Source organism: Pelodiscus sinensis, chromosome 1 (genome assembly GCF_052426305.1).
Source record: "Pelodiscus sinensis isolate ZL-2025 chromosome 1, ASM5242630v1, whole genome shotgun sequence".
Taxonomy (NCBI): Eukaryota; Metazoa; Chordata; order Testudines; family Trionychidae; genus Pelodiscus; species Pelodiscus sinensis.
Genome location: NC_143052.1, coordinates 307654465 through 308182328, shown reverse-complemented (window position 1 = coordinate 308182328; position 527864 = coordinate 307654465). Strand labels below are relative to the sequence as shown.

Sequence of the window (527864 nt, the reverse complement as noted above, 5' to 3'; positions counted from 1 at the left end):
CTGTCTCTTCAGAAAGATGCATGCTGGAACTTTTTTCTCAGACAGGAAAGTCAGAATCAGAGAGGTGGAAATGCCTATTGTGGTTCATGTTGACCCAGCCTACCCCTTGCTCCCATGGCTCATGAAGCCATACACTTGCTCAGCCTGTTGTTGAACTCTTACTTGCTGGGGTCCAGGCTGCAAGTGTGGAATGATGGTTGAATGTACTTTTGGACTTTTAAAGGATAGATTTAGGAGTCTCCCAACTCAGTTGGACCTCAATGAACGTAACATTCCCTTTTTTGTGTCATCTTGTTGTGTGCTTCATAATCTTTATGAGAGCAAGGAAGAAACTTATCTGGCGGGGGGGGGGAGGGAGGCTGAGGCAGAGCTCCTAGCCAGAGAGTTTGAGCAGCCGGACACCAGGGCTATAAAAAGAGCACGGTATGAGGTAGCACAAATCAGAGACACCTTGAAGGACGGTTTTATGAATGGCCAGTTTTGAGACTCTTGCATGTTGCTGTTAACAAGTTGCCTCTGTATTCCCTGAGTTTGTCTTTAATTCCCTATCCCGCCCCTGCAGTATAAAGAATAAAGAGACCATTGTTCAAAGAACATAAGTTTTTATTTGGGGAAAACAGCAGGTGGGTCCTGAGGAGGCTTGGGGGTGGGGGAGTCGGGACTGGTGTTGTCATTGGGGTGGACAGAGTTCTGTGAGGAGGCCCTCTCCAGACAAGCAGCCAGATACTCCATCAGAGCTAACAGGGAGGCAAAGATGTTCTTCTGCTCCCTGCTGGCTCTCCTCTCCTGGTGTTCAGTGAGCTGGTTCTGCCACTCTGCCTCCATCTTCTCCAGGAGGGAGTTCATGCATTCCACCTTTCCCTGAACATGTGCTCCCTTGTGCGTTTTCACCTGCGGATCTGAATCAGGTGAACAGATGCTGGAAGAGAGGAGGTATGCTGCGAGCTGGCAGCAGTTCCAGCACCAATTAAAAGTTACAAGGGTACACATTACTGGAGATACATTGTGTAAAGCTTAACCCTAATCTGTTAGCCTACACCAGAGATGTATTCTGTGCAAGGCCAATTTTTGCTGTTAAGTGGACACTTTACAGCAACACGGGAAATGAAATTCAAATGTTCCTGGGGCTTTCCCTCTTCAACTTGAGACCAGTAGAGATGCAAGTTATGACCGGAGCCGTCAGAGTGAGGCCCTGTGGGATGCCTCCTAAAGGTCAATAACCTTGACCCTCTCTAGCACTGGTCTACACTATGTAAATTTGACCATGCAAGGTCAAATGTGAAAAGCAGGAGTACTGACATTGACCTCAGCAGCCCTTAAGGTCTGCGCATCATTTAGACAATCGGCCGTATGCAGCTAAATATGATCTAAACTCAATATAGACCAGGCCTCAGTGTTGCTCACAGGGCTCATCCCGTTCTGGGCATGTTAGCAGCAGGACATGGGAGGTAACAGGCTTGCTTCACCTAATGGTGAGACTCAGCAGGAGCAGGGGTCCAAGTCTGGCCAGTAGCAGGAAGCAGGGGCTGTGACCCTCCCACTTTTTACTGTCTGTAAGGCCAAGTGAAGGAGCATATAGAGGGGAAGGGCTTGGGGAACAAGTGGTAATGTGGTATTGGGGACAAGAGGAAGGGGGTAGCAGGGCCATGGTTTGGACACTGGAGGACCTTCCAGACACACGCTCACTCTCTCTCTCCTATAAAGGATTTTACAGATCTTCTCCAGAGGAGAGTAACAAAAATGATAAAAGATTTAGAAAACCTGACCTATGAGAAAATGTTTAAGGAAAACTGGGCATATTTAGTCCTGAGACCAGAAGACTGGGGTGGAGGAATCTGATAACAGTCTTTGAATATCTGAAGGGCTATTATAAAGTGGTTGGATATCAGTTGTTGTCCACGGCCACTGAAAGTTGGACAAGAAGTAATGGGAGCAATCTGCAGCAAAGAAAGTTTATGTTACATACAGGCAGTCACCGGGTTATGTACAAGATAGGGACTGTAGGTTTGTTCTTAAATTGAATTTGTATGTAAGTCGGAACTGGTACATATTGTAGGGGAAACTCTAGCCAAACATTTCTCCAGAGCTCAGTTTTATTCTCCCACACCTGACTTCCCTCAGTCCTTTATTCTCAAGCTGAGGTGTCTGCTGAGAAAAGCCGCTCCGCGTCTCCCTGGTCTGCTGGGGGTGGAGGAGGTGCTAGTTTCGCATCTCCCTGGTCTGCTGGGGGGAAGCAGCTAGTGCGGGGTTACCTCACCACGTTTGTAAGTAGGGATCCGATGCAAGTCGGATCCATGTAACCCAGGGACTGCCTGTATTAGTAAAAGTTTCTGACTATAAGGTAGTTAAACTCTAGAATAGGCTTCCAAGGGGGGTAGCAAAATCCCTGCCATTAGAGGTTTTTTGAGAATAGGTTGGAGAAACCTAGACTATCCCAGTGAGGTGTTTAAATGGTCTCAATTTAGTGTATGGGTCTGGATTTGATGACTAAAAGTCCATTGTAGGTCCCTATTTCTATTAGGGAATTGTTGAGAAATGCAAACCACACAAGAGGCCTTAGGGTGCTTCTTAGTTCAACCAAAGATTTATAATCTCAGCAGCAATCTTCTTTAAAATGATCTATGGACACCTGTGTCAAATATGATTTTTACCTGCTGTAGAAGACATAAATAACTTATGAAAACTTCCTGAAATCCATTAGTTCTATGGAAAGTTAATGAAGTGTGTATTCATTTCTTCCTCCACAACTCAAGACATAAATATCCAATACCTATGTTATTGATTTTTCTCCTAAGCACTGAAGTTCAGAAATGTGTCCATTTCACCTCATGTTTTGCAAAAAATGGCTCTTTTCCCCACAAACTTGTAAAATGTGATGTGCACAGAGTGTACCTTGGAGGAGGTCAGCTGTATGTGCAAAATCAATTTTACATTGAGAATATTTTTATTTGTATACAAAATAAAAGGGTGAGAGTAGAAGAATATCTTTTTTTTCTTATGGAAAGCAAGCGCTACCTGGTAAGTTTAAGTAGTGCTCAAATACGTTGGTATCGGGGCATTATTGTAGACTAGATGTGAATACAAAAACAAGTCAAGTTCCTGTTTAATTACAGCTTACAGAGAGACCAGGTTTTTTCACTGCATGTATTTATTTATTGACTCTTTGAGTTTGTTGATCAGGATGTGACTGTCAAGATGAAACATCTAACTTTCAAAGTCATCCTTGCAGGACGCAGACAGGATACCATCACTCCATGTACATTATTGACATCATTGCAATGCATAGTTTAGGCTGCATAACATAAAAGAATGTACATTGCAAGAAGGATCTGGTTTTCCTTTAAAGACAGACTTTCACGCTAAGGGAAAACTTCCAGACATAAACATAAATCAGTTATTTTTCACAGCAAATTACCACAGGTGTTTGAATTTGAACCAGGATTGCTTTTATCACAACCTATTTTACTTTCTTGATTGATTCTATAGAGAAAATTATAATTCGAGGTGATTTTGATATCTCTTCCAGTTCTATAGTCAGAGTCCAATTATCCCTATAGCTCCATAAATGCAGCTCCATTTCAAGTCACAGGGAGTTGTGTGTGTGCAACTGACAGGATGATCAGCCATGAAAAGCCAGGTTGAATGGTGAAAGCTCTTATTGCTTGGACACTGTATAATAAATACAAAGCTTGTGTGACTTCAGATTTTCATTTCTTTGTCTATAAAGAAGGCCTGAGATGTTGGTTACATGGTTTTGCTTCTGCCCCATTCCTTTTTTAAAAAAGAAACATCATGAATGCCAAGTTTTTTCTTCCTAACTGTGCTGAAAAATTTCTTTGGGATTCCAGAGATGGATATTAGAACTTCAGAGTTATGGATGCCTTGGGAATGGAGGTTGTATATAACTAGGAAATGTTTGTAACTCAACAAAACATAGTTCAGACTCCAGCTCAAGCAGTTGACACTCCAAGCCAGGTTTCAACCTCAGCTGAGCTCCTTGCTCTATGCTGGTATGAGTTTGCAAGCTTGTCCCCCTGAGGGGTGTAAATATGACTGTGGGAGAGAAAATGGCTTGTGCCCCTCCTGGGGAATTGGAGAGGGAGGACTAGGAGAAAACTGTATTCCTCTCCTGACCCAGCAGCAGTAAAAAACAGCCCATACCCATCCTGGCAGAAGTGGGGAAGAGTGAAAGCAAGGCAGACCCTAGCATTGCTTCCACTGTTCCCTGTAAACAGTGCTCTTGTAAAGCCCTCAGGGGAGATTCAAAAGCCACCAAGCTGGTTAGCAAAATGCCCATAGCTAGTTTTTTTTTGTTTCCACTGGTGGTACACATTCACACATGCTTTGGTGCACATAACATTATTCTGCACATGGATGGAAAAGATAATATGTTTCTTGCTTTGCTGTCTCCTGCTGCCTTAGGCTCATAGCTATAAATGGCTTCCCTCTGTGAGAATGGGAACAGGCAGCCCTGCTGTGCCTATCTTTAAGATGCAATACAGATGCAGTATTGTTTTTTTTTTCTTTTGTCTCTTCTGCTGCCTGATTACTTCTGGTTGCACAAGGTGTCAGTTTGCTTGACTGGTCAGTCCATAACCCTGTGTTTGATTTTTAAGGTCATGAGCTCTCGCACCTTATTTTAAGGATAAGGGTGTTGAATCTTTTAAAAAGACATATTTTATCTCAAATATCCATTAGGCATTAGTGTTAAATAGGTGTTGAATTACTTGACTAAAAATTCATTATTAATTGTGCAGCTTTCATTCTCTTGGTGTTTATGTTATTTCAATAGTAGTCTGTGCATTTCCCATTGAAGTCCACGGGAGTCTTTACACAGATTTCCTGGGAGACGGACTGCGCCCTAGTCACAATAGACTTTTCTAAGGTAGACAAGACCTGAGTTTCTGATATTAAAAAAAATGGTTTAGACCCTTGATCTGGGCCTGTAATTAACTTAAATGGCACTACAGCATTGCAATTTGTATATCTTTTCAGGCCCTTTGTATGCATCATAGAGAAGGTGAAAGGCACACCATTTTAATACTTTTCAGGTCACATTTAACAATAACTATAGGAACACAGACAAACACTGGCCAAAAAACTTCCTTTTGTATCAACAGTCTCAGATTTTGATAATGAACATCCCTCTTAAAAAATATAATACCTTTATAATGCCAGTGAACAGACTGTTCTGAGTACGTGAACCTCTATAGGAAAAACCCTTTATTCTATTGGGGGAAACAACTCTCTTCCACTAGTCTCTGTCAACAGTCAGTTAGAACCTGCTAAAGTGAGAGTACTTTTTTATTTGTCTTAGTCAAATAAAATAAACACTTTTCCTTTTGATCTTTAAGAGGTCCTTTCTTGTTAACATGCTTTAGACTTTTATGTTTCAGTATTCATTGTAAATTTAATTATTTAAAATGTTATTTTGTTTTAAATTATTAAACCTTTTCTGAATTTAAGATAAACATGGGCATGTTTTGATAAAGATTAAAAATAAATTTCACACAAAACTGAAAAATGTAACAAAGATAATGTGTAGGCGTCAGTATGTTCCAAAACAAAACTCTCTAGGGGCTCTTCTAAACACACTGCTACGTTAAAACCGTGTTCTGAAAAGGCTCAGGAAACCCCTGACTCTAACCCACCCTTTCCTGAAACTGGTGAAAGTATTTTTTTTAAGTTACTGCTTCAGTGAAAAAATAATTGAATCTCAGCATATTACCAAAGCAGATGATTTCCCTGTTTGTTTATTAGCAAAGATACAGCTTTCAGTATTTTCTCCATGCTAAATTTACTAATCCTAATAGTTCAAATGCAAGGAGGAATTTGAATTACAAAAATACCACCATTTCAGTGAGATGTAAAATGTTACTAATAAGCATGAAAAATGGGGGAAACAAACACCAAACATTTCCTAGTTTGATAGTTTATAGCCACTATCTGGTTTCAGATGAAAAGATAATATCTCTTCAGTTAACATATTCTTGTTTTTTGTTTTGGTGGTATTGGTCAAACAAGGCCTGTTTCATTGTCTAATATTCCAGGTAAGGTGCATAAGACTCATTTTATAGCCTGTCTGTGTCTGCAGTTCTAGGATGATTTGCAGCTAGCTGTTCCCTGTATAGTTGCCCTTAACCTATGCAATCCCCCATTCCTTCCCTTCTTTCCAGCAAGTGTGGCTGCTGTTTCCTCTTCTGCTGTGAAAGCAAAAACCTGCAGTCAGTAACATTTGCAGCCAGTCACTAGGGGTTGCTCAGTAGTCATACTGAACATTCTCACCATTTAGCAAGCCTGACAGCGTTAGCTGTTTATTCCATGTAGAAGTGCAGGTTATATGGAAGTGAGATGTTTAAAGTAACTTGATCAGTACTAGTATTATTTGAATGTATAAAAACATGTAGGTCAGAGACCGATGAAACCAGCAGAATGTGTGTAAAGGATAAAAATACAGAAAAAAATAAGGGAAATGTAGGTGCAGGCTGTCCCTTTAATGGGTTGTAGGTTGTATTGCACTATTGAAACAACATAAATCCTGTTACTGGAACAAAGTCCCATGCATCCCACATCCATTTTTTACCTATAAAGGACAAAAATACTTCACTAGCTTAGTATTTACAAGCAATTTCACTAGCTCATAATGGCAATTAAATCAAAACTCCTCTGTGAGCTCATAAAAAACATGTGTATTCTCTAATTCAGGGCTGGTTTATGGGACTCCCAGAGATGGAACCACGCCCACTATAGGTGAGCCTGAAAAGGGAGTTTCCTGTCAGAGCATCTTCCTAAAGGAAGCCTGAAAGTAATTTATAGTAATTCCAGCTCCAGTTTCTGAATGCAACTGTTATTTCCCATTCCTCCTACTGTGCAGGAAAAAAAATCCCCAAAGAGTCTGCCAAAATACCTAGCAATGATAGGGGAGTTTGAGGCTGCTCTGAGTCACAGCTGTATCCATGTAAACAGATTGGTAATTAGCGGCTATTTCTAATTTTATTTATAGCAGGTTGGAAATTTTTTTTCTCCCTCCCCCATGGAAAACTGATTTTTATGAAAAATGAAAATATGGAAATGGAAAATGTTTTCATGGCTAGAAAAGTCTTACTAGTTTGAGGATTTTTATCCAAAAAGGATAAGTTATCCAGGGGAAAGCAGATACTTTGACAAATAATTTCTTCAGTGAAAAATCCATTTTTTCTGCCAGAAAAAACTGTCAACAGAAAAATTTCCAGAAGCTCATATTTTGTAATTTTTTAAAAGAAGATCTAGAAACTTAGCTGGCTATCCAGCCAGAATCCATGTCTTAATGTTTTAGAATTGGCTCTAGGAGGCATGGTGAAAGACAGTGTACAAGTAAACAAGTGCCTACTTGTATTTACTGGAAGTAGAGGCGGGCTTGAATTTTCAAAATGATAGTTATAAATGCCCCTGACCGTTGGGCAAGTTTGGATCTGGACCTGAACTGTGTAAAGTAGCCCATATCAGATTAGGAAACTGCAGTTCATACTTGCTGGATAAAACCAGACAGATCCACAAATGTAATTAAATTGGATAGATCTCCAATCTACAATATCTGCCCCTAGGCAGAGAGCCTAGTAACCTGCATTGAGCCTTGTTGAAGTTAATGATGCTTTTCACATGAGCAGCAGTCCTTCTTTCTGGATCACTGTGCTGAATCAAGACTGAAGTATAAAAGCTGCAGAGTTTTTGTAGAGCACATTTATTTCAATATTTTTATGAAGGATTTGTCCCAAATTTGATCTTACAGAGTGGTGGTAACTAACAAAATGTTTCTATTTATAAACTGATTTACTGAGTAATTGTGTTATATTTCCTGGGAACTATGACTATGCATTTTCCAAGGCTGGTTTTATATTTGCTTCCTTATTATTAGTCATCCACACTTTTATTGTAGCTTTATTACCTTTCCTTCTATGCCTCCTAATTTTTAGTATCTAGGTCTACCTGTATTGTGAAATGAAGTAATCTTCTTATATTTTAGAAATGTTCATCTGTCAGTCTGTGAATTGATTTGTTCAAGAGCTCCTTCAAACCTGTAAGAGCTAAGGCCATCAACTTTTATATGGAGCTTCCTTTTATCATAACTTTAAGCAAAGACAGTGTATGGTTGTACGAGGACAATGGGATGTGCATGGAATGTGGTTGTTTCAGAGCAAATGGAAAGGGAAGGCTGTGAGATGAAGGCAGCTATATTCACACATGACTACAGGGGGGCAACAAGCACCTCAGTGAGCAGTCACTGGAGAGCATCATGGTCCCTGCTGTCCCAGCCTGTCCTGGGGAGCAACTGCTGGCTGGCCAGTGTGGCCTCACACCAGCCCTGGATTGGCCCAGGGAGAACCCAGCAGGCACATGTGAGGCCCCCCACCATCCCAGGCCAGCACCCTGGGAGACGCTGACGGGTGAAGTGCACGACCCCTCCCCCTGGGCCAGCCCTGGGCAATGCCAAGTAAATCTTCTAGTTACAGTTATATTAACATCTTAAATCAGGCTTCCATATTCAAGTGATTGGTTGATAGTCATTGAATATGTGCAGTTAGAGCTTCATTTTTACAACACACATTTCCTGTTCAGTTTATGTTGTATAACTGGGGAGATCTTGAGACAAAGATTTTGAGATAACAGCATTTCTAGGACAGGGTTGCTCCAGCTCCATTTTTTAAAAAACTATTACTACCTAATGTAGTAAGTAAATCATCAATAAAAGCTGACTTGCACACAGCTATCTGAGCACATATTAATATGACATTGCAATGCTGCTGATGTTTGACAGGATCAAAATTGTTTAAAAAGAACGGGTATAAAATCAATAGTTTACCATTAGGCAGATCTTCTAAGTGATGTGTAGTATTTTTTTTAAAAACCTACTATTCAAATACTCAGAGGCAGGACTGAAAAGTTCAGGGGGATGTATTACCTTTTAATAGATTACCCTTAATTTGTCAATTCATATTTGGTGTAGAATAGAAAAAAAACCCTCTTTGTTTCATAAGAAAATATGAACTCTGTTTCTCTAATGGAAAATAGTGAACAGGATTCAGACTGACAGATCCAGACATAAAAATTAACACTCTTCAGCAATATGGTTAGGTTAGAACAAAGACGATGCAAATGTCAGCTGCCAGATATACTGTGTACACCCAGCTTCAAAACAACTTTTTCAAGTTGTAAAAGGGTACCGGAAAAAGATAACTCAAACTGTTTATCCAAAGCAGCAAATGTAGTACTGAAAGGGTTGGGAAATGTACAGGGACATTTCATGAGAGATTGTCATATCCTCCTCTGAGAGTACATTTGTGAGAATACCTTTGTGGTGGAGGGTCACATTGGGAAGATCAAAGTGACCTAGAAACTAAAAGGAGACAAGAAGAGAGGGAGGTTTACATAAGAGTCCTGATATGAGATGGGAATTACACCTATAAAGGGCTACATCCAGGGGCATAGGCATGGGTGGGCCTGTGTGCACTCTGCATCACCTGCTTTGTAGCCAGGCCCATCTCCAGCCAGCACTCCTGGTGCTCCAGCCGAGAAGTGGGGGCTGGGGTGCCAAGGCTTACCCTGCTCCGCACCAGCGCTTCAAGCAGGGCCGGAGCTTACCCGGCTTCACTCCAGCACTCTGGCTGGGAGCGGGGTCAGGACTTATCTCCCCATCTCTCCTGTCCTGCTCCACCCTGCCTTATTCTTGACCAGCCACCCAAAGTCGGGTAGACATCTGGGCTGTGTCTACACTGGCATGAATTTCCGGAAATGCTTAAAACGGAATACTATTCCATTTTCAGTTTTTCCGGAAAAGGAGCGTCTACATTGGCAGGCTGCTTTTCCGGAAAAGCCCTTTTTCCGGAAAAGCGTCTGTGGCCAATATAGACACGCTTTTCCGGAAAAGACTACTGGGCTGTCTACACTGGCCCTTTTCCGGAACAGTGTTCCGGAATAAGGACTTATGCCCGAGCGGGAACAGAATAGTTTTTCCGGAATAGCGGCTGATTTTGTACAGTAGAGCATCATTGCTTTTCTGGAAATTCAAGGGCCAGTGTAGACAGCTCGCAGCTTATTCCAGAAAAGCGGCTGATTTTCCGGAATAAGTGGCCCAGTGTAGACACAGCCCTGGAGTTCAGAGTCTGAATCTCAGACATGCTGCTTGGTGGAAGAATTGGAGAGAAAGAGACAACTTGAGCAGAGTGGATGGAGATGTAAGATTTTTGCTTTTGCTCTGTAACTACCCCTAGCTGGTATCTGTCTAAAGCAATGCTACAGATACGTTATTTATAGGCCACTTTTATTTTTTCAACGATGATTTTCTCTGAACTCTTAATAAACCTCATTTTACCATAACCCACGTGGTTTTAGAATGTTTGGGAATTTCATGCAGATCATCTTGAAGAGATGAAAAGACTTCTGAAGGAGTAGGGAAGGAAGGGTGTTTGGCGTTTACTCCACTGAGTACTCTCTGTCTAAAGATCACAAAGTAAGGAATTCTCTCCAGTGTCCTGTCTTCTGGCTTCAAAGCACAGGAAGTGGCTAATGAGATGAGAACCAAATTTAAACTCCACCCCATGAACCTTTCTCTCCAATTGTGACTGCTGGTTCTCTCTCTCTCAATCTCCCACACATCCTTGGTGAATTCAGCCTGCATATTTATGACCTGTTTCATTCCAGAGCTTCGTATTTCCTCACTTAACCTCTTCATTCAACCTACAGTACTAGTTCAACTCTTCCACTTACTAAAAGGGTTGTTCCCTTTACTTGGTCTTCACAAAGCTCTGCTGTCCCTTAGATCTCTCTATTGCTGAGTTCCTACTCTCTGACCACCACTTCCTCTTTTTCAATACCCCTCTCCTCTGCTCATCCCTGCCTTCACATCTAATCACTCGCCTTCCTATGATTTCTAGCCCATGAATGCTGAAGACTTCTAGTCTGTTCTCAGCTCTCTTCTTGCTACCCAGTCTTCTCCGTCTTCCATAATATGGTAGTTTATTCTGTCCATTGTTCACTCTTCTCCACTTTGACTCTTTTGCACTCTCTCCTGTTACAAGGTCTTCCCTGCCACCAACCCCCAGTCTCAGCTCCCTTCCAACATCTGCTCCCTATGCTCCTGTACTTGCACTGCTTAGTGTTTGTGGTGGAAATCCCTCAACCAGGCTGATTTCCTCCATTACAAATTTGTTCTTTCAGTCTGCCACCTTCCTAGCTAAAAAACTCTTATTTCTCCAACTTCTTTGAATCTCATGCCTGCTAGACACCTTTTTGCGCAAGAACCCTTATTCCTCAAAAAATGAAATTTACAGGCTCTTGCGCAAAAGGTTGGGTTTTTTTGCAACAAATGGCCCCGTCCACACAGGGCTTTTTATCACAAAAACCTCTTCCACAAAAAGGATTGGAAGAAGATATGCAAATTAGAGTTTGAGATATGCAAATGAGCATCCATTTGCATTTCTTCTTCCGCAAAACACCTGCCGTGTAGACGTAGTCAAAGAGTAAGGGATGGAATGAGAATGAGTGCAAGGGAAATTAGAAGATGGGATAGGGTCCTTGGAGCGAGTAGAAGAGTTAAAGGAGACAAACTTTTGCATCTTTGACTGGGGAAACGAGGAGAGTGTCATAGGGGAAGGGGAGCAATCTGAGGAGAGGGAACACCACATATTTTGTAATTTTTCTCTTTGAAGAAATCAGCAAGATCCTGGGTAGAGAAAGAAATGGAGGCAAGAGAATGAAGGGCTTGAAGAGTGAGTCATACATGTCAAAAAGGATGTGTGGGAGATTATGATTAGAGGAAGAGACAGAGAACCAGCAGTTGCACTTGTAGGCATTCAGACACCAGTTTCTCACATAAGCCCCACAGTGAGTCACACATTGGGAAAAGGTAGAATTTTGTCTGCCTAAATTGTCTGCAGCAATTTACTAGGCCTAGGTAAGCCTCAGCATCGCAATACCCAACTTCCTATTTGCATCCAGCCCAAAATTCATAAACTGAAATGGTGATAGTCAGATCTCAGTGGTTCAGGAGCCAAATGAGTGATCAACATTACCCAAAAGAGCAACAGTAGTAGGGTGACTGAATTTCCCTAAACTGAATCCAGGACACACAGTAAAATTACTTTTACTCAAGTGAGTTCAACAGTAATCAATCATATGAATGTTCAAATTAATATCATGGTGACTGAGCCCCTGTTAAAAAGAAAGGCTGTGTAGTTGGATTATTTTTATTTGCCTTATCTTTAAAGTTTTAGGGTTGACATAGGGAGGGGTGACCCCCACCCCTTCACAAAAAGAACGTGGGATTTAAAATAAAACAAGAGAAAACAGAGAATCCTGGAAAAATAGTGAAAACATAAAAATGAAAAAATGGAAGGAAAATACCCCTGACAGGGTATACAGTCTGGGGGCAGTAAGGAGGGAAGGGATAAAATCAAAGGAAGCAATGGAGGAGCTAAGGGGGATGATCTGTGACAGGGAAGACTGTGGGAGAGATACCGGAAGACAAACAGGGATAGGAAGTGAGTGCTAGACAAATAATTAGTCACCAATGGGGAGAGAGCATGCAAACACCTCTAATCTCTATCATACAGGGAGTGACTGACTGAGCTGACCCTGTCCAGCACTCTCCAATCTTTGTGACCTAGGGTTGCCAGGTATCTGGTTTTGAGCCAGACAGTCCAGTATTTGAGCTTTCTGTTCAGGAAACAAATTGAGAAAATATAAATGAAAAAATATAAATGTCTGGTATTTTCTAAATAAGATGTAATGTAGATTGTGATGTAATGTCAAGTGTGTCTGGTATTTTTGTTGATACCATCTGGCAACCTTATATCGTGGCTGGCTAGCCCCCAGGATGGAACAGCTTCTCCTGGTCCCACATCTTCCTGAGCAACATATATGGAAGCACACAGTATCACATGCCATCTCCTCTCTCCTCTCCCCCTCCCCCCATGCCCAGATTCCTGCCAGGATTCACACCAGAATGTGGCCAGCAGCAGCCTTTTGTCACTGTGCAGCAGGGAAGGGATGGAAGCTGCTTCTAACTGCAGAGGAGCAGGAAGGGGGAAAGGATGACCTGGCCTGTGTCTTTGCAAAGCTCCTCTCTTTCCCCCTTTTCTGGTCTCCCATGTGACTGAAAGCAGCTTGCCCATTCCTACCCGCACAGTGTCAAAAGGCAGCTAACACCTCCAGTTTGCTGCTGGCCACAGACATAACCCAGCTGTCCCCCAGGTTATGTCTAAACTACGGAGTTTTTCCGGAATTCTGGAAGTATCTTGGAAAAACTCTGCTGTGTCCAGGGAACATGTCTGCTCTTCCGAAATTTTTTATGAGGAATAAGAGCTCTTCAGAAAGAGGTGTTTTTTCTGACATTTGGCCCCATGTAGACACCAAATGTCGGAAAAGCCTCTTCCAAAAAAATAATTGGAAAAAGGTACGGAAATGGTGGTTTGCAATTTGCGAACCTTTTTCCAAAAAAACCCAACAGTGTAGACATAGCCCCAGCTACAGCACAGGCAGGCAGAAGTTAAGCCCCACTGCTCCTCCATATTCCCCTCTCCACTGGGGTGTCCCAGCGCTGTGTGGAATACCAGCTCCTGGTTGGAATGTTCAGCTCACCAGCAACCTTGGCAGCAGGCTCCTTCCTTCCCTCACTGACTCTGGCTGGGCAGGCACCATGGGAAGGCCCAACCCTCTGATACCTGCAAGGGGACTTAAAAATGGCACTGTCCTTTTAAAAGTGTGATGTCTAGTCACCCTAGACCAGTATTTCTCAACCAGTGGTATGAGAACCCTTAGGGGTACTTGAGAGAAGTCTGGGGGCGTGCATCAACACAACTGAAATCTGGAGAAAACTGAATTTTTGTTTTAAGTTTTACAGTGCTTTATTATTTTTGTACTTGTTACACCCAAAAATTGGATCGCCCGCCCAGCTACGATTAAGTTGCTTAAACAATAGTGTTGCAGTGGTAGAAAAAACATTTGTATCTGAAAACTGTAGGTGCTGGGAGTACTTATAATTTTTTTTAAAAGGGGGTACTTATAATTTTTTTAAAGGGGTACTTTATAAAAAAAGGTAGAGAAATACTCTCCTAAACTATCACAGTAGTGTGAATTCAATTTTCATAGCAAAATGACTGGGAAAAGTATTCCACAACTGGTTAATAACATAATGAAAACATCCTCATTGGTTAATAAATTATTAATTAACAATTTAACCACACAGTGTTTTAATGCCATGCAAATAGCTGCAGGAGACATATTAAAGAACCACTTGCAGCTCCCAATTCTCAGTCTGATCTGGATGTATTATCAATAAACCACATGCTATTCTAAACTTTTAGAGAACTACAATTTCCAAACCTTAAAAATAATATAAACTTGATTATATCTCCATCTGTGAAATGGGGATGCAATTCTGATCTCATTTGCAAAGCACTATAGATCTATAGATTAAAAACACTGTGTAAGTGTTAGGTATTTAATTATTATTATTTTATTATTATGTATTTATTTATTTATTATACTGTATGTACTTTAACAGCAAACTGTTTATTTGCATCACATTTATTTCAGCAAATACTCCCAATTCTAACCTGGAGCATATACTCCTGAAATTTTAGTCCTGGATTTCCCACAAAGAAAAACTAACAATTTTAATGCCTTTGAGACACACATTAACTATGTATTATGTGACCAAAACCTCATTTTGTTAGTAATCTGAGATAGAATCATACTAATCCAAAAGTGAAGGTCTGATGCATTAATCTAGTGCTCTGTTTAGATTACAAATTTCCACATATTTTGTTTGGCAATTTTCCTTAAAACTCTGTAAAATTATCCATATTTAATTAAGTACCTATTATACTGTGATCTCATGCTTTCTTTATTTTAATGACACATTTTGATGGGAAAACTTTTTTTTTATTATTTCATTTGTTCTGCTTCCAGTCCATGCTGTGGAGACTGCTAATTTATTGACTTTTCCACAATTTGTTTTTCATTTGTGATTTCAAAAATGTTATTTCAGATTCCAGAAGAGATTCTCTGTGAACAAGGATCACATATTTCAGAACTATAAAATTGAGTATTGTCTTTCATATCAGATAGATTTGTGTATTATTAACCATTGTCTAACCTATATGAAAATAAAAAAGCGTGGAATGCTACATGCTTGGAATGAAGTTGATAGATTTGGAGGATTATCTTTCTGTTCAAATTATTTGTGTCTACTATTCCCCCTTCCTTTTCATTGCTATAGAAATTCAACATTTGCAATGAAGTTTGTTTCTGCAAAGTGGTGTCAAAACAGTAATTACACCATCGTCACAAATTGTCTAAAGTGTCATCATGATTTGTAAGGTGGGGAAAAATACCCCATAAATTAAGTAAGAGGTAAAAAATGAACCATTGGCAAAACTATGAATCAAGCTCAGGAGCTTCTGTCTGGTAGATTTGTGTCGATTTCACTTGATCAAACTACCTGTTCTGTGGGATGCAGTGCTTATCTATAATGGAATCTGGAATGAGAAACAAACATCAAACCATGCCCTCTTGTTTTTGTTTCAAATCTTTTCTGAAACTGTTCATATGGGAAGATGTATCTTGCTGCCACCAGAAAATGTTTTATTATTTTATTATTATTTGATATGTTATACATCTATTATATACTTCTAACACCTGGCAATCCTTTCCCGGCAATCTGAAGATGCAAGCATTCACTATTCCAGCCTCTCCATTTGTGGCATCACTTTGGGACAAGATGGGACTCCTCTCCTCTGCTCTATACTCTCATGCCTTTGGATATCTTGAAGACCAATGTACTCTTCTACCTCCCTTGAGTGCAAAAACTCTCTCTTTTCCTGGGATGATCATTTAACACTTGCTTTCCTCCTTACAAATGTCAAATCCAGATTAGAGACTGTTTCTTTAAGCAACAGAGAAGAATCATGAAACAGGAAAGAAAAGAAAATAATGTATTTGTTCGCATACAGATGAGGATTGTGCAAAGGCTTATTTATATCAGCCTTAATCACACATTTAGTCCTCAAATATCAGTGCCAGCCTCTCCCTTCCTCACTCCATCACTATTCCTTGGAGTTCACAATATCTCCGTATGTTCCTAAAAATTCAGTGTATCTTCCCCTCCCAGAAGCAACTGGTTCTTTTATAATGAAGCCAATCTTTGTACTGTCTACATCCCTATATTCTTTTGTATCTAGGGACAACACCCCCACTCCACCACTGCCGTAGCATTATAAAGCTAATCCATTCTTCCCTCTTCCTACAAGGAAAACCTGATGTTTTGGTTACTGAAAACTTCATACGGCTAAGTATGGCTCTCTAGAATTGCACGGTTTCCTCATAAATATGCTTGTGCATTAACCTTGGGGTTTTTTTTGTTTTTGTTTTTTGTACATCAGCCTGCACGGGTCATTTCTCTCTCATTCTTTCCCATGCTACAAAACAAAAACAAAACAAAATGCGTCACAGTATTTTTTTTTATTAAGCTAGGCCCTAACATTTCAGAAATAAAGGACTGGCTATTAGTTCCCTGTGGATTCTTTGTGGTCTACTGATAGGGAGCACGGGGTGTCTTATAAATGTTATTTGACAAAAGCTGAGGCTAGGCACCCTGTTGCTTTTAAAGAGCATGCTGAGACAAACTGCTGTTAGGATATGCAAGACAGCAGATTTGTTTGTCCTTATTTCTTCGCTCACATCCCGAACACATATGGTTGCTGTTTTTGTTTTGACTAATATTGACCTTTTTTTAGAATGCCATAATGTGAGAAAAGTGGTTAAAATGACCTAATCTTTGTCGGAAGTTAGTACATATGTGGAAGAATGGAAATACCAATAGACCTCTGTCAAAAACAGTGTGAATAAGATTCTTATAGGCCTGACCGCTGTACTGACCATGCAAGCCCATTCACTTCATTGTTCACTGAGACATTTAGGAGGAAACCATGTCCTTACATAAGGAAGCACAAGCCATTCAGAGATGTAAGTTTAGACTAGGTTTGGCTTCAATGAGATTACACAGGATGATAGATCAGACCAGAAACTGACACCGTGTATGTGCTATACTCGCTGTACCTATTTACAGTATTTTTGGATATTCTATGGTGCCTGGCTAGGCAATTGAGATTATTATTAATTTTATTTTATGGTAGTGTCCAATGACCAACCAAGAATGGGCCTCACAGAGCTGTAACCACAGAGCAGAACATAATCCTTACCCCAGAGAGCTTACAACTGAAAACCATGGACAGGCACGGGGTGAGGGAAGGGATGAAAACACACAAGCTGAGAGAACAATGTGATAGTAGCAATCGGGTTATTATTTTTATTATTATTAACTATTGCTCTAGGGTTCCATTATGTGTTTGGCCAAGGTTTAGGCAGGAAGGGTGAGAGGATAAGCTTAACAGAAAGTAAAGTAATGTGTTAGGGGACACTGAAGGGAAAGAGATGAGGAGGACAGGGCAAGGGAGATGGTGATAAGAGAAGCAGGTGTGGGGTGAAGCTGAAGTGAAGAGCTGGGGAGAAAGGGGAATGATGTTGCAGAAAACACCCAATCAGCACAGAGTAGAGGAAGTCCAGTAAAAACTGTACAAAGTTCACTGACTGGCCAAATATTTCTATGTTGGCTGCTTCTGAAGCTGCTTTTGGTTGGCTGAAGTCTCTGGCTGGCTCCTCTCTGCAGGTTTTCCTCCAAGGCCACATGGTGTCTTTCTGGTGTTGGAAGGGGTCCTCTCCTGTACAGTGGGGGAGGAGTGGGCTTGGTTGGGCCCTGTTTTGTCCTATTTCCCTCCAACTGCAAGTGCAGCAACCCCTCCTTTGGCTACTGCTGTGATCAATGATCAAGACAGTGTATCTCCTGGATTCACCTCTTCTTCTAGGGTATGTCTACACATCAACGTTAATTCAGAATAACAGCCGTTATTTCGAATTAACTTTCCTAGCTTCTACACAGCCAAACCACTATTTTGAAATTAATTCAAAATAGCGGGGTGCTTATTTTGAATTTGGTAAACCTCATTCTATGAGGAATAATGCCAAATTCAAAATAGCTAATTTGAAATAAGCACTGTGTAGATGCTTATTTTGAAATAGGATGCCTACAGCCCTTCCCACTGTGCCCTGGTGGCTACTCTGGGACAAACCAGGAAAACTCATCTTCTCTCCTCCAGCCCTTAAAGGGGTAGAATCTGGCCACAGTGCACGTGCCAGCTCCTGGCCTGCCAGCAGTCGCTGCCCCTGACCCAGTGGCCCCACAATGAGCCAGGCAGCCAGTGCCAGCCAGCTGTCCACTGCCCAGTTCCCCAGCTCCCAGGAGCCAGCCAGGGGCTGGAGAAGGCGGGCGCCTTCCTGGACTAGTACAGAGATCATGGACCTCCAATGTCCATGATCTCTGCACTAGACAGAGGAACGCGGCTGTCTATGGCTGGATAGCTGCCAGCATGGCCACAAAAGGCCACATATGCACCCAGGAGCAGGTGCACATGAAAATAAAAGAACTACGGCAGGCATATGCCAGGGCCACACGGGACAGCTCCCCTACAGGGGCAGACACCTGCCCCTATTTTGATGCCCTGGACCACATCCTGGGAGGCGGGATGGTCCATGCCACCCCGGGGGCAGCGATCTGGGAGTAGAGGGCCCTGACCAGGGCATGGAGGAGGAGTGCAGGAGCTGAGACGGAGCATGCCATGCCGCCAGGATCCCCGAGCTGTCTCAGCAGCTGAGTCACCAGGGTCATCCGGGGAGGCCACAACATGTGAATGCCATCACTGTCCCCTTACTGGCGGGAGGGAACGGGGACGGGGAGGGAGACCAGGGACTGCGTGCGTGGGCCTTACTTACCACGGATCACGCAGCAACCTGTGCATGTGCGAGCACGTGCCATGCCACCCCTGGGCAGATGGCTCCAGATGGCTGCCACACAGGGGCATTGACCTGTTAGCCGCATGCATGTGTGAAGAGACATGACATACTCCTGATCCTGGGGTGGGACACAGCAGGACGCCTTCCCTATACAAGGCCATTCTACACAGAGGCAGGGGACATCTCCCCCCACCTCAGCCGCACTATACACAGCACAGGCATGGGTGAGGTCTCGGGACAGCTCCCACTCCCGGGGATAGTCGGACATTCTGACCAAGGCCTCTGTGCAAGCACATTGGCTCTGATGGTGCAGGGCACGGTCATCCTCGCCTTGCAGAGGGGGCTGGGCTTCACCCACTGTGTCCCCAGGGATAACTGACCACCTCTTTTGTTTCTCCACAGCTGTACCAGCTGCACGTGCAGAGCGCACCACACCTCCCAGGACATGCTCCTGCACCCGAGGGCTCTGCAGGACCACCCGAACAGTGCAGGGTAGCAATAGCAGCCCCTGGGGGCACTGCAAGCCCTGCTCTGCATGCTCCAGAGCTGGGTGCAAGAAGACCTGGAGCTCCAGCAGAAGCAGCTTGCCCAGGGCCGTGCCATCTGCCAGCACCTGCAGGCCCTGGTGCAGAGCGTGCTGCCTCCTGCCGCTCTAGCACCTGCTGCCTCCCCCGCTACCGCTCCTCCTCCTACTCCTTCTCCCCCTCTCGCTTCTCTCTCCACACCCTCCTCAACCTCCACACCCTCTTCCCCATCTCCCCGGGGACACAAGGCCCCACATCTGCTGTGCTGGAAGACAGTTGGCCCAGCGAGACCCCCATGACTGAGCTTCCCTTCCCCTTTCTTCCCCTTACTTTCCCCTTCCAGCTCCCTCCTCCCAGGTTTCCCCCTCCCCTCTCCCACCTCCTTTTCCCAGTCTCCCCAGAGTTTCATCCCCCCCCCCAGTTTTGATAAATAGAGTTTGTATTTATGAAAAAACATGTTTTTTATTTTACATTAGGAAGGGGGGTTGGTGAAGGGGTGGTAAGTGGAAGGTCATGAGGAAGGAATGAAGCACAAGCCCCCAGTGGGGCACACGAGGGAGGCTCTTAGTGCTCGTCAGGGTGGAAGCTCTCCTGCAGGGCCTCCTGAATACTGACAGCCCCTCCATGGACCTCCCAGATGGCAGCCTACAGAAAGTGCAGCCTGGCTCACAGCAACACATCCACGAGAAGCACCAGAGTGCCCAGGGGCAGCTCTGGCTCCATGTTGCAGAGTGCTGTGGTGTCCCGAGTGAGGGAAACTAGAGCATACAGAGACCAAATGCTTTGCTGTTCCTCAGTGAGGTAGGCAGGGAAATCTGAGAACCAGCTGACCGGGGGGAGGAGTCGTGGTGTCCCTTTAAGCGCAAGCCTCAGATAGCCTCAGGCAGCAGCCACACAAAGACACTCCTGACCTGATGCCCTGCCTGAGCTGGTTCCAGCCGGCCTTAAATGTGATTCAGTGTCCACTCAGTGTGGACGCGCTATTTCAAAATGCATTTTGTATGTAGACACGTTATTTTGAAATAACTTATTTCGAATTACCTATTTCGAAATAAGATATTTCAAAATAACGCTGTAGTGTAGTCATACCCCTAGTTTCTAGCCACCAGCTCCCACCCCCATCCCACTCCGTATGTGGAGTGTTTTTATTATTATTATTATAATTTATTATTATAAATTATAACTCATTCTCTGCCCATGTTTGTGTTTTGCTGCCTTCTGTTTTGATGAGAAGATTTTGGTAAATAAGTGGGAAATGTATGCTGTTCTGAAGATGGCAAGGGTGTGCTTAGTCTTATCTCCTCTGGTAACTCAGAGGAATTAAGCTCCTTTTGCAAAGTTCACTCTATCTCCAGCTCAGAGACTTGTTGTCCTTGGCCTTATTAGCTGCTTTTTTTTTCTCTTGGTCTTGTCTTCTGATGAGTTGTCCACAGAAGTTCAAGGTTGGGGAGATAATCTCTGAAACAGCTAGGTCCCAAGCCATTGATAGTAGTGCAGAGTGAAACCAAAAGCTTGATTTGGCAATGAAGCCTCTGGGGAGCCAGAGCACGGTGCAGAGCACAAGTGTGATGAGTTCCAAGTGACTAATCCTCTAAGACAGTGGTCACCAACCAGTAGATCGGGGTTTACTGACAGATCCTGAAGCCTCTGACAGGTGATCCTGACTGGAGGCTATCAACTGCTGGTATTTCAGCTGCCCCTTCTTCCACTGCCATGCTGCTTCTGCCCCCTGCCTTGGAGTTGCCCTCCAGGAGCCTCCTGCTTGCTGTGTAGGGTGAGGGACGCAGAGGAAGGGTGTGCTAATGTCAGAGTGTCCACCTCCCTGCCCACCCCATCTCCCCTCTCCACAGAGAGGGGGGACTGGACAGGGCTTGAGATGGAGGGAGCTTGCTGGCATCTACGTCTGAATGTGGTCAGATGCGAATCTCTGTCACTCTCACATACTGGCTTTGTCTAGATAGGTTAAAATTTAAAGTGCTGCTGTGGCAGTGCTTTAAAGTGACAGTGTGGTCATGGCCAGAGCACTTGGGGAGAGCTCTCCCAGCCAGGGGCAGATGACCATTTCGTGGGGCCCAGGGCAGCACAATTTGGCGGGGCCCCCCTTTGCCACAGCGCATGTGCGGAGGTGCCACAGCGCATGCGCGGGGCTTCTTGAAGTGCTGGGCCCGGGGCGGCCACCCCGCTTACCCTGCCCTATATCCGCCCCTGCTCCCAGCACTCTAGATAAACCAGCTCCATGAGGGGAGTAGCTTAACAGCACTGGGAGCATAGCTCCCCACGCAGTAGCACTGTCCACACTGGCGCTTTACAGTGTTGTAACTTGCTGTGCGTAAGGGCATGTTTTTTCACTCCCCTGAGCCAGAAAGTCACAGTGAATAACTTGCCAGTGTCTACAAGTCCACTGTGTGTTGCTCATACAAACGCAGTTTCTCACACACCCCCTGACCCAACGCATACTTGTGATGTTGTTGTTACTACTTTTACTTCTTCTAAGGTATATTGTTTTAGATTGTTGACTAGTCTGTGCATTTCATGTTTTTATTGCTTTTATGATTAAATTTAATTCTTTGAATACTGAGTCCTAAAATGCCTCAACTGTTGTGTCCCCTGGTAATTTTTAAAAAGTGTATATTATATGTAGGTTTTTGCTTTCTACTGGTGATGCACATCTGTACATTACTTTTATTGGTGTACATAACAAAATTCATTCCCACTAATTTTTCCTGTCCATGTGCAGAACACTGCTCAGAGTCTCCTGGAATCAGGCTTGATCTCCTGGCTCCTACAGCCAAATTGGGAGATTGGCCACTTACAGTCCAGCAGCGCAGCAGGGCAAAAATAGACTCCCTCCCTGCCCTGTCCCTGTGCTACTTCTGACACATCTGAGGCCCCTGGGGGAGACAGGACAAGGGTTCTCCACATGGTGCCATTGCCTGCAGGCACCACTCCCACAGTTCCCATTGGCCAGGAATGGAGAACCACAGCTGAGAGAGGTCTTGGGGTGGTGCCTGCAGAGATGGGGCAGCACGCAATGCCACCTGCTCCTCCCCCCTAGCTGCTGGACATGCTGGCTGTTTTCATGAGTGGCACTGGGCCAGGGTGGGAATGAGCCTATCTTATGAGCCACTGCACCACTGCTCAGGAGTTGCCTGAGGTAAGCAGAGGACAAAAGACTTTTATTGCTTCCCTATGACCATGCATACAGAGGAATCATTCAACTGAATTTCCCCCAACTGATGAATTTGCAAGTAGGGGGGAAGGAGTAAAACGCCCTAACAAGGAGGAACTATCTTTTATTCCTCTTGAAGTCTGAGGGGAGTTAGCCCTAACCCAGTGGTCACCAACCAGTAGATTGGGATCTATTGGTAGATCTTGGAACCTCTGACAGGTGATCCTGACAGGTTTGGCCAAGAGCTTATCAAGTCCAGCAATTCAGTTGGCCCCACAGACTGCTGAGCATTTCCTGCCTTTTACCTTGGAGCTGTCCCCTTAAGAGCCTCTTGTTTACTATGCAGGTCAGTAGAGGGAGGGAGGGCACTGATGTCAAGGTGTCCCCTCTCCACAGAGCAGAGACGGGGCCCAACAGGACTTGGGATGGAGTTTGCTGTCTGCTTTTGGGAGTGGTGCAGGGCCAGGGCAGGGGTGAGCCTGCCTTAGCTCCACTGCACCACCACCCAAGAGCCACCTGAGGTAAGCAGTGCCCAGCTGGTGCCCACATCCTGAAACTCTACCCCAGTCATTAATCTCCCTCTTACACTCCAAGCCCCTGCCCTAGTCCTGGGCACCCCTGCATCCAAACCCCTGCAGTTCTCTGCCTGCTTGCCCCAGGCTCAGCTCAGAGCCCCTCCAAATCCCTTAATCTAAGACCAGAGCCTGCACCCCAACCCTCTGCCCCAGACTGGTGAAAGTGAGCGAGGATGGGGGAAGGAGGGAGGATGGAGTAAGCAGGGGCAGGGCCGCGGAGAAGGGGCAGTAAGGAGGTGGGGCCAGGATATTTGGGTTACAGATAGATCTTGGATTGCACTTAAATGTGAAAAGTGATCTTATGCTTAAAGAGGCTGGAGACCACTGCCCTAACCTAAAGGGTACGTAGTAGGGATGTTAATGTTTAATCGGACCTGTAAGCCTCACCCTAAATAGGAGAGGCTTATCAGTTACGGTTAATTTGTGGGTGCTGGAGCAGTGCCCCACCCACCATAGGCAGGGGACTGCTCTAGCCCCACAGGGCCTGCTGCGGGTAAGGGGGGCACTCCAGCACACAGATGGAGCCGCCTCTGACATGTGTGTAATCCACATACATTGGGTATGTCTAGACTGCATCCCTCTCTCGGCAGAGGGATGTGGATTGGGCAGGTTGACATTGCAAATAAAGTGGGGATTTAAATATCCTGCACTTAATTTGCATTAAAATGGCCGCCATTTTTGCCAACTCAGCACTTTGTTGGTAAAAAGCGGTAGTTTAGATGGGGAACTGTCAAGAAAGAAAGCCTTTTTCGAAAAATCCCTTATGCCTCCTGCAAGGAAATTTACAGGATCTGTCAAAAAAGGCTTTCTTTCTCGACAGATCTCCCTCTAGACTGCCGCTTTTTGCCAACAAAGTGCTGAGTTGGCAAAAACGGTGGCCATTTTAATGCAAATTAAGCACGGGATATTTAAATCACCGCTTCATTTGCAATGTTGACCTGCCTAATCTTCATCGCTCTGCCAACAGATGAAAAGGACAAATCAAATTTCAGAACAGAAGAGGGATGGGTAGGGGGGGGAGGTAAATGTCTGTGAGCTAATGATATTAGAGGTGATAATTGGGGGAGCTATCTTTGTAATGTGTAAGATAATTAATGTCTTTGTTTAAACTTAGGTGTAAAGTGTTGAATTTAAGCATGAATGTCAGTTCAGAGGATTTTTTTTTAAATTAAATTAATGGAGATTGCCTATCTCCCAGAACTGGATGGAACCTTGAAAGGTCATCAAGTCCAGTCCAGTCCCCTGCCTTCACAGCAGGGCCAAGTACCATCCCTGACAAATTTTTGCCCCAAATTCCTAAATGGCCTCCATAAGGATTGAGCTCACAACCCTGGGTTTAGCAGGCCAATGCTCAAACCATGGAGCTATCCCTCCCCCCTGCTAACAGTTGATTCTCTTTCAAGTGTGGTCTTAAAAGGTCTTTGAAGCAGGATGCAGGTAGTTAAGTCGTTGAGACAATGCCCTTTCTGGTTGAAATGGCAAGAAACTGTTTTTTCTTTGTGATCCTGTCTAATATCTGTTTTGTGGGCATTGATCCTTTGGTGAAGTGTCTGAGACGTCTGTCCAATGTACATAGCAGATGGACACTTTTGGCACATGATAACATAAATTATATTTCTGGATGCGCAGGAATATGTGTTCTTGATCTTATAACTCACTTGGTTAGGTCCAATAATGGTATCAGCAGAGTGAATATGTGGACAAAGCTGGCAACTGGGTTTGTTGCAAGGGAAGGTACCAGGTTTGGTATTAGTGTGGTATGTCCTGTGGTTGTTGATAAGAATCATCTTGAGGTTAGGTGGTTGTCTATATTCACTATGGGTCTCCTATAGACAACTCAGGATATTTTCAAGGTGACATCACAAGCAATATGTCTTTCTATATTTATACTATTACTGCAAAACCCTACTATGCTACTATAGTGAAAGTCCTGTAGGTATTTTCAATAACTCAAGGGGTTATACACAGCCACTTATAAACTATACCAGGCTGAAACTCGGGCTAAACGTTTTCAGGCCCATTGAAGTTCTAAATTTAAAAAACAAAGTCACCCTCCCCACAGCACTTCACAAAGGTGATGGGTTGGCATTCCTCCCCCCAGGAACTGCTGAATTTAAGTGGCTTAATTTTCTGGCTCTCCCAGTTCTGAGGATAGTTTGTGTGTCACATTTCATCCAATGGGAGTTATATACTTGTACTCAAGGGCAAATTTCATCTCTTTATGTACCTTTCTAAAAAAATTGGTTCTTTGGAGGTAGAGTAGGTTGTAGGGAGAGGCTTGCTTGATTTTTCAGTGTTTTCCATTGACAGTATCCTTGTGCCATGTCCATGGAAATGCCTCATAATATGATTCAGTAACAATGCTGATTGAAATGTCACTTGAGATACAATGTGTGTGAAGTAATAGGCAGAGGTGAAAGTAAGGGGGTGCGCCCCAGTGCGCAGCTTTGGCAAGAACTAGCTGAGCTGTGGCAAAAGCCAGCAGGGAGCTATTTAAAGAGCTGACAAGGACCCAGGTTGTGATAGCAGAAATCTGTTACTTTCATCCCTGGTAAAAGGGTAATATCTCTGGGTATGTCTATGTTACAGCGTTAATTGGAGTTAATTTAATTTGAAATAGTTCATTCAAATTAAGCTAATTTGAATTAACTCATCTAGACACAAAATCTATTTCGAAATAGCATTTTGCTATTTCGAAATAGCGCGTCCACACTGAGTGGACCCTGAACTGAAGTTAAGGCTGGCTGAAACCAGTGCCGGCAGGGCAGCAGGTTAGGACTTAGAGCATGGGGCTGCTGCCTGAGGCTAACTGAGTTCCGTGCTTAAAGGGACTCTACCCCCACCCCAGACAGACAGTTCTCGGGGTTCCCTGCTTGCTTGTCTACCTCGATGAGGGGCAGCAAAGCAGTCCTGTCTTGGAGTGCCCTGAGTGCCCGCGCTCGGGACACCACAACCCTCGGCCACATGGAGCCAGAGCTGCCCCTGGGCATGCCGGTGCATCTTGTGGGGTCGTTGCCATCAGCCCGGCTGCACTTGCTTCAGGTTGCCATCCGGAGGGTCCATTGGGGGTTGTCAAGATCCAGGAGGCCCTGTGGGAGAGCGTCCACCCTGAGAAGCCCTCACAGCCACTCTGGTCCTCCCCATCAGGGACTCATGCCCCATTCCTTCCTCACATCCTTCCACTTCCCCTCCCTAGCACCTCTTCCTGATGTCAAACAAAAGACACATATGTTCAAAACTAGAAACTAGAAACTGGGTTTATTGAACAAAACTGGGGGGGGGGGGGAATGAACCTCTGGGGACACTGGGAAAAGGAGGTGGGAGACGGGAAGAGAGAGGGTGGCAGAGGGGAGGGGGAAACCTGGGAGGAGGGAGCTAGAAGGGGGAAGCAAGCGGAAAAACGGGGAGGGGAAGCTCAGGGTCCAGGGTTGGGGGTCTCGCCAGACCAACTTGATTTTCATGCAAGTTGGGTGCTCCTGGGTTCGCATGTGGCCTTTGGTGGCCAGGCTGGCAGCTAGCCTGCCATAGATGGCCACATTCCTCTGTCTAGTGTGGAGATAATGGTCGTTGGGGGCATCCCCCCCCAAACCTGAATAAGTTCCATGATCTCCACCCTGGACCAGGAAGGCGCCTGCCTTCTCCAGCCCCTGTCAGGCTCCTGGGAGCTGGCAGACTGCTCCTGGGGAGTGGTGGAGGGCTGGCTGCCAGTCACTTGCTGGCTCATGTTTTGGGGCCACTGGATCGGGGCCCCAGTGGCCACTGCTGGCTCTGGGCTGGCAAGCTTGGAACTGGCACAGGCACTGTGGCCAGGGTCTACCCCTTTAATGGCTCCAGGGCTGAGGGAGAGGAGAGTAAGTTTTCCTGGTTATGCCCAGAGTGGCCACCAGGGCTCCCTGGGAAGGGCTGGAGGCCCCCTATTTCAAATTAAGTGTCTACACAGCACTTAATTCGAAATAGCTATTTCGAATTTGGCGTTACTCCTCGTAGAATGAGGTTTACCAAATTCGAATTAAGTACTCCGCTATTTCGAATTAATTTCAAAATAGCGGTTTGCATGTATAGATGCTATTAAAGTTAATTTGAAATAACAGCTGTTATTTCGAAATAACTTTGCAGTGTAGACATATCCTCTGATTGGACCAGCTTCTATTGGTAAGAGACAAGCTTTCAAATATAGACAGAGCTGAAGAAGAGCTCTATGTATGCTCAAAAGCTTGTCTCTCTCACCAACAAAAGATGGTCTCATAAGAGATTGCCTCACCCGTCTTGTCTTTCTAATCTCCTGGGACCGGCATTGCCACAACAATGTTGCATACAACAATGAATTTTCACTTCACTTTTCAAAGAATTTGGTGGCTCATGAACGCCTAATTGAGCTTTTAACTTCTTCATCCACCCCCAGCTTCCTGGACTAATCTCATTGTTTCTTAGGGGAAAATGATACAAGATTGTTATTCATTGTTTCTAAATGTGATGCTCAGATCATACAGAGATGCATTAAATAACTTAGTCTATTTCACTTCTGCTTTGACTGTTGCATCATTGATCGAAGAAGGTCATGATACTATCTACATTTTTTGCTAGTCTCTAAGGGTATGTCTACACTACCCCGCTAGTTCGAACTAGCGGGGTAATGTAGGCATACCGCACTTGCAAATGAAGCCTGGGATTTGAATTTCCAGGGCTTCATTTGCATAAGCGGGGAGCCACCATTTTTAAAACCCTACTGGTTCGAACCCCGTGCAGCGCGGCTACACGGGGCATGAACTAGGTAGTTCGAACTAGGCTTCCTAGTTCGAACTACCGTTACTCCTCATTTCACGAGGAGTAACGGTAGTTCGAACTAGGAAGCCTAGTTCGAACTACCTAGTTCGTGCCCCGTGTAGCCGCGCTGCACGGGGTTCGAACCAGCGGGGTTTTAAAAATGGCGGTTCCCCGCTTATGCAAATGAAGCCCGGGAAATTCAAATCCCGGGCTTCATTTGCAAGTGCGGTATGCCTACATTACCCCGCTAGTTCGAACTAGCGGGGTAGTGTAGACATACCCTAAGGTGCTGCAGGGCCATTTGTTGTTTTTAAGTTGTTGGATAATCTAACATTTATCCTTGTAATAAACCTTTCTATTAAAGAAACTTAAGAAGGATCGATAAGATAATTGTGTGCTTTGAAACTTGTATACTTTGGTCTGGGACTTTGTAACTCTACAGAATCAAATTAATAGATTGCTTATACATTTTAGAATCCACACATGATTCTTTTAGAACTCCTAAGGAAAAATGACTGTATGTCTTCAAGCAGTTGAATACAACAGATAGTGTGTGGGGAATGAATTAAATAGTACTGTTTTGTTTGGGCCCCATTCTCAGGGATCTAAAAATAAGCAATGTTCACCTATTTATTCTAAGGCTGAATCCTACTCCTGAATCCATCTGCCACCATTTCCCTCTTCCTCATCTTCTTTCTTGAGGTTGATCCTGCAAATAGTTCTGATTAAAATGTTCAAACTTTTTACATGTCTAAAGCTAGGCACTTAAATCCATGTTGAAGTCCAAAAGTATGTGTCTTGTTTTTCCAATATAGTTCCCACTGATTCCAGTGAAAGATGGAAACACTCATCCCCTTTGAAAATCAGGACACTTATTTAGGTGCAAAACTTCACAGACCAATATACAAAAAATTTGGCCTAAATGTTCCTGAGACAGGGGCGGCCCATAAGCCTAGGCGAACTAGGCAGTTGCTTAGAGCACCGCTGGCTCGGGTGCCCAATGATGATGTCACGGGTGCCGGGGCTCCCCGTGATGACATCACGGATAGTGTTGTGATGCCATTGACGGCTGTGCAGGCGGGGGTGCCAATTGTGCCACCTGCCTTGGGTGCCAGCTGCCGCAGCCGGCCTTGGGCCGCTCCTGTCATGAGAGGTACTGGACATTCACAATTCATATCCATACTCATCACCAAATAAGTCCCAATGGATGTAGTAAAGCATGCAAATGACAAAAATATATAAAAATGCTGAGTCTTTTCTGACAGCTTTATACGTTGTATCAGGGGAGCGGATATGCTATGTCATTGCTCTCTGTATAACTTTAAGGAAAGCTACACAGGCACAGACGAACTCCAAGTAACTGTTGTTTGTTAGCTATGTACAAATATACCTACTTATGTATGTTCTCAGCTACTATGGCAGGGTTCTGATGGCTATCACAATAGAAGACAGGGAGACTCACTTGAGGGCTTCCGAACTATTTAAAGGGTTGCTATCCAATTTCTCCTCTATTACATTATAGAGGGAAATGTAAAAGTACACACAGAGGGGCTGTGGCACATCTCATAGTGATAACCCTAAGTGTGAAGGGACATGCCCTCACTCTCATATGGAGGAACTAGTGAGGGTCCTCTGGGCTGGTTCCACACTAATGATATGCACTTGCAAGGCTTAGTCAGCCTGGAGAGAGAGGAACTAAAAAGGAGGGTAACTTACAACAGGTTGGGGCAGTGAACAGGAAGGTTTCTCTGCCCAGGAACTGCTGGCAACAGAAAGAGTCCAGCTGTGGAGGAGAGAGTTTGTGAGATGGCTCCCAAAGCCACCCTGTCTGACAGTAAACAGTACACCCCAGGAAGAGGGGCAGAAGGTAAACCTTGTGAAGGGACAATAGACTCTGAGGGTATGTCTACACTACAGCGCTAGTTCGAACTAACTTAGTTCGAATTAGTTAATTCGAACTAAGCTAGTTCGAACTAACGCATCTAGAACTAAAAACTAGTTCGAACTAGCGTTTTGCTAGTTCGAACTAGTAAGTCCACATTGAGTGGACTCTGAACAGGGCTGGCCGGAAGCAGTGCCGGCAGGGCATAAAAGGAGGACTTAGAGCATGGAGATACTGTCTCAGGCTAGCCGAGGGCTGCGCTTAAAGGGTCCCGACCCCCACCCCGGACACACAGTTCTAAGGGGTGCCCCGCTTGCAAAGAAGTTCTGGCTTGGAGTGCCCTGAGTGCCCACACTGGGCACATCACACCACTCGGCCATCAGCCCGGCTGCACTTGCCGCAGGCTGCCATCTGGGGAGAGGGAGTAATTGGGGGGCTGCAGGAGAGCTTCCACCCCCAGAAGCCCGCAGAGCCAGCCCAGTCCTCCCCATCGGGGGCTCGTACCCCATTCCTCCCTCACCTCCTTCCTCTTACCCTTCCCTAGCCCCCCTTCTTATTGATGTACAAAATAAAGATAACGTTTCTTCCAACATTGACTCTGTCTTTATTGAACAAAACTGGGGGAGACTGGGAAAAGGAGGTGGGAGAGGGGAAGAGAAAGGCTGGGAGAGGGGAGGGCAACTAACATGATCAGGGGTTGGGAACAGGTCCCAGATGAAGAAAGGCTACAGAGACTGGGACTGTTCAGCTTAGAAAAGAGGAGACGGAGGGGGGACAGGATAGAGGTCTCTAAAAGCAGGGGTTGGGTGGAGAGGGTGCATTCAGAAAAGTTCTTCCTGAGTTCCCATAAAGAAGGACTAGAGGACACCAAAGGAAAGGACTGGGTAGCAGGCTTGAAACTAGTAAGAGAAAGTTGTTGTTGTTGTTGACAAAGCAAATAGTTAACCTGTGGAACTCCTTGCTGCAGGAGGCTGTGAAGGCTACAACTAGAACAGAGTTTAAAGGGAAGTGAGATAAAGTGATGGAGGTTGGGTCCATGGAGTGCTATTAGCCAGAGGGTAGGAGTGGTGTCCCTGCCCAAAGTTTGTGGAAGGCTGGAGAGGGATGGCACGAGACAAATGGCTTGGTCATTGTCTTCGGTCCATCCCCTCCAGGGTCCCTAGGGTTGGCCGCTGTGGGCAGACAGGCTACTGGGCTAGATGGACCTTTGGTCTGACCCAGTACGGCCATTGTAAGCTCAGGGCTCAGTGTCGGGGGTCTCAGTGGACCCCCTTGATTTTCATGCACACCTGGTCCTGGGTGGCCAGGCTGGCAGCTCTCCTGCCCTAGACGGCCACTTTCCTGTGCCTAGTGCGGAGATCGTGGACGAGGTCCACGATGTCCGCACTAGCCCAGGAAGGTGCCCGCCTCTTGCGGTCCAGGGCAAGCTCCCGGGAGCCGCCAGCCTGGTCCCGGCAAGAGGGGGTGGGCTGGGGGGCATCGGGTGGGTGGCTCTGTGCCGTGCCAGGTGCAGGGTCTGCTAGCTGGGTGCTGGCAGGCTTGCACCTGGCACGGGCACCGTAGCCAGCCCGTGCCCCTTTAAGGGGTCCGGGGCTGGGAGGGGGGCATAGAGTTTCCCTGGTGTTGGCCAGAGTGGCCACCAGGGAAACCTGGGGAGGGCTAGCCTCCCACTAGTTCGAACTAAAGGGCTACACAACCCTTAGTTCGAACTAGCTAGTTCGAACTAGGCGTTAGTCCTCGTAAAATGAGGTTTACCTAGTTCGAACTAAGCGCTCCGCTAGTTCGATTCAAATTCGAACTAGCGGAGCGCTAGTGTAGCACCTATTAAAGTTAGTTCGAACTAACGTCCGTTAGTTCGAACTAACTTTGTAGTGTAGACATACCCTGAGAGACTGAGCCCTAAGAACTGACTCTCTGGGAACCCCCTGAGAAGCTAGTCCTTGTTCCAGCCAGACCTTCCCTTCTTGCAAAGAGAAGGGAAGGACAGGAGTCAACCCCCAACTTGTGGGCAGTAGCCTTCAGAGTTTTCCCAAAGGCTGCCAACTCTGGTCAACAGTGGACAATGAGACACTGAGGGCGGGGGTTCAGGGAGTCCATTCCCCCTCCCCCACTGTGGGTATCACAGCGACAGGTGCACACTGTGTCTGGAAGAGACAGACAATACCAATGGGTACCTGAATCTTACAGATGTCCAGCAGAAGCCACTCACAATATTCACAGCAAGTCAGTCACAGACACAACATGATTTAGCTGTTTACTGATGTGCAAAGCCCTTTTGGCAAGCTGAGTTCTCAATGCTGACTTCTGTATTCAGTGGCAAGATGAATGGGCAGATGCAGACCAAGTTTGGGACAATCCATGAAGACATCCTGTTTGTTATAACACAATGTTGCTCTTAGTCCACGGGTAGCATTATGACTGCAGATATGAGTCAAACTTAATCACAAGCAACCCGATGGGAAGTTCTAAGACAACAGGGGAAATTTTGTGTTTTAATGTAGGCTGTGTTATGTGTCATGCTAGAGGAAACAATCTATATTAAACACAAGATGGTACAGTCAAGGTATAGAGAATTAGGTATCTCAGGCTTTCACAATCTGGGATGGGACGGACACCTCCCAGACCCTGATCACTGCGGGTATGTCTACACTACAGAGTTAATTTGAAATAACAGACGTTATTTTGAATTAACTGTAATAGCTGTCTACTCATACAAACCACTATTTCGAAATACATTTGAAATAGCGGAGCCCTTATTTCGAATTAGGTAAAACTCATTCTACGAGGAATAACACCTAATTCAAAATAGCTAATTCGAAATAAGTGCTGTGTGGACACTTATTTCGAATTAAGGGGCCTCCAGCCCTTCCCAGTTCCCCCTGGTGGCCACTCTGGGCCAAACCAAGAAAACTCCTCTCCTCTCCCCCAGCACCGGAACCCTTAGAGAGGTAGACTCTGGCCAGACAGCACGTGCCAGAGCCAGGCCTACCAGCAGTCTCTCCCCCTGACCCAGTGGCCCATAATGAGCCAGGCAGCCAGTGCCAGCCAGCCATCCCCTGCCCAACCCCCCAGCACCCAGGGGCCAGCTGGGGCTGTAGACAGCGCGCGCCCGCCTGGACTGGTGCGGAGATCATGGACCTCATAGAGGTTTGGGGGGAGGCCCCCAATGTCCATGATCTCTGCACCAGGTGGAGGAACGTGGCTGTCTATGGCCGCATAGCAGCCACCATGTCCCAGAAAGGCCACAGGTGCGCCTGAAAATTAAAGAGCTTCGGCAGGGGTTCGCCAGGGCCACCAGAGGTGGCGCCACAGCAGGGGCTGACACCTTCCCCTACTTCCCCGCCCTCGACCGCATCCTGGGAGGGTGGGATGGTCCGCGCCACCCTGGGGGGCAGTGAGCTGGGACCAGAGGGACCTGACCCAGGCATGGCAGAGGGGCCAGCATGGCAGGTGCCACGCAAGCGGGACCCCCAAGCTGTCCCAGCACCAGAGTCAGCAGAGTCATCAGGGGAGGCCACACCAGGTAAGTGCCATCATTGTCCCCTTCCCGGATGGGAAGGGAGACCAGGGACTGCGCGCGTGGGCCATGCCTCACACAGATCGTGCAGCAACCTGTGCACGTGTGGACACGTGCCGTGCCACCCTTGGGCAGGTGGCTCCAGCTGCGTGCTACACAGGGGCCGTGGCCCAATAGCCACAAGCATGTGTGAGGAGACCTGATACGCTCCTGACCCCGGGGCGGGACCCAGCAGGACGCCCTCCCTTCACACACCCCCTCTACACAGAGGCCGGGGACATCTCCCCCCCTACCTCAGCTGCACTATACACGGCATAGGGGCATGGGAGTGGTCTTGGGAGAGCCAGACATCCTGACCATGGCCTTGGTGCAAGCATGTCGGCTCTGATGGTGCAGGGCACGGTTGTCCTCACCTCGCAGGGGGCACAGGACATCATCCACTGTGTTCCCAGGGAGAACTGACCACTCCCCTTCTTTCTCCACAGCCGCAGCAGCTGCACGTGCAGGGCGCACCACCCCGCCTGGGACATGCTCTTGCACCTGAGGGCTCCACAGGACCAACGCAACATGGCAGGGGTACCGAGAGCAGCACTTGGGGGCCCTGCGAGCCCTGCACCGGACCATCCAGGACTGGGTGCAGGAGGATCTGCAGCTCCGCTGGAAGCAGCTTGCCCAGGACCATGCCATGTGCTCACACCTGTAGGCCCTGCTGCAGAGCGTGCTGCCCTGTGCCGCCCCAGCGCCTGCTGCCCCCCCAGCTACTGTTCCTCTTCCCACTCCTGACCCCTCCCACCCCAACTTCCTCCTCAATCTCCACACCCCCCCCACCTCAACCTCCACCCCATCCCCAGGAGACACCAAAGCCCCCACACCTGCCATGCTGGGAGGCATGTGCCTGACGAGACCCCCACCACTGAGCGCTGAGCTTCCCCTCCCCTTCCTCCTCTTGCTTCCTCCTTCCAGCTCCCTCCTCCCAGTTTTCCCCACCCTCTCTCCTCCTGTCTCCCGCCTCCTTTTACCAATCTTCCCAGTTTCATTCCCCCTCCCCAGTTTTGTTAAATAAAGACAGTTTGTGGTTATGAAAAAACGTATCTTTTATTTGACATCCGGAAGGGGGGTAAGTGGAAGGACATGGAGGAACGGGGCACGAGCCCCCAGTGGGGAGGACCGGGGTGGCTGTGAGGGCTCCTCGGGGTGGACACTCTCCTGCAGGGCCTCCTGGATCCTGACAGCCCCCCGATGGACTCCCCGGATGGCAGCCTGCAGCAAGTGCAGCCGGGCTGATGGCAACGACTCCACGAGACGCACCGGCGTGCCCAGGGGCAGCTCTGGCTCCATGTAGCTGAGTGCTGTGGTGTCCCGAGTGCAGGTACTCAGGGCACTCCAAGACAGGACTGCTTTGCTGTCCCTCATCGAGGTAGACAAGCAAGCGGGGAACCCTGAGAAATGTCTGTCCGGGGTGGGGGTTGGGTCCCTTTAAGCACAGAGCTCAGTTAGCCTCAGGCAGCAGCCCCACACTCTAAGTCCTAACCTGATGCCCTGCTGGCACTGGTTCCAGCCAGCCTTAACTTCAGTTCAGGGTCCACTCAGTGTGGACGCGCTTTTTCAAAATAGGAAAACGCTATTTCGAAATAGTTTTTGTGTGAGGATGCATTATTTCAAATTAGCTTAATTCGAATTAACTATTTTGAATTAAGTTAACTCGAATTAACGATATAATGTAGACATACCCTAGGACATTAATTTCTTTCACTTGTCCTGATCAGAGCAACAATTTCCTCATCACTTGGCATTGGCATCTATTTGGCTTCCCCTGTGTTTCCTGTCTCAAGCAACCCTCTCCCACCACTCACGTCCTACTTTTTCCTATCATCATCTGCAACTTCTGGGTTTCAGTCCCATGCGCTTGTTTCTGATGATGTAATAAAACACTTGTTCATGATAGTGACTCACTAAGGCTATGTCTACGCAAGGGGGGTTTTCAGAGATACCAGAGGTACCCCGGAAAAACTCCTCCATGTCCAGGGAAGGCGTCTGCTCTTCTGCTTTTTTTTTGTGGAAGAGCATATACACTCTTTCGGAAGCCCTGTCTTCCTTCTCCCACGAGGAAGAAGGGCTCTTCTGAAAGAGGAGGCTTTTCCAAAATTTGGCCCAGTGTAGACGGGCCAAATTTCGGAAAAGCCTCTTCCAAAAAAACGATCGTAAAAAGGTACACAAATTGTGGGGAGCAATTTGCGTATCTTTTTCCAATACATCAGTGTAGTGTAGACATAGCCTAAGGCAGTTAGGTCCAGACTTGAAAACACATTCTTTTTTGGGGGGTATCTCATTTTTTCAGATGCTCAACTAGACACACCTTACAAGGGCCTGGTCTGCAGAGGCTGGGGCCTTAGCACTTTCTGAAAATCAGACCTTTTTATATCAGAGGGGTAGCCGTGTTAGTCTGAATCTGCAAAAGCGATGAGGAGTCCTGTGGCACCTTATAGACTAACTGAAGTGTAGGAGCATAAGCTTTCGTGGGCAAAGACCCACTTTGTCAGATGCATGTCTTTGCTGACGAAGTGGGTCTTTGCCCACAAAAGCTTATGCTCCTACACTTCAGTTAGTCTATAAGGTGCCACAGGACTCCTCATCGCTTTTGCAGACCTTTTTATAGTGTCTCAAGTTGGGCACTCAAAAATTGAGGCATCTAATACCATTAGTTGCTCTTGAAAATCTTGGTCCTAATGTATATGAAATATATGCTGGGCTCCTAAGTTCACTGACTATGTTTACATTTTACAGCAATGCATCAGCTTTGTGTATTCTCAGAGCATCATCCTGAAGGATGTCAGCTGTCACATGATTTCCTGAAAGCCCCAGGGTCTGGCCGTTCGTTTGTTATTAGCTTGAAACATGTATCAGGTTATGTTAAATCTTTAACTGCAACTGGGAAGTTTGAGGGATGGGATAGAGACATCATTTATTTCCCTCTTGTGTCAGGACATGGTGCTAAAACAGGGCTCTGTTCAGCATCCTCTTGCAAGAGGCAGTAGATGAGATCAGTATGAATTCAGCTTTCTTTCTGTGCTCATTCACTTGTGAGGCCTTCAAGGACTCTGTTGCCTGCAAGTTCTATCACAATAATGCACTTGTTTCAATATATACATTAATCTTCTTTCCTGAAGCACCAGTTGGCACCGGGATTGTTGGAACATGCCATTCTCATTACATTAGACCAACCTATAAGAGCACTACAGGAGTAGGTAACATAATCACTTCCTTCACTAAAAGCCCCCGTAGGGATTCCCGCAGCTACTGTATTACAGCTCATGGACACACTGGACATTTTGCTGATCTGGTGGTGTTTTAATATATGCTACACTTGGCAGGAAGCTGACGTGGAGCACATGTCTGGCATTGCTAGGTGTGTTCTATTCTCTGAGCAGATATTTGACCTAAGTTAATGCTGACAGCAATAGTTTAAGTAATGCATTGCTCATGGGTTCTGTATTCATCACACTGACTGCATCTCTCCTTCTCTAGAGTGCTGACATCTCTTTCCTGGTACACACCGCTCATTTGTGGATACATGTATCCATGGTTTGCTGCTGTACAATCACCTCACATGACTTCCATAGCTTTTTTTGAATTTGGCCAGAAGCACAAAACTTGGAATTACACAGCAGTTTGGTTCTGTATGAATTATGGATAACTGGAATAGTTTTAAAATGCTGAAAAAATACTTCTAGGTGACTACTGCTTGTTTTAGATGGAGTTATTTGTACATAAAAATGACTGAACTAGAATTATATGGAAAGCTATTGCTGGTAGTTCCTTATTTCTAATATTATAATTTAGAAAAAAAAGTATAGTGCCAGGAAAGCCAAGCCTTGTGACTATTTGGCACTGCTGAAATTAAAACCAAACAGTTCCATTTTTGCACCAGCGTTTTAAGAGATGCTCACAATCATTTACATGGTGCACATGAAGCCATTCAAAAAGAACAGTGTGTGATGGGTGCAGTCACAGAAGACCCCTTAGGAAAATTCTCCAATGTGCTGATCATGCCACTGACACCTGCCTTCTTACTCTCTGGGGCTTCCCACCATCCTGTCCTGCTGGGTCAAATCCTCTGGTCTCCCCCAGACAAGGCAGAGTTAGGGTTATCATCCTCCTGCGGAGCAATGCAGATACTGAACTGCTTCAGCTCTGGATGGACACAATTCTAGGGCTCAGCACCTGAGAAACCAATCTCCAAGTGGGACCAACCTCCACCCCCCCCCAAATAAATCCATCTTTCTCTGTGTAAAAGTTTTACACAGGAAAATGTATCAGGTAAGCTCCTTTTATCAATGAAAGAGAGATAAGCATGGTGGTTGCTCACCTAGGGTAAGTCTAGACTACATGCCTCTGGTGACAGAGGCATGTAGATTAGGCTACCCGGCATAGAAAAATGAAGCGGCAATTTAAATAATCACCGCTTCATTTAAATTAAAATGGCTGCCGCGCTGAGCCGATCAGTTGTTTGTCGGCTCAGCGCGGTAGTCTGGACGCTCCGCGGTCGACATCAAAGGCATTTGTCAACCTCCCCGGTAAACCTCATCCCAGGAGGCACACCTGGGTAGTCGACAAATGCTTTTGATGTCGACCGCGGAGCGTCCAGACTAACGCACTGAGCCGACAAACAGCTGATTGGCTCAGCGCGGCAGCCATTTTAATTTAAATGAAGTGGCAATTATTTAAATTGCTGCTTCATTTTCCTATGCCGGGTAGCCTAATCTACAGGCCTCTGTCGCCAGAGGCATGTAGTGTAGACGTACCCCTAGGTACCAATTATTTACACTGGCCCTGATAGTAAACAAAAGTAGGATTTAAGTTCTTTTTATACTTTTTAGGGTGTGCCAGGCAGTTTCCCAGGCCAACCGAAGACAAAAGGGATTGCTTCCCCTTACTTAAAATATCTTTTCTCCAGGGCAGAAATCTTTTGTTTGACATCCACCCCACCCCATTGAAAAGAAGAGGTTCAAAATGGATTTCCAGTACCAGGTGGCATGGTCACATGTCTTTCTAGTCCAACCACCTTTGAACTTACAGGACAAGTAAAGCTGTTTACAAGTTGTTGAGTTGATCAGCAGTCATTAGGTTCCTGGGGTACCAGTAATGGCTCTTATTAGCACATTTAAAAGTATAAACAGATTCACTCTTCACATTTCTAAATTCACATACAGGAATGATACATGCACCAAAATAGGATATATAGATCCAGCAGATTGTAACATTAACATTGTCAGGTTATATAACATGCCTGTCCAAAGCATTTCTGAGTTATGCATCGTTGTATTCATAAGTCAATTTTCACAAAGCATGGAGGTGGGAACTGCCACACTGTGCAGCTGGCCAAATTGAAAAAAGATAGCATTGAATGGGAAAGCCACGCAAGGGTAGGCGAGTGACTCAACATTATCAGTTGTGATGAGCTGTTTCTGACAAACATGTTTCCTGATTGGTTTAATATTGAAAATAGAAGCTTTACCTAGGTATTAGATTTGTTTAAATGGCTGCACAGAAGATAGACATTTTGATAAATAAATTCTGATATGCATTTTATTGATTTTTCTTGATTACTCATGAGTAGAAAATAAAGTCTATTTAGCAAATTATTGGCTGGAATGTCCACGTGAGGCTCTGAACTGCTCAACAGTGCACCATACATACCTCACTGCTAGCAACCAAAGGAGATGCTATGTTCTTGAAGCAGCAGGACAAGTTATAATTCTGCTATGGCCATGATGTTCCAGTTACCACAGTATGTTGCATAGTGTCCTTGGATTTTACAATGTATTCCCCATACTTTTAACAGAAAAAAAAGGAAGAATTTATATCTTTGACTTTAAAAATTAGTCACATAATTAAGAGTATTTATATTTTTATGGAGTAATGGGCAGGATCATCACTATTTCAGAAGCATAAAAAGTTTCCCTACTGTCATTTGTTATAGGTAATCTTTGATATTTTCTGTTTTCCTCCCTATTTGTTAATGATTGCTTCAATGTAGACAGCATTTTTGCCATTATTACTTTTTTGTACACCAGCATCAATACTTAATGTCAACACATTTTATGGAAATGGTGGGTTTTTTAAGTTACCTGCTGATCAGGGAAGCACAAAATACTTAGGGATTTTTAGATCAGTGACTATTGCTTATCTTTTTGGAATTACTCTGTAATGATGTGGTAGATTTTAAAAAGTAAACATTATTTACAATCAGGGAAATTGTCTTCTTTGGATCATAACAGCTGTATGGCTGATGAAAGAAAGCCATGGCCTTGTAGTTAAATACCAGACTAGAGACATGGGATATGGGTTCAATTTCCAGTTCTTCTAAAGAATTCTTGTGTGACTTGGGTGAGTCACTTAACTTCTCTCTGTCAATAAAAAGGGGAAAAAAGCAACATTAACGTGTCATGGCCCTTTCTGTGGGGATCCACAGAAACCACGTAACAATGAAAGTTAGTTTCCAGACAAGTACACATGAAGTTTGGATACACGAGGGAATGTAGAACTGTGTGAAAGAAAGGAAACAAGCCAAACCAAACTTCAATGTCTCAAAAATACCACTAGAATAAGCAGCAAAAACAAAAATCACATGTATTAAAAAAAAGATGAAGTGGTAAAAAGCATACAACCATAAGAATGGGCATTTTGCATCATATCAAGCGGTGTGAGAGGAGTCAAGAAGAAATATATGGATAACATTGGCAAAGAAGTTGAACCAGTTGCTGAAACATAACTTTTATCAGTTCCTCTGGGTTCAGATTAGGGATGTTAACTAGCGATTAATTTACTAGTCAAGTAGTTGATGGAATTTCCATTGGCTACTCGACTAGTCAATAGGCACTTCTGTGTTATGTCTTTGAAATGTACAAGAGCCCCAGTGGGGGCTATTGTGCATTTCAAAGTTGAAACGTTGCATGGAGCCTGGGATCAGAAGAAAGTCCTGCTGACTCTGGGCTGCATGCGAGCGCTTCTGCTTTGAAATGCACAAGATCCCCGCTGAGGCTCTTGTACATTTCAAGTACGTAATATGGAAGAGCCTATCGATTAGTCAAGTAGTCAATGGAAATTCCATCAGCTGACCCCAGGCTCTGTGCAGTATTTCAAAGAGGCAGCTCTGCGTAGAGCTCAAGATCAGCTGGGGACTCCCCATCTGACCCCAGGCTCCATGCAGCGTGTCAGCTTTGAAATGTACAAGAGTCCTCAGTGGGGGCTCTTGTGTTTTTCAAAAGGAAATGCAGCATGGAGCCTGGGGCCAGCGCGGGACTCTGAGTCCCCCGCTGACCCCAGGCTCTACTTGGCGCTGCCGCTTTGAAACGCTGTCGTGGCATTTCAAAGGCGCAGCACCCCACGGAACCCAGGATCAGCTGTGCGGTGCTGCCCCTTTGAAAAGCCTCCGCAGAGTTTCAAAGCAGCAGTGCCACACAGACACTGGGCTCTGTGCAGCGCTGCCACTTTGAAGTATTACCTTCTTGCCTCCTTCTTGCTGCCTCTGTCTGATAGAAGCAGCAAGGGGTGGGGAGGAAATGACTAGTCTACTATCCTGTCGACTATCTGATAAGCACTTGCTTATCGGATAGTTGACTAGTCCTTTACATTCCTAGTTCAGACTTGCAAGTTTACACCAACTGGAGAATCTGTTCAGGATAAACAAAGAGAGATTCTTGTACAGGGTCCACTCACTCAGCTTAACTTCTGTGCCAGGAAAGATAATGGAGCAAACAATTAAGGAATTCATCTGCAAACATCTGGAAGATAATAAGGTGTTAGATAATAGCCAGCATGGATTTGTAAAGGGCTGTTCCCCACTTTGGCACTCCAAATATAGAAGATGGGGGTCCACAAGGGAACCTTAAATCCCTTGCCTTTATAGGCTCTGCTTACTGACTTTGGGGGAGGGGGTAGTTGCCACTATCAAGTGATTTAACTCTGAGAAAACAGGAAGGAACACTTGAATTCCTTCCCATGGGTACCCCAGGTTCCTTTGTCCCAAGAGAACTTGAAAAAAGAAGCACAGAAAAACAAACTATATCTCTGATAGCTGACCTCCAAGGCTAGGCAGACACATACAGACCTCCTATTACCTTCTAGGACACAAGAATCAAGTCGTTGCCTTAAAAAAGATGATTTTATTAACAAAACAAAAAGATATACTTGTTAAAGCATACTTAGTTACTAGATGTTACAGAGCAACTAAGGGTATGTCTAGACATCAGAGTTATTTCAGGATACAGGAAATATTTCCTGTATACCCAAATAGCTATTCCGCATCTATTGAAGCAGCCTATTATTTCAAAATAGATTTTGAAATAATGGGCAGCTTATTCCGATGCCCCGGTAACCCTCGTAATGTCAGAACAAGGGGCATTTCAGAATAGCACGTTATTTTGAAATTTGGTGCTGTGTAGACAGTACCAGATTACGAAACAAGTTACTTTTAAATTAACTCAAAATAAGCTACACAATTTGTGTAGTGCAAATTGTGTAACTTATTTCAAGATAAGGGTGCTATGTAGAGTGCCCCAAGATAAGTATAGATCAGAACTACAAAGAATCATAGTTCTTCGGGCTGTAACTTAAATGCTGCATGGAGGAGGGAAGGCATAGATTCACACAGCGAAGTTTAACAAAACAACCACAATAAAGAGAAATACTCTGATCATTATTAAACACACGTTTTTCCTCTACTCACAATCTGTGCTGATCCGTACTTCAAAGCCCAGTTCACTCCCATGTCCAATCTTATAGGCATGGTAATTCTGACTACTGCATCGTCTTCCTCCAGCTCTTAACTTAGAATTTTTTTTATAAAGAGAACAGGCAAGGTATCTCAATACAATTCAAATTTCAGCACTGTATCCCCATTGGTTCTTCTGGCCCCCTGACTAAACCCTTACTAGCTACCCAAGTTTAACTCCTTAGTCACTGGCTGCTGGCCAACACTCCTCCTATCCATCACAAAGTCAAACCAATCTGATAGCTTACTTTGATAGGATAAATCTTGTGGATAAGGGGGAAGTAGTGGACGTTGTATACCTAGAATGCAGTAAAGCATATGGTACGGTCTCACATGATCTTCTTATCAATAAACTAGAGAAATACAACCTAAATGGGGCTATTATAAGGTGGGTGCATACCTGGCTGGATAACTATTCTCAGAGAGTAGTTATTAATGGTTCACAGTCATGCTAAAAGAACGTAACAAGTGGGGATCTACATGGGGTCAATTTTGGGACTGGTTCTGTTCAATATCTTCATCAATGATTTAGATTTTGGCATAGAGAGTAGATGATACCAAGCTCAGAGGGGTTGCTAGTGCTTTGAAGCATAGGGTCATAATTCAAAATGATCTGGACAAACTGGAGAAATGGTCTGAGGTAAATAGGATGAAGTTTATTAAGGACAAATGCAAAGTACCCACTTAGGAAAAAACAATTGGTTTCACACATACAAAATGGGAAGCGACTGTTTAGGAAAGAGTACTTCAGAAAGGGATCTAGGGGTCATAGTGGACCACAAGCTAAATATGAGTCAACAGTGTGACACTTGCAAAAAAGTAAATATGATTTTGGAATACATTAACTGCAGTGTTGTGAGCAAGACAAGAGAAGTGATTCTTTTGCTCTACTCTGCACTAGTTAGGCCTCAGTTGGAGTATTTTGTCCAGTTCTGGGCACCACATTTCAAGAAAGATGTGAAGAAATTGGAGAAGGACTAGAGAAAAGCAACAAAAGTGATTAAAGGTATAGAGAACATGAGCTACGAGGGACGACTGAAAGAATTGGGCTTGTTTAGTTTGGAAAGGAGAAAACTGAGAGTAGTTTTCATGTACAGGCAGTCCCCGACTTACGCGGATCCGACTTATGTCGGATCCGCACTTACGAATGGGGCTTTTCTCGCCCCAGAGCTCACGGGCAGCAGGTCGTCACCCATGTCCTCCGGGGCGAGAAAAGCTTCTCCCGGTCTCCCTGGTCTGCTGGGGGGGTCCAGCAAAGCCGCTGGACCACCCCCCAGCAGACCAGGGACACCCGAGCAAAGCCGGCTTTGCTCTCCGTCTCCCTGGTCTGCAGGGAGACGGGGAGCAAAGCCTTGGAGCACGCCCGCAGCGGGACAGCCCAGGCGCGCTTGGGTTGTCCCGCTGTGGGCGTGCTCCGCGGCTTTGCTCCCCGTCTCCCTGGTCTGACCAACAGACCAGGGAGATGGGGAGCAAAGCCTCGGAGCACGCCAGCAGTGGGACAGCCGCGGCGCACCTGGACTGTCCCGCTGCCCGCGTGCTCTGCAGCTTTGCTCTGCGTCTCCCAGGTCAGCAGACCAGGGAGACGGAGCAAAGCCGTGGAGGACTTGGGCGGTCCCGCCACCCCCGTCTCCCTCATCTGCTGGGGGGGGGTGTGTGTGCAGCTAGTGCCCCCCCCCCAGCAGACTAGGCTTTTCTTGCCTACCCCTGGGGTAGAGCAGCTGGGGGCTGCCGGGTTGGTCCCGCAGCGCCGCTCCAGACCAACCTGGCAGCACCCCAGCTACTCTGCCCCAGGCGTCCTGATTCAGCCGCTGCTGGTCCTGCCTAGAGCAGGGGGCTGGACTTGATGACCTTCTGAGGTCTCTTCCAGTTCTATGAACCTATGACTGGACTCGATGACCGCTTGAGGTCCCTTCCACTTCTAGTGTTCCATGATTCTTGTGTATCCTGCTGGCCATCCTGGGGATTAGTTCTGCCAGTTTCTGCACCCTTTTTAGATGGTGTCTCTCCCATCATCCTCTTGTCATGTGGACCTACCTCACTTCAGGCACCACTGTGTCCTCTTCCTGACTCATCCTTCTGGCTTGGTCACCATTTGTGTTTTCCCCTTCCAAAGTCCTTCTATGCACACAGTCCCAGGCAGTCTTATCTTGCGTTGCCATGATGGTGCCACTTCTGCAGTGGCCAGAAGACGAACCCAGGCCTACCCTCTACTCTAGGTTTCAGCCCATCTAAGCAGTTCTGAGCTCTACTCTTAGCCCTCACTGCTCCTTATCTGGACTGTTTCCTACTTTTCCTGATTTCGCCCTTTGCTGGGGGTATCACCTCAAATCAACTTCCTCCTCTCTCTACCCAAGGACTGCCTGCACAGTACCTCCCTGCATCCCTCAAACACTCCTGCTTCTCAGGGAGTAACTTCCCTTTTGCTGCAGTGACCTCTGCTCTCAGCTCCTGGGCTTTATAGGCTGAGTCTCATTTAATCAATGCCCTCTGCTTCAAAGTGTAGCCGGAGCAGTTAATTGGCCTACCTGATCACCTTATTCCCTTCTAATCCTGTGTGGGCTGAACACCTCATCAGAGACCCTAATAAGAAAAAAAGAATAAAGAGAGTAACGGGCAGAGCACTTTGAAAGTGTGCTAAATTACAAACACAACAAGGAAGTATGGATTTTGACAAAGAAATTAAATATCCAGAACTAGACATTATAATATCTCACATTACAAACAAAGAAGAGAAAAAAGCTAAAAAACTGGGAACACTGCAAGGTGAAAATTAAATCACTGAAGAAGTGAAAGCTTGTGATAACAGAGATAAAAGCATAAAAGTGTAGGACTGGAAGGAACTTCAAGAGGTCCTCTAGTCCAAGCCCCTGCACTCAAGGCAGGACTATGTCATAACTAGATCATCCCTGACAGGTGTTTCTCTAATCAGTTATTAAAAATCTCCAATGATAGCGACTCTAGAACCTCTCTAAGGCTATATCTAAACTACACCCCTCTGTTGACAGCGGTATGTAAATGAAGCACTTTGAAAGTGCAAATGAAGCGGGGATTTAAATATCCCATGCTTCATTTGCATAATCACATCATAGAATCATAGAACCATAGAGCTGGAAGAGACCTCAGAAGGTCATCAAGTCCAGCCCTCTGCCATAGGCAGGACCAATCCGAATTAAATCAACCCAGCCAGGGCTTTGTCAAGCCTAGACTTAAAAATCTCTAGGGATGGAGGCTCCACTACTTCCCTAGGTAACCCATTCCAGTGCTTCACCACTCTCCTAGGGTATGTCTACACTACAGAGTTAGTTCGAACTGACGTCCGTTAGTTCGAACTAACTTTCATAGGCGCTACACTAGCGCTCCGCTAGTTCGAACTTAATTCGAACTAGCGGAGCGCTTAGTTCGAACTAGGAAAACCTCATTTTACGAGGATTAAGCCTAGTTCGAACTAGCTAGTTCGAATTAAGGGGTGTGTAGCCCCTTAATTCGAACTAGTGGGAGGCTAGCCCTCCCCAGGTTTCCCTGGTGGCCACTCTGGCCAACACCAGGGAAACTCTATTGCCCCCCTCCTGGCCCCGGACCCCTTAAAGGGGCACGGGCTGGCTACGGTGCCCGTGCCAGGTGCAAGCCTGCCAGCACCCAGCCAGCAGACCCTGCACCTGGCACGGCTCGAGCCAGCCACCCGATGCCCCCCAGCCCTCCCACTCTTCCTGGGACCAGGCTGGCGGCTCCCGGGAGCTTGCCCGGGACCGCAAGAGGCGGGCACCCGCCTGGGCTAGTGCGGACATCGTGGACCTCGTCCACGATCTCCGCACTAGGCACAGGAAAGTGGCCGTCTAGGGCAGGAGAGCTGCCAGCCTGGCCACCCAGGAGCAGGTGTGCATGAAAATCAAGGGGGTCCACTGAGACCCCTGACCCTGAGCCCTGAGCTTACAATGGCAGTACTGGGTCAGACCAAAGGTCCATCTAGCCCAGTAGCCTGTCTGCCGACAGTGGCCACCCCTAGGGACCTTGGAGGGGATAGACCGAAGACAGTGACCAAGCCATTTGTCTCGTGCCATCCCTCTCCAGCCTTCCACAAACTTTGGGCAGGGACAGCACTCCTACCCCCTGGCTAATAGCACTCCATGGACCCAACCTCCATGACTTGATCTCACGTCCCTTTCAACTCTGTTCTAGTTGTAGCCTTCACAGCCTCCTGCAGCAAGGAGTTCCACAGGTTAACTATTTGCTTTGGGAAGAAGAACAACTTTCTCTTACTAGTTTCAAGCCTGCTACCCATTCCTTTCCTTTGGTGTCCTCTAGTCCTTCTTTATGGGAACTCAGGAAGAACTTTTCTGAATGCACCCTCTCCACCCAACCCCTGCTTTTAGAGACCTCTATCCTGTCCCCGCTCCATCTCCTCTTTTCTAAGCTGAACAGTCCCAGTCTCTGTAGCCTCTCTTCATCTGGGACCTGTTCCCAACCCCTGATCATGTTAGTTGCCCTCCCCTCTCCCAGCCTTTCTCTTCCCCTCTCCCACCTCCTTTTCCCAGTCTCCCCCAGTTTTGTTCAATAAAGACAGAGTCAATGTTGGAAGAAACGTTATCTTTATTTTGTACATCAATAAGAAGGGGGGCTAGGGAAGGGTAAGTGGAAGGAGGTGAGGGAGGAATGGGGTACGAGCCCCCGATGGGGAGGACTGGGCTGGCTCTGCGGGCTTCTGGGGGTGGAAGCTCTCCTGCAGCCCCCCGATTACCCCCTCTCCCCAGATGGCAGCCTGCGGCAAGTGCAGCCGGGCTGATGGCCGGGTGGTGTGATGTGCCCAGTGTGGGTACTCCGGGCACTCCAAGCCAGGACTGGTTTTCAAGCGGGGCACCCCTTAGAACTGTCTGTCCGGGGTAGGGGTCAGGACCCTTTAAGCGCAGCCCTCGGCTAGCCTGAGACTGCATCTCCACGCTCTAAGTCCTCCTCTGATGCCCTGCTGGCACTGCTTCCGGCCATCCTTAAGCCCTGTTCAGAGTCCACTCAATGTGGACTTGCTAGTTCGAATTAGCAAAACGCTAATTCGAACTAGTTTTTAGTTCTAGACGCGTTAGTTCGAATTAGCTTAGTTCGAATTAACTAATTCGAACTAAGTTAGTTCGAACTAGCGCTGTAGTGTAGACATACCCTCTGACAGGCAGTTTTTTCCTAATGTCCAACTAAACCTCCCTTGATTAATTTAAGCCCATTGCTTCTTGTCCTATCATCAGAGGTTAAGGAGAACAATTTTTCTCTCTCCTCCTTATAACAACCATTTACATCCTTAAAAATTCTTATCATGTCTTAACCCATACTCAGCTGTCGCTTTTCCAGACTATATAAACCCAGGTTTTAAAAAAATTCTCCTTATATGATTTTTTACAATCTTTCCTCTGCTGCTCTGGAAGCACTGCTCCAGGAGCCCGAGGGCTGGCTGCTGCTCTAGCACTGCCCCAGAAGTCCTGGAGGTCCCAGAAAGTCCCAGAATCCATGACCTCGGTGACATAATCATATCCTTATTCATAGGCAGGGCCACTGACTGGTGCGAGGAACAATGGGGGCAGTTGCCCCAGGGCTCAGTGATTTAAAAGGGCCTGGGATTCCTGGCTGCTGCCATTGCTACTGTGGGCACAGCAGCGGATGGAGCTCCAGGCCCTTTTAAATTGCTGCTAGAGGCCCTAGATGTAGGATCCAGGCAGTACAGAAGGCTGGCAGGAGGAGGCTAGCCCAAGGTGCGCCCCTCACCTTTCCCATGGGCCCAGCATTTCTGTCAGCCCTGCTCATAGGTCATGTTTTCTAGACCTTTCATTATTTTTGTTGTTCTCTTTTGGATTTCCTCCAATCTGTCCATATCTTTCCTGAAATGTGGTATTCAGCACTGGACATAATAATGCAGTTGAGGCCTTATCAGTGCAGAGTGGAGCATGTCTTGCTTACAACACTCCTGTTACTGCAACCCAGAATGTTTGCTGCTTTTCTTTGGGATTTTTGTTGTTGTTTTTTTTTGCAACAGAGTTATACTGTTGACTCATATTTAGCTTGTGATCTACTGCAACCCACAGGACCCTTTCCACAGTGTTCTTTTCTAGACAGTAATTTCCCATTTTGCATATGTATAACTCATTAGTCCTTTAGAAATGGACTGCTTTGCATTTGTCTGTATTGAATTTCATCCTATTTACTTCAGAACATGTCTAGTTTGTCCAGATCATTTTGAATTATAATCCTGGCCTCCAAAAGGCATGCAACCACTCCCAAATTGGTATTGTCTCTATGCAATTATCTAAATCAGTGATGAAGACATGGAACCAAGGCGAGGGATTCTTTCTAAAAGGGGAGGTGTGGGGGGGGGGGGGGGAAGGGGAAGGGCAATAGCACAAGGCCTTGCCCCCCTCCATGGCTCAGCCCCTGCTCTTTCTCTTCCACCTGAGGCCCTGCCCCTATCCAGCCAAGCCGGAAGCTGAAGCTAGGCCAGGGAGCCCATACCCCTCTACTTACCCATCCTGAGGGGGCCTGAGAACAGCCCCCAGCCCATAGGTCCCTGACCCCCAGACTTCCTTTCCAGGGCAGATGGAGGGTCTGTGGCTCCTCAGAGATGCCCACATGTATCTTACCCCCAAACCAATTCTAGCTTCCAACCTGGCCTGGGGGTGCGGCCGCAGGGGCTACAGAGCCACAATCATGTCATAGTAACAGCTGTGAAGGCAGCTGTGGGTAGCCACAGACCTGCCATTTGTCTGGAGGTGGGGAGCTCTGGGGCTGCTGTTGGGCCTTTCTACCCTGGTGGAAGGCCCACAGCTCCCAACAGCTGCCAGGATTCCCAGGATTGGCTGGGCTCCAGCTTCTGGCCTAGCCAGGGAGCGGTGTCTCAAGAAGTAAAGAAAGGGTAGGGTGCTGGTTCAGGACAAAAAGTGGATGAGTCAGACCTCTCCACTTTCAAAAATCAGAAGGCCATTGCCCCTTGGCTTCCTGTTTTGTTGCCCCGGTACTGAACAGAACCAAATCCTGACCCCTGCAGGACCCTCCTCGATATATCCTTCCATCTTGACTGTAAACTACTGAAAACTAGCTCTGGGAACAGCTTTCTAATTAGTTATGCACCCATCTTACAGTAGTTCCCGCTAGCCTGTATTTCCCTAGTTTTCCTTATGAAAAGTTAATGCGAGACAGTATCAAAGGGTATGTCTACACTACGGGATAAGGTAGAATTAAGATATGCAACTTCAGCTACATTAACTGCATAGCTAAAGTCGAAGTACCTTAACTCGACTTTTGGCACTCTCCACATTGCAGGAAGTTAAAGGGAGAACACTTCTCCCTCGACTTCACTTACTCCCGTGGAAGCAGGACTACTGGCGTTGACCAGTGTGACCCTCTCAGTTTGAAGTAGTGTGTCTTCACAAGACCCACTAATTCGAATCCTGGAAGATCGATAGCAACAGCTTCAATCTTCTCTGCAGTGCAGACATACTCAAAAGCACAACTACGACTTTCCTCCTATCCACAAGGCTTGTTACCCTGTCAAAGAAAGCTGTAAGGTTGGTTTGACACAATTTGTTCTTGACAAATCCATACTGACTGTTACTTATCACCTTACAATCTTCTATCTTGTTTGCAAATTGATTGTGTCTTTATTTGCTCCATTATCTCTCCAGATACTGAAGTTAAACTGATTGGTCTGAAATTCCCTGTTTTGGCCTTATTCCCTTTTTTACAGATGGGCACTGTATTTGCCCTCTTCCAGTCCTCTGAAATCTCTCCTTGTCTTCCATGACTTATCAAAAGTAATTGCTAGTGGCTCAGATACCTTCTCAGTTAGCTCCTTGACTATTCTAGGATGTATTTCATTAGCCCTGCCAACTTGAAGATATTTAACTTTTCTAAGTAATTTTTAATTTGTTCTTTCCCTATTTTAGCTTCATTATCCTACCTCATTTTCACTGTTGGTCAGTATGTTAGACATCCTATTGCTACTCACCTTTTTGATGAAAACTGAAACAAAAAGTCATTTAGCACTTATGTCATTTTCACATTTCCTGTGATTCTTTCCCCCGTTATTGAATAACAGGCCTACCACCTCCTTGGTCTTTCTCTTGCTTCTAGTGTTTTTCTAGAATGTTTTCTTCTTGCTCTTTATGGGTTTAGCTATCAATGAACCCTTCAATGTGTGGGACCAGGGGCAGCATTAAGAACAATGGAAAAAATTGCACTGTATTTAAGATACATAAAGAAAGGTGAGTTAGGTCATTGCAGCGACTGGCAAGGTGTTACATTGCTTTCTGTGATGGACAAGATCTTTTGCAGCATCATATCAAGCAGAACAAAGGAAGAATTTGAAGCAAAGCTAAGTGAAGAACAAGCTGGATTTTGACCTGGAAGATCATGGCAGCCAAATTTTTCCCGGAATAATTTCCAAAGAGAGCACTAAATATCAAAAAACACTCATTATAGACTTCATAGATTTGAAGAAAGCAGTTGGCAATCTCCATTGTAATTCCCTCTGAAACATTTTGAAGTGTCATCATATACCAAAAAATAATTCACATCATGGAGCCTTGCACAGCTAAAGTAAACACAGACTTGAGCGACTAGTTCAGCATAGACACCTGATGTCAACAAGAATGCATTCTGTCACCTCTCTTGTTTTGACATTGCTATTAACTTCTTTATGAGAAGTGTAGGCAGATACAACACAGACATTGCACAGTTCAACAATAATATACTGGAATTTCTGGATTTTGCTGATGAACATAGCTCTAAGTGACAGCTTAGCCAGTATGCAAGTTTCAAAAGACTATGCAATATTGCAAAAAAGACAGGGTCAACAATCCACTATGAAAATAAAAATCTAATGATTAACAGCCAACCTATAATTATTTTAGTAGGCAAAAGAATACTAGAAATGAGTCAATTATACTCTTTAGCAGTCATGTTCAAGAAAGAAGTAATGTCACAAATTGGGAAGAGGAAAGCTGCATTTATCAGTTTAACCAAGATTTGGTTATTGAAATTCTACAATTTACAGATCAAGCTACAGATCTTCAACTCAAACTTTAATTCCAGCTGACCAGATGGATGAGAAAAGCAGAAATCCACCATAGGTACAAACTGTCTAAATGCCTTTGAAAGCAAATGCCTCAGGAAAATACTAGATATTAAATACAATGAATTCATAGTCCATACTGAGATTAAGCAGAATTCAGTAACTCCTCATGTTTAGAATTTTCCAGACAAGAAGATGGGCATAACAGGGATACATGTTAAGAATGATAATATATCTGAGACACAGGGCAGGCATGCTGTTGTGTACCTAGAAGACCATAAAAAAGGAGCTGACTGAAAGAATCCTTTCATCAAACAGCATGCAGAGAAGGAACATTTATGGGAGTCAGCAATATTGAGGTCAGGGAAAGAGAAGCCCAGGACAGACATGGATGGCAGAGCCTTGTTTATGACTTAAGCAGCATCTGACAGTGCAGAAAGGATTCAGATTCAGAAAATGGAAATAAGGACACCTCCCACAAAAGGCCATTGCAAATCTTCCATTAATTGGTTTTCTCAAGTATTATGAGAGTGTCAAATGGAGGATGTGATAGATATTCAAAGTGGATACATTATTAATTACACTTTTAACTTCCTTTCCATTCATAGGTTAATAGACAATTTCTCTTTTTCCTCTCAGTTACACATCTATGGCAGTTTTTTCTCCAAAAATAGTAACATATTTTTCACAATAAATCAAGGCAATATTTTCTTCTCCTTTTTCTGGGGAAATGGTGGTTTTTCTCTTTGACAGGCTGAGCAACAATTAGTGGTGAAAGGGAGGGGGCAAGATAGGAAAGAACATTTTTTCTGTTCTCTGCTAATTTTTGCTTTCACATCCCAAGTTTATGTAATATGGAGCTGTGTGCAGAGAAATAAAAGTAAAACTCGAATCATCTTTCAAGCTGTATTTTCCTTATATTTCCTGTTTTTAAAAATGGCAAATCTTAAATAACCATAAGCTGGTTTAAGTACCCTGAATAGGGAGGCAGCATGGCCCAGTGGGATTAGGGTTTTATTCCTGGCTCAGCCACTGACCTGTTATGTGAACTTGGGGAAGTCACTCCACAACTCTGTGCCTCAATTCCCTCATTGATTCACTTGACAGGATTCTCCCTAACTGGATTTGTATCATCATAGAGTTGTCTAATGCAGGGATTCTCAGGCTTTTCCATAACACAGGTTACATTGTGTGAAAGACAAATTAATGCTTGGACACCTTCCATCTGTTTCATAATCTCACTGCATTCCTGTGGCAACGTCAGCAAGAGTTTACTTGGAAAACTGATAGGAAACAATTTAGCTATTTTAACTCTCTTAGTGGTGGGCTCCTGTTTTCTCTCCTTGTTTAAATGGCCTTATCAATCTCCTATTGAAGTCAATGGAAAGACTCCCACTGGCTTCAGTGGCAACTGGATGGAGTCCATTAAGGGGTGAGTCATCCTTCTTGTTTTCAGATACTTTTTACATCTGACATTTTTTAACCAGGAAGAACCTGGATAGTTGTAGAAGCCACTGGAAGCATGGAGAGGCTGGTTATCCATCAGCAGGTGGGCTGCACCATGAATGGCACACAGGGTACGTCTAGACTACATGGCTTCGTCGACGGAGCCATATAGATTTGTTTGTTCAGCAAAGGGAAATGAAGCCACGATTTAAATAATCGCGGCTTCATTTAAATTTAAATGGCTGACCCGCTCTGCTGATCAGCTGTTTGTTGACAGATCGGGGCAGTCTGGATGCTCCCCTGTCGACATGAAAGCCCTTTATCGAAAACCTCATCCTACGAGGCATAACGGGGAGGTCGATAAAGGGCTTTCAGGTTGGCGCGGGAGCGTCCAGACTAGCATGCTGAGCCGACAAACAGCTGATCAGCTGTTTGTCGGCTCAACGTGGCAGCCATTTAAATTTAAATGAAGCCACGATTATTTAAATCGCGGCTTCATTTCCCTTTGCTGATCAGCCTAATCTACATGGCTCCATCGATGGAGCCATGTATTTTAGACACACCCACACAGACCACTGCTGGCTTTTTTACTTCGTGTTTAGTTATAGTGCTTGTGTTCCAGATCCATGTCTAACATTTGGCGATCAGTCTTTACCAAAGGGTAGGGGGAAATCCTCATATTTAAGAGCATAACATTGAAATGTATTTCTGCAGCAGGCCTCCAACACCTTTGACAACAATCAGGCTGCCTGTATGCAATGACTGCTGATTATTACACTTTTCACAACAGTTTCACTGTTACCTGTGCTTCTCCTCCCCATCGCTGTGTTGTATCCAGCTTTGTTTCCCATTGTATACTTAAGCAGTAAACATGAGACTAGGAGTCTCTCTTCATTTACTTTGCAAGAAGTGCCTCATTACAATGGGGACCTGATCTTTGACTGGGGCCTCTAAGCACTAATTTAATGCAAATATAGATAGTAAAAACTAAACTCCCTCGCACAGTACCATGTGTGTATTTGAAACCACAGGTATGGCCACCATTTCCATAGTATCTGAGAACATCAGTCCTTAATGTATTTTCATAACATTGCTGTGAGGTAAAGAAGGACCATATGATTTTACTTATCCTCTAACAGGTGGGGGCTGGAGGCTCAAAAAAATGCTTCTAAAGGTCACAGAAGACTGGAGAGAGCTGTGGAGAGTGGTTTTCCCCAAAGGTCTGTCCTCGGACCAATCCTATTTAACTTTTTTATGAATGATCTGGAGAAAGGGGTAAACAGTGAGGAAACAAAATTTGCAGATGATACTAAACTGCTCAAGATACTAAGACCAAAACAGACTGTTTAGGGTTTTGGAACGGGTCCCATATGAAGAGAGATTAAAAAGACTGGACCTTTTCACCTTAGAAAAGAGAAAACTAAGGGGGGTATGATAGAGGTCTATAAAATCATGAATGGTGTGGAAAAAGTGAATAAGGAAAAGTTATTTACTTGTTCCCTTTAGGGATGTAAGCAACTAGTTGACTATATGATAAGCAAAAGCTTATTGGATAGTCAATTAGTCCCTCGACTAGTCACTAATCTCCCCCTTGCTGCCTCTATTAGAGGAGCGGGTGCTGGGTGGAGCCATCTTAAAAGTGTATTCCCCACAGCACCCACAGTGGACACGGGAGGCAGGGGGGTAATGGGGCCTGGGCACAAGTTGGGAATTAGCTGATTCCCAGCTCACACCCAGTCCCAGACACTATGCTTCTGCTTTTTAAATGTATTAAGAGCCTGATGGCTCTTAATACATTTAAAAGGCTAAAGCACAGCAGGGATGCCCAGCATGAGCTGGGACAGCTGATTCCAACTCGTGCTGGGTCCTCCCTGATGTATACCAGCCTTTTAAATGTATAAAGAGCTTGTTGGCTCTGCGCAGCAGGAGGGACCCATTGCAAGCTGACAATCAGCTGTCCCAGCTCGTGCTGGGTCCCTCCTGCTGTGCTTTAGCCTTTTAAATGTATTAAGAACTGACAGGCTCTTAATACATTTTAAAGGCAGAGCTGCAGTGGAATTAGCTCCCAGGCTGGGAGCTAACACCGCTGTGGCTCCCCTGCTTATCAACTAGTCGATGGAAAATCCATTGACTAGCCGATTAAACTAAATCTAACATTCCTAGTTCCCATAATACAAGAACTAGGGGTCACCACATGAATTAATAGGTAGCAGGTTTAAAACAAACAAAAGAAAGTTTTTCTTCACACAGCACACAGTCAACCTGTGGAACTCCTTGCCAAAGGATTTTGTGAAGACTAGGACTTTAACAGGGTTAAAAAAAGAGCTAGATAAATTCATGGAGGTTAAGTCCATCAATAGCTATTAGCCAAGCTGGTGCATAGCAGGGAGGACTTGGTGTGAGCTGGAATTAGCTGTCCTAGCTCGTGCTGGGTCCCCCAGCTGCTCTTCAGCTTTTAAATGTATCCTCTTTTTGTCTAGAAATGGATGACAGGATCATGTGATGATTACCTGTTGTGTTCATTGCCTCTGGGACACCTGGAATTGGCCACTGTTGGCAAACGGGATACTGTGCTAGATGGACCTTTGGTATGACCCAGTATAGCCGTTCTTATTTTCTTATGTCTGTGGCAATGGATTAAAAAGTACCAAGATCACCACAATCTGGGCCAGGGAATAGTATATAAAACTATCATGTAAAGGGTGAATGTGCATCTCTCCCTCAAACGCTGAGGACCAGAGGAACTGGTTATTTCCTAGCTGAGGATTCAGAAAATGATCAAGGCTAACTATTGTGCACAAGAAAAAGAACATATTTTTCTTCCCACTTAGGGAATCCAATTGTTTTTACACTAAAACTGAATTAGATGTCCTTTTTAAGCATTCTCAATGTTCTCCAAAGATTTCCTGCAAATCAACCATTGTCAGTTCTAAGAGTGTAGAAGAGGAACACTGTGTTTCCTTTCTGACTGCAGACGTGCACAGTCTCAAACTATCTACATTTTCTTCTAAGTACCAAGGCTCTGTCTAGACTGCAAAGAAAAGTTGGAAAAAGATATGCAAATTGCAAACCACAATATGCGTATCTTTTTCCGCTTTTCTTTCGGAACAGGCTTTTCCAAAATTTGGCCCATCTACACAGGGCCAAATTTCAGAAAAACCTCCTATTTCGACACATCCCTTCTTCCTTAGACAATGAGGATTACAGGGACGGTGAAAGAACGCTACCACTTTTTCAGAAATTATTCCAAAAAAATGGACGCATTCCTTGGATACAACATAGCTTTTCTGAGATACCGCAGGTATCCTGGAAAAGCTCTCAGTCTAGACATAGCCCGATTGTCTACCAGTGATCATGGGAGTCAGTAAAAAACTATTTAAATTCTATGTGTAGTGTAATTGTAGCCCTGTTCCCAGAATATCCGAGACAAGGTGAGTGAGGTAATATCTTTCATTAGACCAACTTTTCATGGTTTCATTCACACAGAGCTCTTCTTCAGGTCTGGCTGTGTGTCTGGAAAGTAAGGATGTAAAATCCCATTCTTTCAGTTAACCAGTTAAACTTTATTTTAACTGCTTAAACTAAGAATGTTGAAAATCATGCAATAGGGTAACTGTGGAACCATTAAAAATCTTAACCTGTAGCAAAACCTCCCTGGAAGCGGAGCTGGCAGCCCTTGCCTGCTCAGCTCCTGGGGAGAAGAATTCACGGCTCTCTCCCGGGAGTGGAGTCAGCTGAGTATAACCAATACCATTAACCGATTAAACAGTTATATTCTAAAATCCTTAGCTTAAATGGAGGAAGGGAGAGCCATTTCAGTCCAGCTGTGCTGGAGTGCCCCTGCCTGCAGTGCACTGCTCCAACCAGGTGTGCACTGTTCCAACCAGTGCCCCCACCTATGACACCACTCTAGCCAGTCTGGGTTTCCTGCTGGTGGAGGCTGCTTTGGGCCTGGCTGGAGCATGCCCTGCCCATGGCAGGCCATTCTGGTAGGAGCAGCTCCCGGCTTCAGCTCCCCTCTGGTTAGCTGTAACTGGTAAGCATCACCAGATAACAGTTTACTGGTTAACCATTCACATCCCTATTGAAATCTTGTCTCTCTCACCAGAAGATGCTGGTGCATCTCATGCACCTTGTCTCGCTAATATCTTGTGGTCACCAGATAAATCTGAGGGCAAAAGGCCAAAATAAAATAAAAAACAAAACAAACCACCACCACAGTTGAAACCAAATAGTCTAAACTATTCAAGGGTCTGATCCTGTAATGGGAGTTTTGTGCCAATAAGCAGGGAGGACCTTGCTCTATCATGAATCTTGGAGGTTAATAACAGAAAACTGTTGCAATACATGAAAAGGGGAAAATCGGGCAAAAATGTTCAGCCATGCCCTCTTTTCCATTCATTAGAATTATGTGGTCTAACCCGATCTTTCTATCCTGGCAGTAAAATCACAACGTGGAGGTTCTGCTTTTGTGAAGTGTGGTGCTGGGAGCTTGTGGGTGTTTGTTTTTAAGCTCCTGACCGGAAGCAATGTCTGTCTCCCAAGCTGCCTGTGGCAACACCGCGGCTCTTCTTCAGATGTTACTTATCTCTTCCTGCTCAGAAGCCTCTGCGGCTCGCGTGTGCCCGTCGTGCTGTGTATCCTGCGGCACTAGCTCCAACCCAAGCGCTGATTCCGCGTCCGCAGCCAGCCGCGCGGGCGGGAGGTGTGTGCAGGCTGGTGCTTTTTCCGAGGTGGGGCGAAGGCTCCAGTTCTGGTCAGTTGCGCTTGTGAGACAGTGGCTGACAGCCTTTGCCTAGTAAAGGAGTCAGCCACATCCCACGTGGCTGCAGCAGTGCAGTATCGGGCCTCATGACTAACTAGCCGTCCAGTTCGTGTTCCACGTAGCCAGAGGTCAGGTGGCCAACAGCCGTCGCGTTAGTGGGACTCCTGTGGTGCGGACAGTTGCTGTGCAAGGCAGATAAGGAAGCTCTAGGTAGGAGCCAGGCGTGGGAGTGACTCTCAGTGGATCAGCCACCAACGACCCATCACGAGCCCCGAGAGGGACGTGTCCCACCCTGGCTTCTCGCCAGCGATCCGGGGCTGGCAGGAAGAGGCGCTTGGACACGGTTGCGCTGCTGGGTCGCACCCAGCGGAAGCGTTCCCGGGACTGGCTTTGGACGGAAAAGGCGAGCGAGCGGTGTGCGCAGCCGCTTCCGAGCACGCCCACAGCCTGCGTGCAGAAGGGAGAGTCTGGCTGCCCTATTTGTGTGTGGAGAATGTCTCTTCTCCCAGGGAAGGTGTGTTCCCACCTCCCTAGGACGCACCACCTCCACTTCCCCCCTCTCAGGATCAAACGAGCCTTGCTAGTGCAAAAGTCTGTTTTCTCAGGCGCCTTTCTCCGCCATGGCTTTGTTAGAAGGACAATAGGCTCCTGAGTCCGTCTTGTTGGCACCAGTTTTGTATAATACGGGAAGCAGCATTTCCTTTCGGGCTGGAAAATGAAGGTGGATCGTGCTTTTCCCTGCTTGTGACTCATGCGCACGCACCCCGGGAAACTCGGCTTTGCAGGTTGCAGGGCAGGGAAAGGAAGCCGCAGGGCTTCGGCGACGTGAGCGGAGGGAAAGGGACTGAAAGCGAAGCCGCTTGGCGGAGCCCATTGCTGACCTCGCCGGCAGGAAGAGAGGTGCGCGCACACCCGTGGCACATGGCCCGGGGACACACGCTGGCTGTACCTTCCCAGCGCTACTCGCACGTCGGTCAGTGCGCCGCCCATGCCCCGCTCGCACGCACACACGCGCTCCTGTAAGGGGCTCCTGAGGCGACTACGTGTTCGAGTGTGGTGTCACTCACACGCGATGTTCAGCCTGGTTCTAGCCTGGCCGGGCCACAACCTCTGCGTGACTATCCGGCACCGGCCTGTGCCCCTCCCACTCCTGTGGGCGGGCCATCTCCTCACTGGCCTTCTGCCCACTGAGGCACATTTCCCCTGTCCCTGCAGGACAAGGACAATCACTGATTGAGCGGCCACTTGATTAACCGGCAGCTGCTTTGGGGAGCCTGCTGTTCTCTCTGTCCTGAGAAGACGTTGGTGGGAAGTTCCCAGAGCTTTCCTGGCCTTTACTGCGGGGCCAGAAGCCAGCGGAAATAATCACACCTTAAGCTGTACCTCATAGTTTCAGCCCTTCTGCTGAAGAGAGGTTGCATTTTATTACTCCCAAGAGTAACTCCTAGCAAGGTCAGTGGGCTTACATCAGCTCACTTGGTCTTGCTGCAGATCACAAAAAGTGTCTCTTGGTCTTGGTTCTTTCTCATAAACTACCTTTCCTGGGTTCCTTTCAATAACTCTGACCTTGGAATCATCACACTGGCTAGTTTACACGTCCACTCCTTCAGGGAAGGCACTTCATGCTTCTTTGGTTAAAAATACAACTTTGTTTTTAATCTTTGTTCAGAAAAAAACCAACAACAGGCACAGGGACTGTTCCTTTTTGAAATAATCTAAAACCCTGAGAAGTAATCTTATTTCTTGTACCATATGGAACCTGCAAAGTGGCTGTACACTGCATACATTTAGATTTACTTTTCCCCTTGGGTCTGGATACATGACCAATTCCTACCACAGAGATACAACACTCCAATAACAACATTAAAATATCTTGCCAACCTAATTTACACACCTACATACTGTACTCAGTATCACACAGTTAATGTAAATAGCCACATGGATTTTATGTGCCCACACTATCTTTACTTCAAGGAGAGTTTTGTCTCAATAAACGTGGGAGGGGGCGGGGTATAATACACATTCCTTTAAGGCTTAATTGTGTTCCCTAAATTGTATTCAATATTTCCTTGTAGCAGATAGACAAGTGAATGTTTGGAAACAGAGATTCCACCAGATTGCTTCTTGTAGGAGAAAGGGTGCACACTATCCCCTACATTCAGACTGACAGGAAGTGAGGGGCAAAGCCCATGGATCTTAGGGACCCACAAGAATTCTGCCTCCTATAAGCTCCTATTCCTCCCTTCTGGTTGCTTCCACACAAACCTCCAGGAGTAGGGCTGGTATTTATGTCAGGTGGTAAAGCCCATAAATTAATGCTAACAGCCAGGAATTCTCCTGGGGTTAACCCAGGCTGCAAAGCAGTTTGCCTGGATCCGTCCCAGGCCTCAGTTACAGAATGCAGAAACCACAGACCAACCCAAAGGGATGTTACTGAGGTTGGGGAAGAGGGTGGGTACTCATGCTTCAACTTCAGCAGCTTTTCTCTGCCCCAACCCCCACTGTCTCAGGCTGTGGCTTTTGGTCCTTTCACATAAGAGGAAGCATGGGGGATTGTTGCACTCACTGTGTGGAAATAACATTATATCATTAAAGTAAGATCTCTTACAAAACTGGAATGGAAACAAATCTCCCACATAACTTTTTCTGTCACAATTTGTTTCTGGTCTGTGATTTTAACGGAAATTACATGTTGGAAAAGTGACAGCAAATTTAAAAGTTACCTCAGGTTGAAGTATAAAGTAAAAATAATTGTAATACATTGTGTGAACATTTAAGTCACAGCAACCATTTAAGTGTAATAGAAGCCACAAAAGATACTTTAAAACACACATATACTCACACACAAACAGTGTAATAACTAAACTAGTCCAAATGTCAGGATTTTCCCATGCTAATTGTACTGCTTTATTTAAGTTTTGAAGGTTAACCTTTTAAAAACTTAAATAAAGGTTGACCAGCATCGATTACAATGAAGGAAACTCTCTCTTCAGGGTGGTGCTTAAGAAGGTCAGAAGCAGCTTTTTACTTTTACTTTTAACACTTTGCTTCTTTTGATGGTCTGTTTTCTTGTGGCATTTTTTTCTTGAATCTTTTAGTGTTTTGGTTTGGTTTTGTGGTTATTTTGCTGATCTTCTGTCTCTTCTTCCCCCCCTGCCACTAAAATGCTGTGATGAGAGTGGTCCTGGATTCTTTTCATAGGAGTCAGATCTTCTAGTTGAATCCTTCTCTGAGGTTTCCCCTACAACTTTACCCTGATCCACTTCATGGATCAGTGCCTACAGGGAAGACACATAGCAGCAGCGAGTATTAGGGTAATGGGTCTGTCTTATGTCTACACTGCACTCCTCTTTTGAGAGAGGAATGCAAATGCAGCTGAGCGAAATTGCAAAAGAAGCACGGATTTGCATTTCCCATACTTCATTTGCATAATTGCGCCCGGGCACTATTTCGAAATACCCTTATAAATCTCATTTTATATGGAGTAAGGGTAATTTCAAAAGAAGGGTTTTCTTTCTAAATAACCACATCTAGGCAGCATTTCTTTTTTCAAAATAGGGTATTTTGAAATAGCGCCTGGACACAATTATGCAAATGAAGTGCAGGAAATTCAGATCCCTGCTTCATCTGCAATTTCATTCAGCTGCATTTGCATTCCTCTCTCAAAAGAGGAATACAGTATAGACAGGGGCAGCCCGTGAACCTAGACGAGCTAGGCAGCTGCCTAGAGCGCTGCTGGCCTGGGCGCCTGATGATGACGTCACAGGGTGCCGGAGCACCCCGTGATGACATCACGGCTATTGACGGCCGGGCAGGCAGGGGCGCCGATTGCACCACCCCGCCTAGGGTGCCAGCTGCTGCAGCCGGCTTCGGGCCGCTCCTGAGTGTAGCCATGACTACGTTTTTTATTTTGAAAAAGCCTCTTTCGAAAGCGAGTGTCTAGACTGCAACCACTTCTTTTGAAAAAGTGAGCCGCTTTTTCAAAAGAGAGCACCCAGGCAGTCTGGATGCTCTCTTTTGAAAAAGCCGTTTGCATTCAAGAACGCCTTTTTTTGAAAGAGCACTTTCGAAAAAAAAGGTGTTCTTTGTAAAATGAGGTTTACTGCAGTCGAAAAAACCACCGTGTTCTTTCGATTTCATTTCAAAAGAACTCAGTGGCAGTCTAGATGCAGGGGAAATTTTTTCAAAAAAAGGCCACTTTTTTCAAAAAAACCTTGTAGTCTAGACATACCCTTAGTGAGTCTGGGAGGTGCAGGTGAGGCAGTTGCTTTGCTGTAATACCACCTCAGCCACTGTTAAAGTATGAGCATGCCTGTGATGCTGTATGTGTGTCTGTGTGCACACTATTTCTCTTTTGTGCAAATAGATGCAATGGGCATGCTTCCCAGCCTTTCTTTACTGTATTTGTGCTTTGCAGGAGATAAACAACCTGATGGATCAAAAAACTCATAAAGTTTCTGATGTTTTTGTAGCTGTTCAGTAACATTTCTCAACTTTTTTCTTGTAGAACAAATTGTATAATCTTTTACATAAGATATGTATTATAATAGCACTTTGCTGTCAACATGGCGAGGGGGACTGGGTAGAGGCAGAACACTTCCATTCAGACTAGTAGCCATGCCTGGAAGAGGGAGCAAATAGATAATATGTGGGGAAGTTATTCATGGTGGGGCAAGGGATGAAGTTCCCCCCACAGACTTTCTATAGGCTTATATGCTCCATTATGTCTTCCATATTTGTCCCCCTCTCTGACTTTGCAGGATACAATATAATCACTTATAATATTCAATATGATGACACAACTTTGCCCCTTTCTCTCTCTGAATTTGCCTGAAATGACCCCGATAACCTTGGATGTGTTTTGGCCCTTCATGCAGCTGGGAAGTGGTTGTTTTGATGAGTGACATACCCAGACTATCACTGAATGAGGGGCAGGAACAGAGTGGGACTGGTCTAAAAAGATAGCTTTCAATGTAGTGAGAGATAGAGTGGTGTTCAGCCTTGCTAAGAGAGGCTATGTCTAGACTATGGGGGTTTTCCAGGATATCTCTGGTATCCAGGAAAAACTCCGCCATGCCCAGGGAACACGTCTGCTCTTCTACTTTTTTTTTGCAGAAGAGCAGATGTGCTCTTTCGGAAGCCTTGTCTTCCTCCTCCCACAAGGAAGAAGGGCTTTTCCGAAAAAAGGTTTTTCCCCGGCATTTGGTCCAGTGTGGACAGGCCAAATTTCAGAAAAGCGTCTTCCAAAAAAACTATTGGAAAAACGTACGCAAATTGCGGAATGCAATTTGTGTACCTTTTTCTGATAAAGCCCCGTAGTGTAGTCATACCCAAAAAGTGCAGCCAAACTTGTGAGAGTTCATCTTTGTAGACTCTTTTTCTGTGTGGCTGCATGGCGTGGTACACATGTACCAAGGACTCACCATGGTGGTGGCAACAGCTAAATGCTGTAGTGCAGACAAAGCTTTCTTGGCCCTCTCCTCACTGTGTTTGCAAACAACGCTGAAGTCTACTAGTCTTGAGAGCAACTTTTGAAATGGGCTTTCAGTTTGGGGCACAACAGCTATACATACACCTGGCAGCCCAGCCTGGGCAGATTGCACCTCCCAATGGTCCTGCCCACTCAGCTCTGGCTGCAGCCTTTCAGATGGCCTGTCCCCTGGTCTGGGGGCTGATTCGACAGGTGTGAGGCCTGGGGCGCAGCCCACTCATGGCAGGAATGGAGGCAGTTTCCCTTGTCCTGGGGCACCACAACTTGCTCCAGGGCCACCTGCTTGCACAGCTGTTGTCCTTGGCATTCACGGGCTTCTGGTCCAGCAGGCTCAGGGGAAGCGCCATGCTCAGGGTGAGGCAACCCGTGTCCCCAGCCGCCTGCTGTCCCATCATCTGTCATGTCCCAAGTTGCCACGTCCTGAGCCTAGTGCCGAGCTGCCCTGGTGAGACCCAAGCCCAGCCCATCTCCCAAACCCAGTATGGCTCCCTCCAGCACAGCCACGTGCAGGGCTGCAGCAATGAGTGGTGCTTCCACGAGGTGGGTGAGGTGACACCCAGCAGCACTGACCTCAGCAGCTCAGGTCCCCTTTGCCTGGTGCTGCAGCCTTGCCCTCCCTCTTCCCCCCACACAGTTGGAGCAGCAGCGCCAGCTTCCCGCTGTACCCCCAGCCTGTTCCTCCACCCTAGCTTGCTCCTGGCCCCTGCCCCCTGGCCAGATCCCTGTCTCCATCCTGCTCCTGCACCCTCTCTTGCATCTGCCCCCTCTCTCCTGGCCAGACACCTTACCCCCTGCCTGCTCCTGCATCCTACCTCCCAGACAGATCTCGTACCCTCAACCCCTACTGCACCCCACATCCTGTCCAGATCCTGCACCCCCATCCCTATCCCACTCACTGGCAGCTCTGTCACACACTGACCCCCTCATTTTTAGCCCTACCTCAGAGCCTAGGGGGCCCACAAAATCCACTGACCCTAAAACCCAGAATAGTTAATCTGGCCTGAGGCTTTGAACCTCAGTCCTCCTCCCTGCCATGGGGCTGGAGTACCAGGGAAGTAAGGTGTTTTAGTTGGGGGTCACATCAGTGAGGATTGGGGTTTTTTGGAGGGGCTTTTTTCCCTTGTCACTTATGTGGACCCCAACTGATTTGTCTGTGGGACTATGTCCCCAAGCCCAAAAAAGGTTCCCTGCCCCTGCCATAAATAAAGTCATTGTTGAAACCCTTTTGTGTTGGGACATAATATTTTACTCTATTTAAAATGAAACCTGGCCAACAAGGCCCCAGTCCTGTGCCCAGCCACGATCCTGGGGGCAAGCCCCATGGTCCAGCCCCAATCTGGCTGCAGAAAGGGCTGGTGGCAGCCCCACTTCTGCTGCAGCATGGGTACGAGGAGAGGCCATAATCTGACTGCAGCAGAGGGGGGTTGGTGAGTGTAGCAAGCAGAGAGTGCAGTTCCCAGTGTGTGTGTGTGTGTGTGTGTGATGAAGTCACTTTGCATCCTGCATCCCTTCCCTCCTCCCCTTTCCCTCTCTGGTGCTTTGTGACGGGGGGTTTTGGGGGGGAGGAGAGAGCAGGGCCTAAGAAGCCCCAGAGAGGCTCCTCTCCCTCCTGGCGGCTGGGAGGAAGCGTGGGGCCTTTCCCTCTGGAGAGGGAGGCTGAGGCTGGAGCCACGCAGTCTTTACCCCTCACGCGGAGGTGGGGAAGAGTGGAGCCACCAGCAGTTCAGCCTTCCCTCCTTGTGTGGGGGGCCTGACCAGCTCCGGGCTTGGCCTGGCCGAGACGAACCCTCTGATGGCTGGAGGGAGAGAGCTGGGCCCACATTGGCTCAGCCCAACAACCCGGAGGCCGGAGGCAGAGAGCCTGTCCAGCCTTGGTCCAGCCCAACCCCCTGGCAGCTGTAGGGAAAGAACTTGGCTAACAGCAGCCTCCGCCCGGCGCCCCAGAGGCCAGAGGGAAAGAGCCAGATCAGTCACTGTGTCGGACCGGCCAAACCCTATGGCAGCCAGAGGGAGAGAGCCTGGCCAGCCTCCGCCCAGCCTAACCTCCCTGCAGCTGGAGGGAGAGAGCCAGCCCAGCTGTGGCATCAGCCCAGCACAACCCCCCAGCAGCCAGAGAGAGCCCGCTCAGCCGCAGTCTTGGCCCAGCCCACCAGTTGCCAGAGGGAGAGAGCTATGCTAGATGAGTACTTGGCCCGGCCCAACCTCCCGGAGGCCAGAGGGAGAGAGCTGGGCCTGCGCTCTGGCTGCTGGGGGGTTGGACTGGGCCGCGGCTGGCTTGGCTCTCTCCCTCCAGCCACCGGAGGGAGAGAGCCCAGCCAGGCCCAGCCTTTGTCCAGCCCAGCCCAGTCTAGCCCCTCAGCGGCTGGGGGTGGAGAAAGCCAGGACTGCCTCAACTGGGGGTCGGGGGAGATATGGGGCTGGCCCTGCTTTAGGGGTCCCAGCAGCTGGAGGGAGAGAGGTGGGGCAGGCCAGAGCTGCCACACCTCAGCCTGGCCCTCTCCATCTGCGGGAGCAAGTTTGTGTCTTTTTATCTGTTAGTCCATCCATCTGGCTGTGAGTTCCTTTGTTCAAGAACTCCTCCTAAATGATAAGAGCTAACACCACCAAATTTGGCAGGCAGCTTCCTCTTAGCTTAACTTAAACCAAGGTAATGGTTTGGTTGTGCCTGAAGAATGGGAAGTGCCAGGAATAAGACTGTTTTGCCTAAAATGGAAAGAGAGGGGGGCAGAGAGGGGAGGGACACGGTACTGAGAGTAGCCACTCGGGGCAGCTGTAGCACTAAGAGAGTGGCCAGCAGGGCTGGGGCTCTGCCATCTTGCCTACCACCAGAATGGGCAAGGAGTCCCCCTGCCCCAAACCCGAAGCCTGCCCTCCTGCCATGGAGAGCCTGCAGGCTGCGGAGGAGGCTGCTGGAGGGGGTATCCCCAGAACTTCAGCCTCCCCCTCCAACAGCCTGCAGACCACAGGGGCGGAGGAGCTGTTGAAGAGAGCCAGCTTGAGGGTGGAAGCCCCTGGAGCCTGGCCCCCCACCAGACAGCCTGCAGGTTAGGGGGAGCAACTAGAAGTGGGGAGCAGATAGGGGCTGCTGGAGGGAGGCAGTTGCGGGGGACAGTCCCCACAGCCTTGTTTCCATCTCAATTGCCTGCAGGCTGCAGAGGGCCACGAAAGCGGATGGCAGCCCCCAGAGATAGAGACAGAATCACTAGACAGATAAAAGGGGCTGACGGGTGCATTTCTCTCTCCTTGTCTGGGCCTGCCCCAGCCCTGAGCCTTCCACCCCTAGGCACCCTTTACAGAGATTAGGGAATGAAGTTCCTCCTAGCCATTCATATAGGAACATTGCTAGCTGCAGCCCTTTGTCAGGGAGTGAGAGAAAAGTGTACAGTTTTCTGCATTTCTTAGTCGGGCTGGAGTGCGTAGGGGGCAGATGAACTTGGACCTACCCAGCTGGGGGACATGCGCCCCTCCCCTGGCAGCCATGGAGAAGCGCTTTTCACCTGGCCCCAAGCTACTGTTGTGAGAGAGGACTGGAGCTGTCCTCTCTCCTGGAGCAGCCTGAATACTGAACCCCCATTGCCCGCCCCACTCCAGAACCATGATTTAAATGAAGAAAAACAAAAATTAATTGAGTTAAGGACCTGAGCAATGCTGGGTAAATCTTCTAGTAATTGATAAAATGATTGGCTGATTGTGTTTGGACCATGTTTTAATGGCATGGTTTTCAAACACTGCTCCTCTACAAGAGAGGATAAGACAAGGGGGTGTGAAAAATCATAGAATTATAGAACACTAGAATGGGAAGGGACCTCAAAAAGTCATCGAGTCCAGTATCCTGCCCTCACGGCAGGACCAACCACCATCTAGACCATCCCTGATAGATGTCTATCTAACTTTCTCTTAAATATCTCTAGAGATGGAGATTTCACAACCTCCCTAGGCAATTTCTTCCAGTGTTTAACCATCCTGACAGTTAGGAAGTTTTTCCTAATGTCCAACCTAAATCTCCTTTGCTGCAGTTTAAGCCCATTGCTTCTTGTCCTATCCTCAGAGGACAATGAGAACAATTTTTCTCACTCTTCCTTGTAACACTCTTTTAGGTACTTGAAAACCGCTATCATGTCCCCTCTCAGTCTTCTCTTTTCTAAACTAAACCTACCCTATTCTTTCAGTCTTTCCTTACAGGTCATGTCTTCTGAACCTTTAATCATTTCTGTTGTTCTCCTCTGGTCCTTCTCCATTTTCTCCAAGTGTTTCTATAAATGTGGTACTTAGAACTAGACAAAATACTCCAACTGAGGGCTTTTCAGTGCAGAGTAGGGCAAAATAATTACTTCTCCTGTCTTGCTCACAACACTTCTGTTAATGCATCCCAGAATCATGTTTGCTTTTTTTGCACCAGCGTCACACTCTTGACTCATATTTGGCTTGTGGTCCACTATGACCCCTAGATCTCTTTCTGCAGTACTGCTTCCTAGACAGTCGCTTCCTATTCTGAATGTGTGAAACTGATTGTTCCTTCTAAGTGGAGTACTTTGCATTTGTCCTTATTAAACTTCATCCTATTTACCTCAGACCATTTCTCTAGTTTGTCCAGATCATTTTGAATAATGAGCTTATCCTCCAAAGCAGTTGCAACCCCTCCCAAATTGGTTTCATCTGTAAAATTTAAAAGTGTACTCTCTATGCCAATATCTAAATTGTTGATGAAGGTATTGAACAGAACTGTTCCCAAAATAGACCTGTGTGGAACTCCACTTGTTATGCCCTTCCAGCATGATTGTGAACTATTAGTAACTACTCTCTGAGAATGGTTATCCAGCCAGTTATGCACCCACCTTATAGTAGCCCCATCTAAGTTGTATTTGCCTAGTTTATTGATAAGAAGACCATATCAAATGCCTTACTAAAGTCTAGGTATACCACGACCACCACTTCTCCCTTGCCCATAAGACTTGTTATCTTCTCAAAGAAAGCTATCAGATTGGTTTGGCATGCTTTGTTCTTTACAAATCCATGCAGTTACCTATCACCTTATTTTTTTCCAGATATTTGCAGATGAATTCCTTAATTACTTGCTCCATTATCTTTCCTGGCACAGAAGTTAAACTGACTGGTCTGTAGTTTCCTGGGTTGTTCTTATTTCCCTTTTTATAGATGGGCACTATATTTGCCCTTTTCCTGTCTTCTGGAATCTCTCCTATCTTCCATGATTTTTCAAAGATGATAGCTAAAGGCTCAGATACCTCCTCTATCAGCTCCTTGAATATTCTAGGATGCATTTCATCAGGCCTTGGTGACTTGCAGACACCTAACTTTTCTGGTAATTTTTAAATTTTTCTGTTTTTATTTTATCTTCTAAACCTATCCCCTTCCCACTAGAATTCACTACGTTAGGCATCCCTTCAACATCAGACTTCTTGGTGAAGACCGAAACAAAGAAGTCATTAAACACTTTTGCCATTTCCAAGTTTCCTGTTTTTGTTTCTCCCTCTTCACTGAGCCATGGGCCTACCCTGTCCTTGGTCTTCCTCTTGCTTCTCATATATTTATAGAATGTATTCTTGTTACCCTTTATGTCTGTACCTAGTTTGAACTCGTTTTGTGCCTTTGCCTTTCTAATCTTGCCCCTGCATACCTGTATTGCTTGCTTATATTCATCCTTTGTAATTTGTCCTAATTTCCACTTTTTATATGACTCCTTTTTCATTTTTAGATCATGCAAGATCTCCTGGTTAAACCAAGGCGGTCTTTTGCCATACTTTCTATCTTTCCTACACAATGGAATAGCTTGCTTCTGGGCCCTTAATAATGTCTCTTTGAAAAACTGCCAGCTCTCTTCAGTTGTTTTTCCTCTTAGTCTTGCTTCCCATGGGACCTTACCTACCAGCTCTCTGAGTTTACCAAAATCTGCCTTCCTGAAATCCATTGTCTCCCTTCCACCATTCTACCATTGATAATGACTGGCACAAGAACAAATAAGCTCACCATCAAACGAGTTTAGCCTTGAAATTAGACAAAAGTTTCTAACCATCAGAGGAGTGAAGTTGTGAAACAGCCTCTGAAGGGAAGTAGTGGAAGCAAATAGCCTATCTTGATTTAAAACTGAGCTGGATAAATGGATGACGGGAACAACATGATGATATTACGTAGAATGGCATGTGGCCCATCCACAACTGCTCTTAGCAAATCCCTCCAACAGCCAGAGATGAGACACCAGAAGGGAGGACTCAGAGCAATGTTCCCTCTAATTATTTCCATCTATGTGCAGAATAAATTTTCACCAAGGCATGTTTGGATGTGCACCAACAATAGAAATACATGCTGATTGCTGTGGGCACTGTGGGAACTCTGCTAATCAGCTGGACAACACCTGACTTTCTCCTGGGAAACCACCCAAGCACTCAGCTTACAAGGAACACTGTATCTGAGTTACTACAGTGAATTGTTTCCCAGGTATCTGGCTGATGGGTGTTGTCCACATGTTCAAGGGCCAACTGGTCACCATATTTGGAGTTAGGAGGGAAGTTTACTGTAAGTCAGATTGTCAGAGACCTTGGGACTTTTTTTTTTCTTGCCTTCCTCTGCAGAATGAGGCATGGATCACCTGCTGGTTTGAAACAAAGTAAATGGTGGATTCTCTGTAACTTGAATTCCTTAAATCAAGATATGGAGATGTTAGTAACTCAGCCAGAGGCTATGGCCTCTTACAGAAGTGAGTGGGCAGAGTTTTGTGATCTGTGGTGCACAGGAGGTCAGATTAGATGATAGTGACCATTTCTTTGGGCTTTAAAGTCTCTGAAATTCCAGCTGCCTTATGGGGGAAGGGGGCGCAAGAGCAGCATGTGGACCATGTTGCTATGGATACAATGAATACACATTCAACTTAAATGTATACCCCCAAATTAACAAACACAGGAAGAGAACCACAGTAAGAGAACTAAAAAGTACCACTATGGCTTACCAATCGAGCGAACAAAGCAGTGACAGATAAAAAGGCATCATTTAAAAACTGCAATTTAAATCCTAGTGAGGAAATAGAAAGAAGCATAAATTCTGTCAAATTAAGTGTAAAAATATTATTAGGAAGGCCAGAAATAAATTTGAAAAACAACTAGCCAAAAACTCAAAAAGTAATAACAAATTAATTTTAAGTATATCAGAAGCAGGAAGTCTGCTAAACAACCAGTGGGAAAACTGGATGATCGAGATGCTAAAGAGCACTAATGGACAATAAGGTCATTGTGGAGAAACTAAATGGATTCTATGCATCGGTCTTTAAGGCTGAGGATATGAGAGAGATTCCCAAACCTGAGCCATTCTTTTTAGCTGATAAATTTGAGGGACTGTCCCAGATTGAGATGTCATTAGAAGAGGTTTCGTAACAAATTGATAAACTAAACAGTAACAAATTACCAGGACCAGATGGTATTTACCCAAGAGTTCTGAAAGAACTCAAATGTGAAAATGTGTAACTATTAGCTGTGGCTTGTAACCTAACCTTTAAATCATCTTCTGTATCAAATGACTGGTAACACCAATTTTTAAAAAGAGCTTTAGAAGTGATCCTGGCAATTACAGGCTGGTAAATCTAACTTCAGTACTGGACAAATTGGTTGAAACTATAGTAAAGAACAGAATTATTAAACACATATATGAACATAATTTGTTGGGGAAAAGGCAACATGGTTTCTGTCAAGGGAAATCCTGCCTCACAAATCTACTAAGTTCTTTCAGGTGGTCTATAAGCACATGGACAAGGAGGATCCAGTGGATATAGTGCACTTAGATTTCTAGAAAGCCCTTGATGAGGTCCCTCCCAAAGGCTCTTAAGCAAAGTAAGCTGACATGGGATAAGAAGGAAGGTCCTTTCCTGGATTGATAACTGGTTAAAAGACAGGACACAAAGGGTAGGAATAAGTAGTCATCTTTCAGAATGGAGAGAGGTAACTAGTGGTGTCCAACAGGGGTCCATACTGGGACCAATCCTATTCAACCTGTTTATAAATGATCTGGAGAGAGGGATAAACAGTGAGGTAGCAATACAGATGATACAAAACTGCTCAAGATAGTTAAGTCCAAAGCAAAACTTCTAAAGGGTCTCATAAAACTAGGTGACGGGACAACAAAATGGCAGATTAATTTTAATGTTGATAAATGCAAAGTAATGCATATTGGAAAACATAATCCTTATGACACCAATAAAATGCTGGGGACTAAATTAGTTGTTACCACTCAAGGGAAAGATTTTGGAGTTATTGTGGATACTTCTCTGAAAACATCCTCTCAATGTGCAGCAGCAGTCAAAAAAACAATACAGAATGATAGGGTATGTCTACACTACAAAGTTAATTTGAACTAACGGACATTAGTTCGAATTAACTTTCATAGGCGCTACACTAGCGCTCTGCTAGTTCGAACTTAATTCGAACTAGCGGAGCGCTTAGTTCGAACTAGGTAAACCTCATTGCATGAGGACTAAGTCTAGTTCGAACTTACTAGTTCGAATTAAGGGCTGTGTAGCCCCTTAATTCGAACTAGTGGGAGGCTAGCCCTCTCCAGCTTTCCCTGGTGGCCACTCTGGGCACCACCAGGGAAACTCGTAGGCCCCCCTCCTGGCCCCGGAGCCCTTAAAGGGGCACGGGCTGGCTACGGTGCCCGTGCCAGGTGCAAGCCTGCCAGCACCCAGCCAGCAGACCCTGCACCTGGCACGCCATGAGCCAGCCACCCGATGCCCCCCAGCCCTCCGCCTCTTCCCGGGACCAGGCTGGCGGCTCTCGGGAGCCTGGCCAGGACCGCAAGAGGAGGGCACCCGCCTGGTCTAGTGCAGACATCGTGGACCTCATCCACGAACTCCGCACTAGGCACAGGAAAGTGGCCGTCTAGGGAAGGATAGCTGCCAGCCTGGCCACCCAGGAGCAGGTTTGCATGGAAATCAGGGTGGTCCACTGAGACCCCCAATCCTGAGTCCTGAGCTTAGAATGGCCGTACTGGGTCAGACCAAAGGTCCATCTAGTCCAGTAGCCTGTCCACCGACAGCAGCCAACCCTAGGTACCCTGGAGGGGATGGACCAAAGACAGTGACCAAGCCATTTGTCTCGTGCCATCCCTCTCCAGCCGTCCACAAACTTTGGGCAGGGACACCATTTCTACCCCCTGGCTAATACCACTCCATGGACCCAACCTCCATGACTTGATCTAACTTCTCTTTAAACTCTGTTCTAGTTCTAGCCTTCACAGCCTCCTGCAGCAAGGAGTTCCACAGGATGACTCTTTGCTTTGTGAAGAACAACTTTCTGTTACTAGTTTGAAGCCTGCTACCCATTCCTTTCTTTTGGTGTCCTTTAGTCCTTCTATTATGGGAACTAATGGAGAACTTTTCTTTATGCACCCTCTCCACACCACTCTTGCTTTTATAGACCTCTATCATATCCCCCCTCTGTCTCCTCTTCTCTAAGCTGAAAAGTTCCAGTCTCTTTAGCCTCTCTTCATATGGGACCTGTTCCAAACCCCTGATCATTTTAGTTGCCCTCCCCTCTCCCAGCCTCTCTCTTCCCCTCTCCCACCTCTTTTTCCCAGTCTCCCCCAGTTGTGTTCAATAAAGAAAGATTCTATTTTTGACCACACGTTTTCTTTATTTTGTACATCAGGAAGGGGGGCTAGGGAAGGGTAAGTGGAAGGAGGTGAGGGAGGAATGGGGTACGAGCCCCCAATGGGGATGACTGGGCTGGCTCTGCGGGCTTCTCGGGGTGGAAGCTCTCCTGCAGCCCCCCGATTGCCCCCTCCCACCAGATGGCAGCCTTTGGCAAGTGCAGCCGGGGTGATGGCCAAGTTCTGTGATGTTACGCGTGTGGGCACTCAGGGCACTCCAAGCCAGGACTGCTTTGCAAGCGGGGAACCCTGAGAACTGTCTGTCCGGGGTGGGGGTCGGGTCCCTTTAAGCACAGCCCTCGGCTAGCCTGAGACAGCAGCTCCACGCTCGAAGTCCTCATCTGATGCCCTGCCGGCACTGCTTTTGGCCATCCTTAGCCTCTGTTCAGGGTCCACTCTGTGTGGACATGCTAGTTCGAATTAGCAAAACGCTAATTCGAACTAGTTTTTAAGTCTAGCTGTGCTAATTCGAATTAGCTTAGTTTGAATTAACTAATTCGAACTAAGTTAGTTCTAATTAGTGCTGTAGTGTAGACATACCCATAGTTATCATTAACAAGGGATAGAGAATAAGACAGAGAATATTTTATTGCCTCTATATAAATACATGGTATGCCCACATCTTCAATACCATGTGCAGATGTGGTGGCCTCATCTTAAAAAGGTATCTTGGGTATTAGAAAAAGTTTAGAAAAGTGAACAAAAATGATTAGAGGTATGAAACAGCTATCAGATGCAGAGAAATTAATAAGATTGTAACTTTTCAGCTGAGAAAAGAGAAGACTTAAGGGGGATATGATAAAGATCTATAAAATCATGATTGGTGTGGAAAAAGTAAATAAGGAAGTTATTTACTTACTCCTATAACACAAAAGCTAGGGGTCATCAAATTAAATTAATAGGTAGCAGGTTTAAAACAAACAAAAGGAAGTATTTCTTCACACAATGCACAGTCAACCTGTGGAACTCCTTGCCAGAGTATATTGTGAAGGCCAAGTCTTTAACTGGATTCAAAAAAGAACTATATACATTCATGGAGGATAAGTCCATAAATGGCTATTAGTCAGGATGGGCACGAATAGTGTCCCTAGCCTCTGTTTGTCAGAAGCTGGGAATGAGCAATGAAGGATGGATCATTTGATGATTATCTGTTCTGTTTATTCCCTCTGGGGCACTTGACATTGGTCACTGTCAGAAGACAGCATACTGGTCTAGATGGACCTTTGGTCTGATCCAGTATGGCCGTTTTTATGTTCTTATGATCCAACTGGTTACAAGCAAGATATAAATGCCTAAGTGGACAGAATAGAGAGGGGGAGGTGCGACAGGAGCTCATTGTGTTTGGTGGCTGTACATACATGTCATTTTTTGGTAGTAATGGAGTTTTGACCTTAGTGGGAACCACTGCTAACCCTCTGAGCCCTCAGTCTGGTGGCTTGCCTGTCATATTGGCAAGCAATTAGTATGGGGGCATATAATGTCAGTGGCCAGGAATTTTAGTTGCAGAGCAGGTACGGAATTTCCTCTCATAGAACTGACCTTCATACACTCTCTCCATCTGAGTGAACGTATTATTTCCCTCTCCACCCTTCCCATATATAATTGCATAGTTTCCTTGTTTTAGCATGCCCACTAGTGGGGATTGTCATCTCTGGGGAAGGTGCTCTGCCCTGTGTTACTGCTCACAGTGAAGTGATTGATTTCAACCACCAGTGGAACCAGAAAGGAATTTCCTGCTAAAATGTTCCCATGTATTTTGGTTTTACAGTGGGCTGAGTGTTGCCTCAAGTGGTTTTCTCCTCTCTTAAAGGTCCAAGGGAGTTTCAAACACATATATCCATATCCCAGGATATTTACTGAGGCTGGGATATGCTGCAGTCTTTGCTAACAAAGTATCGTCCAACAGGGAAGCTATACTGAGTGATCTACTCCATCCAGTGTGCATGTGTTGACAACTTTAAACTATTCATATCTCCTGGGTGAGATCCCTCTGTTTACAGTGAATGGTGTAGCCCTTTTACCATTTTCATGAAAACCCAATATATCATGTATGAGCATCACTAGAGCATGAATAGCACATCCCTAGGTTGAGCACCCTAATGGTGCTAGCTTGGATGGAATGGTGTAATGGACTGTAGGGCAGTCCAAGTCACCCCAGAGCACTTTAATCCAGGACAAGTTGGCAAAGACTTTGTGCTATGGGTAGGTTCATTTATCTGTCTACACTTCAGGCAATTGGACCCCCACATCACACATCTGCCTCTGGCTGTACTCTGCCCCAACACCAATGCCTACACAAGACTCACCCTTTCACAAGCGCCATCCATTTATGGTCCGAGTGCTGAAAGTGCAGGCACTGTTCAGCATGGTAATGTTTTGAGGGATACCTGGGAATAATTTTAACAAAGAACTGACATGGAAAAAGTTGGAATTAATTCAGAATTAATTAATCTATTAATTAATTAATATATTATTTCTTCTTCTCTTCTGTTAGATCAACATCAACACTGAACATCCTGCAGCACAATCTGCTCTGAAAGGCCCCAATTCTATACAGGAATATTTAGGTTACTCACTGGAGCAGTGGCTATCATACTGTGCTTATCTTCTACATAGCATGCTCTGTAGGATAGTGTAGGCTTAGTGTTCTTGGGTCTTGGCACAACAACTCTACATGCTGTTTACAGCTTACAGAAGAAGCCAGCTCACTCCATAGCAAGAACAAGGGCATTCATAGCACTTGGTACTGGTCGTCAGTGGAAGAGCAATAAACAGAGTAGTGAGTGAAAACTGCAGGGGGACCGAGAGCATTAACACCCACTTTTGGGGAACTACAATGTCACTGAGTTGGTGAACCTTTGCAATTACAAAACAAGTTGATTTGCCTACGGGCATTTCCAATTCCTCACCAGAAATCTGTAAAGCTACAGACTTAGCAACTGGTCCCCATCAGCCCTTCAGCAGACATGTTTGTCACATTTTGTAGAGGTTTTAGTCTTAGCTATTATGTTTGGCAGGTTTTCTTTTTAGCATTTGGTAATATTTTTTATCCAAAGTTTGAAAATAAATGTCCCACAATTCATTGCCAAAGGGAATGTGACAGGCCTTAAAACATGTGAGGACAAAAAATGTCTGTCTATATACCATATCTGGGGCTAACATTCTGGTGCAAAATAGTCAGGGAAGTACACCTCTCCGCAGGCTTGCCAATCCTTCCAGTAGCAGGTGTGTATATATATATTTGGTACTGACTCTTCCCTAGGTCTGTGGCTTGATTATGTAATATCTATATTCCAGTAACACCCAACCACTCCCATCAAATCTGGGCCTAAACAAACAGACAAGGGCAGTGTGCAGAACTGATAATCTAAATAGACAATATAGGGAAAGAATAGTACATAATATTAAACAAAATTTAGTAGGGACAAACAGACCACCCTGCTGCTCTATAGTGCACAGTATTCAAGTGCCTTTCAACGGTGCTCTGATTTGCCTCCTTCTGCCCAACCCATGCCATACAAGTGTGTGGTTAGTATTTAATCCTTCCTCTTGTGTTTTGCGACCAGAGTTTTGCTTTATGGCTAGACTACTCCAAGAGGTTTTCCGGGATACCCAAGATATCCCTGGAAAACTCTTCTGCATCTAGGGATGCATTTGCTCTTCTGTTTTTTTTTTCCGGAAAAGCAAATGCGCTCTTTAGCAAGTCCCTGTATTCCTTGTTCTACGAGGAATAAGGGGGCTTCCGAAAGAGGGTTTTTTCCTAACATTTGGCCCAGTCTAGACAAGCCAAATGTCAGAAAAGCCTCTTCTGACAAAAGGATTGAAAAAAAAAAAGCTGCAGTTTAGCCCTAAAAGTGTCTATTGTCTAGTTCTTTTCATCTCCCTGTCAGGATAATTTCAATCCTTCATCATCAGCATCCAACCCCCTTTTCCTCCTCCCCTTTTCTGGCTCCTTCTGACCACTTTTGAAGATATAATGAGCTCCGAAGGTGCATTCTTCTGATCCTGCTTCTGTTTCTCCTCTCTGTCTCTTCCTGGAGGTCCCCTACCAGGAGGAACCTATCCTGCCCTGCTTCTGTGGTCTGTGTTGAGAGGCCTCAGGGTACTTAGTGTACGAATTTCCTTCTGGGTCTCCTGCTGCTGCTCTTCCCTCTCTATTCCTGGGAGCAGTAGTATCAGGAGTCATTTCTGACTGGAAAAGCAGCCAGCCTTTCCAGTGGTTAGTGGGTGGAAGCTTCTATAGAGACATATTTTTATTTCTGGTCACAGTATTGAAAGTACAGGATCAAATCACAGTCCTGTTTCGGGAGTTCACACAGATACTCTGCTCTACTACTTTCAAAGTTGAAAGATAAAACTACCCATTTGAAACCAGGGGCTTACTTCTTGGGCCAAGGGGATGCAGGCATTGTCACGAGCTGCCCGTGACTTTGGACGAGGTGCCTCAGGTCTGGTGCCTCCGATTGCTCGTGCTGTGACCTGGGGGTCCTTAGCACCCACCCGCCCCGCGGAGGCCGAGAGGGAACTTAATACGGTGGCGTTCCTGCCAGTGACAAGAGCACTGCGCTCCTCGCCGGGCAGGCAGACCCTGCGGCTTTCCCGGAGCCAGCAAAGAGCAACCCAAGGAGAGCGGGCCGGTCGCCCGGAGCATCTCCAGTGTGAGCAGCCGTGCGGAGGCCGCCCCAGCTCGGCGAGCCCCGCGGGGAGAAGCGCTCGGCACCGAGCGCCCCGCTTGCTGAGCGGCAGGGCGTGAAGCCACTGCCCAGAGGTGGACGTCGCGCTGCGCTCAGCCCGCGGTACTTTACCGGGGCCGCCCGGGAGCCGCTAGCGGGAAGGTCCCGAGGCAATGCAGGGCCCGCGATCTGCCTGCAGCCAGCGGCTCCCGTCCCCCGGTGCCCAGGGGAGGCGCTGGCAGGGGGAGCCGGGCCCCGCGCTGTGGGGCTGGCGGCGATGGAGAGGCGCTGCCCAGCCGGACTCAGGCTGATGGGGGGGGGGGGGTAACAGAGCCAGGGCAGGGCAGATGCACTAGCACTAGGACACACGTGTATCCCAGCCTCGCTGGGGCCGGGAGCGCAGGCGGAGGACGCGGTGCGATGGGACTGCAGCGCTGTGGGAGTGACAGGGGGCGGCGGGCTGGGGGACAGCGCAGCGTGGGCACGGAGGGGCCGGGAAGTGGGCGCTGGCTCCAGCCGCAGCCGGAGGCACTCCTGCGCAGGCAGCAGGGCACGGCAGGGGGCCGGAGGGGCCGGGGGCTCCGGAGGGGAGGGGGACCCGGTGACGCAGAGAGGAGGGCGTGATCCGCCGGGAGGATGTGGAGGTTATAAATCAGCCGGGCGGCGGGCAGCTCCCTGCGAAGGGATGTCCACGGGAGTTTAAGCGCGCAGCTGGAAGCGCCCTTACGGAGCGGAGCGCAGCGCTGCCCGGGGCTAGGGGCTGCTGGATGGTGATCTCTCCCCGGGACCTGCTGCCCAACTAGCTTATCCCCCGTGGGGAAAGCGAGTCCGGGCCGGCTGCCGGAGCAGCAGCCCCTCTGCTGGGTGTCCTCGAGCCGCGTCCTCTCTCCGAGCAGGCTCGGGCAAAGCTCTCCACCCTGCGCGCACCTCCCGGGCAGGACCATGGGCAGCCGGGCGCTCGCAGGGGCCATGCTGTGCGGGCTGCTGGCACCCGCTCTCCTTTTCGCAGGTGAGTGGCCCGTTCCCCTGCGGGGGGAAGGATGAAGGGAGGAGGACGGTCGAAGTTAAATGATCCATGGGACAGCCGGCTGCGCGAGGCTCTGCGCCCCAGAGAGACACCTCCAAATCCCGGGCAGTGCCTGGGGGAGTCTGACCCGCAGGGGGACGGGAGCTGGGGTCCCACCCGGACGGCATTTCTCCTCTCCCCACAGGGCCCCCGCTGCCTCCCCCTGTTCCCAGCTGGAGGCTGCTTTGCTCCCAAACGGGGCGCTGCCCCTATTATCCTGTAAGCAGGTTCCCGTGGTCCCCCTCGGAGCTGCCCCGTCTAACTCTCCTGGGCAGACATTGTGAAACGCTGGGGAGAGGCTGGATCCTGCCGCGCTGTGGCTCCAAACCCACAACTTGTAGCATCGAAATGTAAAGAGCAAGGCTAGCGGTTCCCTCCTTGCTACAGGCAGCATCCCGGGCCCGGTTTCAGCCCGGGGCTCCCGCAAGATGTTGGAAAAACTGGATGTAAATTGTACGATCGAAACAGACACTCGCGGTAGTCGCACTTCCCTGGAGCAATCTGGACTCTGATACATCCTGGTCCAACATCAATCTGACCAGTGTGGGAGGCACACTGAGTACTTCAGTCGTGACCATTTTAATCCTATTTCCGCAAAATCCTATTTTTAAAGGGGGAAAAAATGTAGCAACTATTAGCGACCCCGAAAATCCAGCCCTGTGCGCACCTAGATGCGTCTGGGTTTTAAATCTCAAAGCCTTAAATTCTACCAGAAAGAAGAGCGCCAGCCCCGATCCCACTGCTAAGATCCAGATCCTGAAGTATGCGTGGTAAATAGCACCGCCAGGACAGAGATCTATCAAAGCAGAGCTCGGGACACAGATTTATCTCATTCAAGCTATACTTTGTCTCTAGAGAGAGTAAAATATTGCGGATCTAGGTGAAAAAAAAATTGGCCATAGCATGGTGGCTCCCGGTCCATGTGTGGATATTACCAGGGCTTGTGTGCCGGGATGTATCAGGGACCAGGTATTTTAGCAAGGACGTCGCTTGGTTTCCATTTCCTCAACAGAATGTAGAGACCTGTGGCCCATATTCCCTGGATCCGGTAAAAGTATTGGAGCCTGGGTTTGTCTGGTTAAGCAATGTGCATGGTCTGTTTTGATGGTACAGTTCGGAGCATTCAAACCAGTCGGGCCAGCAGGGCGAAGTTCTAATTTGCTGGGGCGCACAAGGTTATGGATTTTTGCAGTGGCATGCTTGCTTTTCTTGGTGCTGGAACAGAGCTTTCCAGATGAGAGGTAAAGCTGTTTGAAGATTCACGGGCGTTGAACCAGGCAGAAGGAGAGCTCTTGTTCAAGTGTGAGAAAATACTAAAATGCATGTGGAAACAGGGTCAAATATAGACCTGGTGTAACCATACTGAAGCCAGGTATGGATTTGCCACATAATGGAAAGCAAATGTAAAGTCTGCAACAGAGGAAAATTGCTAATTGAGATTAGCCTCAGAGAGACAACTACATTTTGTTCAATGTGATGACTATGCTAAGGGGCAGGTTGAATCAGAGTTTCTAAGTAAGTAGCAAATATTTTTACATGAGCGTAATCAAATTATTCTGTTGCATGATGTGCTATAAATTATTTGTAAGGAAGATTACAGAGCCAGTTAAGTGTTACATTTTCCGGCAAACTATTCTACCTTCTGGTTTCTATTAAATCCTGCCTGAATAGCTGATGCCCAGTACAGTTATAAAGGCTGTGCTGATTTCATAAAGTCCTGGCAGTAATAGAAATAATTTGTGCATGTGAGTAAAACAGTCCCAAAATATTGTATTGTTTCATTGACAGATTTTGACTTGAAAAGCATTGAGAATACAGCTCTGTCTGCATATATACAATTAGAGGCAGTGGGGTCAAATCCTGCTAGTGATTTTCAGTTGGGATGGGAAACTGGTGATGGGGCATGTATGCCAACACACTAACTACAGCATATGGTCATTATCTATCCTACAAAGTCTCCTATTCTGTCACTTGCTGTGTAGTAGATCTCCCAGAAGGGAAGACCATGCTCCTTTGAAGTCCATAGCAAAACTCTCCATGACTTCAATTTTGAGCAGGATCAGGCCCTGAATACTAAAAGAGCAGGAAGGGGTGTGGAATGGAGGATTGGGTGGTGAGGAATTACTTGTTAAAGTTAATGCATTGATTCTCCATAGACTCTTACTCCCATCACCAGAAGCAGATCTGGGAAGGAAATGGTTTTCCCATTGCATGAACATTTTTCAACTATCAAAACATTTCCCCATTCTGCAATGGGAGGAAATGGAGACCTTTCTCATGGAAAAGTGCATGAGAGAGGGTACGCCCCTGGCATAGCCAATAGCCTAATGGTCAGGGCACTCACGTGGCAGGTAGGGGACATAAATTAAAGCCCTGCTCTGCCATACCTGCAGTGAGAGCCCTAATTACCAGGCTATTGAGTGTTTGAAGGTGGGGACTGTCAATGGCTCCCATGGAAGCTGTTCCACTTTGCATAGATAAGGCAAGAGGATCTGACTCTAGATCTGTGGCTAGGGCACTGATGTAAGAAACACAGCTTCAAATCAGATCAAGGCTTGCAGGAACACTAAAAAAATAGCTGTAGAGAGGTTGCGTTGGTGTGCAACTCAGGGTGGTGCTTGGGCGGTCAACACAGGCCACTCTGCAGACTTCAGAACCCAAGCGCTAGTCAGAGACTTCAGAGTGCCCATTATATAGTTATTTTTAGATTGTCGGCATCAGCCCCCAGCACAGTCTGCCAGCCTGGCCTCTGCCATCCAAAATGCTGGGTAGACATACCCTGTATGGTTAACCTACTTACATCCTCTCACTCATTGAAGCATCGGAGGGGAGAAGCTCTGCTCTCGTTTAGAAGACAGTAAGTTGGACCAGACTGTTAGGAGGAGTTGGTTTAGCAATTATTTGTGATAGGGAGTCATTAGGAAAGAGAAGAGGAAATGGCATTTGAATTAGTACATGTGTTTTCAGTCATTTAAAGTTCCCTATGCTAACACATTAGCTATGTGTCTCTTTGGAAATTAGATTGAAGAAATAATATTTATTTTCTTGTAATTGTCAGTCCGAGCTTTAGGAGATCTTTGCATTCAGAGATATTCACCTGCCACTACAATGTTGGCTTCTCTCCCATGTCACAGCAGAGCATGTTAGTTTGTTTTTTATGTTTGCATATATGCGTGATCATTTGTTTATATCCATCCAGTAGCATTTGCTAAGCACGTTTACCAAATGGTAGAAATTAAACCTTTCATGCCATATTATGGTCTAATCCTGCACAATTTAAATAAATTAGGGCATGGTTGTGCAAGGGCTAAAGGATTCTTTACACATTTTTACAGGAGTGAAGAGCTAGATTCTTCAGTCCTTGTCTCTTGAGGACTGCAAGAGGATTTTGCCTGAGTCACGGCAGCAGTACTGGGCCTAAACCCCTTACTAATAGGTGTGTGTGTGTGTGTGTGTGTGGTCACACTACGTTGTACATATACACTCAGAGAGCCTTCCAACAAACAGATCGGATAATGAATAAATTTCTTCATTTTTAAATGATAGTTCAGAGTGAAAGCCACAGTCAGCAAAAACAATAGCCTTCCTAAATTTGCACCTTTGTCCTGTTGAGGCCTGTTGGGGCCAAGACTGAGCACTAAGTGAAAAGAGAAATAATAGATGAGATAGCTTCAAAGGCTAGTCACCTTTACACGTTAATTTTTGTCATCCCTTGTACTGCTGTGACAGCTATGGTCAGGCCCCATTGTATTAGATGTTATACAATCATGCTCCCTGGCTCAAAGAGCTTACAGTATAGTTCAAAACAAGATGTAACAAGTATGTGGACCAAGATGTAACAATAGGAGGGAAGGAAGAGATAATGGTAAGCATGATCATGTGGATATGTAAGATAACGATGTTTCCAAATCATTTGATTTTTAAAAAATGTAATAAACAATATCAATAAACCTTGAGTCTTCTTGGCTGATCTCTTGTAGGCATCACAACAGTGTTAAATCTTGAGAAGGAATTTTAAGGATGAGAGATTAATGGCTTTATGGGTTAGTTTCCAAGAACGTCTTGTGTGGATTGGCAGTGTGGAAGAACTAGTGGGAGCATATACTGGAGAGGAGGACAAAGTGTCATATAAGACAGGCATAGCTGATGGGACAGAAGGCCATTTGATAAGGACTGTCTTGTGGTTCTGCCATTCACAAAATGTGTAAGATCTGATTTACCATCCAGATATATCAGTGGAATGATGTGAGCGTTCTGGCAGCAGAAAGTTTGCCTCGCATAGAAACAAGGGTTGCAGAATCACAAGTCACTCTTGTGGGGTTAATTGAATTCCCTTGAGCCTTCCCGGACACCCAGACTGTAATTTGCATTTATATGTGCCTGCAGGGGTTAATTAGTCCTCTTGACTTATTAGGGCTAGGAGTGCTAAAAGAAACCGAGAGCAGGATACCTCTCATCCCTTGAATTTCAATGAATGTTTGACACCTGATTGTCTCCTTTAAAACATTCCAGCCTGGAGGATTAGAATCTGGTGAAGAACAGAAATGTCTGTTCTTCCATTTATACATATGATTTTAGACTCTAACTTTTTAATAGTGCTAATGGGAATCACCCATATTATTGCTGTGTGGTATTTTGGCAAGATGCTCAGTACAATATAGTGCTTAGAGTCAAATTCTGCTCCCTGGCATAAATCTAGAGTAAGTTCATTGAACTCGGTTGAGCTACTCCATATTTGTACTAATGTTGATGAAAAGCAGCATTTGGTCTGTAAAGATGACTTTCATAACCACAAATGTGTAATCCAAGTACTATTTTTAACTGGGGATGTGAAATAAGATTTTGCTTTTGAAGATTAAAATGCTCATGAACAAGCGTGACCTTTGCTTAGTCAAGACTCTTCCAAGACCAGAACTAGGGTATTTGCAGTGGCTCAACATGCTGGATGTGCATGGAGATCAGAAGGCAATTCATGCTGCTTTCCAGAACAAATGCTGACTCCTCACATTTGTGGTTTAGAAATTGCAGGCGCTCTGACGTGGTTTTCATGTCCGGCTGAGATAGTGATTGTGAAAAGAAATGAAAGGGAGAGGGGTAATTGAGGAAGGACTTGAAAGACAGGGGTAAGACCCAGGATTGCAGACTCTGTCTCCTGGGGCTGTGGTGGGATTCTACCGAGGAAATTGTTCTTTTGAGTCTGCTAGAGATAGGGATTGAGACTTCCTGATGCAACCCAGAAGGGAGCAGGAAGCAGGGACTGCTGCAAGAGTGGAGGATGCCTGACATTCCAGTTAATCTTAATTCTTCAAACTAATCTGCCACTGACCACAATTTTAACGCCTGCCCTTATGCAGCTTTTTTTAAAATAGCATACCCTGACAACAGGTGTTATCATATGTATTGACAGTGATAATGATTTACATTTGGATCATGCTTTTCCTCCAGAAGGATCCCCAGCATGCTTTTGGAATATAGGACCAAGCTAGCAAACAGTTATTCAAATGTAATATAATTTTGAAATTCTGTTACATCTGCCCATGGCCACCAAACACCATCAGTAAACTCACCTGAGTGTTATTGCAATCGGCCTTCCTAGGACAGAACTACCTGCTCCACTCCCTGGGGATGAGTGTGGGGAAACTCCACCAGCAGAATTTCACATCATTCTCCTCCTAACCACTTCCGGTGTGATTTTTCCAGGGAGTGGAAAGATCCAATCCTTTTATTTTCCCTCTGAATTCTCCCTGGGAAAGCTCCCATGGAAATAGGTCAGACATGAATCTGAATTTTTATGCAGTGTTTTTTAACCTAGGAATCACCAGAGTGGATCAAATCAGAGATCCATCTATCCCGGTATCCAGTCACCACCAATGCCCAGTGTAAGAGCCTTCAAAGAAGGTGCAAATCCCCCTGCAACAGATAGTTATGGAATAACTTTCCCAGGGAAAATTTCCTTGAGGGAACTTGTTTATGGGAGGATCCCAAACAATGCTTTTAATTAGAGCATTAAAAAGCTGTAGACTCAAGGGTCAAAGGAACCAACATAAACTTGATGCCTGTTAAGTTAGGTGCCATCAACCTTTATAGAGAGTGTATATAAAATAATGACTGTCTTGTACCGTATTGTGTTATATAACTTTTCCTGCTCTTGTCCTGATATTTAAAGTTTGGGGTAAAAAGTCCAGCTGTCCTTGTCTTATGTGGTGCTGTAGCATAATAAATTATAATTGGTGTATATTTTTCCAGCATAGATTGGGGCATCATATATATATAGTAGCCCAATGTCTGAGAATCTGTAACGCTGAAATGCTGGCTGTTCCCTCTGGGTGGCGGTGCTGCATGGGAGTGCAGGGCCCAAACAGCCGCTTGCGCTCCTTGCTCCCCCGCGGCAGCCTAGCTGAGCAGTGCAGAAGTCAGCTGAGCGCCACAGCGGGAGGGGAAGGGGGCGGGGCAGTGACGTACATGGCCAGGGGGCGGGGCCTGGCCGTGTACATCACCGCCCCATCCCCCTTCGCCTCCTGCTGTGGCGCTCAGCTGACTTCTGTGCTGCTCAGCCAGGCCACCGTGGGGGAGCCCAAACGGCCGCCTGCTCCCCCACGGTGGCCCGGCCGAGTGGCGCTGAGGTCAGCTGAGCGCCACAGCGGGAGGTGAAGGATGGCGGGGCAGTGATGTGCGGTGTGACAGTGGCTCCAGGCCCCGTCCCCTGGCCGTGAATGTCACCACCCCGCTGCCCTCCGCCTCCTGCTTTGGCACTTGGCTGACTTCTGTGCTGTTCAGCCAGGCCGCCATGTGGGAGCTAGTGGTGCAAGCGACTGTTTGGGCTCTGCGTTCCTCATGCAGCATGGGGAGTGCGAAGCTCAAACAGCCGTTTGGGCTCCGCGGTCCCCCGAGTGAGAGGCAGGAGAGGGAGGAGAAGAGAAAGAGAGAGACAGAGAGAGAGGCAGGAGGTGGAGGAGAGCTGAAGAGAGAGAGGGGGAGGCAGTAGGAGGAGCAGAGAGAGAGAGAGGGGATCAGGAGAGAAGACCAACGTGGAGGAGAGACCTGAAAATTCCATCTTATGACGGGCTAGTTGGCTAGTCATATATATAGTAGACCAGTGGTCTCCAACCTTTTTACACCCAAGATCACTTTTTAAATGACAGACCAAGCCAAGATCTATAGCCCCGCCCCTTCCTTGAAGCCCTGCCCTCTCTATTCTCCTCTTTTTCATCACTTGCTATCCCCAATCCTTATACTGTTACTTTAAAAAAAAAATTCCCACCATTCCTCACAGCTACTCACCTGTGCTGTTGCTCGGTGAGTAGCTGCTCCTCAAATGAGGAAATCTAATGTAAATGTACTGCACAGGCGCGCAGTTCAGAGAGGGCTCAAGAGCTACTTTTAGAGCCTCCGAGATCTACTGGTAGATCGCGATCTACTGGTTGGTGACCACGGTAGTAGACCAATGTCTGTGACTCTGGGCAGTGCTGTGGCCTCCTTGGCTGTTCCCTCTGGGTGGCGCTGTTGCCTGAGTCACATCCTTCGCCTCTCGCCATGGCGCTTGGCTGACTTCTGCGCCGCTCAGCCAGGCCGTCGCGGGGGAGCAAGCGGAGCAAGCAGCTGTTTGGGCTTCCACGTGGCGGCCTAGCTGAGTGGCACAGGAGTCAGCCGAGCACCACAGCAGGAGGCAAAGGGGTGCGGGGCAGTGACGTGCAGTGTGACAGCGGCTCCAGACCCCGCCCCCGGCCGTGAACATCACTGCCCTTTCCCCCTTCACCTCCCGCAGTGGCGCTTGGCTGACTTCTGTGCCACTCAGCTGGGCCGCTGCGTGGGAGCAAGTGGCGCAAGCGATCATTTGGGCTCCATGCTCCCCTTGCAGCATGGGGAGCGCGGAGCCCAAACAGCCATTTGGGCTCTGCGGTCCCCCGAGTGAGAGGCAGGAAGAGGAGGAGAAGAGAAAGAGAGAGACAGAGAGAGAGGCAGGAGGCGGAGGGGAGCTGAGAGAGAGAGAGAGAGAGAGAGGGAGCGAGAGACCGGAGGCTCAGGAGAGAAGACCGATGTGGAGGAGAGACCTGAAAATCCCATCTTATGACGGGCTAATTGGCTAGTACTTATAGAAAAGGGAAAGCTCATAGGGTATGTCTCCACTACCACCCTAGTTCGAACTAGGGTAGCAATGTAGGCAACCGGAGTTGCAAATGAAGCCCGGGATTTGAATTTCCCGGGCTTCATTTGCATATTGCCGGACACCGCCATTTTTAAATGTCCGCTAGTGCGGACTCCGTGCCGTGCGGCTACACATGGCACGGACTAGGTAGTTCGGACTAGGCTTCCACGAGGAGTAACGGTAGTTCGGAATAGGAAGCCTAGTCCGAACTACCTAGTCCGTGCCGCGTGTAGCCGCACGGCACGGAGTCCGCACTAGCGGACATTTAAAAATGGCGGCGCCCGGCAATATGCAAATGAAGCCCGAGAAATTCAAATCCCGGGCTTCATTTGCAACTCCGGTTGCCTACATTACCACCCTAGTTTGAACTAGGGTGGTAGTGTAGACATACCCATACTTCCTAGTTATCCTTTCTGTGCCAAATGACTTATATGAGGGGAATGGAGTTAGCCACCTTCATGGCATGGTTACTTTACCTTCCATGCAAGTTTTCTTGCTTTTTCTAATAGCGAAACATTGTCCAATTTGCTGAGATGAAGTTAAATGTCTGCAATTAATTTAGCACTATTATCATAGAACCATAGAATCATAGAATACTAGAGCTGAAAGGGACCTTGAGAGGTTAAGTCCAGTCCCCTGCACTCACAGCAGGACTAAGCACCGAGTAGATCATCAGAGATAGATGTTTATCTACCCTGCTCTTGAATATCTTCAATGATGGGGCTCATTTAGACTATGCTAGAGTGTCAAAAGAGGATATGCAAATTCCACGGGAATTTGCATATCTTCTTCCGAATTCACTTTTGAAAACAAAGCTTTTGAAAGTGAAAGTGCCGGTAGTTTAGACAGGGCTTTTTCGGCGAACCCCTCCCCCCCCCCTTGTTGAAAAGCTGCTCTTCCTCACAGCTTTTCGACAAAGGGGGGAGGGGGCGGTTCGCCGAAAAAGCCATGTTTAAACTACTTTTACTTTCAAAAGCTCTGCTTTCAAAAGTGAAATCGGAAGAAGATATGCAAATTCCTATGGAATTTGCATATCCTCTTTCAACACTCTAGCGTAGTCTAGATGAGCCCATGAAGATTCCACAGCCTCCCTAAGTAATTTATTACAGTGCTTAACCACCCTGACAGGAAGCTTTTTCCTAATGTCCAACCTAAACTTCCCTTGCTGAAATTTAAGCCCATTGCTTCTTGTCCTATCCTCAGAGGTTACGGAGAATTATTTTTCTCTCTTCTCCTTGTAGCATCTTTTATCTGGTTAATAGTTTGATGTCCTAATCTATTAATAAATCACACACTGGATTATAAAGCAAGAAGAGGTTAGTGGTCTGTTTCAGACAACTGCCTAAGGCTGGTCTTCTGTTACCACATTTTCCAAAAGGGAAGATGTCCCTAATAAAAAAGGAAGAAAGCAGCCTTCAGCACTAGGCTTTGCTGATAGAAGAAGGGTTTGAGGTAGAGAGGACTTAGGAGGTGGGCTATGTTGTCCCAAGCTAAGTACTCAAAGAACAGCCACATTCCAGGAGGAGTTTTGGACCAACTTTTGTTGCCTGATTTCAGATTTATTTATTAACAAAATGTGAGACAATATGGGGGTGAGTTTGATCCTACACAAGGTATCTGGAATGTGTCTAAAGTCCTTTGCTCTGAATCTTCTATTCCTGTTTGGCTCTGTAGTTTTAGAAGTCAATTCTTGCATTAGGTTTTTCCTGTGCATATATCCGGGGCCTTTGATATGGGCTAGTTTTACAGATGAAAAATGAGGATGACAGTAACCAGTAACTTTCCTGTGTTGCATTTTTTCATTTAAAGTTACAACATTTTGGGGGTGCTTTGATATATGGAATATTAAAAATAATAACTAAAAAATCCCATGCTAAAGAGGAAGTGATGCAAATTTTCTACGTAGTCACTGAATTTTATTCTGTATCTAGATTAGTGATAAAATGTCAAATGGATGAAATTTGGTAGGCTGCAATGTCAAATGGAGCTAGTGGATATTAAAAGAGCATGGCTTGTTTAGCCTACAAAACAAAATCTGCGAGAGGCTATGGCTATTCTATATAAATACAGCAAGGAGGTGAACCCCAGGAAGGGAGAAAAGCTATTTATGCTGAAGAACAATGCTGTTATGATAACAACAGGGCATGGTTAAATGTTGCCTAGAAATAATTAAAAGAAGATTTTAAACCATCGGAGCAGTGAGGTTCTGGAACAGCCTCTCAATAGAAATAGTGTGTGTGTGTGGGAGGGGAAACAAATTAATTAGTTTTAAGATGGAGATAAATTAATGAACTGGATTATACGATGGAGTTGCTGCTGACAGGAAGACTGGATTCCATATAATCAAGGAGGTCCCTTCTGGTCCAATGTTCCTAGAGACTTGTAGGAAGAGTTCTGAGTTTATAGATGTCCACGTGAAATAGTCCCCAAATCCAGTCTGTTGTTATTTGTTTTCTTTCTAATGCAAGAGAAGCTCTAATGAATGTTAGGAAGTTTGCAAGGAAAGGAATGGTGTAGTTGGTATTTTTGTGGAGTAGGGGAAACTCATCTGTTTGCTCTATGTCGGAATTTTACACAACTCATGTAGAAGTTTTGATCTCATTGGATTTATCCTGTGGTAGTGCTTCCCAAATATTTACCTAATAAAAGAGAGAGTTCTCAAAGAAAAATAAAAATACAAATATGGTGATGGCAAACATTTAGACCCAGCCATACAATTCAAAGAAAATCATAACAAGTGATGGTAGATATGAGGAGCTATGATTGTATTTCACCCACAGAGAAATACGCAACACTTAAACCATACGTCTACGTCTACACTGGCCCCTTTTCCGGAAGGGGCATGTTAATTTCAGCGATCGTAATAGGGAAATGCGCGGGGGATTTAAATATCCCCCGCGGCATTTAAATAAAAATGTCCGCCGCTTTTTTTCGGCTTTTAGAAAAGCCGGAAAAGAGCGTCTACACTGGCCCCGATCCTCCGGAAAAAGCGCCCTTTTCCGGAGGATCTTATTCCTACTTCAAAGTAAGAATAAGATCCTCCGGAAAAGGGCTTTTTTTCCAGAGGATCGGGGCCAGTGTAGACGCTCTTTTCCGGCTTTTCTAAAAGCCGGAAAAAAGCGGCAGACATTTTTATTTAAATGCCGCGGGGGATATTTAAATCCCCCGCGCATTTCCCTATTACGATCGCTGAAATTAACATGCCCCTTCCGGAAAAGGGGCCAGTGTAGACGTAGCCTACAGGTTTAGAAATGTGAGGAGCTTCTCCTTCCATGCATCTGCTGCAGGTTATTAACACACAACTACCCAGTGGTACAGTGACTACTCCACATACAGCAGTGGGCTGAGCAGGAAATGCTCACACCTTATCCACTCCTTGGAACCTGTTGAAGGTGTAAAGTAAAAATGTGTGTGCAGAGGATCTGAGTGAGAACTCCACCATGCTGACTTCTAAGGCTGAGCATGCACAGGCTGAGCATGAGGGCATATTGGATCTATCATTCTTGTTGGGTTCTCAGGCTTTGGAGAGATTCCTTTTAATGCTAAATCCTCACTGAAATAAACAATCAGCAGCCACCATGGCCACCGCTAACCAAGAGGGTGCAACTATTCTCTAACGTAGCTATTGACATAATCATGAATACCTATACCATTTCTAGGCTAGACTGTTGTAATCTGCCAAACTGGCTGGAGGAATAAGGAAACTTTTAATGAAGAATTACACTCCCTTCCCCCCATTTTTTGGAAACTAAAATGTTTGAATTTTACAATTTAATAGAAATGTCAAAATGTGAAGAATTTTGACCAGCTTGTTCAATGAGTCAATCAACCTGTGGAACTCCTTGCCAGAGAATGTTGTGAAGGCCAGGTCTTTAACCGGTATCAAAAGAAGAACTTGATAAATACATGGAGGATAGGTCCATCAGTGGCTATTAGCCAGGATGGGTTGGAATGATGTCCCTGGTCTCTATGAGTATGTCTAGACTACAGGGTTTTGTCGACAGAAGTTTTGTCAACAGATACTGTCAACAAAGCTTCTGTCGACAAAGAGCGTCTAGACTACAGCCAGTTCTGTCAACAAAGCAAGCCGCTTTGTCGACATAACAGTGTGGACGCAAAGGACAGTGTAGATGCAATAATGTCTTCTATCGACATAACTCTGTCAACAAAAGGCGTTATTCCTCGTAGAATGAGGTTTACATACGTTGACAAAATTGCTGAGTTTTGTCGACGTTATGTCGACATAACTCAAAGGCAGTGTGGACGCAGGTATAGTTTTGTTGACAAAAGTCCACTTTTGTCGACAAAACCCTGTAGTCTAGACACACCCTCTGGGTCAGAATCAGGGAATGGGCAACAGGGGTGGAATCACTTGATGGTTACCTATTCTGTTCATTTCCTCTGGGGGCGCCTAGCATTGGCCACTGTCAGCAGAAAGGCTATTGGGCTAGACGGACCTTTGGTCTGACCCAGTATGGCCGTTCTTGTGTTCTTACGTGAGAATTCTAAAGGACTGTCCTTGAAAGCTACTTGGTGGGTTCAACTTGTAGAGAACATAGGGGTTTGGCATTAGGTGCCACAAGTTTCTATGAGCACCTAACAGCTGGGCTCAGAGCTTTGCTCTGCTGGCATCTTTTTCATGATCTTGATTCTTGACTCTTTTGTGATGATCTTAGCTGTCAGTGTGTGATGGGAAATGACCAACCTTTGGATGGGGCTAATTGGAGAGCATGTTTATTTCATGCACTCACCTGTAACTGTGACTTGATATCATATTTCTAAATACCATCAACAAAGACATTTGAACCTTGAAGTAAAATGGCTGCATGACAGATTATTTTATCTGACAAAGTGGCTTTTACACACGTAAGATTGTGCCCAAATAAATCTGTTAGTCTTTAAGGTGCCACAGAACTCCTTGTTGTTTTTGCAGATATAAACTAATACAGCTACTCCTCTGAGACTTGGCAGATTCTTGTGAACTGAGTTTTACTTCTCCACTAGGCCAGGGATAACTGCACTCGTGTATATCCTCCTGAGGAAGGGGCCAGCATTGGGTTTGGACATGTTTGTGTATGTATGAGAACATATGTGTATATAAGCAGATTGTTTCTGTAGGGTTGGTCGGTCATACCACTCAAATATGTAGCTGAAAAGATGTCAGAATTGTATTACTTTCGGTTTTAATTATTAGGTGTTAGAAGTTACTTGCCTAGCATCAGGTTAATATAGATTTTTTCAAAATGCTAAATGCAAACATTTTAAATAGAAGTGTGACTGTCTCCCTCTCAGATTTAGATCTGGGCATGATGTTTGGTGAAAAAGGCCTATTTGATAGGCTCTGTGCATCTTCCTGTGTGTGTCAAGACCTCACATAGGCAGCTAGTTACTCATTTGGATATCTGGATGCCTTTTAATTCCGGGACATGGAGCCAGAGTGAGAGCTAATTACCATACATAGGACTTTTCTGACATATGAGAGTAAACCCTGAGATTTTTCAAAATGTGCTGGATCAGGTCTCATTGGGAGATGGGCTCATCCACTCTCTTGGTGCCATTATTATACCCTAAAATAGTTTGATAGTTTAAACTAGCTCAAACAGCTTGGTACTAGATGCAAAAATTAGCGAATGAGATCCTTTGATCTGTGTGACCCAAGTGGGTCAGACTAGATTATCCCAAGAATAAGGCAAGAATCTATGAGTTATTATTCTTATATGGCATGTTGTGTATGTGTAACCCACACACCTAGGCTATGTCTATACTGCCAGGTTTTTTTTCACGCTTTCATTTACATATCTTCCTCTGATCCTTTTTGCAGAAGAGGTTTTGCTGCTAAAAAGCCCTGTGTAGACAGGGCCATTTGTCGGAAAACCCCCTTTTTTCGCAAGTTCCCTTATTCCTCAAAAAATGAGGTTTACAGGATCTTGAGAAAAAGGGTTTTTTTCCAACAAATGGCCATGTCTACATGGGGCTTTTTAGCAGCAAAACCTCTTCTGCAAAAACGATCTGCAGAAGATATGCAAATGAGAGTTCCATTTGCATATCTTCTGCTGAAAAAAAATGGCAGTGTAGACATAGTCCTAGTGTGGTTCATAGTCCCATGCAGTGGCACCTAGACCACAGCAACAGATAAGACCAAGAGACCTCTGCAGCAGGGGCTAAGAGTCAGTTGGCTTTTAGCTCAAAGGGTAGAGGCTCCTATACTAAGCTTCAGAGATCCCAGGTTCCAATTCGCCTGGTGGTAGTTACATATGCAAATAGCTTGTAATGATTTTCTTGAACTTGCAAGTAAAATAGAACACATGGCAGATTCAAGGGAGGCATGTGCGAGTGACAGAGCGAAGTCAGTGAGAAACAAGGCAGTTTGGCATGAGTACATGATGTGTACATGGTGTGTGTATATTCACCTATGTACACAGCAAACAGAAGACTCAGCACAAGTAGTTTTCAATCTAATGGCTGAGTCCCATAAACTCTTACTACTTATATAGGACTACTGCCATGTATAGTTCCATTTAAATTTAAGCTACTGTTCCATTATGCTAATTTAATGAGGTGGCCTACTTAAGAGGAAGGATGGCCCAGCAGTTAGGGAAACACCTTAGGATGCGGGAGAAAGCGTGCTATGCCACAAACTTCCTGTGTGATGCTGGGTAAGTATTTGTGCCTCAGTTCCCCAACTCCAAGAAGGGATAATATAATACATCCCATCTTTACAGGCATGCTGTGAGCAGATATGGATTACAGCCGTGGTCTCCAAACTTTTCACAGTTGTACTTTGCCTTATTTCATCCACAACCTTATACCTGGGATTAGGCCAGGAGCAGGGATGGGGGTTGTGGGCAGGGGGCTGCAGCTGGGGTGAATTTGGGGCTGGGAATGGAGTCACAGCTGGGAGCGAAGCTGGGGGCTGGAGCCAAGAACAAAAGCTGTGACCTGGCCGCATTTGGTGACCCAGGCTGGGGACAAGACTGGGGCTGGGAGCACAGCTGCAGCTGAGAGTCAGGGCCACAACCAAAGGCTGGAGCAGAACTGGGGCCTGGGCAGGCCTGGGTGATGCTCCATCCCTGCCCCTTGGGGCTGGCAAGGGTCCCACTGCATCCCTCCTAACTTTTCTCTGCAACCCCTAGAAGTGTGACCCAGGTTTGGGGACCTCTGCATTAAAAGCTGTGAGGCATTTGTTACAATAGGTCAGTGTTTCCCAATTTTATTTGGCCATGGAACCCTTTTAAATTTGAAAGAATTTTGCGGAACCCCTAATAACAGTCTTATATATGGAGCTGAGCACAAATAAGTAAGGATAATAATAAACAAATGCTAAATAAGGTCATGAGATCAACAGTTAGTTTAATTACACATATTTATGGTGGTAAATAACAGGCAATCACACCACTGACTGACTGTGTGCACAGCGCAAACACAAATGAAAATAGTTTTTAATAAAATTCATAAATGCTTAAATATTAATCATTATTTTTAAATAATAAAATGTTACTGTAATAGAATTTTCTTGCGGAACCCTTATTTTCACTTCACAGAACCCCAGGGTTCCATGGAACCCCATTTGGGAAACACTGCAATAAGTAATGGGAGAAGGCACATAAGTAGCTGAGATAGAAGGTGGTGTCATGAACCTTTCAGAAAGTCAAAATGACTGACATTTTTGCATTGTAAGTGTCCTGAGAAGGTTTCTGTTTTGGAAGTGCAGCCTGGATGCAGTAACTGAAAAAAATATACTCAGAGTTAAACCCAAAATAAGACTAGTGGTTAATAGCTCTCCTTGCAAATGGAGGGAAATCAGAGTTCTAAATGACTGTAAAGTGCCCCTCAAAATTGATTTTAGGCAAAGGTATCATGTAGCTCAGTAATGGAACCGAAACCAGGTACAGCTACAAATATTCCAACCAAAAATAAATTGACTTTACCCATTGAACAGTCCACAGTTTCTTCAGAAAAGATTGTAATGTAACAACATGCCAACAGGAATTCTGTAATAAAAACTGACCAGCACAAAGGTGTCTCTTTAAAATACATTTTAGAACAGAACAATCACATATACAGAAGAATAGATTGGCCATTGGCCATATAATGAGCCAGTTAGTATAAATCAGTGTATGACCATTGTTTTCATTAGAGGCCCACTAAATGTCCTTCACTGAATAGCTTCACACTTTTGGTTGTTTTGGCTACATTCGTCAGTTGTTACACTGGTAAACACACATGAGTGTTTCCATTCCCTTCAATGGGCTAGATCATATGAGGCAGTACTCATACACATAGAATCATAGAACACTAGAACTGGAAGGAACCTCGGGAGGTCATCAAGTCCAGTCCCCTGCCCTCATGGCAGGACCAAGCACCATCTAGATTATCCCTGATAGATGTCTGTCCAACCTGCTCTTAAATATCTCCAATGATGGAGACTCCACAACCTCCCTAGGAAATTGATCCCAGGGTTTAACCATCCTGGCTATGTCTACACTGCGGAGCTATTTTGGGATACCAGAAGTAATCTAAAATAGCTATTCTGAGTCTTTAAAGCAGCCTTTTAAATAGATTTCGAAATAATGGGTGCGCTATTCTGGCGTCCCTGTAAACCTTATGGAATAAGGGTTAAGGGACGTTTCAGAATAGTGCTTTATTTTGAGGTAAGGGTGCAGCATAGATGCACCCCCGACAGTTAGGAAGTTTTCCTAATGTTCAACCTAAACCTCCCTTGCAGCAGTTTAAACATTGCTTCTTGTCCATCACCAGAGGCCAAGGAGAACAATTTTTCTCCCTCCTCTGTGCAACATCATTTTAGATACTTGAAAACTGCTATCATGTCCCCTCTCAGTCTTCTCTTTTCTAAACTAAACAAGCCCAATTATTTCAATCTTTCCTCATAGGTCATGTTGCTTAGACCTTTAATCATTTTTGTTGCTCTTCTCTGGACCTACTCCCAGTTTCTTCACATCTTTATTGAAATCTGATGCCCAGAACTGACACAATACTTCATCTGAGGGCTAATCAGTGCAGAACAGAGCAGAAGACTTACTTCTTGGCTACGTCTAGACTGGCATGATTTTCCGGAAATGCTTTTAACGGAAAAGTTTTCCGTTAAAAGAATTTTGGAACAGAGCATCTAGATTGGCATGGACGCTTTTCCACAAAAGCACTTTTTGCGGAAAAGCATCCGGGGCCAATCTAGACATGCTTTTGCGCAAAAAAGCCCCGATCGCAAAAATGGCGATCGGGGCTTTTTTGCAGAAAACAAATCTCAGCTGTCTACACTGACCCTTTTGCGCAAAAGTTTTGCACAAAAGGGACTTTTGCCCAACGGGAGCAGCATAGTATTTCCGCAAAAAGCACTGATTTCTTACAGTAGGAAGTCAGTGCTTTTGCGGAAATTCAAGCGGCCAGTGTAGACAGTTGGCAAATTTTTCCAGAAAAGCAGCTGATTTTCCGGAAAAACTTGCCAGTCTAGACATAGCCCTTATGTCTTGCTCACAAAACTCCTGTTAATGCATCCCACAATCACTTTAACTTTTTTTGCAACAGTGGTACACTGTTGACTCATATTTATCTTGTGGTTCACTATAACTCTAGATCCCTTTCTGCAGTACTCCTTCCCAGACAGTCACTTCTCATTCTGTACGTGTGAAACTGATTGTTCCTTCCGAGGTGGAGTACTTTGCTTTTGTCCTTATTCAGCTTCATCCTATTTACCTCAGATCATTTCTCCAGTTTATTCAGATCATTCTGAATTATAACCCTATCTTCAAAAACACTTGCAACCCCTCCCAGCTTGGTATCACATGCAAACTTAATAAGCATACTTTGTATGCCAATATCTAAATCATTGTTGAAGATATTGAACAGAACCGGTCCCAAAACTGACCCCTGCGCAACTCCACATGCTATGCCCGTCCAGCATGACTGTGAAACATTAATAACTACTCCCTGAGAACTGTTATCCAGCCAGTTATACATCCACCTAATAGTAGCCCATCTAGGTTGTATTTCTGTAGTTTATTGATAAGAAGGCCAGGTGAGACTGTATCAAATGCTTATGAGTAAGAAGTGCACAATCTGGCCCAGTGGTTTTCAAACTTTTTTTCCTCATGACCCAGTTGAAGAAAATTGTTGATGCCTGTGACCTAACATAATTTGATTCAAGTGTGGGCTCTTGGGTGTGGCTGAGGATGAGAGTTTTGGGTTGTAGGAGGAAGCTCCAGCTTTGGTCGGGAGTCAGGGCTAGGGCAGGAGTGGCTTACCTTGAGTGTCTCCCAGTCCGCAGTGTAGTGGGGGTGTTAAGGCAGGCTCCCTGCCTCTCCTGGCACTGCAGACCATGCTGCACCCCAGCAGTAGCTAGAAGCAGGTTACCAGCCAATGGGAGTGCAGAACTAGTGCTCAGGGCAGGGGCAGTACACAAAGCCCTGTGCACTCTTCCCTCTCCCCACCCCCACATCTAGGAGCCAGGTCTGCTGCCTGCTGCTTCTGAGGCCCAGCGCAGTCTTCAGAGCCAGGACAGGCAGGAAGCCTGTCTTAGTACCCCTGCTGGTCATCTGATCCCCCTGCAGCAACCAGACCCACCGCCTGACCTGTAGTTTGAAAACCACTGACCTAGCCCATATTTTACAAGAATAAACTTTAAATTATTTAAGCTAAGAAGAATTGTGAATAGAGGGAACTAAAAAGATTGAAGATTGTAGGGGGCCTTATCCATTCTCCTACCAATGCAGGATTTTCCTGTACAGTGTAAAACAGTGGTCTCCAACCCTTTTAAGCACAAGATCACTTTTTGAATTTAAGTCAGTCCAGGATCTACCTCAAACCCAAATACCCCTGCTCCTTCTCCAAGGCCCTGCCCCTCCCCACCCCTTTGCTAACTCCCCATCCTCCTCACTCTGTGAAGACGGGGTACTGAGAGGGGGACAGAGTAACATCAGCATCCCCTTGCCTCTGTCTCCCCCACCGCCCCTGCACAACAAGCAGGAGGCTCCCAGGGGGCAGCTCTGATGCTCTGGGTGGGAGCAGCAGGGCAGTCTGGGGAGAGGCAGCTGAAGTTCCCGCACTTCATAGCCTCCCAACCAAACCTGTCAAGATAACCTGTCAGAGGCACCAAAATCTACTGGTAGATCCTGATTTACTGCTTGGTGACCACTGATATAAAATTATGTCTGGTGATTGAATATACATTTGATTAAATTGGGAGGAAATGATATTTGACAATAGAAAACATTAAGGGACATGTTTAATGAGCTGTAAAACATATGCAAATACTTCACCCAGTAAAGCAATTAGGCTATGATGGATACCTTTATTGCACACTGATGGCACTTTAAATCTAGAAGGTCGGAAGCTCTGTGTACATTGCAGTTGGCAAAGATAAACTGATCATTCTCATTAACCTCTTCATTGTGTAGATAAGAGATTAGCTAATACTTTCAAGGATAACTGGTGTGGTGAAGGGATGTCAGTACCAATAGTTCTTAATTATGAAAAGTAAAAAAATGATGGTATCTTTTAAGAAGACAGAAGGTTTGTTCGTTTCATCCCATGTGTTCAGTTACCCATGTGTGTAAATATTTCCAGAATTGGGGCAGAAATGTACTCTGTAGATCACATATAATATAAATAAGATTTACATTTAAATATTTATTTTATCTGGGATGTACAATAATGTAAAATAAGCCTATATAGAAGTCAACAATATAGACAGAGTACAAGTTTCTGTTTATTGAGTGCAAAAAGAGTTCTCTGGTCCCATCATATGTTAAAACATTCTTCAAGCTCTTTTATTCTTTAGCTCCTTTGCATCATCAACTGAAAGCTCTACCTAGTATCCAAAATATTGCCCAAGCTGAGTCTTATGCCTTTTCAAACAGTTCTTTGGCCCTGTCTTTAGACAACTTGGATAAACTTTGGTGACCTAAACTAGTGTTGGCAACAATTGGTTCAGTAATCCATTGGCTGACTTAAATGTGTCCAAAAAAGTTTTTAAAAAATGAGTAATATGGGGGAGGAGAAAGTCATTCTGCTGTCACATGAAAAGAAGTTACACCCCCGTATAGGTCACTGTAAGGGTAGGCTGCTGATGGTCGCTTAGTGACAGGCATAATGATTAATGAACAGGTCCTGTTAAGCCATGACCTTTCCAAAAAGCCAGTGTCAAGTAAAATGCCTGAAGAAGGTACACAGAAGGCGTGATCCCCTTGTAAATATTGACAGTAGGAATTTCTGTGCTATTCTCCTTTCCTTTGTCTTTTTTGGTAAGCTTGTCAAACCCTATTGCATTTGTTCTTTGAATAATTTTTGTATCATTTAAAAAATGTAGGAAAGCTAATGACCCATGCAGGGATGGAATGTAAAGAAAAGCTATTTCTCTTCAGACCTGTACCACTTAGGTGGTAACACATTATTATTGCGTGTGTGAACTATTTAATACAAATAGGATTCAGTATTTCAGGACTTTGTGCCTGGAAATCTGAAATATTAAACATATGTCAAGTCTTAGACATTAAATTTTTGGGGGGAAATATTAAGTTAGGTGCCTAAGTGTTAATGTGGTGAATTATGAGAGTTAATATTTAAATTGCACTTGAAGTCAATGGTAAACATCCATTTTACTTCAGTGGGAGCAGAGGTAGGCCAATGTTAGAGCAGTTTTTAAATTCTTCCTGCAGTGATTACGAAAAACAGCTGTATCTTTTAGATATAGTTAATATCTGTAATAGGACAAAAACCTGGTAACATAACATATCTGGGATTTCTTTTGATCATAGGTTGGGGATGATTAGAGAATTTCTTGCGCTGAACTCAGTACTTATGAGGCAAGTCTCCTGCGCTATTGTGAAGCATATCCAGGGCCCTACCCTATTTTTAGGGCCCTACCAAAGTCACGGTCATGAAAAATGCATTGTGGACTGTGAAATAAGGTCTCCCCCATGGAATCTCATCACCTTTTGCTTTTACTCTACGCAATAAAGATTTATTGAGGGAGGCCAGCATTTTTCAAATTGGGCATCCTGACCCAAAAGGGAGGAGGGGGAACACAAGGTTATATGAGGGGGGCTGCAGTATTGCCACTCTTACTTCTATGCTATCTTCTGAGTTAGGCATCCAGAGAACAGCATCTGTTAGTTTTACGTCCAGCTCTGAAGGCAGCACCCTTTCCAGTTGCAGTGCGGAAGTAAGGGTGGCAAAACCCTACCATGCCATTCTTACTTCTGCACTGCTGCTGTGGCAGCTCTGCCTTCAGAGCTGGACTCCTAGTCAGCAGCTGCTGCTCTGTAGCAACCCAGCTGCAAAGGCAACACCACCTCTACAAACTGTGCAGAAGTAAGAGTACCATATTTTCCGGCGTATAAGGCGACTTTTTATACTAAAAAACATCCCCCCAAAATCGGGGGTCGTCTTATACGCTGGGTATAAACATACAGGCAGTCCCCGACTTGCAGGTATGAACGGGGCTTTTCTCGCCCCGGAGGACACGGACTGCGGGACCTCGCGGTCCCGCCGCCCGTGTACTCTGGGGCGAGAAAAGCTGCTCCGCGTCTCCCTGGTCTGCATACCAGGAAGCCGCGGAGCAAAGCCGCGGAGGGGCTCGGGCAGCGGGGCAGCCCAGGCGCGCCTGGGCTGCCCCGCTGCCCGAGCCCCTCTGCAGCTTTGCAAAGCCTCGGGGGAAGCCGGCAGCGGGACAGCCCAGACGCACCGCGGCTGTCCCGCTGCCAGCGTCCTCAGAGGCTTTGCTCCCGGTGTCCCTGGTCTGCTGGAGACGGTCCCCAGCAGACCAGGGGCACCAGGGGCACCAGGAGCAAGGCCGCAGCAGCGGCGGGGTCCCGCGCCTCTGAGGCTTTGCTAGAGCTGCGGCTTTGCTCCCCGTATTCCTGGTCTGCAGGGGAGGGGGGGTGCAGCTAGTGCGCCCCCCCCAGCAGACCAGGCTTTTGTTGTGGACCCTGGGGCAGAGCAGCTGGGGCGCTGCCGGTTGGCCTTTTAAGGGGGGGTATTCTTATACAGCGAGTATAGGCGAAAACCTATGTTTTAACTAGAAAATTAGGGGGTTGTCTTATACGCCCAGTCGCCTTATACGCCGGAAAATACAGTAGTAATTCTACAACTCCCTCCAACAATAACCTTGTGAGCCCTCCCCCCCCCCCAAGTTCTTTTGAGGTCAGGAACCCTACACTTACAAAATTGTGAAATTTCAGATTTGAATACCTGAAACCATGACATTTATGATTTTTTAAAATCCTGTTTCTGAAATTGACCAAAATGGACCCTAAATTTCATAGGGCCCTGTCTATTTTATAGGTGTTATGGATGGTGTTGCTTGAGATTCTGTCCAGGGATATTTTTTGCTTTGGATACTATAGATTAAAAGAAAAGTGTGCAAGATTCATAACATTTTTGATCCTACATCATTAGTAGAATAAAAACAGCAACAAACCAACCAGACAAAAAAACCCAAACAAACCCAAACCGAGAACACTCCAATGAATGACTAACTGGTTGACCCTGTGATTAATGTTCCGGACCACCCTGTAGATGAGCTGAGTTCTGTTGTGGCAGCTAAGCCATACCCACACCAAGAGACAGACTCTCCAGGGGATCTCATAGGTTATGTCTGCACTGCACTTTTGCCATTAAAACTTTTGTTGCTCAGGGTGTGAAAAAACACCTCCCTGAACAATACCAGCAGAACACATCAGTGTGGACAGTGCTTTGTCAGCAGGAGAGACATGCTCCTGCCCATGAAACTACTGCTCCTTATGGGGAGTGGTTTGATTTTATTAACAGGAGAGCTCTCTTCTGGTGATAAAGAGTGGCTGCGCTGCGGTCCTTATAGCAGCAAAGCTTTATCGGCATGACTGTGCTGCTGTAAGCTGTGCAGTGTAGACATTTGCTGCCTGAATCTTAGAATCCCGATTATTAGAATAATTAGCATAATCATCAAATACATGTTCACTGGAATATTGAAATTATTTAGCTTGACAGTACTGACAAAAGTTATAAGCCAAAGTTTCTAAATGTTTCATCTTAACAGCTGACAGACTGTTACTGGTTAGTTGCAGTCCTTCTCTTCCTCTGGAAGAGAGGAAAGTGATTAGGAATAGTCAGCATGGATTCACAAAGGGCAAGTCGTGCCTGACCAATCTGATTAGAGTCTATGATGAGGTAACTGGCTCTGTGGATATGGGAAAGTCAGTGGATGTGATATGCCTTGACTTTAGCAAGGCTTTTGATACGGTCTTCCACAATATTCTTGCTAGCAAGTTAAGGGAATGTGGATTAGATAAATGGACAGTAAGATGGATAGAAAGGTGGCTAGAAGGCCAGGCCCAGCGGGTAGTGATCAGTGGCTCGATGTCAGGATGGTGGTCGGTTTCTAGCGGAGTGCCCCAAGGTTTGGTTCTAGGATCGGTTTTGTTCAATATCTTTATTAATGACCTGGATGAGGGGATGGATTGCACCCTCAGCAAGTTTGTGGATGACACTAAGCTAGGGGGAGAGGTAGATACGCGTGAGGGCAGAGATAGGGTCCAGAGTGACTTAGAAAAATTGGAGGATTGGGCCACAAGAAATCTGATGAGGTTCAACAAGGACTAGTGTAGAGTCCTGCACTTGGGATGGAAGAATCCCAAGCATAGTTACAAGCTGGGGACCAACCAGTTAAGTAGTAGTTCTGCAGAAAAGGACCTGGGGGTTACAGTGGATGAGAAGCTGGATATGAGTCAACAGTGTGCCTTTGTAGCCAAGAAGGCTAATGGCATATTAGGTTGCATTAAGAGGAGTATTGCCAGCAGATCCAGAGATGTCATTATTCCCCTTTATTCGACTTTGGTGAGGCCACATCTGGAGTATTGTGTCCAGTTCTGGGCCCCCCACTACAAAAAGGATGAGGACGCATTGGAGAGGGTCCAGCGGAGGGCAACCAAATTGATTAGGGGACTGGAGCATATGACTTATGTGGAGAGGCTGAGGGTGTTGGGTCTCTATAGTCTGTAGAAGAGAAGAGTGAGGGAGGATTTGATAGCAGCCTTCAACTTCCTGAAGGGAGGTTCCAAAGAGGATGGAGAAAGGCTGTTCTCAGTAGTGACAGATGGCAGAACAAGGAGCAATGGTCTCCAGTTGGGGTGGGAGAGGTCCAGGTTGGATATTAGGAAAAACTATTTCACTAGGAGAGTGGTGAAGCACTGGAATGGGTTACCTAGGGAATTAGTGGAGTCTCCATCCCTAGGGGTATGTCTACACTACCACCCTAGTTCGAACTAGGGTGGTAATGTAGTCAACCGGAGTTGCAAATGAAGCCCGGGATTTGAATTTCTCGGGCTTCATTTGCATGTTGCCGGGCGCCGCCATTTTTAAATGTCCGCTAGTTCGGACTCTGTGCCCCGCGGCTACACGCTTCCTATTATTCCTATTGTTAACGTGGAACGAGGACTAACGGTATTTCGGAATAGGAAGCCTAGTCCGAACTACCTAGTTTGTGCTGCGTGTAGCCGCGGGACACGGAGTCTGAACTAGCAGACATTTAAAAATGGCGGCGCCCGGTAACATGCAAATGAAGCCCGGGAAATTCAAATCCCGGGCTTCATTTGCAACTCCGGTTGACTACATTACCACCCTAGTTCGAACTAGGGTGGTAATGTAGACATACCCTCGAGGTGTTTAAGTCTCATCTTGACAAAGCCCTGGCTGGGTTGATTTAGTTGGGATTGGTCCTGCCTAGAGCAGGGGGCTGGACTTGATGACATTCTGAGGTCTCTTCCAGCTCTATGGTTCTATGATTCTTGGATTTTTATTATAGAGCAAATTTCATCTGAGATTTTCAGTATTTGGAACTAGCATTAGTGATTCATAATTGAAAAGCTGTCAGACCTTAAGTGTTTACAAGAGTTTCTCCAGTGCACTTGCTAGCTGAATAAAAAAAAATCAGTTTTTAGATTTTTAGAAAGATGAAGAAAATCTAAATTTACTAGTCAGAGTTGCCAGATTATAAATCGCTTCTTTATAGATGTGTGGCCATTTCTTCTTTTAACAGCTCATTTAAAAACAGATTGAATTTTATTTCCAGTCAACAATGTGATTATTTTGATGAGCCACAGAAGATTTTGTAATTCAAGTTCTACTAAATGTTCAAGTTTCTAATAATGCTTATGGTCTTAGTTCAGGAAAGCACCCTCGCTCAGAGATCCATTTAAACATTGGCTTAAGTTCAATTGAAGTGTCTTGGATTTATGCACATACTGAACTTTAAGCATGTGCTTAGGTGCTTTCCTCAACAGGAACTTGAATGAAAAAATGTAATGTTGCCACATTCACTTTCATCACATGTAGTCTTTTGTGTGAATACCCCAGCAGATACATTTTAAGCTCACTTTTAATATATAAAAGTGCAGGCTGAATTTTTCTAGTCTGGCACCAAGCCAGAGAATTTGCTGCACAAAAGGAGGTAAATATTGTATAGCAGCATCACCAACACCTCCATTCTTTACAAGGCTCTTAGAAGATATTGTGGGGTAAATTAGAGCTAAATAACAGCACAGAACACAGAGCCAGGACTGGTGGCTGTACACAAACTTTATGGGACCGCAGGAAACTTGGCCACACCCATGATAAGTGGACATCTAGCTAACTAAAATCATACTGGATTATGGATGTTGCTGGACCTGAGAGTGCTTAACTAGAGATGTTCAACCTGTATTAATTTAAACAGTTTATGAAACAATGGCAGGATCTTTTCTTACCTCATCTCTAGTGAATAAACACCTGCTTTTGGTATGTAAAGGTGCTTGAAAATACCCCAGAAATGTAGAGAGCAAATTAAAACAAAGACCTGTCATGAGAGCTCACTCATGTGCAGGGGGTCAGATTCAATGTAGCAATGCTGATTTTTCACCAGCTGCAGTTCTGGCCTATGATTATATTCTGACAAGTTCAGGTTAATTTTAATATACAAAATAAATGTAACAAATAAGACAGTGATCTGAAGACAACTTGAATGTAGGAACAACAGCCCTTTCCCCAAAGAATCAATTACATTTAAACAAGGTAACAGAATAATTCAGAATTTATGTTCAAGACACTAATATATAGGAAAACATTTGTCTTGCGGGAGCTGAGTCTGCAATCCTTAAGATGGAAAATGTCCCGTTGAATTAAGAACATAAGAATGGCCATACTGAGTCAGACCAAAGGTCCATCAAGCCCAGTATCCTGTCTTCCACTCTTGCCAATGCCAGATGCCACAGAGGGAGTGAACAGAACAGGTAATCATCAAGTGATACCTCTCCTGTCATCAATTTCCAGCCCCTGACAAACAGAGACTATGAACATCAATAAATATTGATGGACCTAACCTCCATGAATTTTTCTAGTTCTTTCTTGATCCCTGTTAAAGTCCTGGTCTTCACAACCTCCTCTGGCAAGGAGTTCCACAGGTTGACTGTGCGCCATGTAAATAAAAACTTCCTTTTGTTTGTTTTAAATCTGCCACCTATTGATTTCATTTCGTGACTCCTAGTTCTTATGTTATGCGAATTGAAGAGGGATTTTGAATTTGTTGGGACTGCTAATGCATTAGTCCTATTGGCCGAATCCTCCATGTCAACACTCAGTGAGCTTCAGGTCATATTTTTAGGGAGTCTGTTCTAAAATCTATTGTAACCAATGGAAAGACTCTCCTTGGTTTTAATGGACTTTGACTAAGTGTTTTGCCTCAGCTAAGTAAGGACATCAGGACTGACCCTATGTGCTTTTCAAAATGACAAATTTTACAGCGTGCTGAGGAAGTGCTCCAGGAATACACATACAAAATACATGGGGGTATTTTAAAGAGAGATTTCTTCTAAAGAAGCTACTTGCATTTTTCCAGTGCCTCAGTAAATACAAACAGTTAAAGATAGGTTGTGTTTTTAAGGCACTGCCCCAGTGATTCAGTGTAGACAAGAACATCAATGTAATAATGCTTAGTTGCAGTAGGAGAAGAGGCAATATAAGTTGGTTGTAAACAGACTTTTTAAAGATGCTTGGAAAATAAAAAGTAGGAAATGCTATGAACTCTGAACCTCTCACGTTAGAATGTGCTGAATGGAGGCTAAACCACCTTTTTGCTAAGACCTTACATGTTGCAAGTGCAGAATGCCTTTCAATGGAGTAGAGAGATGAGACTCAGTTGTAAATGAATATAAAGGGAATTCTTTTTTGAGGTTATTGAGCACAGAAAAATCTTATGGTTCTCTGTCTTTCTAGTTCTCAGACTGACTAATCGCTCTCTTGTTTCCCACTTATGGTCTCTCTAAAGTTCTAGCATGTGCATTTAATATGTCATGTCAAATACAAGTTGACTCCAGTCTTCAGCCTATAAGGATTGTTTGGACTTTTGTAAATAATGGGTTTTATATTTCTCAGAATGGGTTGCCAGGCATTGGATGTTTGACACATGCCAGTGTTATCATGGGCTAGCATTTATCTTTTGTAATTGTTCTGCTCATGAGGAGAACACAAAAAAAAATCCCCTGATGTATCATTTGTTACTGGACCATTGCCGTGCTGATTTGTCAAAACTATCTATTTAAAACAATAGTCTTCAGGCAAATGCTTTGATTTGGAGGGAAAGAAGTGACATTAGATTTTAAAAAGACAGCTTTCTTATGAAAGACTGATTTCCATATTTCAACTCACTATTGTTCAAACAAATTGCAGCGATTCTGAGTACACTCTTTTAAAAATGTACCTTTGCAGGAAACTGCCATTTAATTTCTCTGTATTCAGCCTGCCAATCTCATGGTGTGCTGTATTTTATTAATATAACTGTATGCAATTTTGCACTCTGTGATACCTCATGAAACTCATATAGAAGTGATTCCATGGATGCATATGGCTTATTTGCCAGTGTTTTTAATTTACAGCTTTGTCACAAGCAACTTTATGGTCTACAGCAGGGCTTAAACTCTGGACCTTCTGTGTGTACAAAGAGTTGAAGGGATCTTTCTATTAACTGTAATAGGGCTTGTATGTCCTGTTAGCCAACCACCAGATATACAACTGACAGCAAATGAACAGGTCTAACGTTCCATTTAGTAGAGAGGGCAGTAGTGCATACAGACATATCAATCATTGCATTACATTGATCCAAGGGACACAGTACTCATACAAAACTATTGTAATTCACTGCATCTGAGGTTATGAAGGAAAGCAACAAGGAAACATAGCTTGTACAGAACACAGTGGCTCATGTCTCCAGCAAAAAAAGACTGCTGAGAACTCATCACTTTGGTGCTCTGTGCCCTCAGCTGGCTCTAGTTCACAGCCATTGCCAGTTAAAAACTTTATCTTGCCTACTGAGACTCTCAGTGACTTACAGCCCATCAACATTATGCTCCATTCACAGTCTTCCAAGTAATCTGCCTTCCTTGGAACAATGCAGGTAACAGTGCCCAGGGTGAAGTCCTCTAGAGCAGGAGATCAGTCATCTTTGGTGCTGCATTCTCAGCTATGCAAAGACTATTGAAGAAGGCGAGGCTAAACTTGAGCCTTTCCATATTCAGGGCCTGGTACAAGATGTGTGTCTTCATGCACCAGCCTTCCAGAAATATCAGACAAGAAATTCACATGCACATATCACTTAAAAAGCAAAAGCTGCTGAACCTGGGATAGGCACAGAGACAGAGTCCACCATGGAAATAGATCTGTACCCTATTTGGTGCCTGGGTACACCTGTGATAAGCCCTCTCAAATGACCTACAATAGACAGATTAAACTCTTACTGCCCCAGAGTTCAGTGCATAATAGACAATATGGCTGCGTCTAGATTGGAATGATTTTCCGGAAATGCTTTTAATGGAAAAGTTTTCCGTTAAAAGCATTTGCGGAAAAGAGCATCTAGATTGGCACGGACGCTTTTCTGCAAAAGCACTTTTTGCGGAAAAGCGTCTGTGCCAATCTAGATGCGCTTTTCCGCAAAAAAGCCCCGATCGCCATTTTCGCGATCAGGGCTCTTTTGTGCAAAACAAATCTGAGCTGTCTACACTGGCCCTTTTGTGCAAAAGCTTTGCGCAAAAGGACTTTTGCTTGAATGGGAGCAGCATAGTATTTTCGCAAGAAGCACTGATTTCAGAGAGTAGGAAGTCAGTGTTCTTGTGGAAATTCAAGCGGTCAGTGTAGACAGCTGGCAAGTTTTTCTGCAAAAGCAGCTGATTTTGCGGAAAAACTTGCCAGTCTAGACACAGCCTATATGTATATGTAATGCTAGTCCCTTCCTATGTTGACTATAAAATACTTTCCCTTTCTCTTCAGATAGAATTGCTCTTGAATCCTTTCAGGTTTACAGATACTCTTTTAATACAATAAAACATTCTCATCACTTTCATTTTCCAAACTTGTGGTACTGCCTAGATTTAGGTTAAGATAGTTAACATATGCATATTGTGCTGCTAGCTTTTGGAATGCTTTGCTATCAATGTGAGTGGGGATCAGGATCCGTACGTTCAAGATTCTCGCCCAACCCTCCCAGGAATTCTCTGACTTGTTTTTAAAGGTTTCATGACATAAAAGATTCTGCGTAAACATTACAATGATGGGCACAGACAGACCAAACTGTAGAGGAGCTTGCAGCACAGCGGATGTTAAATAGAGGGGCGATGGTTTTAAATCTAAAGGGGTAAATTTTGAGAAACTTAGTCTTTACAAAGTTCTCATTAATTTTGCAGAGAGTTTTATATAAGAGCTGAGCCAAACTGAGGGTCAGCTTGTGTCTCCTTAAAGATCTATGCATGCCTCTCAGCCTACTATGTGGAAAAGGGAGCCAGCCATGGCTTCATCCTCTTCTTCTGGACTCCACAGAGAGATCTCCATGAACCGAGGCATCCATTTGGGGGAGGAACTGGGGCTCGCATTGTCCTCCTGCTGGTTCTGTGGAATTCCTCATGGAAAGATGAGACAATCAGATGTCCATGGAGCAGTGACTAGCTGTGGGAGCCCTGCTAGTGTTGTTTCATTGGGGATATAAAGCCAGGGAGTGATCAGTGTGAGATTTATGAGGGCAGAGAGCTTCTGCATGAATGGCACCAGTCCCACAGGGCCCAAGGCTAATTCCTTGTGGAAAAGTCATGTCCCTCAAAGGAAACAATTTTGGAGCACATGCAGTGTTGGAAAGCTTGCAGAAGTTTCCTCTGTCTTCCTTTCCCATGTTGTGTATTAATTCCATTGGAGAGGTTCTTGGGCCCTGAGTAAGGGCTTTAGGATTTGATCCAAAGGAAAGTATGTGGAAAAAACCCCCAACAGCTGTGCTGTAGCATTGCAGAGATAGCACTATGAATGTGAGCAGATTGAATACGGGAAGGCTATTTACTATTGTTAATGTTTCTCTTATTGTTTTTCTAGGATCTAGTTCAGGGTCAAAATTAAAAGGTCCTGAACTGAGTATAAAAGGCACACAGCACGTCATTCGAGCAGGCCAGACTTTAAATCTCACATGCAGGTAACCAGATGATTTGGCTTGCATAAATTGCCCGGGTATTAATCCACCTGACTTTTTTTTTCATTACTGAAACTGGAAAAATAACCAGTGTTGTGGGAGTGAGGGAATGGAGTTGGGATGCGGGGGGCAGGTGGGGGGGGGGGGGGGAGGACGGGACGGACAACTTCAATAGCAATTGTTTAATAGCTGTATGTTGTTTCCGTTGTTGTTTTTGGAGAACAAGATTAAAGAGAACCCCAGAAATAGCCTGATATAATAAAACAGAAAGCTTGGGAACAAGAGCTATATAATTGTAGTCCAACATCATTGTTTTTACTTCCTTATCATTGTTTGCAGGGGGGAAATGGTTCATTCATGGTCTCTGCCTGAAGCTCCAAGTAAGGAGAGCAAAAGGCTGAAAGTAATTAAATATGCCTGTGGAAGGAATGGCAAACAGTTCTGTAGTAGCCTGACCTTGATCAGAGCTCAAGCAAATGACACTGGATACTATAGCTGCAAATATGCATCGTCAAGTGCTGTAAAAAAGAAGATAGAATCAACAGTCTATGTATTTATTAACGGTAAGATTCCATTTTTTAAAATTGTTCCTTTGTATTTTAAATTCAACATTGCTAAAGTGGCCAAAAGTTCTACAAGCTGACTGTGCTTAAATGTCTAAATGATCCATTGGAATGACATTTTCAGCTTTGTAAAATGGTTGTGCAAAATTTACCTACCCTTGTGCAAAATCTGCTTGCCCACCGTTTATTGTGAGGCAGGATGGTAATGCAAAAAAAAAAAAAAAGTGCCAAATGTTTTATGTGCTAGTGAAAAAGAATAGAAGAACTACCCCCTGCCCTCCGCCACCCCAAATCCAAGCACACATCAAACTGGGCAAGCAGAATTTTGCAATGTTGATTTATCTGAAATGAAATCAGATCAGGTGTGCATCTGAGAACAGATTATGCCAATGCAAAACCATCTCTCACTGTATCATATGCTAATTCAAAATATCTCTGCTATGGTATTCCTTATAGATGTTAATTGCCATTAAAAGAGCAGAGGAGGTATGTGGCCAAAGGCTGCCAAATACTGTTTTGTTGAAGTTGGAAAGATCCACTTTCCAGCTTACCAGGGAATGTTCTCATCCTATAGAAAATTAATGCTTGAGTGTTTGCCACTTTCCAAACATTCAGTACTCTGGAATACTATCTGATATTAAACACATTGATTCTATTTTGTATCATTCTGAATATCAGCTCTTTTGTGTTCAGCAACCAAAATTATGTAATATATGGAAAATGCCTGCATTAGGCAGTTAATTATAGTAATAGGCTGGCCCTGTTCTCTATAGGAATATTAATCAAGCACAAAGTTTACTAAAAATAAAATAAAGTTATAATAAGCCCTAGAGTTCTGCTTTTGTTTTTGAATTTTAATCTTCCTTGAGCTTTAATTCATTGGATTTACAGCAAAAAGGCAACTAGATTAATGTTTGGTAGTAGAGTAATAGATTTTAAAAACACGTGATAGAGAGAATCCAAAGTGGAAACTCTTCCTAATTATGTGTCTGCCTCTTCTATTGAAATAATTATGGATTGGATAATTCTTGGTTTTGGTCTTACAAAATGAAGAACATGATTGAGCCTGTGGAAAATGGAACCAATCTGATGTGTTATTTATCTCTGATAGAAAACAAGAGACTTGTCCATTATGGTTTATATACTGCCTTACTTAGAATTTCTCAATAATTTATATAGTAATTTCTGTTTTTTCTACTTCAGAAAAACACTATGAAAGTATATGTGCCTCTCAGGCTATGTCTAGACTGCAGGCTACTTTCAGAAGAAGCTTTTCCAGAAGAGATCTTCCAAAAAAAAAAAACCTTCTTCTGAAAGAGAGCGTCCACACAGCAAAAGCACATCGAAAAAGAAATCTGTTTTTTCGAAAGATAGCGTCCACACTGAATGGACACTATCTTGCATTTAAGCTGTGATTACTAAGGACGGAGTGGCTACGAGGGCATCTGTGCTTTTTCCTCTTTCCTCTTCTTTCGAAAGAACTCCTTCTTCCCCGTCCACACATGCCTTTTTCTGAAAGAGCTCTTTTGGAAAAAGGCTTCTTCCTCATAGAATGAGGATTACCAGCGTTGGAAAAAACCCTCTGTTCTTTCGATTTTCTTTTGCAGTGTGGGCGTAACTTGAGTTTTTTTAGGAAAAACAAATGTTTTTTCGAAAAAACTCTGTAGTGTAGACATACCCTCAGGCTGTGTCTACATTGGCACCCCTTTCCGGAAAAGGGATGCTAATGAGATACTTCGGAATTGCAAATGCCGCGGGGGATTTAAAATGTGGGGGCATTTGCATGAACATGGCTGCCGCTTTTTTCCGGCTCGGGGTTTTGCCGGAGAAAAGCACCAGTCTAGACGGGATCTTGCGGAAAATAAGACCTTTTCCGCAAGATCCCTTCTTCCTACTTTCAAGACTACACCTCTCTGCACGTCGAAATTGATGATGAATTGAAGAGATTTAAATATCCTGCACTTCATTAGCATAAACATGGTTGCCGCTTTTTTTCGAAATTGAGCTTTTTTGAAAAAACAAAACAAAATGGCAGTCTAGAGGGGATCTGTTGAAAAATAAATCCTTTTCTGAAAGATCCTGTAAACTTCATTTTTTGAGGAATACAGGATCTGTCGAAAAAGGGTTTATTTTTTGACAGATCCCCATCTAGACTGCTGGGTTGGTTTTTTTTTCGAAAAAGCTCCATGTTTATGCTAATGAAGTTCAGGATATTTCAACGTGTCTAATCTACATCTCTCTGTCGACAGAGAGGTGTAGTCTAGATACAGCCTAGGAGACCCCTATATGTTTGTATCTCCCTCTTTCTCTCATTCTCTCATTCTCTTTCCTGAATGATGTGTTAGCACTACTTGTGTATTCCTGAATTAAATTGAGACACAGTCAGTTTTTCTCCCTCTTGTGTGCTTTATGAGTTGTGTCTGTTTCCTTGTATTTGAAAGAGAATCTATGTTAGGGTATGTCTACACTACCCTCCTAGTTCGAACTAGGAGGGTAATGTAGGCATACCGCACTTGCAAATGAAGCCCGGGATTTGAATTTCCCGGGCTTCATTTGCATAAGCGGGGAGCCGCCATTTTTAAAACCCCGCTGGTTCGAACCCCGTGCAGCGCGGCTACACGGGGCACGAACTAGGTAGTTCGAACTAGGCTTCTTAGTTCGAACTACCGTTACTCATTTCACGAGGAGTTACGGTAGTTCGAACTAGGAAGCCTAGTCCGAACTGCCTAGTTCGTGCCCCGTGTAGCCGCGCTGCACGGGGTTCGAACCAGCGGGGTTTTAAAAATGGCGGCTCCCCACTTATGCAAATGAAGCCCGGGAAATTCAAATCCTGGGCTTCATTTGCAAGTGCGGTATGCCTACATTACCCTGCTAGTTCGAACTGGCGGGGTAGTGTAGACATACCCTTAGATGCATGAGAGTCAGGCTGGTCCTTCTAGTGGATGCAGAGGCCTGGAGAGAAACAGATTCCTAGAGGCAGAGTAGTCTCTGCAGGCAGGACCATTAATATGCCAGGTATAAAAAATTCAAACCATTAATATGCCAGGTATAAAAAATTCAAAAGTGCCTAAGTGATTTAGGAGTCTAAGGCCTGTTGACTTAGATTTATATTTATAAGAGCCTAAGTCTATTTTGAAAATGGTACTTAGATTCTTTTGAAAACTTTACCGTCCACCTTGTTTCCCAGGAAACTTGGGACAGGCTGTTCAAGAGGCAATCCTGTCCTGTGCTGAGAAATCTTGAGCACCCCACTTTTTGGAATTTGCTTACTGTGACATGTCCATTCCTTAACAATCAGATGTTGATAATCTCAACATAAATCACAATGGGCAAAAGCCAGCTGAGGGATAAAAGAATAAGTTGCAGCGCAACTACTTGATCTGTGTAATATAATTCCTCTGAACTATGGTAAGGTGGGGGAGGGAGGGAACTGATTAAGCCTACATGGATTTTACAACTTCCAGAGGAAATGTTGAGCCAGCTAAGGTAGGAGCATCTTTGTGAATACACAAAGGACAGTTGTTACACCGAGCTAGGTGCAGATGCGACCCCAGCTTGTGTTTGTAAATTTGTTCCTAGGTGGTTCCCCTGTAGCTCTGAGTTCAGGAATTACAATTCCTAGGATGTATCAGGAGGGAAGAGGAGGAAGATGGGAGGAGAAAAGTAAAGGAAGAATTTGAGCCCTGTGAAAGAGTGAGGGGAACAAACTTACCTTTGCCACTATCAAACTTCTCAAGTCTTCCTTAAAGGGGCGAGGGTACAAAACAAATTGATGATAGGCATGAAAGAACCACAGAAAAACAGAAACTCCACTTATCCAAGTGCCTCCTGATTCCTACTGCTGCAATCTATTTCTCTTGTAGAATCAGTATGGCACTATCATACCTGAGGTAAAATGAATGCAATTAAAGTGCCTCAGCTTAAGTCAATACTCATGTATTGAGCTCTATTTGGAAACAAATAGATAAGATTCCTTTGAAGGTTTTAATTTTTTAAACTAATTTCTGTTTGCAAAGGAAAAAACGGTTACAAAATCGGGATCGTTATTGGTTGTTTCCTGTCACAGGATGTACATGTCAGTCAGTTTCCCATCTTTCATGTGGATCACTACAATGTCTCTTTCCCATTTTTTAACACTCTGCACGAGAGAGTAAATAATTGCTATTTACATACACAGAAACGGAATCATGAAAGTTGATATTGTTTGTTCAGGAAGTCCTCACTTAATTGTTTTGCAAATGTTACTTACTTCCGTAATTACAGTGACTTTGAATATGAACTGGATAGAAAAGAATAGACATATTAAGCCTTTCAATTCAGTAATACAAATGTGCTATTGCAGAGGAAAAGGTTATAAACACAGAAAGGAATATCTACCTCCCTTTTCCCCTGTGGGGTAATGAAAATTCTAGCTGAAGAAGATAAGATGAAAATCTCATATGCCTCAACATGGTACTTTCAAGATCTTAGATTTCCATTATCATCTTGCCAAGCCACATGAAGTTTTTTTCAGAAGCCAGTCAATGTAGAAAACCACTTTTCCATTGGAGCGACTCATATTGAGTTGCATGGGAGAATGAGTGCACAGTCTATGTCAGACCTGGGCAGAATACTAGTTCTGGCCCATGGGTGCAGCGCGGAGCCTCAGGCAGACTCCCTGTTTCCCCCCTCCCCAAACTTTGCTAAGAAAAGTGTCTGTTGCAGCTGTTTTTCTTTCTCAGCTATGAGGCCAGGGGAGGCGGAAATGGTGCTTCATATACTGCTCCCACCCCCTGCACAATCCCATTGGCTGATTTCTGGACAATGGGAGCTGCCTGTTTGAAGAACAGGAAGTGCACAGAGTACCCCTGACCTCTCCCGTCAGGTTCTTATTCACCAATGCACATGGCCCCTGCCGCCTTTGTGGGAATGGGACAGGTAGGGAAGCTGCCTTTGAAACTTGGTGGGCTGCTGGCCGGAAGTCACCCAGGTAAGAGACCTGGCCAGAGCCTGCCTCAGGCACCCCAGCCACTCTCTCCTCCCAGCCCTCTGTCCCCCCACACCTGCCCTTCTACCCCACATAAGCCAAACCATCTGTCCCCCTCCTGAGCCCATACCCCTCCCAGACCCTGCACCCCCAGTTTCCTGCCCCAGGTCAAAACACCTTCCTTCATCCAAACTCCCTCCCAGATCTACACCCCCTCCTGCACCCCAATCCCTTACCCCAAGCTCCCTTCTGCACCCAACCTCCACCTCAGACCCTGTATCTCCTCTATTAATATCATGGAAGAGTGTGACCCTTGACCACTTTCCAAAATCTTGAAAATCTTGCTTCATGAAAAATTATTTCCCACCCCGGTCTATGCTGTAGTTCTATGCTGGTCCCAGGCAACCAAAAACTGATGCATCAGGAAAAATAAATGAATACTCTTGAGAGCTTTGACTTTGTTGCAGTTCACTAGAAAAAAGGGATAAGTGTGAGCTCTTGGAAACCTTATAGTTGAGGAAGCAGAAAGACATTGGAATTTGAAACTCAAGCTTTTTGCAAACTCTTTATGACCACAGGGCCAAATCCTGCTTGTTATTCTCATCCTGCTCACCAATCTCATGTGGACTATTTCACTGAACACCTCCTTTAATGAGACACTGACATTACTCAGAGAAGGAGCGAGGTGGGTGGGGCTTTCCAATTGCAAATAAATCATATTAATGGGATGAAGATGTTTAAGACGCATGCCTAAATTGGCAGCATGCCAGCGCTTTTGGGTCACTGGCTTCCCCCAAGTGACTGTGACTATGTCACTTTCAGATCTGTCTTTCTGGGTGAAGATACTGTCTTTTCTACCTGCTTGTTGCTCCAACTCTTTTCCACTTGGTGGAGACCATTTTCTTTTTGCACAACGAACATGCATTTCTTACAGGCTATGTCTACACTACAGAGTTTTCCCAGAAAAACAGCTGTTTTTCTGAAAAAAACCTTCACTCATGTCCAAACTGCAATCACGTTCTTTTGACAAAAAATCAAAAGAACAGAGGGGTTTTTCCAACTTTGGTAAACCACTTTCTATGAGGAAGAAGCCTTTTTCCGAAAGAGCTCTTTTAGAAAAAGGCGTGTGTGGATGGGGAAGAGGGAGTACTTTCGAAAGAAGAAGAAGAGACAGGAAAAAGCACAGCTGCCCTAGTGGCCACTCCGTGTATATTAATTACAGCTTCAATGCGAGATAGTGTCCATTCAGTGTAGACACTATCTTTCGAGAAAGCAGATTGCTTTTTCGATGCACTTTGGCAGTGTCGATGCTCTCTTTCTGAAGAAGTTTTTTCGGAAGATCTCTTCTGGAAAAACTTCTTCCATAAGACGCCTGCAGTCGAGACACAGCCTCAGCCCTCCATGACTGCTGCCACTCACTCTCCTGATAGATCTGGGGGAAATAAATGACTTTGTTCAGTATTTTAATACCAGAACTTTGCAGGAATTCAAAGGAATTCTGGTTCTGGGTTGCCATATTGCCATTTCCCAATCAATTCAGATTTGGACAGTAGCAACCTTTTCATACTGACAGAGTTGAGAATTTTTCCCTTGAGGGAAATCATGTCTATATCTATAGAGGAAATTTAACCAGTTTTAAAGCCAAATGGTCTTTCTTTTTTAGAGCTAAATAGCTTAAGTTTTCACCCATGACAACTGCCTTTTTTTTAATTTTCACAAAAATCTGTCACTGAATTTGAGGGGGAATCTGCTAACTGTTTTGCAGGTTGGTCAGCGATGGAAATTGTTTTGTGTTGTCCTAATCTGATTATCAGTCTCCAATTTGTCATTCTTCAAGGTCTTTCTTAGCATTGTCAGTATTCATGTATGCTAATTTATCTCCTTGGTGCTATTCCCTGAATGGGGAAATATTCAATGAAACTCCTGCTCTGTGCCCCTTCTATAATGTTCTGAGTACCAGAACATGAAGATGAAGCAACTTAACAAGATTTTACTTCAATTCAATTCAGAGTAGACACATTCATTGATTACCAATGACTAGTTTCAAATATGTCTTCTAAATTTGGTTATTTCTATTGTTTGTGTGCCTAAGATAAGATGGCTAAGTGTTCAAGCTTAGCAATCAAAAATGAAGGTCACCAGAGTTAGTGGATACTGGAAAAAATAAGCCTTTCAAAGTGCTTGGTTTTTTTTGGAGAGCACATTTTGAAACCTTAGCATTACACCCTGTAAGCCCTTGGTACACAGAATTCCCTTTTGGTGTGTCTACATAGCACCCTACACTCGAAATAAGATAAGCAATTTGCACTATGCAAATTGCATATCTTATTTCAAATCTATTTTGAAATAGCTTATTTTGAAATTTGGCAAGTCTACACAGCGCCAAATTTTGAAATAACGCACTATTTCGAGCCATCTTGTATCCCTCATGTAACGAGGGTTACCGGGATGGCGAAACAGTGCTCCCGTTATTTTGAAAAATATTTAAAAATAATGGTTGGCTTGCGTAGATGTGGGTTAGCTATTTCAGGATACCTCTGGTATCCTGAAATAGCCATGCAGTGTAGACGTACACTTTGACATCACAGGGGAGTTCCAGTTTTTGGCAGCTGGCTGAATAAAGCCTTAAGAGTTGGAATGGATTTTAAATGTGACTTTAATGGATGCACTTTTCAGAACCTTGCATGATATTACATCTCAGAACAGGCAGACCATCTAAAAATGGTTTGCCAAAAAACTACCTCCCCTCCTCTCCTGAATCTCTGAATTTTGGCTAAAGATTGAGATTATTTTCTTTCTGTACTTTTAAAAAAATCAGTAATAAGCTGGCCATGGAACAACTTGACCCAATGTTCCCCGTCCGGGAGATTCTGCACCTCCCTGTCATGATCCATCTCTGTGATTTGGCACAGCTCTATCATATGAATTGTACTTTTTGGCTAGCAGATTGTCAAAGTCAATAATGTGATCACACATTTGTTATGAAAAGGAAACTAGTTAAAACTATATTGGAGCTGTATGCAGTATGTGGACATGTTTTCAGAGTGTAAGAAAGTGCAAAAAAATAGAGCCCTCTAGAACACAGTGACATAAATCATAAATGACATGAATGTAGTTTCCATTTCTGCATATGGTGATGCTTCACTTTGCATATGAGTGGTTCCTTTGGATTTACTGGTACTACCCACAATGCATAAAGATAAGCACATGCAAAAATATTTGTAGTATTTAAGTTTTAGATTATAAGAACTTTGGGGCAGGGAGTATTTTTTTCTCATGTGTGTACAGTGCCTAGCACAGTGGGGCCTGATCCATGATTGCAGTCTCTAGGTGTTCCCACAACACAAATAATAAATAGTCAATTCCTGAAATTAACAATTTAGGGATCATGTTACGAGAATTACTGTATCTATGTCTCTAGTATGATTTCCCTGATTAATGGTGGTAGGGACACTTTGTCTTAAGAATTAGTATTATAATCATGATTTAATACCATGCTGTAAACTTACTTATGTAAGGACATAAAACTGCTCTGGGAAAAGAAATCCTTATTGAGAAAACATCAAGAAACCATCCTAAGCTTAAGCTAGCAACACTTCAGGCTTGTCTACATGGAGCAGCAGTGCTCATTACAGGAGTATGATTTGTAAAGTGCACTAATGCATTGTGCGTTAAATTGTCCATCTAGAACCTGCTAACATGTACTGTTCCCCTACTGTGCCTTGATGTTAAAGTGTGCTAGCACGCACCAGCATGGTCTACAAAGACCAATTAACATGTAACTTGTCGATGCACTTTAGAAACCATGTCTCTGCAAAGTGCATTGCTCTACCATGTCGACAATAAGCCCATTGTGTTTGAAGATAAGTGCTTTAGTCTTGAGATGTTCAACTCCTTTATTCATTGCATTTTGCTTGCCAAGTTATTCTTGTCCTAGGTTGATTTCTAAGGCTATTAATTTATGTCTCAAAATCACTTTCTTCAATGTCCACCAGTCATTTTCACCAGAGGACCATTATTTTTTGGGCCAGGAAATGAAAAGAAGACTGAAGGGCTTTTGTTGTAGAAGTAATATTGTCCACTTAAGGCCAGATTCTGTGCACAGTCTATTCCCACTGCGCTCAATTCTCTTTTCAGTTTCACAAATACAACCCAATTTCCTTTGAGCCTGAGATACTACTATGATAAACATGATATAAACAGGTATTCTGAACCCACAGAATTCAGTAGGAAAACTCTCTTAACCATCAGTGGTGCTAGGCTTTTACACAGAGAGTTTGCGTCTGACATTTTTATGTGTGTTTTTTGAATTTCATAGACTCCTAGATTTCAAGGCCAAAGGGACCACTGTGATCATCTGCCTCCTATATACTATAGGCCATAAAACTTCTTCAAAGAATTCCTAGAACATATTGTTTAGAAAAACATCTAATCTTGATTTAAAAATTGGCAGTGATGGAAAATCCACCATGACCCTTGGTAAATTGTTCCAATGGTTGATTAGCCTCCCTGTTAAAAATTCACACCTTATTTCCAGTTTGAATTTGTCTATCTTCAACTTCCAGCCTTTGGATCATGTTCTGTTTTTCTCTGCTAAATTGAAGAGCCCATTACTAAATATTTGCTTCCCACGTAGATCCAAATAGGCATAATCCAAGTCAACCCTTAACCTTCTCTTTGTTAAGCTAAATATATTGAGATCTTTGAGTCTATCATTCATGCTCACTAATCCTTTAATCATTTTTGTGATTTTTCCATGAATCTTCTCCAAGGCTATGTCTAGACTACAAAGGTAAGTCAGAAAAAGATACGCAAATTGCAAACTGCAATTTGCATATCTTTTTCTACTTTTCTGTCTAAACGGTGCCAAATTTTAGAAAAACCTGCTCTTTCGACACATCCATTCTTTCTTGTAAAAGTAATGGCAAAAGAGCGTGTCCGCTTTTTTGAAAAATTTTCCGAAAAAAGCAGATGCATCCTTTGAATGCGGCATTGCATCTCGGAAAAGCACTGCAGGCTAGACATAGCCCAACTTGTCAACATCCTTCTTGAATTGTGTGCACCAGAACAGGACACTCTATTTTAGCAATCACACCAGTGCCAAATATAGAACTAAAATAAAACACTCTGTCTCTACTCAAGGTCCTTGGTTATGTACCCCACGATCACATTAACTCCTTTGGCCACAGCATCACTTTGGGAACTCTTATTCAGTTGGTTGTCCGCCATGACCACCAAATCTTTTTCAGAGGCAGATACTTGTGTTGTTGAAGGTAGGAAACCTGAGGGCACAGAATATGGAAAGGGGGAACACTTGTTTTTCTTACTATTCCATTTCAATATGTGCTAATACAATTGTTTGTGCAAGATATTTCCCATAATATTTGCCTGAATTAAGACTCTTATCATGTTTGAAACTGTTTAATGATCAATTCAATAAAATAGCTGCTATTTATGCTTGCAGACAATACAACAAATAAAATGGAGATTGCCTACAACTGGAAAGGACCTTGAATGGTTATTGAGTCCATTCTACTGCTTTCACAGCAGGACCAAGTACCGTCCCTGACAAATTTTTGCCCTAAATGGCCTCCACAAGGATTGAACTCACAACCCTGGATTTAATAGGCCAATGCTCAAACCACTGAGTTATCCCTCCCCCATAATGACCTTTACAAGTTTTGTGATTCTGTGACTACTTTTTATGTTGTCCCATTGATTGTGAGTGGGAAATATTGCTGATGAATAGATTAAACATATTACAAATCCACTAGCTACAGGCACAATTATTATATTAAAATATAATATTCAGTAAGAAGCTTATGCAAATATTCAGGATTTTTTCTCCTTCAGTTGTAGCTCGTTGTTTAGCCAAAAATAAACATGCTCCTCCCAATGAAATACTTAAGACAAAAAGAGATTAATACATTGTGCTATTATGGCCTTCAATACTGCTGAAAATATTCTTTTTTGAATATATGCCATTCTATTCAAAGTCAGAAGTAGTCCCCCTATGGCCTGATTCACCCAGTGTTACTCTGCGTTTACACCTAGGCTGTGTCCAGACTCGAGGGTTTTTTAGAAAAAAGTAGCCTTTTTTCAAAAAAACTTCCCCTGCGTCTAGACTACAGCCGCGTTCTTTCGAAATTAAATCGAAAGAACGTGGCTTTTCTTTCGACGGTGGAAAACCTCATTTCACGAGGAAGAACGCCTTTTTTCGAAAGTGCTCTTTCGAAAAAAGGCGTTCTTCAATGCAAGCAGGGCTTTTTCGAAAAAGAGCATCCAGACTGCTTGAGTGCTTGCTTTTTCGAAAGTACTGCTTGCAGTCTAGACGCTCTTTTTCAAAAGAGGCTTTTTCAAAAGTATCTTTCGAAAAAGCCTCTTTCGAAAGAGGCTTGCAGTCTAGACGTAGCCCTAGAGTAAATTACACTAGAGTAAAAGTGAATAAGGTCCCTAAAGTGGAGAAATAATATAATTGGAGATGGCCCAGAAGAATAGGGGAGGAAAGTCAGACTTAGACACCAAGGACCTAATTCACCTCTGTGTTACATCGCCTCAGGAAGGAATGATTAATCTTTGGCAATCAGAAGGGAAATATGGCAGATGCCGCTAGCAATAGATCATAATAGATATGCTGAGGGGTGGAAGGGAAGGACTAGGATGGGATCGGGAGGTTTTATTAATTGGGGAAGAAAGGTTCTGTCTCATTGGAGGATTCTGACTGTTACTCCAGCACCAGCTGCTAGTCCTGAAATAATGACTATATCCCCTTATGAGTATTAAGAAGGAAGGAGAATAAAATCAAAGGGGCTCAGGAAAAGCCTCCACATTAATTATGAAAACAAAACTCTGTTAGGAAACATGATGCATATTCCTTTTAATCAAAAGCAGGAAGACATTTGGAGGGCTTTGGGCCATATACTGCCCTCAGTCCATGGCGGAACTCCCTAGTGATGTCAATGGGAATTGTGCACGCTAATCGAGCTCTAGCTGTGGCTGGCTCTTTATGTCTAAGTGCTCTTGTGTGTAATTGTACTTTCAGATTTACAGGGGGAAAACCACCTTCACATGTAACCATAGCATTCAGAGGAGTCAAGGAAACCGTGTTAGCTCTGTCACAACGCTTGACTGTCTCCTCCAAGTGTGAATAGAAGCCTGCACATTTCCATTAAGGAAGACAAAAAAATGTTCTTCACATTTTGTGCTGGTTTCCTGTCACTGCCTCTCGTCGGGCAGGGAGTCCTGTGAGGTTAGGGCAGTACAGCTCCCACTTGAGCAATGTTGGCATCAGTCAGTGGTGACACTTTGTCTGGAGACAGGACCGGTAGTCTTCAGGGCAGCTCTTCCTCACACTTGTAACGATTTGGAGATTGACACAGGAAACTACTCTGCAAAGTTTGCTGCTTTTGGAAAGTAGCTCTTAATTTTGTGACAAGGATGAATAAGCCTTAGGGGAGTAATAAGTCTGTTTCACTGGTGATGTTAAAGGTTTAGTGACCTCTTCCATAACTGCAACCCCTGCAAAACAAAAATGTTTCTTTTACAATGGCACAAGCAGGCATAGCCTTGGTCTTTCCTTGAATCATATTGCAAAGGAAATGTTAGACTAACAAGTCTTGGAATATTTTTATTGCATACTCAGGTTTCTACTATGCATGAGTTCCTTTTGCAATCACAATAGATGTGACTGTGACCCAGTCTTTCAATTTCAAGTGATTTTCTTTATTTTATTACTATGTGAAATGATGCACGTACTCTTGAGTGAAAGAGAAGCAAAAGTAATGTCTTTAGAGAGTAGCTGCTTCTTGAACATGTAGAAATGTACAGAGATTCCCGATGGGGTGATTTGATAGTGATTCTCCTTTTCAGCATTCACAAATGTCCATGTATTGGCAGGGAAAAATACTATTGCTGTGCATAGGGTTCTGACTGAGTGAAAACATTATAATTTGACTGAAAATGAACCAGAACTAGAAATTAGTCTTATATTAGGAATCAAATAGTCCACCATTTGGAAGTGTGAAAAAAGCCAAACGTAGGGGTTTGAATTTTGCAAATAGTTTCTCTATTTACACTGTGTAAAACCCAGATCTGACCACTTGCAAACAGGATTTGAATCCAGAGTTTGTGGCTTTTGCCCACTTTTGTTGAATAACACAAACAAAAATACATTTGCAAAAGCAATAGAAATGTTCCCTGTTTTCAGTGTGAACTATTTATGCCAATACCCTTTGTTAGAAGTGATTGCTTAAAGAGATAGTAAATTATACTGTTAAGTCTTAATTGTTGAGTTAAATGTCAGGAAAACTTTTATTTCGTTTTCATTTACCTTGTCCCTTACAAGAAAGACACAACTATATTGTGCTGGTAGGAAGGAATGCAATGATTAATGCTTACTAGTCCATATTCTAAGAGCTACTTGAATATCTGACTTAATTACCATATTTAGGATCCGAGTCCTAGTCTTTTGGCTATGTCTACACTACAGAGGTTTTTTTTGGAAAACTGCCGTTTTTCCAAAAAAACTTCACTTACGTCCATACTTCAATCATGTTATTTCGACAAAAAATTGAAAGAATGGAGGGTTTTTTCCAACATTCGTAAACCTCTTTCTATGAGGAAGAAGCCTTTTTCTGAAAGAGCTCTTTCGGAAAAAGGCGTGTGTGGACGGGGAAGAGGGAGTTCTTTTGAAAGAAGAGGAAAAAGCACAGGTGCCCTCGTGGCCACTCTGTCCATAGTAATCACAACTTCAATGTGAGATAGCATCCAATCAGTGTGGATACTATCTTTAGAAAAAGCAGATCGCTTTTTCAATGCACTTTTGCTGCATGGACACTCTCTTTTGGAAGAAGTTTTTTTGCAAGATCTCTTCTAGAAAAGCTTCTTCCGAAAGAAGCCTTCAGTCTAGGTGTAGCCTCATTGAAGCTAATGTGGGTTTTGCTATTGACTTCAAGGAGAGCAGGAATAGGCCTTTAGTGGTATGTCTTTTGATAGGTGAATTCCAGCTTAGTCTCAATGACAATAAAAAATAAACCAACCAAAATACAAAGAAATATGGTATTTTATTTATATTTGAGCCATATAAGAACATAAGAACAGCCATACTGGGTCAGACCAAAAGTCCATGTAGCCCAGTATTCTGTCTTCCAACAGTGGCCAATGCCAGAAGCCCCAGAGGGAATGAACAAATGATCCCTCTCCTGTCATCCATTTCCAGCCTCTGACAAACAGATGCTAGGGACAGCATTCCTACGCATCCGGCTAATAGCACTGATGGACCTAGCCTCCATGAATTTATCTAGTTCTTTCTTGAATCCTGTTAAAGTCCTGGTCTTCACAACCTCCTCTGGCAAGGAGTTCTACAGATTGACTGTGCATTGCATGAAGGAAAACTTACTTTTGTTTGTTTTAAACCTGCTACCTATTAATTTCATTTGGTGACCCCTAGTTCTTGTGTTATGGGAACAAATACATAACTTTTCCTTATTCACTTTTTCCACACCAGTCATGATTTTATAGACCTCTATCATATCCCCCCTTTGTCTCCTCTTTTCTAAGCTTAAAAGTCCAAGTCTCTTTAATCTCTCTTCATATGGGACCTGTTCCAAACCTCTAATATATGAGTTGCAATAATTTTAAAAAAATGCTTACTTGACATCACGTGTATATATATTAAAGATGATGCAAAATGTAAAAAAATGGTGTGTGTTGTTTATTAATGATGGCTAAAAATATTTTCTGAACACTGCAAAAATATTTTACTGGTTCTAAATAATGAAAATGAATGCAACAGCTATTTTAGAAATTTATCAACACTGATAGCTAGGGAGCAATGGCCGATACTTTGTTATAGCTGTCTGGAAGTAAAGAAAGAACCATTTCTAAAGAGATAGAGGGACTCAGGAAAGACTTTTCTCTAGGCCCTTCAGATTTACCACAATAGATCAGTAGGCTCTTTTTAGTTACTGGGTAATCTGTTAGTATAATCTGGTTAAATTGGCCGCATTTTTCTATGCTTTCAATGTTTCTAGCAGTTACCTTTTCTTTTTATCCTTCTCTGTAGATACAGGCAGTCCATTTGTACAGCTGCACAGTGACATACCTGAAATTATACAGATGACTGAGGGAAGAGAGATGATCATTCCATGCAGAGTCACCGCACCAGACATTGCTGTTACATTAAGAAAGGTACCTTGATCCATGCATATTTCTGAAACTATAACTGCAGATATAAATGTGTGCTTCTCTTGAACTGTTTTAATGAGCAAATTATTAATACTTGTTACCTTGTGTTAAATGTTCACTAACTCCATATTCTGGGGCACTCATGATTTATGTTGAAGCCTGAAATCAACCACTGAAATCAATAAAGATACTCCCATTGTCTTCAGAGGATGATGGCACAAGTGCGTTGATGCGTAGAACTGTATGCACATGGCTCCCAAAGAAGTTAGCAGAATTACGTACATGAAGTAAATCTTCAGGCAACAAGATAAGAGTTTCTTTATTAATGTTATTCTTGTTTAGTTTACATACAGACGATGGCTCCTAGAACAGGAGAGTTGTACAAGTCAAGGGGGTGATGCTTTATCTGTGCCTGGAGTGAGCTCCATATGTGAAGAAATAGATGAATAGTATTGTTGCAGGAAAGAGAAGGTCAACTCTTTGTGTAAAACAGCAGGAAATAGTGAGACAGAACTCAAGAAAACTGACGAGCTGTTCAAATAAGATACACGGGGCCAGATTTTCAGCTGGTGAGAATCAACATTGATCCACTGAATTCAATGTTCCATTGTCTTGGCTGATTCACACCAGCTGAGATTGGACCCTTGTGTTTTAACTTAAGTCAGAGGTTTTCAGAGTGCAGTGGTTCATGGGGCACTTGATTGTAGTAGTCTGTGGAGACCCAGCTAGTGACATGTTAACTTTCCTCCTTGTTTCCAACTGGTAAATCACATTAAAGGAAGCTAAAAATACAGAGAAAACAAACTGCTTGAATCTAAAAGTGATCTCTTTAGATTAAAATATTTTTTATTCTGGAAATCAATGCCTTGGCAATGTGTGGAGCAGGGTTGTGTAGAAAATTAGATGGTTGTAGAAGCAAAGAATAAATGGGGCCTGGGCGGAAGTGTGTATATTGTGGAATGAAAACCTATTTTTTTAGATTTTGGAAGTAGAGGAGTTAAACATGTTTCCTTGTTCCATCTTAAATCTCATTGTATTTAATTCCTAACTGAGGAAGTTTAACTTTAAACCCGCTACCTACAAGGAGCAAGGGCCCCGATAGCCTCTGTGGGCCCCAGGGCAAGGTGAGGGAGGCCTGGCTCTGCACTCTCAGAAGGGGCTGAGCCTCAGGTGGAAGGGGTGGGGCCAGGGGCAGTCTGTGCACCTGCAGCATCCCACACTGCCCCCCACAACCCTTAGAGCTGCCTGGAGTGCGTAGCGTGGTGCCCCAGTGGCGAGTTCAAAGCGCCCAAGGCTATTGTAGCAGCAGCGTCAGGTACGAACCCTGGACTCCTTTGAATTGCTGGACCCCAGGGCAACTGCCCCCTTTGCCTCCCCAGGTTGGTGGGACTGACAACGATCTTTTTATAAATAAGTTTCTCCTATTCCTCCTTTTCTGATGGATAAGGTTTATACCCTCCCCGCTCCACTGCCATGGCGTGCCCACTATGCTTACAGCCGAAGTTTGTAATGTAGGATCATGAGGTTCTATGGCACGAAGGTCAGATGTAACACCGTTAATAAGGGAGGAGGAACCTGGTTCCATATACTTTTTGCATTCCAGGAAAAAGAAATGTGCCTCCCTAGTTCATATTAGCATTTCCTGGAATATGTAAGGTACAGGTGCTTAGATGATGTACTTGATGTTTTGTCATGCTATGAAACCCTTACAGGTGGATATAGACTCCAGACATATTTTTTGATTATGTAACAATTAAGAGATGCCTGACATTTTTTTCACAACTGCAGTCATAATGCTGGCAAAGCAGTTGTTCAGTGTTCCATTTAGTAATGACGTGAAAAGCCAGGATTCCTGTTCCGGAACTTCTGTAGCTGGAAGAACAGCATAGAGCCATTAGGTCGCTATCCTGTGCTAAAAAGAATTCAGAAAATCGGTTCTCAGTCACATTTCACACTTCCTAGGGAAGTGATTCGTCCCTCTGAAGTGGACTAATCCTGAAGTAGTGGGAAGACTCTGCCATTCACATTTTGTTTATTTTAGTATTGTTACCTTTTAGTTTCAATGATGCAGTGTGGGGAAATTTTATTATTCGTGTTTTGTGCTATGGATGAAGTTAGCCAGTGAAACAGCTGATGTTAGCTAACGATATCAGTTGTACAGATATAATGGCAGCTTTATGTGAGTTTTGAAATGCATAGCTGCTATAACTTCAAACTAAGGGTATGGGCCTATGTTTGCATATTGCATAAGATGGCAATCAATGCACAATGAAAATCCAAAAAAATCTTACAGCCAGGGATTAAGACAGTACAGTGGATTGGCAAAGGAAGATGGAACCCTTCTTTTCTGGGTCACTACTTCAAATCCAGCCAAGGTCTATAGTGACTGAAAGACTTTTTCTCCTTGTTCGATGACTTTTGGAATTAGTTTTGGTTTTGGTCTAATTCTTAGTAGCCAGACTCACCAACTTTATATAGTGACCTCTAGCGAAAGGTCAAATGGAAACTACAGCAGCTACAGCATATGCCTTTCCCACACCAGCAAGGTAACATATTGGAAATGTATCTTACTACATTGTCAGGCCTTCAATATTGTATTGTGCTGGTCCCATAAGTCCCCAGACAGGATCTATTGTACTAAGTGCTGTATACATATGAAGATAGTGCCTGCCCCAGAAAACTGACAAATGGAAACAAGAAGAAAAATGGGTGACTAGGGTAACTTATTTGCTATGGTGATGTGGGAGATATAAGTACCATAGGCTAAGCTGACCAATATTGTCTCAATGTTTTCTTGTACTCTCTCGTGTCTCACTCCTTTTATTGTCTCTTTAATATTTACATAGTAAGCTTTTTGGGGGCAGGAGCTGTCTTTTTGTTCTGTGTTTGTACAGCATCTAGCACAATGGGATTCTAGTCCATGACTAGGGCTTCTAGGTGCTATGGTAAAATAAAATAACAACCACCAAGTAATTCTGGATCATCTCAACTCTTTCTGAAAATTAGTCTCTGGTGGTTTTCTGCAGGCAGCCTGGAAGAAATGGAGGGATTTGAAGGAGGAGACAGTATTGGCTCAGTCAGAGTGGCTCTGTGCATCAGGGCTGCATGGAGACGCTGGTAGGGAAAGTAGGCAAGCAGGTCACAGAGGGGAGTGGCATTGGTGGAATGGAGTGAGCACCAAGCGTGGCTCAGTAAGATACAAGAGTAAATGCCCAGGGATGGGGAGAGTTGTGAAAGGCCTTACAGGTGAGGACCTGGCCTGGTTTTGTTCTTTCCAGCTGGAAGAAAACCTCAGCTCTCCTCTCCTCAGGGAAGCTGATCCACACAAGTGGCAGTTTCTGATCTGACTCAGCCACAGCAGACCAGCTTTGCTATGTAGGATCCCAGAAGGCTTTGCTTTCATGTCCTCCCTCTGCTTTTAACTTTCATTTGTCATAGATTTTAGTTGTCTAATGTATCCTTGATGGCATCTGATGCTGCCCATACTTGACTAGTCGATAGGCACTTCCGCATTTTTCCTTTGAAATGTACAAGAGCCCCTAATGCAGAAGTCCCACTGACTCCGGGCTGCAGATGGGTGCCTGCTTTGCAATGTACAAGGGTATGTCTACACTGCCACCCTAGTTCGAACTAGGGTGGCTAATGTATGCATTCAAACTTGCAAATGAAGCCCAGGATTTAAATATCCTGGGCTTTACTTGCATGTTCCTGGGCGGGCACCACTTTTAAATGCCCGTAGTTCAAACTACCTGCCCGCGGCTACACTCTGCACGGATTAGGTAGTTCAAATTAAAGCTCCTAATTCGAACTACCATTAAACCTCCTTGCAGGAGGAATAACAGTAGTTCAAATTAGGAGCTTTAATTTGAACTACCTAGTCCGTGCAGAGTGTAGCCGCGGGCAGGTAGTTCGAACTACGGGCATTTAAAAGTGGTGCCCGCCCGGGAACATGCAAGTAAAGCCCAGGATATTTAAATCCTGGGCTTCATTTGCAAGTTTGAATGCATACATTAGCCACCCTAGTTCGAACTAGGGCGGCAGTGTAGACATACCCCAAGAGTCTCCAAAGGGGGCTCTTATGCATTTCAAAGTCATGGAGCCCAGGGTCAGTGGGGGATTCAGAGTCCCACGCTGACCCCGGGCTCCATGCTGCGCTGCATGCCGCATATAGCCTGGGGTCAGCTGGGGACTCCCCAGCTGACTCCGGGTTCCGTGCAGTATTTTCCTGGGGACCCGGGGTCAGCTAGGAAATCCCCAGCTGACCCCGGGTTCTGGGGAAATGCCGCTCGGAACCCAGGATCAGCTGGGAACTCCCCAGGTGACCCTGGGCTCCACAGCGCTTTAAAGGGGCAGCGCTGCAGAGCTGAGCTGCGGATCAGCTGTGCTGCAGCTGCCCCTTTGAAGTACCCCTTCCCCCCTTTGCTGCCTCTATCTCATAGAGGCAGCCAGGGTGGGGATTGACTAGTTGACTAGTAGACAGATTATCTGATAAGAAAATGCTTATCGGATAGTCGACTAGTCCTTTACATCCCTAGCCCACACATAGTTTTTATTTTATTTTTTTAAAGAGCCTCCAAGCTGCTTATGTAGCTCTCACCATTCCTGAGAGGTGCCAGACTAGCAAATTGTGCATGGGTTTGCATTAGAGATGGCTGGATTCCTGGAGCCCGAGGAGTCCCAAACTATACTGGGTCTCACAAAAATGAGATTAAGTTTGCAAATGTTTGTTCTAGTAATTTAGATTTTCTCCCTCGACCTGCACCACTCCTAGGGAGATCCAGTGTTACAAGCTTTTTTAGCTAAAGGGAAGCATGTGCTAAGTATTAAGGCTAGATGAACAACACTTTAAGCACCAAAGCTAGGCTAATGCAAATTTATTAACAGACTGATTAACGAGCAGGAATTCCTCTCCACACACTGTGGGCAGCATCTGCTTGTGGGGCTCCTGTGGAGCCCGTGACTGCAAATTGAATCCTCCTCTTATGTCTCAGCAGGACACCTGGGGGAATGAAGCAGTGAAACAATAAGGACAACCTGCACCTCCCCTGAGCCAGCAGGGGGAAACCCAGCTGGGTGGCTTGGAAATAGAGCAGTGAACTGGTTAATCATACTGTTTGTATGTAGAAACAGTAACTACAATAGCGCCATCCCTAGAATATAAGTCACTGCTGAGTGTCAGCCAGCAGGCTATAAAGTAATGGACTGTGCTTATGGGTGTAACACATACATCCCGTGATTTGCATGCTTATTATAGCTTCTTATCAGATGTTGTAAAGATAAGGAATTCTATTCTAGTGCAGCACTTTTGTGCTAGCTGTAATTATTGTTCCTTTTTTCATCATTCATGTCTGTCAAAGGAAATGGCAGGAGATGAGTGAAGGGGATCCTGAGGACAGCTTTAGGCCTGTGCTGAATACTCAGTATCCAGGGTGCCACATTTCAAAGGGAAGGTGTTCTGTGCAGGAAGAAGCCAACTAGTCACAAGCCCCCACACTCTCGGCATCCATCCTTAAGGCTTTGGCTGCAGGAGGACTAGGGCTGGCCTGGAGATGAGCTCTCTGATCAAGCAAGGGGAGAGGAAAGAGGTGGAAGGGATGCAGCAGCAGGGGGCAGAAAGAAGTGGCAGTGGGAGGTGCTTTGTTGACTTGGGGAGGGGAAGGGTACAACCATTCCTTTCTTTCAAAGCTCAGCTATGAGTAATCTTAAAAATGTGCAGTTCTTCTTTCAAACGTGTCAAAAAATGTGAATTTGTGTATTCCAAGCCTTTTGCCCATTACTGTGTTTTGAGAAGGGGGATTTTTGCTCTAAGAACCAAAACCATCAATGGTTTTGAAGGTCAGAGGATGTTAGGAAATAAGTAATTGTCTAATGATGATGTTCCAGATGCTACACAATGAAAAGTATACATAGGAGGATGAGAACACAAGAATTCTTAACATGTTTTTGCATGAACCACAGTGCTGATATAATATTTTGCCTTTGCAGGTTTTTGTTGTATCAAAATGGATTTAAAATTCAGAAGGTGATCATAAGAACATAAGAACATAACATAAGAACGGCCGTACTGGCTCAGACCAAAGGTCCATCTAGCCCAGTAGCCTGTCTGCTGACAGTGGCCAGCACCAGGTGCCCCAGAGAGGGTGGACCGAAGACAATGATCAAGCGATTTGTCTCCTGCCATCCTTCTCCAGCCTCTGACAAACAGAGGCCAAGGACACCATTTCTATCCCCTAGCTAATAGCTTTTTATGGACCTAACCTCCATGAAATTATCTAGCTTCTCTTTAAACTCTGATATAGTCCTAGCCTTCACAGCCTCCTCTGGCAAGGAGTTCCACAGGTTGACTACGTGCCGTATGAAGAAGAACTTTCTTTTATTAGTTTTAAACCTGCTACCCATTAAAATATTAACTGCTGCCACTGACAGAGCATTTGATTATTTCCAAACTGTAAATCTCATGTGCGGAGGCTAAACTGTACTTTTGTGCCTAAAGTTTGAGAGATGACTGATGATTTTGGGTTCTTCCGTTTTTGGATACTCATTAAGGATGCCCGATTTTCAGTGCTAAAGATAAGGCCCAATTAATATAACTTAGTTTGGGTACCAAAAATCACTAATCACTTCTGAAAAACTAAGCCCACAATAGCCGGTGGCTTTCTTCATTTTCCAGTAAGAATTACAATTAGCATGCTTGAGGAAACTCTGCAGCCTTACGATTCACAGGTTGTGTTCTGTGATAGTTATGAGAAGTATGTACAGTATGATGTGTCAGTCTGGGAACATGTGCACATCTTATTCACACTTTTTGCTGAAATAGTCCAGTGCCCATGGAAGATCATAGAAATTAAGAAACTCATTAAATTGAATCTGAGCTGGCATTTGTTAAAGGCACCAAATGACAGCAAAAGAAGTTGATCTGTCAGCTGTGGGGGAAAATGCGTATTTGTTTTTCAATAGCCACACCAGGATAGTTAATTACAAAGTCTGTCTGAGACAGGCATTTTGGCTGCCACTGAAAGCCAATAGCATTGCATACTAAGCTCCTAAGGCCAAGCTAATGCTAGTGTTAATCTTCTGTATATTAATTTACAACCTATAATAACTAGTGTAATGATGAAAACAATGAACCTTCACATTCTGCACCTAGGTTTTCTGAATTTAACATAAAAATGGACTTGAAAATATGCCTAATTAAACATCACCATTTGTGACTTGTTGACTGGCTTTTTTTTTTAATTTGTTTTTTAAATTCCTTTTTATTAGGCCTCCAAAGGACATATTTTGGTGTGTGTGTGTGTGTGTGTGTGTGTGTGTGCGCGCTCTGTGGAAATAAAAATGGATTAGTTTATAAAACATGTTCTTCATTTTCAGATTCCACTAGAAACTCTCATTCCTGATGGAAAGACAATAATTTGGGATAGCACGAAAGGCTTTATAATACCAAAGGCAACATACCAGTTCATAGGTCTCATGAGCTGTGAGACAACCATTGATGGGCATAAGTATAGTACGAAATACCTAACACACCGACAAAGTGAGTAGCATTCACCTATCTCGTGCTTAATCACATGGCATTATGTTGGTGTAATGCTACTCATGTTTTGTTTGTGATTTACAGGCAACACAATATACGATGTCCAGTTAAACACCCCGAATCTAGTCAAATTGCTGAAAGGAGACATGCTTGCCATTAACTGTACAGTTGCTGCAGACTGGAACACAAGAGTTCAGATGACATGGAGTTACCCTGGTGAGGTGAGTTATTTGGTTTGCATGTAGAAATGCTAGTTATTTTCTAAAACAGCATCCCATTAAGAAGCAATCCTAACAGGAATTTTTGTCTGAAATGATTGCCATACTTGGAATTCCATTGTCATGACCCTCACTGACATGTCTTTTATTGGTTTTTACAATTATTATTTTGTTTAATTGAATAAGTAAACATGTTTACAAAACACAGTGTAGTATATTGCATAATCAGGAGTGAACAATAGAATTGTTTCATCCTTGGGAACATCTTCTTGGGTTCAGTGAAGTAACAGAAATTTATCATCCTGTGCCAAGTTCTCTTTTGTAACAGAAAACTTTTCAGTTAAACCATCTTTCTAAGGCCATTCATGTAAAGGACTGGCAGACAGTCAGGCACCCGACTCAAGCATGTTTAGAAAAGATATTACAATTCAGCTAGCCAAGATCTCATTTGTTAAGTGTCACATGAACAATTCTCTTGTTTTGACAACTACAAGAATGATCTTGAATGTATTTCCCCTCTCCCTCCACCTCCTAGATTGGGAGCATCCTCATAAATACTTGTCATTTACAAAACAACTGCCAAGGAGTCCGTGTTAAGCTGATAAGAAATTTGACATTCGTTTAAAGTTTACAGCTCTCAGTCCTTTCATGTCAGTTTGATTTATACTGTAGCTTCAAGTCATGATCATTTATTATGTCAGTCATTGTGCCTAATCACAACCTGAAATTATGATTACACTATGTAAGAATGATTACCATGTCAGCTTCTAGTGTACTGTAATTGCTTTGATTAGCATTTTTTTCATCTCCGAAATAAATAACTTAGCAACAAACAAGACTCTGAGCATGTTCAAGTGGCACCCTGTTGCCTTGCCAGCTACTGCTTACAATCACACTTTGCACTATGAAGTAGTGGTTTGTTTTCATTTAGATGCTAGAGCACTCACTGTTTTGCCAGACAGTAATAATGTTCTGAGTTAAATAAAAGCTGAGGCCAAACGCAGAGGAGGAATTACAGGAAATAACTCCTCAGCTTCAGTTTATCTTCTGCTCCACCCTAGTCTCTTGCCAAATCTTGCCATTTCTCTCTGTGTAATGTTTCCAGAATTCTCAATTCCCACTACTGACACGCTGGCACACACCTTATCTACTGTAAATCTGCTCCTCTCTGACCTCCTACATCTTCTCCATTTTATTCAGCATGCTGTATCTAACATAATCTTCCTCTCCTGTTGCTTCAACCCTTTCCTGGGACTTCTTCATCATCTATCTTGTCAACAGCATTCTCGTTCTTCAGCTTCATTTCCTAGGTGCCACACAACTCAACCTCTGCCCATATCTTAGATCCCATTTCCACCCACTCCCCTTTTCTGAGCCTTACAGTTGTCAGTATTGAAAGTTGGGAAGTCACTATGTAGCCACCTACAGAAGTGGTAAATGCAATACCGGAGCATTGAATACCTGGATTAAGTGTTAAATTCAGGGTTGGAAGGTGCACAGGGTTAATACATGAGCCTTTCCAGGGGCGTTTCCTGTCTTTGGGGATTGGACTCTATGGCTATGTCTAGACTGCAAGCCTCTTTCGAAAGAGGCTCTTTCGAAAACATCTTTCGAAAGAGAGCGTCTAGACTGCACGGAGAAATTTCGAAAAAGCAGCTTGCTTTTTCGAAAGAAAGCATCCAGTGAGTCTGGATGCTCTCTTTCGAAGAAGCCCTATTTACATTGAAGAATGCCTTCTTTCGAAAGAGGAACTTTCGAAAGAAGACGTTCTTCCTCGTAAATTGAGGTTTACCGCCATCGAAAGAAAAGCCGCGTTCTTTCGAATTAATTTCAAAAGAACGCGGCTTGAGTCTGGACGCAGGGGAAGTTTTTTCGAAAAAAGGCTACTTTTTTCGAAAAAACCCCTGAGTCTGGACACAGCCTATATGGGGAAATGTCATTCTGGTTCACTCATGCAGAGCAGAGGACTGGTTTCCCTCTGAATTGTGGGACCCCAAATCCACAACCTCCTTAGGATTTAGTTCTGCCATGATAGCTACACAACAAGCATGGCTAGCTAAGACCTGCATTTATTGTGAATGCAAAGCCAAACAGCACACCTCTGTTCCAGTAGATCTGGAACATAGTGAATATCAATCAGATCATCTTGTTCGATTTAGCTCTCCCACTCCTCTCCAAGCCCCTCTTTCTTGCAGAGTGAGGATAAAGGAGAGTTAAATGGGCAGCTGGGCTTGCTAGTCCTTCCCTGCCCCATTGCACTGGAGCCAGGGAAATCTGCCCATGTGCAGTGAGTCCCAGTGGCAACTCTCACACTGAGCTCCGCACTACTGTTAGCACCAGAGCAGAGATTCTGTGGGGAGTGCCAAAGGATGAGATTATTGTGTCATTTTGGGGATTCTATGGCCCTGCCATCAAATTATATGATTAATAATTATTAATAATATATTTGATTTGCACTTCTTGCTTTCTAGGCAGACCGCAGAGCATCTATAACAAACCGCATGCGCCAAAGGAATACAGATGCCAATATTTTCTACAGTATTCTTGTTGTTGGCAAAGTGCGTGATATTGATAAAGGCCAGTATACCTGCCATGTGAAGAGTGGACCATCAATCAAGTCTGTTAACACAACAGTCCATGTTTACGGTAATAGATAGTGTGCATGTGTAGAATGTTTCATGCTCACATTCTGTGTTCAAGGCTAATCAATGGTTAGAAACCTTTTGTACACAAGCACAAAATGGAGGTTTTGGCAAGCCGGCCATACGAAGAGAAAATAGCATGGAAACAGAATGGCTACGTCTACATTGGCACCCCTTCCAGAAAGGGATGCAAATGTAGCACATTGGAATAGGCAAATCCGCGGGGGATTTAAATATCCCCCGCGGCATTTGCATTTTCATGGCTGCCGCTTTTTTCCGGCTTGTAGATAAGCTGGAGAAAAGCGCCAGTCTGGACGTGATCCTCCGGAAAATAAGCTCTTTTCCGGAGGATCTCTTATTCTGGAGGATCTCTTTCAAGTACGAATAAGAGATCCTCTGGAAAAGAGCTTATTTTCCGGAGGATCGCGTCCAGACTGGCGCTTTTCTCCGGCTTATCTACAAGCCGGAAAAAAGCGGCAGCCATGAAAATGCAAATGCCGCGGGGGATATTTAAATCCCCCGCGGATTTGCCTATTCCAACGTGCTACATTTGCATCCCTTTTCCGGAAGGGGTGCCAATGTAGACGTAGCCAATATGTTCCATTTGGTCGAAGATACTGTTTTATTTAATTGGCAGTAGATAGCTTACTCTAATCACTAATATGATCACTTTTGTTTGCAATATGTAAGAAAATTCTTCATTGGTCAATACTGTACCATAAAGACTCCCAAACAAGAAACAAATCTTAATTCAAATGGAAGAACCCCAATGCTTCTTGTCTGCTTTTGTTACCTGTGACCAATGGTATGCAAACCAATTAGCCCACAATACTGTTTTTGGCTCTTGGCAGTTCTTTGTATGCTTAGGAGAACTACATCTCTACCTGCATACACAGTTCATTCCTTACCATCCATACATGGAATGTAGATTGATGTGATGCACTCTATATGGAACTACACCTTGGGACAATTCAAATGCTGAAGCAAGTTCAGGCTATTGCAACTCCTTATGAAAAGGGGGTTCAGCCTGAGGGCATTAAACCAGCTGTACTGGCTTCCAGCTGGAAATCAGCATGTTGTTTTAACAAAGGGTGCTCTGGATGGTTTGGGAACTGCTTACCTGAGAGATCACTGTTTCCACCATGATATATACTGCTCCTGCTGAGGTCAGACAATGTTTGGAGCTCCCTGCCTTGATGCTAAATGAAAGGGGGATGCTGGCAGGCTATTCTCTAAGATGTTTTCTTGGATTAAAACTCACATCCCTTATTGATATGGGCAGTGGGTGAAGCTATTGCTTGTGGAGGAAAGCTCCCAATCTGTGCCCCCCGCCCCCGTACTCCACCCCTGTTCTGCCCATTCCCACCCCAAGCCTACACTGCCCAAGCCCTGCCTCCTTCCTGTCTCCTTCTCTTCTCTCCCTTTCCCTGCTCACCCCTTCCAGCCAAATCCCTGAACCCAAATGTAGTAAATGACGTTCAAAAAAAAATCCTCTAACATTTCCTTCTAAAGAAAATGGAATATGTTTTCCACTGCATGTCAGATTGTGAAGACTGGCCATGCAGAAGATACCTAATTAAAAGTTCTAAATTTGGGAATAAAAAAATGTCAATCACAGATTTTTTGATATATCCTGAAGTTTGTCAGAGATTTATTTCCAAAATTTTGTAGTAAGGGCAAGTCAACTGTCCTGCTGTATACAACATTGAACATTATGGAGTATGTGATGCAGCTCTTCTATTTTGCATTTTCTTAATCAACATTTTTAAACAAATATTATCATTTAAATGTACTCTTAAAGCTTCATAGTAATCATTGCTGATTACTATATATTTAATGCACTGAAACAAAGACATTTTAAATTAACCAGTCAGAGCAGTTTAGTATGTTCATAATAATGTTCATTGCTTTTAGAAAAAGGGAACATTAATTTATTTTGTATGATCTCCATAACAATAGACATGTTTATGAAATTTCACCATATGTTAAAAATGTTTCCAAAGATTTTAGGCATAACAAAGGTACTGATTTTGGTGGAGGATTCTCTTAAAACTAGTTCATTATATAGTGTGAAGTGAAGAAAGAAAAACTCATTTGTCCAGCTATCTGGAAGATATAGGATGTTTAAGGGCTCTCTTCAACAGGGGGGTGAGGAAAAAAGATTAGAGAAGGAATGGACAGAAAGACAGGAAAACTTTGGAAACAAGGTTTTTGTACAATATAAATGAAAATGAAAATGTGTATTTTAGGTAAGGGAGGTCTTTTGAAGAATTAAAAAAACTATATGTCTTTAAGGCTAAATCTGAATTCTCAGATTGTGTATCTGTAATATAATGCAAGGATTTTGTTAAAGATGCAATTTTATAATCTTCACCAACAAACTAATGAAATATTTAGAGCAAATATTAAACTAAAGTCCTGTAGATATATTACAGTAATGCAGGAATGCACAATTCTTTTTGTCAGTAAATAAAGCAACTGACATTATATATCACCGGTTTGGCACATACTTGTTAAATGGCTTTATTGCCACTTACTGGCTCTTTCACAGGTTTAGTGTTACGCTAAAAAGTCAGACAAGCTGGAAGGCTTTTTACTTTTAAGTTTCTAGTTCCCCTCCTGAGGAAGACTCACCAAGCTGCCTCAGTTGCTGTGGGAGCCTACGGGAAGGGTCAGAATAGGGAGGGGAGAGGCTGAGCACTAAGACCCAAGGAAGCGTTGCCTCATCTTGCCTCTTCTAGCCCCCACCCATGCTTATTGGCCAGAACCTAGTTTTGTTCTGGGCATGAGGCAAAGCCCATCTTTTTTCTCTCTCTCTCTTCTCATGTTGTAGAGGAGGGCAAGTGCTGAAGGTCCAGATGGTTATACTCATGGGCAGGGCTCGACAAACCTCGGCAAAATCCACTCGCCAGACCCGCACTGCGCATGCGTGCACCGCCGGTGAACAGGGCGACCAGCTGAAATCTACTCACCATGGGCGAGTAGATAAATGGATCTGTCGAGCCCTGCTCATGGGGATTACTGTCTGTTTTTAATCACGAAATATCCTTATCCAGAGCAAATTTAGTTGAGTTTTTATAAATTAGAATAAGTCAGTCTGAAACCCTCAGGATCTGAGCTTTCAACTACAAGGTTTCTCAGTTCAAAAGTAGGTTTTTAATCAAAGAAGCTGAAACTCTTTTTTACATTTACGTTCTGGAGATTTGTTTGAAACTCAGTTTTTATGGCTGCAAAACATTCATTCCTGACACTGTTGAGAAGGATGGTATAGAAATGTACATTGTAAAGGAACCAGAAAAAAAGGGGGGAATCAGCACTTTGGGCCCAATCTTCAAAGGTTTGTTTGAACAAATATCCTTCTTGAAGTCTAGGTAAAATCTGGCTGATGATACTAAAACACTGAATTGTGACTTGCGTGCATCATTCTTAATCTTATCCTTGATACTCAAAACATAGTTAAGTATAGACCTGTCTGCACTTTCAAAGGATGTCTATAACCCATTGATCTGTCATATGTTTTCCTTTGTTCCACACTTTAGAGTTTTTAGAAGAAATGTAAGGAATACTCCATATATTACTTTGCTAGGCAAACACATCATTATAAAGATTGAAAGATGGGACAATATCTAGTAATGTAGTTATACAGAGTGAATTGGTTGGACATGCTTCTAATGGGGTTATGAAGAATTTTTTTGTTTCTTTTTGTGGAGTTATGTCTCTGATGAAGATAAATAGAATATTTCTTCCTTTGGAAAAATGTCCTTTGTAATGTATAGCTAAGTTTATAGGCCATGGGCCAAATCTCAAATTTCTGAATGTTTGTACTGATCTATTAGGTTTTGCAACGGCTAAATAGGTCACTGAAAATCCGATAACTCAGACCCCAAAATCCATGGATGCCCAAATGATCAGCGATCCCTGTTAGGCACCTTCTTGTAAAAGATCATGATAACATATGTTGTATTGTCTGTAATAAGTATAATGCCTGATTGAGCATCCATCTCTTAACTACCCTATATTTTGTCTTTTTAAGATAAAACATTCATTACTTTGAAACACCGAAGAAAAAGTGTGCTTGAAACTGTAGCTGGCAGAAAATCCTATCGGCTGTCAATGAAAGTGAAGGCATTTCCCTCACCAGAGGTTGTATGGTAGGATTACAGTTACTTCCACATAGATAAAGGAACTCTTGGGTGGGAAAATAACATCTTTGCTAATGTTTAATGATTTGACTTTCTGGTAAAATGTTGAAGCAAGGTACCCTGATATGGAAATGATTATAATATTACTACTTTTATTGCACATCAGAGGATTTCAGAGTACTCACAAATATTAATTAATTAGGCCCTTATCCAGCAAAGCACTTGAGCATGTACTTAACTTCAAGAACACGAGTAGTCCCATTGAAAATCTGTGGCTGATGTGGGGCTAGAATCCAGCTGTCTTGACACCTCTCTGGAACACAAGACAGTCTTCACTCATATCAGCCAATGAGACTATTGGAATAAAATAAAAATGTCAGTTGAAACTAATGACTGGGTTGCAAGAATCAGCCTTGTAAAGTATTGCTAGAAGTTGGCTAAGTTTTGTAGTGGCCTACAGTTTCTATAACAGATTTGGTGACTTGACGTGTGTTTTTTTTTCTCAAATGCACTATATTAAGAAATCTTTTAAGAAGTTTTTTTTTAATTAAACCAAGCACCTTTATATCAAACAATGTTATCTGTTCAAGATCACCATTATTTTTGCTTAAATAATTTTAAATGGCAATAGCTTTGGCTTGATTCATTACACTGTAACAAAGGGTGTGTGGCAAGACTGATTAGGAAAACAATCCATAAGTACATGAACAGCATGAGTTCACTGTATTCTTAGCCAGTATTTATTTTTACTTCAAACATTGTGGTTTTTTTTCATTTGCTGCTCCAAATGGAAAATTAATACATATATGAAACTGCTACAAGCTGTTATTAAATCCTTTTATTTCTATTTAGTGATCTGATTTCTTGACTGTCCATGTAGAAACAAAGCTTCTGAAATGCAGACGGATACTGAAAACTAAATCTAGGGTTACTAAATAGATAAGATTGCCCTTACCCATGTAAAGACTACAAGACCTTACTCTAAATGTTTCTTAGAACATAACAGCATAATAGTTTGTCCAACAATTTAGTGAACTAAGTCACCATTATAGAAAAGTTATTTGTACTCTATTGATAATACATCAGTCTTACTACATCAAGCTACGGAAGCACCGTTGGTGCCAACTATAATATTTTGAAAACAATATTCCGTTTAGAAATAACTACATATATGCAGTATTTTCTTGAGTTTTTAACAATATCTGCATGAACTCAATAACTGGTTCTTGAAATTTAATAAACCAGTTGCTCTTTTCCCATCTGAAATTATGGTCATGCATGTGATATCACAACTCTTTATTCAGGAAAGTTTTATGATGTCATTATAAAAGGGGTTTGGGACTGGGTCATGAAGACTTTACTTTTATGAGTAAGGGTTATTCCTATGAGTGGTCTCATTGATTTCACTGGAATATCTATGTGGGTGTGGGAGTGAAGGATTCATCCTTATGGTATAAGCAACTGAGGAGCTTGGACTGTTAAGACACAAAGAACCAATTTTCCACACAAACATACTTGTTAAAAACAGATCTTAACAGTTAAATATTGTAGAGGCCTGTTAGATCATATTACTATTAACACATAAAGTTCTCATTGTCAAAGTCCATTGTAAATATTTTACAAAGGAGCACCTTTTAAATAAAACAATGTAGGTGGTGCTGTGCTGAGTGTCACAATGCTGGACTGATTCAAGAGCCTAAGTCCCCTTTGAAAATGAGCTTTAGGTCATTTTGAGTCTAAAGTCCATTTGTCACTGGAAGTGCCTAAGTCCCTTTTGAACATGGGATTTTGGCTCAGTTTGGCATTCTGATGCTGAAGGCAGCAATGCCAAAATACCCTTATAGAGTCAGGCCTAGTTCTATAGAGACCTGATCCCTTCAATGATGAACATGCTGCTAATAAAGCATGCATCAGACATTAAACAGATACTTAAGCCTAGTCAAGAGAAGACACACATCATGGAGGAACATAGGATATTTAAGCAACATTATTTCTCAAAATGCTCTTTTCCATGTGATTTCGTCTGACCATTGAAGTGAAAGCTTGGCCTGCCATGGATGAACATAGCTGAAAACATTTCAGCATGAGGATGTTCACATTCTAGTGTACCATTACTCTGAATAGCACCAGTTTCATAATACTATGTTATAATGTTCTTTTAACAGGTTAAAAGATGGGTTACCCGCTGCTGAAAAGTGTGCCCGCTATGTGGCTAAAGACTATTCATTAATCATCAGAGATGTTGCTGAAGAGGATGCGGGGAATTATACTATAACACTGAGTATACGACAGTGGAACTTGTATAAGAACCTAACAGTCACACTCATTGTAAATGGTAAGTTTACAGTATAGTATCTGTTTAGTTATTAAACATATTGAATGGCCAGATTGTCAGTTAAGGCTTGATCCAGGATGAATCAAGTCAATGAGAAACTTTCCCATATACTTGTTGGAAGTTAGATCAGGCTCCTGGTGTAGATTGGCAGAGCTACTGTGAAGTTAATGAAACTACACTGATTTATATCAGGTCGGGATCTACGTTTCTCATTACATTTTTCCACGTTACAGTGAGATGCATAGGTATTACAAATGTTTAAGTACTTTCCCCCATTTCTGTTATTTCAGTTCCTAAGCGGGATGGCTTCCTAACTTCCCACTGTGCAGGATGATTTTACGTTTATGTTGACAGAGGGCAGTAGAAACTCAGCTCCTTCTGACTTTTGTTCTATTTGTGCATTTTGCAGTGAAACCCCAGATCTATGAAAAAGCAGTGTCAACATTTCCTGATCCCAATCTCTACCTAGTGGGCAGCAAGCAAGTGCTGACTTGCACTGTTTATGGTATTCCTCAGCCTACAGTTACGTGGATATGGCATCCTTGTAGACAAAATCATTCCAAAGCAAGGTAGGACAGCTTGTTTACTTGTTCTCTCCCTGCCCCCTCAAGACTACAATGATCAGAATAACTTCTTTCTTTACAGTAAGTTAAAAAGCTTGTAATTACAGTAGAGAAATCAGCAATTTGTATGATTTTTAATCACTGTCTTTTAGATTGTAACGTATCTGGCAAAAATGTAGTTTCTTATGTGAAACATGCCATAAGTGGGACTTTCTGCATTTTTACCTTACAGTTACATGCAGAGCTAATAGACAAACTATTAGGCTATGTCTACGCTGCAGGCTTTTTGTGAAAGAATGGCTGTTCTTGCGCAAAAACTTGTGGAGCGTCTACAATGTATGTGCATTCTTGCACAAGTACATTTACAGTAAAGTGTCGGAAAAGAGGGCTTCTTGCACAAGAGTTATTCCTCTCCCCACGAGGAATAAGCCCTCTTGTGCAAGAGCTCTTGCACAAGAAGGCAGTGTGGATGGGCAACAGGGGTTTCTTGTGGAAGAAACCCCTATGGATAAAATGGCCATCAGAACTTTCTTGCCCAAGAGAACATCCACACTGCCATGGGCGCTCTTGCACAAATGCACATCTCTTGCGCAAAAGCACGTGGCAGTGTGTATGCGCTCATGCGCAAGACATTTTGTGCAAGAACTCTTGTGCAAAACAGTTCTTGCGCAAAAAGCCTGCACTGTAATGTAGCTTTAGTGTATATTATACACATCTAATCATGCATGTAATGTCCACAGGAAATAGCAAATAAAAGCAAGCATACTGTACATACATACTCTGTAAGGCTTCTCTTTTAAATTCAAGTTATAATAGATGAGCTCCCCTTTCTTCTTGAAGTTCCCAAGGGATAATCTGCAGAAATGTTTTCAGGATATTTTGAATTCTAAAAGAACAAAGGCAAATTTACCTTCTAATACTTTAGTGGATAGAAATGTCATAAATCCACACCTGCCAAGAGCTTACCTCATTGTACATTAGCAGTATAAAACATAACATAAAGACTCATGTGATATTAAAACTCAGCTAATCTTTTGTATTCAAAGTCTCCTTTCCAACCTATTTTTATTAATAGTTTGAACACTGCCACATTTTGCCAAAACTGGGCCTAACTCATGAAGACTAACAGAATCTTAACTAAAAATAATTGACATAATAGAATACAAACTACTATTGAAGGATGCACTCCTGGAAGATGATGGACAATTATTGTCAATTACCAAGTTCTTACACACATGCTTAACTTGCAGTGTATAACTGGCCCCATTGACTTCAGTAGGACAACCCATGTCTCAAGTTAAGCAGATGTTTAAGTGCTTTTTGGATCAAAGCCAAAGTGCTCTATACTTTGTAGGATCACTCATTAATTTTTCTATTGTATTTTTCTTTAAGATTATGCAAATGAGAATCATTTGCTGTACTATTTTCACCAACAGGTGGCACCAGCAATCTCTACATTTGCTTTGGTAAAAAAAAGTTGTAGTTCTACATTTCACCAACAGTGTTTCCTATATGTGTTATATTGGAAATATGAGTTTCAAAACTGTAATTAAATATGATATTTTTACTTGTAGGTAAGGCATAAGTGAAAAGAAATTGCAATGGTCTTTTCACTGTGCAGTTCCCAGTGAAAGCCATGTAGAGTATGATGTTGGGTCCTTTTATTTGATCTGAAAGTTTATACATATCTTCATAATTTATGTCAGCTTAGTTGCACTATTTGGTGCCTAGGAGAGGTTGAACCAGGTCTTCACCTATTTCCTACTCTCCTGCCCAGGAGATGGAGTAGTTAATGGCCCTGTTGTAACTGCTCTCTCTCTTGTACAAAGATTAGCAATGCAGGTAGCCTGTACAGTCTAGTAAAAAGATAGATTATGGCCCTTTACTGCCCTGTGTGGATGCATAAAGTAGCTCCAAACTGAGCTTTTAGTGTGTTACCTTTAGGAGAGATTACAAGATTGCCCAGGCTCTGGGGGAGGGCCAGCTCTGTGGACCTGGAAGGGGTGGGGCCTCGGACAGAAAGCTAACTCCCGTCCCCAGCTAGACCTCAGAGCTGGCTGGAGTGCATAGTGCAGGACTCTGCAGAGCACTGTGTGGCAGGGGCAGATATAGGACAGGGCGAACAGGGCGGCCGTCCCGGGCCCCACGCTTAAAAAAGCCCCGCGCATGCGCCGTGGCAAAGGGGGCCCCGTGGAGTTATGCTGCCCAGGGCCCCGCAAAACAGTCATCTGCCCCTGCTGTGTGTTATTTCTATCGTGATTGTAAAGGGCCTGGGGCTCTAATGGCGATAGCGGCCAGGAGACCTGGGCCCTTTAGACTTGCTGGGCCCTAAGGCAATTGCCCTCTTTGCTCCCCGCTGTCGACGGGCCTGGTTGCCTCCCATTCCTGATGCATCACCAGAGATGCTAGCAGCATTCCTGATTGTTTGCTTCTGCCACAAGTTTTTGGCTCTGTAGCAAAGTTGCTGCTCCAGTACACTGCCTCCTGACAGGCTCTAGCATTGTAGCAACTTTTGCCTCAGTTTCTCCTACTGTCCTTTGGCTACCTGGGTCTGTGGCCTTATCACTTCAAAGTCTACACCTTCCAGGGCCACGGAGTCCAGTATTCCAACAGGAATACTGAAAATAATTGAATGTTCAGCCCCACTGAGCTCAGCAGGCTGCCTCTTCCTCACAGGCAGGCCATGACTGCTCTGGTTTGTTCCCATACCTAGTCCCATTTTCTGTGCCTTAAACAACCCACTGCCCAGGGGCTGGCACCCTCCTCCTCTGACTCAGCCGGTTAGACAGGCTGCTGCGGCTGCTGTTCAGGGTCTCCTCTCCGCCCCTCCCCCAAAAAGCTTCCTGCTCACCTTGTGTCCTTTTCCCCTCCTTTTTCCTTCTCAGCCAGCTTTCATGGCCGCTTCTCAGTGAGGGAGAACAACCCAATTCCTCCTCACTCAGCTCCTCATGAGCATCCCTAGTTTTTCCCCAGCAGGACCTAATCACTGACCTGTCACAGACTGGAAGCCTTAAGGGCCAGTAAGCTTGTGACACGCCCCAGTTAAGGAAGACACTTGTGTTATGTCTCACTGACTTTCACTGGGACTTAAGGCTGTGCTTAAAATTATGCAAGTGATTCTATACTTTCTTGAAAAGAAATGATTTCCTGAATTTTGTCCTTAGTGGTTTTCCTGTGCTGCCCACTAACACATAGACATCACTCTCCTTGAGCTGAGCCATAAGGCCATGATCTTCTCTTCTTTTTAAGCCTTTTAGACCAACTTTAGTGTGCTATATATTAAAAATGTCTAGGTGTTGGTTGGTAGACCAAAAGACCTTTGAGGATTGTTAATGTTTAAAAGGGAGGGAAGCAATGTTGATTGTAAGGTTTATCCTTCTTCCAGCTCTTTGGCTTTTGCTTGTCTTCTCAAATTGTGAGCTCTGTTGTACAGACCATAATTATACTCTATATTTAGACCATGAATAGCACTTTGCAGGTCCTACCAAAATGCAAGTGAAATTTAATATTAATTGTTTATGTAAAGTGTGTGCTTGGAATTTTAAGGCCCTGTTCTCCACACACTCACTTCAGCTATATGAGACTTCCAGCTGACATTGGAAGGGACAGTTGTGCAGAAAGGCTGGGATTCTGGATGCAGTTAGATCCCTTGTCTGTGGAGGGTCAAATATACATTTGGGTGAAGTATGCCAGCATTTCCATGTTTAATTTGGAAACTGCAGCACACAAAATTAAAGCTACATTTTTCAGACTTCAGATGTATAAAGTTATGTACTGAGCTCCAGAGTTTGGCATCTACATAAAATTGGTCTGATTTTCAAAGATGGTGACCACTGGCATCTCTCCTTGTGAAGTCAGTAATAGAAATGTAGCTGTGTGAGTCTGGTCTAGCTGAAACAATCCATTAAGATCAACATACTGTGCTGACTACAGTGAGAGACTCTGCCTCACACTAACCAAGAAATTAAGGTACCACCTGATAAGTATCTTATACAAGAAACAGAAAAGTCCTGTTTCTTGAGAAGTCAGTGAGAGCTGCAGGTGTTCCCCTTTTCTGAATTTAACTGCTTAACTTTAGGTTCCTAAGTCTAAAAATGTTGCTTTTTTAGTGCCAACTTTGTGTAGTTAGCTCTGTCAGTGTTTATTTATATGCACAGATGTAAATGTTTGCACAATCTACTTGATAAACCCCACAATTATTTGTACTAGAGCAGTTACTAACAGGGCTGAGGGCCCTGTTTTGGTAGGTCATCAGCATATAATTTAAAAGCCTTCCATCAAAAGATCTTATAGTCTAAGCCCAATTTCTGCAAAGATTTCTGCATATGATTAACTTCATACAAAATGAGTAATGCCATTGAAATCATTGGAACTGCTCACAATGCATGAAGTTAAGCACATGCTTAAGTTTTTGCAGAATCAAGGTGATCACCTGAGCACCCAGTATTCAAGATATGGGCATGACATGGATTTATATAGAGAAGTGTTTGCTGTGGGACTCCCATTCAAGTCAACAGGAGACATGCCATTAATCTTTAGAAGCTAGTTTCTCAATATTAAACATCTGCTCAGAAGGACTGTTAGTCTGGGCAGAAGTTACTAAGGAAGGCCCAGTGGGCTACTGATATTGTTCAGTACAATCACTTGTTTCCTCAGCACTGATACAGTCGTATCCTTGGGGAGTTTCTGTCTCTGGACAGTCCCACATTGATCATGGACAGCTAAAGAGATACCCTCATCACATTTTGACTGAACTTTGATTGGTTTGACCCTTCTGAACTTGTAAACACACACAGCCCTGGAATGATTTAACTCCCTCTTCACAACCCTTCCATTATGTTTAGCCCCAAACAAACTGAATACCAAGAGAGTAACCTACGCCACTTCCCCAAAGAGCAACTCTGCAAACACAGCAACATTATTATGTTGAAGGAGTGTGGTTGCCTTGAAAGCTGATTAATATTTTGGAGGTATCTATAAAATATTAGGCACTGGGTAAATTGGGGTCTGATTCTCCTCTCTTTCACTGATTTTTACCATGGTTGTAGGCCCATAGAGAATAAATAAAGGAGTTAGGCCTCTGAGTAAAATTGTCATCCTTTATTTGGCCCCATTAAATGAAGTAAGGAGGCCAGAGTGGTGTAAAAGTGGTGTAAAAATATGTCCCAGATCAAAGACTTCTCTCACTTTCAGGAACTGAAACAGATAGCCCGAGGCTGTACTGAGAGAACCCCCCTCTTAAGTCCTAAGCACATGTTCTTTCTTCGGCCTGATCTACACTAGAGTGGGTAGGTCGGCTTAAGGTATGCCATCCAGCTACACAAAATGTGCATCTGGATTCAGCTTACTTTAAGCCAAGCCCCCACAGTGTTTACATTGCAGGAGGCCAACAGGATCACACCTTCCATCAGCTTCCCTTACTCCTCGCAGAATGAGGAGTACAAGATGCCAGCAGGGACCACCCTCAGACTACGTCTACATTGGCAAGATTTTGCGCAAATACTCTTTAACGCAAGAGTTTTTGCGTTAGAGTATTTGCACAAGAGAGTGTCTACACTGGCATGTGCTTTTGTGCAAGAGATGTGCTTTTTCACAAAAGCATCCGTGCCAGTGTGGACCCTCTCTTGCGCAAGAAAGCTCCAATGGCCATTTTAACCAAGAAATTCATGTTGCTTGTCTATACTGGCCTCTTGCACAAGAACAGTTGCACAAGAGGGCTTATTCCTGAGTGGGAGCATCATAGTTCTTGCGCAAGAGGCACTGATTTTTTATATTAGAACGTCAGTGTTCTTGCACAAGAACTCGCGGCCAGTCTAGACAGGCAGCAAGTTTTTGCGCAAAAGCGGCCACTTTTGTGCAAAATTTTGCCAATGTAGACTCAGCCTCAGTGTTCTATTTGGGAATCTACACTTGACCCGCTAAATCGAACGCTAGAAGATTGACCTCCCAGGGGGGTTGATCTTCTCTGTAGTGTAGGAATGCCCCTGTGGCCTTTGGAAAAGTGCATTAATAAAGGATTGACAGTCTTGTGCCTACCTGTAGAAATAATGTACATAGGATTCCCAGGGTTTTCAATATTGTGGAGACTGTGAGCAAGAAAAGATAAGGCTCTTTGATAAAAAGAAAAAAGCTCAGGCGCAACAAATGAGGGCTGTATCTGTTTGCTAACAGATGTGATGATCTGGGTTAATGGATGGTAGAGGAGCACATCGATCCTACTCAGTTATTATGGCCATTTTAAAAGGTACTCTTTGTAACAAAGCAACCACAGAATTGAAGATATTCAGGGTATGTCTATACTTGCAGCCTATTTCGGAATAGGGCTGCAAATATAGGCATTCGGAATTGCAAATCAAGGCCGGGATTTAAATATCCAGTGCTTGATTTGCATCTTCCCGGCCGGGCGCTATTTTTGAAATTTACAAGCCTGGAATAACTGCCCGCGTCTACACGCGGCAGTGAAACGGGCGTTCGAAATAAAGCCCTATTTCGAACTACCTGTTATTCCTCCTGCAATGAGGTTTAACAGGTAGTTCGAAAAAGGGCTTTATTTCAAATGCCCGTTTCACTGCCGCGTGTAGATGCGGGCAGTTATTCCGGGCTTGTAAATTTCAAAAATGGCGCCTGGCTGGGAAGATGCAAATCAAGCACGGGATATTTAAATCCCAGGCTTGATTTGCAATTCCGAATGCCTATATTTGCAGCCCTATTCCAAAATAGGCTGCAAGTGTAGACATACCCTCAACTTTAAAATGCAGAGCAGAGCATCAGTGCTACAGACAAAACATAGATTAAGAACAAGATGGGTGAGGTTAGATGGAAATGGATCTGAACTAAAACCCTGAATCAGAACACCCAAAGAGTTGGGAGTCTTCAATCTCTGAATATGAATCCTAGCTGCATTTTGCAATGGCCCTTTTCTATATAATGATTTGACTGGAAATCTTCTTTCCAAAACATCCCATGAATGTGAGGGTGAGCCAACTTCTGCATTTTGAACTCATTTCCACAGACATGGCCCTCCTACACCATTGTGATGGGCACTTTCCAGAGATGAAGAGATGTGAACAGCTCAGAACCATGCACAAGCTTTGAGTTTGTCTGTAGAATGGTCTAGGTGCAGAAGACCTGATCCTGCCTTCATGGGAATAAGTGTCTAAACTCCCACCGACTTCAATGGGATTGGGAGCAGGCTCTGCATGAAGAGCCAGTCTAATTGCATGTGTACACTGTTTATGTCGGTATATTAATAAAGGATTGAAAGGCAGAATCATTAGGATGTGCTTGGATAGATTACTGGAGGAAACTAGATTTCAAACATCAGTGAGGTATGTAAAATTAACAAGTAAAGAACAAATGTTAATTGGACTTAATTAGAAATGTACTGAAGCACCTAAATTTAATTGTGGCTGGCTACAATCATGGATGCCACAGTGTCTGTGTTTTTTGTCCCCTGTGCCCCACCTTCTCTTTTCAGGAAGGGAAAACCGAGTCTTTAATGATGGTAAAAGTAGGTCAGATACCATTTAATCAACAGGTAGTTCAAGAACGCCTTTGTTTAATTTGACACATGGCCAAATCCTTAGCTGGTCTCATTTATTTATCAGCCAAGGATCTGACCATTGGAGCCTATGGTCTGATTCTCATTTACACAAAGGAGCCTTTACACTATTGAGGTAGCCTAAAGCAGAAGTAGAGTGGGTGTAAATATATTGCCCACCCATATTGAAATGCACCTTTACGTCAGCAGAGCTGTGTGAAAGGAATAAATGAGACTCCAGGCCTCTCTTCTTCACTCCTCTTTTTGAAAACGTGCACGCACACATGCGGTGGTGTGTCAGTTTGCACGTAACATGTGCAGAGAACAGAAATTCCCAATAAAGAATTTTAAATCAAGTAAACAAAATGAGAAAGAGCCTCTCAGATGAAATATTTTCAGCGTTGCTTCACACTGAACAAATGAGCAAATAAAGAGGTCATCCTATATTGTAGGCTTACATTGTGAGCCAAAAATTGATGTTCACTAATGAGCAGCTACTTCTCCTCTGTGGAAAGTACTAAAAAGTCCTTTATGTGCATCTTGCAAAATAACCCTTTCAAATATGTTACCTATAAAATGCCCTGAGAATAAGACCTGATGCGTTTGTCAAAAACAGATTTGCTTGTGTTTGCATATTGAGGCTTGGGATAGTTTGCTATTATCTGTCCTTGTTGTAGTGATACAGTAAATGTGGCAAATAATTATTTTGGATAAATCAACTGTGCATATTGTAAATGCTCTCAAAGGCTTCATTATGTGCCTTAAATGAACCAAAACTTGATTGTTCAGCAGTACTAGCTGAAATAGACTTAAAACAGCCCTTAATCATTGTTTCTCAAGTCAAATAAAAGAATGCTCAAGCACAGTATACAAAATGTTGCCAAGTTCCTTTTTAAAAAATTAGAGATGGATCAAACCAAGCTGGTTTATAACACAAGAAAACATAGCAATGTCCCAGACATCCTACAGGATTGTTTCTTGTGGGTTACAGTAATTAAAAAGATAAAAATGCATTTGGATAACGTGCAGATAATATTTCAAAAAGCTCAAGCAATTGAGAACACTGGAGCACATTGAAGAGGAGTCCCTGTGTTAGAGACAGGTGATGCATCTGGAAGGCACAGAATCTTTACAATGAGTGGGACTCCAGGGCTACGTCTACACTGGCCCCTTTTCCGAAGGGGCATGCTAATTTTCCAGGTTGTAATAGGGAAATCCGCGGGGGATTTAAATATCCCCCGCGGCATTTAAATAAAAATGTCCGCCGCTTTTTTCCGGCTTTTAGAAAAGCCGGAAAAGAGCGTCTACACTGGCCCCGATCCTCCGGAAAAAAGCCCTTTTCCGGAGGATCTCTTATTCTTACTTTGAAGAGATTTCCCTATTACGACCTGGAAAATTAGCATGCCCCTTTCGGAAAAGGGGCCAGTGTAGACGTAGCCCAGGAGTATGCACCACTCCTGTCCTGCTGACATCAATGGAAGCTTTTGCCATTTGCATAAATGGTTGCGGGATCAGACCGTGTATGTGCTTAAATAGAATTATGAATGCATTTATTCTTATATTTCATTATGCTATACTGCAACCCTGTCTCAAAATATAACGTTAACATACTTATTCCCTTCTTATATTCCTTGTACCTCTTCAGAAAGCAGTCTAATTTTATTCTGTGTCTGTCAGTATGTTTTCTGTCCTCTTGACTCTTGTCTTTCCTCTAATTAATTTTTTCCTTCTGCCCTCTAAATATCTCCCTCCGTTCAGTCTCATCCTCCTTTCTTGTGCCTCTCCTTGAGGCTGGCTTTCCCCTTCCTCCCACTTCCAGTGCCACAAATTGCTCAGAGTTGTCCCAAGTCCTTTACCCAGAACGTGGATCACCGAGCACGGCACGAGCAGCTACTTAGTGTAACATAAGAACATAAGAACGGCCATGGTGGGTCAGACCAATAGTCCATCCAGCCCAGTATCCTATCTGCTGACAGCAACCAATGCCAGGTGCCTAGTGGGAGGGGACACAACAGGTAATCCTCATGTGATCCCTCTCCTGTCACCCACCTCCGGAGAAACTAGGGACACCATTCCTACCCATCCTGGCTAATAGCCATTGATGGACCTAATCTCCATGAATCTATCTAGCTCTTTTTTGAACTCTGTAAAAGTTCTAGTAACAGTGGCTCTTTGTCTCTGCTGCCCACTCAGCTGTTCACTGGTGAACGGAATTGACATTATCTGATCAGCAGGACAGAGAGGGAGACGTATTTCCAACCAAGACAACTGGAGCACTGGAGAGGAAGTCCAGTATCCTCCTTAAATCTTGAGTCGACATTGCCTTAGACAGCAGCTTTGTTTAATGATAATGATAGTTACCCACGGGTTACTTGGGTGAAGGTGAGACAACTGTGCCATGCCAAATAATCTGGAGAAATGTCATGTAGGAGGCAGAAGCTCTCCTCTTCCTGCACAACAAACTTGTTTCTATGTAGCAGCAGTTTTTGTTTGTTTGTTTTTTGGAGGATTTTTGTGTGTGTGTGTGAGAGTGGAGATTTAATAATAATCTGGGTGCTAGAAGACTGCAGGTGCAGGGTTCTGCAACAGGATCTAGGTGAGATCTTTTTATTGCAACCTTGACTGAGCAAAATATTCAGTTTGAACAGGGAAAATAGATCAGCGTAGCAGGCACTGAACAGCATCTGCCTATGTTCTTCTGGAAATCCTGTGTGTGGACAGTGCCACAAGGGATTTGAGAATTGGGAATGTAAGGGTATGTCTACACTACAAAGTTAGTTCGAACTAACGGATGTTAGTTCGAACTAACTTTCATAGGCGCTACACTAGCGCTCCGTTAGTTCGAATTTAATTCGACCTAACGGAGCGCTTAGTTCGAATTAGGTAATCCTCATTCCACGAGGATTAAGCCTAGTTCGAATTTACAAATTCGAATTAAGGGCTGTGTAGACCCTTAATTCGAACTAGTGGGAAGCTAGCCCTCCCCAGGTTTCCCTGGTGGCCACTCTGGCCACACCAGGGAAACTCGTCTGCCCCCCTCCCAGCCCCGGACCCCTTAAAGGGGCACGGGCTGGCTATGGTGCCCGTGCCAGGTGCAAGCCTGCCAGCACCCAGCTAGCAGACCCTGCACCTGGCATGGCTCAAGCCACCCACCTGATGCCCCCCAGCCCTCCCCCTCTTCCCGGGACCAGGCTGGTGGCTCCCAGGAGTTTGCCCGGAACCGCAAGAGGCGGGCACCCACCTGGGCTAGTGCAGACATCATGGACCTCGTCCATGACCTCCGCACTAGGCACAGGAAAGTGGCTGTCTAGGACAGGAGAGCTGTCAGCCTGGCCACCCAGGAGCAGGTGTACATGAAAATCAAGGGGGTCCAGTGAGACCCCCGACCCTGAGCCCTGAGCTTACAATGGCCGTCCTGGGTCAGACCAAAGGTCCATCTAGCCCAGTAGCCTGTCTGCCGACAGCGGCGAACCCTAGGGACCCTGGAGGGGATGGACCGAAGACAGTGACCATGATCCTGCCTTGAGGGCGGGGGGCTGGACTTGATGACCTCTCGAGGTCCCTTCCAGTCCTATTATTCTATGATTCTATGATTTGTCTCGTGCCATCCCTCTCCAGCCTTCCACAAACCTTGGGCAGGGACACCACTCCTACCCCCTGGCTAATAGCACTCCATGGACCCAACCTCCATGACTTGATCTTTAAACTCTGTTCTAGTTGTAGCCTTCACAGCCTCCTGCAGCAAGGAGTTCCACAGGTTGACTCTTTGCTTTGTGAAGAACAACTTTCTGTTACTAGTTTGAAGCCTGCTACCCATTCCTTTCCTTTGGTGTCCTCTAGTCCTTCTTTATGGGAACTAATGAAGAACTTTTCTGTATGCACCCTCTCCACCCAACTCATGCTTTTAGAGACCTCTATCCTGTCCCCCCTCCGTCTCCTCTTTTCTAAGCTGAGAAGTCCAGTCTCTTTAGCCTCTCTTCATATGGGACCTGTTCCCAACCCCTGACCATTGTAGTTGCCCTCCCCTCTCCCACCCTCTCTCTTCCCCTCTCCCACCTCCTTTTCCCAGTCTCCCCCAGTTTTGTTCAATAAAGACAGATTCCATTTTTGAAAACAATTGTCCTTTATTTTGTACATCAAGAAAAGGGGCTAGGGAAGGGTAAGGGGAAGGAGGTGAGGGAGGAATGGGGCATGAGCCCTCGATGGGGAGGACTGGTCTGGCTCTGCAGGCTTCTGGGGGTGGAAGCTCTCCTGCAGCCCCCCAATTGCCCCCTCTTCCCAGATGGCAGCCTGCGGCAAATGCAGCCGGGCTGATGGCCGAGTGCTGTGATGTGCCCAGGCACTCCAAGCCAGGACTGGTTTTCAAGCGGGGCACCCCTGAGAACTGTCTGTCCAGGGTGGGGGTTGGGACCCTTTAAGCGCAGCCCTCGGCTAGCCTGAGACAGCATCTCTATGCTCTAAGTCCTCCTCTGATGCCCTGCCAGCACTGCTTCTGGCCATCCTTAACCTCAGTTCAGGGTCCACTCTGTGTGGACATGCTAGTTCGAATTAGCAAAACGCTAATTCGAACTAGTTTTTTAGTCTAGATCCGTTAGTTCGAATTAGCTTAGTTCGAATTAACTAATTCGAACTAAGTTAGTTCGAATTAACGTTGTAGTGTAGACGTACCCTAAGAGAGTCAGATTGCACAATTTGCTCTTATTACCTTTATGGTCCTTCCTTTTAGTCCCTTCTCAGAAAAGTCCCAGTCCCCAAGAGTGTCCTTTTTCCTCCACTAAATAAAACGTTACACCCACTCTCTGTAGCAACAGTAAGGAAAGATGTTCTAGCTGTTAGTTCTATTTTGCTTTCAGAAATATATCTGTAGGTCCAGCCAGCGCTCTTCATTGATGGGATAGGTAGGGGAATTGGACCTTTCTCAGAGTCAGAGAGGGAAAGTGAGTGGCTGAGTCATGGTTACTGTGCAGGAGATCTGAGTGATTAGAATCTAGCAGAGGGAGGAAAGGAGGTGGAGGATCAGGAAGGAAGGAAGGAAGGATTGGCTGAAACAAAATCTTATTCTGAGTCTGCAAGAACTACTGAGCAGTGTGCAGCAGGAAGCAGAGTGCCAAGAAGCAAAATGCAATTAGCCAATTACAGAAACCAAGGTAAAATAATCCCATTTCACCTTCATGGCCAGACAAATTGATGCATGTTTGCTTTCAAGCACTGTTGCTTTTGTGGTGGAACACTCGTCTCACCAGCTGCAAAGCTATTGGAAGAGTATTCATTCTTTCAGAATCATTTGTCAAGTCATCCACATGATCTACTGTTGTAGGACACTTAATTATATAGATTAATGTCTCTTTCATGGACACAATAGCTGGGGGGGAGGGGAAGTCGGGTGACTAAGTGGTTGGTGATGGTCATGAGAAAGAACAGGGACGATTTAATTGAGGTGGGAATGTCATTCCTGGCTTCTGACACAATCTGATTCTGGGACCCCAGACAAATTTCCTGGGCCTTCTGGGAGCTCTGAGGATGATAAAGTTTTGTTTGGAAAATTCAAAACAGTCTTCAGTAGCTGCCCCAAAAAGTTCAGGACAAGTTGTAGCACTTGAAACTGTGACCATGAAAAGAGAAGAGACTGAACAGTCCATATGGAAGTGTCCTATACCTAGGAAAGACTGATGTCCTGGCTCCTGTAATACCCAGCCAGCTTTTCCCTCAATCGCTGGCCACATGTCAGTAAATGCTTTCATCATGCTTTCTGTCACTTGTTTTTTCATGTACAGAGGAAGTAACAAGGAGAAAGAAAGCAGAGTGAAAGCGTGGAACTGGGAGAGCTGAATGATCACAAGGGACATACACTGTTTCCCCACTACCACCCACCTGCGCAGAGAGCTTAAAAAGAAACTTTTTCTTCACCCTCCCCACTTTAGCACTCCACACGAACGGCAGGGCTCAAGGGAGTACTGACTGAGAAGTTTCTTGCTCTTCTGCTGCTCACGAAGGCATAACTTTTCAACATGACTTCTAGGGTCTTTGGCCACAGGATCATGTGGTGGGAGCAGAGGTGGCCCTAGACTAGCTGCCAGCAACTGGCGCCCTAGGCAAACCATGCAATCAGCGCCCCCACCTCCAAACCCCTCAATGATATTGCGCCACCATTTGGCGCCCCATTTAACTTGGCGCCCTAGGCGACCACCTAGTTCGCCTATGTGGACCTGGGTGGGAGGAGAAGTGGCTTGAACTTTACCAAGAACTGTTGGTAAAGACCAGCATTTTTTGCCATCTGCAAGGTGGTGGGGGTCAAATCCAACATGAGCTTGTGATGGGCTTTCTGTGGGCAGGCATTGACATCACAAATGACTGCGGCAGGTGGCCTTGACTATTACTTGTGACAGTCACAGGAACGGCACCAAGGACCCGCAAGAGTGAAGAATATTTGTCATGGTCCTGCCAGGTCAGATCTGAGGCTCAGTGAGGGGAAGCTTAGATTGTTACTGCTCGGGCTATATATGTCACTGTAAATAAATGGAGGATCTCATTTCCCAGGATTTTCAGTCTGACCCTCTTTCCTAAGCACTAAAATACAAAGACCCTTTTTAAAGGAGAAACAGTTTGTAAAAATGTAGCCCTGTCCTAACACTTACTGAAAATGTGCTCCAAGCAGACTGATATTCCTTTAATATGGTAGGCTGGCCATCCAGGGTGAAATCAATGGGAGTGTTGCCATTGAATTCTATACTGCCAGGATTTCACCCTACTGCTGATTATTTTTGACATAGCATCCGCAGTAGCAAAGGAACATTTATTCCATGGCTCTTCAACAGGGAAACACATTATAACACTGCAGCCAATCATATTCAAGCACATTGGCAGCGTACCAGCATATATTCTTCCCCACCCCCACAGAACGCTTTACAACATCTACTTGCTTTTTACTATTCTTATGCGCCTTTGTTTTCTGACTGAAAATGATTCAATATTCCTAACAATGTGTGATTACTATTGCCCTGTGCTATAGATTATACAACAGCACAGGTGGCTTTTGCTGTACAACCACAGTGTGCAGATAAACATGGGCTCATGCAACTTGTGTTTTTAGTAACCAAAAGAGAAACAAAGTTGCCCTATGTTCTTCACCATTCAAGGGCTTTGGTTTTCCAGATCCTCTATCTTTAAGTGAGGGTTGTCATGATCATCACATCTTGAGTGATGCATATCACTTCATCTCTTGACAGTAAGTTTGCCCAAACTCTGATGAAGATAATTCTTTAATATAAACATGGTAGACACTGATAGAGGCAATATAGTTTGTTTTATTTTTTAAGTAGTTTTAAAAGCTATTGACCCCAATTGCTGTGTGGCTTTCGGTTGTTCTAAGTGCTTGTGCTTTCTCCCAATTCAGTCTCATCACTCCAGCTTCTAAGAAGTAGTCATTTATTGACAGTTCTGCCTAAAACCATCAAAACTCAGTTAATAAATGAGAGAGAATAAGATGAAAATATGGAAAAGATATCAGTTGCTTTTAATATTTCAGTATTTATTTACTGCACCTATGGATTTACTGAGTCTGGAAGACTTTTTGAGGACTGCATGAGATTTTAAGTCTAAAACAGTTTTAGTAGGTTATCAGGATTTCATTGGTAGATTTGGGGTTGAGTAATTCAAATGATGTGAGTACAGAAGTTGCCACCCTCTTAATACAATATAGGGCACAGCTACACAGCAGGGCTAAACTCGAAACAAGCTACTTAAATTGAGCTACGCTAACTGTATAGCATTAATTCAAAATAGCTTATTTTGACTCTTGGCGCAGTCTACGCAGCAGTTATTTTGAGATAGAGCACTCTTCCCCCGACTTCCCTTACTCCTCATACAATGAGGGTTATAGGAGTCAGACTAAGCAGTCCTCCAGATTGACACCATTTTGACATTGTGTCGAAATAACTCTTGTGTGTAGACACAGACTATATTATTTTGGATTAATGTCAGTTATTCTGAAATAACACTGCTGTGTAGATAGACAAAACCATAGAGATCTTATGTTGGTAGCCATCACTGTATTGAGCTGCAAATTTCAGATCTTGTTCCAATTTGGGGGCATGTGCTAGGTTCCAGAGCTTTGGTTCAGCTCAAAATTCAGGAAAACAAGAAGTTCTGTATACCCTGAGAATGACTAGAAAAACCCTGTGCCTAAGCCCTCACAAATCAATGTAAACCACCAATACAGGCAGTCCCCGGGTTATGTACAAGATAGGGACTGTAGGTTTGTTCTCAAGTTGAATTTGTATATAAGTCGGAACTGGTACATATTGTAGGGGAAACTCTAGCCAAACATTTCTCCAGAGCTCAGTTTTATTCTCCCATACCTCACTTCCCTTAGTCCTTTATTCTCAAGCTGAGGTGTCTGCTGAGAAAAGCCGCTCCGCGTCTCCCTGGTCTGCTTGTGGGGGAGGGGCGATAGCTTCGCGTCTCCCTGGTCTGCTGGGGGGAAGCAGCTAGTGCGGGGTTGCCTCACCCCGTTTGTAAGTAGGGATCCGATGTAAGTCGGATCCATGTAACCCGGGGACTGCCTGTACTGGTAACATTACTATTTTTTATTTTAATACTAGTGTTTATACTTATTAGATGCTAGAATGAAAGTGGGTTGCTTTTGACTTTGGTGGAATAAGCGAAGATGACATGTAGTACACTCTCACCCTGGAAACTTTTCCCCATCCATAGTTATAAATATACCACACTATTGTGCTTGGCATGGTGTATGCAAATAGAGGTAAGAGTTCTGAAACTCATTCGGAAAAGGAGAGGGCTGTGTGGAGTAGAGAGAGGACAGTGTGAAGCTAAGGTTGATAACAGTGGCCTTGTCCAGAATAGGCCATGGGAGTTTTCTTATCTTGCTTTAGCAGGAGGTTCTGTGAGCTTCCTGTGCGAAATCAGGAGCATATGCTGCTTTCCTCTTGTTGTTTGGCTTCCTCCTCTACATAAGACGGTTCCCAGCACTGTGATTATCTTTGCATCTTCAAACATGGCACACTCTACTTCCTTAAGAGCTTGATGTATTCTTAAGAGTCAGGCTCACTCCCCTCCCCCGAATTACTTCTGAAGTGCTGGTGTGTGTCCAAATCCACAGATGGCATTTAAAGTTGGCCTTCTCAGTCCAGAAAATGCCCCCAACCAACCATACAAAACCCCTCACAAGAGCGTAAATTCATAAAAGTTAATACCAGGGCATTAAGTTTGCCCATAGTCTCAAGTCCTTCCTTTAAAATGCAAGGAGGTTTTTTTATGTTCGGACTGTAACTACGATGCATGCGCTATGAGCTTCCTGAGAATCCGGACTGTCAGATTAACAGCTCTGACCCCTCGTTCCCCCTTCAGCATTTTCCTCTGGAAATCCAAAATAGAATTAATGGCTTCTGGTTTTACAAATGAATAGCCTATTTCTCAAGCACTTGACACAACAGGGCTAAAGCGTGTGTGCTTGTTTTCACATACGCATGCACGCATGCACACATCTTAATTAGGGGAAGAGAAAACGTAATTAAAAAAAAAGTTTACCAGGTCTTGTGGCTCAGGCATTGGCCTGGGGTTCAGGTGCTCGGGATTCAGTTCCAGCTCAGCCAGACTTCTTTTGTGATCAAGGCAAGTTCCATGGGATGAAATTCTGTCCCCCTTGATACCAATGGGATTTTTGCCCCTGACTTCAATGGGAGGTGGGATTTCATCATTTAAAGTCTCTGTGCCTCAGTTCCCCATTTGTAAAGTGGAGGGATAAGATTTCCTTTCTGCCACCTTTTGTCAGTCTTGCTTTCGCTGGAAGCTGTTTGGGGCCTGGACTGTCTCTTTGTTTTTGTATGGTGCCTAGCGCCCTGATCCCTCCAGGCACGGAGAAAGGATAGGATTCCCCACCTTTGGCTCCCCATGAATCTCATTACCGCATAGTGTGGCACTGGGGTTTGATTGTGCCCTGATACATTCACATACGTACATGCATGTATATAGAACCAGCACAAAGGGGCATGAAAGGATCTGTGCGAAGGCAGGTGTAAGAGCTGGAATGACTGATGACATTATTTACAAGCATGCTGGTAGAGCTCTGACTTATTTGTGATTTGCTGTGTGTGTTGTGTGCTTTCATTGGTCTGGCTCCAATTCTGAGATAAACCTTCCTGGAAGTTTAAGGAAACTAAACGCAGCTCAGCTGCAAGTATTTCAGGAGTTTGCTTACTTCCAGAGAAGTCCAGGTAAAAAATAATCATTCAGTCTCTGAGACCCAAAGATTTGTGGGATTTCCCCAGGGAAATACACATTTTTGGTTATAAATAGGAGTGACTCACCTATTTTAAATAGCAAACAATTTGAAGAGATTGGCAAACAACAAAAACACAAACAAAGATGTGTAGAGGAAGCTATATGAGGAGCCCCACAGTGAAACATCAATTGAAATAATTAGAAGATGATTGTGATTTTTCAGGCCAGTCCAGAATGGAATTGTATACCTCCAGTCTTATTTGTGCCTTTCCAAAGATCAGTACATAAACTTGGCTCAATGCTTATATTTAAATCCAATTTTTCCTTTTCGTTACAAGATACCTGCCATTATGAACCAAAGAAGGAGACATGATTTTAATTACAGATATTACATTAATTTCTCTCCTTAACTTATTGCACAGCTCTAACAAATTTTACTGGGTTAAACAATGGTACCAGTTGGAAATAACCTGGGGTGAGGTAGAATAGGCACTGAACTGGCTAACAAAGTTAGGACACTAAAAGTTCATTTATATTGATATTAAAATTAGAAGAAGTCACACAAAGTGTGGCTAACTGGTGCTAATTAATTTGATTTTCCATTATAATTGTATTACTATTATAGTCAGCAGTGTAAACATAATATAACATCTGAAGTCAATAAAAGCTACTTATGCGTATCCCCAGGCCAATGTATTACTTATGTTGGTATTATTGGTATTATTATTATTTATTGGCATTATACAGATATATAACAGAGATAGTCACTTGTCCCAGAGTTTATAGTCTGATCATGCATACTCCCCTATAAATCATTCTCTTAGGCCTGGTCTACAGTAGGACTTTAGTCTATAATTAGCCCCCCAAAGTTGATTTTCTAAGCGATACTTCCACACTACCACGCCCATTATTCCAGAATAAGGGGCTGTGGAATTCAAACTCTGTAGTCCTGCTTTTCATGAGGAGTAATACTATTCCCGAACTTGTAAGTCCAAAATAACGTTAGTGTAGATGCTCCAGTGCTGCCAATTTGAACTAATTGGCCTCCGGGACGCTCCCACAGCTCCCCAGAGTGCTTCCTGGGGCTCTGAGTCCAAGGCAAGCTCCATTAATGTGGACATACTACCTTGGACTACATTCAATTCTTCCCTATAGTGAGGACACGGAACTATGAATTTGTAAAATCAGGTTCCCAGAAGTTGAACTTAGTAAATCTGAAATAATCTCCTAGTGTAGACACAGCCTAAGGGGTTTACGTGATCATTGGCATTGCAGTTGCACCACCTAATTCTCATTGTGAAGCCATTTCAATCTAAACCTTCTCACCTTCCCTTGCCAAATTATGTTTTTCAACAAGTACTTTTATCACAAAGAGGCCAGACTTTCAACACTGCAGCAAAAAAGCCATCAATGTATTCAGTGAAGTAAGACTACAATTTCACCCGCTTCGAAGGGCAAAAGATAAAACCTAGGGGACAAGAAAAACAGTTGAACTGAGATCCTGGATACCTCACTTGACAATGAGAAGATCCCTCCCCTACCCCAATGGCAAGAGACTAGATGAATATTCATTTGTATACATAGAGGCTTGAGGTCACTATGTCCTGCAAGCCACAGCAATAGCCAAGCATTATTGGCCCCATCTATGTTACAGTTCTCTCTGTGTTAGTTTCCTGTTTTTCAAGCAGGCTGTTAAAAACACTTTTGGCTGAAAAGTGGTGCAGCCAAAGCGGACAGGGATTACCTTTATATGAACCTTTTTAAAGCCTATTTTTTGTCCTTGCGTGCTTTTGAATGAGATGACAAAACTGTCTTTGAAGTTATATCCCATCCACTCCACCCAGCACAAGGGTGCTCCTGGAAACTGACTTTTGAAACAGCATATGAAAACCAAGAGAGAAATTGTTGGTTAGGTAGGGCAGGACTCGTGATGGGGCATAGATGTTGCAATACTGAGTATCAAAGCACCTAACTTCTTAGTGCCTAGAAAATCACAGGAACAGCAACTGCTATTCACAAAGTCAAGTTAGACACCTCGGCTCCCTGTACAATGAAGGATGGAGGGAGACAGGTGCCCACTTGGGCGATGTGTAAGGGGAACACGAGGGATCGTGTGCTCCCAGTGATGGGTGGGAGGGCGGGGGACAAGCAGGCAGCAGCAGGGGAAGTGAAGCAAGTCAGAAGCAGTTTGCTTTGCTGTCCTGGCATGCCGCTCCAGGAGTCATGCAGCTGGGGGAGCAACGTGAGCTAGAGCCGCCTTGCTCTGCTTCCCCTGCTACTGCCGGTGAGTGTGGTGAAGGGGGAAGAGTCAGACCCCTGCTGCAGGCGCCAGGCCGCCTCGGTTGGGAGAAGAGGAAGGTGGGGGAGGGGAAAGGATGGAGAAGAGGCGAGAAGAGGACAGAACAAGGGTGGAGAGGGGCAGAGCAGGGGTGGGAGAAAGAGGGACTAAGAGTGGAGGGATCTGCCCTGTCGCCTGTGTCTACACTACACAGTTTTTAGCGACATGGCTGTCCTGCTAAAAGTCTGTCAGAGTAAACACTGTCAGCACTTTTGCCAAAAAAATGCTCCCCCCACCTCATGAGCAAGGTTCGCACTGTCGACAGGAGAGTGCTTCTGCTGACAACAAGCTGGTCACACTGCCGTTTGTCGCAGCACAATGTCTGTGGGGGCTTTTTAAGCACCTGTGAAAGACAAAAGTTTTGTTGTTCAATTGGCTGTACGGATAAAGCCTTGGACTGTGATCCACAAAGCTAGCCAATGGGAAATGTTGACCAGAGGCACATGTACTAAGCCGGTCCTCTCTCTGAGATAGGAGTCAAAGTGCAAGTCTACACAAGAGCGCTTCCGTTGGTGTAGTTAATTCATCCTCCTGAGGCAATAGCTATGTTGACAGAAGAAGCTCTCCCACCAATACATGTGGAGGGTGAAATTAGTTAGCTTTGTTGCTCGGGGCATGGATTTTTCACACCCCTGAATGATGTAGTTATATTGATATCGATCTGCAGCACAGATCAGCTAGCTCTGCTAGCGAACTGTGATCAGGATTCAGCCCCCCTACAGCAGGTGGCTTAGGAGCCTCAGTCACTTCTTGCAGGAATTATTTCTCTGCCTGCCTTGCTCCGCACACAATGATTGGAGGAGGAAATGGCACCCACCTTGTAACTGTTACCTGCTGGCATGGGAGACCCAGGTTTAGTTCCTCTGTCTCTGTCATGGGGGCAAAAGGCTTTGGGGGTCTTTAGAATGGTGCGCTAATCACTAGGTTTAATTATATGGTTTAACCCAGTGTTTCTCAACCTTTTTTTATAAAGTTCCCCTTTTATAAACATAAATTATAAGTATCCCCAGTACCTACAGTTTTCAGACATACCATTTTTTTTCTACCATTGCAACACATTTGTTTAAACAACTTAATCATAGCCGGGTGGGCAATGAAATTTTTGGGTGTAAAAAGTACAAAAATAATAAAGTGCTGTAAAACTTAAAACAAAAATTCAGTTGTCTCCAAATGTCAGTTGTGTTGATGTATCCCCCCAGACTTCTCTTGAGTACCCCTAAGGGTACTTGTACCACTGGTTGAGAAATGCTGATTTAAACCATCTACAGTGGTATTAAAGCAATGAAGAAACCAAGAAAACTGTAGAGTTGTTTGATTCTTTGATCAGTTTAGCAGTAGCTGTCAGTGCACTGCCAAATGCTTTTAACAGTGATTTCTCCAAACAGTGTGATATGCATATGAAACCAATTTGCTGATGAGCATTAAATGTGTTATATTTAAAAACTTTGATGTGTTTGAAGAACTATCAAACTTGAAAGAACTTTCGCAAAAAGAAGCAAGCTATTCCATCCAAACTGCCTGGGATTGAGTGTGATAGTTAAAAATATAATTAGATGCCTTGAGAAAACACTTGAGATGGACAGAAAGTAACAGGCATTCCAAAGTGTTTTTTTCCATATGTATCAAATTAAGGTTTTAAAAACAACTTACTTTCATCATGACCACATCTTAATGTTCTGATTAAAAGCTAATTTGTAGTATAAGAGAAGTATATTTTATCTTGAGATTTCCATTAATTAATGTATTTTGATTTTTATTTATCTTTATAAAATGTTTGAACCCTGTGGCAGGTTGATATAACTTTTTATTTTGTGAATTTGTATGATTATTTGGTTATTTTATTGCTCATCTTGCAAACAGAAAGTCATAGCAGTAGATATTCTGTAAATTTGTAAATTGAAAGATAACACATGGAAGATAATCTGTTGAAACAAAGAAAATGTAGAGCTTGTGACATAATTTGTATAATAACCAAAAGAATTTGCACATAAAGAAATTGCACCAGAATAATTTTTTTATCTCAGAAGTTTTTTTTATATTCTTCAGCATTTTGTCTTAAAATCATATAAGTAATAATTAAAGCTAAGGCTGAATCATAGCAGTGGGCTTCAAATGTTGGATCACTGGAATCAGAATACTTAGCCCAAATAGTCCCAAATTTTGATTCAGTTCAGATTCTGGTCCATCTGTGAATTTCACATCTGAATCCCTCCTCTACAGCAGATCAGACAAGAACAAAGAGTTCCAAGAACCCTCCTCCCCCACTCTTTGGGGAAATGTGGATCTGGATCTGAACTTCAACCTCCAGCCCATGTTTGATAATGAGATTAAAAAGCATAGATGTAATTGGCCATAGTATCAGAGCCCTTCTCTTAGGAGCAGCAGGTGCTTAGGACAGCTACTTATTCTTCTGAATCAGATGTTCATTCCACACTCATTTTCTCCTGTCATTAGGTATGATGTTTGCTCTAACACCGAGGGACCTTTCATCTTGAAAAGTGGCAGCAGCACGGGAAACAGAATTCAGAGCATCACTCAACACATGGCAATGCTAGAGGGGAAGAATAAGGTATGATTGGGAGAATCAAAAATTCCACCACTATGCTAAGGCGCTATCTGGGAATCATTGAGCTAAAATGGAAGAACTAAATTACATGATATTGTAAATGTTTTAAATTAGAAGGACTATGTGCATGCATATCACACACACACACACACACACACACACACACACACACACACACCCTCACGCACACACACACGCACACACACACACACACACTGAGTTTGGATTTTATTTACAAATGCAGGGCCTGATGCTGCAAAAGGTTACATACTTCTGTGCATTGCCTTATTAAAGGCTTTGGGACTATGCATGAGAATAACTGTGGGTATGGAAAACTCGCCTTACAGGGAGATACTTAAAGGATTAAATGCTTTTTTTAAAATTTATAGCTGAGTCATTTGAGAGATATCTTGAGATGCTGGTGGGATGGATGTTTAATCTAACAGTCAAAAGCATAACATAATCCAATAGGTGGAAGCTGAAGCTAGACAAATTCAAATGGGAAGTAAAGCTCAAATTTTTAAGATGGGGGTAATTAATCATTGGAACAGCTTACTGAGGGATGTGGAGGATTCACCCTCATTTGAAGTCTAAATAGAGACTGTATTTATTTCTAAAAATGCTCTATTCAGCCACAAGTTATTGAGCTACATGCAGGAATCACTCAGTGAGGTTCTGTATTATGCAGGAGATGAGGCCTATGATCACAATGGTCCATTTTGTCCTTAACATCTATTAACATAGGGTATGTCTACACATGCACCCTCTTTCAAGAGAGGGATGCAAATGAAGACATTTGAAATTGCAAATGAAGCCGGGATTTAAATATCCCGCACTTCATTTGCATATTCACGTTATGGCACTATTTCGAAATAGCGCTATTTCAAAATAACAGACGCTGTTAAGATGCGGTTATTTTGAGAGAAAACCCTTCTCTTGAAATAACCCTTATTCCTTATATAATGAGGTTTACCAGTTATTTCAAGAGAAAGGTTTTCTCTCGAAATAACCATGTCTTAACAGCCATAACACGAAATAGCTGCATAACGTGAATATGCAAATGAAGTGCGGAATATTTAAATCCCGGCTTCATTTGCAGTTTCGAATGTCTTCATTTGCATCCCTCTCTCGAAAGAGGGTGCAAGTGTAGACATACCCATAGTTTGCCACTAGAAACGCTAAGCGCTGAATCTGGTCTTACTGTCTAGCTTGACTTGTGGCAACAATGTTACCTCATATCACAAAGAAGTAAAATCTTGCTCCAGTGCCTTTTGTGACCAGCAATTCCAAAGGGCTTCATAAAATTTCAGTTGACATAGACAGGGGCCCTTCTTCTCAGTTACAGTAAGGCTACATCTACACTGTGGTGTAAATTCCTTAGCAACGGGTCTTGGAGCCTGGGTCTGTGGACTCAGCTTGTGCTACCAGTCAAACTAAAAATAGGAGAGTGCATGTTATGCTTCCACCTATCCTTGGCTTCAGTGCCTGAGCTGCAGCTGGAGTCCAAATGCCTTGATTCCAAATGCCTATGCAACCATTTTTAGCGCTCTGGAATGAGCCCATGAGCCCAAGCCTGAAGAGCTAGGCTGGGAGACTTGCCACCGTGGGTTTTAGAATATAGTGTAGACATACCGTTAGTCCTCTTTGATCTGCTACGGTGGTACAAAAGGTCCTTAACACTGGGCAAATTACAGCTACATCCATTTTAAGATACTTTTATGCTGTCAGAGCAATTTAACGATCTTACTGTTACTGAGAATTAGGCCTTCCACCATGACTGTATTATTTATAGGGTGTTCAGGGTACTGTCCATGTAAAAATGGTTGCTGGCCTGCAGGGGCTTTTAGTCCAGTTCATTCAGGCACCATGCAAACGATTAAGAATCAAGGCAATGATGGGAGAGCTTGGAAGATTGTATGAAAAACATCATTTAAGGAGGGTTTAGAAAGGGGAAAAGGAAGTCATTTAGGGCACCGGAAGAGGGAAGCTCCAGCGGATACATGATGAACAAAAGACGGTGAGAACCCAATTATATTTTATATTCCAGCAGGCATCTAGCTATTCTGAAAGTGGAGTCCTACATGGCCACAGCACACTGAATCAGCTGTGCGCTAGCCAGACCTAATCTGTGTGTGTGTGTGTGTGTGTGTGTGTGTGTGTGTGTTGTGCTTTTTGGAGACAGTGGAAGAGGAGGGCTGAAATGCCAGGCCAACTTCCAGCTCACGGCAAATAAGTTCCTCTCTGGAGGGAGATGCTAATAATGGGTCCTCAATGTGGGATTGCAAAGTCTGTTTGAAGTCTTTGGCAGTAAGCCATTTTTTAAGCATGCCCAGAAATGCATCTGAAATGATGGTTCCTGTGTATATGCATTACTGAAAGTTTTACAATGAAGCACGGTTGTTCTCCTTATCTAGTTAATATACTATTAATCCTAGAAAGGACTGCACGGTGTTGCTTTGTGGCCACGTGCCTTCACTAAAATAATAGTGTTTAGAAGTCACCAGAATTAACTAGTTACTGCCAAACTTTTTCATTTGTTTAAGATATAACACTGATAGCAACAAAGGGAACTGAGATTTTTATGAGTCATCTCAAGTTCAAACCATCTCTGCTTGAAATGTGCTGGTTAGCTCCAGGCATCTGCTGTGCTAGGTCAATGTGAGTTCTCTTTGCTTTTCCCAGGCCCTTGAGCAGTGCTTGGCTGAGGACAGATAGCTCTTCCAAATGGAAAGTGCTCTCTGGCTCTTGGCATAGTTTCTTGCCAAGCCTTCCATTGCCTGATTTCCACATGTGTGGCTGACAGAGCAGTAGACATTTATATTGCCACGAGAGGTTGTGGCTTTGCTGTCTTGGCAGTCAAAGTGTGTATCTTAGGATCACTGACATATCATGTTTCATTCATTGTGTCCCAAAGCAAAGTCAAAGTTGAGGCAGTTGAGATAAAACCTTCCTGGTTGGGAAGAATGTTGACCCCATTCACAGAATTAAGAGGACTAGAGGCAACATTTTGTCACAATGTCAGCTGTTACTTCTGTAATCAGAACTGAATCCCCAGTCTACTCCTACTTTCAAGCGTAGATGGCAGTGCAAAAAGAAAGCATGATGCTCAGTGTGAGAAAAGACAGCACTTAAAGGACTAGCTGGAAATGATGGAGCAAGAAAGAAAGAGCTGAGAGGTAAGCCCGGGTAGAGCTGGGCACTTACAGCTTATGTGAAATGAAACTGGTGAAGAGACTGAGGAAAGGGACCCCAGACATGGCTAGAGCAACTTGAAAGTAGAGTTATTTTGGAGAGTGGAAAACTGAGAAGTGGGGTGCCAAAGAGAAGGCATTCACATTGTTTAAGAAAGAGATGAATAAGGCATATTTAAAGTTTGCTTTTGGTAATCAAGTGTTTTGGTCTTTCCTAAGGAAGAGTTGTCAATTCTGTCCACATTGCATGTGAAGCATTAGAGCCTTAAGTGATAGCTCTCATTGGTTTGGTTTTTTGAGTCAGTGAGTTGGTTTGTTGTCTGCATGCAACTATAAATGCAACCTCTAGTTTATTATTAAGTTTAACATCCCCCAAAAACTCTTTTGAGTTTGTATGGATAAAACACAGGAAGGGTGTGCTATCTTATTCATCTAGTGATACAGAAAACCATGGTCATGACAGTGTTTTCGGAACATTTCCGCTGAAACCTCTCTAGACAGACACTGAGAAACTTGAATGGTATAAAGGAATAAGTCAATGATGTAAGCAAATCATCAAATAACTGTTCAAGTGATTCTTTTCCCACACCCAAAGTTTTCATTCTCATGTTGGACTTTTCCATTGATTTTCTACAGTGTAATAACTCACACTATTTTTAGATTCATCATATAAATTGAGCCATTCAGTTCTTAAGAAGCATCACTTATGAGTGCTTACAGCTAAATTTAGGGCTATATTTCATGCAATGCTAATATGGGTTATGATCCTTAACTGGAACAACTCATTGCCAAAGCAATCTGAGGGTGACCTGCAATAAAAATAAAGTAAAAACAAATAAAGAAAAATAAACTAAGAAATGGTGCATTAATCTATACCTGTGTGCATGTATACATGTGTGTACGTATGCATGTGTGCGCACATGTGTGATGATAGGAAATGCTTGTATTAAAGCATATTATTAAAGTTGCCTGACACTTCCCAATGTAAGTATAAGTCTGCATGTAAATATAAATGCAACCTCAGTTGTCTCTACCTGCCAAAATTCAACTTTAACTTTTTCATGCCATGTGTTTGCCCTGGCATGAATTTGTTTTTGAATACATCTGCCAAAATAGTTCAGCTGTTTCCAGAAATAAGGCTAGGAAAAATACATTGTTTTGCCCATGTTAAATAATCCTGGCAGTCTCTTCTTTCAAAGTCTCTGACGCCCTCATGCTTGGGGCAGGGACTTGAAACATGGCAGATATGGAGGCTTTCTTCTGAGGGCTGTGCGTTTTGGTTTTCCCATGAAAATCTGCCTGAATGTGGCTAAGTTATAAGCCTTTTATTTAAAAAAGCAGTTTACACATGCACAGTGGGTTCTAGCAGCTAAATTCCCCAAAGACTCCATATGCATAAGGCATGGTGTAGGCTGTGCTGGAGCTAGGCACTCCACTGGGGCCAGGCAGTGTGAAGGAGAAAGCTGCCTGATTCAAATGCAAAGGGGACAAGGCACTGGGGGGGTTAGGGCAGAAACTGGGGTTGAAGGGTGGTGGGCAGAGAAGAGGGAAGCTGGGACTGAAAGTTGGGCAGGGAGAGGAAATTGGGACTGTGAACTGGAGCAGAACCTATGACTGAGCCAGTGGGGTGGGAGGAAGGAGATAAGAAAGGAGGAGATAGACCTGTCTGATGGAGAGCCAGGGTATGTGGGAAAAACTTGGACTGGCTGGGCAAAGAGATTGGGACAAGGCCCCAGGTGGTGGTGGAGAGGGACATTGAAATTGGGCAAGGAGCTTGGAGAGGAAAATTTGGACTGGGAGCTAGTGGGCTGTAAATCTGAGTGTCATTAGCAAGGGGTTATGGCTAATGACCACATCTGCCCAGAAAATATTTAGGTTCTTGTCCCCAACACAGGCTACGGAGAGAAAGAACTCAGAGAGTTCTATCCCACAAAGGGAATTTTGGGGGACGTGGTTAGGCTACTTAGATAGAGAACAATAACAATGTGTTAAGACCTTTATTAAAACAAGTAAAAGAATAACAAACATCAAAAGGCATATAGTTGCTAAAACATAATACACTTCAAGGACTCTCTCTGGTAACATTACATAACCAGAGAATTACTTAACCCAACATACTCACAACCCTTCCTGAAGACCTGATGTTAGGAAGCATAGGATCAGCCTCGCCTCTGGCATGCCAATGAAGTTGAAGGTCCCAGCAGGGAGAGTGTAGAGCAGCTAAGCTATGCTATACAACTAGGCTAGCAGCGTAAGTGGTAGAGAGAGCTAGAGTTCAAAGAATGTAGAACTGAAGAAGAACTTCACTGAGAAGATTTTTAAAAAAGAAGAAGCCTAAGGAAAAGAAATCTAAAAGAAGAAAAGCCTAAAAAAAGAAGGATCCTGACTAACTTGAGCAATATGGATATTTATATGGTCTTAGCATTGCTTGATTCTGACTGAACGTACTATGACCATAATTTATTTCTACACCCTAAGAATTTATGGGTACTCTTATTCTATAGGTTAGTTGATTATGATGCTTACCACTACATATTCATTAGAATTATCTGATCCCCAAAAACATTGCCTCTGACTCTTCCAATAACATCTTTGCTTTGTTGTCTCTTTTGCGGTTACTGACTGAATCTGGTGTCAGGCAAACTAGCTTAAAATAAATGGTTCCTCTAGTTCCCAAAACTAAGCGACTTTTGGGGTGAGCAAGAATTATATCTGGGATAGAGATTGCTTATGCAAACTTCTTACAATATACCTTAGCTGTTCATACAGGACACAGGCCTGTAGATTTCTTGCATTACAGCTTAATACCATAAATCTATAACATAATATCTACTATATAATAATACTGGCTGGACAAGGGGTTTGGAGTAAACTAGGAAAGGCTGGGCAAAGAACTAGGCAGAACTGGGCAAAGAACTGGGCAGAACTGGGCAAAGAACTGGGCAGAACTAGGAAAGGCTGGCCAAAGAAAGTAGGAAAGGAGAGTCTGGACTAGTGAGACTAGGATTGTTACAAAAGGAGAGTGGACTGGGACAAAGAATGAGAGTTGGGGAAAAAACAGGACAGGGATAGGGTGGAGCAGAAGAATCTGCTCCCATTAGATCATACTCCCCTCCAGAACTGAAGAGTCCTGAGTCTCTCCATTCCCCAGCTATGAGCAAATAACTGTGAAGCCTTATGAGAGAGAATTTCTCACAGCTCCTTCTAGTGCTGGTCCACATAAAGGATGACTTCCTACTACTGCTGTCAGCTACTGTACTCTGTTAGCTCAAGGGCTGCGCTATGGCTCAAAGCTCCAACCCTGCTTATTAATGAGGGGGCTGTGAATATAATGGCACAAGACAGATTCCAAGGTTTTTTTCCATTTTTTTTAAACCTAGAAATTTCTCTCTCTCTCTCTCTCTCTCTCTCTTACACACACACGAAGTTAAAAGAACTCTAAGAACACTCAGAAGTTAGAAAACGCTAGAGTTCAGGCTACTTGCACAGCTTTAATTTGGCCCCCTAGTGTGTATTATGAAACACTCTTCAATTACATGATCACTTACTAGCTTTTCTGACAGGACTTCTGCCTTGTGGGGTTGGATGAGGATGAATCAGGAGTGTGTAGTGAAGGAGACTGTTGTCTGTAAGACCCCTACTTTGCTACAGAAGTTGGAAACTCAGCAGTGAAAGAGGCAGAGGGTTTCAGAAAGAGAAGGGATGGTCGTATGATAATGGCAGTTGAATGATGCCTTAGAGAAGTGGATTATGTCATTTCCTCCGCCACAGACTTTCTATGTGATGCTAGTCAAGTCACGTAAACCAATCTTTTCCCAAGTGGCCACTCAGTGTGTGCTGTTCATTTTCTGAGTGCTTGATCCTGCTGCCTGATCTGCAAAAGTACTGAGTGCTCACAACTGTGATGAAGTCAGTGAATTCAGTCCTTTGAACAGACAGGGTGCTATGCAATGCTAAGTGCTCTGATGAATCAGCTTTAAAGCATCTCAAATTACTGGATACTTTGAACTTTAAAATCTCAGCACCTCAGTTCCCCATATAAGAAATGGAAATAACACCAGCCCCTTATCCAGGGGACTTGTGAAAATTAATTCAAGTTTATAAAGCACTTGAATACTATAGTGATGAAGGCCAGAGAAAGTCCCACAAGGAAATGAGGGTATGTCTACACTACAGCGCTAATTCGAACTAACAGATCCAGACTAAAAAACTAGTTCGAATTAGCGTTTTGCTAATTCGAACTAGCATGTCCACATTAAGTGGACCCTGAACCGGGGTTAAGGATGGCTGGAAGCAGTGCCGGCAGGGCATCAGATGAGGACTTAGAGCGTGGAGCTGCTGTCTCAGGCTAGCCGAGGGCTGTGCTTAAAGGGACCCGACCCCCACCCCGAACAGACAGTTCTCAGGGGTTCCCCGCTTGCAAAGCAGTCCTGGCTTGGAGTGCCCGGAGTACCCACACTGGGCACATCACAGCACTCGGCCATCAGACCGGCTGCACTTGCCGCAGGCTGCCATCTGGGGAGAGGGGGCAATTGGGGGGCTGCAGGAGAGCTTCCACCCCCAGAAGCCCGCAGAGCCACCCCAGTACTCCCCATTGAGAGCTCGTACCCCATTCCTCCCTCACCTCCTTCCACTTACCCCTCTGTAGCCCCCCTTCCTGATGTACAAAATAAAGGACAATTGTGTTCAAAAATAGAATCTCTCTTTATTGAACAAAACTGGGGGAGACTGGGAAAAGGAGGTGGGAGAGGGGAAGAGAGAGGGTGGGAGAGGGGAGGGCAACTACAATGATGAGGGGTTTGGAACAGGTCCCATATGAAGAGGCTAAAGAGACTGGGACTTTTCAGCTTAGAAAAGAGGAGATGGAGGGGGGATATGATAGAGGTCTATAAAAACATGAGTGGGGTGGAGAGGGTGCATACAGAAAAGTTCTTCATTAGTTCCCATAATAGAAGGACTAGAGGACACCAAAGGAAAGGAATGGGTAGCAGGCTTCAAACTAGTAACAGAAAGTTGTTCTTCACAAAGCAAAGAGTCAACCTGTGGAACTCCTTGCTGCAGGAGGCTGTGAAGGCTACAACTAGAACAGAGTTTAAAGAGAAGTGAGATCAAGTCATGGAGGTTGGGTCCATGGAGTGCTATTAGCCAGGGGGTAGGAGTGGTGTCCCTGCCCAAAGTTTGTGGAAGGCTGGAGAGGGATGGCACGAGACAAATGGCTTGGTCACTGTCTTCGGTCCATCCCCTTCAGGGTCTCTAGGGTTGGCCGCTGTCGGCAAACAGGCTGCTGGGCTAGATGGACCTTTGGTCTGACCCAGGATGGCCATTGTATGCTCAGGGCTCAGGGTCGGGGGTCTCAGTGGACCACCTTGATTTTCATGCACACCTGCTCCTGGGTGGCCAGGCTGGCAGCTCTCCTGCCCTAGACGGCCGCTTTCCTGTGCCTAGTGCAGAGGTCGTGGACGAGGTCCACGATGTCCGCACTAGACCAGGCGGGTGCCCGCCTCTTGCGGTCCCGGGCAAGCTCCCAGGAGCCGCCAGCCTGGTCCCAGGAAGAGGGGGAGGGCTGGGGGGAATCGGGTGGCTGGCTCGAGCCGTGCCAGGTGCAGGGTCTGCTGGCTGGGTGCTGGCAGGCTTGCACCTGGCACGGGCACCGTAGCCAGCCCGTGCCCCTTTAAGGGGTCCGGGGCCGGGAGGGGGGCAGACAAGTTTCCCTGGTGTTGGCCAGAGTGGCCACCAGGGAAACCTGGGGAGGGCTAGCCTCCCACTAGTTCGAATTAAGGGGCTACACACCCCTTAATTTGAACTAGTAAATTCGAACTAGGCGTTAGTCCTCGTAGAATGAGGTTTACCTAGTTCGAACTAAGCGCTCCGCTAGTTTGAATTAAGTTCGAACTAGCGGAGCGCTTGTGTAACGCCTATCAAAGTTAATTCGAACTAACGTCCGTTAGTTCGAATTAACTTTGTAGTGTAGACATACCCTGAGTTATTCTGTCTTCAGAGCAGGGATTGAATAATAGACAGTGAATAAAGAATTTGGGCTACATATTGAACAAGGAGAAGAAAACAAACTATTGAGTAAATGATCATTAATTGAACATTGTGCACTGAATAAGGACAAATGCAAAGTACTCCACTTAGGGAGGAACGTTCAGTTTCACACATACAGAATGGGAAATGATTGTTTAGGAAGAAGTACTGCAGAAAGGGATCTAGGGGTCATAGTGCGCCACAAGCTAAATATGAGTCAACAATGTGACACTATTGCAAAAAAAGAAAACATGATTCTGAGATGCATTAACAGGAGTGTTGTGAACAAGACATGAAAAGTGTTGTGAGTGTAATTCTTCCGCTCTATACTGCACTGATTAGGCTACAACTGGAATATTGTGTCCAGTTCTGGGCATTACATTTCAGGAAAGAGGTGGAGAAACTGGAGAGGATCCAGAGAAGAGAGCAAAAATGATTAAAAGTCTTGAAAACATGACCTATGAGGGAAGACTGAAATAACTGGATTTGTTTAGTTTGGAAAAGAGAAGACTGAGAAGGGACTGATAGTAGCTTTCAAATACCTAAAAAGGTGTTACAAAGAGAAGGGAGAAAACTTATTCTCCTTAACATCTGGTGATAGGACAAGAAGCAATGGGCTTAAATTGAAGTAAGGGAGGTTTAGGTTGGATATTAGGAAAAACTTTGTAACTGTCAGGATGGTTAAGCACTGGAATAAATTGCCTAGAGAGATTGTAGAATCTTTATTATTGGAGTTATTTAACAGCAGGTTAGATAAACATCTATCAGAGATGATCTATGGTGGTTGGTCCTGCCATGAGGGCTAGGGTTGGACTTGATGGCGTCTCGAGGTTCCTTCTAGTTCTAGTATTCTATGATTCTATGATTCTGTGGGTACATCCAAGGATACTTCATTGCTTGTACTACAACTTCTGTTCAGTTCAGTTGGATGCAGTGCCAGGTCTAAGATGCTTGTCCTTAGGCATCTTCTTTCAGAAGACACAATCTCACCATTCATGAGGTGGAGGGATGCTGAAAATGTTTTCTGCCCTAGCCAGCAAAATGTCTTGGGCTCCTCCGGCCGTAGCTCTTTAAAGGGGATAATGTATTCTGCTTGCAGTACTGTCAAAGTTACAGCTTTGCCTTATGTGCAACAAAATCACCTGAATGTAGGAGAATGGGTTCCCCAGAATTTTGTCTATGGCTTGCTTTATCATAGCACTGGAAAAGACCTCAAGAAGTCATCAAGTCCAGTCCTCTGCTCTTATGGCAGGACTAAGTATTATCTAGAAATGTAGAGGTAATTTTCCTTTTAAAACGGAGACCTGAGAGTACTGGAGGAATTTCAAAAGGAATATTTACCATGTACACCTCTGGCTTAAAAATAACATACTATGGGCTTCAGTCTAATACAATAAATAACAGATAATAGTTGAGACAGAGACCAAGGCCTGCAGCTCCCCTTTCTCAACCACTCTGCAATCCCATTGCTGTCTGCATTAAACGTTTTCCTCAAAATTGGCATCTACCATGATGCCTATGCAACATGATGCCTATTCATGATGACTAAGAACATTTGGGTTGATAATAACTGATGTTGAGCCTTCCTATATAACTGAACAGTACTATGCTCTTTTTGGTTGCCACCATATTTCATATTAATTAATATGACAAATAACAGAAATTAAGAATATTAGCTGGTACTATTCAGGGATTCCCCATCCCCAAAATCTCTTAGGTACTTCTAAAGCCTCCACTAATGGTGTTTTGTCACCTCTCAATCCTTAATGTTTATCTTCACAGTACCCCTGTGAGGCAAGGTAGTCCTATTGTCCCTGTTTTACTGAGAGGGAACTGAAACCTAGAGACTAAGAAACTTGCTCCAGGTCATACAGAAGGGCTGTAGCGGAGCAGAGAATTGAATCCAGGCCTCTCAGGGCGTAGGCCGGTGCTCAGAGCATTAGACCACCCTTCCACCACTCTGCATGGCATCACTTCATGTAGACATCTCAGTAACATATTTCTCTGATATGTCCGTTCCATGGCCTTTAGCTATCTCTTCATACAGATTATATCACCTAAGGAAAACAGTCAGTATGCTAGGCCTTCTAAGATGATATGATCATAATAGTGAAGCAGAGGCATCGATCATCAAAGCAGAGTTTTGACTGCTACTGTATGAAATGTATTAAAGCCAAAATCCCAAAGGAAAAAAATGTGAAAAGAAAGAGGTCAGTAAGCTTGTGTCCCACCCCATCCTCATTCACATAGAAAGAATGAAAGATGCCACAACATCCTCTATTATGCAATGGAGAAGCATTTTCCTAGTGTTATCCAAATGAGTAAGGCGTTCCTCACCTACTCCCTTATTGACTGACTGATCCCCAGGCAGCCTCTGAGGGTAAAGCATGCTTTACCGTACCTCATGTTTTATAACCTGTCACTATCACATCAGCAGCATGGGAGAAACCAACCTCAAAGGCACATTCAAAGATTTGGTTGTAGTGACTCTGATAGTGGAGCAGTCTCCTGGGCAGCTAGTTTCCTGTTATTTTTCCATCATTACCAGAGCCTGGAAGGGTAACACCTCCAACTGGGCTGCTTTTCACTGAATGAATGGAGCAACTGAATCATATTAATGTCAACAGGAACTTTTAAAAAAAGGGTTCAGACAGCTTCTTCGTCTAATGTGAGCTAAAACTCTTCTTGTTTTCACAGACTGCTAGCATTCTGGTTGTAGCTGAGGCTAAATCTTCTGGAATCTACAGCTGCGTGGCTTCCAATAAAGTAGGAAATGTTGAAAGAAACATTAGCTTTTATGTAACAGGTAAGATCCAGTCCATTCAGTAACTAAATATACACCCTGGTTAGAAAGTCGTATTTGTTAGAATGTGTCATGTGGCTTACAAGTCTCAGAAGGTAGCCGTGTTAGTATGTAACTGAAAAAAATTAAAAAACAACAAACAGTTCTGCAGTATCTTAGAGACTAACAAAAATGTAGATGGTATCATGAGCTTTGGTGGGCACAACCCACTTCTTCAGATGAATGGAGTAAGGAGTGCAGGGTACATTTGCTCCTTACTCCATTCATCTGAAGAAGTGGGTTTTGTTTACAAGAGCTCATGATAGCATCTACATTTTTTGTTACTCTCTATGGTGCTGCAGAACTTTATGTGGTGTATATTTCCCCTAGGTGTGATATTTATTGTAATGGAGGCAGATGTTAACTAATGTAATATTTTTCACTGCCTCTATGGTGGGTTTCTACTGGACTGCTGGGACTTGGCTGCTAAAAAGGGTATTAGCAGTACAGGGTGATGAATAACAATGATCCATCAATGGGCAGATGCACATTGCTCATGGAAATAATGGTCTCTTGCTATGATTTTTTCTAGTATTTGATGGCTTGTTGTTGGCACACGTTATCTTACTTTATCATTTGAAAACCCCCTATCAGGCAGCATCAGGTGTGATCATACTGTGCATCAGCTTCTGCAAACTATGGCCTGAGCATGCAGCATGTACCCTAGAAGCAGAACTCTGTGCCTGCAAAGAGCCCCATTGAAGTTGAGATTCAGCACAGGCATAGGTATCTGCCTCCTCCAGGAACATGTTTGCAGGACCAGGGTCGGTGGATCACATCTTATCTTTTTGTAGATGTCTCTCTCATTGACACCAATGAGTATTTTGTACACAGATGGTAGGACCTGATGTATTGTACTACCCCCTTTCGAGGAAAATACCATTGTATGATATAGGCCCTATTCCTTCAAGTCTTACACATGTGTCTAACTGTGTACGTGAATAATTCTAGGGATTTCAATGGTGTAACATCACAAATGTGTATAAGTCTTTTCAGAAACAGGGCTGTAATGAGTAGATGCTGTGAGGTCAACGGCTAAGGAAATAAGTGAGAACTCACTAGCAATAGTCAGTAGGCAATTTATCGACTATTACGTATGAAGGTCACCTTGCAAAAAAGCCACTTTCTGGTTGAAGGTTTTGTGTTAGCTGTGGCACCATGCATTTACCAAGTATAGACACACTTGTTGCTAGAGTTACCATAATGATCCTGTTGAGCCTTGAGAAAGATTCCAGTGAAAGAAAATGAGTTTTAATAATTTAATATCAAGTACTTTAGAAACCACAGGCTAATCTGTCTTAACACTTTAATACAAAAAATAAGAAACCTGACATAACCTCACAGCTGAAAAAGGACACACTTTCAATTAAGCATGTTTTGTTATTGTTCTTACTCTAATTTTGTAATCTCTTTTGTTGCTGATTTGTTGCCTGTCATTCTGATTAACTTCAATGAAAATAATGTTGGTGCTATACTGCCCTCTGCCCAGTTTTAGGGATTTGGATTTTGAAATGTTCTGATCAGCACTTCCACATTTAGGAACCATTCGCTGTCTGTAAATATACAAGTTCAGTAAGAAAACACCAGAACTTATCATTGGAATGTAAACATAGATAAGTGACACACAGAGAGGTTATTTGTAAAATATGGAAAGGGAAAATATTTACTTGTTCTATTAATAGATATGGCAAGAATATTTGCTGACTAACAGTTCTAGAATAATAGTTTATTTGGTTTCAGGCACTAAATTGTGTACATTTCATTGAAAGCTAAAACCTTTATTCAAACAATAAGACTGTGGTCTCCCACAAATTGGTTTGCTAATCAGTCTGTTATTATCTGTACATATGTCGCATACAGACTTTACATACTACCGAGGCCGTGAATGGAAGCCTTTTTGTCATCAGTCTGTGTACTGGGACTTGCTTTTTTAATGTGCAAGACATTGAGTTGTGTGCTCTAGCCCTATCTCTTTAAGCACCGGCTCTGTGTGACAGTCTAAGGCCAAGTGAAAAAGGTTTTTTCATGGTCTCATTTATCACCATAATACCTGACTGTTTAACCTCTTCTCTTGCTCTCCCACCTCATTGTCTGATACGAGAGCATGAGGACATACATTGTCATATTTCAGGGTGGGAACTGATTCTTAGGTGGAGTCAGAAAAACCATTGACTCATAGAAATGTAGGACTGGAAGTGACCTTGATAAGATATCCGGTCCACTCCCCTACATAGACTCAGAACTAGGTATTACCTAGATCATCCTTCACTGGTGTTTCTCTAACCTTGTTATTAAAACCCTCCAATGATAGAGAGTCCACAACCTCCCTAGGTAATTCGTCCAGCACTTAGCAACTCTTATAAATAGGATTTCCCCCTAATATCTAACATAAATCTCCCTTGATTCAATTTAATCCTTTTTCTTGTCCTGTCTTCCCCCTCCTTTTTATAATAACCTTTTATATACTTGAAGACTGTTATAGTGTCCCTCTTCACAATTCACTTCTCTAGACTAAATACCTATTTCCAGTCTTTCTTTATAGATCATATTTTCTAGACCATTGTGTTTTTGATAACTTTAAAAGACTTACTCCAGTTTGTCCACTTTTTCCCCAAAGCATGGAACCCACAGCTGGGTATTCCAGTTGAGAGCTCATCAGTGCTGAGTAGAGCAAAAAGAATTACTTCTTATGTAATATTTACAACACTCCTGCTGATACATCCCAAAATTATGTTTGCTTTTTTTGCAGCAGTGTCACACTGTTGATTCATGTTTAGTTTGTGGTCCACTATGACCCCCCAGATCCCTTTCCACAGTACTCCTTCTTAGACAGTCACTACCCATTTTGTATTTTTTGCAACTGATTATTCCTTCCTAAATGGAATACTTTGCATTTCTCCTTACTGAATTTCATCCTGTATATTTCAGACCATTTCTCCAGTTTGTCAAAATCACTTTGAACTCTAATCCTGTCTTCAAAGAGTTTCCCACCTCTCCCAGCCTGGTATTTGTCCTCAAACTGTATGGCTGTGTCTACACTGGCCGCTTGAATTTGTGCAAGAACACTGACTTTGTAATGTACAAAATCAGTGCTTCTTGCACAAATACTTTCATGCTCCCGCTCAGGGATAAGCCCTCTTGCGCAAGAATACTTGCGCAAGAAGGCCAGTGTAGACAGGCACCTTAATTTCTTGTGCAAGAAAGCCCAATGGCTAAAATGGCGATCGGAGCTTTCTTGCACAAAAGCTCATCTAGACTGGCACGGATGCTTTTGCGCGAAAGCACTTTTTGCGCAAAAGGATCCTTGCCAATCTAGACGCTCTTTTGCGGAAATACTTTTAATGGAAACCTTTTCCGTTAAAAGTATTTCTGCAAAATCATGCCAGTCTAGACGCAGCCTAAAAGTATACTCTCTATGCCATTATCCAAATTGTTTATGAAGCTACTGAATAGAACCCAGCCCTCTTCATGATACCATACTTCTCATGGTAGAATGTATAATGGTGGAGAGGGTGGATAGCGATGACTTTTCCCTGTAGGGTTTAGTATTGGTGTCCATTCAAAACTAGGATATTGGAATGGTTGATTTATTGTTTTATGGAAATTGTTCATGGTTTCATTGGTAGCCAGGGTGGACAGGCAAGGTGTGTGTGGGCTGGCTCCATGCCCCGACACTGTGGCAATGGCACATCTCCAGCCCTCAGAGCCGCACAGTGCATGTCCCTGTCTCCCCAAGCAAATCTAAGAGCTGCACAGAGTACTCCGTGCAGGGCTCTTGTGGCAATTTAAAGGGTCCCGAGGCAATTACCCCTTTTGGGTCCCGCCTCCCATCGTTGGTAGGCCTGTTAGCAGCACCTTTTTTATGTGGGATAGTGAGACTGATATAAACTCAGCTTTCAAATCAGTTTTACACTATGCTTCACTTGTCCTTTGGACTCCCATCATTTCTTGACACTTGAGTTTTGTGACCTATAAACTCCCATTTGTCTACTGACATCTGGTTGCTTTAATTAAACGCAGATTGTGCTAGCTGATGTTTGCACATTGAAATGTGAAGTCAGGCTTGTTCTTCTCTCCCCTCTTACAGCGCTTCAAATTCAAAAGACCAAAATTTTTCATTTGGATTCACACGTGACTCAAGCAATTATGCTCTTTTAGGCTGAGACCATTGTTCTCGCCAAGTAGCATTTTATACTCAAGTCAACTAAGGGACTTTGTGTGTGTGTGTGTATGTGTTTGTTGAAAAACACACTTGGGAAAAAATGACAGTCCAAAAAATGCTGATGGGTGTGAACAGACAGACAGGAGACTGAAAAGGATTTCCTTCTAATTTATTCCAAACAGATACTTCAGGGCTGAGGAGACCACTGGAGATTTGTTTGTTTTTTGTGGGTGGGGCGGGAAGGCTGTTCTCACTTGGTTCTGACTTACACAAAGACTGAAAGTGAGACATGAAAATATCCAGAGTGGGAAAACATGGCCTCTTTTAGGGTCAGTAGTTGCCCACCCCAGTAATGAAGGTCAGAAAGAACCCTGAATTTAGAGAAGAGCCCAAGCATAATCTAAGCAGACATTTCTCCACCCTCTCTTATATCCCCCTTATTTGAATTATTGTGTGGTTCAATCCTTGTCTTTTAAGTGGGAAGAAAGCTGGTGTTAGAGAAGTGGGAAGAATTAGGAGGCCAGAGAAGGGAAGCTTCTTTACGTGACATGCTCCTCTCTGACAGTGGCTGAAATAGCACCTGGAAAGCTGGCAGAGGCTAGGACTACTCCTGGCAGCACTAGCATTACCTCTACATGCCCTGCTTCCTATAGAGAGGGATGTGGGTGAGGGGAAGCAAATACAAGGAAGTACAGGGGAGAGGCTGGAGATGGTCAGGCAGGGTCAAGCCCACATGTTTATTAATATAGAGCCCCTCGTATTTCTGAGGTTGGAGTCTAATTCCCATGATATCTTTGGGAGATTTAAAAGTGGTGCAACTTTGCACCCCTCCCTTGAAGGAAATGTGATTTGGGATCTCAAGAAGTGAATCAGATATGCCTATGAATAGCTTTTCTTTCCTATGAACGGGGGCACTTTTAGGCTTTGTTTCAATATGTTTTAAAATGTGCATCTTTGTCTTAGTCCATTCAATAACAACAGACATGTACCCTATGCAGAGAAGATATGGCCTATTCCCTCCTGGAAGACTTCCTGGTCATTGGTACTGGGGCAGTCTCAAAATCAGTTCCCGTGTGCCAAATTATACTGCATTGGTTCCCCTGTCTCCAACCTGTCCCTTCCCCTACTTTCTGGGATATTTTGCTGGCACACAGCAGGCCCATGGGCGTGTTGGCAATTACTGAGGGTGAGACAGGAACGGCTTTGCCTTATCTCTCTGGTTTCCCAATGTCACTAGACGTGTTTTATTTTGAGATTCCTGATGGTGCTTGGCAAAGATAAACAAAATCTTCCATCAGGAAACCTGGGAGCTATTTCCACAGGAAGCGTCAAATCACTAAAGTAAATAAAACTCTTTTACATTATTCCAGGCATGTTACTTAGCTCGCCTGAGGTTATTCGATTTGGAGCTAGGTGTCATATATTAGGGGCTTAGAGTCTTTAAACAAAATGATTTGATTGGAATGTAGGGTGTTTCCCCTCAGTATTGTTTTAAAAAGTGTTTTTATTCATTGGTGACATCTAAGAAATGTCCCAAAAGTGACACCATGAAGCTATGTTATTAGCTATGTTATTCTGAGGGCACAGAAGTTTTATATTAAAAATAGGCCATCTTCTGTTGAGTTTCAGGGTGCTCCGTGATTTTGTCTTAAGAGTTTTGCTTTGCTTTTCCTACTCTTTACTGAGCACTGACATTTTCATAAGCAAAACAAAAAACAACACACCAAAAAAAAACCCCCAACAAAAACAAAAACTTCAACCCCTTCAGATGGATACTTTGCTATTTCTTAACACACTGGGTCAAATTCAGAGCTTGCCTCAGGTGGTGTAGTGACTCAGGTAAGCCAGATAGTGTACCTTAAGCAAGAATTGGGTTCAGGTCTGATTATGGCTAATGTTTTAACACAAGCCAGTTACCTCAAAGGGGAGTTCAGCTCTCAAGAGCTCTAAATTCACATTGGTTTTGATGAGATCAAAATCTGGTCTCACATAACCTTGGACGAAACAAATAAGTTGCAGCAGTTGCTAGCTTGCATCAAATACGGCTCAGTAGCTCTTATTTTTCACTCTCATCTCTTAAATTTAAGGTTTTCACAATGTGCTTTTGTGTGAGAGAGGTGAAAAAAGGGCAGACTACTAAGTGCATTACACAATAAGTAACTGAGCACATATCCAATATGATGTAGCAGTTTCTGTTCAACTCATTTTTGACATTTCTGTGTCAACAGAAGGGAGAATACACATTCCTTCTCAGTGCAACAATAAAGATGGATTCAAACCAATGTTCCCTCTAATCTGCTCCATCCATGTGCTCATTTTTTTCCATTCATGTTCGGAGTACATTTTTTATGAGCCCTGAGGCATGTGTAAATGTGCTCCACCACTAGAAACACAAAACCCAGCTGTGGGCGCTCTGCTAGTCAGCTAAGTGGCTCTGGAGTCTCTCCTGAGTGATAGCTCTAGTGCCCTGCTTACAGGGGCCACTTATTCAAACCACAAAATGTAGGTCCCTCTCTGGATTCTGAACACTTCCAAAAGTGGAGGGAGTTAGGATCTGGGATTTGGTATGAGCTCATTTACCCAATAGCTAACCTAATGGATCCATTCAAAATTAATATAAGGAAGTACAATGTTAAATGTAAATCTTCATCAAGAGGAGTATAGGTTTCAGATACATGAGACAAATGCATGAAGACATGAATTACAGTAATTTCATGCTCTAACAAACAGACTGAAGTGGAATCTAGGTGGAATCTAGGAAATAATACCAGATGCAATCCCTGCTTCTGTTATTTCAAGTGAAGTTCACAAACAAAGACTAAGGAAATCAATAATTAGAGAACAAATGAAGCCTGCCACCTCTTGTCATCAAATTGTATAAGTCAGTTGCAATTAAACAAGCAAGAGGAAATAATTTTAAATTAAACCATGAGAGGTTCCATTCTGGAACTATTTTAATTTGATTTTCATGAGAAGCCTTTTCTGAAGCCAATGGCATAATTCATATTGGCTTTCATGGAGCAAGATCAAGCCTCAAAAGACTGTGTAAGCAGGCATGGGCTATCCAGCACTTTCCAGCCCAGATGAACCACAAATCTACTTTTATTTATTATTGGCTGAACTAACAGCTGGTCAAACTACCCATTACAAATCATATTAGTAATAAATTTTGCAACGTTTATATTTAGCAACTTGTTGATGAGCTGATCCCAATTTTCTTTGAATTGGCTCGCTATTTGCAAGTGTTCACTTCGTAGTTTGAATGAGTAATTTTCATCCTTAGACCTGTTTATGATCAAATATTAGCTCTGTGGTTGATCACATGGTGTTGTTTTTGATCGCTGGTTGGGTGTCTGAAATAGCTTACTTCCAGCATGAATTCCCAGAAAATAATCATTAAATCAAAATAATCATTAAGTCTTAAGGATTTGCAAGAGCTTTAATAAACACCCAACAGTTGTCTGAATACTCACAAATAATGAGAAATCACTATAATAAAATATTTTGCTATTTAAACTATTGCACTAGCTCTAGCTGAAACCACCTATTTCTCTCCATGATCTAAGTGTGCCCTCTTTCAATACTGGCTATTTTTTGTATTCTGCTTCAGACTGTCTTAAAAAGATGGGCCAGATCCTCACCTACGTCAAATTGCTAAGCTCCAGTGAAGTCAATGTTGAGATGCCAATTTACACAAGCTGAAGAGCAGGCCTGATGTATCCATTACAAGTGCAGAGTGCTCTCTTTGTTGAGTCATGTGAGAAGAAGAGAGGCAGGATGGGTAATATCTTTTATTGGACCTTGGTGAGAGAGACAAACGTTTGAGCTGCACAGAGCTCTTCTTTGTGTCTTGAAAGCTTGTCTCACTCATCAACAGAAGTCAGTCCACTAAAATATATTTCCTCACCCATCTTGTCTCTCTAATATCCTGGGACTGGCATGACTGCAAATATACTGCATTAAAGAATAGAGACAGTTCAGAGACTAGGAAGAAAGGCTAGAAATTTCAGCAGGAAGCCATTGAAATGTTAGCTGAAAGACTTTCAGGCTAACAGGAAAATAGATGTTATTTTAATTTTGGCACATGAATTTCCTATGAACTAAAAGTGTTCTTGGTTTTTGACAGATGTGCCAAATGGATTTCATATTAATTTGGAAAAAATGCCCATTGAAGGAGAGAACCTGATATTGTCCTGTTCAGCCAACAAATTCCTGTACAAAGACATTGCTTGGATTTTGCCGAGGACAGTTAATAATCAAACAAAAGCAAAAAAGCACATCACTAAGGAATACTCCAATACTCTCATTCTAACCATCAAGAATGTTTCCCTGGAACATTCAGGCACCTATGCCTGCAGAGCAAGGAACATATACTCGGGGGAAGAAGTGCTTCAAAAGAAAGACGTTACAATTAGAGGTGAGCACTGCAACAAAAAGGCTGTTAACTCTCGGATCCTCAAATTTAAAAGCACAAGGAATGATTGTACAACACAAAACAATGTAAAACATTAAAGGACTCATTAAAAAGTCACAGTTGTCTGATATCATCTTGATTTTTTTATTCCAGTTGCTCCCTTTCAGGCTCTGAGGTAGTGCACCTCCAAAAATGGGTATGGACATAGGAGGAATAGCGAAACAAAAGCATAACACACGGGCTTCCAGTTCAGTTCAGACGGTGTGTTCTGCTTTGGCAAAGCTGGTGGAAGTAGGGGTTTGGAAGATCCCCTGTACTGCACTGTGTATGTTGTGTTGTTGTGTCTCTTGCTGCCTCCTACTGAATGATAATGAAAACTTTGGACCAATTTTATCTTCTGCTTTGGTATCAGCTTCTCCGAAAGTGTCAAAGCTGCATAAACTGATTAACTTTAAAAACTGCTGTTTTTGATCAACAATGGACAATTAATAAGTTAACTTTAAAGTGTGGAATGAGCACAATTCATTTTGAGATTTACTGGACTATACGTTTTCATTTCAATCTGATTTTTGTGGATTTATAAATATTGCCTGCTGAGCAAGTTCTAATGCTTATTTATTTGAAATAATTTTTTACGCTAAGTACATTAATCTTATGAAGTATCTTCTCAAGGAAGGCCCTGTGGACACAGGAAAGAAATAAAAATGTTGATATTATGCACAGACGTATCTTATCATTTTTAATCATGAGGATTTCAAAACTGACAGAGATGAATCCTGTTTCTCCAAATAAATCCAGGTCAATTTCTCATTGCTGGGTTAGTCAGTTTTAAAGTTAATTACTGCATGACCGGAAAAGTCTTGTGGACATCAGTGACTGTTCTATGGCTGGCAGGAGGATAAAGGAGTTTGTAATGTCATAATTATCTCATTAAAGTAGCAGTGCTACCCTCAATCCATTTACAAGGCTATAGACATCACAGTGAAATGTCTACTACAGTCTTCAAAATTTAAAATTAAAATTAAGGCCATTAAAATCCCTTCCTTTTGGTGTGCTGATGACAATAGGATTTATTATGGGGATTAAGAAATGGCCACACTACTGAAGGAGAATTGAGGGTAATCTAAGTTTCCTTTCCAGTGTTTCCTTTTTACATGATTTCATTATGAGGTGTTTCTGTGTATTATAAATTCAGTATAAGGAAGAAGTTACTATTTTTAATAGAGCTGATAACTTTATTTTTTTACAATATGTTGCTTTTATAATTTTTTGTTTCTTTTATGACTGATCATTTATATAGGATTTGCATAAGCCATAACAAAACAAGCCATAGTGACCAAAATAGCCACTGCAAAGGAACAAAGTGGGTGACAACATGACAACTCCTTGCTCTTGGGAACTTACCGACTGTTTCCTCCTTTAGGTATTGGGACTGTGTCCCACGGCCAAACTTGTCTTTCACGTGGGAATTGCTTTTGTCAAGTGTGAAAGGGTAAACAATAGCATTTCCCCATCATGCCAGCTTCACGGAGCCTAAAATGCTTAGAAAACAATTAGTAACCTGGAAGTTGTCAAAGTAAAGAAAAGAATAATCATTTAGATCTTGAAATGTCACCTATAGCCTTCTTGTGTACAGTAATTCTTTTGTTCATTATTAGCATGATGACTCCCAGAAACAATGTGTTCTTGCAAAGGAATTTGGGTCTCTTTCTCTTTTAAAAAAAATATGCTTAAAAGGCAAGTGAAATGATAATGGTACTTGCCTTTAAAATGGGCAACCTTGTTCTGTTGGGACAATGCAGGTCTCCATCTTTATGGGGCTGTCCTTGAGAAAATTTTGCTGGCCTGGTTGATTGCAATGACAGGACTTTACACATTTTTAATGGAATCAGAAGCCAGAGTGTGGTAGCCTATAGCAGTTGGTTGCTGGTAGCAGCCAGGTGATATGAGCCTGGGTCACAAACCAATATTGTGATTAGAAACTGTCCGTCTGTGGGATTGCTAAGTGGTTATGTATGCCATATCATGTAACTCACATACCTACTGGGTGTGGTGTACTGACCCATCTAGTGGCACCAAGACCACTGACAGAGAAAATAATGAGTCTGCTCTCCAGCTTTAATTGAGAACCAGATGGCTTTTATCTCATGCAGTAGAGGCTCATGCACTAAGCTTCAGAAGTCCCAGGTTCAGTTTTGCCTATCGGCATTATAATTGCCCTTGGGGACATCTTGATAGCCATCAGGGCCGATAGCCACGGTGGTCCCCGGGGCAAAGTGTGTGGGGGAGCTGGCTTCAGGCCCCTAGAAGGGGCAGGGCCTTGGGCGTATGGAGTGGAGTCAGTGGCAGATAGCCCTCAGCGCTGCCCAGACCATGGTGCATTTCCCTTCCCCAGTCTCAGAACCACATGGAATGACAGAGCACCGCTGCAGTGGTAATTGAAAAGGAGGCGGGGCTCTGGCCATCACTGCTATCATAGTAGCAGTGGCAGTGGTGACTGGGAGCCCCGCCCCCTTAGAATCTCCAGGCCCCGGGGCAATTGCCCCTTCCCTGACTCCCTGGCTGGCGGGCCTGTTGTTAGCCACTCCTAGTATGGTGTTGGTCAAGGCTCTGAAGAGCTTTGATGCTTTACAATGGAGTGTTAGTGCTCCGTAGCTGCCAGCATGGGAAGGGATGGAAAACCCTCAGTGACACTGTGTAAGGGAAAGGGTTCTGCATTTGGTGACAAGATAAAAAGTTATTGGCAGTGTTGATCTCATCAGATATAAGTGAAGAATCATGTGTATTTTCTGGCAGTTTCTTTAACTGCCTCAGAGTAGCATATTGGAAAGAATAATTGTGTAATTTATATTCTTTTTTGAAAAAAAACTGTTAAAATGCAACTGTGTATTTATATTTTCAAACTGGTTAATAAAAAAGCAACATAAGTAACAATAAGTGTACTAGGATAAAAGTATGTGAGGTGAAAATTTATATAAAGAGTGCTAACAACTTCTCATATTTTCCCTATTGCCAAAGTTGGCTTTTGAAATAGGGACTTTGCTTTCTCACAGTCGCAGGGTCACTATGAGTCATTGTGCTCTGAAATTGTAAGTCCATGCTCTGCCTTCAGTGACACTCCACTGGGCCTAATTCTGCTGACAGTGAAGTGCCTCAGTCATACATGAGGGCAGGACTGACCCATCAGCCCATGTTTATGACCTCACAGTGAGACATGCTGGCTAGGTTGGTAATGTGCAACATTCTGCACGATGGATGAGATTTTTCAAAAGTGCTGAGCACTGACTTAACTTTGCTCCTACTGAAAACAATGGGATTTCCACAGGAGCTGTATTGGGTCAGTGCTGTTTACTTTTGAAAACTCCACCTTTGGGCTTCACTACAGCATCATACAGAGAAGCAGGTGGTCTGAGAGAAAGTAAAACTTTGTTTTAACCATGTCCTTGAAAGCCAACTGACTACTGAAAATAAATTATTATAAATATGTGAATGATAACTGGCTCTAAGTTTTAAGCAAGCAAGTTTTGCTCACTATGAAAACCCATCTTTAGTGTATGGATATAAAAAATTAAAATTAATCAGAAATAACTTACAGAATGTGTGGTTTGCCTTTGTTCTGTCATCTGGTCACACCTCAATTTGAATGAACTGGTTTTGTTGTTCTGTCGGGATTATTTCTAAATGGAAAGTCGGACCAAGCAGCTTAAATCTGTCAGCTTTTGTGTGTGAACATATTTTTAAATCAGTACCATTTCATAGACAGCTAAGTTTGATAAAATGGAAACATAATGTAAATATCCAGAGTCCATAGATGAAAAGGGGGCAATCTTGTTGGGTGGGGAGAAATCCTTGTTGGTGTTAATGTCAACTTTACTCACTGGCTTTGTTGTTTGTTGACAAGAAGAGACTATTTGTCACACTATAAACATATAAGATAATGGTCATTGGTCCATGGAATTTACAGCCTACCTTGGACTTCCATAAAAAATCAGACACAGATGGTTCATAGATATGTTGGAATTGATTTCAGAGGATAAAAGTCTAGCAGGGATCATTCATTTCAGAAATTCTGAAAAGTTTTCAGTGCTTTTGGGTTCATGCACATTATATGAATGGATTAAGAACTAGTGTGAAAGTGTACTGGAGAGATTTTAATCATGTCAGATAGCAGTATCATAGTGGAGATGGAAAGACCTGTTGGATCATGAAGTCCACTCTTCTGAAAGAATAGCATTTAATACTCCCACCAAAGGCTATGTTGGATAATAAACTCATGCCATAATTGATCTTAGCAAACAGAGATATATTACAGTGAAAACATGAACCCTAATCCTGGAAGTTACCTTTCAGAGAAAGATTGCAGCATCCACCAGTTTCTGTGGGAACTGGGAATACAAGGAACTCAAATACAGCATTGTGCAGGAATGCACAGCACTCAGCGGGATCAAAGTGCAAATAGAACAATACATAAGAAGCTGCAAATGTGGTAGAAAAGTTGTTGCTGTATAATCACCATCAGTTCTGGAGGGATCCTCCTGATCTTGGTCTTAACAGCTCTCAACTTTTTGCAAGAAGGAAGAGGAAGGTGAATTGCTTTGGAGGTGGGGTGGAAACAACATCAGGATTGTCTGTGTGCTTTGGATGTCCGGGGATGATTTCATATTGTGCTTGTTGAACTTTAGGGGGAGGGTCCCCCTTCGCTTGGTTGGGGGATGTGCACAATGGACAGAATCAGAACACACTGGGTGTACTTCCAAAGCACTAGCTAGAAAGTCACTGAAATACATTTTGTTTCATACTATTTGAATGAAATAGTAAACATAGCTATGTAAAATAGGAATTACTTGTTATGTAGCACTGAACGCCAGAACTCATACTTCTGACTCTAGAATCAGTGTTTTAGACACTTGCATTTTGGGAGAGGATAACAGATACATTTCTCACAAATCAAAGACTATTTGTGCTTGTCTAGCTGTCATGTGGGTTTGCCCAGACTCCGGAGGTCAGTTAAACACAAACACCAAAGAGATACGAAGACATGGAGGTGTACAGTTCAATGATTCAGGGCTCACACTCTGGTTTGAAACTAAGATAGTTTACTGAATTGGGCTTATAATAAAACTGATCTTCACAGTGAATAAAGTATATACATTTCATTCATGCACATACTGGTGTATATGCTACATATAACTGTATAAAGCTATCACTAGTGCACGGATACTCTAATTTAAGGACCAGATCCCTTAGAATCTATTTAAAAGTTTGCATGTCATAGTATGTTTCTTCTGAAAATACATAAAATCCTGAGGTCTCATTAGAGTCTTTGCCTTTAGTTTGTAAGTGAATGAATGCAGAAAGACTTGTCTCTTGTTGGGAAATTTTCATTCTGATCTGTATTATAAGCAGTTACAAGTGATGGAGGGAAATTGTCTCAAAAGGAAAAGAAATCATTAAACCACACTACATATTATTTTGCAAGCAGGACTAGCAAGTAGGGGAAATACAAGTGTAGAATTTGGTGGAAAATGCTGACATTTTACAATATCGTTAATTACAATGCAAGAAATTGTTTTAAAGGAATGTAATCCCTGAACTCTCATTTTATTTTGTAGCTCAGCAAGCACCGTCCTTCTTGCGCAATCTCAGTGACCAGATTGTGAACACCAGCCATTCTGCTACTTTAGAATGTCAGGCTCATGGCATTCCCGAGCCCCAGATATCCTGGTTTAAAAACCACGAAGAGATACAGCAAGAACCAGGTGAGAGCTGCAAACAACTTTTCTCATCCTCACTCTGTCTCTCTTAGGTACTTATTACCCTAGTATCTGAGCACCTCACAATCTTTAATGTATTCATCCTGATAGCTTCCCTATGAGTTCAGGCAGAACTCCCTCCATCCCTTCCCCCGCATTACAAGTGGGAGAATTTAGACACAGAGGACTAAGTAATTTGCTAACAGGAAAACCACTGGAGAAGAAGAATTTGGGCTTGGGTGTCTCAAGTCCCAGGCTAGCAGCCAAACCACTGATATTGGGAAACCAGACCAGAACTGGGATTCATCTGCTTGTAGGGGGATCCATTTGTCATGTAGCATTACATTCTATTATGAGAAATTTAGGAGTTGTTCCTTTGTTGGAGATGGACTTGTTTTTTCTGCCATAATCAGAAAAGACCTAGAGAAGGGGGCAGGGGAGGCGAGGATTTAGAGCTGGATTAGCATTGCACGAGGGTTTGAGTTCAAGGCTTAGTTGGGGCTACATGGGCAGCTAAAATGGCACCAAAATCATGTGAAGTAATAACAGGAGACTTCAGCCCCAGTTGATAGGCACCTTGTATGAGGGAGATTTAATGAGATTTCAGCCATATCCCAACAGAACTAGATAATGAGGCTCTATTCGTTTTACGTTGAATCTGTAATCAAAATCATTTTGGTAGGTTTGACTACACGAATTGGAATCCAATCCTCAATCTCCTTTAGAAAAACCCAAGGAAGTTTGAGTTCAAGCTTCTGGCTCTGACCATTTTTCTAGTTGCTAATGTAACAAACATAAGCAACTGGAAAAAAAATCAAAGACCATGTACCAGTAATAATCACCAGACCCCAAATGCTGTTGCAGTAACAAGACAGACACCAAATCAGATGTAGGACCCAGTCCTGCAAACAGGGCCATTCCTGCGCCCTGGGCATGCACAGCTCCGCCCCCGGGTGCATGGCGCATGTGCAGCCTCGCCCCCCTGGCGCACTGCACAGCTTACAGCTGCAATCAGGCGCATGGTGCCTGATTGCAGCTCTAATGGGTGTCACACAGCCTCCCGCCCCAGGCGCGTGGTGCCTGATGGCAGCTCTAAGGGGCACCGCGCAGCACCCCTTACAGCTGCCATCAGGCGCCCCCCATAGGTTGGCGCCCTGGCTAGCCCCCTCCCCCCCTTAATCTGGCCCTGCCTGCAAATACTTAGTACTGAGCACATGGGTTACAATGGGACTAACATAAACACTCCCATTAACTTCAGTGGTACTACTAATCATGTGTTTAAAGTTAAGCATGGTAAAGTGTTTGCCTAGATCGAAGTCTAAACCCAGTACTAAGCATTAAACCAAGAAATAAAGCACTTTCAGGACTAGTCCAATAGGAGGAGCCTTCTCACTAACATGAGTAATGTGTAAACACCAGTTTCCTCCAGAGCCTCGAAACCTTTCAACACCTTGTAACTCTGAAACAAACACACAAAAATTAAGGATCCATCCACTTCCTAGTGCATTCTGTAATGTATGGCTAATCCCTAACAATCAAAAGAATATTGTCTTACATAATTAGTTGTCTGTTATTATACTCCAGATCCCACTCATTTAAAAATCGTTTACCCCACAGGAATAATTTTAGGGCCAGGAAGCAAAATGCTGCTTATCGAAAGAGTCAAAGTAGAGGATGAAGGATTTTACCAGTGTATAGCCACCAACCTAAAAGGATCTGTGGAAAGTGCAGCGTATATCACTGTACAAGGTAAAGCATTGCATTAGATGGAAACGAGAAAAACTGCTCTAAGTTCTTGTTCTCTATTTGATTTACTTTTCCTCTTTCTCCCTGTTATTTTCTCTAAGCCGCTTATAAGTGGATTTCTTGCTCTGACTAGGAAGGTAAGTGGCTTGTGGATCATGTGTGATTTCTGAATACAGCAGTTTGAAGGAAGTCTTTGCAAGAGAAATGCACCAGATTGGAAAGGAAGCCAATGGGAAATGCTCACTGTGTTTATACTGACCTAAAAATAATTGCTGCAAACAAAGAAATAGAGGGTCACTGTAGCAGATAAATGTAAATTTAGCATAAAAAAGCTCTGCACATTCATTTTTTTAAATTATTTCAGAAAACTATAAACTGGAATGAGACTTTTTGATATTTTCATTTTCTGAGTTGTAATATAAAATGGACTGATAAGTCCAGCTATGAAGGCTTTCTAGTAAAGACAAATACATCTTTTGGAGGTATTTAGTATAGGAGGTAGGGGGTTGTTATTCTTCCTCAGGTAACTCATGCTATTCATGTGATCGTACAGTCTTTTTTTACAATTCTCTTGGCCTCAATGGTGCCTTGTGGCAATGAGTTCCACAGGCTAATGGTGCATGATGTGATAAGGAAATCAGTATTGGCATGTTCTAGTTTCAAGTTCTTTGCCTTTCTTGGCACATTGGTAAATTCATCACTGTAAAAAGTCAATATGAATGTGTATATATAGGCAGGGCTACATAAAATAGACGAAGGACTTTTTTGCCAGCTATGTTTTGGGGAGTAATTTTAGATGTGTATGGCTATTCTAAAAAAACTCTGTTTTTTGAGTGCTTGCCGTTAAATACACCCTGCAGATTAGCTAATTTGTCTAGATAATGTAATGTTACCTTGTACGGATTATTGACTGTAATTGCATTTTGTTATTTACTGATCACATTTCGTGAGCTAGTTTCAGGGGAAGCAGTGTTTCCTTGTTGCCTTATCCAGGGGAGAAGGGGAGGCTAGTGGATTCCTGTCTGAATAAATGTCCTTCATGGATAAGAGAGAGAGCTTTTGGATGGTTCTGACCAAAAGCTTTAGCAGAGTAGAAGACAGGGGCCAGTGGCCTAAAGATTCCCCAGCACTAAGGTCTAGAGAAGGAAAGAGAGAAACAGATCATTTAATCAGGCCCTCAAAACCAGGCTTAGGGTGAATGCATCTCCACCCTGTCCCTCCCACCCTTATGAAATCTCTATGGTCTCAGCAAGGTGAGATGAAGAAGGATCCCTGCCCTTCAGCTCTTGGCAGAACTTGATCAACTGTCCCTCTTCCGAAGGACATGGAATTGCAGCTACTCACTCAGCTTTGGTTCTGGGGAATAGAGATCTGGGCTCATCCCTAGTTGTTCCTGCATTCTCAGACATGCTCAGTGGATAATTTCTGCCCTTGTTACAGAAAATACGGTCATTTTCAATCTATATACAGTAGCTCGCCAAGTACAGAAGAGCATATGAAAGTGGGCAAATGCCTCCTGTCCAGGGCTATGTTTAACAGATGGGACAAATGGTTTGCAAAATAACCAGGAAGGAAACTGTCTGCTCTTTTTATTTCCTTTGAAAAAAAGTTCTTATACTTATAGATAATACAATGTGTTATTTTTGTATCAGAAAGGGAAGAATGGACTTTGGAATCTGACAAAGTTTGTTAAATATTCACCTTCCTTGTTTAGTTTGGAAGCTACATATGTAGGATAGTCAGTGGAAGAGGTGTAGCCATAAAATGTCACCAGAAGCCATCAATTCACCTTCATCTTAAGGGCTGAATGGGCAGTAGGAAATAATTGAATGGAAATAGCAAATCATAGTGAGGCACCTGCACATGGAGAAAAAGATCCTGCAGAGAGTTTTTTGTGGATGTTTGCTCAGGAAAGAGCACAAGTGACTTATTGCTGCTTACATTTAGGGGTCTGCCACTTGTCACACGGAGCCAACCACCAATTGGAGAGCCGTTTAATAAAGCCCTCTCACTGAAGTTTGGTTCTGCAGGTATTATGCCCTGCAGAGGGCATGTCTCAATTAAGTAGCTAATATGACTGAGTAGGATAATGTAAAAAGGTGTATAGGAGTAAAGGAAGGAGCTAGTTTTACAATTTATAACCAGTTCAATTCAAGCTCCCATCCTAATAAATAAACAATAATATACCTTGGTTTAAAGCTTCCCCTGGACAGTTTTATATCACAGAGAAGCTATTAACTGTGCTAGACTTTATTAGTGAAAATAGTTTGCTACTTGCAGATTTTATATTGACAAACACATTACAATAGCTTGTGCAGTAGGGGCCAAATCCAACACTCACTGAAGTCAATGAGAGTGTTTCTCCTAACTTTAATGGGAAGTGAAACTAGCCTGTGGTTAGAAATTTAGTCACTAACATTTTGTTTGTATGACTATGAAATAAAGTCGGTAAGTGTGGGGATGGTCATTTGTCTGCTTCCATGCTGCAGTGGGGTGTTATCTCAAACTACCCAAGCAGATCAATTCCTGGATGAGAAAGCCTTGGGAGCAGCTAGAAAGAGTACTGGTGTTTCCATTTTCTGGGCCAGTGCTGAACCAGTGACAGTGTGGCGTTTGTCCTACTGCACTTGTGGATGTGCGGTCCTGCAGACAAGAGATAAAATAGGATGAGAAATGAAACTGAAGTCTTAACTACTTGTGGTCACTGCAGAGATGGTGACTTCTTCATAAGAGTAGGGTTGCTAAATTTGGTAACTGAGCTCAATCCCTGTTTGGATAATGATATTCTACTGAGATAAATCATCCTTGCAGTTTCAAATGGGTGCACTATCCTTCTTCACTCCACTCTTTAACAGTTGCCAGAGTGTCACGGTGAAAAAGCTGTTGCATTCCACATGGAACTGGCTGCGCTTCAGTTGGGGGTGGCATGTTCCAGTGTTAAGGATTGGTGACAGACATGCTTTCCCCTCCAGCTGTTGCTGAATAAATGTCAGAAGCTATTCCTTGTAATCTGCACAGGCACTGAGTCATGTTCACAGGATACACAAGAATACGGATATGTAAATACACATTCTGGAGAAGGTCCTGTACTGTATTAGAGACCAAGCTAGCTGTATTAGCCTGCAGCTCAAAGCACATTTGTCATAGTAACATTAAAAAGGAAAAATGAGTAGTCCTGTGGCATCTTAGAAAATAACAGGCCAGCAGTGTTCCTCTGTCTTGTATATTGGTGAAACCAGACAGTCTCTGTGACAAAGGATAAATGGATGCAAATCAGACATCACAAATGGTAACACAAATAAACCTGTAGGGGAATATTTTAACCTCCCTGGGCACTCAGTCATGGATTTAAAAGTAGCCATTCTTCCACAAAGGAATTGCACTAGCCAATTACAGAGAAAGACTGCAGAACTGGAATTCATTCACAAATTTGATACTGTTATCTTGAGCTTGAATAAAGACATTAACTGGTTAACGCACTGCAAAGCCATTTTCCCCTGCCTTTAACAACCACATTTTCACCTCAAAAGCTATGAATGGGACACATCCAGCCTGCTTAATAGCTTAATTAACATAGGTCCCACAATTGACAGGTACTTGTATATATATCTTGGATTCTGTTATTTCCACTCCAGCTCATCTGATGAAGTGGGTCTTATCCCCGAAAGCTCATGATATTATGTATTTTTGTTAGTCTCTAAGGCTGTTTCTACACTGGCATGAATTTCCGGAAATGCTTAAAACGGAATACTATTCCGTTTTCAGTTTTTCCGGAAAAGGAGCGTCTACATTGGCAGGCTGCTTTTCTAGAAAAGCCCCTTTTCCAGAAAAGCGTCTGTGGCCAATGTAGACGCGCTTTTCCGGAAAAGAGCCCCGATCGCCATTTTCGCGATCGGGGCTTTTTTCTGGAAAAGACTACTGGGCTGTCTACACTGGCCCTTTTCCGGAACAGTTTTCCGGAATAAGGACTTATGCCCGAGTGGGAGCAGAATAGTTTTTCTGCAATAGCGGCTGATTTTGTACAGTAGAGCATTGTTGCTTTTCCGGAAATTCAAGGGCCAGTGTAGACAGCTTGCAGCTTATTCCGGAAAAGCGGCTGATTTTCCGGAATAAGTGGCCCAGTGTAGACACAGCCTGTGGGTACGTCTAGCCTGCATTGCACTTTCATGGTACCAGAAGTATCCTGAAATAGCAACACTGCGTCTTTAAAAGCACCTGCTATTCTGGCATTCCAGTAACCCTCGTTCCACGAGGGTTAAGGATTTGTTGGAATAGTGTCTTATTTTGCAGTTTGGCACTGTGTAGACAGTGCCAAATTTTAGAATAAGCTCTTTTGATTTAGACTCGGAATAAGCTATGTAATTTACGTAGTGCAAATTGCTTAGCTTATTCCAACAGAAGGATGCTGTCTAGATGCACCCTAAGGAGTCACAAGACTACTTAAAGTTACAGACTAACGCGGCTATCCCTCTAAAATTCACTGAAAAGAAAACATCATTTGTATTTTATTTGAAATACAGGAGGGTTTTACGTACTTACACCTGAGCAAAATTAATAAAATCCCAAGGTTTTGAAAAAATAAATGCCTTGAATTTAAATGTGGAGTTGTCATATTTTTTATCTTGCTAGAATTTACTCTCATAGCTCCTCTGGGGGAGAAGCCTGAAGAGTCTTTTAAATACAGGAAGCTGATTGTCACCTTCACAATTCCTGCCTAGCAGACTTGTCACCATTGCAAAAAACAATTCAAACACTGAACAAAGCTCTGCAGAGTTGCTTAAAATGAGGCACCACATACCCCTTGGAAACTCCATCAGCCCACCAGCGAGCCATCACTCCTTCCTCTTTCAATTGTCAGGAATGGTGCCAAACTTTGAAACTGCAATACGTGTGGCCAACAAAACACTGTGAAATCATGATCTGAACTCCTGGGTCGTGTCCCTGCTCTCTCTGTCTGAAAGCTGTTCACTTGAGTCTGGATTGTGAGAGTATCACAATAAGGGATGAAGCATGGGGAGTTTTGCATTTGCTACCAATAGCCAGGAGCACAAGGTTTGCAAAACATTCTGCTTTGGAGACATATGAGGAGACCTGAAGGAGCTGTGGGAAATGAAATTTTATTCTGCATATTTTAAGCCCAATCCGTGAGATTGATTATATTACAGATTTCGTATTTTTAATATTTCCTTCCTACTCCCATTTTTCTCATTTGTAATTTCTGCACTGATTTAGATCAACTCTCTGCAGGCTCATTACGAGTGTATCTGCACTGCAAATAAAAGCCTGCAGCTGGCCCATGTCAGCTGACTCAGGCTGCAGGGCTGTTTCATCACCGTGTCGACTCCCAGGCATGGGCTGGAGCCTGTGTCTTTCCACACTCAGAGTCCTAGAGCCTGGGCTCCAGCTCAGGCCTAGACGTCTACACAGCAATGACACAATCCCACAGCCTGAGCCTGGCAAACCTGAGTCAGCTGGCATAGGCCACCTGTGGGCCCTGCTCATCCCCCTATACATCTGATCCTATGCAGTGAGTCCTGCACATCTGATCCTGCACCACTGACATCAGAAGTTCAGGATCACATCCACCATGTGCTTTCCCACTCAGCACCCCCTCCATGCCCTGTGATGGCTGGCAGGGTCATACCCTTAGGGCAATTTATACTGCAAGTGGACACCCACTGGCAATGTTACGTCTAATCTTTTTCATCCATGTGTGGATTTTTTTCCATCCATGTGCAGAATAAATTTTAATGTGGACTGAGGCATGTGTGAATGTGCACCACCAGTAGTGACAGACAACCTAGCGATGGGTGCACAGACAACCAGTTAGCCAGCATTTAAATCTCTCAAGTGGCCCGCACAAGTGAACAGAACAATGTCTGACAGCCATTAACATCCCTTGTTATTTCATATGTTCTTCAGGTACCTTTTAAATGCCAAGGGAAAGCAAATGCTGCTGTTCCGCGTGTAGATTTATAACATGTTTGTTTTTTTCATTTTCCCAGGTACATCAGAGAAATCAAACCTGGAGCTAATAACTCTGACATGTACCTGTGTAGCTGCTACGCTCTTCTGGCTCCTATTAACCCTCTTTATACGCAAGCTGAAAAGGGTAAGAAAAGATGAATAATTACTAAGCTTCCTCCTCCTCCCCCCCCCCCCCCCCCCCCCCGCTCCTCTTTTCTCACTGGCATTTGATCTGGTTAGAAAATGTTCCCGTTTCAAATGAGATTCACGAACATTATGTAAATTCACTTTTTCCTTGCCTCCTTGTGCATCCTCTACACCAGGGCTACGTCTACACTGGCCCCTCTTCCGTAAGGGGCATGTAAATTTCAGCAGTCGTCGTAGGGAAATCCGCGGGGGATTTAAATATCCCCCGCGGCATTTAAATAAACATGGCCGCCGCTTTTTTCCGGCTTTTAAAAAAGCCGGAAAAGAGCGTCTAGACTGGCCCCGATCCTCCGGAAAAAGCGCCCTTTTCCGGAGGGTCTTATTCTTACTTCAAAGTAAGAATAAGAGCCTCCGGAAAAAGGCGCTTTTTCCGGAGGATCGGGGCCAGTCTAGACGCTCTTTTCCGGCTTTTTTAAAAGCCGGAAAAAAGCGGCGGACATTTTTATTTAAATGCCGCGGGGGATATTTAAATCCCCCGCGGATTTCCCTACGACGACTGCTGAAATTTACATGCCCCTTCCGGAAAAGGGGCCTGTGTAGACGTAGCCCAGGTGCAAAGAGAGTGCAAAATGCTAACCACTTTGGACTGAAAAGTCCTACAAAACCCTGTAAAGCAGGAATGAATCAGCCGCTAAGGCTCAGAGCCTCAAAGATGTTTACATCCACAGTTCTCATTGATTTTAGCTGGTTAGGCTATGTCTACACTATTGAGCTGACAGCTGCATTCTATGCCACTCTGTGGCTGTGTCCAGACTCAGGGGTTTTTTCGAAAAAAGTAGCCTTTTTTCGAAAAAACTTCCCCTGCGTCCAGACTCAAGCCGCGTTCTTTCGAAATTAATTCGAAAGAACGCGGCTTTTCTTTTGATGGCGGTAAACCTCATTTCACGAGGAAGAACGCCTTCTTTCGAAAGTCCCTCTTTCGAAAGAAGGCATTCTTCAATGTAAATAGGGCTTCTTCAAAAGAGAGCATCCAGACTCACTGGATGCTTTCTTTCGAAAAAGCAAGCCGCTTTTTTGAAATTTCTCCGTGCAGTCTAGACGGTCTCTTTCGAAAGAGGCTCTTTCGAAAGATGCTTTCGAAAGAGCCTCTTTTGAAAGAAGCCTGCAGTCTAGACATAGCCTGTGTGGGCAGAAGAGATCTCTCCTGCTGGCATAATTAAAAGACTCCTAATGAGCAGTGGTAATTATGTCGGCTGAAGACTGTCTCCCACTGGCATAACACTGTCAACGCTGGCAAAAGTTTTGCCGGCAAAAGTGCTGGTGTGGACTTTTTTAGGGCTTGAGCTTAATTGCCTGTGGATGTTGATTTTTCAGGGTAACTGGAAAAACTGGGTCTGGTAAGGCCTGGTCTTTGCACTGGCACAACTACGTCACTTAGGGGTGTGTATTTTTTTACTGAAATAGCTGTGCCAGTACAGACTCTACAGAGCATGTAGTAATGCCAAGGTAAAAAGTGCCTTTTACTAGTTAAAAAACAACAAATGGTCTGGTAGCACTTTAAAAACTAACAAAACAAGTAGATGGTCTCATGAGCTTTAGTGGGCATAGCCCACTTCTTCAGATGCCCAAAGTTTTTTCATCTGAAGAAGTAGGCAGTGCCCACAAAAGCTCATGATACCATCTACATGTTTTGTTAGTCTATAAAATGCTACCAGACCATTTGTTGTTTTTAACTTTATCCTGTACAGACTAACATGGCTACCTCCTGAAGCTTCCTTTTAATTGTGTAACCCATTCTCCTCCTGCCAAAGGTGTAGTTACACTATCATAAAGCTTTTTTATACCAATGTAACTGTCCACACTAAGGCCTTGTCTGCACTACGGGTTACTTTGGTATAACTTATGGCACTCAGGGCTATGAATAATCCACACCCTGGAGCAAAGTAAGTTATATTGACCTAAGCACTGACGTAGACAATGCTAAGTCAGCAGGAAATAGCTACCACCTCTTGCAGAGACAGGAGATATTAAGTGGAGGGAAGAGTTCCTTCCCATCAGCTTAGAGCAGGCGGTGAATAATTTTAGAAGGGGGGACGTTTCATAAACTTTTGAAGTGGCCCCGGGCCACCCTGCCGAGGGTGGGGCCTCTGGCGGAGGGGGTAAGGCCAAGACTTCCATGCTCCTCTGCCTACAGACCCTAACTGGCCAGAGCAGGGGGAAACACATGAAATCTTTGCCCCGCCCCAGTGCCTAGAGAGACCCGCCAGCTATTCTGAACAGCTGGCAGTTCACTCTAAGCGCCGCATGCCCCTCGCAGGGCAGGAGGAGACTTTGTGCACTCTCCTGCCCTCCAGGCCAATCAGGGCCTGGAGGTGTGGGAGTGTGCAAGTCTCTCACCCCCTGGCTCTTCTCTGCAAGGGGTGTGCGATTCACTCTAAGTGCCATGAGCCCTGGTGGGAGGCGCGCACTCCTCTGTCCCCTGGTCTCAATTGTCCTGGGGCAGGAGAGTGGCAGGACAGCCGTGGGCTGGATCAACCCGTGTGGTGGGCCGGACCCAGCCTGCGGAGGCTCTCTTGCCCACCCCTGCACTAGGGGCGGCTGCTGGACCTTGCAGAGCCCATCTCGCACATAGAAGATACTGCTGAGGGAAGGGGAGGGAGCTAGAGGGCTCCTCCTGGCAGCTGCAGACCTAAGCACAGCCTGAGGGAAGAATATGGGAGTGTGCAGGAAACTCCATGCAAGCCTGGGAGCAAGCATCAAGATGTTTCTTCCTCTAGATCTCTGGATTCTGGAGGAGGAATGGGGTTTGTCCGGGCTCAGGGGACCACAGATGAGTTCGGGGGAGGGGGTCAAGGGGATATCTGGGAAAAAGGGGGCCCTATGCCTAAGCTCGGGCAGAGAGAGGGTGCAGGTACCTGCATGTGGGGGAACCCATGGTTGGCTCTGGCAGGGAGGGGTTGTGGGTGTCTGATCCCTAGCTAGCCTCTGGGCAGGGAAAGGGGCAGAGAAACAGGAAAAATGGTTGTCAAAGGGGTTTCTTTAACTCTCTACTCCTGTGTGAGTGTGTGTTGTTACAGATATACTTGCTGACAGGTATTTTGAAATACATTACAAATAATTGAAACTGGTGTGATTATGCAGTGTTATTTTAACAAATACCTTTTACAGAATTTCAAAATATGGTGTGTAGAATTTTTATTTGTGCGTGTGTAGGATTCTTAACGCTTTGGCACAGAAGGCCCCAGGAGTGCTCTTTAGCCCATGCCTTAACAAAAAGTGATCTTAGGCCAGGTCTACACTTAAGACTTTTATTGATGCAACTACTTTTCTCAGGAGTGTGTCTAAACTATACCCCTCTGTCAGCAGAGGGATGTAAATTAGACGTATCTAAAGTGCAAATGAAGCCGGGATTTAAATATCCCACCCTTCATTTGCATAATGGCGGCCGACACTTTTTTTGAAATGGGGCTTTTCAAAACCCCCCCCCCCGGCAGTTTAGATGGGGCATTTTTGACAGAAATTCTTTGTTTCAAAAGATCTTGTACTAGGAGGGGTTTTTTTTCCGAAAAGCAAATGAAGGGTGGGATATTTAAATCCCGGCTTCATTTTCACTTTCAACACGTCTAATTTACATCTCTCTGCTGACAGAGGGGTGCAGTTTAGACGTAGCCACAGGGGTGTGAAAAATCCACGTACCTGAGTGTTCTAGTTATATACCAACTAACCTTTGATATGAGCAGCACTACGTCTGCAGGAGGGCTTCTCCCACCAACAAAGCTACCACCTCTCAGGGAGGTGCAATAAATACAGTGATGGAAAAAACTCTCCCGTTGGCATAGTAGCATCTTCCCTTAAGCACTATGGCAGTGCAGCTGCCCTGCCCTGCACCAGTTTAAGACCCAGAGCTGCATCTTGTTCTGTGCACTGAAAACTGCCACAGATTTTGTGAGAATGCAGGGCCAGACTTTAAAACATAACATTGTTTCAGTCACTGTATTTCAGTGTGTATTCTCCTTTTCTTTCCACCCTTGCACTACATATGTGCACATGTGCTCATGCCCACACAGTGAAAGGAAGAGACTCAGGCACATTTAAGTCTAGGGAAAAGGAGAGTGAGGATAGAAATGAAATATAACTTACAAATAGGTAAAGCAACCTTATAAAGGGGCTAAGGCCAATTATTCCCACTTGTCATTAAGGACAGAATAATTAGTAATGACACTAAACAGTTGGGAAATGGTTAAGTTCTAGGAAAATCCTTAACTCCAAGAGCAATTAAGCCAGGAGAAAAGGAGTTGCAGGAAGGTTTGGGTTTGTGATCCAGATGGAACACTCATACGCAAAACAAGGGAGGGCAACTTCTAGGTAACATAGTAAAGGGTCTCTTCTTATCCTATTGTTTCTATTTGGTATTCTTTATTTAAGGATCTCTCTAAGTTTCTGTTAGTCCTAAAGATTAATAGTTGGAAGTTAAAAATTAGCTCTAAGCGAAAACTTCATATTGAGGGCTCGGGCAGAAAGGTTGTTGCTACAGCAGCAACCATATAAAAAATTATTTCTTTCTGTTAGAGAAATAGAACAACTTCTTAAAGTCATGTGTGTGTGCACCCACCCCAGCGTGTATTTCGCTCTGTGTCTCACTTTTGCATCCACTTTTGCTACAAATGTAGGGCTGAATCTCTAACAGTACCAAGGATTTGGTATTCAGTGCAGCCAAGGGGAGAATAAGCAGCTCTATGCCATGTAGCTGTTCCCTTGTTCCTGGGCCATTGTCGCTAACATGGATCCCAGTGTGATAGCTTAAGAGATGTTCTAAGTTATGCTTACTGGAGAAGTGTAATGATACTTCTTGATCAGCAGAGGATCAGCTGGTGCACCATGTGCACTGTTCCTTCCCCATCCCTGCCCAAGCATGTGCCCTCTGTAGACAGGTGATATAGAAGCAAATATTGTCCATTCAAGGAGTCTCCTACTTTGGACTGATCTTAGGCTGTCCTTTTAGGAAAGCTTGCTGTGTGCTTTGGGCAGCACAAGGCAGTTGAAACAAGTCAGGAAGTTTCCCATAATTTTCGGCATGCTTTCTCCCTAGGGTCTTCTTACTTACAGTATGTGCATTTTCCTTTTCAAGCAACATAGTGAAAATGTTTGCAGGAAGGAGGACAATTCCTGGCAATGGAGGAGGAGAGCTGAATGCTGTAGAGCAGTTTGAGTAGGAGTTGGACATGGGTGGAAGGTGTAGGGAATAATAGTGTATTGCTGTTTTGGCATGGCTTGCAGGAAAGCACCCTGATGCTCATTTCCATGATGCTTGCACATCTTCCAGCCCAGAGCCACGAAATCAAACTTTATACAGGCTGAGATTTTTCCTTTGCTTTACATTTCTCATGGGAAAGCAGGAATTTGTCTTGTGGAGGATGATTTTCAGGGCCAAAATCTCTTTAACACCTGAAATAATCTGTGAATCTGGGTTTTTATTAAACCTGTAGTAGCCCAATAATTCCAATAGAGCTGTCAGAAATGGCAACCCAGAATTTCTGAGCATTTTAAACTGTATATTCACAATGTACAGTTCAGTGTATTGCAGACTGGGTTTGAATTATGCACAACTCAAACCACATCTGACCTTTTTTTGTTGTGGTTGAATTCATAAAAGAACCAAACACGGATAGTTGAACTCCATCTGTTGCATATATCAGTGGGAGGTAGGGGTGACAGAGGGTACTGGTGGGTGGTGTTCTTGGAAAGGGGAGGGAGTTGATTTTGCTTTTGTTTTGCACAATCATTCAGGAAAAATTACTTTCAGCAATGGTGATTAGTCAGTTTCTTTAAATACCTCTTACTTCTGTAATGTACAGAGTCTATATCCCAAGGCAATTATTTGCATAAGAACGTATATGATTTAATTGGACTAATTGACAGTGTCATGTATGAGAAAAGGTGGAGGAAGGGCTGGTATAAAAATGAAACTGCAACATCATTAATTAAAATGTTTTTAGCCGATTGTATATTGAAGTGTGAAACATGCATCCTTATGGTGGGAAGTGCTTATGCGCATCTCTCAGATCTAATCAACCGGCAAGCCTTGACCAAAACCAGAAGATGCTGCCCATTATTGTTTTCCATCTGGTGGTGACTTTGAAATGTTCTTGATTTCCTAGCCTCATTCTTCTGAAATGAAGACGAATTATCTGTCAATCATAATGGATCCTGATGAAGTCCCTTTAGATGAACAATGTCAACATCTTCCATTTGATGCCAGCAAGTGGGAATTTGCAAGGGAAAGGCTAAAACTAGGTAATATGCTTGTTACAATGTTAACATCCAGCACTGTGCCTTTGTGTTTATCAAATGAGATGTGTTTGTAATTAGAGACTTCAAACACTCAGCTAACCACATATTGCAGAGGGCAAATCTACGCTTGATTGTTGGTGAACTGTTTTTTGATCTTCAGATGAATTATTATGAAGATTTAAAATTGCTGTTACTTGGCTGGCTTTTCATATGATTACACTCCAGCTGTGCAGTAGTTTCAGTCATTTTAGCTGTAGTGCAGATAGGGCTGTTTTGTATTTCTTAAGAACTGAGATACTAAAGAACATAAAAACACAGGCCAAGATTTTTAAACCTGGGAGCCTAAAATTAAGTTCCTGACTCCATACTGAAGCATCTAAATAAGTAGCCAAATGCAAAGGTGATGAGCATGTAGTAGCCCCTCCTGAAGTTAATGGGAGCTTCATTAGTAGTGCTGTTATATGTAAGTATTACAACAATGCCTAGGGCTATGTCTACATTCACGGCTTCTTGCGCAAGTATCCGCAGAGCGTCCACACTGCCCGCCCACTCTTGTGCAAGGAAATTCACAGTACAGCGTGGTAAGAGAGGGCTTCTTGTGCAAGCGCTATGCTCTTTTTTATCAGGTATAAGCTCTCTTGCGCAGGAGCTCTTGTTCAAGAGGGCAGTGGGGACGCTCGGCAGGGGTTTCTTGCACAAGAAAGCCCTATGGCTAAAATGGCCATCAGAGCTTTCTTGCACAAGAAAGCGTCCACGCTGCCATGAATGCTCTTGTGCAAAAGCACAGCTCGCACATGGCAGTGTGGACGTTTTCTTGAACAAGACTTCTAGCACAAGAACCCTTGCGCAAGATGTTCTTGCGCAAGAAGCCGCCAGTGTAGACATAGCCTAAGGGTATGTCTACATTGCAATTAGACACCTGCGGCTGGTCCTTGCTGGCTGACTCAGGCTTGCAGGACTCAGGCTAAGGGGTTGTGTGATTGCCCTATCATACATTTATTTATCATATTTCTTCATCAGCTGATGAAAATACTGTATAAGAGGTATTGCTATTTAGGAGCCTATGGACTAACCTTGAGCAGACATCTCTCTATAGTGTAGACATAGCCTCAGTTGGCTTGTGTTCCTCCTCCATTAGTCCATATTATTGATGTAACTTCCAGACAATGCTGTAGTAGGAGTACTTCCTCCTCATTCCCTAGGGTTACAGGTGTTACAGAAACCAATCCATTCTAACTCCACTGTACTCAGAGGACATCCTCCCATTTTAGAGGAATGGAAATGAAATTAAGTGCTAGCTCCTACATTAGACAGTAAAATTCTGGTGCATTCAGGCAAATGGCTGTTTAGTTACCGCCCTGTACTTTAGTATTGATATAATTTTGTATCGTATGATCTTACTAGTGGTGGTGATAAATTATAATATAGGACATACACTAAACAGCTAGAGTTGTGATATGGGCCCAGTGTAACTATTGTCACCAGTGGAATGGGCAGAGTAAAGAGTCAGAAATCTATGAAGAAAACAATTTCCTTAGTTATGCTCTCTTACTATGCACCATAGAACTCTATTCTCTAACTCTGGCAGAGATGAGTGAGCCTTTCCACCCTCTTTTAAACACACTGAACTTTCATATTTATCAATAATTTACAACAGGAACCCTCTAATACAGAGCAAGAGAGTGTCTGGGATGTATCAAATGAATGGTGCATGTTCACTGAATGCAGCTTTGAAACTCGGGCCTAACCACTTCCTCAGAGACAATAGCATATTGCAAGAATGACTTGTGGATTAGCCTCTGCCTGCACTCTCCCATTAGGGCTCTGCTCCAGCAAAATGACATACACATGACAACATGACAACTCACATATTTGAAGTTAGATGTGTTCTTAAGTATCTCGCTGAACTGAGGCCTGAACAGAAACTGCCTGGCTCAAAGCCAGTGAAGTCAACCAAAATGATTAGGGGTCTGGAGCATATGACCTGTGACAGGGGTTCCCAAACTTTTGACACGGGGACCAGTAAATCCATTCATGAACTTTTGGAGGACCGGTAATGTTCATTTGCGTATTTGCATATTCATTAATCAAATGATGAATATTCAAATAAGTTGTTTCTGGTCCTCCCAAAATCCCCAATGCCAGCTTTAGCAAAGCTTTTGATATGGTCACCCACAATATTCTTGCCAGCAAGTTAAGGAATATGGATTGGATAAATTGACTATAAGACAAATAGAAAGCTGGTTAGACCAGGGTTTCCCAAACTTTTTACTTTAGTTGGAACCCTTTTTTTTCAATACTGTTTTTTGCAGCCCAAAAATATAAACACATAAAAAACAAACTGAGAAAATACCAGACATATAAGATGTCTGGTATTTTCTCATTAGGTAAGTTGTATTATTACTAGATGTATCTGTCATGATTATGAGGGTTAGCCAGCAGCCTGGGGATTAAGGGGTTAACTACACCTAGCCAGGTGGAGTGACCAGTAGGAATGTAGGTGGGACTTTCAAACTGGGACAAAGGAATTTGGTTTTTTTTTTCTTCTCTCCCTTTTGTCTCTCTGAGTGAGTTCTCTGCAGCTACAAAGAGGGACAAGCATGTCTCTCTCTCTCCAAGACACCATTCTTCATTTTCTGTAAGTAGGGTAAAGTTTAGGTAGTTTCGTTAGGTTTTATTGTTTTAAGGATTGGGTATGGGATCTGAGATCTGGCACTGTTTAAAAGATGTTTTGGCTTTTTTTTGTAATTAAGTTCTATGCCCATGGAGTTTCTCCATGAGTATATTTTGTTACCTTCCTATCTAGTCATTATGCTTGCAACAGGAATATTGTTGTAATAATAAAAGTTCTTTCTTTTCTTTTTATTAACCTGCCATTGGTTAATTGTGTGCCCTGATTTTTATTTTAGGGGTGAGATTTCCCAAATGATCTTTCCCCTGGTTTATTTAGCAACATTTGGGTGGTGGCAGCGGAAGTTTTATTCCCAAGATCTAGGTTTTTAAGATTTTGGGGGAAGTTTTATACCAAAGCCTGGTAAATAAGGCTTTGGGGTACACTTGCTGGCCCCCACTTCTGCATTTATCATGCCAGAGTGGGGAAGGAGCCATGACAGTATCAGTTTGTAGTTTCGAACTGCCTAGCTGGTAAACGTGCTCAAGCTGCATGAGTGTGTCTACCCGCCAGACAGTTCGAAACTACTGTACTCAAGGGTGTGTGTGTGGGGGGGAACAATAGAATCCCTGGTCTGGACTAACTCGTGCTTTGCAGGGGAGGAAGGGGGACAGCGCCCCAAGATCTACATATGGCCGGGTCAGTCCCTCTCCCCGCTGGCCAATTCGCTCCCCCACTCCGCTCCCCCCACTGTGCCTCTAGCCAGCCCCACTTTCCCCAACCCCTCCCGGACAGCCAGTTCTCCCCTGCTTCTCCTCCGAATCTTCCTTGGCCAGCCCCGATGCCTGCGTCCAGCCCTCCTTCCATCTCCCCCCCCACATCTTCCCCGGCCAGCTCCTACCCCTGACCTCGTGCCCCCTGGCAGCCCTGATTCCACCAGCCCCCCCCAATCTCCCCAGCCCGCCCCACCCCGCTTCCCCCATCCAGTGCTGCTTCCAGTAGCCGGCTCTCCCCTCCTCTTCCCCTAGCTAGGACTCTGCCGGGAGCTGAAACATCCGGCTGCAGATTCCACCCAGGCCAGCTCAGGACTTGGGGGACCCGGCACCACACTGAGGCCTGGTAGTTTTTTCCTGCAGCCCGGTACCGCAGCCCATAGTCTGGGAAACGCTGACCCATGAGGAGAGGCTGAGGGAGTTGGGTCTATGCAGTCTGCAGAAGAGAAGAGTGAGGGGGATTTGAGAGCAGCCTTCAACTTCCTGAAGGGAGGTTCCAAAGAGGATGGAGAGAGGCTGTTCACAGTAGTGACAGATGGCAGAACAAGGAGCAATGGTCTCAAGTTGCGGTGGGAGAGGTCCAGGTTGGATATTAGGACAAACTATTTCACTAGGAGGGTGGTGAAGTACTGGAATAAGTTACCTAGGGAAGTAGTGGAGTCTCCATCCCTAGAGGTGTTTAAGTCTTGGCTTGACAACGCCCTGGCTGAGTTGATTTAATTGGGATTGGTCCTGCCTTGGGCAGGGGGCTGGATTTGATGGCCTTCTAAGATCTCTTCCAGCTCTATGATTCTATTATTCTATAAATTCCCATTGACTTTAATGAGTTTGCATTAGCTTCAGAAAGTCTTAGCAAATTTGAGGCAATTTTAACCAAAATTCAGCTGCTTTATTCTGTGCATCAGAATTCTCAAATGTGAATTCTGTTCTGCAAAGAGCTGGTAGTTCACATGGCACCAAGTCCTTCTTTTCATCTTTTAACTTCTACTAAAAATCCATTAAGGGAACTGCAGGTGTTGTCACAAGGATTATATGCGATCATAAATGGGAGGAGAGTTGGTCCAAGGCACAATCTGTATCTCATAATGTGTTTCACACAATGAGAAAATCTGAGAATCCCTGTTGTGCTCTACATTTTAACATGCTACAAACCAGAATTTTAGCATTAAAAAGTAGCTATCAATTCAATTTTATTACAGTTTTCCATTAGCAGTGAACAATTTTTATTGGGTGATTCTAACTCTTTCTATTTCTAAATTGTCTATTGGTAAATTGGTTTTCACAGATTTGTTCATTATTTGCAATACAAAGTTATGAACATTTCAGAAATGGTGGTTGTTTGGAACGTTGACCAAAATGTTTTATTTGTTCTTTCAAAAGTTTACACCTGGACATTGACTTAATACATCTTTGAAACTTTACTGTAGAAAAAAAATGCGGCTTTTCTTTTATTTCTTTAGTAGTTTATTACATTTAACACAGGACTGTGCTATATTTGCCTTTTCCCCCTCTCTCTCTGCTGCTGCCTGACTGTGTACTTTCAGTTCCAGTGTGATTGCCTGGCCAGTTCATAACTCTGATGTTTATAACCCTGAGGTTTTACTAAATTATAAAACACTTTTTGCCAATTCCTAGCCAAAAACTTGATTCCAATTTTTTATTTTCTGTTTGGTTATTTGGAATTATGTGTTTGTTTTGTTTAGTTTTGTTTTTTAAACTCCAGTGTTCTTGGCAGGTGACACACTTACATCATAGACCTATATCTTCACTTCATCTTATCAACAATTGTTTTAGAAGTTCCTTATGTAAAATAGTCTTGAAGGGGACAGGGAGAGCTGGGCTGGGAGGGCAGGTGGATAATTCCCTGCTTTCTGCTTATTTCCTGAGGTGTGCAGAAGCACTGCTCAAGTCTTGTGAGCGTCTAACATCCGCAGAAGAATATGCCAGTGTGTCATTTTGCAACTGTGGTGCCCAAAACAATGGTTCATTTTTTGCATTGTCCTACCAGTTAGGGCAAAATATCCAGGAATAGAGAGATTTTACACAGATAATGCTTTGTCTCAATTTACATATTTGATGAATATACATTCTTTATGTTACAGATTCTATCCTTTGGTATGAATGAAAAGTTGTCTTTATGTTCTACCCTTGCTCCTTCACCATTGTGTCAATTGTTTTACTAAAGTCACAGTAAAAATAAAGCTTTCTGAGCATTAGGTTGCCTGCAAGTCCTAGTGAAACTGAAGCAGAAGCATGTGGGCTTATGATTTTAAAAAATTATTGTTTGCTGACATCCTGTCATCTAGTAGAACTTCCCTTCCCCAGTGAAAGAAAAGTGAGGAGTCCAGAACCCGCTGTGCAAGAAAGGTTTGGCAGCCTCCAAGTGGTCAAAAATTATGGGTCAGGTCCCCAAATATCCTGAGATTGGCTTAACAATCATGGGGGGGGGGGGATTTCAAATTAATTAATTAATTAATTAATTGAATAGAATAACTGTTGCAAGACTGGCAACACCATTCCAGCCACAGCACAGAAAGTGCCAGGGTGAGTCTGCTGATAGCCAAGGGAGCTGCCAGTTTCCATGGGCCCCAGAGCAAGATGTTGGGGGGGGCAGGGTAGGGCGGACTGGCGTCATGCCTCAGAAAGGGTGGTGCCATGAGCAGAAGGGGTGAGGCTGGGGGCAGCCAGCCCTCACCGCTGACTGGAGTGAGGCCCTGGGCCCTCCGCCCCCGCCCTTAGAGCCACCCAGAGTATGTGGTGTGGTGCTCCAAAAGGGATTTAAAGGGCCCGGGGCTCTGCCTGTGACCACAGTAGGAGCAGAGATGGCCGGGAGCCCCAGACCACTTTGAATCGCCAGGCCTGGAGCAAGTGCTGCTCTCCCCATGTCGGTGGGCCTGCTGGAGCCCACCCAGGCCTGGAGCAGGTGTGACCCTGAAATGACTGGTTCCTCGAGAGGAAGCTTATGCCTGACTGCCTCCCTGGGGCTGAGGGGCTGTTTCTGTCCTGCCTGCTCAGCTCCTTAAATCATAGGTACTGACTCCAGACCACTGTGCCACTGGTTCCGGTGCTTTTGTTGTCACCATACTCACTGCTCCCTCTGTGACAGCCCCTCCTCTAGAGCACGCACACACACACACACACACACACACACACACTCAGCCTCTTCACACACCAGCCTCTTTGCTCTTGGATCTGAGAGGAGTTAACGTGAGAGGCATCACCTGCTTCTTTCTGGTGTCTGTGCTTTTGGCAGGGTGCAAGAACCTTCAGAAACTAAGAGCATATCTGAGTATTATGTCTGGTCCCCACCTTGTGTTTCTGCCTTGAGATGTAGGAGGAGGGAGGGGCTTCAGATTCTACACAGCGGCCCATGAGAGAGCGCCCAAAATTGGGACCCAGCTCCTGGGGAAACAGAATGGTCTGAGCATGAGGCGCTAACCCTGCGGCGCACAACCCAACCCTGCCCTGGAGAGCAAGTGTGCTGGCCGGGGTAACTCAGCCACACAGCAGAATGGCACAGGCTCATGCTCACTCTCATGTGACCCAGTGTTTGTGGCTCTGCATCTCCTGTCACAAAACTCCCTGGCACCTCAGCTCATTTGCACAGCCATTTGCATGTTACCATAGGGTGTCACAAGGAGGAAGGAGAAAATTTGTTCCTCTTGGTTTCTGAGGACAGGACAAGGAGTAATGGGCTTAAAGTGCAGCAGGGGAGGTTTGGACATTAGGAAAAAATTCCTAACTGTCAGGGTGGTCAATTATTGGAATAAATTGCCAAGGGAGGTGGTGGAATCTCCCTCTCTGGAGATATTTAAGAACAGGTTAGATAGACATCTGTCAGGGATGGTGTAGATGGAGCTTGGTCCTGCCTTGAGGGCGGGGGGCTGGACTCGATGACCTCTTGAGGTCCCTTCCAGTCCTATGATTCTATGATTCTATGATATGTAAGAAAAGTGTGGCCTACATAAAGGTTACAAACCAAGCCTCAGCCAGCTGTCGGCCCCGTCTGGATAGAATTAGGCTACAGGATTAGGCTGGTTGGGCAAAATATAATTCACTCTTCTCCAGCCTGAACGACAGTCCAGCATGGTCAATGGAAATCGGATCAGGCCTTTACTACAGAGGTAATTGTGCTCTTAGGCTGAGTACAAAACTTGGTTTTGTCAGCAAACTGCAGAGAGAGGTTCAGAAGCAAACATACATCCACTGATAAGAGTGGTCTGTGTAAGCTGGAAAGCTTGTGTCTCCCTCACACCAGAGCTTGGTTCAATAAAAAGTATTACCTCTCCCACTTCGTCTCCAATAGCTGATGAAGTGGGTTTTACCCACAAAAGTTCATGATATAATATATTTGTTGGTCCCCACAGGACTGCTTGTTTTTTTCAATATCTAGGACCAGAATGGCTACAACAATGCTGCAAATGTGACTAAAAGGGTGTGTCTAGACTACATGCCTCCTTCGACGGAGGCATGTAGATTAGCCAGATCGGAAGAGGGAAATGAAGCAGCGATTAAAATAATCGCGGCTTCATTTAAATTTAAATGGCTGCCCCGATCTGCCGATCAGCTGTTTGTCGGCAGATCGGGGCAGTCTGGACGCGACGCGCCGACAAAGAAGCCTTTCTTCATCGGCACAGGTAAGCCTCGTGAAACCAGGTTTACCTGTGCCGATGAAGAAAGGCTTCTTTGTCGGCGCGTCGCGTCCAGACTGCCCCGATCTGCCGACAAACAGCTGATCGGCAGATCGGGGCAGCCATTTAAATTTAAATGAAGCCGCGATTATTTTAATCGCGGCTTCATTTCCCTCTTCCGATCTGGCTAATCTACATGCCTCCGTCGAAGGAGGCATGTAGTCTAGACACACCCAAAGTGTCATGTATTTTCTGACCATATGCTAGCTCACCTACGTGAGAGTCCATTAAAAAGTGTTCCACACAGCTTTATCTTGTTGTGAAAATATTTGTAGGAAGATATGCCTGGATGGTTTCAATGACCACAGTGTTGTTTGTTTACATGTGCATGTCTCTACAATTTGTTTTCCTTACAGGAAAGTCACTTGGAAGTGGGGCGTTTGGAAAAGTGGTACAAGCAGCTGCTTTTGGAATTAAAAAATCCCCCACGTGCAGAACAGTTGCTGTGAAAATGCTGAAAGGTATTATGCTTCAGGGCTGTGTTAGAATACATGCTGCACTGGTTTCTTCCTTTCCCCTATCCCCTTTTTGTTCTGTGTGTCATTAAAAAGCACGAGTGGGTGATGTTATCCCCAAACTATTTTAGTCTAAAACACTGCCAAGGTTGTATCTCACGTATCAGCTTAGATCTGATTTTTCAGCTAAATGGTGAGCCCTAAAGAATGAAAATTGAGGTTCTTAATGAAAGTGCTGATGAAACAACATAGGCTGTAGGTGAGGGTGTCAGATATACTCGGCACCTGGTTGCTGCTATTTCTGAGAAAATTTAACAATCTGGGCCCCAATAGTACAAGCACCAGGAAAAATAGGAAGGGGAGAGTGGTTTGGGGGCTATCCCAAGCCCACAGCCCACAGTACAATTAATAGTTTCAGAGCGTCTAAGGCCAGAAGAGACCATCATGTCATCTAGTCTGACCTCTTGAATAACAGGCCATTACATTTTGCCCTGGTACCTCTATATTAAGCCCAGTTACATAGACTGGGCTCATAGATTTTAAGGTCAGAAGTTGATCATCTAGGCTAGAGTCTGATCTCCTGCACATTGCAAGCCACAGAGCATGCTGAGAGATAGAGAATCTGTCACTTCTTTTGTGAGTTTGTTCCAATGGTAGAAATGTGTGCCTCATTTCTCACTTCAATTCATGTTACAGACTGTGCTTCTTGTAATGCTTTTCCCTGCTCCATTTACAAGCTAGTTAACACTTAGTACTTGCTCCCTGTGAAAAAGTTGATTGTCTGCTAATCAAGACAATTCTCAGTTTTCTTTGAGAAGCCAAACAGATTGAGCTCTTTAAGTCTCTCAGGGTATGTCTACACTACCCTCCTAATCCGAACTAGCTGTACTCATTCCACAAGGAGTACAGCTAGTTCGGATTAAGAAGCCTAATCCGAACTAGCTACTCCGTGCCGCGTGTAGCCTGCGGCACGGGGTTCGAACTAGCTGGGATTTAAAAATGGTGGCGCCCGACTTATGCAAATGAAGCCCGGGAAATTCAAATCCCGGGCTTCATTTGCAAGTGCGGTATGCCTACATTACCCCGCTAGTTCGAATTAGCGGGGTAGTGTAGACATACCCTCACTCTCATATCCATTTTTCCCAGCCATTAAATGATGTAGTGTAGCCATTTTCTGTATCCATTTCAGTTTCTCAATGTCATTTTAAAAATGTGGATACAAGCACAGTATTCCAATACCGGCCTCATCCCTGCCACATGGAGGTAAAATCACTTTCCTATTCCCACTCCCCTCTTTATACTTTTAAGGACTGCATTAGCCCTTTTAGCCACAGAAGTGGGCCACACAGGGTACATCTATACTGCGGTGCTAATTAGGGATATAATAAGTATCTCGAAATAGCTATTCCACATCTATTGAAGCAGCCCATTATTTTGAAATAAATTTCAAAATAACAGGCAGCTTATTCCGACATCCTGGTAACCCTCATTCCACCAGGGTTATGGGGAATTTCAGAATAGCAAGTTATTTAGAAATGTGGCACCGTGTAAACAGCACCAAATTATGAAATAAGCTATTTTGAAATACACTCAAAATAAGCTATCCAATTTGCATAGTTCATTTCGAGCTAAGGGTACTGTGTAGAGGGTGCTGCTTATCCACAATGACCTCTAGAGCCTTTTCAGAATCACATGTTTCCAGGATACAATCCCCCAGGCTGTAGGTCAGGCCCATATTCCTGGCTTCTAGATACAAAATTGTGCATTTGCCTGTGTTAAAACATGTGTTGTTTTAATGGGGCAATCTTACCAAGTGATCCACATGGCTTTGTATGAGTCCCCAGCCCGGCTCATTATTTACTACTCTGCTAATCTTTTGTCACCCACAAATTGTGTCAGCAATGATTTTGTCTTTATTTAGATCATTGAGGAAAACGGTGACTATCATCAAGCCAAATACCAACCCATGCATAACCTCACTAGAAACACCCCATTTCAATGATGATTCCCCACTGGCAACTACATCTATCACTTAGCTGGTTCCTAGTCTATTTAGCATATGCCACATGGATATCACACAGTAATGAGAATGTTATGCATTACTAAATCAAATATCTTTGTAAGGGGTGATACATTGCTGCTATGCTTCATGGGAGCGTCCTAGGAGAAGGATCCGTGGGGCAGGGTAATACAATGCTCTTCCTGATCCCTTTTGCTCCAGGGGTGTGGTAACTTTCTGTTGTCCTACACCAGCAATAAACTACTACCAACTACTACCAACCCTGATGCTCTAGCCAGCATATTGGGCATGTGGCTGGAGCCAAGACTTCCCACACTCTTCCACTGCCTGTTGTGATGGTGATCAAGCAGCTGTGCAAAATCCCTTTTACTATGCACCTGGTCCCACAGGGTGGGTAGCCTAGGACAGCCAGCTTGGAATAGCCAGTAACAGAACTGATTGGCCAGCATGTGAAGGTTTGTGCTTGAGGGGCTCAGAATAGTCAGCTGGGAAGTCCATGGCTTTAGCTTTGGCATCTAGGATTCATGTGAGACATTGTTTTTCAGCTCCATATTGACAGTCAGGGTATGTCTACACTACCCCGCTAGTTCGAACTAGCGGGGTAATGTAGGCATACCGCACTTGCAAATGAAGCCCGGGATTTGAATTTCCCGGGCTTCATTTGCATAAGCGGGGAGCCGCCATTTTTAAAACCCCGCTGGTTCGAACCCTGTGCAGCGCGGCTACACGGGGCTCGAACTAGGTAGTTCGGAATAGGAATCCTAGTCCGAACTACCTAGTTCGAGCCCCTTGTAGCCGCGCTGCACGGGGTTCGAACCAGTGGGGTTTTAAAAATGGCGGCTCCCCGCTTATGCAAATGAAGCCCGGGAAATTCAAATCCCGGGCTTCATTTGCAAGTGTGGTATGCCTACATTACCCTCCTAGTTTGAACTAGGAGGGTAGTGTAGACATACCCTCAGGGATTTGGGAGAAAATCTCTGTAGTACGCATGTGTCTGTCTGTCTAGATGGCCTCATCACTGTAGTATTTGAGCATTCACTCATGAATAGTATCCTCAGCACCGCTGTGATGTACGGCAGCACTATCCCCATTTTACAGAGTGGGGACCTGAGGCTCAAGGTAATTTATATGGTTTGCTCCTGGTGGCAAAGCAAGACTTTTTCTGAGCTAGGTGCTGATCCCAAGCCCCTTGAGTTCCAGTCTACCAGACTATCCCGCCTACCCCTACCAGCCCCAAAGCTGAGCCAGCTCGCTACTGAGTATAATACTGGGAGTAAGTTAGCAGTGACTAATTCTTTTATGGGTCTCATTGCAAGGAGGCTATATGGGGAACACAAATACATGGAAGCGGATCTAGGGAAGACAATTATTTCATATGGGAAGCCTTGACAATCGGCAGGCAGTGGCATAGCTCCCAAAATAAAACTGCCTTCATACACTGGCCCTATTTTATGTTTGCAGAAGGAGCCACAGCAAGTGAATACAAAGCACTGATGACTGAGCTGAAGATCCTGATACACATTGGGCATCATCTTAACATTGTGAACCTCTTGGGCGCTTGCACGAAGAATAACGGTAAAGGAATTTGTTTTGCACTGAATGTGGGTTGAGATAGTACGGGACTGTATCAGTTTTGTAATGTTCTCCCAGGGCCAGCTATTGGCTAGTTTCATCAGTTTCACATGTATTAGCTCTGTCCACTTGTGGCTAAAAAGAGAGTCAGATTTACCCAGCTGATTGATGGCCGCCCTCTCCGTTTTTACCACATTGTTTTTGGTCTCAGTATTTTAAACCTTGAAAATAGGAGCATCCTAAACAAGGGACTACTTATTGCCCTAAGTCAAGCAATTGAGATCAGCAAGACTAGGTTAAGTATCATCTATGAAGGATAAGTTAAAAATTCTGAATGCTCAGTCTTGAGATATACTCTGATAAATGTCCTCCCAAGAGGATATTAAAGAAACTGAGGATATGTCTACACTGCAGTTAAAAATATGTGGCTCCCTGTGCCAGCTGGCTTGGGCTAAGGGACTATTTAATTTAGACATTTGGACTTGGGCTGGTGCCTTGGTTCTGGACCCAGGCTGCAAGATGGGAGGGTCCTGGAACTCAGGCTGTTGCATGAAACATCTACAATACACTTAAACAACCCCCTTAGCCCAAGCCCCACAAGCCTGACTCAGCTGGCATGGGCCAGTCACAGGTATGTAATTACAGTGTAGCTACAGTCTGAGTGGACAGTAGAGCTATGTCTACACTGCCCTGTAAACCCGAAATAAGATATGCAATTAGCACTATGCAAATTGCGTACTTATTTCAAGTCTATTTTGAAATAGGCTATTTCGAAATTTGGTGATGTCTACACAGCACCAAATTTCAAAATAAAATGCTATTTTGAGCCATCCCTTATTCCTCATACAATGAGGTTTATGGGGATGGCATAATACTGCGTCCGCTATATTTCAAAATAGAGGATACGTTCAAAAGATGCAGGGTAGCTATTTCAGGATACTTCCGGTATCCTGAAATAACTTTGATGTGTAGACATACCCTAGGTGAGAGATCATGCCTTCTGGATACACCATCCTATTTTGATTTAGTAGCATTCTAGCTGGGGCTGCAAAATTTTAGTGAGAATCCAAATTTTCCGGTGTTGGTCCATCCCTAATTTTCAGCACCATTGTTATTTTTGAAGGTATCCAGAGTCCTTCAAACATGGTTTCCTTTACATTAAAATATCTTGTTAATTGGTATGCTGGGAGCTAGTGCTAGCTGGGTGCTGGAGAGATTTTGTTGTTTCTCCAAACTCATATTTTTTATATCTTATTTTATGCACTGAAAATATTCTTGGCTTCTGCTCAGGGCCTCTGATGGTGATTGTTGAATACTGCAAATATGGAAACTTATCAAACTACCTGAAAAGCAAAAGGAATTTTTTCTTCCCTAACAAGGTAAAGAAACAGACACCTTGTGTTTTAATGCATGTCCTCCCTCTCTGCCCCCAAGATCCTTCACACTGAGTGACGGGTGGGTTCAGAACTTTGGTTTATTGAATGGAAGCATAGGAAAAGCAGCATGACCTCTGATTCCAATGCAGTCAGGAGTATGCAAGAGAGGAGACTAAGAAAGCTTTGAAAGGCTTCACATCATTTTTCTTAATGCATGAAGCATAGGAACATCAAGAATAAAAGATTGTGGATGACTTGGGCAGTCACACCACCCTCTCAACAGTGAAATCTGCTGATTTCACTAGGGTTAGTGGATTCTTTCCTTGCCACAACCATGGGGCCCAATGAATAATCTAATACCAGCCATTCTTGGGAATGTGCTTGCCACCTTGACCATCATGTCCATAGAGGGAAGATGAAAATTTAATAAGAGATCACACATGAGAATGCTCCATTGTCTGAACTGATTTAAGTTCATCTAGCTCCCGTAACTTTGACACAGTATTGCTTCCTCCCTGTTTAAAGGATGAGTCATTGCAAGTAGAACAGAAAAAAGATACTGAGCTGGTGGGAAATAAAAAACAAAGGCTGGCTAGTGTCACCAGCACTGAGAGCTTAGCAAGCTCTGGATTTCAGGAAGATAAATATCTGAGTGATGTGGAGGAGGACGAGGAGGGTAAGTATTAATTCCTTCCTGTTCCTGCACTGTCTGTGATAATTTTACAATATGCTCTGCATCTCTGAATTTTTTGTCCTCATTCATCACCCTAATATATATCTCTGGGAAATACTCACAGGGTCATATCCAGAAGCTAAAAGTTTCTGAAAATATGATTATTTACTGGGGCTAGGTCTACACAACAGAGTTTTTGTGCAAAAACGGCAAAAACTTGCAGAGCATCCAAACCTCAAGTACATTTTTGTGCAAGTAAATCAACAGAAAAGAGGGGTTTTTCCGGTGTAGGTATTCCGCCTTCTACGAGGCATAACTCCTGTTTGCACAAGAGTTCTTGAGCTAAAAGGTGTGTGTGGACAGGCAACAGGAGTTTTTTGTGCAAAAACAGGAAAGAGGAAAAAGCACAGGTGCCCTGGTGGCCATTCTGTGGATAGCTATCAGCGCTTTCTTTCAAGAGAGCATCCATGCAGTGTGGAAGCTCTGTTGCACAAAAGTGCATCGCTTTTTCGATGCAATTTTGCAATGTGGAGAAGATCTCTTCTGCAAAAAGCTTCTTGTGCAAGAAGCCTGTAGTGTAGACATAGCCTGGGTTAATAAATCTGAAAAATGAATGACTGTTTTTTCTTGACTCTCTTTATCTTTGGGGAAAATTCTGAAGTAACAGAGTATAAAGCAAATGCTATTTTTGTTATTGGTGACAGTGGTTTGATGTCCAAGCACTGGTCTATTAAGGGTGAACTTACTGCGGTAACAATGGCCATTAGGAACAACACCTAATTAACTTAGTATGTGTTAAATTGCTTCCAGATTCTGATGACTTTTACAAATGGCCCCTGACTGTGGAAGATCTGATTTCATACAGTTTTCAGGTGGCTAGAGGCATGGAGTTCTTGTCATCGAGAAAGGTCAGTTTTACCCTTTTGGCAATTCCTCTCCAGAAGAATCACACTCAGGAGAGGTGAAATGATGTCTATATTTTAGTGACACCTTTCCTTGGCACAACTCCCAAAGGAAGGGCAGCTTCCCTCTTGATGTTCTAAATATAAGCATGTGTTTATTCAAGTCTTCATACTATAAACACAGGATTAAGGTGGAAGGCTGTGGCCCAAGCTGATTCATTCAGAGAATTTTTTTTTCAAGATATATTACCCCAGAGCACAAAACAGTTTAATGCCTACTTTGACAATGTGTAACAGATTAAAGGCTTGTGACTTTTTAGTCTGGAAAAAAGCAGTTTGTTTGTGAAGCACTGCCCTTGTTTATAGTAACTTCATATAAACTTTTGTCAACTTCCTTAAAAATATTAATTTGATCTTTCGAATAATAATTTTTTAAAAAGGAAACGGAAAGATTCAGGAAATTTGTGGGTAGGATTAAGGAAATGCAGTTTGATTGTTCAACTATTTTATTATAGTGCATTCATCGTGATCTGGCAGCCAGAAACGTCCTTTTATCTGAGAACAATGTAGTGAAGATCTGTGATTTTGGCCTCGCAAGAGATATTTATAAGAATCCTGATTATGTGAGAAAAGGAGATGTAAGTCCACATTTGGTTTGTTTGTCCAGTTGTTCATAATATATCATTTTAAACTGTTCACTAAAATGCTCTGTAAATGTTTACATTCCCTGCACTTAAAAGAGTCTGAACACTATCATAGATTTTTATATGAAGATGAGCAATTCAGATGTGTTGTATATATATATATATTTAGGTACCATTTACATCCTCAGAAACAATGTTCAGAAATGCTAACCATTTCACAGCTCTGGTCTTTTAATAGTTTACATGTTGGGATTGCTTTCTTGGCTAGCCTGGCCAAGTAAGTGAGTCAAAGTGAGCTGCATTCTTGAAAGCAATAATGTAGGCCAAAAGAGCCATCAATGTACCTACACAGGGCAAAATTCTGTCTTAGTGAAATTGGGGTAGGTCTAGTGTAACTTAACTGACAATGATGGAGTTGCTCCAGGAGTAAGTTTGACCTTCCATCTCTAAAATTAAGCTGAACTAGCATGAGATTGGTGTCTGCCTCGTTAGGAGGCTTGCTTCTAGCAGCAGTGTAGACATACAGGCTATGTCTAGACTACACTGATCTTTCGGAAAAAGGTACACAAATTGCACTCCGCAATTTGTGTACCTTTTTCCAATAGTTTTTTCGTGGAAGGAGGAAGACAGATCTTCCGAAAGAACACATCTGCTCTTGCACACAAAAAAAAGCAGAAGAGCAGACGTATTCTTTGGACGTGGCAGAGATTTTCCAGGATACTGGAGGTATCCCAGAAAAACTCCTGCAGTGTAGACATAGCCACACAGTGTGGCCACTGAGCCTAAAGTGAAAACTGGGGAGGCAAACTCTGCCTGTGCATATTGAAGTGAATGGAGTTTGGTATGGATTCAGGGACCCACCCATGTGGTTCTCTTAGCAAAAATAAAGACATATCTTACCCAACTCCTGGGATGTTAATTTTGTAAGTTGCTTTAAAGACCTAGAGTACTATATGGGTCTCAAGTATCTAAAAGAGCGTTACAAGGAGAAGGAAGAAAAATTGTTCTCCTTGGTCTCTGAGGATAGAACAAGAAGCAATGGGCTTAAATTGCAGCGGGGGAGGCTTAGGTTGGACATTAGGAAAAACTTCCTAACTGTCAGGGGGGTTAAACACTGGAATAAATTGCCCAGGGAGGTTGTGGAATCTCCATCACTGGAGATAATTAACAGCAGGTTGGATAGACATCTATCAGGGATGATCTAGATGATACTGGGTCCTGAGGACAGGACTTGATGACCTCTCGAGGTCCCTTCCAGTTCCAGTGTTCTGTGATTCTATGGGCATCAATAATTATTGTTTGAATACCTGAAAATGTTTCCCTATTAAAAGATATTAGGTTTCTCAGGGAAATCATGTCTTACTAATCTATTAGAGTTCTTTGAAGGGGTTAACAAACATGCGGACAAGGGGGATCCAGTAGATATAGTATACTTGGATTTTCAGAAAGCCTTTGACAAGGTCCCTCACCAAAGGCTCTTGTGTAAATTACATTGCCATGGGATAAGAGGGAAGGTCCTTTCTTGGACTGAGAACTGGTTAAAAGACAGGAAACAAAGGGTAGGAATAAAAGGTAAATTTTCAGAATGGAGAGGGGTAACTAGTGGTGTCCCCCAAGGGTCAGTCCTGGGACCAATCCTTTTCAACTTATTCATAAATGATTTGGAGAAAGGAGTAAGCAGTGAGGTGGTAAAGTTTGCGGATGATACCAAACTGTTTAGGATAGTCAAGACAGAAGCAGACTGTGAGGGACTCCAAAAAGATCTCACCAAACTGAGTGATTGGGCAACAAAATGGCAAATGAAATGTAATGTGGATAAAAGTGTAAAGTAATGTACATCAGGAAAAATAACCCCAACTATACATACAGTATGATGGGGGCTAAAGAATAGTTATTTATTAGTTCCCATAATAGAAGAACTAGAGGACACCAAATGAAATTAATGGGTAGCAGGTTTAAAACTAATAAAAGAAAGTTCTTCTTCACATAGAGTGTAGTCAACCTGTGGAACTCCTTGCCAGAGGAGGCTGTGAAAGCTAGGACTATAACAGAGTTTAAAGAGAAGCTAGATAATTTCATGGAGGTTAGGGGATAGAAATGGTGTCCCTGGCCTCTGTTTGTCAGAGTCTGGAGAAGGATGGCAGGAGACAAATTGCTTGATCATTGTCTTCGGTCCACCCTCTCTGGGGCACCTGGTGCTGGCCACTGTCGGTAGACAGGCTATTGGGCTAGATGGACCTTTGGTCTGACCCAGTATGGCTGTTCTTATGTTCTTATGTTCTTATGAATGAATTTTGATTCCACTGAAAATAATTATCTGGCTTGTGCATTTTATTACAGGCACGACTTCCCCTCAAGTGGATGGCTCCAGAATCCATATTTGATAAAATCTACAATACAAAAAGTGATGTGTGGTCTTATGGAGTATTGCTGTGGGAAATATTTTCCTTGGGTAGGTTTAAATGTTTTATTATAGATATTAGAGTATCAACATTTAGGGTCTAATCCAAAGCCCATTTAAATCAATGGATGTTCAACTTCATGGAAAACAATATGAGATAAGTGAAGAGCCACAGGATGCTGATGTAGCTGCAAAAAGAGTTTTTTGCTATTTAAAACTCAAAAGGGATCCATACAGGTGCTGGAAAGAGGGGCATGGCATGAGCGCATAGGAACAAAACCAGGAAAGCTAAGGCAAGGAATACATTCCAACTGGCAAGGAAAGGGATTCAACAAATGTCAGACAAAAAGGAAAGATCAGGGCTGGTGCAGGTCCACTGTTCGATGGAGAAAGGGAGCTGGTAATGGAAGGTGAGAAGATGGAGCTGCTTAACACCTACTTTGCTTCAGTCTTTACATAAAAAATAACTTGTGACCAGATAACTAGTGAGATTATGAAAGATGATAAAAGAGAAGAGATGCAACTCAGGATAAGTAAAAAACATATCAGACATCTTCTGACTAATTTGAAAGAATTCAAGTTAGCAGGGTGTGATGCTCTTCCTACCAGTGTGGCGAAGGAATTAACTGAAAACAATCTCAGAGCCATTGACAATCATATTTGTAAATTCATAGATGACTTCAAAAGGGATAATGTTATGCCCATTTTTAAAAAGGGGGGAAAAAGGAGGAACCGAGGAAGCACAGATCAGTCAGTCTGACTTTACTAGTGGGATGCTACTACAGGTTGGACCTTCCTGGTCCGGCACCCTCAGGACCTGACTGGTCCTGGATGAGGGATTTTTCTGGACCAGGGGAGGTCAATTCAAGCCTCTGCGGCCTCACCCCCCCATGCTTCCTGGCTCCCTCCATACCCCAGCTGAGCTGTGTGCGAAATCCTCCCCCCTCCCCGCCCCACAGCCCAGATAAGCTGCACACTGACTCCTGCCCTGCTCTCCCCTCCCCTCCCCTCCCCCACAGCCCAGCGGAGTCATGCACTGGTTCTTGTCCCCCCCGTCTCCCCCCCCCGCAGTCTCCCCACAGCCCAACTGATCCACACCAGTTCCTGGAGGACCCCTCGCAGCCCAACTGAGCCTCATGCCAGCTCCAGGCCCCACCCCCCTGTAGCACCAGGACTCTAATCCTGGAACATCCATGGTCATGCCAGACCAGAGAATCCTAGATTTTAGAAAAAGCAACGAGGAGTCCTGTGGCACCTTATAGACTAACTGAAGTGTAGGAGCATAAGCTTTCGTGGGCAAAGACCCACTTCGTCAGATGCATGTGACATGCATCTGACGAAGTGGGTCTTTGCCCACGAAAGCTTATGCTCCTACACTTCAGTTAGTCTATAAGGTGCCACAGGACTCCTTGTTGCTTTTGCAGATTCAGACTAACATGGCTACCCCTCTGATACTAGATTTTAGAGGTGCAACTTGTAAAACAATGTATAAAAATTCAAATTGCAAATATCTGGAGGATGAAGATATGATCACTGGCCACCAGCCTGGATTTACAAACAACACACCGTGTCAAATCAGATTGATTTCCTTCTTCGGCAAGGTAACTGGTTTGGTGGATAGGGGGAATGTGGACATAATATACCTACACTTTAGCAAGCCTTTTGACACAATCCCATATGACTTTCTCATAAGCAGGTTGGAGAAATGTGGGTTAAGGAGAACTACCATTAGATGGATACATAATTGGTTGAATAACTATGACTAACTATTGATGTAATGATGTCAGTTGAAAGGAGATCTCAAGTGAGGTTCCACCGGGATCTGTTCTAGGTCAGGGGTTATTTACCATGTTCATTAATGACCTGGAAGTAGGAATAGAGAACATACATTCAAATTTGCAGATGACACAAACCTAAGGGATTGCCAATGCTTTGGAGGGTACAAATAAAATTCAAAGGAATGTTGATAAATTGAAGAACTGGGCTAAAGACAACAAAATGAAATTCAACAAAAAACAAATGTCACAGAAAAAAACCCAAATGCATAAATAGAAAATGGGAGATAACTGTCTGGGCAGCAGCACTATTGAGAAGGATCCGGGAGTTGTGATGAACTACAGCCTCAACATGAATCACCAATGTAAGGCGGCTGGAAAAAAAAATGCAGTTTTGGATTGCACTAATGGAGGCATATCATATAAGTCATCGGAAGTAATAGTACTGCTCTATTCAGTTCTGGTAAGGCCTCATCTAGAGTAATGTGTGCAATTTTGATCACCAATGTGTAGACAGGATTTAGAGAAACTGAAAAGGATCCAGAGGTAAACAACCAAGATGATGAAAGGGATGGAATGCAAGCCATATATGCCAAAGCTGAGGAAACTGGGTATGTTAACTTGGCAAACAGGAGATTAAGGGGGGACATGATAGTTTTGAAAGGCTGCCATAAAAAAATATTCTCTCTTGCCACAGAGTGCAGAGCAAGAGACAACGGGTTCAAGCTACAGTATAGCAGATTTAGATTAAATCTCAGGAAAAACTTGCTAACTGTAAAAACAGTAGGGCAAAGGAAAAGACTGCTTAGAGAGGTTGTGGAAGGGCCTTCAATGGAGGCTTTCGAAAAGGGGTTGGATCGCCATCTGCCTTGGATAGTCAGAGATACAACAAATCCAGTATGTAGGCAGTGGATTAGGCTAGATGACCCTTGTGGTTCCTTCAAACCCTTTTGATTCTATGATTCCTGAATCTCTGACATGCAGAGATACACATACTTGGCAAGAGGTAATTGAATGTTGGTGCCAGATTACAAATTACAACTAGATAACCACAAGTATTTGAATGGTTCTTCCTTTATTTACTCCCCAAAACCACAGCTCATAATTCCAATGTTCTCCTATAGGTACGTCTGTGCATTGAGTGGCAACAAGTCATAGAACCTAGGTATACAGACTTGGGCTCTTGGGGCTGCTACCAGCCTACAGTAGCTATGTAAATGGTGTGGCTAGGTCTGGAGCTCAGGCTAGGAGTTGAAACCGACTCCTGTTCCCTAGACTTCAAATCCTGAGATCCAGACTGAGCTAGAACATCTCCCCAGATATTTGTAGTACAGTAACTCAAGCCCTGCAAGGACAAGTCTAGTGGGCTTGGCTCTGAGACTGACTGTTTCTTTCTGTAACAACATGTCCTGTAAGATCTATTGGCATTAAATCCACTGATGTGAACACAGCCTGACCAGTGTCAGGTGCTTTATTTTGAAAGAGAAGCAGAATCCCAGGTTGAGAGCTTAACAGGAAAGCAAAGTCAATGGTGGAACATTTCATTTTAATTTGTAAATGCCCCTGAGTCTTATGTATAAGACAACCATGATTTGGCCCTCAGTGTAACTCTTAGGAACTGGTCTTGTAGCCTTTTCACCAAGGGAATGTCTATACTATGGAGAAGATCGATGCTACTGTAGTTGATCTTCCAGGGTTTGATTTAGCAGGTCTAGTGAAGACACACTAAATCGAACTCAAAGAGTGCCCCCTTTGGCACTAGTACTCCTGCTCCTCTCAAGGAGTAAGGGAAGCTGAGGAGAGCATTTGCTCCTGTCAACCTCCTGCTGCATGGATGGTGATTTAAGTTACATCGACTCCAGCTACACAATTAACATTGCTGAAGTTAGGTCGATCTTCTGCTCCAGTGTAGAGCAGGCCCAACAGAATGATTACACTGAAGTCTGAGACTATTCCTGTGAGTGATCATTGCAGTGTTGAGTCTTTGTTTTTTCCATTGATCCTGCTGAAGTCACTGGGAATGTGTAATTGAGTTTGCTGCGTCTAGAATTTGGCCTGATATGATTTAAAATCCCCTAATAGGTTTTGACTTTTCCTTTGAGAGCAAATAAAAACCCAGTCAAAAACAAAGCGCCCCAACAAAAAGAACCTCTTTAATTTCACCATGTGAAGATGTGCTAAAAATGACACTTTCTATTTCCAGTCTTTGAAAAAACTACCAGCCACAATTACCCTTGCACAACACAATGACAGCTGCTTCCTACTTACACTCATCACTGGCAGGGGCAAGACAAACAGACATTGAAACAGATGCCAAGGAATGAACTAGAGCATGGAATCTGAAATAAAAACCCTGTGTGAGGCAATGTTTCTTTAAATGAGAAATGCAGGCTACAAAATTAATACTGAAAGGGAAACAGCAATGGCTTTCAAGAGAAGAATCTTAATTGGGTCCCAGACATAGACTGACAACAGCCCAGGAAATTGTTCCAGGCAATCTCTCATCCAATCAGTTACTAGTTTGAATACACGTAGCTGGCACTGCTGCCGATTCTGGTAGCTTCAAGGAAATGTTTGGTGTTTCTCCCAAAGACCCAGCTCCTGGACTCAAGTAATCATATGAAAACCTTGGCTTTTTAAAATTAAATTCCAAAACCTGCTTGCTTATAGAAAAAAGCTTGAAAACATAACATGAGAGCATCCTAAATACTCAGAAACCAGAAGGCAAAGAGCCCAAATGTTGCGCTTTTTTTTTAGAAAAAAAAATCATGATTGATATGCCAATTTCATGATTTTTTTAGGCATGATGTGTGAACATTTGGCGTTAGTTAGACAATGTTTGGTAGAATTTAGGGCAGTATTTATAGTATTGAGCTCTTAGGTATGAAGAGAATATAAACTACATTGCCTTTTATTATCTATTTTAAAACAGAATCACTCTTTTCCCTTGATTTCTACCTGAGTGTTGCTAATACTCATAGATCTCATGCTGTAAGATATTTATGCCCAGATACCCAAAGATATTAAGCCTCTTCTTTTCTGTTGTTATCAATGGGCCAGGACATTGATTTCCATGGCAGTTAAGTGTCTAAACTATTTTTTAAGGCCTGGGCCTAAATGCCTGTAATTTAGACTGACATAGAATCATAGAATATTAGGACTGGAAGGGACCTCGAGAGGTCATCGAGTCCAGTCCCCTAAATGCCTGTAATTTAGACTGACATAGAATCATAGAATACTAGGACTGCCACAGTAACTGAAACCGAAGTCACCTGAAATCAGAATCAAAATTCAAACAGTCAAGCAAACTCACTCACACCAAAAGCTAGCACTCTTACCTGGTAATGTATTCAGCGGCAGGATCTCTTGCTCTCCCCTGTCTGCAGTCCCCTGTCTGCTTCATTTCCCTGGTCGCTCAACATCCCTGGGTGTTGAGGATGGTTGGTGTCTTACAGAATATCAGGCCCCCTGACTTTGTGTTCAGTGGTGCAACATTAGAACTATACCAATTCAGACAGTTATTCTATCGTTCTTGGTCCAAGTACTGATTTTTACATTTTTACCTTTAGGTGCCTCTCCTTACCCAGGGGTCCAAATAGATGAGGATTTCTGCAGCCGATTAAAAGATGGCACAAGAATGAGGGCCCCAGAATATGGAACATCAGAGATGTGAGTTTACTCTTCTCATATGTGGAGTCCTACAAATCTATGGAGATCTGCTTTATATCCAGCCAAGTTGGATCACTAACATATTTTTGACAAGCTCCATCCACGTGCCACGTGTTATCATTTTATTAACTTGAGCAGTAACAGTTTCAAGCATCTGCCCAGCAACTCTCCTTTTCTGGAGACCACATCTAGAAAAGGTTTCCAACCTTCCTTAGCTCTTGACCTCTCTGTAGTTTTCTAGAGTTATGCCAACTGTTCAGACAATGATTCATTAGAGATTGGACTAATATTCCAGACTCATATTACACAGGCCACCAAATTGATCATCAAATGATAGCAGTTCTCGGTCTCTGCCTCGCTAGGTAGATGACCTAGATATGAAAGGTTCTATAACACTAGTACTAATCACCTGAGCCTCATAGAGTCCTGATTTCATCTCAGCTAAAGATGAGAAATACTTTGAATAGATACAACAATTAAAATGTAGACAATAAAGTCCAATCCAAGCATTTGGCCTATGTAATCTTTACACAAATGCTCTGAACTTTAATGAATGCATAATACAACAGGTCACAACATACTGGGCTCTTTAAAAACCAAAAAACAAAAAACGTTGACCATGGTAATTCTGGATGAGTCGCTGAAATCAGAATCCGCTTTCATTCTGCACGTCTGTCTTTGGGGAAAAACACAGACATCAGGTGCCTTACATCTCCTTCAGCAAAAGGAAATAGAATGAAAGGTTTTATGGTGCCTTGTCCTCATCCCACTTACTGAGAGCATCAGTAGGACACTAAATAGCAATACTTACAAAAATGGCATATAGCAGAGTAAAATGATACACAACAGACTCACTCAATCCTCTCTGCACGTGTAACCTACTGGCTCATTTTATTCTCCTACAGACACTTAAGGACTTTTTTTTGTTGTTTCAAATGTTTTATTGCAGGAAGAAAAACTAGACTTGACCAATACAAAGAAGTGAGACATTCATATAAGTCATCTTATAATGCCTTCCACCAGATATCACCAGATAATAAATGCTCAGTGCGACGGTTTAAAGCTATGCTAGGAATAAAAAAAAATCTTTAGGAGCTATTGGTTAAATTATCCTCTGATTGCAATAATCTTGGGTTGCTTTTTGAAACATGTGAAAGCCCCTGAAGGGGAGTCTTTTTCTGAAGATTGGCTCTTTTCTTGTTCCTGGTGATGCCTGAGATCTTCCTCGTTAAAATGCATAAATACTTCTAGTTTTTCTAGATCGATGTGTTATGAAGAACAATAACTAAGTGCAGTGGCATGACCCTACTGTAATAAACTTGGAGCTTTTTGATATGCCCCCATGAGGAATACATTGTGCGTTCCCACAAAACGTGCTCATTTTGTTTTTATTGTCCTAGCTATCAAATTATGTTGGACTGTTGGCATGGGAATCCCAATGAAAGACCCAGATTTTCTGACCTGGTGGAAAGGTTAGGGGACCTGCTTCAAGCAAATGTACAACAGGTACAGAAATGAATGACGTTAATAAATATTACTACACTAGCAGACTTATCCGGCATTGCCTGGGTCCTTCAGAGCAGGAAGCTGGCAGTGGGGGATGTGTGTGTGCAGGAATCAGGGCAGAGGCTTGGAATGTGGGTCAGTACAGGAGGCTGGGGGTGGAGAGGTGCATGAGTGAGGGGTGGGGAGTGAGGAGAGGCTGGGGGGGTGTCCGAACTGGCATGGGCCTTTTCTCTCTCCCAAGGTACACCCTGGTCACCAGGAACATTTCTCTCCCCCCAGGCCTCCCCAGCCACCAAAGGCTTTTTCTCTCCCCCTACTCTGGTGCTACAGCCAAGGGCTAGGGCGGGGGAAGGGTTTGGGGTAGGGAGGCTACTTACTCAAGGAGTGTCTAAACTACACCCTTCTGTTGGCAGAGGGATGTAAATGAAGCACTTCGAAAGTGCAAATGAAGCGGGGATTTAACTATCCCACGCTTCATTTGCATAATTGCGTCATGGCCCTGTTTCGAACAAACGCCATTTCGAAACTGAAACCGCAGTTTAGACATGGTTTTTTTGACAATGATCCAGGAGTACAGGATCTTTCAAAAAGGCGCCCTGTTGTCGGAAAAAACGCGTCTAAACTGCAGTTTCAGTTTCAAAATGGCACTTGTTTGAAATAGCACCATGATGCAATTATGCAAATGAAGCGCGGGATAGTTAAATCCCCGCTTCATTTGCACTTTCGAAGTGTTTCATTTACATCCCTCTGCCGACAGAAGGGTGTAGTTTAGACACTTCCCCAGTGTGCTGGCAGGCAAGATGGGGAAGCCCCAGCCCTGCTGGCCATTCCTCTGGTGGTAAGTCTGCCCCCAGTGGACACCCTGCAGAATAGCTCTCTCCTGTGGGCTCGCTGTCCCCAGTGGCCACTCTTATGTCACATCCCTCGGAATGGCAACGCCTCCTTTTGCATGTAATGGGGAAAAGTCCCATTCCTGGGGCTTCCGGTTGTCCTGGCACAACCAAACCCTGGCCTTGCTTTAAGTTAGGAGAAGAGGAAGCTGCCTGCCAAATTTGATGGTGCTAGCTCTTACCTTTTAGGAGGAGTCCCTGAACAAACAGACTTGCAGACACACACAGACAGCAGCCTCTAAAATACACACACACACACACACACGCACGCACGCGTCATATCCTGGACTATCTTTATTGTCATGTAATGTGTTTTTGTGTTTTTAGGCTGGCAAAGACTATATTCCTCTGAATACTATATTTACAGCAGACAGCAGATTTGCATACTCACATCCCACCTTAGACAACTCTAATTTGAGTGAAGATATTTCAGTTCCAAAATCAAACCATGAAAGCACTGAAAATATTGGGTAAGATAAAAAATACCAATAAGATTTCTTTACGTTTAAAAGCCTCCGAGGGATAACCGTCTTGGTCTGTATTTGCAAAAACAATGAGAAGTTCTGTGGCACCTTCGAGACTTACAGATTTATTAGGGCATAAGCTTTCATGGGTAAAACGGACTTCATCTGATGAAGTGAGTTTTACCCACAAAAACTTATACCCTACTAAATCTGGAGTATAATAAGTCCAGATCCAGATGGATCTGGACTCATTATACTCTGGTCATCTGAAGAAGTGGGTATTGCCCACGAAATGCTCATGATATCATCTACATGACTTGTTAGTCTTATGGTGCTACAAGACTATTTGTTGTTTTTTAAGTTTTTTCTGTTACAGACTAATTTGGCTACCCCTCTGAACCTAATAAATCTGTTAGTTTCAAAGGTGCCACAGGACTCCTTGTTGTTTTTCCATTGACTATGTAGATTAGAAGAATCTTCTCCTCAGGCGTGTTATGGATTAGGATGAGAAAACAATTAAAAACTACTCTGAACTTTCTGCCATGTCTATGATCTAACTGAAAATTTTAAGTTTTCTTTTTAAATAAGATCACTTTAATTGTTTTCTTCCTCCTTGCATTCCAAAATGGCATCTAGTCCTTCCCTCCCTCTCTATGAAATTCCCTCTTACCTCTGTATAACCTTCCAGCACGTTCCTTCCCATTACCACCTGCCACTGATTTCAAATTCTACATGCTGTGGGGTATGCAGTGCATTCTGGAGGAGATCATATTATCAGTTGTGGAAGAGACCTAGCAGATGCTACAAGAGCTTCTGAGCTTAGCAAGGAAACCTTCAAAGCCGAGAGTGTGATGGTCATCAAGGTCATGCAGAGCGGTTTCTACTGGTAGATTGTGGGGTGGGTATAGGGGATAAAAGACCCGGTGAAGAAGGAAAAGGGCAAGCCTTTCTATATGACCACCGAATCACAAGTTAATCTGTGTGTCTAAATATACTGGTTCTTGTGTGTAAACCATTTAGCTCAGTGTTTCTTAAACTGTGTCTTGTGGTACATCGGTGTGCCGCAGAGAACAATAGTTCAAAATGGCTGCCCTTAAAGGGAGAGGCATCCTTTTTTTTTTTTTTGTTCAATAACTTTTTCCTGGCCGCTCAACAAAAAATTTTTGGTGTTCCTCATAAAAAAATTATTGTTTGGTGTTCCTCGGTCTTAAAAAGTTTAAGAAACACTGATTTAACTTCAGCAAATTTTTAAATATTAAAAGGAAAGAAAAACTTCTTGATGATATCTGTCTCCTGCTTGTTTGTTGAACAGTTACATAAACACCTTCAAAATGAAGCCATTCCAGCGGGTAAACACCTTTGAAGAGCTTTCACCCAGGGATACTTTTGCATTTGATGTAAGTGGTACTTGGCCCAAATACAACTGACAGTTTGTTCTTCATTCACCTGTTAATATTAAATTTTTAAAAGGGCATTTTACTTTGTGTGTCTGTGCAATGCAGCATTGTCTGCTCTGAGAAGTTAGGTCATTTATAAACAATACAGGCAGTCCCCGGGTTACATGGATCTGACTTACATCGGATCCCTACTTACAAACAGGGTGAGGCAACCCCGCACTAGCTGCTTCCCCCCAGCAGACCAGGGAGACGTGAAGCTAGCGCCCCCCCCCCCCCAGCAGACCAGGGAGACGCGGAGCGGCTTTTCTCAGCAGACACCTCAGCTTGAGAATAAAGGACTGAGGGAAGTGAGGTGTGGGAGAATAAAACTGAGCTCTGGAGAAATGTTCGGCTAGAGTTTCCCCTACAATATGTACCAGTTCTGACTTACATACAAATTCAACTTAAGAACAAACCTACACTCCCTATCTTGTACGTAACCCGGGGACTGCCTGTACTGTAATAAAAGAGGAGGTGCTAATAAAATGCAAAATGGAGCACATTGGTCAGTGTGGACCACAGCTTTCCATCACATGGCTTGATATCACCTTCTCCTTTGGCATGAAGGTGTAGTGAACAGACCAGAGAACCTGGTATCCTGTGTTACATCTTCATCTGAGCAGCCTGACCATGCAATGTTGAAGGCACTTAGGAGCCCCGGTCTCATGGAAAGTCAACACCTAAGCTGCTTTTGAAAATTTGACACAATAGAAATGTGTCTTTTTTAAAATAACCTTTTTTTCTATTAAATGCCTACAAGTTTTTTATTCTTTTTCAGGATTATCAGGCAGACAGTGGGATGGTGCTGGCTTCAGAAGAACTGAAACGCTTTACGTGGACAGAGAGCAAACAAAAGCAAACGCTTTTTGGGTCTGTGTTTCCTGCTTCTTTCTTATCCTTTACCATATATATCAAATAGGGCATGTTCTTGTGCTCAATCACACTTGACAGAAATGGTTGTAAATCATTTTTGGGTAATCACACTGTGATTGGTTTACTTATTTGGTACCTGTGACCAAGCCATCCAGGCACATGATAGTAAATGAAAATCAAACAAAAATTACAAATGTCACCTAGATGCATTGTCACTACCCTCATTTACTAGCTCTACACCTGATAGTCTAGGATTAGTGACCTGGGTCACTACGTCTGTGGTAGATAGCTGCAGGAAACAGGTTCCAAAGATGAGGGCCTTTTGTTGAAAATGAATTGCTCTGGGTCCCGGAAGTTCTCAGGAGACACCAAATGCATGCAGCAGATATGCATCTAACAAGGCTTGCTTTTGCCCTGCTCTTGCATGAATCAGCTAAGCAAAACCCATTTAAAAACCATGTACTCAGGATGCTCAAGTGGCAACTTTACAATAGATGGATGTGAGGGCCTCATTTCTCTTCCTGCTTTTAAGTGGTTTAATATATTGGCCACCTTCCTCTGCTTAATTCCTGACAGCTGCCTGTGAGGGGAACAAGGGCTGTCTATTAAATGTCCTGTACTAACATGACCTAGCTCTAGACAAGGAATGTTTATTTTCTCAGTGACAGTGGTTCCTCCATTCCAGGGCTGGTCTGAGACTGAAAGTTGCAGGCAAGTTTTAATTCCCAGGTTAAGGCCAGCTCACAGTATAGAGGCTACTCTGAGCAGAGTGATTGCTCATCTTGTGCTGACAATATTACAGCCCTCGTGCCACCTAGATTGTGCTGGATTTGTCACGCTGAATCCTGTAGCATAGGTGTGTGTGGCATAGGTGTGAGGGATACAAGCAATGGCAGATGATAAAGTTCTTGGTCAAGATCTCAAAAGATTTGCATACAGGAAAATTTCAGTGATCAGCTACATTATATTGGCTGTATTTGAGCGAGATCTGTGCAGGGATACACACAGGCTACGTCTACACTGGCCTCTTTTTCGGAAGGGGCATGCTAATTTTGAAAGTGGGAATAGGGAAATCCGCGGGGGATTTAAATATCCCCCATGGATTTAAATAAACATGTCCGCCGCTTTTTTTCCGGCTTGGGGAAAAGCCGGAAAAAAAGCGTCTAGACTGGCCCGATCCTCCGGAATAAAGCCCTATTCTGGAGGATCTCTTATTCCTACTTTGAATAGGGCTTTATTCCGGAGGATCGGGCCAGTCTAGACGCTTTTTTTCCGGCTTTTCCCCAAGCCGGAAAAAAAGCGGCGGACATGTTTATTTAAATCCACGGGGGATATTTAAATCCCCCACGGATTTCCCTATTCCCACTTTCAAAATTAGCATGCCCCTTCCGAAAAAGGGGCCAGTGTAGACGTAGCGACAGAGAACACCTGATGAGGTAGCAGAAAAGTTGTATTGGCAATGGTGAGAAAAGGAAGAATTACCTATGTGTGCTAAAGCCCTGGGCTATAACAGGTCATCTGTATCAAGCAGTGCTAAAAGTTTGATAACTGCCCCGATCCCTCATACGTTCTGCCCATCTACACGTTACAGAATTTTTAAAAAGTAATGTTTAAAGTTCTCATTTTGAGACCACTTCTTGTATCCTGGAAAAGCCACATATAATGAATGATACATAAGGACTGCACAGAACTCAGTAGAACAAAATATCTCTAAAAATGACATGAAATAGCTTTTATCTAAATAAACATGCCATTTTTTAGGTCTGATACCTTGTATCCAGGGCTAGCAGCCAGTGCTACTTGTCTCCATGAAGCCTAGTAATCTCCCTTTTTAAAGCCAAAAAGCTCTAGTTTCTAAGGTTTAGTCTACACTGGCAATTGAGCGACAGAGCTTTTGTTACTCACAGGTGCTTAACTCCCTCTCTCCCCCTGCATGACAAAAGCTTTGGCATGGCAAATGATAGTGTAAAAGTACAAACGGTGCTTTGACTCCTTCCAACAAAAGCAAACACCTGATTGTACGGGGTGGAAGTTTTTGGTTATCACTTAGTGTTTACACTGCTGGACATTTAGCAACCAAGCCATCTCCCTGAAAGCTGTGTAGACACAATCTGACACTACAATTGGTTCAAGGCTGTATATCATTCTTCAGAAATGTCATTTTGCAAAAAGTGTCAGTGGGGAAGAGAAGGGAACGTCTTGGTGGTGACCAGAGCCATCTCATCCCTAGGATGGTTCGGGGTGGCCGCTCCACCTCAACTGTCCCATGGATGGGATGGTCCCCATGTTAGTCATGGGGGCCAGGGTGGCCTGGGGGATTAGCTGAGGGGTGGGATCTGGCACAAGATGGCTGCAAGCAGTGCACTAACCACAGCAGCGGGAGCTGGAGCTCCCCAGAAGTCTGCTCTGTTCTGCCCTGCCACCCACCTCCCAGGCCACTCTGTTCTCCTCCTTCTTCACTGTGGCAGGGCAGAGCCTGGGGGAAGAGCGGGGTGGAGCAGATGCAGGGCGGGGGCAGGCTTGCAGTGGGGGAGAAGGGTGTTCCAGGCCCTGTATGCCCCTATTATGACTCAGGTGGCAACTAAGACAAATTGATTTTTAGAAATGGCAGCTGTTAGGAGACTGGGAATAAGTCCTAGGGGAGCTAGAGTAGCTAGCTGAGAACAGGAGGTGGTCAAAACTGCATGATAAGAGCAACATGCAATAGTGTTCTGCTGGAAGATGTTATTGGCTGCCATCCATTGGGTCTTTGATATATAAACAATCACAGACCCGATTAAAGATGATGGATGTTCTAAAGCCAGCTCCTTTGGCTAAATGGAAGAAACAATTAAATGTCACTTTATGCAGGGATAACTGGAAACAATAGGAGGGAGGTGCCCAAGCCAGTGGACCACATAAAGCCTGACCAGGGACTGATAGTAAATGCCAGAGCTAGGAGGTTGGTTGCAGGGTGTGCTTAAGAGGCAGAAAGGAGCAGGGGAGGGAAAGCCAGCAGACAGGAAAGAAGCAACAGAAGTGGTCAAAAGCATGGCCCTGAGAAGGCACAGAGAGACAGACCTCTGTGGAGAAGGAAATGATCGGAGGCGGCAGATTTGGAAATGAATAGTGGGCACTTTCCTTGGTTGCTGTTCCCTATTATGTCCAAGATACAAGACTTTGGGAAAAGTCTTAGTAAATAAAGAGGATTGCATCATGGGATGTTTGATGCCATCATCAATTTCTTCTCCTACTAGATACAACCCTGCAAGGTCTCAAATGCTGACTAACCATTCAGGTGAAAAGGGGATCTGTAGTGTCACAACACACAGGGCACATGTGTTGAAGGCCTTGGAGTCACAGGTGCAGAAATAAGAAGAAAAATGGGAGTCCACCAAAGATATAGGAAAAATAAATTCTGTTGATTTAAAACTTCCAAGGACATGTGGTCATTTAGCTCACAATACTCCACATGAGGGGGAAGAGGAGCTCATGACAACATAGAAACTTACTCTTTTAATTCTTGAAATAACCCTTTTGAGCACTGAGCATTTAAATACACTCACTGGAGGGTAAGGATGTAAAATAAGGCAAACACTCCCTTTTTGGGGACTGCAAGGCTAAGGGAAACAATATCACCCTGAATGCAGGCCAAGTTAAGACCATCAAATGTTATTTCATGGCTACATGGTGGTCTAAATGCAGAACTGGTCCTATGTACTTTGGTGATGTGCCTGGGTGGCACAAGCCCCTTTGAGCAGCCACAATCCCAGCCAGTCCCAATAGGTTGCTCGCCATTTCCTTCAATACACTAAGAATAATCTTAGATTCATTCCTGTCCTCCCCTTACTATGCATTGAAAGTGACACTCTCTGTTTTACAGTCGGAAAGCTGCCAGCAGGAGCAAGGAGTCCGTGCTTTCTGGAATGATCAGACCGAGTTTCTGCAGTTCCAGTTGTGGTCACCTCAGTGAAGTTAGTTGGCGATTTCCTTATGGCAACACAATGCTGGACAAAATGAAGGTGCATCGTTCTCCTCCTCCTGAGTACAATTCACTGGGGTTTTATTCCCCTCCACCTGTGTAAGAAGTTCTGTGCAAAGATTCTGATGTGTATTTTAACCTGAACCAGTGCTCCCTATGCACTGCCAGTTTAAAAGCTTCTACATGAAACAGCTGCAGTTTGTATGATCTCAAAGCTTTTTCTCCAGATACCTCCCCCCACCCCCCGCATTGACAAACTCAGATGCCCTGCTTTTCTGCAGTCTGCACAAATCCTGTGTGCTTTTACAATGAAGTAGGGCACCAGTGCTAAGGACCTAGTTTTCTCAAGTACTCTCCTTACAGAGCGCACCGAGAACTCTGTATCTTCAATGATTGGTGCCCTAATCTTCATGGCAAAAACCCCAGTTCAGTTTCTGAGACCTAGCAAAGGATGGGAGTCCCATGGAAGTAGCATGCCCTGCCTCACAGCAAGGTTAACAGCCTGTCACTTAACATAATCCATTCTCAATTCAGATTCATTGAGATCTGAAACAAGAACACAGTTCCATTCTCCTCAGGCAAAAAGATCAGGGCAGTAGAGTACCATTAATGCTGAGAGGGTCAATTATGGGCAAGAAACTACATTGCCCATCAGAATCTGGGCCCAGTGGTCTGAGAGGCCCCAATGCTGTATTGAGGGTAAAGCAAGTGGGGGGGGGGGATGTCTACTTGTGTGACACAGGGAGGATGAGAAAGAGCAGGGGTGGGGAAAGCGCCCAGTTCTTGAAGTTCAGGATGCACTGTCTCTGCTTATAGCAGTTTGTGGAAGGATTAATGCCTTTAACAAGCACGAGTTTCTTCTGGTAGATCAGGGCTTAGTTTCCATCCATTCTTAGACCATAAGAGAACTGAAGGCCTCCTCAAACCCAGGAATTTCTACACAAACAGCACAAAATGCAGTTGTCAAGAAAACATAATAAAAAAACCTGTGACTGAAATAATGAAAATTACATATTAATTAGGAGCTTTATCAAGCTTGCTAGGGCACTAGCTCAAACAAATCATCTTGAAGGCTCCATTTTGTCCCTTCAAGAATGTGCACTGGAAATTATATGTGAGCTAAGTTTTGTCTACAATACCTACTGAACTCTCTAACATATTGTACTGATTGCTAGTTATTGAAATCAGTCGGCAATATTTCAGGATGGCCAATAAACTCTGCCTGCTATTAAAGTGAACAAATATTTATTAGATGACCTGCAAGGGTTCCTAACAAGTAACTCGCAATATAATCCTTTGGGAGGCTTTGGTGACTTCTATACATGCAGGCTGTGTCTACACTGGCACCCTTTTCCGTAAAAGGGATGCTAATGAGACACTTCGGAATTGCAAATTCCACGGGAGATTTAAATATCCCCCGCGGCATTTGCATGAACATGGCTGCTGCTTTTTTCCGGCTCGGGGTTTTGTTGGAGAAAAGCGCCAGTCTAGATGGGATCTTGCAGAAAATAAGCCCTTTTCAAGTAGGAATAAGGGATCTTCCGGAAAAGGGCTTATTTTCCACAAAATCCCGTCTAGACTGGCGCTTTTCTCCGGCAAAACCCCGAGCCGGAAAAAAGCAGCAGCCATGTTCAAGCAAATCCCACGGGAGATATTTAAATCCCCCACGGAATTTGCAATTCCGAAGTGTCTCATTAGCATCCCTTTTACGGAAAAGAGTGCCAGTGTAGACACAGCCGCAGAGTTGACTTTCAAATTACTTAACAGTATGGGTGTACAGCAGCAAAAGTATGTGTTAGCAATTTGCATCAGACACTCTGTATTGACTAAAGAGAAACAGTAGGCACTATCCCCCTTCAATTTTGTGTGCAATATTAATATAAAAATGGCCTCTGATAAAGCTTCAACTATTAAAGGTTAGGAGAGGGGGAGCAATTTGAGGGAAAGCAGCCACATACAGAGCCCTAGCTGAAGAATGCTCTGGAGACACTTCAAAGGCATCCATCCCGAACTTTATCAGGGGAGCATTAATTGTAGCTAGGACCAATTTGCTCGGTTGCTTGCTAGTAGAGCAAAATTAACTTTGCTTCATACCTATGGATGAGTCACAAAACCTTTCCTGCTTTCACTCCAGCCAAACTAATTATTCAGGGATAGTGCATCTCTAGGGAAGTGTATTGCACACTGTAAATTTATAAATATGCTTTTTGTGCATAAATATTTAAAAAACTGGAATATAAAGATTACTTTTATATAAACTTTACTAAAAATTTCTTTGGATGTGAATAACTTACTCCTATGTTTTACATTCCTTATCTTTTTATAGCAAATGTATTTTAATTACTAAATTCACATAATTAATCAAGCAAAAGCAAACTTGTTTAACTGACTGCATGGATCAAGGCCCCACAGAAAAGACATTTTCCACAGGCCTGTCTAAGTTGTGCCTATAGTGTCCCAGATTTGCTCACAGATGTGTGGTCATATAGAAAAACACAGCAACTTCCACTAAGAGTTCACAGTCTCATTGTTCCTAATGTTTTGTGTGAATAAAGTACATCTTCAATGCATTTCATGTAGCTGTTTGCCTATACTATATTAGCTACAGGCCCAAGGGTGCTTTCCTCATACAAAGGTGGCAGGTCCTCCTCTTTCTCCTCCTCTTCCACAAGCCCCTTGCATCAGGGGCGGGGGGCAGGGAGTGTGAGACAGCGATGTTGGCCGTCGTCCATAGCATCTTTCCTCCCTGTATGCAAGGACTTCAAGTTTAAGAATCATGCTGACCTAATAGCCCCAGTACTGCAGCATCTATGTATACAATCCATGCATTGCCTGACCCAGAATTACTTTCTACAAGAATATGAAAGGCTTGAACATAACTTCTTGACTGGCATTTTCCACACAGCATGACCTCGCTTGCAATGCAAAGGTGAGGCCATGCCTTATGTGCAAGTGTAGAATTGCATGCCTTATGAAAAAATGTCACAGCACACCACTGCTTCTGTTCCTTCCTCCACTACAACCCGATCCAACATATTCATAAACAATCTGGAGGGGGGGGGGGGGGGAAGCAGTAAGGTGACAAAATTTGCAGATGATGCAAAACTGCAGACTGCAAAGAGCTTCAAAGGGCTCTCACAAAACTGGGTGAGTGGGAAAGAAAATGACAGATGAAACAATGTTGATAAGTGTAAAGTAATGCACATTGGAAAACAAAATCTACACTCTCCATACAAAATGATGGGGTCTAAGTTAGCTGTTACCACTCAAGGAGAGAGATCTTGGAGTCATTGTGGATAGTTCTCTGAAAACATCCAGTGTGCACCAGAAATCTAAAAAGCAAACAATGTTAGGAGTCATTAAGAAAGGCTACATAATAAAGACTGAAAATACCATGCTGTCATGGTACGCCTGCATCTTGAATTCTGCACACACGTGATTACCTCATCTCAAAAAATACTGGAATTGGAAAAGATTCAGAAAAGGGCAACAAAAATGTTATGGATCAGCTGCCAAAGGAAGAGAGATTAATAGGATTGGGACTTTCAGCTTGGAAAAAAATGACTGAGGAAGAATATGACAGATTTATAAAATCTATGACTGGTGTGGAGACAGTAAATAAGGAAAAGTTATTTACTACTTCCCATAGCACAAGAACTAGGGAGACACAAATAAACATAATAGGCAGCAGGTTTAAAACAAACAAAAGGAAGATTTCCCACACAACAGAGTCAACCAGTGGAACTCCCTGCCAGAGGATGTTGTGAAGGCCAACATGGTTAAAAAAAGAACTAGATAGATTCATGGAGGATAGGATGATCAATGGTTAGCAAGCATGGGCAGGGATGGCGTTCCTAGCCTATGTTTTATCAGGGCTGGGAATGGGCAACAGGGGATGGATCATGTGATGATTGCCTGTTCTGCTCATTGCCTTTGGGGCACCTGGCAATGGTCACTGGTAGAAGACAGGACACTGGGCTAGACTTACCTTTGGTCAGACACAATATGGCTGTTTTTATATTCTTAATGACCCACATACGGAGTGGTGGTGACTGGACAGCAGCCAGAGAGTCTGGCAGAACAGCATAAATTGTATACTGTGACAGTCTGAGAAATAGTGCTAAGGCACATGGCAGCGGGTAGTTCTCAACAGCCCCATAATTTTAAAAGTCTGATTTGTCTCCCTCTTGTTAATTGCTATGGGCTTCAAGTAGAGCTTAACCTCACTGCTTCTAATTCATTCCCTGCTGTGAGGCTTCACCTACTTAAAGCCACAGATCAGGGGTGGCCAATAATTTCAGAAGGGGCCACATCACAAATTTTTGAAGTGGCCCCGGACCAGCATGGAAGAGGCAGGACCAGGACACTTCCATGCTCCCCTGCTCACAGACCCTGATTGGCCTGGGGATGGGAAGATAGCAGGCTGTCCACAGGCTAGATCAACCATCTTTGGCAGGCTGGACCCAGCCCATGGAAGCTCTCTTGCCTACCCCTGCTATAGATTCACTAAGACACACATGTAGGGAGGGAAATTTGCAGACTATCACCAGAGGAGATGGAACAGCAGGAATTGCTGCTCTGTGCTCAAGCCCACCTGACTCCATTTGAATACTTCATGCTGGGTGATTACTACTGAGCCAGGTATTAGGTCTTAAGAGTTGGTTAAACTTAGAACCTTTAGGACCCAGGCTGCTGTGGAGAAGCGACAAAGAGTCCTGTAGCACCTTATAGACTAACAGATGTATTGGAGCATAAGCTTTCATGGGCAAAGACCCACTTCGTCAGATGCTTGTAGAGGAGAAGGATACTCTTAGCCAGTGGGGTCACTCATTCAGTATTCTGGCTGGACACTATTTGAAAGTCTTCAACTATAGAGATGGTGGTTCCTAAATACCATTGTTACTTGCATCATTTGTCACCTTTGTATCTACCACAAATAAAACTGGAAGAAAGGAAGCTATGGGGCTGTTACAGAAACCATATTCTGAACTTGCAAAGGATTTGGTCCTAGGGAAATTATTTTTCATGGGACAAGAAACATACATATACAGCACATACTACAAATAATTTCAAACAAGGTAATACTGTACTGAGTTATGATTATGACGCTTGGTTGAGGCAGGAGTGCTGTGAGGTCAGGGTGTGGGCGTTTGCTCGTCTAGCCACCCAGCATTTCAGCCAGGGAGCAGGGATCTGCCCACTTGGCACTCCTGCTGGAGAGCAGGGTTAGGGGCTCGCTTGCTCCCTAGCTGGAATATTAGGTGGACAGAAGTGGAATATGCCCCCACCCACTTCCCTAGGCTGGAACAGGAGGCGAGTGGGTGAAACAAACAATATAATGGAATGAACACTGAGCAATTTTAACTGTAAGAATTGAAGTGAGGAGTTACTGTACTGACCTGTGTTGCTATGTGCATTCTAGAACAGCTAAGACACATGCATACTTTCATATGAGTATGTGGTCCTTCAACATAGTTCTTTTCTTAAATGTAAATTAGTGTTTACCATAGAGAAAACTGCTTCCTGCCCTCTGAACTTTTGAGAAGATTGTAACAAGCAAGCTTGTTACAGTTTTATTTTAGTCATATATGCAAAATACAATTTCTAAAGCAATAATGTAATTTAAGGGACCAATAGTCCAGATTAAGTTTATGCAAGGAAAAAAACCAAAGATATTGACAATTTCACATATATTTTACAAAATTTTCATGGCTTTACAATTACATAAACATGTGGCGAGGGTTGGGATAGGTTGGGTACAGAGGTCTTTACCCCCACCAATCAATCACTTTTTGCTAGTTAACAATACAGAACAAATAAGTCTGGGCATCAAAGAGGTCAGTTATCCCATGTATATTTTTCAGAGAAGCTAACATACATATTGTCATTGGACAAGAGAGCTCAATAAACATGGATGTAAAGGTATTTTTAATACAGTTTTTCAGAATTAGGGTTAATCTAGTAATGTGGACCTGTTTTAATACAAGCAAAAAGGAGCTACTACTTTGACTTGGAAGTTAAGGAAATGCACATAACTATGCCTAGTGAATAGTATCTAGAAATTGTAGACCATGTGATTTATGGTTAAGTGGTAAACATTGAATGCAGTTTGCAAGTCATGATTGTTACAGCTCTGTGCTGGAATCATTTACAGACTGAAATACAAAAAGGAATATAATGGAATGCAATAGATTTCTGTACTTAAAATGTGAAAAGCATTACCCAACTACAGCACTTAGCATGCTCAAAAGAAGGCTTATTTCTGGTATTCTTTATTAAAAATACTGCTGTACACATGAAGAATGAAAACAGGATTAAAGATGGGTAACATATTGGGATCATGACAGAACTTAACATACTGGTGCTTTTTAGGGGAAGCTATTGACAGCTGAATTACTGAAACGAGGGCCAAAACCAAAAAAGATACACAGGTATCCTTAACAAAACATTTACAGTGTAGTAAATACATAAACAGAATTTAAAACAGGTACAAAAATTAAAATGACCCACATCACATGATTTCAAAGGTTGTCCTTTCTGTGCTTTTGGCTGTAAAGATAGGAAGGTCACAATTTCCCACCTGGAAGGACGTGTCCTGGATAGTTTGCATTTTTTTAAAAAATATACACACGAAGCTCTTCTTTGGAATAGAAGAGAGAACTTTAGGACAACCTTCTTAATGGAATTAAAATGGGGGTAGAAGGGCTCTCCCCAAAAAACACCGAAGCAGAACTTCAGACTGCTCAAATCATTCCCAAATATGGACCAAATGAAATAAATAGAAAACAAAGCTCAACAATTATTTGTTTTATGTATTATCTGACACCAAATATTTTCTGGCTGACAATAGTTACTTATGAAAACTTATTAGCTGTCTACTTTGTTTTTTAAACCAAGTCCTGAGGTTACTAGGGGCAGAAGCAAACTGACATTATGCAAATACATGTAAGTTTGCATTCTAGACTTGTCTCAAAGAGGATGATTTGCTGGTCTAGGAAGGATGAGAATTCAAGCCCTATTTTACCCCTGCCTTAACTTTCACAAAATATTGGTCCACAAATTAAATTTTCCAAAGGTCCCCAAACCCCACAACTGAACAGACGATCCCCTTTCATTTTCAAAGAAAACAATACTGGAAAAAACCTCAGCCCGCTTATAAATTAAGCATTTCATATTTCTTCTAGAATACAAGTACTTCTTTTTTGTACAAAAGAATTACAATATGATTTGTCAAAAAACATATAAAAGACAGCTGCTCTTCCTCAAATACATGAGCTAATGATAAAAGACTGTTTTGCATGTTCACTTCTCATAGTTCCTGTTCCTTTTACATTAAAAAGAACAATATTGTGGCAATTGTTATCCTTTGAATATTAAACATTATGTTCCTTTTAAAATTCATTCAGATCAAATGCAACAATAATTGATTTTTAAACTCAACAACTGATGCTACCAAATGCGGACTCAACCACATTTTCTAAAATATGTAAAGCACGTCCCTAGTCTTCAAAGCTTTCGATGTGAAGAGAGTTGCTTTTCTTGATGCAAGTCTCAAGGCGGAGAATCATTTTAAAGCTTATAAAAGTGGACAGAGAAATATTAAAAACTTCTCTGAAAACTACAAATATTGAGAATTATTAAAATTGATGTCAGTAACATCAGTTGCAAGTGCTTAAAGTCTGTCCTGACCTTTTGAGTTTCCACATTTTCTTCATGGTGAGCACCCAGTGCTATTAAAATATTCAGTGCTGGGAAAGGATAGATACAGTCTTCACTACTGCTTTACAGAAGGAAATTCCTACATATTTGGCAGTCTTCAATATCAAAGTGTAGGTGTTTATCTTTTGCTATAAATCCCAAGAATACCCAAGTTTGGAGACACAACTGCATATCCAAATATTAGAACGTTAATGGAGGAGGAAAATTCCAGACTTTCAAGACTGAATTACTTCAGGAATATTCATGTGTTGAGTATTATCAAAAGTAATATTACTTTGGGCTAAGCAGTGACTGCAAAGGCACAGCAGATCATTATCCCTCCAGATTCAGGTTGTAAAACTTCAAAAGCTCTTGATGCCAGACAACTGCTGTGTTTAGTTAATCTTCTTAACAGTGTCTTTGCTTCTGTATCCAGTGTACAGTACCATAATAAAGCTGTGGTTCAAAGAACAGAACTTTATACAAAAATTATACTGTAAATAACCTAAAGTAATACACTCCTGAAACTTCAGGCATTTAACACAATTTCTTTAAAAAATTCTGTTAAAAAAATTGCATAAATGTAAATGCATCTGACTCGCAGGAAAACATATAAACAGTTTTTAAAGGCGCTGGTTGTGTTTAGAGCAAGCATGATATGCTCCTTAAATCATAGGTGTTTCAAAGGTTGCTATTTTGTCACTCTGTTTAGACAAGGCTTAAATGAAAGGGGATTTTATACATGTCAATCCACTGATACTTGATTTTTTTTTTTTTTAAATAAGCATCTTCTGGTTGGTTTGTTAACTAACAGTGGGTGGCATACAGAGCTTGCATACAACACACTTTTACAGATATTACAAACTAAACTGTCATTTATAGAACACAATTTCTATGAAATTATTTACCTGGTCCTTTATGCTATTCTGGGTGCAAATAATATCAAAATGAATAAATTTAGTAATATCCTCAGTGACAAAAATGTATCCCAGAAATGTCCTTGCAAAGAGTTTCCCTTAAGTATTCAATGTGGCAAAACATCAGAGATCAGAAAAGTCTTAAAAAAATTAAAATTAGTGCATATACAAGTGGAAAAAATAAAAGCAGGAACAACATGCACCTGATGTGTTCCTTAATCTAAAATAAATTCTTCACAGATAAAGCCTCCAATGGCAGCCATAGCTCTAGGATAATTGAAACATTCTTCCCTTCAAGTAACAGTGTACCTGACTGAAGTGCAAGCAGCTTTGCTCATCTCCTGTTTGTTTCCCAAATGTGAAATGAGATGACAACAACAATTCAGCTGTAGTGCAATTTGCTATTGGTTAAGTTCCTCAGCAATGTCCTGCATGCTTTCAGCAAATACTACAACTGACCATTTGCGGCTGCAATTAGTTCTTGAAAAGTATTTTCAAAGCAGCGTTTTAAATCGCTGTAAGTTACCACAAGTACACTCTTCTCGTCTCTGGAAATGAGGCTTATTTTTTCTGGCACACCAGCATCTAACTGTAACAAGAATGCAAAAGATAAAATGAACACATGTGAGAAATGGCAAAACAATTTTCTTAAAATAAAAAATAATGTTTTTTTCTAGCAAGATTGCATGTGAGCGTGACTCAACATATAGACCTAGTCACAGGTCTGACAATGTTTCACTCAAATCCTGATCATGAATCTGATTCAGGGCAAGAACTCAGAAAGAAGACTGGAGATGGGAACTTGGTCCAATCCTTTTGAAATCCCCTTTAAAAGGACCAAGCAACTAAGGATAATCTCTGTACAGACCAGAGGCACAACATTGAATTGTTGTGCAAATTAACTGACATGATCATCAAATGGACCAGTAAAGAGGGATGGCTCTTAGGCATTTTAAAAACAGAATTATAGGAAGTATCAGCACCTGACCAATACTGGCTATCTAATACTGTGATTTGTAACAGCTGACACTTGCACTTCCAATTCAAACTGGCTAGCGGCCTGAGCTTGTTTGCTCTCTGCCAGAGTTACTGCAGAGCTACAATTCATCTGCAAATTTGATACTATAACCTTCAGATTAAACAATGGCCATGAATGGCTAGCCAACTACAAAAGCAGTTTCTCCTCTCTTGGTGTTCACACCTCCACATCAGCTGCTAGAAGTGGGCCTCATCCTCCCTGACTGAATTGACCTTGTTATCTCTAGCCTTACTCTTGATTAGAACTCTTTTCTTATGCCTGTATATTGATACCTGCCTCTGGAATTTCCACTACATCTGACAAACTGGGTCTTTGCCCACGAAAGCTTATGCTCCAATAAATCTGTTAGTCTATAAGGTGCCACAGGACTTCTCATTGTTTCTGCCAGAGTTAGATGATCAGATGGTTGCCCAGCCTGCACATAGGCCTGAACATCCTGAAGTGGATGTTGTGCTACCCTGAGCACAGGAAAGGGCCTACTGACTCTTGCTCAATCTAAATATGGGTCTGAGCCTGCTGAACTGTCTTGTTGCCCTGCCTTGAATTAGGGCCTTATGGACTACTGCTCAGCCTGAACCCAGGCCAGAGCCCTATGTGTGCTGCCCCTGGAGCTAGGGTCAGGGCTTAAGTGACTGCAGCTCAGCCTGAGCATAAGTCTGGGCACTTGGACTCTGTTGCCCCACCCTGAAGTAGGGGGGCGGAGGGGACTGTTATTCAGGCTGAGCCTAGGTATGTGTACTGGAACTGTTGCCGCCCTGCCCTGAAGCAGGGCCTGGGCTGGGCTACTCCCAGTCTGCTTACTTGTAGTGAGGCAGTTTGGCCTCACTCTGACCCTCGGGGGCGGGGGAGACCAGTCTCCAACTTAGTCCAATACAAAGGCACAACAATTTCCTTTCCTTTCAAGAGTGGAACATCACATGTATGAAAGTTCACCAAATCATTCTTTAAAGAAAGAACACAGATGCCATTTACCTTGTTAAGACATGAGATAATGTGACTGAGGTCAATCCAAGGAGTACCCGCTTCTGTCACCTGATGGAAAAGATGATCCCGAAAGAGCTTCAGTAGATATCGGTCTCCAGTTTCTGACCAAGTTGGGTCTTTTTGAAATCTGATGCAAAACAAGGCTTCACATTAACAATCAAAAGTTAAAAATATTAGCGAGATCTTACACAGATGCACACACGGTTCCAGATAAACACCATCTGAATGATCTTAGCGTAGATGTGTAGCGGAGCTTAGATAACCTATTACCAACTAGTAAGTAGTATTTTCTTCTTATCCATAAAGGTGTGAGAAGCTTTACCCAGAGTTTACTTGGCTAAAGTAACCTGAATTTAAATGGTTACTGAAAAGCCCACAGAAAAGAGATTGGGAGTAAAGTTACATCAGCAAAGTTACCAACTGAATGCTAAAAACTAGTTGCATTGTTACTCGAATCTGCAATTATTTAAGTCTATGTAACTGGTTTTTATAATAGACCTTTTAGAAAGTGATAGCTATTCCTTACAAAATTATGCCTATGCAAACTCTTGAAGCAGTTTACTAGAATTACACGTAGAGATAAACAATCGCCTTGTATACATACTCTCAAGCATAATGAAATCTAAATACAACATATATGCTAAAGAAATGCAAATATATATGTTGAGACAGAAAAGAAACATTCCTAAGATTCTTATTAAAATAGTCTTGTTGCCTCAAGTGTCTTCACTTTTCACTTCTTCAGAACTTTAAGTGAGTATTCAGATTAGATCGATGACGGAAGAAATCTTGATTTATAAATTGGATTTTATACATCACATTATGAAAAGGAAGCATGGTATCTCTTACTCTGGCCTCTCATTGATTGTTCCCAATTTTGCTAGAAGCCGAAACAACCTTCCATTCTGCACCTCCTATAAAATAAGAAATGGATGATTAGTTTAAACTTGGAAAGAAACACACACACACACACACACACACACACACACACACACACACACACACACACACACACACACACACACACAAGCTTACACGCTGGTGCACCAAAACCTCATTGAAGCAGCACTAATACTGTGCAACAAAACTGTAGATACCCATCAGATTAATTTCGATGAAATGGTTTACATTTTCAAGTGCAGTGCAGTAGATTGAGGAAAGTCGTAATATTACTTTAGTACAGGCAGTCCCCGAGTTACGCGGATCCGACTTATGTCGGATCCGCAGTTACGAACGGGGATTTTCTCGCCCCGGAGGACTGGAGCGGCGGGACGCCTGGTCCCGCCGCCCACCTCCTCCGGGGCGAGAAAAGCTGCTCCCCGTCTCCCTGGTCTGCTGGAGGAGCCAGCAGACCAGGGAGATGCTGAGCAAAGCCGCGGAGGACCCAGGCCGGACCCGCGGCGCTTCCAGCTGATCTGGAAGCGCCGCGGGTCCGGCCCCGGGTCCTCCGCGGCTTTGCTCCGCGTCTCCCTGGTCTGCAGACCAGGGGGGCGCTGAGCAAAGCCGCGGAGGACCCGGGGCCGGACCGCGGCGCTGATCTGGAAGCGCCACGGTCCGGCCCGGGTCCTCCACCGCTTTGCTCCGCGTCTCCCTGGTCTGCTGGGGGGAGGGACGCAGCTAGTGCCCCCCCCCCCCCCCAGCAGACCAGGGAGATGTGGAGCAAAGCCCGGGGCCTGTGGTAGAGCAGGTGGGGTGCTGCCGGTTGGTCCCGCAGCACCGCTCCTTGGCGCTACTGGACCAACCCGGCAGCACCCCAGCTGCTCTGGCCCAGGAGTCCTGATTCAGCCGCTGCTGATCAGTTTCAGCAGTGGCTGAATCAGGATGCCTGGGGCAGAGCAGCTGGGGTGCTGCTGGGTCGGTCCAGTAGCGCCAAGGAGCGGCCGCGCTACTGGACCAACCCAGCAGCACCTGAGCTGCTCTGCCCCAGGCGTCCCCAAGTCAGCCGCTGCTGAAACTGACCAGAGACTGACTACAGGAAGCCCGAGGCAGAGTTGCTCTGCCCCGGGCTTCCTGGAATCAGCCGCTGATCAGTTTCAGCAGCAGCTGACTTGGGGACGTCTGGGGTTCTTAAGTTGAATCTGTATGTAAGTCGGAACTGGCGTCCAGATTCAGCCGCTGTTGAAACTGATCAGTTTCAGCAGCTGCTGAATCAGGATGCCAGTTCCGACTTACATACAGATTCAACTTAAGAACAAACCTACAGTCCCTATCTTGTACGTAACCCGGGGACTGCCTGTATTACGAAAGTGGTAATACTAATTTCATTTCCTTCCTGTGCAAGTCTCAGTGTCCAGTTTTTCCAGTACTCACACCAGATTTCTGCCCCAGCAAGGGCTAGACTAGCAGCTTCATTGCCTCATGGAACAACAATGCAGACTCCAGCTACCCCATTTGTATGGGATACCGTATGGTGGATATTTTAATAAAAGTAGACTGGATTCTAACATGGAGAAGCATGGGCCTGGACGCCAAGTGCTCAGTAGAAGAAAATGTTGTCTCCTAGTGTATCAAGCCTCTCCTCTCTTATTTTGGTTATTTAGGCATTTAGTTTTGATTTTTTTTAAACCGGCAATCATTAGTAAAAGGTGTTTGATAATACCAGTAAATCAGACTGCAGTCTAAGGCCTAGTTTACACTACATGGGAAGGTTGAAGTAAGATGGGCAACTCCCGCTATGTAAATTAAATAGCTGGAGATTTAAGATATGGCAACTGCAGCTATGTAAATTAAAATCATACAGTGGGAGGTCAATGGGAACAAATGCTCCCATCAACTTGCCTTACTCCTCATGATGAGCAGGAGTACCAGGGCTGATGTGGGCATCCTTTGAGTTCAATCAGGTGGGTCTATACTACACCTGCTAAATCAAATCCTGTAGATGAGTCCTTTATGAATAAATAGGATCAGATACACAACCAATTTGGACACAAAGCACATCTGTCCACAAGGAAAGCTACAAACAAATGCGTATCAATTAAAGAAGTCCTGACACCATCCCTCACAAAGACATCAAAAAAACCCACAACAATACAAGGTACAGAATCACTGCAATTTGAGTTTTTTTAAATTACATATACAGCTGATAATCCATTTCACGCACTGCTTTGCATCCCCACAGAGTTTGACAGAAAAAAAATATTCTGGCTGTATCCCACTTTACAATGCATTCTGGGTACAAGCACCTTTTATTTAAGTGAAGGCTTTTCAAAGCAGGCTTCCAGAAGGATAAAAGATTCCAATCAACAGCCATTAAGGATCTCAAGACTCAGTTACTGCCATCCACACTCATGTGGCATAGCATCTTACTCCACACACAGTGCCACTGATTTCAGTAGGATTACTTAATCTGAGTAAGGTTGCCAGAACTGGATCCAAAAATTGTAATACAGTGGTGTGACAAACTGACAAAAGACAAGAAGAAAAGCAATGGCAAGATTTATACTCCTTAGTCTCCTGGAATACAGTGGAGTAGTTTACAATAGGGATGTTAACTAATGATTAATTTACTAGTTGAGTAGTCGATGGAATTTCCATGACTACTTGACTAATCAATAGGCACTTCCTCATTCCTCCTTTGAAATGCACAAGAGCCTCAGCTGGGGACTCTTGCACATTTCAAAGCTGGCATGCCTGCTTGCAGCCCAGAGTCAGTGGGACTTCCTGCTGGCCACGGGCTGCAAGCAGGCGTGTCAGCTTTGAAATGTGCAAGAATCCCCAGCAGGGGCTCTTGTGCATTTCAAAGCAGAAGCGCTGTCATGGAGCCTGGGGTCAGCGGGAACTCCCCAACTGACCCAAGGCTCCATAGGGCATTTCCCCGGAACCCGGGGTCAGCTGGGAAGTCCCCAGCTGATCCCGGGCTCTACATGCCACTGCCACTTTGAAACGCTGCTTCAGCATTTCAAAGCAGCGCCACACAGAGCTGACCTCGGGCTCCATGCAGTGTTGCCCCTTTGAAACACCGCCGCAGCATTTCAAAAGGGCAGCGCTGCACAGCTGAGCCAGGGATCAGCTGTGAGGTGCTGCAACTTTGAATGTCACCTTGGTGTTTCAAAGCAGCAGCGCCGCACGGAGCAGACCTTGGGCTCCATGCAGCGCTGCCTCTTAAAGTGGCAGCATTACATGGAGCCCAGGGTTAGCTCATTGCGGTGCTGCTTTGAAACGCTGAGACTGTGTTTCAAAGGAGCAGCATTTGCTCATTGGATAGTCAACTAGTCCTTAACATCCTTGGTTTGCAATGCTTCCATAACTGCATTAATCTCTGATTATGGAGGGGCAGTGGAGCCTCCTATTTTGTTCATCTACAATGTTTTGTATACAGATTATATATATTAAAACAATAATCGGCATTATTACATAGCACATTTTATCTATAGATCTCAAAGCGCTTCACATGGTTGGTCAGTTTTATTATGTCCATTTCATAGATGGGCAAACAAAGAGGGAAGGGACTTACTCACTAGCCAGGCCAGTGAGAAAGCCAGGTCCCCTGAATCCTAGTTCAGGACTCTTTCCACTAGGCCATACTGGTTCTTTTCAAAATCTCAAAGTGGGTATTGGGATTATAAGAAACACGACATAGAGAAGTGAATTAAGCCCTTAAAACTTTAATAGCCTGCTTTGATTGAATACTTGAGTTATTCCATGTTCTGTGACATGACAGGAAAGTAGTAAAAGGCTCCTCCCATGTACCTTGATCTGAAACTTCTTGGGGACTTGTAGTAGGAAGAATCAAACCCTCTCTATAGCAGTATATGTAACAACAGGGAAGTATACTTGCCCTTGAAGTTTATAGCCGATAATCAAATTCAGTCAAGGCATGTATTGCTAAGTAGAACAGTATGAACTACTGATTTTGTCTATGCATGAGACACAGCCAGTAGCTCTACTATTTTTCATTTGTTTGAACAGAAATTAATATGGGGCAAGGAGAAGATTCACAGAATCTGAGTAAACAAAAAAGTATTTATAATTGTGCCAGTTTCTAATACAAACCACTGAAAATGTTTTGATGGCTTGTAGACTATATCTACTCAATCAGAAAAGCACTCCATTCTATAAAGGTAAAGATTTCAGTGCACAGTGATTTCCTATTGGCTTTTTCTAAGGCTGCTGGTCCAGCAGAATGATGGTGCTTCAGCTAATCGCCAAGTTAAAATGCCTTCATCATGTAGTGACCAGGTCTCAGAGGACAGGCCACCAGGCTTTTATGTGTACAATCAGTTAGTATCCTTCTAGCTTGGATTTGGAACAGGATTCAATTTTTAAAACTGTAGATCTATCACTCCTAAAGGATGCCTATGTTAAAGATTTTATTAATGAATGATTTACCTTTGCAAGGTCTTCCTCTATAACATCATTTCTCATCTGAGCAGCATCCAGTTGAGTATAAAATCGTGCACCAATCATAGGCATGATATCGTTTACACTGCGAAGCCTATTCTGGTCAGACAGCAAATACCTACCAAAAAACCCAAATGGATTAATTAAATACATCACATTTCCATAGAAATGCCACCATATTGTTTTAACCAGATCCTATTTTCTACTGCAGATGCAATTTTATGCACTCAACATGCATCTGGCTCTGAAGCTGCCATTTTTTTTTACGTAAACGTTAAGCAGCAGCATTGAAACGGCAGAGAAAATGCTCATTGAAACTTACCTATATGCTGTGTTTCCAGTCAATCATGGAGAGAAAGCACTCAGTATACTAAAGAGTACTCACATGGCAGTGCAGAAGTAGATCAATGTCAGAAAGGGCAGGATTAAAAGTAGGAGATATATGCAGATTGTAAATTTTCAAGTGCTGTATTTTCAAATGAGGAGCAGGGGACAAATACTCCCATTTTTCTCTCTCTGACTGTAAGGGTGGGTGAGGAAAATAGTGACTACATTTATGAACATAAAAAACAAATTCTATTTCTCTGGTCAGAAAGGCAGCAACCCTATTAATGAAAAAAACGGACAATTTCAGGAACTAAAGTGTGCCTATCGTTTGTATGAAGAAGTAGAACACAAAAGTTAAGATCTTGGCATATGAATAATTGGATTTGAATGATTTCTCTGACTCTTGAAACATAATTTTATTAGACTTTGATCAGAACACCTTAAACCCAGTTTACAGCAGGAATAGGGAGTTCATGTTTACTATACACACACACACCCCACAGAAAATATATAAAGTTGTCTCTGAATAGTAAGTGTAATAACATGTTCTGCTGTCTCATTTTAGCCACTATGAAGACAATTCTGTACCACTGTATCCTGTAATTTTAATTTGAAATTATTTTAGACACTGTACATAATTTAAATTCTTATTTGTATCTCTAATATGAACCATTCGTTTGGTACCTTCAGTGAGATATAATCTTGCATTTATGATTAGCTTCTAAAACTAACAAATTTCCTTCAAATTTAAGTAGCAGCAATAAAGACAGGCTTTAATCCATGTTATGATATTGAACTTACAAAATCAGATTCTTCAGATCAGAGGAATAGTTGATTGTCACCAGTTCCATAGCTTTCTGCAAATTTTCTCTCTGAATTCCTGACAAAGAATTGCAAGCCAACGCCAACACAACTTTCCCTAGTGAGATCAGATCTGCTTGCTAATAGAAAAACAAAACATAGCTTTATTATAGCACTTTGAGAAAGGAGACAGTATTTGCAATAGTTTTTTTTTTAGAGTATCTAAAATTAGTACTTTTTAAAGTCCACATACTTTATCGATAGAATTTTTCAAGATACATTTAGAGTGCACAAAACAGAAGTTTGAGTAGCAACTGGTTGGAATTACATGCATCATTAACAACACTTAGCATCTAACAGTCTATTTCTATTTTGCAAATTAAATTTTAACAAATAGAATTCTGCCTTGGCTCCATCTCGAGTAGGAAGAGATCAGATCCTCTCGTGAAGATCAGAAGCTTTAGAGAAAAGAAACTCCTTTTTTTTTTAGTCACCCACTCCACATCTACCCTAGCAGAGTGAATGAACTGGTGACAAAGTGGACAAGTCTTACAGCTATAACTTACTGGATGATTTATTATAAGTTATTTGTTATACCAATAACATCCTCTCGTGAATGTGGTTTTTAAGTGAGGCAGTAAAACAGCAAAGCCATGGTATTCTGCATATAACATAAGTGCACCTACATCAATTGTCTTGTTAGGCAGTGTGGAAAATAGTAAATTAAGACAAGACAAAGCTTTAAGGATTAAGGGAAGCCCTCAAATATATGTTTTATTCATTTCATTACAATTGGTCAAGAATTTGTTGGCAGGTTTCAGTGATCTTTCAGTCTGAACTGTGAGCATTTCTATATAATTAGAGAATCTCCAGACAGAACACATTAGCTTTACGAGATACAATAAACATTGGTATACCCTAAGCAACCTGGGAAAAAGAAGTATGACTTATACGAACAAAAGGGATTGGGAAGTTACTTACCTGTATAGAAATGGATAATCTTTGATATATGTGTATTTGTATGCATATTCCTCGTTAGTTGAATGCACATCTAGTGCGCGTGCATCAGAAACTTTCTAGGTACAGACTAACTTGGCTACCTCCTGAAGCTGTCTAGTCAGAAGCATTCATGGGGCAGCACAAGGGCAGTGAGGGTACATGTGCATCTTGCAACCCCACTGAGCTCAGTTCCTTTACAACTACCTGGCATCAAGACTCTGTAGCGAGGATAGTGGGTGGGATGTGAAATATGGACCACACATCTCAAAGACCATTCATTACCATATAGGCCATTAACCATTTTCTTCCTCAAGTGATAGCCCACATACATTTTCCATGTCAAGTGGACTCCCTAGCAGTAGCTCCTAGAAGGGCTGTTACGAGTATCTGTAAAAATAGATTTCAAACAGACCTTCTAAATCTTGTATCCCAACCCCCTGCTTGCCTTGTATCACCCCCTGCTTGCACTCATGCATAATGTTTTGTGAATGGATGGATGATCAAGTTGCTGCTCCATAAATATCCCAAGTAAAAAGGGGAACAAAAGGAGTCAGAGGTGGACTGAGCTCTGGTGGGCTGGGTATGCACCGGTTGGGCACTTACAAGACTACTAATTGGTAGCATGATATGAGATGGTTTGTCCTTTTGCACAGACAAGACAAAAAAACCACAAAGTGATTTTGGGAAGGATTTTATCCTAGTCAAGTAGAATAAAACAGCTCTGCATACATTTACAGTGCACAGTTTGCTCTGCTCTGGTTTGTCCATGTGAGACTTGGGGAAGAATAAGTGGATAGTTTCATTAATGTGAAATTCAGACACTATCTTAAGAAGAAATATGGGATGTAGTTTAAAAGACTCTGTCCTTATGAATGATGGTACAACATTCTTCTGCCATCAAGATCTGCAGTTTCCTAACTCTCTTGGAAGATGCAATTGTTAAGAGGAAGGCCGCTATCATGGAAAAGTAGAATAAAGTGTATGCAGCTATTAGTTGAATGGATGTCCATAAACTCTGAAAAGGCCAAAATGAGATCCCAAGTTGAGATTGCTTCAATATATGATAAAGAAGCTTCTTAACGGTCAAGTGGTAGAGAACTGGTCAATAGGTAAACTGCACTCCAGCAATGGTTGCAAGGTGTGACCATAACTAGGGCACATCTACACTGCCAGGCTAAAGCTGAAATAAGCTACGCAATTTGAGCTACGTCACTTGCGTAGCTTAATTTGAAATAGCTTATTTTGACTTTTGGCGCTGTCTACACAGTAGGAAGTCTGAGAAAGCGCACTCTTCCTCCAACTTCCCTTACTCTTCATAAAATGAGGGCTACAGGAAGCAGAGTAAGAAGTCCTCCAGCTCCCCATTATTTTGGCATTATGTCAAAATAACTGATTGTAGCATAGACACGGATAATATTATTTTGGAACAACAGCAGTTATTCTGAAATAACGCTGCTATGTAGACATAGCCCTAGGGACCAGAGTTCTTCAGATCTACAGGGTAGTCAGAATCTCTTGTATTCTGGAGTGTATAGGGGCATATGACTTAATTGTTAAAGAAGTTCATTTAGAGAGATAGTGGGATCTGGTGCAATCTTCTTCCTATTAATAAAGATGCTCAGGACTTCCTGCAAGTTGACCAACTCTACCAGCATCAACTAGCAAGCATCCACAATGTCAAGTGGTAAGAGTACTGTTTCTGATGCAAGACTGTGCCCCCACTGCAGACTAGAAGGTTGGGGATCAAGAATAGGAGAATTGAGGATAACTGTGAGGTTGTGGAGGTTCCTGTAACACGTATGCCTGGGCCCTAACAGGACTATTAGGATAACCTTGGATTTCTCTTGTTTCATCTCCCACAAAGTCTTTAGAAGCAGAGGAATGGGAGGGAATGCATACAAAAGTCAGAGGAGGAGAAGGACCTGCCCTGGATGTGGTCTCCTCATGGACAAAAATGGTGACACTTGTTCTCTACAATCACAAAGATGTGTGGGGAGTCCCCCAAAGGCAAAAAGATGTCTTGAAAGATACCCTTATGAAATGGCCACTGCTGGTTATCACAGAAGACTATGTTCGGGCTATCTGTCCTCACGTTATTGGCCCTCAGAAATGATCCGAGTGTTGGGTTCTGGACTTCCAATACTCCGGTCATCTGAAGAAGTGAGCTGTGCCCACAAAAGCTCATGATACCATCTACATGTTCTGTTAGTCTTTAAAGTGCTACCAGACTATTTCTTGTTTTTTAAGTTTTTCGTATTACAGACTAATTCAGCTATCCCTCTGAAACTTCTGAGTAGTCATGAATGTTTGGAAGGAATGCTATGCATGCTCTAGATACAACCTGAATTCTAACATTGATAAGCAAAGCCATTTTTCTATAGTAGAGCACAGACCTCAAACCTCAAAGTTGTCCGTGTATATGGCTCATCATATGTTACACTGTTTTTTCCACCAATCCAGAGACTGGAGGTTTGTGGAGGGAGATGCTTTAGTTTTTCTAGGTAGTGTCTTTTTGGAAGGTAAACCAAGTCTGAAGTGACCAAACATGATCCTTGTGTATAGAACAAATATAGACGACGACTGCCATGAGACCTAGGAGCCCGAGGCAGATCTTTATCCATGTGAGGGGGCAAAACAGGAGGTGAAAGCAAAGATCATGTATAGCTCGGAACCTATCAGACAGAAGGTAAACTGTTGCTGTGTCTAGCCCCAAAGGTTAAATGAGGGTTAATGTGGATTTTTTCCCTTTGATCTGAGATTGCAATTGGACAAAGGCCAGCCAACCCTTGAGCATGAATGGAAAGACTTGGATGCCAGTCCTTCTCAGATGACTTGCTATTACTACAAGGCACTTGCTGAAAATTCAGGGCACTGTAGATGGCAAGACGTGGTACTGATAATGTTTGTGGTCTAACACAAAACTCAGCAAGTTTTAGTAAGCGAGTTGAATTGCAATATGGAAGTATATATCCTTGAGCTGAGGGCAGCATACCTGTCTTTTTGGTAGAGGAAAGGAATGATGGATGTGAGAACAGCAGCTTGAGTGTGGGCTTCGTGATAATGAATGTTGAGAGCTCTGAGATCTAGAACTGGATAAAAGCCCCCTCACTTGTCGGGTATAAGAAAATATCTTGAATATAATTCCTTTCCCCTGTGTTGCATGGGAAATTTTTGTACCTGGAGGCAAAAGAGGCTGAACTCACTATAGAAGCAGGAACTTGTGGGAGAAGAATTGGACAGCATAGCCTCTCTGGACTATCTCCAAAACCCAACAGTCTGAGGTGATGTTGGACCAGGTCTGTTGGAAGAGAGCCAGGCTATTGCTGAACATAAGATAGGGCAGAGATTAGAGATTTTAAATGGTTAACTAGTAAGAATAAAGGCTTATTCATATACCAGTTAACCTGTCCTTGCCCTTTAACTCCAGCAGTGGTATTCCAAAGCTGCTGCAAAGCCAGGTGACGGGACCTAGGTTAAAACAGTTAATCAGTTAACTGTTTTAACATCCCTAGCAGAGAGCACAGACTAATTGATGTCCAAATATGCTCTCTGGCCGGGGCCAAGGCAGGGAGATGTGATTAAGAGGAAGGACCCTCAGAATTTTTCCTCCTCAAGACCTTCCATCTGTGTCCCTAGAGTTCAGGAGATGTGAACAGGAAAAAGGATTCTCTTTACTCTGGAATTATGTTACATGCAAGGAAGCCTGCAGAACAGTTCTGGTCACCCTAAGTCCCCCAGCCAGAACAGTCTGAAAATAATGTCAAGTCCTAAGGAAACTTGCCACACTTTAGAACACATCAGTTCATATGGTCACAGTTTGCTGATATTGCATAGTAATTCCAGATCTTCATCTTTTTATTGCCTAGATCCATAATTTTGTAAAAATAAAAGCTAACAGATTTGTTCAACAAGACCGATCTTCCAGATAAACAAGTTGAGTGGCACTGGTTTTCAACAAAGAATTAGAAGCTAAAAATAGTCCCAATTTAACCTTTTGATTATTTTCCCCAGGCCTGAGGTCAAGTTAACCAGTGTATAGTTCCCTGAGCCACCCCTTTCACCCTTTTTAAATACCAAAATTACACTGGCAGACCTCCAATTCTTACAAGTTTCCATACTTTTCCAAGATTTGTTAAAAGTTAATATTAATGATTCAGAGAACTTTTAACATATATAAGTCTTAAAGGAACTAACTGGTTTGGGCCTATTGATTCGAAAATGGTTTTATTTGAGTAGATGGCTGCATCACACCCTCCTTTGTTACAGATGGAAAACTTTCAATTCTATCCACATCATATCAGATGAATATATCCTCCCACTTTGCTCCAATTACAGAATGGAAATCTCTGTTGAACATTTCTACACTTTCTATATCACTATTTACATCTAGCAATGTACTTGACCTAAGGTTTTTTGTTCCTAATATGTTAAAAAAACCTTCTTGACTTCATTCGTAGTCATAATCAAAATATTTAATTGATTCTTTTAGTTTCCTTTATCAGTTGTCTATACTTTTTAATTTATAAACTTAGTATTGTGTGCAACACGCTATTCATGTGTGAAAGACTAGGGACTAAGAAAATCAGACCACAAAAACCAAAGAATTCCTCTCTCATAGGCTTCTCTTTCAGATGCTAGTCTCCTCTCTTTCTTATCTGTGTGCACTACAATATATAGCCAGAAAGTGACAAAAATACCATCAGCCACTGAAGTGGGAAGTAAGAAAATGCATACTGGCTGGCTGGTAAGACAACAGGTAATTTTAAAATTTTTTAAAGAGACAAATGTCCCAGTGGGTTTCAGGGCTGAGAGGGAAATAGAAAGGAAGTGGCCATTCTATAATTTTCTTTGGTTTCAGGAAATGAACGGTATAACCGGGAATCCTAAATAAAATTGCTAATAACCCTTCTGATAGGGGTGGATAGGCAAATAGAGACCTTACAGCCTCACCTGCTCAGAAGAGTGAAAATAAAATGAATTCTGAACTACACTAAGATGGAAACTCAGTCTTTGTGCTCTGAAAATGCAAAGGGGGGCAAAAAGGGTGTAAAGAGAAAGTTTCAGATACCTTCTGCACTGATCACCTAACTTCACTTTTCTGCATCAGAAATACAGTAGGAGTACCTTGAGGCTAAAAGGGTTCTAAAAGAAATGCCAGTAAGGCAACTCTTCTCTACCAACATTCTGAAGCTACTGGGCAATTAGCCATAAGTTGAAAGCAGTGCTTGTGCAGCAGGTTCATGAGACAGGGTGTTTTTGAAGAAAAACTAAAGAGTTAGAGTAAAAAGGGCTGACTGGATAATCAATTTTATTAGTCATTTCTTTTCTGCTAACTGATTACAAAACACATAGGCTGCCTCTAGACTGGCAAGTTTTTCCGTAAAAACAGCTGCTTTTGTGGAAAAACTTGCCAGCTGTCTACACTGTCCGCTTGAATTTCCACAAGAACACTGACTTCCTACTGTCTGAAATCAGTGCTTCTTGCAGAAATACTATGCTGCTCCTGTTTGGGCAAAAGCCCTCTTGTGTAAATGCTTTTGCGCAAGAGGGCCAGTGTAGACAACACGGTATTGTTTTGCGCAAAAAAGCCCCGATCGCGAAAACGGTGATCGGGGCTTTCTTGCGCAAAGCCACGTCTAGATTGGCACAGACGCTTTTCCGCAAAAAGTGCTTTTGCGGAAAAGCGTCCATGCCAATCTAGACTCTCTTTTCCGCAAATGCTTTTAACGGAAAACTTTTCCGTTAAAAGCATTTGCGGAAAATCATGCCAGTCTAGATGTAGCCATACAATAGAAGATATCCAGCTAAGAAGAAATAAAACTAATTAATGTACTCTGGAGAAGTACATTGAGAGTGGTTTCCTTCATCATTAACAAAAAGTTGCATTTGTGCAAGAGGGCTTTTTCCCCAAGCGGGAGCAGCATAGTATTTGCGCAAGAACACTGACAATTTTACATTAGATTATCAGTGTTCTTGCGCAAATTCAAGCGGCCAGTGTAGACAGCTGGCAAGTTTTTCCGCAAAAGCAGCTAGTATTGCGGAAAAATTTGCCCGTCTAGATGCAGCCCAAATGTATGAATAAGCAATTTTCTCAGTGACTAAGTTTATTTAATGAAAAGAAATTAAGTGCAATTCCATACTGTGGTCTTACACTCTCATTGCTGTCGGGCAACAAAAATGCTCTGGAGACAGTAGTCAGCCCCAAGAAGAAGTTTGAGAAAGAAGTCCTGCACAAATACTATGGAGTAGCACTCATTGACTAACGGCATTCTCCCGAATCAAGGAAGAATGTGGAGTGTAGAACTGTGGGAAATGGGGTTGAGAGAGAAGTTTAAATCCTGATATAGTGAGTCTGTTTAAGAATGGAGGAGGAAAGGGGACTGAGTAAGTACAAATTATTTTAAAAAATTCGGAACTATTCCAGCTAGAAGACATGGAAGTTGAAAGAAGAAACAAAAGTACAAGTGAACCATTAATTGTATCATTTTCTATTAAACCCCTACATGACACTTGGGCCCAACTCTGCATTAGCTTCATGTGCACATCACATTCTAAATTTCTTTTCCAGCATTCACTCAAGTTTTCGTCCCAACTTTAAAAGATTTTTCCTTCTTTTTAAAAGGACTCTCCATTCTAACTGCTTCTGATTTGTGTAGTTTTGCAAAGTAAGCTGACCTATGCTTTGCTTGATGTCAATATACAAGTGCTATGTTATTGCTGAAGTTTCAACAACAACAAAATGACAGCTCATGTATACAAATCACAAATACATTTACACAACTTAGGGAAGAAAAGATATGCCAAAGATAGTTAAAACTCTATATATACACACACTGAAGCGTACAAATGTAAAATGTCTTGGCCTTCATGAACATTAATGTTTCAAACAGAATTAAGAAGTTGTTGGTACATATTAACTAACAGTAAACAATCTATTATAAAGCTAACAATGCTTTATCATCCTACCTGAAACTGAGCCATTAGTGCCAGTGGATTATTCTGACTGTTATCGAATGTTAAAACATCAAATACTCCAACACAATTCACTCGTAATCTTTAAAACAAAAGAGGAAATTGGGAAGAGATTTGGTAAGATTTTATCTTTGAATAGTTTTTTTTTCCTGATACTTATCGTATAAAATATAGGGTAAGATTTAAAAAAAATTATTTAAGCTCTCCCATTGCCAGTTGACTAAGAATTTTACATATGCTGGAGAGGAAAGCTTTCAAGGTGAGAACTACAGCAAATAGATCTACACGCATGCTGCTTACTTGGTTGTTTTCAGAAGACAAGACAAATCTTTCTAAATTTATAAAAACTTGATTTATAGCTTCGAACTTTTACCAATTCACTAGTCTTGGGACAACATAAAACAATTTAGTCAATGTACTAGGTTGCTTCCCCATATCTGGCATGGGATGTTAAATTGCATGTAATCAGCTAATTGGCTAGTTGATTGAATTCCATTGACTACTCAATTAGTCGATAAGGGGGGGGGGGGAACTCCAGAGTCACAGCAGGACCAGGAGCTAATTCCACATGGATCTGCCTTTAACTTTATTTAGAGCCGCTAGGTGCAGCTGGTGGGAGGTGGGGTAGAAGCAGGGGGGTAAGACTGGGAGCGAGCCGGGAATCAGCTGTCCCGGCTCGTGCCCAGCCCTCCCCACCCAACCGCTGAGTCTCCGTTTTTTAAATGTATTAAGAAATGCCAGGCTCTTAATACATTTAAAAAGCAGAGGCGCAGCATCTGGGATTGAGTACAAGCCAGGAATCAGCTGATTCCCAGCTGTGCGTGGTCTCAGCTACACCTCTGCCTCCCCTTCCCCTCCCCCCCCAGACTGTGCTAGGGGGAACTGGCTTTTAAGCCAGATCCTTGCAGACCTGGCTCCTACTCTCCCTCTTGCTGCTTATCGGATAGTCGACTAGTTACTTACATCCCTAATCTTGCATAGGAATTTGCAACGATAGCTGTTAATAACATTGATCTTACTAGTCAAAAATATAAATTTAAAAAAGCTATTTTCCGTTACCTTGTTTTGCCAGTTATTAGAATCTTTGTTGGATCCATAACTCGACACGCCAATCCTGCTGTATGAATGGTTCTTAAAGCAGAGCTGAGCTGCACAATGTATGCCCAAATAAGAGACTCTGGTAGTAACCCAGCATGCTGCCGGGGCAAAGGACCATCATGCTGACCTAAAAGCAAAAATGTCATTGTATCAGTGAACAAACAAAATGCAACTAACTTAAATTTCACATACTGTTCTTGAAGTTAAAGTTCACGTATTCTAAACAACGAACTGAGCAATGTACATCAGTTTCATTCTACTTTTAGACTATGTCTACACTAAGAACTAGAAATAGGATTCCCAACTTGCGTACACACTCCTGCTAGCTCACATCTGAGGTAGCATGCTAAAAATAGTAGTGTAGCTGCTACAGAATGTGCAGTGGCAACACTGTCTAGTTGCCCTGAATACAAATTCACCTAAACCCTGTGGGTACATATTTAAAGCAGCTGGACAATGCTGCCACTTCCCTTGCTACAATGGCTACATGACTATTTTCAGTGTGCTATAGGGATGTTAGAAATAATTTATTTTAGCAATTGTGTAGCTGCAACAATTCTTAGTAATTACAGAGTTACTAAAATGCTTCCTCCCAGGTATGGGGCCAGCAGCCAGCACACTCCTGGCCCCACTCCCTGGAAGCACCCTGCCATCCCACACTGCTGCTTCTGTATCAGAGGCAGCAGCAGCCCTGGAGCTTCTCATGCACAGAGGATGCTCTGTATCAGAAGCAGCAGCAGGGGTGGCAGGTGGCTCCCCAGCATGCTCTTCATTTAAAACTTAGATTGGCAGGTCGGGAACAAACCAGCCTGCCAGTCTGAGTTTTAAATGCAGAGTTTTAAATGCAGAGCACACAGGTGTAAGTGCATACCTTGCACTTTGCTTATCCATTAGTGGTCCCAGTAATCGCTTATCGGTTAAACTGTTAGCCAACTAGCCACTAATATCCGTACTGTGACTAACAAGAATGTATACAGAAAATGTATACAGAATCCCACTTCGAGTGGTCAACACAGATCTTCAAATTAGGGATGTAAAATCCAGTTTAATTAGTTAAATGTAGTGTTAAACTGGTTAACTGTTTTAACGGATTAAATGGGAGAGCAGGTGGCGAGGATTCCATGTGAGGACCTCCAGGTTGGGGACTGCTTGCTGGGTTCTGGTTAACTATTACCTGGTAAGCTAACAGTGATGTTTACAGGGTAACCAGTTAACTAGTTACCTGTTAACATCCCTATTTCAAATGGTAACAATTCCTTCAATAAATATTACCACGATTCAAGTTCATGAGAATTAAGTAATTTTAGAAGTTATGATAAAAATTCAGTATGAAGAAATAGGTTTAATACAACTGATTATTGCTGCACCATGATATTCAAAAAGCAGAAACCAAAAATATGACAAAACAAAAAGTATATACTACAATAGCCAGGGCTTGCCAAGCCGCGGCGAACCCTGCTCGCCAGCTGCGCGCTTCAGCATGCTGCGGCGCAGTCGCGAGTAGATTACCTAAATTGTCGAGCCCTGACAATAGCTACTGTTTATCTGCAATTGGTATCATTTTGTGCTCTAATGCCATATAGGCTATGTCTAGACTGCAGGCTTCTTTCGAAAGATGCTCTTTCGAAAGCATCTTTTGAAAGAGCATCTTTCGAAAGATCGCGTCTAGACTGCAGGCGGATCTTTCGAAAGAAAAATCCGCTTTTTCGAAAGAGCACCCAGCGAGTCTGGATGCTCTCTTTCGAAGACGGCCTCTTTACATTGAAGAACGCCTTCCTTCGAAAGAGGAACTTTCGAAGGAAGGCGTTCTTCCTCGTGAAACGAGGTTTACCGCCATCGAAAGAAAAGCCGCGTTCTTTCGAAATAATTTCGAAAGAACGCGGCTTGAGTCTGGACGCAGGGGAAGTTTTTTCGGGAAAAGGCTACTTTTCCCGAAAAAACCCCTGAGTCTGGACACGGCCATAGAGTGTAGAAAGGAGTATATATTAACCCCTCCTTCAATTCCAACATGTACAGACATGAAATACGAAACAAATTAATTTCAAATTCCATTAGGGAAATTAGAATAAAAGATTGTATGGTTCAACATAATTGGAATGCTGAGTCTTATTACCCCAGATTGCATGTTTCGTTATGACCCAAGTCACTACTAATTCAGTCACCACCACAGCATTAGTGTTCATATCTCATAGGCTCTTTCTGGGTAACATTGAACCATGTGTATGAGAACTGCACTTTTTTTGTGGATTTTAGTGGTAGATTTTAATGGCCGATCTAATATAATGACTGGAAATGGGAAGACCGATTTTTTTGGAGAGAGGGATGGGTTGTTAATACTGAAGAGACTCAGCAACAGCACCATGTGCTTATAGCTTTAGTTTGTGTAGCATGAAGAAGGGCTACAGAGCTACAAAGGAAACAGTGCTTCTAGGAATACTAGAACTAAATTTGATTGCAAATAAGATTAGCTCTCTTCAGATGTTTCACTGGGCCACATTAGTGCTTGTTTTGTGAATATCAGGATCATCAATGTGGCTCCTCTTAGTAATGCCCTAAATGTAACAGTGTTCTTACATAAGTGTGCCTTGTACACTGCGAGATTACAAATATCTTCATTCCTTTCCATTTAAAGGTCAGTTTGTTAGTTTCCCCCCAGAAACGTATCAAAACTTCTGGAAAACTGCTCAAGACTGTCATTAAAAAGTAAATCACATCACTGTAGATCAGGCATGGCCGAAGGGCCACATCTGGGACTGGAAATTGAGGCAGGCCATGAATGCTAATGGCAAGCTCCTGACACCCAGCTGGGGTGTGGCAATGGAATCTGAAGTCCAGAAAGGGCTGGATATGGCTTGCAGGCTGTAGTTTGCCAATTCCAGTTAACATTTTACTATTTGGGGGGGATGTGGGAAGGCCAGTGGGATATATGAATGCTTCTTGCTTTCATTTCTGTTAACATCTTTATCTTTAGTTCGCTTTTGGTGCCGTGGGTTCCTTTCGTTCATATTTTGAAGGACAAGACACTTCCTCCTTTAGCCCACAGAACTTTGGCATGCCACGCGGAGGCTCACAATGATTTAATTTTAGATTTATTGTCCTGTTGATGAATCAGTATGTGAATCATCTACCACAAACTCGTTTACACCAGTAGTCTCACTCTGCAAACATTTAAAAAATATTCCCTGTTCATCATTCGATCTATTACTGTTTCATGTCAGGGTGACAGGATGTTACGTTATTGGGCAAAGGACTCTGACATTCATAGGCAATTTATTTAATCTTTTATTCTTTTGCATATGGTGAACTGCAGCAGATGTTCTATGCCTGGCAGGAATGCAAATGATTCCTTTAAGACAGTTGAGTATTACATCTGTTTAAAAAACAAACACTAGAATCAGACAATTATTGTTATACCCAAAGGGAAAAGAGCCAACTGCTCATCTCATTTGAGAACTGTAATTGTTTGTTATTTGTATTACCATCACACCTAGGAGTCCTAGACATAGGCCAGAACACCATTATGTGAGGTGCTGTACAGAAACAAAACTTACAATCTAAGTACAGGTTGGGCCTCTGTGGTTGGCATCTTCGGGACATGACTGATCCCGGATGAGGGATTTTTCCAAATCAGGTGAAGTCATTTCAGGCCCCCTGCTGCTGGTAGGTTTCCTGGCTCTCCACCTCTAACTCATGCGAGCTGCACACTGGCTCCTGGCACACCCCTCCGCCCCCTCACAACCCAGCTGAGCTGTGTGCTGGCTCCTGGCATCCTCTCCCAACCCACAGCCCAGGTGAGCCGTGAGCCAGCTCCTGGCTCCCCCCATCACAGCTCAGATGAGTTTCATGCCAACTCCCAGTCCTCCGCCCACCTGCAGTGTGCTGGAACTCTGATCCTGGAACATCCGAGGTCATGGCAGACCACAGATGTTGCTGGACCAGAGAATCCCTGATTTTAGAGGTGCAACCTATATCACAATGGGAGCAATATTTGCCTTTTGATACTCAAGTAGAAAACATTGATGAAAGAGCTCAGCATATGTTGAACATAGGTAAACAGGATCAAGGAACTAAATATAAATATTCAACTAAAATACCAACTTTATTTCTTCATTATAAAGCTGGAGTTTTCAGTGCCAGCGAGGTAGACGCACAAAAAAGGATCAGGAACTGCTTTTTTAAAATTTGGTAGGGGAAACAAGAGCAGTGTGTAAGAGATCTAAAGTAGACCAAGACAAACTCAATGCTACATTGATCACTCAGACTATTTATAACAATCATTTCTCCTTCCCTGACAAGACAGACTACAGAGAAAACAGCACTAAATGTTATTCTGAGTATTTAGTTTTAATCTATTAGAATACTGTGAGAAATGAGAAGTCATGGCTTATTTATATTTATATTAATGAATGCAATGCAAATTAGTTGAAACAGATCCCTGGAAAATTCCCAACACCGCTCTCATTACTATAACAGTTGTACAACAATTGAGCATAAAAACCCTGTAGAGTTTAAATTGCAAATGCATGCATCAAGGAAGACAGCCCCTGCACCAGAATACTCAAGCTAGATGACAGACAGGCGATATCTCCACTGCAACATTAATCCAGTCTTTTATTTGAGCCTTGTCCCTACCCCAACCACCTACCACACAAAAACTTCTAACCAAACTCTGGAAATGTTTTCAACCCATACTAGCTGGCTTTTTCTGGGGCTATAAAATAAAAACACAGTGTTGCTTTTATTGGGCTGGTAACCTGCTCACATTGCAGTCATAACACACATTAACCCATTCTGCTGGTGGGCCTCCAATTCTTTCCCACAATTCTTTCTAAGTGCAGAGAAAGACTGATATGTTATCCCACAAGTCACTGGAAAAGAATTAGAGCGGCTTGGCTTTCTGAAGTGCTAACAATAGGATGTGTCCCCAGAAGCCCTAGCACCTTACATGAGTAGGTGATGCTGCCAGACCAGGTGCTAGCTCATGCCAAGGCCCGAGGTCCCACTGAACATTTACAAATGCATCGTTGGAAGCCACTCTCGAAATAGACTACATTCTGGAGAATTAGAGGCAGTGATGGGAAAAAACATGGATTCAGTTCATATTATGAGTGTGTCTTTTTGCTAAAAAAGGGCTGTTTGCAGGAAAGTAATCTGCAGCACGAAAAATAAATGCTCAGTGACTTTGGAGCGGTTTGTTAATAAGTATGGATAAACCAGAATTTTTTAATGCATTGACTGAAGATATATATAGCAGGCTTTCTTTTTTTCTTTCAAATCAGAGACATATTGATTTGGGATAATTGACTGGAAAGAAACACCATCCAACAAAGCCAAAAATATACTTCTAATATTTCCAGTGTTTACTTTAGGAAATAATTTAAAATGTATAATTTTGGTGTACAGTAGTTTATTATTTACAATTTGATACTTAATTTATATTAATTGATTATAATTTATTCAGGCAGAGTAATACTTTTAAAGCCAGGTTCCTATAGTAAGAGGAATTTCAGCTGATTTTAAAAAAAGATGTGTGACATTGTCATGTTTTGTAATATTTCAATATACTCAATTATATCACATTAAAATATGATCTACCAGAAACTCCATAACAATACATATTTTACAGAAAGATGACAAACTCCCTTCTTGGGAATGAAAACTGATAGACAAAACAAGCAGCAGGACTCAAAAAAACTGGAATTGCATATATTATCTATTCTAAACCACAGAATGGTTCATCTTTAGAAAAATGTACACGCTTCACTTTAAATCTTAATTCACACTGTAAAATATAACTCCAACATTGGATTATCACAGTATACAACCAGAAACAGAAGATATTTTATGGAATAAGACTGGACAAGGAAGGAATTTTTAAAATTAGGAAACAGTAAGGACAGGTGGCTCAGTACAAAAATAAACCATGGTTGTTAAGTCTTTTTTCATCTGTCACGAGAATGCTTTACACCACATCCCTTACAAAAAAATTCTGGAACAGCCTTTGCAGATGACATGGCAAAATAAAAAATAAAAAAAAGACTGACCACACTGTCACCAGAAAATAACATGTGAAACAGCTATGTAACCACAATTCTTTTCATTTAACTGTCAAAAACTAGCTTTGCTAACTGATATGCAATCTTACTTGTCTGTATGTTTTCTGAAACCAAGTTCTCTTAAATCATTATTTCCACAAATTCACACCAAGTTGGGCATCACAGGGTATGACTAAACTACATGGGTCCGTCAGCGGAGCCATGTAGATTTGTTTGTTCGGCAAAGGGAAATGAAGCTTTTAAAAGATCAGCTGTTTGTCGGCTCAGCGCGGCAGCCATTTAAATGTAAATGAAGTCGCGATTATTTAAATCGCGGCTTCATTTCCCTTTGCCGATCAGCCTAATCTACATGGCTCCGTTTAGACACACCCACACTGTGGGGATTCTAAACCTTTAAATGCAATAGCACATTTCAGAGCCTCATATGGCAGAATGCTCTTTGGGCATTTATAGAAAGGAAATCTCAACATCCTTATACCCTGCTTCTCTTGGAAGTCCCTTGCAGGCAGGAAAACAGACAAGAAACTCTAATGAGGGATGGAAGAGGAATCTGTGAAGGTAGTCAAGTCTGAGAATTCAAGATATAGGCACACAATCTTATTTTGTCTCTCAAATTGTTCATTCTATTGATGACTACTCTTGTAGACTAGAAAGCAATAAATTCAAAGATGGACCGTAAGAAATATCTGAAGGCCCCCCCTGGGGAAAAATGGCCATTATCTGACTAGCCTCATTTAAGCAACACCAAACTCTGTGTTTGCATGAAGTGGTTGTTCTGAAGAGTTCAATAATAAAGACTAGAAGCCACAGGTACTGCAAGCTGTTCTAGCTGGAGTGGAATTAATTTAAATAACTTCTTGAAAAACAACTTCAGGAAGATATTTAAATTGTTACAATAAAAATCTATATAATTATACGTAACAGCCAGTTTCTGGGGTTTTTTTCTTTTTAAAAGAGTGATAAATCCCTTCGTGTTTCAAGAGTCTCATCCATAGCTATGCTATGGTGTATAATACTTAGAGAAGTAGATCAAGGGGGAAAAACATGACAAGGATAGATTTAAATGTTAATAGAAAAAAATAACAATAATTCCATGTTTATTCACTTTATTAAGTTCATTTTGTTTATGATTACACCTTTTCTTAACTGCTAAGTCTTCAAACTTGTCATGAATCTGAATATCAAGGTGAGTTCTTTTCCTTCGGCACAAATCAGTAGTCAAGATAATTCTGCAAGTCAAGTTTTAGTTTCATACCTGACAACTGTATGAAAAGATAATGGGGACTATTTGGTGATAGTTTTGAATTGCATCTTTTAAAGGCTTGCAGCTTTCCATAAACTGAAGATCCTTGAGGTCCTGATTTAGACAACCAAGTCAAATTTAAAATATAAATATTTTAAATGAATTAAAAAGCCCAAAACTAGTGGTTCCAGTTTCAACATGCAGAGATGTTAAAAGATCAGTGTTGGGAAGAGTGTGTGTTTATTTACAGAATTGCTTTCAGAACACATTAGTGTCCACTTTGAGTTATACAATCACTAACTACTGACTTTTTATTCTTTTATTCTGTGACATGGCTTGCAATTCTCACAATGTGGATCTGTAGATACAGTATGAAGGAATAAAGTATTTAGGAATATAAAATATGCAGAGATTTTAAATTTGTTTTGTGTTCTTACTAACTATAGTTTTACCTTTTCAAAACACATGCAGATATTAGTACCTAATTAGTCCTCATAACATTTGTGTGAGCAAGTGAAATCCCCATTTTACCAACTGGGACCACTCAAATACAGAGACTAAATGGGAGATTTTTCAAATACACAATGGCACAATGACTTTTAATTGTCAGCTAATTTGTTGTTTGTGCCTTTGAAAATCCTGCATGTAACATGCCAAATGTCACTCAATGACAGAGTTGGGACTAGAGCTCAGGAGAGGCTGACTCCCAATCATAGAATCATAGGGTTGGAAGAAACTTCAGGCAGTCATTGAGTCCAAACTGCTGCTAAAAGTAGTGCTGATCACATGTTCAATCTAGTAGAACTGCCAAAAAGATGCATGTGCCTTTTCTGCTGATGTAAAGTCAGAAGTTGTACGAAATTAGGAAAATTATCATTGTTCAATTGGTTCAGCCTACTTTTTAAAACACAACCAATACATTTCTTTTCATGTAACACAGTGTACTTGGAACTTTATTTTCCTTTTTGATTTCTAGAGGTAACAACCCCTGTCCTGTAGTACCTTCAATATACCTAACATCTGACTAACAAAAATTATGAAGCTGAGGCCAAATAATTTTACAACCAAGATATCTGAAATAGTTTCTAAAGTGGCAGTTGAATGCATTTTCCTTACCCCATTTCCTTTTAGAGAAATAGGCATCTGCACTAGGGTCATTAAAGTGTCTGCTCATCATAGTCTCTCCTCCAGCATGAAAATCGTATGCAAACACAAGAGCTAAAAATAAAAAAAAATAAGTGACAATAAATTAACAACTCTAATACAGGGTTTCTCAGCCCACAGTTCATGACCAAAAGCAGGTTGCCAGAATGTAGCAAAGAGTTGTGGGGCTGGCTGAATTCAGCTCAACACTCTGGACATTGTGATCTGGTACATGGGGCGCAGAGCTGCTCAATTTGGCTCAGCAGCCATGTTGTCATAATGATGGAAAGCCAGCAAGGCCAGATTTGAAGATGTGGTGGCTGACACTCCATGTACTAGGCCACATGCCCATCATACAAATTTGTTCAAATTGCCCCTCCCAGACCAAATCTAAAAGGTACTATGGCTCCAGCACTCTTATTGCCTGGAGTAGAGAGCAGCGCCTAGCCAGATGTGTGAGACAGGATTTGTGAGGGAGTGGCAGGCATTACATTCTCTGGTAATGACTGTCCCCATGATATACTCCCCACCCAACAGGAAGGTGATGCCCCATCTTATATATTTCTTCCTGCCCCTCACCCCCACCGCACTTTTACCTTCTACCCACCATGGGCCATATATGGACGCTGTCTCCCCTGTGCCCCTCTGTCTTCATATCTTCCTTCCATCTGCCACTGCACCCCCATACCCTTCCGCCTCCTCAGTTCCTGCAAATCCCCAACCCCTTCTTCACTACACCTCCAAATCCCACTCCTACCCTATGTCCTCTGACGCTGGGAGGGCTTTATTTGGAGGTGTCAGCTTATTGTTCCATTGGGGGTGTGTCACATTTGGCTAGAGCATCTGGAATTTTAGCTCTGAGTCCCCACTCCCACCAGTGCACCCAGGTACAGGGGGGTTGTCATTGGGTCAGGGGGAGACTTGGGGGATCTGTGTGTCATGGCATGCTATCAAGGTTTACAAAAGGGTACTCAGTCCAAAGAGGTGAGAACCTCTGCTCTAAAATCTTCAGAGTTATCTCAAATGTTCAATCTCTGGAAACTTACAATGTTCTCCAAATGCTTTAGTGGTAAATACTTCACGCAGAGTTACAATGTTTGAGTGCTGAATTTTTTTCCACATGTCAACCAATACCATGCACTTTGTGTTAACAAGACGAAAACCTGAGAACAGAATAAAACCCACAGAGTTTAGTTACATTTATTCAGTGATTTTAGGATCCATTAGATTTTTTTAAGACACTTTGGTATCTGTTCTGAAAGTACTGAGCTGCCACCAACAGAGGCACACCAATATAAAACTTTGATTGCTCATTTCCAACACTATGGACTGTTATCTAGGCCAAACTCTGCTCTCTTATTCCAACAGAATGATTAATTTCAAAGCCAATTTAAGATTTATGCGTAGTATTATAGAAGGGCAAATGTTTTAGGCTTAAGTATAGGTAGCAATGAAGTTTAAAAAGATGACAACTTATGATTCCCTCACCATGTATCCTCCGAAGGCAATATGGCAGATCATCTTTGCTATTTACAGCTTTGTAGCATGATGTAATGTACCCAAAGTTGCTTGTTTTCTGTATCCGATTGGGTGGTGGCAGTGGTTCTAAAGGGAAAAGGCTGTGGTAGCTGTCAACTTCTGTAGGGACTGCTAAAGCAGTTTATAGAAATATATTAGACACTAATTGCATTTGTAAAATCAATATTACAATAGTAAAGAAAATCTGACTTCAAGATATTAAGATGTCAAACAATACTTTGCGTTGTGTCTTAGATACATGCAACAAAAAAGTTAAAATTAATAATTCTATCTTTGGCACAAATATGGTTTCCTGAGAGATATTTTTGGATAACAGATATCTGCTTTCTGAAAAATAGTCTTGTCATACTAAAAATACACACGAGAAGTAAAAACTGTGCATGAGGAAGCACCAGCTTCATTCTAACATAAAACCAATTCCTCCATGATTATTGGGGAGCAGTACATTGGCAGCTGCCCAACAAATTGCCATCATCTTTTGGTCTGCCTCAAAAATTTAAAGTTTCTTGTAGCTACTAAGGATGAAGATATGAAGGGGCATGGATGATCCTCAGCACACACATGAGCCTTGTGAATATGAATCCCCAGTCAACTCTTGAATTCTATTATGAGAGCAGCAGAGAATAGCTAAGACAGACACTGTTAGTGTTCAGAATGAATACACTATTTTGTTTGGAGAGTGGGAGAACTGGACAGATTAGAAGACATTTCTAGACTAGGAAATTAAGCTGTGTTTTACAATCTCTCATTCAAGGTGCCAACACTTGGATTTTAGTCACAACTTTATATCGCTTGCCCTGTGAGTGTAAAAATAATGTTAGCTGATTGTGGACAATTGTAAGTTCTCCAAAAGATTGACCATGATGAGCAACTACATTTTTAAACACAACTTCCCCAATCTACACAAGGTGCAAAGTCTGCCTAAAATCATGTTAGTTAGCATTTTAAAACACAAACTAGCTTTCTAGTCTAGACAGAGTCTTCAAAAACAATCTTCTAAATATAAACTCACATGTATGAAGTTCTCTCTATGGGGAAAGTTAGTGAGTGGCAAACCAGGATGTGAACATTTAGCATACAAGACTGCTGAGCACTAAGTGGCCATACGGACCCTTCTATCATGCACTAAAAGTTCTGAAGTGAGCTGTTTCAAATGGCAGCATGTCAAAATGCACTATGAATTTTTACTCTAAAGTAGCATGATACAAACATGCAGTTAGTGTGGGGCAAACTAATATGCTATAGATTTACATCCTGGCTTGCTGTGCAATAAGTCCCCATGTAGATAAGCCCTAACTAGAAAAGACACTGAGTTTAAACAAGGTTTTACCCCCTCAACTAATCGTCCCTTGTTTAAATCATTTAGTGAAGTCAATCCTGAATCTTGGGCAATCCTATATGCATGAAAAAAGAAGAAAAAAAAAAAGAAAAGGACAGGAGAACAGGTTGATGGACTTCACAAGCATGGACGACCATTAAGATCAAGCAGAAGTTGGAGGGTGTGTGTGTGCGCGCTAGAAAGAAAGTTCTTGTAAAAAAAAAAAAAAAAAAAAAAGTACACCTTTGAGTAGTAAAAAATATTATAGTTGTTGGTTGAATGCCTTTGTTCAGGAAGAATTGCTCTAAGGTGATCCCATGCAAAAAGTTACTCTAAAGCAAGTGGTTTTTAACCAGGGGTGCACGCACCACCTGGGGGTACGAGACATGCCGGATTTTTATGATATATCTTAGGTTTAAAGAAGTGACCTACTTCAATGATTTTTAATAAGGGGTGCGAGAACGTATTTTGAGAACCAAAGGGGTGCAGGCTGCAGTAAGGTTAAGAACCACTGCTCTAAAGTATCACAATTAAAGCTTATTACTAAATCTGTGGAGTTTTTAATTGTTTCTCCTTGTTAAAACGTTTCCTTGTTCTGATTTTATCTAGCTAAGTTCCTCGAATAGTTCATCTATTTGTTGGCAATTAAGTGGCACCCTAAATATTACTTCATCCAATGCCTGTTAGGATATTTTAACACAAGGAAAAGGTTGCAGAAGAACCCTCCCCATCAGCGTAGGTAATGTCTACACTGAAGTGTTGAAGCTGTGCCACTGTAGCATTTTAAGTATAGACATATTCACGGTACCCAAATCTGAAGCCTAGAAATGTAGTCAAGTTGATGGGCTTAGAATCTCTTCTCCTAATAACTTGCACATATATTCATTTTTGAAAAAGTAGGGTTTACCTGCTGTAATCACACAATAGAATGTGTGAAGGTAAACCCTTCTTAGAGTCAAACATGCCACTAACTAGATACAAAAAAATCAATTACAATGTAGATTACGGACAGAATCTAAAAGTGAATTTTGCTCAGTGACGTTAAGGACTGCTTAGTTTTTATGCACACAAAAATGGTGTTAAACAGAAAACCCAACATAGTTCAGCTAAATAATTTTAAAATGAGAAGAAAATATGCAGAAGAAACAGTGAACAGCAGAGACCTCATGTTCATAAAGAGCTTTGAAGGGGCAAAATATTAAAACAATGACATCTGTTATTAACAGCTCTAGTATAATCAGACCAAGTTTTACAATTCATAAATTAAAGTCAGGAACAGTTTTGCTAAAATATGCTGTTAATATACATTTATTTATTTAACAAAGCTAGTAGTGCTATACAATTGAGAGAGCAAGCAAGCCTTAGCTTAGAATAACCACAGAAGATTTTGACTGACTTTCTAGTTACTTACCAGGGACATCTGCTTGATCAATCTGAGCCATTGTTATTAAATGTCTGTTGATCAGCTCCTGGGGAACAAATTATGTAGCCTTACAGAACAGAACAGAGTTTAGTTGATCATCTCTACTAAATTGAGAGCATAATATCTAGAATGTGCCAAGTTTCTATACTGGAATAACTAGCAGACTCTTTAGCAGCTTAGAAAAGTTAGGGATTGAATTTTAGATAAATCGTGCACCAAAGGGAGGCTACCTCCGAACTACCGTCTCTAATTGGAAGGAGGTTGCAGTGGAGACTTTTTTGGTTTTGCATTTTAAAAAGAAACATCAGGTGGAAGAAAGAGCTGTAAAATAAGCCTGGATAAGGCAGATGTTGGAAACAGGCATGATACTAAGCAACACAATAGCAGGTCAGAGGAACTCCATGGGTGTTCAGCATCCTACTCCAAAAAGACTAGTAATTATGCTGAAAAATGTTGAAGATATTAACTTCACACTCATCTTCATAATACATTTAAATGTATCAGAGAAATAGAACTATATACTCTATTAAAAATCCACATAAATGAACATTTTCTTGATTATACTTCCATTTCAGTTAGCTGTACTCTAATTAAAATAAAATCCAAATGCCACACAAAATGTTTAGCATATGTAGAAATTCCAAAGGTTTACAATAATGTATTTCTCTTCAAGTAACGTTCTTGATTAAAATATATATGGCACTGCAGAAGGTATTAATTATAAGTACTATGATTTTGTTTTCTGTGATACTTCTATTTTGTCATGTTTTTATGTCTGAAATGAAGAAAACTGCCTCAGTGGTTTTAAAGTGTCTATTTCCCTTTTGTTGTTTGTGGTTGCCAAACTTTATGAATATATGAAGATGTTTTAATCATTTCTACATCAATACTTAAGACAGCTTACCTGTCTGAGTTCATCTGCCATGAAGAAGGAGGGTGCATTTGCTTTTGGCTGCATATAAGCAACATGAGGTGCAGTCGGAGGGTAAATGTGATAGTTTGGAAATACCTAAGGGGAAAAAAATATTTTCTTTAAAATTTGGGAAATGGACCTGATTTTGATAGGCTTTGAGCATTTTTTGACCTGCTGACTTAACAAAATTCTCAAAATGGTACATATGCTATTAATGTCCTTCCTGAATTCTCTAATGTGGTGATTGCAACCAATGTAACTTTAAATGATTTTTATATCATATAATGCTAACTGCCCTTCTTTCCCATCTATAAATTCAAGTTTCTGTTAATTTTGCAGAAGTGAGCGATGATTATTCTGGTCAGCTAGTCAGACAATATAATGTTTGAGTTGACAATACCCTTTTAATTAACCATATTTCCTTACAATTCCCCTACTTAGTTACAACTAGAAATTTCATTACGAAGATTCTGTACATACAACAGACCAGACTCAGTAAAACAAAACAACCACAATTCTGAGTTGTCACCCGAACACTTCCTCTCTAGTCAACCTTTTACTAGAATTCTGTACAAAATAGCAAGTTCTAATTATGCAACTATTTAAGGTCTTATATAATCACCCCACCCATCATTACCACATTTTAGCATCTGCATCATAGGCAACTCCATCCAATAACCTATTCCTAGGTTCAATTCTCAACAAGTCCCAAAATGCCACCATTTTTGTTGGAGGTGATAGTGGCAGGGGATGGGAGGGAGAGGAACAAACACATTCTGCACATATGTGCAGAAACAGAGGAGTCAAACAGGAAAGAAAAAAACCTGCCCCATATTGCTCTCCAATCACTTGAGTAAATACTACTCAAAATTAAGTACTGGCAAGAGAAAGTGTCCAGGTAACAGCTTCGGTACCAAGTTTCAACAGAATACAAGTTAGAAGTAAGATTAAACATCGCTCAAACATCTTCATTTTTCAAAGATGTTTTGCCTCTACCATAGCATTTATGGAAGTATCAAAACCACACATACCATTCCTGTGACAGGGGCTGGAGTTGTATCAGTGTAGAAATATGTTGTTCCACCCACAGTTTCCTTCTGAATCACCTGGCCAGTTGATGGAGGCTGGGAGACAGCATTAGTAACAGGAGTAGAGGCACTAGTAGGCACCATATAATTTGCTGGGTTTGGAGTATGACTTCTTCTTCTAGGAGCAGGAGATGTGTGAGGGGTAATTTTAGGGGAGTGAAGAGGAGAAGATCCTGCAGACAGTGACATTCCTTAAGACAAAAGAAAATGTTCTTTAATACATTTTTGCTTTTGTGAAAATGTAAAGAAACTCAAGGTTTGAGAAACCTACCTCATCTATTTGCTCAAGGAGAAATTAAATTTAGGTAGGTGAGATGGGCCAGGAAGCTGCAGGTTCTTCTGCAGGAAGGCAGAGTGCAGAAATACTTAAACACTACTGTTTCTTTATGAAGCATTAAAGGGGACAAAGTTGCAGTACAGCTGGAGAAGACGCATTTTTCCCAGAAAGAGGGCAGACAAATTCTTTACATCTTTTTAAAAGGGGAGCAGGAAGAAGTTGTGGAGGGGGACTGGAGAATGTGTGGCCTAGATGATGGAGGAAGAGGAGGAGGAGGAGGAGGCGGAATTAAGACGGGACACAAAATACAAAGTGTCAAGAGGGAGATGGGATAGAAAGCAGAGGACTCTTGCAAAAAGAATAACTAAATTATTAGCATTCTTGTTAGTTGTGTTCAGATACTGTAATACCAGAAATTAAAATGTCTCTATATAGATTGACTGCCTTATATAAAAATGTGTTAAGTAAACAGTCAGGAAAGGTTTTGGTTTTTTTCCAATTTAAAGCAGTATTAAGAAATTTATATTTCTGATTATTTATAGATGCTTATTAATTACATAATAGGACTAAAAATTCCATTAAAAAAGTTATTCCTTTTTCTAAAGGTGACCTATTGTTGACCAGAAAATTACTCTCATAAAAATGGATATACTAACTCTTCCCAGTTTGAGGAGAACTAGTATAGAGTTGGGCTGACATTTTCAAAGCTGCCAAGGGACCTGAATGCCCACTATACATCAAAATCCATGGCAAATGGATGTCCAAATCCCACAGACAACTTCAGAGCATCAGGGCAGATGAACAATTGAGCACTGACAGACAGGGGAACCCTGTGTAACATTCATGCTTTATTGAGCCACTTATCACCACCTGCAATATTCTTAAATTCATTAGCAGCCTAAAAAATAATTCAAAATTAGTTTGGCATTTTTAAAAAACAACTTCAGAAGTTTATTCTATTGACCTCAACTACCTCATTTATGAGATAGCTCTTGGAATTACAGATAGAGCATGTAGATCTGGGTGAACAGGTTAAATGCAAGAAAGTTTGCTATTGTAGTCTCCTTTAACATGTCCCCACAGGAAATAATTTAAACATTTCCTAATGAGACTAAAGTAAGCCTTTCCAGAATTAAAATTCCTCTCTCTAAAATTGTACCACAGCATAGCCTATTTACCAATCAATATGACAAGCTACAAAAGTGAATATAGATTCTACCATGTAAAATATAGTATCCAAGCCAATAGCTATGAAATACATTAATGGATACAAATGCAACTTTTGGTGACTTTCTGATAAAAAGACAGATTATGTTATGTGGTGCAACAATGTAAAATTTTTCAGTTTTTGAATACAGCTAAAACTTCATCTGAAATAAGTATATTCTTATGTTACTATTAAAGCCATTTGCTTAATTTTCACTCTAACTTTAGCAAAGAATTTTTAGACATGTCAAAAGACACGCATGGTAAATTAACAGGTCTTCGGTAAACAAAACTGGAAGATTGCTTCAGAAAAGATTGACATTTCTCCTATCTTTTACAGAAACTCTGAAACATTCTTGCAACACTGTCAAAGTCCAAAACATATTTTTATCTCTAATATGTCTTTTTACATATTTTTTCCTACACTGCTGAAGTCCAACAGTTCATAGTTCTTAGGATTTTAAATACAATTATGAAAAGAAAAATGCAATATGATCCATGCTAGACTTCCAGAATAGCAGCTTGCTTTGTGGCAATACATAGGTTGTTTTTTTTAATAGAATCTAAACTGAAAATTAGAAATAGTACTTCTGAAATACTCGATTCAGAATGGCTAAATTACTCCTCGTGAAACGAGGTGTACCGGTAGTTCAGAATAGGCACCCTAGTCCGAACTACCTAGTTCGAGCCCCGTGTAGCCGCGCTACACGGGGTTCGAAGCAGCGGGGATTTAAAAATGGCGGCTCCCCGCTTATGCTAATGAAGCCCGGGAAATTCAAATCCCGGGCTTCATTAGCAAGTGCGGTATGCATACATTACCCTCCTAGTTCGAACTAGGAGGGTAGTGTAGACATACCCTTGGATATTAAGCCCCCTTGACCAAGTGGTAAGTCTATTTTACCAATGCACATATTGAGTGAAAGATTAGAGGGATGGAGAGAGGCAGGGGTGTGGGTGTGTTTTAATCAGTTTCTTTTTATCCTGCCAGAACAACAGACCTTTTTGTTGAAAGAAACTTGTAACTGTCTCTTTGTTTTGGGAGTGATTCTAGTAGTTTGGGAGTGTCAAACATCCAGCATGTTTGATGGATTTATAAACACCTGCTTTGCAAATTCCATGTTTTACATCTAAACTTTCATTAAAAATGTTTCCAGCCTTCATGGTAGCAAAGATCTTCCCAACACAAACAATGCAACTGATGCAGTGCTGTCAATGTGTTTGAAGACTGTTTGAAACTAAGACTCAGAGGTATGAACTCCTTCCCCCATCCATAATTTCATTGAGTTAAAAAAAGAGATATCAATTAATGATAATGGAAATTAGCGTGGAAATAAACCTCATTGGGAAAAAGCAGACACAGAAGTACTGCAAGAAAGAAAATGTGGAGGTAAGAAAACAGTGAAACAGAAAAATGGACAGAGGAAAAACTAATAAACACAAAAAATTAGTGGTTTTAAGTTTAGCATATTTTCCCATCGACTGATACTGAATGCGACATTAAAGGCACTGAATAAGCAATAAGCAGAAAGACTTTGGAGGTCCTGCTCCCATAAATAGACCCACTGGCTTCAATACACCTATTTCCAGGGTAAGTGCTCATCCATGTGAGTAGGGGGTTTCATAGTCTATAAATGTTTCATTAGGGCAGTGTTTCTCAAACTGTGCTCCGCGAGACATCTCCAGGGGCACCACTAGGTTGACAAACTGGAAATATCAATAAGTACAACACATACAATGAATGGACCACTGGGTTGCCGCATAAATTTTTATGCGTGTAAAGGGCTCCGGAGCCCAAAAAGTTTGAGAACCGCTGCATTAGTGCATAAATGCCGTTTTCTGCCCCAATCTGTACACAAATCTGCCACTGACCATAGCAAGAAAATAGTAAACCTACTTATCTTCTCAATGGGAGAGTTTAAAGATCTAAGTCCTGTGAATGATTAACTGGTAGTAAGAAAACCAAGATACAAGCTTTGATGAAGCTGCTGTCAAGCTGTCTTTCATCCTCAGTGGGGAAAACAGATCTTATCTGATAATGAAGAAAGCTGGAGAAAAAGCTTCCCATTTGTATCTCTATCCCTATCATTATGCTCTCTTATCTTCTTGCACAACATATTCATATGAATCAATTGGGTTTTCTGGTGTGGTAAACCATAAGCGAGAAAGAACTTCTCTTCATTATCATCAGTGACATTTGACTAAATACTATATTATCAGTGTATGCTTTGCTAACCTACACATTTTGGTACAACTGAAAGATTTCAGAATACATCGACTAATGCAAACTGATCAGTGGACCACTGGAAGTCTGCTAAGAGCTGACTGGTCACATAGTACTACTAGCCGTCCCCCTTATTTCCAGCTGCTAAATCACTTTCCCAGATTCTAAGTACAGTATCCATATGAGGTCCTTATAGATTTGTGACATGGAAGGGTAGTAGGTATACATCATTTGAGGAGACAGGCGTTAATGGGCACATCTGAAATCAGAAAGTGCCGGTCAACTGTTAAACTTTCACTTCTTACATTGTTTTACATTTTCTAAGTTTCATGGTAAGCGAAGAAAAGGGAAGTGGACAAAACTGAACAAAGAAAAGCCAGCATGCTTACAGCATATTCACAAATTGTTGAATTGGTGACAGTAATCCAAAAATGGCTATTACAATATTTAAATTTGTAGCCAAATAAACTTAATGTTGATTTCTATACAAAGTACTTGATTAAATACTCAGAATTGCAGGTTTTAACTCCTACTCCCACAACTGAATACAGTAAACTTCCGATAATCCGGCACCTTTAGGACCCAGAGGGTGCCGGATTATCAGATATGCCGGACTATCAGAAGGGGGGGCTATGAGGGGTCTGGAGTGGGGTGGAAGGGGATGCCACCCCAGACCCCTCATAGCCCCCCCTTACGATAGTCAGGCTCTGCCCCAGGAGTCCCTGATTCAGCCGCTGCTGGTCAGTTTCAGCAGCAGCTGAATCGGGGATGCCTGCACTAGAGCAGCTGGGGTGCTGCCGGGTTGGTCCCGCAGCGCCGTCCTTTGGCGCTGCGGGACCAACCCGGCAGCACCCCAGCTGCTCTGCCCCAGGCATCCCCAAGAGCAGCTGGGGTGCTGCCGGGTTGGTCCTGCAGCCCCGAGGGGCAGCGCTACCAGACCAACCCCGCAGCACCCCAGCTGCTCTGCTCCTGGCTTCCCTGATTCAGCTGCTGGTCAATTTCAGCAGCAGCTGAATGGGGGAAGCCTGTCTGGCTGCCCAAGCACTTCCGGGTTCCTGATGGTGCCGGACCATCAGGAGTCTCGGAGCATTGTATGCCAGACTAATGGAGTTTTACTGTAGTATTAAATGACAGTAAAACAATGTTCAGCTCTGCATGCTATGGCCATGAAAAGTATCTCTTACCGGCTTGCTTAAATAAAATCTAGTATTAATAGTAGTAAAAGTTTCAAAGAATTGCTATTCAAATTATAATAGTCCAAATTGAGAGACATTTTCTTCTTGCAAAGCAGCTTTGCGGGTCCCCAGATGACCCTGGGCTCCACGCGGCACTGCTGCTTTGGAATGCCGCATGCGGCCCAGGGCTAGCTGAACTCGCAGCTGGCCTTGGGCTGCACACAGCATTTTGAAGCGGTAGACCCCAGGCTCCACGCAGAGCTACCACTTTGAAGCACTCCCTCCTCTTCCCTCTCCCACCGCTGCCTCTTTCTGATAGAGGCAGCAAAGGGGGGGGGGGGAAGCGACTAGTCAACTGTTCATTCACATCCCTACTCCAAAATAATTAGATCTGCATACACTAGATTCCTAGTCAACGTCATAGTCTTCTGTTCTTCCCTCTTTCCTGCTATGAGATGGTTTCACTTGGGATATAATCATTGTATTTTTTTTTCTTCTCTCTTGCCTACCGCCCTGTGCTGCTGCCTCTGCCTCCCTCTACCCCAGCACTGCTGCCTCTGATACAGAGGCATCAGCGTGGAGTCATGAGCAAGTGGGAGCTGGAGGTCACAGTGAGCCGGCTTAAAAGTTGGGTCGCTGCAAGCACTGGCTCTTGGGGAGTTGTCTGCCTCCTCGCTCTGCTGCCTCTGTATCAGAGGACAGCAGTGCAGGGAAGGGGAGTGGAGATGGCTCCTGCATGTAAACATGTAACCACTGAAATTTTTAGTAGTTACACATTTACCTAAATAAATGCATTTTAACATCCCTAGTAAAGCATACTCTTAATCTCAGGCTCTATATGCTTCATTCTCTCAGGTGCTTGGTTGTCTTTTTGTGTCAGGGATGGAGACAGTTTCAAGTGAATAGGCCATCATGGCCATATTGACACGTGTGTTCCCCCTATTAGCACCTAGTTTATCATAGTTTAGCTACCAGTTCAACATCATGGTCCATGACCATTTGATGGCTTTGAAGATCATGGATCTTAAACTGTTAATAAAAATCAGTTTGGAAAACAGCAGAGGAACTGGAACACAGGGATGAGGTATTTGCAGAGGCTGGGTTCACAAAGGCAGGCTCTTAGGGTCTGCATGATATGGAAGCCTTTATGTTGTTTTCACCTTCAAACCAGAAAAAGGAAGTTGTAGGAATTTAGACTGGAGGTGACAAATGTACTAGTCATTGCCCAGATTCTTGTCTGAGCAACATTATTTTAAGCAAGCTAGAGGTGAAACAAGGAGATTTTCACCACTGATGATATGTGGTTAATCTAGGCTTATCGAAGGGTCAGACAGGCTATGAGGTGTTGCACCACTTTGATTAACTGAGACAAGCTTTGAATGAAGGGGAGGATAACATCCTGGATAATTCTTCAAAGAACTTCCCCTTTTTGACCAGCATCACTTCGGTGTTGTCCAGAATGAGTTTGAACCAGCTGTTCTACACTCAGCTACTGAACTCTGACATCTTTTTGATGACATTGGCTGCCTCTAAAAATAAATTGGCTGTCATGAACATATTGGATTTGGGCCTATAGCATATTAGCAGCTCTCATGTAGACACTGAAAAGGAGGCTGGTTCAAGATATTTTCTTGTGGGATTCTACAGGATAGAGTTTATGAAGAAGAGAAGCTTATCATCATTTCCTCAGTCTTGTTGGAGGAATAAATGGAACCATTGTAGTTCGGCAGTTTTCTCCAGCTGTGGCACATAAGCAGGTCAAAAGCATTAAGTCGTACTACATTTCAGCACCCATGTTGAAAGCAGTAGAGAGCAAGTAGGATAGATGCTGAGATGTAGCCTGCACCCATTATCGTGAGTCTGTGATCTTGAAGCAGTACTAGTCTTATCGCCATGTTGCACCCCACTACAGCAATTGTGAAGCAGCCAGGGTATGTCTACACTACAACGTTAATTCGAACTAACTTAGTTCGAATTAGTTAATTCGAACTAAGCTAATTCAAACTAACGTGTCTAGAACTAAAAACTAGTTCGAATTAGCGTTTTGCTAATTCGAACTAGTAAGTCCACATTGAGTGGACCCTGAACCAGGCTTAAGGATGGCCGGAAGCAGTGCCGGCAGGGCATCAGAGGAGGACTTAGAGCATGGATATGCTGTCTCAGGCTAGCCGAGGGCTGCGCTTAAAGGGTCCCGACCCCCACCCCGGACACACAGTTCTAAGGGGTGCCCCGCTTGCAAAGCAGTCCTGGCTTGGATTGCCCGGAGTACCCACACTGGGCACATCACACCACTCGGCCATCAGACCGGCTGCACTTGCCGCAGGCTGCCATCTGGGGAGAGGGGGCAATCGGGGGGCTGCAGGAGAGCTTCCACCCCCAGAAGCCCGCAGAGCCAGCCCAGTCCTCCCCATCGGGGGCTCGTACCCCATTCCTCCCTCACCTCCTTCCACTTACCCTTCCCTAGCCCCCCTTCTTATTGATGTACAAAATAAAGATAACGTTTCTTCCAACATTGACTCTGTCTTTATTGAACAAAACTAGGGGAGACTGGGAAAAGGAGGTGGGAGAGGGGAAGAGAAAGGCTGGGAGAGGGGAGGGCAACTAACATGATCAGGGGTTGGGAACAGGTCCCAGATGAAAAGAGGCTACAGAGACTGGGACTGTTCAGCTTAGAAAAGAGGAGATGGAGCGGGGACAGGATAGAGGTCTCTAAAAGCAGGGGCTGGGTGGAGAGGGTGCATTCATAAAAGTTCTTCCTGAGTTCCCCTAAAGAAGGACTAGAGGACACCAAAGGAAAGGAATGGGTAGCAGGCTTGAAACTCGTAAGAGAAAGTTGTTCTTCTTGACAAAGCAAATAGTTAACCTGTGGAACTCCTTGCTGCAGGAGGCTGTGAAGGCTACAACTAGAACAGAGTTTAAAGAGAAGTGAGATCAAGTCATGGAGGTTGGGTCCATGGAGTGCTATTAGCCAGGGGGTAGGAGTGGTGTCCCTGCCCAAAGTTTGTGGAAGGCTGGAGAGGGATGGCATGAGACAAATGGCTTGGTCACTGTCTTCGATCCATCCCCTCCAGGGTTGGCCGCTGTCGGCAGACAGGCTACTGGGCTAGATGGACCTTTGGTCTGACCCAGTACAGCCATTGTAAGCTCAGGGCTCAGGGTCGGGGGTCTCAGTGGACCACCTTGATTTTCATGCACACCTGCTCCTGGGTGGCCAGGCTGGCAGCTCTCCTGCCCTAGATGGCCACTTTCCTGTGCCTAGTGCGGAGATCGTGGACGAGGTCCACGATGTCCGCACTAGCCCAGGAAGGTGCCCACCTCTTGCGGTCCAGGGCAAGCTCCCGGGAGCCACCAGCCTGGTCCCGGGAAGAGGGGGTGGGCTGGGGGGCATCGGGTGGCTGGCTCGAGCCGTGCCAGGTGCAGGGTCTGCTGGCTGGGTGCTGGCAGGCTTGCACCTGGCACGGGCACCGTAGCCAGCCCATGCCCCTTTAAGGGGTCCGGGGCCGGGAGGGGGGCATAGAGTTTCCCTGGTGTTGGCCAGAGTGGCCACCAGGGAAACCTGGGGAGGGCTAGCCTCCCACTAGTTCGAATTAAGGGGCTACACAGCCCTTAATTCAAACTAGCTAGTTCAAACTAGGCTTAATCCTCGTAAAATGAGGTTTTCCTAGTTCGAATTTGAATCGAACTAGCGGAGCGCTTAGTTCGATTCAAATTCGAACTAGCGGAGCGCTAGTGTAGCGGCTATGAATGTTAGTTCGAACTAACATCCGTTAGTTTGAACTAACATTGTAGTGTAGACATACCCCCAGAGAGCTGACAAATATGACCTCTGATTTTGGCCGTCACTACATTTTCTATGGTTTTGTTTAAAAATCCATTGGGAAAGTTTGTGTTAATCCAGTGTTGATAAAGACTGGGTTGACAGATGCAGACTTTAATGGACATTTATACCATTCTGGAACAAATTCTGTCCAAAGCCGTATCTCAAATATTTCAACTATATTTTTAATTTACACTTAGTGCAAGAGAAATCTCAATCAAAAATTTAAAAAGAGAAAGATCTATTTGGTCATCTTGCCCATCCTCAGGGGATGAGCAAAAGCCAATTCCTACACATAGTTTTGTTGCTTTTTTCCCCTGAGTATGCTCCAATGAGTCAGCATATTTCTCATATTGAAGTGCTACAGAACAGTTTGCAACATTTTAATTGAAGCTGCACCATAGTTTGTAACCTGTTCCTAGATGAACTACTCAGAAGTCACTGCTTATTTTTCAATTTCTCAAGAGATGAATTTTGCGCAACTTGCCATCCAACATGACTTCAAAGACCAAGATTTTCACAAACAGGAGCCTAAAGTCAAGTTTTATTTTCTTCTAACTAGACAGACAGTTCTTCCATTATTTTCCTAAATACTGAAGTTAGTCTTGCCAGATAGCAACTGTCAAGATAAACATTCTTCTTTAATATAAATATGCCCAACAATTGCCCTTTTTGATTAATACAGCCCTTGTTCTCTATGACTTTTCAAATGCAATTGTCACGGGTACAAGTATGTATATTAGCAAATTCTCTTAAAGACTTGGAATGGATGTTATCCAGACCTACTGATTTTTATAGACTCGAATTGTCCAAGTATTCCCACATGTGCTTTTTATCAAGCATTAGAAAACATTAAAATATTCCACAGTTTGATAAAGCAATATGGAAACTGCTTGAAATTTTCTGACTGTTTTTATTTCCAGAACACATTTGAGTTCCAGGATTTGCCTGGAACACATTATTATAGGAGTTTTTAAATAGTGAAAGTAATTGGAAACAGAACCTTTAATATGGGTTATAAATTGATATTACTCAAGAGGACAAACAGTTGGAGCAGAATTAATTTTTAAAAAGACAAGTGGTTTGGAGTCTTTTATTTACTTTGGTGTTATAAGGTAAGAATTTTCTTAAATCTTTAGCTTTAATCTTAGTGTTCATCTGTTATTATATAAACAATACCTATCCTAGAAATAAATAAAAAGCATTTGATATGTGCAATACACACTAGCTATAACAAAAGAGATCCATTGTGGAGAGAAGGGAAGCCAACAGTTTCTCGAGCCCCACCACATTGGGGGACTCAAGGTGGAATCCAGGGACTAGATTCATTATATCTGATGGTTCATTATTAGGAAAGATGCTGTAGTACAGGTGTACTATAGTAGTAATTTAGTTGAAAAGTTAAACTATTGTTTTATTATTGGCACTAAAGATTTTAAATTAAGAGCTAAACCAGGAATTCTAGGATTATCTACACTGAAAACTTTTAATTTTACTGTTAATTTTAATAGGTTAAATTTGTAGTGCAGATTAATAATAGCTATACTGCAAATCATTACTTCCAGCTTACCTGGAGCTAGTCCAGCAGTAGCAGGACTTCCCATGGAAGGGTGAGAGAACAAGGCTTGAGAGAAGGCAGACATACTTGACTGAGACATGTTATTCAGCCTGGAAGTTGATCCTCCTTTAGGAATAAACTCACTAGCAGTAGGATTTGGTGTCTGTTTAAAAAAAAAATAAAAAAAAAAATCAAACACAGGAAGTTAATGTTTATTTCAAGGGTGAAGATATGGATATGCCTATTAGGCTCAAAAAAACTTTCTAGGCAAATATATCAGAGGGTAGGTGATATTTTAAAATGTTTGCATAGAGCTTTGTCATTTGAATTGATAGATATAAAAAAAACCAGATTGTATGTGCCCATAGTACTCAGACTCCAACAATGTTGAGGCCAAGTCTTTCCCCTGGCCCTGCCTGTCACTGCAGGGTCCCCCGGTCTCCCTCTGCAGGTGGCAGTCCCAGGCCCTCTTAACTCCCTCAATGGCTGCTGCAGCCTGGCTTAAGGAGCAGGGCCGGAGGCAGGTTGGCTACTGTATCTGTGGAAGAAGGAGGCGCATGGCAGCCCCTCCACCTCCTGGCAAGTGACTTGGAGTGGACTCCTCATGTGGCTTGGGTGAGTGTTGGCAAGGGGAACTCTCCCCTCTGGCCCCAGCCCCAGGGCAACTTGCCTACTGCACCCCAAACTTTGAGGTCCTCGTCCCTAGTTCAGCCCTACCCCAGAGCCTACAACCCCAGCCAGAGTCCTTATCTTCTCCAACTCCGACCCTTGGTCCAGCCCTGAAGCTCTCTTACACCCCAAGCCCCTTACCCCCCAACTCCATCTAAGAGTCAGAGCCAGCACTCCCGCACAGCAACCCTCTGCCCCAACCTTCCCACACAAACTCATCTCCAACCCCACCCTAAATCCAGAGTCCTCACCCCCATCCAACTCTTGCAAGTTGTGGGGAGCAGGACTTGGACCCACTGTGAGCACCACCAAAACTGACACCTCAACAGAAACTACATTGCATAAACAGTTTAAGTTACCATCTGCCTTACATTATAAGGTAGCATTATTGCACTATCCTTATGAACATGAGTTACGAATTTATATTACATCTCTCAAAAAAATCTCTTGTATTTTCTTTATTATGAATCTTTTGAGAATTGAGACTTTAATGGGAAAGCTCTGACACTGTTATGCAGATTGGCACGACACTGAAGCATTTTAGGGAACTAGACAGCTGAAAGTACCTCAGAACTGACCAACAGTTTCAAATTTAAGTTGTAAAACCACTTCTACTAAACAAAGGTCAATTCAGTCTGTTTCAAACAGGTTTGCATGTTCCTTTTTTGGGGGATGCACAGCTCTCTTCTGCTTTAAGGGATGTCTACACTACCTTTTACATCAGCAAAACTTATGTTGCTTGCGGTGAGAAAAAACACACTGTTGAGCCACAAGTTTTGCTGGCATATGTGGTAGCGTGCACAGCACAATGACAGCAGAAGAGGTTCTCCTGCCAACACAACTACCGTCTCTCAATGTGCATGGTTTAAATTATGTCAGTGGGAGAGCTCTTTCCCATCAGCACAGAGCAGCTACAAAAGAGTTCTTGTAGCAGCACAGCCACTGTAAGGTTTCTACTGTAGACATAGCCCAAGTCATTTACTCAATTTACACAGCACCTTTAGCAAATTGCTAGTTACTACACTATAGAGAATATGATTAAATAGGTAACAGTTGATCACTTGTGAACATGGTCTGTAAGACAGTTAAAATTATTGCTTCTGAACTTGCGTTTTTAAAAATGTGTATATTTCTTATCCTATGAAAAAACAAACTAGTTATAGATGGGTATAAAGTACACTACAGGATATCCATCTAAAATAAATTTACAGTTGGAAAATATGAAAAGTGTAGGAAATAAAAATTAAAATGAACAAAGTTCTATGAGTATAGGAGGTTAGAACCTGAAGAGGATTAACTGTTAGCTGGTCTATTTAAATATAAATTATCAGATTCAAAGATGACTGCTGCAATTTCCTAAATAAAGGGGACAAAAAGTGACAAAATCAGAGAGCATAAGTTAGCAGTACAATTCTGAAGGGCTGTTGACACGATAATGGCTGACAAACCAAAAAAATCCCAAAGTATGCGTTGTCCTTTTTTTAGGGAGGTTATAACAAAATTATTAATTTTACAGTTTAGGTTAGTTTAGTTCCTGGGGTATATACTTTTCCATAAAAGTGAAAAAACTAAATATTGCCTCCAGTGAGACACTTCAGCCAAATATTGTACAATATGTTAAATTACTAGAAAGGAAAGCTACAGCCGGACATTGCAACAATACAGATACTCAAATTTAAAATCACAAGAAATAGGCCAACTGTAAAGTGGTGGATTTGGAATGGAGCTCCACTGAATACCTACATTCCAGCCTTATAACTAAGATAAATTCTTACCAAAAATAATCCGATTGCTTTAGATAGGAGTAAATTTGTGCATGTGTGTGAATCTGAAGCACAGTAAATAGATAACCTTCCTATTTTAGTCAACTAAAAAGTGAAGACAGGAATTAAAAATATGTAGACTCATAAGGGTATAAAGGTGTTCACCTATGATGCTAAAGGAGTTACGAAGTCTGGGTAAAGGGGGGGGGGGCAAAAATCTATAAAATCAAAACCAAGACCAAAATCAAAATAAAAACCAAGACAGTAAAAGTGCAATTAAAGTTACTCGTAATAGGCAATTTTAAATGCACTTAAACTAAAAGGAAAAGTTCTATACAGACACCCGAGTATTTTAGAAAGAGGAATAACTTCAGAATGAAATATGCTCTTGAACAGCCTGAGGTAAGATCAGGCAAACAGGCATGTGGTTAATTAGATGAGGAGACTGGAGAAAGTAAAGAGGATGCACTGAAGGAGAAAACAGTTCTCAAATACAGCAGTACAACATTAATTTAATCAAGCAACATCAGTCAAACAGTGTGTGAAAACTGGCGAAAAGCTTGCGTAACCAAACTAAAACTCATAATCTCAAAGAATGACATGAAGTCCATAGAAAAATAATTTCCTACAGTCACAAGTATTTCATGCCTACAATTCTGTGATGGAAATTCTACCACGTCAAAACAATTTTGTAAAATAAAAAATACCTGGTGCAGGGAAAGACCTATATTTCAATAAACCACCAACAAAATGCAGGCAAAACCAAAGGAACTCTGATCAGCAAAAACTTCCTTCTGCCTCCTAAAACGTGGGCAACTTCCAAAATGCCACAAGTAATTAATACCTAACTCCCTCAATTGAGTCCTGCATGTATACGAATTTTTTATCTGCATTCAGACCCACAAAAACAAGACATGATTATCTGCATCCACTTCTGCAGATGTGCATTTCTGTGGATATAAAAGGCTTTCTGGAAACCACTGGATCCCCCTTGTCCACATGCTTGTTGAATCCCTCAAAGAATTCTAGTAGAGTAGTGAAGCATGATTTTCCTTTAGAGAAACTGTCATCTATGTGTCCGACAATTCTGTTCTCTACTATTGTTTCAACCAATTTGCCAAGTGCTGAAAAGTTAGACTGATCACTCTTTAATAGCCAGTTTCACTTCTAGAGTCCTTTTTCAAAATTGGTGTCACATTAGCTATCTTCCAGTGATTTGGTATAGAAGTTGATTTAAAAGACCAGTTACAATATCAGGATAGCTGAAATCCCACATTATTGAGTTTATTTTTATAGCTTCTCTAATCTCCCTACTGCTATATTCATATTATTAGAGCATGGAATTACTATTCATAAAGATACTATGGAACAGTTTGATTATTTAAAATTTTTCTTCATTTGATTCTACAGTTTATTTCACATATATTGTCACTCCCTCACCAGCACAATCTGTTCTGTCCTGCCAATATATTTTGTATCCTGGTATTACTGAGTCTTACTGATTATCTTCATTCTACCAAGTTTATTTGATGCCTATTATATTATTCTTATTCAATAGGAGGCACTCTAGTTCACCCATCTTATTATTTAGCGTTCTAGCATTTGTACATAAGCACTTTAAAAACCTGTCACTATTTAGCTGTCTGCCATTACCTGATGTGATTGCATGAGACTCTTTCATTTGACTGTTTCTCATCTGATCTTACCTGTAACTTATTATTATTGGTTACTTTTCTATAATTGCAGTTTATTTCAGTGTTTTTTTCCCAAACTTCACAAAATGCATTCAATGCCAGCTACCAGATCTATGTCAATTTTTAGTGCAAGATTAAGACCGACTATTAATGGTCTAAATAAGCACCCACAAAGGTTCTTATACCTGAAAAAAACATCATTGTCCAACTCTGGCAACACAACACACCAAATTAAATTTTAAGAATCTTTTGACCAAGTTTAAGTCAATCACAAGCACAAGAGTTTTCAGCCCCAAAGAGAATGGGTTTGCTTTAAAATCACCAGAAAGACAAATGCATCAACTACAGTTTTATAGGGACTGGTTTAACCCACTATATTGAAGTAAGACTGATTTCACTCTGAAGGGAAGCTTTAGCCTTGACTAAATACAGAAACAGCACTGGTTTAATTTAAGGTGTGATTTTAAGAACTATTTCAACGGCTGAAAAAGGGAGCAAATATTAATTTTGGATTAAGATGGGCTAGTTGCACTTTAGTTCTAAGTCTTTTTCTAATTGAAACTGAAGGAAGAGTTTATTCCTTTCTTATACATAAATTTACTTCATTCCAATTTGTTACTCCAATGAAAGTAATGTCCTTCCGTGTGTGTGTGATGAAGGAGAACACTAAGAACCCAGTTTGACTTTCTGAATCCTGGTGGAGGGAGCAGGCTCAGCAATTAAACATATTTGACATGAAAATCTGACACAAAATACAGAAGCTCTGACATTTTTACACTTTTCTGAGAGGAACTTTATCAAGCTTTCTGATGGAAGTTTCACTGAATAACATCCTTTAGATTATGAGTAACCAACATGTATTTAGCATTTCCATATTCAGAAGGAAAGTGGTACTTCCCAACCACATTTCTAAGATGCTTTTTTGTAAAATGTTAATAAGTCCTGAATATTTCTTACAAGAGCTGTGTAAGCAGAGTCACACTGAAAACTTATATTCCGCTGCTTATCCACCAATCATAACCACCACCACCACCAAAAAATCTGTCAGGAGAAGGGATGGAGCACTTTATTGCTAGCTTGTCTCTCGCAAGTTTAAGCTATTGCTCTGAAATGGTCTTTCCATGAATTTAGGAATAGCAGTGCAAGAAATTTTACCAGCTGCTAAAAATTAAGGTTTTTGATACTTAAACAAATAAATCAAACCTGTAATCAGAAAATAGGGTAATGTTGTAAAGAGGAAGATCATTAAAGATGTTGCTATCTTGCATCCACAAGATTAAGGATGTAGCATGCAAAGAATATTGTCTCAGTAACACTATACCTCAGATTAAGCAAACAAGAATTAGAGTTAAAATTGCTAGTCACAGTAAAAGTAATCTAGAAACAATAAAAAGAAGAGTGTGACAGAATGGCAATTTCCTGAAGTTCCTTGGTAGACCTGGCTTATCTGATGAAGTGAATTTTATCCATGAAAGCTCATGATATAATTAATATATGGGAGTTAGTCTCTTAAGATACCACAGGACTACTTGTAGTTCTTACTGAATTAAAGTTAAAGTACATGTGGGATCAATTGTTTTAAACAAATAGTTTATGTAGAATTGTGCTCTAGTCCCAAGGAAAGGGCTACCACAGCTCCTCCAACAACTAAAACAGTGGATGCTAATTAAGGCAAACCAGTTAAGTTGTAGCCCCACTTCAGAGACACAACACCTCCGAGCAAGCTCACTTATATTAGATCAAAGTGGGTTCTCTAATTACCAAGAGACAACAAAAGGACCTTTTGATAAAACAGACACATTTGAAATTAAGCCAGGGCCTTTTTTCTGATCCAGCAAACAGATAATACCTGGTGTCTAAAAAGGAGTCACAATCCTTGTGAAAGGGTTGGAAGGACAGACACTTACCAGACCCTTATGCTGGAGCTGGGTCAGCTTTTTAGCATGCGTGTAGCTTCTTTTCTTGTTTTTAGTACATTTTCTCTCTTGTACTCTCTCCTTAAGAATAAATGTGCTTGCTTCAGAGATTCCAACGCCAGAAACGAACACTGCGATCATCTAGTCTGTCCTCCTATGTAATACAGGCCACAGAAGTTCACCAGACAAATTCCTAGAGCAGATCTTTTAGAAAAACATCCAATCCTGATTTAAAAATTGCTTGTGATGAAGAAGCCACCATGACCCTTCATAAATTATTCTAGCAGTTATTCTTGCCATTAAAAATGTATGCCTATTTCCAGTCTGATTTTGTCTAACTTCAACTTCCAATTATTGTGTCCTGTTATACCTTTCTCTGCTAGATGCAAGAGGCCATTATTAAATATTTGTGTTCCATATAGAAGCCTAGAGACTGTAAATCAAGTTCTCTCTTAACCTTCTCTTTGTTAATCAGAGTGAGCTCTTTCAAACTATCACTAGAGAGGCATATTTTCTAACCCTTTACTCATTATTGTGACTCTTCTCTGAACTCCCTCCAATTTATCAACATCCTTCTTCAATTGTGAGCATCAGAACTAGACATGGTACAAAACCAGCAGTTGCACCAGTGCTGAAAAGAGGTAAAATAATGTCTCTACTCCTACTCAAGATTCCACTGATGATATAAGATCACATTAATTCTTTTGACCACTGAGACACACTGGGAGCTCATGTTCATCTACTTTATCTACCTCTACCACCAAATCTTTTTCAGAGTCACTGCTTCCCAAGATAGAATCCCTCCCTTTGTAAGGAGGGCCTACATTTTTTGTTCCTAGATATAAACTTCTAAATTTAGCTATACAGGCAGTCCCCGGGTTACGTACAAGATAGGGACTGTAGGTTTGTTCTTAAGTTGAATCTGTATGCAAGTCGGAACTGGCATCCAGTTTCAGCAGCGGCTGAATCTGGATGCCAGTTCCGACTTGCATACAGATTCAACTTAAGAACCCCAGGCATCCCCAAGTCAGCTGCTGCTGAAACTGATCAGCAGCTGATTCCAGGAAGCCCGGGGCAGAGCAACTCTGCCTCGGGCTTCCTGTAGTCAGCCGCTGGTCAGTTTCAGCAGCGGCTGACTTGGGGATGCCTGGGGCAGAGCAGCTGGGGTGCTGCCGGGTTGGTCCAGTAGCACCAAGGAGCGGTGCTGCGTGACCAACCGGCAGCGCCCAACCTGCTCTACCACAGGCCCCAGGCCGCAGGCTTTGCTCCACGTCTCCCTGGTCTGCTGGGGGGGGGGAGGGGGGGGGGAGGGGCACTAGCTGCGTCCCGCCCCAACAGACCAGGGAGATGCTGAGCAAAGCAGCGGAGGACCCGGGGCTGGACCTGCGGCGCTTCCAGATAAGCGCCGCGGGTCCGGCCTGGGTCCTCCGCCGCTTTGCTCCCCGCCTCCCTGGTCTGCTGGCTCCCCCAGCAGACCAGGGAGACGGGGAGCAGCTTTTCTCGCCCCAGAGAGGCGGGCGGCGGGACCAGGCGTCCCGCCGCTCCAGTCCTCCGGGGCGAGAAAATCCCCGTTCGTAACTGCGGATCCGACATAAGTCAGATCCACGTAACTCGGGGACTGCCTGTAGTAAAACATATTTGCTTATACCCAATTTACCAAGCAATCCAGACTGCTCTGAAATAGTGGACTCTCTTCATTATTTACACACAATATTTATTTAATCAGCAACATATCAGTGATGATTTTGTGTTTTCTTCCATGCATCGATAAAAATATTAAACAGTGTATCAAGAACCAATCCCTGAAAAGATCCCCTGGTTGGGGAGGCGGGGGGGGGGGGGGGGTGTCTTTGCACATGATAAGAAATAGGAGCCTAAAGTGGATGCCCTTAAGGGAGGAGGGGAGAACAGGGGTACACAGCATATGGGGAAGATGGACAAAAAAATTCATAATGCAATTTACTGAATATATTTAGAGAACCTAAGCAGAGTCAGTCTTAAAGGCCAGAAGGGACCATTACGATTGTCTACTGTGGACATCTGCTGCTCAAACAGTAGGGATCAAGTAATGGAAAAGTGACACATGCCCTGAAGTACTGTATATAGTTCTGAAGTTTCAATCAAGCACCAGACATAAGCCAACACCACCATTTATTTGGTTGTGAAGAGTTTAAAGAGAAGCTAGATAATTTCATGGAGGTTAGGTCCATAAAAGGCTATTAGCAAGGGGATAGAAATGGTGTCCCTGGCCTCTATTAGCCAGAGGCTGGAGATGGATGGCATGAGACAAATCGCTTGATCATTGTCTTCAGTCCACCCCCTCTGGTGCACCTGGTGCTGGCCACTGTCGGCAGACAGGCTACTGGGCTAGATGGACCTTTGGTCTGACCCAGTACAGCCATTCTTATGTTATGTTCTTATTTACAACCAATAGAATAAGGAACACATTTTCAGCCAGTGTCAGCTAGCACAGCTCTACTGACTTCAGTAACTAATTGTTTAAGAATGCAATAAGCCATGCCATTTCTGAAGTATTTTCCCTTTTCTCTTGTTTCACTATATGTCAATTTCAGTTCCCCCATTCTAAAGCATATTTAAGATACTGTCAACATTTTTTAAACCTGCTCAAGAAAATAAACTAGGTACTATCTGAATGCATCAGTCATTTCTGCATTATGTATTTTTGCCAATACTGTTCCAGAATAAGTGGATTTCACCAAAAACAATTACAGTACCTCCAGATGATTTACATCTGGTTTGAATCTTAAAAGCAACAGACAGTACAACATCTAGCAAGTTTGGTAATGAAATCCTATGAGACTCAGGGAATGTCTAGACCAGGGGTTCCCAAACTTTTTGACATGGGGACCAGTAAATCCATTCACGAACTTTTGGAGGACCATTTGCATATTCATTAATCAAATGATGAATATTCAAATAAGTTGTTTCTGGTCCTCCCAAAACCCCCAGGGCCAGCTTTAGCAAAGCTTTTGATATGGTCACCCACTATATTCTTGCCAGCAAGTTAAGGAATATGGATCGGATAAATGGACTGTAAGACAGACAGAAAGCTGGTTAGACCAGGGTTTCCCAAACTTTTTACTTTAGTTGGAACCCTTTTTTTCCCAATACTGCTTTTTGTAGCCCAAAAACATAAACACATAAAAAACAAACTGAGAAAATACCAGACATATAACATGTCTGGTATTTTCTCATTAGGTAAGTTGTATTATTACTAGATATATCAGTTTGTAATTTCGAACTGCCTGATTGGAAAATGTGCTCAGGCTGCATGAGCGTGTCTACCAGCCAGACAGTTCGCAACTACTCAAGGGGGTGTGTGGGGGTAGGGGTGGGGGGAGACAATAGAATCCCTGGGCCGGACTAACTCATGCTTTGTGGTGGGGAGAGGGGGAACAGGGGCAGCGTCCCAAGATCTACATATGGCTGGGTCAGTCCCACTCCCCGCAGGCCAATTCATTCCTCCCCCTGCTGCGCCTCTGGCCAGCCCCACTTCCTCCAACCCCCTCCCAGGCAGCCAGGTCCCTCCCGCTTCTCCTCCCAATCTCCCTTGGCCAGCCCCGCTGCCCGCATCTAGCCTTCCTTCCGGCAGCCGCTTCTTCTCCCTCCCTCTCCCTCCCCCCAATCTTCCCCAGCCACCTCCCTGCCCCCAACCTCAAACCCCCCGGCAGCCCTGCTTCCACTGGCCCTCCAATCTCCACAGCCTGCCCCGATTCTCCCATCCAGTGCTGCTTCCGGTGGCCAGCTCTCCCCTCCTCCTCACCCCAGAATTCCCTGGCACCTCCACCTTCCCTTAGCCCTGCACCCTCCTGGTGCCTCCCCCTTCCCTTACTGCCCCTGCCCCCTTTGCCCTCTCTTTCCCTGATACCCACCCTCTCAGCACTCTCTGCCCCATCCCCTCCTGCCCCTCTGTGCCCTCACACGACTTGCTCCATCCCCACCTCTCTCATGCCCACCCCTTCTTTCAAGCCTTCTCCCAGCACCTCCTCCAGCCCCCAATGCCCTTCCCCTCTCCTCTCCTCTGCCAGCATCACCCTGTCCTCCCTCCCACTGACAGCTCCCCTCCTATCCTTTCCCTCATTGTCTGCACTTGGCCCCCTGGCATTTGTCTCTCTCTCCTGCACCCCTGTCTCTTGGTCCCAAGCCCCTTCTCCTTCCACTCCTCCCCCTCCATGCAAGCCCTCCGCCTCCACCACTGCCGCCTCCTCGCCTCCGCCCAAGCCCGTTCCCTACCTTCTGCCTTCCACATTGCAGGGCCGGAGGCTGCCGGAGCCAGCATGACCCCGCCACGTGCCTCCGAAGACTTTTAAAATCCCGGGCCGTGATGTCACGTCACGCCCGGGCGTCCTCCCCGCCCACGTGCAACGCCGTACATGGGCAGCAGCAGGCGGTGAGGAGCCGCAGCGCACGGCGGGGACGCTCTGGGGGCGGGGTAGGACGACGCATAGGGGAGGGGGACTGGCGCAGCGGACCCGTGCCCTCTCCAGGCAGAGCTGGGGGAGAGACCCAGCTCTACGTATCGGTGGAGCAGGGCCCCCGGCTCTGTAACTTGCCGGCACTTCTGGGTTCAGGGGCGCGGGGCCCAAATCGGCCTAAGGCCGGCTGCCACCAGGCATGCTGAGGCCCGGTATTTCTTTCCCGTGGCCCAGTAGCGGGCCGCGGCCCATAGTTTGGGAAACGCTGTTCTAGACAAACATTGAGTTTGTGGCAAGGTGGGAAATAAATTGATTCCATGTTAGTTTGCTGCAGACTGTTTATGTGGACCTTGTTGATATGAATTAATAGCTATTTAATGCATTTGGATTTACTCCTCTTCAAAATGGGACTCAAAAGTGTATTAATGAACTGTAAATGCGCATCAGCAGGCTCCACAGGGACAGCAGCTAGTTAATGTGGTGCTTCATCGCATCCCAGTTCAATCTACCCTGGCTTGCCACAAATTAAATATTTGTGCAGATAAACCCTTACAATGGTTAATATTGATCTGACTTCAGATAAGTCTACTCTACAATCTAGTTTGGAAAGGTCTCACTGCTACCCAAGAAGAAGCAAACATATTTGTGCTTTTCCTGTTCTACAGCAGGAAATGTAGATATGCAAAGTACACCAGAACATCTAAAAAAAAAGGTCCCCGCCCAAAACAGTTTATAATCTAAATTTAGTTATAAGGCAATTAGGGAAAGATGAAAAAGCACAGGCATAGGAAAGGGAGAGAAGATGTTAACAACCCAAACACAACTTTTTAAGAGAGTCTTTAATGAGAAGTGGATAGTAGACTGGCAGACTGAAAGCAGAAAGAACATTCTATTTGAAGCATGAATCATGGGGGGAAAAAAAGGATGGAGATGAAAGAAAAGGACAATAAGGCCATCATAGATAGAGCAGCAGAGTTGTAATATTTATACATGAATGTTAGGGAATTGTATTGAATAAAGCATTACTAAAATTCCAAATTGAGAAATGAACATTCTTACTGGATCAACTATCAATCCTGGTACTTATTTGCCTTCTTGTAAAGTGCTTTAAGACCTATTGCTAAAAAACATTACATAAGTTCCATGAGTTTAGAAGGAGAGTTGGAAGGGGGCGAGGTACACTTGCTAGTCTTTAAAACTAAACTAAAACCAAAACTTCCTGATTTAAATAAAAACTCTATCAATAACCTATTCAGCTAAAGGAGAGAATGCAGGCAGAAGCCCAGCAGCCGAATGGGGGCTCTCGTGTTTATTGCACCCAATGTATCATGTATGATTACCTGCCCTATGGACAGGTGGCGTATGTGTGCATTCGGTGCAAGAAGTTCCTGGCTCTCAGACCGTGTGCAGCAGTGGTCTCCAACCTTTTTACACCCAAGATCACTTTTTAAGTCTCAGAACAGGCGAAGATCTACTGCCCCGCCCCTTCCTTGAAGCCCCGCCTACATTACATGAGGAAATCTAATGTAAATGTACTGCGCAGGTGCGCAGTTCAGAGAGGGCTCAAGAGCTACTCTTAGAGCCCCTGAGATCTACCGGTAGATCGCGATCTACTGGTTGGTGACCACGGGTGTAAGGGCTTTGGAGGCCAGTGTGGCTGAATTGCTGGAGCTAAGGGAGGCTGAGAGGTATGAAGATGAGGTGGGACAGTTCTACAAGGTCCCAGAGAGCCTCCAGTCAGACAGCCCCTGTGCTGTTAAGGAGGATGAAAGACTCAGGAAGGAGAACATTCAACTGGAGCAGAGGGAAATGATCCCATAGTTGGGACCCTCCTTCCAGAGGATGTTATGATATCCTCTCACACTAAGGATACATCTCTGGGGGAAGGAACTCCAGTCATTAGGAAAAGGCATGTGTTAGTAATGGGGGATTCAATTATTAGAAATATACATAGCTGGTTTGTAATGATCAGGAGAACTGTATGGTGACTTGCCTGCCCTGTGCAAAGGTTGCGGATCTCTTGAGACATCTAGATAGACTTATGTGTAGTGCTGGGGAGGAGCCAGTGGTCATGGTACATGTAGGTACCAATGACATAGGGAAGGGTAGGAGAGAGGTTCTGGAGGCCACATTTTGGCTGCTAGGAAAAAGTTTGAAAACCAGGACCTCCATGGTAGCATTCTCGGAAATGCTTCCAGTTCCATGTGCAGGACCAGGTAGGCAGGCAAAGCTTCAGAGTCTCAATCCGTGGATGAGACGATGGTATAGACAGGGAGGGTTTTAGATTTATTAGGAACTGGGGAAACTTTTGGGCTAGGGGGAGCCTATACAGGAAGGATGGGCTCAACCTAAACCAAAATGGAACCGGGCTGCAGGCACTTAACATTAAAAAAGTTGCAGAGCGGTTTTTAAATGAAGGGCTAGGGGAAAGCCGGTGAGTGTGAAGGAGCACATGGATCGGACAGAGACATCTTTTAGAGGAGGGTCTATTAATAGAGATGCTCTATGTTTTACTCAGGATGAGAGGATGGGAGTATGGGTCAGATCAGAGGAGATACAATCAAATGAAAGTGTCTAACATATCAGGAAACGGCAGACCAAAAATAGTGACAAATTTTCTAAGTGCTAGAAGTCTAAATAGTAAAATGGGTGAACTAGAGCGCCTAGTTTTAAAAGAGGATATTTATATAAAAGGCATCATGGAAACTTGGTGGAATGAGGATATAGTCATACCAGGGTACAAAATATATTGGAAGGATAGAACAGGTCATGCTGGTGAGGGAGTGGCACTATACGTGAAAGGAAATGTAGAATTAAATGAAGTAAAAATCTTAAATGAGCCTAAATGTTCCAGAGAATCTCTATTGATAGTAATTCCATGCTCCAATAATAAGAATATAGCAGTAGGGATATATTATCCATCACCTGATGAGCACAGTGATAGTAACTATGAAATGCTAAGAGAAATTAGAGAAGCTATCAAAATAAAAAACTTGATAATAGTGGCGGATTTCAACTATCCCCATATTCACTGGGTACACGTCACCTCAGGATTTCTTGATACCTTAAATGACTGCTTCTTGGAGCCGCTGGTTCTGGAAACCACAAGGGGAGAGGCTATTCTTGATTTAGTCCTAAGTGGAGCACAGGATCTGGTTCAAGAGGTAAATATAACTGGACTGCTTAGAAACAGTGACCATAATGTAATAAAATATAACATCCCTGTAGTGGGAAAAACACCTCAGCAGCCCAACACTATGGCATTTAATTTCTGAAAGGGGAACTACACAAAAATGAGGAAGTTAGCTAAACAGAAATTAAAAGGTATAGCGTCTAAAGTAAAAGCCCTGCAAGCTGCATAGAAACTTTTCCAAGACACCATAATAGAGGCCCAACATTTAAATGTATACCCCAAACTAAAAAACACACTAAGAACCAAAAGAGTGCCACCATGGCTTAACAACCAAGTAAAAGAAGCAGTGACAGATAAAAACATCTTTTTAAAAGTGCAAATCAAATCCTAATAAGGAAAATAGAAAGGAGTATAAACTTTGTCAAATTAATTGTAAAAATATAGTAAGAAAAGCCAAAAAGGAGTTTGAAGAACAGCTAGCCAAAAACTCAAAAAGTAATAGCAAAATGTTTTGTAAGTACATCAAAAGCAGGAAGCCAGCTAAACAACCAGAGAGACCCTTGGACGATCAAGATAATAAAGGAGCACTCAAAGATGATAAAGTCCTTGTGGAGAAGCTAAATTAATTCTTTGTTTCAGTCTTCATGGCTGAGGATTTTGGGGAGATTCCCAAACCTGAGCCATTCTTTTTAGGTGACAAATCTGAGGAATTGTCCCAGATTGAGTTATCATTAGAGGAGGTTTGGGAACAAATTGATGATCGTAACAGTAACAAGTCACCGGGACCAGATGGCATTCACCCAAGAGTTCTGAAAGAACTCAAATGGGAAATTGCGGAACTATTAACTGTGGTTGTAACCTATCTTTTAAATCAGCTTCCGTACCTAATGACTGGAAGATAGCTAACATGACACCAATATTTTAAAAGGGCTATAGATGTGATCCTGGCAATTACAGACTGGTAAATCTAATCTCAGTACTAGGCAAATTAGTTGAAACTATAATAAAGAGTAAAACTGTCAGACATATAGATGAACATAATTTGTTCGAGGAAAGTTAACATGGTTTCTGTAAAGGGAAATCATGCCTTACTAATCTGCTAGAGTTCTTTGAGGGGTCAAACAAACACGTGGACCTGGAGGATCCAGTGGATATAGTATACTTACATTTCCAGAAAGCCTTTGTCAAGGTCCCTCTTCAAAGGCTCTTAAGGAAAGTAAGTTATCATGGGATAAAAGGGAATGTCCCTTCATGGATTGATAACTGGTTAAAAGTCAGGAAACAAAGGACAGGGATAAAAGGTAAATTTTCTGAATGGAGAGAAGTAACTAGTGGGGGGGGGTCTCCCAAGGGTCTGTCCTAGGTTTAATCCTAATCAATTTATTTTTTAAAAGATCAAGAGAAAGGCGTAAACAGTGAGGTGGCAAAATTTGCAGATGATACCAAACTGCTCGAGATAGTTAAGACCAAAGCAAACTGTGAAGAGCTTAAAAAAATCTCACCAAACTAAGTGATTGGGCAACTTAATGGCAAATGAAATTTAATGTTAATAAATGTAAAGTAATGCACATTGGAAAAAATAATCCCAACTATACGTACCATATGATGGGGACTAATTTAGCTACAACTATTCAAGAGAGAGATCTTGGAGTCATTGTTCTTTGAAAACATCCACTCAGTGTGCAGTGGCAGTCAAAAAAGCAAATAGAATGTTAGGAATCATTAAAAAAGGGATGGAGAATAAGAGAAAATATCTTAATGCCTCTACATAAAAGCATGTTTCGCCCACATCTTGAATACTACATACAGATGCGGTCACCTCATCTCAAAAAAGATATATTGGCATTGGAAAAGGTTCAGAAAAGTGCAATAAAATCATTAGGAATTTGGAATGGGTCCCATATGAAGACAGATTAAAAAGACTTGGACGTTTCAGCTTAGAAAAAAGTAGACCAAGGGGGGGGAACATGGTAGAAGTCTATAAAATCATGACTTGTGGAAAAAGTGAATAAGGAAAAGTTACCACCACAAGAACTAAGGGTCACCAAATGAAATTAATAGTAAGCAGGTTTAAAACAAACAAGAGGAAGTTTTTCTTCTCTCAGCGCACAGTCAACTGACTTCAACAGGGTTCAAAAAAAGAGCTAGATAGATTCACAGAGGTTAGGTCCATTAATGGCTATTAGCCAGGGTGGATAGGAATGGTGTCCCTAGCCTCTGTTTCTCTGGAGGTGGGTTATAGGGGAGGGATCACATGAGGATTACCTGTTGTGTTCCGTCACTCTGGGGCAGGGGTCTCCAACCTTTTTAAGCACAAGATCACTTTTTGAATTTAAGTGCAATACAAGATCTACCTCAAAGCCAAATCCCATGACTCCATCTTCTTTGTGCCCCCTTCAACTGAGGCCTCACATCTGACTCACCCCATTCTCCCTCCCTTCCCCATCCTCCCTCACTTTTCCCAGGGAGGGGCAGAGGGTTGAGGTGCAGGTTCTGGTCTTGGATTAAGGGATCTGGAGTGTGAGAAGGGCTCTGAGCTGAGCTTGGGGCAGGCAGCTGGGGATCCGGATGGGGCTCTGGGTACGGGCTCTAGGAGGGTGTTTGGATGCAGGGGTGCTTAGGGGTGGGTAGAGGCCTGGGGTGCAGGAGGGAGTACGTGGGTGGGGTAGGGTTTCAGAATGTGGGCTCCAGCTGGGCACTACTTACCTCAGGTGGCTCCTGCTGGGTGGTGGTGCAGTGGGGCTAAGGAAGGCTCACCCTGGCGCTGCACCACTCCCAAAAGCAGCCAGCAAACTCCCTCCCAAGCCCTGTTGTGCCCTCCTCTCTGCTTTGTGGAGATAGAATAAAGAAGGGGAGGGGGCACCCTGACATCAGCACCTCCTTCCCTCCCCTGCCCAGCAAGCAGGAGGCTCCTGAGGTTCACAGCTCCAAGGCCAAGGACAGAAGATGCACAGCAGTTGGGGGAGAGGCAGCTGAAGTGCTGTGCTTGATAGCCTCTTGGTCAAACCAGTCAGAATCATCTGTCAGAGGCTCCAAGAACTACCAGTAGATCCCAATCTACTGGTTGGTGACCACTGCTGTGGAGCATCTGGTATTGGCCAATGATGGCAGACAGGATACTGGGCTGGATGGAACCATTGGTCTGACCCAGTATGGCTGTTCTTATATTCTTATAAAAACTAGGTGCGTTAAGTAATGCACTCTGAAAAACATTACCAAATTAATTCTCAATGTGCTTGTGAAGTAGGGAAGCAACCTATTTTATAGATGGTGGGTGACACAAAGAAATTAAGTGTCTTGTCTAAGGTCTCACAGGAAATAGGTGACAGAGCAGAAAATTGAATCCAGAGCTCCTGAGTTCCAGCCCAATGTCTTATCTTCAAGACAATTCTTTTCATACTGTCATCTTGCTAGTGCAAAATAGTTCCCAACAGTGTATTTTCAAATGTTTTATCCTGACTAGTTGCAAAATAATTTAGGCAACAGATGAGGATTTAATGTGACAGCTTTTCTATGACAAAAGCCAGTTTCAAAAGTCTGAAGTGGAGGCACAGTGTTCAACAGAAGCTTAACTCAATTTAAAAAGTACAGGTATGTAGTTGTTAATGAACAACATTATAGATTTTCCCACTAGCAAATTGTTCAAAAAGAATACAAAAAATTGTCTGTTAAACACAAACAGCAGCTGTAAAAATATGGGGCGTGGATCTAAACGGCTGCGGCTGCTATACTGCACAAATCCTACCAGATCAAAGCAGAAGTAGATTCCATTTATATCAGAAGTATACAGTCAAATGTACAAACCATATTACAAAATGAAGTAAAGCCTTTTTGTTCTTATTACCCACCACCTTCAAATTCATGATCATCTCTTCTGACATCCCAAACTGAATAATTCTTTCATGTCACTGCTCACAAAGAATTCCATTACACTCTACCCATGCTATTCTGAGACTATCATCTCCCTTTATGGCACACTTTTCAAAATGTTTTTTATACTCCAAGAAAGGTTTAAAAACAGATGGTTGTACTCAATAATTAACTTCACTTATCCAGTTCTCTATGCAGCTGCTTATTATTCCATTTAAGTTTTTTGATAACTATCACATCTGAAAGTGTTACAGGTAAGTTGATCTGTATGTTTAAATGCAACATTTTACACTGTATTTCAAATTATTGAATATCTATTGGGTGATCACATAATATACCCTACTTCCTGCATACACACAAGGGACAGAACTAAAGCAGCGACTGATGTTTTGTCACCAAGGGTAGAATTTAGTCCTGCAAAAGGAATTTAGTAATCTTTTTGTAGCACAAAACAAAAATGAACCCAACTCTCCCGCAACTATGTTGACTGTGCAGTGCTTACAGGAGCAAATAGTAGCATGCGTTTACTGTCACGAACATACAATTGATCTGAACCTTGTGTAGTCATGATCTAGCTTCTGTCCTATTTCAGCTGCTTTTCTGACAGCAGAAACATAATAAAGATAGCATTTATGGTAGACATTACAAATAAATTTAATCCTGTTACCACAATCTAAACCAGATATTTGAATGGCTGTACTTTCAAATCAGCAGGTGAACTTTAAGAATACCAAAGTGAAAGGTTATAAACCTATTGGAATATTTCGCTAGACCACTGGTTTGATTTAGTTATCAATCTTCAGCAAATAAGAAAAAACTGCAAATAAAACCTTATGCTTATCAGAATTTTCAAGACACCTTAACACTATTTTTGTTTATATGCTACATTTTCATAAATTATAACTTGAGGTTGAATTCTTCCTGAGAGCTATAAGAACTTTAGCTGCAGCATAGGCTTTCAACACCTCCAGCAACCCTCCATAGTCACTATTGTTTAATCATTATCATACACTATTTTCAAACCTTAAATGCTATTTCTAAACTACGCATCCTCAAAATGTCCTTAAGGCCCCAAATCTATTTGTAGGTTATGAATAAATTAGAACTCTATCAACTTGCAATTTCAGTTTCACTGTGTTCATTTAATGGTGATTTCAGGCGCCAAACATGCCCGTTTACTACTGCCTATTTAACTGTTAGTTTCTATTTTTAAGAATAATTTTCTCTTCCCCTTTTGTGTTTAATATTGGCACTTTCAAAGTCACCACCACAAAAACTCACTAGATCTTCAACACAATATTTCATTTTCTTCTTTTCTTCCTGTACTAAGAAATCTGGAAACAAACCCTTGTATTAGAGGCCTGATACGGGGCAGGTCCTGCTCTCAGAACCAGATAACAACTGGGCTAATATTACATAAATATGCATTCTTAAGAAACACTAAGTAAAAAGTATTTCACGAAAAAAAAATCCTAATATCAAGTGGTAACAGAACATCCCAAAAATCAAGGATGGAGATATCAAGGATAATACAAAAACCTCTCTCAAGAATAACAGAAACACACAGACTTCTCCTAAAAGATATGGTCAGAATGACAGTATATAACTTGTTTATTTCAGGGTATAAAATTCTCTCAGAGGGATTATTTTTGGCCAGTGTAGGGGACAATGGAAAGTCCCACCACTGACTGAGCATTGTCATTGTCATGAGCATATGTGTCTTAGCATCCTTGTAAAATCTACCAGATGCTATAACTGTGTTTCATCAACAGTAAACCTTGCTGAGTGCCTTTATATCTTCACGGATCTTGTGGTCATTGCCATTGGGAAGTTGGCTCAAGATCTGCTGTGTCAACTATCTGCACAAAGCCGGAACAGCACATAGGGAGAACACACAAATGCAGTCAAACATACAATCATATTCTTTTCACCGTACAATTCCTTTTTATCTCATCTTTATGCTCTGCTTCATGAATTTTGCCCCTATACCTGGAATAGTCTTCCCTTCTTACCCCACATCTTCAGGCAAGAATGCATACTGTAGAATTCACACCCTCACATTTTACATGCTGCAGTAACTACTAACTGATGCATTGATCCCAGCTATTTGTAGTAAGGAACTTAGATTTACAGAATACTGTTCCTTAGCCCTCCCAAACATCCTGTCACTCCCTGCAATTCCAGCCCACTGCCAATTTAAACTCACAAACCTGGGGGCAATATTAGGGCCAAAGAGCACCAATCCTTTCACTAGGGGCCACTTGTCAGGTGAGGAGGAAGGGGAGGAGGAACTGCAGAATTCATGGAGGGAAAATCTTAAGAGGAGAAGGGTGACAAGAAGCTGCACCTGGCCTGAATATTCAGATTTTTAGTCCACTGCTTCCCCAGTGCATGGTCTTAAGCAAGTCATTTAACCTTTATCTTTCTCACTCAGATCCTAACACACCTGTGAGATAGAAGAATAATGTGTGCTCTGAGAATCACCACAAGTACTATGTAAGTTCTAAACAAATAAGAGTTGCAACACTTTGAAATGCAAAAAAAACCCAGCACATACCATCCTCCTCCCCACACAGGAGGCAAGCCCAACACCTCCCCCACTGAATAGCAACTTTTGTTTAGTATATAGAGAGAGAACATACAGATAAGATTGGCAACATTATTTCCTTACTAAATTGTGGCAGTGGGAACACAGCAGCATCTTTAGCTAGCCACAAAAATTTTCAATATCACATAACTTAGTATAATGTGATAATTTTTAGACACACAAAAAAACCCCCTGGCAGATTATATTTTTTTTTCTGTCAACTGACAAATCCATAAAAGAAACAGCCAAAGTGATCAAACGCTGACCAGATGGTAATCCTAGTTTCAACACAATAGTTAAGGTTAATATGATCATTCCATTACAAGTTTTTCTTGTCAGTTATAACTTGACCAAGTTTATACAGGGCTTTGGTTCAAATGTCCACTGCAATGGATTCTTTTCAGACAAAAATAATCATAAGCTTTATTCTTGCACAAATGCTGTTTTCTTAAAAAAAAAAAAAAAAAACCCTGAGTTGATGGTATTTCTGACAGGGAGAACTATTAATAAAATGTTGAATCTATCAATTTAAATGCACAATTCAGACAAGAAATGTAGAACATTCAAAGTTAAGGTCTCTGATTCTGGTGCATTTAACTTTCCTATTTTAATATTGTTGGGGCTTTTGCATTGACTATTAAGTGTTTGCGATGGACATAACTAACTTTTTTCCATCAGAAATGTCTTTCACTCAGGAGTGTAACGTGTAGTGTATTCTTTTTAATAGGTCAAAGAATGCAAGTCTTTTTTATCGCCTCTACAAATAACAGTAAATAAAAAAAACAAGAAGAAAACATCTGAATGAGAGTAGGAACAAATTATATAATGCCAGAGAACACTTTTTAGGGGCTATACCGCTTATTTTTTTTAAGATAAGATTCTGGTCCAATTTCAACCCTTGCTTTGAGTAAGTGCTTCTAACATTTTTAAAATGTAAAATAAAGCATCTGAGATACTGAAAAGTGACTAGTAAAAAGTAATTTTACCTGAAAATTGTTTTCTGTGACTCTGTTCCACCAAACCATATTGATGGGTACTCCTGTTTTACACCTGTCAGCCAGACAGCCAATAGCGTTCTTTGATTTTCGTGCTTTTGATCCCACCGGAACTATCCTCTCCTCCAGCATCCCCAGTCGATACTTCCTTGGCTACGAAAAAGAAGGAGAGAAACCAGGCCACTCCTAACATCCCTCAGTCTAGAGCTAAACTAAAATAGATAACACATCTCAGGATGATCTCTGGATTGGTGGAATAGGAAACAATTTGCAAGTAAAATTTCTCTGAGACTGTTTCCTTCAATCCCGACTATGAGGGTCTCACTAACGATGCCTTAGAAAGGAAAGCAAAACAACTAAGGCAGAAGTAAAGTATCTGTAAGCAAACTGTTGCAACAGAAGTCAGCCACTACAGCCTGTGCATACAGTTTGGTGAATTTCATGAAAATGAAAAAAATATATATATTTGGCAAAACTCTTCCATTAACACTTCCCTGGTTTTATCCTATAAGACAAAAACTGTTGTGGCAGAACAAGTAAAAGCCTGTATACAAAGAGACCTTGGTACCTTCTAACCTATATTCCTCTCTAGCACATACCTTCAACCACACAGGATACTGAACTCTGACACATTATTTGGGAAGGATCAAAGGCTTCCACCAAATCAACAGGAAGTCAGCTTTATGGGAAAAAAAATATTCAAAAGCATGGGTCGAAGGAAATTTCAAATGCAAGATAATTTTGAAGTAATTTACAACAGAACTCATGCAATGAAGGCAAAAGGTCTTCCCTCTGTCCAAATTAATATTCAGTAGGCCAATTCCAACTATATTTCAAATGAAGAGAGACATGAAATACAATAATGGAAGAATAAGTGAAATGGACTCTAATCATTCAAGAAAGCAAGCCACACTTTTCAGAAGCCAACATGCAAAAGGTGGTTATGACACAACAAATAAAGGCCACCAGCATGTGGACTTTAAATAATTTATTTTTTATGAAAAAAGCACTGGAAACTGAAGCCCTTTTCTCAACAAACAGGCAAACCACAAGAGCAGTGCAAACTTCCCCATGTTGTCAATATCTATGTATCCTAATCTAGAGCACAAACCAACAGGAACACAATTCAGAGTTTAGGCTTATTTAGAGCCTGGTTATTTGGAAAAGGAGAGCTAAAAACAAAAAAGAGAAACTGAACCAAGCAGTTAAGCAGAGGGAGGCTGTTCCCTTTATAACTAGATTCAGATTCTAGAGGCATACAGTGAAACTGAATTAAGGTTCATGGAGGGGTCAAAAACCAAAACCAAACACAAACACAGGAAGGCCAGTTGTATGTCACAAGCAATATAGGATCCAGTCTGGACTAATAAAATGTCTAATTCAAAGCCCTCCTAACAAGACTCAGGAATTAAAAGACATCTGTATGTAATAAAACATAGGGGCTTTTGAAAATCTTCTAATGTCAGAGCTAAGTGACTTATCAGCCTACATCCAATTTTCAAAAATGACTAGGGCTTGTCTACAAGGTGAAATATACTGCATGGCAAGCCAGGGTCTAATGCTACAGCGCACCAGGCTGCTGTGCAATAATTCACAATATGGGCACTTCAACAGCACAATGGAAGCCTTGGAGTGTGGACTAGAACTTACACATTCACTCTAGTTAGCACGTCCATCCAATCAGCATGCAGCAAGATGTGTGATAAAGGCACATTCTGGCTTGCCATGCTATACAGACATGCCTAAAAAAACATGAATACAAGAACACAAATGTCTGCAATTTCAGACAGATATGAAAGCCCTGTCAACGTTTAAATAATACACCAAGTTCACACTCAAACTATTTGATCAATGAAAGTGCATCCAGGTCACGAAGTACATCCAAGTCTACAAGAAAATGGAAGAAAGGAAAGGGAAAAAGAATTTCTGGAGGGAGAAATTGGGCATGATCAGTAAGCATTCAGGACAGGAAAACCAAAACACTGCAATATTCTTGCTCTCTGTAATTTTGTTTGTTACCATAGGTAGAGGATTATGCCTGGGATGGAAGGCAAGGAAAAAGGACTACTAGAGAATGCCTAGAAGCTATGACATACTATGAAAAGATGATTTAACCTGCCCAATAAAGTTCAAGGGGTGCTTGATGAAAGGGCAATTCCCTAAGATGAATTTAAAAGTGACTGTCTGAAAGAAAGACTCCATCAGGTAAAGAACAGCAGCAGCAGCAGACTTTTTGTGTACTTTGACATTGAAAATGTTTGAAGGCAACTGAAATTTAAATATTGACCTGGTGAACAATCCTGAGAAGCATCAGAGAATTCCTACTAAGAAATGTCTTCACACCAAAATATTCTGACAGATGAGCAACCTTGAATCACCATGTGCTCAGAAATATCAGCCCATATGTTATTTGTTCCCCATTCATCCAATATAGAGTCCCAGAGAATTCTAGCAAGTCTATTAACTTGTTCATTTTATTCTGCTAGATGGACTGTTTTACTGTATTTAAAACCTGTAGGGTACAAATGAAGCTTGTCTAGATTTATTCCTGTAAGACAAAGAAAAAACCTTAGGAAGACACAAACAAGATGCAAGGCTTCCTTGTCCTAGGTACTTTCATCCAAGAACAGAATCTGCATTATCCTCAAGCCTGATGTTTTCAGTGTTGCCATCAGGATTTATACACTGGGAACTGAGCCACCATATTCCAAAAGCAATTTTGGAAAATTTAAGCATAATATTTATTTGCATGTGAAAAGATATACTGATTTTCTGAAATGCATTTATACCATTGATGAACAGCATTTTCATGTTGGAAGGGATGTAAGACAAATAACCTGTCCCAAGGATCTTACAATCTAAAGTAGAGTTTAGAAGACTAGGAAAATGAAATTAAAAATGCATAATGAAGCATTCAAAATGCAGGGAATAAGAAGGTCAAGGATTCACCTGCAACCTTTACTCTGCCCCTTGTAGTCATGCAGTATCTGTGTGATCATACACTTCTATAGTGACATTCTTCCTGTCATTTTAGATACAAGTATCATCTTACAACATGTATGGAGGTTTAGAAAAATCTTTCCCTCTTCATGTTCCATTACAGACTTATGAAAAGTAGAAATAACATGCTATCAACTTAACACACTACATATGTATTAGAGCAAAACATAATTATAACAGAAACATCGTGCAAATATACAACAGCCAAAGAAATGTCCAGCAGATTTAGCTTTGTAGTTAAGGTAGAAAAGATATACAGCTGATGAGTGTTGACAAACCTTTTAAAATGTCTTTTTTCTAAGATATGTCTCACAGAATGACTAAGTAAATGAAAAAACGAGGAGTCCTGTGTCATCTAGAAGACTAACAGATTTAATTGGGCAAAACCCCACTTCATCAGATGTGTGCCACAAGACTCCTTGTTGTGTTTGGGGATACAGACTAACATTGCTACCCCTCCACTATAAGTCAATGAAGATACTTCCGTCATGAGATATACTGACTTTATTTAGGTGTATGCCACAAAACACCAATTAAGTTGAAAGCTAGAAGTTCATTCTTTCAAATAGTTACAGAGAAATGAGCTTTTTACTTACATCAATTTCTAAAACTTTCTATAAGTAAATGTATCAGATATCACATACAGCCTGAATATAAAAAACATATTAGGGAACACAGCACACTTACACAAATAAAATAAAATAAAATATCAAATCTGTTTATCAGTAAATAAATATTCTGTGGAACTCTAATGAACAAATGAAAACTGGATAACAATTTCATAAAACCGTAAAATGGAGACCAGATAGCATGGCAGTCTTGATACATATCTTGCAGCAAATAAAGCAGTTTCGCCACATTAAAGAAAAAGCTTTATTCTAACTCTTTCTGTAGGAGAATAATCTTGTTTCCACATTTATGCAATAACTTCTTTACAGAAACAAGCAAGTGATTGCATAACTGTTTATAACATTTTATAATTGCAATAGTATGGTATAAATTGCAGAAGGTAATTTTACATTTGAAAGAAAAGTTTAGTATAGTAATGATCTGAACTCTTCGTAGCACAATCCCGCAAATTACAATGAGCGATGATACAAGGCTGGGGTTGCTTGGTAGTGAGTATTGAACTAACTCCTAAGTGTGATTTATATACTGGATTTCTTAGATGGTGTGTTAGAATGTCAGAGGAGAGCATTTAGTTTCCACGTGGCTAGATACAGTCATAAGGCCACCAACTGCAAGCAATTAAGGCAGAATGTGTTTAACTACCTAAACATGGATGGAAAAATTTTCCTAGAATGACTCCTCCCTCCCACAAGTCAGCCAGCCAGCCAGGCTGAACCAGAAGGAAGATGTGTCACCTTATCCTTATAACAAAGACATTTGAATAACATGGTAATTGGAGATCAAAGACAGAAGGAATGGGACAGGGAATTTTTCAGGAAACTCAGCTGGGCATGGAGGGACTGAGGAGAGGGGAGAGACACAGAAAGACAAGAGCTAGGTTCCAAGTATTCCTTCACATCCTACAAGAACGCTGAAGAAGTGGTCTGCGTTGCTCAAAAGCCTGTTTCTTTCACCAACAAAAGTTGGTCCAATAGAAGATATTACTTCATCTACCTTGCCTCTATAAGAAAGCAAGTCTGTTCTGTTCTTTTCCCATAACTAGGGGGGCCATTCACACATGCTCATAGTATTGGACATTCTGGTAGCCATGGCAATGGAGTGGGCCCACCCCTGCCAGCGTGAGAGGTCATGCTACAGCAGGTGCATCATTTTGAGGCGCTCACTGCCTGGTACCTGCCAGTGTGATTTTCCATGCACCATATGTGCAAGATCAAACCAGAAGAATGGCAGTCTGCTCTTCAAAATGAAATAGAATCTACCCTATCAGATTCTAGACAAAAACCACATCATGTTTTGTCTCAGTACTGGAAAAGGGACAAACTAATCAAAAGGGGGACTGTTCAGTTTACACCCTCCCTACCTGTAACTCAAAGAGGGAAACACACCTTACTTAGCTTGCAGAGAGGCACAAGATTAGAGACTAAATAGGTATGTAGGCTGTTCTGAAATATCTCTTGCTAAAGCTTTGTTCCTACAGCCAAATGTCCATAAATTTTGCAATGAAATAAGTGATTGGAATACAGGTGTATCCCAATCTAAGAAGTGCAAAATTCTATTCCAAGAAAGGACAAAAGGCCTCACACTTGTGGGCAGAAGAGACTCAGACAAAAAAGGGAACAGGTACACCCCCACGGCCACATGCTGCAAAATGAAGGAGTAAAGCCTTTTTTAGTAATAGCCAAAAGAAAAATGTTTCAGTGTAGTACACTACATATGTAATAGTGTGTCATTTTCATTGCATTTTTTTCCCCTCAGGAAAAGAGGAAACAAATTTTCTTTAATTCTTAGTAGTTTGTTGGGTGCATAATACATCCTTAATACAATCTTAACTTGCATTAATTTAGAACCGTTGATTGTATATCTTAACAACCAAGAAACTTCTTTAAGAAACTTCTTTGGAGGATAGGGACATAATTCAAAATGACCTTAGCAAGTTAGAGAAATGGTCAGAGGTAAACAGGATGAAGTTTAATAAAGAGAAATGCAAAGTGCTCCACTTAGGAAGGAACAATCAGTTCCATACATACAAGATGGGAAGCGACTGTCTAGGAAGGAGCATGGCGGAAAGGGATCTAGGGGTCATAGTGGACCACAAGTTGAATAAGAGTCAACAGTGTGATGCTGTTGCAAAAAAAGCAAATATGATTCTAGGTTGTATCAACAGGTGTGTTGTAAGCAAAACTCGTGAAGTCATTCTGCCGCTCTACTCTGCACTAGTTAGGCCTCAGCTGGAGTACTGTGTCCAGTTCTGGGCGCCACATTTCAAGAAAGATGTGGAGAAATTGGAAAGGGTACAGAGAAGAGCGACAAGAATGATTAAAGGTCTAGAGAACATGACCTATGAAGCCAGGCTTCATGAACTGGGCTTGTTTAATTTGGAAAAAAGAAGATTAAGGGGGGGGACGTGATAGCGGTTTTCAAATATCTAAAAGGATGTCACAAGGAGGAAGGAGAAAATTTGTTCCTCTTGGTTTCTGAGGACAGGACAAGGAGTAATGGGCTTAAAGTGCAGCCAGGGAGGTTTAGATTGGACATTAGGAAAAAATTCCTAACTGTCAGGGTGGTCAAATATTGGAATAAATTACCAAGGGAGGTGGTGGAATCTCCCTCTCTGGAGATATTTAAGAACAGGTTAGATAGACATCTGTCAGGGATGGTGTAGATGGAGCTTGGTCCTGCCTTGAGGGCGGGGGGCTGGACTCGATGACCTCTCGAGGTCCCTTCCAGTCCTATGATTCTATGAAACACCTTGGAACAATTATGGATAGTTCTCTGAAAACTTCCATTAAATGTACAACAGCATCCAAAAATGCTACCAAATAGGATAGAAATTATTAGGAAAGGCATAAAGAAATAAGACAAGAAATATAAAGCTACTTATAAATTCATGGTGTACGCACATCTTCAATACTGTGTCAAGTTGTGGTTGCCTTGTCTCAAAAAGAATATAGTAGAACTGGAAGAAATGTAGAGAACGAAAAAGATGACTAAGGATATGGACTAAAAATTAGGGGCTGCTTAGCTCAGAAAAGAGACTAAGGAGGAAGTAACAGAGGCCCATAAAATCCTGAAATGTGCGGAAAGCATGTTATTTACCCTTTCACAGAGCATTAAAAACCCAGGGTCACCCAATAAAATTAATAGGCAGCAGGCTTACTACAAACAAGAGGAAATACTTTCACACAAATCACAACTAACTTTGGCACTCATTGTCATGGGAGATAGCCTCTGTTGTCAGAGCTGGGAAAGGGCAACAGAGGATAAATCACTTGATGATTACCCGTTCTTTTAATTTCTTCAGAGGCATCGGATATTGGCCATTATTGGGAGACAGGATACTGCCCTAGATGGAACTTTGGTCTGACCCAATATGGACATTCTTATGTGGTGTTGGCCAAAAGTATAAAAGGATTCAAAAATAAAATTTTCATAAAACAAACAATAAAAGGAACAGATCCATTATGACCGTTAACTAAGGGAAAATATAAAAAAACTGAATTATAGAAGACATGCTTTTTATAGTAGGTGATCTCAGTGATGTATATATGCATCACAGTATACCTTGTATATATGCAAGGTAGCAGAGCAGAGGTTGCAGGTTGAAGCTTCACTTTTGAGTGCTTAATAGGCTTCGTATGGAATTATATTTAATTTCATATTAGTCAACTAATTTTTACAATTTAAGAAATTAGTTTATTACATTATGAACAAAATGTGATGAGTTTATTTTTTTAGATTAAAAATAAAGATAGGATTCCCAGGTGAGTGTTTGCTACTAAATGACTCGATGTTACTAGGTGCTGGTCCTAATTCAGCAGAGAATGTAGGCATAGATCATCTTCAACTATATGATTAGTCCCTTAGACCCATTTAAATACATGACTCAAGTCACTGCTTCAAGTTAAGTATGTACTTAAGTGTTTCGTTGGGTGAGAGCCAATGTTCAATACCCTACATAACTGAGCCAATCAATAACGGTTTCAAGACTGTGTACACATACCAGTGGAAAGCTATATAAAACATGATAAGAACAAACAGGCTGGCTGATAGAGGGAGGAGCAAAGGAGGCAACTGCACAGGGGTCACACGTCAGCATCAGCCCTGACCCTGTCCTTTTAAATAGTGCTGCAGTAGCAGTATGGCAGCAGCTGTGGGGAACTCTGGAGCTCATAGCCATAGAGAAGCATGGTAGAAGGGAAGCCCAGAGTTTCCAGCCTCTTTAAACCCTGTTCAAGTCAGCAGAGCAGGGCTAAGGGAGGCAGCAGCAGGGGGGCAGAAGCTCCCTGGCACTTTGAACCCTGACCTGGGTCCACAGAGGGGCAGGGCAGGGAGAGGGGGCAGCGTGAGTGAGGAAGGAAGAACCGGGAATGAGAAGATAAGGAGAGATCCGAGCCCTGGGGGTAGAGATGGGTATGGGACTGCAGGGAAGGAGGACTGAGGGGGGGAAAAGGAACCAGTCTGGGAAGCCAAAATTACAGAGGGATGCAAGCATGGGCAGGCAGGGACTACTGGGAGAAAGCTGGGGGGGGGGGGTGCACAAGACTGCTGGAAGTCAGAGTTGAACTAAGGGAGGCTGGGGTGGGCAGAGGGGGTATAAGAGGCAGCAACTGACCAGAGGGTCCCTATGATTGAGGGGTGGTACTCAGGATTTCTCTAGGTGGGGAAGGGGTGGCTTGTGGCTCCCTTTGAGGAAAGAAGATGGGGGCCCATTGGTGTGTTGTTCTGGGACCCAGAATTCCTGTCAGCAAGCCTGAGAACAAAATGTGCCAAAATACATTGCTACTGTCATCAACTGTAGAAACATAGTATGAGCAGGACAAAAGTGGAAATTAAATCTGATTCTTTGAGAGAGTGAAATATTCCAGAGGAAACTTGGAAAGGTTTAGGCAAAGCTTAGCTCTTCATCCAAAGAATACTCTGTATAATACAATTGCTAAACATGAAATCTGGAAGACACAGCAAATTTGAATAAGGAGCTTGTTTCTGATGAATCTCAATCCAGATACTGGAAAGGTATCTTCCACTTTTCAGTCCAACTTGGAGAAAATCTTGTGTTCCTAACTTTTAGTCATCCAGGGCCAGTTGAGAGATTCTGAAGGACTAGAACTCTCATTATACAGCTTATGGTATAGGTAGAGAGATTAGTACAAGCAGTACAGAAACACACCAGTAGGATGGCCAAATGAAATCACAGGATGGATGATTCACTCATTCCAATCACTGCACCAACAGTTGTCATTACATTAACAATTAATCACTAGCACAGGGTACATCTCCATGGCAATAAAAAACCTGCAGCCTCAGAGTCTCAGAGCCCAGATCAATCGACTCAAGCTCACCGGGCTAAGGCTCTGGGGCTAAAAATCATAATGTAGACATTTGAGCTAGGGCTGAAGCCCAGGCTCTGAGACCCAACCCCTTTCCAGGATCTCATAGTCTAGGCTCCCAACCCCCTGGACTCCAGCCCAAGTTGGAACACCTATATTGTAATTTTATAGTCCTACAAGCCCCCGTCAGCTGACCAGGGCCAGCCACTGCCATGCCGTATATCTTTATTACAATGTAGATATATCCATAGAGATCTTCTAAAGTTTTAACTCAGATAAAGAACCATTCAAAAATGCAGGGAAGTACACCAAAGAAAATTACTGGAACCATTAAGGACAGTTTAGTTTCAGTGGGTTTGAAGGTATGAAGAAATAAATACAAAAAGTAAAGAATGGTATTCGCTGATCTTCCAGGCTGACCAGTGAAGCGGTAACCATAAGTCTGGATTGGTGGTAACAGTCTCAGAGCCAGTTTATACAAAAATGTCACTGGCTTTCTTTAAACCTATTAAAGTGCCACCCCCTTAGCACTGGTGATTACAATGCATATTTGATTATCATGCATATTTTATGAGCTATGAAAACTATCTACCAAAGGAACCAGAATGAATTGAAAGAGCTTTGTTAAGCTGAGATAAATGTTAACTTATGGTAATTTAAAATAAAATCTTTCTAAAAAGAAAGTATTTCAATATATTAATGTTGCGACAGATTGTAAAACTCCAAAGAATCCAAGTTCAGGATGACACTCCATCCTTAGCAAATGGCATTATGCATTTTGGAAGACAACAACAACAACAAAGGTACAACATCATTAAGTTAAGGACAGAGTGTTAATCTAATATTGAATATCCTGGCTCTTGTTATCATGCATCACAAATATGTTATTTATGTACTGTAGTTTGTAATAGAAAACTGGATTTGTTATAAGAAATTTTCAAGTATCTATCTATTAGGGTAATGACGTTGAGGGAGGTTTAGCATTGTCAGTACCTCCACAGACTGTTCAGCTCATTGGAAATTTTTCATTTTCAGTATCTGGTAAAATTTCTTAATTTGTGTTCTTAGATTTCCTGAAACTTAAAATTGTAGTGCAGCATTGTAATAATTACTTGATGAGCAAAAGAAAATATTTTACAGTCCCAAGTATGTGTTTATCAAAGGCTATTTGAAGGTAATTTTTAAAGTGTTCATGTAAAATTAAAGAGTTGGGTTAATTTTTCAAAGCCAATCTGAAGTGGACTGATTATCGCTGATTAAAAATATTTAATGTTTTTAACCTCCTAAATATTATAAGCACCTCAAATAGCCCCAAGCACACAAATCTATATTTCTAAACACTGTCTGCATATACAAAAAGCAAGGAAATTCATAGTTAAGGTTACCATGTCCATCCTTAACTTACTTTGTTGTAACCAAGTATTGCAGCTCATAAGTAGTATAGGATCACCCACTGTTCTGAGGAGTCTGATAGGATCATATAATCAGCAATATCTAGGCACAATAAGATTTTTTTCAGACGGAATAAACTCTGAATCTCCTTGTTGAAGTCAGCTATTTAATGAATCTTTTCTAGAAACCACTAGAATTCAATACTATTAAAAAAAAAATCTCCGTTTTAGAAAGGTAAGCTGCAAAGCTTTTATAGGTAGTTGAGTATTTTACGACTCAAAATTGTTAACTTTTAAACAAAATATCTGAAAAGCAATTTATCCTTTACTTATTTACCAAGATCCTGTTCAGGGTGTTATATTAGTCTTTCTTGTCAGTGATAATGCAGGAAATGCTAGTTTTAGATAACTGTATTTTTAAGCTCTTTCAGGACAAAACAAAACCCTAAACTTGGGCTTTGGGCAAGTAAACGGATGTTTTTCATATAGTTGTGTTCAAATTGTGAACTTAAGATCTACAGAAACCACTTAATACCTCAAATCAATATTTTTATAGAATGTCAAAAGCTCTGCAATTCACCTTGTAAGTCATCTGTTGATATGAACTGCATGCTACAGAAACCCCCAAAATATGAAAATATGTAGTACAGAATACTAAGTTCACGATTTAATATATTTTTTAGTCTAAGGCAGGGGTGGGCAATAATTTTTGCAGGGGGTCAGGGTGTGTGTGTGCGGATGACACTTCATGAATTTTGGTTCATGGCTGCGGGCCAGCTCTGCTCCAGGAAGAGGCGGTTCCCTCTAGGCACCATGCACCCTCCCCCCCCCCCCCCCCCAGTGCGGGGAGGGAGCTGCCAGTCACATTGAACAGTGAATGATTTAGCACACTCTCTTGCCCCCAGGTCTTGATTGGCTAGGGACAGAGGAGTGGCAGGGTGGGCTGCGGGCCGGATCAGAGGGCTGGGCAGGCCAGATCCAGCTCGTGGGCCGTATCTTGCCCACCCCTGCTCTAAGGTGCCATAGGACTGCTCATTTTTAGTATTTAGAAAACAAATCCATAGCAATCTGCATTTCTATTCTCTACAGACTGAAGTCAGTAGATAACCTTTTGTATGACTCTACACTAAAAAGGTAGCAGCTACAATATATAATCAATTAATTACATTTCAGAGGTTTCCATTTTGTATTCTAATTAACAAAAGTGCAAAATGCTTGCAAAATTAGTTGTAAAAGTGAATTATGAGTCAATTTGCATAAGCCACTCTTTCTGCCAAAGATACCATTTTTGTGACTGTAGATTTAGAGCTTTGATTATTGTTGGGGAAAAAGGAACAAACTAGGAACTTATAAAACAAAGCCTGAAATTGGTATATTTGAAACATCATATTACCAACCTGGACAAATGAGATTAATTATAGGTAGGTCAATTAAACAATGTAGCCAGGTGACCGCATAGAATACCTATGTATAAGAATAGGCTCCAACATATTCAATTTTATTGTGTGTATATTTTCATTTTCACCAATTTCAGCAAGTAGTGAAAAGTGTAAGATTATATGCAGCATTTAAAGCAAGTTGTCAGTACGCAACAGCTGGCATTGAGGAATAGGACAATTCACAAGCCAAACTATAACCAATGTTAGGAAATAGATCATTTGTAACAATGTTTTATTTCAAGGAACATTTATTTGCTGGGCCAATTATGGTAGTTTTCATTTCAATCCTTACCTGCAGGAATTATGCCAAGTACCCACAACTTCCAGTACATGGTTAGAGCTACAGGAGAAAGTACAAGCACACTGAAGTAGCGTGCTTGCAAGCAGTGTATCACTCAGTTGGGGAAAGTTAAGCCTCATGTAGGTAGCTTGACATTAGGAAAAAAAGATGTAAAACTGGTCAGTGAAAATAAATTTTGACTACTGTTTGGGATTAGTTGGTTGCCTTTCTAGCAAGCAACTGCAGATCACACAGAACAGATAGAACTCTGGTTTACAGAAAAAACTGTTTCTGATCTTGTAGAGGTTTACATTTTTTTCAAACTAATAAATTCTGCAAGAATCATGGAGGTTCAGGAGCCAGCCTCCATGTGAAGAATTTAATCACATAACCCTGAGGCTGTGAAAATGCAAGATGAACACCTGCAAGCCTCTGCTCTCAGAATGATAAAGAGAGTTTATTTTAAAGTTCAATGGGCAGGTCCTTGACACTTCCATTCAAAGTATTCTTATAAATGCAGCCTGAAATACGTGCCTGGAATATTTCCTATCATCAGCAACAGGCTGGTCTGCAATAGTACACCAACTAACTTCTTCATGCAATAAAATATAAAACAAATGTGACACCAAAAGAGCCATACCCATTTTTAAAAAAAAAAAAAAAAAAAAAATCTAATTTGGGTTTTTTTCTGTCCTACTCTCCATTCCTCTTTTGTCGATTACAGATTTGACTGAGTTTAGGTGTTGCCTACCTTTCTCCTTTGAGATAAACTGAGGGCAGCAAAGTCATTAAACAAAGATGAAGCTGGTGAAGTCAAAGGGTCTGTAAAAGAATGTTAGAAACATTGTTACTACTGTATATCATCAGCACAAATGATTTAGAAAAGAAACTTCAAGTTTAAAATATAACCGGAAAAAGGTTTCTTATACATCCAGAATTAAAGCTAATTTTAAAGTCAGAATTGATAAAAGCATAGCGATTAGATTGCTCATGGTACACAATTAAAATGGCACTCCTTAGAAGAATTTTAAAAGTTACTCATCACCAGTTCAAACAATTATGTGCTGTACTTCAGACTACTTAATTCTACAATTCTTATGGATGCTATCAGTCTTGCCAACTTTTTATTTAGAAATTTAATCAGGACCCAGAGACAGTAAAAGATTTTACAAGTAAATTATTACAGGGAGGCCCTCTCTGATCTGGCAATATCCATGGTCTGGCAGGACCATGGATATTAATGGACCAGAGAGGGAATGAGGGTCAGGCAGGAGCACAGCTAGCACAGGAGCAAGACCAACACCAGTGTCAGGAAGATTAGCCAATGGCAGGACCAGGAGCATGGCTGAAAGGGGAGCCAGGCAGCCAGTAGGCTGACAGCATCCCCCCCAGGAGAGCCTGGATACTGACAGAAGGAGAACAGGATTGACCTCATCTGGTCTGGCAAACTCCTTTGTTTGCAACTGGTCAATTACCAAGGATGGTGGAGGTATTTCTTTCTGTCCTTACACTTTGCCTCCAGGATCATCTAAGTACCATAAGCTGGAGCTCAATCACCACAGTTACTATTTAAACAGGAAACTGCAGATGGACCATAGATTAAAAATATGGGATGACTACTATTTGCCTGATGGGTATCATCTGCTAACAATAATATTTAAACAGGTTTCCTGTATGCCTTCAAAGTGGAGTTCTACTCTGAAGTGTTCCTCAAAAAAGAAGCTTGCAGTTCTCTTCTCAAGGATTTCTTATCAAGTCTGCAGTTTACACCACCAGCCTAAAACTGAAAGTCAGTCAGCTTTCCCCATTCCCCCTTCATATATTGTCCCCAATAGTCAATAGTTTAGAAATAAAAGTCTAATCTGACCAGCAAAACTCCATTGCCTTGAACAATTAATAGCTTTCTATGGGAGTATAGAAGTATAGCTAAGGGCAAAATGTGTTTTGTAAATAATTATTACTAGAAATGAAGCACAAGGAGAGAAGAGCCACCTGACTTTCAAATCTCAGATTGCATTTACAGGACTAATAATTAAGATAGGATTTGTTTTTTTAACTTGTAAATTGACAAGTTAATAGTAACATCATTTTTGTAGCTTCTTGGGAAAGAAAGGCCAGACTTCAAATGTCTGGTTTTGCCAAATGAAAGAGGGAGTCACTTCTTAAAGCATATGCCACAGAACAAGATCAAAATTGATTAGATTCTGTTAGTGCCAAGTTCCTGTCCTCTATTACCTGGAGTTTCATATCAAATAGTCTGTTATTCTCTGGCTGTGGGGGGAGAGGAGGGATATGAAAAACATGAGGTGATAAAACAGAACAAATTTAGTTCAGTTTGTAAATAAAAACAGATAAAAATGTGTGAATATGTGCATGCACATATCTAAAATTTAAAGATAAAACATGTAATTCAACTTCACCCTATTCAAACAACTTGTTTAGTAAGCAGCATTAAAAAAGGATTATTGTTCTGGGGCTATGTAAATAGTTGCTAAAGTAAAGTATGAGAGCTTTATAGTAGATATCCAAGTAAGTATTTTACTTATTTTACTTGATACAACTAAGCAGTAAGAAAAATATAAGTTTTTCCCATTAAAATAAAAGGCAAACTGAAAGTTAGAAAGTTCACTAGTTAATTTGGTTTGGAATATACAGTAATAAAAATAATTGCACAGCACGCTCTAGTAGAAGACAAACTTCTATCACTTCTAAATCAGATTAAAGGGAGGACTAACTCTCCCACCCTCATGGGAATAGCTTTTGAACATACCTTTAAGCATATTTCTTTAAAAGTTCTTACCATGGCCTGCATACTGCTTGGCACTATCATTGAGAAGGCTAGGGGAACTGCTGCTATTTGTCATCCTCTGAAAAAAGTGAAAAACAAAACTGTATAAATAAAATAAATAATTGAGCTAAGGCTAATTAATACAAATTAGAAAATTAACATCCTAATGGCCATTGTCTCAGGGTAAGAGGATATGTGCTTATTTCCAACCTAATAAATTGCTCTACACAGATAAGATTTCTAATTGACAAAAATGTTAAGCAAATGAGAGAAAACAATTCTAATGAAAACGACAAAAACAAACGATGCATTAAAGCCAGCATGATCTACATTAACTATTTATAGATTAGGAGGCCCTATTGAACCTAAGGATCTCCTTTTTCCTATAGTTTTTCAAAGTGTTAGATAAAGCAGTATCTTTTATTTCTTAAAAAGATTCCTTCATGATGCATTCTCAGGACAACTTCTATTTTGGGGACCAAAACAAAGGGAATACGGCAAATGGCATACTACCACCATACAAATCTCTTCATCTGTGGGGAACTGTTAAGTTAGCATAGCATTTGGTGGCATCTTTTCAATGATGGAACCCAGTGAACTACCACAAATAATGCTTTTAGGGAAACTATTTGATTCTGGTATTGTGCACAGGGAGACTGACAACTTCTGCGGACTTCTGGGCAAAGCTGGGAGTAACCTGGCTCCGTGTCCGTGGAAGGGGCAGGACCAGGAGCATCCAGACCTCTGCCGCCCCCCTCAGCCCTTTGAATCACCAGGCTCCAGGTAAACTACTCCCTTTATCTCCTCCATGTCGATGGGCCTGGCTATGCAACATGATAAAAGGCCAGCAATGGTTTTCTTCAACTCTTTCAACTATTACCAGGCTGAGCCCTGCAGTAAGGGCAGGAATCTTGCTAAGCAAGCATTTTACCCCAACTCACACAAAGGTCAGTATTTTTAGGGTGGGGCCTTAAACAAAAGGAGGACAACACATAGCAGGTTAGAGCTGCCTCCTACCTGTACTGTTATTAGCATTATACATATGCAATTTGTAGTGTGAAAAGATTCTCACCACTTTCTAACTTCAGTTCTTTTATGGAAAGTCCCTGCAAACTTTAACATTCACTTGAACAAAAACATACAAATGCTTCAATTATATTGAAGACAAACAGAAACAGGTTTTGTAAAACAAGTATAGTTATGAACACCTCAAGAACAGAGGTTGTTGGTAACTCTTAATAGCTTGTAACTGAACAAAGCATTACAGTTGTTCTATCAAAAGTTTATACCTGAACATTGACTTAATACAGCTTTGAAACTTTACTATGAAGAAGAAAAATATTCTCCTGAGTGGCCACGCAAGCTTATAGCTTACTGGGAACACTGATCTCTACTGTTGCTTGCATGTGTACTTCTGGCCCCAAATGAGGGGTGTGGTTGACTGGTCAGTTTGTAACTCTGAGATTCATAACTCTTAGATTCTACTGTCTGGCTAAGTCTAAACTTAAAATATTAAAGTGTTGCTACTATAGCAATTTAAAGTGAAAATATGGCTGTGGCACCAGCACTTTATGTAAACCATCTGGCACAAGGAGCGTAGGTCCCAGCACTGGGAGCCCATTTACACTGGAGCTTTACAGCCCTGTAATTTGCTGTGCTCAAAGGAGTAATTTTTCACACTCCTTAGCAAGAAAATTGCAGCACAGTAAAATGGCAGTGCAGACATGTCCCCTAAGACAAGCTTTTAAAACTAACCCATACATATGATATATGGATGTGAACTTGTACCATGTATCCATGTCCATGGTTAACCAATCAGACAGAGGCAGCAACATGAGGAGAGCAGAGGGAGACGAGAGCCAGTGTGCACAGGAGATGGCTTTTAAGATAGCTTGCCGCATGTGCTGCCTCCCACAGAGCCACCTGCATGTCTCCTCCACCAACAGCACATAAGGGAGAAGGGAGGGCAGACGGGAGCCAATGTTTGAGGGGAAGACAGCTTAAAAGTTGGCTCCTGGCAAGCGCTGGCTCCCACCTGTCTCCGTCCCCCCCCCCGCCCCAGGGCATGTAAATGTATAACCGCTGAATTTTTCAATGGTGACATGTTTACAAAAATACACATTTTAACATACCTGTTATGATGCCACTCAACAAAATAAACACTAAATTATAGAGTACTTTGGGCACATTACCAGATAGCAACTTTAGATGTGAGCCTCTGAATGAGCTCAGTTGCCATGCTAGCCTCACTCAATTCCACATACTGCATTCCACTTGGATGCTATAGCATTAAACATTCTGTTGTCATGGGATCTATTATGTTTCTACTCTTTCTTGTATTCCATCTCTATGAATCTCCACACATACCCTCTGTCGAACTGTCCTGCGGTGGTTCAGGAGCATAAGTATCAACCTCCAAGCAGACAGTCAAAAACGATGGCCAAACCAAAACTGGTTGTGATTTCTATAATTAGGTTTCACTAACAAATATCAAATGTAAACTCAGGCACTAAAACAGCCTTGACACAGAGTCCCATCTAGTCCCCTCGCTGTGTCCTGCCCACAACCATTTTGCCACACAGGTAAGTCTGCTTTTGTCATAGACTGTCCCTTACATCACGAAACAATAATATTCAAGTTCTTCCCCATCCCAACAGATCAGTCACTCACCCCAAATCAACTGCACTTTTGAACTCAGAGACAGTGTTTGCAGCCAATCTTATAAACATCTAATTATTATTAATAGGAAGAGAAAGCAAGAGAATTATTTACAGGGTTAAAGCATATACACACACACACAAATGAATTACAGTCTTAAGTTTAAAAAGATAATGGAAGTTTCCAAATTAAGTGAGTTGTAGTAGTCCTTTAGGGCTAACCCAGGCTAAGCAGCTGGGGATGCCTTCTTTATGCCTAGAAACCTTGCCACAAGAGACCAAGCAATAAATGACATACAGTTCCTCTTTGTTAGGGGCTTTTAATCCCTTCCCCTCTTCTCTGAGCAGCAAAATCTTCTGATTAGAAGAATTCACGTACAAGAATTTTCTTTATTGGGGAGCGGAGTGTGAACAGTCATTTATCCTCTTTAATATTCTACTCAAGTCCATCTGGTTGCAACGAGCCTTCTTAGGTAGGCAAGATACATCGTAATGGGAGCTGTTATACAAATACTTATATTTCACTTATTGTAAGGATAAATAAGTTATTAACATGGGATTAACTATGTAGAGAAGTGACTACAATGAGTGTCTATGTATCATAGAATCATAAAATATTAGAATAAGAAGAGACCTCAAGACATCATCAAGTCTAGTCCCCTGCACTCAAGGCAGGTCCAAGTACCATCTAGATTGGGGTGGGGAAGATCAGGCCTGGGAGCTGGATCCAGCCCCTGAGGTTCAGGGTTCCAGCACCTCCACCATCCCACCACAAGGCTGAAGTACACAAAATGTACTAGACTAGCCCCCCTCCCCCCAGGCTCTGGTGTGCAAGGGGAATGTGGGGAGTGTGTCTCATTCTCAAGTCAGGGACCACATGAGCGAGGGTTTGGGGGAGGGCTATCTAGATCATCCATGACACATGTTTATCTAACCTGCTCTCAAATTTCTATTGATGGAGATTCCAAAACTTCCCTAGGCAATTTATTCCAGTGTTTAACCACCTTGACAGTTAGGAAGTTTCTCCAAATGTCCAGCCTAAACCTCCATTGCTGCAATTAACTTTTCTTCCTCCTCCTTGTACCCTTTTAGGTACTTAAAGTTGTTACATCCCTTTTCAAAATTCTCTTTTCCAAACTAAACAAACCTAATTCTTTCAGTCTTCCCTCATAGGTCAGTTTTTCAGACCTTTAATCTATGGCCATATTAAATGTTTCTAGAAGCCCGAGAAGACAACCGAAGCCACAACAGTGGCTACTGCTATAGTGGCCAAATAGCCACGTTGTTCAAGCCAATAGCCACATGTGGCTAGTGGCTAGCATGTTGACACCACAGCTCTAGTTAATACAAATTGATTTGCACTCTCCAGCCAACCTGCCTCAGAAGAGTAAAATGCTAAACCTCTGTAACTTTACGAATCAGAGCTAATGTTTTACTATTTAAGAATACTAAGAGGCTGTGCCCCCTGCTTGCTGTGCTCATCAAGCTCCGGTCTCTGCGGAAAGGCAGGCCCAGCTCTCCCCCCAACTGCTGAGGAGATCAGACCTCACCCCCCCTACCACCTCCCTGCAGCCTGCCCCAGGCCCCCACTCCCTGCAGCCAGCCCAGACCTCTCTGATCCCCTTCAGCCCACAGAGAAGGGCAAGGCAGCATAGGCCATGTTCTCTCAGCGCCCTCCAGCTGGTGGAGGTGGCCTGGGGTGGCAAAGGCTATATTCTGAGCTAATGGGGTTAGCAGGAGGGAGGAGGCCAGGTGGCTGAGAAGGGGAGGGGCTGCAGGACAGAGTGTGATGTGATGACGTCACTCTGTCATCCCACAGGAAAAGATTTTTATAATAGAGAGATTTTAACATGCTATCTTTAGTGATTTTGCACATTTCTTTTTTAATAATAAAATCCAAACATTTAGTAAACCAATTAATGCTACATTTCAAACACAGCATTTACTGAGCTCCAATACAAGAGTAAACAAGTGAAATGAAATGCCTTTGTGGTACACAAGAAAGAGGCCAGACTAGATGATCTAATGATCCTTAATGGCTTTAAACTCTGTCAAACTATAAAGACGAGTCACTTGTATTTACTAAAACAGTGGTTCCCAACCTTTGCGAGCACATGGACTCCTTTTCAATCTACTAAAATTGTACTGACCCCCGCAATGGGAGCAGCAGGAAGAGGCAGCCAGCATGTCCCTTGGCCCACGCTGCTTCAGCTCCTGCCCCCTCTATTCCCTGCCCAGCCATGAAAGATACGGTGAGGGGGCTCTTGTGGCTAAAGGTAGCTCCTGCCCTGGCACTCTGCCCTTGGCTGGGCACAGAACCCTGGGGGAGAAAAAAAAAAGAAAAGGAAAAGAAAAGAAAAGTAAGGATCGGGTCCATCGCAAGACTAGAAAGGGGAGAGGGCTGGAGAGCAAATGGTAGAGCAGCTGACGGCAGGAGGACAGATGGTACCTTCTGGGGTTTCAAGATCCCATCCTGGAGGAAGGAGGCAGCATGCATGTGGCTGGTCACAAATAGCGAACCCCAGGCGAGAATCACCTGGCAGAAAGTCCTAGTCCCTCAACGGGCCTGATCCTTACTTCTCCTTTCGTTCCTAAACTTTCCACAGACCCCCAGTGTACTGTCACGAACCCCTAGGGGTCCATGGACCACAGGTTGGGAACCACTGTGCTAAAACATAAGAATGACAAAAACAGAGTTAAATGAACGCTGCCTGAAAAAGCTATGCTTTGTTGCTCACACTTATCAAAGGTCATGGTCTTTTTACAAGTATTTTGAGTCCCTGACTTAATAGCCTTGATTTAAATACTCAGTACAACTGATTATCTGAGATTAGTGCTCATTGAAGAGATCTGCAATAAAGCCATATGTATCATTGGTTGTACTTGGACTTTTTCCATGGGGACACACAGTCTTTGTAATTGACTAAATTGTTTCTGGATTAAGCATTGGCCACTCTCCTTGGTCCCTTTTATCAGAAAACTCACAGAAAAATTACCCTAATTAACATATGCTGAGATTTTACAAACAAGGAAGCATAAGAGAAAATAGTGAATAACCGAACAATTCTCAAACTAGATTTAGGCAGATAACCTGGGAGAGGTTTGACTTGCAGCACTGTACAGGCAGTCCCCGGGTTACGTACAAGATAAGAACAAACCTACAGTCCCTAAGTTGAATTTGTATGTAAGTCGGAACTGCTACATATTGTAGGGGAAACTCTAGCCAAACATTTCTCCAGAGCTCAGTTTTATTCTCCCACACCTCACTTCCCTCAGTCCTTTATTCTCAAGCTGAGGTGTCTGCTGAGAAAAGCTGCTCCGCGTCTCCCTGGTCTGCTGGGGGGGGGAGAGGGTGCGCTAGCTTTGCGTCTCCCTGGTCTGCTGGGGGGAAGCAGCTAGTGCGGGGTTGCCTCATCCCGTTTGTAAGTAGGGATCCGATGTAAGTTGGATCCATGTAACCCGGGTACTGTCTGTATACATATACAACAGCTACAGACTCCTATACACCTCATGATCCTCACCACAAAGAAGCTCATGCAGAAAGGCAACTCTGTCAAAACCGGAGTCAAACAAAAAACAAAATCCCTTCTCTAGTGCCACACTGAGGTCACTTAATTCCATATGCAACCATGTCCCATTGCTGGCTACTTCAATACCCAATATTCTGTTGCTATGGTCCTGGATGTGTCACAAAGACCTAGCTCAAAGGCAGCCCCAAAACTAATTCTGTTTTTTTTTGCTTAAGTGATATGAGTAAGTTGCCTCTGTTCAAATCTAAAAGAAAAGCTACTATCAGAGAGCCATCATCACAAGCAACAGTAAGGTGCTTGCTACACTGAGTTTTTCTAAAAATTTCCCTCTGCTGCTGCTACTGGGCTGATGAGAGCAGTACTATAGACCAATAATGTTCTGATTGTTTTCCAATTTGCTCAGAGCATTACATCCAATGGAAGCTACTGGGCACTCATTTTTTTAAACGTTATCTAAATTGAGTGTCCTAATCACAGATTTAATTTTTAAAAGGGGCAGGAGAGGCAGAAGCGCTGCAGTGCTGTTTTTTAAATGCAGTAAGAGCCGCCAGCCTTTTACTACATTTGAAAGGCAGAACTGCAGCGATCCAGACTGAGCAGTCCCAGCTCGCACCAGGTCCTGGACCTACCCTGCTATGGCTCTGCAGTTTAAATGTAGGAGGAGCCTGAATGCCTACATGCTCAGCTTCTACTACATTTCAACTGCAGAGCTGTAGTGATCCCTTATCGACTACTCATGTCATCATCAATCGCCATGGGCTCAATTCCCGTTGGTGTCTGATGTCTCCCTCACTATTTCCTTCCATCTTTCCCTGTCCAGTGCGGAGTAGCTTAGTTTCTGTAGACTAGCTCCACACCAATCTAGTATATGATCAACCCATTCTCTGTGGGGTCTGCCTCTCCTATTCAGACCATCCATTATTCCGAATACCAGGGTCTTAACTTTTTGCTCATCATTCGTTCTGCAGATGTGCCCGAATAGCTGTAATTTCCATTGTATAACCTTCTGCAGTAGGTTCTCTTCCGGCTGCATCTTCCTATATAATTCCTCGTTGGTGCTCTTCTGCATTCATCCTATTCTCAGGATCTTTCTATGGCAATGCCTCTCAAATGGCAAACATCCTTCTCTTTGAATCTTTCGTTATCACCCAGGTCTCTCATGTTTTCAAGACACTCAGCTTCGTTCCTAAGCTAATCACTTTACTTTTCCAGATCATATCCATCACCTTCAAACTCACTCTTGCTTTCGCTATTCTAATTGCAAAGTGTATCAAGTAAAAGATTAGTCATTTACCCGCTACTTAACATCCTTACTCCAGAACAGTTAGTATGGTTATCTGAATATATGGCAATTCAATTACAAAAGGAGAATGTATCTTTCATAAAATTAGTATACTTTTACTGTTTCTTCACTGTCAAGGAGCAGCACAAGTCTGCCCCTACTTGCATCTCATCTAAAGGGAAGGATGTGTGAAAGAAGGCAGTCAAGTGCTGATGAACAGGCAGTTAGAGGCATGCTTTGGTGGGAGCTAAGAGCCTAAATATCAAAATAATTGCAATTCAGCATCTTCTGTTCACACAAAAGTAAGTCCCTAATTTAGAGATCTTTCAAATCATTGTGATTGTTATGAAAAGTTCTATTTTGATGGGGAGATAGAACAACATTGATGAGAGAAGCAGAAACAGAGTTTAGTTCTCCACAGGATTGCATACACAACGTATATTGAAGAAGTGCTCGATAAGAGTGAAAAAAGCCACATTCATTCATCCTTACAAAGGGAACAAAAGGATAAAAACCAAATTGTAGTTGCACTTAAAGCTGGTTTTCTTCTGCATTTTTCTCAAATCAGAAAACACATTGATTATATCATTTTCATCTAGGCAAGGAATCCATTAAGTATTTTGCATACCTTTCCGCTCTTTTTTTAGATGCATCTATGTATACAAGTGAAAATTTGGTAGTGAAAAACCTTACACCAAAAGATTTTATTTTATCTTGATCAAGTCTTCTCCTTCTGGTTCATCTGACACTTCTTTTCCCCAAAATACTACCATATAATTAGTTTCTTTTCTCCTAGATTTCCACAGGTCCAGTTCTGCATTTTGAAAGCTGCTACCCCTTATATAGTGATGTCCTGCTCTCTCATCAGGATACCTTCCTACATTATTTCCGAATACTTGTTGAAACCTGTCATAATTCACTCCTTTCTTCTATTACCATTTTCAATTATTTAATTTTCTTTTTCAAAGTGCTGCTACGTTTCACATGAATGAGGCTATAAAGAAAACAGCCCTTCTAAAAGGTATAGTTGCCAGAAACACAAATCACTATTTATTTGTCATCTGCTGGGGTTTGTGAATGATGATACAGGGCTTTTCTTTGACTTTTGGAGAGGAAGAATTGGATACAAAGAATTGCTTCCCTTTCCAAAACTTGATTGGGTTAGTTAGAATATTTTGTTCAATTTACAGCATATCACACTCACAAATTTTGCTTTGTAGACTTCTTCATGAAGTATTATGCAAAAGAATAATTTACTGATTTTTGTACTTAATACAATACATCCACAATTCCGACCACCTCTCAATAATTTAATGTTGCAGAAACTTGTGAATGGATATAAAGTTTTGCACTTTGTTTCTTGGCAGGCTAAATGGTGGAAATTAGAATGTGCTTACCCAGCTTTTGGGCAACAAAGTAATCACAAATATTTCTGAAAAATTCTCTCCAAGTAAGAGACTGTGTCCATCACATTCTTCAAGAAGACCCAACTACCAAAATAAGTGTAACTATAATGTTAGTTGTGCCATCAATTGTATTGCTAATTATTAGCTCTTTTTAACATGAAATGGTTATAGCTGTTAAGACAGAAGACAACTTTTGCCATAATAAGTCCTACAGAAACTATTTATGGTATCAGATAAGCATACAAATGTTTGAGTTTCCTAAATATGAGTCTGCAAAATAACATTAAAGTAATCATACAACCAAAAGAGATGTAGCTATTTGGTTTGCTAGACCTTGCCTTTTCTCTTCAACATCACAATAACTGCCGGGGAGGGGGGGAGGGGGGGAGGGAAGGGATGACACACACAGCACATTTGGTGGGTAAGTTGGCCATCAATCCATCCGTACTTCCAATTAAGCACAAAAGCACATGTGGTTTTTAGGGGATGAAAAAATATTATCCACCAAAAACAAGGAGTCCAATAGCATCTTAAAGACTAAAACTACTAGTCTTTAAAATGCCACCAGACTCTTTGTTTTGTAAACAAACTAACACAGCTACCTCTGAAACCTATCCATAGAAAGGTATCCTAGCAGAGGTGTGGCTGAGGAGGGAAAGCAGGAGGGACCTGATCAACAAGAAAGAGGAGTGAAGGAAAAAATATACTAAAGTGGAGGCAGGTAGCAGCGAAGAGTCTGATGGAATGGGTGTAGAATTTGGGCAAGCAGCCAACCCACAGAAAGGGAAGGATTATGAATACCTGGCAAAAGCAGTTATAGCACACTCTTGCAACTTCTGGATATTAGTGGTCTTTGGACTTCCACTTCCTCAGACTTTCTCTGAGACATTCTTTCCCCTCTACAAACTGTGTGTCTGTCCTAATATTCTCATACCTTTTCCATCACATGATATTTCCATTAGCTTCACCTTCACTACCTTCTATGGTATTTACCATTCTACTCTCCCCTTCCTCTTTATTCTGCATCTTTTATCTATAGATCTAGAATTAAATGAATAAAGATGCCTATCCAAGGCTCTCTCTGGCCTAACATACAACATATACAATTAAATGAAATCTCAATAGTATTAAAATCAGTATTAAAAGGACACTCAGCTACCAAACCCTAAAGTTTTACTACCGTCTTGGCCAAAGTAGTAGCCAATACCAATGCTAGAGAGGAGAAAATGAGACTGTAGCTACAGCTTCGAGAGAGGCTCCATTAAAACTGAAAGAATCACATTCAGATTCCATCATATTGTTGGATCCTTAATAGTTGGGAAGAGCCTGTCCAAACTTTTCAAAAACCTACAGTCATAGGATTGGAAAAATAGATCCTCCCTCTACAGGAAAGAGAACATGGGAGATGGTTCCCTGAAGGTTCCTCTGAAAACTGACAATCATTTTTCCTTTAGATGAAGAAAGTAATCCACAATATGATGAACAGGAGCCTATGAAGGAGAGGTCTCATTCTGCTGGGAACAAGGAACCTCTTCTGTTTTGTGAGCAAGTATATCTAGTGGAGGGTTTTCTGCTATTTAAAAAGAACATTTTACACTTCAGCTTAATAGAGCACTACCTGGGGAGCTACCCACTGAGCATCCAAGCAGTCAGATGTAGGAATGCAGTATCTGATCACAGTTCTGAGAAACTATGTCCTAGCCTGCTGGAGACACATGGGATTTTGAATAGAAAAGCTCAGGAAGCCCAAGAACCAACATGGACTAGCAGTGGCATCTTATGAGCATGCTCAAAACTCTTGACACCATATGGATACAAGAAAAAGGATAAAGAAATTTCTCTTTCCAGGATAGTAGAAATGCATTTGACACAGATCCCAGACTGTGACATGCCCTCAAACAGGAGTGGCGATTCCTCCTGTTCTGTCAGGTAGTGAATAGGTTTATTTCTGGTGTTCTCTAGATCTGAAATGCGGACTTTTCCATGTTCAGTCTGAGAAATCATTTGTGATCACTGTTAAATGATCTGCTGAAATGATTCACTACACAGTTCTGAGACCCAGGAAGGTGAGATGCTTTGAGAGTAATCTTGTTCCCGATGGAGAAAGGCCAAATGTTTATTGCTTCTTAGCAAAGGCGGTCACATGAGGCAGCTCCAAGTTTGTTTTGATGGAACATCACAGCTGTATTATCCATGAGCACCTCAGAGGAACCAACTTTGACATGGGGAAGAAACTCCCCAGCTCACCCCGGGTTTGGGGAAATGCCACCGGAGCCCGGGTTCAGCTGGGGAGTCCCCAGATGATCCTGGGCTCCAGGCAGCTGCCCCTTTGAATTGCACAGATAGGTTGCCCCTTTGAATCACATGTGATCAGCTTTGAGGAGGCTGTCTCTGAGCCATACATCTGTGCAATTCAAAGGGGCAGCTGTGGGGAGCCCAAACTCCTAGCGGCATGCAGCATAGCATGGAGCCCTGGGTCAGTGGAGGACTCTGAGTCCCCCACTGATCCCAGGCTTCATGGCTTTGAAATGCACAAGAGCCACCACTGGGGGCTCAACTCTCCAGGCTTCTTGTCCAACCTCAGTGTCATCATTCTGTTGTCTTTTTGCCTAACCAGCCTCAATTCTAGTCCCACACTCCAATTACTTGTCAGATTGGCCTAGCCTCACCTTCTTGCCCTGCCCTCAGTTTCCCTATACCCTCCTTCACCTATCAGCCTCCAGTCCAAGCCTCCACATTCCATCTACTCCATCTTGCCTCACATGTGCAGCTTTCAGCAGCTCCATACAAAAATTGGGCAGTTCCTCCATGCTGCTTGGGTCCAGCATAGGGCTGGAGTTCAAAGCACAGGATAGAATTCTCATTTCTTGCATTCAACCTGGACCTAGCAAAGCTCACAGCAGCCCAGGGCAGCAAATGCAGGGAAAGCCACACAATGCCCCGGGTTAGATTATGATACTAAAAATCTAAAAAGTCTATATTGAGCATGTGTAAACTGTAATTTTCAAAGTCTAAAACTTTAGTCTAATTTGGGCAGATTTTTGCAGGAACAGCATAAAGTACATCCTTGATATAATGGCCACAAACTTACCACAAATGTCAAGTTCCTGCTCCAAAGCACAGGTGCAGAAAGCTTGCTTAAACAAAGGCTTCAATAATATATCCCTAGCTTTGTTCTTGGAAACAGATTAAATTGTTAGGGCAACTTTGTTTTTAATCATCCTGCGGTACATAATCAGCATGGAAAACTGCAGTCCAAATAGTTAAAATTGGAGGGCATTATTTTGCTTGGAGTCATCAACTCAATTTTTGTTTTTGGAAAATAAAATGTAAATGGGGTTGGGAATGAGGGGTTAAATATGCAGTATGCCTCCAGGGAAAGAGAATAAGCCCAGCCCTCTCTTCCCCACAGTAGCTTGGGGTCAGGTGAGACATGCCTCTTCATGGCCACTACAGCTCCAATGGACACAGCTGAGGGAGGGGTTCATGTCCCCCAGAAGGAGCAGGTCCAGGTTAGGCTGGGTAGGGGCTATGGAAGGACCACCTATCCACAGCAGTGGTAGCTCTGGGCCAGCTCCACATTGGGTGCTATGGCTGGGGGAGAGGTGCCTCCTCCTTTAGCCTCAGCATGGAGCAGACATATCTGGGGCTGAAGGGGGGAAATCCTCTCCTATCACCAGAGAACAGATTGCCACAGGAGAGGGAAGCACAACCCCCCACCAGCCCAGAATGGAGCTGCTGTGGCAGCTCTGCATTGAGGCTGGGAGGCAAAGGGGGCACTCTGCATGTCCACCCTGAGCCCTCTTTCAATATTCACTGAGGTATGTCAGTTTTGAGGACTGCACTTGCTTTGGTGATTCTGTCTCTGTTCTGTTTGGTTTTATGAAAAGCAATCCCATTCCAGGAATAACCAAACCCTTAAGTTGCTTTAAGTTATAAGAGGAAACTGTATACTGAATTTGGTGGTCTTAGCTCTTAGCGTTTAGGAGTTCTTGAACAAACATATACTCGATGAGCTTATTACTCCATTTACTAGTTGATCCATACATTTATGCTTTGAAGTAAGGTGAGCAGCTCTTTCCAACAAACTGTCCTGTATTACTACTAGATTGTAGAAGTTAATGTATAATGGACACCTATATTTGCTATACATTTAAAAAAAAATCTAGTAAAAAATTACATAGGAAATGGAAAGCACTTAATTTCTTCTCTTTGGTCAGTGCCACATAGGTAAAGTGTAATAATTGTGAAGCAATTATATGTTCACCTGAGAATTTAGAGAAGTCAAGCTCTTAGTATATAGTTTCTTTAATAGTTCACATGGTTTCAGACATTTAAGGACATTAAAGTGTATTTCAATTAAAAATATTTTATAGTTTTTGATAAAGAGGTTGAAAAAAAATGTTAGCCATACAAATTCAAATGTGATGGGCAAAAATAAGGGGGATGCTAAAAAGAAATCTGGACAGTTAAAGTTAAGATTGCAGAATATCGACCATAAGTCACAAGAAGATTTAATGTACAAAATAAAGCAAAAAAATCAATGGAAGAAACATATTTCATCCTGAAACAAAAGTGCTAATAAGATAATTACAACATGACGGCATGAACAAGGTTGTTCTATTTCCATCCTGTTAGATGAAATTGGCAAGCCTAATGTACAGTAACATTTCAGAACAAGTTCATTTTTGTTGCTCCTGCAACTGAACTGATTTCAGCTCTTGGCACAACAGCAAAACATGGCCATCAATGCTAGTGAGCACTGATATAGCTCACCGCTAACATTACCTGCATCATGGGATATTTTGCTTCAGCAGGACTTCCAAATCCATTAACGCCAATGAAGCTGGTGCTAAAGTAGGAATCTGTGAGACTAGCATCAGATAAGCCACCACCATCTATTCCAGGAACTAAAAGAAAAAGAAAAAAAATATTTCAGATTATTTTAGTTTAGCAAGTCTACCTGTTTCTTGCCAACAACATTTTTTTCTAGATTTAAATCTGCATTTTTAGGAGAAGCAACAAAGAAAGCATATTGGTGCATCTAAAGAAAGAAAAAGTTAGGCAAGAGGGGGGTAAATAAAGCATGTGTGTTCAATATGAAATTATGGCAGAGAATAGGCAGGGCAGAACTGCACATGCCCTTGAAGGCAGGGATGAGTAACTCAAACAATGTGAAAAGAGTAAGGAACAAGTGATGGTAACAGAATCTGATGTAATGCAGTTGAAGCACCAGAAAAGGAAGAAAGGAAAGTAATGATTTTGCATACACAGTAAGTAGTACTCAAAGTGTTCAATAATTTATTTCTAAAGTAACCATTTTTCAAACAATATATTCATTCCTCTTTATGGCAACTTCATGGCAAGTTTACAATTTAAAAGTCACATCTGGGGAAGAACTCAAGCATCATCTTATGACACAGACATTCAATGTTTCCTTAAACTTTTCATTATCTTGCATTTCAAAAGTGCTTAGACATTTTTAGTCAAATTTGCTAAAAAATTCTTCCAAGCTAAGAACAAGCAGATTTAATTCCCAAGGCACATTTTCAGAAAGTTAAGAATCTAGAAACAAGGCCTTATAATACAAGTATTCCAACTGTACCTATATAGATTTGTTCCGGTGGTGCAACAATGATGTTTAAGGAAAAAAAAAGATATATAGTAATTTCACGATGAGCTAAATCAGACAGCAAAGAATCAAGATTTTGTGGTTCTGTGGAAGGTGTGTTTCATAAGACACACGTCAAAAGCATAAATGTGTGATGGCAATAAATGTGTGGATCCAATTCAGAAAAAAGGCCTGTCTCTCACTAGTGCAACTTGGACCTTGGTATCAGCCTCCAGACAGTTGTCAGAATGCTTACATATCTTCCTAGTCACCACTATCAAACAGAATCAAATAGATCTCTGTACCAAGCAGAAAGATTGCAATTGCTGGTATTCAGACACACATGTGAATGCAGGGTTTTGAATGCAAAAGCAGGGTACATGAACTGGTTGGTAACTTCTAGTCTGGAAGCAGGGAACAGATAGCAGGAAAGTAAACAGAGAAGGCAGTAGAGGATTAGCAGCACTCAAATGGCACTAGCCTTTACTGAGTTAGCAACTGGCAAATTGCACTCACTCTTCAACCTATATCCTGACTTGAGCCAGGCAACTTAAGTTAATAACATCACTGTTCTTGAATGATAGACTGTCTGTGGATGGAGGGGATAAGTTAAGAGGTACATTTTAAATATCACAATTTAACTCTTAATCTAATCCTGACATGACACTGGCATTTAGCTGACTACATTGAGATTTTCAGGAATGGTATATTACAGATATTAACTACTTGTGGTCATTAAAAAAATAATTACATTTTCTTCAAATCAAATTTGAATCCTAAACTTAAGGACTAATGGAATGGGAAGGCAGAACTATATCTGTATATACAGCACATTCAAGATTCTCTTCCAAAACTCCAGAAGAGCAGCTAAGAGGGAGCTCTGGACCAGACCCCCCTTTATTTAAGCCCAGCAAGAGCCAGAACTATTATTCTATATGTAGTCTGGTCCTGTTCTTACTCCACTCTTTCGAAGTTGTTTAGTTGGGAAGTGTGAATTCAGAAGAATGAAACAAAACTATTCCATTGTGGAGACCTACTGTAATGAGACAATACTGAAAAATACAGCACTGCCATATTGTTACCAGCCCTTGTAAGTCAGGACCCAACCTGGGTTATAGTATATTTAAATACAACCTATTATTTTGTTGGGACAAGGAAGCCCAGACATTCATCAGATATTTTTGTAAGATGGAATTCTGAGGCTCTATTTAGTGACAATTAGTTGTTTTTTATTCAAAACTGCTTGGGTTTCCACTGAAGCATCTACTGCCTTGGAATCAGGAGTCTTTCCCTGAATTTCAGTCAGTATTTTTGAACTGAAGTACTGCTGCAGCTTTATGCTACAATGTACAAGTTAAATCCAGGTCCTTCCTGAGTGGTGAAGGCCATTAGCACTTTCCAAGTTTCAAGAACAGTTGCCATTCCAAGACACACTGTATAAGCACATGGGCATTTCTACTATTTCACACTACATTTCCTTCAGAATCTTTAGTGATTTACTGCAACTGAATGTCTCAGATGGCACCATAAACTTCCTCAAATATTTCAATTTGTTTGGGAATGTCACATGGATTTCTTGCATGAAAATACACAACTTCACGTAATTTTTTCATTATCCTTCATTATAAAAGCTGACTTTAGATACCTAATTTCTCTGCTACATTACAGTTATAAGCAAAAGCCAAGACTACATAAAACTGCAAAAAAGAGGAGAAAATTCACCTTCTTTCAGATAGTTACTTTGTGCATTTCACAGCATTTTTGCTTAGACACAGTAAGCCTTTTCTACACTGCAGGGTTTTTGCACAAGAAGCTTTTTGTGGAAGAGATCTTCAGCAAAAACTTCTTGTGCAAAAGCATGTCCACGCCTCAAAGCGCATCGCAAAAGTGATGTGCTTTTGCACAAGAGAGCATCCACACTGTTTGGACATGCTTGTGCAAGAAAGTTCTGATCGCCATTCAACAGAATGGCCATCAGAGCACCTGTGCTTTGTGTGATAGACTCTTTTTGTGCAAGAAACCCCTGTTGAGCATCCACACACACCTTTTTGCGCAACAATCATGGGAAAAAAGGAGTTATTTCTCCTAGAAAGAGGTATACCTAAACTGCAAAAAGTCCTCTGTTCTGTCTATTGACTGTAGATTTTCTTGCACAAAAACGCTCAAGGTATGGACACTCCGCAGGTTTTTGTGCAAAACCCCTGGGCTACGTCTAGACTGGCATGATTTTCCGCAAATGCTTTTAACGGAAAAGTTTTTCCGTTAAAAGCATTTATGGAAAAGAGCATCTAGACTGGCACAGACGCTTTTGCGCAAAAGCACTTTTTGTGGAAAAGTGTCCGTGCCAATCTAGACGCGGTTTTGCGCAATAAAAGCCCCCATCGCCATTTTCGCGATTGGGGCTTTTTTGCGCAAAACAGTTTTTAGCTGTCTACACTGGCCCTCTTGTGCAAAAATATTTCTGGAAAAGGGCTTTTGCCCGAATGGGAACGTCAAAGCATTTGCGTAAGAAGCACTGATTTCAGAGAGCAGAACGTCAGTGCTTTGCGCAAAATCAAGCGGCCAGTGTAGCCAGTCTAGACACAGCCCTGTAGTGTATGCATAGCCTTAGAGTAGGTCTACACAGGGTTATAAGCCCTGTGGCAAGGCCATGTTGGCCCAGGTCAGCTGACTCGGGCTTGGGCTGCAGGACTAAAAATTGCTATGTACATGTTTGGGCTCAGGATGGAGCCTACACTCTGGGATCCTACCCCTCACAGGGTCCCAGAACTCAAACTTCAGTTCCTGCCAAAACATCTACACAGCTATTTTTCAGCTCAAAAGATTGAGCTCTGCAAACCCAAGTCAACTGACTCAGCTGCAGGTTTTTTAATCCACACACAGCCATGTACCCTAAGGGTACGTCTAGACTACTTGCCTCTGGCGACGGAGGCATGTAGATTAGACTACCAGGCATAGGAAAATGAAGCGGCGATTTAAATAATCCCCGCTTCGTTTACATTTACATGGCTGCCATGCTGAGCCAATCAGCTGTTTGTCGGCTCAGTGCGGTAGTCTGGACGTTCCGCGGTTGACATCAAAGGCATTTGTCGACCACCCAGGTATGCCTCCTGGGATGAGGCAGGGTAATGATCTACCAGTTTGTCCATAACTTCATAGCTAGGTTACTGCACCACACTGTAGTACAAAATAAGTATACTGACCTTCAAAAGATAACCAGACCAATACAGAATACCTATACGTCCCATGCATCACCAGTCACAGAAAGCACACCTCTCTAATGCTCCACTCACTACACTGGCTCCCCATAAAGAAACATGCTGATTTCAAGGTGGTAGTCCTCAGACACAAGGCCTTCCACTGCGCTGTTCCAAGCTACTTAGTAGAACAAACCAATCTTCCTTAACAATCATACTCCACAGAAATGATTAAATGAATGACCTCAAAGGTTTAACTTATTAAAACAGAAGACAATAGTTTTCCTGATAATGGTCTGAGGCTATGGCATTCTATTTCAGAGGTAAAGAGTGAATACTGGCTTCCCTGCCTTCAGAATAAAACCTCAAGTTTCATTTCTTTAACATAGCCTTCCCATATCAACAAATAAGACAGACAGAAAAGGACATGATGCAGCTCATATAGACATACATTAGAAAAGGGAAAATAGTTTCCAGCCACTTTGCTAGAAGCCAAGAGACACAGAGTCCACTTTGTCAGACTGTCTTCTACAAGATTATTTTGGGGGAAACAGTTCATACAGCAACAGGTGCTTGATAAACACCGAAATAGATGAGGCAGTTGTCACTTTGTGTATTTTCTAGAAGACCACAAATGATATGTCAATAGCTTTCTTTTCTTTTCTTTTCTTTTCTTTTCTTTTCTTTTCTTTTCTTTTCTTTTCTTTTCTTTTCTTTTCTTTTCTTTTCTTTTCTTTTCTTTTCTTTTCTTTTCTTTTCTTTTCTTTTCTTTTCTTTTCTTTTCTTTTCTTTTCTTTTCTTTTCTTTTCTTTGGCTTTGCTTTTGACAACTAATTATTCAGACAAGCTACAGATTTTTCTTCCTCCAAGAAAGGCCACAACTGTTAGAATAATTTTTAACTGTGTCAAGCCAGCGCAAGAACCCTTTTTAGGCTGCAAGTGACTGGACTTCACCAAGAATAAACAGTACTGAGTAATGGATCTCAGACACTTACTTTTCCATGTATAATAGGCCTGGTACACACCCTTGAGCAGATTTTAGACTTTCCACTTTGAATTTTTATTGACACACATTTACTGAACAAAATTAGACACTGCATTTAATATATCCATCTTGATCTTTTCTGTGTAACTAAATTCATAAGTTTATTTTCAAACTGTTTAACATTTGGTACCATTAAAATATAATGTCCAATACGGTTCAATTTCCCAAAAGTATATTTTAATTAGCTTAGATGGAGTGTTTACTATTTTAGGATGGTGGGAAACTTACAAAGTTGGGTAAGTTGTCTTATAAGATACATGGATGTATTTTTCCTATATTAGCATTGTTTATGCTTCAGAAAAGCAAGGTTAAATATTCTCAAGATAATCCTCTATATTGCAGGGAAAGTTAGCTAGACTAGTTTGAGGAGCAAAGATGGACATAGAAAGAATGCAAACAACAGACTGGGTTTCTCTTTCACACCACATCTGTAAAAAGTGTCTGGTGAGCAAACTAAGATGTCAGGCAAATAGATATAAAGAACAAAACATATTTTAAGTGGCTTAGAGGATCCAAAACATTATTTACTTCTAACAATGCTGTAAAGCAACTGAAGGCAGGAAAGTTTAGAAAGAATCATAGAACATTTTTTCTACTTTTTAAAAGAAAACCATCAAGCAATTTCTCACTTATGATAGCACAGCAGTTCAGCTGTCCTCCTCTACGATACTTCTTCCACTACCATAGCAAGAAAGAGAGGCTCTTGATTACAGGCATGAGAGATGAACAAAGGACAGCAACAGCTTTTTATTTAAAGAAGAGTAATGTCAATATCTGTAAGTGGACATCCAGCTAACTAATCAGGTGGACCATGGATATTGCCAGACCAGAGAGTGCCAGACTAGAGAGGATCAACCTGCATTTCTATTGCATTAATTCAGTATCATAAACAGATGCAAAAATATCTTATGAGCAGTCTTCTCAGAAATTGCACTTAAAAGAAATAGCTCTCTCTTTAATACCACATGTGATCAGGACGCCCATTTTATCTCATTTGAAAGGTAGTGCCTCTAGCAGCTCTTAATATCCAGATATTGTTGAGTAACAACAAGCATCTCCTGCTAAATAATCAAAATCCCTGCCTGCAGTGCTACTAAAAGAATTACACAGGGCTGACTGTGCTCAGGTTTTGAGATCTGACCAGATTGCAGACAAAATGATAACAGTTGGCCCAGGAGAAAAGGTAAGACCTCCTGTTAAGCTCTGCTAAACCACTGTTTTGTGATCTGTTGTATAATTGTATGTATGTACACACATACACTCCCCCTCTCTCCTCCAACTACAGGCCTCAGTCAAATGCCCCTTTTTACTCTGCAATTATTGAAAGAAGTTGAGAGCAACTCCAAGTACAACTGCTAAACAGGAAGCTCTGCTTTTCATGAGCTGCATAACTATGAAACAATGCTTAACTAAAACAATGGTTTAAAAGGGATCTGCAAAGTATGCCTAATGACTTGGGTTTGTGCCCTTTTTTATGCTTCTTTATAATGTGTAAATGTTGTCTGAAACAAAGGTTTGGGAGGAGATTTTTCTGCTTGTTTTTAATCTTAAAAATAACAGGATTATAAAATTTGGTCTTTCCCAGCTTTACCGGGGGGGGGTCTCGCAAATTAAGAGCTAGCTTTCTTCTAGATTAAGGGAACAGACAAGATGTGTTAATCTTTAACTGGGACAAACTTTCTCTCAAGTGTTTACTATGTACTCACATTACTGTTAAACATCTCTTTTATTAAAGATTGGAATATTATCTTTGTTCCTAATTTTCTGCAGCACAGTATATCACAGTGCCAGAAAAATAATGTCCAGAATTAACCTAGTGTACTGCCATCACAGCTTAAAAAGGTGTGTTTCTACAATGAGAAGGCAGTCTTAATTCAAAATCCTACTGGATATAACGAACGGGTACATTTTAACTTCAATGTAAACTAACCTAAAAGAGGGATGTGAATGTTTAACTGTCAAGTATCAGAGGGGTAGCTGTGTTAATCTGAATCTGCAAAAGTGACAAGGAGTTCTGTGGCACCTTAGGGTACGTCTAGACTACCGCGTTTTGTCGACGGAAGTTTTGTTGACAGATACTGTCGACAAAACTTCCGTCAACAAAGAGCGTCCAGACACATTGAGTTCTGTCGACAAAGCAAGCTGCTTTGTCGACAGAACTCCGTAGTCTGGACGCAACGTTACAGGCAATAACACCTTCTGTCGACAGAGTTCTGTCGACAGAAGGTGTTATGCCTCGTAAAATGAGGTATACCAGCGTCGACAAAACTGCTGAGTTCTGTCGACGTTATGTCGACAGAACTCAGCGGTAGTGTAGACGCTGGTATAGTTTTGTCGACAAAAGCCCACTTTTGTCGACAAAACTAGGTAGTCTAGACACACCCTTATAGATTAACAGATTTATTAGAGCACAAGCTTACGTGGGCAAAGATCCACTTCATTAGATACATGTAGTGGAAATTCTAGAGGGAATTTCCACTACATGCATCTGATGAAGTGGGTCTTGGCCCACGAAAGCTTATGCTCTAATAAATGTGTTAGTCTATAATGTTTAACTGGTAAGCCCACCCTTAATGGTGGAGTCTTACTGGTTAAGGTTAACTGGTGGCAGCTGAAGCAGCTCTCCACCTGCCTCGGGCAGGGGGCTGCTTCAGCCCTGCCAGAGACAGGGCCTGCTCCAGCCAGGACACCAGAGCAGCCCCTGGCCGCAGGATGCCCTGGCCCACCACAGGCAGGGGCTGCTCTGGTGTCCTGGCAAGAGCAGCCTCTGTCCATGGCAGGTCTGGGCACCCCACAGACAGGAGCTACTCTGGCTGGGATGCTGGAGCAGACCCTGTCTGTGGGACAGCCTGGCCCGCCACACGCAGCAGCTGCTCCAGCCCGGATGGTGCAGCCCCTGCCTGCAGCGCGAAGGTCACTCCCTTTAATCGATTAACCTGTTAAACAAAACCTAAATGAGTTTTCTTTAGCAGCAAAAACAAAACCTGGTGTGGGATGTCATGTAACACTTAGGAAGACAGCTTTTTAGCTTCAAAATGCTATGATATTTGTAGGGCTTATACTCAACCCACTTAATTCTGTAATGACTTTTCCTCTATCCAGAAACAGCCATAATACACATGGATTAAATGCAATATTTGAATATTGTTTAATGGATTCTCAAGCACAAGTCATGTGCTTTATATTATGTGTTTTTCAAGATACTGTGTACTGTCATTACCGCAGTGACAGCCTTTAACTCTGATATCCCTTCTATGCATGTTTTAATATAGCATTTCTCAAGGAAAGACTAAGACTAATTATCTTTATTACAAACATTCCAACTTAATGATCAAGTATTTTATTTACAAAGAGGAAAAAACAGGAAAACAAAAACAAAACAGCAAACTTTACCTTACCATTAATACTGGGGAAGCTAATCTCCTGTCTCAATACTGCAAAATGTACATGTCATAGAAGTATCTAATCTAGACTGTAAATTCCTTGGAATAGATGTAATTTCTTCCTTTTTATTTTTATACAACCACTAACAACTCAGCACTCAAATGGGGATAACTGAATTATTCTCTCCTTTGGCACCCCACACTCTACAGCAATTTGTCAATCCTCACACTTTCAAAATATGAACACCCTCTAAGATCTTCAAAATATGTTCTCTCCAAGTGCTTTCCAAACACAACGGCTACGTCTACACTGGCACCCTTTTCCGGAAATGCTTAAAACGGAACAGTTTTCCGTTATAAGTATTTCCGGAAAAAGGGCGTGTACATTGGCAGGATGCTTTTCCGGAAAAGCACTTTTTCCGGGAAAGCGTCCGTGGCCAATGTAGGCGCGCTTTTCCGGAAAAAAGCCCCAATCATCATTTTCGTGATCGGGGCTTTTATGCGGAAAAGACTACTGTGCTGTCTACACTGGCCCTTTTCTGGAACAGTTTTTCCCGGAAAAGGACTTTTGCCCGAACGGGAGCAGCATAGTTTTTCCGGAAAAACACTGACAATTTTACAGTAGATCGTCATTGCTTTTCCGGAAAAGCAATGTTCAGGAATAGGTTGCTTTACTGTGGTGATTAAAATGATTTAAAAGCATCAAGATGACTTAAACTCAGTCACACAACACAAAAGCCATGTGATTAGTGTTTCTTTAACTCCTTACACATTATGCTAAAATACAGATATTAGGCAGCCTTGGCCATCTCAACACCAAAGCAGGATAGTTTCCTATTCTAGCTTTCCTAGGGTATGTTTGTCCTGCACATTAAGCTTGGTTCTGGTGTAGGGATGTTAAATCGTGATTAATCAACTAATCAAGTATTCAATGGCGGGGAGAGGGGCGCTCGCTACCCACTGCAGCTCTGTAGTTTAAATATAGTAGGAGCCGGGTGGAGCAGCTGCCCAACTCCTACTACATTTAAACTGCAGAGTTCCAGCAGGGTTAACTCCCGGGGCTACATGAGCTGGAATTAAGTAGTCCTAATTTGCGCCAGCCCCGGGCGCTAGCCCTGCTTCATCTTTGCCTAAGAGCCGTTGGTTCTTACTACATTTAAAAGGCAGAGGCACGGCGGGGACCCAGTGCAAGCAGGAACTAAGCAGTCCCCACTTGCACTGGGTTCCTGACGGCTGCGGCTCTACCTTTTAAGGGTATGTCTAAACTACATCCCTTTTTCGATAAAGGAATGTAAATTAGACATATTGAAATTGTAAATGAAGCCGGGATTTGAATTTCCCATGCTTCATTTGCATAATGGCGGCTGTAGCTTTTTTTCGAAAAGCCAATTTTTCATTTTTTGAGGATTACAGAATCTTTCGAAACAAGGCATTTATCGAACAGAGACCGTGATTTTTTCCCAAAAAGCAGCTTTTCGAAAAAAGCTGCAGCCACCATTATGCAAATGAAGCATGGGAAATTCAAAATCCGGCTTCATTTACAATTTTGATGTGTCTAATTTACATCCCTTTATTGAAAAAGGGATGTAGTTTAGACATACCCTACATGTAGTAAGAGCTGCCTGCGCTGTGCCTCTGCCTCCCCTGCCCAACCTGCCCTGCGGAGATGGTGCTGGGGGGGGGGGGCGGCTTTTGAAACAGCTCCCTCAAGCACTGGCTCCTGCTCCCCTTTCTCAGCTGCCTCTGAAATAGAGGCAGTGTGTGTGTGGGGGGGGAGGGGGGGGGCGGGGGGAACGTGAGTAGCTGACTACTCTTTTACATCCTTATTCTTGATTTTAATCCAGTTACACCACATTAGTGTGCCACGCATAAATAACTAGAACACTGGCTCCATCACTGGTCCTCTCTCTTTCATTCCATGTTTTTCTTTGAACAACTTCATACCAGGGATGTGAAGGACTAGTCGACAATCAGATAAGCAAATGCATATCAGATAGCCTGTCGACTAATTGCTTCCCACCCCTTGCTGCCTCTATCAGAAAGAAGCAGCAAGGCAGGGGGAAGAGGAGAGGGTACTTCAAAGCAGTAGTGCCACATGGAGCCTGGGGGTGGACCCAGGGCTCCACATGGCACTGCTACTCTGAAACACCGCATGCAGCCCCCATGGGGCCAGCTGAGGTGTCCTCAGCTCCACATGGCATTTCAAAGCAGCAGCACCACTGGGAGCCCAGGATCAGTGCAAAGTTCCCAGCTGATCACAGGCTCCACACAGTGCCGCTGCTTTGAAATGACACGAGGAGCCTGACTCCGGGCTCCTCGCACTTTTTCAAAGCGGCCGTGTTGCATAGAGCCAAGGGTTAGCGGGGGAGTCCCCACCTGACCCTGAGCTCCACGCAACACTTTCACCTTTGAAGTGTTGTAACAGCCCTAGAACTATTCCTACACTTCAAAGGCGGAGGCACCTTATTGACTAATCGAATAGTTGATGCAAAATGCATCGACTATTCAATTAGTGAATTACTCACAATTTAACATACCTACCTCATACATAGTTTCCTAAAGCTACCATTCTCTACACTCAGTCAGCAATCTACCTGTCCATTCCTTACTAGTCTCCATCCAATTCTGCATTTCTACACATCTCTCTGGCATCTCATCCTAAATCTCTCCCCATTGGCATTCACTAACACAGCCAAATCTTAACTCATCCCCTAAGCCCACCTCAGAATTTCTCCAAGAAAAACTGTGTTTATTGCAGATTAGACACTATCGATTGTGTTGGGTAAAATTAAATCTTAACCTTAACATGGAGCACTGAGATATAATGGCAGGTAAAATAGAAAATTTCAAATGTACAAATCATTTTTTTTTAAAAGTTCAGTTTATTAAAATACATTAGAACTGTTTTCAACCTTTTTTCATTTGCTGACCACTAAAAATTTCAAATGGAGATTCAGACCCACTTTGGACACAGGCTGCAGACCCACAGTTGTCCACAAACCATGGCTTGAAAGCCACTACATTAGAATATTGCAATCCAACTTGTTGCATTTTGTTTAGTTTTGAAGAGCTAACTTCCTGTTTAGTTTGTCTTTTCGAGTTGCTTAACTACTACACTTAACCACTTCTAGCTATCTTTGAGACACCACTAACTTCCTGAGGAAACAACAGTGCATCAGTAATCTTCCTGAAAACACCATCCTGATCACTATTGGCGTAGAAGCTCTCTACACCAATATCCCACACAAGGATGGAATACAAGCTTCAGGAAAAGTATCTCCAATGATGTCATGGCACATCTGGTGGCTGAGCTATGTGACTTTATCCTCCCCAACAACCATTTCTGGGACATTTGGGGACAATTTATATCTTCAATTCAGTGGCACTACTATGGGTAAACACGACCCCACTACATGCTAGTATTTTTATGGCTGACCTAGAACAACATTTCCTTAGTTCCCATCCCCTAGCATACCTCCTCTACTTACACTATTTTGATGACATCATCATATGGACCCAACAGAAGGCCTTTGAAGAATTCCAGAAAGATTTCAACAATTTCCACCCCACTATCAACCTCAGCCTGAATAATCCACACAGGAGATCTACTTCCTGGCTACTACTGTACAAATAAACAATGCTCGCATAAACACTACTCTTTTTACTGGAAACCTACTGACCACTAATCTTACCTACATGCCTCTAGCTTCCATGAAGGACACATCACACAATCCATTGTCTACAGCCAAACCCGAAGATATAACCTTATCTGCTCCAATCCCTCAGATAGAGACAAACACATAAAAGATCTTTATCGAGCATTCTTAAAACTTAAAGATCCAACTGGGGAAGTGAAGAAACAGATTGACAGAGCCAGACAAGTACGCAGAAGTCACCTACTTCAGGACAGGCCCAACAAAGAAAAGAACAGAACAGAACACCACTGGTTATCACCTACAGCCCCCAGCTAAAACCCTTGCAGTGCATCACTGAACCTACAACCTATCCTGGAAAACTATCCCTTACTGATGCACTGTTTCCACTGTTTAATCTCACAGGCCTCAGGGCCAGGACAGTCCTCGCCTACGGACAACTCCTCAACCTGAAGCTAATACTCACTAGCAACCATACAACACTCCAAAGAAACACTTACCCAAGAACCTATCCTGCAACCAATCCTGTTACCAACTTCATCCACACACAGTACAAGCAACACCATCACAGACTTAACCACACTATCAGGGGCTCCTCTACCTACACTTCCACTAACATGATATATGCCATCAACTGCCTGCAATGTCCCTCTGCCATGTATATTGGCCAAACTGGACAGTCTCTACACCAAAGTATAAAGGGTCACGAATTAGACAGCAGGAAAGGTAACACACAAATCTGTAGGGGAACACTTCAACTTTCCTGTAGCCATCCTTTTGCAAAAGAATTTCAAAACCAGATTACAAAGGAAGACAGCTGAATTGGAGTTCATTTACAAATTCAATACAATCAATTTAGGACTGAATAGGATCTTAACTGGTTAACTCACAATAAAGGCAATCTCTTCTTTTGATATTCACATCTCCACATCAAATGTGGTGAATGAGTCACTTCCACCCTGACGTGATTAGCCTTATTAACACAGTATATATACACCCTTGAATCTGTAACTTCCACTATACTTCTTCTGATGATGTGGGTTTTACCCAGGAAATCGTATGCCCTAATAAATCTGTTAGTCTCTAAGGTGCCACAGAACTCCTCCTTGTTTTAACTACTTTATTTCAAAACAATGGTGATGGTTAAGTCTTCAGCGCCTTCTGTAATCAATGTTACAAAACCTATATTGTAGGTCTCAGCTAAGAGAACAGAATTTCTTGATCTGGTTTCATTTGCTGAAAGTGACTGTATGCTTTCAGTGTTGCTATAATGTTGCTCATATATTAGCAGCAAATGCTTACTATTACTATCACAGTAAGCTTCCCAATATATGTAGTTTGATGGCTGTAGGAGCAGCAGTACTATGACTATCAGGCCAACCTGTTGTGATCTTGATCTCCATGTACCTTCCCACCTCCAGTTCATGGACAGTCTGAATTCTCAACCAATGCTACAATGGAAGGACCAACTACCTCAAGTGTTGTGGGCAAGATATTTAAATTTTGTTCTATTTTTATTTTTTAACCAGAAGTGTCCTATAAAGAATTCAAGGACGGATGCTCTTATTCTCTACCAAGAAAATGGAAAAAGGAGAAATGAGAGGACAAAACCAGTATATGGTTAAGGAAAATGACAGCTAGGCCTGGTCTACACTACACAAGTCAACATAAGAGAGCTTGTGTCACCTACTTATGTCAGTTCACACTCCATACCCTGATTCCACCAATGTAAGTGTCCTACTACTTTCACATAAACTCCATCTCCACAAGAGCCACAGGACTTATGTTGGTGTAGTTAGGGTGACATTGGCTATTGCCTGTCTTGTCAATTTCAGGGTTTACTCCAGGAACCATGAAATTGACAAGAAAGCCAGGCAGCTAAAGCTCAGCTGCCCCCAACTTCCTGTTGCCATTCCCAATGGTGAAAGAAGAGGAGACTCCTGGGTGACTGGCCCCTGCTCACAGTAGGGAGTGAGGTGATGAGAAACCTGCTAGGTAGCTGGGCTTCTGGTGGGGAGCTGTGTGGAGCTGAGAGCCCTATCTCTCAGGCCCCCATCCTGCCTCTCTTCATACTGTAGAGGAGGTCCTGGTGAGGAGGCATACCATCAACAGAAAGAGGATAGTGTGAATCTAATACAGGTTGACTTATGTCTGTAGTGTGGGACATGCCCCTAGTCTTGGGAGTAAGGGGAACAAGAACTCAACTCAATAATAGCAGCACCCGTGTTCTCAAGGCCAGCTTCTTGAATGTGCAAAATTAACACCACACAGCAGCAGGGGGGCTGCTGTCACAGCAGAGCTACGAAAGCAGCTATAGCCCCCTATGATTTTACTTTAGTGATACTCGACTACACAAGATGAAAGATTATGAAAAAAAGTATTACACTATTTTATAGTAAAAAGCATCTCAAGGAGTTAGTAAAAAGTATTAAAATTATCTAACAAAAAACTTTTACATTTAAATAATATTATAGTTGCAAAGTCAAGCACTCAAAAGTGAGGCAATGTTGGAATTAAGTTGCCATAGTCTGTTGCTGTACACATTATGATCATTTTTTAATACATGATCAGATGCTATTTTTCCCCACAGGCCTTAGTCAGTGTCCAATCCAGGGAATAAACCATGGCTGTATAAACTGGACTGTCTGTGGGACTCCTGTTTCAGCTGTTGCAATTTAAAAGGTGTGTAGTGAACAAGGCAGGAACTGCAGGAAGAGAACCAATGGTCACGTGGTTAAGGCAGGTGCATGCTGCCCTAGAGAACTAATTTTTATCCCTATGTCCAAGTTTCTAACAATGGAAACAACAAATCAAAATTCTTACAAGTGGTCACCAACTATATAGTTTTCATGTCTGGTGCCCAGCTTGAGATCCTGGGGTTTGATTTTTAGAAGTGCTGAGCATTCACAGGTTCAATTAAAATTAGTTGTCTTTTGAACAAATCAGATCCTAGGATTCTCAAATTAGGCATTCAAAATTCATCAGCGCTTTTGACCTTGATCTCTCTTCATCTCAACTGCCCATCTGAGAAATGGGTGTAATACTCCCTTACCTCAAAGGGATTTTGTGAAAATAAATTAACATCTGTTATATTTTCAGGTACTATAATGATGAACAGGACAAAATGGCCCATTAGGAAATTAATAATTTTGTATTCAGAGCAGAGTTTAAATAGCATGTAGTAAATAAGCTACTTAATAGCAGATTATTCAATTACCACGGCCGAGTCTATGAACTGAAAGAGGAAGGAGACCATGGAAAAAATAGTATGTGACCATATAATTAAAAACTCTCTCAATACATACACACGTGTCAATCATGGTTTCCAGGCAGCTTTAATACTAGCACTTCCTAACTTCTGAGTTCTTCACTTTGCAAAATTGTTTATTGTTAATGTAACTTTGTATGTAATGCCCTACATTAAAAAAAAACTAAAAACCAAAGGTCCATCATATGGAATCCATACTTAAAGTCACGTGGCTCCTCAGCAAAATGGAACTTTTAGATCAATAGCACAGCCCTCCAGCACTTGAGCTAACAGAGCAATAGCAGTAGTAGGCTGTCATGGACTAGCACTACAGGGGATGAAACACACTTCACCCATAAGTTTCATAGGTATTTGCTGACAGCATACCAATAGTGAAACAGGCCATGTTGTCATGGAGCTCTTTATTACAGTCTTCTCTCTCTTTATCTTGCTAGTTTCAGTCTGTCTCCACATTTTCTGGGTTCTAGTCTCCTTGCCCAGCCAATATCACTCTCCCCCTCCTCTACCCTGAGCTTGTCCCTGCATTCGAACCAGGTGGCTTCCTTCTCCATGCTGCCCAGGACTTGGCAGAAGGAGCAAGGAGGGTATGGAAACAAGTTCTCAACTCTCAGCTCCTGGGTCTGGGACAGGCCTGCTGACAAAGGGCGGGAGAGAGCCAAAGAGGCAATTACCCTGAAATCTGGCAATTCAGTGGCAGTGATGAATAAAGTCCTGGGACTTTTAAATTGCCACCAGACTGCCGCACAGTGTGCTCTAGGAGGCTCTGAAGGCTGGCGGAGGGAGAGGGGGATGCTTCAGCATGCTCAGGGTGATGCTGAAGGCTGCCTGCCCCAGCCCAACCCCTTCTGCCAGAGACCCCGACCCTTCCCAAAATACAGAGCCAGGGCCCTTCCTGCCCAGGGGCCAGCAATTCTGTCACCTTCCTGGTCTGGGACCACAGGAGTGTGGAGCTGAAACTACAAGGCAAGTCCTATTTAGTCCCCACTGCCCTGGGCTGGAGCATGCTCAGTACAGACAAAATATTCAGAGAATTTAATTTGTAAATATTCAATTCCGTACTGTATGTAAGCACAGTGACATTTTTAAAGGCTTATAACTTGGTGTTTCTTCCCCTCACAAGAACAGCAAAAGTGACATCTCCAACACCCCTCCTGCCAAATAAATTTCCAGCTCCAACCACTACAGCAGTGGTTTTCAAACTTTTTTCTCATGACCCAGTTGAAGAAAATCACTGATGCCCATGACCGAACATAATTTTACTAGAGTATGGGCATTCAATCAGCTAATCCACTAGTCAATGGAATTTCCTACAGTCAATTAGTTGATAAGGGGGTGAAACTGCAGAGCCGCAGCCTGGTTAGCTCCTGGCCCCGGGAACTAACCCCACTGTGGCTCTGCCTTTTAAATGTATTAAGAGCCAAGGCTCTTAATACATTTAAAAGGCTGAAGTGCAGCAGTGGGGACCAGGCATGAGCCAGGAATCAACTGTCCCAGCTCGCACCTGGTCCCCTCCATTGCACTTCAGCCTTTTAAATGTATTAAGAGCTGATTCCCAGCTTGCACCCGATCCCCTGCTACACCTCTGCCTCTCCTGTCCTCCCCCCCACCCCTGCAGAGATAGTGCTTGGGGGAAACCGGCTTTTAAGCTGGCTCACGCCAGCACTGGATCCTGCTCTCCCCGCTTCCTGCCTCTCTGATAGAGGCAGCAAAGGGCAGGGGGAAAGCTACTAGTCAAATCACTAGTCAATTATCTGATAAGCATATGCTTATCGGCAGGGCTCCCCGAACTGCGGTGAGCCCTGCTCGCCAGCCACACTGTCCGGCGATCTGCGCATGCGCAGATTGCCTGAACCCGGCTCTTCCGGGTTACAATCGACTCGCCACGGGCAAGTACATTGTATAATTTGTCGACCCCTGCTTATTGGATAGTAGGGAATTAAAATTAATCAACTAATTGAATAGCTGATGAAATTTCCATCAACTATTCGATTATTCAAATAGGGGCTCTTGTGCATTTCAAAGACAGAAACGATGCCTGGAACTTGGGACCAGCAGGGAGTCCCCCGCTGACTCTGGGCTCCATGAAGCACTTACGCTTTGAAATGCACCGAAGCCCCAACAGAGGCTCTGGTGCATTTCAAAGCCGAAGTGTGCATGGAGCCTGGGGCCAGCAGGGAGCTTTTAAGCTGGCTTCTCCCAGAACCCCTTCCACTTCCTCCCCATTGCTGCCTCTTTCTGACAGAGGCAGCAAGGGTGAGGGGAGAGCGACTAGTCACTTTCATCCCTACCGGATAGTTGACTAGTGGCTTACATCCCTAATCCAGAGTGGGCTGATGAGGAGAACCTGGAGGTGTAACAAGGTGGTTCCTGCTTTGGGGATGTCAGGACTGTGGCAGGAGGGACTTACCTTGAACGGCTCCCAGTCAGCAGTGCAGCACTTTCTGTCACCACAAACCATGCTGAGCCCCAGAAGCAGCTAGCAGCAGGTGCCCAGCCATGCATGACCCAGTAGGGAGTAAGGATGTTAAGAAGCAAGGAATTGACTGTGTAATCAATACAACTTGTATCAACTACATGATTAGTCGTTAAGGGGAGGTGCTCTGTCCTTGCTTATGCTGGGTCCAAAGTTACCCCCACTGCAGCTGAGCATTTTTAATGTAGTAAGAATTGGGTGGAAGAGGTGCAGCAGTCTGGGACCTGGCATGAGCAATCCTGGACCACCGTGCCTCTGCATCCCCATCCCTCCTTCTCTACACCACAGCGACGGTGGTGGGGGGAACCTCTGATACACAGGCAGCAAGGTGGTGAGGGAAGTGAGTAGTCGAGTAGAGACTCGACTAGTTGCTTACGTCTCTAGTACTGGGTCACAACCTGTAGTTTGAAAATCACTGCACTAGAGTTCTTTATGAAAGGATGTAAAAAATTTTGGATCATTGAAAAAAAAACAGTGTTTCTCACCAACTTTGCTCTGGTAAATGGTTGAATCATTTTGCTGAAACTTTCACAAAGAAGTCATGAAACTTTTGAAGCAAGTTCTCTGATAGGATGAAATTCCTATGTTTGTCAATCTTGCATTAACTACATAAATAACACTGCTCAATGGAACAGGCTCGCACAGTAAGTATAAGCAACCTTGAAACTTGGCAAATAGTTGTTATAATTTACTTAAATTTAATAAGTTAGAGATAGAAGAGCAACAAAGTTCATTTATAGAGAGGTCTAACACCATGAACTGTCTTGCCATCTGTCAGCTGTATCTGCAGCATTCAACACTATCTGAATTTCAGAGGAGGACCATGAAAAATTTGACGATTAGAAGTCCCATCATGCAAACAAGTATCAAGCTTTTGCTCCAAATCCATAATGGACCAAATGTAGCATTCAGGTTGAACCCTCTGGTTCGGCAACATCCATGGTCTGGCATGATTTTAGTTAGCTGGATGTCCAGTTGTCACGGATGTGGCCAAGTTTCCCACGGTCCCATAAAGTTTGTTTATATCTACCAGTTCTAGCTCTCAGTGTTCTATGCTGTTATTTATCTCTAATTTACCTCTAAATGTCTTCTAACAGCCCAATAAGCAGTGGAAGTGTTGGAAATGCTGCTAGACAATATTGACTTCTCGTGGTTCAGCAAATTCTTTGGTTCGGCAGAACTCAGGGACTTAGGTGCCAGACTAGAGGTACAACCTGTACTTATTTAAAAAGGAATGACTTTTTAAAATGTCTCCACAACTAACAGGATGTTGCTATGCTAAGTGCTGCTGCAACTTCAGACCAAGCAATTTACAAAGCTAGTTTCTGTAAGTCTAAAGCGCACAGATAAAAAGAGATGAGGTATGGCAGGTGCATCACTGATAAATGACTAACTCAACATGGAACCCACTTGTAATTCTCACTTTTGGGGGGTGGAAGGAAGAGACAAGAGGAAAAGGACTTACAGAACTACTTTTTTTTTAAAGCAATGTCATGTGAGGATGAAGGGTGGTACTGTGTGTGTATCAGTTGGGAAATGTAAGAGTTCCATCAAATAATCGCACTTAAAAATTGTCCCAATGTGACTATCCTATAAAGCTACTAGGGAAATAGTGTCTTCATGCCAATCTCTCTTGCAGCAGAACCTTCTGAATATCAGCAGAAAGTTCCAAGTATCCTTTTTTGATTCAGATACAAAAGCACTTTACCCTGCAACAACTGTATCTGTTTTGGCTATGCACGCTGGATGTCCCTGCTGCCAGCCAGAAAGCATAAGGTTACTAAGTATATTTCTGTTAATTAGTTAGAAAAAAAATTAACAGATTCCAAATCTGAGGGACTGGGAACTGAGGCACGACCACAGAAGAATGGCAGTCTTGTGCACCTACATAGCAGTTGGCAATTGTGGGAGGATAGTGTAAAGAAATGAGAAGCAGCAGGTCCCTTCAATACACCTCTGAACGAAGTAAACCAGTTTACTCTTACACTGTTCCTAGCTAGTTGCACTAAATCTTCCCATACCACCAATCTCAGCCATCATCATTATTACTGTTTACTATTTGATTCTGGTACCAACCACAACATGTTAGGTGCTGCTCTGGCATTTTAAAAAAATCTAGTCCAAAGAACATACATGCATCTCTGCCATGCTGACCACCAAACCCACTGCATCCCAAACCAGCATTCAGAGGGGATACCCCCCACTAGTATCCCCCAGCATCCTCCTGTAGCCCAAACCAGCATCCATGTAGGACCTTCCCTGGTATGCCCCATCATCCCCCTGCATCCCTAACCAGCACCCAGGGGGGACACAGGTTCACTATCCGACCTCTCTCCCCATATCCGCGGGGGGGCACCTTTCCCAGCATCCCTCCTCCCCTCCGCCCACGGACAGGACGGGCTGCCCGGCCCTGTCCCTGCCAGTTCCCACCAGTCGGGACTCGACCCTGCTGCCGGGGCCGGGCCGTTGCCTCCTTCCCTCGCCCGCACTCACTCGCCAGCCGCGGTCCATCCAGCCCCCCGCCTCCGCCGCCGTGGCTGCCCCCCAGCTCGGCCTTCTTAGGCCCCACCGCCGCCGCTCCGGGGGCTGCTCCGTGCGGGTAGCCGGGCCCGGCGGCGGCGCCGGACAGGCCGAGCGGGAGCCCCCCGAGAGCGGGCGGGGGCCCGGGGCAGGCGGGGGCGGCGCCGGGCTCCTCATGCAGGAACTGGCACTCCTCCCCGTAGAAACAGGTCTTGTCCTTGGCATAGTAGCGGCAAAACTTCAGCTTCAGCCCCGCGCCGGGGGCCGGGCCCGGGACCCCCACTGCCCCGACCCCCGCCGGGGCCCCCGAGGCCGGGGCAGGGCCCGCCGGGGCCGGGCAGGGGAGGCCGCCGGGGTTCATGGCAACGCCGCCAGCCTCAGCACCATGGGGAGGTGCCGCGGGAGCCGCCGTCACCGGGGCTCCGACTCAGGAAGGAGGGAGCCGGGGGTCCAAATTGTGCTTCTCTTAAAGGGGCCGCTCGGCTAAGCCCGCCGAGGCGGGAGGGGGAGGCGGTTCGTCAATGGGCCCGGCCCGGGGCTTGTTTATTCCATTTTCCTCTTCCTGAGCGGACGCCCCGCTGCGCATGCGCGGGAGAAGGGCGTTCTGGGTAATCCGGGACCAGCGAGGCGTTGGGAGGGGGGAAGATAGCGGGCGGGGGGTCCCGCGCAGGCCTAGAGGGCGGGGCGGGGCCTGTCGCCGGACACCTCTCCCCGCTCGTGGCAGCTGGAGACACGGGACGGAGCCTTCCCCGGGCATCCCCAGCTGCCCGGTGCCTGCTGGGAGCGGCTCTCCTAGAGCTGCCGCCACCCGAGCGGAGCCTCTGAACGCGTCGTCCCTGGCAAGCGCTCGTGAGGAGCCGCTGCGCCTGGCGTGGCCCGGGCTCGCTCTTGCGCTGGGCGCGCTCGCGCCCCCCCCCCCGCCCCCCCGCGGGCGGCTGAAACCCCCCAGCGCTCAGTAACTAGCCGTTGGTCGCGCCAGGGAGCGGGCTGCTCGTGCGAGGCAAAACAAACCAGCCCCAGCAGGGAGGCGCTTGCTGGCAGGGAGGCGTGGGAGCGATCTCCGGCCTAGGTTGTTATCTGGGAGGTCAGACTTCAATAATCATGTGCCACCACCTTTCAGCGTAGTTCTCTTGTAGCTAGCTAAAGTAATGGTTTCAAAGCACAGCTGCCTTCTGGTTTATTGACATAACGTGAAATCCTTACCCCATTAAAGTTAACCCCAGTGGGGTTTTACTGTTTACTTCCATGGGCCCATGATTTCACTCATCGCCTTCAACACTGCATTTTTCTCCAGAAAATAAATGTGTGTGTGTGGGGGGGGGGGGGGGGGAATCTTGATGTTCTGTGCTATCTCTTCTGTAGTCTGTCGCTAAACCCTGTTTCAAAATATGCAGACAGGAGGAGTGTACCACTTTTCATATTTTGTTCACTTGCATTCCATCAGACAGAAGAGAGGAAGCATTAGCCACGCTCCTGGCTTTAAAATAATTTGAAAGTACCTCTTGATCGTAAATGAGGCAACTGAGGATTGGACCCCTCAAATGACATAGATGGTAAAAAGCATTACATTTAGAATTAGTGCCTAGTGATGATGAGAAAATGAGGCATATTAGAGTTAGGAATGTTAAGGACTTGTTGACTATCCTATAAGCAAATGCTTATCAGATAATCAACAGGATAGTTGACTAGTCATTTCCCCCCTTCTCTGGCTGCCTCTATCAGAGGCAGTAAGGGTGGGGGGGAGAAGGGGTTACTTCAAAGTGGCAGCGCCACAGGGAGCCCGGGCTCCATGCGGCTCTCTTTGAAACACCGCAGCGGCATTTCAAAGGGGCAGTGCCACAGGGAGCCCGGGGTCAGCTGGAGTCCGCTGGATCAGCTGTGTGGTGCTGCCCCTTTGAAATGCCATGGCAGCATTTCAAAGGGGCAGCACCGCCCTATTGAGCAATCAAATAGTCAGTGCAAAAATGCATCTACTATTCGTTTAGTGAAATAAGTGCTACTTAACATCCTTAATTAGAGTGACAGGGTAACTCAACAAGAAAGTCCAGAGTTTTCTACCATACACAGGTATGGCTAAATACTTGGTATTTTTATATAATATATGATGTGAAGAAAAATATATTCTGATGATATAGATAGATAGATAGATACACATATACACACACACACACGCTATATTGTTATTTGTGTGCACTGCTGTCATACCTCTGTCAGTCTCAGGATATTAAAAGAGACAAGGTGGATGAAGTAATATCTTTTATTGGAACAAATTTCTGTTAGCAAGACAAGCTTTCATGCTACACAGAATTCTTCATCATCTTCCGTCACCAACAAGTTGGTCCAATAAAAGATACTACTACCACTTTGTCTTTTATAGTTATTTATATCCATCTTGTACTATTGTCTATTTCTCACAGTAGGAGGCTACCATGTATTGTATCATGATATCAATTTTTAATGAGAATTCCCCATTTTAACCAGTGGCCTAGTCTCCTTGTAGACACTGTCCTCAAATTCTAATATATTATTTTTAAAGGAACCAAGATAATGAGTACATAACAATGAGAATATCTTATGTTCTTCCACTGATGTGAATATCTTATGTTCCTCCCATTCTTCAGCATTTAAACTAAAATCTTCTGCCAGGGACTTGTCATTTCTTAATTGCCAAAACACACCATGCACCACTATGACTGTATAAATATTAAATAATATTATTATTGTTTCTGCCATGTCTGTTCACCTTCATAGACAAAATGTAGGGGTTTGAAGTTTCATGACAGGATTTAGAAGAGATTTTCCAAAGCATAACTAAATTTCATGCTGAAAAACAAATTCCTTCTTCACGGGTGCTTTGAAAACTTATTTAAACTTAATGCAAAATAAGGGATTCTCCCTTTGAACTAGTGAGACTTGAAAACTACCATTTTAAAGGGGTGTTTAAAAACTTTGGGGATGAAATATTTTATGAGAGTTTTTCAGTGAGTCATTTACAATCTCAGGAATTTTAAAAAATCTTCTTCAGTCAGACTGTTGCCACAGTTTGTGACACAATCTTTGCAATTATATATCAGAAGAATCCCCATATTTTTAAGCACCATAGATATTATTTTGGTAAGAAAAACATTTACTCTAGAATGAAGATCCCTTTTTGTCTTGCTTAGACTCATTATTATAAAAAACAGAAAATCAAAGGCTGCCGTCAAGATGCTTTGACAGTTTGTACAAAAAGAGATTTTTAAAAATGAGTGGGATTTTAAATGTCACGTTGAAACAAGTCAAAACACTCCCTCATCATATAAAGATTTTAAAAACTTTTGAAAAAATTGTTTTAAAATGAAGCCTCAAGCCATAGTTCTTGCAATTAGCATTATTCTTATGACTTTTTCAGGTGGTTGCAAACCAAAGAAGAACAAATGAACTGATGAAGAAGTAGATCAGAAAGATGGGTAAGATCCAGGTCTATTCTACCCAAAGAGTCAGGGCCCTATTTGTTTATTATTTAGTGCTCAGGTCATGGTCACCACAATGTCCCTTTGTGGAAAGCAATCACAGACATACCTGCTCTGTGCAGTCTACACCTAACTCCTGTCCACTAGGGTCTCCATTCAGTGAATGACATCTGAGTTCAGCCCTTGCCTCGGTCAGCTCCTGCTGAAACCAATCCCTGGTTTAAGAACACTGGGTATTGCCTGAGTACAGTCCTCACAGAGAAGAGGTAATCTATATTATACAGTGGATCCCAACCTTTTTTATGCCGAGGACCAGCAAACCCATTCACGAACTTTTGGGAGATTGGTATCATTTTATTAGCATATTTGCAAATGAAGTGTTGCATGACCACCTAACCCCCGCCAACCCCTTGCTCCTCAGTGCCTAACACCCTTTGAACCCCATCCCTGTGCCCCATGCCCTTTGACCCTTTAACCTCTGACTCCTACAGCCCATGCCAACACCCTCTTGCCCCATGACCCCACAACGCTCTCACCCAAAACCCCTTTGACCCACCTCACCCCTTCACTCCCCCGAGTTAGGCTGCCCTCATAGGAACATGCCTATTACTGTTGGTGGGCAGGGGCAGTAGCCATTAGCAGTGCATGCGCACTCCCTCCTTTGCACCCCCTGCATTCCCAAGCACATCTTGTGCCCTCATGGGTGGGGGGGGAGCCAGGAGCCCCAGCCAGAGTGCCATTACCAAGGAGGGAGGGAGGTGCCTCCTGCTTTGCCTACTCCTGTCATCACCTCATCCCCAGTGCCACCACCGGCAAAAGCAGCCACGCAGGCAGAGGGAGGGGCGTTGGCAACACAAGCACTCCCTCCTCCTTTATGCCCCATCTCTCCCCAAATGTGTCTCCCCAAGCACGGAGAAGGGAGGGAAGTGCCTCCTGCTCTGCTGCCTCCTGCCACGCCTCAGCCACCATGGCTGCCAGACCTGAGCCACCACAAATATCTGGCTTGAGCTCCAGCAGCTGCCGCAGACCAGCAGTTGGGAACCACTGATCTATTATAGTGTATGTCCATGGGGATGTTAGTCCATATCAAAATGGAAGGATAAAGTTAGCTAACCCAATTGTATTGGAGTGGGGTGTCATTCACTTTAACCTGCTTCCAGGGAGTTTTCAGAGATTCTCATCTCAAAAACTGTGGGATTTCCAGACCCATTTGGGGACACCAGCCTGACAGGTTGAGTCAGACTGTGTCAGTTGAAGCTCCCCTTATCTTTGGGAAATTCTGTTGTCAGGAACATGTAAAAGAGCATCATGAAGAGCATTATCCAAGAGGGTACTTGCAGCAAGACATCAAACTTCTGATAGAACTGTAACTTTGTGACTGAACCACAGAGATTGTATAATGGAAATAATATCATGAGTCAGGCATCTAACTAGTGAGTTCTAGAAGATTTCACTCAAACTGGAATCACTGGAGAAAATAGCAAGTAGGCCCATGCATCTTAGGGTACGTCTAGACTACATGGCTCCGTCAATGGAGGCATGTGAAATAGTTTACTTGGCATAGTCAAAGAAGCGGGGATTTAAATAATCCCCACTTCATTAAAATAAAAATGGCCACCGCGCTGTGCCGACGATCAGCTGATCCGGCACAGCGCGGCAGTCTAGACACGGCGCAGTTGACAAGGGAAGCCTGTCGACCGCACCGGTAAACCTCATTTCACAAGTCATACCAGAGCGGTCGACAAAGGCTTCCCTTGTTGACCGCACCGCGTCTAGATTGCCACGCTGTGCCAGATCAGCTTATCGTCAGCACAGTGCAGCGGCCATTTTTATTTTAAAGAAGCGGGGATTATTTAAATCCCCGCTTCTTTGACTATGCCGAGTAAAGTATTTTACATGGCTCCGTTGACGGAGCCATGTAGTCTAGACGTACCCTTAGAGACTAACAAAAATATATAGGATCATGAGCTTTCGTGGATAAGACCCACTTCATCAGCTGAGTTGGAGTGGAAATAACAGAATCCAAGATATATATATATATATAGAGATAGAGAGAGAGAGATAGAGATAGATATAAATAACAGCCAAAGAAGTACAATGTCAATAATTGTAGGACCAATGTTAATGAAGCTAATTAAGAGGGCTGGATGTGCCCCATTCATAGCTTTCATGTGAAAATGCGCAGGTCAGTTGCAGGGGAAATTGGCTTTGTAGTGTGTTAACCAGTTAATATCTTCATTCAAGCCCAGGGTAACTGTCAGATTTGTAGATGAATTCCAGTTCTGCAGTCTCTCTGTAATTGGGTGGTGAAATTCCTTTGTAGAAGAATGGCTACTTTTAAACCCATGGTTGAGTGACAAGGTAGATGAAAATGTTCCCCTACAGGTTTATGTGTGTTACCACTCCTTATTCCTGATTTGTGTGCATTTATCCTTTGTCGCAGAGACCTTACTCCATGCCATTCAGGTTTTTCCACCATTGCTTTTTGAGCACATGGAGCACATGTGACAAGGTTTGAACTGCAGGAGGATGTGCAAACATTTTTTACCTCAACACTGCATGACAGTAGATAAGTGGTTAGCAGTTGTGGGACAGTTGTGATTAAGATTCCACTCTGACTGTAATGAGAGAGGTGAGATTAATTAGGGTTTATGGCAGTCAGGACCTAAGGGAAAAAATCCTAGTATGGTAAAAACCGGAGGAGAAAGCTTAGACCAGTGGCTCTCAACCTGCGATCTAATCAGTACAGAGCTGAGGCTCACATGATGATATCTTCATCACCATATAGGTAGTATAGGATGCAGCCCACATAACACATTGTGAGATGCATATGTAGCCTATAGCGGTACATAGATTGAGCACCTCTGATTTAGATAGACCTACCAAGGTTAAGCAGAAGGTCAGGATGGGGACTGTGTAATTTGGAATTTACAATTGTGTTACTAAAGCCAGGCTCCAAGAGGAAGGACATTTTCATTCTGCAATGAAAGCAGAAGTGACAGACAGTAACCTTGCCAGACTGACCCTAAGTGCCAATGTACTGTATCATGCCATCTGCTACAGGTAAGGTAAAATGACATCACCCCCACAAACACACATACCTGCAAAGTTTGAGCAATAAGCTGTTTTTCTTGAAGACCTGTGCTGCGCAACACCAATATTAATAAATAGTGGCTGGAATTATTCCCTTGGAAAAGAGCATCTGCTGCTGTCCTCAAGGTTGGCAGAACCTGACCTGCCACAAAGGAACTGTTTATAGTACTTTGCAATGGCTAGAGAGATGGTGGCTGTCGAAATTGGAGCCGAGGCAGCAATGCGACTGCCCTGGGGCTGGGGCCGTGGTGCATGATGAACCTATTATAGGGGATTCTGATTGTTTCCTACATCTTTGATGTGATGTTGTGCTGCTTTCTTTCCTCTTGGATGTTCCTTCATCATCAATAGGAACTGTATCACATTCCATGCTGCCTAAAACTCACTCCTACAGTTTAAAAAAAAATGGAGATAAGGGAAAATTAGCAGGGAATAACATACAAAAGATTTTTACTAAGAACATAAGAATGGCCATACTGGGTCAGACCAAAGGTCCATCCAGCCCAGTAGCCTGTCTGCCGACAGTGGCCAATACCAGGTGTCCCAGAGGGAGTGAATCAAACAGGTAATGATCAAGCCATCTCTCTCCTGCCATACATCTCCACCTTCTGACAAACAGAGGCTAGGGACACCATTCCTTACCCATACTGGCTAATAGTCATTAATGGACTTAAATTCATGGAGGTTATCTAGTTCTCTTTTAAACCCTGTTATAGTCCTAGCCTTCACAACCTCCTCAGGCATGGAGTTCCACAGATTGACTACACACTGTGTGAAGAAGAACTTCCTTTTATTTGTTTTAAACCTGCTACCTATTAGTTTCATTTGGTGGCCCCTAGTTCTTATATTATGGGAACAAGTAAATAACTTTTCCTTATTCACTTTCTCCATGCCACTCATGATTTTATAGACCTCTATCATATTCCTCCTTAGTCTCCTCTTTTCCAAACTGAAAAGTCCCAGTCTCTTTAATCTTTCCTCATATGGGACCTGTTCCAAACCCCTAATCATTTTAGTTCCCTTTCTCTGAACCTTTTCTAATGCCAGTATATCTTTTGAGATGAGGAGACCACATCTGTATGCAGTATTCAAGATGTGGGCGTACCATGGATTTATATAAGGGCAATAAGATATTCTCCGTCTTATTCTCTATCCCTTTTTTAATGTTTCCTAACATCCTGTTTGCTTTTTTGACTGCCGCTGCACACTGCGTGGACGTCTTCAGAACTATCCACGATGACTCCAAGATCTTTCCTGATTAGTTGTAGCTAAATTAGCCCCCATATTTTATGCATAGTTGTGGTTATTTTTTCCAATGTGCATTACTTTACATTTATCCACATTAAATTTCATTTGCCATTTTGTTGCCCAGTCACTTAGTTTGGTGAGATCTTTTTGAAGTTCTTCACAGTCTGCTTTGGTCTTAACTACCTTGAGCAGTTTAGTATCGTCTGCAAACTTTGCCACCTCACTGTTTACCCCTTTCTCCAGATCATTTATGAATAAGTTGAATAGGACTGGTGTGCAATGGTGGCACACATCCTAATAAGCGCACATGACCTTACTATTGGTGCACAAGACAACACTTACTCCACTCATGGGTGGAAAAATCTTAGAGAGAACACTGGTGGCCACCCAAGCACTGCTGTGGACCCCTTTAGTAACCTTAGAACAGAAGTCTCAAACTCTTGGCCTGCAGGCCATTTCTGTCCACAGCAATTCCTCAATTGTGCCCGGGAGTCTCAGCGGGCCAGTGGGGAGGGCTGTCTGTTCCCATCCCCCAAGCCCTATCCCTTCCCACTACGCCACAGTTGCAGAGGAAAGTTAGACCATATGAAGCAGATGCACCATAAAGGCTCAGATGCCAAACAGTAATAAATTATACGTCATCATGGTAAGACTATTCTCAAAGCCATTGCCAAAGTGGCAGTGTAAAATAAAGACAGTCACACAAAGAAATGAGTGGCAGTAAAATTAATACTCAGATTTTTTGAAAATGCTGACCAATGTTGAATAGCAGATCATTGAGCCTTTAGTTTTTTTGATGAACATATGCTATAGGAATACAATGATAACTGCATGCTTTTTGCTTACAAAAACACATGGCCCCAGTCACCGGAGCAGTCACCCTCCATAAGCTCTGGCCACTACATACCGCTGGCCCCAACTGGGGCCACTGGAGCAGCCACTGCCTGCCACGCAACTCTGGCCCTGATCAGGGCCGCTGGACCCGACACTGCCTGCCACGCAGCTCCAGCTCCGGCCACTTCTAGGGCCACCGGAGCAGATGCTGCCCACCACACAGCTCTGACCCTGGTCAGGGCCACTGGAATAGCTGCCACTCGCCACACAGCTCCATTTCTGGCTCTGGCTGCTCAAATAGCTGCCACATGGCTCTGTCCCCTGCCACGGGAGCAACTGTTGCCCACCATGCAGCCCACATGGGATGCAGCTCCAGGTCTGGGGAAGAGCTGAAGCTAGGGCCAGAGCCATACATTCCTGTGGTGGGAAGAACACCTCAGCAGTCCAGCACCCTGGCATTTAATTTCAAAAAGGGGAATTACACAAAAATGAGGAGGTTAGTTAAACAGAAATTAAAAGGCACAGTGACTAGAGCCAAATCCCTGAAAGCTTCATGGAAACTTTTTAAAGACATCATAATAGAGGCCCAACTTAAATGTATACCCCAAATTAAAAAACATAGCAAGAGACCTAAAAAAGAGTCACCGTGGCTTAACCACCATGTAAAAGAAGCAGTGAGGGACAAAAAGGTATCTTTTAAGAAGTGGAAGTCCAATCCTAGTGAGATTAATAGAAAGGAACATAAACACTGTCAAATCAAGTGTAAAACTGTAATAAGAAAAGCAAAAAAAGATTGAGAAACAGCTAGCCAAAAACTCAAAAAGAAATACAATGTTTTTTAAGTACATTAAAAGCAGGAAGCCTGCTAAAAAACCTGTGGGTCCCCTAGATGATAGAGCTATAATAGGAGCAATCAAGGACGATAAAGCCATTGCGGAGAAACTAAATGATTTCTTTGCTTCAGTCTTCACGGCTGAGGACGTTGGGGAGATTCCTGAATCTGCACTGTCCTTTTTGGGTGATGAATCTGAGGATCTGTCCCGGATTAAAGTGTCATTAGAGGAGGTTTTGGAACAAATAGAAAAACTTAATGTTAACAAATCTCCGGGACCGGATGGCATTCATCCAAGGGTTCTAAAAGAACTAAAATGGGAAATTGCTGAGCTATTATCTGTGGTTTGTAACCTATCCTTTAAATCGGCTTCCGTACCTGATGACTGGAAGGTAGCCAACGTGACACCAATATTTAAAAAGGGCTCTAGAGGCGATCCTGGCAATTACACACCGGTAAGCCTAACTTCAGTACTGGGCAAATTAGTCGAAACAATAGTAAAGAATAAAATTGTGAAGCATGTAGAAGAACATAATTTATTGGACAAAAGTCAACATGGTTTCTGTAAAGGGAAATCCTGTCTTACTAATCTGTTAGAGTTCTTTGAAGGGGTTAACAAAAATGCGGACAAGGGGGATCCAGTAGATATAGTATACTTGGATTTTCAAAAAGCCTTTGACAAGGTCCCTCACCAAAGGCTCTTGTGTAAATTACATGGCCATGGGATAAGAGGGAAGGTCCTTTCTTGGATTGAGAACTGGTTAAAATACAGGAAACAAAGGGTAGGAATAAATGGTAAATTTTCAGATTGGAGAGGGGTAACTAGTGGTGTACCCCAAGGGTCAGTCCTGGGACCAATCCTTTTCAACTTATTCATAAATGATCTGGAGAAAGGGGTAAGCAGTGAGGTAGTAAAGTTTGCAGATGATACCAAACTGTTTAGGATAGTCAAGACAGAAGCAGACTGTGAGGGACTCCAAGAAGATCTCACCAAACTGAGTGATTGGGCAACAAAATGGCAAATGAAATTTAATGTGGATAAGTGTAAAGTAATGCACATCAGGAAAAATAACCCCAACTATACGTACAGTATGATGGGGGCTAATTTGGCTACAACAAATCAGGAAAGAGATCTTGGAGTTATCGTGGGCAGTTCTCTGAAAACTTCCACACAGTGTGCAGTGGCGGTCAAAAAGGCAAATAGGATGCTAGGAATTATTAGGAAAGGGATAGAAAATAAGACCCAGAATATCTTACTGTCCCTGTATAAAACTATGGTACGCCCACATCTTGAATACTGTATACATATGTGGTTTCCTCACCTCAAAAAAGATATTTTGGCCTTGGAAAGGGTTCAGAAAAGGGCAACTAAAATGATTAGGGGTTTGGAACGGGTCCCATATGAGGAGAGGTTAAAGCGACTGGGACTTTTCAGTTTAGAAAAGAGGAGACTGAGGGGGGATATGATAGAGGTATATCAAATCATGAGTGGTGTGGAGAGGGCTCATAAAGAAAAGTTATTTATTAGTTCCCTAAATAGAAGAACTAGAGGACACCAAATGAAATTAATAGGTAGCAGGTTTAAAACGAATAAAATAAAGTTCTTCTTCACACAGTGTGTAGTCAACCTGTGGAACTCCTTGCCAGAGGAGGCTGTGAAGGCTAGGACTATAATAGAGTTTAAAGAGAAGCTAGATAATTTCATGGAGGTTAGGTCCATAAAAGGCTATTAGCCAGGGGATAAAATGTCATTGGCCTCTGTTTGTCAGAGGCTGGAGAGGGATGGTAGGAGACAAATCGCTTGATCATTGTCTTCGGCCCACCTTCTCTGGGGCACCTGGTGCTGGCCACTGTTGGTAGACAGGATACTGGGCTAGATGGACCTTTGGTCTGACCCAGTACGGCCGTTCTTATGTTCATGTGTTCATGTGTTGACTACCCTGCTGCTCCTGGGATGGGGCTGCTGCCTGCCTCGCAGCCCCTCCCCGGAACAGCTGAGCAGCCACTGTGTGGCTCTGCTGAGGAGGTGGGCAGGTCTAAAATTCTTGGTGCACACCCACACAGGTGTACACCTTAGAGGGAACACTGATGGCCACTCAGGAGAGATTCAGATGTTGCCCACCTGATTAGCAGAGGGCCTAGATCCAGCAGCATGTGTCTCTAGTGGTGGTGCACATCTGCAAATGCCTTGGTGCACAACAAAATTTACTCCACCATGGATGGAAAACATAAGAGAGAACACTGGTCCACACCTGCATTCAGAGTTTTGTAGGGGTCTGCAAATGAAAAATAGTTTAAAAGCCACTGGCTTACAGAGCATACTTATAAAGTTTGTGGACAATACTAAGCTGGGAGACATTGCATTTGCAAAAACTGGAGAAATGGTCTGAAATAAATAGGAAGAAATTTAATAAGGACAAATGCAAAGTACTGCACTTAGGAAGGAATAATCAACTGCACAGATACAAAATGGAAAATTACCTAGGAAGGAGTACTGCAGAAAAGGTTATAGTGGATCACAAACTAAACATGAGTCAACCACGTAATACAAATTGCAAAAAGAGTAAACATTATATTGGGATGTATTAGCACAAGTATTGTATGCAAGATGAGAACTAATTCTTCCAATCTACTCAGCACTGATAAGGCCTGTGTCTGGGAATCACACTTCAGGGAAGATGTGGGCAAATTGAAGAAAGTCCAAAGGAGGTCAAGAAAAAGTATTAACATTCTATAAAACATGACCTACAAGGAGATATTTTAAAAATTGGATTTGTTTAGTCTAGAGAAAAAAGACTAAAGGGGGAGGGATGATAACAGTCTTCAGATACATGAAAAGTATCTGATCTATCAGATACACAAAAGATACATAAAAGGGATGGTGATAAATTAGTCTCATCATATATATAGTAGCCCAATGTTTGTGTGTGTGTGTAACGGTGAAATGCTGTCTGTTCCCTCTGGGGGGCACTGTTGCCTGAAATGCTTGCTGTTCCCTCTGGGCAGCCCATGCTGCATGGGGAGTGTGGGGCCCAAACAGCCGCTTCCTCCCCCGCGGCGGCCCAGCTGAGCAGCGCAGAAGTCAGCCACAGCGGGAGGCGAAGGGGGGGCGGGGTGGTGACGTGTGGCGTGACAGTGGCTCCAGGCCCCGCCCCCTGGCTGTGACCGTCACTTCCCCGCCCCCCTTTGCCTCCCGCGTGGCGCTCGGCTGACTTCTGCGCTGCTCAACCAGGCTGCTGCATGGGAGCAAGTGGCGCAAGCGACCGTTTGGGCTCCGCGCTCCCCATGCAGCATGGTCCACCAAGTGAGAGGCAGGAGGGGAAGGAGAAGAGAAAGAGAGAGACAGAGAGAGAGGCAGTAGGAGGAGGAGAGAAGACCAACGAGGAGGAGAGACCTGAAAATCCCATCTTATGATGGGCTAATTGGCTAGTTGTCCAATAAGGCCAGGTCAAGAAGCAATGGCCTTAAATTGTGTCAAAGAAGATTTAGGTTAGACATAAAGAAGAACATCCTTACTTTAAGCACTGGAGCAAATTACAGTGTAGAATCTCTCTTAGTGAAGGTCTGAGCTGGTCTATAAGAACATAAGACTGGCCATACTGGGTCAGACCAAAGGTCCAACTAGCCCAGTAGCCTGTCTGCTGACAGTGGCCAGCACCAGGTGCCCCGGAGGGGGTGGACCAAAGACAATGATCAAGCTATTTGTCTCTTGCCATCCTTCTCTAGCCTCTGACAAAGAGAGGCCAGGGACACCATTTCTATCCCCTGGCTAATAGCCTTTTATGGACCTAACCTCCATGAAACTAGATAGCTTTTCTTTAAACTCTGTTATAGTCCTAGCCTTCACAGCCTTCTCTGGCAAGGAGTTCCACAGGTTGACTACACACTGTGTGAAGAACTTTCTTTTATTAGTTTTATACCTGCTACCCATTAACAAAAGAATTAGAGGACACCAAATGAAGTTATGGGAACTAATAAATAACTTTTCTTTATTCACCCTCTCCACACCACTCATGATTTTATATACCTCTATCATATCCCCCCTCAGTCTCTTCTTTTCTAAACTGAAAAGTCCCAGTCGCTTTAACCTCTCTTCATATGGGACCCATTCCAAACCCCTAATCATTTTAGTTTCCCTTTTCTGAACCCTTTCTAAGGCCAAAATATCTTTGAGGTGAGGAGACCACATCTGTACACAGTATTCAAGAAGTGGGCGTACCATAGTTTTATACAGGGGCAGTAAGATACTCTGTGTCTTATTTTCTATCCCTTTCTTAATAATTCCTAACATCCTATTTGCCTTTTTGACCGGCACTGCACACTGTGTGGAACTTTTCAGAGAGCTAGCCACGATAACTCCAAGATCTCTTTCCTGATTTGTTGTAGCCAAATTAGCCCCCATCATACTGTACGTATTGTTGAGGTTATTTTTTCCAACGTGCATTACTTTACACTTATCCACATTAAATTTCATTTGCCATTTTGTTGCCCAATCACTCAGTTTGGTGAGATCTTTTTGAAGTTCCTCACAGTTTGCTCCTGTCTTGACTATCTTAAACAGTTTAGTATCATCCACAAACTTTACCACCTCACTGTTTACCCCTTTCTCCAGATCATTTATGAATAAGTTAAACTATATATATATATATATATAAATAAAATACTTTAGTCCCCTACACTGAGACAGGACTATACTAAATGTCTTACTGAAGTCCCATCCATTCCTATGTTTCATGAATCTATGAATGTGTTTGGGGTGGAGGAGGTGAACATCATAAAAGCTTGTCATCACGACTGTCAAGGGATCACTCGCCCCATGCCTCCTAGGGGGCTGTCTATATGGCAGTCACAGGATTGAAGGCCCACAGCCAAGTCTCTAGCTTCCCCCCGGTCTGGAGGGGTCAGTATGGCCCAGCGGCCAAGTCTCTAGCTTCCCCCCAGTCTGGGGGGGGTCAATATGGCCCAGTGGCCAAGTCTCTAATGCCCCTTGTCAAGGGGCATAAGGGTGTAGTGAGGTAGCGGGGCCCAAGCCCTCCCTCTCCACCAAGCCCCAGTCCAGGGCCCTATCAATGACTGGCAGTTCCCACCACTGGCTCAGCAGGGAGTTCCCCCCCCCCCCCGAAATGCACCGAGTCTGCCAGGTCTCCTCCCATTCCCCACCCTGGACTGATTCCTATCCCACTCCTCTGGCTGGCATAGTCCCCACCTGTGTGGACAAATACCGCTACAGCATCCGGCATGGGGTCTGGTGCAGCAGCAGCTCATGCAGCAATGGCAACAGTTGGTGCAGAGGTAGCAGCAGCTGCAGTGCCAGGCTACAGTCAGGTTGCAGCTGGTGTGGTGACTAGAGCTCTAGCAGCAAGGACAGCTGCTCCCATGCTCCAGCAGGAGCTCCTTCACCTCCAGATGTCAGCCCCAACTGAGCTACTCCTTCGGCCTTTATACTGGGCCTGAAGGCGGAGCATGCCCAGCAGGGGAGGAGCCTTCTCAGTCCAACAGGCCTGAATAGCCTCCCCTTAGCTAGTGTGGGGCGAGTACACCCCATCACAATAACGCATAGTGTTGTTCCTCACATTGCAATACCTTCTCTAAGGTCCCATGAATCGTATGTTTTCCTTCCTGTTCTAGGAACTTTTTTCTTTTCCGCTCATCTGACTATCTCCTTAACCCCTCTTCAGATGCCTTCAGGTTCCCATTTCCCACCACATTATTTTTAATCTTGTCTTCAATATTAAAGTCCAACATAACTGCACCAGTCTACATCCCCAAACCTCAATGCTCTGTTTTCCCACTTCTGCAATTGTCTTTGTGATGTTTTCTGTGAAATCCTCAGTGTGTAAAATGCCTTCCCAGTTCTGCTCATTTAAGTTACTGCACTCTTTTCATTTAAATCCCTCCTAAATATTCATTTTCCATGTTGCCCATAAGAAAATTTTCACCCAATATGAATAAGAAGAAATTCTAGTGATTGCTTTTGGGTTTCATAGAGCATTCTAGCTACACTGACTCTGTCTTGCTTAGACTGCAAGCTCTTTGGAGTGGAGATTGTATTTTGTGTTTTGTACAGTGCCAAATACATTGTTAATGCTTCAAATAAATAATAATACTACTAATAAATAATTAGAATGAATAATAATGAGAAGTTCTGGGACTATGCCATCCCCTCTAACTCCAACAAATCAATAACATGAAAAACAATGAGTTGTAATACAGGAGCACTACCTAAAACAGGCAGCTTTAATTAGCCAAGCTTCACCTTTTCAGCTATCGCCAATGGACATGCCAAATTACAGGAGTAATTGAGCTACAACCTCATATGCATATGTGAAGAAGAATACAGGTGTATGAGTAAGACACTAGAGCAAAGGGTCAGGAGAGGCTAACAGTGAGGGTCCTCCATTTTTATTTAGAATGACTCTCCAACTCACTCTGAAGTGGGCAAGTCATGACTTTTTTTTGTCCTCTAGACAAGCAAGCTGTAAAGCAAGCCACACTAGGTCCTTGCAGCTGCTGTAGCTAAGGATAGGTTGACATAAGGTATGCAATTTGAGTTACATTAGTAGCGTAACTCAAACTGACATCGCTTAGATCCACTTACTGTGGGATGCACACAGTGGGAAGTTGACAGAAAAAACACGCGTGTTGACTCCTCTTACTCATCTCATTCTGCTAAAGTACCAGAATCAACAAGAGAGCGACTCGTAGTTGAATGGGTCTTTCCCAGCAGTGACAGTAACTTAAAATTTCTTACAGGTAATGTCTTTTTACAACCCAGGTCTCTGGCAGCTCTTTAAATAGCTCCCTGCTGGCTTTTCCTGCATTTCAGGCAGCTCTTGCCAGAGCTGCACACTCTGGGCGCACCCACTTATTTTCACCTCTGGTCTTTACTAGACTCACTGGATCATTCGCTCTAGCATCAGTCCACTCCGTAGTGGAGTCTAGCCCTCTGTTTGAGCTTTAATGTGGAAATTAATAGCTTCCTACACTCATCCACCCAAACTGGTGCTTTGTTCCTATTCTGGCTCCACTTTCATTGGTAGCAGATTTGTCTGTAATATTATAAACACAAAGCCAGAAATGTCTTATTAAGATTTTTAAACTGAGCAGGACAGCAGAGAGATTCAGATGAACTAAGTCTTAATAATCTGGAAGGGGATTCTCTCACTCAGTTTTAAAATTTCCTCCCTTTTGTGATGACAAATATTGTTGTGTATTTCCATGACACGTTTAGAATCTTACTCCAATTTTTGCTTTGAATCTTCCTCTTTTGGATGGTTACAACAGCTTGAATGATGCATCCTTCTAGAGATGCAAACAAATGACACATATATCAGCCATAGACAGAGCTACAGTAACTGCATTTGCTTCAGACATTGGATTGTCATTAAATGGCCAAAAGTCTGTTCTGTCCATCCTGTCCTGGTATATATTTATCAACACATATGAGCTAAGGATTAAGGGAACACAAGAGAAAGAAATAGAGTGCCACTAATGAATACCTAGTCTGGTTCACATAATATAGCTCCTTCTGCAATGATCCTTGCAACAGAAGGAAGAGGCTCCCTGTCCCTCAGAGAGGCCCTATATTGCCCCTCTTATAGCGATTTCCTTTGGGTGCAGGTCTCAATTGTATATGTTCTTGGGCCTTCCTTCAGCTTTTGAAGAAGTGGTTTCATGGTATAAGGTTTGTGGTCACTGACGTGCACCCTTAACAGAGCCACCTGCAGCACTCAGTTTCACTCAGTTGGGGACATCAGGCTCCAGTCAGACAGGGGAGTCTCCGGCACCAGCAACTATGAGACCACACCAACCCTGCACCAGCAGCAGCCCTCTTCAGTTGCTTGGTAAGGACACACAACACAAAGCCTCCTTCAGTTCTCCTTACTTTTTCTGATTCCTTTCTCCTTTTTTATCACTTCTGCATCCCCACTCTCTCCCTTCATCTGTACCCTCCCTCCCTCTTCTCTTCTCTTCTCTTCTCTTCTCTTCTCTTCTCTTCTCTTCTCTTCTCTTCTCTTCTCTTCTCTTCTCTTCTCTTTCCCCTTCTACTGCTTTTTCACTCATTCTCTCCCTCATACCTCATTTGGCTACCCTCTCATTCTCATCTCTTCCTTTCTTCTCTTTCTTGCACATTATTCACTCACCCTCTCTTCTCCACCTTTACAATTTCCTCTCCCCCTTCCCCATCCTCTTTAGGCTTTTGCTCTCAATGTACCCAAATCCATATCGTGTACCAGTAAAGAGAGTTCAAACTTAAGGATTAAGTAGTTGTTTTACAGTGTAAAGAATGCTAATGCTGACTTATTGTGATTGTTTTAAGCAATATAGGGGCAATTTCTTAGCTGAACCTCATATGGAATGGCATGCCAGAGTAAGACCTATTGCATTTGAGGGTTACTTGATATTGTTTCAGGGTAAATTATATAGTTTTGCTTTTTTGTTCTAGGATGGAAGAACACGTGTTAAAATGTAGCAACTTCTGCCTGATTCATTGCGATTGCAGAGTTTTTAGTTTGTAAAAACTTGGTTTTCCATTTTAAAAATCTGTTCCCAAATGTTTTAACTGTTAGGAGAAATGGAGACCACATTTATTGAATGCAAGATGCCTCAAAATTACTTTTCTTTGACTTTAAGTTTTCCTTGCTGTAAGTGAACTTGAGCCCGTTTTACCAAATTCAGGACAGCAAATCATGAGACAGGGTTTTCTGGCTCTGTCACAGCTTGGCTGTATGACTGGGAAAGTCACTTAATGATTTTGTTTCCCTGTGTGTAAAAAGTTGATAATAAAACTTACCTCTTTCCAGAGCTGTTATGAGGTATAATTCATCTATGTTTGTAAGCCTATTTGGTATCTCACAAGAGAAGATGCATTAAAAATGAAAAAGTTTATTTTATGATTTCTTGCTGCAAATGACTAATGAAATGGATAGTAAGCAAAACCTGATAGGGTTAGATTTTGATGCCTTTTCTTCAAGAAAAGCAAAGGATCTAAACAGTAATCTTTGTGGGAATCAAAGTTAGTATAGCATCCAATTCAGGGATTTATTGATCTTATACAGTGCATTATAAACTACATAGTGTTAATATTAATTAGTATTATCTATATTACTATAGTCCCTGCAGACCTCCACAGGGATCAGGACCCCATTGACTTAGGTGCTGTATAAACAGATAGAAACAAGACAGCCACAGGGTGAGAGAATGGGAGTATTATTATCTTTATTGAGCACAATGGGTAATTGTATAGGTATGTGATTTGGCAGTTGACAAGTCCAGCAGGATTTTCACCAGGGATTGTTGTTTCCATACATATAAAAATGTGGTTGTTTTTAAAGTCATTTTTAGAGCAGGAATTATGACTTTAGTGATTGATAGTAAGATTCCTAAAAATGAAGTAGCCATTTCCCAAGGCTTTATAAAGATTCTTCGCTATTTCTCAGAAGTTTGAACTGAAACAAATAAATTAGCAGGTCCAGGTCTAACAGACTTTATCCAGTTGATGTGACAGTGCCTACATAAAACTTCATTTAACCAGCAAAGAAAAGTTAAGTTAAAATTATAGTGAGAGACTCTCTAAAACTAAGATTATTAGGAAACTATAATGTTAAGACTCACTCTATCTTTTCTTCATATATTTGCAATTGCAGAAATCTCAGCACAAAGAGAATCATAGAGCACTAGGACTGGACTGGACCTTGAGAGGTCATCGAGTCCAGTCCCCTGCCCTGATGGCAGGACCAAGCACCATCTAGATCAGGGTTGGACAAGCATGGTGGATGGGCTGCAAGAGTGGCCTTCCTACATCTCAGTGGGCTATAGCACCCAGCAGCCCAGTGGGCTTCCACCTGTTGGTCTGTGATCCCCAGCTATCCTCCCTCTCCAAGCACCTCTCGCATATCAGGGCTCCAGAGTTTTGCACTTACCTGCTCTTTCCTCCTCCCTCCCAGCATTTTGGGGCCTGTGAATCACCTGATTCATGCTCTGTCCTCACTTTTCCCCCTCCCTCCCAGAGCTGGAAAGCCGCAAATCACCTATTCATGACATTCCAGCTCTGGAAGGGAGGGAAGGAGAGAGGGAGAGGCATGGAGACAGAGCAGCTCCTATGAAAGTTCTGTGAGGGAGGGGAAAAGAGCAGAAAATGTGGGGCTTTAGTGCCCTGGAGCATGAGAGGCACATGGGGGAGCAGGCAAGGGGGTCCACAGACAGAGGCCCGGTGGCCTGATAAAACCCGTGGGCCGCAAGCTGCCTACTACTGATCTAGATCATCCCTGATATGTTTTTAGAGTGTCCTATATGTTATTTGCTGCAATAACCAGGCAGCAAGAATTTGAAAAGGAATCCTGGGTGCATTATACACCAGAACTTGTTTGTTTTGTGACAATTAAAAATCTCCTTGCCTTTCTGCTTTTCTTTTCATCCTAACCGGACTTGATGCATGTGGTTAAAGGTAATTTTATCCTGAGTGAAATTAGCTTTATTTGCACAAATGCAGGCAAGTGAAGCTCAGAGAGGTGGGGGAATGGGGCTGTTGTGCAGCTGCCCTCCCCACCTTTATGCTGCAGTTTATGGGATAGAATCAGTGCCTTCTGTGTCACTTGTGGATATGCATAATTACTGAACCTGAAACTGTTTCATACAGCCTATGTGGGGCTGGCACCAAAGGTGAAAGGAAGCAGGTGAGCCCAGGTGCGCAGCTCTGGCAAGAACTGGTTGCGCTGCAACAAAAGCCCACAGGGAACTACTAAAGAGCTGTATGGATTGCAAAAGACAGCACCTGTAAGAAATTTTAAGTTATTTTCACCACTGACTGGCACTGAAATCTCTCTGCAACTACTATGGGTGCAGAGACCCCATGTGGCTTAATTATGAGGACTATGTGATGCAGAGCAATTTGTGTGGGTTTGACTCACCAGAGTTAATTTCCCTCTTGGGACAGTTTTGTTTCATTTTTATTTGCTACATTAACTTTTCATGGCAGCTTTTCATGGGGCTGCCTGAAGTTTCAGGACAAATTAGATTAATCAAGTGATGAGTTACTGATTTAGGTCTCAATCTTTCAATGACGTTAATGGACATTTTGTGTGAGTAATAACTGCAAGTTCAGGGCCTAAAAGCTCCAGAAGAGACAGCAGTTTCTGTGATTACCCAAAAGCTGAAAGACAGTAACAATGACATACATATCATGAAGTCTATGGAGAACAAAACTGAAGTGTGTAACATTCCTTTGGGGGAGTACCAGAGAAGTCTTGAGACTGGAGATTTCATTTCTGTTTTTTTAAGCACGTAGCAGAGTGACTTGGACCTAGTTTTCTGTCAGTCTCATTGTAACACAAAGATTATCTTTTTATAAAACAACAGATAAACATTCCAGAACATGTTCAGACACAGATCCATGCCACTGCCAAAAATGGTAAATCAGTGAGGCAGAATCATGTTTTATCTTGACTACATTCTCTCTCCTGAAGCATGTTAAACCTTTAGGCAATCCAAGTAATTTCTTTGTACAAGACTAGCACATGCTCTGCTTACCTGGTGAAGCACAGTGGGATCTTTGTCATATATTGCCAAATCTTTTGTGGTAAAAAAATGTAAGAAATATTATTTCAGAGCTGAATATCCATGAAGGTAAAGAGGATTATTTGGATTTTTGCAACTGAATAAAATGGAGCTTGGTCTATCCATGATGTATTTCTTTTGATAATGGACCATAGCATTTTCATTTGCTTTTTCTGATTATTTGAGAAATCACCAGATTTGCTCAACTTTCAAGCAGATAAACATTTAGAAGACAGCTAAGGGATATACCTAGCTACCATAGAATGCCTCCTATTCCTGACCACTGGCATCCATTCTGGGTCTGTGCTCATCAATAGTGGAGACCTTGATAAGGGAAATTGCAGGTTCCCTGCACCGCTGCACTGAGTAGACTTTCTACTACTAAAGAGAGATGTTATATTCCAGGACTGAATCAGGGCACAGAATTAATAAACTGTCCTAGTCTACTCTTATTTAAGATATTGGAGAGGGTCTAGCGGAGGGCAGCCAAAATGACTAGGGGGCTGGAGCACATGACCTACGAGGAGAAGATGAGGGATTTGGGCTCATTTCGTCTGCAGAAAAGACGAGTGAGGGGGATTTGATAACAGCCTTCAATTTCCTGAAGAGAGGTTCCAAAGAGGATGGAGAGAGGCTGTTCTCAGTAGTGAGAGATGGCAGAACAAGGAGCAATGGTCTTAAGTTACAGTGGGGGAGGTCTAGGTTGGATATTAGGGAAAACTATTTCACTAGGAGGGTGGTGAAGCACTGGAATGGGTTACATAGAGAGGTGGTGGAATCTCCATCCCTAAAGGTTTTTAAGTACCGGCTTGACAAAGCCCTGCCTGGGATGATTTAGTTGGGGTTAGTCCTGCTTTGGTCAGGGGGTTGGATTTGATGACCTCCTGAGATCTCTTCCAGCCCTATGATTCTATGATCTTTCAAAATATAACTTTCAAAATAGCTCAGCATAAAATAGCAATAACAATATCATTTAGACCCTTTCATTCCATTCCTGTTGACTTTGCTGCCATTTTGCTCTGCCGAGTTGAAGCAACCAGTAACTAAGAAAACTCAAACACCTCATAGAAATGTTTACTGAAAAATCCAGGAACTTGAGAGTAGCACTAACATCAGAGATAATTAAATGGGAGAGCCTGATTGTGGGAAAGATTTTCCAGACCAACAACAAAAAAAAAGGAACAGCTGTAGAGGGTAACAAAGAAAACTAACACAACCAATTGCAGATTCACAAGATGGCAATGTAAGAGATCAAGAACTTTTATAATAATTCAGAGGAAAGCGGGACTCGGCAAAACTAGGTCACAGCCAAGAACATCTAGAACTTGAATTTCTGAGTGAGCAGGGAAGACTCCATTTTTGATTTCTCAGCTCTTGGCATATACTCCCACAAAGATGCTATAGAAATCAAAATATAAGCACAGTGCAACGTAATGAATTAGTGACTGTCTCTGCAACTGTTAAATCTAACAGGACCATTATGCTTGAAGGATAACATCTTTTTTCCGACAAACTTCATGTAAGCCAAAAGGTTAGAAAAGACAGGATAGCTATTGTGTGGATGCTTCCACCCTGTCCAGGTCCAACTAGGATATAGAAGGAGTATCTGATGCCATTTCCAGGGTACATTCTTGGAAACCACAGTGCTTAAAAAAGCAAACAGAAAAGACTTGGATGTATTGCAAAGTAGAACAATAATTACACTTCCTTTTACAGTATCGGTTTAATTGTATAAGTAAGGTTTTCTTGATGTGTGAGATATAAAGATGTTTTGGACGAGTCCTTATTGGCTTATACTGTGCTCCTTTATGGTGTAAACATATTTAATTTTACACTCATAAAATTATTTTATAACTACTATTGCTTTACAATTTTCTGGTTCATTAGTGTAATGACATGATGTATTAGGTTAGCATTATTTTACTTCTTTTTATGCATTTTAGTGTTGTTCTTAATTTGCTGTTAGGCTTCTTCCCCCATCTCCAACAAACAGAAGACAAGAAAACTAGCTGTAATGGAAATTATTATTTTAATTCAAAAGGGAAATGTATACAGTACTAGGATGACAAAGAGTATCATTTCTTCAGCAGCTGTCAGTGACATATATTCTTGTGTTTTCATTTCTCTATTTCATGGAACCTTTTCTCTTTGGTGGCAAGTTATAATGGCTCAGACCCCGCAGCCCTTCCTCATGTGACTATATCATATGTTAGCAGCTCCATTAACATCAGTAGAGCTATTCTTGTAAAAGAACTGAACCCTGAGTGTGTAAACATTAAGGATATTTTTATATCCTTTTAATAAACAATGTAAAAAATTCTCATAAGGTAAAGCTAGTAGATTTGTAACAAATTATTTGGTATTAAACTGAATACATTGCATGGTCCTCATGGAACAGACACATGCTCAGTTCCCATAAGCAAATCACTGTATATAGCCAAGAACACTAATGGTCCAAAGTCACATGATGATTGGCTAGTTTGCCTTTTCAAATGATGTCTGCCACAGCCATTTACCAGCTCCCTACTCACACACATAGGTAATACCCTATGTCCCTGAATCAAGGTGTAATAAGGGACTGGTTTATATGGAGAATCAAAATAAGAAATGCTGTGAGGATAGAAGATGAACAGAAGCAGTTATGGGGATATGGACAGTGAGGGTCTGAAGAAGAAATAGTCACTGTTAAACCCTTCCACAAAATGCCAAATTACTATTTCTTGTTTGCAGTGTTGTAGCTGTGTTGGTTCCAGAGGATAGCAGAGATAAGTAGTTATTGGACTAACTTTTGTTAATGAATGAGACAAACTTTTGAGCTATTTCAGCACTGGTCGGTGGCGCTTTCTGCCGCTCTTACCCTACTTTCCAAGCAGGGAACTATCCAGCAGTCCAAATAAATGTTTATAAATTAAAATTAATTGAAAACAGCTGTCAGGTCACAGAGTGCTGCTGACTGTAGCAGGGCTTCATGTGGGCATAGAGGTCTACTGCACAGAACTCACTGCAGTATTGGGCCCAATATGTTCCCATTGTAGCCAAAATAAATTTTGTCATTTAGTTCAATAGGAGCATGATATTCACCCAACTCTCACAAGCAAAATAACAGTATGGTAGCTTGAGAAATGTACCTGATAATATTTAAGATGCAGAATCACAGAGACTGAAAGATAATTAGCTTAATAAGATGAAAGATAGATGAAGGTTTGGGTAAAAAGAACCTCAGATTGGAAATATGGTGAACATTTTTTATCTGTGAGCATAATTAATCATTGGAACAATTGACCAAGGGTCATGGTGGATTGTCTGTCTCTGGCAATTTTTAAAACCAGATTGAATGTTTTGTTAAAAGATCTGCTCCAAGAATTACTGTGGGGAAGTTTGATGGCCTGTATTATGCAGGATGTCAGATTAGATGAGCACAATGCTCCCTTCTGGCCTTGAAATCTATGTATTTGTCCAAGAATTCTGAAAGAATTTAAGAAAAAAAAGGGTCCAAGCTGATCAAAATGCATACATTCTCTCATGAAAAGCAGCTACTTGTTACCAGAGCTATGGCAACTCCTATGTACCTGGAGATATTAGAAAGAGAAGCCAAAAATCATGAAAACCTATACAAAATAATTCAAAACATATATTCATTCAGTGGCAAAAAGAAACCTGCTGAAACAGGAATAGGCATGACAAACAGCAAATTAGTTACAAGTTTGCAATGAAAAATAGCAGGAAAAAAAATCCGATACAAGTTTGAACTACATATGCAGTGGAATCACATGATAAATACTATTGAACTTTGTGTTGTCATTGTCCTCATTGTCCCAGAGAAGGAAATCAATGTAAAAGAACTTGTCCATGGATGCACATTAAGTCAATGGCAAAGCAAACAAAGGCTCCAGGTCTCCTGGCACCTAGCCAGGTGTATCATTGAAAAACAAATGTAGAAATAGGTGCCACTGACAAAGGAAAAAAATGAAAAGCCTGAAGTGGGATCACATATTTAAAATCACTAAGTAATTATGAATCTGAAACAAAAAACAGGACTACATAGCACTTTAAAGACTAACAAGATGGTTTATTAGATGATGAGCTTTTGTGGGCCAGACCGAAAGCTCATCACCTAATAAACCATCTTGTTAGTCTTTAAAGTGCTACGTAGTCCTGTTTTTTGTTTCAGCTAGACTAGACTAACACGGCTACATCTCTATTACTAATTATGAATCTGGCTGTGATGAAGTTTATACATGACCATTAACTGGCCTTCTCGAAGGAAGGCACAGTAGTAAAAAGGAATACTTTTACTGAGAAATATGAATGGATTAAATTTATATCCATGGTGCTAAATAAAAATGGATGAAATTTATACCCAGGGTACTAAGAATAGGTAAGGCTAAAGGTGAAGGCCAAACTATTGGAAATAATGATTAGGAAAAGGCTACTGATAATGAGTTAAGAGTATGTGGAAGGAGTGGGAGGTGAAGGAGTACATTCCTCTTCCCCCACAGCTATTGCCTAGCTGATGATAGTGGAGAATGAGAAGAGGTTTTAGGAAGATTGAAAACTGATTACTGAGCAGAGCTTTGATATGGTTGTTACAGGCTTGACAGCCATGTGTGTAGGAAAGGGCTGAAAGTGCTGTTCCTGAAGTAGGCTGGACAGGAGCTGCTGCTTTTCCTTCATATATTCTGAGAAGAGATCCTTTAGATCAGGCCTACTCAACACATGGCCCATGGGCTGCATGCAGCCTGCGACCCGTTTGTTTGCAGCCCATGGTGCGGTTTGGCTTTACTCAGGGCTCAACGTGTGGCTCGCGGGTGGGGTCCTTTGAACATGGCCTCCACTGGGAACACACTCCACAATGGTGAGTCAATATAATGGTCTTCTGTTGATATGCATTTTAGTAGTTAAATTCCTTGACTGTCATAGCTCATTAAAAGTGCTGTCATATGAGTGGAAATTGGGTAAATATTGTATTTTTATTAATATCAGCAGAACTGACTTAAATGGGGCCTGCATGTTGTGTAGTCTTGCCTTAATCTTTGTACTCATGCCCATCAGTGTAAAAGAAGTTATTTGGATATATATTTGCATGTATATGCTACAGCACTTAAGTTGCGGTCTTTGGCATATGCTGTGAGTATCATTGTAGCCCCTGGGGCTTCCAAAGTTGGGTAGCTCTGCTTTAGATTCAGGCATAGGAGAAGGCCCAATGATCTGGACAAACTGGAGATGTTCATTGTCAGGATAGCCAGGAGAGATTTACTATTTTGTATATTAAACTGCTTTAGTATCTCTTCAAGAATGGGAGTCCAATAAAATGGGAGTCCAATAAAATCTCTTCAAGAATTGGTAAAGTCCAATAAAATAGGCAAGAACATGGTAGTGCTGAGCTGGAATTTTATTTTGGCCTTTGGGATCCTCCCAAACAGAGATAATACACTAAGACTGATACCTTTGAATGAAAACCAGAGAGTGTTTGATATAGAGCAGTTAGCCAAAAATGCCAGTGTTAAAGAAAAAAATAGGAACAGGTCTGGTTTCTAAATATTAAATCAATATTTGGTGATGTCATATTTATATAAATATGGTGTCCAGATGAATTTACAGTCAAAGAGCAGATCTACAGAATTTGTGCTCCTATTTAACTAATTTGTAGTTATTTGGATAATGAGTGATTTAGTTAATTCATGCATAAATTTTGTATAGACAAGATTTAAGAAAGCATTTACAAGTAATTTTTGTTAAGAAAAAAAATGGAATGCAAATCTTTAGCGTACAATCAGAGAGTGAACTGGTAAAACTAGTTGTGAGCTATGAAACTATTCATAACTTCAAAGACATCAAAGGGATGTATACATATTCAATACACACTGCTCCGTCTGAAGCAAACCTCATAAAGGAAATATACAAAAGAATTTTAATTATAGGGTGTACGAAATAATTTTCATGTTTCATAAATAACTTAAAGAGGTCAAATTTAGCATACAGAAAAATATAATGGGTGAAATACAGGCCTCACAAAAATTGAAGGCAAAACGCCCATTGACTGTAAAAGGGTTAAGGTTTCAGCCAATGTGTCAGCCTCAAACTAAGTGAGTGTATCTTTCAATGACTGTTGTGCCTGATTTCTCTAGGATTGACTTAAGCTCATAGTGTGTATGACAGTCCAAGTAGGCTTTACTTATGTGCAAAGGGAGAGGGAAGATGTAAATTACACATCTTCTGAATCTTGCTCAGGGTCTCAAAATAAGAGAACACCATATTATTGGGTTTATTTCGGCTCCCATTCATGAAAGGGAGCTGAATTGTATGTAGTCAAACTCCAAGCTTAGCACTTCAGAGGCTTTGAAAGGGAATTCATGCATATCAGGCCTAATGTGTACTGTTCATGAAGGTGAGATGCTTATCTAAGACTTCCATCGTTTCTTGTCTTCCCAATCTGAGCCATCATTTTTTCTATCAGATTTACAACTTGGGATTACATGTACACTAGCTTGTTTTATTTATTTTATGTTATGAACCTTGTTGCATGTACAGATCTTTGACTACAGTGAAATGGTCTGGCATTCAACAGCAGGAACCAAATCCTGTTGACAATTCAAGAAGTAGGTTGGTGCAGGAAGAAGATGAAAGAAGGAAGTCTTCCTTCTACCTTTGTACATACAAGAAGCAGAGCAGGATCTCCACCTACTGGTAAGAGGGTACACTGCCACTGATTCTACCAGTACATCATCAACATCAAGGAATGGGGGCAGATCTTCAGCAAAAATGCTGTGGATGCAGACTGCTTCTTTTATGAAGCAGTAATAAGGGGCATCCATCTGCCTGCCTCACCCCTCCCCAAAGAAACTGTTAGCCAATCTTCTCTGCAACTAGAGGCTGGCTCTGCATATATAGTTGAGCTAGCCCTACTCCCTTGAAGGTGAATGAAGCTGTTGCATGGGGAGGCAAGCTCCTTAGGGCCCCCCTGTACTTCACCCACTCTGCTCAGGCCCCACCCCCACCGCACTGTCTCCCTTTTCACTTGACTCACTCATTCCAGCTAAATCTTTCAACCCAAATGTAGCAAATTACATTTGGAGAAAAAAACACACTTCTAAAATTTATTTCTAAAGAAAGTGGAGCATGTTTTCCACTGCCTGCCAGACTGTGAAGACTGGGCATGGAAAGGTACCTAATTAAAAGCACTAAATTTGGGAATAAAAAAATGTCAGTCGTAGGCTTTTTGATATACCATGAAGTTTGTCAGATTTGTTTGCAAAAACTATTTATTAAGGGCAAGTCAACTGTGCTGCTGAATACAATATTAAATATCATGGAATACATAGTGAGCCCTTCTCTGTTTTACATTTTCATCATCAGTATTTCTAACCTGATTCATAGTTTGCAAGGCCAGAATAGACTATTGTTTACAGGAGGTCAAACTAAGTGATCACACAGACCATAGAACTTCCCAAAAATAATTTGTGTGTCCAATCTCATAATCTTTTGGAACCTGGCTCATGAGTTTGATCTCATGAGGTGGTCCGGTCTTATGATTTTTTACCTTTTGAGTTGGCAGGACTGATATGGTGTCCTAAAGTATGGCCACGTTCAATTATTGACTCTGCTTTCTGAGCACAGGGACTGCTCCTCCAATTGTCTCTTAAGGTGCAAGCCACCTAGAGGGATGGCAACAAGAAAGGGTCCATCCATTGCCCCCTTGTCTTAAATTCAAGCCAGTGTACCTGCCTAGCTTCAGAGACCAGTGCACATAATATCATTAATATAGGTTGGACCTCACTGGTCTGGCACCTTCAGGATCTGAGTGGTCCTGGATGAGGGAATTTGCCAGACTAGGAAGGTCCCGGCTACCTGCCCCCTCAGCCTGCTGCCCCTCCCCATTGCCAGCTCCTTTAGCCCCGCTGTCGGCCGGGCGACATAGCTGCTCCATCCTCCCTGTCATAGCTGCTGCTCCAGCCCCACTACTGGCACAGCAGCATGCAGCACTGGCCCCACTGCCATAGCACCAGCCCTGCTGCCAGCTGACATTCAGCCCCAATTGGGCTGCTGACCTGCCGCAGCCCCAGTTGAGTGGCTGTGGTCCCAGTTCTGCTGCCACATCTCTGCTGCTGCGGCTCCAGACATGCTTCCCCTGGTATGCTGCCACTACCTCGCCTTGCTGCCAACCAGGGGCACACAGCCCCTCTCAGGCTATCGCTGCACAATCCTGCTGCAGGGCCAGAGCACATGGGCTCCCCCGGACCCAGCTGGGTTGCCAGGCTGCCACTACTCTACTACTGCCAGCAGGCTTCTAAGGCCTTGGCTCCACTACCACCAGCCTCACTGTGTGCAGGGCTCTCAGCAGCTGGCCCTTCTACCCCGGGGCTCTCTCATTCAGCAACATCTGGGGTCCTGCCAGACCACAGACGTTGCCAGATGAGAGAGTCCTGGTTTACGGAGATTTAACCTGTAGTTCAGTACACATGCTCCCCCAGGGTAATACACCTCTGACATCCTCTCCACAAATGCAGGGCAATTGGCTCCACCAATTGTTAAGCCAATCACGGTAAACCAAGCCAGGTCTGTGCGCCTGAAGATGTGACAGTATTGTGGCTGGGGGTAATGCTGGTTAACAAAGTTTTCTGGTTAACAAAGTGCCGGATAACAAAGGCTTCACTGTATCTTGAGCAGTTTACTATCATCTGCAAATTTTGCCACCTCACTGTTTTGTTGAATAGGATTGGTGCTAGTACACACCCCTGCGGGATGCCACTAGTTACTTCTCTCCATTCTGAAAACTGACCATTTATTCTTGCCCTTTGTTTCCTATCTTTCGTCGAGTTATCAAGCCACGAGAGGACCTTCCTTCTTTTCCTATGACTGCTTTCTTTGTTTAAGAGCCTTTGGGCATGTCTACACTAGGCATTATTTTGAAATAACAAAGCGAGCATACACACTACCAAGCCTTTTATTTCAAAATAAAGGGCTTGCTATTTTGAAATAATAACTCCTGCTTGTGAAGACGAATAGTGCTATTTCAAAATTGTTATTTTGGGAGTTATTATCTCAAAATAACTTACTTTGAAATAACTCCTAGTGCCCACAGGTGAGGGACCTTGTCAAAGGCTTTCTGGAAATCTAAGTATACTATACCCACTGGATTTTAGTAGATTAGTGAGGCATGATTTCCATATATAGAAACCATTTTGACTTTCCCCCAGCAAATTATATTCATCTATGTGTCTGACAATTCTGTTCTTTACTATAGTTTCAACCAATTTACCTAGTACTGAAGTTAGATTTACTAGTCTGTTATTGCCATGATCACTTCTAATGTCCTTTTTGAAAATTGGTGTCACATTCTCTATCTTCCAGGCATTTGGTACAGAAGTTTTTAAAGGATTAGTTACAAACCACAGTTAATAGTTCCGCAATTTCACATTTGAGTTCTTTCAGAACTCTTGGGTGAATGCCATCTGGTCCTGGTGACTTGTTACTATCTAGTTTACTAATTTGTTCCAAAACCTTCTCTAGTGACATCTCAGTCTGAGACAATTCCTCAGATTTGTCACCTAAAAAGTATGACATAGGTTTGGGAATCTCCCTAACATACTCAGCCGTGAAGACCAATGCAAAGAATTCATTTAGTTTCTTTTATTGTCTTTGAGTGCTCCTTTAGCATCTCAATTGTCCAATGGCCCCACTAATTGTTTAGCAGGCTTTCTGCTTCTGATGTACTTAAAAAAAGTATTGCTTTTACTTTTTGAATTTTGGGGTAACTGTTCTTCAGATTCCTTTTTAGCCTTGCTAATTATATTTTTACACTTCATTTGACAGTTTATGCTCCTTTCTATTTTCCTCACCAGGATTTAGCTTTCACTTTTTAAATTATGTCTTTTTATCTCTCTCTGCTTCTTTTACTTGTCTGTTAAGCCATGATGGCACTTTTTTGGTTCTCTTACTGTGATTTTTTTTTAACTTTGAGCGTACATTTAAGTTGGGCCTCTATTATGGTGTCTTTGAAAAGTTTCCATGCAGCTTGCAGTGATTATTCTTTTGGCACTGTACCTTTTAATTTCTGTTTTACTAACCTCCTCATTTTTATGTAGTTCCCCTTTCTGAAATTAAATGCCACAGTGTTGGGCTGCTGTAGTATGCTTCCCATCACAGGGATATTAAATTTAATTATATTATGGTCTCTATTTCCAAGCTGTCCAACTATATTCACCACTTGGATCAGATCTTGCATTCTACTTAGGACTAAATCAAGAATTGCCTCTCCTCTTGTGGGTTCCAGAAGCAGTCATTTAAGGCACCAGTTTTCAAACTTGAGTCACAGACCTGTCCGGATAAGCTACTGGCGGGCCCGCAATGCTTTATTTATTCAAGTGTCCGAAGCCATAGAGCCTCGCAGCTATAATTGGTTGCAGTTCACTGTTTCCAGCCAAGGAGAGCTGTGAACCATTTATAACTACATTCTGGAATGGTTATCCAACTGGTTATGCACCCACCTTATCATAGCTACACCTAGGTTGTATTTTTCCAGTTTGTTAGTGAGAAGGTCTTGTGAGACAGTATCAAAAGCCTTCTTGAAGTATAGATCAGGGAGGGCAATAAAACAGTGGCAGGTGCCAGGGTTGGCTCCTGGCGGGCCGCCATCACTATATTTAGCTGTGTGTCTGCAGGTACCAGCGATGGAAGCTTCCATTAGACTACTTCTTGCAGCACCCATTGGCCAGTGGGAGCTGCAATCACTCTTACCCGTGGAAGTGCAGGTAAATATAGCCGTGGCAGCCCCCTAGAAGCAAACACTGGCAGACCGGATCCGGCCCACAGGCTGGTATTTTCCCACCCCTGGTCTGGATATACCACATCTACAACTTCTGCCATCCACAAGGCTTGTTACCCTGTCAAAGAAAGTTATCAACTTGGTGTGACATGATTTTTCTTGACAAATCTATGCTGACTGCTACCTTATTATTTTCTAGATGTTTGCAAATTCCTCCCTTAATTATTTGCTCCGTTCGTTTTTCTGGTAGAGTCATTAAGATGACTGGTCTGTAATTCCCTGGATTGTCCTTATTTCCCTTTTTATAGATGGGCACTCTGTTTTCTTTTTTCCAGGCTTCTGGAATCTCTCTCATCTTCCATGATTTTTCAAAAATAATAGCTAATGTCCCAGATATCTTCTCAGTCAGCTTCTTGAGTATTCAGGGATGCATTTCATCAGGCCCCAGTGTCTTGAAAATATCTAACTTGTCTAAGTAATTTTTAACTTGTTCTTTCGCTATTTTAGCTGCTGATCCTACCCCATTTTGAGTGGCATTCATTATATTAGGCCGCCGGTAGCCACCAACCTTCTTGGTTGTGCTGTGACGCTTTTGTGTTTTTATGTATGATTTTGTAAGCAAGTAGTTTTTAAAGTGAGATGAAACTTTGGGCTGCACAAGACAAATCAGACTCCTGAATTGGGGACAATAGTCTGGAAAGGTTGAGAGACAATAATCTAAAGTGTCTTCGACTATCTGTAATTCTGGTGCCTCCATCACTTTGTTTGATATTGTGTTTCACCGCTCTTTTATACTTGCTGCGACTGCATTTTCCTAATACCTCACCTCAATTTTCCTTCTTTAACTTCAGATTCTTGTGTCAAGTCTATCCACCTTAAGAATCAATGTAAACACTGCAGCAGAGGCTTTCTAAGTGTTTTGAAAAAACAGCTCTATAATGTTATTTTGGGATCCCAGGCTTATTTATACATTTGAGGAGCTTATCAAAATCACACACAGATATCTCCTCTGAGTTAGTTCCTTATTTTTACTTCTCTTTTTCTTGTTTCTGTGCATGCTTAGGTCTTGGCTTACTGTATACCTATAGGGGTAGACTGTTTCTTTAAGTCGTGGCCCTGCATGGGGATAGTACAGGGCCATACCACACCATCTAGAGCACAAAAGGGATGGTACCTCACAGCAAGCAGAATATTTCTGGTGCTATTGCTTGGGAGTATGCAGAGTGTAATTCGCTCTATCCATTGGGATGAATCAGGATGTTAGCCCTTAGTGTCCTTGCCAGATTTCATGGGCTGTTGTAGGTTGGAAGGGGAAATCCAGGGTCTTTTCTCCTTCTTGTTATTCCCTGTTTCATTTCTAGCATCTTGCTTCCCAGGAAAAGCAGGAGCAATGGTACTTTGATCCCCAGAATGCAGGGAGCACAGGGAGTAACTGTGTAAGAGGGAAGCTTTTTACTCTCCCCCCTGCATTGGCATGGCTGCACAGGGGTTGCTCACAGACGGGGATATAATGTTGTTTATGACCCTTTAAGCCTATCTTTAAGATCATAAGGAGAACTGTAAATCATTAGGAGTAATCACTTGGGGTATGTCTACACTACAATGTTAGTTCGAACTAACGGATGTTAGTTCGAACTAACATTCATAGGCGCTATACTAGCGCTCTCCTAGTTCGAATTTGAATCGAACTAGCGGAGCGCTTAGTTCGAACTAGGAAAACCTCATTTTACGAGGATTAAGCCTAGTTCGAACTTACTAGTTCGAATTAAGGGGTGTGTAACCCCTTAATTCGAACTAGTGGGAGGCTAGCCCTCCCCAGGTTTCCCTGGTGGCCACTCTGGCCAACACCAGGGAAACTCATCTGCCCCCCTCCTGGCCCCGGACTCCTTAAAGGGGCACGGGTTGGCTACGGTGCCCGTGCCAGGTGCAAGCCTGCCAGCACCCAGCCAGCAGACCCTGCACCTGGCACGGCTCGAGCCAGCCACCCGATGTCCCCCAGCCCACCCCCTTTTCCCGGGACCAGGCTGGCGGCTCCCGGGAGCTTGCCTGGGACCGCAAGAGGCGGGCACCTTCCTGGGCTAGTGCGGACATCGTGGACCTCGTCCACGATCTCCGCACTAGGCACAGGAAAGTGGCCGTCTAGGGCAGGAGAGCTGCCAGCCTGGCCACCCAGGACCAGGTGTGCATGATAATCAAGGGGGTCCACTGAGACCCCCGACCCTGAGCCCTGAGCTTACAATGGCCGTCCTGGGTCAGACCAAAGGTCCATCTAGCCCAGTAGCCTGTCTGTCAGCCAACCCTAGGGACCCTGGAGGGGATGGACCGAAGACAGTGACCAAGCCATTTGTCTCGTGCCATCCCTCTCCAGCCTTCCACAAACTTTGGGCAGGGACACCACTCCTACCCTCTGGCTAATAGGACTCCATGGACCCAACCTCCATCACTTGATCTCACTTCCCTTTCAACTCTGTTCTAGTTGTAGCCTTCACAGCCTCCTGCAGCAAGGAGTTCCACAGGTTAACTATTTGCTTTGGGAAGAAGAACAACTTTCTCTTACTAGTTTCAAGCCTGCTACCCATTCCTTTCCTTTCGTGTCCTCTAGTCCTTCTTTAGGGGAACTCAGGAAGAACTTTTATGAATGCACCCTCTCCACCCAACCCCTGCTTTTAGAGACCTCTATCCTGTCCCCGCTCCATCTCCTCTTTTCTAAGCTGAACAGTCCCAGTCTCTGTAGCCTTTCTTCATCTGGGACCTGTTCCCAACCCCTGATCATGTTAGTTGCCCTCCCCTCTCCCAGCCTTTCTCTTCCTTTCTCCCACCTCCTTTTCCCAGTCTCCCCCAGTTTTGTTCAATAAAGACAGAGTCAATGTTGGAAGAAACGTTATCTTTATTTTGTACATCAGGAATGGGGGCTAGGGAGGGGTAAGTGGAAGGAGGTGAGGGAGGAATGGGGTACGAGCCCCCGATGGGGAGGACTGGGCTGGCTCTGTGGACTTCTGGGGGTGGAAGCTCTCCTGCAGCCCTTCAATTGCCCCCTCTCCCCAGATGGCAGCCTGCGGCAAGTGCAGCCGGTCTGATGGCCGAGGTGTGATGTGCCCAGTGTGGGCACTCCGGGCACTCCAAGCCAGGACTGGTTTTCAAGCAGGGCACCCCTGAGAACTGTCTGTCCGGGGTGGGGGTCGGGTCCCTTTAAGCGCAGCCCTCAGCTAGCCTGAGACAGCAGCTCCACGCTTTAAGTCCTCCTCTGATGCCCTGCCGGCACTGCTTCCGGCCATCCTTAAGCCCTGTTCAGGGTCTACTCAATGTGGACATGCTAGTTCGAATTAGCAAAACGCTACTTCGAACTAGTTTTTAGTTCTAGACGCGTTAGTTCGAATTAGCGCTGTAGTGTAGACGTACCCTTGCTATGTAGGGCTAAGTTCTGCCCTGCCTAGTGCTGCAAGAAAGAGAATTGGTAGGCAGGATTCTATGGGTAAGCTGGGACAGGGACCAGGATATATATGGGGATTCACTTTGCTGCTACTCTGAGCAGGAGCAACATAGGTTCCAGGGTGACAGGTGAATCACCTCAATGACAACGGGCAAGTTGATACATTAGCTGACTCTCATGCACTGAGAGATTCTGATCTGATGCTGCTGAGACATACACAGCATGAACCTTTAAGAGATTCTGACACATAAGAGAACTAGAAGATATGGCACATAGTTTGTAACAGGCTTTTCTCTTTGCAGGAGTTTGGATTCTAAAACACTCTTCATGATCCATAGGCAGCAGTCAGACAATCACCCAGTTTGCAAATACAAAAACAGATTGTACAAGTGTATTTATGTACATGGACTTTTGCTTTCTTTTTGTAAAAAAAATCTCACTATATATAGGTTTTGTTACATTTTATTTTCATTAAAATCATGATTATCCCCACCCCCACATAGAAACATGACTAAATCTATATTTGTTTTCCATTTTGGTTTTGCAGCTTTTGCTATTACAGCAATGACTTTCACTTCTGCAACAAGCCAACATATATCAGAGATTACATGCATTTTAATCAACCAGCAGAATAAAGATTCAAGAACACAGGAGGTGTTTCTGGAGGTAAGCTAACAGTGAATGAATAGCCAGCCACAAAAAACCCCAAAACCAAAATGAACAAAAAACCCAGCCTTATGCAAGATTAGGAAAAATATTAGAGAAGGAAGCTTTGGAAACCATGCTGAGTTTATTATTTTAAAACTAGAAATAAAGATAAATATCTAAAGAAGAACTTTTGATCAATACCGTGAGATTGCTTCACATATTTTGGCCAAAATTATGAATCTCTGAGTATATTTTGAAATGCATAAAGAAAAAGAAGTGTACAATTAAAAAGACAAATAATTTGGACATGGACTGTAGAATCAAAAATGGATCTGTGAATCCTTCCAGTGCTGAGTTATTGGAGGGCTTGAAGGTCAACAACAAACCCTGTGCAACTGAAACTTGCCATTTCTGCTGTTGACATGCAAAAATCACCAAAAGTGAAAAATAGTGAAACCAGTTTTTCTGCCTCCCATTATCCACATTTCATGGCCACATTGCTAGCACTCTGATGACAGATAAGAACAAAGTAATGTGGGTAAGCATCCCACAGTGCAGTGTTGTGGAAAGGCAGAGCTGATCCCTGTGCTTCTATGGATTTCCTCATAGCTTTATGAGTTCTCCATGCTAAGGAATGTCAAAGCAACACAGCAGTCTCTCCATCCCTCCTGCTGCAGCAACAGTCTGCCTGCCACTGTGTTCCTAGCAGAGTAGAACAGAAGCATTCCAGTTATTTGCTCTTTGTTTGTTCCCCAAATGGAGCAGCTCACTCAGCTGTCAGATACTTCCTGGAGCTTTGAAAGAGGAGCAGTGCATACCTGCAGGGCAGCAGAGATCACAAAACCTTGAGCGTAGCCATTAGGGCAGACATTGTGAAATGCTAGCGGAAGCCATTTCTCTTGACAAAACAAATAGCAGAGCCACACTGACAATAAAGGGAGAGGAAAAGACAAAAGTCTCTCTCAGGGCTGTAAGTTATTTGTGTGTTTTTCCTGACAAAAGTTGCATTGTAGTGTAAACACTCTCACTGTTTTGTCACCGAAAGGCAGATTTTGGTGGCAAAATATGGCAGTGTAGATAAGCTCTCAAGTACAGAGACAATTCAATATAATCTTTTAATTCTTGGACAAATAAATGGATAGTTTTGCTACATGCTGAAATAAACTAACAAAAAGGTCCATGGTTTTCCAGTGCAGGGTAGCAAAAACTGAACACTCAAAATTGAAGCAACATGTTCTTCTGAATACAATAACATGAAGATTGTTCACCTTCTCCTGTTACAGAAAAAGCAGGTTGCACACATTTTTATGAAGATTCTGAAGTGGGGAATTACTATCTCATTTCTGTAATTGTGTGTTCTCATCTGTACACCTGGTGCTTTCTACAATATTTCACTGGGTTTCATGCTTTGTTGCTTATGTCAAATACTTTTCCATATCAGTCAGCTAATTGCCAATGTGATTATCCCATTTAATACATTCAAGCCTTGTGAGGGGCTGCACTGTGACATTATATTTCGCTGAGCAGAATAAGGAGGTTTCTCTAGCTACTTCCCACTGGCAAATGGGCAGGGAAGTGAAAGCATTGGATGGAAAGTTGGCTTTGTACCCTGTTCCCGTCCATCTTCCACCCCAACCAGAAAGAAGTCTTGGAGTTGCTCTTTCACTAGAGTAGTTACATGCCACCCTTTTACTCAGGCTGAGCCTAAAGTCTCAACTATTCTCCACTAACTTTCAGAGCTAGTGTAAAATATTTAGTTTTTCCATTTGAGGTTCTCCTTTAGTCAGTGCTCAATTTACACCAGAGCTGAGCTCCAGCACCTGTATCCTTGGCAGTTCATAGTTCCAGTACCTCAGAGCTTGCTACATCAATCATGAATGTAAAAAAAAAATGCTTGAGCTTTGGCACTTAATTGCTTGAGCCCTAGCACCTCTTTCATTACAAATTAAGCATTGCCTTTTGTGATAGACAAAAGTGAGTGAATGCATGATAAAGACGGGCATGGTGTATAGTCTGTTCCTTGGTACAGTATAAAGCATGGAACAGAACTCCAGCAATATACAGAATGATGCACAGCATGGTGCTAAGAGATTTCCTTGCCCTGGGTTTGCAGTAGAGGCTTAAAGGAAAAGTTGATCTTGCAGATCTTTTATCTGATTGGTGAAATCTGGAGTGACAGCTTGGGTAATGTGTGATCTTAAACCCAGGTTACACTACAAAGTTAGGTCAAAGTAGGCCACCTTGTGTTGTCCTAGTTGTTGTGCATATGTCTGCACGTAAATTTGTCTCCCACCGATGTGCCACGTTACAGCAATGCACTAACACAACCTGTCCTAACAGTGTTGAGGTATGGTTGATATACTGAGCATGGCGTCGCATGAATGCAGACCCTACATTATCTGTGTGGATCCTAACAATCTCCAGCAGCTTTTCCACACTGCCCAATGCTGATTGCTCTAGTCACAGTTGTGAACTACACTACTCGAGGGTCATAAAGACCATAAGGGCCCAATCCCTTGTAAAATCCTGTGAATTTTTAAAATGCTTTTTCCTGATTGTCCAGCACAGCGAACACACCTGGCAACTCTCCATTGTTATGCATGACTGTCCATCTGTCTATGCTGGCTACACGTCAGACATGCTCCTGCCTAGAGTAGACAGGAGATATTGAATCTCCTGGGCCTGTGAGGAAAAGAGGCTGTGCAAGCACAGCTACAGAAACTTGGACATATGTTAGCAGATTGCATAGGTTATGCTGGACAAGGGGTATGACAGGGATCAGCAGCAGTGCCACATGAAAGCCAAGAAATTGTGTCAGGCATATCAGAAGTCCAGGGAGACCAAGACTCCACCTGGTGCCTGGTGCCAAGTCACAGATGTACTACTTTTACAAAGAGCTGCATGCTATACTTGGCAGAGATCCCACACATCACCATGAATTGCTCCAAGAAGCCCAACTCACAGGCCCCTCGCATGAACAGTGAGGACAAGGAGGAGGTGGAAGAGGAAGAGGAGGATGGGGCACATGCGACTGGGCAGTCCTGCTATGCTGTGAGCCAGGACCTGTTTGAGACTACTGCAGACCAGTCAGTCCTAGCAGCTGATCTCGAGCAAGCCTGATGCAGGGGCAGATCTGTGGGTAGGTGTGTAAATTTATTTCTCATTACAGTGATCACAACTTAACAGGACACACCTATTGATTTACTTGTCCTAGAAGAGGGAACAGTACAACTGTCAGAGGCAGTGAGTGACTCTTGCATTTGGGGAGGCTGAGCACAAATGCCAGAAATTCCCTAAAAGTGGAAGGGGCCATTGGCACGTGAACTATGACTTCACCCACACTCCACCTCCTCTTTGGTCCTGCATAGCTTCTCCTCATGAGGCACTGCCCCTGCTCTGCCTTTTCCTGCCCCTATCCTGTCTCTTACTCCATGGCTCTCCCATACTGTGCCTCTTCCCTTGGGGACAACTCCCTCTGCTCACTCTTGCTCCTTTCCACCTCTCTCCCCGAGCCCCCTGATACTTGCTCCTTTCCACCTTCTCTTGCCCTAAGGATGAGTGACAGGGAGAGAGGTGGAGCAAGGGCAGAAAAACTCAGAGCAAGGGTAGGAAGAGGCAGAGCAAGGGTGGGGTCTCAGAAGGGAGAGGCGAAGTGGGCAGGGGAGACCACAGAGCAAGAGGTTGAATGGGAGCAGGGCCTCAGGGAAGGGCACAGGATGAACCAAGGTCTTGGTGCTGGTGACCCCACACTTCTTGGGAGCTTCTGACAGCAGCATTGCAAAGGCAGCAGGCTGACACACCTCCGAAGGAAAGTGCTCTTCATCCACAATTTCTTGTCCTATTTGAGAAGGCTTAGACTCCCCAAGCCTCTTATACCCATCAGTCATGGGTAGACTGCTATCTGCTTTTACTTACCCTCCAAAGTTAAGCAAGGGGCGTAGGGGTGCACATGTAAAGCAATTTGTTTATGTACAAAGAGATGGCCCTTGAATTCTCCTGAGAGATCCCAATTAAACTTTCATGGAGTCACTGTGCAATCCTCTGCCAAAGGTTTCTAGGGATGGTTGCCTTATAATGGGACATTTTCCCATGCTAGTCAGTGATAACTTCAGTAAGCATGATTGCAGTAAACAGGTTAGTAGCATACAGACCCAGACAGCTTCAGGACACCAGCAGCAACTGTGCTCGCTGTGCCTGTTACCCTCAGGAGTGAGAGATCAGCTAAAATCACCATCACCTGCGGAAAATGGTGCCAGTATTCAGTGCCATCTCCACATACTCATAGTTTTACAAAGCCAAGCAATTCCCTCTGTCTTTCCCTCCCTCTTGGTGGACCACAGTCACTGTGCCTGACGCTGTATGTGGTGCTGTGCACAAACACTCTAAGCAGAAGTGTCAAATAAGCCTGCCTTATTTAAGACTTTAGAGGCGTGAGGAAAGGGAGTTCTGTATCTTAACTTCCACTTTACATTGTTACATCTTTTATCTGCAGCTGCTGCCGTTGCAGCCTTGAGGAGTTGAGGAACCAGATATGGAGAAATGAGAAGACTCGGGATTATGTGTTCAGTGAGAACCTGCAAACCAGTGCTGCTTCAGACTGCGAGCAAAAGGCTTGGAGGCGTGAATATGGTAGACAGCCTGAGAAAGGAAAATGTGGACAGGAGAAAGGTACAGAAGTCCCGGCAGGAAAAGGAAAGGAAAATGCATCAGGACACAGTGAGACTTATTTGGCAGCAAAGACAGATATTGCAGACACTTACGGACGTACAGGTTCAAAAATCATGGGCTCAGTGCCATTCTCAGCCCACAAAGAACTCTATTATAGCACCTCCTTACGTCCCCTTATCATTCCATCTGACTTCATGGTCTGCTGCCCTACTCCTGCCACTTCACCCAGTGGGACATGAAGATCACCACAGCTTCACATACACTGACATGGGAAAGCCGTGGTTGCTGTATCTATAGGTAGAATGGACACAAATGTTCTTTCCCTGGTAAAATTCTGTTCCCTTCATTTGTTAAGTTTTTAATGTATTTGCTTTTACATTGAACAGGTTTTTCTTTGCTCTGGTTTTGTTACTGAATAAAATTATATTATTTGGAAAATAATTCATCTTTATTAATTCCCAATGTATGCTGCAGAGCGCCCAGCAGTTCTGAAAGCACCAACTTTCTTATTACTGTACAGTGTGACCCAACTCATAGGATCAGTGATAAACACAGTGTACTAATCAGAGTACTATCAAGTTAATAGGTACATTGTCAGTGTTATATTCACAGATGTACATTAAGCACCAAACAGTTCCTACCAGATCACAAAACGTAAGAACCAAGTCGAGCACAATATACCACAATGCAATATTGTCTGTGGCTCATTGTTAAAGTGCTCTTTCAAAGTCTTCCTGGTCCATATAGCTCTTCCAATAGCCCTTTTGGGCTCATCTACACTGGCCCCTTTTCCGGAAGGGGCATGTAAATTTCATGAATCGTCGTAGGGAAATCCGCGGGGGATTTAAATATCCCCCGCGGCATTTAAATAAAAATGTCCGCCGCTTTTTTCCGGCTTTTAAAAAAGCCGGAAAAGAGCGTCTACACTGGCCCCGATCCTCCGGAAAAAGCGCCCTTTTCCGGAGGCTCTTATTCCTACTTTGAAGTAGGGCGCTTTTTCCGGAGGATCGGGGCCAGTGTAGACGCTCTTTTCCAGCTTTTTTAAAAGCCGGAAAAAAGCGGCGGACATTTTTATTTAAATGCCGCGGGGGATATTTAAATCCCCCGCGGATTTCCCTACGACGACTCATGAAATTTACATGCCCCTTCCGGAAAAGGGGCCAGTGTAGACGTAGCCCTTGTGTCTTTCTGTTTAAACCTCTCCCGTCCCGCCAACTCATTGCTTCATAGATATGATGCAGGTCACATCAGGCAGCTATAACCATTTGGAAATTTTTTTCAGTTAGATCCAGTCTTGTGAATAAACAACGCCAGTGTCTCTGCAGTCTACCAAAAGCTCATTTAATTTTCATTCTTCATCGGCTGAGTCAGTATTTGAATCATTCCTTGATGCTGCTAAGGAGGCCAGTGTACGTCTTCATGAGCCAGGAAGCAAAGAGCAGGCCTGATCCCTCAGGATCACCATTTGCATTTTAATATTGCCAGTAGTAATCTGCTGTTCAGGAAAGAAAACCCCTACTTGTAGCTTTCTGAATAGCCCTGTGTTCTTAAAGATGCAAGTGTCATGCATCTTCTCTGACCAGGCAACGCAGATGTTAGTGAAGCATCCTTGGTGAGGCACCAGTGCTTGCATAACCATAGAAAATAACCCTTTTTGTTGATGTATTCTCTAGCAAGGTGGTCTGGCGCCAAAATAAGGATATGTATGTTATCTATTGCTCATCCATGTTTCAGGAATCTCATTACTACAAATTCATCCCCTGTGTTTTGGACATTTTGAGAGTCACAGTCCAGCATAGCAGCAGAAGATTGAATGGTCCTGCACACATGCATGACAATGGCCCCCACAGTGGATTTTTGAACTCACAATGATTTCCCACTGTCCAGTAGCAATCTGGCACCTCAAGTTTCCACTTTGTGATTGCAGCTTGCTTCTCCTCTGTTCTCATTCAAGTGTTCCTGTGCTGGAAGGCTGAGGTGAGCCTGGCACACAGATCTGGGAATGTAGCTTTGTACATTTGCAAGTTCTGCAGCTACTACTCATCATCTGAAACCTGCGTCACAATTCAATTCCACCAGTCAGTGCTCATTTCTTGGGCCCAGAAGTGGTGTTCCACAATCTATAGCTGCTCTATGAAGACCATTGATGACCTTGAATTGGCTCTTGCTGTGTGTCCTCCAAGAAATTGTCATGTACCAAACTGATTCATTACTTTTTCCTGCTCAGCAAATACTGGAGGATCCTGTGCTCACAATGGTGGTGACAGTACTGCAGAGCTGTGCAGGCTCCATGCTTCCATCAGAGCTGAAGGACAGCAAGAAGGACCATGGAGGTTTATTGGACTTTTTAAAAAGGCACAGAAATTATGGGATATATATATATATAACATTATGGGATGGAGACAGTTGAATGCGGGGAAGTTGATCCTTTGCTCCCAGTCAGCCCCACATGACTCATTTCTGCCCCACTTTGCATTGCCCAATCGTCCCAAAATAGAGCCCTGGATGTTGGCAGTTTGCGCACTGGGATACCTGCCCATGGTGTACTGCACTGTGCATCAGTGCAAGCAATCCTAGTGAGTATGCTCAGCAGTTGTGCAAGGATCCAAATATGCACACACAAGAGTGATAAACTGGAGCAGCTTTATGCCAATGTGACTTGCATTGGCCAAATCCTGTAGTGTAGACGTGACCTTACTCACAAGGAGAAAGTAGCCCATTGCAAGCTGAACTGCTACTAACTATGCTGTCATTCCAGAAAGCAAAACTTGTTCTGCATTTGTTCATTCAGTAGAATTAAACATATTTGATAAATAGGTATCAGAGTTAAATTTGAAGAGGGAAACAAGAATGAAAGTATAGTGTTAATCTAATTTTTGTTTATAATGACTATACATGTATGCATGATCAATACTGTTAGGGATATTTTTAATAGAGTGAATTATTGTAATAGGTAAGCCTCTTTTTTAAATGTTTAAATCTGAAAACCCCAGTTATCACTATTAGACATAGCAATCTGTTTTATTGCAATACAGATGCCTAGTATTTCGGAAGATCTTGGTTGTGATTTGAGTTCTCAAAGCACAGAAAATGTCTATGAATCAGCAAAAAATGTGGAAGTTGACCTATTTGGAGACATTGAATTAAAAGTGATAATGAATATTTCAGAGACCATTTCATGCCTTTGGGTCTTCAAAGAGAACCAAGCTGACTGCACACCCTCACTGGACTCAGAAAACCGGTAGGTAAAGGATTATACTGAAGCAAAAAAACAAAATGGAATACTTTCGTTAGCGTATGCAAATGAAATATTTTCCATTTGAAAAAGATTATTTATCATTTATTTTCACATTACTCTTTATATTCCTAAAATTATCTTAATTATTATCACTAAATTGCATGTTGTTAATAGCTGTTTATGCACTAGGAAAACAATGAATTCTGGCTTTATAATTTACAGTATAGTGATTTTTTTGTATTTGTATATCACCTTACATCTGAGGATCTCAATAGATTTTACAAACGTTCAATTCAAGCATCACAGTGTTCAAGTCAAGGAAACCAAAGCACAAAAAGATTAATGTAATGCCTTGTCCGAGGTTACACTGCAAATCAGCATCAGAACCTAAAATACCTCCCTAATTCTCTTGACCGTGTTCTAGCCATAAGTCTATACTAGTGTTGATTATTCCCTTGAAGGGTGAAACCCATGGAATGGCCTCTTGGTGAGAAAATCTCCATGGGAATCCTGTTGCATGGGCCTCAGTTCAGGAAGGTACTTGAGCAGATACTACTCTGTCCCTATTCAGGATAGTATTTAAGCAGAACTTCGAATCCCACTGGATGATTACATGAATCAGGGCCCATTGTTTATGAAAGCACTTTGGTGATTGAATGTGCTACATATATACTAAGTACTATCAGCCCAGAATGCTGTTTGCATGGGTTAAGCTTCAGCATAATGCCATTATGTTCTTCAGCCTACTACCCTCTATCTAACATGAAATTTCCATAATGTATTTTCTGTTTTATAGATATGTTATTTCGCTGGTCTTTTCAAAAATACAAGAAAATCAAGCTGGAAAATACACCCTTGCAGTTCAAGGTGAAAACAGTATCTACACGATAATATTTACAGTTCTCGTAAGAAGTAAGTATGTGTCAAAGCAAGGGACTCTGTCAGTCCACAGCTTCAGAATGGAAAGACTGATGCCTGTACATGACCAAACCCTCTCTAAGCAGTGAAACTCTGTTAATTCTACACTCCACAAGGCTTCTCCCTTCCTCAATTGTCTCTCCTCCTCTTTCAGTTCTTGAATTGTGGGCTGTTTTTCTTGTCACTTATTTCATGTATGGCTGCCTCATCTCCCTTGGTTCATTGTGAAAGTTAAAATGGTTCTGAGTCACTGTGTTGTTAAAGATGACATGCAAAAAATTGTTTTAAAATGGGACTTGTGCTGATTTCACATTCTTATGTATTATGCATGTGAGCAAACACACACACACATTCTACCTCAAACAAATAAACAAACATCAAAAAAACATTATTAAGGCTGTAAAGACAAGCAATCAAAACTTAGAAAATGCCAGTTTGACGGCTACCTTAATTTGCCCCCCTTGTGCATATGCAGAATGGTACAGTCTTTAATTTCATAATCCCATATTATTTTTTCCACACGTTCCCCCATCTCATTCACTGCCCTGGATGGTACTCACTTATAAGAGTGCAGCTACACAGCAGGGCTTAACTCAAAATAAGCCACGCAAATTGAGCTTTGTCAATTGCGTATCTTATTTTGAAATAGCTTATTTTGAAATAGGGAACATCTGCACAGCACTTATTTCAAAATAGAGCACTCTTCCTCTGACTTCCCTTATTCCTTGTACAATGATGGTTACAGGAGTCAGAGTAAGATATCCACCAGCTTGACAGATTTTTGACACTATTTTGAAATAACTGTCTGCTGTGTAGATGCTAATTAAGTTATTTCAGAATAGTGCTCGTTATGTCAAAGTGTTGCAGTGTAGACATACCTTAATAAACAGCTATTCAATATTTGTTATTTTCATTATAAAAGTGGCCCCATACTTTATTTATCCCATTCAGATACTGCTTTGAATATAGAATTACTAATTTCCTCAGGGTCTTTTCTGTCTTGCTCATCATTTTGGTATCTGAAGTAATTAATTTATTTTCATAATACCCCTGTGAGGTAGGCAACTGAAAGATCAAGCTCAAAAAAGCATCCACTAATTTTGTGAGCTTAATTTGAGAAACCTACAGCCTGATTGTTCAGGGTTCTTAATAGTGCTTTACATGTTCAAAGCACAGCTCCCACTTATTTCAGTTGCTAATCAGATCCCAGGATCTCAAGTTGAGGACCCTAAAGCACACAGTTAGTGCCCATCTGTGAAAAGTTTAGTTTAAATCAGTGGTCATCAGCCAGTAGATCGGGAGCCTCTGACAAGTGATCCTGACTGGTTTGGCCAAGAGGCTACCAAGTGCCTACACTTCAGCTGCCCCTCCCCCCCACTGCTGTGCATCTCCTGCCCTTTGCCTTGAAGCTGCCCCTCCCCTTGGGAGTCTCCTGCTTTCTGTGCAGGGCAGGGGTGGAAAAAGAGGGGTGCTGATGTCAGGGTGCCCCCTCTCCCATTCTGTATCCTTTTTCCACAGAGCAGAGAGGGGGCACAACAGGACCAGGGATGGAGTTTGCTGGCTGCTTTAGGGAGTGGTTCAGGGCTAGGGGACGGGTGAGCCTGACTTAGCCCCACTGCACCACCACCCAGGAGCCAGCAGCAGTGCCCAGATGGAGCCCACATCCCAAACTCCTGTCCCAGTCATGAACCACCTCATGCACCCCAAGCCTTTATCTGAGCTCTGAGCACCCCTGCATCCAAACACCCACCCAGAGCCTGCACCTAGAACCCCCTCCTACATCCAACTGCCTGCCCCAAGAGCAGCTCAGAGCCCCTCTCACACTCCAAATCCCTTAATCCAAGACCAGAGCCTCTGCCCCCAATCCTCTGTCCCAGCCTGATGAAAGTGAGTGAGGATGGGCAAGAGAGGGAGGATGGAGTGAGCAGGAGTGGGGCCTTGGAGAAGGGGTAGGAAGGAAGCGGGGCAAAGATATTTATATATGAGGTAGATCTTGGATTACACTTAAATTCAAAAAGTGATCTCATGCTTAAAAATGTTGGAGACCACTGGTTTAAATGATTTGCTCCAGTTGTACCAGATACCTGATCTCAATCTACTCCACTCCCAACTCCCTAGGTGGCCTCTTGATCCCCTCCCCTTTATATTAGATCAGATTCTTTCCTCCTCTGTGCATTCTGGGTGCCAGCAGAGGGGTCACTGAGAAAACCAGAAAGACGGTTCACTGGTCTCATGTCCAGTACCTTGAGCACTTGGCAGGAGCTATCATGGAGAAAGCCTGGCTTCATCCCTATAACTCTATGAGGATGGACCAAGGAGCTGGAATATGAGAGGCTGGAGAGACAGAATCTTTAGAGATTTCAACTGTAAAATCTAGTCTCCACTGAACTTGTGTGAACTGTGTTTTTCTTAGGGGTATAACATGGCCATATGTGGCTGGATTTTCACTAAAGGCACATCCTAGGCACACCTGCCAAATTTCAAGTCCATGCTTCTAAGCATGGGGGCACTAGAGTTTGTTTTGCTGTTGTTGTTTTTTTTTAAGGCACTTAAAAAAAAATGGACCAAACAATGTATATTTCCGTAGCTACCTTCTTAGAAATGACTGAATTGTGAAATAAACTAATCAGCATGGGGCAGACACCCACCATGTAAAATTTCAACCCACTTCAACTCCGGCAAAGTTAGGGCATGTCTACATGTCCAGTGCTGCAGCTGCAGGCATGTACCAGTATGGCTACACCACTGCTGTGCATACAATGAAGACATTCAGTGCCAGCAGGAAAGAACTCCCATCAGCATAAAATAAACCCACTCCTGCAAGTGGTGTAAGCTATGCTGACAGAAGATCACATACTGCTGTGTGCATTAGCACTTATATACATGTAAATTATGTTTCTCAAAAGGGTGGAATATTCACACCCCTGAGTGACATAAGTTTTGTCAACACAAGCGGTAATGTAGGTATAGCCTTATAAACAACAGGATCTTATAAGAGGCAGTGTCAGGCAACCTTTATAATAGGTGGCACTAACTGCTCTACTCATAATAAGGAAGATCTAAAAGGTTTTGTTGGTTTTTTAAGATTTTTTCTGCATATTTTTGTCTTAGAAATAGCATGAATACCATCCTTCCCTCCTTTTGTTGTAGGAGTATTGTTGTAATTTCACTTATTCTCCAGTCATCAGAGAATTTCCCATGCTAAACAGGATCTGCCTTGCTAATATTAAAAATAAGCAATTAGAAATCTAAAACAAATAAACTATCAGGCCTTCTCTAGCGATTATAAAGATACAAACAAACAAAGAAATGCATAAACTTGATTTTTCTCTTTTCAAGTTTCATTTAAAATACAGTACCTAAAGTAGGAATCAGGAGAAATTGTCAGTTTCATAATCACAGTTCAATTTAAAACAAAATCAGTATTTCCAGTTTTAAGTACTGTAAAGTCATCATCAGTCTTGGTGCAATAAACTTTCAAGTATAGTTCAAGCTGGGAAACTGGGAAGCTCGGGATTGGTAATGGTTTATGGAACTTTATGTCTGTAGGTTACACGTTTATGGTGCTGAAGTTGTTAATGACTGAAATTCATTATCATTTGTTGCTTTTTTATTATGTATATGAAATGACTTGGTGAGAAGTAGCATTCCTGCATGCAGTGGATTTTTCAACAATATAATGAAAATAGATTCAAGAGCTGATTTTCAGAGGTACGAGAACTCATAACTACAGATGAAGTAAATGAAAGCTACAGGTATTGAATACCTCTGAAAATCAGGCCCTAAATTACCCTCTGATTCTTAGAGGCAGTTCCTTGAGGCCAGGGAGGTGACACATTTACCAGGTCAAGGCTGAAGAATTTATACAAATGAGGACCTTAGACAAACAATTCTTTACTTTTCGCTAGGGATGTGAACAGGCAACTGATTAACCAGTTACCCGATAGGCATCACTCTTAGCAGGTGATGCTTACCAGGTAATTGCCTGCTACCTGCCATGAGTGAAAGGCTGCTCCAGCCACGAGGGGCTCCTGGCTCTTGGCTCTTGGCCCGTGTGGGCTGAGAGCAGCCTGGAGCTGTGGGGGGAGAGGGAGAAACAGTGTGGGGAGAGGGCTGCCGACTTCTGGAAATCAGCAGGCTCATACAGAAGCAGAAGCAGCAGCAGGGGAGAAGATGGGGAAGACCCCTCTTCCCCCCGCCCTCACTCAAGGCTGCCAACTCCCAGCCCATTCAGACGGGAAGCCAGCAGCCCTGTGGGGCTGGAACAGCTGGGCTGAAGCAGCTCCTGCCAGGGCTGCTCCAGTTCAGCTGTGGACGAAAGGCCACTGCAGCACAACGGGCTAAAACTGCCTTCTTAACCCCTCTTGTTTAATCAGTTAACCAGTTAAACTTAATGTTAAACTGGATTTTACATCCCTACTTTCCACCGGCATTAAAATCACTTGAAAAATTCAAAGCTCAAAGATCAAATTTTGTTCTTGAATGGTTGCACATTGCTCTGAGTGAAGTTACTGCTATTGTTGTGAGTCAATTATGAGTGTCGCAGGGTAGATTTTTTTGCCTCCTGGTTTCTTCTGATACTTTGTTATGCATAATACAATCAACCATCACAGTCTGACACCTGCTGTCATTTTTCTATTATAACAAGAATTATGACTAGCTACTGCTTATATATATGTCTAAGTCAGTGTTGGATTTTTACCTCAGGAAGACTGTGAAGATAATTTAAAGGGATAGACTGGTTTGTTCTATGAATCTATAACTCATACATAAAGCATATTGCTTTCCAGTACACAAGTGTTGAAAATGACCTAAACATTAAAAAGATGGATAATGATGTTTCAAAAATATTACAGCATGTCTGAAAATATTTGCATTGCTTTTAATAGGTAAACCAAGGAAGCCTTATTTTGTAAAAAGTGAAAATTTGACCATTATAAACTGCATGTCTGAAAGCTACCCTCCACCACTTATTGAATGGTTATTTTGCAGAACACCTGATGACAGGTATGGGGCATATAATGTTACGTTTTTTGTGTACTGAATTTTGAGATGTAAGTCTTGATGTCTGCCTAAGCCAACTGACTTACAGCATGGTGTACTTATTTTTATATGATTGAACTTGAACAACTGAAGGAGAACGGTGAGGTCAGATTTTCAAAGGAGAATACAATGGATGCTCCCATAAAATTTCACATGCATACAAGTTTCCTCCAAAGCCTATATGCAAAAATTGAGTGTATGTGAGTTCAGTGGGTGAATTCACATTTTTGTATGAGCTGCAGTGTATTCTTGGAAAATGTGGCCAATGTATCCTTTTGGAGATTTTTGGCACTGTCATCTGAAAATTTTTGGCCAAAGTCCAAGTATTTTCACTTGACATAGCTAATGAGTATTTCTAACCCCATAGCCCTCTGTTTTCCATTTTACTAAAACCTTGCACTTTTGAGAACAAGTGGAAGATGGAAAGGGTGTAATTAGAAATGTTATATCTAAGTTTGCCTTTCCTTTTAGCTTTAGGAATTATGCATGATAAGTAGTTCTGTTAGTTACATGAATATTTTCCAAGAAACATATCAGGTAATGGGTGAATACATTCAGTATATTTTCATTCAGAATATATGTGTGGTAATGTGGACCTCTGTCCCTCTCAAATACCTAGACCACTCATGGATTTATGAGTCTTCAGATGCCTTCAGACTACCTGGATTGTGTCTTCTAACTCAACTAATAGAGGCTCATAGTCCAACATTCAGGGTTCAGGGCAGTCCCAGAGATGTAGGATGAAATCCTGGGCTTCCTGATTTTTGCCATTAACTTCAATGGAGCCTGCATTTCTTCCATAAAATTACAGATGTTTACGCCTACCAATAAAAGCATGAATAGTGTAGTCAGTCAGGTATTATCAGCTCATTCTGTTTCTTTGTTAGTTTCTCTATTTCCAGTGCCACTCTGTTTTGTTTCATAGTCTCCACATTTTCTAGTTCCTTTTATTCAACTATATAATACGGCAGTTTTCATTCTATTTTTCGTATTTTCTCATGTCTTGGATATCTGTTTGGGATTAACTAAATGATTCAGTAAATAAATGTATCTGTAATTACAGTTGCACCAATTCAAATCTTAAAGACCATAAAAGAAATGGGGAAGTATATGGAGTACAGAAGGTACAACACGGATTTTCACCAAATACGTTATTTCAAACAGACATACAGTGCTGCGCAACTAATGAGCTGGGCAGAGAATGCACTAAACTATATACAATAGGTAACATAACTATAAGCTTTATTTAAATAGGGACCTAATTCTTCCATTGACATTATGCACTATTGATTTGAGTAAAGTTTGCGACACTGGGCTGTAAGTTTGTCATCACTAGAATAAGTATGTTAAGAGTACATTACCTGGCAAAACTAATGTAATGCTGTTATATTTCTGTATCATATTTATCTGCTAAATCATGGGTGGCCGGTATGCTAGGCAGTGGAGGGCATTATCTTCTCAAACCGCCAGCCTGGCCTTGCCCACACTCCATCCTCAGAACGCCTGCTGTAGTCACACTGGGGCAGAGTGTTGCTACCCCAAGAGCCTGCCCTTCTCCCTCCCCCCCAGTGCTCTAGGGCTAGGGAGATTGGGGGTGCATGCCCTCTACCCTCCCTATGCTCTGAGCCCTTCACAGACCATCCATGTTCTAAATGCTAATGCTAAATATATTTAAGAACAAATTGTTGTATTATTTTACATTTTATAAGTAAGTGCTATGTTCACACATCTTTAACATCTACTTTTCATTTTAAAAAACTTTTAATTTTTTTGTAATATTGCTATTCAGATTTTTAAATAAGCTTACTTTGGCTTAATTCTGTGCTAAGTTGCATCCTGGGTGAATTCAGGATTGTTGCTGGATTTCTGAGTCAGGACAGAATTTGATTTTATTTATTTAAATGTTAGAATATTATAACTAATTTTAATATTAAATATAAATCTCAAAAAGTAGTCTTTTATAATTACAAATACAACAATAGCTGCAAAATGTAGATGCTTACAAATGTGAAAATAAGGGAAGAAAAGGTTGAAATAAATTATATTTTACTATGGGGGAAATTATTTCATTTATTGTTTAATTGTTGTGTTTTTATTTTGCAGATCTAAATGAAAATCTTGGAGCATCTTTACCAGAATTACTTCTTAAAGTTGGGGAACCATTATTAATAAGATGTAGAGCAGTTTATGAAAGCTATGCATTCAAATTGAAATGGTATTTTGAAAACAGAGAATTAAAGAAGGTAATAAGACATGATTCTTTTCGCATAAGGAATAATGGGCAGTATCACAATATTAAATACAAATCTTTATTAAAAACTAGGCACGCTGGTTTGAAGAATCAACCTATCGAAAAGACTTGTCTATGGTTCGGATTCTCTATGCATTTGCCTCATCGATGGGACGAAGTGATAGTGGACATTATACCTGTTTTTCTACAGAACATCCAAATAAAACAGCTTTGGTTACAGTCTTAGGTAATTCAGATTCATGTTGTTAACTTGGTTGCCTTATTTTTCTCTCATTCAGCTGTTTGCTTATATATACATACAATGTGATTACAGTGATTAAGAAAACTCTTTTTACTTGAAGTTGAAAATGGAGATAAGCCAACCCTAAATTATCCATATCCCTGCAGGTACCCAACAATCTCACCTTCTCCCCTGTTATACTCCTCAAAGGACAATACTTCTGAGAGTGACACCACTAGAACATTAATCTGAAATGTAGGCTACACAATAATGTAATTCTTGCAATATTATTTTCAGAAACAAAATAATTAAAGATGGCAACTACGATCATTTCAGAGGGAGGGATATGAAGTATTTGACTTCTCTAGAGTGTTTAGATACCCAAAGTTTCCTGTAATTAAAACTTTCTGTGCAGGTTTGACCAACTACCCTTTGGAATTATCCTGTTGATCTTCTAATAAATTCAGGAGATCAATTTTAAATTAAAATTCGGGTTGTCCAGTTAAAATTTAAAAAGCCAGAATATGCAAAAGTTAAGGTTTCTGAAGCAATAGTAACTTGGCCACATTCTACAGATGCAATATTTTCTATTCTTGTTTTTTATTGTTAAAGATATAGTATAATATTTAATAATTTGCACTAGCAAATATACATAATAAGCAACATTGACCAGTGTATATCTGGCAAAAATTTTCCCATAGTTTGTAAATGTTATAGTGATGCTCTACAAACATCATGTCATCTTATTAAGCTGCATGGTGGCTTTCACATGAACCCACAGTAAGGAACACATTGTTGTGCTCACTCTGGAGAAGGGGAGAGACCGTGATCCAGAGAGAGTGAGTCCCTGTTGTTCTGGGACAGGAGTAAAGTAAGCTGGGTCTTTACCCCCATTAGGGATCTTAAATTGCATTTAATCAATTAATCGACTAGTTGATTAGTCAATAAGCGGGGAAAACTGAAGAGCTGCAGTGGGGTTAGCTCCTGGCCCCAAGAGCTAACCCCACTGCAGCTCTGCCTTTTAAATGTATTAAGAGCCTGACAGCTCTTAATACATTTAAAAGGCTAAAGCACAGCGGGGGAGGGGGGGAGGGGACACCGGGCGTGAGCCAGGAATCAACTGATTCCCTGTTTGCGCTCTGTTCCCTCTACGCCTCTACCTCCCTCCATTAGTTGCTTACATCCTTACCCCCTATAGACTATCCTTTGTTGCTCCCCAAGTAAGGAAAGGACATATGTCTCTGGAGCCTGTATCGTGGTAACTAAATGCAATAGCCTGTTCACTCTGCGGTATTCAAAGTTTAAAGGAAGAAAAAATTCAAACCCAGCCTCTGAGGCATCTTCTTACAGATAAGACAAGATTGTCTTCATCTTCTTCAAGGCTGGGGGATAGCATAGCATCCTTGGATCCCAAATTTTAACTATGAGCTAAATTTAACGTTCCCATTGATTAACATGGAGAATCTCAACCCCGATTAATTTTATTTGTAGATGAATGGCATGGATAGATTTCCTTCCTGGCAGTCACAAAAGAGATCTGAGCAGTATTATTGTAGGAAGAAAATACTTCCATAAAACAGCATAAATTGCTCTCTCTCCTCCTTTTCAAGTATGCCAGCACATCTCACCTTTTTAATTTTAGTCTTATTCTCAGATTGTCATGTCTGTCAGAGAGGTTTTTAAACACAGCAGAAACCAGGCCATCCATCACAGCTGCAGGGTTTTTCGCGTCTGTTATTCACACATCCAGTTTCTGGATGTTACCTAGCACTAATGCCTTTTTTTATCAGCATTGGATAAAGAATTTGGAACATTATCCAATCTTTGTTCCAGGAGAGATGATATATTGTAAAATAAATGCTTTAAGATGCTAAATACCAGGTTCAAAGGTAAAAATAATAACAGAAACAAGAAAGAATCATATTCAGACTTTGCTGTTTCAACTTGACTCCCATGGCTCCTAAGTAATTACTCTTCAGACATTTTGAATAGAAATCCAAAACCTGCCACCACAAGTGAATAGGAAAAGAAATAGCTGTGAAGACCAGCTCACTCACTCATGCACTCCTTCCTTTCAATGTTAGGAGGAAAAACTGTTTTATTTATTTTTTCAGAGAGAAATTATGTCACTTTATTTCAAGGTACTTGTGGGTGATGTGGCATTAACTTTTAGAGTTAATTTATTTGGATAGTGCTCACTGTATAACTTCATATGATGTTCCATCTGAAAAGATGAAAAATACTTCCCTCAGTACCATTTAGACAGCCAAGAAACTTGTAACTCCCAAAAATTGTAGAATTCACACAACGTGAAGCATTTCTTGTTTAAAAGCTTTGTCCCATTTATGGTTTATGTGGTAATTTTCACCATATTATTTGCTAAATGAGGACTTCATATACAGAAAACTATGCTTTATAAAGCATGTGGATATGGCCGGAAGAAAACCATTTAAAAAGAAAAGCACAGATCTTCATTATTTGCGACAACTCTTTTTTTTATCCTTTTATGGACCTGATCCTAAGACCCCTGATGACAATGACAAGGCTTCCATTGACTTCTGTGAACTTTGGAGCAGGCCCTTTCAGATGCAGATTTTTTTAAATGATCATTTTAATACATTTGAAGGTTACTTTTCTCTTTTTTCATTTTATACATATGTTAATGACCAAAAAAGTAGATATATATAGTTTGTTTTCTCTTTTCAAAGTAATCCTTCCGTAGGTAAGAAATGACGGCAGTCATCAAGAGATACTTACACCGGCATTAATGCATTACTTTATATTTTATAAATCTAACGTTATTAACATTTGGAATAAGTATTTACAATTGAGCAGAAGAAATCTATAGAGGATGATTACTGTAGTTGATTCAAAATGATCTGAGGGGCAGAAAGATGGAGGGGTGTCTTTAATTAACCAAGTCAATCAGAATGGTTCTTTCAAAGACAGAGCATTTACATATAAACTAGAGTGGAACACCAGCATCGCATGTATTACACCTTATCTTTTTGTAGACAGAGGGTTCACTAGTGATTTTATGACATTTATAACTTGCAATAATTAATGAGAATAAAAATGTGCGTATTTTCAAAATTCCTTAATTAGACAGCTTTTATAACAGAATTTTAACATTTTGTTTATAGAAGAGGGATTTATAAAAGTAACTGACTCGAGAGAAGATTTTGAGATTGACCTGTTGGAAAAGTTTTGTTTTGAAATTAAACTTAAAGTATACCCACCAATCAGATGTATATGGATTTCTTCCCAACAATCGTTTCCTTGTGAGCAAAATTACAGTGCAGATGGATACAGGTACTTAACTATTCTGAATATTTGTTATAATTTGAACACATACTTGTTTTATTTTTTGTCTCTTAAAATAGACGTCTTTGTTCATTTTTTTCTTTTAAAATGTAGACTATGGCTTTTGGTTTTAAGTTATATGTTATTTTTAAAATATAAAGACTGATATAGTGGTAAAGCAGCGTTGCCAAAATGTTCTATAATGTTACTTGAGTCTTCAAAAGCAACTCATGTAAATGTGTTATCCATTTGATTAATCTTGTGTGTTATGACAAATCCTTTCCTAAATTGTGCACATATAATACCTCTTTCAATTATATTTTTATATCCTTGGAAAACTCCGTTTATTGATCTTAGATATAATTCTCTTTCTATGAACCCATTCTGATCATCCATGACTCAATTATAGCCTTCTGGGTGTTTGCTAAGTCTTATTTCATTCTAAGTCTCATGTTCCCAGTATATTTCAGGCTGCTAAAGCCAAACTTATTGGCATGTAGTTTCTCAGACCTTTTGTAGATTCCCTTAGACCATGTAACATCACAGAAATGTTACTACATATCCAGTTCATGGATTTTTTTTTCCATGTTACATATCAATTTTTGGAAAACAAATGTGTAAGTATCTTTTCTACTACTTCCTATAATATAATTCTGGCATGGATTTTGTCTAGTCCTAAAGACTTATTCATTCTCCAGGCTAATTTCAGATACCATAATCTAATTTCTTTCCGTGTTCCCTTTCAACTTTGCAAACTAAAGTCATACTGCATTCTAAACTCTAACTTTTTGAAAAGGCAGGCAAAAGTTTAAATTTTTAACAATGTTATCTCCTTTTGTCTATGCATGGTCTATGCCAAGTCTGAAAGGATACAATGCTCCCATGCTGATTTCTTGTTCCTCATATTCTTAAAATGTTTATTTGCTTAAAACTCTCTTGCAGTTTTTCTTTCACATTTTATCTTTGCTTTATTGTTCTGTTACACTTCCACTTTAGTCTCCAGCCTTTTTGGTCCTATTTAGTAACAGACTTGGCTATCCATCTGAATCATGTTGTACCATGTGAAGGGCTGACTCCAAATAACCAAAGGCAGCACAGTTCAGCCTGGTAAATTATCTTCTCCTGGCAATGGAGGCGAGAGACATGTCTTTAACATTAGTTTGTCAGTGGACTTGGATAGAGTTGATTACTGGGTCTTGGTGACTAATTAGCAGTCTCTGGTGTGAGTAGGTTGATCTGTTCTTTAGGGGTTAAGATCATTTCTGGAGAAAAGCCCTCTAAAGGTAGTCATGAACAATTACTCATCCTTAAATGCTGATAATACTCAGCTTATTTACTTTCCAACTATTGCAGACTGCCTCCTGATTGTCTGGCAGACAGTTGTGTTTGGAGGATAGACAGCTGGTTCAACCCAGACGGGTAAAGTGAAGCCCATGGGTCATAAATAGCATTTTTAGGAACTCTGAGATGGTTTAAGGAACTCTGATGTCCAGGAGGGTGGAGCCACCATGTGGGCTCAGGATTACAGACGTCACTCTAGGTTGCTTTTTCAGCATAGAAATGCATGTTGCTGTCATACTCTGGTGTGGTGACGCCATTGCCAAGATCTGTGAAAAGCCCATCCTTTTCTGTGTATTGTGGGTGTGGTTTTGTTTGTTCACACCTTAGTTACCTCCAGGCAAGATTCTTGTAACTGAGTCCTAGTCGAGCTGCATCAATTATAGGACATAGCTGCCCATGTGCTCCATGGCACTGAACCAAGTGGATCAGTTTTATTTAAATATTTTTCTTAAAAAGTTTTCATTTACAACATCCCAGATAGTTAAACTTAGCACTTCAGATTTTCAAAGCACTCTACAGATTTCAGCCAACACAGTGCTGCTATAGGAAAGCAGGTAGTTAAGTATTATTACTGTACCCATTTTGCAGATGGAATCAATGGACAAGAGTAAATAAATTAAAAATAAATACACAATCATGTTCCATAACACATTTTTTATTTGGTGGGTTTTTTTCAGTTTTGCACATTTCAGTTTATGGTTGAGTAAATATATCTTCCATCACTTCTACTTTGCTCCTTTCATATCCTTTTTATTTATTTTATTTCCTTTTTTAATTTCTGTTATTTCCTTATCCAGTTGTTCTTCCTTATTGCATTTTATAGTAAATTTGTACTATGAACTTTGCTCCTTAACATTTAATTTCAAGCTATAAAAAATTTGGCACCATCTTTAGTTCCTCTAAGTGCTAAGAGCACCATGTTCTTACAGACTTTCTGTTTTCTGTTCTCTCTTTATAACACAGGCCATAGCTGTATCTTTGGCAAACTGCTCCTTTTCACTTCCTTATTCTGGGCGAATCAATTCCATGAAGGCAAATAATCTCATGTACATCTTGTTCTCTCACCTTTCCTTGAACTTACATGTGGACACCAAAGAAATGACTCGTGAAAGGCTCTCCTTATTTCTTTTCTGTGACTAGTGATTCTGGATGTACCGATGTTTGGGTGCCCAACTTGAGACACTCTAAAGGGGGCTTAGTTTTTAGAAAGTGCAGAGCACCTAGCTACCTTGAAGGTGTTGTGATTAAGTACTCTAAAGCTAAGCCACCCAGAATCAATAATCACTCCTGATAATCTTGGCCTCGGTCAGCAGGCAAAATGACCCATCTTTTCAGTGTGAATCTTCTTCCTTTAAAACCACATATGGATGGGCAGGCTTTGGAATTCTGGGTTGTGTCTTATCTAACAAAAGTTACTCAGTTTCTTCCACCCTCTCTAAATTTCTTTTCCAGTTCTGAGTACAGGCAGTCCCCGGGTTACATGGATCCGACTTAAATCGGATCCCTACTTACAAACGGGGTGAGGCAACCCCGCACTAGCTGCTTCCCCCCAGCAGACCAGGGAGACGTGAAGCTAGCATTCCCCCTCCCCCAGCAGACCAGGGAGATGCGGAGCGGCTTTTCTCAGCAGACACCTCAGCTTGAGAATAAAGGACTGAGGGAAGTGAGGTGTGGGAGAATAAAACTGAGCTCTGGAGAAATGTTCGGCTAGAGTTTCCCCTACAATATGTACCAGTTCTGACTTACATACAAATTCAACTTAAGAACAAACCTACAGTCCCTATCTTGTAATAACCGGGGGACTGCCTGTACTTCCTTCAACACAGGAATGCAGGGGCAAGATTAGAAGGGCAAAGGCACAAAATGAGCTCAAACTAGCTACGGGAATAAGGAAAACAAGAAGACTTTTATAAATACATTAGAAGCAAAAGGAAGACCAAAGACAGGGTAGGCCCACTGGTCAGGGAGGAGGGAGAAACAGTAACAGGAAACTTAGAAATGGCAGAGATGCTAAATGACTTCTTTGTTTCGGTCTTCACTGCGAACTCTGATGAAGGAATGCCTGACATAGTGAATGCTAGTGGGAAGGGGGTAGGTTTAGAAGATAAAATAAAAAAAGAACAAGTTAAAAATCACCTAGAAAAGTTAGACGCCTGCAAGTCACCAGATCCTGATGAAATGCATCCTAGAATACTCAAGGAGCTGATAGAGGAGGTATCTGAGCCTCTAGCTATCATCTTTGGAAAATCCTGGGAGACAGGAGAGATTCCAGAAGACTCATGTCAAACCAATCTGATAGCTTTCTTTGATAGGATAATGAGTCTTGTGGATAAGGGAGAAGCGGTGGATGTGGTATACCTAGACTTTAGTAAGGCATTTGATACTGTCTCGCATGATATTCTTGTCAATAAACTAGGCAAATACAACTTAGATGGGGCTACTATAAAGTGGGTGCATCACTGGCTGGATAACCATACTCAGAGAGTAATTATTAATGGTTCACAATCCTGCTGGAAAGGTATAACAAGTAGGGTTCCGCAGGGGTCTGTTTTGGGACCGGTTCTGTTCAATATCTTCATCAACGATTTAGATATTGGCATAGAAAGTACGCTTATTAAGTTTGCAGATGATACCAAGCTGGGAGGGGTTGCAACTGCTCTGGAGGAGAGGGTCATATTTCAAAATGATCTGGACAAATTGGAGAAATGGCCTGAGGTAAACAGGATGAAGTTTAATGAAGACAAATGCAAAGTGCTCCATTTAGGAAGGAACAATCAGTTTCACACATACAGAATGGGAAGTGACTATCTAGGAAGGAGTACAGCAGAAAGGAATTTAGGGGTTATAGTGGACCACAAGTTGTATGAGTCAGCAGTGTGATGCTGTTGCAGAAAAAGTAAACATGATTCTAGGATACATTAAAAGGAGTGTTGTGAGCAAGACACGAGAAGTCATTCTTCCACTCTACTCTGCGCTGATTAGGCCTCAGTTAGAGTATTGTGTCCAGTTCTGGGCACCTCATTTCAAGAAAGATATGGAGAAATTGGAGAGGGTCCAGAGAAGAGCAACAAGAATGAGTAAAGGTCTAGAGAACATGACCTGAGAAGGAAGGCTGAAAAAATTGGGCTTGTTTAGTTTAGAAAAGAGAAGATCGAGGGGGAACATGATAGCAGTTTTCAGGTATCTAAAAGGGTGTCATAAGGAGGAGGGAAAAAACTTGTTCATCTTGGCCCCTGAGGATAGAACAAGAAGCAATGGGCTTAAATTGCAGCAAGGGAGGGTTAGGTTAGACATTAGGAAAAAGTTCCTAACTGTCAGGGTGGTCAAACACTGGAATAAATTGCCCAGGGAGGTTGTGGAATCTCCATCCATGGAGATATTTAAGAGTAGGTTAGATAAATGTCTATCAGGGATGGTCTAGACCAGTGGTCCCCAACCTTTTGAGGTTGTTGGGTGCCAGGGGGCGTGGCCGTTCGCCCGCCAGGCGCCAGGGGCCGGGGACACTTGCGCGGCCGGGGGCGGACCCCCCCATAGCCGCTTGCCTGGGGGCGGCCCCCCCATAGCCGCTTGCCCGGGGCCGGGGCCCCCCCATAGCCACGCGCCTGGGGGACCGGGGCCCCCCCATAGCCACGCACCCGGGGGGCCGGGGCCCCCCCATAGCCATGCGCCTGGGGCCAGTGCCCCCCCCGCAAGCACCCCGCAAGCACCGCGCGCCCAGGGCCGGCGCTTTCCCCTCCCCCCTGAAAGCGCCACGTGCCCGGGGCCGGGGCCGGCGCTTCCCCCTCCCCCCTGCAAGCGCCGCGTGCCTGGGGCCGGGGCTGGGGCCAGCGCTACCCCCTCGCAAACGCCGCGTGCCCGGGGCCGACGCTCCCCGCAAGCGCCGCGCCATGTGCCCAGGGCCAGGCCAGCCCCGAGCACCTGGCGGGCGCATGCAAGTGCCCCCGTGGGCGCCATGGCGCCCACGGGCACCGTGTTGGGGACCACGGGTCTAGACAGTACTTGGTCCTGCCATGAGGGCAGGGGACTGGACTCAATGACCTCTCAAGGTCCCTTCCAGTCCTAGTATTCTATGATTCTATGATTCTTCTGAAACTTACCTGCTGATTTTGTCTATTTCTTCTCTTCTGACTGTTATTGATTTTCCTCATATGCCAGCCCTCTTGACCCCTATTCACCATCTGAAACTCTTCTAGCCAGCAATCCTTATTCTCTTAAATCAGGATATCTCTACCCTAGAACTCCAGTAATTACGTCTCCCTTAAGTACTCTTCTAACACTGATGAACCAGCAAAAGCTCTCTCTCCAATCTGACAACACTCCAGACAAAAATAAAACCATCAAATGGACAGGTTTAAAAATCACTCCCATTCCCTTTTATTACAGCACACAGAGAACATAATTACATCTGAAGACTCTTTTTATATTTCTTTATTCAGAAAATTTTTCTTTTGAATTCTTTTTTAACTTGATTTTAAAAAAAATTGAATCCTGATTTGTAAACTTGCTTAAGCATTTCCCACCCCCCCTCTTTTCTCGACAGCATTTCATCAAGGTTCTGTGATCATAAATATCAATCAGGGGAATACGTATTCTATGCAGAAAATGATGATACGTATGTGAATAAAACAATGACGTTGCATGTAAAACGTAAGTAAAAATGCACAGGTTTAATGAACTCTGTGGGTGGGAAATCCTGACCTCTTTGAAGTCAATCAATAGAAATTTTGCCATTGACTCCAATGAGGTCAAGATTTCACCCCTATGTTATTTTCATCTCTCTTTCATTTTACAAAAAAAGTAACAATGTATCATATTCTAGGTCAGGAATTTTTAAAATATTCAAGAGTGAGGTATAGCTAGATGTCAAATACATTAGAACATACAATAAAGCAAACTCTTTTTAAAGAAGAAGAAAAATAGATTGGATGAATGGAAATTTTAAGAGGTAATCAGTATTAAATATGTGCGCTAATGTCTTCTGTTTCCTAATGTCTCCCATATAAGTATGTTGTTATTTGCACATCTCATAAACAAGTCTGTTTTTCTTTCTGCCACCTATTTGGGAAAAAGGTTTATTTGCGTATTGCAGCTTTTGGAATACAGTAAGAGTGCAACTACACTGCCATTCAAGGTGTGATTACAGCTCACATATGCATAACTGTGCTATCCAGCACAACTAGAAATAACAATGAAGAGCTGTTGGCCACAAATTCTGGCCCATGCCGTATAAACCCTTTGTTATTATTTTTAATTGAGCTAACTAGAAGATTGAATTAAGGTATGTCAACTCCAGCTATGCAATTAAGGTAGCTGGAGTTGTGTATCTTAATTCAACCTTCTAGATAAGTATAGACCAGGCCCTAGTTCTTATTAATGTTTAAAGAAAACTATGGCAATGTGAACTAGGAACGTTTTAGTTACCATCCAGAGCATCCACACAGGGAAGTTAGAGCACAGCAGTTTGGTGCTATTCGCACTCTGTAATTTGAGCTGCAGGGCAGTGTAGACAGCCTCATACTTCTTGTTTCACCCTTACTGAACACTCTGTAGGCCACGTTCACCTGCAACCTATGCCTCTTTTGTGCCAATAGAGCTCCATTTATTTCAATAGAAGCAGTCCTGATTTACATCAAAGTGAGAGGAGAATCAAGTCCTATGTGCCTGGTTTGTTAACTAAAAATCTCCAAGCCATATATAACCAAGCAGAAAATACCAAAGAAATGTCAGACATCTGATACAATCAGGTAATAGCCATTTTCAAAGAATTCCTCCTTCTAGTGTGCCACACAGAGCATGGACAAAAATAGAACAAGAGAAAGAAAACTTCTTAAGAAAACCACACTGAGCAGGCACTTAGGCTGTGTCTACACTGGCATGAATTTCCGGAACTGTTTAAAACGGAATACTATTCCATTTTCAGTTTTTCTGGAAAAGGAGCATCTACATTGGCAGGCTGCTTTTCCGGAAAAGCCCTTTTTCCGGAAAAGCGTCTGTGGCCAATGTAGACGTGCTTTTCCGGAAAAGAGCCCCGATCGCCATTTTTGCGATCGGGGCTTTTTTCCGGAAAAGACTACTGGGCTGTCTACACTGGCCCTTTTCCGGAACAGTGTTCCAGAATAAGGACTTATGCCCGAGCGGGAGCAGAATGGTTTTTCCGGAATAACAGCTGATTTTGTACAATAGAGCGTCGTTGCTTTTCTGGAAATTCAAGGGCCAGTGTAGACAGCTTGCAGCTTATTCCGGAAAAGCGGCTGATTTTCCGGAATAAGTTGCCCAGTGTAGACACAGCCTAACTGAAATAGTTAATATTACTTCAAAAAGGCAAAATACACTTAATCCATAAAAGTGGGCAAGGGCGGAATTTCAGGCAGGTAAGCTCCCTTTACCAGCCAGGGGCAAGAGGCAAGCATAGAATGCAAGTACTTTCCCCTCACTTCCTTAGCATCCGGAGAATGGGATGAAAAGCTAGCCACATCCCATGCTGCACAGCTGCTGGGGCTTGGGAAGAGAAATTTCTCTCTGCTGATACCCTGTGCTCTTGTGTAGGGCTTAATGGAAAGCTACACACCCGTGCAGCCGCACAGCTTAGGGGAACTTGGGTTACATGGTGCTTCTTCAAGTTCTAGAATGTCATCCCTCCTCCCTTAGTTTACTGCAAAAGGGTCAGTCACTGACTATCTCAAAGGCAGTTGCAAGGCTAGGTCTAAAGCTATACAAATTGTGCTCCACAATTTGCATCCATAAATTTGCATCGCTTTTTCCAATTGTTTTTTCCGGAAGAGGCTTTTCTGCCATTTGGCCCCGTCTAGATGGAAAGCCTCCTTTTTTGGAGGAGCCCTTATTCCTTGTGAAATGAGGAATACAGGGCTCCCCAAAAGAGCGCGTTTCCTCTTCCGCGAAAAAAAGTGGAAGAACAAACGCATTCCCTGGACGTAGCACAGTTTTTCTGAGATACCTCTGGTATCACGGAAAAGCCCCACAGTGTAGACATAGCCTTGGTGTCATGGTTCTTTTGGCATCCAGCCATTCAGGCCATGAGATGGTATGCCTCAGTTTCCCCTTTCATGCAGCAAACCAAATTTGCTATAGTTTCTCTGCAGTGGTGAGCTTTAAATCTTTTTTACAGGCATTAACTGAGAAGTAGCGTTACCATAAAGTTTAACATCCATATCAAAATTCTTATTCCCCGAGACATATCATTAATACCAAAATTTTATCACACACGGGCATATCACACTGCATAATGAAAAGAGAAAAACAATAACAGAAATTGTGGAAATGGCACAGGCGCATAACAACTTCTTTGTCTTGGTTTTCACTAAGAAGATTGGTGGTGATTGGATGCCTACCATAGTGAATGACAGTGAAAATCAGATAGGTTCAGAAGTTAAAATAGGAAAAGAACAAGTTTAAAATTACTTAGAAAAGTTAGGTATCTTCAAGTCATCAGAGCTTGATTAAATGCATCCTAGCTGATGAAGGAGATATCTGAGCCATTACCCATTATCTTTGAAGGGCATGGCAAACGGGAGGGATTCCAGAAGACTGGAAAAGGGCAAAAATAGTGCCCATCTATAAAAAGGGAAATAAGAACAACCCAGGAAGCTACAGATCAGTTAGCTTAATTTTTGCGCCAGGAAAGATAATGACGCAAATAATTAAGGAATCCATCTGCAAACATCTAGAAAATAGTAAGGTGATAAGTAACAGCATGGATTTCTCAAGAATAAATCATGTAAACCACCCTAATAGCTTTCTTTGATAGGACAGCAAGCCTTGTGCATAAAGCTTGTAGTGTAACGGTAGACGTAGTATAACGAGACGTAGTATAATGAGATTTAGTAAGACATTTGATACAATCATGTATCAATAAACTAAGGAAATACAACATATGTGGGGCTACTATAAGGTGGGTATATAACTGGTTAGATAACCTTCCCACAGAGTAGTTATCAATGGTTCACAGTCATGGTGAAAGGGCAAAACAAGTGGGGTTCCACAATGATCAGTTTTGGAACTAGTTCTGTTCAATATCTTCATCAACTTTTTAGATGATGGTATAGAGAGTATCCTTATAAAGTTTGTGGATAATACCAAGCTGGGAGGTGTTGCAAGTGCTTTGGAGGACAAGGTCATAATTCAAAATGATCTAGACAAACTGGAGAAATGGTCTGAAGTAAAAAGGATGACATTCAATATAGACAAATACAAAATACTCCAATCAGTTTCACAAATACAAAATGGGAAGTGACTGTCTAGGAAGGAGTACTGCAGAAAAAGATCTAGGGGTCGTAATGGACCACAGGCTAAATATAAGTCAACAGTGTGACACTATTGCAAAAAAAGCAAACAACATTCTGGGATGCATTTACAGGAGTGTTATGAGCAAGACATGAGAAGTAATTCTTCTCCTTTACTCTGCACTGATTAGGCCTCAACTGGAGTGTTGTCTCCAGTTCTGGCCACCACATTTCAAGAAAGATGTGGAAAAATTGGAGAAGATCAAGAGAAGAGCAACAAAAATGATTAAAGGTCTAGAAAACATTACCTTTGAGGGAAGACTGAAAGAACTGGGTTTGTTTAGTTTGGAAAAGAGAAGACAGAGAGGGGACATGATAGCAACTTTCAAGTACCTAAAAGGATGTTACAGGAAGGAGAGAGAAAAATTATTCTCCTTAACCTCTCATGATAGGACAAGAAGCAATGGTCTTAATTTGCAGCAAGGGAGGTTTAGGTTGGACATTAGGAAAAACTTCATAAACGTCAAGGTGGTTAAGCACTGGAATAAATTGCCTAGGGAGGTTGAGGAATCTCTATCATTGGAGATATTTAAAAACAAGGTAGACAGACATCTCTCAGGTTTGGTCTAGATCAGCGGTCAGCACACGACCCGATTTTCACTGGCGTGAGGGGCGGGAGCTCAGCCTTACTCCTCCCCCTGCACAGGGAAGAGACTCTGGTCCCCATCCCCCATCTCTACTCACCCCAGCACTGCTGCCGGTCCGGTGAGTGCGCTGGGGGCACAGGGATGTGGGGGAAGGAGGGGAGGAAAGGAGGATGCGGGGGCAGGATGGGAGGGAAGAGGGGTTGCTCTTAGGGGCACGGGATGATACAGGGGGTCAGGCTGGCGAGGGGAATCATGGGGCTCAGAGAAGAGGTGAGGGGGGATACAATTTGGCTTTGCAGAAGCTGCACTTTCCATTACTCCCCATTTCTTTGCTTCCTTTCCCAACTAGCTATTTGGCTGCATTCTCATCCTCTCACCTTCTCTGTGTTACCCCCCCAGCCTACATCACTGATGTAGCCCCTGACTAAGGCACTTCACTACTATGGTGTTCCAACCCCCACGGGGTGAGGAGAAGGGACAGGGAGGACTAACGTTTGGGGCTTCCCATAAACCAGATTTACTTTTGTACTTTTTGGGGTTCCAGAGTTAGTGGATTTTGTGGACCCCCTTAGGCTCTGGGACGGGAACAAAAATGAGGGGTTCAATGTACAAGACAGGGCTGCCAGCAAGTGGAATAGGGATGCAAGGCCGGGTTGAGAAGAGCAAGGTCTGGAAGGGAGTTTGGCGGCAGGAGAAGATGTGGGGTGGGGACACGACAGGGAGTTTGGGGGTACATCAGTGAGGGTATGTCTACACTATAAAGGTTTTTTTGGAAAAACAGTCGTTTTTCCAAAAAAAGGTCACTTGCATCCACACTGCAATCACATTCTTCTGAAAGAAAATTGAAAGAACAGAGCGGTTTTTCTGACATAGGTAATCCTCATTCTACTAGAAAGAAGCCTTTTTCTGAAAGAGCTCTTTCGGAAAAAGGTGTGTGTGGACAGGGAAGAGGGAATTCTTTTGAAAGAAGAAAGAGGAAAAAGCACAGGTGCCCTGGTGGCCACTCCATCCACAGTAATCACAGCTGAAATGTGAGATAGCATCCATTCAGTGTGGATGCTATCTTTCAAAAAAGCAGATCACTTTTTTGGTGCACTTTGGCAGTGTCGATGCTCTTTTTCGGAAGAAGTTTTTCCGGAAGATCTCTTCCGGAAAAGCTTCTTCAAAAAGAAGCCTGCAGTCTAGACATAGCCTGACGGCTGGAGATTTTGGGAGGAGTTTTTTTGCTTCTTACTTGTGTGGTCCCCAACTGATTTTTCTGTGGGTCAGTGACCCCCGACCCAAAAAGGTTCCCTACCCCTGCCATAAATAAAGAAAACATTGTTAGTAATATCATTGCCATTGCTTTACATTAACTCTTTACAAAAGAAATGCTCTTCAGTGGGAATCAGGCAATGAGAATTTGCCTCTTCATCTGTAGCATAGTTTGGAGGAATGGTTGGGTTGGGTTAGGAATGAGGAAGTCCTGAGTTTTAATCCTGGCTCTGCCACTGATTCACTAAGAGACCTTGGCTTAGTTACTTCACCTTTTTTGTCTCCATTCCATTATATATAAAAAGGAATTAAAAATACTTATCTATTTCACAGAGGTGCTGTAGAGATTAACTAACATGCCCCCTGGTGATGGAATGCTTTATAAATATCTAAGTAGATTTTGATCACTTTGGGGCTGTGTCTAGATTGGCCAGTTTTTCCGGAAAATCAGCAGTTTTTCTGGAAAAACTTGCCAGCTGTCTACACTGGCCGCTTGACTTTCCGCAAAAGCACTGACTTCCTACTGTAAGAAATCAGTGCTTTTTGTGGAAATACTATGCTGCTCCCGTTTGGACAAAAGTCCCTTTTGCGCAAAACTTTTGCACAGAAGGGCCAGTGTAGACAGCTGAGATTTGTTTTGCGCAAAAAAGCCCCGATCACGAAAATGGCAATCGGGGCTCTTTTGTGCAAAAGCGCATCTAGATTGGCCATGGACGCTTTTCTGCGAAAAGTGCTTTTGCGGAAAAGTGTCCGTGCCAATCTAGGGTACGTCTAGACTACCGCGTTTTGTCGATGGCAGTTTTGTCGACAGATACTGTCGACAAAACTTCCGTCGACAAAGAGCGTCCAGACACATTGAGTTCTGTCGACAAAGCAAGCTGCTTTGTCGACAGAACTCCGTAGTCTGGACGCAATGTTACAGGCAATAACATCCTTCTGTCGACAGAGTTCTGTCGACAGAAGGTGTTATGCCTCATAAAATGAGGTTTACCAGCATCGACAAAACTGCTGAGTTCTGTCGACGTTATGTCGACAGAACTCAGCGGTAGTGTAGACGCTGGTATAGTTTTGTCGACAAAAGTCCACTTTTGTCGACAAAACTAGGTAGTCTAGACACGCCCCTAGACACTCTTTTCCGCAAATGCTTTTAACGGAAAACTTTTTCGTTAAAAGCATTTGCGGGAAATCATGCCAGTCTAGACGTAGTCTGGGTGTGATAGGTGCTGGTATTAAGAATTTGGGGGTGCAGCTGCACTCCCTGCCTTGAAGTTATTTCCGTTATAGAGATGGTTTGATTCATGGCTTTTAGCTCCCCCATTATACAACTTGTTCCACGCTCCTGAGTGTAACCTTATAAACATAACTATATTATTGACTAAAGTATTGTTTTCATTTGTTTGTATTATGTTTGTTACAGGAAAACCTGAAGTAATAATACAGTCAACATCAAAACAGATTACTTGCTTCTCTGATAGTTACCCTGCACCATTTTGGACTTGGAGGAAATGTCTGGGACCTGATTTTTCTAAGTAAATAAAGACATATTCTATCCTTTTTCATTTAAATTATCTTATTTGTGATGTTTCTTTAGTTAAATAAAGACTAGCAGGTGACTAGGACTCTGAAAGATGAACTTTGGGGTACCTAAAAAAAACTTTAAAAACAAGAGGTCCTATAGTACCTTAGGGCATGTCTACCCTGCTGCGCTATTTTGAAAAAACTCACATTATTTCAAAATAATAAAGAGTGGAACTAGAGGACCACTCATTGTTTTTTGCATTAAGTTATAGACTAGCATGGCTACCCCTGTGGGGTACTTATAAAATAATAAATAGCAAGCTGGTACAAGGATGAATCAGACTAAGTGAGAGATTTCCTTGACTTTAACCAAAACAACATTATGTCCAGATATATGTGTATCTGAAGCTGTGTATTTTGAAATAAATACAGCTGTGTTCATAGCCATAGCTAGACATTAATTGAATTACAGTCTCCCAGTATGGATACTGGATCCCACATAAGCTTTCCTTGGTGCATTTAGTATTCTTAGTGAATCAAAGTATCAGGACCAGTAGCTTTGCCAGGGAATATATCAAAGGTCATCTCTGTACTTATGCACTGAAGATCAATCTTCTGGTATTCGATTTAACAGGTCTAGTTAAAACCCACTAAAACAAATGCTGAGGGTGCCTCCAGTTGGTGCTGGTATCCTTTGAAGTCACGAGGAGTAAGAGAAGCCGATGAGAGTGTGTGCTCCCGTCGACCTCCCACTGTGAAGACAGTGCCAACCTTGCCTTAGGGTGTGTCTACTGCAGCTACATTATTTATGTAGTTCTTATTGTGTACTTTAAGCTGACCTTCTGGATCTAGTACAGGCAGTCCCCGGGTTATGTACAAGATAGGGACTGTAGGTTTGTTCTTAAGTTGAATCTGTATGCAAGTCGGAACTGGCATCCAGATTCAGCCGCTGCTGAAACTGATCAGTTTCAACAGCGGCTGAATCTGGACACCAGTTCCGACTTACATACAGATTCAACTTAAGAACCCCAGGCATCCCCAAGTCAGCTGCTGCTGAAACTGATCAGCAGCTGATTTCAGGAAGCCCGGGGCAGAGCAACTCTACCTCGGGCTTCCTGTAGTCAGCTGCTGGTCAGTTTCAGCAGCGGCTGACTTGGGGATGCCTGGGGCAGAGCAGCTCGGGTGCTGCTGGGTTGGTCCAGTAGCGCGGCCGCTCCTCGGCGCTACTGGACCAACCCAGCAGCACCCCAGCTGCTCTGCCCCAGGCGTCCTGATTCAGCCGCTGCTGAAACTGATCAGCAGCGGCTGAATCAGGACTCCTGGGGCAGAGCAGCTGGGGTGCTGCCGGGTTGGTCCAGTAGCGCCAACCGGCAACGCCCCACGTGCTCTACCACAGGCCCCGGGCTTTGCTCCACGTCTCTCTGGTCTGCTGGGGGGGGGGCACTAGCTGCGTCCCACCCCCAGCAGACCAGGGAGACGCGGAGCAAAGCGGCAGAGGACCCGGGCCGGACCGCAGCGCTTCCAGATCAGCTGGAAGTGCCGCGGGGCCGGCCCCGGGTCTTCCGCCGCTTTGCTCAGCATCTCCCTGGTCTGCTGGCTCCCCCAGCAGACCAGGGAGACGGGGAGCAGCTTTTCTCGCCCTGGAGGAGGCGGGCGGCGGGACCAGGCGTCCCGCCGCTCCAGTCCTCCGGGGCGAGAAAATCCCCGTTCGTAACTGCGGATCTGACATAAGTCGGATCCGCATAACTCGGGGACTGCCTGTATAGACCTGGCCAAAGTGTCAAGATATTGGTTTGGTTTATTTAGCCATTTCATTATGTGGAAGTGCATTAACAATCTGATCTAATGCCCAGGGAAGTCAGTAAGTCATTTCATTTACTGCAATAGAGATTGAATCAGGCCCTAAAACTTCAAGGTACCAGGATATTTCTTGTATTGTGTTGACATGGTGTTACTCATTTTAAAAAGCTCATTCCTACATTCCTACATTCAAATTAAGGTACCAGGTCAAATATATTACTGGAATTTTATTAATGAGATTTAAAATATTTTAGAAAGGTGGGTTTTTTTATATTTTATTATTATTTTTTCTATCCTTGCTTCTAAGTCCACTTTTTTATAGGCCTAATTAAACAGAAATCACAAAGAGAAGAAAACATATAATTAATAAATTTAAAATATTTCTTATAATACATCATCGGAACATGTAGGTCTAGAAACCAGTGTTATGTGCTCCATTAAAATCTGGCAATCCTCTCTTTCCTTTAACATAAAAGTCCTCTTTCTAAATATCAGACATTAGTTTTGTTTCTTATTCAGGATTGAATGTTTTCCGTTCTAGGCCTTGAGCCAGTTTAATTGGGCGGGTGGGAACAGTATGTATTAGAGAAAGGACAGACACGTTTTTAGGGCAGGTTAATCTTTTTAAATGGCAGCTATTTTGAAGCTGCTGAAAATTTTGGAAGATTTAAAGTCGTTCCAGCAGAAATGGATTAGTGGGCAGAGTGAAGGAGAAACAGTCAAAGTAGAACACAGATGAAAGGCCAGAAGCCGAACTTGGAAATCCCTTGAATTTATGTATTTTGCTTATTTATTTAGATTCATAGCGTCAGCTCCTCGGCAGATGTAAACTGGCGTAGATCCATTAGAAGCAATAGAGTTATGCTGATTTGCACCATCTCAAAATATAACCATAAAATATAAAAAAAAACTATCCTTGATTCTAGGTTCCTGTGTCAAAATTAAAAATATAATAAAATGTAAAGAAAACCCAGCATCTACTTCCAATCCCTAATAATAAGAAGAACTTAAGAACATAAGAATGGCCATACTGGGTTAAACCAATGGTTCATCCTGCCCAGTATCTTGTCTTCCAACAGTGGTGAATGCCAGTTGTTTCAGAGGGAATAAACAGAACAAGTAGTCATCAAGTGATCCATCCCCTGTAGGCCATTCTCAGCTTCTGACAAACTGATGCTAGGAATAGCCATTGATATTATCTAGTTCTTTTTGGAATCCTGTTACTGTCTTGGCCTTCACAATATCTGCTGACAAAGATTTCACAGGTTGATTGTGTATTGTGTGAAGGAATACTTCCTTGCTGCCTGTTAATTTCATTTGATGATCCCTAGTTTTTGGGTTATGACAGGGAATAAGTAACACTTTCTTATCTACTTTCTCCACATCTGTCACGAGTTTATAGGCCTTTGTCATATTCCCACTTAGTCATCTCTTCTTCCAAACTGAAAAGTCCCAGTCTTATTAATCTCTCCTCATATGGAAGCTGTTCCTTACGTTAATCATTTTTGTTGCCCTTTTCTGAAACTTTTCCGATTCTAGTATACCTTTTGTGAGATGCTATGACCTTATCTGCACCCGGTATTCAAGACATGGGTGTACCATGGATTTATATAGAGCCAATATGTTATTTTGTCTTACTCTCTATCCATTTCCTAAGGTTTCCCAACTTTCTGTTTGCTTTTTTTGACTGCTGCTGTACATTAAGCGAATGTTTTCAGAGAAAAGGCCCAGCAATACTCTTCTCTCTAGCACAAACATCAGCCACCTCTTATGACATAGCCTCCCTAAAAACCTGTGCAAGTTGTGTTCAGAGAACTATTTACAATGACTCCAAGATCTCTTTCCTGAGTGGTAACAGCTAATTTATAATCCCATCATTACGTTTTCCAATGGACATTACTTTGCATTGATCAACACTATTTCATCTGCCATTTTGCTGCCTAGGCCCCCAGTTTAGTGAGATCCCTTTTTAATTCTTTGCAGTCTGCTTTAGGTCTAACTGTCTTGAGTAGTTTTGTATCATTCATATCTATATCTATATCTATATATATATACACACACATACACACACACATACACATACACATACACATACACACAGTGATGTAACTATTATATCATGGATAATGTATGTAGATTTATATATCATTATGTATAATAATATAGTGAAAAAGCCCAGCAATACTCTCCTCTCTAGCACAAACATCAGCCACCTCTTATGATATGGCCTCCCCAAAAACCTGTGCAAGTTGTAACAATCACTACTGGACCTCGGGTTTTTTTGTTTTCTTTTTTTTAAAGTTGTACAGAAGAAATCACAGAAGGGATTTGGAGAGGAACACCTGAGCGAATAACCTTTGGGTCCTGGCATTCCAGCAGCACTTTAGATGTACAGAATACAATGATAGGCTTCTACGTGGAGTGCTGTGCAAACAATTCCGTTGGCGCATCCTGCGTGAAGGGGTTCACTAACCAACAAGGTACTGTACCACTACTGAGACAGTGCAGATCATCTCAAGATAATTATAGACTGCAAAGAAAAAATTGTGGTTTCTTTTGCCTGTATGGCATCACATTTGAATAGTCTTTGCAAATAAAATATAGGATCCCACACAGGCTATGCATGTAATTGTGAGTAGAATGTATGTCTCTTCTGACATGATTTTTTTTACTTAAGTTCGATGATATAGCACTTGGGACCCAATTCAGCAGTCACAAAGCAGACTACTCCTCCACTAAAGCCAGCTGCAAAATCACGCCCTGTGAATCTAGAGACCTGCTTTTTATTCCTGTTAATAACCTATACCTGGAAATTCAGTTACAAATTGACATGCATCTCCTTTTGCTTATGGAAATCCACAAGATCCTCCTTTATGTATGATTGCTTCTTCTTTGTAATCAGGTTGTATTACGTTCAGTTGTCTTCTCTGAGACTAAAGATTTACAGACCAAAGATATTGCAAGAGGAAAAATATCTGAGCTACAAAAAATAGCATGTAGTGTTATTTTAGAAGAGAGCAACTATTAGATTTATTCACTCTGAACATATAGATTTCTGTTGTCTTGAAGAGACAAGATGTTTTCTTAATTCATAAACGTATTGATCACAAGTGATAGATGTCACCCAATAACATTTCACATACACACTATGCAGAGTCATGAAGGATAATAAAGCTGCTAGGTTTTGACCTTCAGAAAACATGTTGCAGCTAATAAAAAAGGAAATAGAGAAGAAAGAGGAGAGGGTAGCAGAGTCCGTCTGCTTTTGTGAGAGAAGGTCACACACTTTCACCTTGAGTGTCTTAAAATCGTAAAAGTATTTTCAAGGAAAAGGCAGAAAATTCCAATTTTAATACCATTTGTTATTAAGGAGTCATTTTCATTTGTCTTTGTGATACCCAGACTGGTTTGTTAGTAATAACATGTGCATTGATTAGTGGCATACGGAGGCTGGAAGGTCTATGTATGAGAATATGTGTAGATATATTTAAGTATTATAAATCCAGTCTTCTAATGTCTAATATTTTGAATTTAATGAACAATGAATTTATTTAAGTGTGTGTCAAACATATCTAGTTTGCATTAGAATTGCATACTGTATGGATGCACAAATGGTATGCTGTTGTTAATTTTCTGAATGGACAGTTATGTATTCTTCTGTATGATGAAAAGGACGTGGTAATTTTGGTATTATGGTGTTAACTGGGCAATAGCAGAGCAATACTCTAAGCTGGTTTTGTGTAACTGATCCTCAGTTAACTGGTGGCTTTTTATATTATATCTGCATTATGGCCGACATTATGCACTTAACCTTGGAATGGCTTCTGATTTGTTTAGCTGCTTGTCTTTAGATTTGCAGGGCAACATGTCTTAATAGCATCTGGTTGAACAATGATGCCAAAGAGTTTGAAGAGTCATATAACACTCACTTTTTGAATGAAAACAAGTTTCAGGCTTACACAATGTATAAATATTGCCCCTTTTGTTTTGTTATGAATATAACTCATTTACTGTGCTAACTGAGGCCCTGAAGTCAATGTAAGTACTTACATTAAATACCATTTCAACAAGAGGGAGCGAATGGGAAGACAGATGTATGACTATCCTCTTAGGGAATTCCTCCCTCTTCATTCCACTTTGGGCTATCAGTCTGTCCCATGTGGAATAGATCATGGGTGGGGAAACCTTTTTTGGGTCGGGGGCTGCTGAGCCACAGAAAAATCAGTCGGGGGATGCACATAAGTGAGAAGCAAGAAAAAACAAAACAAAACAGAAAACCCCTCACTGACTGAGAAAGAGAAAGACACTCCCCACATTTTCTGTGCACACCAGAGCTTGGTGGGGGGGCAGGCTAGGAGATTTTGTGTGCTCCAGCCCCTTGGGGGGACAGCAGGGAGCTGGAGCGCCAGTGCTGGCTCCCCAATGCTGGGGGGAGCCCTGAGCTCTGGGGGGCCAGATCCAGATAAGCCAGGGCTGCATCCATCCCCGCACCACAGGTTCCCCACCCCTGGAACAGATCATAGTGCTGACCAAAGGAGATTAGGTGCATCTATGTGGAGATCTTTTACCTTCACTCTGGCTCCTAGTTCATAGCATTTCCTTTACTTTCCTGTAGCATAGCTTCATTGCCAGGAACTCCTTAGGCTGAAGCTGTCCACCTTATTAAAGGTGTCACCCTATCACAGACATTATAAGTTCTGTGGTGTAAAGAGGAAACAATATGTATGTTCCCAACTTCACTCTCACCCAGTTCTGGGCCACCCAGACTCTGCCTCTCCCTGGCTACGTCTACATTGGCCCCTTTTCCGAAAGGGGCATGCTAATTTTCAACTTCAGAATAGGGAAATCCGCGGGGGATTTAAATATCCCCCGCGGGATTTAAATAAACATGTCCGCCGCTTTTTTCCGGCTTGGGGAAAAGCCGGAAAAAAGCGTCTAGACTGGCCCGATCCTCCGGAATAAAGCCCTATTCTGGAGGATCTCTTATTTCTACTTCAAAGAACTCCCTACTTCAAAGAACTTCAAAGTAGGAATAAGAGATCCTCCAGAATAGGGCTTTATTCCGGAGGATTGGGCCAGTCTAGACGCTTTTTTCCGGCTTTTCCCCAAGCCGGAAAAAAGCGGCGGACATCTTTATTTAAATCCTGCGGGGGATATTTAAATCCCCCGCGGATTTCCCTATTCTGAAGTTGAAAATTAGCATGCCCCTTTCGGAAAAGGGGCCAGTGTAGACGTAGCCCCTCTGTATAAATCTTTACATCTTGGATCACCTCTACTGCAGATGCAACTGAACCCTGCTTTGTATGGGAATTAGTTGATCCACATACAGAGAATATTACTTGTACTAAGGTCTGAGGGTATGTCTACACTAGAGAGTTTTGTTGGAAAAATGGCCATTTTTCTGACAAAACCTAAGTTACGTCCACACTGCAATTGTATTCTTCTGAAAGTAAATTGAAAGAAAGTAAATTGGCATTGGTAATCCTCTTTCTACGAGGAAGAAGCTTTTTTCTGAAAGAGCTCTTTCAGAAAAAGGTGTGTGTTGACAGGGAAGAGGGAGTTCTTTCGAAAGAAGAGGAAAGAGGAAAAAGCACAGGTGTCCTGGTGGCCACTCTGTCCATAGTATTCATGGCTTAAATGCAAGATAGCATCCCTTCTGTGTGAATGCTATCTTTCAAAAAAGCACGTCGCTTTTTCGATGCACTTTTGTGTGTGGATGCTTTCTTTAGAAAGAAGTTTTTTTGGAAGATCTCTTCTGAAAAAAGCTTCTTCTGAAAGAAGCCTGCAGTCTAGACATAGCCTGAGAGGGCCATAATCTGGCTCTCTGAGAGACGTTGACCACCTGCAATTCTCATTGGCAATTCCCAGGCTCAGGCCAAAAGGGAATGAAAAATAATGGAGATAAGACAAATATGACAGATTTTATTTTGTTTCTTGTAGCTTAACATTACATATCAGTCCTAATTCATTGTTTAGTGACATGCATCTTTTTAAATTACAGGAGCTGTTTCTTCCCTCCGAGATAACATTTCATTCTATGCAACTATCGGATTTTGCCTTCCATTTATAGCTGTTTTGCTTATATTTATTTTTCATAAATACAAAAAGGTAAAAACAAAAACATTAAATGACTGCCTTCCTCTCCCCTCTCTCCTAAAATTCTGTTGAACTAATACAATTTTTCTGTTTCTGAAGCAATTTAGATATGAAAGTCAAATGCAAATGATACAGGTAGTTGGTCCTTCAGATAATGAGTACATCTACATTGATTTCAGTGAATTTGAATATGATCTCAAATGGGAGTTTCCAAGAGAAAATCTGGAATTTGGTGAGCAATCTCCTGGGTAAACCATGAGGTCATTATATCAGCTTACGTTGCCTTAAACTAGAAATTTCATTAACTCATTTTGTCTTGTAGGGCAGGCACTCGGCTCTGGTGCCTTTGGAAAGGTTATGAATGCTACAGCTTATGGAATTAGTAAAACCGGGGATTCAGTCCAAGTTGCAGTCAAAATGCTGAAAGGTACAGTAAATCACAGCAAGATACTGCTCTCACAAGTAGTGGTTTATTATTTGTGTTTAAGGTAGAAACAGCACCAGAAGCCCATTTAAATCAATTATCTTGCAATTGCAGCTCACAGTTCTTTCATTTTTCAGTACTTATTTAGCTCTAAAAGTATTATTTTTCCATATTCTTATTGCTGTATTTTGTAGTTTATTTCAGGAATTAGTTAAGTTCTAGAATATACTTCTAAGGCACAACCAATAGTATGGGAAAGGGTAGAACTCTGCTAGTCCAAGGGGGCACTGGGAGGCATTCACCCCCAAGGGAAGGACTCCTGGGCCTTGCACATGGCTAAGGATGCATACCCATTACAGCATTCCTTCATGGGATACACTTTTCTTTTCCCTCTTGTGGCTGGGGCCTGGAGATTTGGAGGGAGCCTAGCTGGCAGCTCTCTTTTGGACTTGCTACTCATGGACACTGTCTTAGACCACATCCAGCTGGGTCTTCTCTCCCTGGCTTTGCAGGCCCTTTAGTTACTCAGCTGTTTCACTGAATGTGCCCTTCTCAAACCGTCGGAATGTGGTGAGGTCCTGCCTCCTGTCATATGGCCACTGGTACCCCAACTGCCATATACATTTGGCATTCAGAGGTGGAAACATAGACTCCATCCAGAAGAGAGGGCAGTCATGTAGTGTCAGCCCTGACAGGGATTCCTGTCAGGCCTGCCCTGAGAAGAGTTTCTACCTCCAAATTCTAGAAGGGCTCTCCCTTTGGAGAAACCAGCTCTGCCATGCAATCCAGACTCTTCCACTGTGGTGGGGCAAAGCTTTAGCTCTCGTAACTTTTTAAAGAGTTAATTCTGTATTTGATTAATATAGAGTGCTTCCTGTTCATGAGGTAATGTGGCATTATTTGGGGCTAAATGAACTCTGATGCAAAGGAGATGTTTATTAGCACGGCATGCCATTTTTACTAAGTGAAAGGAAAACACCTTAATTTTGTTACATTGAAATATACTTTCCATTTTCTCACACTTACTCTGTGATTGGCTACTGTGGATTCCTCATCTCCACTGACTATTGCTTTCAGAATAGATGCAACTGCCTCAGTTTCTGACCCACCTAATACCTTTCCCTTTCTTAGCTCTTCTCTCTCCAGCTAAAAGTAATTATATTAATAAATTAAAGTGCATTTATTATCTGGAGTTAGCTGAGGTTAGTTTGCATGATTCTACATTTATTGAAAACTAGGTGTACAGTCATTACTGAAATGATTGTATGCTAACTGGCTAACAGACTTTATTAGCCAATTTGAATACAATTATATGTACTTTTTATGGTGAATGAGAAGTCACCACTTCAGACTCACCACTCAGGGTGCAGGTAACAGTATAAATGAGAAATAAGTTTTGTGTTAGTAGCTGTACTGCTTCTCTATATTGTAACTGAGACAGTGCCATATCAGTTTAAGCTGTAAAATGTGATTTCACTAGAAACTACATGGTTGGGGGGGAGGGACAGCTCAGTGGCTTGAGCATTGGCCTACTAAACCCAGGGTTATAAATTCAATCCATTTAGGGATATGGGGCAAATCTGTCAGGGATGGTACTTGGTCCTGCTGTGAAGGCAGGGGACTGGACTCAATGACCATTCAAGGTCCCTTCCAGCTCTATGAGATAGGTATATCTCCATAAAAGAATCAGGAGAGACAAAATAGGAAAAATTATGGGACAAATTCTGATCACAATTACTACTGTTTAAATCCAAAGCAACCCTACTGAACATGATTATAGCATTATAAATTTAGAAAGGTATTTGGTTGTATAACTGTCTCCATGTCTCATATTTAAAGCAAATTCTGGTGACTTCTCAGAACCTGATAACTGTTCTTTATTTCATTACTTTCATAATATCCATTTTTGAGACTACAGAATCATCTCACAAAGCTTATAGCTGGAACACAAATACAGAGAGAGTGGGGAGGAGAGAGAAAGAGAGTTCCAGCTCTAATAGATAGCAGATAGAATATCTATTTATCTTAAAATATTATATTTTAGAACAATTTTCTACACGGTCACAGCTTTAGATCAATGGGATTAATGTAAAAGGAAAGTTTTGTATGGTGCATAGAACCTAAACTATTTAGTTTTTAAACCCTATCTTGTAAATGTTTTTCTACATTTGTGTTGCTGTTTTATTTACAGAAAAATCTGACCCTTCCGAAGAAGATGCTCTAATGTCAGAACTCAAAATGATGACTCATATTGGAAGCCATGAAAACATTGTAAATCTATTAGGCGCTTGCACCATAACAGGTAATAAACACCGTATTGAAATGTACTAACCTAAATCAACAGAAATAAGATTTCTGAATGAAATACAAATGCCTCAAAAATCAGCTATTGTCAGCAATGTTAATCATCTGTGAACCTTGATAAATTATACATCCCATGTTTTAGTGTTTTTTCAATGTCGTACTAGGCAATGGCCCAGATGCAGAAATTAAAGTGAGGGTAAAATGAAAACGAATCTCTGTCTACAAACAAATCTTGCACCACTTTAACTATACTGCTATAGTTGATATAATTAAAATAGTACAATCCACCTACTGTGGATGCAGTTATACTGGGATGAATGCGTATTGGAACAGTTAATTCCTGGAAAGAAAAGGAAATAAGCAAAACTGGCCTAAGGTGCCTTTCTATTGCTATAAATCTGTCCACACTGGGTGTTGTACCTATTTAATTTTTGCAGTAGAAAATCACCAAAATAGTTACATTGCAGCAGAAACTGCTTCAACACCAATGCTTAGAGGCAAAGAAGACTGGGTAGCCTGAAGGACTGACAGGAAAGAAAAAGAAGTGGAGAGGGTAAAAAAATTAAATGAAAATAAAAGAGTGGAATGAATTATAAGGAGCAAGTGAAGCAGAGAAGGGAAGAGAAAGGAAAAGTGAAGAGGGTTGTGAACAGAAGAACAGAGTGAGAATGGAAAAAATAAGGATAGAAAGATTGTGGATTACTGTTGTTCTTTAGTATTTGTATTGTGGGGGTGCTCAGGAGCTCCACTCTTGGACCAACATTCCATTGTGCTAGGTGTTGTACAGACAGAATAAAAGGATGATCCCTGCCCCCAGATAACTTACAATTTAAGTAATAGTAATAGTACCAGAGAGAAGACAAGGAAGCTAAGTAGTGGGAACAGGGCCAGGATTCTACCTACCTGGTGTCTGTATTTATAATTGATATGTTACATCCATCACACTAAAAGAAAAGGAAATGTTTGTATCATGAGGATTATTTTAAGGTAAAAATAATAATAATAAAGAACTCTAATTTCCCCAGATCATATGAACAATAAATCTGTCACTAGGGCTGTGTCCAGACTCAGGGGTTTTTTCGGGAAAAGTAGCCTTTTTTTCCCGAAAAAACTTCCCCTGCGTCCAGACTCAAGCCGCGTTCTTTCGAAATTATTTCGAAAGAACGCGGCTTTTCTTTTGATGGCAGTAAGCCTCTTTTTACGAGGAAGAACGCCTTCTTTCGAAAGTTCCTCTTTCGAAAGAAGGCGTTCTTCAATGTAAATAGGGCTTCCTCGAAAGAGAGCATCCAGACTCGCTGGGTGCTCTCTTTCGAAAAAGCGGATTGCTCTTTCGAAAGTTCCGCCTGCAGTCTAGACGCGATCTTTCAAAAGAGGCTCTTTCGAAAGATGCTTTCGAAAGAGCCTCTTTCAAAAGAAGCCTGCAGTCTAGACATAGCCTAGAGGAAAAGGAGAGCAATTAAATAGGCCATTGTGACTAGCTTTGGGTGACTATAACTAAGCTTGAGGAGGAGTCAGGCAGATTCAGCTCCTGAGCTCCAGCCGCAACTGCAACTTGCAAGTGCTCTCTACACAGCTATTTGTAGAGCAAGTCCTGCTAGCCAGAGTATCTTAGCAGAGGTAAAGAGACTTACTCCCCAGTGCTGAGTAAATATACTCGAAAAGCCCCACCAATGAGTATGCCAACATCTGTCTCTAGTTTCATTCTAGATTGCTTTAGGACAGAGATTATTGCTTAAGTGTACATACAAACTGATAAAATGCTATGAATTAAAGTGGCTTAAATCCAATGGCAACAACTCAGTTTGTCATAACACAAAATATTGTTAAGCAGGGACCCAAACATAATGACAGCATTTGGGTACAGCAATATGAAGATCTCCAGCAGACAGTTGGAGGGCAAAGTATATACAGGCAGTCCCCGGGTTACGTACAAGATAGGGACTGTAGGTTTGTTCTTAAGTTGAATCTGTATGTAAGTCGGAACTGGCGTCCAGATTCAGCCGCTGCTGAAACTGACCGCCAGTTCTGACTTACATACAGAATCAACTTAAGAACCCCAAGCGTCCCCAAGTCAGCTGCTGCTGAAACTGATCAGCAGCTGATTCCAGGAAGCCCGGGGCAGAGCAACTCTGCCTCGGGCTTCCTGTAGTCAGCGCTGGTCAGTTTCAGCAGCGGCTAAATCAGGACGCCTGGGGCAGAGCAGCTAGGGTGCTGCTGGGTTGCTCCAGTAGCGCCGCTCCTCGGCACTACTGGACCAACCCAGCAGCACCCCATCTGCTCTGCCCCAGGTGTCCTGATTCAGCCGCTGCTGAAACTGACCAGCAGCGGCTGAATCAGGACCAGAGTAGCTGGGGTGCTGCTGGGTTGGACCAGTAGCGCCCAGAGCGGCGCTGCGGGACCAACCAGCAGCACCCCAGCTGCTCTGCCACAGGCGTCCGGAGAAAAGCCTAGTCTGCTGTGGGGGGGGCATACTAGCTGCGCCCCCCCCCCCACCCCAGCAGACCAGGAAGACACGGGCGGCGGACCGAGACGCACCGCGGTCCCTCTGCCTGGGTCCTCCGTGGCTTTGCTCCCCGTCTCCCTGGTCTGCTGTAGACCAGCAGACCAGGGAGATGGGGAGCAAAGCCTCTGAGGACGCCGGCAGCGGGACAGCCGCGGGGCGTCTGGGCTGTCCCGCTGCCGGCTTCCCCGCGGCTTTGCAAAGCCGCGCGGGGGGGGGGCTCGGGCAGCAGGGCTGCCCCGCTGCCCGAGCCCCTCCACGGCTTTGCTCTGCATCTTTCTGGTCTGCAGACCAGGGAGACGCAGAGCAAAGCCCCAGAGTACACAGGCGGCAGGACCGCGAGGTCCCGCAGTCCGTGTACTCTGGGGCAGCCCTGTTCGTAACTGCGGATCCGACATAAGTCGGGGACTGCCTGTATATCCAAAGTCCCAAGAAGTCTCTTGCACTCTCAAAGGAAGGGGTCTGGCCTTAGGGGGAAACTAGGTCCTTTGCCATCTCCCATCATTGCCCGAAAACAGCTGGACTCCACCTCATCCTTTTTTGCCTACCCTATCTAGTGTGGATGATATGCTATATCTTCAGGGATGACACCTTCTACTGCTATTACCAGAAGCTGGGAATGGGCAATGGGATAGATCACATGATGGTTACCTGTTCTGTTAATTCCCTCTGGGAACCTGGCATTGGCCACTGTCAGAAAACAGGATACTGGACTAGATGGATTTTTGGTCTGACACAATCTGGCTGTTCGTATGTTCTTATTATGCTAAGGGGCAGATTTTTAAAGGTGCCTAAAGCTCATTGATGCCTAAAATTGAGGTGCCTAAATAATTTCAGTGGGTGCTAGATGTCTATGTGCCTGTGAAACGCGCACCAGATGCCTAAATACCTTTAAAAATCTGGCCTTTAGTCATTAGTGCTAGTGCTCCTCTGGTAACATTTTTGAGGGGGAGCTTTGTTCCCCTTTAGTGATTCCCAATCCACCTTTGATGATACCCATCTAGCAATGTCAGCCAGGTAAATTGATCAGAGATGTTGCTCCATAGCCATCAGTGCCTGTTATTTATATCGAAACTGTATAAGATTAAGGCATCTAATACAGACGGGAGAAAATGTGGGTTCCTTAGGGCTTCATAGAATCATAGAATTCTAGGACTGGAAGGGACCTTGAGAGGTAATCGAGTCCAGTCCCCTGCCCTCATGGCAGGACCCAGTACTGTCTAGACCATCCCTAAGGGTACGTCTAGACTACATGCCTCTGTCGCCAGAGGCATGTAGATTAGGCTACCCGACATAGTAAAATGAAGCGGCGATTTAAATAATCGCTGCTTCATTTAAATTTACATGGCTGCCGCGATGAGCCGACAAACAGCTGATCAGCTGTTTGTCGGCTCAGCGCGATAGTCTGGATGCGCGGGTGTCGACAACAAAGGTATTTGTCGACCACCCAGGTAAACCTCATCCCTTATAGTAGACCCATCTAAGTTGTATTTGCGTAGTTTATTGATAAGAATATCATGCAAGACCATATCAAATGCCTTACTAAAGTCTAGGTATACCACATCCACCGCTTCTCCCTTATCCACAAGACTCATTATCCTATCAAAGAAAGCTATCAGATTGGTTTCACAAGGGACATACATGACTTGCGTGCATCCAGTACCAAGGCAGTAATAGATATTCATTCTAAAACTATTTCAGGACCAGTTTACTTAATTTTTGAATACTGTTGCTATGGTGACCTGCTGAACTACTTAAGGAATAAGAGAGAAAAATTTCACCGGACGTGGACAGACATCTTCAAACAGCACAATTTCAGCTTTTACCACAATTTCCACTTGGACCAAAATGCCAGGTAAGATGGTTCAGTAGCAGTCTGAACTATAAGTAACCTATTATCAGTCAAACGCTTACAGTGATGCAACACCCTGTGAACATGTGTCCTGGAACACTTTGCAAAGAAAAAATTTGAGCCTGAACCTCAAGTGCCGTAAATTGGCACAATTCCTTTAGAAGACCTGAGGATGTGGGCCATTGTGTGAATAAACAAGAACATAAGAATGGCCTTGCTGTGTCAGACCAAAGGTCCATCTAGCCCAGTATCCTTTCTTCCAAAAGTGGCCAATGCCAGGTGTCCTGCCATCTTGGCTAATTGCCATCGATGGGCCTAGCCTCCATAAATGTTCTTTTTTAAACCCCGTTATAGTCTTGACCTTCACAACATCATCTGACAAAGAGTTTCACAGATTGATGGTGTGTTGCATGAACAAATACTTCCTTTTTTGGTTGCTTGTTTTTGTTTGGGTTTTTTGTTTTGGTTTTGTTTTAAACCTGCTTCCTACTAAATCTGTTGTAAGGAGTAGATTGAGGAGTTTCCTTTAACAAAGAACATCAGTGAGTTCTAGGCTCACCACATGCCAGTCGTTGGTTGTATGCAGAAAGAAACCTACCAAGAATTGACTAAAAAATGGTTATGTTTCTTCTGCAGTTCTAACTGCACTGAAAGCATCATGAACCCCCTTTTGTGAATTTTGGCATTTAGAAGGGTCATGCTAGATATATGATAAGTAATAATTCAGTGTTAAAGGTTTTAATGACATTAAGTAACTGATGCTCTTCACTATAAAGCAGCCTGCATTTTAGATTATTATTTTCTTTGAAGTGTGTAACTTTTTCAAATACGCCCCCTACTCCAGACAGGGGACTAAATTTAAAAATGGATCATATATTTCATTGTGTAGATTGGATGATTTTGGAGGTATGCAGCTAAGGCGGGACTCAGATTTGACCTCTGGATCAAACTGGATTACATTGTGTTCTGAGGAAGGTGAGAAATTAAGCATTTTCTTCTGAATAACCATTGTAAAAACAAATTTGCTTTATTTGTATCAGAGATGTGTGAATACATTAAAAAAATCTAAATTATAGTAAAAATTAAGGGACAGATTGGTTAATTGATTGAGTGAGTGAGTGATTTGGGGTGGTTGAAAAGATACATAGTTGAAAAGATAAAAGATTTTTATAGAAGATAGATTTTTCAGAGATGTGGAATCAGTGTTCCCTGCAATCTGTGTGCTTATATGGCCACTCAGAAAAGATTCAAATGCTGCCCAGCATATTAGCAGAGTGCCCACAACTAGGTTTTGTTCTACTGTTTGTACATGCTTTGGTACACATAAAATTTATTCCATGTGTGGATGAAAAAATCCATTCCTGGATGGAAAAGATTAGAGGGAACATTGTTTGAAATACTGGAGAAAGTTGCATGGGTTTAACGAAAGGTGTGAAAACAGACTTACATAAACTGCTGAAAAAAACCTGATTTGCCATTCTTATTTGAGTTTATTTTTCAATTAATTAAGAATCAGTTTAAGCTAATCAGAAATAAGCCATACTTTAACCAAAGTAAGAGTGTCCACTCAGGGAATTGCACTGGAACAACTAAATTGTTTTTTTAAATGACTTAATTTAATCATGCGCAAACTTCTCCTATAGACAAGGCTTATAATTCTAGCAGAGATGGGCTAATTGGCAGAGAATGGGCAAGATATCTATAAGTATAAAAAATGCATTTTATTGTATTAGCTGCACAGCTATGACATCAGTATCACCTCTGTCAGTGTGTGTGTGCATATGGGTATGAGAGAGAGAGACAGAGAGAGAGGGGAGCTCATAATTTTGCCAATAACAATCAAAGTAAAGTCACAAATTGTATTTTACATGTACTAGTTTAGTTATGGGTTTGACTGAAGCCTTAGATTTTTGTCTGCTCTCATCAAAGCCAATAGGAATTTGCTAGTATAAGTATTCAGTCAGGCTGTGTCTACACTGGCACCTTTTTCCGGAAATGCTTAAAACGGAACAGTTTTCCGTTACAAGTATTTCCGGAAAAAGAGCGTCTACATTGGCAGGATGCTTTTTGAGAAAAGTGATTGGGGCTTTTTTGCAGAAAAGACTACTGTGCTGTCTACACTGGCCCTTTTCCAGAACAGTTTTCTGGAAAAGGACTTTTGCCCGAGCGGGAGCAGCATAGTTTTTCTGGAAAAGTAGCTGATTTCTTACAGTAAATTGTCACTGCTTTTCCGGAAATTCAAGGGGCCAGTGTAGACAGCTCGCACCTTATTCCAGAAAAGCGGCTGCTTTTCCGGAATAAGTGGCCCAGTGTAGACACAGCCTCAATGTTTAGTCAGGATCTCAGGTTTTTGCTTGCAATTACTTTATGTATTTGTTAGCAGTAATACAAATAATAATAAAGGTGGTACTGGACTTTGAAGACATTGGCTCTTGACTCTTTCCCTTATATGGGCGAGAAGAATAAGTGCACTAAGTGTATTGATTATGGTTCTTGATACTATATCAGACAAAGCAATTATCTTACTATACCTACAAAAACGTTTTTCCTGTGAGATGACAGAGTGACATCATCACATCAGTCTGTGTCCCACAGCTCCTTCCCCCTCAGCCACCCGGCCTCCTCCCCTTTCTTCCCTGCTGATAACCCTTTAATGGGGTCATCAACCTATGGCTTATGAGCCTAAATATGGCTCTTTGACTCCTCAACAGCAGAAGAAGGTAAGCTGCTGCTGAACTTGTGGGAGGAAGGATGGGGAGGCAGGACCCACATGGTGACTGGGCAGGCGTCAGTGGGACCCACAGGAGCAGACTGGGACTGAGGTACACTCCATCCCGCTGAACTGCCATACAGCAGCTGGCTGAAGCTCTGGCTGCCGCCATGTGGCAGGTGGCTGCTGGTGTTCTAAAAACAGCTGCTCTTACCTGCTCAGTAGAGTGGGGGGGCAGTGGCAGGACCTGTGCCATGGAGGGCTGTGTGGTGCGGGGTCAGGACTGAGGTGCACCCCGGCCCCCTGAACCACCCCACAGTGGCTGAAGCTCCAGCACCAGCAGTCACCACATGGTGGGCGGCTACTGGTGTTTTAAAAACAGCTGCTCCGTTGTGTCAGCAGTGGGACCTGCGTGGAGGGGAAAGAGAGAAATTACTGGGCTGGCAGAGTGGGGGAGGGAGAAGGGGCCCTGGCTGGGGTAAGGGGGTCTTGGTTAGGGGGAGGGGAGATGGAGAAGGGGCTCTGGCTGATGGAGGGGAGAGGGAGAAGGAGCCCTGGTTGGGGGGTAGAGCGGAGAGAGAGGGTCCCTGGACTGGGGGGAGAGAGTCTTGGCTGAGGGAAAGGGAAGGGACCCTGGATGGCACAGCCGCAGCCTGGCCCTCCCTGGTCGCCATGGGGAGAGCCGGGGTTGCCTATCCCCCATGACGGGGGGCTTGGTGAGTGCAGCAAGCAGGGGGTGCAGCCCTCTAGTCATGGTTTATTGAGATAAATGGAGAAAAGGGAAAAGATACAGAAACTTTGTCTTACTTTACTTCTGGAAGACAGAGTCCACCCAGAAGTTTCATGCCCTTGAACTCCTGCACTTCAGCTTCACACCTTGGCTGTGTCCAGACTCAGGGTTTTTTTGGAAAAAAGTAGCCTTTTTTCGAAAAAACTTCACCTGCATCTAGACTGCAGCCGTGTTCTTTCGAAATTAAATCGAAAGAACACGGCTTTTCTTTCAACGGCGGTAAACCTCATTGCACGAGGAAGAACGCCTTTTTTCGAAAGTGCTCTTTCGAAAAAAGGTGTTCTTGAATGCAAACGGGTTTTTCGAAAGAGAGCATCCAGACTGCCTGGGTGCTCTCTTTCGAAAAAGCGGCTTGCTGTCTAGACGCTCTTTTTCGAAAGAGGCTTGCAGTCTAGACATAGCCCTTCAGTTAACTTTCCCGAGGGTCCCCAGGTAGTCACAAACCCAAGATCTGCTTATGTATTGCAGAAGAAATGAAATATATCAACCGAAGGGTTTATGAAGAGGAGGACTTCAATGTGCTCACCTTTGAGGATCTTCTCTGCTTCTCATATCAAGTTGCCAAAGGAATGGAGTTTCTTGAGTCAAAATCGGTATGTTTCACCTGTGAGCAATGTTTAGAGAGTGCAGAATACAAAGACAGATCAGATTAACAGCAAGCTATCTGAGAGAGAAAGCTGTGAATTGACAGGTTTAAATCATATCTTTATAACAAGTTTTTAAATAACCACAGTAAAATACTCCAAGATTGTGCCTTAAGGCTTGACCATGAGCCACAGATGGTGCATATGTGATGAGGTGTGCATTACCATTTTGTGTAGCGCTGGGACAGAGCAAACAGGGGGCCCTCCACACCCCTTCCTTCTGCAGTTCTCTCCACCCCTCTCCCAGCACTCCTGCCAGGGAATGAGTTGGGAGTGCAGGGACTTTTTCCACCCTGCACTCCTGCTAGAGAGAGGGATCAGAGCATGGGGATTTGTCCCGCTGCCCAGCAGGAATGCCGAATGGAGAGAGTGGGTCAGAATACAAGGGTGCCCCTTTTTCAGAGTCTCCCAGTTTTCTAGGGCCCCTGACATGGGCTCCATTACCCCAGTGTCTAATCCGCCACTGTATGCTACACCTCCTTGGGAGTAGCCCCAGCACCAGGAGACGCTGTGACCCAGAAACACTCCCCTGAGGCACAATTCTGTCCATACTGCCCCTTCCTCTGGAGAATTGATTTGCTGCTGGTCTGTACCGGCAGCAGATTGTAATAATCTCAGCTGTATGTTAGGGGTTCAGTATCACAGCTGGTGTGTTGTGAGGCAGAGTCCATGCTCTGCCTATTTCCCACCTACTCCCTGCTCACCTGCTTTGGGAGGGCAATAGCAGACATCCAACACCCACTCAGTCCTGTGCACCTGGACCTCAGGTCTGAGAAGCCCATTGAGGAGCATAAAAGTGGGTTCTTACCAGGTCACCCGGGGGGGAGGGCAAGTGGGGCCCCCAAAATTGCTTTGCCCCAGACCCCCTGAATCCTCTGGGCAGCCCTGGTTCTTACTACTCCTTCCTCACATCCATGAGCACATGGTCTAAATCTAAGGCACAATCTAGTCCTACTAAAAGTAGCAATTGTAAATCTTACACTACACAGTAACAATATGTTGCTATGTATGCTAATCAAGCAAGGAAATGTATGGAAACTAGGATCATTGCTCCTTCCCCTCCCAAGAACAATCATCACTTCACATCTCCTGGGCGCCTAGCCACATAAAGCTAAAGCAGATATGGAGGTAGTTTGTGGCTCACAGCAGCAGCTAAATCTTTGCTCCAGCAAAATGGAGAGGAAGATACGCATTAGTAGAAGGAAAAGAAATATGCATTTCAGCAAGTGCTAGATCTGTTCTCTAGCCTATCCATCACCACCAACTCCCTAAGGTTCATTTCCAGTGGGGCCTGAGATTGGAGGAGTTAACTGTTAATTAATAAAATGGTGATTGGCCACCTGAGGTTGGGGTTTAGAGTCTGTTTAAAAGAAGTTGTACCATCCACTCTCTGTTTATACCACGGCCTCTTCTCTGCTTACACATAAGGTGGGGTGTTTTACACTGGATGCACACTGCTGTTTCCCACCTGCAATCTGTTTGGCAACTTTGTGCTGCACAAAGCCTTTTGTCTCCCTTTTTCTGCTTCATTCAAGATAATGCAACATTTTCTTGCCCTCTGCCTTCTCCTTCCCAGGGCATAAGGTGCTACTGCAGGTGTAGAAATATCAGTATGGAACCTGGATATGCTAATGCAAAACATACATGCTCAAACCACCCTCTTTGTCCCTCAAGGTTTGGCCATGCCTTTTATAGGCATAAGAGAGGGCCTGAAATGGGAAGGGGGTGGAGGTAGCTACTTCAAGTCTCCTACAATCCAAAGTCTAAATATAGCTACACCTTCATGTTTGTAGGAATAACAATAGCTACATCTCCGAGGCAACCAGGGGCAGGCCACGGTGTTGCCACTTGCTCAAATGTGCAGTACAGGATCTCATTCACTGTGTCAATCTGCTTTTGTTACTGTGGTCATATAACCAACCAATAGACAATTACAGGCTTCACTTTAACTCTTAATTTACAAATTCATATTAGGCAATCTCAGCCATCTCTGCTTTTTGGCCAAGTTAAAATCAATTGCAAATCATGTCTTGATTTTTTGAGTTCTATATTTTAAGCAAAAAGCAATTAGGGCCCAATTTATTTCACAATGAGTAATCCTTGAGTAAACCCACTGGTCTCAACTAGGAGAGCATCTCTGGAGAGGCATGAGTTTACATCAACAGATAGTTTGAAACGATAGTTCTAAATATCCTCTACTTTTCACATTGGCTCTCAAGTGCTTGATTTGTGTATATAAGCAAATAAGATGTTTACATTTTCATGTGATGCTCTCACTGGGTTTTTTTTTTATAAAATCCCTTTGATCTCAAGGATCCTGACTAGCAAATATGTAGCTCTCTGTCATTAAACACACCCTCTCTTTACTTACTACAGTTCAATCTCTCCTCTTTCTTTAGGAAATTAGATAGTAGACTCTGATATAGGTGCTGGAACTCAGTGCTGGGGGTGCTGCTGCACCCCCTGGCTTGAAGTGTTTTTCTTTATATGCAGGATTTACAGTTTGTCAGTAGCTGTCAGAACCCTCGCTATACAAATTGTTCCAGAATCCCTGGACTCCGGGCATAATACATCACCAACAGAGGTGGATTGAGATTTATTGGAGCCCTGGGCTAAAAGAACATTTGGGTCCCCCAGGTCCCTCTTGCCACAAACAGCTCTAATCTCAGCCTTTTCCCATTCCTCATAATAAACTGGTAATATTATTCCATAAACACCTAGTAACTATGAAGTTAGTTCTGACATCCTGTCTTCCATCGTATATGTTAGAATTGCACAAACAAGTGATTTCACTTTTCTATGAAGGCAGACAAAGTTGTTTGAACCAGAAAAGGTGCAAGATTTTTCAGTGGAAGCCACAAACAATGAGTAACAACTTCCATCTGATGTAAAATAATGCATTATACACTAACCCATTCTTTCTTTACAGTGCATCCACAGAGACCTGGCTGCTAGGAATGTACTAGTGACTTGTGGCAAAGTGGTGAAAATATGTGACTTTGGCCTAGCTAGAGATATAATGAATGACTCTAACTACGTCATCAGAGGCAACGTATGTTCTTTCTTACTTTATATTTTTGACATAATTGTGAAAACTATAAGACTGGTTGAGCTGATAAATGCACATACAGTTGGATAGTTATACTAGGGTTTAGTTATACTTATGGCTGGACATACAATACAATAATCTCACTATGTCACTGAAATGTTTTCGAGCCCTTAGCAAATGAAAATAGTAGATTTGGTATTAGCCTAATTCAAGTTGGACTGGACACCTGCAAATGTTAGTATCTAAACATTAGATAACTTAAAAATATGAAGTTGTGGGCCAAATCCCTAGTTGGGGCAAAGCAGAATGGCTCCAAGGAAGTCACTATGACATAACCAGCACTTTATAAACCCCACTTAGTAGAGAAAAAGGATGAAGAAAGAAAGTGAGCTGAGTGATCGTGGATTTCAACATGAGCTCGAGAGTCGGAATTTTTTTGGTGGGAAGGGATCATTAGAACTTGTTCTGCTAATGAATGTATTATTTTAGACTGATGTAAAGGCTTGGAGAGGCTTTTGAGACAGGGACGTGTGTAAGGCTAGAAAATAAAAGTTCTGCGGCCACGTTCAAGAATTAATAGGGACACTTCGGGAGGCTCCTTTGATCTGTGTGAGAATGAAGACTTGGATGTGGTTTGCCAGGCATGGAGGACAGCAAGCCAACCACTCAGAGAACTTTGTTAATCAGCTCTCTATTTATATAAAGCTAGACTGTAAGCTTACAACCAGCCCTGAGTGAGGGGCAGCAGATAGTCACACTAGTCCAGGAGCAGGCCAGAGAACAAACTGTGCCAGAGAATCACAGCCCCTCTCCTGATTCCCCATTGCTCTGGGGCTGGAGCAAATTACTTCACCCTTAGCTGCACATCCTGTGAGTAGGGTGTCAAAGCAGAACTCCTCCCATTTCCTCCGTCTCCACTTGCTCACCTCACAGTGGGGAATAGTGAGAAGTCCCTGCTGTCCTCCTCACAGCCAGCATCACCTTCTGAGCAAGACTCTGAAAAAGAGGAAGAGGGGGCTTTAATCTCCTGCCTAGCAATGTCAGGATTATGAGTGGGCTGACCACAAAAGGGAAACCTGGCATGCAATAGCCTCACTTACAGCTCTAGAAGCTGTTTGCAGCAGGTATTTAAATGAGGCCCTATTTTTCTGTCTGAAAACAGACTTTGTCCATGGGTAATACGTGCTCCAAGGAGTCAACTATATTGTGTGTAGAAAACACTAATCGAGCCCCCATTCCGTCTCTTCGTACAGGCTCGGTTACCAGTCAAATGGATGGCTCCTGAAAGTTTATTTGACAGGATTTACACAATTAAGAGTGATGTCTGGTCTTATGGAATATTACTGTGGGAAATATTCTCTCTCGGTATGTATCAACATTTCACAACAGAAGAGCACCACTTTTCCCTGACTCCTGTATGCTAATTTTTCCACAATGTTTTTGACAGGTGTGAATCCTTACCCTGGAATTCAGGTTGATTCAAACTTTTACAAACTCATTCAAAGTGGATTTAAAATGGACCAGCCATTTTATGCTACAGAAGCAATGTAAGTATATGTTCTGAATACTGCATGGGGTGGGGATTAATTTTTAATCGAGGTTTTTTTTCCTAATGCTGCCTTTATATTTATTCCACTCCTTTGCCCTCTACCTACCTAAAAGAGATATTCAAGGCAAAACCACCTCTTTCTCTAAATCTGGTGCAGAATATTTGTTAACAAAGCTTTTGTCCAGAAGCAGAAATTGTTATAATGTCATGATCAGCAGTGAACATTATATTTGTTTGAAAAGACCGACTTACTACCTATTTTTAACTAGTCCTTACATTCTCAGAAAACTTCCTCTGGGTACGGTATTTCAAAATCTTTAGCCCTGTTCATGGAGGGTTTTTATTTTATAAAGCAAGGGTTACACAAAATCCATTTTAGTTACTAAGTTAAATGCTTATGAAATTTTTGTTTTTACTGAACCCATCTGTGTCCTGTTCAATTCCAGGGATTTGTCAGTGTCTTTAGAAGAAGCAAGTAATAACACAAAAGGGCATGGGGTGAGCGGCAGATAGGAGATGTAGGGACATTGTATCTGTTGTGCTTCCCAGTCTGGACATTGCAATCAATGTAGTGTCTGATGTGGATATTCAAATTTCATGGAGATCACACATTGCAGTTACCTCTGTCTGAGTACCAAAGAGGAAGTACCCTAGCAGAGGGAAGAAGGCAGAGGGCTGCAAGACAGTGAGCATGAAAGAAAGGGAAGAGGTTTGGTTTCTCTACTCCCCATTGCAGACATTTTGACATTTCCTGGGATGGCCTGTAGATATGTTGATACCCATGAGATCAGGTCCGTGTATTGCAGATATGGGCAGGGCAATGCCCTCAGACTCTCTGGCTTTTGTAAAGTCAGGGAAATTTCATGTAGACATGACCATGTTTATGAGCCTAGAACAAATTTCTGTAGAACTTATAAGCCCCACAAGGACTTACATTGACCTTACAAATTCTCAAAGGGCTTCTGCAGGGATTCTAAACTCTGCCTGGATTCCTGCAAAGAGTATAAACTCTGTGTGAATATCATATAACCACACAACGACTTTTGCAGGGTTATGTTCCATAAAGATTCCTATTGAAAGTATGACCGTGACATTCACTGGGGCCAGGACCAGCTGCATATACACAGTCCTCCATTTCTTGGGAGGGAAATGTTCTCCTAACCTAGGTGCTGGAACTAGGAGTGAGTGTTAGGGGGTAGGCTGCTGCAGCACCCTCTGGCTTGAAGTGGTTTCCATTATATCCAGGTTTACAGTGTTGTTCAATGGCTCACAGCACCCCCACTATACAAATTGTTCTAGTGTCCCTGTCTCCTAATAGTCTCAGTGTGGAGGTTCTATCTATTGAATCACGTTAACATTGAGAAGCTGTCATATGATATCATATGTAATATAATAAATAAATAACCCAAAGTGAAATCCTGGCCCCTATTCAGTCTGAACAGGAGATTTGCCATTGACTTCAAGGGGTAAACTACACAGTTTAAGGTATGGACTCTCATTCTATCAAATACATTGCTCTCTGTCATTAAACACACCCTTTCTTACAGTTCAATCTCTCCTCTCTTTTTAAGAAATTGATAGCAGACTCTGATATAGGTGCTGATACAATCAAATAAATCAAACTTGAATTCTTTATCAGTATCTCTCTGGTATTCCATAATACACTCTGTTGACCTTTGGCATTTCTGTAGTGTCAATTACCACAGTATTTAACCACTCTTACTTTTTTGGGGGGGGAAACTCACATAGTTCTTCTTTGTTCTTGCAGATACTTTGTAATGCAGTCCTGTTGGGCACTGGACTCTCGAAAAAGGCCCTTCTTTTCACAGCTGCGTCCTCTCATAGAACGTCAGCTGGTTGATGCAGAAGGAGCGGTATGCAATCATGCAAACAAGAAAAATGCTCTGTTTTGTTGTTCTGTGTTTCAACCCTATCTTTAGAATGCATAATAAGGGGTTTGGAAATGATGGCTCCTATTGCTAACACAGATCACTAGAGAGGAACCTGTTTTTCCCCAGGGAAGCACCATCATGCCATAGAGCTGGTTTCTTCCCTAGCTAAGCTATTCACCCGGTACTTAGTTGTGACTTAGGAGGAATCCTTTTTGCAGAAATTAATGCATGTTGCTCTAATAAGCCACCTGGGACATAGAGACTTCCTCTTTCCTGCCTCTTTCTCTAGTTCAGTGCAGGAAGGACACAAACTGTCTCTCTGTGCCCACAGAAACTAGTTCCCCTTTTGTAAAAGTTAATGCAGCTGGCTTTGTGGTCTACTGGCAATGCTGAGTGCTGCTCTATGTGCAGATCTGAGGTGGGATATATTGCAGCATCCATCGGGGCTGGGAGTGTTGTGGGTGAAACATGCTTAAGCCCATTATTTGGGGAAGCATTATTTGAAGCAAAACGTTCAAGATGCTGGCAGCTAAGTGGCATCTGCTAAAACATGCGCTTGCATCCATTGTCCTGCACAAAATTCACATGTGACTTGATTGTAATTAGTTCATTAGTAACTTCAATGGGAGTGCTGTTATATATTTGCATGCACAAATACATTGCACTTATTTGGCAGCCACAACTCAGACAACTAGTTTTGAAAATATGGTCTCAGGTAGTTATTAACTTTACAAGAGAGTACTTAGCAAAGATTTGTTTTCCCAAGGGTCTGTCCTGGGACCAATCCTATTCAATTTATTTATAAATGATCTAGAGAAAGGGGTAAACAGTGAGGTGGCAAAATTTGCAGATGATACCAAACTGCTGAAGATAGTTAAGACCAAAGCAGACTGTGAAGAGCTTCAAAAAGATCTCACCAAACTAAGCGATTGGCCAATTTAATGGCAAATGAAATTTAATGTTGATAAATTAATTATGATTAGGACTAATTTGGCTACAACTGCTCATGAGAGAGATCTTGGAGTCATTGGGGATAGTTCTCTGAAAACATCCACTCAGTGTGCAGCAGCAGTCAAAAAAGCTATAGAATGTTAGGAATAATTTAAAAGGGGATAGAGAATAAGACAGAAAATATCGTATTGCCTCTATATAAAACCATAGTACACCCACATCTTGAATAGTGTGTACAGATGTGGTCGCCTCATCTCAAAAAAGATATATTGGCACTGGAAAAGGTTCAGAAAAGGGCAACAAAAATGATTAGGGGTTTGGAATAAGCCCCATATGAAGAGAGATTAAAAAGACTTGGACTTTTCAGCTTAGAAAAGAGGAGACTAAGGGGTGATCTGATAGAGGTCTATAAAATCATGACGGGTGTGGAAAAAGCGAATAAGGAAAAGTTATTTACTTATTCCCTCAATATAAGAACTAGGGGTCACCAAATGAAATTAATAGGCAGCAGGTTTAAAACAAACAAGTTTTTCTTCAATCAGCACATAGTTAACCTCTGGAACTCCTTGCTAGAGGATGTGGTGAAAGCTAGGACTTTAACAGGGTTCAAAAAAGAGCTAGATAGATTCATGGAGGTTAGGTCCATCAATGGCTATTAGCCAGGTAGGTAGGAATGGTGTCTGTAGCCTGTGTTTGTCTGGAAATGGGTGACAGGGGAGGAATCCTGTGAGCTTTACTTGTGTTCCCTCCCTCTGGGGCATCTGGTATTGGCCACTGTCAGCAGCCAGGATACTGGGCTAGATGGACCATTGTTCTGATCCAGCATGGCCATTCTTATGTTCTTATTTAGTCTCATATATTGTTGCTGCATTCAACTTTACAGCTGGTATTCATTATTGTATTACATACTTCTGTGTATTTTGCTAATATAGTTACACTGAATGTAGATATGCAAATTCAGTATTATGAGAAAAAAACTGAGTGCTAATATACTCTGAGCAAATAATAATTGATATGACTTATTTTCCCTTCCTAATATATAGGTATATCAAAATACAGAGAACAATATTTCTACATACTCTTCCAATTCCAAAACCAAATCACGTGAAAGCAGGGAAGATGAACCCTTTCCATCCAGTGTTCCATCCCAGGATGAAGATTCTGAGATCAAAAAATGACCTGGTTTCTGGATTTTACCTAGAAATTATATAAGCTTTGTATATGATTAATGTTTTATGTCACCACTCTAAGTAAACAGATTATTTGCTGCTGCTACATTAGTGTTTCTTACAGGCAATTCCATCATCCTCATACCTTGCAGGGAAACTTTATTCAAATTCATTATTTTAAATCCAAAAATGCATTTACCACAAGCTAGGAGCAGTATGTATTTTTAATCAATGACTTTTTGATGCATCTACAACTGAAAGCCACCAAGTAACAGCCTTATGAAAGGCATGACATTCAAACTACTATATGCTGTGCACTGTAAGCAAACGTGGAAATCTTAAGACATTTTCAAACTTGCACGTTTAAAGTCATACACCAGAATCCTAAGGATCTGATTTTTCAGAAGTGCTGCTCACACACAGCTCCCATTGCACTTGATGAAGATTGAGAGTACAGAGCAGCTATGCAAATCAGGCCACTTGGATTTAAAGGCCTAACTTTAAATACCTGTGTTTGAAAAGATTGGCTGTTATTGCCAAGAACCTAATATGTTTTTCAGTAGTTCTGATCATTTGATTTGGGGTCTTTTCAATTTTATATTTCCTGTGAGATGTACAGCTTGAATTCTTATACTTCTGTCAGGTGAACAACTTAATATTGAATGAGGTGATTCTTGATATTCATTTAGAGATATAATCATCTCTATGATTCAGCAACAATTCCATTCCCAGGAGTTTAAACAAAAGTTATGTCTATAATCCCACAGCACTGAAATAAGAATATAGCTCTCTTCCTGTTTTCCTGCTTGCTTCTAATGTGATTGCTCTTGAATATAGATTTGGAGATTCATTATTTTTCTGCTGATTTTATGGGATGTGTTGGTACAACTTCTATGACAGCTAATGAAAGATGTGTACATAGCTTTCAGTGAATCAAGAAGAGACTATGCTTCTCTAACCATTTTTCTCCTTCTGCTTCACAAGAACTGCTAACTGCATTCAGAACTTTCTTTGGTAACATGAATAGCTGTATCATTATTTTGATGAAATGCTATCCAATAAATCAAGCTGCTATTTACTAATAAAGCCCGACAAATTATTAAAAAATCTATTCTAATACAGCAATTGTGCATTGCAAATCTTGGTTAACATTTATTACAGAATTATCAGAAGGAAATGTTTTATACCTGATATAAAATTCTACCTTTGAAATGCAAATACAGCAATAATTTTTTTCAAGTATAACCAGATTTTTCTTGTTTTTGGAAAAAACAAACATGCTTAGTATGTATTCAGTTTTCTCAGTTTAGGGAATATGAATAATTTCAAAATACTCAGAAAAGGGACTGCATAGTTTAGCATGGTTGAGCACATGTCTTACAAGCAGGTGGAAAGGAAGGGTTGTGAGCCTTCCACAGATAGTGTGTGCAATTTGGATAGGTTTCGGTGATATTTAAAGATCTACAAGATGAACTGGACATATGTTGCATGTCATTCATGTTATCTGCTGCTTGTGGAACACAACAGTGTATATAAACATTTTGGCTACATCTAGACTGGCATGATTTTCCGCAAAGGCTTTTAACGGAAAAGTTTTTCCGTTAAAAACATTTGCAGAAAAGAGCATCTAGACTGGCATGGATGCTTTTCCACAAAAACACTTTTTGTGGAAAAGCATCTGTGCCAATCTAGACGTGGTTTTGCGCAAGAAAGCCCCGATCGCTATTTTCGCAATCAGGGCTTTTTTGGGCAAAACAATACCGCGATGTCTACACTGGTCCTCTTGTGCAAAAGCATTTGCACAAGAGGGCTTTTGCCCGATTGGGAGCAGCATAGCATTTCCGCAAGAACACTAACAATCTTACATGAGATCGTCAGTGTTCTTGCGGAAATTCAAGAGGCCAGTGTAGACAGCTGACAAGTTTTTCCGCAAAAGCAGCTGCTTTTGTGGAAAAACTTGCCAGTCTAGACGCAGCCTTTGAGTTAGACTGTGTAGATGCACTGAACACAGGAGAAATCTTGCATGGGATACCTAGATCTCAGATCTGGACACACAGCCATGAGTGAGCCTGTGTATCTGCTATTCCCACCTTCAGAGTGCAGCAAAGCTGAGCTGAGACTCAGAGAGGGAATGGTGGCTCTTAGAGCAAAAATCTCTTCCCTGGATGTTCCTGGCTCAGCACAGCAAAGTACAGGCTCACTCACAGGCTTGTGCAAACCAAACCACAATATGTCCCTTTTAGATGGCCATCTTGAAATTCCATCTTTCGAAAAAAGTTTAGCTTGGTGTTAAACATGCTGGGTGCTCTACAGTGACATGTAGGTGCACAACAATGAGTGACAAAACACTGCAATCTCATACCGAGAAAAGTGCTAGTCACCTATACACTGGGCAATTAAAATGTTATTTCAGTCATTCCTAATGCCTCTCAGGGCATCAGGGTGAGGAGGTAGCACTACATGATTTTGTTTCTAGGGTGCTTTTCCCACATTTCACCCCAGAAGGGAACAGAGTGACCAAGAAATGTTTCCGTAAGAGACAACAGAATAAAATACTAGGTCTGAAAGGAAGACTGATCCAGTGTTGGCCTGGCATCCAGGAAGTCAAGGTTCAATGTCTTGCTCTGTCACACATTGTCTGCGTGATTTGGAGCTAGTTGGTTGTAGCCTCTCTGTGCCTCAGTTCCCCAACTGTTAAATAAGGATAATATCACTTCCCTATTGCACAAGGTTGTCATGAGAATGGATATGTTAAGGAATGTGAGCCCTCGGGAGTGGGCATTAATTTTTTATGGGGGCCACTCCAAGATTTTAGAAAGTGGTTGAGGGCTACACTCTTCCGTTGTATTAATGGAGAAGGTGTGGGGTCTGGGATGGAGGTTGGGTGTAGAAGGGAGCTTTGGGATAAGGGACTGAAGGGCAGGAGGGAGAATGGAGTCTGGGATGGTGTTTGGGTGAAGGAGGCAGTTGTGACCTAGGGCAGGGAACTTTTTAGGATGTGACCTAGGGTAGGAGAGGATTGTGATCGCGGGCAGGAGATTGGGGTGCCAGATCTGGAGGGAAGTATGTGTACATGTGGAGTAGTGGGATAGAGGGTTGGGGAAGGAAGGGGCTGGGATGCCAAAGGCAGGTTCTGGTCAGGAGACTTACCAGCCAGCAGCCAAGCCTGCCTGCCTGCAGAGCTAAAGGCTTTCAGAGATTAAAGTGTTTCTGCCTGCTGGGCCATGTGCTTGAGTGAGTAACTGAGCAGGAGGGTTGTGCTTTGGTGGCTGCCTGTTAGTCAAACAGGTAGCTCCCATTGGTCAGTTTCTGTCCAGAAACCAGCCAATAGGCTTGTATTAGGGAAGGAGCAGAGTCTGAATCCCCCCCCCCCCCCCCTCTGGACTCATAAAGAGAAAGCATCCTGTAGCCACATTTCTGAGTGTCATGTGGGCCTGCAGGACAATCAGGGGAGCCTGCCCAGAGCTCCCCACTGCCTCCATGGGTCGAATTTTGCCCAGGCCTGCCTCAGATACTGCTGTGAATGAGGCCATAAGTACTTGAAATAGCTATGTTTTACACATCTTTATAAAGGGTCAGTTGCTCTGAGGTTTGTTTATGGGACATGGGTAAAACCTATGGAATCAGCTTTCCAGTGAAAGCCATCCCCTGCTAGACAGATGGGGGAGGAGGGGACTTCAAAAGAACCATTAAACTAAGAAGCATTGAAGAACAGAGGAGAGGCATTCCAGAACTACACTGATGGGTTAAATGCGGGGCTTGGCATTGTTAAAATACAGTCAAGTGTTATGAAGCACCCATGAGGATTCTCAGTTAATTACTTGATCCTGCCATAAGGGCAGGGGAGTGGATTCGAATATCTCTCAAGGTCCCTTCCTGTCTTATGAGCTAGGTATATCTCCATATATTATTTTATTTAGCCCCTGCCGTTGTTTAATTAATGAACACTAGGTGGCGCCCCAAGATCACTTTTTTAGTTCTGTCCCGGGATAGCGTTGATATTGTCCCAGTCATTTCCATATAACTTATATAGCATTTTGCCCTCCTAAACCTCTGAACAAACACAACTTAATTATACCTCACGAGCATTTGTCTCCGGGCTCCTCCTGTCCCCTCCCAAGTAAGGTCCATTGACTTCAATAGGCAATATAAACATTTTAAAAGCCTGTAACTGAATTAATAAAAGGAAAAAAACTATTTAAAATAATCTGCCTTGAGGCTTTTGGTCCAAATTCAGCATGGCTGCTTAATGTGATGGTGGCTCAAGATGGCCCATTTGCTTCATTCTCTTTGCTATGATTGATTGATATGGCCTCAGTTACCGGCCACTGGTGTAACTCTGGATAGTATTTAGTTCTATAGGTTTATTATTCAGCTACACTTTCTACATAGAAGCAGGTTGTTTAGTGCCATAGACAGTGGATTGGGAGACTGGAATCCTTGGGGCCTGGCCTGTTTTTTTGTCTGTCACTGTGAGAACTTGAGCAAGTCACTTGCACAATCTGTGCTTTCCCAGGCTAAACAAGGGGTAATCATTCTTCCCTACTTGTTTTGCCAGGGCCATACTCTCCCCTTACAGCATATAAGTGACTCCTATTGAAGGTGTGGAATCGAGCCCAGGAAGCTCCAAATGGCATCTTCAAATTGCACTCTAAACCCACACTTCACTGAGGGCTAACAGGGTCTAAATGTGGAGTTCAGCCAACTTAGTAGGGCAGTATGGGCCAGAGACAAAACCAGCGCCTTGGCTTCAATCTGAGTTGTAAGGTTAGTTGTGACCCTAACTCTTTCTGGGGTCTTGGCTAAGGATCTTTGCCTCAGTACTCCTAGGGTATGTTTACACAGCAGGGCTAGAGATGAATTAAGTTATGCAACTTCAGCTACGTCAATTGTCCACTCTTTCTTCAACTTCCCTTACTCCTCATGAAATGAGGGCTACCAAGAGTCAGAGTAGGTCCTCCAGCTCAACATTATTTTGAAATAAAGGCTTGTAGTGTAGACGTGCACTAAGGCTGCTGTGTAGATGTACCCCTTGGCTGTGTCTAGACTGGCAAGTTTTTCCACAAAAGCACCTGCTTTTGGGGAAAAACTTGCCAGCTGTCTACACTGGCCGCTTGAATTTCCGCAAGAACACTGACTTCCTACTGTCTGAAATCAGTGCTTCTTGCGGAAATACTATGCTGCTCCCATTTGGGCAAAAGTCCTTTTGCGCAAAACTTTTGTGCAAAAGGGCCAGTGTAGACAGCTCAGATTTGTTTTGCGCAAAAAAGCCCCGATCGCGAAAATGGCCATCGGGGCTTTTTTGCGGAAAAGCGCGTCTAGATTGGCACGGACGCTTTTCCGCAAAAAGTGCTTTTGTGGAAAAGCATCTGTGCCAATCTAGACGCCCTTTTCCGCAAATGCTTCTAATGGAAAACTTTTCCGTTAAAAGCATTTGCGGGAAATCATGCCAGTCTAGACGTAGCCCTAGTGTGTAAAATAGTGACAGACTGCTTTACTCTCTTCATTTGCACGCTTGTGCCTAGATGGGCACGTTCCATTGGATGGTGGAACTGCCTGCAAATCTGATGCTTTCTTTAGAAAAGAAAACAAAGGTCTGATCCTCCTCCCCTTGAAGTCAATGGGAAAGTTTCTTTTGGTTCCAATGGGCATGTCTCCATAGCAGGGCTAAAGTCAAAATAAGCTACACAACTTGAGCTATGTCAATTGTGTAGCTTAAGTCAAAATAGCTTATTTCGGCTTTTGGTGCTGTCTAAACAGCAGGAAGTCCGAGGAAGAGCACTCTTCCTCCAGCTTCCCTTATGCCGTGTAAAATGAGGGTTACAGGAGTCAAAGTAAGACTTCCAGCTCCACAATATTTAGCATTATGTCTAAATAACAGCTTGTAGTGTAGACATGGACTATGTTATTTCAGAATAGCATCAGTTATTCAGAAATAATACCGCTGTGTAGATGTACCTAATGGGAGCAGACTTGGGCCCTCTAAGGGTACGTCTACACTGCAAAACTATTTTGAAATAACTTAGTCCACGACTACACAGCAGGCAGTTATTTCAAAATAGTGTCAAAATACTGTCAAGCTGGAGGACTTCTTACTCAGCCATACAATGAGGGTTATAGGAGTCAATGTCTAGACTATGAGCAGGGCCAGACTGAGGCATGGGCGAGCCGGGCAGCTGCCCGAGGCGCCAACTGATGGGGGGCACCTGATGGCAGCTCTAAGGAGCGCATGGCATCCATTACAGCTGCCATCAGGCGCCACGCACCCAGCTCCCACAGCGCCAGCCCCGCAGCGCCTGCCAGCAGCGCCCTTCCCCCCATGGCCGTGGGTCACACGGCCCGGCGCGTGCGCCAGCAGCACTGGCCAGGCCAGGCTGGGCAGCGCATGCACCGTGCACACTGGGGGCGGGCCCACACACCCTGGAGGGACGGGCCCGCACCCCATGGGCAGGCCCGCGCATGCACCATGCGCCCGGGGGCGGTGCTGCGTGCCCGGGCCCAGGGCGCCAAAAGGGCTCGGGCTGGCCCTGACTATGAGTCTTTCCAGGATACCAGAGGTATCCCAGAAAAACTCCGCCACGTCCAGGGAATTCATCTGCTCTTCCGACATTTTTTGTGGAAGAGCAGATGTGCTCTTTCGGAAGTCCTGTCTTGCTCATGCCACAAGGAAGAAGGGCTCTTCTGAAAGAGGAGGTTTTTCCAAAATTTGGCCCAGTGTAGACGGGCCAAATTTTGGAAAAGCTTCCAACAAAACTATCAGAAAAAGGTATGCAAATTGCGGAATGCAATTTGCATACCTTTGTCTGACAGAAAGCGGCAGTCTAGACGTAGCCTATGAGGAGTAAGGGAAGTCAGAGGAAGAGTGCTCTGTTTCAAAATAAAGTGCTATCTAGATGCTCCCAATTTCAAAGAAAGGCTATTTAAAAATAAGCTACAAAATTGATGTAGCTCAATTTGCACACGTTATTTTGAGTTAAGTTCTACTGTGTAGATGCACGGGTTTTGGTTTTGGTTTCATCTTCCTGTAGCCACAAATAAAGAACAAAACTTGAATGGGAGAAAGAAAGAAAGAAAGAAAGAAAGAAAGAAAGAAAGAAAGAAAGAAAGAAAGAAAGAAAGAAAGAAAGAAAGAAAGAAAGAAAGAAAGAAAGAAAGAAAGAAAGAAAGATGTGGCAGCAGAGACAAGCATGGAAAACATCCTCCTCAATGAATATTTTGAATAATTATGAACCAGTTAAATCAGGAGGCGGTAATTTAAACATAATGTTGCTTTGGCTATTGCATCGCCTCCTAGCTAATGATGTAATTTTTAGTGAGCCTGAGTCTGCTCCCATTAAATTCAAATAACGCAGATATTGTCTTAATAGGAACAATTCTGGTACTCATAGTGGTTCTAATTATTATTCATGCAGTACCAGAGCACCCCAATGGACTTTAAAAACCAAATAAAATCAAGGTCTTATACAAGCCCCAGTCCTGCAAATCTTTACTCAAGTGAGCAATCCATATGCACAGCAATAGTTTCATACCTTCCCTTAAGGGACTGTAGAATTGGGTCTTGGAAGGAGGGTGTTAGAACAGTTTATACAGTATCAGTGGAGGGGGTGCCAAGAACCTTTGAGCCAAACTGCAAACCCTGCATATAATAGAAACTATGTAAAGCTGAGGTTGGGGGGGAGCAGCACCTCTGGTTCCAGCAACTATGGTCTTTATTTGGACTGCTGCCAAGAAAGATGTGATTGTGGAGAATAGACTGGAAGTGCAGAAAACAAAGAAAACTGTTAATTAGGCAGGAAAGATTCAACTCCCGTTAGAACAGCTTACTCACACTCTGGGTGTGGATCTCAAAGGGGGTCAGGACCTCTTTTAAATGTGGTTGCTTGGGCTGGTGTGGTGACTTGGGGCTTGGGCCAAAACCCAAGCTTCGCAGTGGGGGTCCAGAGCCAAGCCCAAGGACCTCAGCCCTGGATGGGGGGGGGAGGGTTACAGGCTCTAGCCTGGGATAAAGTCCTTGGGGGTTGTCCCACCTCGGGTCATGTAGGAATTTCCTGTTGTGAAAAGAGGGCGGTGCAAGGAAGTTTGAGAGCCCTGCCTTAGAGAAGGCCCCCTGGGAGTTTGCAGCAGACTAGATGTTCACAGGCCATTTTACAGCTGCAATTTTACATTTTCCTGAAGAATGGAGACAACATAAGGCCACTAACAAAATTAGCCTAAGCACTAGTCACCAAAGAGCCTGTGTCCTACCATTCCTGTCACAGGGGAGTCGAGCTGCAGTAGGAACCATATTATCAGCTCTTCTACTAGTGACCGCCTGCCAGTTGAAGAGCCTCTCCATGCCTCACTTTCTCCACTGTTTAAAAATAGGGAGGCAAAGGTTCTCAGGCCTTTGTAAAGCAGCGTACTAGGGACGAAAAGCACCCTGTCCACACGGAATAGCCAGTGGTTCCCAGAGTCTGGGGCTTGGGTCCTCTCACCTTGGGAGCGGGGCTAGCACAAAGGACAACACAGAAGCCCATTGACATCAGGTATAGGCCCTCCAGACACACTGGCTTTCCCTAAAGCCCAGTCGGGGTCCCACGGGCTCAGAGCGTGGGGGATCCATGTTACATTGCTGACCACGGGAGCTGGGAAAGAGCTGAGACTATCTACACGTGCACCGGCGGGATTCAAACTCAGACTCCCCAGTGGGAGTGATCCAGACGGGTTGCTGTTCCGCAGACAGGGCCGGCTCTTTGTAAGCCCTGCAGCAGAGGCCAGCCTGGAACTGGCCCCGGGCAGAGTGGGTGGGCGGGGAAGGAGGATGTGGGCAGCGGGGCCTTGAGCTGAGGCCCAGGTGTGTAGATGAAAGGCAGGTGGCCAGTCCTGAGGGCTAGTCACTGCTGGTGTGAATTGCGCTAGCGATCGCTAGCGAGCAGGCTGCTGCAGAGGGCTCATGCGTCCAGCTTGGCCTGCATTTCACGAGCCCCTCCTTTGGGATGGGAAAAAAAATCTGGCGGACTTTCCCTCCAAGCCTTTGCTTAAAAACTGCCCAGGGAAGCGCAGGTGGCTCCCTTGTTCGAGTCTCTCCTTTCCCTGTGGTTTCCCCGGAGCGTGGGGGTCCTCTCCCAAAAAGTAAGCGCCCTTCCCACCTCTGGAGCTGGGCTCTGCACTACTGCCTTCCCCACCCCCTTCCCGAATACATGCCAGTGATTTCAATGTTTTCGAATCCTGGTGTAAATCCGAAGCCGATCAAATTCTGGTGCAAACTTTCTCAGGCCTGACTCCGAAATAAGCCAAACATAGAGGAGTGGCGAGAGCTGTCTGGTTAACAGAAATGACAGTCTGGCTTGAGGACTAAATTTCCCAGTTGGGCAGCAACCCCTGCATTTTAATGGCTTTACTTCCTTCAGGTTCCCATTCACTCCCAGCGAGTCTCGGAGAAAATACGTTTCATCTCAACCAAACAGGCAGCCCACTTGGCCACACCTGTCTAAAGAGGAGTTATTTCATCAAGAGCCCGGCAACTTTCCTTCAGAGCCTGGCACCTCGAGTGGCCCCACGTTTTACTGACCAAAACCTTGGCCTTCGGGCTGAAGGCAGAAAAGGGGCCGCGGAAAAGCTGACGGCAGAGAAGGAAGAACCCCCCCCCCATCATGCTGCCACACGGGAGTGGCTTTAGCGAAGTGAAACCCAGCCCCTTTCTCATTCAGGGTTTCGCTTGCCCCCTTTGGAACCGAATCCACCGCTCGGCTTCCGCGCGGCTCCTAGCGGCGTTTCAGCAGCTCTACTGGCCACCCCGACGGAACGCGGGGCCTTCTTCGGCAGCTTCGGCTACATCAAAGGCCCGGGGGGCACCGGCTTGAAAAGCTCCGAGCTGTTGTTCTGACTCCTTATCGCGCCTGTGCTGAGGGGGAGCCATAAATTCCACAGGCCGGACAAACCCCCCGGTCCCTCCTTTTCCTCCCGGCCTGGCTCACCCCGGGCTTCCCAGCGGTTATTTGTGCCTGGCAAACAAAGGCGGGGAGCCGAGCGGAGCATCTCCGAGAGCCGGGCCCCTGCCCCCGCCGCCCCCACTCGCGGCCAAGGCTGACTGGCCCCGCCGCCCGCAAGCCAAGGACTGGACGTGGGGCCAGGCGGGGATCGGCCAGCGGGCAGGTCCACTCTCCTCCCCGCCCGCGGGCAAGCCGGTGTAGCGAGCAAAACGGCAACTTCTCCAGATTTGCTACTTTGTGACGTCACAAAACCTGAGAGGTTTCACTTTTTGCCTATACCCCGGCCTCCCCTCGCCCGAGATCAGCCCCCGCTCGTCGGTGCAAAGGGCCCGGCCCGGCGCACAGCGCTGCCCTCCCGCCCCGCCGGCTGCATTCCGCCCGCTGGCTCCCGCAGCCGCGTCCGGCCACAGCCCGGCTCGGTATCGCTGGCTCCGCTGCCCTGGCTCTCCGCTGGGAACAGAGGGGCTGCACGCAGCCCTGCGCCCAAGCAGCCTTCGCGCTCTGCTCAGCAGCCGCAGGCACCGCGGGGTTTGCTGCCCGCGTCCCGTTAGGCTTCTCCCCGAGGCGAGCCAGTGGCCTGTCGGTCCGGCCAGTTCAAGGGGGCGTTAGGCCGCAGCATCAACCCACAAACACAACGAGCAAAGGCAGGGCACCTGATGCCACTTGGCCCTCCCCACGCCCTGCAGCTGGAGCCCGCGGCTGAGCCAGGCAAAGCAGCCGGCCCATCTCCCAGCCCCAGACATTTCGGGTGGCATCCCAGTGGACCTCCAGCCGCAGCCGCTTTGAGGGCGAGAGCCAGCAAGACGTCTGACCGCGGAGCCAGCCAAGAGAAGCAAAGGAGGGCTCGTTCCACCCGCAGTCAGCGCTGTGCAACTTGCAAGGCAAACCCCGATTTTCTCCTGCGACAGCATCTAGCATCGCCTGGCAAACCCGGGCGGCCCGGAACAACTAACTTTATCTACTTCTGGTTGTCTTTACAGATACTCGCCTGCCCTGCTGAGACTTAGGTGTACAATGAACAAGGCCAGGATTTCACAGGGGACACTTTGTATTAGACCAGGGATTCCCAACCTGGGGTACAGGTACCCCCAGAGGGGCACTAGAAGCTTGTCAAGGGGGTACCAGGAATATTTAGTAAATGACTAATTATTCTAATTGAAATATTCCAAAAGTAGAGGTGTTAGTGAAATAAGTTGTAGATTCTAGAGTCTAGAATTTATTTCCTTTTGTATTGAATAGGGGGTACGGGAAGGTTTACTAAAAGCCAAGGGAGAAGGGGACTGAAAAAGGTTGGGAACCCCTGTGTTAGACCCATCCAAAGTGTCTGCTTGTTGTTGCTTTGGGAAGCCCAGGGAAAGGGCTAGGGAGCCCTTCTCGACTTTATTTCTTCCCAGCGGAAGGCACACACACCACTGCACCAGCTGCAAGCGTGTTACACGCTTTTTGACACAAGCGCGTGGAGTTTGGTTTCAGCGCGAAGCGAAGCGCTCTCATTCCGGGCTAGGGCGCCTGGGGTGGCCACGTAACTCAAGGAAGATCCCGCTGCTGATTGGGCTTCCTTTCTGCCCTGAGATTGCTTGGCGCAAGATAATACGAAAAGCCACCCTCCCCGCAAAGCTAGCTAGCAAGAAGAGCTGTAACACGGCCAGCGCCCCCCTCGGCTTGTGTAACCATGTCACAGCACCACGCCCGTGGGAATGGCCCCTCAGTAGCAATAGCGGAGTCACGCCTGGAGTTTGGTTTCAGCGCCAAGCGAAGCGCTCTCATTCCGGGCTAGGGCGCCTGGGGTGGCCACGTAACTCAAGGAAGATCCCGCTGCTGATTGGGCTTCCTTTCTGCCCTGAGATTGCTCGGCGCAAGCTAATAGGAAAGGCCAGGTCCGAGCGGCCTCTGGCAGCCAGGGACCCTCTATTTCGCCCCTCGGTATTTCAGAAGGCTGTCAAAGAACGGTAGCCGGGACCAGACAGGCAGCAATCGCCGCAGTGTGCCTAGCTGAGAGGAGCGGCGAACTCGCTCGCTAGGCTGGGAGACGCGGGAGTGGTTGGTTAAAGCGTCTCCCCGGGAAAAGTGCCCGGGTCGGGGTGAGGGAGGAGACCCGGGCGAAAGCAGAAGTTGGGGGGGGGGGGGGGAAAGGAGCAGGTGAGGGCCCGATCCCGCAATGTTGCAGAGTCCTGGGCGGCGAAGGAGGCCACCGCGTAGGGCTGCGTTCTGCCTGCACCGCGTTACACCGGGCTCCGTTTGGCCCAGGCCGTGCGCCCGCAAGTCCCTACAGACGCCCTTTCGCTCGCTGTAGCTCAGGCTTCAGTGTTGGCCTGGAGTTAGTATGGCCCGGTTCTCTGGCGCCTCTCCATTAGGCCCCCGGTTTGGGGGTTAGGGGCGCGTCCATTTTAAGGATCAGTAACACGTGTGCGCCTGACTGAGGCCACCTACTCCCTGAGCCCAGAAGGCCTCATGCGCTGGTACAAGATGGGAAACTGACTCCCTCCCCTTTGAGGAGCTAACCTGACTCCTTCCTACCTTGGTCAACCCTGGTGCAGGCGTTGGCGCGGGTTGAATGCCACGTTTGCAGCCATGCAGATGCAAGGCGACCATTAATAACCCCCCACCCCACCGCCCCAGAGAGACAGCGTGACTCGGGGCTGCACTGATGGCTCCTCCGAGTCCTGGTACCTCCGCTCCCTGTTCCTCCGCCCACTACGTTGCGCAACGCCGCATTTTGGACCCGTTCCCACAAGAGACGCCTCTAGCTGCGTCTCTAACTGCTGCGAGGGCCGGGCTAGCTAGCCCTCTGGAGCTGTTGCATGCTAGTGTCGCCGGTGATGTGGGGATTAAAGGAATCGCTCAGAGGCCACGCCCTGGATTTTCTCCTGAGCTCCAAACAGGAGATAAAATCAAACCACACAAAAAGGCCTTTGAAGAACCTTGGGGCTCTGAATTTCCCCACAAGAACAAGAAATTGGAAAGGTTTCCATTTGCCCCTGACTGGCTAGCAGCTGTTCGCTCCCTGAAACCAGGTGCTGGCTAGATCCACTACACTGATCCCTCATAGCTAGACCAAATCTTGAATTGTGCTCATTAAAGTCAGACCCCGGGCTCCCTTTTTGCGCGTCATGGTGTATATGTTTCCCCTTAGACATTTATCCGCCTCCCTTCGGTGGCTTTGTGTTACCTGTCCCTCTTTATAGCAAAGCAGGAGCTAGTTCCCATCCAAGCCGCCTCTCTGCATTCCCCTCCACGGGCTAAGACAGATCGCCCCCCCAAACCCCACAGGCAGGGCACAAACTGGATCGCAAGTCTCTGCGCTGCAGGGCAGCGCGTGTTGTCGGACTTCGGGGGATAAAAGCCGCTTCCCGTGTAGCCCGTGTGCGTTCCGAGGGCCGGGGGAGGGGGGTGCGTTTCGGATCTCATAAGTTCAGAGCTTTGTCAGTTTAATGGCCCTGTTTTCGCTTTATGGCTTCATCAAATTCGCATATTCCGAGCTGGGCTTTGTGCGTGCTTATCGGGAGAGGAGATTCGGCCGAAGGAGGCAGCCTCGTTCAGAGGTGTGTTCCAGCCCTTGGCATGAGGAGCGCTACGCTTTGAAAGAAGCCCCGAGCCCCCTTGGCTCGCTTTCATGTGGGCACCGGGTCATCAAACTGACACCCGGGAAATAAATCAGCCCCCGAGCCAGTGGGTTTCTTGTGCTCAGCACGTTCGTATTACAACGGTGCGAGACGGTTTCCCCTTTGTGAGAAATTAGCTTAACACGAAAAACGTAGGCAACAAAGAGGGGGGGGGGGCTGAAAGATTTAGCTGCGAGTTAGCTGCCTTAGGATCCAGCAGACCCTTGTTGGAACCCCTATTTCGAGGTGTCTTTTGAAACGACGGGCCATGGAACAGTCTTGAGGAACTTTCTCCTGATCGAGCCAAATTTTCCCGAAGCTGGGAGAAACTTTTTCTGTTCAGGGTGTTGGCCGATTCCCCGAGGAAGTTATTTTAATTTGGTCCCAGTGGAGCGCTTGCTGTTCCTCCCCGGGTTTCAGACCTACTAGCCCTGGTTATAATGCAGCAGATAAAATACCACCCGTATTTCAACCGTGTGTGTTCTAGCTATGGACGGTTTTCACGTGCTGGCTGCGGAAAGTGCCCATTGGCACTGAGTGTGCACAGAGTGCAAATATGTCCACCAACGAAGTTTGCTAAAGCAGGGGATTTGTCCCAGCCCATAGAAAGAGCTCGAACCAGAGGTGCACCATATCTGAACTGTGCTGTTGATAGTCCCTCCGTTAGGAAAATGATTCAAAACGAATCCAGTTGGTGAACAACTCTCTTGCCTGAAAAGTCTGAGAGGAGCAGCCGGGTTAGTACTGGAGGAAGTTCCATGGGGAATATTTGGGAGCTAAAATGATCCATATCTCTTCCTCAGGGTGGTTACACTTCACCACGCACAGGCAGGACTTTAGTGATAAGCCTTTGTGATCTTGCTAGTCCTGAAGAGTTACCCGTAGAAAAAATCATCCCTACAGCTAATAATGACTACCACGCTTCTGTTTTCACAGCTGAATTTTTGCCTTATTGAAGGCCGCAGGATCCGGCCCGCAATAACTAGCGATATTAAATGGGAATGTAACTCCCTACGCAGTTTGCCTGACGTGACTTTTCAAGCGATGGTTCGCATAATTCTCAGCATTGTGATACCGAGTTCTGCTCACAAGGGGTTTCTACTGCGGTCGCTGGATTCTCCCCTGGGGCCGCCCAGAATGACTGAAGGTGGCCTGTGAAGTGGATTTGGAGAGGGCTCAGTGCTGAGTTGTCAAACTTCTGTGAAACAGGGTGGAAAGGGGAAAGTTTCCATCGTATGCAGTTATCTGTGTGAGCAAAAGACTTCGTTGCTGTGTATATAAAGAGATGCAAATATTCAGCATTTTCTGCATTGTTCCTGCTCAAGGTGACAAGTTAAAGCATAAAAGCAATGAATGGATGGCGCCTCTTCAAAGAACGAATTGTATATGAGATGTGTTGTGAGGAGAATAAAGAATTCTCATAGCAAAGTAACATTTTCATAGTTGCTTAGGAGGCGCTAGGAGTTTAATCATGTTTGCAAGGCGCTTTAAAATGTCATTTCACTGGGTGAAAAAGTAATTTGCTGGAAAGCACCAAAGCCATTCCCATGTTTAGCCTGACATCGATAAGTGTCACTGCGAGGCACTGTTTTGTGTTTTGCTCGAATTTAGTTTCAATGGATCAAAAGGAACTAATCAAAACGAATGAAATAAATTAAATTCACCCACCGGTTTTCTGGAATCATACCTGAAATACGACTAGCAAAGATTTAGCTTTACAGTTGCGTTTCAAGTGTATTTCATCTCAAACTTTCCCGGGATTACAATAATTCCCTCCGTGCAATCGAAACGATCACATAGGGGCAAAGAGATAAAATGTTAGACCAGAAGAGGGTTTTTCCCCTTTGCTATTCGGCATTAATTAATTGCTTAACAATAATATCTAGCAATTAGATTAATATATGCTAAGAAAATTCTCTTCCTTCTGTGCGGCATCTCTTTCTTGAGGATATTCGGCACGCGTATTCGAAAACTCACCGTTTCTCTGATTCTGAAAACACTTTCAGCCAAGTAAGTATAAATAACACAGTCGTGTATGAAACAGAATTAAAAATACAATATAGCAAAACGAAAAAGACGCCACTTATCAACATTTAGGGGAAACAAAACTTTACTTGGTTGCCAAGAAATAAATGAAATAATTGAGATCCAAGTGCATTCCCTTTGGAATGAAAATTCTGTACCCCCCCACACATTAAAATAACCCTTGTCTTGTCGATTTCACTTTTCCTCTGTTCGCCCATCCAGCATTCTACTGAAAATATATTCTGAACACCTCTAAAAAACGAAATAGCGATTCCTAGCTATCTGTGTATCTCCGTATACGCCTGGCTTTTATAACTTATAAAACAAAACAAAAAAAACCCCATAACTTAAACAAGGCATGTTCTTTAAAACGTGCTGCCTACAGGTAGTCCATGATACACGGTTCCCATATTCCCACCCTGGCTCTGAGAACTCTCTCTCTCTTTTGCAAGTCTCTTCATTTAGCTCTTTGAACCTGTGATTGGAGGTTAAAGTGCACCAGGTTGCAATGGAAGGAGGAAGCTCTTAAACAATAAAGGCTTGAATATTTAGCTGTGATCAGGTCGCTGCCCTCTCCTTATCTTTTTAAATGCAAATCTTCTTTTAGGGGTAGTAGCTATATACCCTGCGCGTCTCCACGTCACCTGCCTTTGGTGTGTCTGTGCCATTACTAATAGAGCCTTGTAAACAATCGTTAATCATGTAAGGGCTGCCGGCCAATGGGTTCGGATCGCTAGTGGCAGAGAGACGGCTCCGCAGAGGCAACCAGGGGGACAGGCCCCCCGCCGGCCCCCCCACCCGAAGGGGAGCCCATCCCCAAGGAGGAGAAGAGCCGCTCCAGAGCCCGGAGCAGCATGTGGAGAGCTGCTGCCCGGCTCTCGCCATCATGTACGTGAGCTACCTATTGGACAAGGAGGTGCCCATGTACTCCAGCTCCGTGCGCCACCCGGGGGGGCTCAACCTGGCGGCGCAGAACTTTGTCAGCGCCCCGCAGTACCCGGACTACGGAGGGTACCATGTGGCCGCGGCCGGGGTGAACCTGGACAGCGCCCAGTCCCCGGGCCCCTCGTGGCCCTCTCCCTACGGCGCTCCGCTGCGGGATGACTGGAACGGCTACGGGCAGGGGGGCCCCGCCGCTGCGGCGGCCAGCGGGGTGCACGGGCTGAACGGCGGCTCCCCTGCCGCGGCCCTGGCTTACAGCCCGGCTGACTATCACCACCACCACCACCACCACCCCCCGGGCCCGGCGCCCCACGCCGCCCCCGCCGTCATGCAGCAGCTCAACCCGGGCGCCCCGGCCGCGGAACAGCTCTCCCCTGGCGGCCAGCGGCGGAATCTGTGCGAGTGGATGAGGAAGCCGACACAGCCCTCCCTGGGCGGCCAGGGTAAGCGCCGGGGGCCGGGTGAGCCCAGGCCCGGGAGAGCCCCGCAGAGCGCTGGGACGCAGGGCAAACTGCCCCCTGGGCAGCGGGGCTCTGCGGGAGAGCCTGGTTCAGGGCCCTCTGGGAAGCAGCAGGACCCTCGAAAGCAGCCTGGGCCCTGCTGCGACCCAGGGCCGCCCAGGACTGGGGAACGGCCGGGGCCTGAGCCGCGCTGCGCACAGCTCGGCTTGCACGGTGGGTCCGTGGTTTGGCTAGTGACTGCGCGACCTGGCTGCTCTGCGGGGCGGGGAGTGGAGGGAAGCCCCAGCTGGCCAGGAGCAGGCGGGAAAGGGCCCCCGGGGAACCGAGGTCTCTCCTTGGCAGCCACCGGCTCTGTCAGGACGAGAGCAGCCTGCGCGCTCCTAGAGAGACGTCTGTCCCGTACGCGTGGGGGCGATTTGCAGGGACATTCCCTAGTGCCAAGAATCGCACCCGGTTTGGAGCCCGCCTCGCGCTGCGGGCCCAGTCATTTCACTGCGACAGCCTCACTTTGCATTTTGTTTGTAAAGAAAATAAGGGAGCCGCAGCTAAGACCGAGGCTCTTCCCAAGAGGCAAAATGCTGTTTGCGCCTTCGGTTGTTTCGCATTTTAGTGTCGAACGCAAAGACTGGAGTGGGTAGGAGAAGACTTCACCTCACTGTTTGTAGCCGCCTTAAAGTTACTGGACCCATCGGCAACACTTGAATTACGGATCCTAGGGGAAGAGGGAGAGTTGATAGGAAGCGGAATCGCTTTGCCGTTTTGGAATCGTGTTACTGACCTGCAGGTACAGAGGGAAAAACGCGGTTTGGTTTTCCCTTTGTGAGAAAGTAGCTGAGCAGGAAAACGTAGGCCACAAAGCCAGCGCCCTGCTGCGGGAGTGCGGTGTGGGTGTGAGATGTTAACGCACTGCGAGTTAGCAGCCTGTCCTTTAAACCCCAGCTCTTGTTTCAAGGGGGCTTTTGAAACGACGAGCCGTGGGGCAGCCTTGTGGGGGACTTTCTCCTCGTCGATCCAAGCTTTGCAGAGGCCGGGAGTCTGTTTCCGTGTATGGTGTTGGCCGATTTCCTGAGGAAGTTAGTTTAATTTCGTCCCAGTGGAGCGCTGGCTGGTCCTCCCTGGGCTTCAGACCTACGACTCCTGGTTATAGGCGTTTAAAATATTTTTATAACCAATTACAGCCATATAAATCATCGGCCGGTGTCGCTTCGCATTGGTTTCTGAGTCATTGGGCGCATACCTTGATTAAGGTCTTGAGCGCTTATTCCTGGCCCCGACCTGCTGTTCCTTCGCTGGGAAAGGGACGAAGGCGGTTCTGAGCCCTGGGATTCTCGGGGCTGGGGCTGGGGCTGGCTCTTTACTCGCCACCCCATCGAGCTGGGGCTGCAATTTATCCGAGGGCAGGTTTCCTCCGGGACGGCAAAACCGCTGTGTGCTACTTCCCCCCCCCCTTCTTGGGCAGAGGTGCTGGGATCAGGACGTGCTAAAGGAGGGCTGGGAGTTTAAAAGTGGCCCCCTCCCTCCCTCTTGTGGGAGAAGGAGCTTCGAGGGGAGCTGTTGTCCCTGGGGCTGGAGGTCAGCTAGGAGAGGCCTGTGATGTCCTGCGCTAAGGTGCCAAGGAGGTGGCCAGGCGCCGCTCTCAGTTGTGATGTTAATGTCTCCCCGGTGCCTGCAGACGGGCCAGGAGCTCCTGTTCTCTGCAGACCCTCATCTGTCATGGGCCTTTAAACACGTCTTGCTTTGATATACACCTTCCCCGCCATTGTCCCTTTTACTGGCCGGAAAGAGGGTGGCAACTTTCGCAGTAAATAATGAATTCTGGCATTCCTCTCTCATCCCCCGGCTTCCCCAGAGAACGCACGTGGGGGGCGACCGAGCCGGGCTGATAACCCCCCCCCCCCCACACACACACACACAGACACACACACAGCCGCGCGCACACACAGGTACCAAAGGGGCCTGGAGTTAGCGGACTCCCTGGAAGAGCAAGGACCAACTTTAATGTGAGGGAATGTGCTGGCATCTGAGCAGCGAGGCCAACAATTCAGCCATTGTGGGATTTTCCCACAATCCCCTCCTGTTCCCACAGTTTCCCTTTCGGGAAGGGTGGCCGGTCACTTGAGGGGGATGGCTCCATTCAAATGCTGCCTTTGGAGCCAGTGTTTATGTTAATCTGCCCGGCCGGGGGATGAAAGCGCCTGCCGCCATTTGCTCAGTAGTGGTAATTCAAACAGAATGGGGCTGTTATTAAGGCATTGAGAAGGTTTTTCTTTGATAAGATCTCCTTGTCCTGCATTGTTTGCGATTGTGTTCCCCATTCAGCGGCTCTGGGGAGTTTTCTCTGATCAGACTTGTATCTTTGCAGGGCGCTTTTGTTGTGGTTTGCAGAGAGTTTACCTGAACAAAGTCAGCCTGCCGGGCATTACATACCTAAGGGCAGAGCCTCCCGACTCTTCTGATCTTTCTGATGAACGAGAAATCTGGGGATACAACCAGTTAAACAAGAAACAATCAGCAGCAGGGAGATCAATGGCTTAGCAATGTACAAACGATACACGCTCCGCATAGGGGGAAAAGCCCACGCACGTCAAACAGCATTTTTGAGCCCTAATATTTTCAGTGTCCGACTTGTCCGTTCTCGCCTGCAAAAGTAAATGAATCAGGGTCAATAGAGGGATTCGGTAGAGCAATCGCAGATCGTGTGCATTGGCCTAGGTTTGCTGAGGGACATTACAAAAATCGGGGCGGGGAGTGGGGATCAAAGCAACGCCCGAGAAGTTTACACGTGAGACGCTAGAATTCTGCTCTAGCTCATAAGGCCCGTCAACACGTGTCTCCTTTAATCAGGGGGTTTCCCATTGTAAGCGGCATTTCAGAGCAATGCTCCGGGGGAAAGGGTCAAAATAAAGGCACGTTTCAAAATCCTGCAATTCTGGCCTAGGGCTGTAGTGCCTGCGTTTGGTTCCCAGTGACATTCGCGCAGGCTTTGTAGCATTGTCCCACTGCCAGACAGCGTTGATTACCTGGAGATCTTCCCCCAGCCCGGTTAAGCTTTTTATTCAAGGCCACGGTTTGGGAAATTGAAAGGTCCCGACTCTGTACTCCTGATCCACTGAGGGGTATGGCTGGGTGAGGAGAAGCAGCGCTCCAGGAGAGGAAAAGAAAGTCCGGGGGTGGTGGGGGTGAAGGTTTGTCATTTAATGTACCTGACGAGTTGCTTTCTTTTTGTCCCGGATTTCTCCTCTCTAGTTAAAACCAGGACAAAAGATAAGTACCGCGTGGTGTACACGGACCACCAGCGGCTGGAGCTGGAGAAGGAGTTTCATTACAGCCGGTATATAACAATCCGGAGGAAAGCAGAACTGGCCGCTACGTTGGGATTGTCAGAGAGGCAGGTCTGTCCTTGGGCGTCCCTTTCTCTTTATTTCGGAAACACCCAGCAGCGCGGTAGTCCTTCCCCCTCCCCACCGGCGCGTTGCCCACGAGGTAATGCACACGTCGCCAGCGATCGGTGGGGGATTCTGCTTAAAACTCCGCGGGACTGTGCGGATCAATCCCGGGGGACAACTCCCAATTCCGCCCGCGGTCTGCCCTTGCCAGGAGAGTGGGGATTTTCCTGGCAGTGGGGGAGGTGAGCGTGCAAGGAACTGACCTGGTGTTTTAACTACTGCTGAGTGCGAAAGAAACGCAGGGCGACAGGCAGGGAGCTTTGCAACCCTGCAAACCCACCCGGTTGCACTTCCTACTGTGCGTGGGGTGGGGGTTTCCACGCAGGCTCGCGCCTGTTGGCGCTCACAGCGCTCTGAGCCGACAGCGGAGATGGCCACGGTAGTATTTTCTGCGGAGGGTCTTTCTCGGGAATTGGCCTGCGTCGAGAGCTGGGGATCGGGCCCCGCGCCTAAGTCTGGCGCTCTGGTTTGCAGGACACCGGGCCGTTCCCTGCGTGTTGCAGCAGAGCCGGGCTCAGATGGCTGGGCCGATTGCTGAGCAAGCCCCCAAGGTGCACGCAGCCTGGCCAGTCTGGAGCCGCTGCGCTCTCTGATTTGACCATCCCTCTCCCTCTCTCTCTCTCTCTCTCTCTCTCCTTTCTTGTCTCCGCCAGGTAAAAATCTGGTTTCAGAACAGGCGAGCGAAAGAGCGAAAGATCAACAAGAAGAAATTGCAGCAGTCCCAGCCCGGCGCGGTGCACAGCGGCTCCCAACCGCTGAGCCCGGTCTCCTCCCTCCAGGGATCCACCGGCCCTGGCCCAGCGGGGGGCGTGCTGGGAGCCGCTGGGGTCTTAGCGCCATCGGTGACCCAGTGACAGCAGCCAGAGACTGAGGAGGAGGGGGGAGGGGGGCTTGTGCTCTCCTTGGCGAACAGCAGCGCGCCATCGCCAGCCCCCAGCGGGGAAACGTCGCTGGTCAGCCACTGAAACTGACAGAGCCGGGGCTGCGCACGACAGTGGCCGGGCTGACCTCCGGCAGCCACACTCCAGCCCTTTGTACAAAGTGTACAGCGCCTCCGTTGCCTTGTTCGGGGACACACGCGTTTGTTTTTCACACTCGGCGTTTGCAATACAGTAAATACCAACAGTCCAGCCCTGAGCCCACAGCGCCCAGCAATTCTCAAACTCTGCTTCTCGGGGATCTGGGGTGGATGGTTTTATCACGCAGGTTGGGCCAAGGATGAATTTTCATAGCAAAGTGTAAAGCGCGTTTGTCTTTGGCGCCCATAAACCTTCAGAATGACCATCTTGCCTTATTGCGCGGAAGGTAAGATAAGACACGGCTCAAATGTTCAGAAGTGAATTGCTTAATGCTGGCCGCTTGTAAAAATGCTGGTAAATCTGGTGCTGAGTGTCACCCAGCCCTTCTACACCGTGGAGAAATTAAAGAGGGGACCTCTCCTGTGGAAACAGCAATTTAGTTACACTTGCAAGAGGGAGGATCCCCCGAGTGTAATATTATTACCAAGGAGGTTTGGGGACAACGAGAGAGATTTCAGATTATGCCCGGTTTTTCTTCTCCCTTGAGCAGCTCCATAAATACAAGCGCCTTCCTGGTTTGAAGGCTTTATTATGGGTCCAAAAAGAAAAAGAGAAAGCCCCGAGGACAAGCTCTGAGTTGTAAGATGCCTTCTTCAACAAAGCCTGCAGGAACACACACCTTTGGGGTTGGCCCCTGTCCCTCTTTTTTATTAAATGGGGGAGAAAGACCAAAATACGGATTCTTCTGCCAGTCCTGGACACAGATGACAATCTCTGCTGTCCCTGGGAAAGGTTGGTTTCCACCGTTTTATTGTAGGATTTACTCAGCTAATGAGCCAAAAATCTGGAAAATTAGTCTTTGAAACACACACAGTCCAAAGCTTTCCACCCAGGGCAGAAACTGCATGTTCTGGTTGTACCTGGGATAGGGGGACAGCAGGCCATTTGCAATATACTTTACCCGAGATTTGCTGTTAGCAACGTGGCTATTTGAGATGTCAGACATGTAATTGCTCATGGTAACACGTGATTTCCTCCCTCCCCCCCATTTGACCAATAAACTTTGGCCAAAGAACACATTGGTAAGGAGGATTTGCTCATGGTGCCATTTCTATTCCACCATACCTGCTATGAACCTTGTCAGTACCATTAATAGAAGTGGGGGAAGAGCCTATGAAATGCTCCCTGCTGTTTTTATTTATAACCTTTCCAGGCAGGAGCAGTTTTAAATTCGCAGATTGCCAGGTGTAATTTTAGAAAGGCTATTAATGCAAGGAGTGGTTTTGGGAGGGGGGCTCTTTTACAACCCACCGTGTTTTTAACCATGTGCTAGGTCAGGGGCAGACGTCTGCCAGAGCTGAGAGGTTGTGTTTGTGTAGTGTAGTGTTTGCGCTGTGATCCCACGCGGTAGGGGGTTAAGGATGTGTCAGAAATTAGGGTCTTCTGAAAAGAGTCTAGTGCTGCATGCAGGCTCCTGACAAAGGGTGAGAAGCTGACTTCATGTGCCAAGCATGTGAAAGAAACTCCGCCTGGACTCTGCGGTGGCTTTTAGCCCTATTCTCTTCTCTGAGTGGGTTCTAGTATAATTCGTGGAGCAGAGGTTTTGCTGGTGTTTTGGGGTTGTTTTCCTTTTGGTTTTGGACTTAAGCGAGGTTTTGTCTCTGTTGCAGAGTGTGTGTCCTGGTGTCTTTGGAAGAGGCAGCGAGGGGTGTGTGTGTGTGTGTGCGTGTGTTTAGGAGGTAGGATGAGGTGTTTATAAAGCTGTGTGCAGCATCCCTGATATGTGACGACCTGGCTGGTGGGTTGCAACAGGGAATGGGTGGAAAGGCCCTTGCCATTGAAAATGTCATTTTAACCCCCTCAAAGCGCAGCTTAGCAGCGTGTCACGGGCGCTGCCCGGGGACTGGCCCCTGAAGCTAGGGGAAGAGGGAGTGGAGGGACGTGCTTGCTAAGTTTTCACATTTTCAGGTTCTCTCTCGTCAGCCCCGTTTCATTGGAGCCCGAGCAGTCAGGGCCCCCTGCCTCCCAAGCTAAAGAGGATCACTCATGCGGCGCCTCTCCCCCTCCTCCCGGAACCCCCTGCGAGGCAGGACTGCAGGATCCGGCCTCAGTTCAAACCAGAGCCGGCGGTGCGGGCTGGCATGGAAGGCCTGTGCCCGGGGCGCGCTGGGAAAGGACTCTGCCAGCCCTGACTCCGGGGCGCAGCCTTTGCGAGGTTGCCCTCTGGTGCTCCGGGGGCCGCGCCCGCAGGCCAGTGATCTTCCTGCTCCGCCGGGCTGCGGCTGGCGGCGGCGGCTGCCTCAGTTGCTATGCGTTGCTGTGAAACGCCTGTCAATAAACCGTGTTTGGATTGTGGAGCAGAGCGCAAGGTTTGTTTGCTTAGTGGTTAGAGGTTCAAAAGTCGGCATTGTCCTACTGCGAACGATCCCAAGCTCGCTCTCCCGCAGGAAAACTGCCGGGGGGGCGGGGATGTCCGTGACTTGATTCTGGGCCCATTTATTTGCTTCCCGGAATAATTAATGGCAGAGCAAGAAAGATGACCATTGAGTTATGAAAGGCCATCAGCAAGGAAACTAAACACAACTGATATATGGCTGTAATACAGCGCCCTTTACCGGGGTTTTGCTGGTATTTTCCCATTCTGCTGGTGCTAAGCTGGGGGTGTCTCCGCTTGCAGGGCTGACAAAGCCGTGGGTTTCCCATTGCTAGAGGCCAGGGGAGGAAATAAAAGAATAAAGAGGGTGGCCACTGGGAAATCTTCCCCTCCAGTGGAATGTGTAGAACAGTCTCCAAAGAAAAAACGCTGGTGACTCACCTTTTGCCACGTTTAACTGTACTTTTTGCAACTGATGTTTTAAACGTGTCCTTTTTGAAGTGGTTTTATTTTTTCCTTACAAATATCGGGAATATAAGGCCCTACCCGTGTTTCCCAGAGGACTGGGAGAAATCGGAAATTGGTTACTGGAACGTCTCTATTTCTATATTTTTATTAGCCTCTGAGGTGATACTGGATTTTTTTTTAAACTACAGACAAACACGGCTACCCCTCTGGGCCTTCCCTGAATGGAAGAGGTGGAAGTCTTTAATCTTTAAAAAGAAAATATTTTTTTCCACAATGTGAATCGTTAGGATCGAATAAGTGTAGATAAAGCTGGACTATAAACGGCCTGACAAAATACCTGTTTCTTTCTTGGTGTCTCAGGACTCCTTTCTTGACCCTTGGGACAGCAATTACTAGTTCTCTAGTTACTACAGCATCTTCCAGATTAGACAAGACTCCATTTTCTCCAAAGAACCCTAAATGCCAACCTCTCCACGCCCGATTTAAAACATTTATATAGAAAAATGTTCCAGATCTTCCTGTTCCCTATGCATCATAAAAGTGTGCGAGAGGGCACGTGCTTTTTGTTGGGTTTTTGTTCATTGCAGGTGATTTTTGAAAGTGGTCAAGACAAAGCCCTGGCAGATACGCTGTGGGGTGAGCCTCCCCGCCCCCTTGGTCCATGGAAGCTGGAATATGATTTTACCAGACCGTCCCCCCACTTTTTATTCTGAAAATTCTAGGATTCTGGTGATAGGACGTAAATAAGTTTACGTGCTACTATGGCACCTACCAGATAAGTTTTAAAAGCATGCGTGTTGGAAGCATCCTCACAGCACCCCTGTGCTGTATGAAAGCACAGTTGCCTCCCTTGTCCAGGTGGGGAAAAGGAGACATGTGCTTAGAATAGATGAATTGTTCAAGAAACAGAGCACGGTATAAATCCCTGAGCTGCACTCCCTGTAATATGTCTTAACCAGAGACTTCCCTCTGCCCCAACACCCAGGCCCCCACACTGTTATTCCCTAGCAGGAACTGCCAGCCAGGAAACTGGGAGCGATCCTAGCCAGCTGGCCTGAGAATTCCCTCAATCACTTCCCGAGCAGGCAGGAATCCAAACGTTCTAGAAGCCATCGCCAGGCGGCTGCTGAAATTGGCACGTCACGTTTCTCTATGGCGAGTACATTGTAGCAACATGTTTTGTGTCGCTGGCCTGTTATCTCAGCACTTTAAACCCAAAGCATGAAAGTAACAGGCTTTATACAAATGGTCGTTGATAGATCCCACTCCAGGAAAACTAAAGCAAACAAGGGAAACAATGCCAAACGGGTCCCCTCTCTGCTTTATAAGCACACAATTGCCTTGTTCTGGGGACCTTGTTGCCCCTCACTGATGATTAGCAGAATGAATGACTAGACAGAAGTAGCTCAGCAGTAGATTAGAAGCCAGATCCTGCCCTGTGGAAATCGAAGGGAGTTTTACTACGGATTAAGACTGGAGGAGGACAAGGTCCCGGGTTCAAAAAATCAAAGCTGAAATTGGCCATATCTTCATCTACACTCATCAATGATATCAAAAAGGAAGTCGCCAGTGAGCTCTGTGGCCTACTGCATTGACACCTCTATCCAGTGCTTTATGATCAAACGTCATGCCAAGGGACAGCATATCTCCCTGCGTTGTCAGGTGATGGTGACAGATATTAAAGGGAGCCGAATGAATTGATCCAGAGCAGTTCGCAGCTGGAGGTTTGTACTGGCAAAAGCAGAAGTTGAAGCCTGAACAGCTAAGAAACGAGGCACACAATGAACCCGGGGTCAGGCACTATCTAGCCAGCACATGCTGAAGGAGAAAAATCAGAATACATCGATAAGGAAAGGACTGGAGGCAGACGGAAAATGCAAAGTACAAGAGATAGGGGAGATGCGGATATGATCAAAAGGAGTGACAGAGTCAGATTCAGAGGAAAACATGTGCCTTTCCCAAACTGCAAAAGGCAGGGTACACAACCTACATTGTTGCAGGGCAAGAAAGAACAAACAAAACAGAGACAACATTGCAACAGCAAATATCGTTGCAGGGACAGAAGAGTTGTCAAACCCAGAGACCTTTCCACGGTAAGCACTCTAACGCCCTTAGTCACCCAAGTGTTCTTGGATGCCAGAGCCCCCTGTAAACCCGGCTGTAAGCTTTGCCTTTGGGCTAAATCCTGTTCCTTGTATTGGTCCCATTGACTCCGCTTTCCCTCTGCATAGTATGGAATTTCAATATGTTTGCGAGAGAACTCCGAATTATGTTAAGGATAGAAACGTCCCTTAGTTATGGGACTACAACAGCACTTATTCTGGCTCACACGTGCTTCTTCCTAGAGCCCTCGCTAATTTAGTTAGTAGCTCACAGCGCTAGAAGCTAAACCCAAATCTCTTAAGGTCTAATCCTGCCTGTATCACTAACGCTTTCTGCAAGCAGGCAAGTCACTAAAGAATCCCTCTTTTCAAAATCAGACAATTTTACATTCCTCCCCTCGGGGTTACTAGGAGTTTGCACGCTACTGGAAAACATCTGTATAATAGCTAAATATCAGTCGTCATGTTTAGCTACATCTGCCGACCATTTCGTTTCAAAACGGTTCTGAGAGGCTGTCTGATGACACAGCAAATCATCCTCCCCCTGAATGTGAAGCATTTGCTTACCGCTGCTCGGCTGGTTTACAGGCTCTAAAAGTTGCCTTGAGGTCTTTCATTATGTATATAGTCACATTTCACTGCCATAAAACAAGTAAAACAGCCCCAGGAGATAGATTTATCGATAGCTGCCAAAGCATTTTTGCTTCATAAGCTTAAAAGCTCCTACACTGTAGTTTTTTGGTTTACAAAACTGAAGAGTAAAATGGGGCATTTACATCTGTTCTTGCTGTCATTTTAAAACTCAGTCCCAAGTAGCTATAGGGAAGGAGTAATGTTTCTGCTTTAAAAGTACATCGACTGCTTATGTCTCTGGGCTTGCACTAATCAAAGAACTGTTTCTACTACTAAGTATAGGAAATGTAATAGATGATTATAATACGGGCTAATTTCCAGGAACACATTTTACATTGTTTCCAGGTGCCAGCCAATTCCTACTGAAGTCCCGCGGCGTTGGGAGCGCTGACGCGGACAGATACGCACTGACTTAGTCGGTGTCAGAGGGATTCAGAACCGACAGCAGATTTCTTTTATCAGCTCGATATTTGTTTCCGAGGGTTTCCGGACAGGAAACGCGATCATCTTTCTAGTCGCGGTACTCGCCCCTCACTATTCATAAGGTCCACTGCATCTCATGCCCTCCTCCCACTTCCAGGCGTTCTCCATCCTATCTGATCCCACCCGGGTCCCTCACTTTCTCACGCGTTGTAAAGAAAAGCAATCTGCAGAGAAGAGAGCAGACTGCGCGTTGAATTAACCAGACCCGACTGGGCTAGTGAAAGGGTTCAACTCGGGACCTACGAACAAGACTGGCATTCCCCCTGGCATCTACACTGCTCTGCTTTCTGGGGATTAAACAGTCGCCCAGTTGGGGAGGGAGCTGCCGTTCCTCCAGCAAAACCCGTCCCAGCCTGGCTCTGTGTCTACGGCCCTTCTTACGTGTGGACATGGCTCGCCAGCATCGCGTGGTGATTACCCGCGTGTCTGCTACGTGCAACACACCTCAGCCTCCAAGCACTCCCACGCCTGTCCCGCCTCGCAGCAATATCACATTCCAGTGTCTGAATCTTATTACCCGCATCTGCTCTCCCGGTTTTCCCCCTTCAGTCAAGATCGCACGAATCTTCACTTTCTGTATATTGGTGCCACGACCATAGTACGCCACGAATTTTCAAGCAGAAGTCCCCATTCTAGTCAATGCCATGGGAACTTCTACTTCAAAACTGGTGTCAAAAGGTAGCCTTCAGTGCACCAATGTAAATCCGGAATGGTTGATCCAAGGAGAACAAGGATCCGAATTTCTTCTGGAATAGCACCCGGCTTGTCTCCCTATCGTGAGGTGGCCAGTCTTAATGATTGCGCCGTCAGCTTGTCTGCCCCGGTGTTATTACTCCGGACCTTTAGCGCAGTTATTGCTTCTTTTTCTATGTATTATGAACTTTTTGCAGACGCCCTGTAGTACTCTAGGCTTGGAGGTGAAAATCTTCTCACTTTCATACAACTCCTTGGTGAACTGGGCTTACTGGTTTTAAGACCCACCCAGGCAATAGAGAACGCCTGTATGGACCAAAAGTAAACTCTTCATTCTGACTTCTCATTACAGAACAACACACTAGTTACATGCTTTGGATACGAGGAGGACAATTAAGAGTAATAAAATACATATAACAAGCAGAATCACGAGCTTTTTCTCTCGGTCTGATGGGATCTGACATTTTTTCCCTCTGCATTTTCTCTGAATTCTAGTCTCGCTTATCGGAAACACCGAAACATCAAAGTGTAGTTTATAGTTGAACTTATTATTATTATTATTTATGACAGATATGATGATGATGATGATGATAATAATTAATAATAATAATTAATAATAATAAATTACAGTCTTCAGCTCCTAGCACCTAATTATGGGCCAGGAACACATCATGCTACGGGTACTGTAACCAACAATATATGTGTTAGTTCATAGAGATAGCCTTCCAGCCTATGTCTTTCTTCCTTCATTGCTATACAGTCTCCTAACAAATAAGCCTGTGCATACAATACATTTCGATTTGGACCAAATCCGAATGGTTTGTTACAGCTTAGCTTTACATTTCCCCCTCATGCTTTTCAGCTTTTCCCGGAGGGTTCCTCCTGCAAGTTCAGGGCGCGTGGTTCGGAGCTTACCTCCAAAGGTAGCACGCAGGCACGTTTCTATGAAGCGAAAACTCTTCCCGCAGTTCCCAGGAAGCACCCGCTGCTCCTGTAATACAGCGACTCGGAGTGTCGCCCTGCCCGCGGTTAGAACGGCACTGTCGGGAAGCAGCCAGTAGATGGCAGTATTAGCCCTGACACTGACCCGGGGGAAGGCTTCTCGCAGGAATCGCTCTGCGGTTGCTTTTCTGCCGCGGCTCCTCCTCAGTTTACAGCCCGCAGGGAGGCTCGAACAGCTCCTGCGGCGAAGTCCAGGACTCCCTTCCCCCAGCGCGCTCTCGCTCTGACAGCGGGCGCTGGGCAGAACGAGTGGGTGAGGAGCGCGGGGGAGCGGAGCCCCGGGGATGCCAGCAGAGGGGGGAGCCAATGTTCATTAGCAACAGTCGCCCCTTCCCGGGGATCTGCCACCATCGGGCAGCGCACCTGGGAAGCTTTGGAGACAATTCAGTCCCACTGCGCCTGTCCCTCCTTTCTCTAGTCAACCTTTCGCTTTCCCCATTGACTCCTCCGTCCGCTTTTAAACGTTGCTCTCCCCTTCCCCCGCCAACACACACTCTCGGGCAAGGTTAAACAGCAGCACTCGACAGTCCTGAACATGGAGGGGACTGACCCTAGTTACCTAGCAGATCCCGATCCAGCTGTTTCCTCCCGTGCAGTGTCTTTGATTCCAGGCGCGTGTGAATTTTGTTCGAATCTGGAAACAGGCCGGTGTCTGTCCCACTCGTAGCTAGCACATCAGCAAGGTGTGTACTTGCATTACTACTCCTAGATCATCCTACATGTATTTACAGGATTGCATTGCCTCCGGCGAAACACTTGCATGGGATTTATTGAGGCCTAGGCAAATTCTGAAAACTTTACATCTTGATTTGACGTTTTCCTCGTGTTCCCTTTAGTTAAAATGGGTCAACATAATACACATATCTTGCGGAGTAAGCGAATAGACCGGCCCCATCAAATCCTTACAAAATAATCGGGGCCAAATTAAGCTCTGGAGTAACTCGACCGCCTAGTTGAAATCATGGGCTGGAGTAACTCGACCGGAGCAGAATACTCTCTGATCCAATCATTTACAGCGGTGTAAAATGCTACCAAATTATGCTACACACGTAGAATAGCAAAAGTCAATGGCAAAACCCTCGATGTCTTCAATGGGAAAGGCGTGAGGCCGCAAAAGACTGGTATCTCCTAAGTTTGTAGGGTTGGCCCTTTCAACATGAATTGTGTTTTAACAGTGTGTGTGTTTCCCGCCTAGTCTGTGTGTGTGTCTTTCCCTAGAGTTTAACAATGTGCTTTCTTTCCCTATAATTTAACTGTGTGAGTGTGTGTATTTTCCTGGAGTTTTTAAAAAAGCAAAAGAAAAACAGAAATTCATATCCATTAGGCCACTGCAGGATCCACCCCACATCCCTACATTCACGGGCTGCTTTCTCCTCCCTCCTTTCAGCTGGTGCCAGCTCCAGCCCTGGGAAAGCGGGTGGTGGCTGCCCCAGCACAACTTCAGAACAAGCCAGTTGCCCCACCTCCATCCTGTCAGCTCCAGCCCTGGGGAAGGGGTGACCCATCTCCCAACCTTCAGCTGGAGTTCCATTATGTGGCAGTATATTGACACTCACCTGGGCAGGAACTTTTAAGAGCCCCATCTCAGACCTCTGTGCTAATGTAGGTTGTTGTGGTGTAGGGAGGACTCTGTGCAAAGGGGTGTGCTGGTTCTGCTTGCAGGCTAGGAGCTAGGAAGCACAGCGTGCTAGCAGAGTAAGTTGTTATTTCTGAGAGCATTCTGTGCCCCTGCCCTCACGGCCTATAAATTCTGCAAATTTGATTTGTCAAATAAATGTGGGGGCTCCTGCATAGCAGTGGGGTTCACAGGCCACTGGCTGCACAGAGGTGGAGATCACTTTGCAGCCCCCCTCTGGGACATAGACTCAGCTGCAAAGTGACACCCTTCCCTGGCACAGCACAAGTACAGGGCCTGCCCCAGAAATTCCCCAGGGCCCTGCCTCCCCATGCCAGGTGTGGGCAGGCAGGCTCAGCAAGGCAGGAGCCAAGTGTGCAGGGGCTTGGTGTGGGGGATTCTGGTGTGGGGTGAGAAGGTTCTGTGGGGGGCAATCTGGGTGCAGGCAGCTCAGTGGGGGGACCCAGGTGCAGGGGGAATCTGGATGCTTGTTGTGGGGTTCTGAGAGTAATGGTAATGGGACTGCAGGGGGGCAAGGTAAGATAGCAGGGGCTCAGCAGTATAGGAGGGTGATAGAGCATGTCAGGGTAGTTGGGTGTGGGGGGGGGGGCTCAGTGAGATGCTCCTCAGACAAGCTCAGTATTCCCCTGGTTCCCTGTCCCAATCTCTTTGCTAAGCCACCCCCAGTTCTACCCTCACAGCTCAGCTCCCTGCAACATCCTTCTCCCCTACCCTCTCAATTTCCTTTTTGCCACCCACTCCTTCTCAATCCCAGTCCCTTTGCCCAGCCTCCTTGGCTATCAATCATCTACTTGGTTAGCCTCTCTCACTCTCTTGTCCCTTGTCCCAATTCTTTGTCTCCCCCTCCCCCCCCAAGTCCCAGTTCCCTTCTCCAGCTCAGCCAGCTTCCCTTCCCAGTCTCTCACTCTCCCTGCAAACCTTGTCCCAATCTTTTGTCCCCTCCCTCCCATCTCTCTCCTCTCTCATCTCCACTTTTGGTCTCTACAGTCAGATCAGGTGCTTCTTCCTCCTTGTTGCCTAGGCCCAGCAGTGATTTCACTGAGAGGACAGACAGCATCTCCTTGCTCTTCACTCAGCCCCCTTCAGTCCAGAGCTGGCAACACAGGGAACATTTTACAACTGGAGCATGCCCAGTGGGAAGGAAGCATTCAAGGAATTTAATTGCTAATACCTAAGGGCACATTTACACAGTAGGGCAAAAGTCCAATCAATTGCGTAGCTGAAGTTGAAATAGCTTAATTTGGCTTTTGCAGGAAGTTGAAGGAAGAACACTCTTCCTTTGACTTCCCTTACTCCTCATTAAAGGAGGGTTACAGGAGTCAGAGAAAGAAATCCTCCAGCTTGACATTATTTCAGAATAATGGCTTGCTGTGTAGACATTCTCTTTGTTATTTTGGAATAAGCTATTTCAGAATAAAAACTCCAAAATAGCTTATTTTGAAATAGCGTGTCTACACTGTAAATACCCAGCTAGTAAATAGCTAGTGTAGACCAGCTAGATACATTCATGGAGGGTAGGTCCATAAAAGGCTGGAAATACCCACTGTAAATACTAGTGTAGACCAGCTAGATAAATTCATGGAGGGTAGGTCCATAAAAGGCTATTAGCCAGGGGGTAGGAGTGGTGTCCCTGGCCTCTGTTTGTCAGAGGCTGGAGAGGGATGGCACGAGACAAATCACTTGATCATTGTCTTCGGTCCACCCCCTCCGGGGCACCTGGTTCTGGCCACTGTCGGCAGACAGGCTACTGGGCTAGATGGACCTTTGGTCTAACCCAGTACGGCCATCCTTATGTTCTTATTGAAATAGTGCGGAGCTATTTCAAAATGGAGAGTCCACATTGATTGGAGCCTCAATTGCATTTAAAGCCCCCCAGAATCACTTTGGGCAGGGCATCAGGAGATAAGTCACTTTCTGGAGTAGCTTCCTGAGGCTAGCTGAGACTTGTGCTTAAAGGGTGCATCTACACAGCAGGGCTTAACTCAAAATAAGCTATGCAAATTGAACTATGTCAATTGTGTAGCTTACTTCAAAATAGCTTCTTTCAAAATTCTGAGCATCTACACAGCACTTATTTTGAGATAGAGCACTCTTCCTCCGACTTTCCTTATTCCTTGTACAATGAGGGTTGCAGGAGTCAGAGTGAGAAGTCCCCCCCACCCGCTTGACAGTATTTTGATGTTATTTCAAATTAACTACCTGCTGTGTAGACGCAGACTAAAATAGGCTCTGATAATGGGAAGTGCTAGGCAACCTTCAGAATAATCAGCACTACTAGCTCTATGGCTAATAAAATGCAGCAACAAAGAATTCCCTTGGTAGAGAAGCCAACTGAACTGCCCAATTTTGCATCATTCATGAATGCATCTAGAGTGCTGTTTACCACATCTTCTAGATCACCAATAAAGGTGCAAAACACATACGTTTGTATTTAACTTTAAGGAGCCAATGAGACCACTCATTTGTATAAAATGAAGTAAGTGCTGTGCTGAGACTGGAGGTACATCTGTCATCCCAATGGATAGCTATATAGTCCCTACCCTCACACAGTCTTCCTGACTATTCCCAATGCCCATAGCCAAACAAAGAGGAATTGTGTTTTAAGGAAGTTGTGACGGGGCAGCATATGAAATGCTGCACCAACAGCTAACTATATTACACACTGCCCTAACCACACTGTCCTAACCCAGCCCTGCTCCCACCCACATGAGTTGGGCTTTTGCCACTGACTTCCCCCAAAGGAAGAGGCAAACCTTGCTTGTGCAGTCCATTAAAATAAAAAAAAGAGAAAGCACTAGGTTGCTATAGCATTGTTTGTTTTTTATACATGTGACCAGATCCTCAGCAAGTGTAGACTGGCAAAGCTCCATTGAAATCCATGAAGATACATCACTTTACATCATTTGAGGGTTTGGACCCTGTTGATCACCATTGCTCATGATGTTGTGACCTCCTAGCTGTATACAGATTTTTTCTCCTTTAACAATTATTCAGCTAGCAGGGATTACAATTACCTATTTCAAAGGTAGTTGCTAGGATCCCTCTTTCCCTCCATTTTTAAAATACTGAACTGAATTTGCATTTCCCCAAATCTCTAGCAGCTTCCTATTATCCATATGTCTTCTAAAATAATTACTCCATCTCTCGGGTAGAAGTATAAACCAAGCTCACGTTATTAGCATAACCAACTAGCAGAAATCCTACAGTCCATGTGAATGATTTTGTGATCTCTAACCAGTTACTAAAGGCCAAATGGCCCCATCAGAAACCATCAACATAGGAGAAGTCAGTATTATTGGTATTGTGGTAGCATCTAGAGGTCCAAATCAGGGACCCATCATATTGGGTGCTGTAGTTAACTAGATGATAACTTTTGGGGCAGGCTCAGCTGAGGCCAAGGAACAAAGGGACTCAGAGACTAAGGGTATGTTTACTCTGCATTTAGTGGTGACCTTCCCAGCCCTGGCTGACAGATCTCTGTTGAGTGAATCTAGCAAGCAGAGATATTGCTTTGCGGTTGTACCTCTGGCTGAAACTTGAGTTCTCAACCTGAGGAAGAGAGGTTGAATGACCATCTTACCATAAGAGGTAGGTCAGCTTTACTTCTTACCCAGGGGCTGTGTCTAGACTGGCAAGTTTTTCCGCAAAAGCACATGATTTTGCGGAAAAACTTGCCAGCTGTCTACTCTGGCCGCTTGAATTTCCGGAAAAGCGCTGACGATCTCATGTAAAATCATCAATGCTTTTCCTGAAACACTATGCTGCTCCCGTTTGGGTTAAAAGTCTTTTTCTGAAAGACTTTTGCGTAAAAGGGCCAGTGTAGACAGCATAGTACTGTTTTCCGTAAAAAAGCCCCGATCGCGAAAATGGCGATTGGGGCTTTTTTGCGGAAAACCGTGTCTAGATTGGCCAAAAAAGTGGTTTTGCAGAAAAGCATCCTTCTAATCTAGACACGATTTTTCCTAAAATGCTTTTAACGGAAAATTTTTCCATTAAAAGCATTTTCGGAAAATCATGCCAGTGTAGACGTAGGCAGGGTGTCTAGATCCTCAGCATTTGGGGTCTCTCCTTGCTCTATGTTCTTGTGGCCTACAACACATGCGCACTACCCTGTCTTCTTTGGTTTTCATTTTTTGCATCCGTAGCCAAAATATTTGCTACTCATTTCACCATCACATTCACTGTTCAGGAAATATATTAGCTATAACTGATTCCCCTCCACCTCTTCTCCCTTTGGGCTCTCTTCTCTTCAGCATGGAAGCACATCCAAGATTTTATGTGCAAAGTGAAAACTTCCATTCCCCATCCTGAAGGCTAATCGTACAGGCTGCCTTAAGACCTCTGTTGTCAAATTTGAACCCGATGGCAGACCAGGCTGGTCTGGGCACCACTGAGGGCATCCGCTCAGGGCAAATTGCTCAGACTCAGGGCTCTGTACAGCCCCAGACTGGAGACCTTCCCAAATAGGCCACAAACCAGTCACACTGAGCACTTCAGCTGCCAGTCCGGCCAGCCAGAAGCCTCATGAGCAAAACTCCTCTGACACTGCAGCTTTTCCTGTGCCCCAGTCAGCCCTGGGCCTGCACACAGCTGAGGGGTTTTAGAACCCAATCTCACCTACCCCAAATGGGTTCTTCTGGTCCCAAGAAACCAGCCACAGGTCCAGCTAATTTACACTCTTGATCTTACCCACAAGATCACGCTGAGCCAGTCCTTTAGAATCTAAAATCTAAAGGTTTATTACAAAAAGAAAGAAAAGCATGACAGTACGGTTGTTAAGGAGAATACATTACATTCATTGAATCACCCAGTTCTCGATACAGGCTCTTAGCAGAGATGTTAGAAACGGCTATCTTAAAAGTCTCTGGTGTATGTCTTATGTCAGGATGGGTCCACTGTTCTTCCCGGCTCGTTGTTCCCTGCAAGGCTGCATCTGGGATCAGGAGCTGAACTCAAGACAAGATGGAGGGTGCCACATGACACTTATATACCTCTCCTGGAATCTTCCAAGCTGTAGCAGGTCACATGGTCAGTGATCTATCCTTGTGTCCCAAGGCAGCAATCATTATTCTGGCTAGTCTGCAGGCATCCAGATTCATTCCCCAGGTGTGTCTTTGGCATTTGGAGATCTATTGTCCCTGGAGCCTTGCTCATCAGTATAGCCATTGAACAAACAGATTCCTGGCACATTGCTCTGCCTCAGACAGAGAATTTTCCAGCATCAACACAGAGCACATATTTATAACTCCACACACAGATATCATACAAGTACATGAATAGCATATACAGAATCAGTAGAACACAAGCTTTCATGTGACACCTCACATGGCTCCTTTGTATAGACTTTTGGGGCACTTCCCACCCCCCACCATGGGTGCAGCAATGACCTTTAAAATCCAATAATGTGACAACCCCTATGACAGTGGAGATTGGTCAAGTCACTTATCCACCCAAAAGGTCAAGAATCCAGGGACAGATTCTGTGGTGAGGGCCACAGGATGGGGGGGGCCATGTTGGTCACTATAATTTATTGCCAGTCTAGAGGATTATAGAAACTTCCTTATGGTCTGTGACACCCACTCCCAGCAAGCTCCCTATCCTGGCGGCTATAAAGGGGTCAGTGTAGGTTTGCAAGTAATGGCCCTATGCTGTTCCTGCCCTGAAGTCAGGCCTCCTCCGCCCCGACACACTGTCAGAGTGCTGCACAGGGACTGAAGCGAGCCAGTGCTCATGTCTGGGACAGATGTAGCAGAGCTGTGCAGATTTCTGCAGAACACTGGGCCTTCTGGAGGACTGTTAACTGACAAGGAAATCCCCATGGAACTGTCCATTGGACTGAACTGCTTTGGTGCTGGAACAAGCATCTTCCTTTTAGTTTACACACTGAGCTCTCCCGCAGGACGTGACCTTATTGGACACAGTTCAGCCCCAAGCACTTAACCTGGCACAGAATTTCACCCTTGTCATTTCCCTGGGTGGAATCCTGCTCTGGAATGGATCAAGGAGCAGGCACCTTCCTCTCCCCTCCCCACATTGCCCCTGCTCTGCTTCAGACCCTTTCTGCCACACAGCTCACACAGCTGTTTTCAATGGTTCCCTTCTTACTTAGCCCTGTTGCAGGGAAGCAGGTTGGGTGCTGCTGCAGGATGCCAGGCCCACCCCTACAGCTCACTGGAGACAAGCTCTTGGCTTATTTGGGCAGGTGATCATTCCCCCTGCAGTGTTGCTGTATCCCCCCCCTCCGCCCCTTCCTCCCACAAATCACAGCAGGGTCTCCCTTGCTTTGTCTCCTGTTCTCTCTTTTGAAAGTAGCCTCATGGGAGCAGCTTCTGGAAATCTCCAGGCCTGCCCCTTATGGAGAAGTTATAGAGCAGTAGTCACCAACCAGTAGATTGGGATCAACCAATAGAGCGTGGAGCCTGACAGGTGCTCCTGACTGGTTTGGCTGAGAGGCTGTCAAGAACTGACACTTCAGCTGCCCCTACCCGCACTGCCATGATGCTCCTGCCCAGAGCCTCAGAGCTGCCCTGGGAGCCTCTTGCTTGTGCAGGGTGGGGGAGACAGAGGCAGGGGGGCACTGATGTCTCTCTGTCCGTCTCTCCTATACCCCATCTTCATAGAGTGAGGAGGGCGGGGCCTCAGTGAAGGGGTGGAGCAGGGGTATTTGGGTTTGAGGTAGATCCTGGACTGACTTACATTCAAAAAGTGATCTTGTGCTTAAAAGGGTTGGAGACCACTGTTATAGAGCATGTCACATGGCACGGGGGAGGGGCTGGCAGGCAAAATGGCAACTGAGCACTGTGCAGATGGCAGTGAAGTGGATGGGGAGGTAAGAACAAGGGCTTATTTTCATCTTACAAACCAGATAAAAGATGTGGCAATTTTCCTGGCTGCACACTTGCATGATACACAGGGTAGTGGTGGAGTTAAACTCCTTGCTCAGGGGCTTATGTGCACCCCTTTTCCTCAGTTTGTGCTGCCCTTGTGCCCTTTCCATGCACGAATCCCAAACTAGGGGCAAAGTCTTTTCTCTGCAGGCACCAAAGATGCCTTTAAGCCAGGAACCACTCCCTCTGACGGGGCAATGCCGCTGCCCTTCCAGGCTCTGATCCAAGGGGCACAATCCGGTTCACGACGTGAAACAGAAAAGCTGAGTAACATTTTAATTGTGCCTCCCCCTTATCTGCAGTGACGTCATCACCACCGTCTTAACCAAATATTGAATCACCTCTGGAGGTGCTGGAAGGTGAAACGGAAGCTGTAGGAAACAGGCTGCCCTGGATGGAAGACAAGCTTTCATCTGTTAAACAGAAACCTAGGGGAGGAATGGAAAAAGGTGTCTTTGGGCGGAAGGGATCTGAAAGGCTGGCAGCAAACGTGAGAACTGGGAGGAAAGCCATCTTCCCAGCAATCCCTCCTTAAAGAGAAGGCTTCTGAGTCTTAAGAGCTCAGAGTTAAATGTGCTCCTATTTAAGATGTGACTCTTCACCCTGATGCTGCATGATCTACTGCTCCCAGCCTGTGTTACTGTTTCAGAGCCTAGTGCTTTTCCTCAGAGTAGCCGTTGCCCTTTGGGGAAGCTTATTCAAACACAGAATTATCCACAAGCCAGGAATCAATACTTCATTGCCACCTGCTGCAATCTCAAGCTTGGTGGGGTTGTAGGCAGCATGGTCCAGAAACCATAGCCCTGGACTCTGTGCCAGGCGACCGCCAGTGTATGCCTGACTCTGCGAATGCCTCACTGTGGATTCTTGGGAGGGCCCATTCTGTGCTTCTCTTAAAGGTGGGGCTAATCTGACCCACCTTTGCTAAGAGCTTTGACATCTGTGGATGAGAGGCCTGGATAAGCACAGTATAATTACTTCTCTTGTAACTCTCCCAAGTGCGGGGCAAGTGTGCATGTACCAACCTCAGGGCAGACTGTTAAGAACTAGGGTACAAACCCCAAACTGGTTTTGGGTTCTACACTTCACTAACCCACTGCACCAAGTGCAAGCTCATCAGGCACTTTAATAGCCTGAATATGGAGTCACAGACGGTCCCCTTGAGTTCTCCGGTCTGTCTTGGCCCCCAGGTGAGCCTATCTCTGTGATAGATGGCTTCCTACACCAAGAATTACATCAATATTCAGGTTACTCCTTATTTCAAAGGACCAGTCACTTACCCCAGGTCAGTTGTGCTTTAGGTTTCACTTGTAGCCAATACCACAGTAAACTAGATTAAAATTTATTAAATAGGAAAAGGAAACGAGACCGTTATTTACAAGGCCAAAGCAAGCAAACATAGACACACACGTGAATTTCAGTCTTACGTTTAGGTGGGAATAGGCAATAATCAATACGTTCTAGCTGTCATAGAATCATAGAGCTGGAAGAGACCTCAGGAAGTCATCAAGTCCAGCCCCCTGCCCAAGGCAGGACCAATCCCAGGCTATGAAGCTGGGAATCTCTTGTGTATGCCAAATAATACCTTCTGTTATGAGTCCAAGCCTTATAGAGATCCTTGGTTTCTTTGCTTTGGGGTTTTATTCCCCTCCTCCGTGTGCTCTGAACTGCAAACTCAACTGATGACTGGAGGCCTCCACTTGCATAACTCATCTTCAGGAAAAGAAGAGCAGAGCAAAAAATGGTCCTTAGTCCTTTTGTTGCTGGTTCCTCCATCCAGATGTGGGGAGTTTCCATTCATAAGATGGTAAGTGTAAGGTTATGCATTTAGGGATTAATAACAAGAATTTTAGCTATAAACTGGGGACACATCAGTTGGAAGTAACGGAGGAGGAGAAGGACCTCGGAGTCCTGGTTGATTATAGGATGACTATGAGCCGCCATTGTGACATGGCCGTGAAAAAGGCTAATACGATCTTGGGATGTATTAGGCGAGGTATTTCCAGTAGGGATAAGGAGGTGTTAGTGCCATTATACAAGGCATTGGTGAGACCCCATTTGGAATACTGTGTGCAGTTCTGGTCTCCCATGTTTAAGAAGGATGAATTCAAACTGGAACAGGTACAAAGAAGAGCCACTAGGATGATCCGAGGAATGGAAAACCTGTCTTATGAAAGGAGACTCAAGGAGCTTGGCTTGTTTACCTTAACCAAAAGAAGGCTGAGGGGGGACATGATTGCACTTTTTAAATATATTAGAGGGATAAATACCAGGGAGGGAGAGGAATTATTGAAGCTTAATACCAATGTGGCCACAAGAACAAATGGATATAAGCTGGCTAGTAGGAAGTTTAGACTTGAGATTAGATGAAGGTTTCTAACCATTAGAGGAGTGAGGTTCTGGAACGGCCTTCCAAGGGAAGTAGTGGGGGCAAAAGATCTATCTGGCTTCAAGATTAAACTAGATGGGTTTATGAAGGGGATGGTTTGATGAGATAACATGATCTTGGTAATTAATTGACCATTCATTATTAGTGGGAATAGGTCAATGGAGGGATGATAGGAATTACTATAGAGAACTTTCTGGGTGTCTGGCTGATGAGTCTTGCTCACATGCTCAGGGTTTAGCTGATCGCCATATTTGGGGTCAGGAAGGAATTTTCCTCCAGGGTAGATTGGCAGAGACCCTGGAGGTTTTTCGCCTTCCTCTGTAGCATGGGGTACAGATCACAGCTAGAGGATTCTCTGCATCTTGGGGTCTTCAAAGTATTTGAAGGCTTCAATATCTGAGATATAGGTGAGAGGATTATTCTGGGTGGGGTGGGTGAGATTCTGTGGCCTGCACTGTGCAGGGGGTCAGACTAGATGATCATAATGGTCCCTTCTGACCTTAAAGTCTATAGCTGTGTCTACATTGGCATCCCTTTCCAGAAAAGGGATGCTAATGAGACACTTTGGAATAGCAAAATCCACGGGGGATTTAAATATCCCCCGCGGTATTTGCATTAACATGGCTGCCGCTTTTTTCCGGCTTGGGGATAAGCCGGGGAAAAGCGCCAGTCTAGACGTGATTCTCCGGAAAATAAACCCTTTTCCGGAGGATCTTTTATTCCTAAAGTAGGAATAAAAGATCCTCCGGAAAAGGGTTTATTTTCCGGAGAATCACGTCTAGACTGCCGCTTTTCCCCGGCTTGTAGGAATAAAAGATCCTCTGGAAAAGGGTTTATTTTCCGGAGAATCACGTCTAGACTGCTGCTTTTCCCCGGCTTATCCCCAAGCCGGAAAAAAGCGGCAGCCATGTTAATGCAAATACCGCGGGGGATATTTAAATCCCCCACAGATTTTGCTATTCCAAAGTGTCTAATCTGCATCCCTTTTCTGTAAAAGGGGTGCAGTGTAGACACAGCCAATGAGTCTATGAGATGGACCCAGAGCCTGTCTGGTATCAATGTGTATCCTCTTTGAGAATGGACACAAGAGTTTTTGTAGAAAAGCAGCTCTTCACACTAATGTATGCCTTTTGCCTGCATGGTGTTTAATATAGTCATAGATGCTCACAGTGCAAGCACTCAGATCTGGCATTACAGCACGGAACACAGATAGTACTAGTGAGATTGATGCATGCAGCAGCTCACAAGCTTTCAATAGAAATGAAACACTAAACATTTTCTTTAAAAACAACTTTTTAAAAACAAGGAGTGGTCCTGTGGCACCTTAGCCACTAATAAATATATATATTGTGTGTCATTTTTGTTAGTCCTGAGACTTTTAAACAATTTCTTATCATCCTAATACCTATTTTATCACTATTAATCCCCAAGTGAGCCAGAATAGATTCCAAGTATATATCTCTTAGAAGTGTCCAGCTGAGACATGAGGACTTTGGACTGGATCTTAGCCTGTCAGTGTCACAATTATTATTTGATCTCATCAAATTGTGTCTATTTAATGCTTCAGAAGAAATTTAGAACAAACTGCCAGTGGTTGATGAGACTGTTCTTTCTCCTGGCCAGTTTAGAGGACATGAGAAGTAAATCTCTCCAGTTTAGCTTCTGTCCTAAGATGCTCTTGGTCTGTTTTATTCTTGAATCCTAAAATAAACCATACGCATACCTCTGGGCACAGAAAATTTCTAGGAATAAAAGTTCTTCTGGAAATTTACCCTACACTTTTTTTTTCAGTTTCCAGGAGTGGTCTGTGCCTTCCTGGTGCTTTCTTAACAGAGGCTGAAAAAACACACATTTGGGACAGTGTTATTTTTCAAGCACTGATGATGCAGTTGGTGCTCTACAAGACACAAATACCCATAACCCTTACTTCCTGTCCTGAAGAACTGAGGTTTTAATTTCCTTTAAAGCACTTACTCAGGTCAACAGTGGCAGTCTGTGTTCTTGACCACTTAAAGAGGTCAGAATCAATAGTCCATTTGCTTTGGGAAAGATACAATCTACAATCTTTAGGAGAAAGGCCAGACACAACCGTGTCCTATGACTTCCTGAATTGGGTTGTATTTCTCAGTCCATTTTAGGTGGGACAATGAAACAAATGAAACCACAGTTTGCCACTGGTTTTAAAAGTGGAATGTTTAAAATGTACTTTATCTTACCTTGGGATTTCTTGTGTATGAAATCTCAGGTGTCACAGACCTTACAGGTGTGGAACGACACGGAAAGTTAGTGAAGTTACACTAGCACCAGACTGGGAAAATACAGTACTGTTATTTATTTTATTAGACAAAACTGCATGCCTGCTTGCAATATATGCAATATTAATTAAATAACAGCTGCAACATTTAGCACTTATGAGCCTGATTCTAATAACCCAACCCACACTAACACATGAATGCTTGTTTCATTGAAAGACGATTCACCCATATCACTTATTGACCAAGCTTTGGAATAAAGTCAAGTTCTTCATGGTGGAAACCCTGTGTCCTCCTATATATATGTGTGTACCACAATTATTTATAGAGACATAGGCCATCATTACCAAACATGAGTGTCCACATCTAGTCATGTGAAGTCATTCACTCACTTTTTATGACTAGTCCTAACAGAAATACTTACCAGGCAGAGGGCTTGGTCATTCCTTGTGCATCCTGTGCCTTTGCAAATGCCAGATGGAAAGGAAATGCAGGCTATGGCTTTTGAGAGAGGTATAAGGACCTACTCCTTACTTGGCTCCTCTGGTGCTTTGTGAAGAAATAACATTTCCCTTTGAAGTTGCTGGAGGGGCTGAATCCTACTCCTGGGCTTCTCAAATCTTCACGGCAATCATCTGGCCTGGAATCATTCTGGGTTATATGAAAAAGAATCCAAAACCAACATGCCTATTGGAGTTGGAGGTGACTTCCTTCTAACAGATGGCTTAGTGGCAGAGGAAAAGAACCAAGTGCTCCAAATTAGCAAATTTAATTGCTCCACAAAACCTATCCCTTCTCATCCCTCAAAATGTTCTAAATTAGATATAGACCTTTGATTTTTTTATACTTTTATTCAGGGCATTCAAGCGGATGGAATGGTATTACTTGTGGTTTCACAACCATCAAAAGTATGCTCGATGCAAGTGCAGTCAGAACATAAGAATGGCCATACTGGGTCAGAACAAAAGTCCGCTTAGCCCAGTATCCTGTCTTCCAACAGTGGCCAAGGCCAGGTGTTCCAGAGGGAATGAACAGAACAGGTTACTATCAAGTGATCCATCCCTGCCCCCCGTTCTCCACTGCTGGCAAAGAGAAACTAGGTATACAATTCCTACCCATCCTGGCTAATAGCCATTGATGGACCTATACTCCACAGCTGTGTCTACATTGGCATCCCTTTCCGGAAAAGGGATGCTAATGAGACCAGTCACAATTGCAAATCCGCGGGGGATTTAAATATCCCCCGCGGCATTTGCATTTACATGGCTGCCGCTTTTTTCTGGCTTGGGGATAAGCCGGAGAAAAGCGCCAGTCTAGATGCGATTCTCCGGAAAATAAGACCTTTTCCGGAGGATTTCTTATTCCTACTTTCAAGTTAGAATTGCAATTGCGACTGGTCTCATTAGCATCCCTTTTCCGGAAAGGGATGCCAATGTAGACACAGCCCATGAATGTATCTAGTTCTTTTTTGAACTTGTTAAAGTCCTGGTCTTCACAACCTCCTCTGGCAAGGAGTTCCACAGGCCAACTGTGCACTGTGTGAAGAAAAACTTCCTTTTGTTTGTTTTAAACCTGCTACCTATTAATTTCATTTGGTGATCCCTAGTTCTTATGTTATAGGAAAAGGTACATAACTTTTCCATATTCACTCTTCCTACACCAGTCATGATTTTATAGAATTCTATCATATCTCCTCCCCCCTTAATCTCCTATTTAATAAGATGAAGAGTCTCAGTCTTTTTAAATCTCTCTTCATATGGGATCAGTTCCAAACTCCTAATCATTTTTGTTGCCCTTTTCTGAACCTTTTTGAATGCCAAGATATCTTTTTTGAGATGAGGTGACCACATCTGTATGCACTATTCAAGATGTGGGAGTACCATTGTTTTATATAGAGGCAACAAGATGGTCTCTGTCTTATTCGCTATCCCTTTTATCTCTATCCCCATGCAGCATTCAACATATGGGTGTATCATGGATCTTTAGTGGCACTATGCTGTATGTCTGGGCTTCTGCTTTCTATGTGCAGTGACATGATGAGCCAGAAAAACTGTATCAGCTGTGTATCTCACAAAAGCAGAAACCTCTAGCCAGGGTAGATTCTGGGCTGATTGCATCACATTCCTCATTGTACAGTAGTATGAGGAATATGTTTCTATCCACATAGGGCCCAATCCTACTTCCTTAGACAGAAATATAATGTGTGCAATGGTTGCATTTTTTGTGCTGATAAAACTCTATCATTTAAAAATAAGATGGGATCTAGATCTCCTTTCACTCCTAGTGCTGTAAATCAGGAGTAACCCAACTGAAGTTAGTAATGTGAAACCTGCATCATTGGCAGAAGAATCAGGACTATGTAGTGCAATTTACACAGGCAACCTAGACAGCTAGAGGTAAGTCTACCTCAGCTAGAACGAACTGTTTAACAGTGCATGACAATACTGCACAATGGTGGAGGACAGGAATTGAATACCAAGTTCTGTTGAACTTGCAAGGAGAAGTTAAGCAACAAAATGCAATATAATCATAATCATACTTAGCCATGGCAATTATAGATTAATATACCAATACAATGTTCTTAATATAAGAGATTTGCAGATTGAACTGATGCTGCTCAGATCCTTGATTCAATTAAGTGGTTGGATTTATTTTTTTTTTAGAAATAAAAGGAAAATGTACATGCTTTATTTAAATGATTGTATTGTTCCCAGAAATACACTGTAATTTTTATGAAGTTAAGTTTTATTTCAGATTTCTTTAAAAAGGGATTGTAAAATTTTTCCATTTAATTATTTTAGTAATCTTTTAAATGGGAATTTCATCAAGTGTATTTTTTCCTTCATTTCTATAATCACTTATTCACTATGTTTTAACAAAAATGGGCTATTTCCAGTTTGGTTTCCTATAACATTTTCTTCTCATTTTCAAACCTTAAGTATTGATTTAGCTGTGCCAAAAGAAAGCATTACTCCAAATGTCTCCATTTTATCTCGTTTCTATAAGGTTTATGGAGAAACAATCCTATTCCAGGTTCATCCTATTTTTTCTGGCTCTTCTTGGTACAATTTCTTTCAACATTCACTCAGTTATGTCACTTTTGAGGGCTGTACTGGATCGGGTGATTCTGTCTCGTTTCTGTTTGGTTTTACGAGAAGCAATCCCATTCCAGGCACGATCGATTTTCTCGGCACAACCAAACCCGTATAGTGATTTGTAAGCAGAACATCAATCTAATGTGTTTGGGTGAGTTTTACTTGAAGTCAATGGCAAGTTCTTGCCCACTGATTATAGTTTCACTGATCACTGAACTAGGGATTTGTTGTTTTCGGCCCCAACTTCCTTTCATAGCCTGCGTCAAAACTTTCCATAAACATCCACATTTCTTAAGGCCGGCATGCAAACGTTAATATAAGCAAAGAAAACAGACCAGCATGGTGCTTCAGTCCAGAAGCAGGTTCTGTGCGTTGGGGGAAGCACCTCGCGGGAATGTGCAACATAGTATCCAGTAATGTATGTCAGGGGGTGCTCTGTGGAGGGGCAGAGTCCTGAATGAGCCGCTCGGCTCTGCCACTGTGTGACTTCCTTCTCCATTTCTTTGGGATGGTCATGTGGGGCTGCTAGGTTATAATGCTGAGGATCCTGAGAGTCTGCTGGGCTCACCCGTTCCCCCTGGCTTTTGCAGAGGAAAGGGCCGGGAAGGCGCCGATCCCCGGGTGTGGAGATTGACCCTGCACGGCGGGTCCCTACTGAGGTCCGGCGCTGCCTGCTGGCGGTGCTGAGCTGGGTAGTGGTCTCGGCCGCTCCTTCTGTTTGCTAGGGACCGGGCGCAGGCCCTGCCTTGATTTCTCTCCTCGCGTTTCGGCCGAGGCATCCGGCACTCGCCCCCTGGCCCCAGCACTTTGCTAAGAAATCAACAGACACGAGCGAACCAGCGCACCGCGCTGATCAGCCTGCGCCCAACCCCAGCGCCCTGCGCGCCGAGTCCGCTTCGCCTGCCCCGCTGCGCTCCAGGCGCCGCGCTGGGTTAGCGCCGCCGTCCTGGGCTCTCTCTCTGGCTGGGCAGCCCCGCGTGGGCGATCCCCACTCCGCACGGGGCTGCCCCCGCTCCCCATCCCCTGCCAGCCCAGTCGCTGCCGCCAATGTCACCTGCCAGCGCGCAGTGCCAGGACGCCGGGCGGGAGAAATGCAAGCCAGGGAGCCAGCCTGAGGCTCCAGCCCGGCGCTGCAGCTGGAATCAAATCGTCCCTGCGGGGCTGCAAGCGCGCAGGGCCAGACTGGCTGCTGTAGCGTGTGAGCGCACGTGGCTGGGTGGGTAGGCGGCTCCCGGATGCCCCTTGCTGGGTCAGCCGCAGGGACCCGGTACCGGGAGTGTTGTCTCCGGCTAGGACCGCAGCCAGAAGCTGCAACTGACCCTCGTCTAAACCAAACCACCATTGGAGCTCACTGATACAGGACCGGGTCCCACGCGGCTGACTCAAGCAATCCAGCCTAATTCGCTGAGAAGCGTCCAGCGAATCGAATCCGATTTATTGGCGTTTACACTCCGCACCCGGAAGGGTTCTCCCGAGTGTTGCTTTGTGTTTGCTCCGTTTCATTTATTTCCCCACCTTGTGCCTGGCGCCGTTACTTTTATTGAAGCCTCTTCTCATTGCTGGTGAGAAACCCATCAGCCAAGCTACACCGACCAACACAATCCCCAAAGCACACCCCGCGGGACCCCCAACACCTTGCAGAGAAGAGGGGCGTGGGTATTACTGCCAAGGGAAGCTCTGCTTCCTTGGAGTCCCATCAGATCCTCAGATACTGAGCCCTGTCTGGTCCCCGAACGAGCCGTTTCACACCGTGGCCTGAAGCTGTAGGGCTTTCCAGAGCTGAAAGTTAACACCAAGACTCGAAGCTGTGGGACTTTCCATACGGAGCTGCCCCGACAGAGTAGGAACGGAGATCTGGTCCGTGCCTCAGGCGCCTGGGTGTTAAGATCAGATACATAATCATACATAATAATCAAAGACATTCCGGCTGGCACAGGAACATATTGCATTCACCGGGCATGGCTACGTGATGCTCCTGTCTGCAGGTATTTTACTGGCTTCCTCGCTAGCTTCTTTCTTTGGTCAAAGGCCTGAAAGGCAAAATGTGCATCGGCTTCAGCTATCCGCGCCCGGGAAGAAGTGACCGCCGTGCTGCCCGGTGTCTAGCTAACCCCGCGGAGCTGGGGTTTGATCGCCTGCCGCCTGTACGCAAACGTCTCCATTTGTCTGCACTGCGCGCACCGCCAATGGCAGATCATTCATTCATAAAGTGTAGCTGGGACCCGAGCCCGCGACGCGCCTATGAATGCGCTGCCAAGCGAGTGTCAGCACGACCCGCGCCCACATGCCGCTTGTTCATTCACTTGTCTCTTGCCCCTGCAGCGCCTGCCCCGCGGTGACGGGGCTACCGAGGGGTGTCCCGCAACGGGCAAATAGTGAGTCCCTGGAAATGGCAGGTGGACCCAGGTTACTCAGGGCTCCTGAGCTCAGCTGCTCTCCCTGGTCAAGCAGCGCCCGGTGCGCTCCCACACGCCAAACCCCACCGCGGTTGGAAGGCGCCAACCAACCCAGCTCAGCCAACTCGCCTTTGCGCCGGGGGCGGCCGAGAAATACAAAATCTCCCCGGCGGAGCCATTTGGCAAGCGCAAAAGCTCGGACGAAATTTACTCGTGGTCCGCACAGGCCGACAATACACACTTAGATCGCCACCTGTGCCTCGGGGTGAAATGCGAAAGCGCGCAGCTACTGGCTTCTTGTGGCGCGGACGTTGCTCACCAGGGCAGCCGAAACCCAGCGATCTCTAGTCTCTGAGCATGGACCAAACCAGACAGCCGGCACTGTGCTGCATTCTGCCACTTCCCCCTTGCTGATCAGGACAGAGCTCTGGTTGCAATAGCTCCCTGCCAGCAGGTGGGTCCCACTTCGCATCTGGTCTCCTTGCTGATTCAGCTAGACCGGTGCGCTAAGCCTGTGGCTCAGCTAGGGGTAGACAGACCCTGGGGGATACACAGAGGCCTTCTAGGGAACGCGTCTACCTATTTGCCTACTTCTACAACAGACCACATCAAGCACTAGAGAAGGCCGTACAAACTAAAACGGCATACAATGCCTCGCTTATACTGCTCTGTTTGCCATACAATGTAAGGTACGTGCAATGTTTATATTCCAATGGATTTATTTTATAATTATATGGTAAACATGAGACGCAAGCAAGTAATTGTTCAGGAATCGTGGGCTGCCAGACCTCTGTGTATGATTTTGTTTTTAAGTGCGGTGAAACTTGGGGGTAGGCAAGGCAAATCAGAATCCTGGAAGGGGAACAGTTTTCTGGAAAGTTTTTGGGTTACTCTTTTATTCCTCTCAGACAGATTGTTGCTTAAGAAAACTCTCTCTCTCTCTCTTTCTCTGTCTCACTCTCTCTTTTCCATCGCCAGCGAAGGGAACATACATATTCTAGGCACAGCGAGAACTTTCTCCAGGGACTCGGGGGATTTGGTTGGGAAACACTGAACAGACGGATGTTGTCGCTGCCTGTTTGCCACTCACCCGCCTTGGGAGCTGGCCGTGTGTACACAGCCCCAGAGTGCTTTTAATGCGCTCCGAAAGCCGGAAACAAGAACTCCAAACAAACCCGAGCCCCCACCAAAGCACAGATCACGCCAATAGGGTTCATTCCAAACCCCAAGGCACAACGTGGCTCCCAGGAGAGGGGAGAGTTATTTCAAAGCAATTGCTGGGGATCGTGAATTAAAATCGCACCTGCTTGTTCAGCGTCTCACTGGCCCCTCGTTCTGCTCCCCTGGCTGGTGGTCAGTGTGGGCGCTCCAGGGAGAGGAGTCGCTTATGTTCTGGTTTATTTCGTTTATAATTAATCCTCAGCATCTCCCCCGGCCAGACTAGACCCTGCGCTCCGGAGGCGCCCCAAGTGTGGAGTGGCTTGGACGGGAACGCCTAGAAAGCAGGATCGGGTCCCAGCGGGTGTAAATCCCGGGGGGAGGGGAGGGTACGATTCCCAATGCCCTCCATGTTCGCAATGCCTTCCGGGATGCTTTCCACCCAGACGCGCGCTCCCGCATCTCGGAGCGTGCCACGGTGTGCGGTGCGGCACCGCAAGGTTGCTGCAAATCACGCATCACTGACACACATAGGCCCAGGGCAGTTGCCAAAGCCCCATGCCTGGGATCCTCTTCTTCTGCAGACACACGCAGCGTCTGTCTGGCCCACGAAAGCTCATCATCTAATAAACCATCTTGTTAGTCTTTAAAGTGCTACATTGTCCTGCATTTTGCTCCTGAAGGAGAGGTGTGCCATGGATCCTGGAGTCACGGAGACCTCCCCCCCCCCCAAACCCCACATCCCCGGGTGAACTTGCTCCAGAAAAACTCCAGCCAGCCACTAACTGACGCTTCGAGTCATTGACCCCGGGTCTTCAGAAAACAAGTCCTCCCCCACCGCAGCAAGTTTGGGGCAATTTTTCTCAGAGGGAGAGCAAACGCCCGGTTTAGAAGGGAGGCAGGAAAGGGACCAACGCTTCATGCGTCTTGCTTGAAAGCCCCCGTTCACTGCAGCTAGCAGGGCCGGATTTCCGAAGGGACAAGCCCAGATGAAGTCAGCGGGAGCTCGGGGCTCTCGGCCCCTTTGGAGAACCGGGCCCCGATGACTCGAACCAACCCTGAGCGGAGCCCGCGGCGCGCACCCGAAGATGCCCCTTTGCTGGGGCGCTCCGTGCGGTGCTGTAGCACCTGGTGCCGCTGAGCTCGCGGGGAGGGCTGCCCCCTGCGAGCCAGCAGGCCTGGAGCAAGAGCAGCTGCTGTGCCCTGAACCCCAGCAGTCCCCCCTTGCAGAATAGGGCAGCTTCTGTGGCAAGGCAGGTGCCGGCTGACGCGAGGACACCGCAGCGATCCCCGCCCGCCCCACAAACCACACCGAGCCCAGCGCTGCTGCAGCCAAACGCCTTTAATGTTGCCACGCGGACAACAGCCCGGGGGTCCCTGGGGCGCCTGGCGAGGAGCCACGGGACACAAGAGGCTGCGCATCCCGGCCCCCGCTCCTTTCACTCTTACCCCTCCGCGCGGCGCCTGCCAAGGGGGGGCTACGGTCCTTCACCGCGCGTCCTGCTGCCTGCGCGGGGCGGCGCCAGGAGGTTGCGGGGAGGCAGCGAGGCTGGAGGGGAGCAACTCTCGGGAGGCCGCGTGGCAGGGCTGCAGCTCCTCGTTCCCCGGCCGCTCCCCCGAGGACACCACACAGTCTTGCTCTGGGTCGTTGCTGTTGCCTCCGCCGCCGCCCCCCGCGCTCCTCTTTTTATCCTCCTCCTTCTTCCACTTCATCCTCCGGTTCTGGAACCAGATCTTTATGTGTCTCTCGGTCAAGTTCAGCATGACGGCCAGCTCCACGCGCCGGGGCCGGGAGATGTACTTGTTGAAGAGGAACTCCTTCTCCAGCTCCAACAGCTGGGCTCTGGTGTAGGCGGTCCGCGTCCTCTTGTTCTCTTCCTGCTCTACCGCATAGGAGCCACCTAAGAACAAGCGAGAGTTGAAAATCTACCCGGAGAGAAACATCTGGGCGGAGGGGGATACTAGATCCACGCAGGGGTGGGGAACCCTAGGCCCGGACCAGGAGGCCACCGGCTTGCCTGGATCTGGCCCCGACGGCTCAGCCTCTCCGCCCCAAGTTTCCCCCTCCTCTCAGCACACCAAATCTACTAGCTTGGGCCTCACTAGGCTTTGGTGAGCGAGGGGAAGTGGGGAGGCTCTTTCTGCTTCTCAGCTGGGGGCCAGTCAGTGAGGATTTGTTTTGGTTTTCTTTTGCTTCTCACTTGTGTGCGGCCAGACTGATATTTCTGTGGGCTAGCAGGTTCCCCCACCTCTGGGCCCCACCTAACCTGCAGCGACTCTGGTAGAATGGTCTTGTCCGTAAGGGCAGGGAGGTAGGTGCCTTCTCCTTGTTCGCACCGCGGGGTTATGCAGCGGGGACATTCGAGACAACATGGAAACCACTGGCGTAGGGTTTTAACAGAACAGAGAGAGCTCCAAGCCCAGCGCAAATCTATTAACAGGTGCTGGGACTGGAGGCAGGGGGAAGTGCTACAGCACTCCTCGGCTTGAAGGGGTGAAAACAGGGTTTACAGTTTGGTTCGATGGCTCTCAGCACCCCCACCATATTGCAGCGCCCCTGCTTGGATCCCAAAAGGGTTATAAATCCGGTCCAAGAAATTCAGAGGGGGATCGATTCTGCCCTTTGAAGACTGAAACTAACAAGAGAGAGGCGTTCCAGGGCCGAGGTGAGTGTTTAAGACTGTTTCTTTAGAAACACCAGCACCGGGCGAAGACACAGCCCGACGCTGCCCCGCGTGTTACCTGTAAATCCATGTTGGATTAACAAAGTGCGCATTGTGTTGAATGGACTCTAGGAAAAGCCACACTGGTCCATAGGTGCTGTGAGTGCAAGGCCAAGGAGAACAAAGACGCGTAACTGGCGACATTCTATGGCTCCTTGGGGAAAAATATTACAGCCGGTGCCTCCAGGAAATTTGTGCCAGTGGCTGATGGGTACTGGCATAGGGCTGTTAATAAACTACACTCTTCGTAAAAACCCGAGCTGCCTTCGAATTACAAAAGCCACCAGTTTGTGTGTAAATGCAAACTCCCGAACTACTGCCCTGCCGCCTCACGGCTACCGCACAAAAATGAAGGGCCATCGGCCTTGCCCCCAGGAACCCGGGGACATAACTCGTGTGCAGAGGTGTAAAGCTTTTTTTACCCGATAGCCTCCGTCTAATCTAGAGGCTCCTCCTTCTGCCCTGGAGCACCCCGATCTCCACCACAGGCAGTCAGTGGCTACCGGCTATTTTCATATCACAGGGCTGCAAAACATTATTGTCGCTGTCACTCAAAACCTCAACATCACTTTTGCCTTTACACAAGGAAAGGCGGGTTCCTGGAAAGAGAGATTTTCCTTAATCGCTCGGGAATTTGCTACGGATTAGCCCTAAACCAACCATCATCCCAAATACTTTACAAAGGCAAATACAATTCCCACAGATTCTGGAACCGAGGGGGAAAAAGTTTGTTGTGTTCACAGAGACTATTTTCCACTGGTCTATGGTAAGAGTCACACTTAAAAAAAACCCCTACAAACAAGCAAAAACAAATAAAGAGACAAGAACACTTGTGGCTTAGCAGTGGCTTAGACAGTCCTGGCCAGTGACTGAAGTAGAGCGCTCAGCCGGATCGGGCCCTATTGCAAGAAGTCGAATGTAGCCTTCATAGCGTAATAAAAGCTGTGACTTATTCGTTTGTTGTGTCTGGTGCGACAGCTAATGCGCACAGCCCACCCAGACAATTAAAGGACAGATACCCAGTTTTCAGACACCTCCCTCTTTTTCTGGGGGGTTGCTGGCCGATGAGTGTCTTATATGGGCGTTGTAGGGTTAAACAGGCTTCAGACAAGTAGAACTATCTAATTAATTAAGTAATTAATTAATTGCCGTTTTAAATCAATAGCCTTAACAACATACAAAATATTTAGGCATCAAAAGTGGAAAGCTACTGTCTACATTATTTATTATGAATTAATTATTATTATTATCCGGAGGGGGCACTTTACTACGCATTGCAATAACCTGAGCCATTCGATTTATCACGCCACTCATCGTTAAAGGGCCATTTTAAAAGCTAATACTATTTTGCCCATCATTATCAAACCAAAAACCAACTGCGTGCAGGAAAACCAAAACAAACCAAAACAAAAAAAACCCTTCTCCGACTGAGTGACACTCAAAGGAGCAAGGACTTTCAAAAAGAGTGGGGAGATCGCGTGCTTACTCTGTCCGTTTGCCTAGGCATTACAACACCTGTGTCAAGAAAAACAAGAGTTTTTTGGACACCGTTGCAAAGCTCGAAGCAGAAGTGAGTGTTCGCTCCGGAGCCTGGGTGGTCAACGCCAAAACTCTGCGTGCGGGGCCTGGTGCGTTTTAAGAATCACGTTTTTACACAGGCAAATGCCCCGTGCGAATTCTAGAGGCAGTTTGCATGAGAAAAGTGAGGGCAAGGCCCGGCCCCACTGTTGCTTCTCGGTGGACTGTGTAAATTCTAATTAAAAACTTGCTTCAGCTAATGAGGGTCCTTCCGCCCTACAGGCAGGAACAATTCGCGTGCAAATGTTTACGCCTTTTTAGCCGTTAAACTCTGTTTAATTTCGAGACTCCTTCTGGCCTCAAACTCCGTTGCCGTGAATGGCTTCCGGCTCTTTTCAGTCTATGGAAGTTCAAAAACCACATTGTGCTTGTAACTCCAACAAACTTCACATCCACTGTTGACGTTACCAAAGGAAAGGCCGATTCTTGGAAAGAGGCGCTTTCCTTAATCGGCTGGGATTTCCTTAATCGGCTGGCTGCGGATTAGTCCTAATGCCTTTGGCCTGCAATGGGAGAAGGCTCAGGCTGCTCACGGGTATTTGTATGTCAGCTGTATTTGATTCCATATTTACTATTACAGGTATGTCACCATTTAATAAAGATGACTCTGCGGATATTCCCCGAATCCCAGCATTGCTAAGAATTTGAGGCTAGTTCATAGGCAAATAGCTAGCTACTCCATGAATAACAAATTAATTTAATTCCAGATACGTTTTAAGGAAGTTGTTGCTTCATTCTGTAAGAATTATTTATAAATATAAGTACACATTCATACAATTATGCACACTTGGAGCATGCGTAGTGTGCATATACAGGTGCACCTAGGTGCATTTATAGAGAAATGTTAAAATAGAAACTCTATATAAATTACATAAATACATACAAGCTTGGATCAAAACGTGCTATGTAGACACACACACACACACACACACACACACACACATTAAAGTTAGTATCACTCACATGTTCTGAACCAAGCTTTTATGTAGGAAGGTATTAAGTTTAATTGAAAAAGTCAGTCTGGGAGAATCTAATAATTATTTTAATTTTAAAGATCTCTCTCTCTCGATACTATACTATGAAAAAAGAGGGCACGTGTGGTTTCTTTCTATGTATTAAACGCATCTGAAATGACTATTATTTTATCTCCTGGATCAAAAACTCTTCGACTACATTTTCCTTTAAAGTGGGGGGAAGGAAAGACGCCCATTGATTGCAGTATTTTCTGTTCTTTTCAGATTGTCTGGATAAGGAGCAAAGAACACCTTTTGATTCTTGTGAATATTTCACCATTATTTCAGTATTTCACTACCTTTCCAACTGTCTGAACAGAACCACTAATGCAATATTTGCAGTCGAGGTGTGACAGAGTGCACAAGGCACAGGGCAAGATAACATTGTGCAGCGAGAGACAGAAATATTGTTCTACAACGGAACTTGCTGTCCAGATATAGTTTCTTCCTCTTGCTGGGCAGGCAGCTCTTTCAGGTTGTGTCCCCTGCCCAGGTTGAAATGGTTTCCACAGTAAAGAAAGGCAAAAAACCTAATGGAATACAGGAAAAAATGGAATGGCCAGGTAGGCGGGTTTGTCCGGTTATTTAAAAAACGATGTAGGGTTTAATGTTCATTTCAAAAGTCTTTTAGTTGACTCTGTATATTGTAAGGACTTTTCAGATTGAAACTTGGCTGTGAGACCTGCAGGACATTCTGGGCCTTCTGTTTTTTACGCATTGAAATCAACGAGGGAGTCCCAACGCGGTGGCACAACATGGCCTTTTAGTAGGATCGGACTTTGCTAGTAGCCCTGCGCATTTCCACTGGAAGTTGTCCATTGCCCACCAGGCGCTCCCTCTGCCCTACGGGTACAGTGCTGATACAAACAGCAAAGTCTGCATTTTCCAGCTCAGATCTGCCGTTAACAGTGCAGCTGTCAGGGTGAGATCCCGGACCTCCTGAAGTCAAAAGGCAAAGCTCCTATTGATTTCAGTAAGGCCGGGATTTCATCTTGCCTGTCTGCAAGTGGAGCAAGAGGGAGTTCCTTGTTTTTTCCGTATCCCTTCTGGTAGGTATGGATCTCCGCCCTGACTTCTTTGCACAGCCCGCTGGCTGCCAGGGGAGCTTGGGGCTGCCACCGGACAGTCTCCCAACAGACTGAATATTTCCCAGTGACCGGATGACTTTTACTACTACCAGCCCGGCAGTGAGATCAGTATAAATCTCTGTGCTGCAAGCACCTGGTCAGGTGGGTGGAAACAGCGGCACACGGTGTGTTTAGCTTAGATACGTATCAACTTCAGCCTGATACTTAGTGCTAGTCAGTTAATTAGTTAAACTAATGAGTTAGTATTTGTTCAGTGTTCTGAAGCAGTAAAGAACAGCAGAGGGGCTAAGTGTAAGTGCAGCTGCTTTGCTTTCGCCCAGCAGAAACCCGAATAAACCCGAAGCTTTTATTCCTGAGCTTTTCTCTCGGCTTGTGAAAGGGACGAGGGTCCATATTTCCGGATCCAGGGCACGTATTTCTATTACACGGGTGTGACCCGAGCATACTGCAGAGGCCGGGTTGAAATACAAACGGGCCCGGAGATCTCAGGACATTTAAACGCAGCCTCCCCATTTAAAACTGGTGCTACTGCTAGTGCCCCCCGCCACAGACACACAAATACACTTCCCAGAGCAGGACTTGCAAGGAAGTGGAAGAGAAGACACATTTTTCCTGAGGAAACTGGCCGAGCCTGGTTAACTTCTAGTGAAACAAAAGTGGCAGGGAACTGCCTCTCTCTGACAATAATCACACACTGGGCGGAGGCGCGGGGGTTATCCCCCAAATGGGCTTGTTAGTGATGAGAAGGCTCCCTGGACATTGTACAAGACAGAAGGAGAGGAAGCGACAGCGGCAGCAGCAGAAGGCGAGTATCTTACCGGTCCATTGTCCCTTCCAGGCGTGAGATTTGGTGGATTTCATCCACGGGAAAGGCAACTGAACTCTAGGTTCCTCTATAGCCCCCGTGTCAGCCCCGTCTGCAAAAGGCATAGCTTCTTGGTGGGGAGGAAGCTGGGGGTGATGAGGGTGGTGGTGATGGTGATGAAGATGGGAGACCCCTGGATCCTCTGTGATGGGGGGGACCTCGTAGGGCGAAATGTCTGGCGGGCTGCCTTGTTCCAGCGCCCCTAAAGCGCTAGCGTAAGGTGCCTGCTGCGGTCTGCCCATGTACAGGCAGGCTGGGGGGGTCTGGTTATAATCCTGGGCTTGGGCTCTCTGAAACGCACACGGATCCTTGTAGAGCTGGGTCGAGGCATAATACTGCTCTTCAGTGTTCATGGCTAGCCGGGGCTGGGAGCTCGGGAACCATCCGGCGCGCCCGCTCCGGCCAGGCTGCACGGCTGCTTTGACAGGTCCCTTCACCTGCGGGAGCTGCTGATGAAACGCAGCCGGGGCCGGCGGAGAGCTGCCTCCCCATTGGCTCCGCGGCACCCCACGTGAGCTCCCCCGGGGCGGGGCCGTTCCCCACGAGAAGTAGCCCTGGATGCCTGAGGTGGAGGAAGCGTCTCGCGCCTTCCTCGCGGGGCCGCGGAGGGTTCGGGGCGCCCAGCCGTGCGTCACGCGGGCTAGGGAGGGGGCAGTGAGTGTCCGCGGGTGCATTAGGGCAGCGCAGGTGGCTGGGCTTTCACTGCAGCGTCTCTGGGCTCAGTCAACAACGAACGCCCCGGCCTGTTGCAGGTTAAGCCTCCCCCTTGGGAACCTCTGTCTGCGGGGGCGATCGGTTAGGAAGGCGGCTCGGTGCTTAGCGCATCGTCACTGTGCGGCCCCAGCATGCGAGTGGTGAGGGAAGGGAGCCTTTCCCGAGCCGCCTCGACGAGCCCCCGGTTCGCTGTCTTCTGCGCAGCCAGCCCTCGGCGTTTGTGGGTGACTCTGGAGAGCTCTGCTGCTGCCTACGCACACAGAGACAGCTATCATCGCAGCCCACCCACGCAGGTGTCCAATACACACCCATGCAGCGAGCTACTCTCGATCGCAATTTGATTCCCATAACATCACCGACACAGCATCACCCACAGCCCTCTTCCCCAACGACTGAAGAAAATGTGACCACTGGGTAGACAGATTTGCTCGGAAAGTTGGGTGGACATTCTGTGTCCCTTTCATGTTCACTCCTTATTCTTGTGTGTTGTGTTGTTAATATGTCGCAATTTCTTTGCACCGGGGGAACCTAACGTCTTTTTTTAGGACACGATGCTCTTCAAATTGCGCCGATGTGTTTGCGTACACCTCTACAGATGTGTTAGTATCCAGAGGTGCGAGATGTGGGCATACAGCTGTGGAAAGAGAGAAATAGGCGCGCGCGTGTGAGTTCCTTAGGGAAAAAGACCATCTGTGCAGCAATCTTCTGGCGGAGACTGTGAAAAGAAGCAAAGGTTTGCCTTCTTTGCGACCTTTCCCTGTGCTGGAGAGAATAAAGACTAGTTGGCCGTGGAAGAGCGCAATGCTATCAGGAGAGTGACCGATAGCGAACGCATTGATTCCCGAAAGGGGAGTTTGGGCGACTTCTCTGCAACTTGGCAGAGACTTGTTGACCCTTGGAGATAATGCTCTCTAAGTTGGTGCTGGTTGACTTGGTGACGAGGCTATGAGGAGGCGGAGAGCTACCGAAGAGGACAAAGATCATTTCCCTACCTGCCCGTGTGCTCGCTCTCTCTCTCACACACACGCACACACAGAGACAAACATACGGACCCACACACGCTTCAGACTTGCTTTGCGCGTCTCGCCTCGGGGGGCGCTTGTGCAAAGCGGTCTCCGCGCAAACTTTGCCTGGACTCCCCTCGGGTGGTTTGGTTTTACCACCAAATAAAGGGGCCGGGTGCCAAGGCGGCGACATGCTACCTGCCTTATCTCCGGGCGGGCGCAGGCCGGAGGGGGCACACTGAGGGCACTGGGATGCTGACAGATACAGCCTGTATCCGTGGACCTGCTTTTTGGCCCCACAGAGAGCGCGCATGGGTGTGTGAGTGTGGGGGAGGGAGGGTCAGATGTTCTGTGCGTGGCAGACAACGGAAACAAATGCCGCTGAGCAGAAAAGCTCTTGGTCTATTGCTCCGACACAGGGTTCCCGGGGATCATAAAACCTCCAAGTCCATTACATTTAAAACGAGTTTCCGCTATGAATCCATTCGCTCCCTCCTCCGCCCCGCTTAAAAAGCACACGGAGCATTTGATTCAATATTGAGCCATTAAGCAATTGCTTTCCCAAGCCATTTAACAGCAGCTCTTATGGATAAATAAACAAAAAAGGCTGTAAACCAATTATAGCGCGGATAGTGAAAAAGTATTTTATTAGCAGGAATTACTGATAGACACGGCTGCTAGTTGGGCTCCTCACCCGCACCATACCCTTTCCCCAACCAAAAAGCCCCGGAATACAAGATGTAAGCTCCAGGCATTTAATCCGCCACAGCGCCTAGGACTACAATTGTCTTAAGTGAACATAAGAACATATGGCCATAGTGGGTCAGACTAAAGGTCCATTTATCCCAGTATCCTGCCTTCCAACAGTGGCCAATGACAGGTGCTCTGGAGGGATTGAACAGAACAGGTAATCAAGTGATCTCTCACCCATTTCCAGAGTCTGACAAAGAGAGGCTAGGGACACCATTCCTACCAATCCTGGCTAATAGCCATGGACGGACCAAGCCTCCATTAATTAATCTAGTTCTTTTTTGAATCCTGTTAAAATCCTGGTCTTCACAACATCCTCTGGCAAGGAGTTCCACAGGTTGACTGTTCTGCATAAAGAAAAACTTACTTTTGTTTGTTTAAAACCTGCTACCTATTCAAGTTATTAAAGCTATTGAAAGTAGCACGTTTAAAACAAAGTGTGTCTCTTCCTTGACGATGTTAAGTAGAAGGGGGACTGTCTGGTGTGAAAAGCCCATGTGTGTGGGTCACTGAATTCCGCACGTTTAGGGCCAGCTCCTGGGACATTGGCCCAGGTGGGTGACATTTTAGGAAAGGAGGATCTCTCGGTTGAAGGTTTGTGGCAGGCTGCTCACGATCTGCGGTGCCAGAGTTTGAGGGGAGGAACGGGAGTTGGTGGTGGCAGCTTTCGAATTGTAGTTCCCAGGATTCAGCACAAGGCACAACTTTCAGCAGGAAAACCCTTTGCTGAACTCCTGCTCTGGAGGACCTTCCCTCCACCTGCCGGGCGCAGCATCAGTGGCCTCCCCACTGACATCAAAGGCAAGGCCAGACTGATGCCCCTTCATTAGACCTACGGTCAGGCAAGAGTGGCTTCTTGCTCCTACGCCAGGGGTGGGAACCTTTTTTGTGTCGGGGCCAATGAACCACAGAAAAATCAGTCGGGGCGGCACACAAGTGAGAAGAGAAAAAACCGCCTCACTGACACTGTCCCTGACTGAGACCAGAGCCCTAGGGGCCCAGCCCCAGAGCGTTTGTATTCTCCAGCCTGCGGTGGGGCTGGACCTTCAGTGCAGGCTTCCCAATGGGGGAAAGGCTGAGCATCGCGGGCCGAATCCGGCCCCCGGGCCAGAGGTTCCCCACCCCTGCCGTAGACAAACCTCTGGGTCAGATCCTGCCTCCATGGTCGTCAGTGGAATTTTACCTTTGATTTCAGAAAATGGGCCTCCTTGAACATCCGCATTGCCCTTCCCCGAATACCAGTCCCCTTGCTAGGGCTTCCTACGAGCGCCCATCACCGTGGCAGCGGCTCAGAATGCCCATTTCTGTGCAGCGCGGACACCCGGCCCTGACTTTCTGAGACGCCAACGACGGTTTCACGTGGGTATCTTTCTGCCCGAAGCCAGCGTGCGCGGAGCAAGCGAGGCCAGGCGCACAGCCCCCGTGGCTCCACACACAGAGACGGCTGCAAGTCCAGGCAGGGCAATAAAAGCCAAAGCAAATGGCTTCATCGCCAGGCAGAGCCATTAAGCGGTGCCTTAATGCAGCCCTCTCCCTGCAACGAGCAGGTCTAACGAGAACAAACAATCTCCCTTCGGAGTAAATGAATTTCATGTAATTGGCAGCGAATTCTCTTTCATTCTGCCTTCATGAGCAGGCGATAAGGGAACGCGACGCTGGTTAACAACACCCGAGCAAGCCAAGTTCAGGAAAGCGTCCCAGGTCTATTCCCTGCGGCAGGATCCTGCCTCTGTCTGACTCCGGTGGGAGGCCACGGCAAAGCTCTCGCTGATGTTAGCAACGGCGGCCAACCCGCTGTTCTTCCTAGTCCCCGAGTGAAGGGGACATGGGCTAAGTGTAAAGCCCGGCTGTAGCAGAGACCATCCGGCCAGGGAAACTGAGGCTGGGAGGTTCTAATAAGATACGTGGGACTGGAATTAAGCCCATCTGAGGAGGAGCAGAACCTCGCTTGGGCTCGGCACACATCTCACCGAAACAGCTTTTCTGAGCTGTAAACAAGCTCCAGCAGCTGCACCGCCCCTCTTCCCCCCCCCCCCCAGAACGATTGACATGGCTGGGAAGCCCAGCACGAGGAGAAATAACACCGAAGGTGGAGTACCTTAGCAAGGGTTAAGATGAGTTGATCCTTTTCTACAAACGTCTGCGTAAGAGGGGATATAGTTAATACTAGAGGACTCCCAAGTTAGCAGCTAAAAACACCAAGCTCCAAGGCCTGGAAGTGGAAGTCAGGGGAAAAAACTCGAATCGGAACTAAGGGGCACATTAGACACGAATTAACCACTGGGTCGGATTACTAAAGACTGTGGCCAATTCTCTCTCACTTGGATTTTTTGTACCAAGACCGAATGCCTTTCAAGAAGATAGGCTCTAGACGTTGTGGGCTTCACCTAAGACCAGGGACTTTTCTGGCTACAAAATGTAGCTCAGCGCACTTCAGTAGAACCTACGCAGTTTGGGCATACGTATGGGTTAAACAAGTCATGTTTGACTGAAGAGTGTATGGAAACCTTGGGTTTAAAAGTTATACCCTACCTCTGATCCGTGTGCATGGCTCCTCATAAACATCAAATCAAGCGACAGCTCGGACTGACGGTAACATAGCGATCTAGACTGTATACGATTGTAGCAGAGTACCTCTCTGGGGGATCATCGCATTCCGTACATCCTTATCCACTTGAAATTTGCTGTAAAGACCTTTTCGTAAGACTTTTTTTCTATTCCAAGACCAAGAAACAAACAACCCCCACCTCTATATTAAAATACAATCAGCATCAGCATCTTAATGATAAAAACATTACACAGTTATATACTAATCTCAAAATCAAGCTTTACTAACCCAGAATTTCAGAATTACAGGTGTGCTTAAAAGTAATGGAAATATGTGACATCATGCAATAATAATATACCTATAATTAAGGCATATTTATGGGCCCATATGGGATTAAACTGGAACCTGATTTCTCCCTTCATACTGTCACTACCAGGCACAGTTAAGGATAATTTTAACAATATATTTCCATAGCTTGACATGGTTGATCTTATTTTTTAATTTAACCTTAATGTAAATAGGATGCTTAGCATTTTTTAAATTCAGGTTACATTTTTAGGTTTGGAATTATAAAGGTGGAGAAGTAACACAGGAGCAATATATGTGAATGTCAACATGAATAAACAAATAAATCCAAAAACATATAAGCACCAAATCCTATTGAAATTTAATGGCACTTTTGAAAACCCAGCCTTAAATGCCTAAATTTGGATTTAGGACCTTAATATTTGTTATTGGGTTTTGGGTTATGAAAATCTTATCCATGCCGCCTCCCCCCACCCTCCCAGTAACTTTCTGATATCTATTAGTTCAAGCTATCAATAAGCTGATTCAATGAAATGTAAACTGTTCTGAACCCAATTATGTTTTATTTATAGAAAATGCAACAAACACAATGCAAATTACAATGCAAATTACATGTGATTTTATAAATCAGTTCAGTCCTTTTAAAGTTACATTATTTGTTTGTTTGTTTGTTTGTTTCCTCTCTTGTGACTACCATCATATCGGTCGAAAGTAGCAAGAGTGAGGTTTTGATTATCCCTAGTTCAAATGATGTGGCTGGGTTGTTTTCTATTCATTAATAATTGTAGGGATCGGTAAACTCCCCTTAAATATCTGGTGTTGCTACGGTTTAAATTTTGGTGAGAAAAGAATATGACCTGATTCGATTAAATATAATGTCCTCCCCCCATCTATGTTCAAATCAACACAGGGAAACTGTTAAAAGCCCAAGTGGGAGGAGGAAAGGGTGGCTGGGAAATGGAGCTTTCCCAGGAATTGATTTTTAAAACCCCCACACGGCTCTATCTAGAAGAAATGTAACCTCTCACAAAGCTGGTTAATTATCAATAACCATGTGAAAACAAAGCTGTCTTACCCTCTGAGAGCTGTGATAAAAACAAACTAGAGCGCGTAAGCACTCCAGCTGCCTTAAAGTACTACTGGGATAACAACATTAGAGGAAGAGTTTTCTGGTCTCCATCAACCTGCTGCATCCAACCCCTCCACACATTGTCATTTTAAGTTGATCTTTCAGATAGATCTAGATATAGGACCAGATCCTGAGCTGAGTTTGATGCAGTTTGTGTGTGCAAAATGGTGGTCAGTGGGGATCCTTCTGAGTTGCAGGGAAGATAACTTCCACATTTCTCCCACACTGAACAGATCTCAGGACAGGAGAGAATTTGACTCATACTATTTCTACTTTCCTTGGTGTTTCCCTCTCCATCCCTCCCCACAATGGCTATTAGCATTATTTAACTCCTGGTTGGTGGTAAGTATATTGAAAAACACCAGATAAATAATGTTGTATTGCATTGTAAGCAGACAGAGCGGAATGAATAGTACAAGAGTTCTGTGAATTTTCATTGAATTCTTAAACTATTTCACCTTACTGGGTTTACAACCTTTTTTACCGTCTGTTCCCACAAATATCCTATCAAAATGTTAATGAAAAATGCAGATTTTCAGTAAAATCTGTACACTGTGGACAATGTTTTCTTCCATCCCCTGTCTTTTGTATTTAAAGTGTAAGCTCTTCAGGGGCAACTGTCTCTTTAAATGTGTTTTTACATTGCTGAACACAATGGGGCCCTACTCTTGATCAACGTCTTTAGGCACAAGTGTAATACAGGTGCCCTGGTAGCATCTCCTACAGCAGAGGTTGCCTGACACTTCCCATTATAAGACCCTGTTTTCAGTTGCTTAACTTTGCTAAACTGAAATAATCCATGCAGGGCATCTGCCTGAACTTTCTGAAAAGCTTCAGCAAAAAGGTTTGAGAACAAAGCTAAAAATATTTGTTTTGCCCATTTTTAAAAAATGCTCACACGCATTTTATTGAGAAGCACCAGCTCATCCATGCTTTAATGTGGAAATCTGAAATTTGGCAGGGATTCACTCAAGTGTCAGGGTGTTGTTTCATTCAGTGTTCTGTGCAAAATTGTGCACATTTAGCCAAGTTATGAGCCTGTGAAAAATCACAGGTTGCACATACTCTATAGAGTCTTGTTAGAGTTCAGCAGCTAAATTTTCCAGAGTACTTGCACAGGGAGCATGCTCCAAGCCAGCATTGCAGAGGCTGAGCTGGCCTTGTATCTGTGGGTCATTGCACTGCCAGGCACAGGAAAGGAGAGCAGGTCGTTTGTCCTGTGCTTTTAATGCTTGTTCTGCTGGGAGAAAGTGTCTGATCTGAATGCACATGAGCTAGACTGGGGTGGGGATAAAGGGGTGTGAGTAGAGAGGGATAATGTGTTTGAAGGGATGGAGGAAAGACTGATATTGGCTGACTGGCTGGCTTGAGACTGGAGCTGGCTGGGTGAGGAGATTGAGGCCAGGAGCCAAGCATGGGAAATCAATTGGGACAAGGAGTATGAGTGGGGAGATAGGGACTGGAAGCTGGAAGGGTTTGCAAGGAGAGAGATGGAAGGAAGGTGATGATGGTGTTGAGTCAGAGTGAGACTGGATGGAAGTTGCTGGGGCAGGGAGGGACTGAGGCAGGGAGCTGATAGGTGGGTGGGACTCAGAATGGTTGGGCAAGGAAACTGGGGCTGGGATGAGGAGTTGGGGGAAGGAGCAGAAAGGACTGGGACAGGCAGAAGGAGATGATGGCAGAAGCTAAGGGAACAGGAAAGAAGGGGTTGGGACTACTATAGAGAGCTCCTCTTTACAGCTCAAGGTATATTCCAAGTTTCCTGAGTCTCACCATTCTTCTGCTGCCAGCAAATGCCTATGAAAGCCATTGAGAAAGTGTGTGTCTCATCTTCTGCTAGTTGCTGGTCCACAGAGAGAATGGGAACCTACCAATGTCAGATCTTTAGATGAAATGGCAGCAGAAGGGCAGTGGGTCTAAAGTTCTCCACCAAGGAACTATGTGGACGTACATATGAATCCATATGATTGAATTTTTGGTTTTTTTTCCAGTTTGCTTTTCAAAAACCTAGGAAACTACACACCCAAATGTGTTAAAACAACATTACTGAGGTTATAGTCCTCTTGCACATATGCACTATGGTACAGTCTAATTAATTACATGATCACAATCTGTTTTCCCCACAGGACCCTGGCCTCATTTAGTGCACAGGATGGACAGATACTGTCATGATGACCATCAGAGAAAAGCCCAGGAGGAAATTAATAATATTGCTTTCAGAGCAGGATTTGAATGTGTTTCGGTCTAGTATTCTCCTGTGCTGGCTTTCATTTGTTTAGATTTGTTTATGCATTACATCAATAATACTGCAATGTCACCGGCAGTGATTCCAGAGCAGGAGAGCAGACTGTTAAATCCAGGGAATAAACCACAAATTGATTTTGAATGCTATACTTAGATGTTACCAATCAAATATTCAAGATAAGCTTCTCGGGCACTATAACAGCCTAACCATGGTGTCACAGACAGTACCCTGTCCCTCTCTGATCTATCTTGCCACCCAGGGGAGCATAAATTTTTGACAGATAGTCCCTGATGCATAGAATCACAGGTTACCTCCAGTCCCAAAGCACTAGTCACGTGCCCCAGGTCAGCTGCACTTTAGATCTCATATGAAAGAAGGCTTGTAGCCAATCCAATGATAATAAATCTTCATATGGTTTAAATAGCAAAAGATATTACAGAGTTATGTATGTGGTTAAAGCAAGCAATATAGACACACCATTAATTACAGTCATTAAGTTTCAAACGGTAATAACATCAGTAAGCTCTATTTGTCGTTTAGGACTAACCTCGGCTAAACAGCTAGGGATCTCTTGCTTATGCCGTGAAATATCTTGCTTTACCCTCCTCCCCCACGCAAGTTCAAGTAGCACAGAAATAATCAGTTCCTTCTTTTTAGAGGTTCTAGTCCCATCCCGCCATGTACTCTGAGCTGCATGCTCAGCTGATGGTAGAAACACACTTGCATGACTCCTTTTAACAGGCAGAGGCACAGAACAACAGAAGTATTTTATGCTCTTATTGATGATACCCAGGGAAATTCCAGTTGCAATATCCCACAATAGTCTATCTTGGATTTTTTGCATTGGGATGGGGGCAACACCTTATGAAGATCAGCCCTTAGCCCTAATTAATTACTCTCTCCTCTCTTGGTGATTTTAAAGTCACAAAGGCTTCCAATAGAACTGTTTAAATATGATATGCAGGTGTTATAAGTGAGATGAGTGTGTGCAGCAACACATAAGCATTCAATGAAGTTTAGGCACCAAACACATTCTTATACTCTAACATCTGCTTTAATAATATTAATGCACAGGTTCCAGCTGTGTATCTGTCAGTGGTCAACTGAGGCATGGACACCTTGGTATGAGTCGGCACCTGGTTTGCTGGCATCATAAACACATTTTAAAGAAATGACCATCCCATGTTCTAGGTGTATTTGCCACCTATATTAAAAATACAGTCACAGAACAAACCAAAACAGACCCAATCTCTTACATACACATGCACTAGAGGTAGTGTATTGACATGGCCAGCTGGTAGCTCTGCCATTCCCTTAAACACACCCACCATTTTTACAGGGTCTTGCATGATCGTTTGAACACATGGTGCATGTCTGAACCTTCAGAATGATTGTGTGTATCTACATGCCATTCAATGGATTGAATGACAAGGACAATGAAATTGATTGAATATCCTGTTCAGAATGGCTAGAATGCTGAGAAATGCTGTTTCCTCAACATTTTCAGTGAAACTCTACCCAGTAATCATTAACTAGGTCCAAGCTCTGGGAAATAAATGAAGGTTTTGAACAAGGCTGTCAAAGAACATTCAATGCAATTCCACAGACTGATTAGCTCTGTTTAGTCAAGAAGAAACAGATGAGAAGAGGTTTTTATTCTGTCCTATTATAAATGTCTTAAAATTTTGGACATACAGTGCCTATTCTTATAAAGATCCTCTCTAGACTGCAAGAGCAGAGAATGGATAAGTAGTCTTTGGTGAAAGTTGCACATAAGATGGAATAACTTCTTGCAGATGGATTATGCTTTCTGTGATAAGACAGGCAGCCAGGGAAATATGGAACAACAATGGAAATAAGAAATTCCTGTCTAGTCAGTTTCAATTCATTTGAATTTATAAAACTCATTGTCCTTATGCCTGACAAACAGCATGCCTTCTGGAACAGAAATATCATAGTAGAGCTAAGTAAGAGATAAACATTTGAGTGGCAGGAGTAAGCTAGATAAGGGAAGCTGTTAGGCTCTACCCTGCTTTGAAACCAGAGTAGGTCAAAGCATACTAAGGAACTTTCATTGCAGGGCATCAGTGTCCACATGAACACTTAATGCTCAGCAGGCCAGTGTTGGGAAGAATACCACTGCAGCTTGCCCAACTTAAGTGCTTGTGTATACAAGCCCTTAGTTCAGTGTCCCCTCCACTAGACTCTACTGCCTTTACCTCAGTGAAAAATCAGGAACTCTCCAACTCCATAAGTGAATACTACAAATATTAGCAACTGAAATCAACCTCTTTAATGAAGTGAACCTCAAATGAAAACATCCTCTTTACTGCTTAATACATGGGTGCCCTGTCAATTAATGGGATCTGCTAATTTATTGAGGAGCTAGGCACAAGTGCAAGACTGGTAAGAAAGCAATTAGCGGTTTATTTCCTTTGCGCATTGGAGCAGACACCTGTGCACAAGGAAGTCCTGGCAGCAGCACCCCTATGCTAAAAAGCTTTCACATAAAATTATATAGCCAGACAAACAACATAAAGAGCTGGATTGCCCGATAAACAAATAACATCTCAGCAGTTTGTATGAAATCACCCCACTTAGACTCCTGAAGCTTGAAACTGTTGTGTGTTTTTCCCCATTAAATTGTTAGGATGCTCTGCGCATGAACTGTTATAAATTCAGGCCTGTTTTTATTGTTTTAACAGCCTAGATGGATCTAACCCTTTGCCTTGGATGATGCATTAGACTTGTATAAAACTGGAACTTGTCTCTAAGGTTCTGTCTGATGTTGCAGCCACACAACCTTGCGTTGCGATCTCTGTAGTTCTCAGGAGCCAAGAGGGCCTTGGGTAGAGCAGGAAGTTGATGCAGAAATGCTACGGATGGGCCAGTAGGGGGCACTTATTTCTTTAAGCCAGGAGTAAGCCAATACCTAGCATGTTCTTCTGGCATGCTTCCAGAGGTGACATTTTCCAGGTCAAGTATAAAACTGACGTCATGACAAAACTCTACCAAAACCCATTGTACACCACTTCTCATAAGAGAGAAATTCTCAGCTCTAGCTTTCTGGGCCAAATAATGATCAGAGTAATTTCATTTCACCTGCTTAAATCTTCTCTGCAGGTTAAGGCAGTATTGGAACAAATTTCTGCTCAGCTAGCACTTCACAGGTGTCATGGATAGGAGGGATTGCCCAGTGACAACAGCCGAAGAACTCTGAGCTTTGTTCTCACATGGATAGGCTACTCCCATTTATGCTAAGAGAGGCAACACATGTGCAAACCCACGGTTTGTGGCCTCTGCCTTCTGTTACAGCTGTGCGTCCCCAATGTCTCCAGTGGCTGTTTTGCAAGCACAACTCAGGGTAGGATTTGGCCCTGCCACTGGAACTCAGGGTAAGAGTCTCCCTTATCCGAAAAAGCGACGAGGAGTCCTGTGGCACCTTATAGACTAACTGAAGTGTAGGAGCATAAGCTTTCGTCGGCAAAGACCCACTTCGTCAGATGCATGTCAGATGCATGTCAGATGCACATGCATCTGACGAAGTGGGTCTTTGCCCACGAAAGCTTATGCTCCTACACTTCAGTTAGTCTATAAGGTGCCACAGGACTCCTCGTCGCTTTTGCAGATTCAGACTAACACGGCTACCCCTCTGATACTTGGTCCCTTATCCGAGTTGTGGAATTTCCTAGGTGTTGAGTTCATCCACCATGGAAGAAGCCAGGGAGCCTATGACCTATGTGGAGCTCAAATATTCTGACCCTCCTTCCAGAAAAGAGGCTGTTAATAGACAGCCTCTTTGTGTAGATCTGGGGCTGTGCCTGGGCCTCTTAGGGCATTGAATTTCTAGGGCTGCTACCAGCCTAGATGGACCCCCATCTTTCTCTATCAACTGGGAATACACCACTGCAGCTCAGCACCTGCAGTGGCAGCCAGATGCTACCAGCTTATAGAGACATCATCATGGATTGGCATCTCCCTACCCCAGCACAACATTTGAGTGACCTGCTCCATTCCTCCCACAGCTGTGCCTGGGAACCACACTTTCCAACAGACCTCCCAGATGCTGGCCATCCCCCTCCCCCTGAAGTTTACAACAGGAAAGGCCTAGGAAACCAAATCTCTAGCACAGGCCTTGCTCTTATTGCCCAGCCTGCCAACTCCCACAGACAACATGTTCCTTATAGGAATAATGGTGACAGGGCACAGGAATTCCTGGAACCATTCAGAAGGATCCCAGACTGCTGGAGCCATTCCAGACACTCTGCTATTGTGTGTTTTGGCTTCCCCAATAGATTTTGGGGGAGAGAGAATCTCAGAGACTCACAGACATTAAGGCCAGAAGGAACCAACATGGTTGCAGTCTGACCTCCTGTGCTTTGCTGGCCGCAGCATCTCATCCACCCCCTCCGGTAGTAGATCTGACCAGCCTACCGTTTCCCCATCTCATTCATGGAGGGGTAGCTCCATGAAACACCATGCAAGAGAAACTCATATCATGAAAGGGAAATTAGGTGGATGCTGAGGTGGTGACATTTCCCCTCTGATGGATGGCTCCCATCCCAACCTGTGACCAGTGGCTTCCCCCTGCACATGGAAGCAGAGGTGAGCACAAGGGAGCTTAGCTAAAAAATCTGATGATGGGTGAGAAGGATGAGAGACCTGCCCATGCTCCCAGAGCTGTGTTAATTCTGAAGGACTAACAGGAGAGCACCGCAGAAAAATATCTCCATTCTTCACATGAAGACAGGAGCTACAATTCTGCAGACAAGGGGTCAGTGAGCACGGTCAGTACCAAGGTGTCATTTTTACAATGGCAATTATCAGAGTAAAACGACACACCAAGAATCTAGATGAAGGCCCCAGACTGAAAGATCATCAGGTCTGTGATTAGATTTCAGGGCTTGTGCTTGTTCTCTATGTACTACTACACCTTCAAATTGGTATAAACCCTTCTTCCTGCTGTCATGCTTAAAACCTTGGGTTTCCCCCAGGGACCAGCTGAAGTGGAGTGCAGATTCCCATGTTCATGCATTGGAGATTGTTCAGCCTTCTTGTCCTGCAACGCTGCATGGATGTTGGTGAGTTAGGAGACCTTTGGATGCTACTTGTCTTTCTCCTTTCCTACACGGAAGCAAACAGGGAAGGAGCCCTGCTAGCCAAGAGCCTACAGGTGTGTCTCCGTTGATCAGCAGGGGAGAAGATGAGGTGTGGAGCCTCTATAGTTTTCACAGGAGGGAGTGGAGAGGAAGAAGTAAACAAGCCAGAGGGCAGGTCTACACTTCTGCTTGAGTTGATGTAACATGTTTCTTGGGTGTGTAAAAAGGACACCTCCCAGCATGACACAAGTTACAGTGAACTAAGTGTTGTCCACACTCATGCTGTGTTGGTGGGAAATGCTCTCCCACCACTGACATAGCTTCTGCCTCTTGCAGAGCCATCTTCACCAGATGTGCTACAGCAGAGCAGCTGCACCAATGTAGAGCCTCTAGAGTAGACCATAAGAAAGGCCATATTGGGTCAGATCAAAGGTCAATCTAGCCCAGTATCCTGTCTACCAACAGTGGCCAATACCAGATGCCCCAGAGGAAATGAACAGAACAGGTAATCATCACAGGATCCCTTCACTATCACCCATTCTGACAAACAGAGACTAGGGACACTATTTCTACCCATCCTGGCTAATAGCCATTGATGGAGCTAACCTCCATGAATTTATCTAGCTCTTTTTTTAACCCTGTTAAAGTCCTGGTCTTCACAATATCCTCTGGCAAGGACTTCTGCAGGTTGACTGTGTGTTGTGTGAAGAAATACTTCCTTTTAAAAAAAGTGAGCAGTTCTGTGGCACCTTAGAGACTAACAAAAATATATAGGATCATGAGCTTTTGCGGATAAGATCCACTTCATCAGGTGAGTTAGAGTGAAAATAACAGAATCCAAGATATTCAGTGGATGGTGAAATTCCTTTGTGGAAGAATGGCTACTTTTAAATCCATGATAACATGTCTAGGTAGGTTAATATGTGCCTCTACAGGTTTATGTGTGTTACCATGTCTGATGTATGATTTGTGTCCATTTATCTTTTGTCATGGAGACATAAGCCAATATACATTGCAGTGGAGCATTGCTGGCACATGATGGGATATATCACATTAGAGGACGTGCAGTTGTATCAGCACTTGATGTTGTGGCTTATCTGGTTAGGTCCTGTGATGGTGTCACTAGCATAGATATGTGGACAGAGTTGGCAACAGGGTTTGTTGCAGGGATAGGCTGAGTGAGTATATCAAAGGTGTGGTGTGTGGCTGCTGGAAAGTATTTGCTTCAGGTTAGGGGGTTGTCTGTAGGCGAGGACTGGCCTGTCTCCCAAGGCCTGTGAGAGTGAGGGATCATTTTCCAAGATAGGTTGTAGATTGTCAATGATGTACTAGAGGGAATTAAGCTGGGGGCTGTAGGTGATGACTAGTGATGATCTATTATTTTCCTTGTTGGGCCTGTCTTGAAGTACTTGACTTGTGGGTACTTGTCTAGCTCTGTCAGTCTGTAGCCTAACATTCCCAGGTGGGTATTTAAGTTTTAAGAATGTCTGATAAAGATCTTGTAGGTGTTTGTCTCTGTCTGTGGGATTGGAGAAAATGTGGTTGTATCTGAGGACTTGGCTGTAGAGGACGGATCATGAGATGTGTCCTGGATGGAAGCTAGGTCCTGTATCTTCATCATATGGACCCACGGGAGGAGACCCTTGAAGAATTTCACAGAGATTTCAACAGTTTCCACCCTTCTATCAACCTCAGCCTGGAGTAGTTCACCATGGACCGGCTCCAGTCCCAGCACATCAAGTATCTTCCTTGATACTACAGTACAAATAAATGATGGTCACATAAACACCACCCTACTGACCATACCAGAAACACCATACCAGAAACCTACTGACCACTATTCTTACTTACATGCCACTAGCTTCCATCCAGGACACATCACATGATCTATTGTCTATAGCCACGCCCTAAGATATATTTTTCTACAAAGGAATTTCATCACCCACTCTCAGAGAGAGATTGCTGTTCATCTATAAATTTGACTCTCTTACCCTGGGCTTGAATAAAGACATTAGCAGGTTATGGCACTACAAAGCCAGTTTCCCCTGCCTTTCACATTCACATTTTCACATCAAAAGCTATGAATGGGACACATTCAGCCCACTTAATTAGCTTCATTAACACAGGTCAGACACTTCTTTTGCTATTATGTATGTGCTTGGATCCTGTTATTTCCACTCCAACTCATTTGATGAAGTGAGTCTTACCCATGAAAGCTCATGATCTTATATATTTTTGTTAGTCTCTACTTTTGTTAGGACCACTTGCTGTTTTTAAAGTTACAGACTAACACGGCTACCCCTCTAATACTCTGTTTCTTTTGTTTGTTTTAAACCTGGTACCTATTAATTTCATTTGATGACCTCTAGTTCTTGTATTATGGGAACAACTTTTCATTATTCACTTTCTCATTATCCCCCTTTGTCTCCTCTTTTCTAAGCTGAAAAGTCCAAGTCTTTTTAATTTTTCCTCATATGACAGCCATTCCAAATCTCTAATAATTTTTGTTTCTTTTTTCTGAACTTTTTCCAATGCCAAGATATCTTTTTG

At 43.5% G+C, this 527864-nt stretch overlaps 5 protein-coding genes across 13 annotated transcripts; 3 read left to right on the top strand and 2 right to left on the bottom strand.

The window, feature by feature from the left end:
• Positions 1-77769: 77769 nt before the first annotated feature.
• On the top strand, positions 77770-240252 carry FLT1 (fms related receptor tyrosine kinase 1). Of its 2 annotated transcripts, XM_006138918.5 has the most exons (30): positions 77770-78164; positions 108739-108835; positions 109172-109395; positions 124425-124549; positions 131918-132080; positions 132165-132301; positions 134770-134944; positions 138974-139091; positions 141248-141417; positions 141827-141986; positions 164552-164666; positions 176579-176687; positions 185012-185302; positions 190912-191058; positions 192670-192801; positions 198804-198910; positions 205071-205206; positions 213635-213739; positions 217215-217328; positions 218616-218704; positions 219227-219377; positions 220185-220282; positions 220792-220914; positions 223261-223372; positions 228666-228765; positions 230166-230271; positions 231489-231631; positions 232938-233022; positions 233840-233931; positions 237797-240252. In XM_006138918.5, exons 1-30 carry the CDS (start codon positions 78098-78100, stop codon positions 237996-237998), a joined length of 3993 nt encoding a protein of 1330 aa, XP_006138980.3. In that variant the 5' UTR covers positions 77770-78097; the 3' UTR covers positions 237999-240252. The 2 variants fall into 2 exon arrangements, with proteins under 2 accessions (XP_006138980.3, XP_075775328.2); XM_075919213.2 differs by lacking the exons at positions 108739-108835; positions 109172-109395.
• A 3899-nt stretch (positions 240253-244151) lies between these two features.
• On the bottom strand, positions 244152-359670 carry PAN3 (poly(A) specific ribonuclease subunit PAN3). Of its 6 annotated transcripts, none has more exons than XM_075919221.2 (19): positions 358963-359670; positions 338629-338750; positions 324978-325044; positions 322929-322999; positions 310102-310263; positions 289060-289210; positions 278737-278984; positions 277697-277801; positions 276781-276838; positions 274001-274162; positions 273559-273675; positions 272486-272587; positions 264032-264197; positions 262967-263054; positions 255002-255141; positions 253862-253991; positions 249383-249447; positions 248522-248660; positions 244152-247099 (listed from the first exon to the last, which is right to left on the bottom strand). In XM_075919221.2, exons 1-19 carry the CDS (start codon positions 359348-359350, stop codon positions 246959-246961), a joined length of 2622 nt encoding a protein of 873 aa, XP_075775336.2. In that variant the 5' UTR covers positions 359351-359670; the 3' UTR covers positions 244152-246958. The 6 variants fall into 6 exon arrangements, 5 of the variants coding, with proteins under 5 accessions (XP_075775336.2, XP_075775337.2, XP_075775338.2 ...); XM_075919222.2 differs by having other exon boundaries at positions 274001-274159; XM_075919223.2 differs by lacking the exon at positions 310102-310263.
• Positions 359671-359924: 254 nt separating this feature from the next.
• On the top strand, positions 359925-456972 carry FLT3 (fms related receptor tyrosine kinase 3). 3 transcript variants are annotated; one of them, XM_075919216.2, is made up of 25 exons: positions 359925-360058; positions 362381-362438; positions 394747-394865; positions 402551-402756; positions 403550-403665; positions 408561-408678; positions 409778-409938; positions 410818-410957; positions 411038-411191; positions 414329-414497; positions 420370-420476; positions 427388-427499; positions 431590-431768; positions 435290-435396; positions 435484-435616; positions 435707-435811; positions 438000-438110; positions 442314-442467; positions 443354-443439; positions 446433-446557; positions 449538-449660; positions 450911-451022; positions 451105-451204; positions 452975-453080; positions 455093-456972. In XM_075919216.2, the coding sequence occupies exons 2-25, from the start codon at positions 362435-362437 to the stop codon at positions 455225-455227; spliced, it is 2982 nt and encodes a 993-aa protein (XP_075775331.2). In that variant the 5' UTR covers positions 359925-360058; positions 362381-362434; the 3' UTR covers positions 455228-456972. The 3 variants fall into 3 exon arrangements, with proteins under 3 accessions (XP_075775331.2, XP_075775330.2, XP_075775329.2); XM_075919215.2 differs by lacking the exons at positions 359925-360058; positions 362381-362438 and adding an exon at positions 376153-376292 and having other exon boundaries at positions 455093-456971; XM_075919214.2 differs by lacking the exons at positions 359925-360058; positions 362381-362438 and adding an exon at positions 384097-386691.
• A 14073-nt stretch (positions 456973-471045) lies between these two features.
• On the top strand, positions 471046-480421 carry CDX2 (caudal type homeobox 2). The gene is made up of 3 exons (XM_075919225.2): positions 471046-472201; positions 475466-475611; positions 476319-480421. Exons 1-3 carry the CDS (start codon positions 471703-471705, stop codon positions 476517-476519), a joined length of 846 nt encoding a protein of 281 aa, XP_075775340.1. The 5' UTR covers positions 471046-471702; the 3' UTR covers positions 476520-480421.
• A 25170-nt stretch (positions 480422-505591) lies between these two features.
• Positions 505592-511955, bottom strand: PDX1 (pancreatic and duodenal homeobox 1). Its single transcript, XM_006138932.5, has 2 exons — positions 511473-511955; positions 505592-506153 (listed from the first exon to the last, which is right to left on the bottom strand). The coding sequence occupies exons 1-2, from the start codon at positions 511870-511872 to the stop codon at positions 505741-505743; spliced, it is 813 nt and encodes a 270-aa protein (XP_006138994.1). The 5' UTR covers positions 511873-511955; the 3' UTR covers positions 505592-505740.
• Between the last annotated feature and the right edge of the window lie 15909 nt (positions 511956-527864).

Coding starts and splice junctions, on each gene's coding strand:
- CDX2 (XM_075919225.2), top strand. CDS start 471,703: ATGTACGTGAGCTACCTATTGGACAAGGAGGTGCCCATGTACTCCAGC. Junction 472,202..475,465: donor GCCCTCCCTGGGCGGCCAGG/GTAAGCGCCGGG, acceptor TCTCCTCTCTAG/TTAAAACCAGGACAAAAGAT. Junction 475,612..476,318: donor TGGGATTGTCAGAGAGGCAG/GTCTGTCCTTGG, acceptor TGTCTCCGCCAG/GTAAAAATCTGGTTTCAGAA.
- FLT3 (XM_075919214.2), top strand. CDS start 386,625: ATGAAAGAAGGAAGTCTTCCTTCTACCTTTGTACATACAAGAAGCAGA. Junction 386,692..394,746: donor AGCAGGATCTCCACCTACTG/GTAAGAGGGTAC, acceptor TTGGTTTTGCAG/CTTTTGCTATTACAGCAATG. Junction 443,440..446,432: donor TACATTGTGTTCTGAGGAAG/GTGAGAAATTAA, acceptor TATGTATTGCAG/AAGAAATGAAATATATCAAC.
- PAN3 (XM_075919221.2), bottom strand. CDS start 359,350: ATGAACCCCGGCGGCCTCCCCTGCCCGGCCCCGGCGGGCCCTGCCCCG. Junction 272,588..273,558: donor TAAAGCATTTGGAGAACATT/GTAAGTTTCCAG, acceptor TTTTATTTTTAG/CTCTTGTGTTTGCATACGAT. Junction 264,198..272,485: donor TTTCTCTAAAAGGAAATGGG/GTAAGGAAAATG, acceptor TTTTGCTTTTAG/GTCAGCATGATGGTCCTTTG.
- PDX1 (XM_006138932.5), bottom strand. CDS start 511,872: ATGAACACTGAAGAGCAGTATTATGCCTCGACCCAGCTCTACAAGGAT. Junction 506,154..511,472: donor CTGGAAGGGACAATGGACCG/GTAAGATACTCG, acceptor GCTTGTTCTTAG/GTGGCTCCTATGCGGTAGAG.
- FLT1 (XM_006138918.5), top strand. CDS start 78,098: ATGGGCAGCCGGGCGCTCGCAGGGGCCATGCTGTGCGGGCTGCTGGCA. Junction 192,802..198,803: donor AGCGTATATCACTGTACAAG/GTAAAGCATTGC, acceptor TCATTTTCCCAG/GTACATCAGAGAAATCAAAC. Junction 220,283..220,791: donor AGTTCTTGTCATCGAGAAAG/GTCAGTTTTACC, acceptor ATTTTATTATAG/TGCATTCATCGTGATCTGGC.